General features: G+C 37.2%; 2 protein-coding genes and 1 long non-coding RNA gene across 3 annotated transcripts; 1 reads left to right on the top strand and 2 right to left on the bottom strand.

Moving 5' to 3' along the window:
• Window positions 1–34371: 34371 nt before the first annotated feature.
• On the bottom strand, window positions 34372–123618 carry LOC150087006 (uncharacterized). The gene is made up of 3 exons (XR_016546859.1): window positions 123521–123618; window positions 105123–105239; window positions 34372–34545 (listed from the first exon to the last, which is right to left on the bottom strand). It is a non-coding gene; the product is annotated as an uncharacterized LOC150087006 (long non-coding RNA).
• A 13508-nt stretch (window positions 123619–137126) lies between these two features.
• Nasp (Nuclear autoantigenic sperm protein) lies at window positions 137127–298906 on the bottom strand. The gene is made up of 9 exons (XM_090372344.1): window positions 298749–298906; window positions 273257–273480; window positions 259557–259625; window positions 258925–259020; window positions 199145–199293; window positions 187644–187708; window positions 167432–167602; window positions 146904–147204; window positions 137127–137180 (listed from the first exon to the last, which is right to left on the bottom strand). The coding sequence occupies exons 1-9, from the start codon at window positions 298802–298804 to the stop codon at window positions 137127–137129; spliced, it is 1185 nt and encodes a 394-aa protein (XP_090228470.1). The 5' UTR covers window positions 298805–298906.
• A 244-nt stretch (window positions 298907–299150) lies between these two features.
• Window positions 299151–455509, top strand: bic (bicaudal). The gene is made up of 7 exons (XM_090371739.1): window positions 299151–299215; window positions 358241–358296; window positions 404975–405088; window positions 415111–415219; window positions 445791–445883; window positions 453445–453501; window positions 455318–455509. The coding sequence occupies exons 2-7, from the start codon at window positions 358243–358245 to the stop codon at window positions 455362–455364; spliced, it is 474 nt and encodes a 157-aa protein (XP_090227865.1). The 5' UTR covers window positions 299151–299215; window positions 358241–358242; the 3' UTR covers window positions 455365–455509.
• The last annotated feature ends 39960 nt before the right edge of the window (window positions 455510–495469 follow it).

Raw genomic sequence — 495469 nt, 5'->3', positions numbered from 1 at the left:
AAATAATTCCTATAGTAAAGACAAAACAATTAATATTTTAACAAAAATGCTTTATTTGTACCTAGCATTTATTTTTGGAATATAATATCAGCCAAATGGCCGCCTCTTGCTGCCACACAAATGCGAGCTTTTTCAAGAGCATTTCTCATAACATTTACACAAATTTCAAGCGATATTTCAACTATTGCTGCTCAAATATTGTACTTTAGTTGTTCAATTGATGTTGGCATATACACATTCTTTAAGATAACCCCACAGAAAAAAAGTCTGCAGCAGTTAAATCTGGCGATCCTGACGGCCAGTTGATGTCACTGTTTCTGGAGATTAATCGGTGTGGAAACATTCTCTTCAAAATTTCGATTGTGGCTCGTGCTGTGTGACATGTGGCTCCCATCTTGCTGAAACCACATGTTTTCCAAACTCAATCCATCCAATTGCTGGGACAGAAAGTTCTCGATCGTGGCACGGTAGTGGTCGCCGTTCACAGTTGCAGCGTCTTCGAAGAAATAAGGTCCAATAACACCTCCTGACCAAATTCCACACCATACTGTCACTCTGCGAGGATGTAATGGTCGCTGATGTATCAACTGTGGATTTTCAGTGCCCCAATAGCGGCTATTTTGTTTGTTAAAGAAAAAGAACGCAGGAGGCATTTCGCTTCTTCTCTATTTTATCAAGGGGTTTTCAGCGTATGAAGAGCTAACTGAAAGACAATCTCCAGAAAAGCCAATCATTTTGTTCAGTGGCGTAACTATTCCAATGGAGCTGCTTTTGGGCCCGAACTTCAAAGGGAATCGTTAAATTTAGAAGACAGATTCATTTCAAAGACAATTAACGAATTTCATTAATAAACGAGAATTTTTTTTTAATTAAATGTAACACATTCTTATCAGCACAGCGACTGGCCATCCGAGTATTGTTTTGACTGTGCCACGCTTATAGAAATAGTAGGAAATAAAAGATAATCGTGAAATATTGAGCAAAACCAGTGCCAAATATACATACACAGTGTACATCACATCTGATTTTATTCTAGTGTTGAATTTATTTTACATTTTTTGTGTGTGTGGGTACAATTCATTGTTATCGGGGGGGGGGGGAATGTTTTTTTTTACAATATACAAATTTGTCACTTAACAGTCTAACTATGGCCAGTGTTATCGTTATAGTGCCTTTGATTTTTTTCTTTTCTTTCCTTTTTTTTTTTTTTTTGCTTATCTGAAACAAAAACTGCAAGGACTACGAATGAGTTATTACTATGCTAGCTAGAGACATCTAAATTACCGATGATCCTCGCATATGTCGATGACATTCTGTGTAAGTCACCGATGCAGTGGGTGTACCCTTCCTGTAATTAGCGTTTATCTCGTGGTGTTCGGAGAGCGAATTAAACAATGACAAGGAAGAGTAAAACGTCTACTTCAGTCGCCCCAAAATTAGCTGGTTTCAATCACACAAGCTGTTTGTCCAATACGTCACCCCAAAGCATGCAGTTTCATTAAATTTATGGTTTTGAGGTCATTTGCTATTTTCTCAACAACATTCTACTTTGTCTATTGCTTTCTGTCTATACAGCTAAAAAGACTGGACTGTGTCGCTTTCAATACATTTTATAACCCTTTTATATGTATCTGTTTTGTTTTCGCTTGGGGTGGGTGGGAAAATTTTGTGCAAGGTTACTTTAAGGAGAAACTGGGGGAAAGGAAACAAAAATATTCTGCCAATCAGATGTTTTCATTTTGCATTATTGGCACAGAAAGAAAATTCTGCAGCTCTTATCATGTACTATGAATTGGGAACGAGTGCCCTTAAAAGATGATATCCGCTCTACAAGGTCATCAACCTTTGCCCCTGGCAAACATACCCTGGTCCTGTTCGACCTATCCTTTTTACATACCATGTTCCCCGTTTCCCTGACAGTAGAGTCACCGACAACTACCAGTTCCATAACACAAACGTAACATAATTCATTAATACATAACTTGATACGGAAGTTATATAAACGGAACTCATAGATAATACTCGATACTGAAAAATATATAGAGATATATAGTGTTATAACTGTGTTGGGAGACAAGTTTAGGGTTTTAATTTTGTACTGAAATTGAAATTTTATTGAAATTAAATCAAAATCATGACTCAGACCAGAGCAGCAAAGCTAAAGGCTCAAGTTAATCGGGGTGTGTGGCTAAAGGGAGAACTGAGGGGGGCAGTTGCCCTCTGAATCACAGCCTTTTAAAATGCACTGCTTCCTTGATGTTTCTGGACCAATCGGGTACAGGACATGATATTGCCACGGGGTATGTTTTTGTGTGTGCGCGATGTAAGGAGCGTAAGGACAGCAGGGGACAACTCAGCGTTGTTATGGGTCTATATGAGAGCTTGAAGGACAGGGTGGATGCCCTCGAATGATCTAAATTGAGGGGCCCAACAAGCTCTCAGCTGCCCACATCAACGCCAGAGCATGCACTTGATAATCAAGCAACACAGCGGCAACTCTCAATGCAGAATGCGCTGGTCCCACAGCAACTAGTAGTTGTCGGTGATTATTGTCAAGGAAATGGGGAACATCGTATGTGAAAAGGATAGAAGGAACAGAACCAGGGTATGTCTGCCAGGGGCAAAGGTTGATGACGTTGTAGAGCCGAAATCACTTTTAAGGGCACAAAAGGTGATATTGTACACGTTGGCACTAATGACATTAAGAGTAGGAGACCGGCGGAATTACTTAACAAGTACAGGTCACTGTTTAAAAAAAGCCATGAATTACGGTTGAATTTGAAAGTGTCTGAAATTCTGCCCAGACACGATAGGAGGGAGTATATGATGAGAGCCTTGTCGATCAATTGGGCCCTGGAAAGATTGTGCGAAGCTCAAGGGTAGAATTTTTTTTAACCTGGTCTGTACTTGTTTACAGGAGAGACTGCTTCTACAGGAATGGGATTCACTTAAATAGAAAGGGTGCAAGAATATTTGCTGATGCTATCGAGGCAGTTTTTGGTGGATCGGAAAACTGCTAGTTTGGGGGGGGGGGGGGGAATATAAGGACGAATACATTAACGGTAGCCACTGACAGAGGTGAAAGTGATTCTTGCACTGCTTCTATTGGAATCAGCAGCAGCCTGGAAAACAAGATGCAGGGTATTTCAGAGACTGCTGGGAGTCGTTGCGGTACAAGTAAACACATGGCTTGTGATCGGATAGCTAAGAATAGAAACAGGTGCATGTATACTTGCCTTTTTTTTTTTTTTATGTGAACCCCAAACGCGAGAGGTATTAGAACCTATAGTACTTAGTACCGTGCTTAGGTTAGGGTTGAAGGAGCAGTATGGGGGGAGGGGTATGCCGGAAACTTTGCTCTAGAGATTAAACATGGGTTTCACCACTTCAAGCCTCCAACAAGCAAAGTGGTGGTATTTCACCGGTTGATGAAAGCCATCTACCATCAAGAGGCAAGAAAATTAATTGCACCCAGTTATCTTCCATCAAGAGACAAGAAAATTAATTGCACTCAGTATGCCTAACCGTACCTATGCCAATATTGCAAAAAAATATCAAACCACTGCCACAGAAACCGATGTTGCCTGTACACCAATGCTAGGAGTTTGGTAAATAAATTTGATGAATTTCAGGTACTGCTCAAAATATCAAAGGCAGATATTGGAGGGACATCAGAGACGTGGTGTCACACAGATATAAGGAATGCAGAACTGGAAATTGGGGAAAAAATTTAAAAATTATTATTTTAGGGTTTCCCGTAATTAAATACATTAACCCGTATTTGTGTCTGTAAATTGCGTATGTTTTATGGTAGATTTGCCTGTTTTGCTGAACGAAAAAAACCCAGTTACTGGGGAGAAAAACCTTGCTATCTACGCTTGAGACCGACTAACTCATCCACGGAGTGAAAAAAGCCCATTAAAGTTCTTCGCGTCATCGACGGGATTCGAACCCAGGAATTATTTCACCCCGTGTGGGGAGTACGGTGACGATACCACTGTGCTACCCGCAGACTGGAAATTGGGGAGTACAATGTGTACAGGAAGGGAGGAGTGGTTATGCTATTAGTTAAGAAACACATAAATCCAAGGAAGTGAAGCCAGTCGACATCGCTGGACAGTGCAGTGTCGAGTCAGTTTCGTGTGACATAAGTATTGGGAAAGCAAAATTGAGAGTAGTGGCTATATGTCTAAGGAATCTGATAAGTATAATAAGAAACTGTACAGGGCAATATAATGGAAGTAAATCAAAGAGTCTTATAATGGGGGATTTTAATTTCCAGATATTGATTGGAATTTGTGGTTTGGTTAATCACACATTAGCTAGGCTTTTGTATATTTATTGGTTGATTGTTTTCTACATCAGCTCGTTTGGGAGGCAAATAGAACGAGTGATACTCTTGATTTGATTATCAGTAGTGATTCTTCATGCATGAAGAATCTGCAGATAAAGGAACCACTAGGTGGCAATGATCACAGTGTGCTGAAGTGGGAATTAGTCCAAGAGGTAACTACCATCAGGAGTAAAGAGAATGGTTTGTGGTCTTTCATAAAGGCGACTACGATGGTCTGAGACAGTATTTTAATTCGATACAGTGGGACCAACTGATGATGTTACCAACAGCAAATTCAAAAGGGGAAGCATTCAAAGAACTTATCTTGGAAGCTACTACTCTTTACATACCAACTAACAAATATTGTTCAATGTTTAGGCCTAAATGGATGTCAGATGAACTAAAGAGACAAACGGCAGAGAAAAAAATATGCATCGGATACATATAAATTAATGGATGACATGGAAGCCTATGATAGATATAAGCTGGTCTGTAACCAAGTCACAAAGGAGATTAGGCAGGCAAAGGCAGATTATGAGAAGTCCTTGGCAAAGAACAACAGAAAAACGTTCTGTACCATTGTAAACTCTAGAAGGAAAGGTTTGAATAAAATTGGTCCACTGGATATTGATGGTTCAACTCTTGGTGATCCTGGCTAACAAACTAAACAAGTATTTTGCATCTGCATTCACACATAAGGATTTATTCAGGAAAGGGAATGCCAGCGGTGAAGTAAACTTTGGCAGTGAGCGAGATGATTTGGTAATAACTGAGAGGAAAGTGAAGGAGAAATTTTTGATGATAAACATAAAAAGGCAGCCGGAGTGCATGGGGTTTATCCAGTTATATTAAAGGTGGCAGCAAAGGAAGTAAGCAAACCCTTAGCCATAATTATGAGAGCTTCTTTGGACTCAGGGGAGGTACCCATAAACTGGAAATGTCCAAATGTGACCCCAATTCACAAAGGAAGATCAAAGCTGATACAATTAATCATAGACCGGTAAGTTTAACTTCTGTTCCAGGAAAATTAATAGAAAGACTGGTTAAAGAAGCACTGCAGGATCACTAGACAAGACTTCAGTTATAGCTCGGACACAGCATGGTTTTGTTAAGGGGAAGTCTTGCCTGACAAATTTGATTGAATAGTATGATGCAGTCACAAAAGAACTGGATGCAGGGAATAACTTTGATATTATATACTTGGATCTTAGAAAGGCTTTTGATACTGTTGCGCATGAAAGACTGCTGCACAAATTGGAGCAGTGTAGCATTGGAGGCAAATTGCTGATATGGATAAAAGGATGGTTGAGGGGGAGAAGACAGAGAGTGGTATTCAATGTACACTGCTCATCGTGGACTGGTGTTATTAGTGGAGTCACTCAGGGTTCAGTGTTGGGTCCATTTTTCTTTTCTGTATTTATAAATGATATTGATGATGGTATGTCAAGCTTAATATCCAAGTATGCAGACGATACAAAGGTTGTCAGGGTTGATAAGTACAATACTGGTAGTATACTGCTACTGCAACAGGATCTAGAAAGGTTCAGTTGATGGGCTGAGAGTTGGCAAATGAAGTTTAACATTGACATATGTAAAGTATTACATATGGGAAACAGTAACCCCAGCGTAACGTATCAACTCTGTGGTACTACACTGACAGTGGTAGAGAATGAAAAGGACCTGGGGGTAATTGTGCAGGCAGATATGAATTTCTCTGAGCAGTGCAGACGGGCTGCAAGAGTAGCTCATAGTGTCTTGTCAATGCTATACAGGAATTTTTCTAGCAGGGATAAGGAGGTGATTATTCCCTTGTATAAGGCAATGGTCCGGACACACCTTGAGTATTGTATACAGGTCTGGAGGTCTCATGTCAAGAAGGATGTAGAGCTGCTAGAATGAGTACAGAGAAGGGCAACAAGATTCGTGAATGGAACAAAGGGTTGCTCTTACGAAGAAAGGCTGAAGTTTTGCAAATTACAGTGTCTGGAGACTAGGCACCGGCGAGGTGATCTGATTGAGGTGTACAAAGCCTTGAATGGTTTGAGCATGCTCAATGCTGATGGGATACTGCCTCTTGCTCAGAATAATCACCTGAGAGGGCATAAATTCAAATTGAGGAAAGACAGATGTAGGAGAGATGTGTGGAAATTTGCCTTTAGCCAGCGGGTAGTTGGTTGGTAGAACAGACTTCCATTCATTGTTGTGGAAGTTTATAGTCTAAATAAATTTAAAGCTCAGCTGGACAGTTATTTCGAACGAACGGAGAGGTGAATAGGAGTGTTTTATTTTTTTTTTTTTGGCTTATGCTACATAAGCTTGCTTTATTGCATCATATGCTCCTACTAATGCTAATGCTGTAATTCTGCATTGTGAAGTGTAGTGATTTTACAATTCAGAACAGAGCACGAAAAAATTCACCTATTCAAGCATTCTTTTCTAACCTTGATAGAAAGGCTGAAAATGTAAGTAAATTTATTATTCCTGTTTTCATTAGTTTACGCAGGGTGGACTATTTATAAACAGAGGCAGACTGGACATAAGACTTACCGGGGAAATCCCAGTGGGCCGGAAACCGATGTGCAATTGCATGGCCATAAACACTGTTGTTAGGCAGCTAAAAGTTTTCCCCGGTAAGAATTTTTGACCCAGTCCCCCTCTGTTCACAAATGTTGAATGATCCTTGACGTTTGCTATAGTCAAAAGGTTGTCCAGTTTTGATAATAATTTTAGTCATTGCTGTAGATTTATTATTATTATTATTTATTATTTTTTTTTACTATTCTTAGCGTTTTGTTTCAACTTCATAGAACGATCTGTAATGTTGTTACTCTGGTGTCAGCTGTTTTTTTTTTAATTGAAAACATGTTGCTGGATCATTTACAGATTATAGAAAGTTGTAATATGAATTTCAAAAAGTTATTTGTCGTGATTTCAAAAATTTGAAATGATTTTATTTTACAGTTTTTTTTTTTAAATTGAGTATTAAATATTTAATATCTTCCGTAGTACAACAGACTCTCGATTAACGGGACACTTCAAGACTGTAAATTTAAAAAAAAAAATCAACCAACAATTTAAAAAAAATCAACCGAAAATCAAAAAATTCAAGTAATAACTAGAATAGGTATAAACAGATATTTTGCAAGTCGTCATTGGGAGATTAGTGTACCTATTATCTTGCAATCCCCGCTGTCTTCACACCCACCACTCAGAAAAAAAGAGCGAGACCAAATATTTAGTGTGTTGCGTCGATTGATGTGATCCGTTGCAGCGCAAAAGGACAAATTTGGTTTCGTTATTTATGTCAGGGATGTCGGAAATTTTTTTATAGTAAGCTTTTTTTTTTTGTTTTGTTTAGAAATCGCGGAAATGATGGGTAAGGGCAAAAGAGTTGCTTTTCAGTTAAACAAAAACTTGAAATTATTCAAAAGTTAGAAAACGGTGCATCTGTTAAATCTCTAAGGGATCATTTTTTTTTTATTTATTTTTTTTATATAAACCCCAAACACGAAAGGTATTAGAACCTGTAGTACTTAGTACCGTGCTTGGGTTGGAGGTTGAGAAGACGAAAGAGATATTTGTTGACATTGGACTTGAACTTCTGTAGACTGTAATTTTCAGGAAATACGTATGAAGGAAGGTTGTTCCAGGAAACGGCAGTTGAATGAATAAACGAGGAAGATGAAAAGTTGGTTCTGTGAGTTGGAAGTTGGACAGTAAATGGATGTTGGCTTGTGGCGGCACGTGTTCGGACTGTTTTGAAAGAGAGAGCGGGAATTAGGGAAGCCAATTCAGAAGTGCAGTGCCCATGGAAGTATCTGTAGAAGAGGCATGCAGCTGAAACAGTACGTCTATGAGACAGCGAGTGGAGAGACTTTATTAAAGATGAATCATTAATTAACCTAACTGCCCTCTTCTGAATGGAATCAAGAAGCCTGAGAGAGGTTTTGGGGTCACTACCCAAGATGTGGGAACAATATTCCATGGTAGGGTGGATTTGCGATTTATACAGAATGAGCAGCAGTTTGGAAGAAAAGTAACGCCGAGAGCGAAAGAGAAAACCAAGTTTTTTAGATGCAGAGGAAGCAATATTTGTAATGTGCTTGTGCCAAGAGAGATTAGAAGTCAGGGTAATCCCCAAAAGAGATATATCGTTTTGCCTAGAAATCAAAGTGTCACTAAAAATAAACATATGAGCAGAAGAAATCTTTTTGCGAGTTATAAGACAAGACTGAGTTTTAGAAGGGTTGAAATCAACTAAGTTGTTTTTGCCCCACAGGAGAATTACCTGAAGATCGGCATTTAAGGAATTGGTAGCAGATTTTCGAGAAGTTGAAGCTGATTGAGCAGGACAAGGTTTCTCAAAATGGAAAGTGCAATGCAATGTGCTATTAAGCAAAACTATGGATAGGATTTCCAGTCAATGGATGGAGATCATTAATATACAAGAGGAAAAGAGTTGGGGAAAGAACTTAACCTTGGGGGGGGGGGACACCAGCATTAGTGGAGACGTTAGAAGACAGAGACCCATCTACCATCACCGTCAGTGAGCGATCAGAGAGAAAACTGGAAAACCAATTGCTAAAAACGGTTGGCAAACCATAAGATGGAAGCTTGTTTAGAAGACCTTTATGACAAACACGATCAAAAGCCTTTGATATGTCAAGAGCAACTGCTCGTGTTTCACGAACCTTCCAATTGAATTAGTCCATAAATGGGTAACAGAAGACACAATATCACTAGTGGATCGATACTGACGGAATCCATACTGGCGATCGTTGATCAGACGGAAGGTTTCTAGATAGTTTAAAAGTTGGCGGTTAATTGATTTCTCCATTACTGTAGAAAGAGTAGAAGTAATTGCAATGGGACGATAATTGGATGGTAGGGATTTGTCAACGTGTTTAGGAACTGGCTGGATATTAGCAAATTTCCAAGCAGAAGGAAAAACACCTTTGGAATAAGAAAGTGAAAAAAGGCTGCAAAGAACTGGAGTAAGTTTAGGAGCACAGGTTTTGAAAACAAGTGGAGAAATACCATAGGGACCTGGAGCTTTCTTAGCATCACGATTCGTCAAAATCCTTCTGACATCCTTTGGACGGAAGGCTACAGGAGGTACTGAATGGAGCATGTTGGGAATAGCGGGAGGTGTTTTACCAAGATCATTTATACATGATTTGGAAGAAAAATGGGATGCTAGCAGGTCAGCTTTATCTTTGGCTGAAGTGACAATAGAACCATCTGGTTTGGACAGTGGTAGGAGCAGAGATGAGAAAAAGTTGCGGTCAATAGCTTTGGCAAGAGACCAGAATGCTCGTCTACCATTAGGGCAAGAAGCAAGTTTTCTACTCTTAGCCTGTTCAAACTCTAGTTTGGACTGATTAATGAGTGCTTATAATTGTTGCAACCTTTGGTTTAAGCAGAAAATGAAACTGAAGAATTAGAAACAAGCCAATTACGATATGCAATATACTTCTCTTGAACAGCCCTAGCACATTTATTGGAAAACCAAGGTTTAGATAAAGGACGAGATTTTAAAGTGGAATGTGGGATAAAGGATTCCATTCCTGCAAGAATAATTCCACTTACACGATCTGAGCAAACGTTGACATCCGAAATTTTGAAACAGTAATCCGACCAAGGAAAAGAAGAAAAGAAGTTTCGTAGGTCATCCCATTTTGCATTCTGGTAATGCCAATCAACACGATGTTGGGAACAGCCATGAGATAAAGGTTCCATTGGAGAAGGGACAATCACCAAGTTATGATGTGAAGTGCCTAAAGGACCTGTCAGTTCGACCGTGTACAGTACTTAGAAGGATTGTTTGTGAGAAAGAGATGAAGCGAATTGGCTGCATGATTGGGATTGTCCGGTATTCTTGTAAATAAATTAACAATCTGTGCAAGGTCATTAGTAATTGCAAAAGCCTCAGCATCTCGACCAGTTGGGTCGGTGTGTCTAGAAAACGGAAGCCACCTGGAGTTGTGAACACTAAAATCACCAAGGAAAATTACCTCACTGTTAGGAAAGTCGGACTGGAGAAAGTCCAGTTGCAAAGAGAGGAAGTCAAAGAGCTCCAAGTGATTAGTGCTGTTGGGAGAACGGTAGAGACAACAGATGAATTTGACACAATGAGGTAGAGAGATTTTAAGCCAGAGAAGATCAAAGAGAGGAGATTCCAAATTTCCAAGTCTCTGACAGGGAATATTAGAACGGTCATATGCACAAGTAACACCTTTGAGGCGAAAGGAATCATTCAGTGAATAATTTGGGCATATGAGATGAGTAGTAATTGAATCACCCGATAACTGAGATTCTGTCAGAAAAAGTACATGGGGTTTGGCAGACTGCAAGTGGAAATGGACATTGTTGAGATTAGAATTGAGACCACGTATATTTGTGAAATGAGTTACGAAGTGTTTGGGAGGTTGAGATCTTTTCACAGATAAGCTTATTCTATTAGTTTGACAATTCCTGGTGTATTTAGTAGTAAGAAAAAGTGGGTGGGACATGCTGTGTGAAGTAATGAAATTTTTGGATATGGTATACACATGGTAAGAATATACCCAGATCCTTGACATAATGTGGCCTCGACAATGCTCCCCGCATACACACTACTCGGACTCCTTCCAGTCACTATCTGGCTGAGTAGAGATAGCAAGATTATACACTAGCTGGTCCCGAAGCCTTCTAGAGAGTTATCAATAGGTTCGGTCCGGCGTACTAACTAGCGGCCGACCTGCGAACACAGTCTTAGAGCTGTACCCTCGAAATGTAAGGAATATTGGATCTCGCCACCGTAACCTCAAAAGTCATCAATCATACTGCATGATGGAAGAGATAGGGAAGAGACTAGAGACTAAACATGGGTTCCACCACTTCAAGCCTCCAAATAAGCAAAGTGGTGGTATTGCAGAGGTTGATGAGAGTCATCTACCACCTAGTACTGCCTGGTGACATTGAGGGGCGGCATTCCTCCATGTGGTGTGGGTGCCGCACCTCGACCCCTGCTTACGTTGTTTCACACTTGGGTGGTCACCCACCATGTACTTGTGCATGGAGGTTATACCCAGTATTACTAACAGTCCCACCATCCTGAAGGTGCAAGCAGAGGATTTGGCTGTCACAGACGGTTCGATCTTCGCCGAAATTGGGTCCACTTGACTTGTGTGTCACCCGAATATCAGTTCCATCAGCGTTTTATACTACCAGGTAGCAAGTACAGCTTGTCTGGCCTATCTGACAGAATGTCTGTGACAACCTTAAGGACCATAATAAGGATGTATCAAAATGGCCAAACATTAACAAGTATCGCGTGGAATTCAGATTATCCGGGATTTGTTTTTTACCATCTATTCCGGAAAACCGATCTGACGAGTCTACTGTATTTATTTTTTACTTTTCTTATCATAATTACATATAATGTAACAGATGTAATATATTTTTTCACAAAGTCCTTATGGGCACCCCAAAATCTCTGTGTGCAATATAAAAATTATAAGTCCCCAAGTGCGCCGTGGCGTGAAATAGGTTGGGAAGCACTGCTATATTACACGTTATTACAACAGTTCTTTCTAATCTGTAGAACGTTTGTCGCCCAATGATGATAAAAATAAAAAAATTTTCTGTTTATACTCCAGCACAACAACCAAGTCAGTAGAGTTTACAATAAATCGTCAATACAAATATTTATCGTAATTAGTAGTCACAGGCTTGAACGCCGGTCCACTCAAGGAACACATATTATGCACTCTCACTCCTGATCACTGGTCTACTTCAGACTCTCTAATATACAGGGTGTTTCAGTTAAACGTTTCAGAACTTCTAAGAGGGGTAGGGTACATCCTGACAACTCTAAATCATATAGCAATGTGGGGTCGGAAATGCTTTCCTGAAGCGGTGTTGTACACAGAAGCACCATAAAGAAAAGAGACCGTAAGTGAGAAATCGTTTTAATAATACATGAAAAGAAGCAAAAGGTACATGAATTAAAGTAAGTTTCTTCCACGGGCTACAATGCACGCCTCACATCTCCGACGCATGGACATCCGAACATTCTGGAATACTCCAGGCGAATTTCTTCGGCAGCTACTGCGATTCTTGCAACCAGCTCCTCAGCATTGTCAACAGGGGTGTCATAAATTAGCGATTTCATATGACCCCAGAAATAAAAATCAAGACATGATAGGTCGGGTGACCGAGCAGGCCAACGCACGGGACCACCACGTCCGATCCACTGTTGACCATATGTGACATCCAGGTAGTTACGAACATCTCCGCTATAATGGGCAGGGGCTCCATCGTGTTGGAACCACATTGTCTGTTGCGTCGATGCAGAAATCTGTTCATCTCTCAAAAGTTGTGGCAATACTTGCTGCAGAAAGATCAAGTAGATAGGTCCGGTTAGACGACACGGTAACAGGTAAGGTCCGATGAGGTGATCTCCCATAATACCGGCCCATACATTGACCGAAAATCGAATCTGTGCTGCACGATGTCGCACGACGACTTCTGTGTAGAATACCGCTTCAGGAAAGCATTTCCGACCCCACATTGCTATATGATTTCGAGTTGTCAGGATGTACCCTACCCCTCTTAGAAGTTCTGAAACGTTTAACTGAAACACCCTGTACAGCCAGCTTTGCTAAGCCTGTTCAAAAGATCAGGATCACATATTGTACGTTCTGATAAGCCAATGATTTTATGGTACAAAGAAACTTAAGTAGGTATGCAATTTGTACGTGAATCATGAAAAGGTAAAGTGTATATTAATATACAATATTAAAAATCAGAATGGCTTTTATCGTTGGCTGGTGGATGTTGGCATTGCTTAAACTTAGCTGAGTAGCATGGGTCACAGAGTAATAAGTTATCCTCTCCTCCCCACTCTTCTTTTATATATATATACACACACTATGCTGCCACTTTATTAGGTACACCCCTACTGTGCACACACACAAATGGTGTCCCACAACGTTGCAAGTCACATGACCACATTTGTGGACGTAAATGCAGCAGAACCTTTCTAGTATCAGTTAAGCGTAAACCATAGCAAGAATGGGGAAAAGGAGTGATCTAACGGACTTCGAACATGGCATGGTAGATGCAAGACATGCTGGTCAAAGCATCTCTGAAATGGCAGTTCTGAAGTTTTCACGCACCTGTTTCGCGGGTGTATCGAGAATGGTGCAACAAACAGAAAACATTCTCTCAATGGCACTCCTGTGGGAGAAAATCACTTGTTGATGAGAGAGGTCAGAGGAGGATGGTTATAATTGTGCAAGCAAACAGACGGGGCACATCATGTCAGAATACAACCTTGGTGCACAGAACAAAATATCGCAGCGGACCACTAGTCGCACTTTGTGGTGAATGGGCTACAACAGCCGACAGACACATTGCGTACCTTCGTTATCATTGAAGAACAAGAGAGTGGGCACAGCAACAGCAGCACTGGACTATCGAGGATTGGAAAATAGTTGCTTGGTCTGACGAGTCGAAGTTCCTGGTGCATCATGTTGATGGCTCAGAATTTGGCGAAAACAACATGAATCTATGGACCGGTCATGTCTGACGACTACTGTGCAAGGTGGTGGGGGCAGTGTTATGGTGTGGGGAATGTTTCCTTGGCACACACTGGGTCCTTGATACCTATAAATTCATGTCTGAATGCTACATCATACCTAAACATTATTGCTGACCAAGTGCATCCGTTCATGTTGACAATTTATCCTCAGTCAGATGGTTACTTCCAGCAGAATAATGCGCCAGTGCACAAAGCTAGAATCACTATAGAATGGCTCCAGGAACATGACAATGACTTTTCTTTGCTGCAGTGGCCCGCTCAGTTCCTGCATCTCAATCCTATATCTTGTTCAACACATGCCTAAAAGAATTCAGGCTGTTTTGAAGGCTAAAGGAAGCCCAACACGCTACTATGTAGGTGTACCTAATAAAGTGGCAGCACAGTGTATATGCCAATGTTATGTTATTGGTATAACCCTCTCTTCTCCATAACCTTAAGTAAACAAAAGGCAAGAGAGAGAGAGAGAGATTACCCTAGATATTGCTTACCCCAATTTTCTTCTAATTTTTAAGACAGGCAAAGCATGTAGATAAAATGAAGCAGGATGCCCATCAATACTACCATCATAGGTGATCTCAACCAGGATGTCAATCCTTCGCCTAAGAACTGTTGAATTCAGGCTGTCCATAGGGTTTGTCCCGGGGAGAATCCGAAATCAGAGCAATCTAAGAAAAATTTTGATATATTATTTGCAAAATTGGATCTTCTAAACAGAATTCTATTTCCTGGCATTCCGATACAGTTCTACCCGATAAACATAATCGTTCTTGGTGACACTTAGTATCTGTTTTAAATTCGATTCTGTAAGCGGCTGGTTTCTCCTGTAACTTGATTGATCCTGTTGCTATAAAGATATCTTTAAATGTTACCGTTACTGTTCTTGCAAGGCAGGTTGACATAGCCTGAAGACTACTAGTGTATCACGCGCAAAAAATCTCAGCGGAGAACTTATTTTATCCTGAAATTTTTGACATACTGCTTCTAAGAAAATGCTATATCCTGTAAATGACAGGTCTACCACCAATGGAGCGGTTGCAGTAATTTTGATGCGAGTTGTTCTGACTGTCCGATTTCCAACTGATGTAACGTTTGAGTTTTAGGTAAAGCGTTCACTTTGCAAGCTGTCATGTGATCTAAATTACTTACTTTTGAGGCACCTCACTTTTTCTTCATAAAAATGACATTGGATCATCTTTTCGTCAAAAATAAATTGTTTTGAAACACTGAAATTTGATTGCAGATCTCCAATCTCTCCATATTTCAGTCTGGATGGTAAATTGGCTTGAACTAGTTAAGTTTCGGCATTCTGACCGACTTGAAAAAATAAATGGTGATCAAGTATATCTGTAGGCTGATCGAAAGTTCCTACAACTTGAATCTCTATAGTTTTTAGTAACGGCAAAGTTTTTCAAGGATATTGTTTCTACAGTGTTGTTGGAAAACGACTGTATCTCTACTATATGCTGACAGGTTGCTCCTTCAATTTTTCTTTCCTCATATACTCTGGTGAAATCTGGTACCAGCCATACCCAATAGTGTAGACAAGGTTGGCTATCGATGTTATGACAATTAGCTCCGCTGTCTCCTGAAACACAATTTGTTATACCTGGCCAACTTAACGATTCCTTAGATACGGCTTTAAACATATTCCGAGCAACAATGTAAATCTCAAGAGAAACATGCGTTCTGCAGGCATGCTATCTGGCTAATCAGATGTAATTCTTTAGGAAAAGTATAGTAAATACATCTTGTTTGCCATTGGCAATGCACTCGCTTAAAGGTCATCTGTAATTGAGAGAGTTTGCTGGGAGCCTGACAAACCAAATACATTGCGTATAGTCTAAGTTAATCAAGGTGACTTATGCTTTTGTGTACTTTGCACAGCCGAGACATGTAAGAACCACATTCGTCTACTTCTGCTTGTACAATCTGGTGGGTGGTACACGTAGTATCAGCTAGCAAAAGAATTATGGACACAATTACCAACATCTGCAAAGGTGTTATTCTTGACTCAGGTCTCCGATCAAACTGTACGGGGTCTAAGTAATCCCACACTCTTCCTGTGGTTGTATTCACTGCATGTCCTATCGTTACTCCTGCTAATGCTGTTACTTACCATATAATGTTAAAAAAAAAAAAAAAAAAAAAAAAAATGAATGGCAAATGCCTAAAAAACGGTACTCACCTTGTATAAATCTGCAATAAATTTATTGGTAAATGGTGACTACTATAATAAGACTACTATAATTTCACTATCATATAATGTTAATTGCCATATGGCTCTGAACAATCTCCAGATATTTCTGATCATCATGTAGTCCTTTTATCGCCTGCCCTAATGTGTTCAAGATAAACCTTGCACACCAAATAATCATTGCCGCTATTATTCCGAAAATAATATAAACTGTATATGTGATAAAGGCAGGAAAACAGTGTCTATCCTGATCAAATCCCAACAAAATACAAGATATCCTTTGACATTCATCATGACCCATTAGGTGCACAAATCCCTGGACTAATTTCCCTTTATGCAAAATAAACAGGAACTTTAAGAGGTCCTGGGGTTTACAAGAAGAACCGAGGTACATTTACTTGAAGCAGCTTGTCATTTACCATGTATGTTTGCTCTGCTCGAACTTTCTCACAATCAAAGTGCCCTTATGTGACAAAGTGAAAATGGAGTCAGTAAAAATTGCTTTCAAACCTTATTCTTCGAAGTGAGCTTACTCATCTGATAACAAATGTCTTTCATGTCTAATATGATTTGAACTTTCCAACGGTGCTATGCAAATTTTATAAGAGATGATCAGAGGATTTTCTTATCGCTTGTGACCCATCATGCTAACCAGTACGTCTCTGCCACCGGCCTTTGGCAAATGCATGCAGATAACTGATCACATTTTTTCTAAACAATACTCTACATCTATTCTTGGCACATCTACACAGATCATCTCCACTTATACTGGTACATGACTAAGGTACCATTCTCTTTCAAAGCCTGTTTTAAAATAAAATGTTTAGGACGTACCAAAGTATTGTCAGGAAGAAGTAACATCGATTCTCACTGTTTCACGCAATTACCACAATTATTCTCGACGCAGCTGTCAGCTGGAATTGCTCCAAGCAATGATGCTGGAGGGCTCAGCATCTCACACTTGTATGTTCCATGTTTTACCATACAGACTTCCACATCGGTATGAGCGGATGCATCACCTATCAGACACATCATAATTAGGAGAGAATTTTTCAAGTTGTTCATTATGACAACCTTCTCTGTGTCTAGCGCCCGTAGGGGGGGGGGTGAAACAACAAAAGGTAAACTGTCACCCATAGATGTTAATCAATGGCTTATTTTAATGCATCTGTTAACCTTATAATAAAATCATATCCATCATTAGCCCAATTTTGTTCCGAAGTTTCTTCCTGAGTTCGTTTAGTGTCGGGATCCGTAACCCAAAGCACAAATCTTTCAAATAACCCGAAGTTATCTGAGTGTTTCTGCTCCCACTTCTGCATAGGTTTGTGATAGCGAGGGTTGCGTTACATCCCATCCTTGATCAGCGGTAACATTGGGTAATATATCCTCTTCAGACATTTGCGTAACTGCTGGAGTCTGGGAATCAACTACCGGTTGGAGCATAACTAGTTCCCACTTTTGCTATGCAGGTTATACTGGTGTGTCAGTTGTGAATGATTTTCTTTATTCCTCTTGTGGAGCTAGCTGCTTGTCTTGTTTCACTTCTGATTGCAACTTTTGATCTTTATTAGGAAAATATTTAATGGTATAGAAATAGGGAGACTAGGGATCAAAAATGAAGTATCCATAGGTTCATCCCACTGCTCCTCTTTGGTCTCTTACTCTTCATATATTTCTTTAGGTTTTGTGTGATCCAATGTTGGTTCAGGAGAGGGATCTGCTTCAGGTAGCTCGAGGCATTCTGGAAATGGTCTGCGATCTACTATTTTAGTTAGTCTGTTTACATGAATTAGTTGTTTGTCTCTGGGATTATAGATATGTTGTATTTGAAGGTTGACTGTAGAAGTCTTGGTTATTACTCTAAGGTTCGGCACTTTGACCTGGTCTAACTTTTGGCATATGCAGGTATACCTCACTGCCCGCTCTGATTTGCTTATCTAGCTTTAGTGGAGCGATACTGTTCTTGATTTTCTGCTGCATCTTGTAGGTGTTGTTGAACAATTTCATATGTACACTGAATCCTGGCTGTCATCTATTTTGAGTAATATTCAAAGGAAGCATACATTGGTTGAACTGGAGTATTCCATGTTTGAGGTATGATCAGGTCCCTTCCGCATAATGAAAAGTCCGGTGTTTCTGTGTAGATGAGTGAACAGTGGAAGGATATGCTGCTATTGCTAGAAGTACACAAATATGCCAGTCTGTGTGGTATTGACTACGTCATAGTATGGCAGCCAGTGTCTTAATTAGAAGTTCCACCTTAGCGTTATATTGGGGATGGAATGCAGTTGTTTGAAGCTTCTTAATTCCAAGACATTCGGAAATATTTTTCATTAGCTGGCTGCAAAAATTACTACCACGGTCTGTTAGTAGGTCTTGCCACTACAAAATTAACAAAAGCAGTTGCCACTTCTTCAGCTTTCTGTGATTCCAATGATATCACTTCTGTGTACCTTGTGAAGCAATTCACGACTACTAGAAGGTATTTATCCCAATATAAACTAGTGGTTAATGGTCCAAGAATGTCCATACTCACTTTGTACCAAGGCGTTGACTCAGCAGGTAACCGCACCAGGTTTGCCTCTGCCTTATATCCTCTTCTCTCCAAACACGAAGCACAAAAGTCCACATAATTTTTGATGTCACTATACATATTTACCCAAAAGAAGTCTTTTTGAATCCACTGTAACATCTTGTCAAATGCTAGATGGCCACTTTGCAGAACATTGTGGCAGGCCTTCATGATTTCCAATTTTAGTGTGTGGTACAACTCATTATTCTCAAAGCCCTGCTCTAGTAAATTTTGCACCAGCAAGTGTAGTGATATATTCCGTCTCTCAAATAGTATCAATCTGGGATCTTCACTGAAGATTGAGTATTGTTCTCCAGTTGTGCAATTAAAGGATTTAATTTATTTTCTCTCTGTAATGACTTCATCAGATCTTTCGTGGCATATTTTGGCATTTTACTAAGGCTTCTAAAGTGATTTCGGTTGATAAAGGTGCAACTGTTTATAACATTTCTCTTGCATGGATTAGACTTTTCGTCTTTCTCTAGCACTGGTTGAGATAGGAAATCTCGCAATCGAGTGTAAGTGACCCAGCCCATATTCAATTGAGAAGTCATAATTTTGCAACATCAAATTCCACTGAGTTAATTGAGGTGTGGAGTTCTTTAATTGTAGTAGGTAATTCAATGGAGCGTTGTCTGAAATTATGACAAACTTCCTTGCATATAAGCTCTGAACTGAGATCGAAAACACTACAGCCAAGCTCTCCTTTTCAAGTGCTATACACTTTCTCAGCCTGTTTCAACAATCTGCCTTGTATGCAATTGGCTGCCTGGAGCCGTATTCTGATTGTTGCTCGAAAACTCCTGGGATTACACAATCACTCGCATGTATGCTTACAAAGAAAGGCTGATAAGTCTGGATAAATCAGTAATGGTTCTGAGATAAGGGCTGTTTTCAGTTTATCAAAAGCTGATTGTGTTGTTTCATTCCAAATAAAAGGTGTATCTTTTTTGTGAGGCTGGTTAATGGTCGGAACACCTCTGCATAATCCTTGATAAACTTTCTATAAAGTCCGGTCATCGCTAAGAATCTTCTCACCTGTTTGACTGTCTTAGGTGGTAAATAATTTTTGATAGCAAAATTCTCATGATCCAGGACTCCATCTGAACTAACATGAAGACTAAAATAAGCGATCTCTTGTTTGAAGAATTCACACTTGGACGGCCTCAGTTTAGTCACATTGTCTCAATCGTCAGAAAACCTTTTCCAATTTCTCCATGTGAGATCCGAGCCTGCAACAATAATGTCATCCAGATAACAGAAGACGGATTCTTTTTCAGATCTTGGAGAACGGACATGGTTCTCACAAACGTTGTGGGGCTATTTTTTTTAACCAGAATGGTAATTTCCTGAACGCATACAGGGCGTATCCGGTAGTAAAAGCCATTTTTTGTCTCTCTGCAGGGTGGACAGGAATCTGCCAGAACCCTGACTGAAGATCAAGAATGCTGTGCTTTTCTCAGAATATCCAGAATTTATATGACGAATTGCAAATTGTCTGCAACAGTTTGGCATTGTTTGCAGAAATCGATACACATATGAAGCAAACGGTCTCATTTTTAACCGTTACAACTGGAGCCAAATACGGTGAAACACTGAGTGAAATTATACCTGCATCCAACCATTCATCTATCTGCTTTTCCCCATAGGGTTGTAAGGCATAGGGTGTGCGATAGGCTCTCTGCTTGATCGGAAGTCTTCTAATTTTATTGTTCCACTCCTGTGGATCGACCCAATTGGGAAGGTTTGTTTGTTAGTTATTTGGGTTTTAGGAGCATTAGCAACTAAGGCCATTTGCTCCGGGAATAAACGGTGGTCATTTCTTGACCTTTCCGCATCCTCGTATTTGGTGGGGATGGGCTCGAACCCCAGTCTAATCAAGAAGCGTGTGCTACGCACTGCTGCTCCTTCCCACCTGGCTACGGAGGCGCCAATTGGGAAGGTGATTTGGCAAAAAAATCTTTGTACCTAATAGCATAACCAGTTCTTGTTCAGTGACCATCAAATGGCTCAGCTCAGTCTTCCCTTGTTACTGGAGACAATTTCTTATCGCTCCTGTTTACCTGCAAAATTAAGTTGACGTGTTTGCTACAACTGCAAACACGTCAACATGCTAGTTTTGCCAGCATCATTCCTGCTGAGGCACAGTGACTCAGTTGATGTGTTTGCTACAACTGCAACCTTTGTCTCTTGACTTGTCTAGAGTTTCCAACAGCCAACTCGTTACTACCCAAGTTATAGTTGGGCTCTACCAGAACCAATTGCCCTGGATGGAACATGCTTGCACACTGAATAGTTAATACTGTGTTAGGTGGAATGTTTAGAGGTTAATCTTCTAACACTGGGTTTTTGGTCACTCAGAATCCATTCTCGCAGCCCAATTTCTCTTATGCAAATCCCAAATGGCAGACTTTAAAATTCTTTTCCCTAATATAAATGAAAATTTCCATAACACATCTGAACCTAGGATCAGTTGACAGCAATGGCTCAATCTATCTAAAGGCGACAATGGGAATGACTTCCCATCCAAAGTTAATCTTAGGGATTTTTGTGTCTAGAGGTACATTACCGGGGAGATCCCATATACTGTAATGTCGGGAGGGCTGTCTCAAATACCTATTGTTTAATTTTATCAAAAATTTCTGCACCAAGCAGGGTGATGGATGCCCCACTATCAACGAAAAACCTTGCTTTTATGCCCTGAATAAATCCTTCTACTAGAGGTAGATCAGTGTCATTATCTGCTGTAAAAACACCACGCTCTGCCCCACTTCATGGTCTCTCGAGAAAATTTTCGTTGTCAGCTGGACGTTATTCAACTGCCAAGATGAAGAGATCCCCATATGGCTTATGTCTCTTATTTTATCCCCTATATTGTTTATCTTCTGATTTATTATTGTATGTTTCTCTAGGGCTTGTGTTAAGTGTTTGAGTTTGCTCTGCCTGGTACACAATTGATGATCCTACCACAAAAGGACCTCCCAATTGTTGGGGAGGGAGTGTGCATGTTTCTACCCACTATCCTCCGCTAATAAGTGTTCTCGCCTTGGTGTGAACCTGCCCGGACATACATCTAAATGGAAAAACACTGCTTCAATTTGATCTGGATCATTATGTAAAATCGTGTCTCAGCTATTGAGCAAAGCAAATCGACAACAAATATCAATAAAGAAGTAAATTATATATGGCAATTTTCAGAATAAATTTTTCTTGAATATTTGTATAATTTTTTTCATGTAATCTGTGATTTTTGTGTACCTTTTCTAGAAGTTTGTTTAGGTAATATTTATATTGTAGAATGTTTTGTGATAGTTTTCATTTGTGGTATGGGAAATATTTCGTGTTATTTTTTATTAGCAATATTAAAATTATATGAAAAAAATGTATCCATTTTATTTCCCTGGTTGTTAAAAAAAAAAGACGAATAAAAAGTGGTGCGTACTGATTAGGCACAGATGGTTTTATGTGAATCCTTCGCTTCTTTTAGGTATTTTGATTTCACTATCAGATTTCAGTACTGATCCAGCTAAATGGAAAATAAATGCTAATCTCATTCATGTTGCCAAAATGTGCTGTCTCAGAATTTAGAGTGCAATTTGAAATCAGTCTAAAAATTTGGCGAAAAAGTAAGATATGCAAGAAAAGAATTGTTTTATAGGAAAATGGCAAGGTCGTTAAAAGAGACTAGCTAATATTCTCAGAATCTACTGGAAAAGTGTATTGTTGTGTGTATTATTTAAAGATGGACTCAATGATATGTAATCAATTTCAAACTGGATTGGATTCAATGACTGGAAAAATGCACTTGCAAGAATCACAACACATGAAAAATCAAAAGAGCATTTCACCTCTCTATATTTAATGTTTCAGTTCCCAAAGTTTACCTGGATTGATACAAAATTGTAAATTGAGAAGGAAAAAGCAACTAAATACTGGACTGAAGTTTTAAGAATAGTTGTGGTAAAAATTTTGGTAGAAAGAGGTATACCTTTTCGTGGTGATAATGAGCAACACTATAATCCTAACAATGCCAACTTCCTCGGGTGTATTGATCTTCTCAGTTTGATCCTTTTCTAAGAGCATATAAGAAAAAAAAGGAAATCCAGGAAGTGGAAATGTTTCATACCTGTCTTCAACCACATACAAAGAATTTATCAATTTATTAAGGTCAAAAGTGTTGCCACATCACATCTGAAATTAAAGAAGCCAAATATTAAGGCATCAGCATAGAATCAACTCCTGATATAAGTTGCCCAGATCAGTTGTTGGTGATTATTCGTTATGTATCAAAAGATGGCGAAGTACATGAGTGTTTCTTGAGTTTGTTCCCACTGAAAAGCATGATGCAAATTATCTTTTTTGACATGACAGCGTCTGTTGATAAACATGGAATAGATGTAGGAAATTACAGGTGTCATATGAAGGCTGCTAATATAAGTGGGATGTATTCTGAAGTCCAAGCCAGATTCAAGAAGTCAACAAACTAGCAGTATGGGTTCCATATGTTTCACACAGTCTTAATTTAGTAAGGATATCTGCTGAAAGCTGTTTGACTGCCATTAATTTTTTTGGAATTTTTAGTCACCCTACACATTCTTTGCAGCCTTGCCACAAAGATGGTCTAAATTGAGTACGATGGAGAATACAATCTCAGTCAAAAATCTGTCAGACACAAGATGGTCATCACGCTACGAGATCATTGAAAAAAAAATTATGGTAAAATTCGTGCAGAACTCAATATCTCAGAATACGAAGAACAAAACCCAAGTGGTTCATGAAGAAAAAGCTTTGATAAATAAACTGAACAGGTTAGAAATGACTGTCAGTTAGGAAAATCTAAAAAAAAAAAAAAAAAAAAAGAGCGAACAAATTAATTCAAGAACCTGGAATTGAGTTATGGGCAATTGTTAAATTATATGATGCTCTTCTGGATTATTCGATTGATGTTGGAGACGAAGACAAATTTGATGATTTTGAAAAAAATGGCAAAAGAATTTGTTCCAAATTCGGACTACAGACATTGTTCTAAGTCATACCGGTCCAAAAGTGGAAAAGGAAGAAATCGTTTGATGAAACACCAGAGGAATTGGAACCAGCAGAACGAAGTGCAAAAGATACATTTCGAATTCTAGTTTTTTATCGTATTGCCGATGCATTAGTCACCAAAATAAAAAAAAAAAGTGTTGCATACAGTATATTGCATGCAACTGCAACCTTCAGTTTTCTTATAGATAAATCTATGTCGACTTCGCTGAGTTCCTATTGTTTTCTGCACTGTACAAGGACAAAAGGTCTGTGGAAGAATTAATAAAGGCAAAAATAAAAGATAAACTGATTACTAGTTTCCCAAACATACACATAGCTTTAAAAATTTATCTATTCATAATTGGATCGAATGCTGGAGAGTGCTCATTTTTGAAACTTAAGCAGATAGAGAACTATGTACCCTCAACAATGAGCCAAGTTTTCTTATCATCATTGGTACTTCTATGTATTGAGAACGATATTACCTGTTATATGGACTTCGAGGAAGTTACTAAAAATTTTGCTATGAGAAGCCCAAGCAAAGAAACTTTTGTAATATTAAGAAATATTACAAGTAATCTAGATATTGACGATAGTGTAGATTTTGTTTCTTTTATTTCAAGTATAATGCTGAAGTTTTATAGCTGCATTATTTTTAAGTCTGAAAACCTTTTCCGCCCTACTTTTTCCCCTTTCTTTGTAGGCCCTAGGCACAGTGCCTTTACAGGAAATAACCCAATATTATCTTTTGCTTCATGTTGAAACTGTTTTTGCACATATTGATTTTAATTTTCCATAAATATAAAGCAAACATTTACACTTCAACATTTCATAGAGAAAATAATTGCAAAAGGTGTAAGGATTTAGATGTCAGTAAAGCTTTTGACACTTTTCCACAGAAAAGTGTATAAACTGGTGCAGTGGTGAATTAGAAGTCAGTTACTACTTTTGGATAAAGGGAAGGTTGAGTGGCAGAAGACTGGTTATCAATGGACACAGCACTAGCATAACCATAGTTTTTACCAAAAATCGATTACTCTGGCTGAAAGAGAATTTTTGCACATCTATCCAGTATCGATTTATATCCACTTGTGTGTTGTCCAAGGAGTTCGAATATAATAATTCTTAAGTTTACTCAGTCCACTTAGTCTTAAACACTGCAAATCAGGTTTCCTCACAAGTTCACAAGCACAGCAATTTGCAGAACTAAAGTCATTTGTAGTATGAGTACCCCTTGTGCTCTTGACTAATCCAGTTGCTCTTATCAGCACCTGTTCCATGAGTCTTTCTTCAAATGAGGCTTCCAGACCTGTATGCAGTACTCAAGTGGCCTAACCATTGCCTCATACAATGGAATAGTCACATTGTTACTGGCAGAGTTCCCATATATCACTAACAGAACCCTAGGAGCTGTTCTAGCAACCTGTCTGCAATTCTCAGAGAACTTCATGAATTGTATATTACCCCTAGGTCTCTTTCAATCCCCGCCACCTTGAGTTTAATAACCTAAATGGTATGTAATCCTGGGATTACTGCTGGCCATATGGAGAGCACCTTGCATTTACCAATGTCAAACCTCAACTGCCACTTCTCAGCACATGTGCTTAAATTTTCTAGGTCTTTCTGCAGCAGTATGCTTGTTTCCTATTATTATCCACCTTGCCCACCTTTGTATCACCTGAAAATTTAGACAATAAGCGTGATATACCTTCATCAATATTGTTAATATACTGTAAACAGTAAGGAGCCCAGCACTAAACCCTGAGAGACACTAATAATGACATTAATCCAAGAAGAGCAGGGACCCATTTATAACCAGTCTTCTGCCACTCAATCATCCTCTTATCCATATCAGTAAATTGCCTCTAATGCCACACTGCCCCAATTTGTACAGCAGTCTTTTGTGTGGAAGTGTCAAAAGCTTCACTGAAATCTCAATATGTCAAAATTACTATTTGCATTCAGTTCCTTTATTATTGTATCATTGTAGCTAGATTGGTCAGACAGGATCCTCTCCCCCACTCCAACAAACCCATTCCTGTTAGGATTCCTGCAATAATTCTTTAACCACCGACTCCCATTATCTCTAGAACATATGTCAAATTTACAGGTCTATAATTGCTCACACATCCCCTTATGAACAGGAGACATTTGAAAACCTCCAATTTACAGGAACCTCCCTTGAACTTTTTAGCTTGCTTAACCCCCCTTAGTAACCTGATTGCAGACTAGTTTACAATTTTCTGTCACTATTCTCATCAGTTCGTCTGACATCCATATAGGCCAAAATCTCTCTTTGTCCACTAGCAAATGGGAAAACTATCATCGGTCATAAAAATCAGCCTGAAGAGAAAGTACCGATAAAAGATGGTGTGGTATATGAGTAATTGAAACAGATTATTTTAATATTAGACGAAATGAAAGATGATTATTTACTTGGTGCTGCCTTATCTCTTGCTAAACCATTGCACTGTCAAATGAGTAGTTACAAGTTTATTGCATTTTCAAGCCTGGGGAATTTGATACTGGAAAGGATAAACAGAGTCAACATAAACATATCACGGCAAAAAAACCCAGGATATTCATTGATCATCCAATTAATAAAAGGACTTGTATATTATTTTAAAGATCTAAGAAATAATGAAATTTATATTTTTTTTTTATTGAAATTGAAGGAAAAAAAAATGCCTTAGGGTGCAGGCTGAAGATGAATCGTCGAATTTCGATGGAATAAAAATTTCTTGTTTTTCAATAATTGATTCTATTATAATGCAGTAAGATTTGAATCTCTAAAAAAAAGATAGCAGAAGACTAATTTTTTGACTGGCAAAGCATTCCATTCAATGACAAGTCAGGATTTAGAAACTAAAGCTATTTTATTATCCGAAAAATACCCTGAAATTAATCAAAACCAATTTAAAATTGAAATAAAATGCTTTAAACACCAAGTAATTGAAATATTAGGAAAAAAAAAAAAATTCCCATACAATATATCATTTAGATATTTTAAATGTATTGGCTAAATGGGAGTAGCAAAAAACCTATCCATATATTGAAAAAGCTCTTAAAATATTCCTTACAATGCCAACAGTAGTAGCCATTACCAAAAGAAGTTTCAGCAAGTTAAAACTTGTTAAGAATAATTGGATATTGGCATCAGGACAAGAATGCACATTGCATCTATGCAATGCTGGATTAAGGCACAAGCTAGCAGGGCCCTTGCCAGGGGCTTCATTCTTTAAGGGCAATCAAACACAGAAGAAGAATGAGGCAAGAAATATATATATCCTTAGTCAAAGAGGGCACTGAAAAGCCATTCTGCCCAGGGTGCAGAAATACCTTGGTCCTGCTCTGCATCTATGTCTCCTTTTAATCGAACATGAACTTGCTAGCAAAATAGACTTCAATGAAATTATTAGAAACTTTGTTAACACTAAAGCAAGAAAAATTAAGTTTTAATGCAATTTAATAATTTTATGTTCTTATATAATAACTATTGCCTAAATCGCTTGAAGGCCAGAAGTGTGAACAATGCATACCTGGTTGTCTCTAGCAATCCACTTGTTATATGGAAAAGTTTTTTGGTTCTATGGAAACTATTTAAAATGTAATTACCAAGGGTAATTAAAAAATAAATTCGCTATAAAGAAGTTTTTTAAACATATATGTATATATGTCTATGGCAGCACCTGGATCTATGTCCATCTCTACCTGTCTAATCTGTATTAGACGTATGTGTAATATGTTGATGATCCTGATCAGGTAGCTAACAAACTAAATGAATATTTTGCATCGACATTCACACATGAGGAGTTATTCAGCAAGGGGAATGCCAGAGGTGTATTCAACTCTAGCAGTAAGCTACAGAATCTTGAAATAACTGGGAGTAAAGTGGAGGAGAAACTGTTGAAGATAAACACAAGAAAGGCACCCGGGGTGGATGGGATCTATCGTTATATTAAAGGAGGCAGCAAAGGAAGTAAGCAAACCCTTAGCCATAATTATGAGAGCTTCCTTGGACTCAGGGGAGGTACCCATAGACTGGAAATGTGCAAATGTGACCCCAATTCACAAAGGAGGATCAAAGGCTGACACAAGTAATTATAGACCTGTGAGCTTAACTTCTGTTCCAGGAAAATTAATGGAGGCACTGGTTAAAGAAGCACTGCAGGATCATTTAGACAAGACTTCAGTTATAGCTCAGACACAGCATGGTTTTGTTAAGGGGAAGTCTTGCCTGACCAACTTGATTGGATACTATGATGCAGTCACAAAAAGAACTGGATGCAGGGAATAACTTTGATATTATATACTTGGATCTTAGAAAGGCTTTTGATACTGTTGCACATGGAAGACTGCTACACAAATTGGAGCAGTGTGACATTGGAGGCAAATTGCTGCTATGGATAAAGGGGTGATTGAGGGGGAGAAGACAGAGAGTGGTAATCAATGGACACTGCTCATCGTGGACTGATGTTATTAGTGGAGTCCCTCAGGGATCAGTGTTGGGTCCATTATTGTTTTCTGTATTTATAAATGATATTGATGATGGTATATCGGGCTTAATGTCCAAGTTTGCAGACGATACAAAGGTTGGCAGGGTTGTCAAGGACACTACTGACACTATGCTGCTGCAACAGGATCTGGAAAGGTTGAGCAGATGGGCTGAGAAGTGGCAAATGAAGTTTAACATTGACAAATGTAAAGTACTACACATGGGAAACAGCAACCCCAGAGCAACGTATCAACTCTGTGGTACTACACTGACAGTGGTAGAGAATGAAAGGGACTTGGGGGTGGTTGTGCAGGCAGATATGAAGTTCTCTGAGCAGTGCAGACGGGCTGCAAGAGTAGCTCATGGAGTATTGTCAATGATATACAGGAATTTTTCCAGCAGGGATAAGGAGGTGATTATTCCATTGTATAAGGCGATGGTCAGGCCACACCTAGAGTACTGTATACAGGTCTGGAGGCCTCATTTCAAGAAGGATGTAGAGCTGCTGGAACGAGTACAGAGAAGGGCAACAAGATTAGTGAATGGAACAAAGGGGTGCTCTTACGAAGAAAGGCTTAAGTTTTGCAAATTACAGTGTCTGGAGACTAGGCACCAGCGAGGTGATCTGATAGAGGTGTATAAAGCCTTGAATGGTTTAAGCATGCTCAATGCTGATGGGATTCTTCCTCTAGCTCAGAAAAATCACCTGAGAGGGCATAAATTCAAATTGAGGAAAGACAGATGTAGGATAGACGTGCGGAAATTTGCCTTTAGCCAGCGGGTGGTTGGTTGGTGGAACAGACTTCCATCCCTTGTGGTGGAGGTTGATAGCCTAAATAAGTTTAAGGCTCAGCTGGACAGGTATTTTGAACGAACAGAGGGGTGAAGTGGAAGTGGGTTTTTTTTTTTTTTTTTTTTTTGGCTGATGCTGCATAAGCTTGCTTTCTTGCATCAAATACCTCTACTAATGCTAATGCTAATGTTGTAACAAAAAAAAAAAAAAAAAACAAAAAAAAAAAAAACAAAAAAAAAAAACAGATAGTACCAGGGATGTGCACCAGCTGGGTACCCATCCCTGGCACCATCCCTAAGCACATGGAGCCAGGCTTGGGTCTACTGCACTGTCTGTGCAATTTGCACTATGATCCCATACCCACTGGAGGTAGTGCAATACTGCTCACAGACCTGAAAGCCAGCAAAAAAAAAAACCAAAGAAAAAAGAACCCCCCCCCCACCACTCATAGTCAACCATGACCAAGATTGAAAGTGGTGGGGGGGGGGGAGAAATTAAAAACTGTACCACAAGTCCTTTACACAGACATCTGCCGTCTTTTCTTTAAACTGCCCTTACAAAGTCCTGCAAAGCATCATATCTATTTCTATTTAAAAGGCATACAAGTTCATTACCATTTATCAAATTTGGTATAACATTCTTTAAAGTTATTCTAAATTGCTCATATATCAGTCATGCAGAATGTGGCACCAAGACTCTTCACATGAACAAAAGCACACAGTGAACTACCCACCAATCCAAAATAACACAACTTAAAATTAAATGAGCCATGACCTGTAAGCAAATAACTTGTTTCCATTTCCGGAAAAAAAAACCAAAAGAAACTTTAAGTACGAAGAGTCTTGTCACCAATTCTGTATCAGTACAATCCCATCTATTCAGCCAAACATTTATCTATTACCACTAAACAAGTTCGTTAAACAGAGGTCCGACTGTACTTATTATTTATTATGATATAACCATTTATCAAAAAAAAAAAAAAAAAAAAATGCATAGCCACGAATTTGCCAAGGACGCAAAAAACCTAGCTCTGCATCTGTGCACAACAATTGTTTTAAACACTCCCACACACTTCTAGTTTGTTCAGAAGATGCTCAATGTTGTTCCCTGCAGATCACCTGCCAAAGCTGACACTGAGAGGAAGCTTTTATTTTTCTGTTTCTATTATAGCAATGAATCACTCAGATACAGCATTGAATCACTTAGCAATCGCTAGCTGTAATAATCAAATATGACTTCCCCACTTTTAAATGAGCACTGACTATTCTATCCCTATGATTGCAATTTTACTGTTAAGAAACATATTTCTGAACAATGATCAGCACAATTCAGAGGAGGGTTCTGATATCACAATTCTATGATAAATGATACAAAAAACATCTGTATGACACTGCATGGGTTTGCGATGGAGTTGCAAGCTCAGACAGTTGACAACTATGCACCAGATGGAAATTTATTCCAAAAATCATTTTCTGGCTAAATACAAATTTCTGAACTAGTAATCCACAACTGTTCGTTTTTACATTAATTTATGTCGACTTGTGTGTGTGTCATCTGAGAAAGAGTAAAGATGTCAACATCAATTAAAATAAAAAATTATTTTTATTGCATATAAAAGACACGATACAATATACACACATACACACAACAGCATACTGCTAGGGGTTTCACATGGATAGAGTTTACTTAACCCTTTGAAAGCCTTATACATTTTTAATTAGGTTGCTATGCCTAGAGTTGAGAGAATGCAATTTACAGTACTCCAATCTCTCTTGGTATATCCTTTTGTACCTACTAACTAATCTTAGTGCTCTTCTCTGTACCTTTTCCAACAAACTTGTTATTTATAAAATAATCTTTACAAACCCATATGTGGTATTCCAGATGTGGCCTAATCAGTACTTTATACGGGACAACAAAATTAGTGAATTTTATCTTCTACTGAAAGATTGATTTTTAGATCACTTGTAATCAATGAAAATATATATGCAGAAATATTTGTGTTAGTTTAGATCAGTTAAAAAAAAATATTTACTATTTTAATGGTAACCTGATTTATTATAAGAACAAACAGTAAAAACTGACTGGCCTCTTCACAATTCTCGAGAAAGCAATAAATTACTCATTCATTTTGTAACAACCTAGTTATGAAAGAAGTCTTTCAGCTCTTGCTACCACAAGGCAAAGTACCACTTTAGAATGAACATATAAGCATGTCGAGAGAAGCCATTTTGGAAACCTTTGTTCAATAAAATTTGTTTCTCTCACTGAACTTTGTTACTATCTAGTTCCCATACTGTTTCATGGTTATTACTAGCTGAATTTCAATTAATTATTGCTGCATTTGAAACATGGTTTCTAAAACTTAGCACATTTTCTGGTCCTCCCTTCTTTTAATGTATCTCAATTGCTTTTGTATCGTTTCAAAGTTTTACAGGAACAATTGCAACCAAACCTAAAAGTGAACTGAAATTACCTTATGTGATTTAAAATTTAATCTAATCTAAGATTTTACTAAACAGAAATTACCTTATGATTTAAAATTTCTGTACAATTAGGTTGGGAAAATATAAAATATTCATAGACTGAATAATTTATTAGCATATCATTTCCTTCCTTTTCACATTTAGATAAAAATTTAAGTCATGGGGCATAATTTTTTTGAAACCACAAAGGTGGAGTGGGGACTACAATAGTACAAAGATTGAGAAATGCTGCCCTATGTAATTAAAAATCCAGTCCTTGGATAAAAAGGAGACTGCATAATACCAGCTTAAACAAACTATTTACAAAAATAATCATACTCATAGTTAATACCTCAACTAGCAGTAATAAATCATAAACAAAAATAAACCATGTTCTTGTATTTTTAAAAAGGAATTACTGTGTTTCTAACAGACAGCACTTTTCTTTGATTTGCAAGATGAAAAATATACTTTAACTGCATCTCTAATCTTGTTATTAAAATTGATAACATACGAATAAAAAGGAAATAATTTTTTTCTAAAATAGCAATACTATCCACAGAAAGAAAGAAAGAGGAAAATCTAAATAAAGTATGATGCATTCTGGGTGTATATTATTTAAAAAAAAAAAAAAAAAAAAAAATTCACTTCCAATAATGTACTCAAACAGAACAACTGGTTATCATTTAAATATATCTTTAAAGTGGAAACATTTGCTATGGTAGACTGAAAATAACCCAAACACACAATTATGACATTATGGTAATTATATTTTTACCATATTACACTCATTAGCCAAAACATTATGATGACCCTTGTTTCCATGAGTGGATGCATCCCACAGCACCTAGGAGTGATGTTATAGATAGTGCCTGTCAGTTCAATACCAGGCCCATGCATTGTTAAAAAGGAAGGCCCCAATGGAGTTTGAACAGGGAATAATTTGAGGCACTAGGAAGGCGAGACCAGCATCAGCAACCACAGGTATTGTTGGCTATTTGAAGACTGCTGTAGTGAAGTTGTGACAGGAATGGTCTGAAGAGGGGCACCAACCACCGAACGTGTCAAGATGGGGAGACCACCACTGGTTGACAATCAAGGTAAACAGTGGTTGGCATGTGCTGTCTGGCACAACAGACAGCTCAGAATCTCACAATTCACCAGACTACAAATAGGGTGCTTGATTAATTGTGGTTTTTACAGCACATGAGCAACTAAGGCCATGTTATGCCAAGTCTGACAAACATTTCAGAGTACACCACCCAGCAGATGCTCTTGTTAATAGGCCTGTTCTGTTCACATGCTCATGTTGAATGACTGTCATCAAAACCTCCACCTGCAGCGGACATGGAATTACTGTTCCTGGACATTGGACAGCTGGAAAAGTCATCTGGTCTGATGAATAAAGGTTGCACCTGTCCATCAACATAATGGATGGGTGCATATTTGAAAGCACGCAAGTAAACAGCTGCAACTACACTGCACAGTTGGATTAAAACAGGCTGGCAGTGGCAGTATCATGGTTTAGGGGATATATACATGAATATCAACTGGGTCCCCTCATTCCCAACACCACCAGATCCCAACTTAGCACTGTTTTGCTCCACATGGTGACTGTGTATCCAGACGGACACTGTTTCAATGCCCCAGGTCAAAAGATCAGCACTGTGAAGGAATGGTTCAAGGATCATGTCCAAGCATTCTGTGTCCTACCCTGTCTGCCAAATACCCAACATCAATCCATTAAACATTTGTGGGATGTGGTAAAATTCAGCATTTGCCAGTCCATGCCAGTGCCTTGCTCCAGGATATCTTCAGTGGTCTCTTATATTGATGCCATGCTGGGTATATGCAGTTATCACAGAGGAAGGTGGCCCAATACACTATTAGGAAGTAGTTACAATGTTTTGGTTCATGGGTGTATTGCAATGAAATATGTTTTATTACTTTTCAACATAATCACCAAAACATTTCATTTTTCCCCACACAAAACATTTCTAAATTCCTATTATAATATATGTGATCTTGTGTGTCAGCTGATAAAGTACAGCAGTACTGACACTTACCAGCTTGAAACTGGCAAAAAAGACTTGCCCAGTTTCCTTCAGTAGATGAAAAATCTTCCTATGCAGAGGGTAGGGAAGCACCATCCAGCCCAGGAATAAATTTTGTTGGCAGCAGACTGTGAGGCTAGGCACCAACAACAGAACTATCTTATGCTGGTTATCTTAAGAAAATAGCTACTCTTAGACATGATACTGATGCAGTATATGAATAACATTAAAATAAACATTATCAAGCACAAACTTTCCTGCAGATGCAACTGCTCTGAATTTCTTTGGTGGAGAGGAGTTTGTGTTTCTATACCATGCTTTGCTGCTTTGTGTGGGGCGTGAAATGCTGAATTCAAGGTTCACTTCTAATGATGGCATAAAGAAAAAGATCATCCTCACAGTGTGGTACTGTTGCAAGTTTTTCCGATTGCATGCTATGCATAGTGCTTTGTTTCAGACAGTTGCTTTGGGACTCATAATACAAGCCAAGGAACAAACAAGGAGAGAAATGCTCATTTATTAACAAGAGTTATATTTTTGTTTAATAAATTATTTGCAGAATCTTTTCTACCCCACTAGTGTGTAAGCATGCAAGTGCAAAAATAGTAGTTCTTCAATCTGTATTTTACAAAGTTTAATTACAGAATTGTGCTATATTATAAACATGAGAATTTCACTGATTATGTAATGTAATTATCGTGATTCAGTATGAAAATGATTTCAGGAATAAATATTAGCAAAAAAAAAAAAAAAAAAAAAAAAAGAAAAGAAAAGAAAAAAAAAAAAAAAGTAACAAAATGTATACAATTTACATAAAGAATATTTATAGTGGCAATATATATACATCCGTCCAGTGTCAATGCCTCCATCCATGAGAGAACAGCTGATAAACATTCTTCATAATTTACTGAGTTATACCACAGATGACACTTTTATATACAGTTTCTTAAGGCAGTGATTAACTGCAATTTTCCTTTGGATACCACCACCTCAAAAATTTTATGTTCTTTCCATCTATTTTAAACCTGCAACAATGTTTTAGAAAAATAAAAAAAGTTTAGAAATCTAACTATACTTGATTAACTGTTTAAGACAAAAACACAAGTTTCTTTTGCCAAAGAAAGGGAATTACTTCTTACATCATTAAAATATTTGAAAGTACAGTAGACTCTCGATTTTCAGAGATAGATGGTAAAATACAAATCCCAGATAATCGATTTTCTGGTTAATTCAAAAATACAGAAGTCCTCAACATACGTAATAGTAATGCAAGATGTAACTTCTTACTTTGTCGAATTTTACGCAACTCGGGAATGACTAACAACATACTGCTACTATATTATTATTGACAAATCTGAATTCAGCACGATACTTGTTAATGTTCTGACCATTTCCATACATTCTTATTAGTTTAATTTTCGATCGCTTTCTTTTCTTTGTAATTTACTAGCACCGATGTAATTATCTTTTAGTTGGCACCATGATAACGGTCAAAATGAAATTTTCTGAAAAGAATTTCACAGGGTTAAGGTGAAAATTCACTATTATCAAACTGCACGAGCTCACATTTTACTAAAGCACATTTCTGGAGGTCAACAAAAAACAATAAAAACAATTTGCACTTTCCGGGTTATTGTGCTTTTCTGTTAGCGCAATCTATTATAAATGGGTAGTAAACTCGATCTTATTGCATTTGCGATAATACTGATAGCTGGAATTCTGTTGGTTTTTATGTTATTACAGTGAAGTGAGTTTTTATGTTATTTCAGTGTCCCCTTCACTGAAATCTAGTCATATTAAAAAAAAAAAAAAAAAAACCCGAAATAATTGTAAGACTCTTCTCTTCTTTCCTATTTTATTTGCTCATCACTCTGATCTTACTTGTGCAATTTGTGCGTGCCGTGATCGTTGTTATTGATTGCTTATTTCTTTTGTTGTTTTAAATATTACAATCCTGAAAAACAAAATAAATAAAAAAATTGAGTGAAAACAAATTTATGTAAATCCATAGTTGCGTAAGTCGGGGCCTTACTAGATCAAAAAATGTTCGGCTACCTACGCAAAAAATATGGTGATAGATAAAAAACTTACCATGCACTAATTGAGTGTCCAATACGATGCTTCCCTTTATTTATTGCGATGTCGATTTTAAATCGAATAGCTTCCCTTTAATTTTTACGTCATGTATGGTTTGGTCACCAACATTATAATGGTTCAGTAGAGATTTAACGGATGTACCATTTTCAAACTCTTGAATAATTTCAAATCTTTGTTTAAACTGAAAGTGCAACTCTTTTTCGTTTACCCATCATTTTCACGATTTCTAAACAAAAAAAAAAAAAAAAAAAAATTTACTATAAAAAAAATTTTGACATCCCTGACATAAATAACGAAACAAAATTTGTCTTTTTGCTGTGCGACGGAACACAACAATCAATGCGATGCACTAAAACAAACTAAACATTTTTCTCTTTTTTTTGAGTGGCGGATGTAAAGACAGCGGGGGGTTGCAAGATAATAGGTGCACTAACCTCCCAATGACGACGTATAACGCTGGTTCTTGTCACTTATTTACGACTTGCAAAATGTGTTTATACCTATTCTATTTATTACTTGAATTTTATGATTTCTGATTTTTTTTTTTTTTTTTTTTTTTTTTTTTTAAATTTGAAGTCTTGAAGTGCCCCGGTTAATCCGATTCAAGTAAATCGAGAGTCTGCTGTACTTATATTCCTAAAATATAAAAAAAGAAAGTTGTCATGTGGTTTAATCTAAGAGGATGACTACATAATTCAACCATCATGTGTACAAAACATCTTTGTGAGAGAGAGAGAGAGAGAGAGAGAGATAGATGTAAATAATTTTAAAACCAATTCTAATACTGACTTAAAAATGAACTGTTATCATTATCATAATAGCCTTGCCACATACAACTGCAGCCATAGTGATTTTCATTGCCAAAATATTTTGCTAATACGAATAATGGGAACCAAATACTGCCAGGTCATCCGTAACAATTTTATAAGAAAATTTTGGTGGAAATAATTACCAACATGAAGCAATTGTATTAAGACAATCAGGTTCATTTTTATGGAGTTCCTGATACAATATTCCACAATTTATCTGGCCGCAAACTTCAGTAAATGCAATGATTCAATTCTGTATTTTCAGTGATTTATTCTGATTTAATAATTTTTTTTGATGCTTATGACTAGAATTACTTTTTATCTTTCTAAAAATTAATCATAATCTTAAGAACTTTGTGTAATCACATCCATATATGAATTTCATTGTGAGCAATTAAGAATCACTTCAAATGTATTTCCCCCCCCCTTCTTTTTTACTATTATCTTTCCCTGTATGATAACATTTAAAATAAAGATACCTGCTTTTTCTGCATCTACCATGGGAAAAAAAACAAACAAAGAAAAAAAACAGCCAAACTGGAGGATTCATAGCTGCCAAATTTTAACTTTCAAAAAGCTAGATGGAAATCAGGCAGCAGGGGGAAAACAGAAGATTTTTAAGCCAAAACAGGTGAAAAATGGGAGGTTTTTTGCAAAAAAATACATCATCATGGGGCAAGGCCAAATGCTTAAAGTAGAAAGTCAAGTGCCCAACTTACAAAAGAAATTATACATTATACTTTTAGGTATTCTATAATAACACGTTTATAAATTTCTGAGGAAGGGGGGTCAAAAACATTTGTAAAAGAAATAAAACAAAAATAACATAATTTTGTACAAGTTAATTTACATTTTAAGTCTTTTGTGTAAAGACTTAAAATGTAAATTTGTTTTTTGTGTATATAAAGTTCAGAGATATCTTTTCCTTTCATATGCTTTTTTGGACAACAGGATTTAAACCTCCTACTTAATGTAATGGTCTTAATGTTCACAGAAAAATAAATTATCTTCAAAATGAGTTGCCTAATATTGCGCTACTCTCCAAGAAATGGAAACTCACTAGGGTTTTGGTTTTTGCTATTTATTTAAAATAAATCACATGCTATTTGAGAGGTACAAGGGCTTTAACAGGCTATCATCTTTTGGATGAAAGACTGAGATCACAGCAATGTCATTTATTTTTTGCAAGTACTGCAACGCACTGTGAAGGCAAAGTTTGTTCTGCAGTGAATAATATTGTTTCTTCGATTAGGCAGTTTAAATCTTAGTAGTCACAAAAACCCATGAAGGCACAGTACTTTTATATAATAGCTACACAAAATATAAAATAAATCCTTGTAGCACACAGAAAAAGCATACACCAAAAATTAAGTTATGTAGAGACTTTGGTATGAAAATTTGAGTGTCATTATGACTAGTCGTCAGTGTCCTCGTGATGTTAAACAAATATTTTTGAGTGTATTGCAGAAATCCCTTGTGTTGTCTAATTATTATTACCAAGGGTTACCTGTTAACTGAAAGGTCTTATGGCCTTTCAGATAATAGGTAATCCTTGGTGACAATAATTCACCTCGATCTGATTCGTTAAAAAGTTGTGCAATATCACGGCAATTCTTTAAATAGGCCTCAGGGAGTTAGGCAAATAACTCATAACTGCAATACACGTGCACACGCACGACAAAAACTCCAATAAAATAAAATTAAATACAGGATAAAATGGTATATTTAATATAAAAAAGAATACACTGATAACTACAGGGCTAAAAGCGATAAAAAAGAAAAAATTAAAAATATATGAATATCAGGGAGTTAAAAGTGACAAAAAATAACACTGAAGCTTTCAAAGGCAACCTTCCTTTGTAAACAGTGGAACTTTACAACTACAGTACATCCTTAAATAACACCAGCAGGATCACGGTCTCTAAGAGGAGATGAATATGGACGCCTTTATTTCTATTAAGGGCGTTATGTTGGATAATTCTCTTCATTATTTCTGAAGTATTTTTTTTCATTTCATTCTTTTGATCATTTTTTCATGAGCTGTTGAGCCACTTCCGTTGCCAATACCTATGCAAAAAATTGACAATAATTTTGCTGTCTGGAGAAATTAGACTACCTCACTCCCAGAAGTGCTCAGACATAGCATATTTCCCATAATCAGCAGACTCTATTGCTTTTATATGCTCCCCTATATCATCTTTAAGCCTACGTGCTGACTCCCATATATAACAGTCCCCACAATCCTGATATTCGATCTCGTATACAATTCCACTTGTACCCTCGATAGGTAAAGGGCCTTTTACCCTTGACACAACTTCACGCAGCTTCCACCCCGGCAGCTGCACACAGCATGTCTGACAAGCCTATAATATCCTCGAGATCTGTTCTGTTAAGCCTGGAAAAAAAAAACCACTTCCACTTCACCCCTCTGTTCGTTCAAAATACCTGTCCAGCTGAGCCTTAAACTTATTTAGGCTATCAACCTCCACCACAAGGGATGGAAGTCTGTTCCACCAACCAACCACCCGCTGGCTAAAGGCAAATTTCCGCACGTCTATCCTACATCTGTCTTTCCTCAATTTGAATTTATGCCCTCTCAGGTGATTTTTCTGAGCTAGAGGAAGAATCCCATCAGCATTGAGCATGCTTAAACCATTCAAGGCTTTATACACCTCTATCAGATCACCTCGCTGGTGCCTAGTCTCCAGACACTGTAATTTGCAAAACTTAAGCCTTTCTTCGTAAGAGCACCCCTTTGTTCCGTTCACTAATCTTGTTGCCCTTCTCTGTACTCGTTCCAGCAGCTCTACATCCTTCTTGAAATGAGGCCTCCAGACCTGTATACAGTACTCTAGGTGTGGCCTAACCATCGCCTTATACAATGGAATAATCACCTCCTTATCCCTGCTGGAAAAATTCCTGTATATCATTGACAATACTCCATGAGCTACTCTTGCAGCCCATCTGCACTGCTCAGAGAACTTCATATCTGCCTGCACAACCACCCCCAAGTCCCTTTCATTCTCTACCAGTTTCAGTGTAGTACCACAGAGTTGATACGTTGCTCTGGGGTTGCTGTTTCCCATGTGTAGTACTTTACATTTGTCAATGTTAAACTTCATTTGCCACCTCTCAGCCCATCTGCTCAACCTTTCCAGATCCTGTTGCAGCAGCATAGTGTCAGTAGTGTCCTTGACAACCCTGCCAACCTTTGTATCATCTGCAAACTTGGACATTAAGCTTGATATACCATCACCAATATCATTTATAAATACAGAAAACAATAATGGACCCAGCCCTGAGGGACTCCACTAATAACATTAGTCCACGATGAGCAGTGTCCATTGATTACCACTCTCTGTCTTCTCCCCCTCAACCACCCCTTTATCCATAGCAGCAATTTGCCTCCAATGTCACACTGCTCCAATTTGTGTAGCAGTCTTCCATGTGCAACAGTATCAAAAGCCTAAGATCCAAGTATATAATATCAAAGTTATTCCCTGCATCCAGTTCTTTTGTGACTGCATCATAGTATCCAATCAAGTTGGTCAGGCAAGACTTCCCCTTAACAAAACCATGCTGTGTCTGAGCTATAACTGAAGTCTTGTCTAAATGATCCTGCAGTGCTTCTTTAACCTCCATTAATTTTCCTGGAACAGAAGTTAAGCTCACAGGTCTATAATTACTTGTGTCAGCCTTTGATCCTCCTTTGTGAACTGGGGTCACATTTGCACATTTCCAGTCTATGGGTACCTCCCCTGAGTCCAAGGAAGCTCTCATAATTATGGCTAAGGGTTTGCTTACTTCCTTTGCTGCCTCCTTTAATATAACTGGATAGATCCCATCCACCCCGGGTGCCTTTCTTGTGTTTATCTTCAACAGTTTCTCCTCCACTTTACTCCCAGTTATTTCAAGATTCTGTAGCTGACTGCTAGAGTTCAATACACCTCTGGCATTCCCCTTGCTGAATAACTCCTCATGTGTGAATGTCGATGCAAAATATTCATTTAGTTTGTTAGCTACCTGAGCAGGATCATCAACAGTTGACCCATCAATATCAAGTGGACCAATCTGATTCATCCCCTTCCTTCTAGAGTTTACATAAGTAAAGAACTCTTTGCTGTTTTTCTTTGCATCCCTTGCCAAGGATTTCTCGTAATCTGCCTTCGCCTGCCTAACCTCCTTTGTAACTTGGTTGCATATCAACTTGTATCTATCATAGGCTTCTGTGTCATGTGTTAATTTGTATGTATCCCATGCATTTTTCTTCTCTGCCATATGCCTCATTAGTTCATCTGACATCCATTTTGGTCTAAACCTTGAACAATATTTCTTAGTTGGTATGTAAAGCCTAGTAGCTTCCAAGATGAGTTCTTTGAATGCTTCCCATTTTGAATTTGCTGTTGGTAACATCATCAGTTGGTCCCACTGTATAGAATTTAAATACTGTCTCAGTCCATCGTAGTCGCCTTTACGGAAGCAATAACCCTTCCCTTTACCCCTAATGGTAGTTACCTCTTTGAGTAAATCCCACTTCAGTACACTGTGATCACTGCCACCTAGTGGTTCATTTATCTGCAGATTCTTAATGCATGAAGAATCACTGCTGATAATCAAATCAAGAATATTACTCCCTCTAGTTGCCTCCCGAACATGCTGATGTAGAAAACAATCATCCAATAAATCCACAAAAGCCCTGCTAGTGTGTGAGTAACCAGCCCCAAATTCCAGTCAATATCTGGGAAATTAAAATCTCCCATTATAAGAAACTCTGATTTACTGGCCCACTCTATTTCCCTGTACAGTTCCTTATTATACTCATCAGTCATTAGGCCTATAGCACACTCCTACTCTCAATTTTGATCTCCCAATGCTTATGTCACACCAAACTGACTCAACACTGCACTGTCCAGCGATGTCGACTGGCTTCTCTTCCTTGGTTTTTATGTGTTTCTTAACTAATAGCATAACCCCTCCCCCCTTCCTATCCTGTCTATCCTTTCTGTAGACGTTGTACTCCCCAAATTGCAGTTCTGCATCCCTTATATCTATGTGACACCACGTCTCTGATATCCCAACAATATCTGCCTTTGATGTTTTGAGCAATACCTCAAATTCATCAAATTTATTTACTAAACTCCTAGCATTGGTGTACACGCAAGTATACCTGCACCTGTTTCTATTCTTAGCTACCCTAACACAACCCATGTGTTTACTTGTACCGCAATGGCTCCCAGCAGTCTCTGAAATACCATGCATCTTGTTTTTCAGGCTTCTGCTCATTCTAATAGAAGCAGTGCAAGAATCTCTTTCACCTCTGCCAGATAAAAAATTGAATAAATAATTCTATTTACATGTTCGTTGAACATGTCTTTTTTGCTTCAATCAAATTTGCGAGTGCTGCATAACCATTTAAGAAAATTCCGACTTATGTAGAGTTCCGCAGAATGCAATCCTTATGTAAGTCAGGGAGTGGCTGTATATCTGGGAAGGCGAAGAGAGTATGAGTGAGATGTTCACACCCGTAGCTACTGCATATATTCCTTATTATCCACATTTTGGGAAATGTCCTCTCTGAGTCTCTTTCTAATAGCTTTTCCATAATTAGGTATACTCAATTTTGTCCTTGCCAGTGTTTATCTTGCACTTCATTTGTTGTCTTCAGTTCATCATGACAAGTGTTTCCTGACTAATTTTTTTCTTCTTACCTATAGGTTCCTTGGGTTTTATCACTTTCAGAAAGTTGTTGTATTCTTTGTCGATATCTTGGTCCCGAAAGGTCTGCAGAAGCTCAAACTTGTTCTTAAGTTCCAGTAGATACTGCTTTTTCTCCTCTTCTGTTATCTCAAAGACTTTATTATTTACTCGAGTCAAGTTTTTTCCTTTCTTTTATTGTCTTACCATTCTGTGATCATTTCCAACATTTACCTTGTTCAAAATGGTAACATAGTTCACAATATATCTTCTGTTAGTGCAGAAGAAGTCAATTTCATTAGTTATTAATCCATTTGGGCTCTTCCCTGTCCATTTTCTGTTCACCTTTTTCTTGAAAAAAAAAAAAAAAGTGTTCATTACATTCCTCGAGATTCTGCAAATTCCACAAGTCTTTCACCAATTCCAAAATTTCCCATAGTTTCCATTTCTATGCTGTATTGTCTTTTTCCAACTTTACCATTGAAATCTCCCATAATGATGGTGGAGTGAGTTTTCTGTTCACCTAGAAGTCTCTCAATTTCGGTGTACATTTCTTCAACCTCTTCATCATAATGGCTTGATGTTGATGAATATATCATCATTATAACCTTTAGTTTGTACCTCATAGAAATCCTGAGTAGTTGTCTTGACACCAAATATACCTTTGAATTCCAAAATGTTGTTTTTAATATCTTTATGGTTCAGAAAGCCAATTCCACCTTCACACTTTTCAGTTTCCATTAGTGTACAGCAGATTTCCACTTGATAAATTTGTGATTAATTTCTTCTTGTTTCAGCCAAGCCGATGATATTATAATTCACATTTTTTAATTCCTTTTCCAGCTCTAATATCTTATCTTCACCAAGGAGGGATCTTACATTAGAACAGGCCAACTTCAGTTTCCGTGCATGTCAGCCTGGTCATACCCAGAGCTTCTTAGCGCCCCCTGCTTGCAATCTGATCATTTTGCTGCTGAAATGGGGGGGGGGGGGGGGGTAAAAACCGCTGGTAACTGAGGGCAGTTTGTTTTGTAGTATTGTCCCGTGCTGGCGGGTTTGGTCTTTTCCTCTTCACACTAACCAGGCATCTTAAAGAGAAACACTCTACATGTTCGTTGCCACCAAAGTGACACAACAGGGTTTGACATCAAGAAGGTGTTACAATTTGTGTAACCGAAAGGATATTCACCTAGTTTAAGAATTTTGTATTTACTTTGTCCCTGGTTAGCACATGAAATAAATGGGTGAAAAATTAATTAATTTTTTTATTAACTTACCAATATTGCATTCAATAACTAATTTGATTTCATCTGTTCCAATTCAAGTTGCTTTAAAATATTACTTTTTGAGAGAGAGAGAGAGAGAGAGAGAGAGAGAGAGAGAGAGAGAGAGAGAGAGAGAGAGAGAGAGCGTGATGTAGGTTTGGATTATCACGAGTGCACTTTACACTGTTTGTGTTTTGAGCAGATATCTGAAGGTGCTGTGTATATGTTCTTATATTCCATATTTTTAAACTCCACAGTGTTACATTATATGGGATATAAGAATATACAAGCAACATCTCCAAACACCCACTCCAAGAAAATAGTGATATAAAAGCGAAGTTATCAAATGGATCATAGTTTGTCCAAGATGCTGCTTGCAATAATCGGATCAGAAGAAAGTGTAGTTCTGATGAATGATGAAATTGACAATGATTTTATGTTATATAACTATCTATGCTGCTATTGCCACAGCCACCAGATGGCATATTTTAAGCAATTACTACAAAGAACATATAAAACCGTGCTTTTTCAAGAAATACTATAAAATCAATACTGAATTAAATTACTTTCGTACAGAAACTTGTATGTATGTATATAAGGTCAACAAAGTATATTATCAATGGCTAATGGGAGAGGAAGGAAAATAACATTAAAACTCACTTCCCTTCAGGAAACAACCAAGCTCATTTCTGTTTCTCTCTTTACTCAGGAGTTATTTAATTCCAATGAAATATTCCTATCTTCTGCTATCTACACACACAAAATAAGAGTGGGGTGGGGTGGGGGGGAAACACAAGGTAAATTTTCTGAACAGTAAAGAACAAAATGGATTGTTTTCTTAAACCTGAAATTACACTATTTTTATACTTAGTTCCGATTTAATGTCTTTAAATGCTTTCTCTATGCGCAGATAAAATTCACCCATAACATTTTGAAAATATAAAACAAGTTTATGTTTTTAGGTGCCTAGTCTCCAGATGCTGCAATTTGCAGAACTGAAGCTTTTCTTGGTAAGAGCACAGCTTTGTTCCCTTCTCTAATCTTATTGCCTTTCTCTTTACTTGTTCCAGGAGCTCTACATCCTTCCTAAACTGAGGCCTCCAGACCTGTATGCAGTACCCAAGATATGGCCTGACCACCACCTTACAAAATGGGATAATCACCTCATTATTCCAGCTAACAAAATTCCTGTATATCAATTGATAAAACCTCATGAGCTGTCCTGGCAGCCTGACTGCACTGCTCAGAGAACTTCATATCTAACTGTACAATTATCCCCTGCCCAGGTCTTTTTCATTTTCCACTACCCTAAGAGTAGTAGCATATAGTTGGTACTTTAATCTTGGATTACTGTAAGAGTTATGCAGTACTTCGCATTTGTCAATGTTAAACTTCAATTACCATTTCTCAGACCATCTGCCTAATTTTTCTAGATCTTCTTGCAGTAGCATATCATCATTACCCACCCTTCCAACCTTGATATAATCTGCAAACTTAGACATTAAGTCCAAATTCCATCATTAATAAATATATAAAACAACAATGGGCATTGAACCCAGCACCAAACCTTCAGGGACTCCACTAATGACATTAGTCTACAAAGATCAGTGTCATTGATAACCACTCTGTCTTATCCCACTCAACCATCCCTTTATTGATAGCAGTAACTTGCCCTTAATGCCACAGTGTTCTAATTTGTACAGCACTCTTTTATGTGCAACAGTATTGAAAGCTTTCTTGAAATCCAAGTGTATGATATCAAAATTATTTTTGCATGCAGTTACTTTGTGACTGCATTACAGTATCTAATCAAATTGATCACACAAGATTTCCCCTTTAGAAACTTATGCTGTGACTGAAGCATAACTGCACTCATGTCTAGATGGTCCTGCTTTACCAGTGACACCATTATTTTCTCCAAAACACAAGTTAAGCTAACAGGTCTGTAATTACTTGTGTCACCCTTTGATTCCCCTTTGTGAATTGGGGATACATTTGCAGATCTCCAGTCCACGAGGACTTTCTCAGAATCCAAGGATTCCCTCATAATTATGCCTAAGGATTTGCATACCTCCTTTATAATATAATTTGTTAGATACCATCCACCCCAGGTGCCTTTCTTATGTTTAACAATTTCTCTTCCACGTTCTTCTCAGCTATTACAAGATAATTATTGTAATAAATACTCTAAATTGTAATTTAACTCTAATGGAGAGATAAATATTTATTTCTCTATTAGAGTTAGATAAACTTCTGGGTACCTACTTTCCTAAAGAATTCCTTGTGTGTGAATGCAGATGCAGAATACTTAAGCAGTTAGTGAACAACCTGAGCAGGGTCAGGTTGTTCACTAACCTGACCCTGAAAAAGCATGAAAAAATATACAGGTGTGGCCTGACCTTATACAAAATGATAATCGCCTCCTTATCCTTGCTATCAAAATTCCTGTATATCACTGACAAGACTCCATAACCTGCTCTGGCAGCCTGTCTGCACTACTCAAAAAACTTAATACCTGACTGCACAATTACATCCAGATCTTTTTCATTCTCCATTATTTTGGAGTGTATTATTAATAGTTGGTACATTTCTCTGGGGTTATTGCTACCCATATGCAGTACTTTGCATTTGTCAATGTTAAACTTCAGTTGCCCACTTCTCAGTCCATCTGCCCAACTTATCTAGATCCTGTTACAGTAGCTTGCTGTCATTACTAATCCTACCAACCTTTGTATCATCTGAAATTAAGCCAGATAAACCTTCATCAATATCACTGATAAATATACAAACCAACAATAGGCTCAGCACCTTTAATGCCATACTGCTCCAATCTGTACAATAGTCTTCCATGTGCAACAGTATCAAAAGCTTTCCCGGATCTAAGTATATGATATCAAAATTATTTTTTACATCCAGTCCTTTGTGAACACATAGTATCCCATCAAACTGGTCAGAAAAGACTTACCCTTAATAAATCCATGCTGTGTTTGAATTATTACTGCAGTCTTGTCTAAATGATCCTGCAATGCTTTTGGTCTGGTGGGGTGCGTTCCAACCCCAACTGGGTTCAACAAGTTAATTCTATAATTTTTACTCTATCTAGAGAGCTGAAACTCGCTATAGTTGGAGCCAGAACTGTTTTCTTGAATTTTTCCACTTCAATTTTCAGAAATTTTTATTCAATTTCACACAAATGACAAAAATGTGACATCAAGTATGCATTTTTTAGGCTTTTTCAATTTATTTTTCAACCCCTGCCCTAACTAGCCTAGTACTTATGATACCCGATACTTGATTCATTTGTTGATTTACAGAGCGTGGGAATTTCTGTTTACAGAGAGGAGGAGGATGCTAAGAAAAACAGCAAGGATTTCTTTACTTATATAAACTCTAAAAGGAAGGGGATGAATATGATTGGTCCACTTGACATCGATGGTTCGACTGTTGATGATCCTGCTCAGATAGCAAACAAACTGAATGAGTATTTTGCATCTACATTCACACGTGAGGAATCATTACAGTTTGAAAATGGAAGAAGGTTATCAAATTGTAGCAGTGTGCTTAATGATTTTGTAATAACTGAGAGCAAAGTGGAGGAGAAATTGTTGAAGTTAAACATAAGAAAGGCACCTGGGGCAGATGGGATCTATCCAGTTATATTAAAGGAGGCGGCAAAGCAACTAAGCAAACCCTTAGCCATAATTATGAGAGCATCCTTGGATTCAGGGGAGGTTCCCACGGACTGGAGATGTGCAAATGTATCCCCAATTCACAAAGGAGGTTCGAAGGGTGACACGAATAATTACAGACCAGTTAGTTTAACTTCTGTTCCGGGTAAAATAATGGAGTCACTGGTTAAAGATGCATTGCAGGATCATCTAGACAAGACTGCAGCAATAATTCAGACACAGCATGGGTTTGTTAAGGGAAAGTCTTGTCTGACAAATTTGATTGGTTATTATGATGTGGTCACAAAGGAACTGGATGCAAAAAATAATTTTGATATCATATACTTGGATTTCAGGAAAGCTTTTGACACTGTTGCGCATGGAAGACTACTGTACAAATTGGAGCAGAATGGTATTAAGGGTAAGTTGCTACAATGGATAAAAGGATGGTTAAGTGGGAGAAGACAGAGGGTGGTAATCAATGGGTGCTGCTCTTCGTGGACTAATGTTATTAGTGGAGTCCCACAGGGTTCGGTGTTGGGTCCACTGTTGTTTTGTATATTTATCAATGATATTGATGAAGGTATATCAGGCTTAATGTCGAAGTTTGCAGATGACACGAAGGTTGGCAGGGTTGTTAATGACAGTAATGGCAGTGTGCTACTGCAACAGGATCTAGATAATTTGGGCAGATGGGCTAAGAAGTGGCAACTGAAGTTTAACCTTGACAAATGCAAAGTACTGCATATGGGTAGAAGTAACCCCAGAGAAACGTACCAACTGTGTGGTACTACACTTAAGGTGGTAGAAAATGAAAAAGACCTGGGAGTAATTGTGCAGTCAGATATGAAGTTTTCTGAGCAATGTAGACAGGCTGCTAGGGCAGGTCATGGGGTTTTGTCAATGATATATAGGAATTTTGCTAGCAGGGAAAAGGAGGTGATTGTCCCTCTGTATAAGGCAATGGTCAGGCCACGCCTTGAGTACTGCGTACAGGTCTGGAGGCCTCATTTTAGGAAGGATGTAGATTTGATTGAGCGTGTACAGAGAAGAGCAACACGATTGGTGAGGGGAATGAAGGGATCCTCTTACCAAGAGAGGCTTAAGTTCTGCAAATTGCAGTGGCTGGAGACTAGGCACCTGCGCGGTGATCTGATTGAGGTCTATAAGGCCTTGAATGGGTTGAGCACGCTGAATTCTGATGGGATCCTCCCACTTGTTCAGAATACGAACCTACGGGGACATAAGTTCAAATTAAGAAAGGATAGATGTAGAATAGATGTGCGGAAATTTGCCTTTAGCCAGCGGGTGGTTAATTGCTGGAACAAACTTCCATCTGTCGTTGTGGAAGTTGATAGGTTAAATAAATTTAAGGAGGAACTGGACAGGCATTTGGAGGGTATGGTGTGATTTTTTTTTTTTTTTTTTTTTTTGGCTGATGCTGCATAAGCTCCTACACTTGCTTTCTTGCATCAAGTGCCACTACTACTACTACTACTACTAATTTAGATAAACAACTTCGCCGTTCATGAGCGAACCGTGGGAATCTTATTACGTCACGTCGTCATCCGTACAGCTACATCGAGAAGGGAAGGAAAGAAAAACAAACAAAAGACAAACACAAGCTACTGTTAGCTGACATAAGAAGCAATAAAGTGAAACAGTAGCAACAACTGTTTATGAAAGGCGAAAAGATCGTATTTCCTTTCTTCAATGTGTATTGCACCTTACGAACAGAAAATCAAGGAAATTCATCTTTTGGAAACAAGAAAAACAGGTGTAAAACTGATAACACTGCAATGCGTATTTGATAAAAAATAAAAAAAGTTTGCTTTGTAATTGTTTTTAGGGAACAATATTGAAGCAGCAGTTTCCTGGATTTGATCTTCTAATGAAATTTCAAGGAAATATTTCTATTTATACCTCAGTTATAAACTTCGAAAACTGGTGCATCAAAAACAAAAAAAAAAAAAAAAAAAAATATTATCCGCTATGAATAACGGATTGTTTCTTGAAATGTGTCTTCTTCACAAAACTGCAATATTTCTAACAATACAAAGCTAACAGATTGCGACTAATGGCTGCTCAAAATGTATTCCTAGAAAATATTTGCTTGTTATCCCCACTTGAGGCCTGCACTCTTATGCCTAATTTTTAATTGTAATTTGACACCCAGCCTCGTGATAGAAACTAATTATTTCTGAAATTTCTACTCAATCTACAAAATTGAAACTCTCAATATACATAAACAGAATATTTTTATTTGATTTCCTACCTTTAAAGTTCAGCAAGAACTATTAATTAACTCAAAAACAGCAAAAATGTACGATCATATTTGCATTTTTATAATTATGAGCGCAAAAACAGTCGGCGAAATTCGTTTGATTTATATAATGCGTCTCTCCATACGTTTGAAATTCGCGCCAGATCGTTTCGCAGCTGGCTAGAACGAATCAACTTACACAGAGTTGTAATTGACTGATGTAATTTCACGTCAGCGTTACCAAGGTGACTGACGTAGCCGACAGGGAGAAAAAAAAAAAAAATATATATATATATATATATGTACGCAACTGTTTCTTGGCATAAGAAACTAACGGAAAGAATTGCAACAAATTGTTTTTGAAAAACAACAACATCGTATTTCCTTTTTTCAATATGTATTGTATCTACTAACCAAAAATCAAGAAAATTCATCTATTGGAAGCCACAGTGGAAATGGAAAAAAAAAAAAAACTGGCGTAAAACTGATAACACAATGCGCATTTGAAAAAAAAAACCTTCAGCTTACTGTAATTGTTTTAGAGAACAATATTTTGCATTATTGTTTTACCGTAATTGTAGTAGGCAACAATAACGGATACTGGATATATATTTCATCTTCTACAAAAATTTCAATTTCGAAAACGTATCGAAGCAACTTCAGGACCAAAATTGGACTTTTCTCGTTCGGCTCCCCTGTAAAAGAATTTCTCCCTTGAAACTCTAATTACGCATTCCCGGAAAGCGTTCTCACGGCACACCAAGGAATTATTATTGTTATTATTGCTCTTATATTATTTCTCCCTGATTGGGGGATTCCACTCCGTGACGGGTACTGCTACCAAGTACACAGGGTGGCTGTAATGTCTGGTGTTACTGTTGGTCGAGGAAATCTCTGACTATCCGACAGGTGTTCGGGATTGCGACTTTCTGTTGTTCCTTGTAGGTGTTCTCTTGGAGACCTATTGCTGCCAGTAACCCGTTATCTTCAATATTTTCTAACAATTTGTATTGTTAGAAAATATTGCAGTTTTGCAAAGAATACACATTTCATAAAACAATGCCTTCATAGCGGATGATTTTTTCTCCCTTCTTTTGCGCACCAGTTTTCGAAGTTTATAATGCTGCTATCAATAAATGAATTTCCTTGATTTTGGGTACTAGATACAATTGAAGAAAAGAAATACGGTCTTTTTAATTTTTCAAAAACAAATGTTTCTTATGGTTAGGTTATATTCAGTATACTGTGCAAACAGATGCGTGATCCCTGCTTTGGAGCACGTGTGGAGAACTCTGGCTTCATGCGGAAAAGATTCCCACGCCACAGTTACGCAAACACAGCTCGCTAAAATAAAAAAACCAATGGAATATCGCGTTTCATTAGCCCTAGGCTAATTACGATGGAAATTAAAAAAATAAGTCGAAAAGGCCTAAAAAATGCATACTTGATGTCACATTTTTGTCATTTGTGTGAAATTCAATAGAAAGTTCGGAAATTTTAAGTAGGAAAACTCAAGAAAAAAGTTTTGGTTCCAGCTATACCGAGTTTCAGCTCTGTAATTAGTGTAAAAATTATAGAATTTATGAATTGTAATTTGATCTGGGTAAATATTTGCCCAGAAGCTCCATAGTGGGAGATGCAAAATACCCATTCAGTTTGTTAGCTACCTGAGCAGGATCATCAACAGTTGATCCATCAATATCAAGTGGACCAATCTGATTCATCTCCTTCTTTCTATAGTTTACATAAGTAAAGAAGTCTTTGCTGTTTTTCTTTGCATCCTTTGCCAAAGATTTCTCATAATCTGCCTTTGCTTGCCTACCCTCTATTCTGACCTGATTACAGACAACCTTATATCTACCATAAGCATCTGTGTTCCCTGATGATTTATATGGATCTCGTGCAATTTTCTTTCCTGCCACGAGTCTCATTAGTTTACCTGACATCCATTTAGGCCTAAACCTTGAACAGTATTTCTTAGTTGGTAAGAAAAACCTAGTAGCTTCCAAGATTATTTCCTTCAATTCTTCCCATTTAGAATTTGTGGGTAACATCATCAGTTGGTCCCACTGTACAGAACTTAACTATCTGAGACCACTGTAGTCACCTTTACAAAAGCAAAAATCCTTCCCTTCACCTGTGATGATAGTTGCTTCTTAAATCCCATATCAGTAAACTGTGATCATTGCCACCTAGTGGTTCCTTTATCTGCAAATTCTTAATGTATAAATAATCACTGCTGACAACACTGGTGAACAGATAAAATGTTAGGAAAATGAACATACCCAATCTTGACAAATTTTATGTTGCTGAACACGAAAAGCATATTAAAATTGTTGATTGGCTCTTGTTTTCAATTTACAGTTGGGGTCTCATGTTAGCGAGTTACGCTATATTATGACCTATGGCTCTAGGCATGGCAACACCGCAGATTCAGTACCAGGACGCTCTTATCACGTGATCGGCAACTGTAGCCTCGCTCTGCAACACATAAGTTGTCGACTCAAATGAGTCTTCAACTGTGTTGCAGTAATCCTCAAATACAGCTAGGTACTGTGTGGTTTGTTCTCAGTTAAGTTGTTTTCTGTGAGATTCCAACTATTTCACAGCGTTTGTGTCATGTAAGATTAATATGCCACGTAATTGTCTGAATAGTCTGGGATGACATGTTACATATGTGGAGAAGACACGTTAGCTCCAAGAAAGCTTCCCTTAAACTTTAGCTATAAAAAAAGCCTCCTTGTATTTTTGGATGTAAAGTAGGCACCTAGGACAAGAACTGGGCACGACACATATGCTACGATACCAGTTGATCAAAACTCAATGGTGGGTGAATCAAAAGGGATGTTTTGTCTTTCGCAGTGCCCTTGACATAGAGGGAGCCAACAAATCATGTCACAGACTGTTACTTCTGTGCCTCCTATTAGAAAAAGGATAACAGTGAAGAAAAAGTAGACAGTGACATACCCAAATGTTGAGTCAGTTTGGTGTGACATAAACACTGGGAAAACAAAACAGAGTAGGAGTGTGTTATAGGCCTAATGACTCTGACGAGTACAGTGAACAATACAGAAAAATAGAGTGGGCCGGTAAATAAAATTGTCTTATAATGGAGGATTTTAACTTCCCAGATATTGATTGGTACTTGTGGGTTGGTCATTAGCATCTATCAAGGCTTCTGTGGACTTATTGGCTGATTGTTTTCTACAGCAGCATGTTGAGAGGCAATCAGAGGGAATAATAAACTTGATCTGATTATCAGCAGTGATTTTTCATGCATTATGAATCTGCAGATAAAGGAACCACTAGGTGGCAGTGATCACAGTGTGCCGATGTTTTTTTTTTTTTTTTTTGGTAGTAGTTTGCGCATAGGCTATTGTGTCCATAATGCACCTCCCAAGGTTTTTGCAGTACTTTGATCCAAGCCCGAGGCGGGAATCAAACCCGTGACCTTTGGGTTGCTAGGCAGGCACTTCTTTACCCACCCGGCTAGCCCGGTCGGCTGTGCTGATGTGGGATTTACTCAAAGATGTAACTACCATCAGGGGTAAAGGGAAGAGTTTTTGTTTTTGGAAAGGTGACTACAGTGGGACCAACTGCTGTTACCAACAGCAAATTTTAATGGGGAGCATTCAAGGAAGTAATCCTGGAAGCTACAAGGCTTTTCATAGAAAGTAAGAAATAGTGCTCAAGGTTTAGGCCTAAATGGATGTCAGACGAAGTAATGAGACTCGTGGCAGAGAAGAAAATGCACGGGATGCATATAAACTATCATGTGACACAGAAGTCTATGGCAGATTTAAGCCATAAATTATAGGAAATCCTTGGAAAAAAGATGCAAAGAAAACAGCAAAGAGTTCATTGCTTATGTATTCTAGAAGGAAGGGAATGAATCTGATTTGTCCACTTGATACTGATGGTTCAACTGTTGATGATCCTGCTCAGGCAGCTGACAAACTGAATAAGCATTTTGCATCTACAGTCACACATGAGATATTCAGGGAGGGGGAATGCCAGAAGTTTATCAAATTATGTCAGTTTCCTTGGAGTCAGTGGAGGTCTCCCCATGGACAGAGGTGCAAATGCGTCCCCAATTCACAAAGGGTATCACGAGTAATTACAGACCTGTTAGTTTAACTTCTGTTCTAGGGAAATTAATGGAGTCTCTGGTTATAGAAGTAATGCAGAACCATGTAGACAAGATTGCAGTTTAGTTCAGACACAGCATGAGTTTAAGGGGAAGTCTTGTCTGACCAATTTAATTGGCTACTATGATGTGGTCACAAAGGAACTGGATGCAAAGAATAACTTTGATATCATATACTTGGATCTTAGGAAGGCTTTTGTTGATATTGCTGCAGATGGAAGAGTGTTGTACAAATTGGAGCAGTGTGGCATTGGGGCAATTTGCTGTAATGGATAAAGGGATGGTTGAGTGGGAGAAGGTAGAGTGGTAATCAACAGACACTGCTTTTCATGGACTATTGTTATTAGTGGAGTCCCCCAGGGTTCAGTGTTGGGCCCATCATTGTTTTCTGTATTTATTAATGATACTGATGAAGGAACATCAGGTTTAATGTCCAAGTTTGCAGACGATAGGAAGGTTGGCAGGGTTGTTAATGACACTAATGACAGTATACTACTGCAACAGGATCTAGAAAATTTAAGCAGATGGGCTGAGAGATGGCAACTCAAGATTAACATTGACAAATCACCATATTTTTCCAATAGCAGTAGTGTTTTAGAAGTAGTAGTAAAAAAAAAAAAAAAAAATACAGAAGTAGTATAAATAGCATTGATTTAATTGTATCTCATAATGTGACTACCTTCGCAATGAGTTACCAAGTATTGCACTACCTCGAATAAGTAAAGCTTCACTAATGGAGAAGACTATTGTTATTTATTCTTGGTGGATACCATCACCCAGACAGCACTGTTTCAAGGCTTGTTGGCCTATCGTTGCATTTATACTACTACAGTAGTTATTTACTATTACGGAAAAATATGCTATTATATTATATTCTTATAGTGAATTACCAATCCGTAATTTATTACGCCTTGTGCATGTATTCTTTTTACTTTGACAAATGTAAAGTACTGCATATGGGTAGAACCCCAGAGTAACACATCAAATGTGTGTTACTACACTCAAGGTAGTGGAGAATGAAAAAGATCTGGGGATAATTGTGCAGTCAAATATGAAGTTTTCTGAGAAGTGCAGATAGTCTGCAAGAATAGCTCATGGTGTCTTGTCAATGATACAGGAACTTTGTTATTGGTATTCTTCCCCTTGCCCAGATCAATTGCCTGAGGGAACATAAATTCAAATTGAGGAAAGAGAGTTGTAAAACAGATGTGCAAAAATTTGCCTTTAGCCAGTGGGTGGTTGATTGCTAAAACAAACTTCCATCTGTCGCTGTGGAGGTTGACAGCTTAAAAAAATTCAAGGCAGAACTAGACAAACATTTGGAGTGAATGGATGGGAAGGTTTTTTTTTTCCCCCTATTATGTAATGATATGCAAAAAAAGTTTGCATATTATTACATAAAAAAAAAAAACCTTATACAGCTTCAGCTGTATAAGTTTGCTTTCTTGCATAATATGCCTCTACTAATGCCAATGCAAATACCATCTGCAATTCATCCTGTGCTTCACGATTAAGTACTATCTATTTCTGAACGATCTGACCGTTTTTTTGTAAACTCTAATATGATACTGAGGAACATCAACTTGAGATACACAAAGTACAGCAGCTGAAATACATAAGATCACAGAAAGTAGCTTGACAACGTAATCAGGTATCTTGAACTGCTGAAGAAGATAGAGCTTTTGATCTCAAGGCTACACAACAGCGAAATATTCTAGGTCTTGCTGTGAAAGTGACAACATTTTGTATTCAAAATAAAGACTAATCAAACAGAAGGTGAACTCACTGTTTCTAAGGATGTTGATGGTCTAATGGCAGCAATGAACATGGGGCACGCTCCAGAAGAATGGCGATTATTTATAGACACTTCTAAAGTTTAGCCTTAAGGCAGTGTGATTACACAATGGAAATATGCTGCCTGAATTCAATACTGCTTATGTATGCCGTCCACAAAAATGAAACATATGCAAACATAGAGAACATCATCTTATATGTACACTATCAGAAGTATGATTGGCAGATATGTGGTGATTTAAAGGTAATCACCATTTCATTAGGATTACAAAGGGGTTACACTTGGGTATTGTTGCTTTTTCTGCGAATGGGATAGTCAAGCCTAGGATATGCACTATGAGAAGAGGAGTTAGCCTCAACAAAAATCTTTAACACCTGGAATGAACGTAGCATTTGAACCTCTAATAGATCCAAATAAAGTTTTGTCTCCACTACTCCACATCAAACTGGAGCTCATGAAGGTTTTGGAAGTGAACTATCCTGCATTCACATACTTGCAAGAGAAATTCCCAAGACTTAGTACAGAGAAGATTAAGGCAGGCGTTTTCATTGGTTCACAAATAAGGCAACTTTTCAAAGACGAACAGTTCGAAGGTGTCCCTGGTGATATCGAGAAATCAGCGTGCAGAGCCTTTCGAAATGTTTCGACTTGTTTTCTAGGAAATGTTAAAGCCAGCAACTACAGGCAGCTTGTGGAAGATCTCATTACTTCTTACAGAAAACTGGGGTGCAACATGTCATTGAAGATGCATTTCTTGCACTCACACCTGGATTTCCTCCTGCCAAACTGTGGTGCCGTCAGTAACAAACATGGTGAGGGCTTCCATCAAGACATTGCAGCGATGGAACTAATGTACAAAAGCAAATGGAGTGCCACCATGTTAGCCAGTTATTGCTGGATGGTGAAAAGGGATGTTTCTGAAGCTGAATACAAGAGAAAGGCAAAAAGGTCCAGTGTTTGACACAGATATGGTCGTAGCCACACCTTACTGCCATATAAATAAAAAGTACTTTGTATAAATATAAAAAACTACCTTTTTTTCTGAAAACAAGAGCCAATCTGCCACTTTAAGCACCCAAATCTATAAAGTAAGCTTTCTTTCATTCCTGTAACAAGATATGACCCAAAATTTGTTTGGCATTCAGTGTAATCAGATGAACAGAATTACTCCTTTTGGTTGACTCTCGAACATGCTGCAGAAAAACAATCATTCAGCAAATCCTCAAGTCTTGCTAGTGTGCAAGTGACTAACCCACAAGTTCCAGTCAACATCTGGGAAGTTAAAATCCACTATTATAAGACACTGTGATTTACTGGCACAACCAGTTTTCTACTGAACGTGCCACAGGCTATTTTGTTTGATTTTGTGGTTGTAACTTTTAGAAATAGTGTCGGTCCTTAAGTTTTGCACACCAGTGTATATGGTCGACCGTCGTTTCACAGGTCCCCTGGAACTGGTATACGGACCCCAATGGGTCTGCAGATCCCAGTTTGGAAAACGCTGCTCTAGAACGAAGGGGATGAATCAGATTGGTCCACTTGATATCGATGATTTAACTGTTAATGACACTACTCAGGTAGTTAGGAAACTGAATGAGTATTTTTGCAGCTACATTTACATAAGAGGAGTTATTCAGGGAGGGGAATGCCAGAGGTGTATTAAACTCTGACAGTGAGCTAAATACTTTTGTAATAACTGAGAGCAAAGTGGAGGAGAAATTGCAGTTAAACATATGAAAAGCACCTGGGGTGGATAGAATCTATCCAGTTATATTAATGGAGGCAACAAAGGAAGCAAGCAAACCCTTAGCCATAATTATGTGAGCGTCCTTAGACCCAGTGGAGGTACCCATGGACTGGAAGATGTGCAAATATGACCCGAATTTACAAAGGAATGATCAAAGGGTGACAAGTAATTGCAGACCTGTTAGTTTAACTTCTGTTCCGTGAAAATTAATGGGAGCACTGCAGGATCATCTAGACCAGGGGTTCTTAACCTTCTTAGTTCCACAGATCCCTTTGCCAGTCAGGTGAATGCCACGGACCCCTTCTCAGAATAATGTTTTTAAATGCATAAAATAAAATTACAAAAAAAAAAAAAAAAAAAAAAAAAACATTATACAGCAATATGTGTTTCTTTCTTAACACATTGAATAATAATACAATACATTTAAAAAAGTTAAATTTTATTTTTTAAGGACATATCAGTGTGAAGACTGTTGTTGTTTATCTTGAATAAGAACATTAAACTGTGGTGTGGTATTTTACAAGGAAACACGCATCTCATGTTGGACATCTAATTGATTTTGATTTTTTGTTTTCGTTGTTACAAGTGCTGAAAATCCCGATTCGCACAGATATATTGTTGCAAATGGTATCAAAGCTTCCATAGCTCGCTTTACAAGATGAGGATAGGCTTCTCTCAGGGAACACCAGAATTCTCCAAGGTTTTTTTGAGGTAAACGCCAATCGTAGTAAGTTTTTTGACCTAAGTCAACATCTTCGATACAGTTTATATCAGAAAGAAAAGGATTTCGGATCCATGGTTCAATTTTCATGCCATCAAGATAGAAATAACTTTTAAAAGAGTTCTGTAATGTTTCCAAGTGTTCGCAGATATCTCTTTTCAAAAAAATTGAGAGAGAAGTTTGCATTTCAACTACATCTTGGTAAAGCACTTCCTGCAACAGTGGAAAGTTTGCAAGAATGTCGGTCTCTACTCTCTTCTTCCATATTGGTAACTTAGCCAAGAAAGCTTGTAATATTTCAGTTGCATCCATAATGGTGACTTCATGACCTTGAATGGAAAGATTTATCTCATTCATATGGTGAAAAATATCTGCAAGGTAAGCCAACCCATGGATAAAATCCTTCTTTCAAAATGTTCCAAGAGTGGATTTTCTCTTTCTTCCAGAAAAAGTGAAACTTCTGCCCTTAGTTCAAACAAGCGCTTCAAGACTTGTCCTCTTGAAAGCCAGTGCACTTCTGTGTGGTAGAGAAGCACTTCATATTCTGCTCCCATTTCTTGACAAAATCTTTTAAAAATACGATGATTCAGAGAACTTGTTTTGATAAAGTTGATAACTTTCAGGGTTGTTGGAAGAATCTTTGTTGCTAGTGCATGTCTGTGTAAAAAGCAATGAGTGACGACGACTTGAGCTTCTTTTTTCACTAAAGTAGCAAAACCAGATGTATTACCAAGCATCGCAGGAGCTCCATCAGTGCAAAGAGAATGAAGTTTTCCTTTCCATTCAAAGTTTCATTTGTAAAAAAAACCTTTTACCATTTCATTGAAAACGTCGACGGCCTTTGTAGTTTCCGAAAGAGACTCACAAATTAAGAATTCTTCTTTGATGGCATCAGCATGCACATAGCAAACAAAAACAAGGAGCTGGCTACATTGAGAAATGTCTGTAGTTTCATCCAATTGCATACTGAAGGGGAATGGTGAGGCTGCCATTTTCTCGATGACCTGCTTCAAAATATTAAAAACATATCAATTATTCTAGAATGTATTACATCATTTAACAAGGGAACAGCTTCCAGTTTTTTTCTCTGTTCCAGTCCACAGACCAGTTCGACCATTTCCAGTGCACATGGCTTTACTAAAGTGTCTCCAATAAGGTGGGGCTTCTTTTGCTTGGCAATCCGGTAAGCAACTTTATAGGATGCTTCAAGAAAAGGTTTTCGTGAAATGGCAAATCCAAGTTTTGGAAGTGTCCCTGCTTTTTCGAATTGAGATTTTTCCGCACGGAAAAAAACCCAGCATCTTTAGATGCATTTTCAGCATGGACAGACTTGAGATGGTCTTTCAGTTTTGCTGGCTTCATACTTCCGTTCGCAAGAATTTTTCCGCACAAAAAACACTGCGGTATTTGAGTCTTGTCAAGTTCATTAATGCAGGTGAAACCATATAATACATAGCTTTCATCATACTTCCTTTTCTTTGACATTTCAACTTAAATTTGGTCTGTAACAAATGTAAAAATAACTAATGCCTGTAGCACTGCAGTGGCCTCCACCGTTGGACCGGTATACAATCACATAGCAGCGAAAAGGTTAAATTACACACTTCAACTGTTATCTAAACTGTAGGACGTGCTTGAACATACCTGGTTTACACTAGTAGCCAGCGTGTCTATTCATGTTAAAAGTGGCCTACTAGGCACTGATTTGCCGGATAGTTTGCCAACTATGTCGCACGATAGTCTGTCCACAACAGGACTGCAATCAAGTGCGATCTAGCGGCAGGTCTAATAACTGCCGTAATTTCAAAGTAACGATGAGAGTAAGCGATTTTTCGAGATATGCAATAACTATAATATGATATGAAAATATCTGTAACTACAGATACAGCTAATAACAATTGTAATTTATTACATACATTCATAAGTGAAGGAAATTAATGGGTTGATTTTTTTCCTATCCAAGCTCACGGACCCCTGAAATCCTTCCACGGACTCCTGGTTAAGAAACCCTGATCTAGACAAAACTTCAGTTATAGTTCCGAAACTATAACTGAAGTTTTGGGTTTGTTAAGGGGAACTCTTGTCTGACCAATTTGATTGGTTACTATGATGTGGTCACAAAGGAACTGGATGCAAAAAAATAATTTTGATATTATATACTTGGATCTTAGGAAAGCTATTGATACTGTTGAACATGGAAGACTACTGTACAAATTGGAGCAGTATGACATTGGGGGAAAATTGCTGTTATGGATAAAGGGATGGTTGAGTGGGTGAAGACAGAGTGGTAATCAATGGGAACTGCTCTTTGTCGAATAATGTGATTAGTGGAGTATCCCAGGGTTCAGTGTTGGGTCCATTGTTGTTTTCTCTATTTATTAATGATATTGATAAAGGTATACCAGGCTTAATGTCTTAGTTAGCAGATGATACGAAGGTTGACATGGTTGCCAACGACACTACTCTATGGCAACAGGATCTAGAAAGGTTGAGCAGATGGGCTGAGAGGTGGCAAATGAAGTTTAACATTGACAAATGTAAAGTACTACATATGGGAAGCAGTAATCCCAGAGTAACGTATCAACTGTGTAGTACTACACTCAAGGTGGTAGAGAATGAAAAGGACATCAGGGTGACTGTGCAGTCAGATATGAGGTTTTCTGAGCAGTGCAGATGGTCTGCAAGAGTAGCTCATGGTGTCTTGTCAGTGATATACAGGAATTTTACTAGCAGGGATAATGTGGTGATTATAATTTTGTATAAGGCAATAGTCAGGCCACAGCTTGAGTACTGTGTACCGGTCTGTAGACCTCATTTTAGGAAGGATGTAGAGTTGCTGGATTGAGCACAGTAAAGGGTAACAAGCTTAGTGAATGTAACATAAGGTTGCTCTTACGAATAAAGGCTTAAGTTATGCAAATTACAGTGTCTGGAGACTAGGCACCTGCTAGGTGATCTGATTGAGGTGTATAAGGCCTTGAATGGTTTGAGCAAGCTCAATGCTGATGTGATTCCTCATCTTGCCCAGATTAATTGCCCGAGGGGACATAAATTCAAATTTAGGAAAGACAGTTGTACATGTGCGAATATTTGCTTTTAGCAGGTTGTTGATTTCTGGAACAAACTTCTATCTGTCGTTGTAGAAGTGAACAGCTTAAATAAATTCAAGGCAGAACTTGAGAAACATTTGGAATGAATGGATGGGTCAAATGGGAAAGGTTTTTTTTTTTTTTTTTTGGCTGATGCTGTATGAACTTTGCTTTCTTGTATCATATACCTGTATTAATGCTAAAACTCCATCCCCAAGCATTCGGGGAAGTAGATGGTTCTGTGTCTCCCCCATACTTTGTCTAGTTGGTCTTGTCCCCACTGACCTCTCTGGGGATGCGTACTCTATCGACCCCACCCTTCTACCTGTTTTCCCCCAGTCCCGTGTCCCCTCCCACTCTAAACCAATCGCATATGCCTCTAACAATGCCACAAAATTCTAATCGTCGAAATTTAACGACTTTCTCGTAAACCTCTTTTGGAGTTTCCAAATTCTAGTGCTCATCCCCCTTTTATATATATATATATATATATATATATATATATATATATATATATATATATATATAGTAAACCCTCGCTAATTCAGATTAATTGGGGGGGGGGGGTCCTTCCGGATTAAGCAAAAGGGCACATTAGTGAAGCAAAAGATAGCCTTAAAAGAACAAAAACTTAGAACACAAATAAATAGAAAATTTAATAAATAAAATATGCTTAAAATAAAAGAAAATTTAATAAATGAAATAAAATAAGAAAAAAAAATTTAATAAATAATAAAAGTGCTGATGAAAATAAATAAAAAAAATATCACTGTAAAGACCTTTACTTACACTTCCTTTGGCTTTTTTAATGTCTGTCTATTTGATACACTGCTTTTATTACTTCCCCCATTGAATTTTAAAGTATATGTCTTCATAGATTTTTTTTTTTTTTACATCTGACACAGTCTTTTGGCCAATACCAAATCCTTCAGCAATTTTTTTCCAGGAACACAATTTTCAAGTTGCTCTATCACTTTGAGATCATTAATGATAGTTAAAGTAACATGTTTTCTTTTCCACTTTTCAATTCTTTAGGACCAATAATTATATAAAATATGCTAACTTATGTACATATATACGTATAAAGAAGTATGCAAATGAAGCTATATAAGCAATAACATTCACCTTCAGAGTCAACAGCAAGATTGAACAACACACACACACACACACACACACACACACACACACACACACACACACGACAATATAATGTATGTTCCGTCTCTCTCTCTCTCTCTCTGCAGAGAGTGACTTATCCGCCTTCCTAAATCCCACGTGTCTTTCAAAGTACTCAAATGTGAACAGAATTTTTCACATTTCGATCCGGATTGATTGTAACCGGATTAGCGAGGGTTTCTTCCTTATACGTGTGTATGTGTATTTAAGTGGCCACATTTCATTCAGGATTATAGCAGACTTTTTTTTTTTTTTTTTTATCCAGAAGAACTTACGCTAGAAAAAACTAATATCTCAGGTACCATGGCAAATTACCTGGATCTCAAAATAGAAATACTTCACAATACTACAGATATAAACATATATAACATAAGAGATGTATTTAACTTCAATGTTATTTGCTTTCCAACTGGGAATCAAACATATCTAAATCAGTACATGCAAATATCATTCTATCCCAATGCCTCAAAATTGATTCCATTTCCAATAAAAATACAACTTGTGCAGCAAAACATTGAAGCACTGTACAATAAACTAGTTCACAATAATTTCCCAATCACTTAGCTGAAATACCACTTTAGGAAGGCTATAAATATAGTAAACATCAAAAAACTCCTTTTAGAACCCATTGCACCAATTTAAAATGCAAAAATTATGGTTTCAGACTCATAGGCTGTGCATGGCTTTTTTCCTAAAGCCATGTACATTATGTACAGTTTGATACACTTTGCAAACAGGATACACTGCTTTCTTGGTGTAAAGAAAGGCCTGGAAAACCTGTACCCAGTGGCTAGCAAACTATAGTGCATCAAAATTTCTATTTAATTATTTATCTTTTAAATTTCAATTTAACATTGCTTAATTTTAACACTGCATATATATACCTACACTTAAGTTCATACAAAAGCGACATGTAAATTCAGCTGAGGGTCCTACACTACAGGAACGGGCTTGCGATCCTGGGCACATCTGAGCCACAACTTATACTTGAATCTATACTCTTTGTTCTTATTTCTGCAAAATTATTAGGGCAGTCCGAGGATGTAGGAGAAACTAATTCTAAATATACTACTATAATTTCACCTTCGTGGAGTTCATGTACTTTTACTCCTACTCCATTAGCCTTTCATCCCACCTCGCTATCGGCACATTTCTTTTTGTGTTAACTTAATATTAACTAATTGGCTACTTTTAGGCATTCCACACACACATTTACTATATCCAACACACAGGCGTCACTTGTGTGTGTGTGTGTGTGTGTGTGTGTTGGATGCAGTAAATTATAGTGTAGGTAATGCTCACTAGCTGGCCATACATTACACATAACAACATTTCCTTTTTGACTACAGTTCGTGCTACACGTGGTTCTTCAGCTTCAAACACGGTAAATATCATTTTAATTTCTAAACTAACATCCTTTGTTCTCTGTCAGGTCAACGATGATCAATGAGCGCTTGGCAGTATTATTAATAAATCTTTCTTAGTGTATTATTTATGTAACCTCTAAATTTATTACTTGTTAAATCTATATTATATGTTTGGTTATTCAACCTCAAAATTGATTTCACCTTAGTGCTGTTTTACTTTCAATTTGAGTGGTTGTCCCCAGACGAAGTCACCTAGAAGTTTTGTATATTATCCTTTTCCATACTAACATATATTATCCTACGCGTTTTCTATAGTCTATCGAGGTATATATTATTAATATGATTATCTTAACACGACTATCTTACTATAATCTTCCCCATAATATTATAAAAATACTATATACAACACCAAAACATTATGGATGTAATGCATCCACTGCCACAGCAAGTGCACTAGTCCATATATGCCATGCCACTGACTTAAATAATCAATAATCAATCTACTGGGTGCCTAACTGCCTCCTCGTAGCAAAGTGTGGGCAACGGCAGGTCAGAGAAACAATAGAACACAACACTACTCAACAAACCACTCCCCACACACTTTTTAAATCTCTGGCCTCTACAGAGTTCTGTGTCACACAAAGTACACAATGCGGAGATGGGGGGGGGGGGGAAGAACTCATGGTACTGTCAGATAACTAACACTTTAATTTACACTGTACTCATCAGAGTTCTTGGGCCTATAACACACCCCTGCCCTCAGTTTTGCTTTCCCAGTGCTTATGTCACACCAAACTGACTCAACGTGACACTGTCCACCAATGTCAACTGGATGCACTGCCTTAGATTTTGTGTGTTTCTTAACTAACAGCATAGTCCCCTCCTCCCTTCCTATCCTTTCTGTACACATTGTACATGCATGATTATCAAAAAGACATCCACATTACAAAACACTTCAAATATGCTGGCTACAAGAGCTTGGTAACTAGGTATCTTAGAGGGAACTTAAGTGAGTTTTATATGGTTCTGAGAGGTAAAATGAGTGAGAGCTGAATTTTCACTGTTATAAATAATTTCAGAACAAAGTGCCATAAATTTAAATAATGAGCAAGAGGTTTGAATGGATTTTCAGGAAGTTTTCTTTTAGTCAGTAAGTGAGATGTTAATTACTGAAATAAGTTGCCTCCATGGATGGTGAAAGATGGCAACTCGAGAAAGCTCAATTGGATAGCTGTCATTCCTATTATTATTAAAGTTTTTAAATTTTGACTTTTTATTTATTTTTATTTTTTTGGCTGAGGCAGATAAAGGGAAACCAACATGGCTAATATTGATACGGGAATCCCCCGATTAGCGCGATTAATTGGTTCCGCGAAAATGGCCTGTTATGCGAAATCGCGCTAATCGAAGTTAATAATCAATACAAAATAGCCTAATTCGTTCCAAGACCTACAATATACAGCATTATAAAAGGAAAGGATAATTATAAATATTTGCAGTACAGTAATCAAAAGTTTAATGAAATTAAAAAATTACAATATATAATGAACTTTATTTCTTTGAAAAATATTTCAGAAGGCTGGTTTGCGCAGACTTTTCTTTCTTCCTTTCATCATAAATTCGCTTGCATGGATACACATATTTTTCAATGTTCCTGCGAATTTGCATACTGCGCTCGATATCTGGGTCTGCATTCATGATTAGTTGTTTAAAATTTTCAGCTGTGCGAAATATTCCTTCAAGTTCTTTTATGTCAATCTCTTTTCTTGAACATTTTCTTCCTCGCATATTTCCACCTCATATGCTCGTGTTCATCAATATTAAGGAGGTCAGAACCTCTTAATTGTTCTGAATGTGATTCCAGCAATTCGAAAACATCACTGTTGTCGATTTCATCAAAGCCTAGATCTCTTTCAATATTTGCTATTTCACCAATAACAGTGTTGACATGAGTGAAACTACAGAAATCATTTGCGCAATGTGGCAAAATATGCTTCCAAACTGCTCTCATATTGCTGGATGTTACTTCAGACCACGACTCATGAATATTGTCTATTGCTTTCCTGATGTTGTAATTTCTCCAAAATTCAACTAAAGAAACTGCACTATCTCCAGTTGTTGCTTCAATTGCTTGCGCAAATGTTCTGTGTAAGTAATAGGCTGTAAAAGACTTGTCGTATTTGGAAGTACAAAAATAACTTTCACGTTTTCACACAAATCAGAAAGTGCTGGTGAGTGACCTGGGGCATTGTCTAAAATTAATAAAATTTTGAATGCAAGATTATTTTCTTTACAGTAGGCCTTAACTTTTGAACAAAAATAGCTAGTGAACCACACTTCAAATAAAGCTTTCGTGACCCAAGCTTTTCTATTAGAGCACCAAACAACAGGTAGGCTTGCTTTATTAAAACCTTTACCAAAAGATCTGGGAGTTTCAATTCTATAGATAACCATGGGTTTTAATTTCAAATTGCCTTCTGCACTGCCTCCCAATAAAAGTGTTATTCTATCTTTGGAAACTTTACAGCCTGGTTGAGCTTTTTATTTTTTTTGCTAGAAAGGTTTTTTTTGGCATTCGTTTCCAAAAAAGGCCTGTTTCATCAACATTAAATATTTGTTGATCTGCGCAGCCGCCATAATCAACTTTTCTTTAAAATTTCGGGATATTTCATGGCTGCATCTTCATCTGCATTTGCCGTTTCTCCAGTCAATGCAACGTTATGCAGTCCTGTTCTTTTCTTAAAACGTTCAAACCAGCCTTTACTGGCAGTGAAATTTTCTTCTGTTTCCGCTTCAATCACTTTTTCTTTTGAAGAACTTGCTTGAACATTTTCTTCAGTTACCGCTCTACCCAAGTTTTCTATTGTTAACTTTTCCTTTAACATTGCAAAAATACTCAAGGCTTTTGTTTTTATGGTCACTGTGCAGATTGGAATTCTTTTTGATCGCAGTCTTCTATCCAAATAGCTAAAAGACGTTCCATCTCAATCGTCTTAACACTTATATTTCTTGTGCGTGCTGATGATGAAGCAAGCTTACTTTTTTCCTTATATGCACTGCCTTTACTTAAAATCGTCTGAACCGTTGATTCAAGCATTCTAAGATGTCAAGAAATTTGTATTTTACTATTACCATCTTTTTTATGACTTCAATTTTTTCATCTAAGGTTATCACTTTTCTTTTCTTTTTACCAGAGGCACTATCAGACACACTTTTCCTTTTATCCATAGTTAATAATTACGTAATATATAAAAAATTTAATAGAAATTAATGTAATTAATTAATAGTATGCACAGTAATTAATGGCAGGAGATACATGGGATTCTGCACGCTAACACGCAACGCAAGAACAACTGAAAGCAACTGAGCTGCATGTACGTACATAATAAATGCGGTGCAGCCAGTGTTGTCCTTCAGAGTGCATAATGTTAGAAAATATTTCAATTGTTGTAATAATACACGTTTGAAATAATCTGTTTCTTTTTATTTTCTTATGGTAGAAAAACAAACTAGCTTCCCACACTGTATATTGCGTTCGTTTTTGTTTATTTCTCGATAACACTTCTCGATGGAGAAGGTATGATGCGATGTGAAATAAACAGTAACTCCCTTTTGTGAACAGAGCTGTGCGCTCACTAAGAAAACAAGCGATGTATTTCTATAATGTTCTCCAATGTTATGCATACTTTAGTAGTGTATTTCTATTTACATTCGTGGCTTAGTACTGACTTTTGTAGCATCACCAGCTTCAGTTTCTTTAGGCCAAGCCAAAATACAGCGGTAATCGAAATTTTGATTTGTGCTAATCGAAAATTGGTAGCTAAATATAAATTGCGCTAATCGAGGGATTCCTGTACTAATATCATGAGAGAGAGAGAGTGTAGTCAGCATTGGATAGGCGATGTGTTTTTTTTTTTTTTTTTGTTGATGCTTAGCTTATGCATGTCTATGCTCTAAAACGGAGTAAATATGCATTTAAAAATTTGCTTTAATAACTTAGTACTTTTTACCAGATGTTAAATATTTTTTATGTTAAATATTTCTCAATGTTAAATATTTTTACAAAGATAATTTAATGACCTTACATATTAGCATTACAATAACTCACTGCAATATTATATCCCATCAATGGAAAAAACTGGGGAATGCTGTAGAGTAACACCAAGCCAAGAGTTCTTACACTACTCATGTTAATTTCTGTTTCCCTCCAAAATCATTATAAAATCACTTAATTACCAATCAGTATTAGAAAAACGAAGGCCTCCATAGCTGAGTGGTCAAGAGCGGGCGTGCAGTAGCACACGCTCTTTGAGTAGACTGGGGTTCTGGCCCCGGACTGCTAAATACGGTCGATCTGTCACCCCGCACTGACCAGCGTGGCAGATTATGGTCCATTTCCCTCAGTATGAATTGTTGAGGAGGCTTCCATCCTGCAGTGGGTTGATAATAGCTGCACTTTACCTTTTTTTTTTTTAATTAGAAAAACTTCTGCTAAGCCCTGTTTTAAAAAACTTCTTCATGTATGAATATAGATGCAAAATATATATTCATTTATTAGCAATCCATACACAATCATCAATATTATGTTATTCATATCCAGTTAACCAACAGTAAATAGTATTTAAAGTTGAAAACACCAGCATTTCAACTATACGAATGTAGAAGAGTGAATGTTTCTTAAACAGCGCAACAGTTAAAAGTAAAACCAATTTTGGCAAAGAGACACAAAACTGTAACAAATGTTAGAACTATACCTAATGAACCATACATAAAATTGTTTTAATGTTGATTTAAATCATGAGTAATATATAAGCACTTTTTCAAACGAATGATTGCATCTTGCAAGTCTCTCAAAAATGGAACAGCGACATGGAAGTGTAGCTAATATTCAATACTTTAAAGGTGACTAACAGTAGAGCAATTAAATTAAAATTGTGCATCATTACTTACTGAAGAAGTTCTGTAGTTTGATAGGGTACACATAAAACATTATGATCACATCTGTTTTTATCAATCAGTTGTTCCTTCCCACCTGGTGATACATGTGTCACTATGAGAACTGGAAATGTGATACTGCAGGTGTGTGGTCCATATGAAGTATCTGATTAACATGGGTAAGGGACGTGATCTGATAGACTTCCAAAAAGGGATGGCAGTCAGGTACTGGAAGAAGGGTGGCACTATTACAGAAACTGTGAATCTTGTGGGCTGTTTGCAGAGTGATGCAGTTAAGGTGTTCCAAGAGTAGACAAACAGCGGATAGGGCAGGAGTCATCAGTCCAGTAAGCGGTTGGAGTGAATATAGGTTGTTCCATCTTGTGCAAGATGGAAAAGGATGGAATGGCTGACCAGCAGTGTTTTTCTGGTGAATTACATTTCTTGCTGTTCCACGTGGATGGTGGGTACAGTGGCAATCTGCAAAGAGAAATCACTTTGATGTCCTGGTTCAACAGAAACAGACAGGTAGTAGCAAATGTTTTCGTATGGGGGATGTATGTTCCTGGGAATCTCTTGGAGCACTCATATCCCTAGACCACATTCTGAATGCTAAAAACTACCTATCCATTGTGGCTGATCAAGTATACACTTTTATTGTGACTGTCTTCCTATTTGGCACAGGTATGTTCCAATGGTTTGCCAAACACAAGAAAGTGACTTCCAGTTGCTAGCTTGGCTGCGAATTCACTGGATACAAACTCCCAAGGAACATTACTGGGATTATGTGGATAGACCAATACTGTGTTTGGATCCTATGTGTGGGAAGCAATCCAGGAGAAATGGTACAACATACCTTCTGCAATTCAGAGGCCTTAGAGTCCTCTTGTCTGCCAATACTACTACCACACAGAAGTGTGGTGGCAGTATTGGCATCAAGAGAAAGTCACACCCACTATTAGTTAGGTGGTCATAATGTTTTGAGGGACAATGGGTGAGTGTGTGTATTGTTTTTTTAAAACTTATATTGGAAATATGCAACTAAGTATAGATCACAATTTACCCATCTAAAATGGCAAGTCCTTAAAGCTGCAATCCCACTTCTTTACAAACCACCATGATCCACATGGATAGCATCATTATCCATGGATCATCAAAACAGAAACAAATGCTATTATGGAGAAGTGATATGTGCAAGAACTTGTCCAGATTTAGATTTTGAACACTTCTCAAAGTAGCAAATTAAGGCAACAGTACATTTACTGGCCCCTTAAGAAAAAATTACATACCTGAAGTGTAATAAAATTTAGGTATTTTATTGATATCTTAATCGTGATACATATTTGAAATCTTCATAATACTAATATTATTATTTGTTAAGCCTAATACAGGCTGGCCTCGATTAACGCTATTAATTCGTCCCGCAAGCGCATCGCGCAAAACGGAAACATGTTAATTGAATATAATAATCAATAGGAAAAATTATAATTGGTCCTTGACGTTCTGGAATGTCCATAAAGAATTTTAAAAATACTTTTTAAATAACTTTTTAACTGTATACACTGTAAAAGATAATGAAAATAATTATGGAATTAAATGTTTATTGCATAAAACAGCGGTTCCCAAACTATGAGCTGCGGAATATTTAAAATTTTCGAGGGAAACACAGCGATAGTCGACATCTGTCAGACTACTAGCTCGAGGTAGTTCACAGTTTCAACATTTCTTATTAAGTTGTTTGGACCTAACTACTAAATGGAACTTTAGGTATTTCTTTTGGCCTGGGTGCGCCTTGAGAAAATTATTGAGACACTAAGGGTGCCGTGAACCGAGAAAGTTTGGGAACCTCTGACATAAAATACACAATGAAGAAATGACTGCTGCGGAAATATTTGAACAGTGTTGACTTTCTTTTTTCATCAATCAATTTCCGATAACCGACACCAATCTTCTCTGGGCCCTGGCGAAATAAATATTGCAGAGAACCTCAAACCTTTTGTTTGAGGTTCTATGCGATACGAAAGATTTCATCTAATTCTTTTACCGTTATCTCCTTTGCGGTAACATTTTCATCTGGCTCATTTAAAAATTTGAATTTTATGCAAGTGTGCATTGACTTTATTAGCAGGAGACAAACAAGTAACGCATCTTCTTCCGATGGTTGATGGAGCGCATGGCTAGGGGAAAGAATGTGAACGGTTGTATGTACCTGTGCTCTGTATTATTTTTTAGTTTTGTTTATTAAGGAAGCAGTATTTAGTTACCTTTTAGTGCTACTACTTCAAGAAGGAGTAAAATGCAAATGCCAGATGCGACCATTTCGTTTTAAGAATGGACAAAAGATAAATACTGTTTAAATTTCTGCATGCTCGTCGCTGTATTTGCTTTACCAGCGTGTTCGGCCATTGTTCATTTGTTGCGACAGGTCTCCCCACGCATGTAGCAGAACACGCTGTGTGACCTTGACTGGACGTCCATAGTCTGCTAAAGCGTTCGAACCTTCAGTTAGCCTTTTGCCCGACATACGCGCTATAAACAAATGAGGTTGACAGATTTCCTTGTCTAATCCCGTACTGTGTGATCACTACACCAAACTGCCACCTTTACTGTACCGTTACATAGTTTCTTTTCTCAGGACAGCATATCCGAATTTAATATTGAATTTGTATTGGATAACATGGAATAGGGAATCAGTATGGATGGAAATAATACTGGTGTCAGAAAACTTACAGATATGTCTGAGGGAAGAAACGACAGCACCCCCTTATTGCTTCCCAAAATGCCACAATCGTCTCCTGATCAAAAAGCTGGGACAACCGCAAATTCTGAAGATAACAAAACAACTGAAGAATTACTCAGGACGCATCTTCGGTTTATGAGGTAATTTCAAAAATGCGTAAAGATATGAGGAGCTTTGTTTTGGGAGAGACCAACAAAGTAACTAAAAAGGCAGGAGATGCTATTATGGACAAATGGTCCAAATTTGAGAAAGTAACAACTGCCCTCCTGATAGAAAATGAAGTACTGAAGGCCACTAATCACGAAATAAATATACGAGCTAATCTTCTAGACAAAATAATACAAACCTTTTCCCCAATGACTCCAAATAAAACAAATTATGTACAAGAGCCAGAATTTCAGGCCCCTGCTGATAGGAAAGTGCAAAATGCGGACATCCTGCTACAGGGATCCCCTTCTGTTAGATCTTATGCTGATGTAGCCTAAAATAGACCCACACTCAAGGAACAAACAGCTAAACCTAGTGAGAATGTAATGGTACTTAAAGCATTATAGAACAGCAATTTTAAAACCAGCGCTGATGTAAAAACCTTGGTAACCAACACTTTGAAGACAGAATTTAAAACAGTCAAAATAAAATCAATCAAATTAGCAAGCAATAAAAGCGTAATTTTGGAAACGGCCTCTAAGTCGGACTTAAATAGTATCTCAACATCTGATTCCTTGTCCTCTGCAGGAATCTCTACGGGAGTTCCTAAAAAAAGTAACCGTTCCATAATTATCTACGACGTGCCCAAGGATCTAAGTAAGGAGGACATATTAGAAGAACTGTATAATAAAAATCTAGCTGACTATGATTTCACAATGGAGGAGATTAAGAAAGAGACCTCGTTCAGATTCATAACTAAGTCAAGGTCCTTGTCATTGGTACACTGGGTAATCAGTTTCTCCCCAAAAATTTACAGGTGTATTTCATCAATAGACAGAATATTTCTTGCTTGTAGCTCACATACACGGTACTAAGTACTATAGGTTTTGATACCTTTCGTGTTTGGGGTTTTCATAAAAAAAAAAAAAAAAGGCATAGGCCATTTACAATTGTTACTAAGTGCTTTTTGTGATATGAGCACACAACACAATACTGTACCCATAACTCCCCATCCTGTAGACATTGCGCCTGTAGTGGTCATGTGCATGCAGAATGCCCTCATAAAGGTGAGCCTGCCTGCTGCATAAATTGCAAGAGGCGTAAAAGAGACTTTCGGCACTCCAACCGCGATCCTGTCATGAATATAAAAGAGCTCTAGAGATTGCACGATTAAGGACCGCTGACGAATGAGGCAATTTGTGACTACAAATGCCCAGAACTTTTGCGTATCATAGATCTTGTAAGACAACGGACTAACTATAGATACATTGTCTATTACCAGTTCTTCATCTGCAGATGAATGTCTCGGAACTTAGCCTGCTTCAACCGAATGCTCAGCGGTCACGATTGGTGGCCGATGAAGTCCGAAAGGTAACAGACGAAATTAAATATGATATTATAGCCTTACAAGAACCATACCATTTCCGTGGTAAAATAACTGGATACCCCATCTCCTTTAGGGTTATTCAGCCGGAACATGCTGAACCACGTACGGCCTTCGTCATAGTTAATTCTAAATTGGACGTAGTCAAGATAATTAGTCTTACTAATCAACGTGCTGTCTGCATAAGCGTGACTACTCCTCTTGGCTCTTACTTTCTAGTTTCACTATACTGCCCACCAACTTCCGACATTACACTTCATCTTGCCTACCTCGATCAAGTTATTTCTTTGGTAGGTACTGCCAAACTTATTATAATGTCAGATGTTAATGCCAAATCCAGTCTATGGCACTCCGACCATACTGATAACAAGGGTTCACTCATAGAAGACTTTCTCCTTTCACATGAGCTGACAGTTCTAAATAAACCCAGCTCACCTTATACTTTCAGCTCTCTAAATGGCGAATCAAATATAGACATCACTGCTACTTCTTACACTGTTTCTTCAAACATTAATGACTGGACGGTAAATACTAACATTTGCTCAAGTGACCATCGTGCGATCACCTTCTCTGTGACTTGCTCTGCACAATCATATAATCCTCCACTACATGACCTCAGAAGATTTTCTTTGCGATGCATCATGTGGAACCGGTTTAATGACTCAATCAACATTGATTTCCCAATTGAAACCATAAACTTCATCCATCACTTTACAGCTTCTGAATTAGCTTCCTATGTTAATGATGCTTTCAGCCACGCCTGTTATAAAGCAGCCAAAAATAAAATTCAGTCCTCCCATCTCACTCCATGGTGGAACCGAGAACTTACTCTGCTTCGTCAGCAAGTACATCGGGCTAGATGCACTTACCAACGACATCGCAGGAACTGGCCATCTCCCGACGTCAAAAGTCTTAACACACAATATCAAGTTCTTAAAAGACAATACGTCAAAACCACCACTACCTGTAAAATAAAATACTGGCAGAACTTGGTTACTTCTACTGGCAATCGGGACCCACGGGGCCTTGTTTATCGCCTTACGAGGAACAAATCCTATTCCCCTACTGTTTATTGGTCGGTACCCGCAAACGGCACCGAAACTCTCACTTGGAAGGACACCATCAACACTATCTTGGACAATCTGCTTCCTTCTGATCGCCCAGAGGATGACTTGACTACTCATCAACAAATAAGACAGCTGAATAATTCCTACACTACTACTTCTGAATCTCAGCCATTTACGCAGCTGGAGGTGGATACAGCTGTCCTAAAAATTAACAACTCTGGTTGTCCGGGCCTCGACCTTCATGAGGACATCTTTATCAAATAATTCCACAAGCTACGTCCAACGGTTCTTCCGACTCTATTCAATAAATGTCTGAATGAAAGCACATTCCCTGTTATCTGGAAGACAGCTCTTCTTAAACTAATTCCTAAACCTTCAAACACCCAAAGTGGCAAGTCCTATTGCTCTGTTATCGCATTTGGCCGAAACACTTGAAAGGCTGATTGCTATAAGACTCACTTCACTGTTCGCGAACACCTGTCTTGTATCAGACGATCAATATGGTTTCCAAACTGGATGAGGAATTGAAGAAGCTGTAGTTGAATTCCTTTCTCGAGTTAACTCTGCAAATTCTAAATACGTTCTTGCTATTTTTGTTGATTTTTCTGCGGCGTTTGATCTGTTATGGTGTTCTAGTTTGTTTGCTCACTTACGTGCTGCCGATTGTCCTCTTCCTCTCTATAACCTTTTAAGAAGTTATTTTGAAAACCGTACAGTTTCTGTTATTTCTGGATCTAACTCCATCTCCCGCTCTGTCACTAGGGGCTGTCCCCAAGGCTCTGTTCTTGGACCACTTGTCTGGAACATCGTTCTTGATGAATGGCTCCTTAAAACTATTCCTTATACTTCCAAATTGGCCTATGCAGACGATCTCACCCTGCTGATCCAGGGAAATTCCCGTGCCTCCCTTGAAAGCCAACTTAGTCATGTCAGATCTCTCTCAATGGTCCACCACAAATAAGTTATCCATATCCTCATCGAAAACTAAAACGATGCTGGTTAAGGGTTCGCTTAATATTTCACGGCCACCTGTTGTAAAACTTCAAAACAAATCACTTTCCATGGTTTCTTCTCTAAAATTTCTTGGTCTGATCATTGATAGTAAACTACATTTACTAAACACTTGGAAGATCTCTCAGAGAAAGTCAAAAAACTTACCTTCTCACTTCTGCGTCTCTCTAAACAATCTTGGGGTCTTAATTCTCATTCTCTACGGTTATATTACAAAGCTGTGTTTCTACCAATTTGTTCCTATGGCGCAGCTGCCTGATTCTGGCATGTTAAGAAGGTTTCAGTACTGACTAAACTTCACAGCATTCAACGTAAAATGCTTTTAGCAATGTGCAGGGCCTGTAGGACTGTCTGCCATTCGATCTCTTTCTTATGTATCGAGGCCTGCGCTTCTACATTAGGCACACTGTCCCTGTCACCTTTCTTGGCATTACCATCGATGTCACTGTGGATCCCAAGGCAGAGAAAAGATGCTGTTGGAATATTTTGATACAGAGCTGGCAAGACAGATGGTCCGCTACCTCTAAGGGTCTTGTTACTTTAAATTTCATCCCTAACGTCACCTTTGCCATGTTAGAGTCCACTCAGAAATGGTTTCATTCTGGTCTGTACACTCTCTACTTACTCTCTGGTCATGGCTTCCTTAATGCCAAACTTGCAACTTTCAACCTTGCTGAATCACCTCTCTGTTCTTGTGGTGACCCAGAAGACTGGGAACATATTTTATACCACTGCCATCAATACCAAGATCTTCAACAGAACCTTCTTCTCTCCACCAGTATCACTGTCCCCGGAAATGAGCCGGACTTCCTGAGCACCACAGAAAACTTCCAGTCCCTGCAAGAATTTGCTCATCATGCTTTTGATTGCCGGAGATGTCTTCACACTCAACTATGGAATACCTCCTAGCCTTCCTAGTGGAGACCCCTGCTGGCACTGGCTTTTGGCCAGTGCGGGATCAGATATATATATATATATATATATATATATATATTTTTTCTTTATCTTCAATTTTATATTTTATTTATTTACTTTTATTTTTACTTATTTATTTTTTTTATATACATATATTATTTTATTTATTTTTTCTTAATTTAATTTAATTTTATTATTACTTTTTTTTTTTTTTACTTTTAATTTGTATTTATTTATTTATTCATTCATTTTTGCTGGTTTGGGCTGCCCGATGGACAGGATTTTATTATCTAGTTTTTATTATTTTCTTAGATAGGTGTATATATATATATATATATATATTTTTTTTTTCTTCTTATTATTATTTATTTATTTTTTTTTTTTGCTCTGATATTAGGGCAGTAAGAGCTGGTAAACCAGGAAGGTCGCGATACATGCGTAGTTGTGGCCTACCTCCCCGTGGTGTAGACGCACACTGAGCAGGCTTTCCAGGTGATCGCCTGCCTGGTGACAAAATGGCCAGAAACAACTAAACAACACAACAACACACACTTCTGGCCTTTTACAGTGCTTTCTGTAATCATCACAGTGTACAAAGGCGGAGATGAATTGACGTTCATGTGCCGTCCTACTTAAGATACTATACATGTCTACATGATGGAACAGACTGAGACGGGCAGCAGGCAAACGTTTGTTAATTGACCGTACGACTTGTGGTAAGCTTAACACGTGATTCAAATATTTTTAACTATCGCATAAAAAAAAATAAAAAATAATAAAAAAAAAAAGGATCGCATTAACTGGAAATTTGCATCGTGTAAAGTGATATAATTTTTCAAATAGCGTTAACTGAAAATTGCGTTAATCAAACTCGCATTATGCGAGGCCTGGCTGTATATAGGTTACTACTCTTATCTGTTACAAAATATGGCATAAGAACCTGTACCTAATAAATACCATGAAACACAACATGGCTTTGTAAAGGGAAAATCACATCTAAGCAACTTGGTAAGCCATTTTGTTAGAGTTATTCATGAGCTTTATGTAGGAAATAATTTCAACACTGTTTACTTGGATTTCAGCAAAGCATATCACTCAGTCACGCACAAGAAGTTACTATATAAGCTGGAACATGGAATCATAGGGTGGCTGTGGGGTAGAAGGCAGAAAGTTGTGATTAATTGTTACTCTTCTTATGTTGGCCCATAAGAAGTGGAGTTCCCCAAGGATTGGTACTGGGCCCGTTGTCTCTGATTTTCTGAAATGGCATCGATAAAAGAATACAGGGCATGATCCCAATACTTTCAGATGATGTGAAGATTGGTATTGCAATTCTTCAGGATGACTTAAACAGACTTTGAGGGTGGTCAGAAAAGTTTTAATATGTGAAAATGCAAGGTCTTACTTGAGGAAAAACAACCACAAAATGACTTACACACTTGGCAGTGTTCAATTAAGAACTGTAGAGGAAAAAAGGGATTTGGGAGTTATGTGTTCTGAAATGAAATGTTCTGAGCAGTATAGAAAGGCAAATAGTGTCTTATTAATAATTATTATTATTAACTTATTAATAATTAAAGGCTTATTGTACAAGTTTGCAGCTGTTAACTATCCTACCAAAGATTGGCACAAGGTAGTTAATGGCAGGAATCAAGGCATACTACTGCAGCAAGACCTAGAAAAATTAGGCAGATAGGCTGAGTTATACCATTTGTGGTTTAACATTGGTAAATGCAAGGTACTACATATGGATAGCAGTAATTCCAGAATAACATACCATTTATAATTGGAATCACACTGAAAGTGGTGGTGAAAGAGACCTAGGGGTAAATGTACAGTCTAAAATGAAGTTTTCTAGTGCAGATAGGCTTCTAGAAAAGCTCATGGGGTTCTGTCAATAGTATGCAAGAAGAACTTTGCCAGCAGTGAAGGAGATGATTATTCCAAGGGGTAATGGTTAGGCCACATTTTGAGAACTGCATATAGGTCTGGAAGCCAATTTTAGGAAAGAAGTGGACTTCTTGGAACAGGTGCAGAGAAGAGTAATCAGATTATTTAAGAACACAAATGGGTACACTCTAACCACAAAACATTTTGGTTTTGCAATTTTCGGCAATTAGAAACCAGGCACTTGCGAGGAAATTTCACTGAAGTTTTTAAAGTTTTAAATGTATTGAGTAAACTGAATGATGGTATTCTTACTCTTTCTCAGATCTTGCTATGCTAAACACATACATGGGCATATAATGAAAAAGGATAGCAGGATAGGTATGAAATTTGCCTTCAGCCAAAGGGTAACTGATTGCTGGAACAAACTACTACCTAGTGTTGGAAGTGGACATTATTAGAGGAGGATGAACAGATGGGAATAGTGTTGTTGTTTTCCTAATTTTTTTTTTTTTTTTTTTTTTTGATTGATGCTGTGTAAGTTTGCTTTGCATTGTTTGTTGCTATTACTACTACTACTACTAATAAATATCTATATCTGCAAAGGAAAGTCCATATAAGATAAGAACTTGCACTGGTGGGCTACAAAGTTTGGTAACTATGTACAAAAGGGTGACCTGGTGTAAAAGGCTTTGAGAGGAGAAAGTAAAATGAATGAGGGTAACATTTTTGCTGTTATAAATAATTCAAAACACTAGCATCCATAAATTCAAATTATGGGGAGAGGTTTGGACTGGCAGAAGTTAGTAGTAGTAGTAATAGCCAACATGGGAGGCCATGGGCTTTTGCTGAACTAGCTGGGGGGTAGAGTTACGGAGTTCTCAAATATTACAAGGAAGCCATGGGTTTTTGCTGCACTGGCTGGGGGGGGGGGGGGGAGTGGATAAGAAAATAGAAATTATTTGCTTCCATCCTCAGACAGGTAACCAGCCAGTTAACCTCTGATTTTATTCAAAATATCAGCCTCAACTATTAGTGAAGGCAATCTGTTCCAGCAATCAACAACTCACTGGCTAAAAGAAAACTTCCTACAATCTAGTGTAAACCTCCTCCACTGTAATTTAAATTTACACCCTTTAGTTCTGGAATTCATTATAAGAGTGAAAATTCCACCTTTGTTCATTTTACTAACCCCTCTCAGAGCCTTATAAATCACAATCAGGTCATCTCTGAGGTGCCTGGTTTCCAAACTTCTGTAGCTCATATATATATGAAGTCTTTTCTCATATGGCCACCCTTTTGCCAATCTCACCAAGCAAGTTGCTGTCTTTAGACCCTTTCAAGAAGCTCAGTGTCTTTTTTTTTCAGATGAGGTCTCCATAAACTGGACTATGACTTCCATATCTTTACAGGATAATGTTCAACAAAGCATCGATAGGACACCATGGCCTTTTTTGGCTGCTTATTTACACTGCTTAGAAAACTTCATATTTGCCTGTGTTATAATTTCCAGATCCCCTTCTTCCCCCACTGCTTTTAATTCAACCCCCACCAGGTGTATAATTTATTTTGGGATTGCTATTCCCTAAGAGTAAGACCTTGCATTTTGCTTCATTAAATCAAATGCTGCCACTTTTCTGACCATTCTTGCAGCCTGTTCAGGCCATCCGGAAGGGGCACTGATCATTAACTACTCTACCAATTTTTATGTTGTCTGCAAATTTTAATATCAAGCCTTCTATCCCATTATTGATGATGTTTATAAAAATCAGTAACAACAGTGATCCAAGAACCGATCCTTGGGGAACCCGATTTCTGACTTTATACCAATTTGAAGAATATCCATTAATCACAAGCTTCTGCTGTGCAGCCACCCAGCAATCCATCTTAGAATCTTTTCATTAATCCCATCATCCAGTTTATACAACAACCTCTCATGAGGGACTGAGTCAAATGCTTTGCTAAAATTCAAATAAACTGTCAAGGGTAAAGGGAAGGGTTTTTACTTTTGTAGAGATGACTATAGTGGTTTCAGAGTTTTTAAATTCTGTATAGTGGGACCAACTGATGATGTTACCAACAGCAAATTCTAAATGGGAAGCAGACTGATTGAAGATTACTTCAAGGAAGTAAACATGGAAGCTATTAGGCTTTTCATACCAATTAAGTCCCCATATCATGTATCACTAGCTGAAGGTGTTTTAGTCTTTTAAGTCCTCAAAAATCTGCTATGCATGTTTGCAAATGTATTGTCCAGGAACTGTATCACTCTTCATTTGTTTTTCTTTTATGCACAGCAACAAAAGCCTTTCAATTTCTATAAATCAGTTCACTGCCTTTTTGCACAGTTAGAATCATCACTTCCTTTAACTTTTTTAAGGTTTTCTTATTTCACTATGGTATGAATGGTTGACTGGGATAAACCATATTCGCACACCACGAACTAATTTTAGCATCATCATCATGTTTTTTCACTATTTCTTGTTTAATTTTAATTTCCTTCTTACTGCACTCTTTAGGGGCCATATTACACAATGTTGTACGTTCAAGAATTCAGTACAGTAAATTTACGGAAAGTAAGCACAAAAAAAAAAAAAAAATCATTTGAACTAAAGGATACGAAAACAGGTGCCTAACAAGTTTACAAATTCTGCTATTGGCTGAGACAAAGGACCACGTGGTCCGGTCGGAGACAATCATAAGCCATTGCAGAGCGAAGTAAGTAGGTGCCAGTGATCACTGGTTAGTAGAATCAGTCGCTCAAATCATTAAAATGCACTACACTTTCACCATTTATTGCTATATTTTGTTATAAGAATGAATTTTGAATGCATTTGTGATATTTTTCTAAAGCACATTTCATGACCATAAAACAATAAAAACAATTTGCACTTACCAGTTTATTGGGCTTTTCTGTTAGTGCAATCTATTATAAACGGGTAGTAAACTCAACCTTATTGCATTTGTGATAATACTGATAACTGGAATTATGTGGGTTTTTATGTTATTATGGTGAAATGTGTTTCCCCTTCACTGAAATCATATAAAAAACAAAAATAAATTTTCGGAATCTTCTCTTCATTCCTATTTTTTAAGCTTCGTTTAATAGAATTAAAGTTCAATTCGCAAATGTGATGACAATGTCCCGCGTATGCTACATATCATATAGTGAAAGGTATTTTATTATGGAGAGTCCATTGTAAAGTGAACCCATCATAAAGCGGAGGTCCACTGTATTCCATCGGGCCCTTCTGCACTGTTGGGGGTTGTTCTAATGGCTTGTAGAAGTTCCAAATACTGAAGATTTTTGTTTTGTTTTTTTTTTAGGAGCATTAGCAACTAAGGCCATATTGCTCCGGGAATATGCAGTGGTCATTCCCTGACCTTTCCGCATCCTCCGTATTTGGTGGTGACGGGCTCGAACCCTGGTCTAATCAAGAAGCATGTGCTACGCACTGCTGCTCCTTCCCACCTGGCTACGGAGGCGCCGTCCCAAATACTGAAGAGGCTGGTTACATGGTAAGATTAAAGATGTGTGAAAGTTGATGGGTCGCTGTTCAGTGATGTTCTTGATTTTCTGGAATTCCGGCGAATAGCTTGATGCCGCTGAGATTTGGGCAAAAGTTTTGCCCAAGGCATTTGCTACATCTAGAGGAGAAGAGAATTCTTGCTCATTCCAGGAAAGAATTGTGAAAGGGATGGTCAGAAACTTGCCAGAAAACCACCTAACTTTCTTCCATATTAATCTGGAGTCAGTGTTTCTGTTTACAATGGATGCAAACCAAGTCCAGGAATCTTTCTTTGGCTTGTCTTTAAATGAAACATGCTTTTGCCCTTGCCTTTCTTACAGTTAATGAGATTAGCTGTGATTGGGGATTGTCTAAATAAATTGCAAACTTTATTTTTTTCCCTCTTTGCTTTTGTGCATTCGTCATTCCACCAGTAGTTAAAATGCCACTGGGCCAGAGGATTCAATAAAGGAATTGAGTTTTTAGCAGCTGGTAACAATTGGGATGTGATATATTCTGTCTTTTCATCTATAGGTTGTAATCATATAATTTCCTCATCCAGTTTAATTGCTGACTGAAATTTGACCCAGTTGTCTTGAGAGAATTTCCATTTCCTGAAAGGTTTTGCTAATGGTGGTTGTGTAGTGAGCAGATTACAAATAATTGGAAAATGGTCACTGCCCATGGGATCATCCATAACGGATCATTCCATGACTAGAAACAGTATCAGGGAGCATATCGAGAGATCAATTGTCCAGTTGGCAATTTTATGTAAGTAGATCCACCAGTATTAAGGATGGTAAGGTTTTACTTATCCAGAAAGGTTTCAATTAGTCGGCCATATCTATCTAATTTAGAAGATCCTCATAAGGGGTAGTGGCTATTGAAGTCTCCCAATTGACAGATAGGGGAAGGTAATTGTATTAGGTCTTCGAAATCTTTGTTGGTATGAGAAGAGAAGGTATGATTTGGTGGATGATAGACTGAAACAAGCATTATTGCAATCTGTGTAACGAAATGTACAACAACAGCTTCAATTTCTGTTTTAAGAACAATTTGTTTCGCTGGGATCTGTGAGTTGATCAAGATGGTCACACCACCATGGGCAGCATTTGATGTATTGCAATCTTTTTGATATATAGAGTAGTTCTTTATGGAGGTAGAAATTTGAGAATTTAAATATGTTTTTTGCAAGCAGAAACCAACTGGAGAGTAGCGATGAATAAGGTAATGAATATCGTCGATAGTGCTATGAAGTCTTCTGCAATTCCACTGTAATATGTAAGGCATTACTTGAGATGAGTACAAGAAGCTGTATCTGACTGCTTTTTCAGTATGGCAGTTTTATGACTGTCAGTCTTCAGTCTTTTTTTGGAAATGTAGGCTGTCCTGGTTGGAAGAATAATCAGCATCCATGGATGATTCTTGGATATTCTTTATTGAATCGGAACTTTGACTATGTGATGTACTAGTAATCACTGGAGGGGAAGGAGATGTCGTTGGTATTCTAAGAGGAGTGTTACTTGCCTGGTCTGAGTGCTTAGGGATACTGGACTGTTGCTAAGAGAGGACAGCTCGAGCCCAGTCAGAGATTGATATGTTTGAGGAGATGGTAACATCAGTTTGGGTGAACACTTGTTTTTGTGCAACACTGGCATAGTAGGAGCAATTATTTTTCTTGCTTCATGATAGCTTACCTTGTTCTCAACCTTATATTTAACAATTTTTTTCTCAGTTTTCCATCTCTCACAAGTTTTAGAATATGCAGGATGGTTACCTTTGCAGTTGGGACAAGTCTTTTCTGTTGCCAAACATTCAGACTGAGTATGATTGGAAGATCCACAGTTGGGACAAACTGTGTTTCCTCTACACGTCGTCTGAGAGTGGCCATACTTTTGGTACTTGTAACATCTCAAGGGATTGAGAATTAGGGACGAACATGGCAAAGTAGATAGCCAGCTTTTACCGTTGACGGTAGGTTTGGGGAATTAAATGCAAGGATAATATTCCTAGTAGGAGTTAGGTTATTATTTTTTTTAATCATGATTCTTTTTGATCGTGAAACTCTTGAGTTATTTCATCCTCTGCCATGTTCAACAGATCCTAGCTAGATAATACAACTTTGGATGTATTTAGGGTAGCATGGGGAGATACTTTAATTGGTATCCCAGCAAAATTTGAAAGTTGTAAGAGTTTCTCTGAATGTCTACGGTTTGCTGTTTCTAAAGATAAGTCTTCAGATTGCAGCCTCTTCACAGTCTTAGGAGATCCTGCAATACCCTCCAGGTGTATCTGGATGAGGAAAGGAGATTATTTGCTGAGAGGTTGTTCTGAAAGTGAATGCAAAAAATCAGAAATGCAGGAAACTCTTTTGTTGTTGAATTTGTTTTCAACCTCTTGGGTTGTGAAATGTCAATCAGTTTCAGTCTGTGGCCAAGAGCTTGTTGGCTCTAAAGGTGAAAACACATTGAGTTCCATTTTTGCTCCTTTTGGCCCTTGGCAGATTAACTTTTCTGCCAAGGTTTCCGGCCCTGCCATGGGGAGACAGAAGCAGTTCCTGGTGTGACTAAGCAGAGATTAGTAAGGTTCAATACATAAGAAAGAAAAATATAAAGGTGGTTTTCCTTTATTGCTCATTACAAGAACTTTTTGGTAGAAGGGCTCATATCAAATAAACTTTTTCAAAATGCAGCAACTTAAAAAGAACTACCATTCACTTTAGAAAGATCACACAGATAAGTTGCCTGGTCACAATTCGCTTGGCACCCGTGGCCAACCTGGGAATAATTGTGCAGTCAGATATAAAGTTTTCTGAGCAATGCAGACAGGCTGAAAGAGCAGGTCATGGAGTATTGTGAATGATATACAGGAATTTTGCTAGCAGGGATAAGGAGGTGCCTGTCACCTTGAATAAGACAATGGTCAGGCCACACTTTATAGTATACAGGTCTGGAGGCCTCATTTTAGGAAAGATGAAGAGCTGCTGGAACAAGTACAGAGAAGGGCAATGAGATTGGTGAGGGGGAACAAAGGGGTGGTCTTACCAAGAAAGGCTTAAGTTCTGCAAACTGCAGCATCTGGAGACAAGGCATCTGTGAGGTGATCTGATTGAGGTGTATAAGGGGCTTTGAATGGGTTGAGCAGGCTCAATTCTGATGGGATTCTTCCTCTTGTTCAGATTACAAACCTGAGGGGGCATAAATTCCAATTGAGAAAAGACAAGTTATAGAATAGACGTGTGGAAATTTGACTTTAGCCAGCGGGTTGTTGATTGCTGGAACAAACTTCCATCTGTCGTTGTGGAAGTTGATAGTTTAAATAAATTCAAGGAGAAACTGGACAAATGTTTAGAGGGAATGGATGTGTGAAATGTTTTTTTTTTTGCTGATGCTACATAAGCTTGCTTTCTTGCATCATATGCCTCTACTAATGTTAATGATAACTATGTTAAAATTGTTCCCTACATCCATCTTATGTTGTTGTTTGTTGGATTTATGGTGCAAGAGCTACAAAGGCCATAATGCACCTATCACAATATTATTTGGTACATGATCGTTATATTACAAAAAAGGATTCAGATCAGATGATATTTGTTTATCATTCTGAGGAAGGTAAAAACATCATTAATATCTTGTCGGTCTCCAAGAATCTGCTATAAGGTAAGTTAATTAGAGGAATATAGATGTGAAGAGAAAGCTGTTTGTCGTTCTCTCAAGTATAATGGGCATTCAATGATAAGGTGGTTTACTGTGAGTTGAGTTTGCCAGTTGCTGCATAGTGGAGGGTCATCCTGAGTGAGTAAATAACTGAGTTAGGTGGGTATGTTCTATTCGCAATCTGGCAAGTACTACTTCTTCCTTTCTATTGCCTCTTAGGCTTGATAGCCACTGCTTGTGATACTTTTTAATCTGAAAGAGCTTATTGCTTTTTTGTCTCTGCCAAATCGAGAGCCAATTTTACTAACAGTGCCATGTATAATGTGTTTGAAATCTGTGTAAGGTATCTGCTTGTCTGATGTTACGTGACTGGTGTTCTTGGCAGCAAAATCCGCTTGTTCACTTCCTATGATTCCAGAATGCCCAGGTATCCAGCAGAAAATTAATTTTTGCCCGTTTGCAAGAAGCTGCACTAACTTAATTTGAATTTGTTTTAGTAACAGATGACTGGAAGGAAATTTACACTGAAGAGCAGATACAGCACTTAAGAAATCTGTGTAGATAATGGGTTGAGGATATAAAGACTGTTTTACATTGTCTAGAGCCACCAGGATAGCATACAGTTCTGCAGTGTACATACTGCACTCCAAAGGGAGCCACTGGGATATTGTAATGTTTGGTAAAACTGCAGCTGTGCCAACTTTACTATCTGTCTTGGAACCACCAGTGTAAATTTGGGTAAAACTAGAGAACTGAAAAGAGTGAGTTGCATGGATCTGCTGAATACTGAAATTTGGAAGTGCATTCTTTCCCCATTGTTGGAAATGGGGGTCAACATTGGCCAAGGGTATTTTCCATGGTGGTGTAGCCGTGCTAATATCTAGAATTATGTCATTCATATTTAGTTCCCAGCACATAGTTATGCTTTGTAATCAAATGCCACATGGTTTATTCTGGTACAAATTATGCCATTTTGGGATGAACAGATACTGCCTTATAAGACGATGTGGGAAACTTCTGATTTTAGTTACACAGCTTAATAGCAGAGCACGCCGACGAAGAAATAGAGGTGGTTCGTGTGCTTTCGTATAGAGACTCTGAACTAGTGATGTACGAAAAGTTCCCAGTGCAATTCGGAGAGTGCTGTGATGTACTGGGTGGAGCCATTTTAATGCATTTTCTCTAGCTGAGGCATATGCAGGAGACCCATAGTCTAGTTTGGATCTTACGAGCAGCCAGTATAAGTGCAGCAGCATGTACCGATCTGCACCCCATGACATAGCAGAAATTGCCCCGAGGAGATTCAGCTTCTTTAGACAGGTTGCACGAATATGCTTAATATTCTCTCTCTAAGAAACTAAGTTTTTTTATCCAGAATTAGTCCAAGAATACTCTGTTGAAAAGTAATTGGATGAGAGTCAAGATGTAAATCGGGATCTGGATGCAAATTCTGTTTATGGCAAAAATGAATTGCTGTTGTTTTTTGTTTTGAAAGTCTATATCCATTATTTTTTGCCCACTGAACAAGCTTATTAATTTTGCCTTGAAGATGCCTTTCAATGAAACGCATGTTTTGTGAGTGGCATGAGATTGCCAGATCGTCAGCATAAAGATGTTTCAACTGTGTTGGGAATACATTTCGTAATTGAATTAATCCTGATGAAGAACAGCATGGCACAAATGTTTGTGAGAGAGCAGAGTGAAATCGTACTGAAAGGACCTATTGCTCAAAATGTTCTGGATAGATTTTGGAAGATGACCATGAAGAAAGACTGGATTCATAGAGATCGTGAAGAATCCCATATCGCCAGCTTGTATCGAAAGATTTTTCAATGTCAGGACATATCATCACTAGGTGTTCGTTCCTGAGAAATGCATTTCGGATGTTTCCTTCAGCTTTGACCATAAGGTCAAGTGTTGATCTAGTTCTTCGAAATCCATATTGATTTTGACTTAGAATGCTTTCAGTTTCAAGGAACCATGTCAATCTGGCATCAATTATTTTTTCTAATATTTTTCCTATACAACTAGTTAAAGCTATCGGTCAGTAATTTGCTGGATCTGAATGGTCCTTTCCTGGTTTTGGGAAAGCTAATACAATAGAATGATGCCAACTGGTAGGGTAGTAATCTTCGTCAAAGATTCTATTATACAGTTTCAGCAGAGCAGAATGGGATCCTTCACTCAAATGATATATCATAGCATAATACACTCCATCAGGGCCAGCAGTACTATTATTGGATCTTGCCAGTGCACTACATAATTCTGCCATGGTAATGGGTACATTATATGGAAGCTGTTGTGAAGTATTGAAATTGAGATTATATTTTTCTGCTTGTACTTTATGTGCCTGGAAACTTGGCTCAAATGCGGTTACAGCTGAGACAGTTTAGAATGTTTCACCTAATGTATTAGAAATTTCAAGAGGATTGCAGATTTCTTTGCCTTTTACAAGTATTATCGGAGTCGTTATAGAAGGATATTTTTCATTAATTCTTCGAACTTTAGTCCAAACGGTTCTGATATTTGTGGTTCTGTTTATAGTGGAGGCATATTTGGACCATGTCTCTTTTTTGCTTATTCGTTGTATATGATGAGATTTAGCTCTAGTTTTCTTGAACTGTATAAGATTAGCCTGTGGTTGGATATTTACGAAATAAGTTCCAGTATCTATTCTTCTCTTTTTTGGCATTGCTACAGGCTTCGTTCCACCCAAAAATATGGTGGAACGAAGCCTGTAGCAATGTAGTTATGGCAGAGTCAATGGTGAGAGTCTGAATATTTAGATATGCCAGTTTTTGATATTTCTTCCAGTTAGCTTTGTCGAATTTCCAAACAGTTTGTATTTCAGTTTGATGAGGAGAGTTTGTCAACAGTGTGCATATTACTGGAAAGTGGTCACTATTACCAAGGTTATCAGTGACCGTCCGATCAATAAGCGGAAAGAGGTTTGGCGAGCACATTGAAAGATCAATTGCAGAAGTTGACCTTGAGGAAAGATGCACGTACGTGTGAGTCCCATTGTTTAATAATGTTAAGTTGTGCCTTTAAAGAAATTTTTCAATTAACTGATCTCTCTTATCAAGGCGTGAGGAACCCCATAAGGGGTGATGCCCATTCTTAGTCACCCAAGATACAGAAAGGTGGTGGCAGCTGGGTAACTAAATCATCCAAATCTGCTAAAGTGTATGAATAATTGGACGAAAGGTATAAGGAAACAACTATTACAGCTATCTCAATCATAACTCTAGCAGCGATTGCTTCTAAAGTTGTTTGCAGTGGGACAGGTCTGAAAGGAGTTAAGCAGTTTACTAGCAATGCTACACCTCCATGTGCTGTATTTATGTCGTTCCTATCCTTTCTAAGCATTATATGATGTTTTATGCTGATAGATGTTTTAGGGGTCAGGTTTGTTTCTTGTAGACAGAGAACAGCAGGCTTACATTCGGTAATTAAGTCATAAACATCATCTAAGTTAGCTTGGAGTCCGCGACAATTCCATTGAATGATTCTATGCATTATTCAGGATTATCGGGTGTGTCTGCTTGCTTACGGGACGTGGTTTGTTTGCACCTGTCTAGTCTTGTTTTTTCCCTTTTTGGGAAATTTGGTCTAGTGACATCCATGTCCTCCTCTTCTGCACGAAATTCAAGAAGTGGTTCATCTCGGTGTGAATTTCTATCTATGTTCATAATATCAGTACAGTCAGTCCTCGTATAGCACGATAGTTGTGTTCCTAGAAATCCTCGTGCAATGTAAAATCGTGCAATATAAACAACAGGCCCTATGGGAAAAATAGGGTTAGGTGCCGACCACCCAAGATTGAACACACATTTGTAACCAAAACATTACCAAACACAATAAATAATCGTAATAAAATACTTACGTATTTTATTACAACTATTACGTAATAAAATATTGCTAATGCTTTTGCTTCTATCGTAAGCAAACTTGTTTTTTATTTGATTTTCGATCCAAACAGATGACAGCCATTCCATCTCTTCCAATTCTTTGTGTCTTAATCTAATGGATTTTAATTATACTTTGAGTTGTTCCTGCTATGAAAGTGTTTTATTTTCTCTGCATTCTTTGTAATTCCCGGCGTTGCCTCATTTAGGTCCGTAGCATGTGCAATATCACATGGTCTTTCATTTCGCTCAAAGCGTTTCACAATTTCATATTTTTCTCTATCGACAGAGGCGGACTGGCCATAAGCCTTACCGGGAAAACTCTGGCGGGCCGGAGGCCGGTGTGATTTTGGCCATAAGCCATAGTATGAGGCCACTACAAATTTTCCTGGGTAAGAATTTTTGACCCAGTCCGCCTCTGTTTATCGATATTGCTTTCCTTTTTCTCTCTGAATCTGCAGTGTCGTCACCAGGAAGCTTCCTTTTCACACCTTTTAGTATTTTACTCATTTTTAGGGAATAAAGCACAATTACAAAACGAGGAGGCACGCTTGATACACATACAAAAAGCTGCGTGCGTGTAGCAAGTGAATAAACAACACCGTAAAGGCAGAGATACACTATTAACACCCCACATTTTACTAAAGCACATTTCTAGGGGTTACTACCATGAAACAATAAAAACAATTTCCAGTTGCGTTTCTGCTAGTTATAAAATCTGTTATAAACTGGTAGTAAACTCGATCTAATTGCATTTGCGATTATACCGATAGCTGGAATTGTGTTGGTTTTTACGTTATTACGGTGAAATGTGTTTCCCCTTCACTGATATAAAAAACAAATACATTTTCAGAATATTCTCTTCATTCCTATCGTGTTGTGTTCGACTGCCATTTCTTGTAAACACAAAGGCGAATCGTGCATAAGCGAATTCGGTTCGTGTTATATAAGATATCGTTCCCCTATTTATAAATCATGTATGATCGAATTCTTGTAATGTAAACACGTGTTATACGAGGACTGACTGTACTCGATTTTTGATTATTTCTTTCAGAGCTTGTCTGATTACCTGGCTGTTGTACAGCATTTTTATCTGGCGGTATTGTCAATGGTGTATTTACCGAATGAGTTGATTGCTGTTGGGTAGGCTGTAGTGTAGAGAGGACTGACCTTGCCTAATCAGAAATTGAAATGCTTGGCAGAACTGAACAATCTGTTTGTACTGTTATGGATCATTACTTTTTGACAACTGAAGAATAAGATGGCAATTTATTAGAAGTCGAAAAAATGTCTTTTCGACTTCTAATAAATTCTTGGTATGGCACCTTGTGTTCCACTTTGTACTTTTGTATATTCTTTATATTCTTTTCTGTCTGCCACTGGATGCACTCCTTTGAAAATGCTGAATGATTTCCCTTACAGTTTAGGCGGCACTGCATTTCAGTGGTGCCGTCTGTGTGAACATGCTCTTTCGAACCACAGAAGGCACAGGTGGTTACACCCCTGCAGACTACTTGCGAGTGTCCAAATTTTTGGCATTTAAAACACCGGACTGAGTTTGGAATATAAGGTTGAATTTTGCACCTTAAATATCCAGCTTTAACAGCTTTAAATATCTCCTTTAACATTAAGGAGATCCCACTCGGCTATTACCCCTTCAGAGGAGTTTAAGGTGGTATGCGGGGTAACCTTTGTGGGGAATTCCACCAAAAGTCGATGTTTTTAATAGTCTTCCTGAGTGCTTATTCTCACTCATCTCCAGTAGAAGGTCTCTGGATTTTAATCTCCGAACCATTTTTGGAGGGCCCGCCACATTTTCAAGACATTTCTGTATTAAGACTGGGGACAGCTTACTCAAAGGATTATCAGTTAAAGAAAATGCAGTATCAGAAAAAAAGGAGCAGGGCTTTCTGTTCCTTCTTTTTTCTGCCATTTTGCATTACGTGCATTTAAGTCATCTCTATGTGAGAGATCTGGATCATGAGATCCGTATGTGGCATGTCTATTTATGTCCATCTCTGCTCCTTTTTGCCCTGGGAGAGTAGTTTTCTTCTCCCAGGTTACCAGCCCTGCCACGTGAAGGCAGGACACCCGTCTCATGAGTAACTGTGTCAAAATAGCTTAATAAGTTAGTTAAATATGATTTTCCCTTAACAAAACCAGGTTGTGTGTTATTCAGAATGCAATATCTATCTAAATGTCCCCGGATTGCACTCTTAATCACTGCTTCAAAGATTTTCTGTGCCACTGAAGTCAGACTAACTGGTCTGTAATTACCAATTTGCTGTTAGAAACCGCCTTTATGTATTGGTAATAAATTGTCACCTCTCCAATCCAGAGGAATCTCTCCCAAGTCCAAAGAAGCCCTCATAATTAACTGCAGTGGTTCAATACACTACCTGGCAGCTTATCCTCAAAATTACTGGGTATATGCCATCATGTCCAGGAGCCTTACTTGCCTTTATGCAAGTCATCATCATCAGTAATTCAGTCATGACTGGTCAGTTCCTCTGATGAGCTGTCACCATTGGTCTCTCCTGTGCCATTTGTTTTAGTTCCTCGAAGTTTTGAAAACCTGCTTCATCCAGCAATGTACCGATGAAGGTCTGTTTTGGTCAAACCCTAGGGCGTTTTCCCTCCACTGCATCCAGAAGAATACCACCATGTCAAATCACATGGCATTTTAGTCAATTTGATCTTATTCTACCTAAAATTTTCCTTTGTTCATAGACATCTTAATACTTCCACATTTGACACTTTTTCAGTCCATTTAATTTTTTCCATCCTGCGCAAGCACCACATCTCGAAGGCCTCAAGTCTTTTTGTTTTTCTTTGTTAGAATCCATGTCTCCGCTGCATATAGTGCCATTGACCAGATATGTCTGTATTTATCTTCTTCCTAATTTCTTATGACATCTTTGTGTAATCAAGGAGACAGTTTATTCTTGAAAGATTGTTTTGCCATTGCAATTCTGGATTGAATCTCAGTGCTCTGCCTGTTCTATTTTTACTCCATCAATCTCAATTCGGAAGGCAATTAACCTTTAACCAATCATCATTGCCTTAGTTTTCATATCATTTATCTTCATTCCATACTTCAACACAGCAGGGCAACCAGTTAGTATGGCCCGACTGCCTGCACTCACTAACAGAAGATATATCGTGAATGATGTTACTCTCCTGAACAAGGTAAATGTTGGAAGTGATCACAGAATGTTAAGATGCACACTTGATATAGATGTAAGAAAAGAAAGGGAAAAAACTGACTTGAGTAAATAATACAAAGGTCTTTAAGATAACAAAAGAGGAGAAAAAGCAGTATGTACTGGAACTTAAGAACAAGTTTCAGCTTCTGCAGAACTGCTCAGGACCAAGATATCGATGAGGAATATTACAACTTTCTGAAAGTGATAGAGTCCAAGAAACCTATAGGTAAAAAGAAATCCAAAGAAGAAAAAATTAGTCAAGAAACACTTGTCATGATGTGAAGAGCAAATGAAGAGCCAAAAAAAACACTGACAGGGAGAAAATTGAGTATACTGAGTTATGCAAAGCCATTAGGAAGAGACTCAGAGAGGACATAAGAAAATTTAACACAAAAAAAGTAGAACAAGCATTAAGGGAAAACAAAAGGATTTAAATCAGCAGCCATGAGCAGTAATACAGAAAGAGAAATGATACTGAAACTGAAGAATAGCAATGGTGTACTTATGAATAGCAGAGAAGGCATAATTCAAAAAGCAGAAGACTACTATAGAGAATTATACAAGGAGCGAGGGAATGATGCCAGCAGTGGGGAAGATGGATCGCAAATTAGTAACACATACAACATACCTGATATCCTTCCTGATGAGGTAGAACATGCATAGAAGAAAATGAAGAATCAGAAAGCCCCAGAGAAGATGAAGTTACTGTAGAGTTGTTAAAATTGGGAGGAAGAGACATGACACAAAACTGGCAAGACCCTTCACAAAATGCATTAGAAAAGGTGCAATGGCTAAGGAGTGGAATAATGCAATCATAGTTTTGCTGCATAAGAAAGGAGATAAATCAGAAATCAGAAATTATAGACCAATTAGCTTGTTATCCCACATCTACAAGTTGTTCACAAGGGTCATTACTAATAGATTAGAAAGAATACTTGATGAGAAGCAACCGAAAGAGAAAGCTGGCTTTGGGACAGGATTCTCAACTATGGGTCACCTTCATGTAATATCACAGCTAACGGAGAAAGCAAATGAATATAAAACACCATTATGCCAGGCATTTGACTCTATACAGCATAAGGCAATGTTTTGGGCACTGGAAAGACAAGGCATAGATTCCCCATATATTATGATTTTGAAGAAAATATATGAGAATGCTACCTCCGTTATTAGACTACACAGACAGTAGGAAATTTAAAATTGAGAAAGGAGTTTGACAAGGAGACACAATATCTCCGAAGTTGTTTACTGCTGCCCCTGAGGAAGTTTTCAGAAGACTAGACTGGTCGCAGAAAGGAGTCAATGTGAATGGAGAGTACCCAAACCATTTATGATTTGCAGATGACATTGTGGTCATAAGCCACGATCCCAAAGAATGAGAGGAAAATCTTAATCAGTTATGCAGAGTTAATAAAAATTTTGGGCTAAAGATGAATATGGCTAAAACAAAAGTAATGATGAACAAGTATGCCACAGAAAGGGATATAATGATTGAAAGAGCAGTAATTGAAAAGGTGGAGTCATACTTATCTGGGACAAGCCATTGGCTGCAATAATGATAAATGGCTGGAAGTCAAGAGAAGAATAAATGTTGGATGGACAGCATTCAGGAAATATGGTCACATACTGAGGAGCAATATCCCAATTTGTCTGAAACGTAAAATAATGAACCAATGTATACTCCCCGCCATGACTTATGGAAGTGAAACTTGGGCACTCACCAAAAGAATGGAAGAAAAGCTGAAAAACACATGGATTAGGCAGCAAACTCAAGTAAAGGACATTCTTATCAAAACCAAAGAACTAAAATGGTCTTGGGCAGGACACATAGCTCAAAGGCACGATGACAGATGGACTAAGAAAACAGAATGGTACCCAAGAGGAGCTAGAAGAAAACCTGGAAGACAACAACGGAGATGGACAGATGAAATTCATAAGTTTGTGGGTAGTAAATGGATGGCTATTGCACAAAACAGAAAGAACTGGAAAGTTGCTGGAGAGGCCTTCATCCTGCAGTGTATTGAAAACGGCTGATGATGGTGACCGCCTACAAACTTAATAGCCAGTAGGTACGTAAGCGATTTCAGGAGCCTTACTTTATGCAAGTAAGGCTCCTGAAATCAGCTGGATCGTCTAAGACTTTCCCACATCCAGTGAACAAGTGTCCAATCGATTTGCTGGTTTCCTTCCTTGTATTCATACACGAAAAATTCCTTGTCTCCATTCTTTGCTCTCTTAGCCAATGCTTTCTCATATGCAGCCTTGGCCTCTCTAACCTTATCTGTGGTACTATTACAAATCAACTTGTAGCTGTTGTAGGCTTGAGTACTTTTCATTGCTCTGTAACTGTCCCATGCTATCCATGAGCTCCACATTCATCCATTTTGGTATCCTCCTGCAATATTTTCTTAATGGTATTAAGAATTCATGGCTTTTGTGATTTTTGCTTTAAAGGTATTCCATAATTCAAGTGTTTTCATCCTCACTCTTCAACCCACCCAATTAAGAGATGCTATATAGTGCTTAAAACTGTCAAAGTCTCCTCTTCAGAAAAACTCATGTCTTGTTGATTACTACAATAAGTTGACTCTGTTGTTGGTTGAAGCTGAAAGAGATTCAAAGGTCAGTCTGATGAATGGATACATAAGTGAAGATGGAGTTGAACAGGTAGTTTGTTTTATTTAACTTTATTACATCATTTGTGTATTTATTATTATTATTTTTGGCTAGTGTAGAAAAGTCCTGGGCTTCCTTGCACTACAGGGCAAATACTGATAATGTTAATACTAAATATTGTTATGCAAGTTTATTTTCATTTTGTAAGCTTGTAACAATTTATCATTTTGTGACATGGATTGTACTGTTGCCTGTATTTTTGTTTTTGATAAAAAATTATCACCATCTTCTGAATGTAGTGTGCATCATATGCAATGCTATGCGCAAAATTCATCATTCTGCATATATTTATAAACAAATTTTGATATTCAACCCAAAAGCTTGCAGTTATGTTAAATTTTCCCCTTGCAATTAATGCATACTGAATTACAAAATTTTTCATTTAAGACTAATTCTGTGAAAACTTTTCTGGCAACTACATATTTTGACACTTTTTCTGAGCTTGTTTTGTTGCTCAGTTTCCTCCAAAGTTGCAAATGGTTGTTTTTGAGGCTGTTTTTTTTTTTTTTTAAATCAATGTGTTTAGATGGTTTAAGCCAAACAAAAATTCAATCTTTCATACATTTATTGTTCAATGTTTACAGAGCAGTTAAACATTGAAAGTGTATACATTTTCCACCAAACTACTACTTGATGCTTCAGCTGGCAGAGTTTTTCTGCAATAACCTTCTAGGGTTCTACTTTCAAAATTTCTATTAGGTTCACCACTCATTTTCTCTCCTCCATCATGAGTTACTTCTGAACATCTGAATAGTTTTTGTTAGGCATTAGAGATTAAGTCCCATTTTGTACCATAAGCATCTGAACATTAATCTTGTTCCCTACCTTTCTGAAAATAATTCCAAATATAAAACAGTGAGGAAATCCTAATTTTCACAAGGAAATTCCTCTAGCCATTTTAATCATTCAGTTTATTTCCAGAATTGTCTGTAGTTTGCAAATCGAATGTCCCAAACAATTTACTGCAATCCACATCATTAGGATTTGGTGGGAAATCCCCTAAAGTTTTGAAGAACTGTCAGTTATTGGTTCGAGTTTGGAATTACATTCAGTTACTTCTTTAAGGAGAAGTGCAAATGACACCTTATTTAAAATTTCCCATGGGTGCTTTATATACTAATCCTTCATAGCTTTCCACCAGGAAAAGTCCATCTTCTGACTGGGCAAAAGACAGCCACTGGTTACAAGATTTCTGTGGTATTTTGATAGAGTGCTGAGTTCTGTTCCTAAGTCACTGCAAAAGACTGAGACAGAGTTAATATATAAGGTATGACCTATGGTCATCATAAAAGAGAAGTGGCAACTTTACATTCTTGTGCAATATAATCAAATAATACTTCAGGCATCATCCATCCAGTGTAACCTTGAGTGATATCTATTCTTCTGAGACTGTTCCAAAAATATTTTTGGAAATCCTCTTGTATGGCTATGTAATCATAGGGAATCATGTTTTTCTCATCTGCTTAAAATGTAAACAAGACTTGTTTTGTTTTGATTATTCTTTTTTTTAAACTGAAAATAATTATTTTGTCCCTTTTGTTACTGGAACTTAGCTATATATTTAATTTAATATTACAATTACTAATAGCACAAATAAATGTTGATTCTTCTTAATGAATTTTTGACTCTACATATTTATTTATGATTACAGTCGGTCCTCGTATAACACGTGTTTGCATTACACGAATTTGATCATACACGATTTATAAATAGGGGAACGTTATCTTACATAACACGAACCGAATTCGCTTATACACGATTCGCCTTGGTGTTTACAAGAAATGGCAGTCAAACGCGGAATCGCCCCAGCTGAACGCAACACGATAGGAATGAAGGAGATTCTGAAAATGTATTTATGTGTTTTATATCAGTGAAGGGGAAACACATTTCACCATAATAACGTAAAAACCAACACAATTCCAGCTATCGGTATAATCGCAAATGCAATTAGATGGAGTTTACTACCAGTTTATAACAGATTCCACTAGTAGAAACGCAACTGGAAAATGTTTTTATTGTTTTATGGTAGTAACCCCTAGAAATGTGCTTTAGTAAAATGTGAGGTGTTAATAGTGTATCTCGGGCTTTACAGTGTTGTTTATTCAGTTGCTACATGCGCGCAGCTTTGTTTATGTGTATCAAGCGTGCCTCGTCGTTTTGTAATTGTGCTTTATTCCCTAAAAATTAGTAAAATACTTAAAAGGTGTGAAAAGGAAGCGTCCTGGCGAAGACACTGCAGATTCAGAGAGAGAGGAAAAAAAAGCAATATGGATAAACAGAGGCGGACTGGGTCAAAAATTCTCACCCGGGAAAATTTATAGTGGCCTCATACTACGGTTTATGGCCAAAATCACACCGGCCTCCTGCCCACAGTGGTTTCCCCCGTAAGGCTTATGGCCAGTCCGCCTCTGTCGATAGAGAAAAAATATGAAATTGTGAACCGCTTTGAGCGAAATGAAAGACCATGTGATATTGCACGTGCTACAGACCTAAATGAGGCAACGCCGAGAATTACATAGAATGCAGAGAAAATAAAAACAACTTTCATAGCGGGAACAACTCAAAGTGTAATTAAAATCCATTAGATTAAGACACAAAGAATTGGAAGAGATGGAACAGCTGTCATCTGTTTGGATAGAAAATCAAACAAAAAACAAGTTTGCTTACGATAGAAGCAAAAGCATTAGCAATATTTTATTACGACTTACGTATTACGTATTATAAAATACGTAAGTATTTTATTACGACTATTTTATTTAATATAATAATTTTTTTACGAATAAAATACGTATTTTATTCGTATAAAATACTTTTTTAGTATTAAAAAATACTATACAATATAATATTATTTTTATTACGTATTTTAATCGTTATAAAATATGTAAGTATTTTATAACGATTAAAATTACCCGATTATTTATTGTGTTTGGTAATGTTTTGGTTCCAAATGTGTGTTCAATCTTGGGTGGTCGGCACCTAACCCCACTTTTCCCATAGGGCCTGTTGTTTATATTGCACGATTTTGCATTGCACGAGGGTTTCTAGGAACGCAACTATCGTGCTATACGAGGACAGACTGTACTTTGTTTTTGTTGCAGTAAGCCAAAAAAATAAATGAAATAAAAACAAAAAATAAAAGAAAGAAAGAACTGACAAATGGAAATGTAAGGAGCACAAAGTGCCAAACTAGCAGGGAAAGGATACAAAGAAAGAAGTATTAGTGGCGGATGACAGGGAAAGAAGGCAAAAACTAAGTGAGATATTCAATTATATAAGAAATTAAAGGCGGAATTAGAAAGCCAATTAGATGGAATGAAGCTACAAAGGAAAAGTAAAAATAAATGATTACAATAAAATAGCATGCAGGACCTACGGCCATCATAAAAGAGAACAAATGGCAATTTTACAATCTTGTACAATATATTCAAATATTGTACAATGTAATAATGAAATAATAAAAAAGAATGGTGTCACGTGTAACACCAGTTGACATATATTTTGCAAAAGAGAGTTAGTGTGGTATTTAGATGGTTAAACAAAAAAAGTCCATCTTCCACTTCTTACTTTGGGTGGATTTGTTAAAAATTTAACTATTTCTATTTCAGAAAACCTTTCCGAGTACACTATTTCTTATCTAAATAGATATGTTATGTTTTACTTTTTTTTTATAATAGTCTGCATACACACTGCCCTTCGAAATAACTTTTATATACAGGAAAATTAATAATATATAATGCGTGCTAAAACGTTTAGCTCTCACAACAGCCACTAATTTTCGTGGAACACTATTCATCAGTTTTTATTAAATGTCTTCTGACATTTTCTGCCATTCAGCCTTCTAAGTTGTGACCATTTCATCTGTTCTAAGCAGGCTGCATGGCTGTGGTAACCCATATCATGCATAGCATCCTGTGCACTGTATTGGCGCTGCGTCAATATTGGCCCACATTCCAAGTGGATGATTTTTGCAGTGTTTCCCCCGTTATGTACTGTAAACTCTGGCGGTTTTCTAGGTCATTTCATGATGCTTTCAACACCAGTCTGCTTCTATCTATGGATCACATCAATTGTCAACTTAGTGATATTGAGTGCTTTTGAAATGTCATGTACAGACCAACTGCTTATGTGGCAACTGACTAGCATTTCACACTGGAAGTCTGTTACCTCCGTTGATCACGCGAAACTGCATTCGCAATTGTATTAGCATTAGTAGAGGCATATGAAGCAAGAAAGCAAGCTTATATAGCATCAGCCAAAAAAAAAAAAAAACACCCCACTCCCATTTCACCCCTCTGTTCGTTCGAAATACCAGCTGAGCCTTAAATTTATTTAGGCTATCAACTTCCACAACAAGGGATGGAAGGCTGTTCCACCAACCAACTACCTGTTGACTAAAGGCAAATTTCCACACATCTATCCCACACCTGTCTTTCCTCAATTTGAATTTATGCCCTCTCAGGTGATTATTCTAAGCAAGAGGAAGAATCCCATCGGCATTGAGCATACTCAAACCATTCAAGGCTTTATACACCTCTATCAGATCACCTCGTCGAGTGCTTAGTCTCCAGACACTGTAATTTGCAAAACTTAAGCCTTCCTTCGTAAGAGCAACCCTTTGTTCCATTCACTAATCTTGTTGCCCTTCTCTGTACTTGTTTCAGCAGCTCTACATCCTTCTTGAAATGAGGCCTCCAGACCTGTATACAGTACTCAAGGTGTGGCCTGACCATTGCCTTATACAAGGGAATAATCACCTCCTTATCCCTGCTAGAAAAATTCCTGTATATCATTGACTAGACACCATGAGCTACTCTTGCAGCCCGTCTGCACTGCTCAGAAAACTTCATATCTACCTGCACAATTACCCCCAGGTCCTTTTCATTCTCTACCACTGTCAGTGTAGTACCACAGAGTTGATACGTTGCTCTGGATTACTGTTTCCCATATGTAGTACTTTACATTTGTCACCTCTCAGCCCATCTGCTCAACCATTCCAGATCTCGTTGCAGCAGCATAGCGTCAGTATTGTCCTTAACAACACTGCCAAGCTTTGTATCGTCTGTAAACTTGGACATTAAGCTTGATATACCATCATCAATATCATTTATAAATACAGAAAACAACAATGGACCCAACACTGAACCCTGAGGGACTCCACTAATAACATTAGTCTACAATGAGCAGTGTCCATTGATTTCCACTCTCTGTCTTCTCCCCCTCAACCATCCCTTTATCCATAGCAAAAATTTGCCTCCAATGCAACACTGCTCCAATTTGTGCAGCAGTCTTCCATGTGTAACAGTATCAAAAGCCTTTCTAAGATCCAAATATATAATATCAAAGTTATTCCATGCAACCAGTTCTTTTGTGACTGCATCATAGTATCCAATCAAATTGGTCAGGCAAGACTTTCCCTTAACAAAACCATGCTGTGTCCGAGCTATAACTGAAGTCTTGTCTAGATGATCCTGCAGTGCTTCTTTAACCAGTGCCTCCATTAATTTTCCTGGAACAGAAGTTAAACTCACAGGTCTATAATTATTTGTGTCAGCCTTTGATCCTCCTTTGTGAATTGGGGTTACATTTGCACATCTCCAGTCTATGGGCACCTCCCCTGAGTCCAAAGAAGCTGTCATAATTATGGCTAAGAGTTTGTTTACTTCCTTTGCTGCCTCCTTTAATATAACTAGATAGATCCCATCCACCCCGGGTGCCTTTTTTATGTTTATCCACAACAATTTATCCTCAACAACAATTAATTTCTCCTGTTTATCCTCAACAATAATTAATTTCTCCTGTTTATCCTCAACAACAATTAATTTTTCCTGTTTATCCTCAACAACAATTAATGCCTCCTTGAAGGCCCAGGAGCAATTTTACAGCTGTGTCTGACACACACAGTGTTTGGGTAGGATGTGACTATCTGTAATTAACTGTCTCTCACTGCCAAAAAGTGATAGGCACCAAAACCTTGTATTTTTAATACATTGACTAAGTGATTTACATCAATTTATACCTGATCTTCTACAGAGTTTGCATTTTTGATGTAAAAGCAACACAAGACACCAGTCAATTTGTTTATTTTATATATTATTAAAGTTTCTTTAAGTTGTTTACTTTTACATTTAATTTGTGTTATCTTTAAGTTTGGAACAAGTCTCTTATGATTTAATTTTTCTTCCATTGAATGTATTGAATAAGGCTTCAACAATAGTAAACTGGCTATAAAATTCATCTTTACTTTGGCTAAGGCTGAACCAATTCTTATAATAAAAAATACTTTTAAATTAAAACTACACCACATTCATAAAAACAATTCTGTCATATTTTGTTGTATTTTCACTATTTTGTGAGAGCACAACAAAATGCTAGCACTGAAAAAAACATTCACTGAGATATTGAGTTGCAAATTTTCTGCAGCCCAAAGAAAAGGCAATACCAGTGTAGTTCTGATGACATGATAGCATTTATTATTATCTAGTTCCTAGACATTAGCTACTGATATGAAGTCATGAGAAAAAAAAAAACTTAAAAAAAAAAAAAAAAAAAAGATCACATAATAATTATGATTATCATTGGATTCCTGTGCATGGATGGAGATATCAGCTCTCCATGCTTGGTTTGCAGGCTACCCTACATAAGTCCCACTAACCAAGAATGATCATAAAATTACATTATGGCATGCACCATGTTGTCATAGTGTAGTTGTAGTGTGGGAGTAAATAATATTGCATTATAGCATATTACAATACTGAGTAATTAAATATCAACTTTATTTGATAAAAAAACAAAGAAAAAAAAAAAGATGAATAACTGGTGGTTGTACAACCTGCAACATGTCAGAAGTCATCAATGCTGTACAATGTACTATTTACTAGTTTATACTGTTTAATTATCTTAGGATGGTTTACAGTTTTGTTCCCTCATAAGTATGTTTAAATATTTTATACAGCTATAATAATAATAATATAAATGCACAATACATAATACGATATGAGCATGAAATAACTATATAATATTGGTGTAAATACACCATAGTTAACTCATAAAAATAAACTGCAATCATAGTGTAAAGGCATCGATTTAATTGCATCGCATATTGTGACTACCTCGAATAAGTAATGCTTCACTAATAGAGAAGACTATCGTTACTTTTTCTTAGTGGTCACCATCACACAGACAGCACCGTTTCAAGGCTTGTTGGTGGCCTATTGTCAGTGGGTGGACAGGTACTCTGGTGTTGCAATCATGCCGACCCAGTTGCACAAAATAATACTGTAATAATAATGTTATGAAAACAACAGGGATTACCTTTATTTTTGATATAGGATGTTTCTTTTCCAACCAACTCTCCTGGTCCACAACTCACTTACAATTCATTGGGGAGGCGGTATAAATTTTACAAAAAATGTCTCTACCGCCTCCACAATGAATTGTTAGCGAGTTGCACGAGGAGAGTTGGTTGGAAAAGAAGCATCCTATATCAAAAATAAAGGTAATCCCTGTTGTTTTCATAATATAATTGAATATAGGAATTATCGAGCACTTAATAGCTCTCCATTATCAAATGTAATAATAATGTAAATGCACAAGGCATATAATGAGTATGAAATAACTATATAGTATTGGTGTAAATACACCATAGTTAGCTCATAAAAATAAACTACAATTGTAGTGTAAAGGCATTGATTTAATTGTATCTCATATTGTGACGACATTCGTGCTCATATTGTATTATGCCTTGTGCATTTATATTATTATTATTATTACAGGATTATAATGTACACCTGTTGGCATCTGTGATCCTTGAGGCTGTCTCAGACAGGCCAGACAAGCTGTGCTTGCAACCTGGGAGTCAAAAGATTGATGGAAATGATATTCGGGTGACTATCACGTCAAGTGGACCCAGTAATCCTGGGAATAACCCCCATGCGCAAGTGCACTGTGGGTGACCACCCAGGTGTGAACCAATGTAAGCAGGAGTGGAAGTGTGGCGTCCACACCACATGGAGAAATGTAGCCCCCTCTGTGTTACCAGATAATACTAGGTGGTAGACGACTCTCATCAACTGGTGCAATACCACCACTTTGCTTATTGGAGGCTTGAAGTGGTGGAACCCATGTTTAGTCCCCAGAGCTAAATTCCGGTCAACCCTTCCCCCATCTCTTCCACCTTGCAGTATGATTGACGTCTTTTGAGGTTACGATGAACACCATGGCAAGATCCAATCTTCCTTACATTATTTTGAGGGTACAGCTCTAAAATGGTGTTCGCAGGCCAGCTGCTAGTTAGTACACCGGACTGAACCTATTCGTAACTCTCTAGGAGGCTTCCGGATCAGCTAGTGTATAATCTTGCTGCCTCTACTCTGTCAGATATTACTGGAGAGAGTCCAAGTAGTGTGTATGTGGGGGACATTGTTGAGGCCAAGTTATGTCAAGGATCTGGGTATATTCTAACCATTGGTACGCCACATCCAAAAATTTAATTACTTCATACAGCATGCACCCCCCCCCCACCTTTTCTTACTATTGAATACACCATGAATTATCAAACTAATAGAGCAAACTTACCTGCAAAAAGATCTAAAACTCCCAAACACTTCCTAGTTCATTTCACAAATATGTGGTCTCAGTTCTAATCTCAATGATGTCCATTTTCACTTAGTCTGCCAAACACCATGTACTTTTTCTGACAGAATTTCAGTTATCGGTTGATTTAACCACTGCTCATCTCAGTTGTCCAAATTATTTGTTGTATAATTCCTTTTGTCTCAAAGGTGGTACTTGTGCATGTCCATTCTGATATTCCCTGTCAGAGACTTGGTAATTTGGAATTTCCTCTTTTCAATCTTCTGTGGCTTAAAATTGCTCTACCTCATTCTGTCAAATTCATCGGTTGTTTCTATCATTCTCCCAATTCCACTAATCACTCAGAACTCTTTGACTTCCTCCAGTCCAACTTTCCAAACAGCGAGGTAATTTTCCTTGGTGATTTTAAAGTTCACACAGACCCAGCTGGGCGAGATACCGAAGCTTTTGCAATTATTAATAACCTCGCACAGATTGTTCATATACCTACCAGAATACCAGATTGCTCTACCTCATTCTGTCAAATTCATCGGTTGTTTCTATCATTCTCCCAATTCCACTAATCACTCAGAACTCTTTGACTTCCTCCAGTCCAACTTTCCAAACAGCGAGGTAATTTTCCTTGGTGATTTTAAAGTTCACACAGACCCAGCTGGGCGAGATGCCGAAGCTTTTGCAATTATTAATAACCTCGCACAGATTGTTCATATACCTACCAGAATACCAGACAATCCTAACCACACAGCCTAAACACTTGATTTTTTTTCACAAACAACCCTTCTAAGTACATGGTGAAAGTGAGTGGTCATTTAGGCATCTCAGATCACAACTTGGTGATTGTCTCTTCTCCAATGGAGCCTTTATCTCACGGCTATTCCCAACCTTATGTTGTTTGGCATTACAAGAATGCAAAATGGGATGACCTGTGTGATTTCTTTTCTTCTTTTCCTTTGTCGGATTACCGTTCCAAAACTTCTGATGTCAATATTTGCTCAGACCGCTCTCAGCGTTACTTTTCTTCCAAACAGATGTTCACTTTGTACAAATTGCAAATCTGCCCTACCATGGAATATTGTTCCCAAATCTGGGACAGTGCCCCCAAAACCTCTCTCAGGCTTCTTGATTCCATTCAGAAGAGGGCAGTTAGGTTAATTAATGACTGAATCTCTAACAGTCTCTCCACTCGCTGCCTCACAGACTTCCATGGGCACTGTCCTTCTGAATTGGCTTCTATAATTCCTGGTCTCTTTCAAAACAGTCCGAACACGTGCTGCCACCAGCCAACATCCGTTTACTGTCCAACTTCAAACTCGCAGAATCAACTTTTCATCTTCCTCATTTATTCATTCAACTGCTGTTTTCTGGAACAACCTTCCTTCCTACGTATTTGCTGAAAATTACAGTCTACAGAAGTTCAAGTCTAATGTCAACAAAACATCTTCTTTCGTCTTCTCAATCTCCAACCCATGCAAGGTACTAAGTACTATAGGTTCTAATACCTCTCGTGTCACGGGTTTTCATAAAAAACAAAAAAAAAAAAAAAAAAACACCCATATTGCGGAATCACTTCACAACTGGGTTGCATAATTGCAACACCAGGGTACCTACCTACCCACCCACTGACGATAGGCCAACAAGCCGTGAAACACTGCCGTCTGCGTGGTGCCCACCAAGAATAAGTAACAATAGTCTTATCTATCAGCGAAGCATTACTTATTTGAGGTAGTGCAATATATGGTAACTCGTGAAGGTAGTCACAATGTGAGATGCAATTAAATCAATGCCTTTACACTACGATAGGCCAACAAGTCTTCAAACACTGCTGTCTGGGTGGTGCCCACTGAGAATAAGTAACAATAATCCTATTTATCAGTGAAGCATTAATTATTCAAGGTAGTGCAATATATGGTATCTTGTGAAGGTAGTCACAACATGAGATATAATTAAATCAATGCCTTGTGTTGTTTACATACTATGATTGTAGTTTATTTTTATGAGCTAACTATGTTGTATTACACCGATATTATATAGTTTAAACAGCTACGGAACAGTGAAAAATGAATAATCCTCACCTCATGTTTTTATTTTTAAATATTAATAAAAAAAAACTTATTCAAGCTAACATACTTACTGAATTAGAAATTTGTACATCACCATTTAGTGCATTTCTGGTCCCGCCCTGATCTTCCTTTAACTTCTTCAGCTCTTGGCTATTGTCAGCTTCATTTTCTTCAGCTTCTGATTTTCTCTTCAAATAAAAATAAAGGGTATTAAACAATAAAAATGACAACTTTCCTTCCTCTTCTTTCTTTCAGAAGACATTGTGTCAAAATAATTTCACCAATGTATATCGCATATTTTTTATTGTAGGAAGTATTAAAATTCAGTCCTTTTCTATAAGTTCAACAGCTGTTCATGTTGGAACTGATATTAAAATGGGAAGTAGACAGCCGCTAAAACCTGTTAATAATATATGATCTTCAATGTAATGTTTGTCATGAATGAAAAAAAAAAAAAAAACCCCAAGTAACCCCTATTTCATGCAATTTCTCCATAACTGAAAAAAACTTCTTTTCTCCTTCACTGTGGCATAAATTTAAAGATGTATATTTTCAGCAGGAAAATATTTTCCCTATTTTTCAATTTTACAATATATTACAGTATGATATGATATGATGTGTAATAGAGCCACAGAAAAGGTTCGACAGGCAAAGGCAGTTTATGAGAAATCGCTAGCAAACAGAGCAGAAAGGGGGGGGGGGGGATAAAGAATTCTTCACATATATAAATGCCAAGAAGAGCAGGACAAACCACATCGGACCTTTAGTTAAGGGAAAGGGGATAGTAATAAATACACCAGCTGCCATTGCAGATGAACTCAACAGTTATTTTGCATCGATATTTACAAATGAAAAGCCTTTTGTGGCAATGGGAAATTGTGCGAGTGAAGTTAAAAAATATGTAATTAATGATATTGAAATTTTGCAAGATTATTTAATGAAAAAACTTTCGAGCCTACAGACCAGTAAGGCTCCTGGAGTTGATGGAATATACCCTATAATCTTAAGAGAGGCGGCAAGCGAGTGCATTGAATCATTGAGGCTAATTATGCGAGCATCACTAGACTCTGGGGAGATTCCCTTGGATTGGAAAAGTGCAAATGTATCTCCCATACATAAGAGTGGCTCTAAAAGTGAAGTTGGAAATTATCGACCTGTCAGTCTGACTTCAGTAGTAGGGAAAATCATGGAGGCAATGATCAAGGGTGGAATTCAGGATCATTTGGATCGAATTGAAATTCTCAAGGATACTCAGCATGGTTTTGTAAAGGGAAAATCATGTTTAACAAATCTGGTTTGCTATTTCGAAAGGGTCACTCACGAGCTGGATTTAGGGAATAATTTCGACATTGTTTATTTAGATTTCAGCAAAGCTTTTGACTCAGTCCCACATGAGCGGTTGCTTTATAAGCTGGAACAGGTTGGAATCACTGGGAAAATCCTTAGATGGATAGAAGGATGGCTTCAGGGCAGGAGGCAGAGGGTTGTGATAAATGGCTATTCCTCAGATTGGGTTGATGTAAGAAGTGGGGTTCCCCAAGGATCAGTATTAGGACCACTGTTGTTTTTAATTTTCATAAACGACATTGATGAAGGGATAGAGGGCGTGATGTCTAAATTTGCAGATGATGTTAAAATTGGTAGAGTAGTTAATGATCACTTCTTCTGAGCTGAGCTTCTTCAGAGAGACCTAGATAGACTTCAGGAATGGTCAGAAAAATGGCAGCTGTGCTTTAATCCAACACAGTGTAAGGTATTACACCTGGGAAACAGTAATCCCAAAAAAACTTATTCACTTGAAGTTCAACTAAACCCAGTACTGGAGGAAAGGGACTTGGGTGTTACGATATGGTCACACATGAAATTCTCTGAGCATTGTAAACAGGTTGCAAGGAAGGCCCATGGTGTCCTATCGATGATCTATCGAACTTTTGCAAGTAGAGATAGGGATGTGATAATCCCATTATATAAGGCTTATGTTAGACCACACTTGGAATACTGTGTTCAAGTATGGAGACCGCACCTAAAGAAAGACATCGGGCTTCTTGAAAGGGTGCAAAGAAGGGTAACTCGCCTGGTGAGATCGGGTAAAGGGTGTCCTTATGAAGAAAGACTTCGAATATGTGGTTTGCAGAGTTTGGAAACTAGACACCTTAGAGGAGATTTGATTGAGGTGTTTAAGGCTCTGAGAGGCATCAGTAAAATGAATGAGGACGAAATTTTCAAGATTATAAATGATGCTAGAACTAGGGGACATAAATTCAAGTTACGGGGGGAAATGTTTAGATTGGACTGCAGGAAGTTTTATTTTAGCCAGCGAGTTATAAATTACCGGAATAAGTTGCCTTCAAGGGTGGTAGAGGCCGACAGTTTGGGGAAATTCAAAGGTCATCTGGATAGTACTTTTGGGTAAGGGAAGCGCATAGGATGATAGGTTTAATTTTTTTTTTTTATTATTAATTATTATTATTTAGTTATTTATTTTATTTTATTTTTTTTTTGTTTTTATCATTGTTTTGTCCGGATTTTTTTTTTTTTTTTTTTTTTGGCTGGTGCAGCATAAGCCATAGGCTTTCTTGCACCATGCGGCCGTTACTAATACTAACTCTTTTAGTTTTGGCAAAGAAATTTAGAGGATTATATGGTAATTGATAATTATTAAAAATTTACATATCAAAGGAGTCAGACAGACCTGCAATGTCTGTGTACTTAATATAGCCGAAGGCATATAGCTTTAAGATAAATTTGGTAAACTGAGGTCTATGTATGACAACAATGAATTTATTAATGGTGTTATCATCATCATTATCCAATTTGTTATACAAAGTGGAGATATGCAGGTAACTATGGAAGTATAAAGCAGTCTATCTACTTCCTTCTGAACTATAAATCATTCATTCATTATTTTATTCCATGCTATTCAAATTTTGCATCAGATTTTAAGCCCTAGCCAGATTAACCCCCCCCTTTCTTCTAATTCTTGCTCATTTGCTTGACACTATCAATCAACTGTTCTCATACCATAATAAGTTTGCTTAGTTTATATTTAAATGAATATTTTCTACCAAAATTATTTCTTATTTCCCCATTTGTAATATTGGCCAGCAACTACTTCCACTTATTTTTCTTAAAATTCATTTCTGAGGATCCAATTTTTGATCAATACTTTGTCTTGTTCAATCAACAATTTGAATTAACCAAAAAAAAAAGTAAGCCTGTATACTTTTGGTTACCACTTAATAAAAGTTTTGGGTTTTGCAGAGATGCAAAAAGGTTTCCCCGGAGTTGAAATCAGATTTGAATTAGACAGAAATTCAGACAAAAATATATTAATTACTACAGAAAACGACAAAAAATATATATAAATTTCAATTAGAAAAGTTATCATATGGCTTCCACATTATTAACCACAGAAAATAAAATTTTACAAAATATTACATCTGGAGAAACTTTTATGGGAGAGTGATAATGTATACTTATCTAATGTAATAAATAGTAATGGTGGTAATTGGTTAATTTCTAACACAGAGAAATCAATCCTCACACATCTTTATAATGCTTTCTCAGAATACAATTAGGTTTGAAAATTTAAAAAAGAAAATAATACAATTTTGAATCATTTGAATTTAGAATCTTGTTATATTGAAGTATCAGGTAGAAAACACCCATATCAAGAATATGAAATAAATTATTAAAAAAAAAAAAAAAAAAATATATATCACTACATGAGGTTATATATAAATTTTCTAGCTGCTGGTGTTAATGATACGTGTTGTGATGAAGGAGTAATTGTTGATTATTTTACGTTTAAAAGGTGTATACCCAATGATAAATTTTGACATTAGCAAGAATTCTGATTACGTTATGGCAGAGATAGAAATTTTTATTTCAGTGGAAATTAAAAAATAATCAAAATTATCGAATATACTGTTTAATTTTATCTGAAAAGGAGGGAAAATTACAATTATTGGATAAAAATACAGTTGTTATTTAACCAAAAAAAATCATTTATAATTAAATGAAGATTCCTGATACCATCCGTTTAAAACTAAACACTGTAAATAGGACGAAGTAGCTAGAGATCCTACTCTTTCTGAAAAGTTAGCTAGACAATTAAAAGATTTTCTCAAATTGGAATATTATTTCAAAAGAACAAAGACTCCGAAGATTTTATGAAAAAATATGCAGAAAAATATCTCAATTTCAAACACTAAGTAGCACCTTCATCATTGAATATGCTGATGAACTTGATATGCAAATTATAACTCTAAATATCAAGAGCTATCAGATGTCAATGAGCAGTTTCTAGAAAAATTAGACTGGAAACAGTTAGCTAAATGCCATTCTTTGAGTGAAGAGTTTATTAATACACATAAAATGAAAATACAGTAGAGCACAAGTTATCCGGAATAACTGATATCAGACCTCTTCCGGATAGCCAACTTTTCCAGATAATTGAACCAGAAAATTTTCTGGATAATTTTTCTGGTAAGATTAAATACATTTAAGCTTTCTGTTTAATTTTAATAAGATTAATTAAATAAAAAAAAATTATAAACCAATCTTGGAAAACAGAAACATCCATCCAGACATGATTTTTACACAAAACAGGAAAATTAGAAAGATTTTTAAATGTTCTCAGTTTTTTCGACTTACCAATAACGAGCACAGACAATCTGTGTCCCAGAGGCATTTGCACACATAGCAATTGTAACTTTTTCTTTTCTCATCTTAAAACTTGGTGTAGGCATTTCTATTTTAGTGGCTAGGGTTTTTCTCAGTAATGCTTTCCATAATAAGTCTGTCTCATTAACATTATAAACATTTTCTTTCTTATAATTTGCTCTAACTGAAGCAAACTTATTTTTCAAAGGACACAGCTGCGGATTTGTCTGCAGAAAGTTTCCCGCCTTGAATATCTAGTTCACGTATACCGTGTCTCAGTTTAAAGTTTTTCAACCAACCTGTGCTTGCCTTAAAATTTTCATTACCTATTAATTTTAGATTAAAATCCAATACTTTTTCACACAACACTGGGCCAGACACTGGTTCACCTAAACTTCTCTCTGAAGAAAACAAAAAAATAACGTGAGTACACTATCTAAAATCTGTTATAGCATTGGAATTTTTCTTGATGTCGTAAATTGTTGAAGTCCCCACATTAAACTCTTGGGACAGATTTCCTAAATTTTCACCTTTTCTCATTCTATTAATAATTTCCATTTTTTGTTGCAATGTTGAAACTACACATTTTCTTTTCGTTCACATTTTACCGTAAAAAACTGGGAAAAATAATAAATCACACAGTTTTGGGTCAACATTATTCTTACCGAATCTGGAGCTAAACTAATCTGAAAATCACTCATGGTTTCCGATAAAACCCAGTAGTCTCCGTGATATTTTTCTACAGTACATTTCTGAAGGCCACATAGAATTTTGGAGATCATAACCATAAAACAATAAAAACAATTTGCAGTTTTCGGTTTATTGGGCTTTTCGTTTGTACAATCTGTTATAAACAGGTAGTAAACGTGATCTTTTGCTTATTATAATCAAAATTCAATTTGCAAATGTGATCACTATAACTGGAGCTTACTGTACTACCATTAATTAATTAATTAATTAATTAAGAGAGAGAGAGAGAGAGAGAGAGAGAGAGAGAGAGAGAGAGAGAGAGAGAGAGAGATCAGCCTTTCAAATTATTCCGGTTAACCGACATTCTACTGTAAGCCAGAGCAATGCTTTGAATCATTCATTAAGCTACGAATTCATATATGAACACTATAAAAGATTAGTATTATACATGTTAGCCAAAATGTGCATGAAATAAAAACTGTTTGAAAAGAAAAAATAAAAATAAAAGGGAAACTATTAAATGGCAGATATTCTTAAGACAAAGCTACAAATCCTTCCTAATAAAATACAGCTGATTTAAGAATCTATTTTGAATACAATGTAACGAAGTTCAAAACGATAAAAAAAAAACAAACAAACAAACAAACAAACAAACCAACACTAGCATTCACCTCACAGCAGAAGTTTATAACGAGGAAAGAACTTTATTTCAAATTTATATGCCAGAAAAGTTCAGCCAAACCTTATCAGATACATTGCAAATATTGCAAGAATATTCGCTGATGCTATCGAGGCAGTGTTAGGTGAGTCAGAAAACTGCTAGCTTGGTGGGGGATACAAGGACTAATAGATTAACAGTAGCCACTGGCAGAGGTGAAAGTGATTCACATTCAATTTCTTTCAAAAATGTTATGAATTGCCGGTGGTTTAAAGCTCTTCCACGAATAAAATGAACTACTTTCGTTACAACCGATATAACATGCTTCAGTTTTAGAACTCTTTTGCAAAGGGTTTCTTGATGAATTATACAATGTAAGGAAATTATTTCTTTTCCTGGATCTTTTTAATAATCCAATGTTTTTTTCTGTCAAACTAGGATACCCATCGGTTGTGATGGTGACAATTTTGTCCCACTTTATATTATGTTTTTGCAAAGCTTCTTGAAGAACTATAAAAAAATCTTCGCCAGTCGTGTCGTTCATAGGATATGCAGAAAGTAATTCCTCCGTAATTTCAAATCTATGATTTATACCTCGAATAAAGATTAAAAGACGACTCGTATCGGTAATGTCACATGACTCATCTAAAGCCAGTGCATGGTAAGTACAATCTTCCAATTTTAATTTTAATTGATCACACAAATTACTTGAAATATTATCAATGTCTCACAAGAGATCTTCGTGACAGAGAAATTTTTTCAAACGTCAGTTTTTTTTTTTTTTTATCAGGGCATAATAATTCACCAATATCTATCAAATATTCCTTCAAAAATTCCCCGTCAGAAAATGATTTACATTGTTTTGCAACCTTATGTGCAACAATGTAACTAGCTTTTGACAGAGCTCTATCTGTATTTGACAAAATTTTCAAAGTACTTTGTTGCTTACGCAAACCACATTTTAAATTTTCTGCTTCAATTTTCATTTGTTCCGGTGAAAATAGCTTATATTTTACAAAATGTTTTGTTGAAAAATGCCTTTTTAGATTATATTCTTTAAAAACAGAAATAGTTTCGTTACAAACCAAACAAACAGCTTTATCGTCTATATTTGCAATTAAATATTTGAATGTCCAATTATCATTGAAAATGCGGCATTCGGCATCAATTTTTCTTTTTTTTTTTATTTGGCTCATTTTCTGGGCTATAAATTATATTAAATTAAAAATTGTAATAATTAGAAAAGGCACAAACTGACTTATAAAATATCTTGCACCAATATTATTATTTTTCAATAAGAAGTCAAACCCAAAGGAACTTCGTTCGATCGATGCTACAATAATAATTAGGAAATAATACTCTTTGACGCTGCGTAGAATCACCTGGTTAACTGCTTACTGCTGTACGCTGCACTGGCCGCGATTCCTGATTGAAGCGAATTAAGCCAAACGTTTACGGCGAGTGTAGTCAGGTATGGATTTTCTATATTTATGCATTTACGGAGGGGGCTGGATTCAACAGTCGCGGGCCAGTTGTTGCCCACCCCTGTCATAGTGTCTTGTCAATGATATACAGGAATTTTTCTAGCAGGGATAAGAAGGTGATTATCCCCTTGTATAAGGCAATGGTCAGGCCACACCTTGAGTACTGTATACAGGTCTCATTTTAAGAAGGATGTAGAGCTGTTGGAACGAGTACAGAGAAGGGCAACAAGATTAGTGAATGGAACAAAGGGTTGCTCTTACAAAGGAAGGCTTAAATTTGGCAAATTACAGTGTCTGGAGACTAGGCACCGGCGAGGTTGTTGTTGTTATTTGGTTTTTAGGAGCATTAGCAACTAAGGCCATATTGCTCCGGGATATGCGGTGGTCATTCCCTGACCTTTCCGCATCCTCCGTATTTGGTGGTGACGGGCTCGAACCCCGGTCTAATCAAGAAGCGTGTGCTATGCACTGCTGCTCCTTCCCACCTAGCTATGGAGGTGCCACCGGTGAGGTGATCTGATAGAGGTGTATAAAGCCTTGAATGGTTTGAGCATGCTCAATGCTGATGGAATTCTTCCTCTTGCTCAGAATAATCACCTGAGAGGGCATAAATTCAAAATGAGGAAAGACAGATGTAGGATAGTTGTGCGGAAGTTTGCCTTTAGCCAGTGGGTAGTTGGCTGGTGGAACAGACTTCCATCCTTTGGTGTGGAAATTGATAGCCTAAATAAATTTAAGGCTGAGCTGGACATGTATTCGGAACAAATGGAGGGGTGAAATGGAAGCGGTTTTTTTTTTTTGGCTGATGCTGCATAAGCTTGCTTTCTTGCATCAGATGCCTCTACTAATGCTAATGCTAATGCTAATATCAATATAAAAAATTTAAATCTTAAAGATTACTTAAAATTAATCTACCATGGATAACAAAATAATACTGAACATATAACAGTTCAATTACAGAAAATAGTATCACTCAACAGCATTCACTGTAACATAAGGGGGTATTTTTAAATTAAAAGTGAACTTAGAAAGCAGATCATTGCATTATAAAAGAAAATAATTTTATTTCTTTTTGATTTTTGAAGTTTGTTTTAGAAGAAAATGGATGTGTTGTTAGAGCATTTTTTTTTTTGTATTTGTAAACGTGGAAAAATGTCCTAGAATCTCCATTTACTATTCTATATTCCACCTTGCCAAATAAGAAACCTTATCCTACAGAAACAGCTTTAATAGTTCAAATAAACTTCATCATTTGTTGAAGTTTATTTGAACTTCAACAAATGATCAAGAAAATGACCAAACCAAGACAGGTTTAACCTGTCTTGGTTTGGTCATTTTAGGAATTTTTTTTTTTAAAAAAAATTACCACCCTGAAATTAACTAATTATTTCTATAATTTCTATGCTTTCTACAAATTTGAAACTCTCAATATATATAAAAAGAAGTGTTTTCTTTGTTTCCTAATTTTAAATTTCTGAAAAAACTATTAAGGCAAACACAGCAAAAATGTATGATCAAGTGTGCATTTTTTTTCATTATGGCCATTAAAAACAAGCAGGTATTAACCTTGATTACAGAGAACGTGTCACTGCATTCATTTGAATTTTCCGCTTTAGTGCGCCACCACTGACTAAAGCAAATCAACTTACACGGAGCACAGGGTTAAGCAGAAGGTGCTGTCATTCACTGTTACCAAGGTGATAAAGGGAGACGAAACAAAAAAAATAAGCATGCAACTGTTTCTTGGCATAAGAGATATAACCAAAAGAACTGCAATGAATTGTTTTTTGAAAAACAAAAAGATCGCACTTCCTTTCTTCAATGTGTACTGCATTTACTAACATAAAATCAAGGAAATTCATCTTTTGGAAGCCGCACCGGAAATGGGAAAAATTGGCATAAAACTGATAACACTAGAATGCGCATTTGATTAAAAAAAGTTTGCTTTATTGTAATTGTTTTTAGGAAACAATATCAGTACAGCATGTTTTCCGGATGTATATTTGATCTTCTAACGAACTTTCAAGAAAATATTTCTATCAATGGCTTTCAACAGATGAATTTCTTTGATTTTGTGTTAACAGATGCAACACACATTCTAGAAAGAAAGTACGGTCTTTTTTCTTTTTCAAAAAACAATTGTTGTGATTCTTCCCTTGTTTCTTATGCCAAGAAGCAGTTGCGTGCATTTTTTTGCCTTGCCAATAAAGCTTTATGAAGAACTGTGATGCAATGCTGAAGCAGACACAGCCCAGTGTAAACATAACTTCCTTTTGTAAGCAGAGGGAGAATGCAGGCTGGAAAAACAAATGAAAGAGTATTGAGTTTCATGGGTGCTAGGCTAGGTTGGGTGGGAGAAGCAAAAATAATCGAAAAAGGCTTAAAAAAAAAAAAAAAAACTTGATAGTACACTTTTGTTGTATGTGTGATAATCAATAGAAATTTCTTAAATTTGAAATGGGAAAATCAAAGAAAACAGTTCTGGCTCTCAGCTATAGTGAATTTCAACTCTGTGAATAAAGTAAAAATTATCAGAGTGGACCAAGACGGTGGTAAATGCTAATTTCCAGGTAATTCTTCAGTAGGGCAAAGAAATGTTTGAATCTGCAAAAAAACAAAAGGAAACCATTCCTATGCTCATCTTCAATGATACTCAGGTTTCTACAAGATCAGATATCTCTGTTAGGGCTTACTCTGTCTTCAGTTTTGCTCTCTGTTGCTTTCCTTCTAAGTAATTACTCACCACTGTACAAATCTCAAATCTATCCTACCACAGAATATTATTCCCACATTTGGGGATGGAGCCCCCAAACTGATCTCAAGCTTCTAGATGCCATTCAAAAGAGAGCAATAAGATTAATTAATGATCTGTCTTACAAAGTTTCTCCGCCTCTCTGCCTGATAGATGTTCTGTTTCTGCTGCATACTTTTTCTGCAGATACTTCCATGGGCACTATTCTCCTGACCTAACCATTAATTCTTCCAAACCAGACAGCATCCATTCACAGCACAACTCCAAACTCACAGAACCAACTTTTTCTCCTCCTCCTCTTTTATCCCTTCTATTTCTGTTATCTGGAACAACCTTCCTTCACAGGTATTTCCTGAAAATTAGTGTACAGAAATTCAAGTATGTCAAGTATCTTCTGTCTTCTCAGCCTTCAACCCACATATAGCAATAAGTACTAGGTTCCAATATCTTTCGTTTGAGGTGGTCAGGAATTATAAATCAGTCAAACTGCATGTTGAGGTATATGTGTTTACAAGTAATACATTTGTAAATGAAAACGGAGAGGTAGAGAAAACGGAAATGGTTTCTTAGTAAATTAAAACGGAAAGTTAAAGATATAATAGATGTAGTAGAGAGCATTCTATTGTACTGGAGTTTATCTAGGAATTATTTAAATGAAAAGAGGGAAAAATTAACTCTTAGCTAATTGTTAAATAAAATTAGATTGTAAAATTGAAATATTTTATTTATTATTTTTTGTTGTTTGATACTGTTAGACATGAATTTGAATTATTGAAGAATTACAGCAATACCTAGCTTAGCACAGCTTCAAACAGCACAGTTTCACTATAAGTTTAGGTCAAAAATTTACTGTACATATTAAAACTCATTCAATAGCCTACTCTACATATATGCTGCATTGCTGTAGCCTAGGTACATGTGCATATAGCTACTCTCAGGTAGTCGGCAGCAACCTGCAACAGTGGTCGGTATTCTTAATTCCATCTTGGCAGGATGAAGTGATAGCTTTTCATTTCACAATTTATTTTTTACCCCCTTATATACGAAAAGATGAGTCAAAAAATGAAAGGAGTGGAGCTACTAAACACAAATGGCTTACATTAGAAAACAAAACTTGTTATTATTAAGTGCCATGAAGATGATGCATCGTATGCTAAAATCACACGGGAAAATGTAATGAATGAAGCATCAGTGCGAACGATTATTAGAAAGAAGGATCAGTATAAAGAGCAAGGAAGTTCTATAGCATCTTACATGACAAAAGTGATAACTAAGCAGTTCGCTATTGATTAATATGGATAGATGACTGTAATTAAAAGAGAATTCCTTTGAGTCAAAATATCATTCAAGAAAAAGCCATGAACCTTTATAACACGCTGAAGGAAAAAGAAGAAAATGAAGAGGAGGAGACTAAAGAAAGATTTACAGCCAGCCGTGGTTATTTTTTCCGCTTTAAATACAGTGTTGGGCTTCACAATGTTCGTATCTCACGTGAAAGAGCAAATGCAAATAAAGACACTGCTGCAAGATTTCCCAGTGAATTGAAAGACATCATTGAAGAAGGGGGCTACAAGGACGAACAAATTTTCAGTGTCAACGAAACTGAACTGTTTTGGAAAAAATGCTCTCACAAACTTTTTAGCTGAAAATGAAAAGGCCTAACCTGGATATAAAGCATCAAAAGATCAGTTAACACTTTTGTTGGGTAGAAACTCATCTGGGGATTTTAAATTGAAGCCTGTACTTGTGTTCAGAGCAGAAAACCCAAGAACTCTAAAGGGTTGCGTAAGAAGCACGTTGCTCGTAATTTGGGGATCCAATAAGAAAGCATAGATTGCAAGAGAATTATCTACAGAATAGTTCACAAATTATTTCTGTCCGACAGTTGAATGTTACTGTAAGGACAAAGGGATGGAGTTCAAAATTTTGTTGCTTTTAGACAATGCACCAGGCCATCCATCTTAAATTTCTGATCTCAATGAAAATGTAAAAATATGCTCTCTTCCACCTAACACACAACGTCTCTCTTATAACCCATGAATCAAGGCATAATTGCCTGTGGTGAACATTCTCTCAAGCGATTGAAGCTTCAACGGGAGTGGAATCATCATCTTTAAAAATATTTTGGAAAAATTATAACATCAGGAATGCCATTGAAAATATATCTGCAACTTGGTTAGAAATCACTGCCAACAACATGCGTTCCTGTTCGGCAACATGTTTTGCCCATTTGGAAAATGATTTAACTGGTTTTGAATCAAAACTTTGGACACTGCCAATGTACGTGACTGCACTGTCTCACATGCAAATGACTTAGATGATATAATTCTCCTTGAAATTGATAAGAAAACTGCATATGAAGAAGAAGAGGAAAACAATTCTGAAGTGGCACCAAAAGAATTTAACAGAAGAACTGGAGAAAGTTTTTCTGTGTGGGTGTGGGGAGTTGACATGGCCTGCAAGGCAATTATGAACATTGAACATAGCATCAAGATACAGCAAATTTTATAAGATGGGATTTGATACTACAAACACTTGCAGATCGAGAAAAAGAAGAGAACTTCACCAGATTTCATTATTGAAATACCTAAATAAACAATAAAGCTTTTTTCTCATGTTACCTTTTTAATAATAAAATTTTTGAAATATTTTTTTCATTCAAATCCTTTTAATTGGCTATCAAGAGCAAACTGTTTACAGATTTATTATAATTTGTTTATAGACTGTTTCTCTGGTACGCTTTCAATTAAAACCCATTATAATTATATCTCAATCAGCACAGTTTCACATAACACGAAACAGTTTCAGTACCAATTATCAGTGCTATGCGGGGTATTGCGGTATATATATTTTAAGTATGTTCATTTAGACATATTAATAGAGGAATCTCAGAGAAAAAAGAAAATACAATTGTTAGAAGGGAATCACCTAGAAAGAGAAGAATGATGATATCCAGCTCAGGATCCTGGATGTGCCAAGTCCATATTTATCAGATGTAAGCCCCTGGGGTTATTTGAGATGATTGCAACATTAACATTTCAGGTTTTAACTGTTTTTTTTTTTTTTTTTTTATCTTTTTTTTAATGAAATGTTATTATAATTCTAGAATGAATACATTTTATACAGATACATTTGCATCTGTACAAAATGTCTGTATCAATTAAAAAAAACATCACAACACTATTCATGAAAAAGCATACTGGAAAATCGTACTGTCCAACAAGAAGTACTGTGAGCAATACAAATGGGCTGCTAGAATAGCTCATGAGGTTCTCCCAATAATTCAGAGGAATTTGGAAGACATAGAGATGATTATCCCATTGTATAAGGCAAAGTGCTGCATTTTGATTGATGCTTGGAAGCATCATTTTAGAAATGATGCAGATCTATTGGAATGGGTATAGAACCGGGCAACATTAGTCAGAGGTTCCTCCCAACATATCAATGATACTGCCAGATATTCCATCAAAGCAGCTAATTGGGAAACTTTTGATTCAACAGTCTGGGAAATTCTCAACTCTGATCCTCCATAAAACTATTCTCATATGCTAGCTTTGCAGAAAACATTATACTCAGAATCTCCTTGGATGTGCCTCTGATGCTGCAATGAAGGTGGTCAGCAGCATGTCACAATGGACACAAGAATCAGCCACTTTCCCCAATAACTCAAGGCAAGAATGGAAATGTATCTGGAATGCATTGCAGGACCTATGGCAAGAACGATGGACGACCAGCTCGAAAGGGTAAACACCAGATAATTTTTCCCAAATATAAAGCATGTAAATAAATACTATAATTTTTAGTGTTTCTCACCAACCATTGAAGTAAAAATGGAAACCAAAATCTTAAAAAGTTTATGTTTAAGTTTACGATAAATTTACAGTAGATCAAACAAAATACGATTATACAAAATGTTACTAATAAAATACTGAATTAGGATAAAATAAAACAAATGTATACAAATAAAATGATAATAAAATACTGAATTAAAATGCAATAAAATATACTAGATTAAAAGCGCTAAAATAACTGAAGCTTTCAAAGGCTTCTGCCTTCTTCCTCAACAGTGTACTTCTATACTGCGGTGCCTCATTAAATACCAGCAGGTTCACGATGCATCTCACGTAAACATGTACTGTTCCTGTACATGTTGGAACCGGAAGCGGCTCGGGAGCGTTCCAGGCGAAAACGTTCATCCCCTCCAAGGATTACCGCCTCAACGAGAGGATGAATGCGTGTACCCCTGTCTCTATTTATATTGTTCCCAATAGAACTAATTCGTAGGCTCTCAAGCCATTTGCGGTCCCAAAATCTATGCGCCCGATCAGTGATGACTGCTTCGTCCGGGGAGATATGATGTTGCTTCTCCCAAAAATGTTCAGCTATGGCGGATTTACCGTAATCCGCATTTCTTATCGCGTTTGTGTGCTCCCCCAGACGATCTTTGAGGCGTCGTTTTGTTTCCCCCACAATCCGGGCACTTGATGCTATATACTACCCCACTTATATTTTCGTGTGAGATGGGGTCTTTCACCTGTGACACGACCGTGTGCAGCTTCCGACCTGGGAGCTGCACACAGCGCGTCTGGTAATTCCTTAGTATACGAGCTATACGCTCGGTTAAACCCGGATAGTAGGGAACGTATGCGGTGGCTATCGGTGTGAAAGGCTCACATCTGCTCTGCCCTCCACTAATGTATTTCTCTATGATCCTCTGGGGGTACCCACACTTCAAAAGATCCACCGTAACACGCTCGTACTTTATTTTTCTGTCCTCTGAGGTACTACAATGCGATTTTGCCCTATCTACTAGTGCTCTTATCACACTGTTCCTGTGATGGTTGGCCACGAAATTCGTGGCCAACCATCACAGGAACACGAATTTACACGAATTTCGTAAAGACAGCAGCTTTCGTAAAGACACATTACATGAATTTCGTAAAGACACATTACATGAATTTCGTAAAGACAGCAGCTATTCTAAGTCAAGCTAAGAAAGCTCCCCCTAATCTTAATACAAAGCAAAGACTAGCACTTAAGAGTCTCAAACAAGAAGATAGTGTTGTGGTCCTACCGGCTGATAAAGGTAGAGTAACGGTGGTTTTGGATAAGGAGGCATACGTAAATAAAGCATTAGACTTGTTGAATGATGAAACAACCTATAAGATCATTCATAGAAATCCATTGTTGAACCTAAAACGTCAAGTTAATAGAATGGTGCAGAACTGGATGAAGTCTAACAAGATTTCCAAGGAGCGGTATTGGTTGTTACATGCAACAGGAAGCCAGATACCGAGATTTTACGGTATCTGGCTCAGACCTATAGTTTCGTTTATAGGTAGCCCCACGTATGCGCTATCTGGTTTCCTGGCCAAACTGCTGTCACCATTAGTAGGGCTTTCTGAGTATAGTATCAGAGACAGCAAGGAGTTTGTGCAATTTATAAGAGGACAATGCATAGTAGAAAATGAAATTATGATATCCTTTGACGTGACATCTCTGTTTACATGCATTCCAATTGACCATGGGGTACGTTGTGCGTACATGACCTTACAGAGAGACACCACCTTGAATAGTAGGACACAATTAAGCCTAGAAGATATATGTAAGGGAATAGAGTTATGTCTTTCAAGCACCACTATGGTGTTCTGCAACACCATGTACAAGCAGGCTAACGGTGCAGCCATGGGCTCCCCCATCAGTGCGATCATAGCTAATTTAGCTATGGAGGAGCTCGAGGCAAGGTTATTCAATGATATGGTTCTCCCTATGCGTCCGTGGAAAAGATACGTTGATGATACGTTTTCAATTATTCGGAAGGGGAGTGAAGATGAGACGTTGAATTTTCTTAACAGCTTCTCCCAGTTCATACAATTCACCTCTGAGGTAGAAGAAGGAGGGGTTTTGCCGTTCCTGGATGTGTTGATCTGTAGAGAAGGCCAGTGTTTGAAAACAAACGTGTTTAGAAAACCTATGTGCAAAGGCCAATACTCACATTCCAACTCAGCTCAGGCCAACCATCACAGGAACAGTGTGATAAGAGCACTAGTAGATAGGGCAAAATCGCATTGTAGTACCTCAGAGGACAGAAAAATAGAGTACGAGCGTGTTACGGTGGATCTTTTGAAGTGTGGGTACCCCCAGAGGATTATAGAGAAATATATTAGTGGAGGGCAGAGCAGACGTGAGCCTTTCACACCGATAGCCACCGCATACGTTCCCTACTATCCGGGTTTAACCGAGCGTATAGCTCGTATACTAAGGGATTACCAGATGTGCTGTGTGCAGCTCCCAGGTCGGAAGCTGCACACGGTCGTGTTACAGGTGAAAGACCCCATCTCACACGAAAATATAAGTGGGGTCGTATATAGCATCAAGTGCCCGGATTGTGGGGAGTGTTATGTGGGGGAAACAAAATGACGCCTCAAAGATCGTCTGGGGGAGCACACAAATGCGATAAGAAATGCGGATTACAGTAAATCCGCCGTAGCTGAGCATTTTTGGGAGAAGCAACATCATATCTCCCCGGACGAAGCAGTCATCGCTGATCGGGCGCATAGATTTTGGGACCGCAAGTGGCTCGAGAGCCTACGAATTAGTTCTATTGGGAACAATATAAATAGAGACAGGGGTACACGCATTCATCCTCTCTTTGAGGCGGTAATCCTTGGAGGGGATGAACGTTTTCGCCTGGAACGCTCCCGAGCTGCTTCTGGTTCCAACATGTACACATTTACGTGAGATGCACCGTGAACCTGCTGGTATTTAATGAGGCACCGCAGTATAGAAGTACACTGTTGAGGAAGAAGGCAGAAGCCTTTGAAAGCTTCAGTTATTTTAGCGCTTTTAATCTAGTATACATTTGTTTTATCCTAATTCAGTATTTTATTAGTAACATTTTGTATAATCGTATTTTGTTTGATCTACTGTAAATTTATCATAAACTTAAACAAACTTTTTAAGATTTTGTTTTCCGTTTTTACTTCAATGGTTGGTGAGAAACACTAAAAATTATAGTATGAATATACCCAACCCCAGAGGCCTATTTGAAGAACATGTAAATAAAGCCAGACAGAAATGGTTTTGCCAATATCTGCAAGCATCATACCTCTTAATAGCTTGACAATAAACACTATACACCACTTAAGGAATGGTTCTATCACAGCCTCAGACTCTCTTGATTTGAATTGCCTGTGCGATGAAGAGGAGACTCGGGAACACCTGCTCCACTCCTACAACATCTACTTAGACTTGTGCAACAATATTTTAACTGAACTAAACCAACCAACCCTACATTCCGTTGAAATCCTTGTGAGCTCACTAGAATTCTTCCATGCCTTCACTGCTTTTGTAACAAAATTTCTTCAAGAAGAAAAGATTTATATTATTCCAGCTCACTCTCAACACTGTGAAAAACCCCAAATGACCAATCTCAACTGCACAGACCTACCATTCTAACAGAGACCTTCATATTCAAACTGCTACTTTCCTAAGTCTTTCAATTCTGCACTCCCACACCCTTCAAAAGAACTGAGGGGATTCACTACTGCTCCAGTGTAACACTTTGCCTCTGGATTCTTTCACCTCTAAGTTGCTTGTATCCAGATGGACAGAAACCTACCAAGGAGACAAGGTATCTGTGATGTAACCTAACTGAGCTGTTTAAGGCAATTGAAAGCAAGCTCAATGCTGATGGAATTTTTCCTCTTGTGCAGACTAAAAACCACACAAGTGGACATAAATTCAAACTGAGGAAGAATGGTTGTAGGATAAATGTATGTAAGTGAATAGGGTGAATGATTTTAAGGAAGAACTAGACAAACTATTGGAGGGGATGGACAGGTGATGCAGGAAGTATGTTTTTAAAATTTTTTCCAACTCTTTTGTGATTTCTTACAATGTTTTTATAATAAAAAAAACAAAACAGATTTGGTTTTTAAAATAATTTCAGTTCAGTTTTGGACAACCAAGACAAACTAAAAACAAAAGCATTTATGTACCAAGTTTAATTTAACGAATTTTTTAAAAAAAACTTGCTCCTCAGGGGTCCACAGTCAGCACTTAAAAGCATGAATTTTAAGTTTTTACTCATGAAAAGGTTACACAAATATCAATGTCACTGTTTTGTTGTCATTTGAAGTAGTTTACTCAACAGACATTTACACACCTTTTAGTCAAAAATAATCGATAAATAGAAAAAAAAAAAAAAATCATCTGTACCTTTCTTTTCACAAGGTGACCAATATTGCTAACTGGCTTCACTACTTTACTACTTCCACTAGCACCGGCTTCCTTGTTATCAGAAGCACTACCTGCCTAGAAGAAACAATATTTTTATTAAACCATATAAATATATTTTTAGATGATTACCAAACCATCAGATTTTGAAAATGAAAATCAAATTCTCTGGCTGTTAAAATGAAAGCGATTGAACATTTAGAACAAATGATACATAGCACAAGGTCAACATGAGTGTCTGACTTTATTTCTCAAGAAAAACTGGAAGTTTTTAAGAAGTAAAGATGAATCAGATGTTCTGCTGTAGTGGAAGTAGTACTGGTTAGTTTGCTTTAGAAAGTGCAATTTGTTGTATAATATTAAAATGATTCAAAAATCTGCAGTAATGATATTACAAATTAACTAAAGCTGAAGCAGAAAATAATTTTTCAAAGGGTTTTTGGGGAAAAATAACCAAGGAAGGCAGCTATAGACCAAAATATGTTATAACCATTAATGAAAGCATTAATTATGTATAAACATTTCAGGAGAAAAAGAATGCTTCTGGATTTACAGCAGTTGAAGTCTGTTGCACTCTTCTGCTTGGAAGCAACACAGATAGAAATTTTAAATTTAAACCTTCAATAGCTTATCATTTCGAAACCCCCTACTGCCTCAATGGTGTTCAGCAAAGAGCATCTTCCATTATTTTGGCAAAAGAGAGGGAAAAAAAAAAAAAAAAAAAATTTGGGCAACAGGAATAACAACAAGAAAATAACAATATACCATTTTCTTGTAATATTTTCAACACAGATCTCCATAAAAAAACAAAGGAATATTGTTTAAGAAATAATATTGACTCCAAATTTCTGTAGTCCCTGATAATGCTCTAGACCCCTCAATCAACATTATAAAATCAGTGGTGAGCAACCTTTTTGGCACAACTGGCCAGTTCAGGAGGGGGGGGAGGTGAGAAATTTGCAGGCCACATTACAATGGCATCTATAATTTTTATTTAATGATATTACAAATTAACTAAAGCTGTCAAACTAAACAAGTACCTTCATTACAGCTGTCACTTTTATTACATATAAAATAAGTTTTATGAAATTCTTAAATTTACATTATGTTTTTGTTGATTGAGAGATTAAAATTCTGTGATTTATTTTCATATAAATCAAAGTACTATCATCAGTAATAAGTAAATATTTTATTATCAGTAATACAACATAAAACTGTTTAATATTTTATAGGAATATAATAATTACAATAAAAAAAAAAAGAAAAAAAAAGAAAAAAGAACCATGCTATCCTAAAAATTAATCTTATTCATTTAAAAATAATTTAATCAAACATAGAATGTACTACATATATTCTATTTTTTTTAGAAATGTTTGTCACAGAGAGAATTTCTTATAGTCCACTTTGCTTCTCCTCTTTAGAAACCAGCAGTAACCTTGCATCATGTCAGTATCGCAGTGACCTTGGAACTGCCTTTTCATTATGTATATATGTTTTGATGAACACGTTTCCTTTGCTCATTACTTATTTTCCAATATGATGAGGAAAAAACTTGTATGCAAATAAGAAAATGAATTTTCAAAGACATTCAGTAGCCCATATCTTTATAACACTGCAGTAAAACTGACACCAGTAATTCATAATTACATTCTTTTCCCTTCTTCCCAGAAATCCATGTACAACTATTTAAAGCAATCACCTAGATGCTAGTTCAGTATCCTATAGCTTTGTTTCAAATATGTCATCTCTTTATTTGCAACTCAATGAAAATTTCTTGTCAGTTTTGCATCTGTTAAATTGGGGAAACACTTCCTTTAAGCAGAAGAAAATCTCCTTGTCTTCTTTATCCAGAGCCTTAACAGAATTCTTCATTACTCCAAGCTTTGTGTGTCAAAGGCTGTTGTTATTGGGTTTAATGACACAAGGTGTCAAAGGTGAAAGAACTTTTTTTTGGTTCAACCAGTGGAACATACCAGTTAGTTATTAAATTATCTTTAGATAATCACAAGGCCTTCCAAGCAAAGACACAGTATTTTATTGCGCCTGGGATCTTGGACATACTTTCATATGTTTCTTTCAAGGGGATCTTGGACATACTTTCATATGTTTCTTTCAAGGGGATCTTGGACATACTTTCATATGTTTCTTTCAAGCCAATGGCATGGAAAAGAGGAACTGAGGGGAATGCATTTCTATTGTGCAGCAAAATTATTCTTAAAACTTAATTTTGAGAAATCAATAAATATACACCATTCAATTAGGATTGTTTTCAATGCCTGGTTCATTCAGAAAGCATTAGTATCGTTACAGAAACAAATACCACCTTCCATAATGAAACATTTTGAAAGAACTTTGTGACATTTTCAATATACTGTAATTTTAGATCCTGCTTTAACTAATTTTCACTGTTGTAATCTAGAACAAGGAGATCTGCTCGCTCTTTAGATAAGTTTAATCATAGTCACTCAATTCCTTCTTGCTTAATTAAAAGTACAGCATGTTATAATTTTCTGCTTGATAGTCCAGAGGCATCATTACTGTTGAAGCGGACGGTCCACAAAGTCTGCAACACAAGGATCCTTGCTATATTCCTTTATTCCATGATTTTGGGGGAACTGGTATTGACATGTCTTTGTTATGTGAAACAGGAGTTACTGCAAATGATAAGTTAAGATAATTGATGCTGTGCTTGCTTTTTCTGTACATCCCTGATATTTTTGTCATGCAGAAATAGCAACTGTATATGTGAAGCAAGAACTGCACAGTTCTTGCATCACTACGCCACGGGAACAGCAAAAGGCATACTTTTAATTTTCCTTGTTAGCCACCATATCCTCAGATTTGCAGTGTAGGTAATAACAACATATATAATGTGAAGCCTTTCCTGTTCATCAATTTTGAAACTAAAGTATAAAAAATATGCATGCCATTTAATAATAAATTTTCTTCCTCAGTTTTTGTTGTAAACCATCTACACGTAGCAGAAATTGTCAGGATGATTCAGACACTTCCTTCGCTTCTATTTAAGTATTTTAACAATAAGATGCTAAGCAAAACACAGAATAAACAAATGATATGAAATAGACATGCAGATAAACTGCATAAGTACACACACACTACAACTGTCTACTGAAAGAGAGAGAGGCAGGCAGACAGACAGACAAGGTAAAAAGGGTAACAAAGAATATGCTTAACTCTCCCCAACATTACTACCATCTATGAGCACACGTATACTGGTCTGGAGACCTCATTTTAAGCTTTTGGATGTGAATGGAACAAAAGGTTGCTCTTATGAAGGAAGGCTTAAGTTTTGCAAATTACAGTGTCTGGAGACTAGGTACCTGCGAGGTGATCTGATTGAGGTGTATAAAGCCTTGAATGGTTTGAGCATGCTCAATGCTGATGAGATGCCTCCTCTTGCTCAGATAAATACCTGAGAGGGCATAAATTCAAATTGAGGAAAGACAGTTGTAGGATAGATATGCAGAAGTTTGCCTTTAGCCAGCAGGTGGTTGATTGCTGGAACAAACTTCCATCTGTCATTGTAGAAGTTGATAGCTTAAACACATTCAAGGCAGAACTAGACAAACATTTGGAGCAAGTGGATGGGTGAAATGAGAAGGGTGTGTGTGTGGTTTTTTTTTTTTTTTTTTGGCTGATGCTATATAAGCTTGCTTTCTTGCATCATGTGCCCTTGCTAATGCTAAAAATTGAGTGCAAACAGTTGATATATTAGTGGAGTAAAAATCATGTCGGTCAGTGTTATTTATTGACTGTAATAATTTTTTTTTGTTCCTGAAATTAGATAGTGTATCACATTATAAAGCTAAGAGGGCTACATGATGCTAGTGTTTGCTTTGCTCATCACTCTTGTAGATCTTCTGTGAAATATTAAAGTTGAGTTTTTACCTCCCAGCAACAACCACCATTATTTAACCTATGCACTGGTGAGTCAACTTTTAAAGCCCATTTATATATATTTTCCATGATAAAGAAACAGCTAGAGACAATAAATCATCGATAAAAGAATTCCAGCATAATTTTAATATAAAGGATGTAATTCACATTATGGCGAGGCCAGGGCTGAAGTATCATCTAAGTGCAGATGACAGTTTTTTATTAGATGGTGTATAGAAAAAAAATGGCTGTTTTGTTTGCATGGTTATGAAACTCCAGGTGGATGATATTTCCATTTTGAGAAATGAAACTCACTCTGTCAAAAGATTTTGACACAAGAAGAGCATTTTGAGGAACTGGATGAGAATTATGTTACAAATATACTTGGTTTCTGCCAAGAATTAATCAGTGAGGAACTCATCCAGTTGCAGCTTGAGAAGGTAACAAATTTTACAGAAGGAAACCCAATATTCTCTTTTATAGAGGTCTCAGAAATTTTTTTTTAAACAGTCAGACTTATTATTATTTTTTTTAAGGAATAAGTTTCAATGCCGACTAGAGGGGCATCTTACATATTAATATGTTAATGTATGTGTAAAAACAGGGAAAGCAGTGCTTTATGTTATAATACTATACGAAAAAGGTTAAGCCAAAAGATGCTGCCAGACGACAAAGTTTTAATAGTTTGCTTTATTATGATAAAAACCATATGTAATATCTAGATTGTAGGTATAGTTTAGCTTAATTATCAGCACTCACCTCATAGTAATCCGCTTAGTTTGATGAAAGTTTCAACACGTACATAGTAGTTATGAAATTTTTAAATTATGAGCTTTAAAAATTGTTAAAATTTGCCTAAGAAAGGAAAGTGCACAGTCCATTCTATAGTTGTCTAATTAAAATTATGTATTAAAAATAAAATAAAAGTGAGATAAAAGCTAATAGCCGCACACGAGCGACTTTCAAACCCATCTTCAGTTAGCTATAGTGGAAAGAGAAGAACATGCAAAGTATGTTATATACTGGTTATATACCAAAATGCATTTCAGTGCACGTGGAAACTTTATACATGCTAAATTCCAAATAGGGGAGAAGTTGGTTGGAATCTTCTTGTTTAATATGTTGAACGATGTGTGGCGCTTAAACCATTCAATGACAAGAGCTTCATTTTGAAGAATTTTATAACTGGAATTTAGTTTAACTACTGTAATAGCCGAATAGATGAGCGGGTTATGATTATAAGATAGAACATGTTGTAACATTGAACATCAACAGGAAATATCCATTACAACTGTCCATAACAATATTAATAAACCTAACAACATTAATAACCATGTGAATAAGATACACAAACCCCTTATCGTCCTTCCATACCATCAACAATATGCTGGACGACTTCAACAGGTTTTTAAGAATACAGATATCAAGTTAATATTTACATCTTATAATAAATTAGGTTCCAAATTTAATTCATACAAGACAACATATGAATATGTGACACAGGATTATAATAGCATTATATATTTGATTAGATGTCAATCAGACTGTCAAGCATTGGTAGCAAAAATTTGTCAAGCAAAAATTTCTAGCACACGTCTACTACCATTTTAATAGCTTCAAATCTAATTTATCGGGTACAGAACTAACACAACATGTTCAATCTTATAATCATAACCCGCTCATCGATTCGGCTATTACAGTAGTTAAACTAAATTCCAGTTATAAAATTCTTCAAAATGAAGCTCTCGTCATTGAGTGGTTTAAATGCCACACATTGTTCAACACATTAAATGAGAAGATTCCAACCAACCTCTCCCCTATTTGGAATTTAGCACATATATGGTTTCCATGTGCATTGAAATGCATTTTGGGAACTTAACCAGTATATAACATACTTCGCGTGTTCTTCTCTTTCCACTATAGCTAACTGAAGACGGTTTCGAAAGTTGCTATTAGCTTTTATCACACTTTTATTTTATTTTTAATTAGACAACTATAGAATGGAATGTGCACTTTCCTTTCTTAGGCAAATTTTAACAATTTTTAAACCACATAATTTAGTAATTTCTAATTTTTTTTAAAATTCATAATTACTTTAAGTTTCGGAATTTTAAAATTTCATAACTACTGTGTACGTGTTGAAACTTTCATCGCACTAAGCAGATTACTATGAGGGGAGTGCTGATAATTAAGCTAAGCTATACCTACGATCTAGTTGTTACATCACAGCACATAAGGATTCCTTAATATATCATTAGCCATATATAATATGTTTGTTTGTTTGTTTGTTATTTGATTTTTAAGAGCATTAGCAGCTAAGGCCATATTGCTGCGGGGATATGTGGTGGTCACGGGCTCGAACCCTGGTCTAATCAATAAGCATGTGCTACGCACTGCTGCTCCTGCCCACCTGCATATATAATATGTAATATAACTAAAGTTCAAAACAAATTCTCATTAACTCGATTACGAGATTTGAAGAAACAAATCTCTGTGACAGACTACAAGCTAAACATCCTTGAATTAGGTTGCTACACAGATAGCTGAATCTATCGATGAACAGGCTGTCTCCAGCGTTCATGGCATTTATGGTGCACGTATGGCTTCTTAAACCCTCTGATGTTCCTTCGAGTACTGTGAAGAAGGTTCTTCATGTTTAACTGCACCAATAACCTTATAAAATCATGCAGGTGCATTATATCTTATCCACAGGTAAACCTAAATGTGTGGCTTTTGTCCAATGAATGCTAAATGAAATGGAAACACAAATACCTTAATTTGTGTTTCCATGTGGACCAACTGATGATGTTACCAACAGAAAATTCTAAGTGGGAAGCATTCAAGGAATTAATCTTGGAAGCTACTAGGCTTTTCATACCAACTAAGAAATACTGTTTAAAGTTTAGGCCTAAATGGATTTCAGATGAACTCATGAGGCTCATGACAGAGAAGAAAAATGCATGGGATGCATATAAATTATCAGGCGACACAGAAGCCTATGGCAGACATAAGTTGGTCTGTAATCAAGTCACAAAGGAGGTTAGGCAGGCGAAGGCAGATTACGAGAAATCTCTAGCAAAGGATACTAAGAAAAACAGCAAGGATTTCTTTACTTAAATAAACTCTAAAAGGAAGGGGATGAATCTGATTGGTCCACTTGACATCGATGGTTCGACTATTGATGATCCTGCTCAGATAGCAAACAAACTGAATGAGTATTTTGCATCTACATTCACACATGAGGAGTTATTAAGGTTTGAAAATGCCAGAAGGTTAACAAATCGTAGCAGGGTGCTTAATGATTTTGTAATAACTGAGAGCAAGTGGAGGAGAAATTGTGGAAGTTAAACATAAAAAAGGCACCTGGAGTGGATGGGATCTATCCAGTTATATTAAAGGAGGTGGCAAAGCAACTAAGCAAACCCTTAGCCATAATTATGAGAGCATCCTTGGATTCAGGGGAGATTTCCACGGAGTGGAGATGTGCAAATGTATCCCCAATTCACAAAGGGGGATCGAAGGGTGACATGAGTAATTACAGACCAGTTAGTTTAACTTCTGTTCCGGGTAAAATAATGGAGTCACTGGTTAAAGATGCATTGCAGGATTATCTAGACAAGACTGCAGCAATAATTCAGACACAGCATGGGTTTGTTAAGGGAAAGTCTTGCCTGACAAATCTGATAGGATATTATGATGTGGTTACAAAGGAAATGGATGCAAAAAATAATTTTGATATCATATACTTGGATTTCAGGAAAGCTTTTGACACTGTCGCGCATGGAAGACTACTGTATAAATGGGAGCAGAATGGTATTAAGGGTAAGTTGCCACAATGGATAAAAGAATGGTTGAGTAGGAGAAGACAGAGGGTGGTAATCAATGGGCACTGCTCTTAGTGGACTAATGTTATTAGTGGAGTCCCACAGGGTTCAGTGTTGGGTCCGCTCTTGTTTTGTATATTTATCAATGATATTGATGAAGATATATCAGGCTAAGTGTTGAAGTTTGCAGATGATACAAAGGTTCGCAGGGTTGTTAATGACAGTAATGGCAGTGTGCTACTGTAACAGGGTGTAGAAAATTTGGGAAGATGGGTTGAGAAGTGGCAACTGAAGTTTAACATTGACAAATGTAAAGTACTGCATATGGGTGGAAGTAGTCCGAGAGGAACGTACGTACCAACTGTGTGGTACTACACTTATGGTGGTAGAAAATGAAAAAGACCTGGGAGTAATTGTGCAGTCAGATATGAAGTTTTCTGAATAATGCAGACAGGCGGAAAGAGCAGGTCATGCCTTGAGTACTGCATATAGGTCTGGAGGCCTCATTTTAGGAAGGAAGTAGATTTGCTTGAGCGTGTACAGAGTAGGACAACAAGATTGGTGAGGGGAATGAAGAGATCCTCTTAACAAGAGAGGCTTAAGTTCTGCAAATTGCAGGGCTGGAGACTAGGCACCTGTGAGGTGATCTGATTGAGGCGTATAAGCCTTTGAATGGGTTGAGCACACTGAATTCTAATGGGATTCTTCCTCTTGTTCCGATTACGAACCTAAGGGTTCATAAATTCAAATTGAGGAAAGACAGCTGTAGAATAGATGTGTGGAAATTTACCTTTAGCCAGTGGGTGGTTAATTGCTGGAACGAACTTCCATCTGTCGTGGAAGCTGATTAGGTTAAATAAATGTAAGGAGGAACTGGACAAATATTTAGAGGGAATGGTTGTGTGAAATTTTTTTTTTTTTTTGGCTGATGCTACATAAGCTCATATGCATAATGCAAGAAAGCAAGCGTTGCTTTCTTGCATCACATGCCACGATTACTATTACTATTTGTAAATATGTTCTGGTTGGAAGTAGCACATTTTTCATTGAATGGAGTAGAGAATGTCCATAAGTGTCACACGTGGCTCGTTCACCATGAGATTCAGGAAGGCCCCCCCCCCCCATTACAAAAAGGTGAGTATGTTGTGCAGTTTTCATTTATCCTCAGGCCATTCTTTTTTGAAAGCCTTCTGATAGAATGGAAACCATAACTATTATGAAACAACGCTATAAAACCATTTTTCTTTGAAAAGATTACACCTTATTAAATGACAAAAAATTTATGGACCATCTGCACCAAATAAAAAATCTACGAATTTCGCTAATGCCTGGCCTTCACATTCTCTAAATTTCACTCCTGCAGATTTTTGCCTGTGAGGATACTTAAAAGGGTGTGTCTAAGAGAACTGTTTCATTAGTTTTTAAAAAATGATGTTTGATTTGAGGTTTTGTCCTCTGTGGACCCTATTACAGATTAACAAACAACATTATTCCACTTCTATTTAAAGTTATCGATCAGTGGCGGTGGATCTGAGAAAAAATTGGTATCCTCTAAAAGGGGAATTTCCTAAACCATGTTTGGTTCTGCAAAACACCTAGGTCCTCTGGTGATGCATACAAAATTGTGTGCGTGTGCGCACTTGAGTAGAAACCTATTTTCAAGGTTTTGTCTTAGTTACTAATTTTCAAAATCATGTACTTATGCAGGGTATTAGTGTTTTGGCTCATATCCTAACTTTGATTTTCCATTTGCTTCATATCTCAATAAAATAACCTTGAAGGTGCCTAGTCTCCAGATCTGCAATTTACAGAATTGAAGCCTTTCTTGGTAAAATTGTCCCTCTGTTCTCTTCACTAATTTTGTTGCCCTTCTTTCCACACATTCCGTGTACAGTCTTTCATGAGTCAAAAGCTTTGGCGAAATGTAAGTACAGTAGACTGCCAAAATAATGGAACATTTGAGCTAATGGCATATTGAGATCAGATGTTTACATACAGCACAGTGTCTTGCAGTGCCAAAAAAAAAAAAAAAAAAAGAAAAAGAAAAAAAAGAAAACGGCAAGTCATGTGATTACTATATTTGTTTACATTCGCTATTTTGAAAAGTGAATTCTGTATTGATATCACAGATCATCCTGCTCTTTTACATTTATTTTAAATTAAAAGCCCGTCACTATGGCTTCTAAACTTAAGAAACCCCATACACAGAAGAAAAGAAAAACAATATTAAAGCTTAGTGACACACTTGATATAATCCAAACTATTACATTAGGTCATCCGGAAAGTTAATTTTATACACACGTGTGTTGTTTCGGTAAATTGTGTGTGTTGTCTGGTCGATTTGCCTGTTTTGCTGGACAAAAAAACCCTTGCTGTCTACGCCCGAGATTGACTAACCCAGTAATTGAGTGAAAAAAAGCCCATAAAAGCTCCTCACATCATCGATGGTATTCAAACTCGGGCCTCTTCCATCCGGTGTGGGGAGGAGGGTGACGATACCACTGTGCTACTCGCGCAGACTAAACTTATATCATAAAGAAAATAGAACAGAGCATAAGCAGGAGTGTATTAATGACAGAATATATTTGATAGTCAACATGTTTATGTTTTTTTATGTACAGTTAATAAAAATGCATTCTTAATTTCTCTATTTCTTATTTAGCCTAATTATTTTCGCATTAAATAAATTAAAAATAAAACTTTCTAGATAACAGAAAAAATCAAAATAACAGCACCTTGAATCCCTGAAGGTGCCATTATTCTGCAAGTCTACTGTATATGACGTCAAAATTATTTTTTATATCCTGTTCGTTTATCATAGTAGTCAGTCAGATTTGTCAGACAAGACCTCCTCACCCCAAAGAAATCCATGCTATGATTGCTATATAACTACATTCCTGTGAAGATGGTTCTTCAATGCTCCTTTAATCACTAACTTCGTTATCTTTGGAAGTCAAATTTAATCGCCTGTAATTAATCACGTCACGCTCTGATCCTCCTTTGAGTAGAGTAAACAACGTACACTTCAGCACGAGTATATGGGGACCTTTCCTAAATCCAACGATGCTCTTATAATTATGGGAGATTTGCTTATTTCATTTAACATAAATGGGTAGATTCCAAAGTTCAGATGCCTTATTTAATTTCAAATTCAACAATTTCTTCTCAGCTATCACAAAATCATTTAGCTCTTAGTTCATTGGGCTGGAGGCTGTTGCAGATATTCCCTCAGGTATGCAAAGCTGTGTTTGCTAAAAGTCTAAAATGCTGATGGAACTGATATTTGGGTGACATTCAAAGTCAAGTGGACCTAATTTCAGCAAAGTCCGATTGGTCTGTAACAGTCAAATCACCTACAAGCACCTTCATGATGGTGGGACTATTAATAATCTTGGGTATAACGTGCAAGTCCTGAAATATGGCACCTAGCATACTATACTGGAGGTGAAAACCCAGGTGTGAACCAACGTAAGCAGGAGTCAAGGTGCAGCGCAAACAGGACATGGAGGAATGCCACTCCTCTGTGTTACCAGGCAATACTAGGCGGTAGATTACTCAGAAACCAGTACAATACTACCACCTTGCTTTCAGAGTTGGGTGAAACCCCTGGTGCTGCCAAACAAAAGACATTATGCCACTATGTCTTCTAATTCTAAATGAAAATTAAAATGCAATAACAATTCTTCTCCAGTTCATCAGTTACATAGCAATAATACTACCAAGTTTGTTTTATATCTATTAGGCTACGCCATTACATTTGAAAGCTATAAGTTAATCATAATATATAAAAAAATTATCCAACTCAGGCTGACCTATGCGATTCAAACTTTAGAGCTTCCTATTTACCACAATTTAAAAAATTAGAATTCCCTACCACTCACTCTATAATACTATAACAATGGCAGCAAGGTCAATGATACAGAAGTCTGAGTATATATTTAGTAGTAACTTACAAAATCTACAGGTAAATTAAATATAAACTAGCTAGCATGACTAAGACTATAAAGCTATTTATAAAATATGATTAAAAAAAATTTCCACACATCTATTCTACAAATGTCTTGCCTCAATTTGAATTCATGCCCTCTCAGCAACGTTGTAAAGCATAGTGTTTCAGTTTCTTCATAATTTGTAAATAACTGATGAACTTTTTGAAAATAATAATCTTTCCATTTTTTTTTTCAGTTGATATGTGAATTACTTAGTGTCCTTTTTGTGAAATAGTCAGAATCCGACAGAAACAACAAGTTTCTGGACTTGTACGTTTATATAGCATCAGCCAACAAAAAAAAAAAAAAAAAAAAAAAAAACCACCAGTTCACACATCCATACCCTCCAAGAATTTGTGTATTTCCCCTTGAATTTATTCAACCTGTCCACTTCCAAGACAGCAGATGGAAGACTGTTCCTACAATTGACCACCCAATGGCTGAAAGTAAACTTATGAATATCTATACTGCTTGTTTGTTTCATTTGGTTTTTAGGAGCATTAGCAACTAAGGCCATATTGCTCCGGGATATGCGGTGGTCATTCCCTGACCTTTCCGCATCCTCCATATGATTGTTTTCTACATCAGCATGTTCGTGAGACAACTAGAGTCAATACTCTTGATCTGATTATCAGCAGTGATTCTTCATGCATTAAGAATCTGCAGATAAAGAACCACTAGGTGGCAGTGATCACAGTGTGCTGAAGTGGGATTTACTCAAAGAGGTAACTAGCATCAGGGGTAAAGGGAAGGGTTTTTGTTTTCGTAAAGGCAACTACGATGGTCTGAGACAGTATTTAAATTCTATTAGAAGCAAATTGCTGCTATGGATAAAGGGATGGTTGAGGGGGAGAAGACAGAGAGTGGTGAACAATGGACATTGCTCATTGTGGATTAATGTTATTAGTGGAGTCAGTCAGGGTTCAGTGTTGGGTCCATTATTGTTTTCTGTATTTATAAATGTTATTGATGATGGTATATTGTAAGCTTAAGCTTATTTTTTTTTGTAAAAAATAAAAAAAAAAATTTTTAAAAATTGCGGGGAACATTCTACTTACCTAGGGGAGGTCAGGTCAAAATTCAGGGAATCACGTGTAAAAATGGGATATATAAGGACTGGTTTAGTAGCATTAAGTTAGTTGTAGAAATAGGAGTTATAGAGGGAGGAGCTGTGGAGAAAGGAGTTGTTCCGTAAGGGAAGAACTATGAGAGTAATAGTCGGGAAACAGCGAGAATATTGTCGGATTGCAGACTAGAGGATTTTCCAGTGTAAAGGCATGAGTCATTTAGAGTTAACAAGTTTGGAAGCAGTGAGTAAGTTAGTAATCGAGGAAAGTGGTGTTTGGGAATTGTAATTAGTTACAGTTATGCAACTAGTAGTTTCAAGTGTTAATAAAGTTAAAATAAGTGGGCAGTTAATAAGTATATGCTACTTCAAAGTGAGTTTGATAGAGAAGAGTTTAATCTGATATGGAAACCGTTAAAGAAAGTGCTAGAAGATTAAGGAACTGGTCCAAAAGGTCGGAGAAGTGAAAATAACTGTAAGTACTGTTTCGTACTATTATTTCTAGTCAAGAGAATAATCGAAAAAGGGGAACAAAGGCATTCTGAAATCCTAACTGTGATATTTTGAACTAGCCTAAGGAATAACAGGATAAACAAATTGGATATTGTAAAGGAACTATTGTTTCAATTTAGTAACAAGATACGCTGAATGAACTTATTGTTTTGATTTATCCCATGAAGAATGTTTTGTAATACGAAGAGTTTTGCTGATCAATTTTGTAAACCTTTAAGTCAATTTCTATAATTAAACATGTTAAACCTTTTTAAGTGTGTTTGACAATTGCCTTACTCAATTCCTAGCTAAAAATGTGATCAAACTTGAAATCTTGTAGAAGCAGTAGAGGCCCAAGGATAACTTGATAGTTTCTATAAATAAAATTAAAGTAGGATTTAGCTTAGTAGCCAAGGGTATATGGTTAATAATAAAAACCAAAGAATTTATGCCTACAATTGGCGAGGCAAAGTATAAAACAATACCCTTACGATTGACGGGCCAACCTGGATTACAATTGGCAAGTCAATGCAATAAGAACTAATAAGGTAAAAGGTAATGCCTACAATATCCAGCTTAATGTCCAAGTTTGCAGACGATACAAAGGCTGGCAGGATTGTTAAGGACACTACTGACGCTATGCTGCTGCAACAGGATCTGGAAAGGTTGAGAAGATGGGCTGAGAGGTGGCAAATGAAGTTTAACATTGACAAATGCAAAGTACTATATATGGAAAACAGTAACCCCAGAACATCGTATCAACTCTGTGGTACTACACTGACAGTGGTAGAGAATGAAAATGATCTGGGGGTAATTGTGCAGGCAGATATGAAGTTTTCTGAGCAGTGCAGACGGGTTGCAAGAGTAGCTCATGGTGTCTTGTCGATGATATACAGGAATTTTTCTAGCAGGGATAAGGAGGTGATTATTCCCTTGTATGAGGCAATGGTCAGGCCACACCTTGAGTACTGTATACAGGTCTGGAGGCCTCATTTCAAGAAGGATGTAGAGCTGCTGAAACAAGTACAGAGAAGGGCAACAAGATTAGTGAATGGAACAAAGGGTTGCTCTTACGAAGAAAGGCTTAAGTTTTGCAAATTAGTGTCTGGAGACTAGGCACCGGCGAGGTGATCTGATAGAGTAGCTTTTGTGTATAAAGCTTTGAATGGTTTGCGCATGCTCAATGCCGATGGTCTTTTTCAGAACAATCACCTGAGAGGGCATAAATTCAAATTGAGGAAAGACAGGTGTAGGATAGCTGTGCGGAAATTTGCTTTTAGCCAGCGGGTAGTTGGTTGGTGGAACAGACTTCCATCCCTTGTTGTGAAAGTTGATAGCCTAAATAAATTTAAGGCTCAGCTAAACAGGTATTTTGAACTGGGAGTGGTTTTTTTTTTTTTGGCTGATGCTGCATAAGCTTGCTTTCTTGCATCATATGCCTCTACTAATGCTAATGCTAATTAAAAACCTGGGCCTTCAATATCACAGGATCCTGATTTTGTGCCAGAACCTGAGTTGCTGAGTGAGTCACGCAGAATCACTCAAGGTGAACTAAGTGATCTAATTCAAGACCCAAATCTGTCCAAAGATAAAGCAGAGCTTCTGGGATCAAGGCTCCAACAGTGGAATCTTCTGCAACCAAATGTCAAGGTGTCCATGTACAGAAGCAGGCAGACTGCTCTGCCTCCATATTTTAAAAGTGAAAACAACCTTGTTGCCTGCTGCGATGTCAATGGTTTGATGACAGCTTTGAATGTGGAGCACAACCCACGGGACTGGAGACTCTTCATAGACTCTTCAAAGCTAAGTTTAAAAGCTGTTTTGCTCCACAATCACAATGCCCTTCCTTCAATTTCTTTAAGCCATGCTGTCCACATGAGAATATGAAATTAATCCTGGAAGCAATGAAGTACAAAGCCCGCCACTGGCAGATCTGTGGAGACCTGAACGTGACTGCAATACTGCTGAGCATGCAGTTGGGATACACAAAGTACTGCTGTTTCCTCTGTGAGTGGGACAGTCGGGCTTGGTTCTCACACTACAAGAGAAAAGTCTGCACCCCAGGGAAAAAAAATGTTCAGTATAATCCTCTGGTTGATCAAAGCAAAATTCTTCTGCCCACTTTACACATCAAACTGGGACTCGTGAAGAGCTTTGTTAAGGGGATGAACCAGGATGGAGAAGCTTTCAAGTACCTGACCTGAAAGGACAATTTCCACCGTTGAGTGATTCTAAGGCTAAGGAAGGAATCTTTCTTGGTCCGCAAATACGAGAATTTTTAAAGGATGAAAACTTTGAGCGAGTCCTCCAGGGTAATGAGAAATTGGGAAGCCTTTAAAAGCGTTGTGTAATTCTTCCTGGGAAACTGAAGTGTTGGAAACTATGTCAACACTGTGAACAACCTTCTAGAAAGTATCTTCAATTAGGCTGCAACATGTCACTGAAAATCCACTTTCTTGACTCTCATCTGGGCTTCTTCCCTGACAACTGTGGTGCAGTGAGTGACGAGCACGGTGAGCAATTCCACCAAGACATTTCAGCAATGGAAAGAAGATATCAGTTTATGTAGAATGCTTCTATGCTTGCTGTCTACTGTTGGACAGAATAAGAGATGCGTCGGAAGTGGAATACAAGCGACAAGTGAAAAGAAGGTGCTGTTGTGAATAGGCCACATTTTGAGAAATTGTTTTTGGTTCCTGTGCAGTTTTCTTGTGTTCTAATTAAAAACAACTGTGATTTATGATGTATCAAGAAAATGTAAATATGAGATTGTTTTAATATTACTTTTCACTCTGACTACTACTGAAATTACTATATACTTAGACAATAGTGAAAGTATTGTATCTCAAAAACTAGAGCTAATAAAAAAAATTTCCGAAGGCATATTCAAGTTTTCTCAACCCAAAATTAGTAAAGTTTGCCTATTTTAAGAAAGGAAACAAATTCAGAGAATTTTTTTGTTGAACAGCGTTGAACAGTTTTGTTGAACATTAGTCAATAAAGAGCAGTCCCATTGATTACCACTCTGTCTTTTCCCACTTAACCATCCCTTTATCCATAGCAGAAAATTGTCCTTAATGCCATACTGTTCCAATTTGTATAGCAGTCTTCCATGTGCAACAGTATCAAAATTATTTTTTGAATCCAGTTCCTTTGTGTATTGTAGTATCCAATCACATTGACAAAAATTCCCCTTAACAAACCCATGCTGTGTCTGAACTACAACTGCAGTCTTGTCTAGATGATCCTGCATTGATTCTTTAACCAGTGACTAAATTATTTTCCCCAGAACAGAACTTAAACTCACATGTCTGTAATTACTCAAGTCACCCTTTGATCCTTCATTGTGAATTGGGTATACATTTCCACATCTCCAGTCTGCGAGGACCTCCCCGGCATCCAAGGATGCTCTCATAATTATGGCTAAGGGTTTGCCTACTTCCTTTGCTGTCTCCTTTAATATAACTGAATAGACCCAATCCAGCTCAAGTACAATTCTTATGTTTAACTTCAACAATTTCTCCTCCATTTTGTACTCAGTTATTACAAAATAATTTATGTCCCTAAAAGAGTTTGATAAACTTCCACATCCTCCATTTCTCTACTGAATTCCTCAAGTGTGAATGTAGATGCAAAATAATCATTCACTTTGTCAGCTACCACAGCAGGATCAACAGTCGACCACCAATATCAAGTAATCAATCTCATTCATTACCTTCCTTCTAGAGTTTACATAAGTAAAAGAGTCTTTGCTGTTTTTCTTTGCATCCTTTGCCAAAGAGTTATCGTAATCTGCCTTCACTTGCCTAACCTCCTTTGTGACTTGATTACAGACTAGCTTATATCGACCACAGGCTTCTGTGTTGTCTGATAATTTATATGTAATCCATGCATTTTTCTTCTCTACCACAATCCTAATTAGTTCATCTAAAATCCGTTTAGGCCTAAACTTTGAACAGTATTTTTTAGTTGGTATGAAAAGCCTAGTAGCTTCCAAGATTCTTTGCTGATAGTAACATCATCAGTTGGTCCTACTGTACAGAATTTAAAAATTGTCCAACACCACTGTAGTCACCTTTATGAAAACAAAACCCCATCCTGATGGTAGTTACATCTAAGTAAATCGCACATTAGTACACTGTGATCACTGTCACTTAGTGGTTCCTTTATCTTCATTGATACAGATTTCAAGACAAGATCACATCTCTATTAGGGATTACCTTGCCTTATAATTTCACCTGGCATAAACACATCACAAATATTGTTTCCTCCGCATCTAAAAAACTGGGTTTTAACTTTTGCTCTGTGTTACTTTTCATGCATCTCTCCTGTTAACAAGCACAGACCATGTTGAGAAAAATTTCTATACCATGAGCCTTGCAAAATCTGTCCAGGGCTGAATTGATTGACAAAGGTTCTCATCATATACTCCCTCCTATTGTATCTGGGCAGAATTGCACACTTTCAAATTTAACCCTAACTCATGACTTTTTTTCAACATTGACCTGTACAGCCAATCCATGGCTTACATAATACCCGACTTACGGAAATTCGACTTTATGTAAGTTTTTGCTGGCCGGTGCAAACTTTAAAAAAATCGTGGAAACGTATTTTGCATCCGGTAGGAATAAATGAAGGTATCGTAATGTAAACCCAATAACACTTTTTTTTTTTTTTTTGTTAATTCGTTTGAAGACCTCCGAAGTTGAAAGTTTCACTATATAACTAAGCTATTTACCTCTCTAAAAGGTAATTTTTATAATGGAAATTGCATTACACTTTCATCGTTATCATATTTTCCGTTATAAGAATCAATTTTGAACGTCTTTGTGATATTTTTCTAAAACACATTTCTGGAGGTCACTACCATAAAACAATAAAAAATATTTGCACTTTCCGGTTTATTGTGCTTTTCTGTTAGCGCAATCTAATATTAAACGGGTACTAAACTCAATCTTATTGCATTTGCGATAATACAGATAACTGTAATTCTGTGGGTTTTTACATTATGGTACTATAGCGAAATGTGTTGCCCTTCATTGAAATCTTCAATCATAAAAAAAAAAAATAATAATAAAAAATAAATAAATAAATTTTCAGAATATTCTCTTCATTCCTATTTACTTATTACAATGGCAAAGGGAAAGAGACCAAGAGAAAGTGCAAGTGCTGGCAGTGCTAGGAAACTAAACAGAATTGATTTAGAAATGAAGATGAAAATGATTAAGAAGTACGAAGCAGGACAAAGTTTGTCATCTATTGCATGGGAATTAAGTTGCACTGCTTCAACAGTGAATACTATTTTAAGGAATAGTGCACGTCTAAAAGAACATGTTAAAGCAGTGGTTTACAACTGGGCTGCCGCGGCATCATAGGATGCGCCAACAACATTCCAGGGGTGCCATGTAATTTGGGTTTAAGTCACTTAAACTTATTTTTAAAAAAATTTATATACAGTAAACCTTCGCTATTCGCGGGGGTTACGTTTCTGAGAAATGCCGCGAATACCGAAAACGCGAATACTGAGTTATGGCTCCCATAGTAATAAAGGGGTTCCGTTCCAAAGTATGAAATATATAAGAAAAACTAGTCTAAAATTGTCTATGTATGTATTATATGTACCTTCATAATATGACTATGTACATAGACAGTACATAGTGAAATGCAAGCATATGGCATCGAAATGAAAATAAGAAACAATTTAATATTAAATGTAATATTTATTAGAAATTTCAAATAAATCTTTCAAACCAGCACCTTTGCTAGCTAAAAATTTATCCCGCCAGTGCTATCACCAGTTTCGCTAAAGTGTTGATAAAGGAGTTTTGCCTTTTCACGAATGATGAGTGAACTTAACGGAATTTTATTTTGAGTTCGGTCTTCTATCCACAGATTTAAAGCTTTTTTCCATTTTTTCTAATTTAACATCACGAGTTACAGAGCAAATTTTTGAAGCAATTAGCATGTTTTCACGGACACTACGGCGGATTTTTTCTTCCGATTTTTTGATTGATCGTACCGTTGACTCATTGATTTTATAATGTTTTGCCACTGAGGAGACACTTTCGCCATTAGAAATTTTGTCTAATAGCTCAATTTTATTCGCTAATGTCATCACCTTCTTTGATATTTTCACATTTCCCTTGTTATTCGTAGCCATATTTTTGTATGGGTTAGAAAGAACTTGTCCACAATAAAGTCACTTTCTTCCGTTAACACAATCAAAAAAGTCTGTTTTACACTGCAAAACAGTAGATTTATCACTTTTATAAGCATATAAATTAAAAGCAAACGACGAAACCTTCCATGACAAGCGCATAACACATACTGAACAAGGATTAGCTAGAAACATCCACGCTCGCGATTTTGTCACCCCCCCCCCACCCCACTGAGCACTGTTTTGACCGAGAAAGATAATTTTAGCCATGCCCATGTTTTTTTATGGCGGAAAATGTTTATGGTGCTTCAAAATTCACATTTTTTTAGGTTTCATTTTATATTAAATCAGTAGTGACCGCAAATACAGATACCGTGAATAGCGGGGGTTTACCGTATTTATTTCATTATAAAAACAAGTACAGTAACTTTGTAATTTTGTGGTGATCTATAATTGATGTTTATTTTGTATATAAAGAATAAAATTAGAATATATATATAATTTGTACTATGAATTGTAATTTTTTTATAATTATATTATTGTAATAACTATCATAAAACATATATAATTTTAATATTATATATATACACTCAGAGAGAGAATCAGATCTAACAGGCAGAAAATTGAGTAGGGGTACCACAAAATAAAATAAATTACTTAGGTGTGCCATCATTAAAAAAAGGTTGAAAACCACTGTGTTAAAGGATCAATGCATTTAAGATCAACAGTGATCACAAAACAGTGTTCAGGTGCTATACTGAAGATGGAAAAGCAAATTCAGAAGCAAGTGCCCCTGAGTCCAATGGACATTTAAACAAAAGCAAGAAGTATTTATGAAGATATTAAGGATAAGTACGGCGAACCTCAAACAAAGTTCGTGGCAAGAAATGGATGGTTTAATAGGTTCAAGCATCATGCTGGTTTTCAAAACATTAAAGTATGTGGTGAAGTCGCCAGTGCCAATTCTGCAGCTGCAGAGTTTTTTGTCATGTGTTGGAAAAAACCCCTTCTAAACCTCAACAGCCCTCAACACTTCTGCAGAGGTGTGCAAATCATTGTTGCCAGAATTAGCTGGAGAGTTAATTCTGGCAACAATGCTCAAAAGGTAAAACTTGCTGATGTTATTCCTGTCTCCTCTTTCTTTTTGTAATTTTATAATTTTGAATAAATAATTCTATTTACATGTTCGTTGAACATTTCTTTTTTGCTTCATTCAAATTTGCGAGTGCTGCATAAGCATTTAGGGAAATTCCGACTTAAGTAGAGTTCCACGGAATGCAACCCTTACGAGTGTCAGGGAATGGCTGTACTTGTTAAGCAAGACTGCAGACCTTCTAACTCTTAATGTCATTAGTGCCAACGTGTACAACAATATCACCTTTGTGCCCTTACAAATGCCTTATACACTAGGATTATGACTTCCTTATCTCTACAGGATGACGTTCGATAAATCACTGATAGGATATTACGTGCTTTCCTGGCTGCCTGTTTACACTGCTCAGAAAACTTCATATCAAACCATATAACTCCCAGAATAATTTAAGTATACAGCAATACCCCGCATAGCACTGATAATTGGTACCGAAACTGTTCCGTGTTATGTGAAACCGTGCTGATTGAGGTATAATTATAATGGGTTTTAATTGAATGGGTACCAGAGAAAGTCTATAAATAAATTATAATAAATCTATAAACAATGTGCTTGATAGCCAATTAAAAGGATTTGAAATAAAAAAAATATATACATATATAAAAAAAATATATTAATGAAATTAACATCATGAGAGAAGAGAAAAAAGCTTTACTGTTTATTTAGGTATTTCAATAATGAAGTCATCTCTTCTTTTTCTCGGCGTACAAATCTTTGTAGCATCGAATCCCTTCTTGTAAAATTTGCCGTATCTTGATGGTACATTCAACATTCTTCGAATCTCTATTCATAATCACCTCACAGGTCAACCGCCCAAAAAACTTTCTCCAATTCTTCTGTCGAAAATTCTTTTGGTGCCACTTCAGAATTGTTTTCCTCTTCTTCATATGCAGTTTGCTCGTCAATTTCAAGGAGAGTTGCAACATATAAGTCATTTGCATGCAAGTCAATGCAGTTGCATACATTGGCAGTGTCCAAAGTTTTGAATCTCAAGTCTTTTTTGATCTTCACAATGTCTTTGGCAATTGTCTGAATTTGCAAATCAAAACCAGTGAAACCATTTGCCAAATGGAAAGTGCATTGGCTGATAATGATGCTGCCAAGAAATATGCAGAGGAATTTCAAAATATTATTGGAGCACGGATACACACCACATCAAGTTTTCAATGCTGATGAGACAGGTCTTTTGTAAAAAAAAAAAAAAAAAAAAAAAAATGCCCAACAGAACATTTATTTAAAAAAAAAAGAGAAAATTGCACCAGGTTTTAAGGCATCAAAAGATTGTGTAACATTACTTATGTGCAGTTGCGCATCAAGAGATTACATGATAAAACATATGCTACTTTATAGATCCTCTCATCTTCGTGCAATGAAAGGTGTAAATAAAAACGCATTACCAGTATATTGGAAAGCACATAAAAAAGCTTGAGTAATTGCCGATTTATTTAAAGAATGGTTTCTAAATTGTTTTGTGCCAGCTGCAGAAAACTATTTAAAGCAAACAAAAAATCTATATTTCAAAGTTTTATTACTATTGGATAATGTGTCAGGCCATCCAAAAGATTTGAGTCATCCAAATGTTGAAGTAATGGTCCTATCACCTAATACAATTTCTTTAATTCAGCCATTAGATCAACACATTATATTTACATTTTAAACTCATTACATCAGAAAATCGTTACAATGGATTTTGGAAAAATTTATTCTGAATCTATTGAAGTGACGGAGGCAAGGAAATCTTTTTCAATTGTGTACTGTATCGGAATCATAGCTTTATCACTCAAAGAAGTAAAACTGTCAACATTAAATTCATGTTGGAAAAATGTATGGCTAGAGTCAGTTCATTCAGGAAATATGGTCAGACTGGCAGAAAATGGAATTAGTACAATAGTAGAATGCCAAGTCGGTAGGAAGGGAAAGCTTTGATGATATGACTACTGAAGATGTTCAAGAATTACTGGTAGAAAAAGTGGCTGGCGAATCAGATTTGGTGGAAATAGCGGCAGAGGTAAACCAAATTCAGAGGATGATAGTGCAGATGAAAATTCTAAAAAGCATATGGGAAGGCATAAGCGTAGCTGAGTAATTAGAATCTTATTTGTTGAAAGTAGATCCTTTGATAGAAAGGAGCACAAAATTCAAAAGGGAGCTTCAAAAATGCTTAGCTCCATATAAGGAGTTTACAAAGATCTATCAAGCAAAAACAAACAAACCCAGATTACTGATTTTTTAAAGAGAGAGAAGAAGAAGATACTTGAAATCTAGATGCTGCAGAAGAAAGTTCAGAAGGTGAAGATATTCTGCAATAGAGAAAACATTCTTGTTTGATTGTGCTCAGCAGTGATGAAGAGGAAGAAAATTTAATGAATGCACATTATCTGACACATGTATCACAGTTTGTAAAGATGTTTGTTCAGTAATTACTATTTTTAATAAAAATGAAGTTTCCGACAGTTATAAAAATGGCGTATTTCTGTTGGCTTTTGGAATGTAACCCCCATTTTTGAACTGGTTCTCGGTCCTGTATAACATGGTTTTGCGCTGTAACAAGATTTTATATGGAACCTAACTACTGCATTATACAAGGGTTTAGCTGTACTTACAATTATTACAATGTAATTTTAATTTCAAATTTAAATGCTAATTTTAAATCAGTATTAGAAATTATAATTAAGTTGGAGATAAGGAATTCAATGTATTACTGAAATATCATGATTAATAATATTAAACTGAAATATTGCTTTCAGACAAAAACTACTAAAACTGCAAAATAGACATAATAAAGCTTGCCTCTTCTAGTCGCTGAATAGCAGCTTCCTTTAGTGCCTGTTCAGTACTATGCATCATGTCAAGTGTATCTTCTATTTTTGTTTTAATATCAGGAAGAATGGATTCCAGTTCTTCAACTTCCTTTGCTGCTAAAACCTTTGGATCTTCTTCCTCAAGGCCACTGGATGGCCTAACTCCTTCAGGTTTGTCCTTCTTCAAGTTGATTATGCGATTTTCAATAACGCTTATTGCTCCCTTAAAGGAATCAATTGCTTCAGTGAACTGATTATCAAATGAATAAGCCAAACCTAACTGGTAAAAACTTTGTGGGTCAAGGTTCTGAAGTGAAAATTTTTAAAATACAATTAGAGTAAAGTTTTCTTGTGGGAATTTTGTAACAGAAATTCTTTTAAGTAAAATAAAATACATTTGTCAAACTAATACCAGTTTAAAATATTTTTAAAGAGAACTATTTAAACCTGCAAGCAACCCAGAGCCACTCAGACGTGTTCGAAGCTGGCCACCCTGCAGTAATCATCAGTACTTTTCAAAAATTACTGGATATTTTTTCTTCAAGAACAAAATTTCAATTTTGACAGGAATATCAACAATAGTGTTATACAAATGATACCCAGTTTTTTATCACACAAAGTTTGATCAAAAATTTCAGTAAATGATCTTATAATTCTTATATGCATAGTAGTAGCACAAAGATTGTGAGCAGGGCTTATGACATGTTTTGAGCATACACAAGTTTTAACTCACTGTTATATGGACATGTTTACTGGTGCACTTTTATACTGTGAAAGGTGCTTTTTTTCTTTCTCATTTGTTGTGCAAATGAGAAGGAAATCAAATCAAATCAAGTTGCCAAATTTTGCAATGACAAAATTTGGCAACTGTGTTAGGAAAAAAAACTTTTTTTTTTTTTTTTTTTTTTTTGCTATTCTTGCAATCTGATTTTTTTAAATTGAAGTTATTTTCTATGGTTAATGCAAGTGAAAAGTAAATGATAAAATTATTGACATTTAACTACTAATTAGTAATTTATACATAAAGGTAACTGTTTTCAATTCACATATCTCAACATAACATTCACTCAAATTTTAATAATGTATATAACTTATTTCCTTCTAGATTTCAACAAAAATTGAAATGCAGTATGTATTAGTATTAGCAATAGCCACATTTGTGCAAGGTAATTATCCAGCTGACCTTTGAATTTCCCCAAACTGTCAGCCTCTACCATTCATGTAGGTAACTTACTACAGTAATTTATAACTCGCTGGCTAAAATAAAACTTTCTGCAATCCTCTCTAAACATCTCCTCCCGTAACTTGAATTTATGGCCCCTAGTTCTAGAATCATTTATAACCGTGAAAATATCATCCTCATTCATTTTACTTATGCCTCTCAGAGACTTAAACACCTCAATCAAGTCTCCTCTAAGGTGCCTAGTTTCTAAGCCCTGCAACCCACATATTCGAAGTATTTCCTCATATGGACACCCTTTTTGCTGATCTCACCAGGCAAGTTACTTGTGTTTGGACCCTTTCAAGAAGCTCAATGTCTTTCTTTAGGTGGTCTCCATACTTGAACACAGTATTCCAAGTGTGGTCTAACAATAGCCTTATATAATTGGATTACGAAATCCTTATCCCTACTAGCAAATGTTCGATAAATCACCGATAGGACACCATGGGCCTTCCTCGCAACCTGTCCAAAATGCTCAGAGAACTTGTTTGACCATAACACAACACCCAAGTCCCTTTCCTCTACCACTGGCTTTAGTTCAACTCCACCAACAGAGGCGCAGTGAGGGGTTGCAGAAAGGGGCACAAACTGAAGGACAGTATCACATTCACATTACATTATCACGTTCAGGGGAGCCGGGAAGGCATGTTGCCCCCGGCATCGACGACCCTAGCTATGCTACTGTCCACCAACTGTATAAGTTATTTTGTGGTTACTGTTCTACAGGTGTAATACCTTGCATTTTGCTGGATTAAATGGTCAGAAAAATGGCAGCTATGCCATTTTTCTGATCATCCCTGAAGGCCATCTAGATCACTCTGAGCTTCCTCAGAGTGATCTAGATAGCCTTCTGCTTATTCTAATGCTTGGCAGTGATCATTAACCACATTATGTATGTCATGCTGCGTGATTTAATAAACCATCAATACTTTTGTAATGTGCTTTACTTATTTCTTCCTGGATTTTAATAACAATTGAAATATAAGAAGCATTTCGTGTTTCTGCTGTAATTAATATATTAAGAAAATAGTAATAATTATTGATTTATTTTAAAAAATTCCACAAAAAATAATCAACTGTTAAGTGCAAACTGAGAACATTTTATTTCTGAGCACCTGTCATAATGCTCTTCATTTCCTCCAAATTCAGGAATTATTATGTATTTTGAAGCACTGGATACAATATGATAGGCAATGAATTAAGTATGAGAGAGATAAAGATAAAAAAAAAAAAAAAAAAATAAATATATAAAAAAATAAAATAAACTAGTTTCCAGATTTCTATTTTTTCCAATATTAATGAACTGAGTGGTATGACAAATCTTTCTAAAAGAGCTATATATGAGATGTGGCAATAAAGTTGTGACTGATGCAATAAAAAGAACACAAAGTTAAGGAGCTCAAAAATAGTTTTATTTTTATTCAAAGTAGTTATCACCTGACTGAATGCACTTATTATACTGTTCTAAAAGTTTCTGAAATTGTCAATGAAGATGTTTCAAAGAGATTATGTTCAGTTCAGCAGGTATGTTTTTATTTATCCTGAAATCTCTTTCCTTTAATTGAGGTATCAGTGGTTCTTCCCCAAGATTTAATCTTGGGGAAGAGGAAGAAGTCTGCTAGTGCAAGAACAGCAGAGTAGAGGGATGGTCAATCTGTATAATAACATTTTTTATCAAAAATATCCTCATAACAAGTGCAATATGGGCGGGAGCATTGTTGTGCAACAAGAAACAGCTGCCTTCCTCTCGAAATTGCACCTCAATAGTCTGTAAAGTAACCAGTGTTCCCCCCAGGATCTATCAAATGGGCGCACCGCCCAGTGAATTTAACTGACTGCCCAGCTAAAATTTAAGCAAATCTCATAGTAACATATAGTACTGCTCATTGATCTCTATCAATCTTAATTCGAACATACTATGCGATTGAGATCAATGCAACAGGAGCATATAATGTTATTTGCATATATGCTTAAAATTAATTGCATATAATATGCAATTAATTTTTGCTCTGGGTTGCTTAAGTCACATTTATAAATAACAGAAAATTTTATAATACTGTGAGGTATTAAACTTCCCCATCCAGCTGGCAAAGTTTTGAGGAGAACACTGGTACCTTTGTATTGCTCCCGGACTTCCATAACTGAAACATTTTGGGCCTTGGTAATGATTTTGAAGTCCACTTGCTCTCACGTTTCGTCTCTCGGTCATGTTGAAACACCCAACTTTCACCTTCACTGACAATGAAATATAACTGAGGAAATCAGAATTGTTTTGGACAAGTCGGAACGAAGTCTTCACTTTATAACACTTTGTTGCTTCTGCTCATCTGTGGGACTGTATGGCACAAATTTTGCTTTTGCACAGACCTTCCTTTTTCCTAAATCTTCACGAAGATTTTGATGAATCATATCCATATTCACTGTTCTAAGGGTCAAATAATGTTCTCTTGCCACAATTTCCCGAACTTTGCAATTCTGTCTTCATTTTGAGAGGTTGATGAATGTCCACTTCTTGGATTGTTTCAAACATCCTCACATTTGTTGCTGTTGTTGTTGTTGTTTTGGTTTTTAGGAGCATTAGCAACTAAGGCCATATTGCTCCGGGATATGCGGTGGTCATTTCCTGACCTTTCCACATCCTCCGTATTTGGTGGTGACGGGCTCGAACCCCCGGTCTAATCAAGAAGCGTGTGCTACGCACTGCTGCTCCTTCCCACCTGGCTACGGAGGCGCCTCTCACATTTGTCTTATAACCACTGATACCATTCAAACACACTGGTATGACTTCATGTTACATCAACATATACAGTTTTTCACATTCATTTCTACATTTCTGTTGTAGATTTTTCCAGTTTAGAGCAAAATTTGATATTTGTTCATTGCTCCACTACAAAATCATTACATGGATTATTAATGCTACTAAAAAAACTAGTTAGTATGTGCAACTTGTCAACCTACTGAACAAGCCCTGTCCCACTTCTGCTTATTCTCAATCTCATCGAACATGGCTGCAACACACCAGTCTGGAAGCTTATTGCCACACCCTGTAAATTATTTCATGAAAATCCATCCAATGGGAATTGAGTTGCTAGCATATACACTGCACACCACTTATTGTCATCACAGATGTTATCACTTTTTATAAAGTCATGTCTAGACTTATACTAATATATGGGAGGGAAAAAAAAAAAAAAGCTGTTTATTGTAATCAGTGCTTTGGTTTATATCACTGTTGTTTTGAATGGTTGTCCAGTGTTGTTATGAAATAAAGTGAAATAAAGACTGCATTTCTACTCCTACCAATCTGACTGTTTTATAGTTGAGCATTTAAGCCTTTCTAATTCTTGTTTTTAAACTGTTTGTATGGATTTCCAAAAAATCGAGTTTCGTTTTTATCAATGACCCTCTCGAAATAGCAGACAGTCAATTTAAAGTATTTTATATTGCTTGACTTCAATGTTTTCTTTCTGTTTGCTACCACAGTTCCATTCTGTGCCAATAAATACTGTTGAACAGCTGCATTTTTGTTTCATCAATTATTGCTATCACTTTAGCTGAATTCCAAAGTGATCGCAACATGCAGCATCTACTTATTTGCTTTGTGGGTAAAAGGACATAAAAGAAAAACAATGAGTTACTAAAAAAAAACTTGACGCATGTGGTTATTGCAGAAGATTATTTAAATATCTAATCATTCATTGCCATCCAATAAAGTAAGGGCAATAGCCTGGTGCAGCCAAGCTAGAGAGGTTTATATAAATAGAATGATAATAATAACATAAAAATGTAATAAGCTCCTTAAAGTTGGAGATAAGGAGAGACTAGGCATCTGCGAGGTGATCTGATTGAGGTGTATAAGGACTTGAATGGTTTGAGCCTGCTCAAATCATTCAAGGGGGGGCATAGATTCAAATTGAGGAAAGACAGTTGTAGAATAGATGTGCGGACGTTTGCCTTCAGATAGTGGGTAGTCGATTGCTGGAACAGACTTCCATCTGTTGTTAAGGAATTTGATAGCTTAAATAAATTTAATGCCGAACTAGACAAACATTTGGAGTGACCGGATGGGCAAAATGGGAAGGGGTTTTTTTTGGCCAATGCTATATAAGCTTGCATCATATGCCTCAACTAATGCTAATAACAAGTCTGGAAAAAGTTAAGTTTAATGTGTGAGAGAGAGAGAGAGAGAGAGAGAGAGAGAGAGAGAGAGAGAGAGAGAGAGAGAGAGAGAGAGAGAGAGAGAGAGAGAGAGAGAGAGAACCCTGGTAGTCTAGGATGGAATTCAAAACTTAAGAAAGTCCCACAGAAGCTTGCCTTCAGCCAGTGGATGGCTGATTGTTTGAATAAACTTCCATTTGTTATAGTGGATGTGGATAGTTTGAATAAATTCAAGAAAGAACTATTGGATGAATTATTGGAAGGAGATTGACAGGTGATGTAGGAAGATTTTTTTTTTGGCTGATCCTTTATAAGCTTCCTTGCATCATTTGCCATCACTAATAACTATGTTGAATCATCCCAGAACATCCAAATTAGTTTTCACAGAAACAATCATGTTTAAGTTCACTGCAGTGGATAAAGAGGATTAAGAGAAGGTGTGTAAAACAAATTTTTTGTTTTAAGTTTGTTTAAATTCACTTTCTGTAATTTTTAATTCTAATTTCGGCAATTCTCTGTATTTTATTCTTAACTTTCCTGAAGTATTTCTGCTAGGTTACATTCTTAATGGTTAACTTCAGTAGCTTAACTTCACTAATGGATAAAGTTTTGGTGATAGTTTAATTTCTGTATTATTTTGTTAAGTAAATTAAATAATACACTGTAAATTGAAATTTCGCAATCTTTCTCAAGGTCAAATTTTACCTAATAATGGTTGTTACAAGATCCACTTTCAATACATTGTCCAAGGATATCATGACTCGATAGAAGTGCCCACAGGTATTTCCGCCGAGTCAAGAGTGTCACTTGTACAGGTGACCCCCACTTAACGCTGATAATTCGTTCCGTAAAAACAGAGCGCTAAGTGAATCCGCGCTAAGCGAGCGTCGCATTTCCATAAAGTAACATATGTATTTGTGATTTGCAGTCAGTGCCATAGGATATTTCCTAATCAATAATAAACGGTAGTGAAAAGATGCACAAATGTCGGTCAAAATATTCTGCATTGCATACATATACAATTATATGGTAACTACTTACATATCAAAATTAAACTTATAATTCCAATTAAAATCATGAATTTAATTGATCTAAATTGATTTAATTTAATTGATGAATTTAACCATGAAAAATGTGTCGATTTTGGGTTGAACTTTGGCCCTCTTCCAAATAAACTAAAAGGGATATTAATTTTAAATCCCTCGCAGCGTTACTACCCAACAATAAAGTCAGCCAATCCTTCGCCGCTTTGAAACCTGGCATGCTTTTTTCTTCTTTCAATATGAAACTTCTTTTAGGCATTCGTTTTCACAAAAGTCCTGCTTCATCTATGTTAAAAACTTGTTGAGAAGTACAATATAACACATAATATCCCTCTTCAATAATTTTAACAAGTTCTTTTTTGAAAGTTTTGGCTCCTTAATCTGCACTTGCAGCTTCTCCCTGGATTTTAAATCTATTCAACCAGCCCTTACTAGTTTTAAATGGTTCCACTTTTTTTTTTTTAGGTGAGTTTTCTTCAGATCATCATATTGGCTAATCTCTCTCTCTCTCTCTATCTTTTTTTTTTTTTTAAATAATATTTAACTTAACTGAATTCTGCACTGGATATTATCTTCAATAAAATTAGTTAGTCTTTCCATTTCAATCCTAATAGCCGGCCTAGCCCTAGTTGCTTGCAGTGAAATAGCTATCTTTCCCACTGCTAAAATTAATTCTTTATTTTTTTTATAATTGTTCTTACAGTTAAACTTGCAAGTCCTAAATTATGGCACACATCCGCTTGTCTTTGATTGGAATCGATTCGCTTCAAAACGCTAATTTAATTTTCAAATTCAGTCTTTTTCTTACATTTATAGTCTTCGTACTGTGCTCAGACGTTGTTTCTTTTTCATTCTTATCGGCCATTATTAACTCTTCGAAAATGTAAATGCGTTGTTTGCATTAATTATGATACAATGTTCAAGTAAACTGTCCGTTTCGCACGATGTCTTATACGGTACTGAGTGATGACTAGACTTCGGATAAATGCATTTAACGCAAATATTACAAGCAATATACTTGATCATTTTTTAAAATGTTGATCTCGGAACTATGTAACAAGTCACTGTACTGCAATTAAATTAGCGTGCGAGAAAATTTCATTAAGTGTGGGAAACGTTTTAATTCTGTTTTGCTATTCATTTTCAAGCTATCGACTCCATCAAATGAAATGATTTCGTTAAATATGCCAATAATGCAATCTGTAAAAGAGTCATAATAGTCAGACACGGGTTATAATATAAGAACAGCGTTATAGCGAATCAACGTAAAGCGAACTGCATTACAACGGTGGGGGGGGGGGGGCTGTATAGTGTTTGGCATGTATTCAAAGGTTGGTATAGTAGAAAAACCAAGCTCAACTGATGATTCTTTACTTTGCACCCCAACACAAGGAGTGTACCGATCTTAAATAAAAATTTGGTTCATTACTAGATGAATGAATCCAATGAAGAAACAGCTGCTTACCCTGGAAACAAATGTAACTGATAGCTCAACAAAGACTCTAGAGTCTTGTGACCTGTCAAGTAATGCACCGGTAATTCAGATCCCAGAAGACTTAGTTTTATTGGAAGAATTAGGGAAACAGGTAAAATTGTTTGCAAAAAGATAGGTGGACTAGAACTAGGGCGTGCTTGCTAAGAGCAATGATGATATTACCAACAGATTTTCATTTTAAGAGAAGTAAAGAAAGAATTACATGTGGAGACTAATGATATTAAGCAAACATGACCTAACCATTTGTTGGATAAATACAGGACCATGCTGAAAAAATGCTGGGAGTTAGGTCAGAATGTGAATTATGTCTGCGATTCAGGCCAGACATGATACAAGGGATTATATGCCAAAAGCCTTGTGGATTAACTCAAAACTTGAGGGATTCTGCAATTATTTTGAGGGAAATTTTTTATCAACATGACCTGCAATTGTAGAGATGGTATTCATTTGATTAAAGGTGGTGTAAAGTTTTTGTCATTATCATTTAAGATATTTTAAGGGTGTTCAGGGTAACTGCTAGGTGGGGAAGAAGGGTAATGACATGAGTTTATCTGATGATATGGGTCAAAGTAATGATTGTACGTCTCTAGAATTCTTGTTTGTTGCCGTAACAGCTGATGTTGTTACGACGGTGGAAATGTTCCCAATGAGTGCAAAGATGAAGCTAGGAATACAAGCCTGAATAACTTTAAGGGGTATGTCAGGTTGATAAACTACAAAATAATACTTAGTCTTAACTGTGTATATAATAATGTCAGGAGTGCTGTTAATAAAATGGGGGAATTCAAACTGGTCATTAGGACAATTAATGCCAACATAACAGCTAATAGAAACATGATATCATCCAGAAGGAGATGAGTTTCACTGTGAAATATACACTGTATTTAGGAAGGATGCAGAAGACAGAAGGGACTGTGGGTTACGCTTCTCATCACAAGCCGCCAGAACACAAAGAGAGCATATGCAGGTTCAGAAGTTACACCTGCCAGTTCAGAATCAGAGTGGTGCGATTTAGTTGTAAGCAAAGGTATGAGAGGGTGTATGTAATCCACAGACAAGAAGAGTGTATGATGAGAGTCTCTACATGCCGATGGAATCGGCAAGCGAGTATGAATGTCTTATTAGAGGTGATTTCAATTTGCTCCTAACTGATGGGAAAAAGTGGAAGGAAACTCACCACTGGGAACATAATTTTTAAATAAACTAGGTTATTTATGCCAGCACATTAGAGAAAATACTAGGGATAAGAATGCTCTAGATGCAATGATTGTTCATGAATCAAATAACATCACAGGGCCGGGCTTGCAGTTGTTAGTTTGAAGATAAAGAAAGGTGTTGCAGTAGTTAAAGGTAAAGGCATGGGTTTTAATTTCAGAAATGGGAACCACGACAATAAGACACTACATGGCATCTATGAATTGAACAGATTGCAGAGGAAGGGCACATGTATTAAAATTATGGAATACCTTTAAAACAATAATCAAAGAACCCATAAATGCATATACACCAGTAAGAAAATATTGCCTGAATAGGATGCCAAGATGGATGAATATGAAGCTGGCACACCTAATACAGAAGAAAAAGATGACATGGGAAAGTTACAAAGTGATGAAAAGTACTAAAGCTTAGAACAGCTACAAATTTATCTGTAATAGTACCACAGAAAAAGGTTAGGGTAGCCAAAGTTGAGAACGAGAAAGCACTGGCTAAGGGAGCAAAGAAAGGGGATGGGGAACATTTCAAAGAGGAAGAAAACAAATCAGATTGGAACCTTGTGTAAAGGATGTGGGAATGTCTTAGATAGCACAGCTGATGAATCAAATAAGAACTTTGCATTGATCATTTGGCAAAAGATCCTCCACTGTGAAGAGAGACTGTGTGAATGAAGATGGAAAGCATGAAATTCACTGAAATTTCAGAACAATATTTGTTTGAAAAACTTTTGAGCCTAAAGGCAAGTAGGGCACCTGTTGTTGATGGCATATACTCCCTCAGTAATTTTGAGGAAGGAGGCCAGAGAGTGTATTGAACCATTGAGGTTAATTATGAGAGCATATCTGGACTTTGGAAAGATTTATTTCGATTGTAGAAGTGCCAATACATAAAGGCAGTTCTAAGAGTGAAATTGGTAACTACAGAACAGTCAGTCTGACTTCAGTCAGACTAACTGGTAGGGAAATCTTGGAGGCAATGATTAAGAGTGCAATAAAGGGACACATTTAGATAGAAATTGCATTCTGAAGGACACAAAACATGGTTTTGCAAAGAGAAAATTATGTTTATCTAACCCGTTAAGCTATTTTGATATAGTGACAAATGAACTGGATGTAGATAATACATCTTACTGGAAAGATTCTAAGATGGAATGCAGGGTGGCTGAAGGGCAAAAGGCAGAGGGATGTGTATAATAAATATTTTTCAGGTTGGTGTAATGTCAGAAGTGGGTTTCTCCAAAGATCAATTCTTGGACCACTGTTTTTTTTTTTTTTTCTCTTCTTTCCATAAACTATATCAATGAAGAGATAGAGGGCATGATATCAAAATTTGGAGATGTAAAGACTATGAGAGTTGTTAATGTTCAATGCTAAGCAGCATTTCCAAAAGATGACTTGAATAGGCTTCCAGAGTAGTTAGAAAAGTGGCAGCTATGTTTTAATGCAAGAAACTGTAACTCATTTTACTTTCAGAACAGGCACCTCAAAATAATTTATACACTTGGTGGGGTAGAATTAAAAACGGAGGAGGAATAAAGGGATCTTTTGTTATTAGTGGAGTCCCACAGGGTTCGGTGTTGGGTCCTCTGTTGTTTTGTATATTTATCAATGATATTGATGAAGGTATATCAGGCTTAATGTCGAAGTTTGCAGATGATACAAAGGTTGGCAGGGTTGTTAATGACAGTAATGGCAGTGTGCTATTGCAACAGGATCTAGATAATTTGGGCAGATGTGCTAAGAAGTGGCAACTGAAGTTTAACCTTGACAAATGCAAAGTACTGCATATGGGTAGAAGTAACCCCAGAGAAACGTACCAACTGTGTGGTACTACACTTAAGGTGGTAGAAAATGAAAAAGACCTGGGAGTAATTGTGCAGTCAGATATGAAGTTTTCTGAGCAATGCAGACAGGCTGCCAGGGCAGGTCATGGGGTTTTGTCAATGATATATAGAAATTTTGCTAGCAGGGAAAAGGAGGTGATTGTCCCTCTGTAAGAGGCAATGGTCAGGCCATGTTTTGAGTACTGTGTACAGATCTGGAGGCCTCATTTTAGGAAGGATGTAGATTTGCTTGAGCGTGTACAGAGAATGGCAAGATTGGTGAGGGGAATGAAGGGATCCTCTTACCAAGAGAGGCTTAAGTTCTGCAAATTGCAGTGGCTGGAGACTTAGGCACCTGCGCGGTGATCTGATTGAGGTGTATAAGGCCTTGAATGGGTCGAGCACGCTGAATTCTGATGGGATCCTTCCACTTGTTCAGATTACGAACCTAAGGGGGCAAAAATTCAAATTGAGGAAAGACAGCTGTAGAATAGATGTGTGGAAATTTGCCTTTAGCCAGTGGGTGGTTAATTGCTGGAACGAACTTCCATCTGTCGTGGAAGTTGATAGGTTAAATAAATTTAAGGAGGAACTGGACAGGCATTTGGAGGGAATGGTGTGATTTTTTTTTTTTTTTTTTCCTTGGCTGATGCTGCATAAGCTCATAATACACTTGCTTTCTTTCATCACATGCCCCTACTACTACTATCTAGGAGTTATGATAGGGTGGATTATGAAATTCTCTGAACAGTGTAAACAGGTGGAAGGGAAATTCCAACTTGTCCGATGATTTATCAAATAATAGTCTGTAGAGATGGGGAAATCATAATCCTCACTGTAAAAGGCAACTGTGTAGAGATCACAACTAAAAAAAAAAAAAAAAAAAAGGGACAATGAGCTTCTTGAAAGGGTCGAAAAACTGGCACGTCACATGGTAAGATTAGCAATCAGATGTAGTGGTACCTGATTGAGGTTTATAAGGCTCTGAGATGGGTTAGTAAAGTGAATAAAGGTGAAATTTTCACTGTTGTAAAGAATGCCAGAACTAGGGACCACAGATTCAAATTGTAGGGGAAGAGATTTAGACTAGGACTGTAGAGTTGTCTTTTAGCCAGCAAGTTGTTGATCAATGGAACAAGTTACCTCAGCAGACAAAGGAGGATCAAAATTTGAATAAATTCACATGTCAACTGGATAGTTTTCTGTAAAGAGGAAAGTGCATCATTTGCCTATTTTCTATTTCATTATTATTTTTTGAGATTGTGCAGCAAAAGCCTATGGCTTCCTTGCACTATGGTTAATATTAATACTAATATCAACTAATTTAAATGGTGCAGAAACATGGTTTAGAACACACAACTAACCACTCAGGAAGTATACAATGCAATAGGCAGTAGCTGCAAACATAATGGACTGGTGCCCATAATATACTGTACTGTGCTGGGGCATCAGTTAATGAGGAGAATTAGTTAAGACAGCTTCTGATGTAAATAAAACATTTTTATCATTTAATAGCATTTTCTATGTAAAAAAAAAAAAAAACCTTCACACTTGTAGCCCTCAGCAGATATTTGCAGATTAGTATAACTTCTTGATCCATATATTAGTATAGCTGTGAGAGAGGAAATTAATGTAAACAGTATAAAGTGCACTTTCTTGATTCCCTATGGTACAGAAAGTTAAGAAAATTCAATTTACGCTGCCGTTGTCGTTTATAAAATTTTATCTGAAGAATATGCAAGAGTATTTATCTAATAAAAATGATCAATGTTTTCATTTGCATCTATTTTTTGTTCTGTACCATTAAATTCTTGTTTAGGAAAAATCTGTTCTACATTAATCAAATGAAAACAAAAAACAATTAGTGAAGGATACTGCAATTCCCTGATCAAAAGGATGAAGTTTTTAAATACTAGATGGCATTTTGGGATCATGTAGATCCTCAACATCTAAACTTCATACTGCAGCCATTTTTAAGCAATTGTCATTTATTCCTTTCTTGATATTTACTAATATTTTATTGATTTTAAATACATAATATCATTTTTGTATTACTAGAGGCCTTTTATTTTATTTTAACTACTGCATAACTGCATTCCACTCAAGAGTCAAGATTAGCAAAGAACTGTTAGTATCAGTAGTGCCAAAATGCAAAAAATGCAAGCTTATAAAGCATCAGCCAAAAAAAAGAAAGAAAAAAAAAAAAAAAACCCAGCCCTTCTCATATCACCTGTCCATTCACTCCAATAATTTGTCTAGTGCTTTCTTGAATTTGTTCAAACTACAACATCCACAATGATAGATACTAACCACCCACTGGCTAAAGGAAAACTTCCAACAATTCTTCCTCAATTTGAATTCATGCTCCTTATACTGTGTAGACTAAAGAAGAGAAAGAATGCATCAGCTCTGAGCTTCCTAAAGTCATTCAAAGTCAAAATCTTTAATATCTCAATCAGATCACCTTACAGGTGACTAATTTCCAGAAACTGCAATTTGAAGAAATGGAACCTTTCTTGGAAAGAGCACCTTTTTGTTCTCTTCACCAATCTCATTGCCTTTTCCGCACCCATTCTAGCAGAATGACTTCTTTCCTAAAATGAAGCCTAACCACTGCCCTGTGCAATGGGATAATCACCTAGTTATCCCTTGCTGGAAAAATTCATGTATATGTTTGACAAAATACTATGAGCTCTCCAAGCAGCCTGTCTGTACTGCTCAGAGAACTTTATATCTGACTGCACAATTGCACCCAGACCTTTTCATTTTCCATACCCTAAGAGGCATGCATGCACAGAGTTGATACGTTAATCTGAGATTACTGCTACCCATATGCATTACCTTGCATATGTTAATGTTAAACTTCAACTGCCATTTTTCTCAGCCCATCTGCTTAATTCTTCTTAAGCTTGTTGCAGTAGCTTACCTCGATTACTATCATTAAAAACCCTGCCAACCTATGTATCCTCTGCAAACTTAGACAATAAGCCTTCACGAATATCATTAACAAATATAGAAAACAACAATGGTGAAGCAATGAACCCTGGAGAACTCCACTAATAACATTAGTAGTAGTAGTAGTGGTGGTGGTGGTGGTGGTGGTGGCATGTGATGCAAGAAAGCAAATGTATGAGCTTATGCAGCATCAGCCAAAAAAAAAAAAAAAAATATCACACCATTCCCTCCAAATGCCTGTCCAGTTCCTCCTTAAATTTATTCAACCTATCAACTTCCACAACGACAGATGGAAGTTTGTTCCAGCAATTAACCACCCGCTGGCTAAAGGCAAATTTCCGCACATCTATTCTACATCTGTCTTTCCTTAATTTGAATTTATGCCCCCTTAGGTTTGTAATCTGAACAAGTAGAAGGATCCCATCAGAATTCAGCGTGCTCAACACATTCAAGGCCTTATATACCTCAATCAGATCACCGCGCAGGTGCCTAGTCTCCAGCCACTGCAATTTGCAGAACTTAAGCCTCTCTTGGTAAGAGGATCCCTTCATTCCCCTCACCAATCTTGTTGCCCTTCTCTGTACACGCTCAAGTAAATCTATATCCTTCCTAAAATGAGGCCTCCAGACCTGTACGCAGTACTCAAGGCGTGGCCTGACCATTGCCTTATACAGAGGGATAATCACCTCCTTTTCCCTGCTAGCAAAATTCCTATATATCATTGACAAAACCCCATGACCTGCCCTGGCAGCCTGTCTGCATTGCTCAGAGAACTTCATATCTGACTGCACAATTACTCCAGGTCTTTTTCATTTTCTACCACCTTAAGTGTAGTACCACACAGCTGGTACGTTTCTCTGGGGTTACTTCTACCCATATGCAGTACTTTGCATTTGTCAAGGTTAAACTTCAGTTGCCACTTCTTAGCCCATCTGCCCAAATTATCTAGATCCTGTTGCAGTAGCACACTGCCATTACTGTCATTAACAACCATTAGTCAAAGAATAACAGCACCCACTGATAACCACTCTGTTTTCTCCCTCTCTCCCTTTATCTATAGCTTAGATTGCCCATAATGGCAGTGTTCTAATTTGTATAGCAGTTTTTTATATGCAACAGTATCAAAAGCTTTTCTGAAACCTATGTATAAGATGTCAAAATTATTTTGTGCATTCAGTTCCTTTGTCACTGGGTCATAGTATCCAATCAAATTGGTCAGACAAGATTATCCCGTACCAAATACATGCTGTGACTACAATATAATTGCATTCCTATCTGGTTGGTCTTGCATTACTTCTTTAACCAGTGACTCCTTTATTTTCAATTGGAACAGAAGTTAAGCTAACAGATCTGTAAATTACTCATGTCACCTTTTGATCCCATTTGTGAATTGGGGGATACAATCACACAACTCCAGTGCATAGGGACCTCCTCTGAATCCCAAGATGCTCCCATAATTATAACCAACGGTTTGTTTACCCTTTTATCTTTACTACCTCCCTTAATATAACTGGTTGGATCACATCCACTCCAGGCGCTTTTTTTTTTTTTTTTTATATATTTAGCTTCAAAATCTCTCTTTCACTTACCTCTCAGTTATCACAAAATCATTTAGCTTCCTGCTAAGAATTTCATATACTTCTTACATTCTCTTCCCTACAGAATTTCTCATGTCTGAATGTAGATGCAAAATACCTATTGAGTTTATCAGAAACCTGAGAAGGATCATCAACAGTTAAACCATCAATATCAACTGGAACAATGCAATTCAAACCCTTCCTTCTACTGTCACATAAGTAAGAAAACGCTGCTGCTTTTCTTGTCATTCTTTGCCAGAGACTTCTTGCAATCTGTATTAGATTGCTTTACCTCCCTTGTAACTTGATTGCAGTTTATATGTGCCAAAGGCTTCTGTACCACCTTAATTTATATGCATCATAAACATTTCTTTTGACAAGTCTCATCAGTTCATCTTATATCCATTTAGGTCTGAGCATTGAACAGTATTTCTTAGCTGGTGTGGAAGTATTGTGGAAGCCCATTTAGAATTTGCTGTTGGTAACATCATTTGGTCTCACTGTAAGAATTTAATAACTATTTGAGACCACTGTAGTCAGCCTTATGAAAGCAAAGCCTTTACCCTAGACAGTAGTCAAGTCTTAAAGTAAATCTCACATCAGTACACTGATCATCGCCACCTGTAGGTCTTTTACCTGCAGATAATCAGATCACGAGTACTGTTTTCTCTTGTTACCTCTCTAACATGCTACTGTAGAATGGCCAAGCCATAAGTTCCAGTCAATACCTGGAAAGTTAAAATCCTCATTATAAGACATTCTGATTTACTGGCCCACTGCATTTTGCTTTATAGTTGTTTTTTTATACTCATGACAGTTATTAGACCTATAACACACCCCTACTCTTATTTTTGTTTTCTAAGTGCAATGTTGAATCATCAAAGGAACTCAACACTGCATTGGCCATCCATGTCGACTGGGGGTTGTTATTGTTTGTTATTTGGTTTTTAGGAGCATTAGCAACTAAGGCCATTTGCTCTGGGGATATGCGGTGGTCATTCCTTGACCTTTCCGCATCCTCCGTATTTGGTGGTCACGGGCTCGAACCCCGGTCTAATCAAGAAACGTGTGCTATGCACTGCTGCTCTGCCCACCTGGCTACAGAGGCGCCAGCACGGCTGGGGGGTACTGACTTAATTTAATATGCATTTTAACTAAGAGCATAACCCCCTTCCTGCCTGTTTATCCTTTCTGTACTTGTCGTGGCTACAGGTTAGGTGTTGTATATGTTGGTATGACTGAATGAAGAACTGTGGTTAATAAATATAAATATATGCACATAAAAAAATGTGTGTGCTGCATGGGTGAGTGTATGAGTGATCCAAGAGAAAGTATATATTTGCTGCTTTATATGTAAAATTCCAACTGAAATCCATACTTAAACAGGTTGTATGATGTAGTATGAAATCCATACTTAAACAGGTTGTAAATGTTGTATGATGGTAAGTATGATACCTACCAATCACCAACTTTTGTGCTGTAGCAAAGGGATGTATTCACCTCTGCAAATAGAAAGTAAACATGTGCAATGTAGTTCACCTATAATCAAAACGTATATTTTTGGGATGATGCCTGTAAGTGAATTACATCATTTAAATACAAATATATCTCACTGATCACTAGGATTAAGGAATGGCGGGATCATTCAATCAGAAAATTTTTAAAATGGAGAGGAGGGGGAAGTCTGAGTTTCCAGCTATTTGGAAAATTCAAAAATAATTCTTAAACAATAGAAACAGAATCAGTTATTAATGCAAGTTACTGGTATATAAAGTATATATATATTGTAAAGGTGTTTAATTTATTAATTCAAAGAAGATATCACATATGGACTTGACATGTTGGGAGATAACTTTTGATATCTTTGTTTTTTTAGCTGTTAAGCGGCTGTGATTCTCTGCTGACAAAGCTGGATTATATCTTCAACAAACAGTTCCTCTGTGGTGCTACCAATTTTCAAATTTATCCTCAACATTCCTTGTCAGCTCAATAATCTATGTACCTCCACTCCCCTAATGTTGAGAAATCCTAGAAAATCAATGACACATTCTGCCACGGTTTCTTCCAGCAGTGGAAGTTCATGCAACTGCTTGGATATCAGATTAGGATGTTTTATGGCCCACATTATGGTTTCATCAGGCACACTAGATGAAATTACTCCAGTGCTTCTTTGAACAAATGAAATTCAGATTTTCTATACAGAAAAAGGAAGGTTTACTGGAAAGTTATGACTCAGACTGGTTATGAGATTTACATTCTTTCTAGTACCCACCACACAGCATTGTTCAATGTTGTTCATGAAAGATTTTATGAAAGTTGTTGTAGAAGGAAGTTCATGTACAATATCCGGATTTTGAAGAATATTCCAAAGATATTTGCTTGTTTCAGAAAACCCTTTCACCTTTGAAATTGAAGTATCTGAAATTTATCAGCTTGAACTTATTGGCAGACAGACTAATGATGATCTCAAAGATGCCATCCATTCAAATACTTGGGAGCAATTTTACAAATATCTCTGGGATTCAACATTTCCTAATATTAAAGGACTTAAGTAAAAGACTGTTTACAGAAGAACCTACATATGTGGGCAGACATTTTCAAGAATAAAATTTGCAACATCAAAATTTTGCTCAAGAATAACTGATGACCATTTTCATGACTGCTCATGCACATTACATGTCGACCGTCACTAATCCGGCAGTGTTGGGACCTGTGGGGTGCCGGATTAGTGAGTTTGCTGGATCACCGGTGGTTATTTTAGCACATACAGTTTACCCAACAGCTAAACACCTCATCCAACCTTTAACACGTTGACTGCCAAGCTAGTAAAGGAAAAAAATTCCCCAAGAGGCCAAAAAAGATTTAGCAAATAATTTGATTAGTAATTCTAAAATAATTATTGTAATGTCAATGTTGTCATTTCTTGCTTAAAATATCAAAAAAAAAAAAAAAAAAAAAAAAATTTTTTTTTTAATATCGCATATATGTGGCTGACGTGGCCTAGCAGGTTAAATCTTGAGAAGCTGTGTCGGCCACATACGTGTAACGCTATTACGGCATACATATGAAAGTCGTTTGTGATTAGTTTATTGCACACACGGCGAGCACTGCAATAAAACTAATTGCGATAAAATAAACTCCCAAACGTCACAATAAGTTTGTCAGCATTGTTAGAGATTTTGTGAAAACAAGCTCGTCAGTGCACTGTATTATCCATTATATCATGTTGTGTTTTTCCGCACATTTACTGTTATTCCACATGCAATAACAGTAGTGGCAGGTTGGTGCGCCAACCTGGGAAATTTGAAATTACGTTCACGGAAATTATGTCCGAATTTGCGGTGGCCGGATTAGTGATGGTCGACCTGTACTAACTTTCCAATAGATATCAATTTTTTACTATTTGCTAAAATTGGCCCAGAGTCCTTTCATCAAAGTTACAATGAAATGCTAATTTGTTCAAGTGCAGGTTGCTTCAAATATTTTAATTTTAAAAATATTTCACAACTTACAATTAGGTCTGTCTCACAATATTCAATTGCTATTTTGTTATCTGTAGCAGCTACTAGTTACTTTCAATTTTTTTTGACAGCTTTGTAGAATTCTTAATAATTAATTTTTAATATAAAATTAACAAGTGAAACCCTAATATATTCAATCAGTTTTTGCTGCCTTCAGTTTTTTTTACAAAACCAGTGCTGCAAGTAGATTTTTTTTTATTCTTACGAGTATGCTACCAATTTTTCAATGGAGCCCACAAATGCAGGGACACTCAATTTTTCAATGGAAATATAAATAAAAGAAAATAACTTAGGGTCCCACAATAATAATAATAAAATCAAATTTTAAAAACAATCTCTCTAAGAATTTTGAGTGCCAAGTTGAATACTTTACTGCAAATATAATCTGAAATATTTTTGCCAGTACACTGTACTGACACACAGAGGGTTTTATCAGTATTCATACCACACAATTAACTTTCAGTATCGTACAAAACCTGTACAGTCTACTTCACTTCTTGAAAGTGCAGCCCACTTACAAAAAGTGTTGAAAATCCACGCTAGCTTAGTCCATTCGCTAACTCTCAGAATGCTAAAAACTTTCTAGCAATCCTAAGCATTTGCAGCAAAAGGATCAGCCTGAAATGCTTCAAAGATATTTCTGGAGAACCATTTTCAATGATATTTTAATGATAAAAATGAAAATTTGACTCACTAATGGCTAGTATCACTACAAGCATGAACGCACGCACGCGCGCACACACGAAAATCAAGAATTTAAAATAAAAACTTGGTAAACAGCATTAGCAAGTTTTATAAATTCGCTGGCATACTGGCACAAAATGTTTTACCAACCTCAGTATCAATACCACATGGCTTACTTTTAGCACTGTACAAAACCTGTACAGCTCATTTCTTCACTTTTTTAAAATGCAGCCTCTGCTAACTAAAAGGTTGCTCACCCAAGATAGTGAGTTTATTAAACAATCCACTGATTATATAGGAAAATGCATTATGATTTTGAAACATATCACTACACAGAATAAAATAGCATGCATAACTTAATAAAGAACATCAAAATTTTAAGAATAAGTATTCCTTATGTCACTAAGCAAAACTAAGAGTTTACTGGTTTTAAGTAGACAGTTAATTATTGGTTAAATTATTCACTTTATTATAAAGCAATTTAAATTATAATTCAATATTCAATCTAGCACATTTGGCAATGTTTAAAACCCAATCTGAAAGAAAGTCTGAATCTCTTAGAATGAGCTATTGGGGATGAGCTTTGTAAATAGTTTAAACAACTTTTTAATTTCCGTAATAAACTTAAATATATCAGAGTTGTGTGATATTTTATTATTATATTATTTTAAATCTCAATTGATCGAATAATTTACTGAGTATCAACTCCACACTCATTCTCTCCAAATACAAAATAATGGTACAACTAGAGAGCAAAAAGAATCTCTTCGGTCAGCCAATAAATAGAATTTATCTAGAGGGATAATAAATAATCCAAAAGGATACGTTTCAGCTACTTGTCTATCATCAGGCCTTAAGAATTCTTTCTGGATATTCAGACAATTCTGCAAATCTTCAACTGCTTGTCTATAATTTTCTGATTCAATGCTAACTTCTCCTAGTTTCAGAAGTACTTCAGAAACTTTAAGCTGCTTTTCTTTATTTTCAAGTGCTTGCCTGAAAACAAAACATTATATTCGTGTTAAATAAATACTTTTTAATAACATGATAAACTTTTCACACGAGCTTACAACAAATATAACAAAAAAAAAAAAAAAAAAAAAATCATTAAAAAAAAACCCGATAAATATATAGCCATATTTGGATTAGCATTAGTAGAGGCATATGATGCAAGAAAGCAAGCTTATTCAGCATCAGCCAAAAAAAAAAAAAAAAACCCCACTCCCATTTCACCCCTCCGTTCGTTCGAAATACCTGTCCAGTTGAGCTTTAAATTTGTTTAGGCTATCAACTTCAACAACAAGTGATGGAAGTCGGTTCCACCAACCAACCACCCGCTGGCCAAAGGCAAATTTCCGCACATCTATCCGACATCCGTCCTTCCTCAATTTGAATTTATGCCCTCTGAGGTGATTATTCTGAGCAAGATGAAGAATCCCATTGGCATTGAGCATGCTCAAACCATTCAAAGCCTTATACACCTCTATCAGATCACCTCGCCGGTGCCTAGTCTCCAGACTCTGTAATTTGCAAAACTTAAGCCTTTCTTCGTAAGAGCAACCCTTTGTTCCATTTACTAATCTTGTTGCCCTTCTCTGTACCCGTTCCAGCAGCTCTACATCCTTCTTGAAATGAGGCCTCCAGACCTGTATACAGTACTCAAGATGTGGCCTAACCATTGCCTTATACAAGGGAATAATCACCTCCTTATCCCTGCTAGAAAAATTCCTGTATATCATTAAAAATCATTAAGATTCAAAATCATTAAAAAAACCCCGATAAATATATAGCCATATTTGATCAGTGCATTTTTTTTTGGCAAAAACACATCCTAAATGGATGTCATATGAACAAATGAGACTTGTGGCAGAGAAGAAAAATGCATGTGGTGCATATAAATTATCAGGGGACACAGATCCCTATGGAAGATATAAGCTAGTCTGTAATCAAGCGACAAAGGAGGTTAGGCAAGCAAAGGCAGTTTAGAAGAAATCTTTGGCAAAGGATGCAAAGAAACACAGCAAAGACTTCTTTACTTATGCAAATTCTAGAAGGAAGGGGATGAATCAGATTGGTCCACTTGATATCAGTGATTTGACTGTTGATGATCCTGTTCAGGTAGCTGACAAACTAAATGGTTATTTTGCATCTACATTCACATGTGAACAATGCTCTAGGAAAGTGGAGGCCAGAAGTATATCAAACTCTAAAAAGGGAGCTAAATGATTTTGCAATAATTGAGAGGAAAGTGGAGGAGAAATTGTTGAAGTTAAACATAAGAAAAGTGCCTGGAGTAGATGGGATCTATAGAATTATGACAGCATCTTTGAATTCAGGGGTGGTCCCTGGGGACTAGAGTTGTGCAAATGTATCTCCATTTCACAAAGGGGGGGACAAAGGGTGACACATAATTACAGTCATGTAAGTTTAACTTCTGTTCTGGGCAAAATAATGGAGTCACTGGTTAAAGAAGCAATGCAGGATCATCTACACAAGACTGCAGTTATAGTACAGACACAGCATGGGTTTGTTAAGGGGAAGTCTTGTCTGACCAATTTGATTGGATACTATGGATTGGATACTTGCATCCATAGTATGCAAAAATAATTTTGATATCATATACAGCAACATCCTGTATAGCATTGATAATTTGTACCGAAACTGTTCCATGATATGCGAAACTGTGCTGATTGAGGTATAATTATAATGGGTTTTAATTGAATGCATACCAGAGAAACTACAATAAAACAATTACAATAAATCTATAAACAATTTGCCTTGACAACTTGATAGCCAATTAATAGGATTTGAATTAAAAAATATTGCAAAAATTTTATTAATGAAAAGGTAACATCACGAGAGATGAGAAAAAAGCTTTATTGTTTATTTAGGTATTTCAATAATGAAGTCTGGTGAAGTCGTCCCTTCTTTTTCTCAACATACAAGTCATTGTAGCATTGAATCTCATCTTTTAAAATTTGCCATATCTCGATGCTATGTTCAAAATTCAGATCTCCATTCATAATCACCTCACAGGCCATGTCAACCCACACAAAAAACATTCTCCAATTCTTACTGTTGAAAATTCTTTTGGTACCACTTCAGAATTGTTTTTCTCTTCTTCATATGCAGTTTTCTCATCAATTTCAAGGAAAGTTACATCATCTAAGTCATTTGCATGTGAGTCAATGCAGTCACATACATTGGCAGTGTTCAAAGTTTGTATGTTTGTTATTTGGTTTTTAGGAGCATTAGCAACTAAGGCCATATTGCTCCGGGAATATGCGGTGGTCATTCCCTGACCTTTCCGCATCTTCCATATTTGGTGGTGACGGGCTCGAACCCCGGTCTAATCAAGAAGCGTGTGCTACGCACTGCTGCTCCTTCCCACCTGGCTACAGAGGCACCAGTGTCCAAAGTTTCAAATCCCAAGTCTTTTACAATCTTTACAATGTCTTCTACAATTGTCTGAACTTGTGATTCAAAATCAGTGAAATCATTTGCCAAATGGGGTAAAACATGCGGCCAAACAGAACACGTTGTTGGCACTGATTTCTAACCAAGATGCAGATATATTTTTGATCGCATTTAAAGGGATAAAAAAGAAATTGTGAAATGAAAATATCACGTCATCTCGTCAGGATGGAATTAAGAATTCTGAATACTGTTGCACTGACTACCCGAGGGGAGCTATTAGCACATGCGCATGTGAGACAATAGAGTTGGCATTGCAGCATATATGTAGAATACGTGTCTAGGCTATTGAATGAGTTTTAATATGTACAGTAAATTTTCAACTTAAACTTAATTGAAAACCATGTTATAGTGAAACCCTTGCTGTTTGAAGCAATGTTAAGCGAGGTATTGATGTACTTGGATTTTAGGAAAGCTTTTGATACTGTAGCACATGGAAGACTACTGTTCAAATTGGAGCAGTATGGCATTAAGGGCAAGTTGCTACTATGGATAAAGGAATGGTTGAGTGGGAGAAGACAGAGAGAGGTAATCGATGGACACTGCTCTTCGTGGACAAATGTTATTAGTGGAAGTTTCTCAGGGTAAGTTGTTGGGTCCATTGTTGTTTTCTGTATAATTAATGATATTGATGAAGGTATATCAGGCTTAATGTCTAAGTTTGCAGACGACACGAAGGTTGCAGGGTTGTTAATGACAGTACACTACAGCAACAGGATCTAGAAAAGTTGGGCAGATGGGCTGAGAGGTGTCAACTGCTGTTTAACATTGACAAATGTAAAGTACTCCATATGGGTAGCAATAACCCCAGAATCAACTGTGTCGTACTACACTCAGGGTGGTAGAGAATGAAAAGGACATGGGGATAGTTGTGCAGTCAGTCTTGTCAATGATATACAGTTTTTCTAGCAGGGGTAAGGAGGTAATTATTCCCCTGATAAGGCAATGTTCGGGCCACATCTTGAGTACTGTATACACGTCTGGAGGTCTCATTTTAGGAATGATGTAGAGCTGCTGGAACGAGTACATAGAAGTGCAAGATTAGTGAATGGAATAAAGGGTTGCTCTTACGAAGAAAAGCTTAAGTTCTGCAAATTACAGTGTGTGGAGACTAGGCACATGTGAGGTGATCAGATTGAGGTGTATAAGGCTTGAGCATGCTCACTGCTGATGGAATTCTCCCTCTTGCCCAGATTAATTGCCTGTGTGGACAAATTCAAATTGAGGAAAGACAGTTGTAGAATAGATGTGCGGAAATTTGTCTTTAGCCAGCAGATGGTTGATTGCTGGAACAAAATTCCATCTGCCATTGTAGAAGTTGGCAGCTTAAATAAATTCAAGGAAAAACTAGACAAACATTTGGAGCAAATGGATGGGTGAAATGGGAAGGTTTTTTTTTTTTTTTTTTTTTTGGCTAATGCTGTATAAGCTTGCTTTCTTGCATCATGTCTCTACTAATGCTAATATAGTTGCATTCCGAAACATTAAAAAAGAACTAAATGTTTTTCTAAAATCATTTTGTTAAAAATAATAAATTTTCTTCTTTGTAGGCCTTTTAGGTGCACTTGCAAATATGCATAATGTGCCTATCGGCTTCACCATGTCTGTCAGCATGTAACAACTTGACTCCCATTGGATGCTCAGTTCGATACAAAGGTTGGCATGGTTGTTAATGGCAGTAATGAAGATACACTGCTGCAAAAGGATCTAGATAACCCCAGGGGCTCACATCTGGTGGGTATGGGCTTGGCACACCCAGGGTCCTGAGCTGGATATCATCATTCTTCTCTTTCTTGGTGATTCCCTTATCTCTCTCTCTCTCTCTCTCTCAAGGTAATTCAGAAATTTTTTTTGGCTAATGCAGCATAAGCCTCAGGCTTCCTTGTACCATATGGCTAATAATAATAACAATATCAAATGTTAAAAGAAAAGTGCAAGTACTTTTCTTTACCTGAACATAAACAAGCTTTTGCAATACATTTTCATCTCTTTTCTGTACTGTTTTTGGTCATACAGAACAATACAAGTAAAACTGTGTTTGTATACTTTTTGCAGCGCATTATGAGATAAAATTACAGAATTTGTTATGTGCAATATAAAGAGTAAGATAAGACATCAGTTCAACATAAAGTTTTCATATTAGTAGTGGCAAATGATGCAAGAAAGCAAGCAAGCTTCCACAGCATCAGCCAATTAAAAAAAAAAAAAAAAAAAAAAACCAAACCTGCCTCATCCTCTGATAGTTTGTCTAGTTCATCCTTGAATTTTTCAGACTACCCACTTTCACAACAACAGATGCAAGTTTGTTGCAAAAACTAATCACACGCAGATTGAAGGCAAACTTCTGCACATCTATCCTGCAACCATCCTTCCTCAACTCGAATTTATGCTGCACCAGCTGTGTAGTCTGAGCAAGAGAAAGAATGCCATCAGTACTGAGCTCTCAATCCATTCAAAGCTTTAAACACCTCAATCAGATCCTGTTGCATATGCTCAGTTTCCAGATGCTGCAGAACTGAAGCCTTTCTTGGTAAGACCACCCCTTTGTTGCCCTTTGCAACTGTTCCAGCAGATCTACATTATTCCCGAAATGAGGCCCTCAGACCTATATGCAAGATGTGGCCTAAACATCACCTTATATACAATGGGATAATCTCATCCTTATCCTTTTCTGGCAAAATTACTGTTTATTGTTGACAAAACCTCACAAGCTGTCCAGGAAAAGTTTATATCTGAGTGCACAATTACCTCAGGTCTTTTGCATTTCCACTACTATTCTGAGTGTAGTACCACACAATTGGTATGCTAATCTGGGATTGCTGCTACTCAAATGCAGTACTTGGAAATTGTCAACGTTAAACTTCAATTGCCATTTCTGAACCCATCTGACTAAATTTTATAGATTTTGTTAAGTAGCATACCTTGATTACTGTCATTAACAACTGTTCAACCTTTATATCATCTGCAAACTTAGCCTTCATCAATATCATTAATAAATATAGAAAACAAGAATCAGCCCAGAACTGACCCCAGGGAGATTCCACCAATAACATTAGTTCACCAAGAGCAGTGTCCATCAATAACCACTCTGTGTCTTCTGTCACTCAATCATTCGTTCATCCACAGTAGTAACTTGCCTTTAATGCCAACATTGCTCCAATTTGTACAGCAGTCTTTTATGTGCAAGAGCATCTAAAACTTTCCTGAAATCCAAGCATATGATATCAAATTATTTACTGCATCCAGTTCCTTTGTCAAAGCACCACTGTATCCAATCAGACTGGTCAGACAAGATTGCACCTTAAAAATCCTTGCTGTGATTGCAGCATAATTGTAATCCTGTCTCGATGATCCTGAAAATTTTCTTAACCCATTATTTACTCTATTTTTCTGAAACAGAAGTTAAGCTAGCAGGTTTGTAATTACTCGTCACTCTTTGATCCCCCCCCCCCCCCCGTTGGGAATCAAGCATCCATTTGCATGCCTCCAGTCCACAGGGAACATCCCCGAATCCAAGGACTGAAAAATGGCAATGGAATCTGCATAATTATGCCTAAGATTCTGCTTATCTGCCTCCCTTAATACGAAGGCTGTTCAACAGAGAATGATCATAATTTTTTTTTTTTTTTTCCACAAACACCTTTACTAATCATCCATATTTTGATGGTCCTTTAAGAAGTAATCCCCATTTTATGAAATGTACTTACTCCAATGTTTCTGCCATTCTTCAAAAACACGGTGGAAGCCATTTTTTTTGACATCTGTTTGAGAATTGCCTCCGATATCGTTACAACTTCTGATTACGATTACTGGAAATGGTTTCCACACAACTCCTTCTTTAATAACTTGGGAAATAATAATAATAATAAAGAAATTTGTAGGGTGCAAAGTCAGGACTTTAAACTTCTATTTAAATAATTTCATATTATTTAAATACATTTTCATTCTTTTAGCACACTGTAATTTTATCTTCCAAATACACCAATCCTTGATGCAAAACAAGAGAGGGGGGGGTTACCTTCTGACATACAACATTGTCCAGTTGGAGTTTGACATTCCTTGGGCTGCCACCCTTGTAAGGAATCCCACAATAAGTCACCAAAATCCATTCCTTATGTTCCTCCTGGGTTACTCTGTACCCAGATCATCAGGCTCATTGGCCCATTTCCAGCTCAACATATTGCTGTCCATGTGAGGATACTGCAACTGGCTATTACCTACCTGTGAACAGTACAAACTTTATTGGCGCCTCCGTAGCCAGGTGGGAAGGAGCAGCAATGCATAGCACACGCTTCTTGATTAGACCGTGGTTCAAGCCCGTGACCACCAAATACGGAGGATGCGGAAAGGTCAGAGAATAACCACGACATATCACCGGAGCAATATGGCCTTAGTTGCTAATGCTCCTAAAAACCAAAATAACAACAACAACAACAAAACTTTATTACTCAACAGAAGGATCAGTCTCTGCAGACATTAACTGTTGCTCTCCCATGTAGTATAGCACTACTGAGGGCTGCTCAAGAATAGGCAATGGACAATCCCTGGAAGATTTCTTTGCTACATCCACCTTTAATATATTAAACAGACCGAACGACCTTCTGATCTTCAGCAGCACCACATGGAAATCCATCATCGATGTAACCGCAGCCTCAAGAACTACAGCCTCCAAAATATCGCCCTGGCAAGTTCAGGTAGTCTGTACGACATCAGACCATAGGGTAATTACCTTCTACCTATCCAGATCCATAGAACCAATCTCACATCCCAGAATCAACCCAGCTTGTTTTGCTGGGTTGCTCCTGGGATGACTGGACCCAGTTTTCCAACGCAACTGAAACTTCTTTACAAGGTTCTCATGACCTTAACTCTATAGAATCAATGCACAATCAGCACCAGTGACAAATAACAGCAATTATTACAAATGCTTGTAATCAAACTATGAATATCCAAGCCCAGGTGATGTCCCATGGTGCTGGCTGCTCTCTGCCAAAAGGTGCAGACAGCGTGTAAAACCTTCCAAAGGGGGCCCGTACATCTTGTCACTCCAATGAAGTGGAGAATCAGGAATGAATACACATCCATGAATAAACGAGGGCATCCAGAGTTCATTACTACCAATTGTACAGGCACTACAGGCAATAATGAACCCTGGGAAATGGTGTACAAAAGAGTCACCAACAAACTCCCCAGAGAATATTCCATCAACAAAATTCTGAATGCATTCTTCCTGTGGAGGGGGGAAAGGAAGGAAGAGGAGGAGGAGGTGGAACTGCAAACCGCTGCCCAACAAGAGATATGTCTAGAGCAGTGGTTCTCAAACTGTGTGTCGTGACACACAGTTTGAGAACCACTGGTAAATTATGGTAAATTTACCAAATTTACCATGTGCCACAATTTAAATATGGTAAACCCCTGGAATTTACCAGGGGCATCACAGACAATGTAATAGTTTATATAAGATTTCCATGGCAAATTATAAAAATGCATTAAGAATGATTTTTTTTATTATTAGATATATATTACTATTTGATCTGTATTATTAATGTAAATAATTATAGAAAATATTTGGGCTATTTTTGATAAAGAGAACGCATGTTCCCTGACCATTCTTGGGATCCGATTACTACAAGCGATTGGTTCGGGTATTTTCGCACATTATTTGACCATGCACGAGTCCAAATTATTGTATTAGCATCCATAGAACCAATAATTCTAGATGTTTTACTTCAAAGGAGGCACCGGGAAAATTTTACAGGTCAAGAGAGAGATGTGGGCTCAGAAAGTTTGAAAACCGCTGGTCTACAGAACAACTATAACACTGAGGAAGAACAGCCCTTGACACCTGTGGAACACACTCTCTCTCTCTCTCTCCCCCTCACCACAAAATGAAGGACAGAAAATGCCCTGGTTTAGACTTCTTCGAGCCGGAAATCATCAAAAAGCTTGCAGAAACCCACCCAAACCTCTACAACTAATGTCTTGCATTTGGACGGTTCTTGAACGACTGGAAGGTAGCCAAGTTTCAACTTATCTTAAAGAATCCCAACAAGCAACTTGTCGTATAGGCATATTGCACTGCTATTAGTTCTCAGCAAGGTATTTGAAAGACTCCTCTTGCCAAGGCTACATTCCTGCTATGAGCAAAAGAATCTTCAAGCAACAAAAATTCAGTTTCTGCCCCAGATGTTCAACTGACTACACTCTCTTAAGACTTATTGAAACAGCCCCAATATCACCTTTCCTGGTAATAGCTGTCAACGTTGATGGGGTTTTTGATCAGCTCTGGTGGCCAAGCATCCTGAGATGCCTCTAGCAGGCTGAAGGCATCTCAGGATGCTTGGCCACCATGCATATAGGTTGGCAGGTTGCCCATTGCCAACCTATATACATGCATCCAGGACTACTCGAGTAACAGGAAAGTCACTGTAACAAACACCCATTGTCAGGTATCCTGCACTGTCTACAGAAGCTGTCCTTGGTCCATTCCTCTGGAATGTGGTCATGGATGAGTTTCTCAATCTTGACTTGGGGTCTGCCCCAGGCCATTGCAGATGACCTCCCCTCCCAGATCATCACCATCCCTGGGGATTCCAGGACAACACTGGAAACAACTGGGAACCGGACTATGCAAATTCTCAAGGAATGGTCTACCCCTGGAGAAGACAACCTCCATCCTCCTTGAGGGAACACTTAAAACCACCAAGCCTCCACAAATTAAGATAATGGGCAGAACGATCAAAATTCAAACAGAAATCAAGTACCTCTGAGTTATCTTGGATTCTAAGCTCATGTTCTTTCTCCACTTGGCTCATCTCCATCAGAAAATAATAAAGTACACAGCCATAGTCATTGGGATTAGCAGACATGACTGGGGCTTAAAATTTCACAATCTTGCCCTACTATACAAGGCCATCCCCTCCCCCCCCCACACACACACCATAGCCTACTGTACTGGAGTCTGGTATCCACAAACCACTCTAGCAAAGAATCAATGGAAACTCATCACTATACAGTGCAGTATCTACCAAGCTACTACATGTGCTTGTTGCATGACTAGCAATTCTGCCTTTCAAGTCCTGGCAGGAGTTCATCCTTAGATCTGGAGGTCATTAGACTGGGACTACATTACCACCTTTCTAAGGGACGCTCTGCATCTACCTTGTACATCACCAATGACTCAGCTAAAAATGTCACACAGGAATAAGAAAAAAAAAAAAAAAAAAAACCAATTCCAATCTAGCAAAACATATGGACAGAGACAACCAAAGGGCCCATTACCAAATGTTGCCCAGCTCCATCCCAAGTCCCATACAGGGTTTTGTCTAGGTCTGTATGCTACATTCCTAATTACGGGCCATGGTTCAATCAATGAAAAACGTGCCTCAATGGGTATAGTATAGAATCCTCACTACCTCTGCAGATTCAATGAAACTTGGGAGCACCTCTTCTTTGATTGTCTGCTCTATGAAGACAAGAGATCAACCTTCTTCACCAGAATCTTGCAAATATTGCGAGGTTATGAACATCTCCTTGTTAACGATGAGCAGTAATATCATGCCTTCTCTCAGTTTGCTAAAAGGAAATGCCTGCAGATCCAATCTTGGATCTGCAGGCATTTCCTCCCCATAAAAGACCAAAGGAAACCACTGCCTTGAAACTGTATAAGTAATTAGCACTTTCATACCCTTTTCAGGATGAGACTGTAAACAGCTCATACTCTTACCTCTTAAACAAGACAAAATATTGACACACCTTCATGAACTCTACATTCATCTCCGTGGACTGTGACTCATCATACCTGTCATGGACTGCTCCTGCTAACCTGGCTATTGTTGGGTAGGAGTTCTGTTGCCAGCAGCCTCTGACCATTCATGCCACTGGCGATCTACATAGTAAACTTGCCATGTAACTTTCTTCACCAACCATGGGGGGGGGGTTTCTCCACTGGGGATCCCCCTATCCTTTGGCTGGCAGAACATTTAACAATAAATAAATAAATTTTCTGTTTATACTCGGGCACAACAACCAAGTCAGTAGAGTTTACAATAAATCGTCAATACAAGTATTTATCGTATTCAGTAGTCACGGGCTTGAACCCCGGTCCACTCGGCTACGTCAGACCTATGGAACATCTACATTGTTAACTGGGGGATGAAAGTTATACAGTATTTTGCAGTTATTCTTCTTTTTACCCACCCTTTCTTGCACTGTTCTGCCAATACTGTAACTCTCTTTTCTTTCTTTCTTTCTTTTTTTTTTTTTTTTTTTTTGTTTGTTAACTTGGTCTCCATCCAAGAAGCTCAGGTGACCATGGTGGAGACCAGCCAGAGAAGCAATCTCTACTGCCTGGCTAAGCTCCTAGTGATGTGTATGGGTAATGTGGAGTCCCACCAGGGTTCCTGTGGCCAAGTAGAAGAACAGCACATGACACAAATCTGGCTACTTGGCCACGGGGGCCCCCTAGTGGGATTAGAGATTTACAAGGATAGGTCAAAGGTTATCCTACCAGAGGTCAAAGCCTGCCCTCTGTGATAGGGTAAATAATGCAGGATCATCTTGACAGGAAAGCAATCATATATAGATTTGTTAGCGGGTGATCATGCTACTACGGGGGTTATCACAAAGGAACTGAATGCCAAAAATAATTCTGACACCATATACAGTAAACCCCCGCTATTCGCGGTATCTGTATTCGCGGTCGCTGTTTTAATATAAAATGAAACCTGAAAAAATGTGAATTTTAAAGCGCCGTGAACATTTTCCGCCATAAAAAAAAGATGGGCGTGGCTAAAATTATCTTTCCCAGTCAAAACAGCACTCAGTGGGTGGGGGGAGAGGGGTGACAAAATCTCGAGCGTGGATGTTTCTTGCTAATCCTTGTTCAGTATGTGTTAAGCGCTTATCATGGAAGGTCTCGTCATTTGCTTTTAATTTATATGCTTATAAATTGATATGCTTAGAAAATCGATAAATCTACCATTTTGCAGTGTAAAACAGACTTTTTCGAGTGTGTTAACGGAAGAAAGTGACTTTATTGTGGATAAGTTCTTTCTAACCCGTACAAAAATATGACTACGAATAACAAGGGAAATTTGAAAAGATCAAAGAAGGCAATGACATTAGCGAATAAAATTGAGTTATTAGACAAAATTTCTAATGGTGAAAGTGTCTCCTCAGTGGCAAAACATTATAAAATCAATGAGTGAACAGTACGATCAATCAAGAAATCGGAAGAAAAAATCTGCCGTAGTGTCCGTGAAAACGCGCTAACTGCTTCAAAAATTTGCTCTAACTCGTGATGTTAAATTAGGAAAAATGGAAAAGGCTTTAAATCTGTGGATAGAAGACCGAACTCAAAATAAAATTCCGTTAAATTCACTCATCATTTGTGAAAAGGCAAAACTCCTTTATCAACACTTTAGCAAAACTGGTGATAGCACTGGCGGGATAAGTTTTTTAGCTAGCAAAGAAGCTGGTTTGAAAGATTTGTTTGAAATTTCTAATAAATATTACACATAATATTAAATTGTTTCTTATTTTCATTTCGATGCCATATGCTTGCATTTCACTATGTACTGTCTATGTACATAGTCATATTATGAAGGTACATATAATACATACATAGACAATTTTAGACTAGTTTTTCTTATATATTTCATACTTTGGAACGGAACCCCTTTATTACTATGGGAGCCATAACTCGGTATTCGTGTTTTCGGTATTCGCTGCATTTCTCAGGAATGTAACCCCCTCGAATAGCGGGGGGGGGTTTACTGTACTTAGATTTCCAAAAAAAAAAAAAAAGCCTTTGCCACTGTACTACACATATGATTACTGTATAAACTAGAGTGAATGTGGCATTCAGGGCAAGTTAGTACTGGGAATTAAGAGATGGTTAAGTGGCAGTAGAGATAAAAAGTGGTTATAAATGGTCACTACTCTTCATGGACTAATGTGATGAGTGAAATACAGAGGGCTGATGTTGGATCCCTCACTGTTTGTCATATTATTAATGATACTTAGGTATTTTAATTTTGATGTGTCCATATTTTGTAATGATACAAAGGTGAGTATGGTGGTTAATAAGAGTAATAAGATATAATATTGATAAATACAAGGTACTGTATTGAAATATATTGACCCTGGGTAGTGAAATACACAGGGTCGATGTTGGATCCTCACTGTTTGTCATATTATTAATGATACGTAGGTGTTTTAGTTTGATGTCTCTACGTTTTGTATGATACAAAGGTGGATATGGTGGTTAATAAGGGTATGTTACTTTAAGAGCTAGATAAACTAGACAGATGGAATTAAAAATGGCAATTGATGTTTAATATTGATAAATACAGTCAGTTCTGCTTTAACACAGTACATGTGTTCCTAAAAACTTCTGCGTTATGGTATTTTAAAAAAACTGTTCAGTCTGGTAAGTAAAACAGTAAAAAAAGTTACAAACCCAATAAAATTGCTAACTAACACAGGTTTAAACATCTGATATTTCTAATAAATAAATATTACAGTAAATATAGCACTTGATCTTGACAAGATAACTTGTATTCGTTGGAGATGCTTACATGCATAATTAATAATATAATATAATATATGCATACTAATTGATATTTCTATCACTGATTTTTTTTTTTTTTTAACTGTAAATTTTAAAACAGTAAAGAAGATAAACAATCAATAACGAACACAGCATGCACAAACTGCACAAGTGAGATACGGATTAACAAGTTTACAAAGCTTAAAAAATAATAATGAAGAGAAGATTCTGAAAATTTATTTATATATGATTGAAGACTTCGGAAGGGGAAACACATTTCACCATAATCATGTAAAAATCCACAGAATTCCAGCTATCGGTATTATCGCAAATGCAATAAAATGGAGTTTACTATCCGTTTATAATCAGATTGCACTAACAGAAAAAAAAAAAATAATTTATTTATTAGGATCATCTATAATCGATTACATCATAGGTTCCCAAACTTTTTCGGGCCACCGCCCACTTTGCAAGACATAAATTTTGTAACGCACCCCCATTATAATAGTTTTCTGCATTCAAGCCATTTGATATTTTCGACGTAAATAGCAACTAATGATACACTACTGCTTACGCTGTTAAATTATTGAAAAAGTAGCGGCCAACATGTGCTTCATCTTGAACACAGTTATTGCTATTCCGATTTTGATGAAACATAGCTCATATGTAAAGATTGTAAAGTGTATGCTCGAATAACATTATGCACAGTTTCATACAATGGTTTAAATATGAAAATTCGGAATACATATTAGGAGGTTGTATTACATTAGTAAGAATCTTATTGTAATAATTAAAACACCATCAAATTCATTAGAAAATTGTTTATTTCGAACTTACACAGTAAAAATACAAAGAAAAAATAACAAATTAATGTGAAGGATGAGCCTGATGCATTTTTAAAAGTTTGTTAATATTGGGTTCAACTTTCGTTAAAAACAGTCGTAAATCGCCACGCTCAGTTATATGCAATCGGTTCCTTTTCTTAGAAAGGAAATTCGCTACAGCACTAAACCCCTGCTCAGCCAAATAAGAAGATGGAAATGCAATTAAAAATCTCTGCACTATTTCCCATAATCCAGGTACAGTGTCGGTATTGATTTCTGAAGCCAGAACTTTTGGTATCCACTTTTGAATTTTATTTTTAGTTCTTCATTTGTTGTGAGTTCTATGAGTTCCTCTTCTAAATTTGATGATCCTGCTGTGTTTACATGTGAGAAAGGATCTAGAACCCAATTTGGTATATTCATGTTTAGAATATCCTTGAATCGCTCATTAAAATCAGCATGGAGAACCTCCAAGTGTTGGCAGTATGTAAGTAAATCTTCCTTTTTGAGAGACACTGCTGATAAATTTGAAAATGGCTATATTCCCCTCAGCCTAGATTCCGCTTGAACAGAAGAAGTTTCCCCAGAAAAGCAGCAATAACGTTTTTTGTTTTAATTAAATTCCATTCATCACCTTGTAATTGTAGATTGACTTCATTAAATATTTTATAGAGGTTTATCAAATAAGCGATGTCATTTTTGGATGTAATCAGGTTGGCCCGGAATCCGTAGTCTGTTTTCTAGGAAATCTAGTACTGAATGAAACAAATTGTAAAATCGATTCAGACAAATACCTTTTGAAAGCCAACGAACAAATGATTTTGTTTCAAACAAATGATTGAAATCTTCATCGTTTTCACTACAAAGTTGGCTAAACAATCTGTCACTCAATGAATTGCTTCTAATCTTGCTGACTGCTCTAATAACATAATGGAGCGACGTATGCAGGCATTCACTTAAATTCTTAGCAAATAAATGTTGACGATGAACACAATGTATAGCGAGTACATTTGGTACTGCTTGTTTCAAATGCGCTATGAAACCCTTGTGGTGCCCTGTCATTGCTGCAGCACCATCAGTAGCAGCAGACAAAATATTATGAATAGGAATGTCTTTCTCTTGAAAAAACTTATTCATGGTATTAAATATAGATTCTCCCTTTATATCTGCTTCCAAATTTTTAGCAAATAATAATTCTTGACATACTTTTTTTTCTTTTATGAATCGTACGTATGATAAGAGTAGTGCTTCATTATTTGGGAGAGTTGATTCATCGAGTTGAATGGAAAATTGGCATGTCTTCAAATAATCGCACAATGATTTTTCAATGTCTTCAGCCATTTCATCGATTCTTCTTTGCACTGAATTATTGCTCAAAGGAATTTTTCTGACGATATCTGACGCTGGCTTAGGAAGCACAGTGATTATTACTTCTTTTACTGCCAGCAAGATTAATTCCTCACCAATTGTGAGTGGTTTTCCCACTTTTGCAATTAATAATGAAATATTATAAGAAGCTTGTAATTCGTCATTATCTTGTTTAGTGGACGACGCAAAAAGTTTTGATATAGTTGGACGTTTAAAATATTTTTCTTCTAGTACTTGAAAATAGAATAAATCTTTATCCTTTTCGTCAGCATGTATTTTAGTCAAATGCTCTTGTAGCCTAGAAGGCTTCATTGCTTCATTTGAAAATACTTTTTGGCAAATCAAGCACATAGGTAATAATTGGTTCATAGGAGACTGAATAAAGCCATATTTCAAATACTCAATACTGTACTGTCGACATTTCTTCTTAGATTTAGACATAATGAAGTAATAAAATTTGCAACAATATTCACAAAATAAAAGATTTAATTTACACTTTGCATGACTCCACTTATCTATCACACTTTCGACTGATGATTGTAATGAAACTTATTCCTAAACAGCAAAAATGTACGATCACATATCAATTTATGAATTATTACGTCGGCAAAACGGCCTTGGAAGCTTTGAAGATGAAACGCACTACGGCATTAGTTTAAAATTCGCGTCTAATCAGTCTCAAACGAATCACCAGACGCGGAGATATAATTGACTGGTCAAGCTTACGTCATTAGTGTTACCAAGGTGATCCAAGAAGAAAATAAAACTGTAAACAAGTTTTGTGGAAAATAAACAGTTGAGCATCATTACTTGCGAACAATATTTTGCATTGTCGCTCTGTCACAACATTTTGCTTTTACTGTTTTTCATAATTGTTGTACGAAAGAATTGCAACAAATTGGTTTTGAAAAACAAAAATATCTCATTTCCTTTCTTCAGTATGTATTGTATCTACTAACAAAAAATAGAGAAAATTCATCTATTGGAAGCTATACTGGAAACGGAAGGAAAAAAAAAAAAAAAAAAAAAACCTGTCGTAAAACTGATCACTACAATGCGCATTTCATAAAAAAAAAAGTTCGCTTTATTGCAATTGTTTCTAGAGGACTAAATCGGAACAGCAATTTCATGGATGTATATTTGATCTTACGAACTTTCAAGAAAATATATTTCTATTTGTAGCTGCATTATAAACTTCGAACTCTAATGTCGAAGGAAATTCGCATGCATCTTACCTGGTGTGCAAACGAAAAAAAAAAAAATAAATAAAAAAAATAAAAAAAAAATATATATATATATATATATATGCTATGAGTAACGGATTGTTTTATATGCATTTGATACCATCAAAAAGTTTGAGGGAAAAATTGAATTTTCATTATCACACACACGCCTGAAAAACTCACCATAAAGCGTCATATGTTTGCTTACTTGAATTTCATTCTGAGCTGCAAATGTAATTTCACTTCTCTTGTGCTGACAGAGCTGCTGTTTGCTGAATGAAGGAAAATGGGATTCATTTTCCTGAAATTTCCACTTCCTTTCATTCACTTGGGGGAGGGAGTTCACCCTTTCTAGTCCGACCCAAAGGGAAAGAGACAGAGAGAAAGAAATAAAAATACTCTTTTAGCGGGAGGAAGGTCAGGAGATTGTCAAAGGTCCACAACTGTAACTTTCATCACAGATGCTGAAGTTCTAGTAAGTCAGTTTCATCGTGGATTCGAAAGTATTTCTTTATTGCATTCAGTTTCACAACAGATGCTAAAGTTCTAATAAGTCAGCTTCATCGTAGGATGCCTAAATTCAGATTACTCCGATTTTTTTCCGGTGTGCATTCGATAAAAAACCCTCTTTGCTTTATTGTAATTGCTTTTCGGAACAATATTTTGCAATAATCCCCCTGGAAATATTAGCCAGTGAACTGCATTATACATTTCAAACGTTGCCGTATAGCTTGTCCAAGAATACAAATGACTACAGTTACTTTCCTTTGAGTGAGTAAAATCATCAGTAGTCGCCCTTTACTATACCTAAAGTAATTCGTTATGTTGGGGCAAACGGTTTTTGCTCCTAATTGAAGTAGCACTTCCGAATTTTGCCCAAGTCGATAATCTGCACATATTGAAAATTAGAAGGACAGTAAAAGAGTTGATAATTGGTGCCATCGGTGGGCAGCATTCCGACTAACAAATTTTCTGTTTATACTGCAGGATGACCACACGGTCAGAGATCCCGAAATAGAGAGAGAGAATATAAGAAACCGCATCGCATTTAGCAGTCGCCAACTTGAGTGTGCGAAATTGCTCACCAAAAACTACAGCAAAGCAAGAGAAGTGATGGGGAGAAAATCTATTTTTCAGCGAGGTTTATCTGTTTATTGCAGTTCAGAACAGCATTATGACAGCGGATAGTGAATTTATTCGGCTTCTGTACTAAAACAGAATTTCTCACTTTGCGATGACATCAAAGCGTAACAAGTAAATATCTTCTAAGAATACTTTCTGAGCAGCCGTTAGTTGCAATCTGTTAGCTTTGTACTGTTAGAAAATATTGCAGTTTTGTGAAGAATACATATTTCAAGAAACAATCCGTTATTCATAGCGGATGATTTTTTTTTTCTTCTTTTGCACACCAGTTTTCGAAGTTTATAACGCAGCTACAAATAGAAATATTTTCTCAAAATTTCATTAGAAGATCAAACCCAGGAAACTGCTGTTCCGATACTGTTTACTAAAAATAATTACAATAAAGCAAACTTTTTATTTTATCAAATGCGCATTGCAGTGTTATCAGTTTTACACCAGTTTTTCTCGTTTCTAAAAGATGAATTTTGCTGATTTTCTGTTCGTAGGAGAAATACACGTTGAAGAAAGGAAATACGATCTGTTCGCCTTTCAAAAACAGTTGTTGCTACTGTTTCGCTTTATTGCTATGTCAACTCACAGTAGCTCGCGTTGTCGCGTTTCAAAGGCCCTAGGCTAATTAGGTTGGGTTTAGAAAAATAAAGAAAAAGGCCTAAAAAATTACACACTTGATGTCACATTTTTGTCATTTGCGTGAAATTCAATAGAAGGTTTTGAAAATTGAAGAAAAACAGTTCTGGCTTCACCTATAGCGAATTTCAGCTGTGTCCATAGAGTAAAAATTATAGAATTTATTAGTTGACCTTTGAACTGGGTCCACAGGACCCGAGGAGATAAAAATACAGTAGGAGCCACCGACCCCCAGACTGCCTGAATGCCCCCCAATTGCTTCTGAACCCACTGGGGGGGGGGGGCGGTACCACACACTTTGGGAACCTATGGATTACATCTACCCATGTGTTTTGTGTCTGTCAATTGCGTGTATTCTCCGGTCGATTTGCCCGTTTTGCTGGATGAAAAACCTTGCTATCTACGTCTGAGACTGACTAACTCAGCCACGGAGTGAAAGAAATCCATTAAAGTTCCTCACGTCAACGATGGGATTCGAACCTGGGCCCTTTTCCACCCGGTGTGGGGAAGACGGTGATGATACCACGTGCTACTTGCGCAGACTGTACTAACAGAAAAGCCCAATAACTGTGAACTGCAAATTGTTTTTACTGTTTTACAGTAGTGACCTCCAGAAATGTGCACCTCTGCTCATGCTGTCCCGCTTCATGAAATTTCTGTTTGAATAAAAAATGAGCTCCTGAAAACTTGAGTTGGCCTACGATTTCACATGTTATCTTGTGAATACAGTGAATGACAACAGTGTGTCTCCGACCAATACAACTAAGTAAATGGGATATATAGCTGTCACACATTTGACGTTTGACATTTTTAAGGCTTCATAATCTTGTATGTATTGCTGCGCAGGTCACTTCGTTCAGCTTGGTACCGGATTTTGCACTCGCCTGGTATTACTTGCAGACGAAATCACACACGAGCCAACATGAAAATCATGTTATCTCGCATTATTCCCTAATACATCAGTTGCACTGGAGCAAATTAGCATTGTTAAAATGCGTGTTATAGCAGAATTGACCGTACAAGGCACTGTATTTGGATAGCAATAACCCTGGAATAAAATATCATTTTTTTAGCACCAAACTCAAGGTAAAAAGTAAAAGTGATAAGTAAAGATCTAATGATATGAAGTTCTCTGATACAATAGTGAAAACAGGCTATTAGAACAAATCATGGAATTCTACAAAAGGAACAAAGAGGTGAGTATCCTTTTGTATAATGCAACAGATGGTTCACATCTGGAATCTGCATAAGGTTTGGAAACCTTATTTTAGGAAGGATATAGATCTACTGGAAAGGGTGCAGAGAAAAGCATAAGTTCTTTCCCAATGAGAGTGGGCTCTCCAAATTGCAAACTCTGGAAATTATGCCTCTGCATGCACTGACTTGACTAAAATGTATAATGCATCTTTAATCTTTTTTAGACGAGACACTGAAGATGAAAAACAGAAATTGGAAAAAGATAGTTGAAGTTGCAGAAGAGATACACAAAAATTTGACCTCAGCTAGAGACTGTTGGAATAAACTTCCACTAGGTCTTGTGTACTTACACACTTGTGTAATTTAAACAAATTTAAAGGTGTGGCCAAACTGTTTGAAGTGATGGGCAAATGAAGCGAGTTATTATTTATTTATTTTTGGCTGGCACTGCATAAGTTTTATTTCCGTGCATCTTGTTGCCAATACAAAGATAATCTTATTAAATAAAATAGCAAGTGCATTTGTATAAATTAACATTATTTTTAACAGTAAAAGAAACCCCACACAAATATAAAATTAGAAATAACACAATTTTTATAAACATAATTTTAGTTGGATCAGCAGTTTACCTTGTAAAAACTATTTTTGCCAACTCCAAAACTTCCCACGCTAACTGCAGATTTGACACATCATCCTAAAAGAAATATTGAAAAATTCTATTGAATAATAAGATAATAATAGTAATAATCTTTATTACTACCATTAAATAACATTAGCCTGCAATGGTTTAATTTTTATATTTGCATGTCTTTTATAATAAATACTGTATTCTGAGTCTAAAAAATGATACAGACAAGTCCTGCCCTGATGCAAACATTTGTTATTCAAGTAAATCAAAATTTAACAGTTATGAACAATAAAGTCATTTCAAGTGACTGAATCTTAACTATTACCCAAGATTAAGAAGACTGTTCAAAGTGGAAATTATTTGATGCAGAATAATCGGTGGACAAAACAGGGATCATTATATTGACTGATGTAGCATAATATTTCCATTTAAATACTGTATTTTATTGTTCTTTCATCAGCAATCCCAACAACAAAGTACTGACATTTCTTCTCCAGAATGAGATAGACAGCTGTGATCCATACAATAAGTTGTGGGGCCTCCTCTATACTCAGCAATCTACTTTTGCCTATGGAACAGAAAATGGTTGGGGTAAAATTCAAGACACCCAAAACACTCCTCTAAGTGCATCACTTCAGCACATGCATTGAAGGTTGAGTAGATGAAAGAAGGTACATACTGACATTAGACTTGAATTTCTGTAAATTGTAATTTTTAGGAAATGCATGTGAAGAAAAGTTGCTACAGAAAACAAAAGTTGAAGGGATAAATGTTTGTTATTTGGTTTTTAGGAGCATTAGCAACTAAGGCCATATTTCTCCGGGGATATGCGGTGGTCATTCCCTGACCTTTCCACATCCTCCGTATTTGGTGGGCCCGGGCTCGAACCCCAGTCTAACCAAGAAGCGTGTGCTACGCACTGCTGCTCCTGCCCAAGGGATAAATGAGGAAGAAAAGTTGACTCTGAGTTTAAGGTTGAACAGTAAAAGGATATACTGAGTGGTTGCGACACATGATCTGACTGGTTTGGGGGGTGTGTGAGAGAGAAAGAGAGAGAGAGAGGGGGCAGGAATTATAGAAGCCAGCCAGCAACTCAATTAAGTCTCTAGTTCACTCGACTCTAGGAGACTCCAACAAGTTAATCGTACTGGTATCCACTTTCAGGTTAATTGTATATACATTGGCTCACAAAGTGGAGACGAATGTCAGCCACAAGTATGGAGCACCCTACCCCCTCGTGGTGTGGGCTAGGCAGGTGAGTCCTGGCTAAAGTGGTGCATGCTATTCCTCTCACCAGGGCACTGAATTTCTCGGGCCTAAAAATCGAAATGTGAAAATTCTTGCATCTCGTGCACTGGTGCAGAATCTACCACCGCAGGAAGCTGGTATTGCCTCTATAAGTGTTGATGAGCCCCCAGTATCTTCAATGACTGCTGTTGCCTTTGAATACTCTGTTTGTCATTGTTTTTCTACCAAATCCGGCCAGGGTCTCCATTTGAAGAGAGCCCATCCAAATGAAACCAGTGCTAAATTGTAACCTCAAGGGTAAAAGCTAGATGGTCAGGAGGAAGTCCAGATGCTCGCCCATGCCGAACTTCAACTTCGAGGAGAGGGTGTAAAGAATAAGAACCAACGTTTGCAACTCTTGTTTCCATCAAGGATTTTCAAGGATGCTAGAGGCGATTAAAGGTAGAAGGAAGCTCGTTTCATACTCCAAAATCTTAGATACTTTGACTTCCCAAGGCTATCCTTTGTTAATGGGAAATCTTAACCAACCTAGTGAGTGTACCTCTGGGGATGACTCTGAGGAGGTGATCGGTTCTGAGGAAACTTAGGAAAGCATTCTGTCTGCAATCACCAAGGAGTTATTATATGATAAAATGTTGTCCTCTATTGCTGAGATTCCCGTTTTAACTTATGGCTGAAGCTCAGGATAACAGGTTGGATGTCGATGAATTGAGTAATTATATTAAATCTAGCACAGTTGGTGTATTGCCTCCTCAATCTCGACCTATAGTTAAAACTCCAGCAGTTCCTTCCAACTTAAGTAGACGTTGTTTTAAGTAGACGTCGTTTGAGGAAGGAGTATGCTAATACTCAATGTCTTTATTATAAAAATCGTAAAAGATGTGCTCGCAATATTTTGGATCCTGTAAAGATGTCTGACAAAGTAGTGGAATTTTCGTTGTTCAAAAATTTTTGTAAAGATAATTTGGAAGAAGACATTCCAGCGGACTATGATGAAGATCCTGTTATTATAGAAAATAATAACAGGATTAACCAATCCTGTTAATAAACCAATTAATAAACCAATAATAGTATGGAATTGAGATCAGCTTTTCCAGCATTATCATCTAGTTCTTGTCCGGATGGGGTGACTCCCATGCAACTAAGATCTATTCTGAAAAAAAGTACTGATTGACGTTATGCACTTATTTTTATGAGTCGATTTTATTCCCCAGTGTTTATATGATGCATATACTATTTTTATTTCAAAAAAAGGTCGATTCAAATCAACCATCCAAACCTTGACCAATTACTGTGTCTGCCTTCTATTATCTTAAGAACTTACCACAAGATAGACTTTCATCTATGATTAAGTTGGACAATAGACAAAAAGCTTTTCTTCCAATTGACAGAGCTGCTGAAAATACGATTATCTTACAATCATTGATTGATGCTGCAAGAAAGGAACTCAAGACTCTTCAAATAGCCTCTATTGACTTATGTAAAGCATTTGATAGCATCTCTTTTCATGCTATAAATGAGGCATTTCAGAGGAGACGTTTGCCTGTGACTTCTATCAATTATATTTTTAAATTGCATTGCTCCTGTGTTACCTCAATGAGGTTCAGAATTGATTGCCTTAAGCTTTGTCCTACAAATGGTGTGCGGCAGGGTGAACCCCTTGTCACCCTTGTTTTTAATTTGGTATTAGACCAATTATTCTGTAAAATTCCTATATATATTGGTTTTAAATTAAGACAATATACAGGTGACCCTCCGCTTAACGCTGATAGTTCGTTCCGGGAAAACAGAGCGCTAAGTGAATCCGCGCTAAGCGAGCGTCATATTCCCATAAGGTAACATATGTATTTGTGAGTTGCGGTCTATTCCATTGGATATTTTCTAATCAATAATAAATGGTAGTGAAAATATGCACCAATGTCGATTAAAAATATTTAATATTCAAAATTTTGTACATATAAAATATTCTACATTATATACACATAATTATGAGGTAATTAACTAACGAAAATCATGAATTTATTAATTCGATGGCCCTGTGCTCTCGAGTTTTCGTATCTTTGGACTGAAAAATGAGTCGATTTTGGGTTGTGCTTTGGCCTTCTTCCTCTCATTGTACAACAACATGTAGGGATATTTCTTTCTTCAAATTTCTTATTACCTTGGCACTTCGTTCCATGTCAGGGTCGTTCTCCCGGAAATAATCACACATTTTTTCGAAGTGTTCAAAAGCTTCACTAAGTCCTTTTGCAGTCAGCGACTTCATCGGTTCTTCATCTATAGTATCTTGATCATCATCTCCCTCAATAGCAAGCTCTTGTTCTTTTATAATTTCCATTAGTTCTTCATTAGAGAGGCCATCCCTGTCGTTGTCGATCATCTCTTGTACGATGTCTTCGCTAATTTCGTGTAATCCTGCTTCTTTTCCGAGCTCAACAATTTGTGTTTTAACATTTTCAACGGAATCATCAGGTTCCTGGGAATGCTTTATGCAATTTTTCCAAACTTTCCTCCACACTCCATTCATGGTTTTCTGAGTCACTTCATCCCAGGCACTTGAAATGTTGCAGATGGCGGTTTTAATGTTATAGGATTTCCAAAACTCCTTTAAACTCTGTACACTTTCAGTGTTGATGGCTTTAATAGCTTGGGAAAAGGTGTTCCTTATGTAGTACGCTTTAAATGTGGCAATTACTCCTTGGTCCATTGATTGGATCAGAGACGTAGTGTTTGGAGGCATGTAAAAAACTTTTATGTGATTGTTCAAGTCTTCTAAGCTCTCTTTGTTTGGGTGTCCTGGCGCATTGTCCATGATTAGAATAGCTTTATAACCAATGTTATTTTTTGCACAATATTTTTCCACTGCAGGACAGAAGAACTCAGCATACCAATCAATGAAAAGCGGTCTGGCTACCCAAGCTTTTTTATTAGCCTTCCAGATGACAGGTAGGTTTGATTTAGCTAAACCTTTAAGAGCCCTTGGATTTTCGGAATGGTAAACTAAAAGGGGTTTTAATTTAAAATCCCCTGCAGCGTTACCACCCAACAACAAAGTTAACCGATCCTTCGCCGCTTTGAAGCCTGGCATGTTTTTTTCTTCTTTCGATATGAAACTTCTTTTAGGCATTCGTTTCCAAAAAAGACCTGTTTCATCTATGTTAAAAACTTGTTGAGCAGTATAACATCCCTCTTCAATAATTTTAACAAATTCTTTTTTGAAAGTTTCGGCTCCTTGTTGATCTGCACTTGCACCTTCTCCCTGTATTGCTACGTTGTGCAGGTTATAGCGCTTTCTAAATCTATCAAACCAGCCCTTACTAGCGTTAAATGGTTCCACGTTTTTTTTTTTTCGGGGTGAGCTTCCTTTAAATCTTCATATAGGCTCTTCGCTTTTTCTTTAATAATAATTGAACTTAATGGAATTCTACGTTGAATGTTGTCTTCAATAAAATTATGTAGAAGTTTCTCCATTTCAATCATAATAGCCGGCCTAGCCCTGGTCAATTTAGTTGCCTGCAGGGGAACAGCTGTTTTTCCAGCTGCTAAAATTGATTCTTTATTTTTTATGATTGTTCTTACAGTTGAACCTGCCAGTCCTAAATTATTGCACACATCCACTTGTCTTTGACCGGAATCAATTCTCTTCAAAACGTCTAATTTAATTTTCAAACTCAATGTTTTTCTTACCTTTCCAATCTTTGCACCGCGTCCAGACATTGTTGCTTTTTCATTCTTATCCGCCATAACTCTCTGCAAATGTAACTGCGTTGCACTGATTGTGATACGATGTTCGAGTACAGTAAACTGTCTGTATGTCTAACACTGTATGCACTGAATGATATCTAGAATTCCTCTGGTAAGTGAGCTGAAGACGGTGACAAATGTTTTATTTATCTGAAAAGTTCGATTTTACCGTGCAGTAAAATCAAATGGTTGTTTATTGCATGAAAATACTGTAATAAATTATGGTGTGAGTCATGGAGAATGTTTATGGAATTTCCAAAACAGTAAAACAAACAAATTTTATGTACTTCAGGTGACCACAAGGTCAGAGGAGTTCAGAAGACAAGAGAATACTGTATAAGAAACAGCACCGCATTTAGCACTCATGGGATTGATTGTGTGAAAAACATTTCGCAAGTTATAGTTCCCACAGTAAAACAAAAGAAGAGATAGGGAGTAAATCTATTAGAGATAGATTTACTCCCTATCTAAAGAAGAGATAGGGAGTAAATCAACTTCGTAACTTCGTATGACACTGGATGGTAAATTTTTTCAGCTTGTGTACTAAAAAAGAATTTCTCCCTTGAAACTATCCACACCAAGAAAATAGAGCATATTGAAAGTTTCAATTTTGTACATAGAGTAGAAATTATAAAAATAATTACTGTAGTTAATTTCATGGTGGCTATTTTCTCCTTTTGCCAAAAAAAAAAAAAAAAAAAGGCTCAAAACAGACTGGACTGAAGACGGATTTGCCAAAAATTCAATCTGTATGCTAGTAAAATAGCGTTATAGTGAGTTTTGACAGCGTTATAGTCAAATACGGGTTATAATATAAGAACAGCGTTATAGCGAATCAGCGTAAAGCGAACCGCGTTATAACGGGGGCCTGCTGTAATGTAAATGCTCTGGCTTTTGCTGATGACCTCATCCTGGCAGCTTCAACACAATCTGGGCTGCAGTGCCTTTTAGGCCAGGCAAATAACTTCTTTAGTGCTATAGATCTTAGAATCAATGCTGAGAAGAGTTGGACATTATCTTGGGTGGCCTGGCGTAGACAGAAGAAGGTCAAAGTAGAGTCCAAGAATTTCCTAATTGGAGAGACCAGGTTACCTTAGGGTGATATAAATTGGACCTGGAAATATTTGGGAATTGCCTTTGATGTCTCTGTAAAGCGTATCCGACTGTCTCACTGGGCGGCTTCAAAAAGCTCCGTTAAATCCCCAGCAGAGGCTGTTTATCCTCTGGACATATCTTCTACCCAGATTTTATCATTGTTTAATGCTGGGGAGGATAACAGCTACCATGCTGAAAAAAAAAAAAAAAAAAAAAAAAAGGCTTAGATTACAAAATGATGTGGTTAATACATATTTCTATGCTGACATTATGGACAGTGGGCTAGGAATCCCATCGTTACGTTAGTTTATTCCCTTAGTGAAAAAATAGCAATTAGAGAAGCAATTGGACTTTGCTTCTGACCTAGTACATTATCTGTTGACAGGCATCCATAAGAAAAGAATTGAGCTCGGCCAAGAATTTGTTAAAAGGAAACATATCTGTAGATAGCAAGGCATCTACAAGGAAGAGGTGGAGGGATCTCCTGCATGGCTCTTATGATGGCTGCTGTTTCAAGAATTCTAACCAGGTTCGTTCACAACACCGGTGAGTGGGTGATGGCACCAAGTTGCTACCCAGTCATGCTTTTGTTGACCTAGTTAAGACTAGGATCAACTCTCTTCCTACCCTCTCTAGGTCATGATCATTAAGAGTAAGAAGTATGGATAGGCAATGCAGAGCTGGATGCAATGTGGTAGAGCTGCTCGCCCAAAGAACCCAAAGATGTCATAGAACACACAGTGTTAGAGCTATTGTCAACCTGGGCAAAAGGAACCTCGGTTTCAAACTGATGTAGGGATTAGGAAATCTGATCTCCTTTGTGCTTGAGATCACTACGTTTACCTTTGGGATGATTAGATTTGGACCTGGAACATGTTCAACATATAAAATCCGACTATTATAATTCTAATGTGAGCCTCAAAAGATTAATAGAAATGGAGTATCACAAAAGTCCTATTGTATTGTCAGTGACAATCTCATACAGAGGAGTCTGGTGCAAGTCTGCTGCATCTTAGCTCCTTTGTATGGGATTGACGGCTTCTGACTGAAAAATATTGGCACTGCGGGCACTGCAAGGTACTTGGAGCTGTTGGGAGGACTGGTTCATCAGTGAATGACCTAGCATAGCTGAAAACCTTTTAATTAAATTTCCTTTTTGTGCTTCTTTTGTAAATCATTATAGTCATACAAAAACTGCAGGCAAAGTTTTCTCCAAAACCCTTCATAGTGGATTACATGATATCTTTAGGCAGCAATTCAACTGTCATGTAGTTTTTGCTTGCTTCCTGTTGGTAGCGGCAATAGTCAGAGCCATGGTTCTCGCAAATAATAATGTGAAAATGATCCCCAATCCACTTTTCTTTTTCACTCCACCAGTTCCAGGGGTACCTTCACTTTTTTCCTTTTTTCCCTTTTTACTGCATAGTTCAGATGAATTCATCTGAACTATGCAGTAAAAAGGGAAATTGGGCATATTGGGCTAAAAACATTTCAACTGCCACCACTGCATAGTTTCATATCTTTGGCACACTATGATCTTATCCTAGTAAACAACTGAAGTAATTATGTCTCCTATATCTTCTGAATGTTTTGAGTATGAGTAGAAAATTTATTTATTTATAAGATTTATCTTTTTGGGGGAGGGGGATGCAGTGGGTATAATACATCTGAGTCCCAACAAAGGTGCAACTCCTCCCATCCAGGGAAGAACACCTTGTCCTATTCCAAAAAGTAATCCCCACAATGAATTTCAGGACTGACTATCTGAAGGAACAATATATGATTACCCATAAAATATTGTTGAATAAGAAGAGAAGATACCACAAAAAACACAGTGATTGATGAAAACTTACATTGTATCATATAAATTTTTCATGCATTGATTTTAAAGCTGCATAACAAAAAGTAGGCAGCATATTTAGATGATAGTTTTTAAGAACTAAAACTGCATTATTTATACTGTTAAAGTTTTTATTCATAAATTATGCCAATTTGATAAACTGATACAGAATAAGAACCCTAATTTGCAGTGTCACACTTTATATATATATATATATATATATATATATATATATATATAATAAAAGAATAATAGTATTAAGAAGCTAAGTAATCATGGAGGGTGGAGAGTAATAGTATGAAAATGAAGATAACATTGATTATGGATCAGGGATACTGCATTAGCAAAACGTACCCTACAGCCATAATGTGTACACACACATATATATATATATATATTATGTAGAAAGTGTGAAGAAGATTTTGTTTAATCCTATTGATACATTTATTGGCACAATTTATTAGACCTTATTCTTGCCGCAAAATTTCAAATCTCATTCTTAACACGTGTCTACAGCACACATGCACCATAGCATGCAGAACATGTCGGAAACAGAAGCAAGAACATTGCAGTCTTTCTCATAATTTCAGTGGATAGCCTCTGACAAAGACACTGAAATTGTGAAAAACATTGCAATGTAATCTTATCTTGGTCACCTTTTCATTTCTTATTTTAATTTCTTGCCAGTCTCTCTCTTTTTCATATCTTACCATATATCGTTACATTCGTTATCCATTTAGTCGACATCACTTCTGGTGTATACTGTAGATTCAATAGGATTAAACAAAATCTTCTTCACATTTTCAACATAATATATATACAGTCGAACTTCCCTATAACGAATTTGATAAATCCAGGGAAAAAATCGTTATAGAGAAATTTCGTTATACAGAGAATATCTTTTTTATTAGAAATTGTTATCTAATTAGAAAATGAAAACGAATCTACATTTATTTTTAATTTATTTTATTTCAAAAACATACTTATTTAAATTACGTTTACACAATTTTTGCCGGTATCACAAATTAAAAAAAATCTAATTTTTGTTTGCACAGTACAATTAAAAAATTGTCTGATTCTCAAAGAAAATCTCACATTTATTCAAAGCATTAAAAACATTATCAGGAACATTTTCACAAAACTGTAGACCCATATGAACCGTTAATCAAGCATTAATCGTTTCTTCGCGAGTTGGCTTTTCTACGGGTTGTTCTGATGCGTCATCGTTAATTTTTTCGTGATCATGGTCGCGTTTAACACTGTTCAGCAGTATTTCATCTTCATTTGGATGTTCTGCTGTGATCTACATATACGTAACTATCCAGTGTTATTTCATTTTCGATGTTTCCGGACGATTCTAATGTCCAAAAGTTTTTCAGTTGTGAAAGGGGCAGTTCATCTGTTTTTCTTTCGAAAAACAATTTTGAATAGTATATTCAGTAACATAGTTTGTCCAAACTTTTGCCAGTTCAGAGATGCAATCTCTAAGATTAATTGTAACCTCCAAGTTTCTATTTTCTGATAATGCATTGACAATCTTCATTATTATTCTCTTTTGATAATGAAATTTAAAATTTTTAATAATGCCTCGGTCCATTGGCTGGAGTTTTGACGTTACGTTGGGTGGTAAAAAACAACAACTTCGCACTTTTAAGTTTGGCAGAATGTGCCGGACAGTTGTCAGTTACCAAACGATTTTCCTTTTTTCTTTTGTTATACGACTGTCTAGTTTTAACATCCATTCTTTAAAAATATCACTACAGGTGTTCAGGATTGCGGCTTTCTGGAGTTCCTTGTACGTGTTCACTAGGAGACTTATTGGTCATCCATGCTTTTTTATTAAAAAGGTGTAGTCAACTTCCAAAGATTTGTGCCTCTAAAACATCTTGGTTTTTTTTGATATTCCGATAACTAAAAGTCTTAATTTTTCACTTCCTGTCATATTTGCTCCAACTAGCACAGTGATTCTTTCTTTGCTTTGTTTTTTGCCAAAACATTTATCATCCTTAAAAGCAAGTGTTCTATTTGGTAAACATTTAAAGAATAAACCCATTTCGTCAGGATTAAAAATATCCTTACGCTCATATTCTTCCAAAATCTTCTTTAAGGTATTGTTCCTCCAACTGTTGCAATCTTCTTCACTTACATTAACACTTTCTCCACAAATAACCTTTTCCACAATTCTGTGGCACTTCTTAAATTTATCTAGCCACCCAGAGTTCGCATCAAATTCTGTATATCCAAGGGACTGTGCAAATTTCAGAGCTTGTTGCTTAATTATTAGGCCCGATATTGGGATATTCTTTTCACGTAACATTTGCACCCATTTTAGAACAACTTTATCAACATCTTCATATATACACAACTTAATTCGCTTCTTGTCTGCTCCTCCTTCAATTGCATTTAAAATTGATTCTTGATTTTTTTTAAATCATAAATAAACTACTTGCAGATTTGCCATATTTCTCTGCAACATCTTTTTTCTTAAAACCCTGGTCAATATCATAACAATCTTTGCTTTATCATTAATACTTAAACACTTTCTCTTCGACATTGTTTTTGCAATTGTAAAATTTACTGGACTGCAGCTCTTGCCGATACATACATCGCAAACTTCGCTGCACTGGCCATATAGTGAATTGTTAGTACAGGTACCGCCTACTCAATGATGTTCGCTTGCCAATTCAACAGTATCACTCCCTTTAAAGAAATATAAGACTATATGAATTTCTTTTATTCTGCTTTCGTTCATATATAAACGAAAGAAAATTTATGATTAATGTATGCTGTATGTTACTTTTCAGAAAAAAAAAAAAATAAAAAATACAAGAGCATATAGTCTATGTGATTGATGACGAACGAAATTTAAAAAAAAAAAAAAAAAAACCATGAAAACCATCTACTGGGAGTCCAGTTAGATGAGAACGGACATATCATATAATGATTGACATGAAGGTCACATGGTACAACTGAGGTGAGAAGCGAATGTCACTCAGTAGGCGTTACTAAAAACCGACTAGGGTAGCATTCTATGTATTGCCGCCGCAACACGCTAAAGGTTTACTGCAGCAAATTTCGTTTTCCCCTTAGCCAACATCAATTTACAAATCTATCCTATTTATTGTAAAGTTTATGACTACTTTTAAGAAAACCCATTTGGTTTAATAACTGTAACAAAAATGAAACAAAGACCCTCCTACGGGCGTAATTGGCCAAAAGTGTTCACTAAAAGGATGATTATTTAATTCCAGATACTAATGCGCAATTTCGGAAGAAAGGAGGCAGTATATTTGAGCGGCTGTTTAGCAGTAAATGCTTGAAAATCTTCAAAAATGCTTTTACTAATTTTTTTAAAAATTCGTTATAGAGAGACTGACACTTCGTTATATGTGGTTAATTTTACATGTAATTTCATTAAAAAGTGCAATGTTTTGCGAAAAAAATTCATAATATACAGAAATTCGTTAAATAGAAGTTCATAATAGAGAAGTTCCACCGTGCGTGTGTATATATATATATATATATATATATATATATATATATATATATATATATAAGCACCGATTCCCACTTACACTGTGATCAGACTGATCACTTTTGTCAGTCTGAAGACCAGATGGCCCAGGTTGATTTTCAACATCAGCGTGAGACTTGTCAACCTGTTTTTCTATTTCTTCATCTTTTTCATCACTTAAATCTTCTTCATCACATTCATCTTCCTCATCTAAAAAACATAAAAGTATTCAATATTGATACAACCCATATACAATTTAAATTAAAAGAAAACAGAATATAATGTGGATGCAATGTAATGAAATGACTGTATAAGTATAATGCCTATTCCTCACAGACAAAAATGCCCTCTGAATGCAGAACCGCCAAGTTGGTTAATATTTCTTTTTTGATCCTTGAGAGCCTTGTCGATCATTCATTTTACTAATTACTCTCAGAGCCGCCTTATGTACCTCATTCAGGTCACCACTGAGGGTTGGTTTGGTTTTTTTTTTTTTTTTTTTTAAAGTAGCATTAGCAACTAAGGCCATATTGCTCTGGGGATACGCAGTGGTCATTCCCTGACCTTTCTGCATTCTCCGTATTTGGTGGTTACGGGCTCGAACCCCGGTCTAATCAGGAAGCGTGTGCTATGCACTGCTGCTCCTGCCCACCTAGCTACGGAGGTGCCACCACCGAGGGTCCTGGTTGCCAAGCTCTGTAGCCAATATAATTGGAATCTTTCCTCGTATGGTCATCCATCTGCCGTTCCAGTTGCTCACCATTTGAGTTGCCCATCTTTGTACCCTTCCAAGGGTCAGTCTTTTTTCAGATGAGGCCTCCATAGAGCCTTGTCGATCAATTTGGCCCTGGAGAGATTGTGCAAGGTCAAGGGGTAGAAATTTTTTCAGCCTGGTCTGTGCTTGTTGACAGGACTTACTGCATCTACAGGAATGGGGTACACTTAAATAGAAAGGGTGCAAGAATATTCCTGATGCTATCAAGGCAGTGTTAGGTGGATCAAAAAACTGCTAGCTTGGGGAGGTCACACACACACAATTGATTCTTGCACTGCTTCTATTAGAATGAGCAGCAGTTTGGAAAGCAAGGCAATGGAGATTTCCAGGACTGCTGGTAGTCATAGTGGAACAAATAAATACATGGGCTGTGTTAGGATTGTTGTTTGGTTTTTTATAGGAGCATTAGCAACTAAGGCCATATTGCTCCTGGGATATGTGGTGGTCATTCCCTGACCTTTTCGCATCCTCCGTATTTAGTGGTCATGGGCTTGAACCCCAGTTTAATCAAGAAGCGTGTGCTACGTGCTGCTGCTGCTGCTGCTGCTCCTGCCCACCTGGCTATGGAGGCAGCCACCGTGTTAGGATAACTAAGAGTAGGAACAGGTGAATGTACGCCAATGCTAGGAGAAGAGTTAATAAATTTTATGAGCTTGAAGTGCTAGTCAAGACATCAAAGGCAGATATTGTCGGGATTTCAGAGACATGGTGTCACACAGACATAAGCAGTGCAGAATTGAAATTTAGAGAGTACAATGTGTACAGAAAGGGAGGAGGAGTTATAATGTTAGTTGAGAAATACAAAATCTAAGGAAGTGCATCCAAATGATGTTGGTGGTCAATGCAATGTAGAGTCTGTTTGGTGTGACATAAAGCACTGGGAAAGGAAAAATGAGAGTAGGTGTGTGTCTGTTATAGACCTAATGAATCTGATGAGTATAATGAGCAATTGTGCAGAGAAATAGAGTGGGCCAGTAAATCAGAATGTCTTATAATGGGGGATTTTAATTTTCCAGATATTTACTGGAACGTGTGGATTTATTGGATTACTGTTTTCTACAGCAACATGTTCGAGAGGCAACCAGAGGGTTTGATTGATTGATTGATTTGGTTTTTAATGGAGAAACCAGAGGGAGTAACACTCTTGATCTGATTATCAGCAGTGATTATTCATGCATTAGGAATTTGCACATAAAGGAACCACTGGGTGATAGTGATCACAATGTATGATGTGGGAATTACTTAAAGATGTAACTACCATCAAGCTAAAGGGAAGGGCTTTTCTTTTCATAAAGGTGACTACAGAGGTTTCAGGCAGTTTTTAAATTCTGTACAGTGGGATCAACTGATGATGTTACGAATGATGAATTCAAAATGGGAAGCCATCAGGGACTTAATTTTGGATGCTACTAGGCTTTTCATTCCAACTAAGAAATAATGTTCAAGGTTTAGGCTTAAATGGATGTCAGATGAACTAATGAGGCTTGTGGCAGAGAAGAAAAAGGTATGGAATGCATATAAAGTATCAGGTGACACAGAAGCCTATGGCAGATATAAATTAGTCTGTAATCAAGTCACAATGGAGGTTAGGCAGGCGAAGGCAGATATCCTTGGCAAAGGATGCAAAGAAAAACAAAGAGTTCTTTACTTATGTAAACGCTAAAAGAAAAGAGATAAATCAGATTGGACCACTTAACATAGGTGGGTTGACTATTGATGATCATGCTCAGATAGCTGATAAACTGAATGAGTATTTTGCATCTACATTCATACATAAGGAGTTATTCAATGAGGGGAGTGACAGAAGTTTATCAAACTAACAGGGAGCAAAGTGATTTTGCAATAACTGAGAGCAAAGTGGAGGAGAATTTGTTGAAGTTAAACATAAAAAATGGCATCTGGGGTAGACGGGATCTATCCAGTAATATTAAAGGAAGCAGCAAAGGAACTAAGCAAACCCTTAGCCATAATTATGAGAGCTTCCTTGGACTCAGGGGAGGTCCCCATGGACTGGAGGTGTGCAAATGTACAGGAATCCCTCGATTAGCGCAATTCATTGGTTCCGCAAAAATGGCGTGCTATGCGAAATTGCGCTAATCAAAGTTAATAATCAATACAAAATAGCCTAATTCGTTCCAAGACCTACAATATACCAATTTAATGTACAGCAGTATAAAAGCAAAGGATAATTATAAATATTTGCAGTACAGTAATCAAAAGTTTATTGAAATTAAAAAATTACAATTTATAACGAACTTTATTTCTTTGCAAAATATTTCAAAAGGCTAGTTTGCGCAGACTTTTCTTTCTTCCTTTCATCATAAATTTGCTTGTATGGATACACATCTTTTTCAATGTTCCTGCGAATTTGCATACTGCGCTCGATATCTGGGTCTGCATCCATGATTAGTTGTTTCAAATTTTCAGCTGTGCGAAATATTCCTTCAAGTTCTTTTCTTTACATTTTCTTCCTCGCAAATTTCCACCTCATCATATGCTCATTGTTCATCAATATTAAGGAGGTCAGAATCACTTAATTGTTCTGAATTTCAGCAATTCGACAAACATCACTGTTGTTGATTTCATCAAAGCCTAGATCTCTTCCAATATTTGCTATTTCATCAGTAAGTGTTGACATTAGTGAAACTACAGAAATCATTTGCGCAATGTGGCAAAATATGCTTCCAAACTGCTCTCATATTGCTGGATGTTACTTCAGACCATGACTCATGAATATTGTCTGTTGCTTTCCTGATGTTGTAATTTCTCCAAAATTCAACTAAAGAAACTGCATCATCCCCAGTTGTTGCTTCAATTGCTTGCGCAAATGTTCTGTGTAAATAATAGGCCTTAAAAATAGCGATTATGCCTTGATCCATAAGCTGTAAAAAGACTTGTCGTATTTGGAGGTAAAAAAGTAACTTTCACATTTTCACACAAATCAGAAAGTGCTGGTGGGTGGCCCGGGGCATTTGAATGCAATAATCTTGCATTCAAAATTAATAAAAATTTTAATGCAAGATTATTTTCTTCACAGTAGGCCTTAACTTTTAACAAAAATAGCTAGTGAACCACTTTTCAAATAAAGCTTTCGTGACCCAAGCTTTTCTATTAGAGCACCAAACAACAGAGAGTCTTGCTTTATTAAAACCTTTACCAAAATATCTGGGAGTTTCATTTCTATAGATAACCATGGGTTTTAATTTCAAATCGCCTTTTGCATTGCCTCCCAATAAAAGTGTTATTCTATCTTTGGAAACTTTCTAGCCTGGTTGAGCCTTTTCTTTTTTTTTTGGTATTTGTTTCCAAAAAAAGGCCTGTTTCATCAACATTAAATATTTGTTGATCTGCGTAGCCGCCGTCATCTACAATTTTCTTTAAAATTTCGGGATATTTCGTGGCTGTATCTTTATCTGCACTTGCCACTTCTCCAGTCAATGCAACGTTATGCAGTCCTGTTCTTTTCTTAAAACGTTCAAACCAGCCTTTACTGGCAGTGAAATTTTCTTCCATTTCTGCTTCAATCACTTTTTCTTTTGAAGAACTTGCTTGAACATTTTCTTCAGTTACCGCTCTACCCAAGTTTTTCATTGTTGACTTTTCCCATTACAAAAATACTCAAGGCTTTTGTTTTTATGGTCATTGTGCAGATTGGAATTCTTTTTTGATCGCAGTCTTCTATCCAAATAGCTAAAAGGCGTTCCATTTCAATCGTCTTAACACTTCTATTTCTTGTGTGTGCTGACGATGAAGCAAGCTTACCTCTTTCCTTATATGCACTGGCTTTACTTAAAATTGTCCGCACCATTGATTCAGGCTTTCCAAGATGTTGAGAAATTTGTATTTTACTATCACCATCTTCAAATCTTTTTATGACTTCAATTTTTTCATCTAAAGTTATCACTTTTCTTTTCTTTTTACGAGAGGCACTATCAGATACACTTTTCTTTCATCCATAGTTAATAATTACATAATACATAAAAAATTTAATAGAAATTAATGTAATTAATTAGTATGCACAGTAATTAATGGTGGGAGATACATGGGAGTCTGCACGTTAACACGCAATACAAGAACACCTGGAAGCAACTGATCTGCATGTACAAAATAAATGTGGTGCGGCCGGTGTTCTTCAGAGTGCATAATGTTAGAAAATATTACAATTGTTGTAATAATATACATTTGAAATAATCAGTTTCTTTTTATTTTCTGATAGTAGAAAAACAAACTGGCTTCTCACACTGTATTTTGCGTTCGTTTTTGTTTGTTTGTCGATGGAGAAGGTATGACGCGACGAGAAATAAACAGTAACTCCCTTTTGTGAACAGAGCCGCGTGCTCACTAAGAAAACAAGCGATGTGTTTCTACAATGTTCTCTAACGTTATGCATACTTTAGCAGTGTATTTACATTCGTAGCTTAGTACTGACTTTCGTAGCATCATCAGCTTCAGTTTCTTTAGGTCAAGCCAAAATACCGTGCTAATCGAGGGATTCCTGTGTTACCAATTCACAAATGGGGTTCAAAAGGTGACACAAGTACTATAGACCTGTTAGTTTAACTTGTGTTCCGGGGAAAATAATGGAATCACTGGTTAAAGAAGCATTGCAGGATCATCTAGACAAGACTGCAGTAATAGTTGAGACACAGCATGGTTTTGTTAAAGGGATGTCTTGTCAGACCAATTTGACAGGATGCTATGTGGTCACAAAGGAACCAAATGCCAAAAAATAATTTTGATATATACTTGGATTTCAGAAAAGCTTTTGATACTGTTCCACTTGGAAGAGTGTTGTACAAATTGGAGAGGTATGGCATTAAGGGCAAGTTGCTACAATGGATAAAGGAATGGTTGAATGGTAATCAATGGACACTGCTCTTCGTGGACAAATGTTATTAGTCGAGTTCCCCAGGATTCGGTGTTGTGCCCATTGTTGTTCTGTATATTTATCAATGATATCGATGAAGGTATATCAGGCTTAATGTCCAAGTTTGCAGATGATACAAAGGTTGGCAGGGTTGTTAACAACAGTAAAGACAGTATGCTACTCCAACTGGATCTAGATAAGTTGGGCAAATGGGCTGAGAAGTGGCCAACTGAAGTTTAATATTGACAAATGAAAGTACTGCACACGGGTAGCAATAACCAAAGAGAAACGTACCAACTGTGTGGTACTTCACTCAGGGAAGTGAAAAAGACTTGGGAGGGGGGGAGATGATTGTAGAGTCCAATATGAAGTTCACTGAGCAGTGTAGACGGGCTGCCTGGGCAGGTCATGGAGTCTTGTGAATGATACAGTAAAAGTCCGAAAATCCGGACCACCCAAGAACCAGAACTTTTCAAAAATTCACAAACTTTTTAAATTTAGCTGATTTTTTTTGTGTGTGCGTGCATGCGTGAGTGCCACAGATGCCCAGCAATAACAAGTGAGCTCGCAGTCGCCATTTTGAAAAGAACAATCAAACTGTGGCAAGGCTATAATTTTTGTCCTACTCTTTCCACTTACCACATATAGCATATGTATTTACAAGCCCATAATAATGGCTCCTAAAATAGATAAACTTCACATTGTGTAGAGAAAGAAGAACAAGTTGAAGTAGTAGTAGTAGTAGTAGTGGCATGTGATACAAGAAAGCAAGTGTGAGCTTATGCAGCATCAGCCAAAAAAAGAAAAAAAAAATCACACCATTCCCTCCAAATGCCTTTCCAGTTCCTCCTTAAATTTATTCAACCTATCAACTTCCACAACGACAGATGGAAGTTTGTTCCAGCAATTAACCGCCCGCGGGCTAAAGGCAAATTTCCGCACATCTGACCAAGTGTAAGGATCCCATCAGAATTCAGCATGCTCAACCCATTCAAGGCCTTATACACTTCAATCAGATCATCGCGCAGGTGCCTAGTCTCCAGCCACTGCAATTTGCAGAACTTAAGCCTCTCTTGGTAAGAGGATCCCTTCATTCCCCTCCTCTGTACACGCTCAAGTAAATCTACATCCTTCCTAAAATGAGGCCTCCAGACCTGTACGCAGTGGCGTGGCCTGACCATTGCCTTATACAGAGGGACAATCACATCCTTCTCCCTGCTAGCAAAATTCCTATATATCATTGACAAAGACCCATTACCTGCCCTGGCAGCCTGTCTGCATTGCTCAGAAAACTTCATATCTGACTCCACAATTACTCCCAGGTCTTTTTCATTTTCTACCACCTTAAGTGTAGTACCACACAGTTGGTACGTTTCTCTGTGGTTACACTTCAGTTGCCACTTCTTAGCACATCTGCCCAAATTATCTAGATCCTGTTGCAGTAGCACACTGCCATTACTGTCATTAACAACCCTGCCAATCTTTGTATCATCTGCAAACTTCAACACTAAGCCTGATATACCTTCATCAATATCATTGATAAATATACAAAACAACAGTGGACCCAACACCAGACCCTGCGGGACTCCACTAATAACATTAGTCCACGAAGAGCAGCACCCATTGATTACCACCCTCTGTCTTCTCCCACTTAACCATCCTTTTATCCATTGTAGCAACTTACCCTTAATACCATTCTGCTCCAATTTGTACAATAGTCTTCCATGCGCAACAGTGTCAAAAGCTTTCCTGAAATCCAAATATAAGATATCAAAATTATTTTTTGCATCTGGTTCCTTTGTAACCCCATCATAATAACCAATCAAATTTGTCAGACAAGACTTTCCCTTAACAAACCCATGCTGTGTCTGAATTATTGCTGCAGTCTTGTCTAGATGATCCTGCAATGCATCTTTAACCAGTGACTCCATTATTTTACCCGGAACAGAAGTTAAACCAACTGGTCTGTAATTACTCGTGAACCCTGTGGGACTCCACTAATAACATTAGTCCACGAAGAGCAACACCCATTGATTACCACCCTCTGTCTTCTCGCACTTAACCATCCTTTTATCCATTGCGGCAACTTACCCTTAATACCATTCTGCTCCAATTTGTACAATAGTCTTCCATGCGCAACAGTGTCAAAAGCTTTCCTGAAATCCAAATATATGATATCAAAATTATTTTTTGCATTCAGTTCCTTTGTAACCACAGCATAATATCCTATCAAATTTGTCAGACAAGACTTTCCCTTAACAAACCCATGCTGTGTGTGAATTATTGCTGCAGTCTTCTCTAGATGATCCTGCAATGCATCTTTAAACAGTGACTCCATTATTTTACCCGGAACAGAAGTTAAACTAACTGGTCTGTAATTACTCGTGTCACCCTTCGATCCCCTGTTGTGAATTGGGGATACATTTGCACATCTCCAGTCAGTGGGAACCTCCCCTGAGTCCAAGGATGCTCTCATAATTATGGCTAAGGGTTTGCTTAGTTGCTTTGCCGCCTCCTTTAATATAACTGGATAGATACAACCCACCCCAGGTGCTTTTCTTATGTTTAACTTCAACAATTTCTCCTCCACTTTGCTTTCAGTTATTACAAAATCATTAAGTATCCTGCTACAATTTGATAACCTTCTGCCATTTTCAAACCTTAATAATTCCTCACGTGTGAATGTAGATGCAAAATACTCATTCAGTTTGTTTGCTATCTGAGCAGGATCATCAACAGTCGAACCATCGATGTCAAGTGGACCAATCAGATTCATCCCCTTCCTTTTAGAGTTTACATAAGTAAAGAAATCCTTGCTGTTTTTCTTAGTATCCTTTGCTAGAGATTTCTCGTAATCTGCCTTCGCCTGCCTAACCTCCTTTGTGACTCGATTACAGAGCAACGTATGTCTGCCATAGGCTTCTGTGTCGCCTGATAATTTATATGCATCCCATGCATTTTTCTTCTCTGTCACGAGCCTCATTAGTTCATCTGAAATCCATTTAGGCCTAAACTTTAAACAGTATTTCTTAGTTGGTATGAAAAGCCTAGTAGCTTCCAAGATTAATTCCTTGAATGCTTCCCACTTAGAATTTTCTGTTGGTAACATCATCAGTTGGTCCAGTCGACTTCTGACCAACCGACTTCTGAGTCGCTTGATAATTTATATGCATCCCATGCATTTTTCTTCTGTGACGAGTCTCATTAGATAACCATTTAGGCCTAAACCTTGAACAATATTTCTTAATAGGTATGAAACTTTTAGTACCATCCACAATTAATTCCTTGAATGCTTCCCACTTAGAATTTACTGTTAGTAACATCGTCAGTTTATCCCACTGTACAGAATTTAAAAACTGTCGGAGACCACTTTACTCAACTTTACGGAAGCAAAAACCCTTTCCTTTACCCCTGATGGTAATTAAATCTTTAAGTAAATCCCACATCAGTACACTGTGATCACTGCCACCTAGTGGTTCCTTTATCTGCAAATTCTTAATACACGAATGATCACTGCTGATAACCAGATCAAGAGTATTACTTGCTCTGATTGCCTCTCGAACATGCTGCTGTAGAAAACAATCATCCAATAAATCCACAAAAGTCTGACTAGTGTGTGAGTGACAACTCACAAGTTACAGTCAATATCTGGGAAGTTAAAATCCCCCATTATAAGACATTCCGATTTACTAGCCCACTATTTCTCTGTACAATTGTTCATTGTACTCATTCGAGTCATTAGGCCTATAACACTCCTACTCTTATTTTTGCTTTCGCAGTGCTTACGTCACACCAAACTGACTCAACAGTGCACTGTTCATCTATATCAACTGGATGCACTTCTTTTGATTGTATGTTTTTCTTAATTAACAGCATAACACCTCCTCCCTTTCTATCCTGTCTATCCTTTCTGTACACATTGTACTCCCCAAATTCCAGTTCAGCATTCCTTATATCTGTGTGACACCACGTCTCTGCTATCCCAACAATATCCGCCTTTGATGTCTTGACCAACACTTCAAATTCATCAAATTTATTTACTATACTTCTGGCATTGGTATACATGCAAGCATACATGCTCCTACTCCTATTCCTAGTTACCCTAACACATCCCTTATACCCACCTATTTCAGGATGACTGCCATCCGTCCCTGAAACCCCCAACACCCCACGCTCCAGGTCGCTACTTATTCTAATAGTTGTGCAAGAATCACCTCTGCCTATGGCTACTGTTAAACTATTAGTCCTTGTATTGCACCAAGCTATCAGTTTTCCGACCCACCTAACACTGCCTCGATAGCATCAGCAAATATTCTTGCGCCCTTTCTATTTAAGTGTATCCCATCCTGTAAAAGCAGTCTCTCCTGTTAACAAGTACAGTCCAGGTTGAAAAAATTCTACCCCTTGAGCCTTGCACATTCTTTCCAGGGCCGAATTGATCGACAAGGCACTCATCATATACTCCCTTGTATCGTGTCTGGGCAGAATTGCAGACACTTTCAAATTCAACCCTAATTCTCGGTTTTTGTTCAACAGTGACCTGTACTTGTTGAGTAATTCTTCCGCTCTCCTACTCCTAATATCATTAGTGCCAACGTGTACAACTATATCACCTTTTGTGCCCTTAAAAGATGATATCCGCTCTACAACGTCATCAACCTTTGCCCCTGGCAGACATACCCTGGTCCTGTTCCACCTATCCTTTTTACAAAGCATGTTCCCCATTTCCCTGACAATAGAGTCTCCAACAACTACTAGTTCCTGAGGGACCAGCGCATTCTGCCTTGGGGGTTGCCGCTGTGTTGCGTGATGACCAAGTGCAAGCTCTGGCATTTATGTGGGCAGCTGAGAGCCTGATGGGCCCCTCAATTTAGATCTTTCAAGGGCATCCACCCTGTCCTTCAAACTCTCATATAGGCCCATAACAACACTGAGTTGTCGCCTGATTTCCTTACTTCACGCACCCACAAAGACATCCCCCACGGCAATATCATGTTCCGTTCCAGAGAGTTCGGCAAACATTTCGCAAGTCGCACATTTTTTTAGGCTCTGATGCGTTGGAGAATCGGCCCCCCTCATTTCTCCCCCGAGTCGCAGCACTCTTGCCACTTTGTGCCCATTGCTTTTCTGCTCTAGTTTGGGGCAAGTTGAATGAGAAACTTGAAATAATTAAGAAACTAGAAAGTGGTGTGAGCAAAACTGTTTAAAAGAAACATACAACATTGGAATGTCTACAATTTACTATATAAAAAAGGTAAAGAATAAAATTCTAGAATTCACAACCTCATCTGACCCTTACATTAAAATGCTGAGAGAAAAAATTTACATCGGCCAAAATTAGAGAATCTCAATAAAGTGTTGTATGAATGGTTTTTGCTAAAACGATCGGAAGGTATGGCAATTTTTGGGCCGATGCTTATTGCCAAAGTAGGTCTTTTATAAGGAGCAAATGAACACTGAATCAGAGTGCACATTTAGTGATGGATGGCTTAGGAATTTCAAGACTCGTCATGGTATTAGACAGTTAGATATTGCTGGAGAAAGACAGTCGGCTGATACACAAGCAGCAACAGAATATCGTGCAACATTTGAAAAAATTGTAATCTGACTGCGACCTTACAGCCGATCAAATTTATACTGCTGATGAAACAGTAATTTACTGAAAGTGTTTGCCCACAAGAACTTTGGCTGGAAACCAAGAACAAAATGCAACAGGGTTTAAGTTTAATAAGGAAAGAATAACTGTTCTTATGTGTGCTAATGCATCAGGTCAGCATAAAATTAAGCTCTTGGTGATTGGTAAATTTCAGCGCCCATGGGCCTTTAAAGGAATCATGCACTTACCTGTGACCTATAAAGCCCAAAAGAATGCTTGGATGGACAAAGATATATTTCGCGATTGGTTTGTTCATGATTTTGTTCCATCAGTTTGTCAGAACTTGAGAAAATTGGGAAGCTTGCAAATAAAAACTGCCTGCTACTTCTCGACAACTGTAGGGCCCACCTGCATGAATCAAAATTAGTGTCTGATTGCGGAAATATTTTTGCATGTTACTTGCCACCAAATGTAACACCATTAATTTAACCCATGGATCAAGGAATCAATAGGAACTTTAAATGTCACTATAAAAATGATTTTATGACGAAAATGATGCATAAGAATGTCGACCCTTCAGAATTTGAATGCAGTTTTACAATCAAAGATGCAACGTTTTCACTTGCGACTGCATGGAATGCAGCCAAATCTATAACTCTTTTAAGAGCGTGGCAAAAGTTATGACTGAATGTGATGTTTGCAGATCTACAATCTGATCGAAATGAAGATTTTGAAGGATTTCACATAAAACTGAAAGCATCTGAAGTGAAAGAACTGATAGAAACTGTTAAATTATGTACGGAAGACATAATTCTCTATGCAAACTTAATGCTGATGACATAGAAGAGTGGATACGCATACGCATTGAAGGTGATTTTGAAGTTGCAGCGACTTTCAAAGCATTGATAAGATAGGAGGGAATTATTCAGAAAAATCTGGTGAAAACAACAAAGCTGAAGAAGAAAAGATATATTGGGCTACTGCAGAAAAGTCCATTGAAACAGTTATTAAATTCATGGAACAGAACCATAGCTTCAGTCTTCAGAATGTCATGTGCATGCGCACATGGTGCATAATAATTTTATCACAAAGAAATCAAAGTCATAAACAAGATAATATACAAAAGTATTTAAAGAAAGCAATAGAAGTGCCAAGCAGTGCAGCAGATAGAGTAGAAACTGCAAGTGTTCCATCCACAACCAGTGCAACAGAAATTTGAAAAACGAATGAATAAATATTTGTTTGTTTTTCAAACTTTGTATTTTATATGAAAATGTTTCATTAATATATTAAAACAAATAATTAATTTATATAAATATCTATCTTCTGCTTTCATTTATATACTGTATTTTTAAATACGATTTCAAGCATTACACGTTTTTTTTTTTTTTTTTTTTTTTTTTTTGTGGTGAAAATTTTTGTTTACATCTTTGTCAGGTGTTGACTTTATTTTTCTTTAAAACTGCTTGTTTCGATAAATGAAGCATGCTTTAGTTGCTAATTAATAAATTGTCAAAATTTACTTGGTCATCGCTTCTTTATTCCATCTTAAATTTGAATTTTAAAAGTACTGCCTGAGAATTCGGAAAATCCAAATTGACCCAAGTCCCCAAGCAGTCTGAATTTTCAGACTTTTACTGTATATAGGAATTTTGCTAGCAGGTACAGGGAGGTGATTATTCCGTTATACAAGGCAATGGTCAGGCCCCACCTAGAGTACTGTGTATAGGTCTGGAGGCTTCATTTTAGGAAGGATGTAGAGTTGCTAGAACGAGTACAAAGAAGGGCAACAAGATTAGTGAGGGGAACAAATGGGTGCTCTTATCAAGAAAGGCTTAAGTTCTGCAAATTGCAGCGCCTGGAGAGTAGGCACCTGCGAGGTGATCTGATTGAGGTGTATTAGGCCTTGAATGGGTTGAGCAAGCCGAATGCTGATGGGATTTCTTCCTCTTGCTCAGATTAAGAACCTCAGAGGGCACAGATTCAAATTGAGGAAAGACAGTTGTAGAATAGATGTATGGAAATTTGCCTTTAGCCAGCGGGTAGTTGATTGGTGGAACAGACTTCCATCTTTTGTTGTGGAAGTTGTATCTGACTATGACCTTTGAAAAAGGCTGTAGTCAGATAACCTAAATAAATTTAAGGCTGAGCTGGACAGGCATTTGGAACAAATGAAGGGGTGAAATGGGAGGGTTTTTTTTTTTGGCTGATGCTGCATAAGCTTGCTTTCTTGCATCATATGCCTCTACTAATGCTAATTTCTGTTCAGCATAAATTAAAGATTACTCCCCAATAATGAATATATAATATATACTTGATCTTTTATAAAATATGAACACGAAATGCACAAATATGCAAATTAAAATGTACGCAATTCATACTAAACTGCACTGAGAATGAAAAAATTTTAGAAACATTTATGAAAGTACAACCAAACTTGCTAGGATGATTCTGTCTTCTTTGCAGCTAGTGTTTTCTATGGATGCTGGATTTGTGAACTAAACTGCAGAAGAATATGGGCACAGGGTACATAGGAAAGGATTGAATACAAGAAAGATCAGTATTGTGATAGCAATTTAGAAAGAATCTTAAGTATATATAAATTTTTATCTTTAGTAGTTATCTAGTGAGTTACTGCCCACACTAGCAGCTTTGGTAGCAAACTCTAATTTAATTTTTTTTTATTTATCATGGTTTGGAAATATTCACAGCCACATGTGAATATTTCTGAATAATCTCATACTCCTCCCCTCAGTATTAGTATTGGCAACATAATGAAATGAAACAAAGCATATATGGCACCAGGCCAGAGAGAAAGGAGGAGGAGGGAAAAAAAATCTCTGAATTTTCCCCATTCCCAATCATTGGTTAAAATTTTTCTTAAATTTATTCCCACGATTGATTACTCTTTGGCTGAATCAAATTTCAGCATTCTATTATGCAATCTACTTTTATTCTTTTTCCAATTTAAATAAAGGTAGGCCCCAATTTACACTGGGATTACATTCCACCTCCCCAGGTTGTTGTTGTTGTTGTTGTTGTTGTGTTTAACGACACATAGGCTACTTGGGCCATATTGTGTCTTCCTAATGGTGAATATGAAATAACTATATTTTATTATATATCCCTATCCGGTTTAGGAAAGTAAACAGTTCTTTTTTATTAGGATCATCTCCCAGAATCTGAGTTAAATTTATTGATGTCTGCATATTAGTTAATGATTTAAAAGTGTCTAAGCGGATGTTTTGAAAGAGAGGACAGTCCACTAACAAATGACGAATGGTCAGTTGTACTTGACATGATGGACATTGTGGAGCGATTTCATTAGTTAACAGATACAGGTGAGTGAGATGAGTATGCCCAATCCTGAGCCTTCCTAAGATTATTTCTTCTCGTCTGCTTTTCTGGAAGCTGGAGGGCCACAGCTTTGGTTCCGGTTTTATTTGGTAGAGTTTATTTCCTGGATAACCTTTCCAGATTAATGACCAGCTGTTATAACATGCTTTACGTATAATGTGTTTGTAATCCGTATATGGAACTTGAAAAGTCTGCGAAATAGTGGTTTCTGGTTGTTTGGCTGCATGATCTGCTCTTTCATTGCCGGATATTCCAGAATGTCCTGGGATCCAGCAGAATGTCACAGTTTGGTTTAATTCCATATAGGCAAGTAACTTGGAATGAATCTGTTTTACTACAGGGTGAGAGGATTTGGTATTAGTATTTATGGCAGAGACAGCACTGAGTGAGTCAGTGAATATTAAAGCAGACGGAATTAGTTGTTCAATAATGTGATCCAGAGCTAAGTTTATAGCATAGAGCTCAGCAGTGAAGATACTGCATTCTATTGGCAATGAGACAGAAGTGCTAAATGTTGGGAAGATTGCAGCAGCACCTACTTGGGTCTCGGTTTTTGATCCATCTGTATATATTTCACATGCGTTTGAATTAGAAAGAGTGTAAGTTGCATGTAACTGTGCGATATTGGAAGGAGACAGCGTGTTCTTTCCCCACTGTTGAAAGTAGTCATCATATATGGCACAGATATTTTCCCAGGGTGGATGCGGTGGTGTTTTGTCCTGAAATATATTGCTGATATCTATGTTCCATGATTGAGCCAGTTCCTTAAATCTAAGTGCAGCAGGTCGGTTTTCATTAGGTTTACTGATATAAAATGACTCACATTCAGTATTGTAGAGACATCTCCAACAAGGAAGAGAGGGCAGACTACGGATTTTTGCAGCATACATCAGAAGTAATGATTTTCTGCGAAGATGTAAGGGAGGTTCATGAGCTTCGATGTACAGGCTCTGAACCGGGGAAGTTCTGAATGCGCCTAGAGCGACTCTCAAAGCACAGTGCTGGATGGGGTTTAGTCGTTCTAAAGTACTTTTCCTCGCTGAATCATATACTGGAGAGGCATAGTCCAAGCGAGATCTGATGAGAGCTCTATACAGATGGATGAGGGTATGACGATCAGCACCCCATGACATGGATGACACACACCGGAGGATGTTTAATTTCTTCAAGCAGATGGTACGAAGATAGGCCACATGTGCTTGAAAGTTCAGTTTCCTGTCTAGTATCAGACCGAGGAAACGGATATTGTGAGCAAGAGGAATTGGCACGTTATTTATCTTTAGCTCTGGATCAGGATGAAGTGACCGAAGTTTGCAGAAATGAGTGGTAGTGGTTTTCTGTTCAGCGAGATTATATCCATTTTGTAAGGTCCAGGATTGAATTTTCGTTAAAGCAATTTGTAGCTGTCTTTCGATAGTATTCATGCTTTGCGATTGGCAGGATATAGTGAGATCGTCAGCATACATGTATACTTCAATCATTTTTGGAAGTTCTTCCAAAATATTGTTGATCCTAATTGCAAATAGGGTTGGACTCAATATGGAACCCTGTGGGACACCCTCTTCTTGAATGTGAGATGTTGACAGCATGTTTTTATATCGGACCTGAAATGTACGCAATTTTAAAAAGTTCTGAATTATTAAAGGGAGATGTCCTCTCAGCCCCAACTGATGCATATCTTTAATAATACCATGACGCCATGTGGTGTCAAATGCTTTATGAATATCCAGGTTGACCATCACTAGATGTTGTTTTCTCACGAAGGCATTACGAATGTTTGATTCAATTTTTACAAGTACATCTAGGGTGGACCTGTTTTTACGGAAGCCATATTGGTGATCAGAAAGGAGATTTTCGGAGTCTAGAATCCAGGTGAGCCTCTTATGTACCATCCTTTCAAAGATTTTGCCCAGACAGCTTGTCAATGATATTGGTCTGTAATTCTCAACTAGAGAAGGATCTTTGCCTGGTTTTGGAATAGCACAAATATAGGAATGACGCCATGACAGAGGATACGTATTTTCAGAGAAGATCCGGTTATAAAAGAGTAATAGTGTGCCGAGATCGGCTTCACACAGATGCTTCAGCATATTGTAGTGAATGCCGTCTGGTCCTGCTGTGCTGTTCGGAGATTTGCTCAAAGATTCTCTCAGTTCAGATAGAGTAAACAGCTGGTTATATGGAAGTGAAAGTCTAGTTGTGAAATTAAACTTATGACGTTCTGAATCAGTTTTACTGCTTTGAAAGGAGATCGCATAAGAGGAACAGGCAGAAATGTTATAAAAAGATTCGGCTAAAGCATTTGCAATGTCAGTAGGAGAGGATAAGTCCTGCCCATTGCATTGTATTATTGGAGATTGCTGCGGTAGAAATTTCCCATTCAGAGCTTGAATTTTTCTCCAAATGACTCGAGTGTCAGTATTTTTATTAATATCTGAGGCGAATTTAATCCAGGAGTCACGTTTTGCTGTCTTCCTAATTTGTCTTGCTTTGGCTCTGAGTTTTTTGTACATAATGAGGTTGGCGGTAGTTGGAAATTTGCGAAACTGGTTCCAGGCATGATTTTTTTCTCGTTTCGCTTTGGAGCATTCTTCATTCCACCACTGATTTTGGTGTACCCGCTTGCACTGGTTAGATTTTGGAATGGAAATTTCTGCTGCAGATAATATGTGGCTTGTAATGTGATCAGTTACGTCATCAATACGATTTTGTTGTACATATAGTTTGTCAAGTAGAACACAAGTTGAATAGTTTTTCCAGTCTGCTTTATGAAAGTTCCAAGAAGTGCGGCCTTTAGGACATGACACCATCTGTGTTTGAATTGAACTGATGATAGGAAAATGGTCACTGTGCAATGGATCATTTAACACTAACCATTCCATGCTTGGAAAAAGAGAGGCTGAACATATTGATAAGTCTATGGCTGATGTACTACCTGTAGGTAGTTGAATATGAGTTGGAGAGCCAGAATTTAACAGAGTCAGGTTATGGTTATCCAGGAATATTTCTATTAATTGGCCTCTCCTATCCATGATGGAAGATCCCCACAATGGATGGTGACCGTTGAAATCGCCGAGTAAACAGACTGGAGGTGGCAATTGTTTGATAAGATTGTCAAGTTCAGTCTGGGAGCAAGGATAATTCGGAGGGATATAAATGGATGCAAGGGTTAGTGATATTCCCATTGCTATCCGAACGGCTACAACTTCTAAAGAGGTTTGTAGTTGGAGATGTCTTGACGGTATGTTAGTTCTGATAAGAATAGCCACCCCACCACGAGCAGGAGTGTCAGAATCCCTGTCTCGCCTAAACATAGAATAATTTTTAATTTTCAGAGAAACTTGTGGTGATAAAAAGGTTTCCTGTAAACATACACCTATTGCTTTAGTTTGTATTAGTAAATCATTCAAGTCATCTATATTACTGCGTAATCCTCTACAGTTCCACTGAAGGAATTTATTCATTTGCTGGATTTATTGGAGGAAGAGTGATCTGACTGTTTTTTCTGGGAAGGTTTCTGTCTGCTTAGTTTCGATTTTTCATTTCTGGGAAATGTTGGGCGTCCTGTATCCATGGTATCATTCGCATGTAACTCAAGTACTGTCTCTTCATCCTCTGACTGAACCTCCATTTCCATGTTGCTAATCCTTGGTTTCGATTTCTTCTGGTTTTCAATAGTAGCTGATTTCGTTGTTTCTGGCAAGGTTGAGATAGCATCAGTTGGGATGCTGATTGGGGTGTTGCTGGTCTCACTGACTGTAGTTTTCTTATTATAAGTTAGCGCAGTTTTGGCCCAGGCGGCAAAGGAAATATTCGGTTCGATGGAGACATCTGTTTGGGTTGCAGCTGAGCGGCTATTTTTTGTGACCGATGCATATGATCGGCTAGGCATGGTTAGCATTATTTGCTTTCTTGCTTCAGGGTATGTGACTTTATGCTCCACTTTATACTTTTGGATTTTTTTCCCTGTTTTCCAAAGGTCACACGCTTTAGAAAATGCAGGATGGCTTCCTTTACAGTTTGGGCAAACAGGAGTGGAAGCTGTACAGTCTTCTTGAGAATGCTCCTTGGAACCACAAAGAGGACACACAGCATCGCCTCGGCATGCTGTTTGAGAATGACCGTACTTCTGACATTTAAAGCAGCGAATGGGGTTTGGGATGTAAGGACGAATCTTACAATTTAGGTAACCTGCTTTAACAGAAGATGGAAGAGTCGGAGTACTGAAAGTTAAAATGATGGACCTGGTTGGTAGTAGGTTGCCATCTTTTTTAGTCATGATTCTCCGTGCATGAGTCACTTTTTGATCACTAAGCTCTTGTATTATTTCTTGTTCAGAGACATTTAGTAAGTCCCATTCGCTGATGACGCCTTTAGAGGTGTTCAGGGTGTTATGTGGCGTAACTGACACTGGAATGCTGTTAAAAGTTGTCAATTTTAACAATTTTTCTGAATGGCTTGGCTTGGAAGCTTCAATTAGAAGGTCTCCAGATTGAAGACGCTTCACCATTTTAGGAGATCCAACAACCGATTCTAAACATTTCTGTATTAGAAATGGCGATAACTTGCCTACAGGTTGTGTGGATAATGAGTGCATTATTAGAAATGCTGGCATATCTGCATTCTGTTTTTCAGTCCGCTGTCTCTTCGGACGATTCAAGTCACGCTCTGAATCAGAGTTGACAGGTATGGAGCTCGTGGGCTCTCGCGGTGGATATGCATCACAATCCATCGTTGCTCCTTTCAGCCCTGGAAGAGGGAATTCCTTCTCCCAGGTTACCGACCCCGCCACGTGGAGGCAGGAGCGGTGCCAACCAGTGACCAAGCGATCAGCAGAAGAAGAGAGCAGTACGTTGCTAGCGATAGCAGTGACGTTGCAAGCGGGGTTAGCAGTAACGTTGCTAGCGGTGAAGCAGTGACGTTGCTCAGCGAGGGAAGCAGTAACGTTGCGAGCGGTCAGCAGTGACGTTGCGAGCGGTGGAGGGTTTAAGAAAGCACTAGTACTCACTCTAGGAAAAACGCTAGAAAACGCACTATAAAGATCGCTTGGGAACTATCGCTTGGCACTCGGGGCCTCCACCTCCCCAGGGTTGTTAGCTGAAGTGGCATAAATCAAGGAAGAATTAGAATGTATTTAAATGAGATAGGTTTCTTCAATACAAAAATTGAACCACCAGCGTTAAGTGTTTTTAATATTAAATATTTGTGTTTATTTTATAATCATGAGATATAAATAAAATAATAAAATTTGGCATCAGGCCACAGTTTCCCCCAAATGGCATTCATGCATGATTGCGACACTTCTTTTCAGGCTTCAGCAATATTACTTATGGACTTAAGGGTGTTGTAGGACCTCCAGTGATCCCCCACAGTCACCGAGTTAGATGCCTGCACTGCCTCGACAATCCCTTTGAAGGTTGTACGCAAATAGTACATCTTGAAGGTCACAATAACTCCCTGATCCATTGGCTGCAACAGTGAGGTGGTGTTGGGTGGTAAACAAATGACCTTCACATTCACGTCGTCAGGGATATCTTCAAAGTTGGCTGGATGTCCTGGAGCACTGTTGAGGACTAAAACGTTTTTGGGCAAGTTGTTTGCTGCACAAAATTGGGCCACCCCTGGACAAAAGTATGAAGTGTACAATTCACGAAAAAGGGTCTGAGTCGCCCAAGCCTTCTTATTAGAGCACCAAAAAAATGGCAAGTCGTCTTCACAATGACCTTCATAACACATGGATACTGTTGCAGATTGTGCCCTCTTCAGAAATTAGCATTAGCATTAGTAGAGGCATTTGATGCAAGAAAGCAAGCTTATGCAGCATCAGCCAAAAAAAAAAAAAAAAAAAGTAACATAAATAAATAAAAATAACCACTTCCACTTCACCCCTCTGTTCGTTCGAAATACCTGTCCAGCTGAGCCTTAAACTTATTTAGGCTATCAACTTCCACGACAAGGGATGGAAGTCTGTTCCACCTACCAACCACCCGCTGGCTAAAGGCAAATTTCCGCACATCTATCCTACATCTGTCTTTCCTCAATTTGAATTTATGCTCTCTCAGGTGATTATTCTGAGCAAGAGGAAGAATCCCATCAGCATTGAGCATGCTCAAACCATTCAAGGCTTTGTACACCTCTATCAGATCACCTCGCTGGTGCCTAGTTTCCAGACACTGTAATTCGCAAAACTTAAGCCTTTCTTCATAAGAGCACCCCTTTGTCCCATTCGCCAATCTAGTTGCCCTTCTCTGTACTCGTTCCAGCAGCTCTACATCCTTCTTGAAATGAGGCCTCCAGGCCTGTATACAGTACTCTAGGTGTGGCCTGACCATTGCCTTATACAAGGGAATAATCACCTCCTTATCCCTGCTAGAAAAATTCCTATATATCATTGACAATACACCAAATGCAAATGTCAAGTCAAAGTTTTATTTGAAAAAAATGGCATTGCCAATTAGACTTGGCTCTCAAGAGCATTTCCAAAACTTCACAAGAAACAGACCTAAACTAAGTTTTTTTCACCTGGCTGAATATTCTCCCACACTTAGCACTACTGTGAAGATCTGTTGAAATGTCAAGCATGACATGAAGTAATTTGTTCTATTTCAAACTTCGTCATACATTAGTTCTTTTTTCATAAGAGAAACTGCTAGGTTCTTACACTGAAGTTGTCAGAACTGATAATACTGCAGAGTATCTATTTCTTTATCTTTACTGATACTGAAAGGTATTGCAAATGCCTTTTTTGCACAAAACTGAATCATTTCAATTTGGTTCAAAACACTTGTTCTCCCGATGGTAATCAATTCTGCTATGATTATAGTTCAATACACTGTTAAAAGGTTAAATGCAGAGGTTCCTAAACTTGCATACTTTGTGCTTCCTTTATTTTTTTATGAAGACCACAAGCACGAGAGGTATTAGAACCTATAGTACTTAGTTGCGAGCATGGTATGAAGGTTGAAAAGATGAAGAAAGATACTTGTTGATATTAGACTTGAATTTCTGTAGACTGAAATTTCAGGTATACGAATGAAGAGAGGTTGTTCCATAAGATGAAAGTTAAAAAAATAAACGAGGAAGAAGAAAAGTTTGTTCTGTGAGTATGAAGTTGGACAGTAAAAGAATTCTGATTGGTTGTGACACAGGTTCTGACTGGTTTGGAAGAGAGTGAGGATTATAGAAACCAATTCAGAAGAACAGTGCAATGGAAATATCTATAGAAAAGGCATATAGCAGAAACAGGAAGTCTATAAGACAAAGTGGAGACTTTGTTATAGATGGATCATTAATTAACCTAACTGCTAGAGGTCTACACGGCGAGTCCGTAGCCCTGTTGGCAGGAGCAGCAGTGCGTAGCACACGCTTCTTGATTAGACCGGGGTTCGAGCCCGTGACCACCAAATACAGAAAGGTTAGGGAATGACCACCACATATCCCCAGAGCAATATGGCCTTAGTTGCTAATGCTCCTAAAAACCAAATAACTAACAAACAAACAGAGGTCTACATGGACCCAGGCCTATCTCTAGGGCCGGTTAACACAAACAATGTTCAGGCTCATGTTGGGTACAAATAATTGTAATGAATTTTTATTTCAAACGTTTCGGACTTTTTCGAGCTATTTCTTACAAATATATATATATATATATGTATTTAAATTCTTAGTTTCTTTAGATAAAATGTGTATTATTTGTCTGTCGACACTTTTAATTGACCAATAAGGTGCACTTTGTCAATGTCTCCAAAATCCACCGAAATTTGTACTCTTTCGTGGAAATGACCCACCAGCAATGCAAGTTCCGAAAGAAATTTTAGTGTAGCCAGATTAACAGTGCAAAAGCATCAAACCAATTTAAGTAGCGACAGTGCTGACTGTATTTTATTTCTGCACAACAATTTTCAATAAAAAGCACGTGAAGAGAAAGTGGCTGGTACAGGTGGATATCGAAATTTGTTTTGGAATTATATTAAATGTGGTAAATTGAAAATTTATTACATTTTTTTTTAATAATTAATATTGAATTTTGAATCTAAAAATTTATTTATTTTTTATTATTATGAAACTTCAGAAACTAATGCTAGCAATTTTATTTATATAAAAAGTTTCAGTCAAGCTGGAATAAAAATTTTTTGGGTGGGTCGGGTAATGAATTTGAAAAACAAATTGCAGCTTGGGTTGGGACAGGCCAGGTAAAAATAAAAAAATATGTAGGCCCGTGCAGAACACTAACTGCCGTCCTATTAATGGAATCTAGAAGCCTGGAGGTTTTAGGGGTACCACCCCAGATGTAGGAATGATATTCCATGGTAGGACTGATTTGCAATTTGCTCAGGGTGGGTAGCTGTTTGGAAGAAAAGCGATGCCAAAGATAAATAAAAAACCCAGTTTTTTGGATGCAGAGGAACCAATATTTGTGACATTCCTATGCAAAGAGAGAGAGAGATCAGAAGTCAGGACAATGTCTAATACAGATATGTGACCATGTACCTAGAAATCTGAGTGTCGTTGAAGATAAGCATAGGAAAAGAAGAAACGTGGTTTCTCAAACTGGGAGGTGAAATGCAATGTGCTGTCATCAGCAAAACTATGGATAAGATTTTCCAGTCAATGGGAGAAGGTCGTTAATATACAAGAGGAAAAGAGTGGGAGGAAGAACTGAACTTTGGGGAACACCTGCATTAGTGGGGAAGTTAGAAGAAAGACAGCTGTCTACAATCATCTACAGAGTGGTCAGAGAGAAAACTGGATACTCAATTATAAAAAAACAGTTGGAAAACCACAAGATGGACACTTATTTAGAAGAGCTTCATGCACACCTGTAGGCAGAAGACCTCTATGCCAAGCACTATCAAAAGCAACTGCTTGAGTTTCGCCAAACCTTTCCATTGAATTTGCCCACATGAGTAACATAAGCCAGTATATCACCAGTGGATCAACAATGAAGACATCCATCCTGGCAATCACTGACCTGATGGTAGGTTTCTAAATAGATTAGAAGTGTAATGGAACAATAATTGGAAATTTTTTCTTATCCAGCCATTTCCTAAAAAGGGACAAATCCCTTCCATCCAATTATAATTGGATGGAAGGGATTTGTCCCTTTTTAGGAAATGGCTGGATAAGAAAAAATTTCCAAGCAGAAGGGAAAACACTAGCAGAATATGAAAGCGTGAAAAGGCGACACAGAACATGAGAAACAGGCTCAGGAGCACAGGTTTTGAGAACAACTGGTGAAATACCATCAGGACCTCCCACTTTCTTGGTAAGGTTGTTCAAATTCTTTTGACGGAAGACCACAGGAGGCATTGAAAGGAGTGTAATGGGAATGGAAGGAGATGGTTTACCATGTTCATCAATACACGAGTTAGAAGAAATGTAGATGTTAGCAGGTCGGCTTTATCTTTAGCTAAGGTGGCAAAAGAATGCTCTGGTTATGACAGATTTGGGTTGAGCAAAAATTGTGGCCAACAGCTTTGGCAAGAGACCAGAATGCCAAACTACCATATGGACAAGAAACAAGTTTTCTACTCAGCCTGTCCAAAATCTAGTATGGGGTGATTAATTACTGCTTTACAAATGTTGTGAGCTTTCATGTGAGCAGAAACTGAACATGGAGATTTGTATGCAAGCAAACTATGACATGCAACATTCTTACCTTGAACAGCCTTAGTATATTTATTGGAAAACCAAACCAAGGTTTAGATAAAGGGCAAGATTTGAGTTGAGTGTAGAAGCAAGAGTTGAGTGTGGAATAAAGGATTTCATCCCTACAAGAATAATTTCGCTGATATGATCTGAGCAAACAAGATTTGAAACAGTAATATAACCAAGGAAAATAAATCTTGCAGATCATCCCATTTTGCATTTTTGGAATGCCAAACAACATGAGGCTGAGACTGGCCATGGGAGAAAGGCTATCTTGGAGAAGAGATGATGTGATTTGAGGTGACTAGAGGATCGCTCAATTAACAATGCACTTCACACGGTTGTTTATTAAAAAAAAAAAAAAAGAGATTGTTGGCTGTTTGGTTAGGATTGTCTGGTTTTCTGGTAGGTAAATAAACAATCTGTGTGAGGTTGCTAGTAATTATAAAAGCTTCAGCATCTTGACCAGCTGGAGTAGTGAACACTAAAATCACCAAGAAAAATTACCTCACTGTTAGGAAAGTTGGATGGGAGAGAGTCAAGTTTCAAAGAGGGGAAGTCAAAGAGTTCCAAGTGATTAGTGGAGTTGGGAAAACAATAGATCCAACAAATGAATTTGACAGAATAGGGTAAAGAGATTTTAAGCAAAATAAGATCAAAAAGATGCTCTGACAGGGAATATCAGAGAAGACATCTGTTCAAGTACCACCTTTTAAGCAAAAGGAATCATACAGCAAATAATTAGGGCAACTGAGATGAGCAGTGGTTGAATCATCTAATAATTGGGTTTATGTCAGAAAAAGTTTGTGGGGTTCGGCAGACTGTAAGTGGAAATGAAATCATTGAGATTAGAACAGAGATCACATATTTGTGAAACGAACGAGGCAGTTTTTGGGAGTTTTTTAGATCTTTTCCCAGATAAGCTTGTTCTATTAGTTTGACTATTCATGATTATTCAGTATTAAAAAAACGTAGGGAGGGCATTAAGTAATGAAAATTTTGGATATGCAGGGCTATAGTGGAGGGTATGCTTCATATATCCCATGGTTTTTGAAAGACAAAAATATTATTAAAATATTTACTGGAAATTAAAAAATAAATTTATTAGAATTTGATTCTTACGCAATACTTAGTTTTATCCGACTTCTAAGCGACTGAAGCTAATTCGATTAATAAGTCTGATATGCACAGTATACTATCTGATTTTTGTAACATTCTTAGAGCATCTTCTGCTAATTTTACGACTACAACACTGTAGATATGGTGCAGTGGCATATCCAGGTATCATTGTAAGGGGTGGACATTGCGAACAGGATTTGAGTTTTTTTTTTTTTTTTTTAGAATGCCTCCTACATTCTTTTTCTTTAATTTCAAATTGGGGGGGGGGCATAAGCCCCCTCTGCCCAACCCTGATATGGAGTACACATGGCAAGAATATATCCAGCTATTTGACATAACATGGCCTCAATAATGTCTCCTCCCCAGATACACACTACTTTGACTCCCTCTAGTAACTATCTGGCAGAATAGAGGCAGTGAGATTATACACCAGCTGATCTGGAAGTCACCTAAAGAGTTACCAGTAGATTTGTTCAGGTGGACTATCCAGCGGCCAGCATATGAACACTGTTTAGAACTGTACCCTTGAAATGTAAGGAAGATTGGATCTCACCATTATGTCCATCATAACCTCAAAATACAAATCATTCTGCATGATGGAAGAGATGGGGGGGGGGGGGTTGGCTTGTGCAACCATGTATGAAATTTCATACATTTAATTCATGCCCTCTCACAAAGAATGAAATAAAACCCACTTCTTACTTAGATTAGTGGGATAGTTTTTCCTTATTTTTTTAAAAGAGTGCTTCTTAAAAACAAACTTCCTCCAATCCCCCAAACCAAGTGCCCCTTGATGGTGCATCCCATATTTTGATAACCTCTGAGTTTATGCATTAAGTTAAATAATATTTAACTTTATTTTTTTTTAAAAGAAAACCCCAAAGTCTTCAGTTTACGGTACTCAATATCATCCAAAAGCTAAGAAGGCATGCCAATTAACTACGCAGTTCATTAGCAACTTATCTATGAATTTTTGGAGTCAGTGGATTTGAGAGATTTGCTTTTCTTTCAGAAATTCACAACACAAAGTCAGGTGGCTGCCAAACTAAATCAATAATTCATTAAATTTATTACTGAAGCCATACAGCTTCTGCTATAAGTGTATTAATATGGAAAGCAGTGTGCATAGTTACAAACAGACTGCATGAATTTCAGTAATTTCCTGCTCTTCATTTGCTCCATGCACACAGCTAAAAGAGCTGTTATTTCTGATAACTTCAGGCAAAGCATTTTCTTTGATGTCCCTATTGAAAATTCCAGAAATCTGTTAGTTATTATGTAAGCAGGAAAAATAGAAGATTTCAAGTATGAAATGCTACTAAGCCTTTTTAGGCTTAGTAACTATTCCCAATGTAAACAAGTAGAACTTGCCACTCCCAAGGCACATTTTTGGAAAGGTGCTATTTGCTGGATTTTTTCACGGGAAAAACTATTTATTTGTGTGCTCCTCATAATGAATTGTTTTTTGAAAATAAAATTATCTTTCTATACATTAAAATGATTTTCCTCCTAGTGATATTTATTCCGCCAATGGGAGAAGTGTGGTAATACGTAACAAATACTAAAATACGTAACAGAAGCTTTTACTGTAATAAAACAAGCTTCTGTTTTAACATGATCATGCTAGCTAAACCTTGTGCATGCACTTTGTTTACCTAGCATAACCATGTGGTACCATTTTTGATTTCCATATGTAACGTATTTATAGCTGAGGAACAAAGACAGTGTCAAAAGCTTCTGTAAGTATTTTATTTTATCAAAAGAAGCGAGCGCAGCCCCCCCAGTTACATATTATTTTTTCAATATGTATTTCATCTATTAAGAAATTTAAGGCAATTCATGTATTGGCAGCCACAATATAAAATATGAAAAACTGGAGTGTTACACATTAATCGTGGAAGCTACTAGACTTTATACACCGATTAAGGAATATCGTTCAAGGTTTCGGCCTAAATGGTTATCAAATGAACTAATGAGACTCGTGACAGAGAAGAAAAATGCATGGGATGCATATAAATTATCAGGTGACGCAGAAGCCTGTGGCAGATATAAGCTAGTCTGTAATCAGGTCACAAAGGATGTTCGGCAGGCGAAGGCGGATTACGAGAAATCTTTGGCAAAAGATGCTAAGAAAAACAGCAAGGATTTCTTTACTTATATAAACTCTAAAAGGAAGGGGATGAATATGATTGGTCCACTTGACATCGATGGTTCGACTGTTGATGATCCTGCTCAGATAGCAAACAAACTGAATGAGTATTTTGCATCTACATTCACACGTGAGGAATTATTACAATTTGAAAATGGAAGAAGGTTATCAAATTGTAGCAGTGTGCTTAATGATTTTGTAATAACTGAGAGCAAAGTGGAGGAGAAATTGTTGAAGTTAAACATAAGAAAGGCACCTGGGGTGGATGGGATCTATCCAGTTATTTTAAAGGAGGCGGCAAAGCAACTAAGCAAACCCTTAGCCATAATTATGAGAGCATCCTTGGACTCAGGGGAGGTTCCCACGGACTGGAGATGTGCAAATGTGTCCCCAATTCACAAAGGTGGATCGAAGGGTGACACGAGTAATTACAGACCAGTTAGTTTAACTTCTGTTCCGGGTAAAATAATGGAGTCGCTGGTTAAAGATGCATTGCAGGATCATCTAGACAAGACTGCAGCAATAATTCAAACACAGCATGGGTTTGTTAAGGGAAAGTCTTGTCTGACAAATTTGATAGGATATTATGATGTGGTTACAAAGGAACTGGATGCCAAAAATAATTTTGATATCATATACTTGGATTTCAGGAAAGCTTTTGACACTGTTGCGCATGGAAGACTACTGTACAAATTGGAGCAGAATGGTATTAAGGGTAAGTTGCTACAATGGATAAAAGGATGGTTAAGTGGGAGAAGACAGAGGGTGGTAATCAATGGGTGCTGCTCTTCGTGGACTAATGTTATTAGTGGAGTCCCACAGGGTTCGGTGTTGGGTCCACTGTTGTTTTGTGTATTTATCAATGATATTGATGAAGGTATATCAGGCTTAATGTCGAAGTTTGCAGATGACACAAAGGTTGGCAGGGTTGTTAATGACAGTAATGGCAGTGTGCTACTGCAACAGGATCTAGATAATTTGGGCAGATGGGCTAAGAAGTGGCAACTGAAGTTCAACCTTGACAAATGCAAAGTACTGCATATGGGTAGAAGTAACCCCAGAGAAACGTACCAACTGTGTGGTTCTACACTTAAGGTGGTAGAAAATGAAAAAGACCTGGGAGTAATTGTGCAGTCAGATATGAAGTTTTCTGAGCAGTGCAGACAGGCTGCTAGGGCGGGTCATGGGGTTTTGTCAATGATATATAGGAATTTTGCTAGCAGGGAAAAGGTGATTGTCCCTCTGTATAAGGCAATGGTCAGGCCACGCCTTGAGTACTGCGTACAGGTCTGGAGGCCTCATTTTAGGAAGGATGTAGATTTGCTTGAGCGTGTACAGAGAAGAGCAACACGATTGGTGAGGGGAATGAAGGGATTCTCTTAACAAGAGAGGCTTAAGTTCTGCAAATTGCAGTGGCTGGAGACTAGGCACCTGCGCGGTGATCTGATTGAGGTCTATAAGGCCTTGAATGGGTTGAGCACGCTGAATTCTGATGGGATCCTTCCACTTGTTCAGATTACCAACCTACGGGGACATAAGTTCAAATTAAGAAAGTACAGATGTAGAATAGATGTGCGAAATTTGCCTTTAGCCAGCGGGTGGTTAATTGCTGGAACAAACTTCCATCTGTCGTTGTAGAAGTTGATAGGTTAAATAAATTTAAGGAGGAACTGGACAGGCATTTGGAGGGAATGGTGTGATTTTTTTTTTTTTTTTTGGCTGATGCTGCATAAGCTCCTACACTTGCTTTCTTGTATCATGTGCCACTACTACTACTACTACCCAGTCAGTTTATGAAAATGAATTAGAGACCATTACAACGCACATGAAAAAAAAAATAAATAAACAAAAGAGTTTGTTATTCATACAGAACTTTATTGCTACAGTACCTTTCCTGCCTCTGAATTTGACCTTGTAATAAAATTAAGAAAAAAATTTATTGGAGGTTGTATTATAAACTTCCAAAAACTGTCATACCCATTGTTACCTTGCATGAAAAAGAAAAGTCTGCACTAATCATAATGGATTTGACTTATGAGTAACAAAACTTCAGGGAAAATTTTCTATTGGAAGCTATGTTAACTCCCAAAAATCACCATTAAATTGAAAACCAAATGGAATAAAAAAATGTGATTTAAAAAAAAATTAATGTGATTATTAATAAAATATTTTAGTTCTGCAAACTACACAGAAAAAAAAACAAAAAATTCCTTAGGAAATTTCCATAATTACATTTTAATATTTAAGCACATGGAGTCTAAGATCCCATACTCATTCATAATACCAGCAAAGCTGCACTACTGTTGAGGTTTTTTTTTTTTTTTTTTTTTTTTTAACACTGTAGGTATATGGCAGAGTAAAGTTTGTCAAGAATGTTGTGGCATACTACTGGTCAGTTTGTCATCCATAAACCCATTTAGGCTTTCATAATGTATTGTATCTGTACTGGTCTCACAGACTGTCAGAGTTATGATAAGTGAAAAGACAGCCGTTATTAGTTTATTAATGAGGAGGATGTTACTTTGGCTCTTATTTCTAGAATATCATCATTGTAATTAGAGAAGGTGCCATTCCCTACACTTATTTCTTTGAAAAATAAATCCTTAATGATATCAGTTTTTAATAAGCTGAGTTCCTTTGTTAATCTTTACTGCTTTTTTAAACTGAGACAGGGTTTCATCACTGGGCTGTATCTAGTAGTAAGAGAAAAAAATTTTTTTTTTTAATTAACTATTTTCCTTTACAGCTAACTGAACAATTATGACAAACTATTCCCAGGTGTTCATTTTAATGACTGTTTTCATTAACAAAAATAAAAAATGAAGAAAAGTTTTTATGATGGTGAGACAGAGGAGTCAAATTGATTTGAAACGATGTGTTCTCTGTCGTAAACATGGAGATGAAGGCTGTGTAAAGAGACAACTATTTACTGTTGGCAAATGGCACATCATTCACCAGCATTTTCACTTATTCAGTTCCAGCAATAGCATGATAAATACTAATGATATTTGTTAGTTACATTAAAAATAATGCCGCCAAGCAAGTGCACTGTCCTCTTTTAACTGCAAACGAGAAATTAAAACTTTATCTACAGTTTCATAAACTAACCAGATGTATCAGTTAGGTGAGAGGAACGTAACTGGGGTTTAATGGGGAACTGACATTTCAACTGAAGTGTTATTCTCAGTTAGTTTATGAAAATGGGGGTAGTTAGGTCTTTATTTCTAATTTTCAGGTGGTACACAGAAAGTTTTGGGAGCCAGTTCTTTCATTAAGTTTGGAATCCTAGACAGCATTTCTAAAACCTCTCACTAGTAGTTAAAGTTTACTAGAGGTTTATGGAAACATTTAAATTGTTTATTTATTTATTTTTTTTTTTTGTAATTTTTTCCATTTCTCATCAATTTTCTAAAGTAATTTCCAAACAAAATGGACAGCAAATAAAGCCAATCTTTTCTAACAAAAATCAAAACTAAACTATACTTTGCTAGTTGCAAAGTCTGTTATTCCATTACTACAGGAAATCAGAAACACCTCATTGGTCTGTAAATTTGGTCACTAAATTTGCAAATAGCAGCCCACTCTACTGCATGATAGCAAGAGTATTTTTACACAAAAAATTGTCACTAATCCATTTCTGTCCAGTAATGGATTAGTACATTTCAAAGAAATGTACTCATTAATACATTTCAAGGAAATGTATCGATGAGTACAGCATGATGGGAAAATCTTTTGTCATATAAAATGTATTCATTACCAAATTTACAAGACGACCAGAACTTTTTAGAAAACAGTAATTTATTTACAATCCTGGGGAACACCTTGGCCCTTAATGCAAATGGAAATCTTCTAGTCTTACTTTTTAGAAGTTTTGGTAGCATCTGTAGAATTGCATCACTAAAAGCAGACACCAGCTAACACTGCAAAAGGAAAGACATGAAATGAACAACTCAGCAGTATCAGCACACTGATTGAACCATGGACTATTGCTTTAGCCCATAGTTCAATTATTGCTTAGCAGCAATCGCACTGTCTAGACAGCACTATATCTGCATAACCTGGTTCACAGTTTCATACGTTCTTTGCTTATTGACAAAGTTATTTTATCTAGTTTAGCATTTTCCACAAGAAAAAGAAGTAAATTTTTTTTAAAGATTATGCTTGCTGAATTTTAATTCTTTAGTTTGTCAAAAACAAAACATCATTGTCATCATAGTGTATGCCCACTGATAAAATTCTGTATGAAATGTGTTTTCCTATAAAATTTTACTCTAAAGGGTTGTTATTATGGATCCACACCCTGGGACATCATGAGTGAAAAGGGACAGGGATGAACAGTATGTTGAAGCCAATAACATTGAATCAGCACTTTACAATATGTCATATGATACTGAAATAAATTCTATTCAAGTGATGCAGATTCTGAACCTCTTTCAGATGCATCTGTTAATGTAAGAACACTACAAACAGCAGATGGCAGTGTTATTTGGAGGTGATTAATCTTCACAGATGAAATCTATTTACTAAAAAGCAATGCCTACTTGTTCCAGCACCACATGGCACACATAAAAGACTCTCACAAATATAAAAGGCAGCAAACATGTTAACTGACATGGTGGAAATGGGACAAACTGGTCTTGTCCTGATAAGATCATCCAATTCATCCCACAAATATAGTTAAGGTTGCTACTCCATTTTGGCAAGTCCATTTTCAATCACTGTTTTCTATAAACCACTTGGGGGGGAAAGCACTATTTAGGAGGTTCAGCAACAAGTCTGAGTGTAGGGATCTTGGTGTTGTTGATGATCAAGTTAGCATCTTCTTTATTTTCCGTTTCTATTATCACTACAGTGTTTCTAGTCTTCCATATGGATCGGATTCTGGCTGTTTTAAATTCCTGCGTTAAGGAGTCAACCTTTTTTTTTACTTCTTCACTTGTTTTGAGCATATGAGTTGGTCGGTTTGAGTAGCATGAGATGTGGGGTGAGGAGCAGTATCTTCCTAGGTGCTGATTTTGTGGTTGTATTGGTCATGGTATCGGCAGCAGTGACGCCTTTATGCCTCAGCGCTTCAGAATATGTCAGGGTGTGTGCTGTGGCATTTGACTTGCCCCACATTCAATGCAAGCATGGAATTGAGTGGTGGCTCACTCGCTTTCAAGGTACTGGTCATGTAGTATTACATCTTGTGGAAAATTGTCACAATTTGGGATCTAAGTCCAGAGGACACTGTCCGAATTCTCCATAAATATATTTTCTAGTGCTGTTTTAAGAAAGGGTTTTCCCGTACACAGTTCTTTCTCTGGTAGGGCAAGGTCAAGAGGATTAGTCCTGCTGTTTGCCCTCATTAGTGTGCTTTTGCAGCGAAGTAGCTTCTGGCTGCTCCCTGTTCTCTGTCTTGAGCGCATTTCCATTCAGGTATTGGGAAAATTTATTTTTGCGCTTACTTGGGGGGAGGGGTCCGGATGGGATGTCCTTCCCTTCCTCCTGCAGATCAACAATGACATGGTCATCTTTCTGCCTCTGCAACTGGTTATCGCCATTTTTACCTTGTTTTCCTTCCATTTTTAGTGTAATCCGGTCAATTGAGAACAGTTCGGATTATCGAGGTTACACCTCTATGTCAGGATTGGACTTTGGGAATGTTGACGAATGGTGTTTGCCACATATCCGTGGTGTAATTTGGGGGTTTCCAACGAGCTTTTGAAGATTTGGGCTATCCCCACTGACACTTTTGGGGGATGGGGTGGGGTGGGGGAAACAACCAAGTATAAAAATAGCCCCAGAATGTCTGGATTTTTTCCCCTAGGGGGTTCCCCTTATTTGCAAAGACGATGTACATCAGATTTGCTGTAATGTGCATCAGAGCACAGATGGGTCCTCACCATGGAGAGTTTATGGTTTGGGGGGGGGGGGGGGGCAAAAATCATTTCTTTGGTTGAAATTGCACGGAATTCAGTAGGAAAGGTTGGGACACATTACCTGACGTTGAAGCACTTCCCCAGTCAAGGGCCAGATCCTAGCGTGGTGGCCGTGTTACACCGGAGCACTTCTCTATTCCCCCTCCTGGAGCCACATGGTGACCATGCAGATCTTGCAAACAAAGGAAAATAGAGAATAACGCTAGTATCTGGCTAATTTCCCTAAGAGGAACCAAAAATTTCTCACCTAGGCACTCCTCAGATGATTATCTTCAGGTGGAGACACAACTTGGAATTTTAACTGCAATTTAAACACATTTTTACAGAGCGTAGTTACGTGCGTCCGAATGCAAAGGCATACATATTGGCCCTCCAGCTTTGCAGATTAGCAGGAGGGGAGGAACACTGCAAACTGCCTGTTGAGAAACACTGCCCTGAATTGCTCTAGCCATAAATTACTCTGATCTTGCATGGCTATCCCAGAGTAAAAACAAAAAAAAATTTCATTATTTATAAAGTCTTATCTTATCTTATCTTCCTTCATGGATTAGGTGATGCGCCTGTTCTGATCTTGAAGAGGTCTGCCCATCTTTTCTTTGGTCTTCCTCTGTCTCTTTTTCCTTTTGCTCTATATGTATAAGCTAATTTAGGGAATCTATATCTTCCATTATTTCTGCATGTTCTTTCCATCTTTGTTTATATTGTATAATTTTTCCATTAATTGGGTAAATCTTTAATTCCTTTCTAATACAGTCCATTCCGGTTATTTGGGACACATCGGGACTAGTGCATTTTGGCCCGATTAAGTGGCTGCCCCAATTATCCGAAGTTTCACGTAAATAGTTAAAAATACAATGTACTCCCCCCTTTACAATTGGTTCACTGTACAATCAAATCACGTTACAACAAACTCACCATAGTAAAGTACCGTTCACTATACGATGTGTAGTAAGCGCCAGTCATTGTGATCACGTTTGTGAATTGAATTTTAATTCTATTAAACAGCGATTCTAATTAACGAAAATAGGAGGACTATTATCCACAGGCTATAAAAGCAAAGATATATTAAGCCCAAATTTACCTTTATTACTTTGCAATTAAAAAATTAAATGATAAGTGAAAATCGGAAGAATATACGTGATAATCGGAATAATTAATACGTACTGTAATATGTACATACGAACTAGTTGACATTTCTGTTCACTGACATTTGTGGGTGGGAATTAAAATTTAAAACAGTAAAAAGATAAGCAATCAATAACAAAGAACACGGAACACACAAATTGCAAGTAACACAATACACGCAAGTGAGAACGGAGTAACAAGTTACAAAGCTTTAAAAATAGGAATGAAGAGAAGATTCTGAAAATTAATTTTTTTATATGATTGAATATTTCATGGAAGTGTAAACACATTTCACCATAATAACCCACAGAATTCCAGCTGTCGGTATTATCGCAAATTCACTAAGATTGAGTTTACTGTCCGTTTATGATATATTTCACTAACAGAAAAGCCCAATAAACAGGTGACTGCTAATTGTTTTATGGTTGTGACCTCCAGAATTTCAACTGAACCACGTGGTACCGCCAGAGACAATCGTAGGGTAATCTGCAGTGGTGCGGTCTCCTGCCCCGATTAAACGGCATGCTGTCCCAATTAAGCAAAGTAAACCGTGGCTATTTTCTCGATTGGTTTCTGTTTTTTAAGATCTGCCCCAAATAAACGGCTGCCCCGATTAACCGGTGGCCCAAATAACCGGAATCCACTGTATTTACATTTGGTATTTTATCTAATTTTGTACATCCTTTAACATATCTTAAAAAGTTCATTTCTGCAGGTTGTATTCTATTAATATCTCTTTGTTTCGGTATCCATGTTTTAGAACCATAAAGAAGTGTTGGTATTGCCATTACTTTGTAAAATTTCAAATGTGTTTCTTTCCTTGTTTTCTTAGCCAGAGTTCTTTTTATTGTTCCCCATATATTTTGAAATTTCGCCAATTTCTGGTTCATATCTCCTTCAACATCATATGTTATATCACATCCTAGTTATATCTAGGATGTGATATCAAATTTATTCACGATTCTTTCTTTGATTGTTTCATCACCACTGCCTCTCAATTTCAACCCTTCCCCAAACAAGTTTTTCACAGTTGCCCGCAAGTATCCATCCTGGGACCCTTTTATTTGGAACTCAGTGTTGAACCAATGCTACTAAATTCAGTAATTATTCCCCATCTGCATATACAGATGACTGGATTCTTTTATTCTTCGGAACTCCGGATGACAACCAGAATCAAATGATAATAATGTCCTAAAAGGCTTATCAGGTTAGTCCCTCTCCAATAAATTAACTATTTCACACTCAAAAATGCAAATGACTGTTTTCAAAGAAACCCTTTCTTCCACCCACCCTCCTCTAATCAAAATTATTGAATGTTCAGTTCCTTTTGTTTCTACTGTTAAATATTTAGGTGTAATCACCGATGGCAGATTAACTTTCCTCCAGCATCTTACCCATTTAAATGATAAGGTAAAAAAAAAAAAAAAAAAAAAACCTTCATTTCACAAATTGTTCAAATAACAAGACTACATTGAGGACTTAAACACAGTACTCTGAGTCCTCTACAAAGCTGTGGTCCTCCCTATCGTTACTTACACTCCTGCAGCCTAGTTTCATCATGCAAAGCTGATCACTGTACAAGAAAAGCGTGGTTCTATTCAGAGGACCTTCCTTCTGGTCTTCGTTAGAACACACTGCACTGTGAGTACGGATGCCTTACAAGTTCTTTCTGAGTTAATCCCACTCAATTTGCACTTAATTTTTTGCAGACTCTGCTTTTTCATCGATAAGGAATTACCACTTGATTTTGACAGCATTCAGTCAGATCCACTTGCTTTTGCCAAATCGGGAAAAAACTGTACAGCTAGCAGCTTCTATCTGAAAAAGGCAAATTCTCTGTAATGATTCCAACAAAGGTCTAACAACCAAAAGGTTATTCTTGGCAGTTCATGTCACTGAACAGCAAAGAGCTGACCAGTGAGGGAATATCGTCAAGAAGAATCTGATAGCTCCTGCAAACTTGTGGATTTTTAGGCTTATGAAGCCTGTACCATTAAATCTCTTCAAAGAACTGTTTGATCTATCTTTTTCTGGGACACCCTGTTTCTTTTTCCAATTGGTATGTAGTTCATTGCCAATTTTGGAATCTCTTCCTACTCATTCTCTCTACATGCTCTTTCCACTTTAACTGATAATTTTGTATTTCTTCTGTATGTTGGAGGTGTTTAATCTTTCCTTTATGTCTTGTGTTTCTTTGGCAATTGTTATATTGTTATTTTTTGGTTTTTAGGAGCATTAGCAACTAAGGCCATATTGCTCAGGGATATGCGGTGGTCATTCCCTGACCTTTCCGCATCCTCCGTATTTGGTGGTGGCTCGAACCCCAGTCTAATCAAGAAGTGTGTGCTACGCACTGCTGCTCCTTCTCACCTGGCTACGGAGGCACCATTTTTTTGGTGATCTAGTCTTGTTAGTACCAGTAGTGGTCTGAAATATTTCATTTGGGCTGCTTCCAGACACTGTTTATCCCTCTTCCCAAGTGTCCATACTTTACTACCATATTTAAGTGCTGCCTTTCATGTTATGTTATGTATTCAAAATTTTGTTTGTACTGTCATTTGTTTGTCAAATTTTCTTTTTACTATTCCAGTCATTCTATTTTAAGTTTGTAACTTGTATTCGATGTTATTTCTAATATTAATTTCATAAATAAACAAAATATCAAATGATTTATGTCCAGCCTTGATACTGATTTCTTTCTTAGTGGTCATGATTCGTTCAATCAAAAACTGTTCTCATTCAATTTATCACCCACTAACTTACACCTTTGTGGTGCTCTTGAAGACTAAACCATATTCCTTTTCACTGCTCCTACTCATACAGATCTCAACTTTCTCTTACTGCTGGACTTATGCAACCTGGTCAAAAACCCAAAATTCTTGCAAATCTTTGTAACTTTCAGGCATTTCAAAACTTCTCCAATTTTGCCTTTCGATACTACAAAATACTCTATTCTTCCTCTGCTCAATTTACAAACCAACTACAATTTTTACCATTTCTTGGTGACCTACAACCATTGGTTGTAAGTAAACATGTAATTGAAATTTTGTATATATTGTGTATATTACTCTTGATATACATACTTTATTATGTTTAGCCTGCTTAAATTTAATCAAGATTCAGAAGTTAGTGCAAATGCATCATGTCTAGATGAGTAAAGTAACTTAAATTATAGTAACTGAAATCATCTCATTAGATCACATATTGTGAATGTCTTCACAGCAAGTTGCCTATTCAATTATACTTTTAACCCAGTTATAACAACTGGGTTGTCAGCTCTTATACCATCAGGGTACCTATCCACTCAACAATGATGGGCCAATAGCTTTGAAATGAACATTTGGGTGGTGGTACCCATTAAGAATAAGTAACAATTGTCTTCTCTATTACGGAAGCATTACTTATTTGACGTATAACAGAATAGGCATCTTGTTGCAAAGGCATTCACAATATGAGATGTAATGAAATGATGCCACTATAATAATTTCAGTTAATTTACCACGTATAACACTGATGCATTTGCACAAAATTATATACCTGCTTAACTTTTTATTTCTAATGTTATATTAATAAACTACAGGTAGCCCTCGTATAACATGGTTATTAGGTTCCTGTAAAATGCCGAGTTGTGCGAAACTGTGTTATACGGGACTAAGTATAAGTACAAAAGGTTGGGGTTACATTCCAAAAGCTAACAAACAAACGTACACTGATGGGATTCTTCCACTTGTTCAGATTGTAAATTAATTCAAATATAAATTAATTCATGGGAACTTAAAATCCAAAATCAGGAAAGACAGATGTAGAATAGATTTGCAGAAATTTCCCTTTAGCCAATGGGTGGTTAATTGCTGGAACAAACTTCCATCTGTCATTGTGGAAGTTGATAGGTTAAATAAATTTAAGGAGGAACTGGACAAACATTCAGAGGGAATGGTCGTGTAAATTTTTTTTTTTTTTGGCTGATGCTGCATAAGCTCATATGCTTGCTTTCTTGCATCACATGCCACTATAACTACTACACCATTCTAGATTTCGCGTATCTTCTGCTCTCTTTAAAAAAAATCAATAAACTGGGTTTGTTTGCTTGATAAATCTTTGTGAATTTCATCGTATGGAACTAAGCATTTTTGAAGCTCCCTTTTGAACTTTGGGCTCCTTTCATTCGAGAATCTGCATTAAAAAAATAAGATTCTAATTGCTCGGCTAATTTTATACCTTCCCCTATGCTTTTTAGTGTAAAATTTGGAAGTTTAGAATTTTCATCTGCAATATCATCCTCTGAATTGATTTGGTTTTACCTCCAATGTCATTTCCACCAAATCCGTTCACCAGCCTCTTTTTCTACCAGTAAACCTTGAACGTCTTCAGTAATCATATCCTTTTAAATTTTTTTAGGAGCATCGAAGACTAAGGCCATGTTACTCTGTCTATATTGTCTATATATTGCATGTGTTCTGTAGTTGATGTTCTGTTTTGCTGGACGAAAAACCTGAGTTCCCGGGAGAAAAAAAACCATGCTACCCTTGCCCGACTAACTCGGTGAAGTTGTGAAAAAGACCCATAAAAAATTTCTCCTGTCATCGATTGGATTCCAACTCGAGCCTTTTCCACCCGGTGTTGGGAGGAGGGCGATTCATCAACTGTGCTACCCACAAGTGCTTCAGTAGTCATATCATCAAAACCTTCCGACTTAGAAATTCTACTATCACACCGATTCAGTTTTCTGCCAGTTCGACCATATTTCCTGAATGAACTGACTCTGACCATATATTTTTCCACATGCATTTAACATTGACAGTTTTACTTCTTTCAGCGATAAAGCTATGATTCTGATACAGTCCACAATTTAGAAATGTTTCAATGCCTCCATTACTTCAATAGATTCGGAATCAATTTTTTCCAAAATCCATTGTAACAATTTTCTGATAGAATGAGTTTTAAAGGTGGATATAATGCCTGATCTAACGGCTGAATGAAACAAGTTGTATTAACCCAGTACAACTGTGGTGGTAGGAACATAACTTAAATGTTTGGATGACTTAAATCTTTTGGGTGGCCTGGTGTGCTATCCAATAGTAATAAAACTTTGAAATCTAGATTTTTCCACAAGTTCAACAGCACAGAATGTAACAAGGGAATTTACCAACAAAATAAAATACAGGGATTTCTCAATAATTTTTTTTTGATTAGTGAGTCAACAGTGGGGATTCAAAGAGTGTGGAAACATTGAAAAATTACATCCAACATAATAGCAGGGTTTCCCCCGCACAAAAGCTCAAAAATACCCAGTTATTTTATTATTTTTTTTTTTTTGATTTGGTAGTTGTTGGCGCATCGGCTTCTGTGGCCATATTGCACCTCCCAAGGTTTTTGCAGTACTTTGATCCAAGCCCGAGGCGGGAATCGAACCCGCGACCTTTGGGTTGCCGGGGAGGTACTTTACCCACTCGGCTAGCCCGGTCGGCATACCCAGTTATGTGAGGTTTATCGAAATTCTCTAATCGTGTTAGAGCAAAACTGTGTTATATAAGTACCATGTTGTGCGAGGATTGCTGTAGTTTATCAATCGAGTTAGAGCGAAACCATGTTGTAGAAGTGCCGTGTTTTACGGGGGTTGCATATATATCCTAAAAGTTCTTAAGTTCAAATTATCCAATTAACCATCATATTGGATAAAAGCGTGATTAAAACAAATCTGAATCTAGTTAAAATGTTAAAAATTTGTTTTTAACCATTTTCCTCAATCAATCTTAACAATCGGTCATCTTTTCTGGCATAGCTTTTGTGAAAGTTCCATTTGGCCTAATCAAAATTTATCTGAAAAGCATTCACTGCTAGTTGCATTACTAATTATACACATTACTGAACTCTTATGGACAAATTGTCTATTTTGGAGCCAGTACTGACTCTCCTGTCATTATCACTGTGCTGTATATTGTAATCAAATCGTTTTTATGTAACAGCTTCTGGTAGTTTCCAGTATCTAATGTCTTCCGTGCTAAAATATTTTAACTTATATTATACATTGTAATCTTATTATTATACTAAATCAGATTTGTTTTGTAGTGTATGCTCATAACTCACCACTGTAATTCTTTTGATAATACTGTACAATTTTATATGTTCCTGTCCCCCCCCCCCCCACTTTTTCGTCCCAGTGGTTCCTTGTCTGAACCGCTGGGACCCGAAAAGTTCCTCTTGCTGGCACCCACTGGTATTACACTTCCTCCAGTTGGAGTGGAATTCCGCCTCCCCGGGCAGTCATTGGTTGCAGTGGCCTGGCTCCTCGTGGTTAAGGTTACCACATTACTCACATTGGATTTTTTTTTTTTTTTTTAAATGGACTGTTACATCACAGTGCTATGAGGCGGAGTTCATATATTGGCATGGACTCCACAAGGTGTTGAAGGGAGTCGTGTGGTAGTGCTATTCATGCATTGCACAATGTATCCAGTAATGCCGCACACTGACAGGAAGATGGTCGTAGCATCAAATTTCCTTTTACAGAATGTCCCAAACATGCTGAATTGGTCTGAGATAAGGAGAGTTGTGTGGCTGTGGGAGGATGGAGAACTGCTTATCATGTTCCTAAAACCAGTCATCAACCCATCAGCCCCTGACGTATAGTGCATTGTCTTACTGATAGATGTTAGAGTTGTCTACATACACTGCCATCAAGAAGGAATATACTTGGTAGACAATGTTCAAAAAGTAGGCATGCCACAAAAACAGAAACAGTCCCCAAACCACTGTTGGTATTGATGTACCTATGCAAGGTGCAGTTCCTTGTATCCTGGAGTGAGTATTGGTGCCTTACAGCCATCAACTGCCACAGCTCATACAAACTAATGTCTGGTGCAGAGTCCATGTGGATATCAGTCTTGCTATTCCTATGTTGCACTGGGTGGCTAGATGGGACACTGTGCTTCAATCAAGCCCTTTCCTGCTTTGCCCTGGAATTCATGCAGAGAAGATCATTACTTCCAAAATTGCCACCGCAACCTGCCAACACTTCCGGACCAGCTGAGACACCTACCTAGCCTTTCCAGTTAGGCTACTACCAGGAACAATCACACCTACTGCAGTCATCGATGGACTCATTTTACCAGATTTGACACACAGAACTTGTCCTGCCACAGAATTTAATTCATCCTGACTTGTTTTCTAACTGGATTGAATCCATTACCAACTGACTGACTTGCTCATAACGTATGAGCAAGTATATTCTGGCGGAGGAAACAGTACTCCTCTGTTTCCTCCGCCAGACATGATGTACAAATCAACTATACACACAGCTAACCATGGACTTTTGGTCACAGGGTAGGATATTGTGTTTACCAATCACATGGCTATGATGACTACTATGCAGCTCCCATGCTGCGTGGCTTTCTTTCCTCTTCCTGGGGTTTATATTCCCTCCTTTTGCCTGGTGGAGCCTATAGGCTTTGCTCCACATGCCCCGCTGCCTGACCAGGGGAATGTTTCATCTGCATCCCATTACTTCAGTCTTAATTCCCCTTCTTTCGTACATTTGGGTCATTCCATGTCAAGTGGCCTAGGGGTCCCTGCTCGACCATCTTCAATTTTGTTGAAATTTGGTGTGAATGTTTAAACAGGTTTCAAATGATGCTATGCAAAATTTCAGTTCAGAATATAGTATGCTCCAGGCACCAGCACCTTATTTGTGCAGGTCACTTGTGTTACGCGGAGCAAATCACAAAAAATTTTAAGTGTTACCGTTGCACAGCATTCAGAGATAGTACTCTGAAACTTGGTATACCTAGTTAACTTTTGGCAGAGAATGCAAAACTTTTGGTGTTCAGGCTCAATAACGTTCACATTTTTTACAATGTGGTCTAAAACTGGCACCAAAAATTTGTCACAACAAATTTAAGCAAGACTTTTGAAAGTCATAACTTTGAAATAAAAACCTTTGGTTCCTCCTCCTTTGGGCATTACATTTAACATCTGTATGAATTCAGCCTAACTAAATATGAGCTCTTATATTTGTTTGCAGCTGAGATATTTTCCTTCAAAGATAGACTCAATTTAAAAGTCAAATTTTGACCTATTTTTAGGGGCAAATATCTTAATGTGGGACACCTTCAATCCTCTCGTTTCTGCCACCATTGGACAGTGCAGGTTTTAAGCTACAAGAATCATGGTTTTTTTTTTAGTTTTGTGTCTTTGCACTTAAGGTGTTAAAATTAAGCCTAAATATCAAGTAGTTTTATGTGCCTTATTGTTATTTTGTGAGATTTTTTTTGTTGCAGAACACTTCCTTAATCCTGTCTAATGTATAGAATAATCTAGAAATAGAGTATATTCTAAACTATTCTAAAATTCCAGAACATTCTAGAACTCTGGAATATTCTAGAATCATACAAAAAAAGTATAAATAGCTGATATTTGAACTATGCTGTTATTAACGTGTTTTATCTTCATGATGAACAGTTTGTTTATTTTGCTCCTCTATTTTTTTATTGTTTGACTGTAATACAGTTAATTAGGTTTTCATTGCTTGCAAAAACGTCCACTTATTAGTCAGCAAGAAAGCTATGGAATCAGAAGATTTTTCTGGAGATAAGCTGGACTCATGCATCATCAGTCATACGGATAATTCTAAATGTTGTGCTATCCTATACACTCAAAACTAGGTTAAAATTATTTAAAGAATTTGAAGAACAACAGCTGATTGGTTGACGTTGTGGATTAAAACTAGGTGAAGAAGACAATTTGTCTACATCATGAAGTTTTGCTTTAGACAAAATTTGAATTTTTGCAGTGTTCATGTTGCAATACTCTCCAGAAGAAAAATCATATGGTGAAAAAAAAAGTTTACAACCAATTGATTTTTCAATGGCAGACTACCTGAAAGACCTAACAAAAGTAGACATAAAACCAGGCCAGAAGCTGTGCCCATCATGCTGAAAAGCAGCATCAGGAACATCAACTTCATCTGGATCAGACCACGATGGCAAAATGCATGTGACTGAAAGCTTGAACACAAGTTTGATGGCTGTTGCTATTTCTCCTCTGAAATTTCAACGAATAGCTAAGAGAGACTCACAAGGCTATACCAAAAGGAAGGCAAGTCAAGTACAAGATGTAATTACCAGTAAAATTGCATCTATTGGTGGCTTGGATCCAAATGACATCATGGAGCCAAGTGCAAGTCATCAGCGTGGAATTGCTTGGATTACAATAAGCTGCTAAAAGAATTGAAAGAAAAGTTGATGGTACCAAGTCATATAGAAACACTTCAAATATTAACACTAGCTCCAGTTAGTTGGTCCATAAAGAAAACAATGGAAGAGTTGTGTCAGAAAGAATGGTCAAGAAATCTAGAAAACTTAAAGCAGAAGAAGGAATCATGGAAAAAAGGAAGAAAACCTGGAAAAAAGCAAGGAAAAAAGCTTCCTGAGCAAGTAAAGCAAAAGGTGATGGATTTTTTTGAAGATGATGAATTTATTGGATATGCCTTGGAAAGAAAGATTACGTTTCTATTAGAAATGGAATAAAAATGTAACTGGGAGAATAGCCAGGCTACATTGCATCCATTTGTCATTTATTACAAGGATGGTGAACTTCAGAATATAAGTTTCTGCACAATCAGTGACTGCCTTCGACACGACAAAATTGCAGTGCATGTTTTTCTAACCAACTTAATTCAATGTTTGAAGAGTTTCATGACAGAAATCAGGCACATTTACTACTTCAGTGATGGTTCTGCAGCTCAATACAAGAATTTCAAGAATTTTATTAACTTTTGTCATCATCAGGATTTTGATATCAGTACTGAATGAAATTTCTTTGGCACTAGCCATGGCAAGTCACCATGTGATGGAATTGGTGGAACAATAAAATGATTGGCAGCATGTGCAAGTCTCCAACACTCAACTGAAAACAAAATCCTGACACCAAGAAACATGTTTGAATTTTGTGACAAGCATGTGACTGGAATAAAATTCTGTTTTGTTTCTAAAGAGAAAATTGAGCAAGTAAGGCCATTTCAAGAGAAAATCATCACTTCCTTCCTATTGATGCAAGACAGATTCATGTTTGTAGAGTATCAAATGACACACCATCATCATTTGTAACTAATGTAGATCAGACTAACAAAACCAATATTCAATATGTGCCAACTGTTAATTTACAACCTGGCCAATACATTGCCCGTATTTATGATAATAATTGGGGGATTGGAAATATTTATGAAATTTCATTTGAAGAGCATGATGTATTGGTAAATTTCATGTATCCTTATGGAGCAGCTCGCTCATTTCACTGGCCTGTTAGACAAGATGTCTACTGGATTCCTGAACAACAAATTATTGCCAATCTTCCAGCTCTCAAAACAACAATGATGGAATGACAATATAGATTCCCTGAAGCAGTAGTATCAACCATCAATGAAAAATTCCAGTCCATTACAAAGCAGTGATTCAATATCTTCACACTCACTTGCTTATTTCAAATTGTATTGTGTTTTAAATAAATTTTGTTGCAGTTATAACTTCTTTCAATAGAACATCATCTTTATGCTGGGAATCTTGAATAAAGACCACTTTTCAGGCTTGGGAGTTTGCACTAAAGAAACCCATTCAATTTCTTTTCTTGCCATTTGCACCCCTATTGTAAAAAATACAGATCTTTTTGCACTGGCAATATATCCTTTCTCCTTAACCAAAGGGCAGGGTAATTGCCGACAATTTCACTCTTGTAAATGCAATAGTTCTGCCCTTGTTTAGATGTGAAACTTCACCATCAAATAAGTATGCAAATATTATAAGGAAAATATAAAAAGTTTAGGGCCATTTTTAGGCCTTAAGTAGCAAAGACACAAAACTAAAAAAAAAAAAAAAACCCACGATTCTTGTTGCTTAAAAGCTGCAATTTCCAATGGTGGCAAAAACGAGAGGATTGAAGGTGTCCCACATTAAGATATTTGCCCCTAAAGATAGGTCAAATTTTGACTTTCAATTTTCGAGTCTATCTTTGAAGGAAAATATATCAGCCACCAAACAAATATTACAGTTTGCTGCCTGTAAATACAGACCAGTTAGTTTAACTTCTGTTCCGGATAAAATAATGGAGTCACTGGTTAAAGATGCATTGCAGGATCATCTAGACAAGACTGCAGCAATAATTCAGACACAGCATGAGTTTGTTAAGGGAAAGTCTTGTCTGACAAATGTGATTGGTTATTATGATGGGGTTACAAAAGAACCAGATGCAAAAAATAATTTTGATATCATATATTTGGATTTCAGGAAAGCTTTTGACACTGTTGCGCATGGAAGACTATTGTACAAATTGGAGCAGAATGGTATTAAGGGTAAGTTGCTACAATGGATAAAAGGATGGTTAAGTGGGAGAAGACAGAGGGTGGTAATCAATGAGTGCTGCTCTTCGTGGACTAATGTTATTAGTGGAGTCTCACAGGGTCTGGTGTTGGGTCCACTGTTGTTTTGTATATTTATCAATGATATTGATGAAGGTATATCAGGCTTAGTGTTGAAGTTTGCAGATGATACAAAGATTGGCGGGGTTGTTAATGACAGTAATGGCAGTGTGCTACTGCAACAGGATCTAGATAATTTGGGCAGATGGGCTAAGAAGTGGCAACTGAAGTTTAACCTAGACAAATGCAAAGTACTGCATATGGGTAGAAGTAACCCCAGAGAAAAGTACCAACTGTGTGGTAATACACTTAAGGTGGTAGAAAATGAAAAAGACCTGGGAGTAATTGTGCAGTCAGATATGAAGTTTTCTGAGCAATGCAGACAGGCTGCCAGGGCAGGTCATGGGGTTTTGTCAATGATATATAGGAATTTTGCTAGCAGGGAGAAGGAGGTGATTGTCCCTCTGTATAAGGCAATGGTCAGGCCACGCCTTGAGTATTGCGTACAGGTCTGGAGGCCTAATTTTAGGAAGGATGTAGATTTACTTGAGCGTGTACAGAGAAGGGCAACAAGATTGGTGAGGGGAATGAAGGGATCCTCTTACCAAGAGAGGCTTAAGGTCTGCAAATTTCAGTGGTTGGAGACTAGGCACCTGCGCGGTGATCTGATTGAGATGTATAAAGCCTTGAATGGGTTGAGCACACTGAATTCTGATGGGATCCTTCCACTTGGTCAGATTACGAACCTAAGGGGGGCAAAAATTCAAATTAAGAAAACACAGATGTAGAATAGATGTGCGGAAATTTGCCTTTAGCCAGCAGGTGGTTAATTGCTGGAACAAACTTCCATTTGTCGTTTTGGAAGTTGATAGGTTAAATAAATTTGAGGAACTGGACAGGCATTTGGAGGGAATGGTGTGTTTTTTTTTTTTTTTTTTTCTTGGCTGATGCTGCATAAGCTCATACACTTGCTTTCTTGCATCACATGCCACTACTACTACTACTAATATAAGAGCTCATATTTAGTTAGGCTGAATTCATACAGATGTTAAATGGAATGCCCAAAGGAGGAGGTACCAAAGGCTTTTGAGCCTGAACACCAAAAGTTTTGCATTCTCTGCCAAAAGTTAACTAGGTATACCAAGTTTCAGAGCACTACCTCTCAATGCTGTGCAACAGTAACACTTAATTTTCTGTGATTTGCTCCATGTAACCCAAGTGACCTCCACAAATAAGGTGCTGGTGCCTCAAGCATACTCTATTCTGAACTGAATTTTTGCACAGCTTCTTTGGAAACCTGTTTAAACATCTACACCAAGTTTCAACAAAATTGAAGATGGTTGAAGAAGAAACTGACTGCATAAACTACAATCTTATATCAGCCATTCTCAACTTTGAGCTTTTACCACTAGCAGGAATGGGCTGTTCTGTAGAAAGAGCCCATTCCTACAGAATCGGGGATGGGGGGGGGGGGGGTTGCTAATGCAAAGTCCACCGAGTGTATAGTTTAGTTACAAATCAATTTTAAATTATATTTTAATGAAATACTAGGAGGCTCAGCCCCCTGCTTGCTGCACTCGCTTCTTTTGATAATATAAAATACTTACTGAAGCTTTCGACACTGTGTGTGTCTCTTCCTCAGCTATGAATACATAAATACATTACACAAGGAAATAAAGAATGGTACTGCGTGGTCATGTTAAATAAACATATTGCGTGACCACGCGATATGTTTTTTTAACATGCTTGTTTTTACCACAGTAAAACAAGCTTCTGGTACATATTACCATGTAACCCACATCACTCTTCTCCCATTGGCTGAATAAATATCACTTGGTGGAAAATTATTGACATTAGAAAAGTTTTTAATGGCGTTATTTGGAAAAGTGTTATGTTACCTAGAAAATGGCCCCGAAACCCTATGTGCATGTTGTAATTGTTGCGTGCAGTGATGCAACAAGTACAATGCATCTGCCCAAGAAAACTCAATTGTACGCAAAAAGTTGCAGTGACACAACAAGCACAATTGAACAGTGATGCACTATGTTATACCGTTATATCAGAAAAATGATTAATAAGCGAGTGACTGTGCCAAAATTTACAGCCCAGCTTTCGAAGGAATATCGTGAAAGAAAGAAAGGAAAGTTGGACAGAAATGTGAATCCAGATGAAATTCAACAAGAGTGTTTCATGATGCCTCGGAGTTCTCAAACTGCACCAAAAAAAAAAAAACCCGAGCTGAAATAATGAAGGGATATCATGAACAGAAGAAAAGGAAATTAGAAATTTAAACTTTTCTGAATCATAATGAAATTCAACCACAGAGTTCTACTATGCCTGATACTTATCAGGAATCAAACTCCAGCAGAACGAATGAAGGAATATCGTGTGCGAAATTAGAAGTGGCTAATAATGAGATTCCTGATTACATCCCTATAGTATCTACACAAGCTTTGACAGTGAGTTTAAAAAACTAATGTACAAAAACTCATTTGGATTTAATTGTAATGTTTGTGATTGCTTATGGTTTTTAATGAGATTTGAAACCATTTCCAACAACTTCATATGAATTACTTCAAAATGAATTTCATTTAAAAGAAGTGAGTACTTTCATGACGTAATACATGTCATACTTCATTAAAAGAGGAACGGATACCAACTATGACCACGGCAAATGGATTTATATATCCAACATATCCTACTGATTTGCTTCCACTAGATGTTGTAACTGAGCGTTTGATATCACCACGATTACCCTTTATGCAAATTTGTCGTTTACATTATGAACATGGACAATATGGGATCACTGGACAAGTAATAAATGTACCAGCTAACGTAAATACGATGGTTCATCAATTACCTAGAAAATTAGATGACGATTATGACATTAATGTACATATAAATCGAAGACTCATACATAAATCATCATATCTACAAGGATGTGTGCAGAAGAAAATATGGTTACGGTATTTGATAAATTCACCTTTGTATAAATTCTACGGGATAAAAGTGAGTGACGATTTCTTGGGGATGAATGATGATAGTGAACAGAAACATTCAGATGAAATTGTGGAACTTGTAAACAATGATGATGAACTATTGATAATTCAATATCACACATTATTATGGTGTCATATTTATGTATAGCACTGGGTCAGAAATCATCTCCAACAAGTTTCATATTTAATATACATGCAGAAGAACCTTTTTTTCCAGCTATATATTCGGACATGCACAAAAATTTAAAAATGGATTGAAAATTATTCCCTTTATGATGGCATCGAGTGAAATTCGTAGATCTGATCGCCATGGAGTAACTCCCCAACATTTGCTATATGTGGTTTTGAAAATTATGCGAATGCGTACAGTAAAAAATTTGCAAATTGCATTTAAATCAGTAGGAATAACAGCTAACATTACTCGTTCTATATTGGAATCGAAAGAATTTTTAAACAAGTCATTAGAGTCTTAACTTGGCATTTCTAAACTCAATTCAGCATATTACTGGAGTCAACATAAACGAGATGTGTTTCCATGATTTGTCAATTAGGAAAACCTGCAATGTTCTTGACACTGAGTGCGTGTGAACCAACATGGCCTGTATTACTATGTATGTTATACAAATTCAGATATAAATGAGAAATTACAACTAATGAAGTTATGGATCTACCTACATTAATAAATAAAGAACCTGTAATGTGTGCCATATACTTTAATAAAATTGTTGAGAGTATACTCAAAATTTTAAAATTGGAAACCTATAGTCCTTTTGGAAAGTATTATATTGTGAATTTCTTTAAACGGAATGAATTTCAACATCGAGGAAGTCCACATGCACATAATTATTATGGATGAACAATTCACCCTCTGCACCATTAGAAGAAAAAGAAGATGAAATGGAAGAAGCAACTGAAATGATAGATGCATTAACTTCTATAGAGAAAATATCAGATTATTCAAATTTACAGCAACATAAACACACACCCTTGTCAGTTATAAAAATAATTACGCAAAGGGACGCTAAAGTCGATTCGAAGCATCTTTTTGGCCAATGTCACAAACTCACATATATCGATACCGATCGCGATTGATACCAATCGAAGATTAGCTTATCGCAAAAAATATCTAAAATGCATGACTCATTAGAATTGGATAATTATGTTAATTTTGAGGGCTGGTATCATCAAACAACCACATGTATTTCTTAAACGAAAAATCAAAGAGAAATTTATGAATAATTACAATCCTTGGATTTTATAAATGCTCAAGTCTAAGTAGGATTTACAATTTATCATATGAGAATATTCACGTGCAGCATATGTAGTTGAATATGCGAATAAAACTAACAGAGGAATAAGCAACCTGCAAAGAAAAAATTAGAGCTACAAGAAGAATATCCTGATATGAATACAACTGGTCTAACACGAGCATTAAGTGTAGATGTATTGAATTCTGTGGAAATGAGTTCACAAGAGGCAGCTTAGTATTTATTACAATACCCAATGTCCATGTCTTCAAGAGCGACTGAATATGTGCCAACGATACGGCCACGAGCGTCAGAAATTACGTAATTCAAAAATTAAATTGGATGAACAATTCAATAGAGGGCGTTTGAATATATGGAAAGATAGTATTTTTGATAAATATGAAAAAAAGGGCCAAACATTAAAAGATATGACTCTTCCACAATTTATTGCTCATTATCGAAAAGGAAATTTGGGAAAGGTGAAAAGACAATTTCCTAAAATAATTCGGTATTGGAATTATAATACGTCTTCATGAACATATACGCGAAATGGTAATTTTAATTGTTTGTAATAGTACTTTTCAAAAATCGATTAATTTCTGTTTTGGTACTATAGAGATTCATATCTTACGTTAATTTTCTTTTTATTTGGAAGGGGGGGTCTATGTGTTTGTTCATTATCATGTTAATATTGATATAATAATATTATATTATATACACGATATAATAATATACAATTTGATATCATGTGGTAGAATAAGCTCGAAGAGTAGGGTAGATACACTTCAAGAAATTAAAATGGGGGGCCCATCAAGTTCTCGGATGCCCAACTCAAGGCCAGAGCACACTCTAATACATCAGGCAACACAGCGGCAACCTTCAGCGCAGAATGTGCTTGTCTCACAGGAGATGGTTATTGTTGGTGACTCAATTGTCAGGGAAACTGGAAATATATTGTGCAAAAAGGATAGGTGGAATAGGACCAGGGTATGTCTGCCAGGGGCAAAAGTTGATGACGTAGTGCAGATATCATCTTTTAAGGGCACAAAAGGTGATATCGCTATACATGTCGACAGTAATGACATTAAGTGTAGGAGATCTGCAAATTTACTAAGGAATTACAGGTCAATGCAGAAAGAAAGTCGCTGAAAGAAAGAAATTTGAGTGTCTGCAATACTTACCAGACACGATAGGAAGTATATGACAAGATCCTTGTCAATCAATTCGGTCCTGAAGAGATTGTGCAGGGCTGATGGGGTAGAATTTTTCTTAGTGTGGTCTGTGCTTGTTAACAGGAGAGATTGCTTCTACAGGGATGGGATACACTTAAATAGAAGGGGTCCAAGAATATTTGCTGATGCTATTGAGGCAATGTTAGGTGGGTCAGAAAACTGCTAGCTTGGGGAGAATTCACAGACTAATAGATTAATGGTAGCCACAGGCAGAGGTAGAAATGATTCTTGTACTGCTTCTATTGGAATGAGCAGAAGCCCAGGAAGCCAGTTGCTGAGGATTTCAGGAACTGCTCGGGGTCATGAAACAAGTAAATACATGGGTGTGTTAGAGTAACTAAAGTAAGAACAGGTGTATATACCTGCATATTTTTTTTTTTTTTTTTTATGAAAACCCCAAACACGAAAGGTATCAAAACCTATAGTACTTAGTACCGTGCATGGGTTGAAGGAGAAGTATGGGGGGGAGGGGGATGCCGGAAACTCTGCTCTAGAGACTAAACATGGGTTTCGCCACTTCAAGCCTCCAATAAGCAAAGTGGTGGTATTTCACCGGTTGATGAAAGTCATCTACCTACACCAATACTAGGAGTATAATAAATTAATTTAATGAATTTGAACTGCTGGTTTAGACATCCAAGGCAGACATTGTTGGGATATCAGAGACGTGGTGCCACTCAGATATAAGGGATACAGAATTAGAATTTGGGGAGTACAATATGTACAGAAAGGATAGGAAGGGAGGAGAGGTTATGCCGTTTGTTAAGAAACACAAAATCTAAGGAAGTGCATCCAATTGGACATAGATGAACAGTGCAATGAGTCAGTTTCGTGTGACATAAACACTGGGAAAACAAAACGAGGGTAGGAGTTTGTTATAGGCCTAATGATGCTGATCAGTACAATGAACAATTATAGAGAAATAGAGTGGGACAGTAAATTAGGGTGTCTTATAATGGGGGATTTTAACTTTCCAGATATAGACTGGAACTTGTGTGTTGGTCACTTGCACACTAGCAAAGCTTTTGTGGATTTATTGGATGATTGTTTTCTACAGCAGCATGTCAGAGAAGCAACAAGAGGGAGTAACACTCTTCATCTGATTATGAGCAGTGATTATTCATGCATTAACAATTTACAGATAATGGACCCACTAGGTGGCAGTGATCACAGTGTACTGATGTGGGATTTACTTAAAGATGTAACTACCATCAGGGGTAATGGGAAGGGTTTTTGCTTTCATAAAGGTGACTACAGTGGAACCAACTTATGATATTACCAACAGCAAATTCTAAACGGGAAGCATCCAAGGAAGTAATCTTGGAAGACACTATGCCTTTTGTTCCAACTAAGAAATACAGCTCTAGGTTAAGGCCCAAATGGATGTCACATGAACTAATGAGACTCGTGGCAGAGAAGGAAAATGCATGGACTGCTTCTATAACAATTTATGTGCATCATTTATGATGCACATAAATTGTCATAGAAGGTATGGTAGATACAAGCTAGGCTGTAATCAAATCACAAAGAAGGTCAGGCAACTGAAGGCAAATTATGAAAAATTTTTGGCAAAGGATGCAAAGAAAAACAGTAAAGACTTCTTTACTTATATAAACTCTAAAAGGAAGGGGATGAATCAGATTGGTCCACTTGATATCAATGGTTTGACTATAGATGATCATTCTCAGATATCAGCTGAACTAAATGAGTACTTTGCATCTACATTCACACATGAGGAGTTATTCAAGGAGGAGAGGACCAGCTGTTTATCAAACTCTAACAGAGAGTTAAATGATTTTGTAATAACTGAGAGCAAAGTGGAGGAGAAATTGAAATTAAACATAAGAAAGGTACCTGGGTGGATGGGATCTATCCAGTTATATTAAAGGAGGCAGAAACGGAAGTAAGCAAAACCTTAGTCATAATTATGAGAGCATCCTTGGACTCAAGGGAAGTCCCCACAGACTGGAGATGTGCAAATGCATCTGCAATTCACAAAAGGGAAATCAAAGAGTGACAAGTGATTACAGACCTGTTAGTTTCACATCTGTTCCAGGGAAAATAATGGAGTCACTGGTTAATTAAGCTATGCAGGATTATCTAGACAAGGCAGCAGTAATAATTCAGACACAGCATGGGGTTTGTCAATGGGAAATCTTGCCTGACCAATTTGATAGGATTATGATGTGGACACAAAGGAACTGGATGCAAAAAATAATTTTGATATCATATATTGGATTCCAGGAAAGCTTTTGATACTGTGGCATATGGAAGACTACTGTAAAAATTGGAGCAGTATGGCATTAAGGGCAAGTTCCTACAATTGATAAAAGGACGGTTGAGTGGGAGAAGACAGAGCAATCATCAATGATTACTGCTCTACGTGGACTAATGTTATTAGTGGTGTCCCTCAGGGACACCACTAATAACATTAGTCCATTGTTGGACATAGTCCAAGCCCATTGTTGTTTTGTATATTTATCAATGATATTGATGAAGGTATATCAAGCTTAAAGTCAAAGTTTGCAGATGATACAAAGGTTCGCAGGGTTGTTAATAACAGTAATGATAATATGCTGTTGCAACAGGATACGGAAAAGTTGGGTAGATGGGCTGAGAATTGGCAAATGAAGTTTAACATTGACAAATGCAAAGTACTGCACATGAGTAGCAGTAACCCCACAGAAATGTACGAACTATGTGGTGTTATACTCAGGGTAGTGGAGAAGGAAAGAGACCTGGGGATAACTGTGCAATCAGATATGAAGTTTTCTGATCAGTGTAGCAGGCTGTCAGAGTAGGTCATGGTGTCTTGTCAATGATATACAGGAATTTTGCTAGCAGGGATAAGGAGGTGATTATCCCATTGTATAAGGCAATGGTCAGGTCAAACCTTGAGTACTGCGTACAGGTCTGGAAGACTCATTTTAGGAAGGATGTAGAGTTGCTAGAATGGGTACAGAGAAAGGCATCAAGACTGGTGAAGGGAACAAAGGGGTGCTCTTATGAAGAAAGGCTTAAGTTCTGCAAACTGCAGCTTCTGGAGACTAGGCACCTGTGAGGCGATCTGATTGAGGTGTATAAGGCCTTGAATGGATCGCGCAGGCTCAATGTTGATGGGATTATTCCTCTTTCTCAGATTACAAACCTGAGGGGTATAGATTCAAACTAAAGAAAGACAGTTGTAGAATAGATGTGTGGAAGTTTGCCTTTAGCCAGCGGGTAGTAGATTGCTGGAATAAACGTCCACCTGTTGTAGTGGAAGTTGATAGCTTAAATAAATTCAAGGCAGAACTAGACATATATTTCGAATGAATGGATCAGTGAAATGGGAAGGTTTTTTTTTTTTTGGCTGTATAAGCTTGCTTTCTTGCATCATGTGCCTCTACTAATGGTATTGCTACTGCTAATAAGTAATTTATCATGAAAATTATACAATTTTAAAGGAACTGAAATTACCTTAATGCCAAACAAACTATTACGGCTATGTTTTGAGAATGCACTGTTTATATGGTCCTTGTAATTTTTTTTAATTTTAACAGTAGTACAACACAATCAATTCTTAAATACTTCATGTGTCAATCTAATAATCCACAACAGAGTAAAAAGTTTAGAAATATCCATAGATCTACTCTCAAAACCGGTCCTCACCCTACCCCCATTAATCCTGGAATAACCCTAACCTCTCCCCATAATAAATTCCTGTACCCAAAATCTGCCAGGTCTGCCATGCAACAACCTTCCATTGGCTACACCTAGTCAACTCCAAACTACATAAACAGTCGACCCACTTTTTCCACCCCAGTCTTCCCCGACCAGATCAAGAGACCCCACACCTGGATTAATTTTAACAGGCAAGCCCTTCCAACTAATTTAGAGAGTAACTCTAGGGATTTTCATAAATTATCTTTATTAATTAATTAAATTACAGTAGACTTTCGAAATAATGGCACCATCGGGGTTTCAAGATGCCGTTATTTTGATTTTTCTGTTATCTAGAAAGTTTTATTTTTATTGTATTTAATGCAGAAATAATGAGGGCAAATAAGAAATAGAGATTAAGAATACCATTTTATTAACTGCACATAAAAAAACATAACATGTTGACGATCCAATGTTATATTTTGCCATTAATATATTTCTGCTTACATCCTATTCTATTTTCTTTATATCAACTTTAGTCTGCGTGGGTAGCACATGGTGGTATCATCCCAGTCCTCCCCCACACCAGCTGGAAAAGGCCTGGTTCAAATCACGTCAATGACATGAGGAACTTTTATAGGCTTTTTTTCACTCCATGGCCGAGTTAGTGGGTCTCAGGGGTAGATAGCAAGTTTTTTCCACCAGAAACTGGGGTTTTTCATTCAACAAAACAGGCAAATCGAGCAGAGAACACACAAAATTTACAGAAAATACACATGAGCATATGAATTAACATTCCCAGTGACCCTAATGTAATAGTTTGGGATTATAACAAGTTTGTCACTAAGCTTTAATGTTGTTTTATTCTTTTCTTCTCTGTATGAGGTTTATTAACTTTAGGAGCCATAGTGAGGGGGTTTTTAATTTAAAATAAATGTAAAACAGTGGTATAACCCGTGATATCAGTACAGAATTCACTTTGAAAACGGTGAACATAAACAAATACAGTAATCACATGACTTGCATTTTCTTTTTTCAGCACTGCAAGACATCTGCGCTGTATGTATATATATCTGATCTCAATGTGCCGTTATTTCGACAGTCTACTGTATAAGAAAAAGTGTAATAATTAAAAAACAGTACATGTAAAGGAGTATAGTATAATTCAAATACATTGTAGTGTAAATAATTAAATATCATTATCATATTGAAAACTAGTACCACTCCTCAAATAATGTTCTATCCTCCATAGGCCTGAAGATGGGGAAACAGTGAGTTCCCGAAATGCAGCCATAACAGTTTAAGTGTTTGATCATTTACTATTTGGCACTGAGGTGGTTCAATTCATCTGAAACTATCATTTAGATAATAAGTGACTTAACATATGCAATGTAATACTGTAGTGTCTATCAATTCATTACCATAATAATTATTTTCTTTTCCTTGCACATGATTCCTTAATGCATATGTCAACTTGTATCTGACTGGCTATTTCCATGAAAAGGCATATATTTGTCAGTGCTCAGGTAAGCCCACAGAGCTAGTGGAAAAAGGCACATCTACTGCTATATAATATTCTGTTTACTTAACAGAATATTATATAGCATGCAGATGTCACTTACAACGGTTAGTTACCTTTGGAATTTCCAAATCTTTTCATTGTCTGGTTGCTCTAAATCAGATATTCTATGAAAGAATCTGCCAATCTTCTATTTCAAGTAGAGGTAATCTCAAAAATTGAATGAAGCAATTTTTGTATTTTTATCTGCCACAAATACACTATGCAAACTGGTACCTGAAATTTGGATCAAGGTAAACTCCAGTTAGATCTAATGCCTGTTTTTGACAGCACAAATAGTAAATGATGTAGCTTTTGTTTTAATAGTGGAGATAGTAATAATTGGCAAAAAGATTTAGGGCAAAATGAAAATGTGCTTTTGACAAGAACCTTGTTTTATTCTTATAGATATCTTTAAGAATATATTCTTAAATGAATAAGATGTAACTCTCAATGCAGAGAGTAGTGTGTAGACAACAGAAATACACTTCAACCGCAGCAGTGGGTTTTCCTTAGCAAGCTAAGATTTCCTGAGTGAGCTTTTAGCAATCACTTTTATCTCACTCTACATGGTTACAAACTATCTGGTAAAATAAGCCTAACTGTTCTAATGAAACATTGGAATGCCAGAGTCTCACTATTTTATTTGTTATTAACTGCAACACTGATAAGAAAATTACACACACAATGTTATAGTACAGTATAATGTAGTGTTGTGTACTTTTTAGATGATAGCAATAATCTATGGAACTTGTCAAAAGTTAACAAAGAAAAGATATATTAGAAACTGTTGCATAATTAGAATCTGCAAATGTGGCTTGACAGCAGTACTAAAGGGTGCTAAAGAACAAGACTGAATAACTGAATTAATAATTTATTATAAAAGGCTGTGACCAATTTTTATTAATTTTTTTAATCTCTTTCAGACACTATTCAGTCTATATATCACATACTCATCAGTATTTCATTTAAGAAAAAGAAGAAGAAAAAAAAAACAAACATACATACACTGGTGTTCAAAGAAAGTGCATCACCTAGGAATTTCACATTTCTAACCCCTTTTCACAATGGTATGTTACAGTAACGACTAGCATCACAAATAGAAATATAAACAAAAGATATTTATTAATAGTTAAGGCTATTACTATTTGACGGATGCTCTCAAAATATTCCAAAATGAGCATTTGCAACCTTTATACAACAGTTTTGGTAAACACGACAATTATGGCTGAAATGTTATCAGAAGCCTTCAATTTGCTTCAGTTTATCATTTTAAATGGAAAACAAAATGAAAAGTTCATCAGGTGCAAAACAATATTTAGTTGAACTGCCTCTGGCTCTGATGACAGCAGCAGCACACCATCGAGGCATTGACAAGATCAATTTCTGAAGATAATCAACTGATAGTTCATGGTTCCAAACACGAATTACGGCTTCCTGAAGTTCACGAAAGGTCTTTGGTTTCTTTCTGGCAACTGCAGATTTCACACGATGCCAACAGTTCTCTAAAGGATTCAGGTCTGGGCTGTTTGCTGGCCAACTAAGAGTTGTAATGGACCGTTCTTCAAACCATTTCATCTGTAACAAATGTAAATGCATTACTGTCGCACCTTTAATGCAGAAATGAAGCTAAAGTAACTACAGAAGTGCTTACTTACACTTTTTGCCCGATGAAAAGGAGCGGAGTTGTCCCTGAAAGATGCAGTTACTTGGCAGGTTGAAATGGTCTCTAATGGTTGGCAGCAATTTGCCTTCCAATATAGCCAGGTATCCACTGACATTTAAGGATACCTTTTATAAACTGCAGGTGACCTACTCAGTGATATGAAATGCACCCCCATATCACTTGGCCGGTAGGGAATTTCACTGTAGACACCATACAGTCTGGACAGTATTCTTCACTATGTTTACGGTGAATCGTTTGTCTCCCATCAGAGCCATGTAGGTTGAATGTCTTCTCATTCAAGAAAATAACTGATTTCTACAGGAGTCCATTTGACATGCTCCTTACACCAAATTAATGAGGAGGGGTTACAAGTCCATTTTTGAAGAGGCATCTTGACTGTTACTGCACTTGCTACCACTCCTGTATGTTCTTCCCATTCTCTTTTCAGTTCAGACGAAGAAGCTTTACGGTTTTTTAAGGCATAAGAGCTTCAAAACGCGGTCCTGTTTTGGCATAGAGACTCATTTGCAACCGGTTCCTTTTTTCCTATCAGAAGAACCAATATCCTTGAGTTTGGAAAGAAATCTACTTACTGTCGACTGATTACAAGACACTCTATAGACTATAAGCAATATAACAGGAAGAACATCCTTCCTCACATAAAGCAACAATAGCACTCTGTCTTCATGATGTAACTCGCCATCCTGACACAAGGAAGGAATGACTGCAACCCTTGCAGAGCGTGCTTATATAGCTGAAAGTAACAGATGATGCAATATTACATCATCACCTATGCATGCCAATCTTATCTGATGCAATCTGTAAGAAATATTGCCATATACTTACGTTATTCGGAAGACAATTACAATTTTAAGGGGCGATTCACTTTCTTTAAACACCAGCGTATATAGCCATAATAGGCAAGTGACTAAGAAAGGAAAAGGGACAGTTAACCACCAGAATCTCCTATTGGACCTGGCCAATTACAAATATATTTCTGTGACTGTTTTGTTCTTTTCCATTTATCCCTTCAAGTCCTACTACATTTTTTTTTAATCTTCTCAGTCTTCAATTCTGCCACATGGTACTAATAGAGCACTACAGATTGGTTACAATAACTTGTATTTGAGATCAACATCATGGGAGGAAAAAAAAAACATGCACACGTGTGCACCTGACTATCAAGATCACACCAAAACAAAATATGCAATCTTACTTTAAGATGAAAGATTTTTTTTTTTTTTTCCTAATTCGTATAATTTAAGGAGTATGGATAATATTAAAATTTGGATTAATAAGGTTTGATTAAAAACGATTCAAATAAAATTTTTCGGTTCTGTTTATTATTAGTAATGTGCAAGTCATGGAATAACACAAGTTAACTTTTCTTTAAAATGAATCAGTTCTCACAAATATTAATTATTACAAAACATTAAATTACAAATTGTAGGAATCATAAGATAAACAATATCACCTGTCTAAAATATATTCCTATCCTCAAAAATTAGTTAAGATTATATAGTGAAACCTTACCCCCACTAGTTTGGCTTTTATTCTTTTTCTGTAGATTTTTCTGCAGAGTTGACTTTTCATCATTATCTACATCCACCATTTCATTCTGCCTTTTGCCTATATAAACATGCATAAAGACACATAATGCATGCAAAAAATGTCTTATAAAAAAAAAAAAAATAACAAAGCTACCACAGCAAACTAGATGGGTCCAAGATAAAAAAAAAAATAAAATAAAATAAAAAAATATATATAATAAAATACTTGAAAGCACACAGGACACAATACATGTTATGTGGATTAAAATTAACACTGAAACTGATCATGCAAATAATCTGAAAGCATTAAAGCTAATTCCAGTGCTCACAATTAGGCAGGCAGTTACAAATAATAAAAAATAAATAATTTAAAAATAGCTCTGTGCACATGCACTCACAACACCTGCACACAGAAGAAATAAATCTAGAAAAAAATAAATAATCGAAAAGTAAATTTTTTACAAAACTTTTTAGGTAGTAGAAAACGTGTCATATTTCAATTAAAAAAAAAAAAAAAAGAAAAAATCCAAAGTAAAAGTGCATCAGCATATGAAATAACAATATTTAGTCTAGTGCAGTAAAGTAGTTCCAAAATTATACCAAAATCGAGTTAACCTGTTGCACTTTCTGGATTTTCTTCATTCTCTTCTTCTGAATCATCATCTTCATCTTCATCTTCTGTCCCTGAAAATAGAAAATATTTTAGAGAAATATAGAACATCTAAAAATATAATGAATGCTTTTAAGTCAGATAAGATTACCTAAATAAAAATATTTTCCATTGAGGATTTCAACTTTTTTGCCTGGAACTCATGGGATGGCAGCTCACTCAGTAGCAAAACATTTTTGGATTTACTAGATAACTACTTTCTATATAAACTTGTTTTACAAAAGAAACCAATATTCTTCATGTGATTGCCAACAGTGATTCATCATGTATTAAGAATCTTAAGATGAAGGAAACATGATAATAATGCATGGTGTGGGATTTATTCAAAGAAATAACCACCATCGAGGTTACAGGGAAGGGCTCTTATTTACGCAAAGGTGATAATAATAGGTTCAGATATTTTTTAAACTCTTTTCACTGGACCCAAGAGATGCAAAAATTGCAAATGCCAATGGAAAATGTTAAAGGAAGTAACCACAGAGTAAGATTATTATATTTTTTCCTTCAAATCAGAGGGGGAAAAATGGTTTCGAAAAATAAATACATATATATACACTGCTCAACAAAATTAAATAACATGCAGAAAATATGGCATAATTCGTTCAGCTTGCGATGAAGCAGGACAAAATTTGGTTTGGTAGTGTACCATAGAATAATGATGAGATGAGAGAGCGAGAAACTTTGGACAGGTATAAGGGACATTTACAGGGGTTCGATAAAAATTACCAAAAAGGTCACATCACAGAAGATGACAAGATGCTCAAAAATATGGGCACACAATATCATCATGGTGTACAATTCCCCTCCAATGGCTAAACAGGCCTGACAGTGGTGAACCCTGCTCGACATAAGGGTGTCTATAAGATTCTGTGGCAAAAAAATCCCATTCTCCCACAAGCGCTGACCTTAGTTCACCAACTGACAGGAGTTGGCTGTTGGTGTGCAATGTGACGCCCAAGGGCGCCCCACACACGTATGATCAGATTAAGTCTGATGATCGTGCTGGCCAAGGCAGTTGTTGGATATCTTCAGTTTCAAGATATTCCTCCACCACTTGAGCTCTATGTGCAGTGGCAATCTTGTGCATGAAAAGAAAATCTGGGCCAACAGCACCACTGAAAAGTCATACATATAATTCGAGGATCTGTTCTGGGTACCTCTGCACAGGGATGATAGGGATAATATCCCAATCAAAAACACGTAAAGGGAGCAGTTGATCATTTTTCTACCACACACGAGAACACTGCCTCCACCGTGATACTTTCTCTGATGTTGGAGGGATGGTACCACATTCCTATTGTCTCGGGATGAAATAATGTCTAGAATCTGTTTGTAGGCTAAATGGGACTCATTCGAGAACAGAACTGTACTCCAGTTGTGTTGTCATGGCTCTAAGTCACATATTCATTGTACCAGTTTCAATGAGCGTTGCAGTGGTTTGGGGTTAATGGGATAAAATCCACTGGCTTCCTTGTGTATTCCACTTGAATTGTGTCTTCGTAACACAGTCTGGTTGGAAATGTTTTGACCTGTGGCTGCAGCAACCTCATACAGTTGATGACAGGATACTGTAGGGTCCTTGATGTTAGAGCTACCTAGCGGTCTGTTCTGATTGATGTAAACCTCAAGCAACCCTGGCCAGCTCTTCCTGTAATGGTTTCTGTATCCCAAAACCACTTCCATAGTGCCAAGACAACACTGTGCGAGACATTAAGCCAACATGCCACCTCTGCATGCTCGGCTTCAAGTCATCCAATGGCCTGCCATCTCAAAGAATAATCTAAACGACTATGAATAGCCATACTGAGTACTGGAGATGTGGCCATCCCGCTAAGTTACAAAGGAACTGGACGCAAAAAATAATTTTGATATCATATACTTGGATTTCAGGAAAGCTTTTGACACTGTTGCACAGTTTTCCAAAAGCCCTCCAATTTGTACAGCAGTCTTCTGTTGCACACAGAAGACTGCTGTACAAATTGGAGCAGTATGATATTTAGGTTAAGCTGCTACAGTGGATAAAAGAATGGTTGAGTGGGAGAATACAGAGAGTGGGTATCAATGGACTCTTTGTCGACTAATGTTATTAGTGGATTCCCCCAGAATTTGGTGTTGGGCTCTGTGTTTTGTATATTTATCAAATGATACTGATGAAAGTATATCAGGCTTAATGTCAAAGTTTGCAGATGATACAAAAGGTTGGCACGGTTCTTAATTACAGTAATTGCAGTGTGCTACTGCAAAAGGATCTAGAAAAGTTGGGCAGATGGGCTGAGAACTGAAGTTTAATAATGACAAATGCAAAGTACTGCATATGGGTAGAAGTTACCCCAGAGGAATGTACCAACTGTGTGGTACTACACTTAGGGTGATAGAAAATGAAAAAGAACTGGGAGTAATTGTGCAGTCAGATATGAAGTTTTCTGATCAACGCAGACAGGCTGCAAGAGCAGGTCATGGGGTTTTATCAATGATATACAGGAATTTTGCTAGCAGGGAAAAGGAGGTGATTATCCCTTTGTATAAGGCAATGGTCAGGCCCTGCCTTGAATACTGCGTACAGGTTTGGAGGCCTCATTTTAGGAGGGATGTAGAGTTGCTTGAGCAAGTACAGAGAAGGGCAACAAGATTGGTGAGGGGAACGAAGGGTTCCTCTTATCAAGAAAGGCTTACGTTCTGCAAATTGCAGTAGTTGAAGACTAGGCACCTGTGAGGTGATCTGAGGTGTATAAGGCCTTGTATGGGTTGAGCATGTTGAATTCTGATAGGATTCTTGCTCTTGTTCAGATTATGAACCTGAGGGGGCATAATTTCAAACCGAGGAAAGACAGTTATAGAATAGATGTGTGGAAATTTGCCTTTAGCCAGAGGGTAGTCGATTGCTGGAACAAACATCCATCTGTCATGGAAATTGATAGTCTAAATAAATTCAAGGAGGAACTGGTGTTTAGATGTGCAAAATGTTTTTTTTATTCTTCCCCCGCCTTATGCTACATAAACTTGGTTTCTTGCATCACATGCCTCGATTACTACTTTGAAATGAGATGATCTAATGTTTGCTCAGATTGTGACAGTTAAATTATCTTTGTAAGGATGAAATCCTTTGTTCTGCATTCCACTCTAAAATGCTGTTCTTTATGTAAAGCTTGGTTTTCCAAAAAATGTGCTAAAGAAAAGAATGTAGCATACAGTAAACTGGATTTTATCCCAATCTCCACCTTCTGTTTCCATTGAAGTTTGCCACAATTGTAAAACAGTTATTAATCAACCCACAAGGACTTTTGAACAGGCTAAGAATATAAAACTTGCTCTGAGAGAGAGAGAGAGAGAGAGAGAGAGAGAGAGAGAGAGAGAGAGAGAGAGAGAGAGAGAGAGAGAGAGAGAGAGAGAGAGGTCTCAGGACCCTGGGTGTGCCAAGCCCATACTCACCGGATGTGAGCCCCTGGGGTTAATTTGCTAGAATCCTGCTTTCCCTCAAACTCTTGTACTGATAATCTTCGTAAACCACCTCCTATCATACCAATATACTCGGCTCAATGTCTCCCTCAATGTCTTCTGACAAAAGGATGTTAAAAGAATTCTGAAAAATACTGATGCTAAGAAAGGCCAAGTGTCTTGGGATGGCATTTCACCATGTGTCCTCAAAACATGTGTTCTGGTACTTTTACACTTTCTTATTCCACTGGTGTTTTTCTTCTGCTTGTAAATTTGATTGTATCAAATGGTTCCCTAAAGGCTCGAGGATGGCACTCTGGGCTTGTCAGTCCAACTTTTCAACATACATTCACATCCTGAAACCAGTCCGTCACAATGCAAGCAGTACAGAGCGTTGTCCTGATATAGGTATGGGCCTTCCCTGAGGGCTATCACAATGAAGGTAAAGCATTACTGCCCAAGATGTCTAGACAGACCTCAGAAGTCATTTTTATCCAAAACAACCAATGACAACAGGCTAAACCATGAAAAACAACCCAGACCGCTGCTGCCTCTGCCAAACTTCACTTTCAGGACGATACAGTCCAGGTAGCTTTCTCTGGGCATCCACTACACTGAGGCAGAACAGTTAGATTGGTAGCCCACGTGCTGTATATTCATCACTCCAAAGCACAGCTTTCCATTTGTTTACGGCTCAAGATTGGCTGGCCTTACACTAAGCTAGGTGCGTGGCTTCAGCTGGGATGATTAGTGGTAGGTTCTGGACAGCTGCATGACCATGGTAACCCATATCATGCAGCATCCTACGCACCGTACTGGTGCTGACACATGTTCCAATTGTCTCACTGAGGGCCTTTGTGTGCTATGACAATGTTAACCTGCATTCCATTTAGACAATTCTTTAGCATTAGCATTAGTAGAGGCATTTGATGCAAGAAAGCAAGCTTTTGCAGCATCAGCCAAAAAAAAAAAAAAAAAAAAAAAAAAGTAACATAAATAAATAAAAATAACCACTTCCACTTCACCCCTCTGTTCGTTCGAAATACCTGTCCAGCTGAGCCTTAAACTTATTTAGGCTATCAACTTCCACGACAAGGGATGGAAGTCTGTTCCACCCACCAACCACCCGCTGGCTAAAGGCAAATTTCCGCACATCTATCCTACATCTGTCTTTCCTCAATTTGAATTTATGCCCTCTCAGGTGATTTTTCTGAGCTAGAGGAAGAATCCCATCAGCATTGAGCATGCTCAAACCATTCAAGGCTTTGTACACCTCTATCAGATCACCCCGCTGGTGCCTAGTTTCCAGACACTGTAATTTGCAAAACTTAAGCCTTTCTTCGTAAGAGAACCCCTTTGTCCCATTCACCAATCTAGTTGCCCTTCTCTGTACTCGTTCCAGCAGCTCTACATCCTTCCTGAAATGAGGCCTCCAGGCCTGTATACAGTACTCTAGGTGTGGCCTGACCATTGCCTTATACAAGGGAATAATCACCTCCTTATCCCTGCTAGAAAAATTCCTATATATCATTGACAATACACCATGAGCTACTCTTGCAGCTCATCTGCACTGCTCAGAGAACTTCATATCTGCCTGCACCACCACCCCCAGGTCCCTTTCATTCTCTACCACTGTCAGTGTAGTACCACAGAGTTGATATGTTGCTCTGGGGTTGCTGTTTCCCATATGTAGTACTTTACATTTGTCAATGTTAAACTTCATTTGCCACCTCGAAGCCCATCTGCTCAACCTTTCCAAATCCTGTTGCAGCAGCATAGTGTCAGTAGTGCCCTTGACAACCCTGCCAACCTTCGTATCGTCTGCAAACTTGGACATTAAGCCTGATATACCATCATCAATATCATTTATAAATACAGAAAACAATAAAGGCCCCAATACTGAACCCTGAGGGACTCCACTAATAACATTAGTCCACGATGAGCAGTGTCCATTGATTACCACTCTCTGTCTTCTCCCCCTCAACCACCCCTTTATCCATAGCAGCAACTTGCCTCCAATGCCACACTGCTCCAATTTGTGCAGCAGTTCCATGTGCAACAGTATCAAAAGCCTTTCTAAGATCCAAGTATATAATATCAAAGTTATTCCCTGCATCCAGTTCTTTTGTGACTGCATCATAGTATCCAATCAAATTGGTCAGGCAAGACTTCCCCTTAACAAAACCATGCTGTGTCCTAGCTATAACTGAAGTCTTGTCTAGATGATCCTGCAGTGCTTCTTTCACCAGTGCCTCCATTAATTTTCCGGGAACAGAAGTTAAACTCACAGGTCTATAATTACTTGTGTCAGCCTTTGATCCCCCTTTGTGAATTGGGGTCACATTTGCACATCTCCAGTCAATGGGTACCTCCCCTGAGTCCAAGGAAGCTCTCATAATTATGGCTAAGGGTTTGCTTACCTCCTTTGCTGCCTCCTTTAATATAACTGGATAGATCCCATCCACCCCAGGTGCCTTTCTTGTGTTTATCTTCAACAATTTCTCCTCCACTTTGCTCTCAGTTATTACAAGATTCTCTAGCTTACTGCTAGAGTTGAATACACCTCTGGCATTCCCCTCGCTGAATAACTCCTCATGTGTGAATGTCGATGCAAAATATTCATTTAGTTTGTTAGCTACCCGAGCAGGGTCATCAACAGTTGACCCATCGATCTCAAGTGGACCAATCTGATTCATCCCCTTCCTTCTAGAGTTTACATAAGTAAAGAACTCTTTGCTGTTTTTCTTCGCATCCCTTGCCAAGGATCTCTCGTAATCTGCCTTCGCCTGCCTAACCTCCTTTGTAACTTGGTTACAGATCAACTTGTATCTATCATAGGCGTCCGTGTCACGTGTTAATTTGTATGTATCCCATGCATTTTTCTTCTCTGCCATATGCCTCATTAGTTCATCTGACAACCATTTAGGCCTAAACCTTGAACAATATTTCTTAGTTGGTATGTAAAGCCTAGTAGCTTCCACGATAAGTTCTTTGAATGCTTCCCATTTTGAATTTGCTGTTGGCAATATCATCAGTTGATCCCACTGTATAGAATTTAAATACAGTCTCAGTCCATTGTAGTCGCCTTTACGAAAGCAATACCCCTAATGGTAGTTACCTCTTTGAGTAACTCCCACTTCAGCACACTGTGATCACTGCCACCAAGTGGTTCATTTATCTGCAGATTCTTAATGCATGAAGAATCACTACTGATAATCAAATCAAGAGTATTACTCCCTCTAGTTGCCTCCCGAACATGCTGATGTAGAAAACAATCATCCAATAAATCCACAAAAGCCTTGCTACTGTGTGAGTGACCAGCCCCCAAATTCCAGTCAATATGTATACTTGTGTGTACACCAATGCTAGGAGTTTAGTAAATAAATTTGATGAATTTGAGGTATTGCTCAAAACATCAAAGGCAGATATTGTGGGGATTTCAGAGACGTGGTGTCACACAGATATAAGAAAGGCAGAACTGGAATTTGGGGAGTAGGCCTCTCCTGTCCTGTTCAATTACTTTGAGGATTTTTGAGTCTCCTTGCAATGGTTCCATCACCAGTTAACTTCCAGTTAGATTGTATTACCAATCGTCAACATACGGAATCTTCAATGAGGCTGAAATGTCACATACAGATTGACTGCTTACATAACATTCTATTATCATTCTGCAGTGGAACTATGTCAACTCACCTCTAACTGTTGACTGTGGCACCTTACAATTACAATTTTACTACTGTCTCCTTAGAGGGCCTATAAGCATATTTATAGTTGCCTTGTGGTGCTTGGGCAGTATGTGATCAACTATCAATGGAGGGGTGTCTGGATATTAATGGTAGAGCAGCATATATATATAATTTCTTAATATAATTCTCAAAGTAATAGGTTATAGTTCAGTGACCACATCTGTGCACCAAGGAATCCCCAACGAGCTGACCTGAAAGTTTCAGCATTCTTGAACTGTAAAGCTGAGGGGAGGGACCCACAAACATAAAGCAGTTATGAACTATTTGGATTTTAAAGAATTCAACGTGTTGATCTATGAACTTTATGGTGTAGTGCACTGATTGTATAATGCGATACTCAGACCGAACAAGTGAATACAAGCAAGTGGTAGACCAATCCATGGATTATCAGGAGGCACTGATGCTATAAAATGATGGCAAGACTTTGAGTACGAAGTCAGATGGGAAATTTTCAAGCGAACATGCCATTTTTTTTCAATACTTCAAAATTTAAAAAACGGAATCTTACAAGTAATTATTAATCAATTTTAAATTTGTGGTGGTTAAAATGAAAAATCCACTGACAAGTGATTTAAAGTTAACTGCCAGTACAAAATGTTGAGTCCCCATTTTTTTTGCACTGGCTTTAACTGGGAATTCTTTTCTATACAACCTACATTGAGGCCCATTCATTCCTCCAGATCATTGAAATATATACTATACAGATAATCTGCATAATGGGTGATTACATACGAAAAAAAATAAATAAAATGTCTAATTGTTGAATGTCTGTTGGCCTGCTTAACAACGGTGGGACTGTTAGTAATCTTGGGTATAACCTCCATGCACAAGTACATGGTAGGTGACCATCCAGGTGTGAACCAACGTAAGCGGGGATTGAGATGTGGCGCCCACACTACATGGAGGAATGCCGCCCTTCTATGTTACAAGGCAGTACTAGGTGCTAGTTGACTCTCATCAACCGTTGCAATACCACCACTTTGCTTATTGGAGGCTTGAAGTGGTGGAACCCATGTTAAGTCTCTAGAGCTAAGTTCCAGTCAACCCTTCCCTATCTCTTCCATCATGCAATATGATTGATGACTTTTGAGGTTATGATGAACATTGTGGCAAGATCCAACATTCCTTACATTTTGAGGGTACAGCTCTAAAACGGTGTTTGCAGGCCGGCCACTAGTTAGTACACTGGACCGAAACTATTGGTAACTCTCTAGGAGGCTTCCGGATCAGCTAGTGTATAATCTTGCTACCTCTACCCTGCCAGATAGTGACTGGAGGGAGTCTGAGTAGTGTGTATGCGGGGAGCATTCTCGAGGCCACGTTATGTCAAGCATTTGGGTATATTCTTACCATGTGTACGCCATATCCAAAAATTTCATAACTTCATATAGCATGTCCCCACTTTTTCTTACTATTGAATACATCATGAATTGTCACACTAATACAGCAAGCTTATATGCGAAAAGATCTAAACCTCCCAAGCACTTCCTAATTCATTTCAAAAATATACGTGGTCTCAATTCTAATCTTAACGATGTCCATTTCCACTTGCAGTCTGCCAAACCCCATGTATTTTTTCTGACAGAATCTCAGTTATCAGTTGATTCAACTGCTGCTCATCTCAGATGCCCAAATTATTCACTGATTGATTCCTTTCGTCTCAAAGGTGGTACTTGTGCACAGAGCCGGCCAGAGGGGGGTACGAACGGTGCGAGCGCACAAGGCCCCGCGCCGCTTACCGATTTTGCAAAATAAAAATGGTTTCATTTTTTTTTTTTGTTTTGTTTTAATACTGTCGCAAAATCTAGCGACATCGCCATAAAATGGCCATATTTTTAATATACATAAGAAATAAAATGTCAATAATCATGTTATTAATATTATCTGAAAGCCCGCCAAGAATTCTCCAAAGAACACGGAAAAATATATTTTCTTTCAAATATCTCTCCTTACAAGTCGCTCAGACGTACGATTATATGTTGCCAGCGTTTGCATAGTTATCGTACTCTAAAGGCTATATATACCACCGACTAGGTTTTCTCAGCCCTTTTTCGCTTTCTACCTTCGAGAGATCGAGTGAATTCGAAATTACTCAAAAAGTCGACTTAAATTTTCTTCTGAGAAAATTTTAAGTTAATAATACTGGTTTGACCAAAGCACTTATCCTGCAAAAGAATTCCAAAGCACAGTATATGCCCTGCTGAAGTCATAATTTGAATTTAGTTCTTGGAGACATTTCAAAATCATCTTCTCTCGCAAATTCATTTTTTGGGACTTTACAAAGCATACATAATATTTTTGCAAGTTCTGCGATACGCTGGGATATATTAAAAGAGCGTGTCGAACATCTTACTCCAAAACCACTGTCAGCAACGAGGTGGGAACGTCACCTCGAAAGTGTGAAATGTGTGAGATACCAAGTACCACAATTTTCTCTAGCTTTCAAATACCTTTATGAACATACCAGTGACACGAAAACGAAATCCAATCAATCGAAAATAAACTTACTTCATTTGAATTTTTATTAAGTTTGGTCATTTGGTATGATATACCGAATGAAGTAAATATTGTGAGCGAGATATTTCAAAATTCAAATATAGATATCGGTACTGCAAATTCACATTTAAAAGGCCTTTTAAAAATTTTTGAACAGTATCGTGAATCGTGATTCAAATCTTCTTTAATAACTGCAAAGGATATAGCTGAAGAATTACAAGTGACATCTGAATTTAAGAATCAAAGAACTGGACGAAAAACAAAGCAATTTTGTAATGAAGGAACCGATCAGCCTATTTCATTGGGCGAAGAATATTTCAGAATTCAATATTTTCTAGTCATAATCGACAGTGCGATTATTTCTTTTAAGAAAAGATTCGAAATTTATCACGAACATGAGACATCATATGGTTTTTTATATAATTCGGATAATATTCAAAAACTGACTGAAAACGATCTTCTTAAATGTTGCGAAGACTTAAATGCTACCTTGCAAGACGACATCGATTGCATTGATTTATTTAATGAAATCAAAATTTGTCGTCGAGTTTTGCCTTCCAGGATCACAATATTACAAATATTACACTATTTACTGAAAAATAATTTATTTGAATTGTATCCAAATTTTGTTACTGTTCTGAAAATTATATTAATCTTATCAATTACAGTCGCATCTCCAGAAAGATCTTTCTCAAGATTGAAAATTATAAAAAAATACTTGAGATCTAGCATTAGTCAAGAAAAATTTACCTCCTTAGCCGTTTTATCTATCGAATCCGAAAAAGCCAAAAACCTAAATTATATTATTCGATTAAGTCGCATACCAAATTGTATTTTATAAGTATATGAAGCAATTATTTTTCTTATATGATTTATTAAAGATTTTTTTGCGATTGAAATGTTAAGTTTATTAAAATAATTTAATTATTTATCATTTTCATGTAATCCTTTCTAAACCAATTTGTGCAATGTAATAAATATCAAAATGCAATAAATTATTTTGTTGTACGAATTTGTATCAAGGCCCCGCAAGTCAACTTTGCACCGGGCCCCGCTTGTGCATATGTCCGTTCTGATATTCCCTGTCAGAGACTTGGCAATTTGGAATCTCCTCTCTATGATCATCTCTGGTTTAAAATCTCTCTACCTCACTGTGTAAAATTCATCTGTTGTCTCTACCGTTCTCCCAACTCCACTAATCACTTGGAGCTTTTTGGACTTCCTCTCTTTGCAACTTGATTTTCTCCAGTCCAACTTTCCTTGGTGATTTTAATTTTCACAACTCCAGCTGGCTTCTGTTTTCTAGTCACACCGACCCAACTGGTCGAGATGCTGAGGCTTTTGCAATTACTAATGACCGTGCACAGATTGTTCATTTACCTACAAGAATACCGGACAATCCTAATCATACAGCAAACACGATTGATCTTTTTCTCACAAACAACCCTTCTAAGTACACGGTTGAAGTGAGATGTCCTTTAGGCACTTCAGATCACAACTTGGTGATTGTCTTCACCAATGGAGCCTTTATCTCATGGCTATTCCCAACCTCATGTTGTTTGGCATTACAAGAATGCAAAATGGGATGATCTGCGAGATTTCTTTTCTTCTTTTCCTTGGTCGGACTACTGTTTCAAAACTTCTTATGTCAACGTTTGCTCAGATCATGTCAGTGAAATTATGCTTGCAGGAATGGAATCCTTTATCCCACACACACTCCACTTCAAAATCTCGTCCTTTATCTAAACCTTGGTTTTCCAATAAATGTGCTAAGGCTGTTCAAGAGAAGAATTTTGCATATCGTAATTGGCTTGTTTGTAATTCTTCAGTTTCATTTTCTGTCTACACCAAAGCTCGCAACAATTGTAAGGCAGTTATTAATCAGTCCAAACTAGGGTTTGAATAGGCTAAGAGTAGAAAACTTGCTTCTTGCCCTAATGGTACCCGAGAATTCTGGTCCTTTGCCAAAGTTATTGGCTGCAACTTTTGCCCATCTCTACTCCCACCTCTGTCCAAACCAGATGGTTCTGTTGTTACTTCAGACAAGGATAAAGATGACCTGCTAGCATCCCATTTTTCTTCCAACTCATATATTAATGATCTTGGTAAAACACCTCCCACCATTCCAAACACACTCCATTCAATGGCTCCTGTGGACTTCCGTCAAAAGGATGTCAGAAGGATTTTGACGAATCTTGATGCTAAGAAAACTCCAGGTCCCTATTGTATTTCTCCAATTGTTCTCAAAACCTGTGTTCCTAAACTTACTCCTATTCTTTGCCGCCATTTTTCACTTTCTTATTCCAAAGGTGTTTTTCCTTCTGCTTGGAAATTTGCTCATATCCAGCCAGTTCCTAAAAAGGGTGACAAATCCCTCCCATCCAATTATCGTCCCATTACAATTACTTCTACTCTTTCTAAAGTAATGGAGATATCAATTAACCGCCAACTCTTAAACTACATAGAAACCTTCCGTCTGATCAACGATCGCCAGTATGGATTCCGTCAGTGTCGATCCACTGGTGATGTTCTGGCTTATGTTGCCCATTTATGGACTAATTCAATGGAAAGGTTCGATGAAACAGAAGTAGTTGCTCTTGACATCTCAAAGGCTTTCGATCGTGTTTGGCATAAAGGTCTTCTAAACAAGCTTCCATCTTATGGTTTGCCAACTGTTTTTAGCAATTGGTTATCCAGTTTTCTCTCTGATAGCTCACCGAGGGTGATGGTAAATGGCTCTCTAACTTCTCCACTAATGCCGGTGTCCCCCCAAGGTTCAGTTCTTTCCCCCACTCTTTTGCTCTTGTATATTAATGACCTTCCGCTGACTGCAAATCCTATCTGTAGTTTTGCCAATGATAGCACATTGCATTCCACTTTCCATTTTGAGAAAACTTGCCTGTTCAATCAGCTTCAACTTCTTGAAAATCTGCTACCAATTCCTTAAATGCTGACTTCCAGGTAATTCTCCAGTGGGGCAAAGACAACTTAGTTGATTCAACTCTTCTAAAACTCAGTCTTCTCTTATATCTCGCAAAATGGATTCTTCTGCTCCTATGCTTATCTTTAGTGACAGTCCGATTTCTGGGCAAAATGATATATCTCTTTTGGGGATTACCCTGACTTCTAATCTCTCTTGTCACAAGCACATTACAAATATTGCTTCCTCTGCATCTAAAAAACTTTGTTTTCTCTTACACACTCGGCATTACTTTTCTTCCAAACAGCTGCTCACTCTGTATAAATCGCAAATCCACCCTGCCGTGGAATATTGTTCCCACATCTGGGGTGGTGCCCCCAAAACCTCTCTCAGGCTTCTTGATTCCATTCAGAAGAGGGCAGTTAGGTTAATTAATGATTCATCTCTAACACAGTCTCTCCACTCGCTGTCTCATAGACGTACTGTTTCTGCTGCAAGACTCTTCTACAGATACTTCCATGGGCAGTGTTCTTCTGAATTAGCTTCTATAATTCCTGCCCTCTCTTTCAAAACAGTCCGAACACATGCCGCCACCAGCCAACATCCATTTACTGTCCAACTTCAAACTCACAGAACCAACTTTTCATCTTCCTCGTTTATTCATTCAACTGCCGTTTTCTGGAACAACCTTCCTTCATATGTATTTCCTGAAAATTACAGTCTACAGAAGTTAAAGTCCAATGTCAACAAATATCTTCTTTCGTCTTCTCAACCTCCAACCCAAGCACGGTACTAAGTACTATAGGTTCTAATACCTCTTGTGTTTGGGGTTTACATAAAAAAAAATTAAACCTCATAAAAATCCATTTATTACGAGCATAGTTATATGTAGATGCACATGGTGAAGCCAACAGACACTTTACCTAGCTACAAATTTATCTAAAAAACAATGAATTTGAAAGTATGTAGCTTTTTTCCTGTATAAAAGGATTTGGTAACATCAAAAAACAGTGGTGAAGGGTGGGGGGGGGAAGAGATTAATATTTACCTTGAATTGCTTCACCTAATACTCCTGTCTCTTCTCTTGCCAATTCCAAAAGTGCTTTACCATAATGCAAGTAAACATCACCACATTCATTAGCTGTATCACCATATTTATCAGTAAACAGCTTACAAGCCTCTTGCAAACTGCAAACAGCAGATGTGTAATCTTGAACAAGCAGATGTCTTTTTCCTTGTATAAAATGGTTCATTGCATCTATTATAAGATCCCTATATAAAGAACAATGTAACAATCAATTCTATACATCATCATGTGAAAAAAATTAATTAAAAAAATTAAAAAAAAAAAAAGTCTATAAAATTAGGATTGACCAAAAAATTGTATCAAACCTTCACAATACTGTAACCTTTGAATACAGATTTCTGACTTCATTAAGATTACTACTAAATATAATATCACTCTTATACCATGTGAAAATAGTATAGTTTAGTAAGCTTTCACCTAAACTACTATACATTAACACTTCAGGTATCTTACCGATACCTATCATTAGATGGTACTGTTGTTATTGTTGCAATAGAACTAGATATTAAATTAAGTAAATAAAAGAGATTCAATTCTTATCTGCTGACAGACTCCTCTTGGTGATGCTCCAAGAAACCTGATGTATAAACAAGCAAGAGGCCTGCCAGCAGTTAATTTATAGGTGAGGGATTAATTCCAGTAGCCAATAGAACAGTGCCAGGATTTTATTCTTGATCCGGGTTTCTTCTGTAGTAGACTCCTGAGGTGACCCTTCCTCTCCTACTCTGGTTTTCTATCCTAGAACCAGAGCTTTTGTGTAATGGAATCCTGAGGAGACCTTTGCCCTCCTATTCTGGACATCAGGGTTGCTTTGCAAGCTGGTTCCGGTGGTCAGGAAGGGGTTGAATGACGGTTACTCTTTCAGACAAGTGGCCAATTTTCTTTTCCTAGTTTCTCATTTCTTCTATTTTCTTTTTAAAAAGATGAAAATATTGCAGGTTGAACTCCCTGTTTTCTATTGATGGCTAAGGCTCCAAATATTTTTATGAGAAAAGCTTCTTTGAATTTCCTTCTGTTGATTGCCTATCTACACAGACAAGACTGTAATAATAATTAAGACAGCATGGGTTTGTTAAGGGGAAGTCTTGTCTCACCAAATTGATTAGATACTATGATGTAGTCACAAAGGAACTGGATGAAAAAAATAATTCTGATATCATATACTTGGATTTCAGGAAAGCTTTTGATACTGTTGCACATGGAAGACAGCTGTACAAATTGGAGAGGTATGGCATTAATGGCAAGTTGCTGGAATGGATAAAGGGATGGTTGAGTGGGAGACGGCAGAGAGTGGTAATAAATGGAAACTGCTCTACATGGACAAATGTTATTAGTGGTGCCCGCAGGGTTCGGTGTTAGGCCTGTTGTTGTTTTGTATATTTATCAATGATATTGAAGAAGATATATCAGGCGTAATGTCCAAGTATGCAGATGGTACAAAGGTTGGCAGGGTTGTTAATGATAGTAATGGCAGTAGTAGTAGTAGTGGCAAGTGATGCAAGAAAGCAAGTGTATGAGCTTATGCAGCATCAACCAAAAAAAAAAAAAAAAAAAACACACCATTCCCTCCAAATGCCTGTCCAGTTCCTCCTTAAATTTATTCAACCAGTCAACTTCCACAACGACAGATGGAAGTTTGTTCCAGCAATTAACCACCCGCTGGCTAAAGGCAAATTTCCGCACATCAATTCTACATGTCTTTTCTTAATTTGAATTTATGCCCCCTTAGGTTTGTAATCTGAACAAGTGGAAGGATTCCATCAGAATTCAGCATGTTCAACTCATTCAAGGCCTTATACACCTCAATCAGATCACCGTACAGGTGCCTAGTCTCCAGCCACTGCAATTTGCAGAACTTAAGCCTCTCTTGGTAAGAGGATCCCTTCATTCCCCTCACCAATCTTGTTGCCCTTCTCTGTACATACTCAAGCAAATCGGCATCCTTCCTAAAATGAGGCCTCCAGACCTGTACACAGTACTCAAGGCATGGCCTGACCATTGCCTTATACAGAGGGACAATCACCTCCTTTCCCCTGCTAGAAAAATTCCTATATCTTAGACAAAACCCTATGACCTGCCCTGGCAGCCTGTCTGCATTGCTCAGAAAACTTCATATCTGACTGCACAATTACTCCCAGTTCTTTTTCATTTACTACCACCTTAAGTGTAGTACCACACAGTTCGTACTTTTCTCCAGGGTTCATCATCATCATCAGCCATTTTCAATGCGCTGCAGGATGAAGGCCTCTCCAGCAACTTTCCAGTTCCTTCTGTTTTGAGCACTGCCCATCCATTTACTACGCAAAAACTCATGAATTTCATCTATCCATCTCCGCCTTTGTCTTCCAGGTTTTCTTCTAGCTACTCTTGGGTACCATTCTGTTATTTTCTTAGTCCATCTGTCATCATGTCTTCAAGCTATGTATCCTGCCCAAGACCATTTTAGTTCTTTAGTTTTGATAAGAATGTCCTTTACTTGAGTTTGCTGCCTAATCCATGTGTTTCTCTTCTTATCTAACAGTCTGATTCCCAATATAATTCGTTCCATTCTTCGCTGTGTAGTTTTCAGCTTCTCTTCCATTCTTTTGGTGAGTGCCCAAGTTTCGCTTCCATAAGTCATGGTGGGGAGTATACATTGGTTCATTATTTTACGTTTCAGACAAACTGGGATATTGCTCTTCAAGTATGTGACTATATTTCCTGAATGCTATCCATCCAAAATTTACTCTTCTCTTGACTTCCAGCCATTTATCATTATTACAGTTAATAACTTGTCCCAGATAAGTATATGACTCCACCTTTTTAATTACTGCTCCTTCAATCATTATTTCCCTTTCCGTGGCATACTTGTTCATCATTACTTTTGTTTTAGCCATATTCATCTTTAGTCCAAAATCCTTACTAACTCTGCATAACTGATTAAGATTTTCCTCTAATTCTTTGGGATCGTCGCTTATGACCACAACGTCATCTGCAAATCGTAAATGGTTTAGGTACTCTCCGTTCACATTGACTCCTTTCTGCGACTAGTCTAATCTTCTGAAAGCTTCTTCAAGGGCAGCAGTAAACAGCTTTGGAGATATTGTGTCTCCTTGTCGAACTCCTTTCTCGATTTTAAATTTCCTACTGTCTTTGTCTAGTCTAATAAAGCAGGTAGCACTCTCATATATTTTCTTCAAAATCATAATATATGGGGTATCTATGCCTTGTCTTTCCTGTGCCCGAAACATTGCCTTATGCTGTATGGAGTCAAATGCCTTTTCATAATCCACAAATGCCAGGCATAATGGTGTTTTATATTCATTTGCTTTCTCCATTAGCTGTGATATTACGTGAAGGTGATCCATAGTTGAGAATCCTGTCTTAAAGCCAGCTTGCTCTTACGGTTGATTCTCATCAAGTATTCTTTCTAATCTGTTAGTAATGACTCTTGTGAACAACTTGTAGATGTGGGTTAACAAGCTAATTGGTCTAAAATTTCCAATTTCTGATTTATCTCCTTTCTTATGCAGCAAAATTATGATTGCATTATTCCACTGCTTAGGCATCACACCTTTTCTAATGCACTTTGTGAAGAGCCTTGCCAGTTTTTGTGTTATGTCTCTTCCTCCCAATTTTAACAACTCTACAGTAACTTCATCTTCCCCGGGGCTTTCCGTTTCTTCATTTTCTTCAATGCATGTTCTACCTCATCAGGAAGAATATTGGGTATGTCGTATGTGTTGCTACTTTGCAATCCATCTTCCCCACTGCTGGTATCATTCCCTCGCTCCTTGTATAATTCTCTATAGTAGTCTTCTGCTATTTGAATTATGCCTTCTCTGCTGTTTATAAGTACACCATTGCTATTCTTCAGTTTCAGTATCATTTGTCTTTCTGTATTACTGCTCATGGCTGCTGATTTAAATCCTTTGTTTTCCCTTAATGCTTGTTCTACTTTTCTTGTGTTAAATCTTATGTCCTCTCTGAGTCTCTTTCTAATGGCTTTGCATAACTCAGTATACTCAATTTTCTCCCTGTCAGTGTTTTTTTTGCTCTTCATTTGTCGTCTTCGGTTCATCATGACAAGTGTTTCTTGAATAATTTTTTCTTCTTTGGATTTCTGTTTCCCTATAGGTTTCTTGGGCTTTATCACTTTCAGAAAGTTGTAATATTCCTCGTTGATATCTTGGTCCTGAGCAGTCTGCAGAAGCTCAAACTTGTTCTTGAGTTCCAGTACATAATGCTTTTTCTCCTCTTCTCTTATCTCAAAGACCTTTGCATTATTTACTCGAGTCAGTTTTTTCCTTTCCTTTCCTACATCTATATCAAGTGTATATCTTACCATTCTGTGATCACTTCCAACACTTACCTTATTCAGGACGTCATTCACAATATATCTTCTGTTAGTGAGGATGAAGTCGATTTCATTAGTTGTTAATCCATTTGGACTCTGCCATGTCCACTTTCTGTTCACCCTTTTCTTGAAAAAAAGTGTTCATTACTGACAGTCCTTGAGATTCTGCAAATTCCACAAGTCTTTCACCTCTTTTATTTCTTTCACCAATTCCAAAATTTCTTATAGTTCCTCTTTCTGTGCTATTTTGCCTTTTTCCAACCTTAGCATCGAAGTCCCCCATAATAATAGTGTAGTGGGTTTGCTGCTCATTTGAAGACTCAATTTCGGTGTACATTTCTTCGACCTCTTCATCATCATGGCTCGATGTTGGTGCATAAATCATTATAATCTTTAGCTTGTACCTCTTCGTGTATACTTCTACCCATATGCAGTACTTTGCATTTGTCAAGGTTAAACTTCAGTTGCCACTTCTTAGCCCACCTGCCCAAGTTATCTAGATCCTGTTGCGGTAGCATACTGCCATTACTGTAATTACGAACCGTGCCAACCTTTGTATCATCTGCAAACTTCGACACTAAGCCTGATATACAATTATCAATATCATTGATAAATATACAAAACAACAGTGGACCCAACACTGAACCCTGTGGGACTCCAATAATAACATTAGTCCACGAAGAGCAGCACCCATTGATTACCACCCTCTGTCTTCTCCCACTTAACTATCCTTTTATCCATTGAAGCAACTTACCCTTAATACCCTTCTTCTCCAATTTGTACAATAGTCTTCCATGTGAAACAGTGTCAAAAGCTTTCCTGAAATCCAAATATATGATATCGAAATTATTTTTTGCATTCAGTTCTTTTGTGACTGCATCATAGTATCCAATCAAATTTGTCAGACAAGACTTTCCCTTAACAAACCCATGCTGTGTCTGGATTATTGCTGCAGTCTTGTCTAGATGATCCTGCAATGCATCCTTAACCAGTGACTCCATTATTTTACCCGGAACAAAAGTTAAACTAACTGGTCTGTAATTACTCCTGTCACCCTTCGATCCCCCTTTGTGAATTGGGGATACATTTGCACATCTCCAGTCTGTGGAAACCTCCCCTGAGTTCAAGGATGCTCTCATAATTATGGCTAAGGGCTTGCTTAGTTGCTTTGCCGCCTCCTTTAATATAACTGGATAGATCCCATCCACCCCAGGTGCTTTTCTTATGTTTAACTTCAACAATTTCTCCCCCACTTTGCTCTCAGTTATTACAAAATCATTAAGTACCCTGCTACAATTTGATAACCTTCTGCCATTTTCAAACCTTAATAATTCCTCATGTGTGAATGTAGATCCAAATACTCCGTTTATACTCCGTTATTCTGTTTATACTCCGTCCTGGAGTATAAACAGAAAATTTAAAATTTATTTATTAATTATAAACGGACAGTAAACTCGATCTTACTGAATTTGCGATAATACGGACAGCTGGAATTCTGTGGGTTATTACGGTGAAATGTACTTACACTTCCATGAAATCTTCAATCATATAAAAAAATTAATTTTCAGCTCTTCTCTTCATTCCTATTTTTAAAGCTTTGTAACTCGTTACTCCGTTCTCATTTGCGTGTATTGTGTTACTTGCAATTTGTTTGTGCCGTGTTCTTTGTTATTGATTGCTTATCTTTTTACTTTTCAACCCGCACCAACAAATGTCAACTAGTTGGTATATACATATTACAGTACGCATTAATTATTCCGATTATCAGGTATATTCTTCTTATTTTCACGTATCATTTAATTTTTCAATTGGTAAGGTAATAATGGGTGAATTTGTGCTTAATATCTTTGCTTTTATAGATTATGGATAATATTCCTCCTATTTTCGTGAATTAAAATCGCTGTTTAATAGAATTAAAATTTAATTTACAAACCTGATCACAATGACCGGCGCTTACTGCACATCATATAGTAAACGGTACTTTACTATGGTGACTCCATCGTAACATGATTTGATTGTACAGTGAACCAATTGTAAGGGGGGGGGGGGTACATAGTATTTTTAACTATTTACCTGAAACTTCGGATAATTGGGGCAGCCGCTTAATCGGGCCAAAATGCACTAGTCCCGATGTGGACCAAATAACCGGAATGGACTATATCTGGGTGACACTACGTCTCTGCTATCCCAACAATATCCACCTTTGATGTCTTGACCAACACTTCAAATTTATTTAATATACTTCTAGCATTGGTATACATTCAAGCATACATGCACCTATTCCTAGTTACCCTAACACATCCCATATACCCACCTTTTTCACGATGACTGCCATCAGTCCCTGAAATCCCCAACACCCCTTGCTCCAGGTCGCTACTTATTCTAATAGAAGTTGTGCAAGAATCACCTTCACCTCTGCCTGCAGCTACTGTTAAACTATTAGTCCTTGTATCCCCCCAAGCTAGCAGTTTTCCGACCCACCTAACACTGACTTGATAGCATCAGCAAATATTCTTGCGCCCTTTCTATTTATGTGTATCCTATCCCAGTAGAAGCAATCTCTCCTGTTAACAAGTACAGACCAGGCTGAAAAAAATTCTACCCCTTGAGCCTTGCACAATCTTTCCAGGGCCGAATTGATCGACAAGGCTCCCATCATATACTTCCTCCTATCATGTCTGGGCAGAATTGCAGATACTTTCAAATTCAACCCTAATTCACAGCTTTTGCTCAACAGTGACCTGTACTTGTCAAGTAATTCTGCCGGTCTCCTATTCTTAATATCATTAGTGCCAACGTGTACAACTATATCACCTTTTGTGCCCTTAAAAGATAATATCCGCTCTACAACGTCGTCAACCTTTGCTCCTGGCAGACATACCCTGGTCCTGTTCCACCTATCCTTTTTACAAAGCATGTTCCCCATTTCCCTGACAATAGAGTCTCCAACAACTACTAGTTCCTGAGGGACCAGCGCATTCTGCCTTGGGGGTTGCCGCTGTGTTGTGCGAGCACCAAGTGCAAGCTCTGGTGTTGATGTGGCAGCTGAGAGTTTGATGGGCCCCTCAATTTAGATCCTTCGAGAGCATCCACCTCTCGTTCAAGCTCTCATACAGGCCCATAACAACACTGAGCTGTCGCCTGATTTCCTTACACTCCTTACATCGCGCGCGCACACACGCATGCACACACACGCACGCACACACACACACACACACACACACGGCAATATCAAGTTCTGTACCAGAGAGTTCGGCAAACATTTCACAAGTTGCACATTTTTTTAGGCTGTGATGAATTGGAGAATCGCCCCCCCCCCCCAGTTCTCCCCTGAGTCACAGCACCTACCACTTTGTGCCCGTTGCTTTGCTGCTCTAGTCTGGGGCATGATATTTTAAATTAATAAGATCAATAAATTTAGCATTAGCATTAGTAGAGGCATTTGATGCAAGAAAGCAAGCTTATGCAGCATCAGCCAAAAAAAAAAAAAAAACCCACTTCCACTTCACCCCTCTGTTTGTTCAAAATACCTGTCCAGCTGAGCCTTAAACTTATTTAGGCTATCAACCTCCACCACAAGGGATGGAAGTCTGTTCCACCAACCAACCACCCGCTGGCTAAAGGCAAATTTCTGCACGTCCATCCTACATCTGTCTTTCCTCAATTTGAATTTATGCCCTCTCAGGTGATTTTTCTGAGCTAGAGGAAGAATCCCATCAGCATTGAGCATGCTTAAACCATTCAAGGCTTTATACACCTCTATCAGATCACCTCGCTGGTGCCTAGTCTCCAGACACTGTAATTTGCAAAACTTAAGCCTTTCTTCGTAAGAGCACCCCTTTGTTCCATTCACTAATCTTGTTGCCCTTCTCTGTACTCGTTCCAGCAGCTCTACATCCTTCTTGAAATGAGGCCTCAGACCTGTATACAGTACTCTAGGTGTGGCCTGACCATCGCCTTATACAATGGAATAATCACCTCCTTATCCCTGCTGGAAAAATTCCTGTATATCATTGACAATACTCCATGAGCTACTCTTGCAGCCCGTCTGCACTGCTCAGAGAACTTCATATCTGCCTGCACAACCACCCCCAAGTCCCTTTCATTCTCTACCACTGTCAGTGTAGTACCACAGAGTTGATACGTTTCTCTGGGGTTGCTGTTTCCCATGTGTAGTACTTTACATTTGTCAATGTTAAACTTCATTTGCCACCTCTCAGCCCATCTGCTCAACCTATTCAGATCCTGTTGCAGCAGCATAGTGTCAGTAGTGTTCTTGACAACCCTGCCAACCTTTGTATCGTCTGCAAACTTGGACATTAAGCCCGATATACCATCATCAATATCATTTATAAATACAGAAAACAATAATGGACCCAACACTGAGCCCTGAGGGACTCCACTAATAACATCAGTCCACGATGAGCAGTGTCCATTGATTACCACTCTCTGTCTTCTCCCCCCCAACAACCCCTTTATCCATAGCAGCAATTTGCCTCCAATGTCACACTGCACCAATTTGTGTAGCAGTCTTCCATGTGCAACAGTATCAAAAGCCTTTCTAAGATCCAAGTATATAATATCAAAGTTATTCCCTGCATCCAGTTCTTTTGTGACTGCATCATAGTATCCAATCAAGTTGGTCAGGCAAGACTTCCCCTTAACAAAACCATGCTGTGTCTGAGCTATAACTGAAGTCTTGTCTAAATGATCCTGCAGTGCTTCTTTAACCAGTGCCTCCATTAATTTTCCTGGAACAGAAGTTAAGCTCACAGGTCTATAATTACTTGTCAGCCTTTGATCCTCCTTTGTGAATTGGGGTCACATTTGCACATTTCCAGTCAATGGGTACCTCCCCTGAGTCCAAGGAAGCTCTCATAATTATGGCTAAGGGTTTGCTTACTTCCTTTGCTGCCTCCTTTAATATAACTGGATAGATCCCATCCACCCCGGGTGCCTTTCTTGTGTTTATCTTCAACAGTTCCTCCTCCACTTTACTCCCAGTTATTTCAAGATTCTGTAGCTTACTGCTAGAGTTGAATACACCTCTGGCATTCCCCTCGCTGAATAACTCCTCATGTGTGAATGTCGATGCAAAATATTCATTTAGTTTGTTAGCTACCTGAGCAGGATCATCAACAGTTGACCCATCAATATCAAGTGGACCAATCTGATTCATCCCCTTCCTTCTAGAGTTTACATAAGTAAAGAACTCTTTGCTGTTTTTCTTTGCATCCCTTGCCAAGGATTTCTCGTAATCTGCCTTCACCTGCCTAACCTTCTTTGTAACTTGGTTGCATATCAACTTGTATGTATCCCATGCATTTTTCTTCTCTGCCATATGCCTCATTAGTTTATCTGACATCCATTTTGGCCTAAACCTTGAACAATATTTCTTAGTTGGTATGTAAAGCCTAGTAGCTTCCAAGATAAGTTCTTTGAATGCTTCCCATTTTGAATTTGCTGTTGGTAACATCATCAGTTGGTCCCACTGTATAGAATTTAAATACTGTCTCAGTCCATCGTAGTCGCCTTTACGGAAGCAATAACCCTTCCCTTTACCCCTAATGGTAGTTACTTCTTTGAGTAAATCCCACTTCAGCACACTGTGATCACTGCCACCTAGTGGTTCATTTATCTGCAGATTCTTAATACATGAAGAATCACTGCTGATAATCAAATCAAGAGTATTACTCCCTCTAGTTGCCTCCCGAACATGCTGATGTAGAAAACAATCATCCAATAAATCCACAAAAGCCCTGCTAGTGTGTGAGTAACCAGCCCCCAAATTCCAGTCAATATCTGGGAAATTAAAATCTCCCATTATAAGACTCTCTGATTTACTGGCCCACTCTATTTCCCTGTACAGTTCCTTATTATACTCATCAGAGTCATTAGGCCTATAGCACACTCCTACTCTCAATTTTGATCTCCCAATGTTTATGTCACACCAAACTGACTCAACACTGCACTGTCCAGCGATGTCGACTGGCTTCACTTCCTTGGTTTTTATGTGTTTCTTAACTAATAGCATAACCCCTCTCCCCTTCCTATCCTGTCTATCCTTTCTGTAGACGTTGTACTCCCCAAATTGCAGTTCTGCATCCCTTATATCTGTGTGACACCACGTCTCTGATATCCCAACAATATCTGCCTTCGATGTTTTGAGCAATACCTCAAATTCATCAAATTTATTTACTAAACTCCTAGCATTGGTGTACACGCAAGTATACCTGCACCTGTTTCTATTCTTAGCTACCCTAACACAACCCATGTGTTTACTTGTACCGCAATGGCTCCCAGCAGTCTCTGAAATACCATGCATCTTGTTTTTCAGGCTTCTGCTCATTCTCATAGAAGCAGTGCAAGAATCTCTTTCACCTCTGCCAGTGGCTACTGTCAATCTATTGGTCTTTGTCTCCCCCCAAGCTAGCAGTTTTCCGACCCACCTAACACTGCCTCGATAGCATCAGTAAATATTCTTGCACCCTTTCTATTTAAGTGTATCCCATCCTTGTAGAAGCAATCTCTCCTGTTAACAAGTACAGTCCAGGCTGAAAAAAATTCTACCCCTTGAGCTTTGCACAATCTTTCCAGGGCCGAATTGATCGACAAGGCTCCCATCATATACTTCCTCCTATCATGTCTGGGCAGAATTGCAGATACTTTCAAATTCAACCCTAATTCACAGCTTTTGCTCAACAGTGACCTGTACTTGTCAAGTAATTCTGCCGGTCTCCTACTCTTAATATTATTAGTGCCAACGTGTACAACTATATCACCTTTTGTGCCCTTAAAAGATGATATTCGCTCTACAACGTCATCAACCTTTGCCCCTGGCAGACATACCCTGGTCCTGTTCCACCTATCTTTAATTAATTAATTAATTAAATGTCAATACTACGCTATCTAATAGAACAGTGATGCGTATTATGCTATATAATTATATGTTAGAGCTACCTAGTTAACATAATTAAAAATTTGAATGCCCTACATCTCTATACAAAAACAATGGCTGCAAGATTTGAATGAAATAACGGTTTTACGTATATTAAGTAGTAATCTACAAAAACTCTTTTATCTAAATTAAAAATAACCAGCGTAACTATAACTATAAGACTACGTATAAAGTACAATATAAAATAACAATTAGGTAAACACTTATCGCTTTTTCGGAGCCTGTATTTCACAGCTGTAATTTTTAAAGAGAGTCAGCGCCCTCTCAATTGATTGGATACTATAATGTGGTCACAAAGGAACTGGATGAAAAAAATAATTCTGATATCAAATACTTGGATTTCAGGAAAGCTTTTGATACTGTTGCACATGTAAGGGGTTTAATGTAATTTTAAATACTAATGCACAATAGTTAAGCTAAATAAGAATATAAAAGATTAAAACTATGGTTAGTGTGTACTTAACTATAACATTTATGGTTTGTGTTCTTTTTCTCACACACTTGCACTCTCACTCATTCTTCTGGCTTTCATTTTGTTTGTTCAACTCTTGCTTTCTGCACTGTACTCTCTAGGCACCTCAACTTACTGTTGTTCTTCGGTTGTGGTGCAGGCCTAGGCTCAAGTTTATTTTGGAGGCCAGGGGAGAATGCAGTGATAGTGTTTGTGTCATTAGTAAATGTTTGTTTGTATATATAAAGTAATATAAGTTATTATTAACTTGGTATTCTTTCGGCCACTTACATTTGCTCTTCCACTCATTCCCATTCACTATTACACTCAGTCACTCTCTCTTTTCCTCATGATGGGTCACCCTTTCTTTCACCAAAAACTGATATTTATTTCCTTTTACCACAATTCCTATTTCACTCAATGCCCAGCCTATTCATTCTGTCTTTCATCCTCATTCATTCTACATAGCATCCCCTTGCTATTAGCTTACTGATATTTTTCAGCTAATCTGCTTCCATGGCTGCCTGTACATCTTCCTCCTTTACTTGGTGTGGTGCCCCAGATTCTCACACACACACACATATGTCAGGGTAGTCCTGGGGGGGGGGGGTACTCAGTTCAATCCAGTTTTGTCATGTCTGGACGAAGAATACTGCTATCCAAGTTTTCAAGTCATTGTTTGGGTGTGGTGGGAAACTTTAACTGTTACTGTTGAATTGCTGGGGGGGGGGGGCTGATTGCCATTCTTTGGATAGTTCTGTGCATTTCAAATACTTGCTGTGTGAAGGTTGTAAAGGCTTTATAATTATCCTCTTCTATGATGAACAGATGTTCTTCTCCCATGGGAAGGGGCAAATCTATGCCATTAGCTGTGTTCTGGGGATGTCATAAATTATACATTCATATAGAATGTGTGCCTAGTCTTCACTCTCACCACAGGTGCAGTTTGGATAATCAGTCAGCCCTAAGGAAGCTAGTTTTGCCTTTAGGGAGCCATAATCTGTCAATATAGATGTTGTAAAAAGTCCAGGGGCATACCACTTAGGTAGCTTTGGGTTAACCATTGCCACCCGTGGCAGAAACCTTTTGGTAACCAGACCTCGGTTTTCCTGTTCCCACTTTGCCATCCCCAGGGGCTTACATCTGGTGAGTATGGGCTTGGCACACCCAGGGTCCTGAGCTGGATATCATCATTATTCTCTTTCTTGGTGATTCCCTTCTACTTCTCTCTCTTTCTCAGGGTAAATTGGTAATTTATTTTAGCTGGTGCAGCATAAGCCTCAGGCTTCCTTGCACTATATGGCTAGTAATAATAATAACTCCGAAATTACGTAACTTGGGCTTACGTAAGTCGGGGAATAACTGTACATGATAACAAAATTATATTTTGCATCCAGTTCCTTTGTTTTTTTTTGGTAGTTGTTGGTGCATCAGCGTCTGTGGCCATAGTGCACCTCCCAAGGTTTTTGCAGTACTCTGATCCAAGCCCGAGGCGGGATTTGAACCCGCGACCTTTGGGTTGCCAGGCAGGCACTTTACCCACCTGGCTAGCCCAGTCGGCAGTTCCTTTGTGACCACATCGTAGTATCCAATCAAACTGGTCAGATAAGATTTCCCATTAATTAACCCACACTGTGTATCAAGTATAATTGCAGCCTTGTCTAGATAATCGTGCATTACTTCTTTAACCAGTGACTCCATTATTTTTCCTGGAACAGAAGTTAAACTAACAGGTCTGTAATTACATGTCACCTTTTGATCCTCCTTTGTGAATTGGGGATACATTTGCACATCTCCAGTCAATGGGGACCCCCTTGAGTCTAAGGATGCTCTCATAATGAAGGCTGACAGTTTGCTAACTTCCTTTGCTGCCTTCCATAATAAAACATCCACACCAGGTGCATTTATTATGTTTAACTTCAATAATTTCTCTTCTACTTTCCTCTCAGTTATTAGAAAATTATTTAGCTCCCTGTCAGGGTTTAATAAACTTTTTGCTTCCACTTCGCTAGAGAACTCCTCTTGTTAAAATTAGATTCAAGATACCCCTTCAATCTGTCAGCTACCCAAGCAGGATCATCATTAGCTGAACCATTTATCTAAGTGGACTAATCTGATTCATCCCCTTCCTTCTAGAATTCATATAAGTAAAGAAGTGCTTGCTGTTTTTCTTTACATGCTTTGCCAAAGATTTCTCGTAGTCTTCTTTTGCTTGCCTAACCTCCTTTGTGACTTGATTACAGACTAGTTTATATCTACCATAGGCTTCTGTGTCTCCTGATAATTTATATTCATCACATGCATTTTTCTTCTCTGCCACAAGTCTCGTTATTTCATCTAACATCTGCTTAGGCCTAATCTTTGAACAGTATTTCTTAGTTGGTATGAAAAGCCTAGCAGCTTCCATAATTAATTCCTTGAATGCTTCCCATTTAGAATTTGCTGTTGGTAACATCGATAGTTGGTTCCATTGTATAGACACCTCTACACTGTAAGCATCTTTACCTCTTTAAGTACATCCCACATCAATACAATGTGATTACTGGTGATAATCTGATCAAGAGTATTACTCCCTCTGGTTGCCTCTCGAACATGCTGCTGTAGTAAAAATCCATCCAATAAATTCACGAAAGTCTTGCTAGTGACCAATAGACAAGTTCCAGTCAATATTTGAAAGTTAAAATTTCCCATTAGAAGACATTCTGATTTACTGGCCCACTATTTCTCTGAAGATCTATTAGTCTACGTATGTATTCCCCTAAGCTAGCAGTTTTCCCAGTTTCCGATCCACCTAACACTTGTTGTTAGGTGGGTCGGATAGACTCTGATGAGGATGTACTCATAAGAGTATATCCTCATCAGAGCCTATGTCACACCAAACTGACTCAACACTGCACTGTCCACCCATGTCAACTGGATGTGCTGCCTTAGATTTTATTTCTTTCTTAACTAAGAGCATAAACCCTCCTCCCTTCCCATCCTTTCTGTACACATTGCATTCACCATATTCAATTAGGCGTTTCTTATATCTCTGTGATACCACTTCTCTGATATCCCCCAACAAAGTCCACATTTGATGTCTTAACCAGTACTTCAAATTCATCAAATTTATTTACTATGATCTTAGCACTGGTGTATGTACAAGTATACATGCACTTGTTCTTAGTGTTAGTTACCCTAACAAATGTATTTACTTGTATTTACTCATGCTCATGTATTTACTTGTTCTATGATGACCCCATCAGTCCTTGAATTCCCCAGCACCTTGCTTTCCAGGCTGCTTCCTGTTACAATAGTAGCAGTGCAAGAATCACTTTCACCTCTGCCAGTGACTATTGTTGATCTATTAGTCTGTTTAGTCAGTTTTCTATTTCCAAACCACCTAACACTGCCTTGATAGCATCAGCTTTTCTGCTTATTATGCATATAAATATTATTAAAAAAAATTAAGAAGCATACTATTAGTTACTTCCATATTCAGGCACATTTCAAAATTTGGCATCCTTCACATTGTGCAAAATTTGAAACTATGTATGTTGCTCTCCACTCCACAGAGTAGTGGCCATTTTGTCAGAACACCAAATTTTGTGTTACTGTTCTTATATGTTTACTAACCTAGTGGGTGAGCAAAAACAAGTAACCTGAAACTTTGAACAAACAGTCTGTGCTTGTCTGATACCATGCCATTCAAGCAAAATACAAATAAGCAATAACAGTGGCAGGGCACTTGACAGGTTCTCATGCAATATGTCTGTATGAAAATTGTAAAATAATCACCAAAGAAACTATTGCAGTAAATGTGTGACTGAATTTAGAAAGGTAGGAAAAATTAAAGGTTTTTAATCATTCATTAATGGTTAATGCAGGAACATTATTTTTGAAGGGAACCTGTGAGGTTCCCCATCACTACTGCCAAGTTAAGACTTAAGGGAAAACTAATACATTCCTATTTTTTTTTTCAGTAACACTGTATCATGACTTAATAAAGCTAATCTTTTCTTATATATGTTTTTGTGCATAGCTTTTGAAGTTTGTAACTATATCATATTCTTTCCTGGTGTTTCAAGTCCTATTATTTAGTGAGTCAAACAAAATGTCCATCTTCTATATAAAGTCTGTTGTAAATACAGCATCTGCAGGTAAGACATCAATACAAGAATAAAGAAAGGCCATCAGCCATAGAATGACTAAGTATCTAATTTAATGGAGATTTCCTGTTCTACTTATCATTAAATGACTTTTGTTCAAACATGGTGCTTAATGTTATCTCTTGGCTTGGCACAACTTAAAAAAATTTAAATGTATAGATGCCCCATGGAAGTTATTTGTGGCTGAAAACCTTGAGCTTCTTATTTCCAATCATGAAAATGAGCAGCACAGTGTATGATTATTATATATTAGTGAAACATAATCATAATTTTGCATAATACCATACTACTAACTGCTTTTAATCTGTCAGTCTGCCTTAAAATAATTAATGTATACAGGAATGACTCATGGTGTGATTTATGAATAAATCATTATGAAGTGGGGGAGAAAGACAACCAATGATGTTGCTTCTCAACTACTCATATCACTTGGAAAATGGTGATAACATTTTGTTAGTATTCTGTCCTTAATAGGATTATTTTTTTATTGTACAATGATATTTCTTGTGAATTTTATAGTTTTAATCAGTGAGCATTTTTAATTTAGCAAAACAGAAAAGTTTCCCAATGCAGCAGGTCGTTTCTCAGCTTTCACATTGGTGATCCCCAATTTCTGTGTGTTTTAACAGTTAACCAGAGTTAACATTATTGACTACAAGAGTGTTTACTCTTGTAGTCAATAATGTAGTAAATCTTGTAGTAAATACAAGAGTGTTTGCTCTGTATGTTACTACTCTGTGGGTATATGAAGCTTAATGTGTAAATTTGCAGATGGTATATGAAGGTTGGCAGGATGGATAATGACAGTAATCTGGGTATGTTACTGCAAAAAGATGTAAAAAAATTAGGCTGAGAAGTGGCAATTAAAGCTTAACATTGACAAATGCAAGGTAGAGATAATGACAAGGTAAAGACAAATGCAAATGGGTAGAAATAATTTCAGAATAACTAACACATACATGCAAGGTCCTGCATATGGGTAGCAGTAATTCCAGAATAACATACCAAATATGTACCACATTCAGGATAATGGCAAACGAAAAAGACTGAGAAGATAATTGTGCAGTCCGACAAGAAGATGGACTGCTAGGACAGTTTAATGGGATTTTGTCAATGATATACAGGAATTTTGTTAGCAGGAACAAGGAGATGATTATCCTTTTGTACAAAGCAATGGTTAGCCTGCACACTGGTAGTATGTACAGGTCTGAAAGCCTCATTTCAAGAAGTGAATTTGTTGGAATGGGTGGAGAGAAGAGTAACACTTACTCAGGAACAAAAAGGATACTCTTAAACAATTCAATTCTGAAAATTGAGGTGTCTGGAAACTAGGCATCTGCAAGGGGACCTGAATGAAGTGCTTTAAGGCTGTCAATCCTAGTTCAGGTGTAGTGATTGGCAATTTGCATTAATTCCTTGGTGCAATATTAAAGTTACTGTAGCATCCATAACAGTCATAGCTATTGCTACTAACTTCCAAGAGATCTCCTCTATGGTAGAATACTAAAATTTAGGCAAACAAGCTGTTGTTGTTGTTTTTGGTTTTTAGGAGCATAAGCAACTAAGGCCATATTGCTCCGGGATATGCGGTGGTCATTCCCTGACCTTTCCGCATCCTCTGTATTTGGTGGTGACGGGCTAGAACCCCGGTATAATCAAGAAGCATGTGCTACGCACTGCTGCTCCTTCCCACCTGGCTACGGAGGTGCCAGGCAAACAAGCATACAGGCCTTTTCTTATATGCACACCAATTGTTACTGATATACAGGTTATATCAGTAACAATCAATATTTAAGGTCTTATACAAAAACAGATGATATTCCTTAATATTTAAAAAAAAAAAAAAAAAAAACGTCTACTATGACCAAATTTGCTAATTTGTCCTCCAACTTGAGCTCCTAACAAAATGGATCACCCCACCCTATCATGTAGGCGGCATAGGCTGTTTGTAGCATCACAAATTAGATTATGATAATGACTTCATAAATTTTCTTTATACTCAGTATGGCCACCACAGCCAGAATAACACTTACTGGGCTGTAACAGTTGGTTGGAAGAAAAGTAATGCCGAGAACAAAAGAGAAGATCCAGGTTTTTTTAAGAGCATAGGAAAGAATATTTGTGAATGTGCTTATGCCAAGAGAGATTACAAGTTAGGGTAATCCCTAATAGAGATATGTGATGTTGTCTAGAAATCTGTCATCGAAGATAAGCATAGGAGCAGAAGAATCTTTTATGTGAAATATGACAGGACAACAATGGGATCAAACACCAGCTGCAGAAGTTGTACCAGACATTTTGGTACAACTTCATACTTTATATACAATATAAGTATTGTATATAAAGTATGTCTCTGATGAATGGCAGCACCTGAAATGCCAGTTCAACTCCACTGTGTTCCGATGTGGTGATAGAGGATATGCCTGTAGGTAGAAAAACAGAACTAAACATAAACAAAACCATTCCATATTGGCTCCTATTGACCCTGATGGTTTGTCTTTACCACCCAGGTTACCTTCCTCACCCTGGGGAAGCAGGAGCTGTGCCGCTTGGTGACCAAACGAGAGGTTAGAACAGTCAGTAAGACTAATTAAAAATTAAAGTAAAAGGTACTTTCCTTCTTCTGGATTCTCTTCTTAGTGCTATTAAGACAGTAGGAGCTACTTAACAGAAACGTGCTTATAAAAGAGAAAGTAAGGAAAACTCAGTCATGGAAGAGAAAAATGCTCTCTAATTGCACAAGAATTGCTTGAGACTGAAACAACGGTGGATAATCCCAGTTTGATTTAATAAATGGATCAGAGGTTCCCAAACTTTTATTACTCTGCACCAATCCTTAATTTTGCCCCCCCCCCCCACAAAACAAGTGCAAATAAATAGATATGACAATTCTGCCGAGGTACTGTCAGTGCTTCTATTGGAAGGTACTTGTGATAACTAAACAACATGCTCCCTCCACCCCCAAAATACCAAGCATACCCCTGAAAGAGGCCTACTCCATACTTTGGAAACCTGTAGTATAGGTAGAGCAGCAAGAATGTTAATTATCATAGTACCTTTTCAGATCAATGTCATGTATTTTTTTTTTTTTTTACCCATACAGAAAAAAAATTAACTTTGCCTTATTCCAGTACGTAAATAATAATTCAAGTGGGAATGCCCTCATGAGGTCCCAAATAAATGTCCATTTCTCACCTTCTCATGGTCACCCGTTAGTAGAACAAGCTATATGATGACTGAATTAACAAGGATGGGCTGTCAACATGGTACTAAGCTGACCAAACTGGATAAAAGATTCAGTCATTGTGGAAGGATGAAAGTAATCAGGAGTCATACTGGTTGGAAGGTTGCCTAGATCAACAAGTTTATCGCTACACCTAGAAATTGAGATATCCAGTGCTACATGAATAGTAGTAGCAGTGGCATGCGATGCAAGAAAGCAAGTGTATGAGCTTATGCAGCATCAGCCAAAAAAAAAAAAAAAAACACACACCATTCCCTCCAAATGCCTGTCGAGTTCCTCCTTAAATTTATTCAACCTATCAACTTCCACAACGACAGATGGAAGTTTGTTCCAGCAATTAACCACCCGCTGGCAAAAGGCAAATTTCCGTACATCTATTCTACATGTCTTTTCTTAATTTGAATTTATGCCCCCTTAGGTTCTTAATCTGAACAAGTGGAAGGATCTCATTAGAATTCAGCGTGCTCAACCCATTCAAGGCCTTATATACCTCAATCAGATCACCGCGCAGGTGCCTAGTCTCCAGCCACTGCAATTTGCAGAACTTAAGCCTCTCTTGGTAAGAGGATCCCTTCATTCCCCTCACCAATCTTGTTGCCCTTCTCTGTATGCTCAAGTAAATCTACATCCTTCCTAAAATGAGGCCTCCAGACCTGTACGCAGTACTCAAGGCGTGGCCTGACCATTGCCTTATACAGAGGGACAATCACATCCTTCTCCCTGCTAGCAAAATTCCTATATATCATTGACAAAACCCCATGACCTACCCTGGCAGCTTGTCTGCATTGCTCAGAAAACTTCATATCTGACTGCATAATTACTCCCAGGCCTTTTTCATTTTCTACCACCTTAAGTGTAGTACCACACAGTTGGTACGTTTCTCTGGGGTTACTTCTACCCATATGCAGTACTTTGCATTTGTCAAGGTTAAACTTCAGTTGCCACTTCTTAGCCCATCTGCCCAAATTATCTAGATCCTGTTGCAGTAGCACACTGCCATTAACAACCCTGCCAACCTTTGTATCATCTGAAAACTTCGACATTAAGCCTGATATACCTTCATCAATATCATTGATAAATATACAAAACAATAGTGGACCTAACACCAAACCCTGTGGGACTCCACTGATAACATTAGTCCAAGAAGAGCAGCACCCATTGATTACCACCCTCTGTCTTCTCCCACTTAACCATCCTTTTATACATTGTAGCAACTTACCATTGTGCTCCAATTTGTACAATAGTCTTCCATGCAAATCAGTGTCAAAAGCTTTCCTGAAATCCAAATACAGTCAGTCCTCGTATAACACGTGTTTACACAACACAAATTCGATCATACACGATTTAACCGAATTCGCTTATGCACGATTCGTCTTTGTGTTTACAAGAAACGGCAGTCGAACGCAGAATCACCCCAACCGAACGCAACACGATAGGAATGAAGAGAAGATTCTGAAAATGTATTTGTTTTTTATATCAGTAAAGGGGAAACAGATTTCACCATAATAACGTAAAAACCAACACAATTCCAGCTATCAGTATAATCGCAAATGCAATTAGATAGAGTTTACTACCAGTTTATAACAGATTCCACTGGCAGAAACGCAACTGGAAATTGTTTTTATTGTTTTATGGTAGTAACCCCTAGAAATGTGCTTTAGTAAAATATGAGGTGTTAATAGTGTATCTCTGCCTTTATGGTGTTGTTTATTCAGTTGCTACTGCTTTGTTTATGTGTATCAAGTGTGCCTCCTCGTTTTGTAATTGTGCTTTGTTCCCTAAAAATGAGTAAAATACTTAAAAGGTGTGAAAAGGAAGCGTCCTGGTGAAGATACTGCAGATTCAGAGAGAAAAAGAAAAGCAATATCGATAACAGAGGCAGACTGGGTCAAAAATTCTTACCCGGGAAAATTTATAGTGGCCTCATTCTATGGTTTATGGCCAAAATCACACCGGCCTCCGGTGTGATTTTGGCCATATGCCTTACCGGGGTTTCCCCGGTAAGGCTTATGGCCAGTCCGCCTCTGTCAATAGAGAAAAAATATGAAATTGTGAAATGCTTTGAGTGAAATGAAAGACCATGTGATATTGCACGCGCTACAGACATAAATGAGGCAACGCCGAGAATTAGAAAGAATGCAGAGGAAATAAAAACAACTTTCATAGCAGGGACAACTCAAAGTGTAATTAAAATCCATTAGATTAAGACAAAGAATTGGTAGAGATGGAACGGCTGTCATCTGTTTGGATAGAAAATCAAACAAAAAATAAGTTTGCTTACGATAGAAGTAAAAGCAGTAGCAATATTTTATTTCGTAATAAAATGTGTAAGTATTTTATTATGACTATTTATTGTGTTTGGTAATGTTTTGGTTACAAATGTGTGTTCAATCTTGGGTGGTCGGCACCTAACCCTGTTTTTCCCATAGGGCCTGTTGTTTATATTGCACAATTTTGCATTCAAGGGTTTCTAGGAACGCAACTATTGTGCTATACGAGGACTGACTGTATATGATATCAAAATTATTTTTTGCATCCAGTTCCTTTGTAACCACATCATAATATCCTATCAAATTTGTCAGACAAGACTTTCCCTTAACAAACCCATGCTGTGTCTGAATTATTGTAAGTACATTTCTATTATAATAGAAATGTACTTACAGCCCAAATTAACTTGTAAATTACTAGAGAGACACAATTTTATGATATAACATGCATTGTTATTTGTATAAAGTAAAACTAAAGTTATTGCAAAAAGGAAATGCAATTTTGTAGTTAATGCTGCTTGTACCATCAACATCAGAACAAGCTTAAATTGCAAAGAAGTCTTATCTTATCTTCCTTCAAGGATTAGGCGATCCGCCTGTTCCGATCTCAAAGAGGTCTGCCCATCTTCTTTGGTCTTCCTCTGTCTCTTTTTCCTTTTGCTCTATATGTATAAACTAATTTAGGGAATCTATTATCTTCCATTCTTTCTACATGTTCGTTCCATCTTTGTCTATATTCTATAATTTTTCCATTAATTGAGTAAATCTTTAATTCTTTTCTAATATTTACATTTGGTACTTTATCTAATTCTGTACATCCTTTAACATATCTTAAAAATTTCATTTCTGCAGCTTGTACTCTATTAATGTCTCTTTGTTTTGGTATCCATGTTTTAGAACCATAAAAAAGTGTTGGTATTGCCATTACTTTGTAAAATTTCAAATGTGTTTCTTTCCTTGTTTTCTTAGCCAGAGTTCTTTTTATTGTTCCACATATATTTTGAAATTTCGCCAATTTCTGGTTCATATCTTTTTCGACATCATATGTTATATCACATCCTAGATATTTAAAACGTTTTACTTGTTCTAATATTTTATTGTCTATAACTATTTTTGTTCTCACTGTATTTTTCCCTTTAAAAGCCATTGTTCTAGTCAAAAAATAATTTGACATAATACACATATAAACTCTGTTCTTTCTCTTATGCACAAACAGTAAGAAATAATATCTTTGCTAATAGGTGTCTCGTTACAAAGAAGTAAAATTAACAAAACTAGATAAACATGAAACCAGAATAAGAGGTATTATATGCAGATCATACAGTGGAATTGCAGCTAAACAATAATTATAACTGTCTAATGAAATTTGTCTGTAAACAGCTCAGTGATTTAACTCTTCAGCCACAGCTGCAAAAAAAGACACGGGCACGTCGTGTTGTATTACATGTAGAATTCAATATTTTCAGGTCATAAAAAAATAATTTGACATAATACACAAACTCTGTTCTTTCTCTTTCACACGAACAGTAAGAAATAACCTTTTCTAATAGCAGTCTCGTTATCAAAAAATAAAATAATTTCCCAAATTTACTAAAGATGTGGGGCACTATTTAGACATAAATATTGAAATAGTTTGAGAAAAGAATGTTATTGAGCCCCTAAGGGACAAGCTTGGGATCATTCACTTTAGAAACAGGTTTCTCATCCACAAGTTGACCTAAGTTTACTAACATTGCTTTTAATCACATAATACAGCCAAAAAGGAGTCTATTATTCAAGTTTTTAATGAATAATAGATTTGAATTCCTGCTGATGACAACTAAAAACAATATTAGTAACTTTAGGTCAACTTGTGAATAAAATAGCCATTTCTAAAATTTGTGCAAGTCCTAGTTCTGTCACTAGAGCACAAATAGTATTCTTAGACAATAAAAATGGCAAAACACAGCACAGAGAAGCATTCTATTCTCAAAATAATTTCCCAGCTCACTTAAATTCATAGCAATAGGAAACGAGAGAAGTGGAAGAAGACACAAAAACTCTACAAGAAAATTATATACATGAATGGTCATGTTACACATTTCATTTGAACCCAGTTGTAATTAAAGTGAAATAAGCGAAAGCAAGTTTGAAATGACAATTTAGAAGTCCAGCATACAGGAATTAAAGTTTGGTCCATCTTTTTCCTTGCTGGTACTGAGGAACTCTTCAATCAAGGGCTGGTCTAATTCATATAATAATCAATTCTGAATGCCCAGGGAGATTACTGGATTTAAAAATATAGAGAAATGCTGTCACTCATAATCAAAACATAACTTAAATTTCTGTCAATTCACTTGTAACTCAACTGACAAGTTATGTAAATAAAAAAAACAAGTTGACAAAGTTGGGCAAAACAGCTTATTGTGTATAGTTATGGTGCTATGTCTGTTTTGAATTTTAGAAAATCACTATGGAGTTTTCAATGGTAAAAAAAATAATAATAAAATAATTAAAAAAATTAATAATAATATGCAATACATATCAAGTAAAATGTTTATTTATACTAAGTACATGGCATGCACACACACAATTTATAATTAGCATTCAGACATAGCTCCATAACCATTCAGAATCAGAAACATGCTTATATGACTATTTTCTTTGAATTTTTTGTACATACTTTGAACTGCCCTGTATAACAAGCTATAATCTTTCCATTAAAATTCTGTCAGGATGCAATATACATAGGGCTGAATGGGAAACTGAGGTGTGTGTGTGTGTGTGTGTGTGTATATCCATACCTTTCAAAATAAAAGTTACGGTTAAGGTCTAAATAAAGCAATTGCATAAATGTAGAATGCATTCTGGAATCTGTCACCTTTTGGATTTGATTTTTTGAAATTTTTATGGATTTCTGAACATTCCTAAATACAAACAAGTTATTACATGGTATGGTTTTTGATTTTTTTAAAAATCATATTCCCGGTTCTTGTGTTGCATGAAAGAACCTATCTAGTCACACATTACATTCCTTCGTAGTAACTAGTGGGGGAACATGACCAGTATTGACATTAAGATGCTTAGACTTGAATGTTTTTTTCTATTCTGTAATTATTTGCCCAAGTGATCTTAGCTATCAATGGTTTTTAAAGGTCATAAATGACATTTTTAAAAGATTGTTTAATAATTTTGACTAATATAAATGAAAATATGGAAGACTATATTCTCACAATAAAAACTAAAAAATATGCAATCTAAAAGATGAAATATTAGTTATACTCCAAGAAGAATTTAAAAAAAAAAAAAAAAAAAAAAATCTTTTCCCAGAAAGTGAGTTTAAAAAAATAATAATAATAAAAAAGCCACCTGTCAGGTTCCTACTTGTAAGGAAAACCAGATGAACAAAACTTTATTCTTGTACCTTGGTCCTATGAACTACTGGACTGGCTCTGCTTTCATTTATACACTTTTTAGTAACAACTCTTTTTGTAACATTAAATGTTCATAGCTAGGTAAGCTTTAGAATGGTCTACTTTTTATATCGTTCTGTATTATTTTATTTTTAGAATACATTATTCGTGTTTTTTTTTGTTTTATTATATTATTGTTTGTATTATTCCACTCAAATCACCTAATTAACAACCTCTTTGGATGCTATTTCATGGAGCATCCCTATTATACGTGTAGGCTGTATTTACTTTATTATTACTATTTTTTTCATTCTTGTGGGAATTTTTACCTAGGCACTCGCTCTTATTCTAGATTCATATCCCCAAGGTTCATATATTATACAAACCACACATCTACCTTACTACTAGAAAGTACTCTTCAGTATCATAATACATATTAGCCTCTCAACACCACAGCTAGGGATGATATATGCACAATTCTCCTAAAAAAAAACCAAGTGAGTGATTCAAACTAGTACTTCTCTAATGAAAATCAACTGTTGAAAGTGAGCACGTTTTTTTTTATTTTTTGCCCGTCATGATTACATTACATGGGTGGGAGGGATGTAAATATATGTATCATAATACCTTATAGTAACAAAAAAATATACTGTTTACCTTTCTCTGGACACATTTGAATTGTTAGGATTATTAGGACTAACAGATTGCGCCATCGTTTTATTTCTTTTTTTGGAATATCAGTGAAGTTCAAGATATGTAGTTTTAAAACTTACAATACCGCTAGCAAGTTAATTTCAGCATATAAACAGAAGGACACTAACATAACTTAATTCGCAGACAATTTTAAAAACCATACAGAAAACAGCCATTTCGCGCCCTTTGTGAAATATAAAAGTACTTGTGACGTCACTGAGAAATAATTGTACATTGATTAAAGCCAAGTTTAAATAAACTCATTTCAACAGAACTGAGTAATATCAATACAAAATAAATTAGAAAGTTTTCTTCTTTTAAACATAAAAAAGTAAATAGTAATATTGGGAACGAGAATGAGTATATTTCCCTGGTGGTGGAGTGTGGTGCCATATTTCCCTCGTGTGTTGTGTATCTTGGAACAAAATACGGTGAGTGTGGTGTTTAAAGTTATTAAATTTTATAAACGAGCGATATGAATTAAAAAAAAAAAATTAACTTCGGAATAATAGCACATTTGTAAAACTCGTGGTATTCGTGTTTCCCATATTCTTGTTTTTACTTTAGTTTAGTAGTTAAGCCTAATGAAGTCTCGTGGCCTAGTGAATCTTGTAATAAAAACTCAATGTAACCTTATTGTTTCCCGAATGAGACTATGTGGATCACTTGTGTAGTGCAGTAACTTTGATAGAAATTTATTATTTATTTCTCTCGCCTGATGCAGTATTAGGATTATGTTCATGACTATGAATTTTTGATCTAAAAAGAGTATTTTTTGTTTGCCAGTATATATTTTGTTGGAAGCCTCAAATATTCATTGTCCCAATGTTTATTATTTTCCTTTTATTTTAAAAACGGGGCACACCTTGATCCAGTGGGCCTAAACACTGCATTTGAAAGCAGTGCTTCTGTTTCTGGAAAACTAAATTTTCATGTCACGTTGAGCAATATTGAAATTACTTTACTTTGCTTTCCAAAGAGAAGGCATCTGTAATATCGGATCGGGTGCCCACGGGTTACCCTGAAGTGCGAGTCGGGCCTTCAGAAATTTTGCCTTTCTCTGGTCGGGTGCGGTTCCAGGCTTAGTTTTTGAATGCAAATAAATTAATACTATAATATCAAAAATTAATATATTAACTTATAAAGTGACTTATTAGTTTTTCTAAGTAATATTATTTATTAAATTATGTGTTGCGTATCTGTTTTTTTTTGTTGTTGTTTGTGGCTTTAATTACACACAATGCTGCGCCAGCTAATATCTTCATAAATTGCGTACATTCAAAAAAGTACAATTACTTGTAGTTTTCTCGCTTTAGAATTATTTTTTTAACCCTCACCTCAATATTACTTTGCCAGACATGAAAAGAAATGAAGTGCCCATTTCGACTATCGCTGATTATGATGGCTGGTTGTTCTAGGCACATCAGCAACTTAGGCCATATTGTGCCATATTTAATACGTCTAAAAATTGTGTGTTCTCTGGTTTATTTGCTGTATCCTATCCTCAGATTGTGCGGGGGGTGGGGGGGTCAAAGGGTGACTGAGTAATTAGATTTCTTAGCCTGACCTCTGTTCCACAGAAATTATGGGATTATGTTAGCACTGGTTAAAGGAATGCAGGATTATCTAGACAGGAATGTCTTAACAAATCCATGCAGTCACAGCATGGATTTTTTAATAGGTGATTTCGTCTGACCACTCAGATAGGACATTATGATGCAATAACAAGAGAATGGATGTGAAGAATAATTTTGACAGAAAATAGTTAAATTTCAGCAGCGTTTTTGGCACCATTCCACATAAAAGATTGTTGTACAGGTTGGATGGTTTTGGTTTTTGGTTTTTTTTTTAGGAGCATTAGCAACTAAGGCCATATTGCTCCGAGATATGCGGTGGTCATTCCCTGACCTTTCCACATCCTCCGTATTTGGTGGTGATGGGCTCGAACCCCGGTCTAATCAAGAAAGATGTGCTACGCACTGCTGCTCCTTCCCACCTGGCTACGGAGGCGCCTGTACACAGGTTGGAACAGTGTGGACTAGGGCAAGTTACGGCTGGAATAAATGGTTGGATTACCAGATCTAGAATTCAAATACTAGGAAAAAACTAAGACTTTTTAGTTTTTAAGATGAGGACATTTTAAAAATTATATTTATTACTAAAAAATTACAATACAGTAATACCCCGACTTACGCTACCCCGACTTACGCGAACTCGGAGTTACGCGGTTCTTGATTTTTTCGTTTGGCAACGCTGCCGCCCACTATCTTCAAGGTCGTTTTCATATGTTATCGATATACGGTGGGACGGCGGAGAGTGAGAGCCAAAGATGAACAAAATTCAACTTTGCTGCTTTTATGTTTTTTATATCAGTGAAGGGGAAACACATTTCACCATAATAACGTAAAAACCAACACAATTCCAGCTATCGGTATGCAATTAGATCGAGTTTACTACCAGTTTATAACAGATTCCACTAGCAGAAACACAACTGGATTTTTATTGTTTTATGGTAGTAACCCCCTAGAAATGTGAGGTGTTAATAGTGTATCTCTGCCTTTATGGTGTTGTTTATTCAGTTGCTACATGCGCGCAGCTTATGCGTATCAAGGGTGCCTCCTCGTTTTGTAATTGTGCTTTATTCCCTAAAAACGAGTCAAGGTGTGAAAAGGAAGCGTCCTGGTAACGACACTGCACACTCAGAGAGAAAAAGAAAAGCAATAAAATGTGTGTTCAATCTTGGGTGGTCGGCACCTAACCCGATTTTTCCCATAGGGCCTGTTGTTTATTGCACGAGGGTTTATAGGAACACAATTAACACTATCGTTCTATACGAGGACTGACTGTATCGATGGCATATGAAAAACGACCCTCAGTGTTTCACTTGCTGTGATACGCATTGGACGTGTTTCGTGCGAACTCTACGTGCACAATTACATACGATTCTACGATCGACGAAAGTTTTCTAAACCCTTAAAAAACTATGTTGTTCAAACGAAGTAAATCTGATTCTCCTGCACCTAGTAGGAAAAGGAAAACGATATCTTTGGAATGTAAACTTAACATTATCAAGGATTTTGATAGCAGAATGAAAATTTGTGAATTGGCAAAGAAGTTTGAGCTACCGGAATCCACAGTAAGAACAATCATAAAAGATAAAGAAAGAATTCTCGAAGCGGTGAAAAATGCTCAATCCTTGAACTCAAGCATAATTCGTAAACGTCATGGTATTATTGCTGAGATGGAAACAATGCTGAAATTATGGTGTGATAATCAAGTAAAAGTGAAGAATTGTCCAGTCGATCAGAACACTGTGTGCTATCAAGCTAAGCTGATTTTTGAGAGGTTGAAAGAAGAAGCTGAGGAGGCGGACAAAGATGAAAACTTTGTAGCTAGTAACGGTTGGTTCAACCGATTTAAAACTCGCTGTAACTGGCACAGTATCGCGGAGAGTGGAGAGGCAGCAAGTGCCGATAAAGAAGCTGCGTCTTCTTTTCCTGAGACACTCAAGGCTATGATAGAAGAAGGTGGCTATAGCAGTGAAACCGTATTTAACGTGGATGAGACTGGCCTGTTCTGGAAGAAGATGCCTAAAAGAACTTTTATCGCGCGTGAAGAAAAAAGCTTTCCAGGCTTTAAGGTTTCCAAAGACCGATTGACAGTGATGCTTGGCGGGAATGCAGCTGGTGACTTCAAGTTAAAACCTCTCTTAATTTATCGCTCCGAAAACCCAAGAGTTTTAAAAAACATATCTAAAATTAGTTTACCAGTGATTTGGAAGTCAAATCATAAAGCTTGGGTGACAGCTTCCGTTTTTGAGGACTGGTTTGGTCATCACTTCATACCAGAAGTCGAACGTTATTGCAAATCTAAACAGATTCCATTTAAAGTGATGCTTCTTATTGACAATGCACCCGGTCACCCTCCTGCCACCCTAATTAATTTCGACCCACGTGTGAAAGTTGTGTTTTTGCCTCCAAACACAACCAGCTTGCTTCAACCGATGGACCAGAGAGTCATCAAAACATTCAAGGCCTACTACACGAGGCGTTCGTTTGCACGTCTGAATGAAGCTATGAGACAAAATAGTGATATGTCTGTTAAAGACCTTTGGAAACAATTCAATGTTTTAGATGCCGTAAGAATCATTGGAGAATCTTGGAATGAAATTCACAAAAAAACATTGAATGGTGTCTGGAAGAAACTTTGTCCATTTTTTTTCAAAAACGAGACGAAAACAACGCCAGAAACCGATCATGTCGCTCATGTGATAGAAGAAGTTGTTAATCTTGCCAGGCAATTAGATTTGGAAGTCGATGGTGATGATGTCAACGAGCTGTTGGATTCACATAGTCAGGAGCTGACAATGAATGAGCTCATAGAGATGCGTGAGCAAAACGTAACTGAATTCGACACTTCAGACCCAGTTCCACCAGAAGAGCACATGACAATTGCAAACTTGACAGAAGGTCTCAGCTCAATTGAAAAGGGCTTAAAAATTTTAGAAAACATAGACTCCAACGAAGAACGCATTACAGTTACAAAGCAAGGAATAAAAAAATTATTAGCTTGCTACGAAGAAATTCTGCGTGAAAAAAAGAAGGCGCTGTGTCGTCAGACGAATTTGTTAGATTTTATGAAGCCATCGACATCGAAATAACTTTTTTAAGTAAGTCATTTATTTTTTTAATATATATTTTGTATTAATATGTATAAAGAACTGCAATTTTATTAATATTTTTCTTCTAAACTAGTGTTTTTGTTAGTCCTTGGTCCCAATTAAGCAAAATTTATATGTATTTATATGCAAAGTTTTACCCCGACTTACGCGAATTCGACTTACGCGATTTTCGTCGGACCCACCTATCGCGTAACTTCGGGGTATTACTGTACATATTTATCATTACTGCCAATTGAGCCGGTTGGGTAAAGTGCCTGCCTGGCAACCCAAAGGTCGTGGGTTCGAATCCCACCTTGGGCTTGGAAATCACAATGGTGCCACACTATCCGGTTGGATCTCATGGCCACGATACACAAGGAAGCAGGAAAAAACTGGTTCCTTTGTGTATTACTCACATCATACGATTAAAAAAAAAAAAAAAAAAAACTGTTAATCGAAATGTTTGATAGACAACAACCAGAGTGGGTTGATCTGATCTGATCATCAGCAGTGATTCTTCGTGCATTAAGAATATGCAGATAAAGAAACCACTAGGTGGGAGTGATCACAGTGTATTGATGTGAGATTTACTTAAAGGTGACTACAGTGGTTTCAGAGAGTTTTTAAATTCTCTACAGTGCAACCATCTGATCATTTTACTAACAGAAAATTGTAAATGGGAAGCATTCAAGGAATTAATCTTGGAAGCCACTGGGCTTTTCATACCAACTAAGAAATACTGTTCAAGGTTTAGGCCTAAATGGATGTCAAACAACCTAATGAGACTCATGGCAGGGAAGAAAAATGCATGAGATGAGAAGGATCAATGCTAATGGGATTCTTCCTCTTGCTCAGATTACTCACCTGAGGGGACATAAATGCCTATCAGGAGACACAGATACCTGTGATTGATATAAGATAGTATGTAGTCAAGTCACAAAGGACATTAGGCAAGCAAAGGCAGATAATTAGAAATCTTTGGCAAACGATGTAAAGAAAAACACTAAAGACTTTACTTATGTAAACTCTAGAACAGGTTTGGGCAAACTTTTTGGCTGAAGGGCCACATTAGGAATTCAAAAAGAAGGCGTGCCACACGTAAAATACTATTTTTAGATATATATTATTTGTTATCATGAAGAAGAAATATAACATTAAAAAAAAATTATTCTCTAACAACCAAGAATTTAATGAGATGAATGGAACCGTTTTACATCTTTTAGCATTTTTTTAATTTCGGATGTTAATTTTGTAGTTGAGATTCTTAAAACTGCTTGTAAATGTTCATCGGTGATGCTCGATCGTAAAGAATTTTTATTTAGATTCGTGATGGAAAATGTTTATTCACATATGTAGGTTGATCCAAAAATAACTAACATTTTTCGGGCAAAATCTTTAAGTTTGACGAATTTGTCCGAATTAAGAGTATTGTAAAATTTACAGATTTCCCCACGACGGTGCAATTCCCTTAAATCGGTATCACACTGCAGATCTATAATCTGAAGTTGTAGTTCACTCGGTGCACTATCAATTTCTATTGAAAATGGGTCGCGCACTATTTCCAAACTTGTCTCAATTTTTCGGAAGTCGCCAAATCATAACTTGATACGGAAGTTATATAAAGGGATTTCGTAGATAACACTCGTTACTGAAACATAAATATTTCGTAGATAACACTCATTACTGAAACATAAATATAGCATTATAACTGTGTTGGGATACAAATTTAGGATTTAATTTTGTACTGAAATTGAAATTTTATTGAAAGTAAATCGAAATCATGACTCAAACCAGAGCAGCACAGCAAATGGCTCAAGCTAATGGGAATGCTGTGGCTCAGGGGAGAACTGAGGGGGACAGTTGCCCTCTGAATCACAGCCTTTTAAGATGCACTATTTGCTTGATGTTTCCGGAGCAGTCAGGTATGGGACATGATACTGCTATGGGGAATGTCTTTGTATGTGCACGATGCAAGGAGTGTAAGGAAATCAGGCGACAACTCAGCGTTGTTATGGGCCTATATGAGAGCTTGAAGGACAGGGTGGATGCCCTCGAAGGATTACAAGTGAGGGGCCCATCAAGCTCTCAGCTGCCCACACCAATGCCAGAGCTTGCACTTGGTCATCGCGCAACACAGCGGCAACCCCCAAGGCAGAATGCGCTGGTCCCAAAGGAACTAGTAGTTGTTGGTGACTCTATTGTCAGGGAAACGGGAAACATGCTTTGTGAAAAGGATAGGTGGAACAGGACCAGGGTATGTCTGCCAGGGGCAAAGGTTGATGACGTTGTAGAGCGGATATCTTTTAAGGGCACAAAAGGTGATATAGTTGTACACGTTGGCACTAATGATATTAAGAGTAGGAGACCGGCAGAATTACTTAACTAGTACAGGTCACTGATGAAAAAAAGCCTTGAATTAGGGTTGAATTTGAAAGTGTCTGCAATTCTGCCCAGACACGATAGGAGGGAGTATATGATGAGAGCCCTGTCAATCAGTTCGGCCCTCGAAAGATTGTGCAGGGCTCAAGGGGTAGAATTTTTTTCAGCCTGGTCTGTACTTGTTAACAGGAGAGACTGCTTCTACAGGGATGGGATACACTTAAATAGAAAGGGTGCAAAAATGTTTGCTGATGCTATCGAGGCAGTGTTAGGCGGGTCGGAAAACTGCTAGATTGGGGGGATACAAGGACTAATAGATTTAACAGTAGCCACTGGCAGAGGAGAAAGTGATTCCTGCACTGCTTCTATTGGAATGAGCAGCAGCAGCCTGGAAAATAAGATGCAGGATATTTCAGAGACTGCTGGGAATCATGGGGTACAAGTAAACACATGGGTTGTGTTAGGGTGGCTAAGAGGAAGAGCAGGTGCATGTATACTTGCGTGTACACCAGTGCTAGGAGTTTAGTAAATAAATTTGATGAATTTGAGGTATTGCTCAAAACATCAAAGGCAGATATTGTTGGGATTTCAGAGATGTGGTGTCACACAGATATAAGGAATGCAGAACTGGAATGTGGGGAGTAGAATGTCTACAGAAAGGATAGCAAGGGAGGAGGGGTTATTCTATTAGTTAAAAAACACATAAAATCCAAGGAAGTGAAGCCAGTCGACATCGCTGGACAGTGCAGTGTCGAGTCAGTTTGGTGTGACATAAGCATTGGGAGATCAAAATTGAGAGTAGGAGTGTGCTATAGGCCTAATGACTCTGATGAGTATAATAAGAAACTGTACAGAGAAATAGAGTGGGCCAGTAAATCAGAGAGCCTTATAATGGGGGATTTTAATTTCCCAGATATTGACTGGAATTTGGGGGCTGGTCACTCACACACTAGCAAGGCTTTTGTGGATTTATTGGATGATTGTTTTCTACATCAGCATGTTCGGGAGGCAACTAGAGGGAGTAATACTCTTGATTTGATTATCAGTAGTGATTCTTCATACATTAAGAATCTGCAGATAAATGAACCACTAGGTGGCAATGATCACAGTGTTCTGAAGTGGGATTTACTCAAAGAGGTAACTACCATTAGGGGTATTGCTTTCGTAAAGGCGACTACGATGGACTGAGACAGTATTTAAATTCTATACAGTGGGATCAACTGATGATGTTACCAACAGCAAATTCAAAGAACTTATCTTGGTAGCTACTAGGCTTTACATACCAACTAAGAAATATTGTTCAAGGTTTAGGCCTAAATGGATGTCAGATGAACTAATGAGGCATATGGCAGAGAAGAAAAATGCATGGGACACATACAAATTAACACGTGACACAGAAGCCTATGATAGATACAAGTTGATCTGTAACCAAGTTACAAAGGAGGTTAGGCAGGCAAAGGCAGATTACGAGAAATCCTTGGCAAGGGATGCGAAGAAACACAGCAAAGAGTTCTTTACTTATGTAAACTCTAGAAGGAAGGGGATGAATCAGATTGGTCCACTTGATATCGATGGGTCAACTGTTGATGATCCTGCTCAGGTAGCTAACAAACTAAATGAATATTTTGCATCGACATTCACACATGAGGAGTTATTCAGCGAGAGGAATGCCAGAGGTGTATTCAACTCGGGCAGTAAGCTAGAGAATCTTGTAATAACTGAGAGTAAAGTGGAGGAGAAATTGTTGAAGATAAACACAAGAAAGGCACCCAGGGTGGATGGGATCTATCCAGTTATATTAAAGGAGGCAGCAAAGGAAGTAAGCAAACTCTTAGCCATAATTATGAGAGCTTCCTTGGACTCGGGGGAAGTACCCATGGACTGGAGATGTGCAAATGTGACCCAATTCACAAAGGAGGATCAAAAGCTGACACAAGTGATTATAGACCTGTGAGTTTAACTTCTGTTCCCGGAAAATTAATGAAGGCACTGGTTAAAGAAGCACTGCAGGATCATCTCGACAAGACTTCGGTTATAGCTCGGACAGAGCATGGTTTTGTTAAGGGGAAGTCTTGCCTGACCAATTTGATTGGATACTATGATGCAGTCACAAAAGAACTGGATGCAGGGAATAACTTTGATATTATAAACTTGGATCTTAGAAAGGCTTTTGATACTGTTGCACATATTGGAGCAGTGTGGCATTGGAGGCAAATTGCTGCTATGAATAAAGGGGTGGTGGAGGGGGAGAAGACAGAGAGTGGTAATCAATGGACACTGCTGATCGTGGACTAATGTTATTAGTGGAGTCCCTCAGGGTTCAGTATTGGGTCCTTTATTGTTTTCTGTATTTATAAATGATATTGATGATGGTATATCAAGCTTAATGTCCAAGTTTGCAGACGATACGAAGGTTGGCAGGGTTGTCAAGGACACTACTGACACTATGCTGCTGCAACAGGATCTGGAAAGGTTGAGCAGATGGGCTGAGAGGTAGCAAATGAAGTTTAACATTGACAAATGTAAAGTACTATATATGGGAAACAGCAACCCCAGAGCAACGTATCAACTCTGTGGTACTACACTGACAGTGGTAGAGAATGAAAGGGACCTGAGGGTGGTTGTGCAGGCAGATATGAAGTTCTCTGAGCAGTGCAGACGGGCTGCAAGAGTAGCTCATGGTGTATCGTCAATGATATATAGGAATTTTTCTAGCAGGGATAAGGAGGTGATTATTCCCTTGTATAAGCAATGGTCAGGCCACACCTAGAGTACTGTATACAGGCCTGGAGGCCTCATTTCAAGAAGGATGTAGAGCTGCTGGAACGAGTACAGAGAAGAGCAACAAGATTAGTGAATGGAACAAAGGGGGTGCTCTTACGAAGAAAGGCTTAAGTTTTGCGAATTACAATGTCTGGAGACTAGGCACCAGCGAGGAGATCTGATAGAGGTGTACAAAGCCTTGAATGGTTTGAGCATGCTCAATGCTGATGGGATTCTTCCTCTTGCTCAAAATAATCACCTGAGAGGGCATAAATTCAAATTGAGGAAAGATAGATGTGCGGAAATTTGCCTTTAGCCAGCGGGTGGTTGGTAGGTGGAACAGACTTCCATTCCTTGTCGTGGAAGTTGATAGCCTAAATAAGTTTAAGGCTCAGCTGGACAGGTATTTCGAACAAACAGAGGGGTGAAGTGGAAGTGGTTATTTTTTATTTATTTATTTTACTTTATTTTTTTTTGGCTGATGCTGCATAAGCTTGCTTTCTTGCATCGAATGCCTCTACTAATGCTAATGCTAAATCTTCGTGAAAAGTCGTCATTCAAAGCGTTGATAATTTCACAATATTTTTCAAATTTATTTTCTGGAATCTTCAGCAACTTCATGGTTGGAAAGTGGTCTACCTTGCTAATCAATAAATGTCAAAGGAACAACTGGAGTTTTAATTGAAATCCATTCAAACTTTTTATCATATCATGGGCGTATAAATTTTTTCCCTTGTAACACGGTGTTGAAAAATATTTAAGTGTGCCACGATGTCCAGGGTAAATGCAAAATCACAAATCCAGTTATTATCAGTTAATTCGGGAAAGTCCATAATATTTTTCAGTTTTAAAAATAGAATGATGTCATCTTTAAGATCCACGATGTCCAGGGTAAATGCAAAATCACAAATCCAGTTATTATCAGTTAATTCGGGAATGTCCATAATATTTTTCAGTTTTAAAAATAGAACGATGTCATCTTTAAAATCCCATACTCGCCGAAGAACTTTTCCTAAGCTAAGCCATCGAATTTGGCTATGATAAGGAATATCTGTGTACTCAGATTCAATATCTTGAAGAAAATTAACGAATTGTCAATGTTTCAGGCCCCTCGATTGTATTAAATTTACTAGTTTAATAATACAAGATGTGACATGTTCAACTTTTAACACATTTTTACATAATACTTGTTGATGTATAATACAATGAATTGTAATTAAATTATAAACAGGAAAGTTTTCACAAATTTTATCCTGAATTTTCTTTAACGCTCCAACATTTTTACCTGTCAAACTTGGTGCTCCATCAGTTGTTACGCTTACCATTTCGTCCCATTGTAAATTATATCTTGTTAAAAGCATTTTTCAAATATATCAGCTCCCGTTGTTTGGTCTTTAATATTGTACTTTTTTAGCACTGAGACACTCTCCTGCCAGATGAGACAAATAGTCTTGTTATTTATGTTAGCAAAAAAATATTTTGTGTTCCACTCTTCGTTGAAGTCACTTATGCTCTTGTTGAATTTTTCGTGTTTTATTCATTTTTAAAAGGGAGTAAATATTATTTTTATCGCTACTGGCACCAAGATGATAACCGAAGATAACGCAAAAAAAAACTAACTGCGGGATGACTGTCAGAGAAAACAGATTGGAACTGCGGCCGGTCAGCAGTTCTATCCTGTTACTCCGCCACCGCAGCAAAGCCGTTGTCGTCGTCACCGGTTGTCTGTTCCCGCGGTTAGTTTATAATCGCAAATTATACCATTATAAAAGCGCCCATTGGCTCGCTCCGGTTCGCGCACAATTTCAAATTCTATCTCAATTTGAACAATACAGAGATGATAAAACAATTTACAAGTCAACAAATTCTATAATGTATTAGATATACAAATTTATTTTTCAAAAAGGCATCGCAAAAGGCATAAAATAAGTAAACTTTTTTTCAAAAATACAATTAAAGCTCCCGGGCCATAGTTTGCCCGGGCCTGCTCTAGAAGGAAGGGGATGAATCAGATTGGTCCATTGACACCAACAATTCAACTGTTGAGAACCTTCTGAGGTAGCTGACAAATGAATGAGTATTTTGTATCTACATTCACACATGAGGAGATCTGTAGGGAAGTGGAAGCCAGCAGCTTATCAAACTCGCTGGGAGCTAAATGATTTTGTAATAACCGAGAGCAAAGTGGAGGAGAAATTGTTGAAATTGAACCTGGGATGGATGGGATCTGCCCAGTCATATCTATCCAGTAAGCAAACTGTTAGCCATAATTATGAAAGCTTCCTTGGACTCGGGAAGGTCCCCCATGGACTGGAGATGTGCAAATGTGTCCCCAATACGCAAAGGGGGATCGAAGGGTGACATGGATAATTACAGATCTGTTAGTGTAACTTCTGTTCCGAGGAAAATAATGGAGTCACTGGTTAAAGAAGTAATGCCCGATTATCTAAACAAGACTGCGGTTATAGTTCAGACACAGCATGGGTTTGTTAAGGGGAAGTCTTGTCTGACAAATTTGATTGGATACTATTATGTGCAACTGGATGCAAAGAATAATTTTGATATCATATACTTGGATTTTAGGAAAGCTTTTGATACTGTGCCACATGGAAGACTACGCCATAAATTGGAGCAGTATGGCATTAAGGGCAAGTTGCTACAATGGATAAAAGGATGGTTGAGTGGGAGAAGACAGTGGTTATCCACGGACACTGCTCTTCTTGGACTAATGCTATTAGTGGAGTCCCCACGGTTCAGTGTTGGGCCCATTGTTGTTTTTGGAATTCATTAATGATATCAATGAAAGTATATCATAGGGTAATGTTGAAGTTTGCAGATGATATGAAGGTTGGCAGGGTTGTTAATGATTGTATGCTACTGGAAAAGTTGAGCAGATGGCCTGACAGGTGGCAAATGAAGTTTAACATTGATAAAAATAATGTACTGCATATGGGTAACAGTAACCCCAGAGTGACGAATCAACTGGGTGGTACTACACTCAGGGTAGTGGAGAATGAAAAGGACCTGGGGGTAATTGTGCAGTCAGGTATGAAGTTTTCTGAGCAGTGAAAAAAGGCTGCAAGAGTAGCTCATGATGGCTTGTCAATGATATATAGGAATTTTGCTAGCGGAGATAAGGGGGTGATTGTCTTCTTGTATAAGGCAGTGGTCGGGCCACATTTTCAGCACTGTATACAGGTCTGGAGGCCTCGTTTTAGGAAAGATGTAGAGCTGTTGGATCGAGTACAGAGAAGGGCAATGAGATTGTGAGTGGAACAGAGTTGTTGTTACTAAGAAAGGCTAAAGTTCTGCAAATTGCAGCTTCTGAAGACCAGACACCTGCAACGTGATCTGATTGAGATTGTATAAGGTCTTGAATGGATTGAGCAGGCTCAGTGCTAATGGGATTCTTGCTCAGATTACTCACCTGAGGGGACATAAATTCAAATTGAGGAAAGACGATTGTAGAATAGATGTACAGAAATTAACCTTTAGCCAGCAGGTGGTTGATAGTTGGAACAAACATCTGTTGTAGTGGAGGTCAGCAACTTTATTAAATTCAAGGCAGAATAGACAAACATTTGGAGTGAATGGATGGTTGAAATTAGCATTAGTAGAGGCATACAATGCAAGAAGGCGAACTTATGCAGCATCAGCCAAAAAAAAAAAAAAACCCCTCCCATTTCATCCCTCCATTCATTCCAAATGCCTGTCCAGCTCAGTCTTAAATTTATTTAGGCTATTAGCTTCCACAACAAAAGATGGAAGCCTGTTCCACGAATCAACTACCTGCTGGCTAAAGGCAAATTTTTGCACATCTATTCTACAACTATCTTTCCTCAATTTGAAACTGTCCCCCCAGGTTCATAGTCTGAGCAGGAAGAAGGGGATGATTCAGCTTGCTCAACCCATTCAAGGCCTTATACACCTCAATCAGATCACCTATGGCAGATATAAGCTAGTCTGTAATCAGGTGACAAAGGAGGTTAGGCAGGCGAAGGCAGATTACGAGAAATCCTTGGCAAAACATGCTAAGAAAAACAGCAACGATTTCTTTACTTATATAAACTCTAAAAGGAAAGGGATGAATCTAATTGGTCCACTTGACATCGATGGTTCAACTGTTGATGATCCTGCTCAGATAGCAAACAAACTGAATGAGTATTTGGCATCTACATTCACACATGAGGAATTATTAAGGTTTGAAAATGGCAGAAGGTATCAAATTGTAGCAGGATACTTAATGATTTTGGAATAAATGAAAGCAAAGTGGAGGAGAAATTGTTGAAGTTAAACATAAGAAAAGCACCTGGAGTGGATGGGATCAATCCAGTTATGTTAAAGGAGGCGGCAAAGCAACTAAGCAAACCCTTAGCCAAAATTATGAGAGCATCCTTCGACTCAGGGGAGGTTCCCACGGACTGGAGATGTGCAAATGTGTCCCCAATTCACAAAGGGGGATCGCAGTGTGACACGAGTAATTACAGACCAGTTAGTTTAACTTCTGTTCCAGGTAAAATAATGGAGTTGCTGGTTAAAGATGCATTGCAGGATCATCTAGACAAGACTGCAGCAATAATTCAGACACAGCATGGGTTTGTTAAGGGAAAGTCTTGTCTGACAAATTTGATAGGATATTATTGTGGTTACAAAGGAACTGGATGCAAAAAATAATTTTGATATCATATATTTGGATTTCAGGACAGCTTTTGACACTGTTGCGCATGGAAGACTATTGTACAAATTGGAGCAGAATGGTATTATGGGTAAGTTGCTACAATGGATAAAAGGATGGTTACGTGGGAGAAGACAGAGGGTTGTAATCAATGGGTGCTGCTCTTCGTGGACTAATGTTATTAGTGGAGTCCCACAGGGTTTTGTGTTGGGTCCACTGTTGTTTTGTATATTTATCAATGATATTGATGAAGGTATATCAGGCTTAATGTCGAAGTTTTCAGATGATACAAAGGTTGGTAGGGTTGTTAATGACAGTAATGGCAGTGTGCTACTGCAACAGGAACTAGATAATTTGGGCAGATGGGCTAAGAAGTGGCAACTGAAGTTTAACCTTGACAAATGCAAAGTACTGCATATGGGTAGAAGTAACCCCAGAGAAACGTACCAACTGTGTGGTACTACCCTTAAGGTGGTAAAAAATTAAAAGGACCTGGGAGTAATTGTGCAGTCAGATATGAAGTTTTCTGAGCAATGTAGACAGGCTGCCAGGGCAGGTCATGGGGTTTTGTCAGTGATATATAGGAATTTTGCTAGCAGGGAAAAGGAGGTGATTGTCCCTCTGTATAAGGCAATGGTCAGGCCACGCCTTGAGTACTGCGTACAGGTCTGGAGTCCTCATTTTAGGAAGGATGTAGATTTCCTTGAACGTGTACAGAGAGACGGGCAACTAGATTGGTGAGGGGAATGAAGGGATCCTCTTACCAAGAGAGGCTTAAGTTCTGCAAATTGCAGTGGCTGGAGACTGGGCACCTTCACGATGATCTGATTAAGGTATATAAGGCCTTGAATGGGTTGAGCACGTTGAATTCTGATGGGATCCTTCCACTTGTTCAGATTACGAACCTGAGGGGGCATAAATTCAAATTAAGAAAAGACAGATGTAGAATAGATGTGCGGAAATTTGCCTTTAGCCAGCGGGTGGTTAATTGCTGGAACAAACTTCCATCTGTCGTTGTGGAAGTTGATAGGTTGAATAAATTTAAGGAGGAACTGGACAGGCATTTGGAGGGAATGGTGCGTTTTTTTTTTTTTTTTTTTTTTTGGCTGATGCTGCATAAGCTCATACACTTGCTTTCTTGTATCACATGCCACTACTACTACTTCACAGGTGCCTTCTCTCCTGGTGCTGCAATTTGCAGAACTTAAGCCTTTCTTCGTAAGAGCATACCTTTGTTGCCCTTCTTTGTACTTGTTCTAGCAACTGTACATCCTTCCTAAAATGAGGCCTCCAGGCCTGTACAGAGTACTCTAGGTGTGGCATTGCCTTGTATAATGGGATAATCACCTTCCTGTCCCTGCTAGCAAAACTCCTATATATCATTGACAAGACTCCGTGACCTGCCCTGGCAGCCCATCTGCACTGTTCCGCGAACTTCATAATTGACTGCACAATTACCCCCCCAGGTCTTTTTCACTTCCCTGAGTGTAGTACCACACAGTTGGTACGTTTCTCTTCGGTTATTGCTACCCATATGTAGTACTTTGCATTTGTCAATGTTAAACTTCAGTTGCCACTTCTCAGCCCATTTTCTAAACTTATCTAGATCCAGTTGGAGTTGCATACTGTCGTTAACAACCCTGCCAACCTTTGTATCATCTGCAAACTTACAAATTAAACCTGATATACCTTCATCAATATCATTGATAAATATAAAAAACAACAATGGGCCCAACACTGAATCCTGGGGAACTCGGCTAATAAATAGAAGTGTTTTTATTTGGCTGATGCTGTATAAGCTTGCTTTCATGCATCATATACTTCTACTAATGCTAATGCAATCATTTTCAGTAAATTTGGATTACGAAGTAAGTAATTATAAAATGTTTTACAATCCATTTTCAGATTATAAGTAACCAACAAAATACTATTCACAGTATTTGTTTCCATTTTATTTCTAATGTTGCTTCTTTAAATGCTAATTAATGAACATGCACACTATGTTCTATCTTGGGCAAAAATAAAAAATGTATATTGAGCAATTTTTAAAAGCTTAGGACTCTTGCACTGATTAAAATATTCTGCCTACTTTCTATAGGCTGAGTTTTTCCAATTATCATCTTTCTTTTTCTCAGAAAAAAATTCCTTAAAATTCATAATTTGGTCAAATAATGTACTATTGTTGATTAGACAAATGATGATGATACATTTCACTTGTGTAATTTTGGGATAATACAGTCCACTTAATGCAACCAGTGCATTGTTTTTATTTATTCTGAAAATTTTAAATTCTTTAGGGCAATTTACCCTAAATAATTTAACATTTCCTACAAATATTGTATTGACCAAAGGTGCAATGCACAGAATATTTAATGAAAATTCATTTTATGATGAGATAATTTTTTTTTTAAATTACAAAAAACTAGGACACAAGTGTAAAATCCGCGATGACATATGGTAACCCTAATAAAGGATGGTAGAGTGGGAGAAGGCAGTGCAGTTATCAGCATACACTGCTCTTCTTGGACTAATGTTATTATTTAATCCTCCAGGTTTCAATGCTGTGCCCATTTTTGTTTTCTTTATTTATTAATGACACTGATGAAGGCAAATTGGGCTTAAAGTTTATTTGGAAATGATATGTATGCATGTTGGTAGGGTGGTTAATCACAGTAAGCAGAGGATGTTACTGTGAGTAAGCAGAGTTTACTGCAACATGATCACTCACACAGCACATGGGCTGAGAAGTGGCAATTGAAGTTTAATACAGTCTCGTTTCTGTAGTGAGGTTTACTCAGTGCTTGTTCACTATATCACTGAATATTTTGATACCCAAAGTTGCATTCTGTTCCCCAAAAATAGTGCTATTCACTACAAAAGTCTTGGGAGAAGTTATCCCTTAGGAGGTTATTTGATGTCTGAGATGCCTCATCAAAAAGCATTCAGCTTTCCAATCAGCTACAGTTCACATTCCTCGCCTTGAAAGAGCGTTTGTTAATTTAAATTGACTCCGATATAGTTTAGGGCTAAGGCCTCAGGTTACGTAAATAGTTTAACTAATGTATAAGTTAATGCATTTGCATCATTTCTGTACATAGCCAACTACATAAGTAGTTATAAATTGGCATCATTAAGTATATCTCATATTGTATTCACAATATGAGATATACTATATCGTAATCAAAATTAGTCCACACCATCATTGCAACACCAGGGTACCTGCCCACCCACTGATAAGGAGCCAGTAAGCTCCGAAACGGTGCCATAGGAGTGATGGTATCCGCTGAGAATAAGTAACAATCTTCTTCTATGGTGAAGCGTTACTTATTCAAGGTAGTGCAATATCATGGCAACTTGTTGTGAAGGTATTCACGATATGAGATATACTTAATGATGCCAATTTATAATAACTACTGATGTAGTTGGCTAAATATAGAAATGATGCAAATGCACTAACTTGTACATTAATTTAAATTGACTCTTAACCGATCCTGTTATTAATGAGAAAATGGCTGAATTGCTGCTAAGAATTTGAGGTTTATGACAAGTAGAAAATTCCTGTGTCTACAGATGTAAAACATTCTAGGCATTTAATGCTATTAGTGAGGAATATATGCTTTATGCATCATTCTACTACATGGTGTAGATGAAAATGGGGTACACACTCGCCATATTCTAATTAGCTGCAATGTCTATATTGATATATGCAGTGAAAGTCATATGGGGAGCAGTAATCCCATATAAAAACATCAACTGATGGGTTTATATGGGAATTGATGAGAGCCTTGTCAATCGATTTGGACCTGGAGAGATTGTGCAGGGCTCACAGGGGTAGAATTTTTTTCTCAGTGTAGCTGGTGCTTGTTAATGGGAGAGATTGCTTCTACAGGGATGGGATACACTTAAATAGAAAGGGTGCAAGAATAGTTGCTGATGCTATCGAGGCAGTGTTAGATAGGTCGGTTAGGTGGTCCTTGAGGCTGTCACAGACATTCTCTCAGATATGCTAGACAAGATTTACTTGCTACCTGGGAGTCTAAAACGCTGATGGAACTGATATTAGGGTGACACTCAAGTCAAGTGGATCCAATTTCGGCAAAGTCCGGACGGTCTGTGACAGCCAAATCCTCTGCTTGCACCTTCACGATGGTAGAACTGTTAGTAATCCTGGGTATAACCTCCATGCACAAGTACATGGTGGGTGACCACCCAGGTGTGAACCAATGTAAGCGGGGGTCGAGATGTGGCGCCCACACTACATGGACGAATGCCGCCCCTCTATGTTACCATGCAGTACTAGGTGGTAGATGACTCTCATCAACCGGTGAAATACCACCACTTTGCTTATTGTAGGCTTGAAGTGGTGAAACCCATGTTTAGTCTCTATAGCTAAGTTTCGGTCAACCCTTCCCTATCTCTTCCATCATGCAGTATGACTGATGACTTTTGAAGTTATGATGAACGTCGTGGCGAGATCCACTATTCCTTACATTTCGAGGGTACAGCTCTAAAACGGTGTTCGCAGGCCGGCCGCTTCCGGATCAGCTAGTGTATAATCTTGCTACCTCTACTCTGCCAGATAGTGACTGGAGGGAGTCCGAGTAGTGTGTATGCGGGGAGCATTCTCGAGGCCACGTTGTGTCAAGGATCTGGGTATATTTTTACCATGTGTACACCATATCCAAAAATTTCATTACTTCATACAGCATGTCCCACCCACTTTTTCTTACTATTCAATACACCATGAATTGTCAAACTAATAGAGCAAGCTTATCTGCAAAAAGATCTAAACCTCTCAAGCACTTCCTAATTCATTTCACAAATATACGTGGTCTCAATTCTATTAGGAATCTTCTTATCAAGAGAGGCTTAAGTTCTGCAAATTGCAGTGGCTGGAGACCAGGCACCTGCGCAGTGATCTGATTGAGGTGTATAAGCCTTGAATGGGTTGAGTTCTGATGGGATCCTTCCACTTGTTCAGATTATGATCCTAAGGGGGCATAAATTCAAATTAAGAAAAGACAGATGTAGAATAGAAGTGCGGAAATTTGCCTTTAGCCGGCGTGTGGTTAATTGCTGGAACAAACTTCCATCTGTCGTTGTGGAAGTTGATGGGTTAAATAAATTTAAGGAGGAATGGACAGGCATTTGGAGGGAATGGTGTGATTTTTTTTTTTTTTTTTGGCTGATGCTGCATAAGCTCCTACACTTGCTTTCTTGCATCACATGCCACTACTACTAATACCAGGCATATTGTAAACAAATTTGATGAATTTCAAGTGCTGGTTAAGACATCCAAGGTGGATTATTGTTGGGACATCAGAGACTTAGTGCCACTCAGATATAAGTGATGCAGAATTGGAATTTGGAGAGTAGAATGTGTACAGAAAGGATAGACAGGATAGGAAAAGAGGAGGGGGTTATACTATTAGTTAAGAAACAAAATATTTCACCCATACACTTGCTCCAAATCTTTGTCAAGTGCTGTCTTGAATCTATTTAAGCTATCAACTTCTACAACAGGTGGAAGTATGTTCCAGGAATCAACCACCTGCTGGCTAAAGGCAAACTTCCACACATCTATCCTACAACCGTTTTTCCTCAATTTGAATTTATACCCTCTCAGGCGATTATTCTGAGCAAGAGGAAGAATCCCATCAACATTGAGCATGCTCAAACCATTCAAGGCTTTATACACGTCAATCAGATCACCTCACAGGTGCCTAGTCTCCAGACACTGTAATTTGCAAAACTTAAGCCTTTCTTCGTAAGGGCAAAACAATGCTTCTTTAACCAATGCCTCCATTAATTTCCCTAGAACAGAAGTTAAACTAACAGGTCTGTAATTACCTTTATCTTCCTTTGATCCTCCTTAGTGGATTGGGGTCACATTTGCACATCTCCAGTCCATGGGTGCCTCCTCCTGAGTCCAGGGAAGCTCTCATAATTATGGCTATGGGTTTGCTTACTTCTTTTGCCGTCGTTCCATCTACCCTAGACGTCTTTCTTGTGTTTATCTTTAACAATTTCTCCTCCCCTTTATTCTCAGTTATTACAAGATTATCTAGCTAACTGCCAGAGTTGAATACACCTCTGGCATTACCCTTCCTGAATAACTCCTAAAGTGTGAATGTAGATGCAAAATATTCATTTAGTTTGTTAGCTACCTGAGCAGGATCATCAACAGTTGAACCATCGATATCAAGTGGACCAATCTGATTCATCCCCTTCCTTCTAGAGTTTACATAAGTAAAGAACTCTTTGCTATATCAGATGCTAAAAAAAAAAAGAAATGCCAAAGAAGTAGAACTTTGATGAAAGAAGCTCCCAAAGAAATCATTGCAAAAATAAAGTAACTGGAGCCACATAATTTACTGTAATTTTGATGATTGGGAAAACTTGGACTGGTTAATGGATTAATATACTGTTAGAGGGTAAAATGAGCAACTATGAGTAAAGTTGCTTGGCGACCCATAAATGCATGGACAGAAGGCAAATATTTCACCCAAAGCAGAAATTGATTAGTATAGATTATTACACAAAAGTAGAGATAGGTCTTAAAACGTAGACCTCCAAGTGTCTTAGTACAGCAATCATAAAATTGATTGTCTTAAAACCTAGAAGACTGAGTACAAATTGCATTGAAGTGCCAATGGCAGTGAACAAAAAAAAAAAAAAAAAAAAACTCATGTCAAATTATAATTGTTGCAATGAAATGTAATATCTGTTATTTTACTTAAAGTATGCTAGAAATCAATTTTTTATATTTTCATTGCTTTGGTAAAGAGCCCTATGCTGAAAAATAATTCGAGTAACTGTATTTCTTATAAGTATTTAATTATAAGTATTTAAAATAAAAAGCATTAAAATCAGTAATCTTATTATATTGTAGGTGCAATATGAAATCATATTTTAGATCACATTAAAACTGAACTTCTCTATTAATACGCAAAAATTAGTCATAGTACTGTATATTTTCAATTAAATATCTATAATCCAGGAGATTACTGTAATCTCTTAACTCTTACTTTAATTCTGATATAAATATGTGTGGTTCATTAACTTCTCATTGAACAGTTCTAAAAATTAGTGGTATTTAAGCAGCCGACCAATGGAACTTTTTTTCTCAGTCAAATGTTTATGTCAATATTAATGTAACATTGAACAGACTAATTCCTCTTCCAGGCTTTTGGAAGTATATCTAGTTGCACCTACTTGAGAGCTCCAGATCAATAACATAAGTTTTCAGTATTAATATGAGATTGCAAAATCAAATAGGGTAAAGGAATCCAGAAAAATATTTCAAAAAATAATAATAAAACAAACTGGGAAATCCTTTTACAACAAAATTAGCGAAAATACAGATCATTTCATTGTATCAAACTTTCATTCTATAAATCTAACTAAAAATTATCTTAAAAGAATATCTGTTCAAATAAATTCTGTACTTTTGTAACATAGATTACTGAATTTCTGTTATTTTACTTAATAAATTTAAAATCTGTAACAAATAAAATGGCAAAATGTGTACAAGAAAAGTAAATTATTTTGTGTGGAGACCATAGTATTGGAAGTCTCATTTATGTGTAAAAAATGTTATTGAATAAAATTTTACAAACTATACTTTCAGAAATATGGTACAACAATTATAGAACTTAATTTAATTTTTACAGTTAATTTTTGCTTTTTATGACTAATTTTTGCATATTAATACAGAAGTTCAGTTTTAGTGTGATCTAAAATATGATTTCATATTGCACTTACAATATAGTAAGATTACTGATTTTAATGCTTTTTATTTTAAACAAATAAACTATATTAAAGGAGGCAGCAAAGGAAGTAAGCAAACCATTAGCCATAATTATGAGAGCTTCCTTGGACTCAGGGGAAATGTGCAAATTGTACCCATGGACTGGAAATGTGCAAATGTGACCCCAATCCACAAAGGAGGATCAAAGGGAGACAGGTAATTACAGACCTGTTAGATGAACTTCTATTCCAGGGAAATTTATGGAGGCACTGGTTAAAGAAGCATTGCAGGATCATCTAGACATGACTTCAGTTATAGCTCAGATTATAACTCAGCATGATTTTGTTAAGGGTAGGTGTTGTCTGACCAGTTTGATTGGACACTAAGATGTGGTCACAAAGCAACTGGATGTGGATGCAGGGAATAACTTTGGTATCATATATTTGGATCTTAGAAAGGCTTTTGATATTGTTGTACATGGAAGACTGCTGCACAAATTGGAGCAGTGTGGCATTGGAGGAAAATTGCTGCTATGGATAAAGGGATGGTTTGGTGGGAGAAGACAGAGAGTAGTAATCAATGGACACTGCTCTTCGTGGACTAATGTTATTAGTGGAGTCCCCCAGGGTTCAGTCCATTGTTGTTTTCTGTATTCATTAATGATATTGATGATGGTATATCAAGCTTAATGTCCAAGTTTGCAGATGATACAAAGGTCGGCAGAGTTGTTAATGACACTAATGACAGTACGCTGCTGCAACAGGATCTAGAAAAGTTGAGTAGATGGGCTGAGAGGTGGCAACTGAAGTTTAACATTGACAAATGTAAAATACTGCGTATGGGAAGCAGTAACCCCAGAGTAATGTATCAACTGTGTGGTACTACACTGAAAGAGGTAGAGAGTGAAAAGGACCTGCGGCTAATTGTGCAGGCAGATATGAAGTTTTCTGAGCAGTGCAGACAACTGCAAGAGTAGCCCATGGTGTCTTGTCAGTGATAAACAGGAATTTTTCTAGCAGGGATAAGGTGATTAACCCTTTGTATAAGGCAATGTCCTTTGTATAGAGCTTTCCGAAGATTAGACTGGTCACAGAAAGGAGTCAATGGGAATGGAGAGTATCTAAATCATTTACGATTTGCAGATGACATTGTGGTCATAAGCCATGATCCCACAGAATTGGAGGAAAATCTTAATAAGTTATGCAGAGTTAGTAAGGATTTTGTACTAAAGATGAATATGGCTAAAACAAAAGTAATGATGAACAAATCCTCAGAACTGATGAACAGTTCTGAGGACGAGGTTGCCGGTGCGGACATGCCTTTCTGCTGCTCTTGAACAGAGAAGTTTTTTCTGATTTATTTTCTGCTTTATTAGTTTAAATTGACATATTAACTTATTTTCTAGAGTAGCTTTATATTCCTTTAGGGTATTAAGTTTAAAGTAACTTAGATAGAGATTTTGTAGGTATTACTTAGTATTGGAAAGGGTATCAAATACACGTGTTTACCGTTCGTAAATATCCGCCATTGTTACGGGAAAATTAATCAGTAAAATCTATTAATCTTGTCGAACTTCATTGGCAATTAAATTGCACTTTTAACTATACATAAAACCACTTAGGTTACGTAACATAAATAATTAGTAAAAATAAATAATTAATACATAACTTGATACGGAAGTTATATAAAGGGATTTCGTAGATAACACTCGTTATTGAAACATAACTATTTCGTAGATAACACTCGTTACCGAAACGTAAATATTTCGTAGATAACACTCGTTACTGAAACATAAATATTTCCGTAGTTAACACTCGTTACTGAAAAATAAATATAGCGTTATAACTGTGTTTGGATACAAGTTTAGGATTTAATTTTGTACAGAAATCGAAATTTTATTGAAAGTAAATCGAAATCATGACTCAAACCAGAGCAGCAACGCAAAAGGCTCAAGCTAATGGGAATGCTGTGGCCCAGGGGAGAACTGAGGGGGGAAGTTGTCCTCTGAATCACAGCCTTTTAAGATGCACTATTTGCTTGATGTTTGTGGAGCAGTCAAGTATGGGACATGATACTGCCATGGGGGATGTCTTTGTATGTGTGCGATGCAAGGAGTGTAAGGAGATCAGGCGACAACTCAGCGCCTGATCTCCTAACACTCCTTGCATCGCACACATACAAGGAGTGTAAGGAGATCAGGCGACAACTCAGCGTTGTTATGGGCCTATATGAGAGCTTGAAGGACAAGGTGGATGTCCTCGAAGGATTACAAGTGAGGGGCCCATCAAGCTCTCAGCTGCCCACACCAATGCCAGAGCTTGCACTTGGTCATCGCGCAACACAGCGGCAACCCCCAAGGCAGAATGCGCTGGTCCCAAAGGAACTAGTAGTTGTTGGTGACTCTATTGTCAGGGAAACGGGAAACATGCTTTGTAAAAAGGATAGGTGGAACAGGACCAGGGTATGTCTGCCAGGGGCAAAAGTTGATGACGTTGTAGAGCGGATATCATCTTTTAAGGGCACAAAAGGTGATATAGTTGTACACGTTGGCACTAATGATATTAAGAGTAGGAGACCGGTGGAATTACTTGACAAGTACAGGTCACTGATGGAAAAAAGCCGTGAATTAGGGTTGAAATTGAAAGTGTCTGCAATTCTGCCCAGACACGATAGGAGGGAGTATATGATGAGAGCCCTGTCAATCAATTCGGCCCTGGAAAGATTGTGCAGGGCTCAAGGGGTAGAATTTTTTTCAGCCTGGTCTGTACTTGTTAACAGGAGAGACTGCTTCTACAGGGATGGGATACACTTAAATAGAAAGGGTGCAAGAATGTTTGCTGATGCTATCGAGGCAGTGTTAGGCGGGTCGGAAAACTGCTAGATTGGGGGGATACAAGGACTAACAGATTAATAGTAGCCACTAGCAGAGGTGAAAGTGATTCTTGCACTGCTTCTATTGGAATGAGCCGCAGCCTGGAAAATAAGATGCAGGATATTTCAGAGACTGCTGGGAATCATTGGGGTACAAGTAAACACATGGGTTGTGTTAGGGTAGCTAAGAAAAAGAACAGGTGCATGTATACTTGCGTGTACACCAATGCTAGGAGTTTAGTAAATAAATTTGATGAATTTGAGGTATTGCTCAAAACATCAAAGGCATATATTGTGGGGATTTCAGAGACGTGGTGTCACACAGATATAAGGGATGCAGAACTGGAATTTTGGGAGTACAATGTCTACAGAAAGGATAGACAGGATAGGAAGGGAGGAGGGGTTATGCTATTAGTTAAAAAACACATAAAATCCAAGGAAGTTTATCATTAGTAGAGCTTATCTTATCATTAGTAGATAATGCTAAAGTATGCCACAGAAAGGGATATAATGATTGAAGGAGCAGTAATTGAAAAGGTGGAGTCATATACTTATCTGGGACAAGTCATTAGCTGTAATAATGATAAATGGCTGGAAGTCAAGAGAAGAATAAATTTCGGATGGATAGCATTCAGGAAATATAGTCACATACTGAAGAGCAATATCCCAATTTGTCTGAAACGTAAAATAATGAACCAAATGTATACTCCCCACCATGACTTATGGAAGTGAAACTTGGGCACTCACCAAAAGAATGGAAGAGAAGCTGAGAACTACACAACGAATAATGGAACGAAGCATATTCAGAATCAGACTGTTAGATAAGAAGAGAAACACGTGGATTAGGCAGCAAACTCAAGTAAAAGACATTCTTATCAAAACTAAAATGGTCTTGGGCAGGACACATAGCTTGAAGACATGATGACAGATGCACTAAGAAAATAACAGAATGGTATCCAAAAGAAGCTAAGAGAAAACCTGGAATACGACAACGGAGATGGATAGATGAAATTCATGAGTTTGTGGGTAGTAAATAGATGGCCATCGTACAAAACAGAAGGAACTGGAAAGGCTTTTATCCTGCAGCAGATTGAAAATAGCTGATGATGATGATGTTAAGAAGGCAATGGTCAGGCCACACCTTGAGTACTGTATACAGGTCTGGAGGCCTAATTTTAAGAAGGATGTAGAGCTCTTGGAATGAGTACAGAGAAGGACAACAAGATTAGTGAATGGAACAAAGGGTGGCTCTTGCAAAGAAAGGCTTTTAAGTTTTGTAAATTACAGTGTCTGGAGACTAGGCACCTGCGAGGTGATCTGATTGAGGTGTATTAAGTCTTGAATGGTTTGAGCATGCTCAGTGATTATGAGATTTTTCCTCTTGCTCAAAATAATCACCTGAGAGGGCATAAATTCAAATTGAGGAAAAACGTTTGTAGGATAGATATGTGGAAGTTTGCCTTTAGCCAACGGGTGGTTGAATGCTTTAACAAACTTCCATCCGTCGTAGAAGTTGATAGCTTAAACAGATTCAAGGCAGAACTAGACAAACATTTGGAGCGAGTGGGTGGGTGAAATGAGAAGGGTGTGTGTGTTGTGTTTTTTTTTGTTTTTTTTTTGTTTTTTTTTCCTAATGGATCATGTCACATTGCTAAATGGAGAAAGAAGTGTCAATATGTTATTAGTATTGGTATTAGTGGTGTCAAGATGAAGCAAGAAAGCTTATACAGCATCAGCCAAAAAAAAACCTGCTTAATTTGATCATTCCTTCTTAATAGCTTCTCTAATCTGTCTTTAAATTTATTCAGTTACCTGAATAAACTTCCTAACATATATATATACACTCCCACTTTCACAACATTATATGGAAATTTGTTCCAACCATCTCTCTCTCTCTCTCTCTGAAAGTGGATTTTTGTACATTTATCGTGTAATCATTCTTTTCTGATTTAAATTGAGGTTCCCTTGTATATAAAAGAGTGTTAAGATGACATCAGCATTTCATTTACCCAATCGATTAAGGCCTTAAACATTTCACCAGGTCTCCTCGCAGAATCATAGTTTCGAGACAGTTTACCAATACTGAATTCTTTCTTGGTAAGGATACTTTTTTGTGGTACTCACTAAATTTGTTGCTCTTCTTTGTACTCATTCCAAAGGAACTTCATCTTCCTATAATGAGACTTCAAAAACCATAAGTACTTAAGATGCTGCCTAACCATTGCCTTGTACAATATACAATAATCACTTTGTCGCTGCTTGTAATATTACTATATATTGCTTGAGGGAAGGACATCACTAAGGTATCCTAGCAGCCTCTCAGCAATGCTCAGAAAGCATCGTGTTGAACTATGATTACCCTTAGTTCTTTTTCATTCTCCACTTAACTGGTGTTAATCTGGGATTACCCCAGGGGCTCACATCTGGTGAGTGTGGGCTTGGCACACCCAGGGTCCTGAGCCGGATAACATTATTCTTCACTTTGTTGGTGATTCCCTTCTACTTCTGACTCTTGTTCCTCTTCCCCCCCCCCCCCCCCCCCCCCCCGACCGGGCTAGCCAGGTGGGTAAAGTTCCTGCCTGGCAACCCAAAGGTCGCGGGTTCGAATCCTGGCTCGGGCTTGGATCAAAGTACTGCAAAAACCTTGGGAGGTGCACTATGGCCACAGAAGCCGATGCGCCAACAATTACCAAAAAAAAAAAAAAACTCTCTCTCTCTCAGTGTAATTCAGAAAATTTTTTTTTTTTGGCTGGTGCAGCAAAAGCCTCAGGCTTCCTTGTACCATATGACTAATAACAATAATAATTATTGCTGGCCTGCTTGTGTACCTTGCATTTATCAGTGTTAAATCCCAAACTTGAATTATCAATTTTCAGTTCCATCTATTCTGTTGTTAACCACCTTATCAACCTTTATGTTGTCATCAGTCTTTTGAAAGCCCCAAACACCCAGGGTATATTAGAACCTATAGTACTTAATACCATGCTTGGGTTCAAGACTGAGAAAACAGAAGATACGAGGGGTTTCCGAAAAGTAAGTACACACATTTTTTCTCTCGATGATGTTTAATAATACGAAGTTGAAATTACACACCAAGTAATAAGTGAACATGCACTACTTCTCCACAAAGTCTCCAGTTTTATTGATGCACTTGTCCCAATGATGGATCAGTTTATCAGTATTAGTACTGAAGAAGTCCTTGTCCACATGCAGTAACCAACATTGCACCGTCCAGTGAACTTCCTCATATGTGGAATGCTTTCCTTAAAGGTGTTTTTTCATTACTGAACAAATGTTAGTCTGAATGCCATAAGTCTTCACTGTAGGTAGGATATGACAGAATTTCCCAACGATTACGGCACAACCACTCGAGTGGTGTGGGCAGTGTGTGGAGTTGTTGTGCAACAAAATCATGCTGCTTTTCAGGAGTCCTGGTCATTTGCATCGAATGTTGGCTTTCAGTTTTTCCAACATTTGCACAGTAAAGCTGTGCTTTGATTGTTCCTCCCTTCAGCAAGAAATCCACAAACAGAATGCCTTGGTGATTCCTGAACACCGTGGCCATGACGTTTCGGACGCTGGGAACAGATTTGAATTTTTTGCGCACAGGAGATTGTGGATGTTTCCAGGTCATGGAGTCTTGTTTGCTCACCGGGGTAAAGCGATGAACCCATGTTTCGTCTGCTGTGACTATGTGAGCGAGAAAATCCTCTCCTTCGTTGCTGTGTGGCTATAGGTTCTCCAGACACATCCTCATGCGTTTTGCTTTGTCCTCCTCTAACAATTGTCGGGGCACTCAGCGGCAGCACACCTTTTGAAAACCAAGGACATCATGAACAGTCGACTTACTCACATTCGCTATTTGTGCAGTTTCACTTGCCTGTTTTCAAGAACAATGCCTCTAATATGCGAAATGATGTCTTCTGCCTTTCTCGATGAAGGCCTGCCCGCCCGATGTCGATTATTCAATGTCAACACGGCCCGCTTTAAATTCATTGTACCAAAAACACACCTGCTTCTTTGTCATCACCTTTTCACCATACACAGCAAGCAGTTCGCAGTGAATGTCACATGGTGAAGACCCTTTTGCTTGCAAAAAAGCGAATAACTTCACGAACAACTGTTTTGGACCACATTCGGGCTGTAGCCGCCATTTTGCAACTGGAATCTGCTGTGAGGCAACAGTACCACAACACTGCATTGGTGGTCTTTTTGAATGTTATTAACAGGTCTATCTGTCCACCGCGTTTCATCTTGTTCCCTTTCACCATTATTAAGAAAAAAAATGTGTTACCTTACTTTTCAGAAACCCCTCGTACTTGTCGGCAGTAGACTGAATTTCTGCAGATCAGCAATTTTAAGAAAATACATGTGAAAGAAGAATAGAAGTATATTCTGTGTACGGGATTACACATTTCAAAAAAAATGCGGAGGTAATCTACAGAAAGGGCATTAAAAGTAAGAGTGAGAGCAAAAAGGTAAACCCAGGTTTTTTTTTTTTTTTTATGCTAAGGAAGTAACATTTGTAACACACTTGTGCCACGAGAGATTAGGAATCGGGGTAATCCCTGATAGGGATGTGATCTTGTCTAGTGAGTGCCTTTTTTCTAATGAGCATAGTAGAAGTAAACTTTTTTTTTTTTTTTTTTTTTTTTTGCAACAAATAAGACATGTTTGTGGATTAGGATTGAGTTTCTTTTGCCCTATTTGGATTTAGCTGATATTGGCATTTAAGAAATTGTCATATTTTTGAAAAATTGAAGCTCATTAGAAAAAAAGGCCTTGAGCATCAGGGTTAAACATACTGAAACAGTATTGCCTCAGCTGACAACTAATAAAATAAAATAAAATCAATAGTTTATTGAAACAAAAATATATAATTAAAAAGTAAAAAGCAAATTAAAATACAAAGTGGATTAAAAACAAATTCAAGCAAATGGGGCAAGGAGCTTTTGAGGGAAGAGTCTCTTAATCAGCTTACTACAACATCGGGTCAACTATAATACAGAAAGGTAGCCTTATGCATGTGTACAGAACTTTGTAAAATGGCGACAAGTGTTTTGTGTGTGTGTGTGTGTGTGTGTGTGTGTGTGTGTGTGTGTGTGTGTGTGTGTGTGTGTCCCTCCCCACTAGGAAAGCTAACCACACCCAATCACGTGTAAGATAGGAGAGAAGAAGCAGAAGAGTGAAGAATGATAGAGGTAAAATAAATATATAGGCAATTCCACACCTAGTTTATTCAGTGCCAGCTGTGCATAGACATGTTTGTCTTTCACAGCTTGACAGAGTAGCAAAAATAAGGAAAAGATAAAGTTACAGCGAGGAGAGAGAAAGAAAGAAAATCCTGCACCAACCAAGGGCCAGTGCTAGCAGTTGTCATCAGCAGAATAGTCTAAATGGATTACATCATTATCTACAACTTCTTCAGTTGGTACTGTAGAAGTTGTAGATACTGGAGGAGCAGAAGATATTATGGGTGTTGTACTGTTGTGGTAGTAGTAGGGATGAGAAGGACAGAAGAAGTTGAGGAGGCAGGTGATGGTTATGATAAATTAAAAGTTGAGAGCAAAATCCTGAAGATGAAAGAAGTTATCTTTGGAACTAACTAACTCTGTTTCATTACTGGGAGCTCAATGTTCTCCCCAGGACCTGTCGAATGAACGCACCACCCTGTGAATTTAAGTGGTTCTCACAGTACTGTATGGTACTCCTCACTGATCTCAATCAATATTAATTCGAATATACTATGCGATCGAGGTCAATGCAGTGGGAGCACATAATGTTAAATTATACAATTAATTTTTGCTCTGGATTGCTTAAGTCACATTTATAAATAACAGAAAATTTTATAATATTGTGAAATATTACACTTCCCTACCTGGCTGGCAAAATTTTCTGGGGAGAACACTGGAGCTAGCTAGTGAAGATAAAAAGCTGTTGACATATGTCACTATAAATTGAACACACATAAAGAACATGTTCTCAATGTTCAGATTCACCACATAAACAGTAAGGAGAATTAGAAAGCTGGAAACCTAAGAGTTTTACATATATATAGCCATGGCCAGTAATAATATATGAAGTAAGACGGGAAAATCGTGGAAGTTATTTTTGATGTAACAGAAGTGACCCTGGGAATGAACAAAACCTTTAGTGGAGGCTGACTAGCAGAGTTGTCACGTGTCTAAAGGAAGTTCAAATATCTAAGTTTCTCAGCCTTCAGATCAGCATGAATGTCCACAGTAAGATCTCAAAAACTAACAGAGATATTTAAGGACAATGAAAAAACTGTGATCCAAATAAACAAGAGATCCAAAAGCAGGTACAGGTTTAAAAAAAAAAAGGATATATGTAACTGAAGAAGTAGCAAGGTTTTGTCAAAAGGCAGGGAGATAATCCATGGTACTTACGCGAATTCGACTTGAGCGATTTTCGTCGGACCCACCTATCGCATAACTTTGGGGTATTACTGTATATATATAATTACTACTGTAATAGTGTATATGTATACAATTAATTAGGTTACAGACAGATGTAATGTTTAATAATTAATTTTAATTTCATGGCATTAATCTGATCTGATATACATTTTCCACTCTTACATTTAATACATTTCCATTATTTCATAATAAATTAAATATATGTATATATATTATTAATTGTTTTTTCTTAATTTTCGTATTATATTTTGTACCATTTTTTTTTTAATTTTTAACTACTTCATTATGTTAATATATGTAAATAAAATGGTAGTAGTGGGTTTGATGTGCTTATGCTGTGCCTGTACCGCCATCTATAGTATGTATTTTATTTATTTTTCTATATAAGCTGGCAATGTAAGCTTAAGCTTACATTGTCAGTGATGTGGCTCTGTGCTGGAGTGCTAGTCTGTCTGTTCTATATTTTTATTTTTTGCTGCATAAGGACCACCGCTATTCAAATCCTCTGCATTGGCGGTTCGATTGAGGGAATGGGTGGCATCTGATCCTTTGATCAGTTCACCTTTGTGATGATTTGTCTAGCAATTGAAATGCAGCGATTCCCTGACCATTATTGGCCTTGTGGTCCTCTGTTGATATGATAATGGTCAGTCTATTTTTGGTTTTATTTTATTTCATTGTAGTTGTAGTTAGTTTAGTCTCTATTTGTGATATTTCACTTAATTCGGAACTGGCACCTTACGAGGGGGGGGGGTACCACTAAATTCTTATGTAATTGGCTCTAAATTTTAAAATTGATTTATTATTTTGAATTGGATTTTCTAAATTTATTTGGAGATTTTCTGCTACAATTTTTAGTCTTACCTTTTCTTCTCCCTCCCTGTTGATTAATTATTATGTTTAAATTATTATTTTTTGCTCAAGTTTTGCCATGCTACTGGCATTAATTTTGATTTGTATTTAATATCAGTTATATATATATACACACAGTCTGTCCCCGACATACGTAAGAGATACATTCCAGGACTTCTTACATAAGTCGTTTTACATATAACTTGGGAATGACTAATAAAACATTGCTACTATATCCCTGATATGCCATAGTAATTAAAAACTTTATCTGGGGACAGTAGTGAAGTAGTACCGCTTTCACTTATTCTCTTAGGCGGCACCATGATAACAGTCAAAATGAAATTTAAAGAACTTCACAGAGATAAGTTGCAAGCGATGCTGTCACACCTTACGATATGCAAATGAAGCACGCACTACACAATAATAGTTTGATGTGAAGTTGTTGAAAATGGTTGGACAATGTGAATTTCAACCACTACAATAACCCAATGTGCATACAAAATGCAAACAAAAGCTCCAACTTTGCTCTCAAACAAAACCGAACTGACTACAATCCAAAGGAAAGGATGTAGAGACGAAGGGCTAGAATGTAATTCTCCAAAGAAATAGCCAATGGGACACAGCCCATGTGGTTGAACAGAGGGTTTCTCTGAAGTGCTTCGACGTAGTTCACCTGTCTCAAATACGTCAAATATTTCTTCAGAATTTTTAAAGCAGAAAATGAAATGCTAACTAGTAATTTACCTAGATTCTAGTTACTGCACGTTATTATCTAACATAGTTTGTATGGGAACAAAAATAAAAATTTATACTTATTCGACTTCATGCTTAAATATTATGCAGAAAGTATCTTTACGATTTTACTAAAAAATTTACGTAAGTCCGAAGTTACGTAACTTGGGCCTATGTAAGTCATGGGCTAACTGTATATAGGAATGGTGGGTATTGGAGATTCATTTGATATTAGACTGAGTAAAACATTATGGCCACCCCAATAGTGGGTATTGGGGATTCATTTGATATTAAATTGTGAGTTAAAACATTATGGCCACACCAATAGTCGGTATGACCCCATCTCTTGCCAGCAGTACCGCTGCCACATGGTGAGATATGGACTCTAAAGCCTTGGAATGTTGTAATCCCAAAAATATTCTATGCAATTCACCTGGTAAAATCAGCAGCCAGTGTAGCACCTAGAGGTCACTTTTGAGTTTGGCAAACCACTCTTGAGCAATACCACAAGGTGGCAGGGTGCATTATCCTGATGGAATGCACCTAAGCCATCTTTGAAGACACCACAAAGGCCATAATGGAATGGTAATTTTTAGCATTCTGAGTGCAGTCTAGCGATATGAGGGCTATAAGAGATTCCCAATACTAAAGCATTTCTGCCACCTGCCTGTGTCTCTTAGGCTAGGATATTGAAGTGATTCCTCTTTCTAGTTTTTCGCTGTACTTTCCATACATTATCCACATGGCATAGCAGGAAACGTGATTTGTTGGAAAAGGCAACTTTTTTCCCAGTCTTTAATGGTACAACAATTGATGTTCAGATGCAAACTAAAGACGTCATTGGTGATGGTTGGCCATAAGCACGAGTATCTTGAATGGTTACCTGTGGAGAGTCTGTTGGATCGTGGCCTTGGAAACACAAACAGTTGACCCTGGTTAAAGTCTATGGTCAGTCATGTATGTATTTGTGGAAGGGCAGTGACTAAAACATTGGTTAAACTCTGCCCTGTGGAGGAACAGAACTGTGTAGAAAAGGCCAGGTATGTGAGTAATGTTTGTGTACTTAGTGCATGTTAAGTTGTTTTGGCCACTTGGCTAACCAGAGGCAGTGATTACTTGGAAAGCACTCTTTTTGAGTGCTGTCCCCAACCACAGGAAGGTGGGCAAACTCTGATTGTCTTGAGGTTGAGACAATCCTACCACAGGAGGAAATGCAATACTTTTAATAGGAAAATGAAAGATCCTGGTGGCCCAATCCAGGATGTAAAAAAAAAATAAAATAAAATAAAAAATTGGTATAGGGACTCTTAATAATAATAAAAAAAAACCGCCTTCCCCAAAGAATTTTTTCGAATTTGCGAAGAAAAGAAACAGCTAAAATACAGTATATTTTTTTAAGATAAAGCAAAAATCTTTGACTTAAAAAAAATATATAATAATAATAAGTGCTCAACTAGCAAAGTTGACTATATACACAGTATCATTAAGAGCTATTAACATTGTGAACAGTATGTACATTTGAATTCATCAGTTTCTGTTTTAACAAATATGCCATAAGCAAAGGCCTAAAGAGAGAACGTAGTCTGAAAGTTTTTAAGTAGAACATTCTTTTGACCAGGAGAAAACTCTGTTGCAGCAGACTGGAGAATGATTCTGAGGTCATCGTAGATGGCACATTCGTCTGTAAAGCAGGTGATACCCAGTAACCAGACATCCCTGATTTCAGTCTTTTTCCCCGCTTTGCAAACTGTCCCGGATTGAACATGTAGCCTCCATACATAATGGCAAACATAATTAAAGTCATTTGCATTACCGTTGCCGGGAACCGATGGTACAACGGAAAGAGTGTTTGCGATAGTAAATAAGCTGTCGACGTCAACAAAAACACAGTTGATCGTAGAAACGCTGAAAGCAATTCTACAAGTTAAGTGCATTTTTGCTAATTCTTGTGAAGAATTTTAAGAAGAAATGGCAATTAAGGAAGAATTCAGAAAAATATATTAGATATACGATAGCACTGATAATTGGTACCGAAACTGTTCCGTGTTATGTGAAACCGTGCTGATCAAGGTATAATTAAAATGGGTTTTAATTGAATTATAATAAATCTATAAACAATTTGCGCTTGGTAGCCAATTAAAAGGATTTGAAATTAAAAATATTGCAAAAATTTTATTAATGAAAGGTAACATCATTAGAAATGAGAAAAAAGTTTTATTGTTTATTTAGGTATTTCAATAAAAAAGTCCGGTGGAGTTCTCTTCTTTTTCTCGGCGTACAAGTTTTTGTCGCATCAAAACCCATATTGTAAAATTTGCCGTATCTTGATGCTACATTCAACATCCGGATCTTCATTCATAATCGCCTTGCAGGCCATGTCAGTTCCTCCCAAAAAACTTTTTCCAATTCTTCTGTTGAAATTTTTTTTTTTTTTTAAGAAGTTTGATATTTTATTTTATAAGTTTAGTTCAAAGAAGTCAATATATTTAATTTATATTTTGTTTGTGAATATTTTATATATAATTTTTAAAAATATATATGTGCATATTGTTTCTAGGGGGGATTGAAAATATTTCCCGCATTGGAATGCTAAGGATTTGGTTGCTTTAGTGATACCAATTTTCTTTGGAGCCACAGAAGCACAAATCCAGATTGTGTAATCCGAGAAGAACAAGTCTTTGTTCAAGGCCAAAGGAAAACCAGGATCTGTTATTTTTGTCAATTAAAAGAGGTCTCGGGGAGAAATTTTCTTGTTACTCAAAGAAATAGTCTCCCAAAAGTTAACTATTTCATTAAAACACCGTTTTTCGATCTTGCGATCCGAAGACATCAAGAATTTTGTTTTAATGCCGTAGCAAAGACAACGGAAGATGAGAAACGAATTAAATCCATGGTCAGCCGTTCCGTCATTTCTGTCTATCGACTCGCAAAAGGCGGGACAGCTTACGTTCGTCGCGACCATCGATGAGGCGTGGGCGCTCGGCATTGGTCGCGACCACTACTCTCTCCTCCATTGTTCACTCTTAGAACTTTAACTACAGCCCACTAGATTCACAGTTTCCGTAATACTGCCACTCTTCAACAGGTACCCGATAATAATCTGTTTTTCGAAGTCCGTCCGATCTTGTACCTTGCCCGTGTCGATTAGCTACTTAATATGGACCGTATCACACCAACCTGTAGTATCCCATTTACTGGTTCTTACCGTGACACGTGTGCTTGCCACCTGGGGGGGTCGACGATTGCGTAAACACGGGGTGGTCGTGATGGCTTGCCTGGACTAGGGGCTCACGTCTGGTGAGTATGGGCTTGGCACACCCAGGGTCCTGAGCCCGATATAATCATTCTTCTCTTTCTTGGTGATTCCCTTACTTCTCTCCCTCTCTCTCTCTCTCTCACACACACACAGGGTAACTCTCTTTTTTTTTTTTTTTTTTTTTTGGCTGGCGCAGCATAAGCCTCGGGCTTCCTTGCACCATATGGCTAATAATAGTAATAAACAGTATCAGTTATGTAAGTGAATCTCAGTTCTCGACACTCTTGGGGTAGCACAGTTGCTAGAATTTCGCCCCCCCCCCAGCACACACCAGGTGGAAAAGACCTGAGATCGAATTTCGTAGGTGATGTGAGGAAATTTTACTTAAGTTTGGTAGCATGGTTTTCTTCACTGAAATTGCGGTATTTCGTCAGCAAACAGGAAATTCGACCACAGATCGCGCAATTTGCAGAAAATACATGGGGAGCAATATGGCCCGTGTCTCTGATACCCCTAAAGCCCTGGGGAGGGGAGAATAATAACAATAAATACAACAGCAGCATGTCTCGACTTTTATACAGCTGCATTTGGGGGAAATACTATTTCCGCCTCTTTTGCTCCTATAAAAATCGGGAAACTGATTAACTTGCATAACTGATACTGTTATGTAAGTGAATTATAATTCCCGACTTTTACACAAGGGCGAAAAGGGCTCCATAGTACTTCTTTCATATCTCACCGTCAAAATGAATATATAATGGGGTCTGTAGTATTCCCCCCCCCATACCATGCCATTGTAAACTTTGATTAACTTAGCTAGTTGACTTGATATTGTCGTGTAAGTGAACTAGTAAATATAATATCAGTTGAGTTCCCGATACCCGACATTTTCCAAAAAAAAAAAAAAAGTTATGTAACGTTAGATTCTTTCCATGAAGAACGATTGGGAATTTCCGATTGTATAAACAGGAAATAACTGAGTATTGTCTTATCAGTTGACTGCTCTTTTTGGTTGTTTACTTTGGTTGTTCAGTAGTAGTCTGGACAACTTCGTATAGCAGTAAACGTGGTTAGACATTAAATTTAGATGCCAGATTTGAAGTAAAACGTCACAACATTCAGAGGGGCTCAACTAGTGCTTGTAAAGCGGGATATCGTGGTTAAAATAGATGTTTGATTTCTTGGAAAATCTATTGCAAATCGCGATGTGTGTTCTTAGTTTAACTCCATGTTGGACGGGGCAGATATTACGGCTGCCACCTTTCAAAAGTAAAAAAAAAAAAAAAAAAAAAAAACGATAGAAAAACTCTAGTGGGAACATTTTCATATTGCGAGACATTCAGTGTATGTTGTTATTAATAATACAATACAATACAATTTTATTTATCAAGAGAATTCGTTTACAATAAATTTAGAACAAGTTTATTTACAATAAATAAACTTAAGAAAAGTAAATTTCTTGACAACAAGTTGTAATTCTTCCTTTACAACAGTTTTGTACAAATTTATCTTACAGAAAAGACTATGAAGTCACTACACATAGTATATTCCACACTGTAAACAGAGGTAGTAGTTTATCTGCATATCAATTTTAATCTACCGTGTCATTGAGTATTAGGAATTTTAATTTGGAGATGGGGTAACTTCTCCTGAGCCTGAAATCAATGCTAGCCAACAAGTTGTTTATTATATTCATTGTGTGCCTATCTCCAAATCTATTTAGTATCCTAAGGTGAGGCAAAGTAATTGCTTTTGGGTTCCTTAAATTTTGTTAGACATTTCTTTGCAGATTCGACTCTTCAAAAATAGTGTTAAGATTTTTTAAGAATAGATTTAACTTCAGTTTTTGAACTGGATACAGTATTTTATGTTTCAACAAAAATTGCCTTCTCTTGTTCAGGTCATTCCAAGAGTTTGTCCCCATTAAAAGTTTCAGAATCCTATTCATTAAGTTGTTTATTGCCCTTATTTCTGTTTTATATGCTCGTGCCCATATATTTATTAAATAATTGAGTTGGGAGTCCACTAATGCATAAAATAAGGTAACTTTTGTTCTAAGATTTAACTTATTCTTAATGTAGTAGAAAAAGTACGCATAAAATCTCATTTTTTTTGTACAAGTTTGTTATATGCATTACCCAACTTAGACTCTAGTCAATCCATAACCCAAGGTAACAATGATTTGAAACTTCTTCCACAGTTAGAAATTTGCAATTCTTGAAATTCTGATCATGTAGGCAATCATGTTTGTGCAATTTGATAGAGGGTTGAATGTCCAAGGTTTGAAGAGGAGGTCTTATTACCAAAAATTTTGTATTTTCAAAGCTGAGTGCTAATTTATTATCGTGCAACCAAGTTTGTAAATGTATTGCATCCTGTTGTAAATCATTCTCCATTTTTGTTAGGTTCTTTCCTATTGTATATAAGATTATATCATCTGCATAAATTTTTATAAAGGAGTTCTTAATTACTTCGAATATGTCATTTATATAGATGTTGAACATGATTGGCCCAGCATGTGTGCCCTGAGGTACTCCTCTCTTTACATTATAAGATTTTCCCTTTGTATTTTCTACTGTTATTTTTCTCTTGGTTAAATCATTTGCTAGGAGTTGATTGAGTCTTCCCCTTATACCATATTTCAGTAATTTCTGTTGCAATATTGGGATATCAATTAGGTCATATGCTTTGGTCAAATCTATAAATAAAATCAATATGAAGTTATTGTTGTTTAAATGTAAGTTTAGAGAGTCTATTAAGTTCTCTAATAATGTCTGTGTGCTCTTGCCCTTCTGATATGAGAATAGAGTTATAATAATAATATTGCGAGACATTCAGTGTATGTGGATGAAGTGCCGTTTATAGGTACTATTCCTGTAGTAAGAAATGCAAATACGGTTAAGTAATGAATAGGCGTCATGAATAAAATAAAATGAATGAATAAAACTTCATTAACGTTAGTTCTTTAAAATAAAAATAGAAGCAAAACTTAATAGCATAAATAGCATGTGAGCAAGAAAAGGAGCTTGTGTTTGTGATTCGGTTAGTGAGGCGAGTGTTAATAACATCTCTGAGAACCTCATTTTTACTATGAATGAAGGCGATATTTTATACATTACACATTCAACCGTATTGTCCACCGGGTGGTCCGCCCCACTGCTTGAGAAATGCAATAGCAATGATTGACATGCCAAACCGTTGCCGCTGTTTTAAAATCGGAAAACGAGTTCGCGATTTACTGGGAGGGGGAGGATAAACACCCACACTAAGACTAACTATAAACATCACTGCTACTCGCAGCAATCAACCAGATGGGTACCAGCTTGTAAAGATTAACCAAGTTGTTTTCTTGTTGATTAATTACTAAGATTATAATAATGAAATATCTTCCTTTATTTGTTATTAAATTTAATCACTACTTGATCCCTTTTAACTTTCTCGCCTTATTTATTAGAATTAAAGAAAATATATTTAAGTCCGGGATAACATTCCTTTTCATAATTTCTTTTTATATTTTAAAAGTTTTTCGGTTGTACTTACCTTAATTATGAAATATGCTTCTTAGGAAATTCATATTTTAGGTCTGTTATTCAAGTTAGTACAGTCTGCCCTCGTATAGCACGATAGTTGTGTTCCTAGAAACCGTCGTGCAATATAAACAACAGGCCCTATGGGAAAAGTGGGGTTAGGTGCCGACCACCCAAGATTGAACACACATTTGGAACTAAAACATTACCAAACACAATAAATAATCGGGTAATTTTAATCGTTATAAAATACTTACGTATTTTATAACGATTAAAATACGTAATAAAAAATATAATATATTATAATAAAGTATTTTTAGTATTTTTAATACTAAAAAAGTAATTTTTACGAATAAAATACTGTACGTATTTTATAATACGTAAGTCGTAATAAAATGCTTACGTATTTTATTACGACTATTACGTAATAAAATATTGCTAATGCTTTTGCTTCTATCGTAAGCAAACTTGTTTTTTGTTTGATTTTCTATCCAAACAGATGATAGCCGTTCCATCTCTTCCAATTCTTTGTGTCTTAATCTAATGGATTTTAATTACACTTTGAGTTGTTCCCGCTATGAAAGTTGTTTTTTTTTTTCTCCGCATTCTTTGTAATTCTCGGCTTTGCCTCATTTAGGTCTGTAGCACGTGCAATATCACATGGTCTTTCATTTCGCTCAAAGCGTTTCACAATTTCATATTTTTTTCTCTTATCGACAGAGGCGGACTGGCCCGGGAAATCCCGGTGGGCCGGAGGCCGGTGTGATTTTGGCCATAAACCGTAGTATGAGGCCACTATAAATTTTCCCGGGTAAGAATTTTTGATCTAGTCCGCCTCTGTTTATCGATATTGCTTTTTCTCTCTCTCTCTCTCTCTCTCTGAATCTGCAGTGTCTTCGCCAGGACGCTTTCTTTTCACACCTTTTAAGTATTTTACTAATTTTTAAGGAATAAAGCGCAATTACAAAACGAGGAGGCACGCTTAATACACATAAACAAAGCTGCGCGCGTATAGCAACTGAATAAACAACACCGTAAAGGCCGAGATACACTATTAACACCCCACATTTTACTAAAGCACATTTCTGGAGGTTACTACCATAAAACAAAAACAATTTCCAGTTTCGTTTCTGCTAGTGGAATCTGTTATAAACTGGTAGTAAACTCCATCTAATTGCATTTGCGATTATATCGATAGCTGGAATTGTGTTGGTTTTTACGTTGTTATGGTGAAATGTGTTTCCCCTTCACTGATATAAAACACATAAATACATTTTCAGAATCTTCTTCATTCCTATCGTGTTGCGTTCGGTTGGGGGTGATTCCGCGTTCGACTGCCATTTCTTGTAAACACAAAGGCGAATCGTGCATAAGCGAATTCGGTTCGTGTTATATAAGATAAGAGTGCCTCTGCTTTATTACCAATCTTTGAGTGAATCACCATTTGAAACATACCAAGTTCCCAAACATTTCAGTGCCTAAAGTACAAGTGCAGGCAAATGAGAGTGGGCCATCCACCATTGGAAATATTTTATTTTATGGCCTCTAATTAACCATCTTTCTAGTTAGCCATCTTTCAGCAGAGGGCATAAAGCTAGGGTTCCCCACCTCTGATCCCATACTCACCACATCTGGTGAGTATGGGCTTGGCAAACCCAGGGTCCTGAGCTGGATATCATCATTCTTCTCTTTCTTGGTGATTCCTTTATACTTCTCTCTCTCTCTCTCAGGGGGTAACTCGGGGAATTTTTTTTTTGGCTGGTGCAGCATAAGCCTCAGGCTTCCTTGTACCATATGGCTAATAATAATAATAACGTTCCCCTATTTATAAATCGTGTATGATCGAATTCGTGTAATGTAAACACGTGTTATACGAGGACCGACTGTACTCATTTGTAGTGACAATTTTAAATCTTTAAATAATTTATTATTTTATTTTTATTAATGTTTTCCTTGAAATATTAATACACATGCACATTTACACTGTATGTAGCACTTTTAAATGGGTGGTGCCTGAACAGGACAGCAGGGAAAAAAAATAAATAACTATAGTAGCTTTATGGAACACAATAAAACTATATAGTTTTGCATTCTTTAAATATGTATATATACTGTTTTCCGATATACTTTTTAATTCCCTGTTTTTTTTTTTTTTTTTTCCCTATATATGTACCTTTTCACAAGTGATACAACGTTCAAAGTCTTACATAAAGATACATGTGAGGCATGCATGGACTGTCTAAAGCCTACAATAATGCATTAAAACTGCATTTAATCTATGAATTTCTTTTTTCCATACAAATTTTACGAAAAAAAAAGAAATAATAATTGCCTCATTTCTGTTTGTCCGATTTTAATGAAATTTGGAATGTCTCGACAAATCTTTCTGTACGAAGCAAATATAAAATTTAACGAAAATCCATCCATTGGGAGTTGAGTTGTTACATGCAAACAGACGGACAGAGTGAAGACATTAGGAACATTACACATATATGCTAATCACCTAAAAAATGAGCAAAAAGCAACGAATTTTACTAAGGTCATCAATACACAAGTTGGAAGAAAAATTGGATGCTAGCAGATCAGCTCTATCCTTGGTTGAAGTGGCAATAGAACCATCTGGTTTAGAGAGAGGTGGGAACAGAGATGGGCAAAAGTTGTGGCCAATAGCTTTGGTAAGAGAGCGGAATGCTCGGCTACTATTTAGACAAGAAGCAAGTTTTCTACTATTAGCCTGTTAAAAATCTAGTTTGGACTGATTAATAACTGCTTTATAATTGTTGTGAGCAGGCAGAAAATGAAACTGAAGAATTGGAAACAAGCCAATTAGGATATGCAACATTCTTCTCTTGAACAGCCTTAGCACATTTATTGGATAACCATGGTTTAGATAAAGGAAGTCATTTTAAGGTGGAGTATGGAATAAAGGATTCCATCCCTACAAGAATAATTTTACTGATATGATCTGAGCATTCATTGACATCAGAAGTTTTGAAACAGTAATCCGACTAAGGAAAAGAAGAAAAGAAATCTCGAAATCATTCCATTTTGCATTTTTGTCATGCCAAACAACATGAGGTTGGGAATGGCCATGAGAGAAAGGCTTCCACCTACGTGGTTCGAACTCTCGCACTGGCTATTTGCAATATTATATTTATACCAAATCACTGATTCTAAAAGTGCAACTAATGTTACTGTCGTAACTTATGGGCTATGTGACAAGTTGCAATATTAAAACACGTAAGTACTATAATTTATAGTTTATAGTCCTCTGCTGATACTGATTACACTGCTACAAGTTACGTAGAAACTTCCAGTATTTGCTTTATCCACAGAGTAAGTAGTAACATATCTTACTACTCTGTGGCTATATTGATACAAAAACAGTGGTGGCAAAATTCGAACGCTGCTATCGATATAATGCCGGCATAAGTAGATTGTGGTTTTGTATGCAATTACAAGGTTGAGAAAAGAATAAATACACCAGATTAATCAGAAAATCACCAAAAAATACTATACTACTAAATTTAAATTTAATTTTCAAATCAATAAATAAATAAAAATGCTTAACAGCTTTGAATATGTCTGGCTCCCATTAGCCTCATCAGCAGACTCCAGTATATGCAGGACTGACCGCAGTCAGTTAGTAATTGTCATATGTGCCAAAAGATTGGGTGTACCTATGTTTTGCATGGCTTGTAAAGAACTTAAGGAATCTGTAAGTATTAAACTTCTCATGTAACACTTAACTTATACATGAGTTAAGGCTATTTTTATTGCCTACAGTTCTGCCATGTATACATTGCACTCTTTCGGTAGTTGTTGCTTTAAAGTAATATCTGGAAATACAGCTGCTGCTCCCATCAAAGCATCCGTTCTCGAGTCGTGTGTATATTGGAATATAGTCAGAAAATTGAAACCTAAGTGCTGCTTGTAACTGTTGTAAGATGATGACACGAGGAAACAATACTCTTGATCTGATTATTAGCAGTGATTCTTCATGCATTTAGTATTTTCAGAGAGAAGACCCACTGGGTGGCAGTGATCACAGTTTACTAAAGTGGAATTTAATTAAAGGCATAACTACTGTCAAGTATAAAGCGAAAGGCTTTTACTTTTGTAATGGTGACTATAGAGGTCTGAAACAATTTTTAAATTATGCAGTGGGAACAACTGATGATGTTACCAGCAAATTCTTAATAGGAAGTATTCAGAGAAGTAATCAAAGAAGCTACTACGTTTTTCATACCAACAAAGAAATACTGTTCAAGGCATAGACCTAAATGGATGTCAGATGAATTATTGAGACACATGACAGAGAAGAAAGATGCATTGGGTGCATATACATTATTGGGCGACACAGAAGCCTGTGGTAGATATCGATTAGTTCACAATCAAGTCACAAAGGAGATTACGCAAGGTAAGACAGATTATGAGAAGTGTCTGGCAACGAATGCAAAGGAAAACAGCTAAGACTTCCGTGTTTATATTAACGTAGAAGGAAGTGGTCAGATCACATTGGGCCACTTGCTGTCTATGGGTTAACTGTTGATGACCCTACACAAGTTGGGGACAAATTGAATAGGTTTTTTGCATCTAAATTTACACAAGCAGTTTTTTAGGGAAAGGGATATCAAAGTTCATCAAATGCCCACAAAGAAATTAATATGAGGGCCCCATCAAGCTCTCAGCTGCCCAACTCAATGCCAGAGCTCACTCCTGTGCATCAGGCAATCAGCGGCAATCTCCAAGGCAGAATGCACTGGTTCCACAGGGACTGGTTATTGTTGATGATTCTATTATCAGGGAGACAAGAAATATATTATGCAAAATGGATATGTGGAACAGGGCCGGGGGTATCTCTGCCAGGGACAAAAGTTGATGTTGTAGAGCAGATATCTTTTAAGGGCACAAAAGGTGATATTGTTGTACACGTTGCCATTAATGACGTTAAGAGTAAGAGATCTGCAGATTTACTTAACAAGTACAGGGTAAAGCTGAAAAAAAGTTGCGAGTTAGGGTTAAATTTGAAAGTGTCTGCAATTCTTCCAAGACATGATAGGAGGGAGTATATTATGAGAGCCTTGTCAGTTAATTCAGCCCTGGAGAGATTGTGGAAGGCTCACGGAGTAGACTTTTTCAGCATGGGCTGTGCTTGCTAACAGGAGGGACTGCTTCTACAGGGATGGGATACACTTAAATAGAAAGGGTGCAAGAATATTTGCTGATGCTATCGAGGCAGTGTTAGGTGGGCTGGAAAACTGCTAGCTTTGTGGGGTTCACAGACTTAAAGATTAATAGTAGCCGCAGGCAGAGGCAAAAGTGATTCTTGCACTGCTTCTATTGTAATGAGCTGCTGGGAGTCATCACGGAACAAGTAAATACATGGGCTGTGTTAGGGTAACCAAGAGTAAGGGCAGGTGCATGTTTACTTGCATGAACACCAGTGCTAGAAGTATAGTAAATAAATTTGATGAATTTGAACTGCTGGTTAAGACATCCAAGGTGGACATTGTAAGGGATATACAATTGGAATTTGGGGAGTACAATGTGTAAAGAAAGAGTAGGAAGGGAGGAGGAGTTATGCTGTTAGTTAAAAAACACATAAAATCTAAGGAAGTGCATCCACTTGACATGGGGGGACAGTGCAATGTTGAGTCTGTTTGGTGTGACATAAACACTGGGAAAGGGAAAATGAGAGTGGAAGTGTGTTATGGGCCTAAAGATTCTGAAGATTACAATGAACAGTTGTGCAGAGACATAGTGGGCCAGTAAATCAAAATGTCTTATAATGGGGGATTTTAACTTTCTAGGTATTGACTGGAACTTGTGGGTTGGTCACTCACACGCTAGCAAGACTTTTGTGGATTTATTGGAGGATTATTTTCTAGAGCAACATGTTCGAGGGTCAACCAGACGGAGTAATACTCTTGGTCTGATTATCAGCAGTTATTATTCATGCATTAAGAATTTGCAAATAACGGAACCACCAGGTGACAGTGATCACAGTGTACTGATGTTGGATTTACTTAAAGATGTAACTACTATTAAGGGTAAAGGAAGGGTTTTTGTTATTGTAAAGGTGACTACAGTGGTCTCAGACAGTTATTAAATTCTATACAGTGGAATCAACTGATGATGTTGGCAACGGTGAATTCTAAATGAGAAACCTTCTGGGACTTAATGTTGGAGGCTATTAGGGTTTTCATACCAACTAAGAATACTGTTCAGGGTTCGGACTTAAATGGATGTCAGGTGAATAAATAGTATCATGGCAGAGGAGAAAATGCATGGGATGCATATAAATTATCGGGCAACACAGAAACCTGTGGCAGATATAAGCTAGTCTGTAATCAAGTCACAAAGCAGGTTAGGCAAGTGAAGGCAGATTACGAAAAATCTTTGGCAAAAGGATGCAAAGAATAACAGCAAAGAGTTCTTTACTTATGTAAACTCTCGAAGGAAGGGGATGAATCAGATTGGTCCACTTAACATAGAAGGTTTGACTGTTGATGATCGTGCTAAAGTAGCTGATAAATTGAATGAGTATTTTGCATCTACATTCACATGTGAGGAGTTATTCAAGGAAGGAAATGTTTATCAAACTCTAACAGGGAGCTAAGTGGTTTTGTAATTACTGAGAGCAAAGTGGAGGAGAAATTAAACATAAAAAAGGCACCTGGGGCAGATGGAATCTATCCAGTTATATTGAGGAAGGCAGCAAGAGAAGTAAGCAAACCCTTAGCCATAATTTTGAGTGCATCCTTAGAGTCAGATGAGGTCCCCATTGACTGGAGATGTGCAAATATATCCCCAATTCACAAAGAGGGTGCAAAGGGTGACACAAATAATTATTGACCTGTTAGTTTAACTCCTATTCTGGGGAATAATAGTCACTAGTTAAAGAGGTGGTTCAGAATAACCTAGACAAGACTGCAGTGATAGTTCAGACACAGCACGGGTTTGTTAAGGGGAAGTCTTGTGCAACCAATTTGATTGGATACTATAGTGTGGTCACAAAGGAACTGGATGCAAAAAAATAATTTTGATATCATATACTTGGATTTCAGGAAAGCTTTTGATACTGTTGCACATGGAAGGCTGCCTTACAAATTGGAGCGGTATGGCATTAAGGACAAATTGCTGCAGTGGATAAATGGATGGTTGAGTGGGAGATGACAGATAGTGGTAATAAATGGACACTGCTCTACATGGACTAATGTTATTAATGGAGCACCGCAGCATTCAGTGTTGTGCCCATTGTTGTTTTGTGTATTCATCAATGATATTGGTGAAGGTATATCAGGCTTAATGTCCAAGTTTGCAAATGATACAAAGGTTGGCAGGGTTGTTAATGACAGTAAAGACAGTATGCTACTGCAACACGATCTAGAAAAGTTAGGCAGATGGGCTGAGAATGACAAATGCAAAGTATTGCATATGGGTAGCAGTAACTCAAGAAAAATGTACCAACTGTGTAGTATTACACTCAGGGAAGTGGTGGAGAATGAAAAAGACCTGGAAGTAATTGTGCAGTGAGATATGAAGTTCTCTGAGCAGTGCAGAAGGGCTGCCAGAGAAAGTCATGGAGTTTGTCAATGATATATAGGAATTTTGCTAGCAGAGACAAGGAGGTTATTATCCCTGTGTATAAGGCAATGGTCAGGCCACACCTTGAGTACTGCATAGGTCTGGAGGTCTGATTTTAGGAAGGATGTAGAGTTGCTAGAATGAGTACAGAGAAGGACAACAGGACTGGTGAGAGGAACAAAGGTATCCACCTATGAAGAAATGCTTAAGTACTGCAGGTTGCAGCATCTGGAGACTAGGCACCTGTGAGGTGATCGAGAGACTAGTCATCTACGATCTGATCGAGATATATAAGGCCCTGAAAGATGTGAGCAGGCTCAATGCTGTCGGTATACTTCCACTTGCTCAGATTAAGAACCTGAGGGGTCGTAGATTCAAATTGAGGAAAGACAGTTGTAAAATAGATGTGCAGAAATTTGTTTTTAGTGCCAATGGGTAGTTGATTGCTGGAACAGATTTCCATCTGTTGTTGTGGGAGTTGATAGCTTAAATATATTTAAGGCCAAACTAGACAAACATTTGGAGTGACCGGATGGGTGAAGTGAGAAGGGTTTTTTTTTTTTTTTTTTTTGCTGATGCTGTGTAAGCTTGCTTTCTTGCATCATATGCCTCAACTAATGCTAGTATTTGCTCTAATGCATCAGAATTTTTTACAAATAAAAAGAAAAGAGAAATATTGATGGAAGTACTGTTTATTTTGTAGTTTTAGATTTTACAGGTTGGTTATTTTTATATAAAACTATGTGAAAACAAAAATATTAAAGGCATCTTCCTGATAAAAGAGATGCCTTTGATATTTCTGTATATTTCAAGCAAAGATGGCTTCAAACTGGATTTTCTTTTACACCACACTGAATTTAACTTGCATCTTTTTTTGACTTCCTTTGGGCAGCCAGTTTCCATGGCCATTCCTGTTTTTAGCATCTGGCATAGTCAGATATCATATTGATATTCCATCCCTCTTGTTACCTTTTTTCATTTCTTTTATATCCTCATTGAATCTTTCTTCCTGCTCTTTAATTAAACTACTAAAATTTTCTGGTAAATAGTTGAGATTAGTTTTAGTATTAGTAGTAATGATGAAAGAGAACAAGTGTATATGGTATCAGCAGAAAAACCAACACTTACCATTTACCTCTCCATCTCCTCTGACAGTTTATTTAGTTCTTTAATTTATTAAAACTTCTCACCATAACACTAGATGGAAGTTTGTTCCTGTAATCAAATTTCTGCTGATATCTGCCCCAAAACCATCCTTCTTCAATTTGAATTTATATCCTCTTGTGTGTAGCTTGATCAAGAGGTAGGATTCCATCAGCATCCATTTAAAGCCTTAAAGATGACAGCATTAGAAAGTATACCCTAACACTTATATTGCAACCTAATTTTGTTAACTTCTCCAGCATGACACTCATGATCATCCTATAATGTGGGTGTTTATTGTTTCCCAAAAAAATTGTTTACTGCATTTCTAAAACCAGTCCAGGTGCATCTTTCAGTTTGGTTAGGCTCTTCAAATACAGTATCTAGAAGCAGCAGCAGCCTTCAGATTTGAAGTCCAGCAAAAATTCCTGCTTTGATTTTTTACCATGTAATCAAAGGGAATTATTGAAACATACTTGAAACAGTTTCCTTCTTTATTTAGGGCTTTTATGAATTGTTTCTTTAAACCGAGCTTTACTTACTTTGTTTCGATATACTAGTGGCTCATCTTTAATGTTCTTTGAACCTGGTGTCAGAGGCTCTTGGTGCCTGCATTTCCTTTTCCAGTGTTCACTTCTTGCTTGTGTACCTTACTCGCACAGAAAGTAAGGCATTTTTGTGTAACCATGTTGTTGGCCTAGTACCAGATTAATAAATTTAAAATCTCTATGCGCTAGCTAACCATGATCCTTGTACTGTTTTTGTAGTTTTCTTTTAAGTGTGCTTGAATGGGCTGCAGAATTGGATACATAACTTGTTTCCATTGTGAAGGAGAACTCCTTTGAGGCTTTGCTTCAGTGATTTTTTAGTTACCACTGTTTCTTTGTAGAAAATTCCAAAAATGTTTATAAATGCAGTGTTGTTGCAATATAACATTGAGCCTTCTTTGGAAAATTGGAGAACCAATTCTTTTTCACAATGTCTATACCATGAAAAGACTGCTCCTGGAGCTGGGCCAGTAGATTCTTGTATTTCCCTCTTGGCCCCGAAAGCTATTCAGTAAACCCTTTGGGTAGATTTAAATCTCTCACAAGATTGTTGAGTCCACTTTGTGTAAACAGCTGTGGTCCGGAGTTGTGAATTTCTTCGTGGCAGTAGTTTAGATCCTGTAGATCACAAATATCAGTTTCGAAATTCTATGGCATGTATTCAAAAACAACTGGTTTAAGTGATATTAGTAGTTTGAGTCCATGGGGGTACTTGTCTTACAGCTGAAGTAATGTTGTTGCAGAGCTCTGCTTGTTCTTTGTGTCATAACCTACTACGTTTACAGAAAAAAGCAGCAGTCATTAATGTGATTCTGAGGTTCCGCTACACCATTCAAATGGCACACGTCATGGCTTTTTTACCACTTTGCAGAATCGCAAATCCTCCACACATATTCAGCTTGCTTTGTTGGGGTCCAACATTTATCTTGGTCACCTAATTTAATTCCGAAATATGCAGCATATACAGCTTCCACAAATTATGCTATATCCTGTGTTTGTTTCACCACAACATAGTTATCCCAATCCAACAAAATATATTTGGATTTTTTGCACAATTACAAGTTGGCATTGTCAAATAACTGAAAATCCTGTTAGAAGCAGCTGCTCGTATGACTGCACCAGAAAACAACTGAATGTGAAAGAAATACTTGCAGGTTTATATATACTTGCAGCATACAGGTCTGAGACCTGTATGCTAGCTGACATACAGGTCTCAGAATGTTTATACAAAGGGTACTAGGAAAGTTTTGCAATATGACGCAACAATGAATCACAGGAAGCTGCTTGTTACTGCATGTTGAGATGTTCATACGTGCATAGTAGCCGCCATGCCAAGTCGATGGGCTCAGTTATTCATTAGTAGTGAGAGTGTAAAGTGCTTGCGATGGCATCGTGGTCACGAAATGAGATAAGGACAGTTTTGCGGTATAATTTTGTGCGTGGTTTAACCATAGACCAGTGCTTAGAAGAAATGACTCTTGCACTAGATGATGATTGTCCACATCTTACAACGATATTCAGGTGGTATAGAGAATTCCAAAAGGGGAAATTTCACTCTGGAGGATTCTGAGAGGCCGGGAAGGCCACGAACGTCAGTTACGCAGGAAAACGTTACTGCTGTGAGGAAAATGCTTGACGAAAACAGGCGAGTGACCTACCAACAGATAGAGGATACTTTGGGCCTAAATGCACCAGCAATTCGTTCGATTCTGCAAGATCATTTGCACATGAAGAAACTTTGTTCTCTCTGGGTGCCACATCAACTGACTGAAGAGCAGATGACACGACGTGTGACTTGGTGCCGGGAGATGTTAAAAAAGTTTGATAAGGGACATCTCGGTATGTGAACAACATCGTGACAGGTGACGAGACTTGGCTGTACTATTACGATCTGCCGACCAAGGCTCAAAACAAAGTTTGGGTCTTTGATGATGACGACACACCCGTAATTGTCAGAAAATCCCGATCTGTAAAGAAGAAAATGATAGCTGTATTTTTCAAATCGAGTGGAATTGTGGAACGTGTCGTTTTGGACACGCAGAAGACAGTCACAGCTAAGTGGTATACTGAACAATGCCTGCCTAAAGTCATTGGATCTATGAAGAACCTGCGGCCAAAGTCAAGAATGGACACCTGGTACCGCCATCACGATAATGCTCCAGCTCACCGCGCCAAAGCCTGCACCGAATATTTGACCATGACAGGACTGAAACTTCTTGAGCACCCTCCCTACAGTCCAGACCTTGCTCCCTGCGACTTTGCGCTGTTCCCGCATGTGAAAATGAAGCTAAAAGGGAGGCGGTTTTCCAGTGATGAGGACCTTCTACGGGCTTGGGACAACGAGTGTGCTTTACTCCCTAGTGAAACTTGGCAGAACTGGTTTAAAGATTGGTTTCGGAGGATGGAGAGGTGTATTGAATGTGGAGGAAATTACTTTGAAAAAATTAAATAAACAAAGCTGTATTGCAAAACTTTCCTAGTACCCTTTGTACTTGTCAGTTACAAAGGAAGTAGTACACATACCATGTATACATGGAACGTTTCAAAACAATTTATACTGTTTGATAGGTAAAGGTGGTTTTGGTTTTTAGAATTAGTACTAAAAGTATACCTGGAAACACCAAAACTTTTGAAAACATTAAAATCTGCAGACAACTGAAACAACATTTGTCAACAAACAGTATCCAGTGCTTCAGCTGCAATATACAGTATATAGATAGTCTATGTTAGGGATGGCCAACAAGTCAATCGCTGTTTTAATTTCAGTTGATCTCGATGAATTTTAAATATATATAAAAAATAGATTAATCAAAATCTAAATATTATTATTACGTGCTCTACTGCATACGCATATTACAAATCCGTTGGACCACTTGACTACTCTTGTTGCCGTGCAACCACTAGGCTTGTCTAGTGAAAATTCACGCAGTTACGTTGTAGAGAGCATAGTGTACGTGTTGAATTCTTATTTAGCTTACCTAATATTAACTGGACACTATTTATACGTTACTTTAATACCCTTTTATTTAAAATGAGTACAGTCAGTCCTCGTATAGCACGATAGTTGTGTTCCTAGAAACCCTCATGCAGTATAAACAACAGGCCCCTATGGGAAAAATAGGGTTAGGTGCCGACCACCCAAGATTGAACACACATTTGTAACCAAAACATTACCAAACACAATAAATAATCGTAATAAAATAGTTACATAAGTATTTTATTACGACTATTACGTAATAAAATATTGCTATGCTTTTGCTTCTATCGTAAGCAAACTTGTTTTTTGTTTGATTTTCTATCCAAACAGATGACAGCCGTTTCATCTATTCCCATTCGTTGTGTCTTAATCTAATGGATTTTCTATCTGTTTGAATTTAATACAATAGTGAGAAATATGTTTCTGAAATTGAGAAAGTTGTGGATGATTTTGAAACCAGATTCAGTGATTTTAAAACAATTGAAGACATTGTTCAATATATTTCTTATCCATTTAATGTCGATTTAGATACGAAACAAATCGTTGAGATTTGTTTCGTATCTAAAAATATTTCAAGTAATATTTTCACATGGAGAAAATATTACTTGAAAATGAAACTATTACAATGTGAAATATCTTCCTAAAAGCCTGATCATCAGAAAAAGACTTTTGGAAATATGATTGAAGGGAAAAGTACTTAAATGTAAAAAAATGCAGTGAACTTTTAAATTCCTGTTTTCGTTCCAGATATCTATGTGAATCAGCCTTTTCGTATTTGAAACAAAGACAAAGAATCAGTATACTTTTATGGACTTGCATACCAGAAGATTCGTGACGGTTGGCCTTATTATTATTAGCCATATGGTGCAAGGAAGCCTAAGGCTTATGCTGCACCAGCCAAAAAAAAATTCCCGAATTAGCCTGAGAGTGAGAGAGAGAGAATTAGAAAGGAATCACCAAGAAAGAAAAGAATGATGAAATCCAGCTCAGGACCCTAGGTGTGCCAAACCTATACTCACCAGATGTGAGCCCCCTGGGGAAATCACGGTATATCCCTAATTTTGAAAGCTTGGCGGGTGATATGAAGACAAACTTCACATAAATTAAAATTTTAAATACACATGAATTTAAAATAACAATTCTGAACTACATTTAATTTTAAAATTTATAAACAACATTTTTCAATATGTGTTGATAAACTTTTTTAACCATGTGCAATGAAATTCTTGAGATGGTAGATCGCTGCAAATTTTGAAGAAAAAAAGTAGATCACATCACAAATTAAGTTGGCCACAGCTGCTCGTCTATGTGATAGGCAGAGAGAGAAAAGAATGAATAATTGCAGGATTTCTATTCACCTCATTTTAGTGATATTTGGGATGGCTTGACAAATCCTTCAAAAACAGCCAATGATAACATTTCTGAAATCTGGTCAATTGAGAGCCAAGTTGTTAGTTGCATATGGATGTTGGGAAGACAATGGATGCTTTATGCATATGCAAATATATCTAATATCATCATCATCATAGGTGCCTCAGTAGCCAGTTGGGAAAAAGCAGCAGTGCTTAGCGAACGCTTCTTGATTAGACCGGGGTTCGAGCCCGTCACCACCAAATACGGAGGATGCGGAAAAGTCAGAGAATGACCACTGCATATCCCGGGGGAGCAATATGGCCTTAGTTGCTAATGCTCCTAAAAACCAAATAACAAACAAACATCATCATCAGCCATTTTCAATCCACTGCAGAATGAAGGCCTGTCCAGCAACTTTCCAGTTCCCTCTGTTTTGAGCACCGGCCATCCATTTACTACCCATAAACTCATGAATTTCATCTATCCATCTCCACCTTTGTCTTCCAGGTTTTCTTCTAGCTCCTCTTGGGTACCATTCTGTTATTTTCTTAGTCCATCTGTCATCATGTCTTCGAGCTATGTGTCCTGCCCAAGACCATTTTAGTTCTTTAGTTTTGATAAGAATGTCCTTTACTTGAGTTTGCTGCCTAATCCATGTGTTTCTCTTCTTATCTAACAGTCTGATTCCCAATATAATTCGTTCCATTCTTCGCTGTGTAGTTCTCAGCTTCTCTTCCATTCTTTTGGTGAGTGCCCAAGTTTCGCTTCCATAAGTCATGGTGGGGAGTATACATTGGTTCATTATTTTACGTTTCAGACAAACTGGGATATTGCTCTTCAAGTATGTGACTATATTTCCTGAATGCTATCCATCCAAAATTTATTCTTCTCTTGACTTCCAGCCATTTATCATTATTACAGTTAATAACTTGTCCCAGATAAGTATATGACTCCACCTTTTCAATTACTGCTCCTTCAATCATTATTTCCCTTTCCGTGGCATACTTGTTCATCATTACTTTTGTTTTAGCCATATTCATCTTTAGTCCAAAATCCTTACTAACTCTGCATAACTGATTGAGATTTTCCTCTAATTCTTTGGGATCGTGGCTTATGACCACAATGTCATCTGCAAATCGTAAATGGTTTAGGTACTCTCCGTTCACATTGACTCCTTTCTGCGACTAGTCTAATCTTCTGAAAGCTTCTTCAAGGGCAGCAGTAAACAGCTTTGGAGATATTGTGTCTCCTTGTCGAACTCCTTTCTCGATTTTAAATTTCCTACTGTCTTTGTCTAGTCTAATAAAGCAGGTAGCACTCTCATATATTTTCTTCAAAATCATAATATATGGGGTATCTATGCCTTGTCTTTCCAGTGCTCGAAAAATTGCCTTATGCTGTATGGAGTCAAATGCCAGGCATAATGGTGTTTTATATTCATTTGCTTTCTCCATTAGCTGTGATATTACGTGAAGGTGATCCATAGTTGTGAATCCTGTCCTAAAGCCAGCTTGCTCTTTCGGTTCATTCTCATCAAGTATTCTTTCTAATCTGTTTAATGACCCTTATGAACAACTTGTAGATGTGGGATAACAAGCTAATTGGTGTATAATTTCGATTTCTGATTTATCTCCTTTCTTATGCAGCAAAACTATGATTGCATTATTCCACTGCTTAGGTGTCACACCTTTTCTAATGCACTTTGTGAAGAGCCTTGCCAGTTATGTGTTATGTCTCTTCCTCCCAATTTTAACAACTCTACAGTAACTTCATCTTCCCCTGGGCTTTCTGATTCTTCATTTTCTTCAATGCATGTTCTACCTCATCAGGGAGAATATCGGGTATGTCGTATGTGTTTCTAATTTGCAATCCATTTTTTCCCACTGCTGGCATCATTCCCTCGCTCCTTGTATAATTCTCTATAGTAGTCTTCTGCTATTTGAATTTTGCCTTCTCTGCTGTTTATAAGTACACCATCGCTATTCTTCAGTTTCAGTGTATTCACTTTTCTCCTTGTCATTGTTTATCTTGCTCTTCATTTTTCTTCTTTGGATTTCTTTTTCCCTATAGGTTTCTTGGTCTTTATCACTTTTAGAAAGTTCTAATATTCCTCATCTATCTTGGTCCTGAGCGGTCTGCAGAAGCTCAAACTTGTTATTAAGTTCCAGCACATACTGCTTTTTCTTCTCTTCTGTTATCTCAAAGACCTTTGTATTATTTACTCAAGTCAGTTTTTTCCTTTCCTACATCTATATCAAGTGTACATCTTACCATTCTGTGTTCACTTCCAACATTTACCTTATTCAAGACGGTAACATCATTCACAATATATCTTCTGTTAGTGAGGATGAAGTCGATTTCATTAGTTGTTAATCCATTTGGACTCTTCCGTGTCCACTTTCTGTTCACCCTTTTCTTGAAAAAAGTGTTCATTTACTGACAATCCTTGAGATTCTGCAAATTTCCACAAGTCTTTCGCCTCTTACATTTCTTTCACCAATTCCAAAATTTCCTGTAGTCCACTTTCTGCGCTGTTTTGTCTTTTTCCAACCTTAGCTTTGAACCATATGGCAAATAATAATAATCACAATCAAATGAAAACATTTTCTCTGTTGCAGGCAAACTTCCTTCTGCAGCATCTAGATTATATCTAATAAGGATGGTCTTACCACAAATGGCTAGAAACACATAATCGTGTAGTGTGAAACTGTTATATGGGACTAAGAACTAGAAAAGAGCGGTTATGTTCCAAAAGCTAACAAAAATACACCATTTTTTTTATAACTATCGGAAACTTATTTTTATTAAAAATAGTAATAACTGAACAAACGTATTATAAACTGATACATTTATGTCTTTTAATGTAAGTTTATTTAATTTTCTCCCTCTTCATTGCTGATACCCCCAGGGCCTCTCATCTGGTGAGTATGGGCTTGGTGATTCCTTTCTACTTCCCTCTCTCTTTCTCTCAGGGTAACTCAATTTTTTTTTTTTTTTTTTTTTTTTGGCTGGTGCAGCATAAGCCTCAGGCTTCCTTGCACCATTATGGCTAATAATAATAATCGCAATCAAATGAAAATGTTTTCTCTGTTGCAGAAGGAGAACGTTTTCCCTGTTGCAGATGCTGCAGAAGGAGAACATCCTTCTGCAGCATCTAGATTTTGTGTATCTTCTGCTCATGTATCGCATAAACGTGTTCAGAAGGTATGCTTTCGTGTATCTTCTGAACTTTCTTCTGTAGCATCTAGATTTTGTGTATCTTCTACTCTGTTTAAAAATTCAGTAATCTGGGTTTGTTTGTTTTTGCTTGATAGATCTTTGTAAATTTCATGGAATGGAGCTAAATATGTTTGAAGCTCCTTTTTGAACTTTGTACTTCTTTCAGTCAAAGGATCTGCATTCAAAAAATAAGATTCTAATTGCTCAGCTAAGTTTATGCCTTCCCTATGCTTTTTAGTGTGAAATTTGGAACTTCAGAATTTTCATCTATGCCATCATCCTCTGGATTGATTTGGTTTACCTCTGATGCCATTTTCACCAAATCTGCTTCACCAGCCTCTTTTTCTACCAGTAATTCTTGAACACCTTCAGTAGTCATATTATCAAAACTTTCTCCTCCTATCGCCTTAGCAAGTTCTACTATCACACTATTATCGTTTTCTGCCGGTTCAACCATATTTCCTGAATGAACTGCCTCTGGCCATGCATTTTTCCAACATGCATTTAATGTTGATGGTTTTACTTCTTTGAGGGATAAAGCTATGATTCCGATACAGTCCAATATTTAAAAAAGCAAAGACATTTCTCAATTGTGGACTGTACAACATTTTCCTTTTCCTTGGGCATGATTTAGAGCTGGAATTTAATTCTCAACAAAGAAATTAATCCAATACAGTTCTTAAGAATAAAGTTTAATAATACATACCTGGAAAAATTTATAAACAATCAGATAAAAACTAAAATAACTTTACTAAAAACCTTAAAGTAACGAACTGCATGTTTCAAAGTCACGATTTTTTATGGTCTTAAACAAGCACACGTTCAATAGCACAGAACTAACATGGTGATTTTCCAAAAATTTTGTCTAGCCACTAGCAAGTCAGCCATGGGGATTCACAAAAAAAAATGGAAATGTTGAAAAATTACATCCAACATAGTTGGGTTTTTCCTGCACAAAAGCTCAAAAATACCTTGTTATGTGTTATGTTATGCTAACCATGTTGTGCAAGGATTGCCACAATTAATCCATTGTGTTAGAGCGAAATCGTGTTGTAGAAGTACTGTGTTATACAGGGGTTGCCTGTATTATATAATATCTGTATTGATGAATATACAACAAAATTAAAATTACATGGTATGAGAGTCATGTGCTTCTTTTAGAATATTGGGGTCTTACTATGATCAGTTTAAGTGTACAGTAACAGCCATTTATTTGAGAAGGGCAATATATATTTCAGATTGCTTCTTTTTTATGATTTCATATTTCATGCGCCTCTAATTTATTTATATTTCTGTTGACCAGCATCATGAAGAATACAGGCAGAGTTAAATGTAATTTGATAGGAAATTAACACCATAGTGTTCTTTTTAAATGTAAACTTTCTTCACTCCTCTTGCAGTGAATTACTAGAATAGTTACTGTACTTTCATATATAATTATTATATTTAACTATATAGTATCGGTGTAAATACACCATAGTTAACCCATATATTTGAACTACGTATGTAGCGTAGAGGGCATCATTTTAATTGTATCTCGTAATGTGGTTGCCTTCACAACGAGATAGCTACTATTGCATTACTTCAAATAAATAACGCTTCTCTAGTAGAGAAGACTACTGTTATTTATTTTCAGCAGTACCACCACCCAGACGATCGTTTCGAAGCTGTGCGGCTTCATCATCAGTGGGCGGGCAGGTACCCAGGTAATACAACAAGCCATCACAGTTGCGAAGTTATATCTACATTATGAGAGATGCCAAAAGGTTGTGGTGGTAATGTATTTGGAAAATTAAATGCACAGGACATAATCCTTATGGGTTTTGATAATTAACTATATACTATCGGTGTAAATACACCATAGTTCAAATATATGGTATTTACACCGATACTATATAGTTAATTATCAAAACCCATAAGGATTATGCCCTGTGCATTTAATTTTCCAAATACATTACCACCACACCCTTTTGGCATCTCTCATAATGTAGATATAACTTCGCAACTGTGATGGCTTGTTGTATTACCTGGGTACCTGCCTGCCCACTGATGATGAAGCCGCACAGCTTCGAAACGATCGTCTGGGTGGTGGTACTGCTGAAAATAAATAACAGTAGTCTTCTCTACTAGAGAAGCGTTATTTATTTGAAGTAATGCAATAGTAGCTATCTCGTTGTGAAGGCAACCACATTATGAGATACAATTAAACCGATGCCCCTCTACGCTACATACGTAGTTCAAATATATAGGTTAACTATGGTGTATTTACACCGATACTATATAATTATCAAAACCCATAAGGATTATGCCCTGTGCATTTAATTTTCCAAATAATTATTATATGAAGCTAACTTATGACAAGGAAAGTATAATTTGCTTATTATGCAGTAGGCCACAGGTCTGTCCAGGTCTGAATTTTGATAATTGCAAACAAGTGTTATTTTTATGTATTTAATTTATTAATTGCCACTGAGGGAAGGACTGGAGAAAGCCCTAGAATGTGTGGGTTTTTTTTTTTTTTTTTTAATATTAATTCTTTTTAGTAACTAAAATTGTATTGCTTCATTTGAAGAATGCAGTCTGGTTTTAATTCTAAGTTTTCTTAATTAGATGTATATGTAGTCCACATTATGAATTTGCATGATAGATTTTGACTTGTTTTAAACATTTCTTAAATATGGTTGAAAAGTTTTTTATTATTATTACTATTATTATTATTAGCCATGAATGCTGAAAAGCTTAGTAAACTTCAGGCCCACGTTCGAATTGGAGGAAAGGTAATGCATTTTTTTGTTTTAGGGAAACCTTAATTTTAATAAACACTTTGAAATTTAAGAAATTCTGTTACCGATAATGTGTGAATTATGTAACAGATAATGAATTCATGGATATTTTAGACGTGTTGTTAAAATGTATAAGCCTACAACTAGTATTCAAGAATAGTAAGGATGAATTTTATATAAACAAGCAAACTAATATATGTGGGTGTTGGCATGACAGTTGACAGTACAGAATAAAAACATTTTTAATATCTTTACAAGTGCAGGCAGTTTGGATTTTTTCTCGTGAAAAAATTTTTTCTCTTTTCATAATCTGTAAATAGATTGAGAAGAACTGTTTTATATGCATTAACTTGGTCATCATTGTACTGAATAATCCTTCATTATTGGTCTTGTGAACTTTTTCAGTTCATAAGACCACTAGTCAGTTGGTTCGGTTATTGATGATGATACGGCACCTCCGTAGCCAGGTGGGCAGGAGCAGCAGTGCGTAGCACACGCTTCTTGATCAGACCGGGGTTCGAGCCCGTGACCACTAAATACGGAGGATGCAGAGAGGTCAGGGAATGACCACCGCATATCCCCGGAGCAATATGGCCTTAGTTGCTAATGCTCCTAAAAACCAAATAACAAACAAACATAACATCAGTTATTGAACCAATCCATCTAACTTTAAAATATCTTGCACGGGTAGCACAGTGGTATTGTCACCGTCCTCTCCACGCCAAGTGGAAAAGGCCCAGGTTTGAATCCCGTCGATGACACGAGGAACTTTAATGGACTTTAATTTTTTTCACAGCGTGGTTGAGTTAGTCGGTCTCATGCGGAGATAGCAATGTTCTCCCCCCCCCCCGGAACTCGGGTTTTTCGTCCAGCAAAACAGGCAAATCGACCATAGAACACCCGCAATTTATGGACATAATACCTAATGCACGGCAGATGAATTTAATTAGTCGGGTGGCCTAAAAAAGTAATAGTTAGTTTGGTATTATTCATTTCATTAGAATGCTTTGTGCCTAGTTCTTGAACATTTCGCTCACTTTTGATTTTCTTAATACAGTGAAACTTCTCCTAACGGACACCTCTCTTTAACGGACATCTCTCTACAACGGACATTTTCAAATTTCCCAACTCTCCTCTATTGGTTTTAACGTGTTTTCAGCTTCTGTCTAGCGGACATTCTCTGTAACGGATGCGGACAGGCAATCTGCACTGTTTCGTTTAGATTAGCACTTAATATGATCTCCCCATAACGTACAGCGGGCGAGCTCACAGCCCTTTTTCTAGGAACGTTTCTTCCACGTATTGCCTCAATCGTGTGTTTATTTTCTATTTCCGATTCTCTGAATTTTATCAAGGTTTATGTCGCGGTTCTAGACCCTTTTTCAAGAATTTTAAGGCACGTGTAAAACTTCTGATGAATTCGGTGTGTGCATGGGGGGGGGAATTTTGTCAGTCTTTTGAGTATCAGTTTTCAGTTTTGTTCAGTGTCGTGTGAAGTGCACAATGTCTTCTCGTAAACATTTAACTTTAAAAGATAAAGTCGAACTCATTAATGCGTATGATAGTGAACAGAGAAGCTACTCCTGGGCCCAGTGAAGGTAGTAAACCTCCAATGCATTGTCATCTCCAGGTAGTTGTACTAGTTAAGTTTTGTTGCGCAGAGAAGGTACAACCCACATCTTGATCCTGAATGTTCAGGTCAGGATTCAAATTGTTGTTAAAGGCTTTATCCTCACTTCACCTACTGAATAGGCTTCTGTTTTGTGAATAACCTGATTTATTCCTGGATCCAGCAAGCAAGTGTGCTCATGCAACACCATCAAACCCTAGGTTCAGTGCTTGATGGTTATATTATGGGTGTATCTTTCATTTTCTCAGCATCTGCACAAGTTGTCATCACAGTGGTTTTAGGCAAGTTAAATGCTGAACCAGTATCTCAGATATTCATCCATATAGAATCATTTTAACACTGAATTTTGCTATTAAAGAGATTGCTTTCTGTGATCTGATCTTGTAGTGGTTGTAAGTGCAATTTGCATCTGATTTGTGTGAATACATTTGTGACTTGTATCTGTTAAAATGTGTAATAAATCAAGAGAGAGAGAGATTGTTAGCAGATGAATATTCTACATATGGTGCTGAATGTAGTAAAACCTCACTAATTTGGATTGACTTCTGTTTTTTATTTATTTTATTTTTTAATTTTATTTACACTGAACAGATTTTTCTCAAACAAGAATTTAATTTGAGTATAATGCTATAATACTGGAATGTACTGTACAGTATTAGTAAAACCAGATAAAAGCAAACAAATACTAATTACTATAAATAAATAAATAAATCTTCTTCAAGAGGAGCGTTTCCATTTATAATGCGTTTCCTCAGCCTACAAGTTATTTTTTTGTAGAAATTTTTTCCCACCATAAAGTGCGGTTCAAGGTGTCTTGATGAGTTAAACCTCGGGCTGTCATGCACTCCCATACTCCATCCATCCACACCCTCCTAGGTTTTCCTTTTTCCTGGATTTTGCATTTCAGGATAGCCTTTGGCTATCTGGTTTCTTGCATCCGTTTTACATGTCCATGCCATGTTAAACGCTTTTCTTTGATGGTATCAATAATATTCTTTTTCACTTCCGTTTTCTCTTATTTCTTCATTCCGTTTGTTTTCGGAACACAAGGTAATGATTAAGAGGGACAAGCAGGGGCATTCGTATTGTGACGCTAGAGATGAAATTCTTGGAACATCACAAGGTGAACTACTGCAAAAGCATTTGCCAAGAATGTTTTCATCAGTCAAGAACGAAAGTTAGAGATTTGAAGGTGATCAGATACCGCCCTAGTTCTAACCATAAATGATGCCAACCAGTGATCCACCTGAGTTCCCGGAAAGATGACCAAACTTGATCATTTAGAGGACGTAAATAAATAAATAAAAATTTATTTATTATACTATTCCGTAGCCGAGTGGGCAGGAGCGGGAGTGCAGTAGCACACGCTCTTTGAGTAGACTAGGGTTCAAGCCCCTGAATACGGTCGATCTGCCAACCCGCACCAGACCAACGTGGTAGATTATGGTCCATTTCCCTCAACATGAATTGTTGAGGAAGCTTCCATCCTGCAGTGGGTTGATAATGGCTGCACTTCTTCCTGTTCTCACAAGGTAACCATCTAATTCTGCTTTGAATTTAGTCATGCTCACTACCTCTACCATTTTGGGAGGTAACTTATTCCAGAGTTCGACAACCTGCTACTCATAGATGCACCTCGTGCGATCCAACCTTATGTTGTTGCCTGATATATAATTTATATTTGTGCTCCTTGGTTCTCATCTCCCATACAAGGGAGATCAGATCAGCCTCGTTCATTTTATCCAATTCCTTCAGTACACCTCAATCAGATTCCCCCCCCCCCCCTAGTTTGTCTACCAGACTCTGAGGTCTGTACCTTCTATACTATTTTTCATATTTGCATTGAGAAATTTACCTCAATACAAATATAAAAAACTTCCTGTCCTCTTATATTTATACTGTATGGAATATTTCATATCAAATCAATTAACACCTAAAACCAACCAAATCAAATAATAACACCAAGAAGTTTTCATATTGAATCACTTTTAGTTCCTCTTTCTCCAGGATTTTTGTTCCCTAAATGCATAAAGTTACATTCAGCAGCATTAAACATTTGCCATTTTTATACCATATATGCAAGCAAACAGTCTTTTTGAAGTATCCTGCCCTGGATTCTTCAAAAATTTAAAATAGCTCGGGACACAATACTGAACCCTGAGGGACCCCACTTGTTACACTGGTCCACTCTGAGAACACTGTCAGATCTTGTCTCCTCTCTTTTATCCAACTTGTTATCTGGTGTAGTACCTTACCTCCACCTTCTTCCAGTTTATATAGCAGCTTTATGTGAGAAACAGTATCTAATATCTAGATGTATAATGTCAAAGTTGTTACCTGCCTCCATCTGTTTAATGACAGTTGACTGTGGCACTGTAATTTATCAAGCTTGTCAGGCATAACTGACCCTTAACAGGCCCATTCTGGGATCTATTCAAGATATCATTCTTGTTGAGTTGGTCCTGAATCACATACTTTTCAGTCTTCATGATCTCTAATATAGAAGTTCAATTCGCTGGCCTGCAGTTACCTAATGCCTCTTTAGCACTGCCATTAGGGAGTGGGGAGACAGCTCCAGTCTCTGAGAATCTTCCCAGATACAGTGGTGCACTCATTAATGTTCCTAATGGTGCACCACTTTATTTGGGAAGATCCTCAGAGACTGGAGGATCATAATTTCTTTACAGCAGTCTGACTCCTTAGCAGCAATTTCCAATCTTTTTTTACTCACGAACCCTTTCAACATAATATTTTTATTGCAAACCACTAATTATTTCCTGAAATCGTATAATAGTTCTGAATTTTTATTATAAAATATTTCTAGTACTACATTTTTATAAGTGATATTGGGTAATAATATAAAATTATTAGAAAGTACCTATACATAACAGTAGTCTTTATGAGAATGTAAAAAAATTGAGTATGGAAACCTATTTAACACGATATAAGAGAGTAAACTAATTTTAAAGAATTGTGGGAGATGTGGTTTCTTTTGTTGGCAATTCTTTACTTTATATTTAATTTTATTTTACTTTATTCTATCTTTGTTTTTTTTTGGCTGGTGCAGTATAAGCCTTAGGCTTCCTTGCACCACGTGGCCATTACTAATACTAAATCCAACACGATGTTGTGTGGCACAGCGACTAGCCGGATTTTGTCTGACACATGACTGAACACAATGCAGTACATACATATTGGCACATTCGCACCCGTTCCCCCAACTACCTGTCGCACATGCTCACTATGTACAAAGGATACTAGGAAAGTTTTGCAATATGACGCAACAATGATTCACAGGAAGCTGCTGGTTGCTGCATGTTGAGACATGTTCATACGTGCATAGTAGCCACCGCGCCAAGTCGATGGGCTCAGTTATTCATTAGTAGTGAGAGTGTAAAGTGCTTGCGATGGCATCGTGGTCACGAAATGAGATAAGGACAGTTTTGCGGTATAATTTCGTGCGTGGTTTAACCATAGACCAGTGCTTAGAAGAAATGACTCTTGCACTAGATGATGATTGTCCACATCGTACAACGATATTCAGGTGGTATAGAGAATTCCAAAGGGGAAATTTCACTCTGGAGGATTCTGAGAGGCCAGGAAGGCCACGAACGTCAGTTACGGAGGAAAACATTACTGCTGTGAGGAAAATGCTTGACAAAAACAGGCGAGTGACCTACCAACAGATAGAGGATACTTTGGGCCTAAATGCACCAGCAATTCATTCGATTCTGCAAGATCATTTGCACGTGAAGAAACTTTGTTCTCTCTGGGTGCCGCATCAACTGACTGAAGAGCAGATGACACGACGTGTGACTTGGTGCCGGGAGATGTTAAAAAAGTTTGATAGGGGACAATCTCGGTATGTGAACAACATCGTGACAGGTGACGAGACTTGGCTGTACTATTACGATCTGCCGACCAAGGCTCAAAACAAAGTTTGGGTCTTTGATGATGACGACACACCCGTAATTGTCAGAAAATCCCGATCTGTAAAGAAGAAAATGATAGCTGTATTTTTCAAATCGAGTGGAATTGTGGAACGTGTCGTTTTGGACACGCAGAAGACAGTCACAGCTAAGTGGTATACTGAACAATGCCTGCCTAAAGTCATTGGATCTATGAAGAACCTGTGGCCAAAGTCAAGAATGGACACTTGGTACCTCCATCACGATAATGCTGCAGCTCACCGCGCCAAAGCCTGCACCGAATATTTGACCACGACAGGACTGAAACTTCTCGAGCACCCTCCCTACAGTCCAGACCTTGCTCCCTGCGACTTTGCACTGTTCCCGCATGTGAAAATGAAGCTAAAAGGGAGGCGGTTTTCCAGTGATGAGGACCTTCTACGGGCTTGGGACAACGAGTGTGCTTTACTCCCTAGTGAAACTTGGCAGAACTGGTTTAAAGATTGGTTTCGGAGGATGGAGAGATGTATTGAATGTAGAGGAAATTACTTTGAAAAAATTAAATAAACAAAGCTGTATTGCAAAACTTTTCTAGTACCCTTTGTAAGAGTGTGTGATCCAAATCAGAACTAAATATAAATTTTGAACCCAAGTATCAACAAAATCGAAAATATGAACATTAATTGCAAAAAATGAATGTTAAACACTCATAAATATTGCATTTCAAACCACGCGCGTAGTTATACTATACTATACTATACTATACTATACTATACTATACTATACTATACTATACTATGCTATGCTATGCTATGCTATGCTATGTACCCCTCTTTACGATATTAATCAGTTCCATCGTATCGTTAAAATATCGTAATGTGAACCCAATAACACATTGTTTTTTGGTAATTCGTTTCAGGATCCTGGAAGTTGAAATTTTCACTGTGTAACTAGGCTATTTATCTCTCTAAAATGTAGTTTTTAATGTCACATGCACACCGTAAGGTCATATAAAAGGTCGTGAGCGTGGTTTGTAAATTGTACCATTTCAAATTATTAAAATGCGCTACACTTTCATCGTTATCATATGTTCTGTTATAAGAATAAATTTTAAAAGCCTTTGTGATATTTTTCTAAAGCACATTTCTGGAGGTCACGACCATAAAACAATAAAAACAATTTGCACATTCTGGTTTATTGGGCTTTTCTGTTACTGCAAGCAGTTATAAACGGGTAGTAAACTTGAAGTTATTGCATTTGTGAAAATACCGATAGCTGGAATTGTGTGTGTTTTTATAGTGAAATGTGTTTGCCCTCTACTGAAATCTTCAATCGTATAAAAAACATAAATAAATTTTCAGTATCTTCGTTTTTTTTTTTTTTTTTTTTTTAAGCTTTGTAAACTTGTTACTCCACACGAATCATGTTAGTTGCAATTTGTGTGCACTGTTAAAAAATGCTTATACATGCTATTGAAATTTATAATTAAAACAGAAGATTATCTTGGAAACAAACGCCTCTAAACATTTCTGAAGAAGACTACTCCTTGTGCAACAAACCAACGAGTGCCGAGCCAATAATGAGTGATCAATGAGTGTGCATTTAGTCGATGATGATGAAGAATAAACATTCTTTAACATTTGTAAGTCATAAATAATTTCCTTGTTATTATAATTTGCTTGCTTTTATAGGCTACGTTTTCAATTCTTTCGATAAATCAATCATTGTTTAAACATAAACTGATTAGCTAACTAATTTCATTGTTAATAACATAACCCCTATTTTTAACATTATGTCTATGGGGAATAAATTCCCGCTTTACGGGCGGGCACTAGGAACGAATTAACTCGTAAGGTCGAGAACTACCTGTATTTCTGTCTGCATAACTGATTTTGTGGAAGGGAGGTTGAAGTCATTTACAATGGGACAGTTGCATGAACGAACAGACTCGCTAGTCTGTTCATTCTTAGTAGATGAATTTGAAGTATTGATAAGGTCAGACATAAGGGATGCAGAATTTGAATATGGGAAGAACAGTGTGTACAGAAAGGACAGACAGGATGGTTGGGGGGGTAATGCTCTTAGTTAAGAAGAATATTATATCTAAGGTAGTGCATCCATTTGGCCAGTGGTGCAATGCTAAGTCAGTTTGGTGTGATATAAGCACTGGAAAACAAAAATGAGAGTAGGAGTTATAGATCTAATGACAGCAATGAGTATAACAAACAGCTATACAGAGGAATTAAACCAGAATGCCTTTCCAGATATTGACTGGAACTTGGATTTGTCACTCAACACACTGGTAAGACTTTTGGGGATTTATTTGATGACTGTTCTACATCAGCATTTTAGAGAGGCAATGAGAAAAGGCTTGATCTGATTATCATCAGCAATACTTCATGCATTAAGAATCTGCAGGTAAAAGGCCCTCTGGGTGGCAACGATCACAGTGTCTGATGTGGGATTTACTTAATGACATAACTACTTTCAGGGGTAAAGGGTAAGGCTTTCGTAAGGGTGACTACAGTTGGCTTAGACAATTTTTAAATTCTGTGCAGTGGGAGCAGCTGATGTTACCAACAGGAAATTATAAATGGGAAGTAATTGGAAGCTACTAGTCTTTTGATACTCTAAAAAATACTGCTTCAGACTTAGACCTAAATGGATGTCAGATGAACTGATAAGCCTTGTGTGTGGCAGAAAAGAAAAAAAAATTATATGCCTGGGATGCATATAAATTATCAGCCAATACAGAAGTCTATGGTAGATATAAACTAGTCTAATCAAGTCAGAAAAGAAGTTAGGTAAGCTACTGTACAATGTAAGAAGTCTCTGGCAAAGATGCAAAGAAAAGCAGCAAAAACTTCTTTACTTATATTAACAGTAGAGGGAAGGAGTTGAATTACATTGGTCCACTTGATGTCCACTTATAGACATCAGTCCACTTGACTGATGCTCTAAGTGGAGTGGTAGGTAAATGACCAGGCTGTGCACAGTTATTCGTAATTGCAAAGCTTCAGCATATCACCCAGCTGGGTCCGTGTGACTATAAAATGAAAGTCAGCTGGAGTTGTGAACATTAAAGTCATGAAGGGAACTTACCTCACTGTTAAGAATGTTAGACTGGAGAAAGTTAGGTTTCAAAGAGGGAAAGTCAGAGTTCCAAGTGATTAGTGGACTTGGGAGAATGATAAAGGCAACGGATGAATTTGACAGAATGGGGTAGAGAGATTTTAAGCCAGAGGAGATTCCAAATTACTACGTCTCTGGTATTCATTCATTCAAAGTACCATTATTACCAATCCCCCGTACCAACATACATGGTTAATTCTCAATTTAAATAGCAACTGAGCTGGATAGTGAAGAAGGGCCTCTACTATAAAGCTAATAACACATCTCCTCTTAAAGACTTCAGAAACATAATTATTGAAATATGTAAACAACCTTTTATCAGTGAAAAGGACCCATAAATTCTCTTGCTCCAGAAGTTGAGCAGGTCTTTCCAATACAGATTGCAGATCCACATATAAATTACATTCAAACATTATATAGCATGTTACAGATGTATTACAGAATTTTGTATTCCATGTATCCAAGAACCAGAAGTATAAGTTAAAATGAGAATTTTTAGAGATACAGTCTGTCCTCGTATAGCACGATAGTTGTGTTCCTAGAAACTCTCGTGCAATATAAACAACAGTCCCTATGGGAAAAGTGGGGTTAGGTGCCGACCACCCAAGATTGAACACACATTTGGAACCAAAACATTACCAAATACAATAAATAATCGGGTAATTTTAATCGTTATAAAAAATAATATAATATATATTTTTTTATTATACAATAAATAATAAAAAATTATTTTTATTATATTATAAAAAAGTATTTTTTACGAATAAAATACGTATTTTATTCGTAAAAAATTTATTATATTAAATAAAATAGTCGTAATAAAATACTTACGTATTTTATAATACGTAAGTATAAATTATAACACGTAAGTCGTAATAAAATGCTTACGTATTTTATTACGTAATAAAATATTGCTACTGCTTTTGCTTCTATCGTAAGCAAACTTGTTTTTTGTTTGATTTTCTATCCAAACAGATGACAGCCGTTCCATCTCTTCCAATTCTTTGTGTCTTAATCTAATGGATTTTAATTACACTTTGAATTGTTCCCGCTATGAAAGTTGTTTTTATTTTCTCCGCATTCTTTGTAATTCTCGGCGTTGCCTCATTTAGGTCTGTAGCACGTGCAATATCACACGGTCTTTCATTTTGCTCAAAGCGTTTCACAATTTATATTTTTTTTCTCTATCGACAGAGGCGGACTGGCCATAAGCCTACCTGGGAAATCCCAGTGTGATTTTGGCCATAAACTGTAGTATGAGGCCACTATAAATTTTCCCGGGTAACAATTTTTGATCCAGTCCACCTCTGTTTATCGGTATTGCTTTTCTTTTTCTCTCTGAATCTGTAGTGTCTTCACCAGGACGCTTCCTTTTCACACCTTTTAAGCATTTTACTCATTTTTAGGGAATAAAGCACAATTACAAAATGAGGAGGCACCCTTAAAACACATAAACAAAGCTGCGCGCATATAGCAACTGAATAAACAACACGGTAAAGGCCGAGATACGCTATTAACACCTCACATTTTGCTAAAGCACATTTCTGGGGGTTACTACCATAAAACAATAAAAACAATTTCCAGTTGCGTTTCTGCTAGTGGAATCTGTTATAAACTGGTAGTAAACTCGATCTAATTGCATTTGCGATTATACCGATAGCTGGAATTGTGTTAGTTTTTACGTTATTATGGTGAAATGTGTTTCCCCTTCACTGATATAAAACATAAATACATTTTCAGAATCTTCTTCATTCCTATCGTGTTGCGTTCGGTTGGGGTGATATCGCATTTGACTGCCATTTCTTGTAAATACAAAGGCGAATCGTGCATAAGCGAATTCGGTTCGTGCTATATAAGATAACATTCCCCTATTTATAAATCGTGTATGATCGAATTCGTGTAATGTAAACACGTGTTATACGAGGACCGACTGTAGAGCAAATTTATTGATCGCCCCTTGATACCCCACGCAACTCTTATAACTCTTCTGAGCTTGGCTCAGAAAAATAAAATACGTACAATAAACGTATTTTATTTTTCAAAAGTTTTATATGCCCAGTAAAAAATTGCCCATCGAGGCACAACCCTAAATATTTAATTGATTTAGTGTATTTTAAGGGAGACTTCCTCATATCCGGAGAACAGTTCATTCTTAATCTGTTTCAATAACATCTGCACAGTCTTTGATTTACAAATTTATAATTTTTACATTTGACTGCAAGTCTTAAGAATTCTCAAAGCATTTTTTGCTCTCTGTTCATTTTGTTTGTGAAAATCAAAATGACCAAATCATCAGCTTATGCTGCAAACTTAGTATAGTAGAACTTCGATTGTCCGTCACTTAACCCCACTACAGCATAATGCACTGTGATGTTGGCACCATGTGTCACTCAGTCTTTGTTTACAACTCACTGTATTCGGTTGTACTTTAACCTCTTCTTTCATATTTTAATAATTTTTATTTAGTACTGTTCCACAAGTTGCCTTCTGTTTTAGCGTGTGTGCTTGCCTAAACAACGTTCTCTGTGAATCACTCGGCTTCTGACAAGGCTGCACGCTAATATGTGTTTCCAAAGACCTGGATTTCAAATGATAGTCCAGTAGTTGGATTAGGACAAAAATCTTGCACCGTCAAGCCCACTCAGACTTAAATAAGAGTAAGCCCGCAGCATCAAGATCGCGTTGTGATTAACTCAATGGTTCTCCTTAAGTTGAACTTTGAGCCCGCATAACTCCAACTCAAAATCTACTCAATAAATTATGTGAATTATGTGTAACAGAGAATTGTCACGAGGCAAAATGATCAACAAAACAAGATTTATTAAACATATAAGTCATATACATGGGTGCAATCGAACTGGTCAAAAGCTTTAGATTAATTGGTATGTGGTTGCTTGGTAAATTATTTGAACAACAAGCATTATCTTGCTGTTAGCAGTATTAGAATTTTGGAATGTTCTTCATGTGCTTTTCAACTATTTCTCTTGCGAAAATTCACAATCACTGATGACAGTCATGTCATACAATTGTTCCCTTATTAGAATAAGAATACATCTGTCAACCTAACGATTACAATGAGTATTAAAACAACTAATTGGTCAGGTCATGTTAACTGTTAAATTCTAACTATGAAAAGTAGATACACATTTGTCAGAATGATTTTTATGAGAAGAGAGGTCGGTGTGTGTGTGTGTGTGTGTGTGAATTTAAGGCAAGGGGAAAGTATAATTAACTTGTAATGGTTGAGTTTGTGTTGTTTAAAAAATAAAACTACTCACTACCGACAAATGGTCGTTTGTCCCCAGCACTTCTTAGTCCTGCTCTTTTATCCATCCGTACGACTCTGGGCTAACTTTTACTTTCTCTATCTGCTGACTTAAACTTTTGCTAAGCTTCTCGGACCCGCTCTCAAACTTTTGCAACCTGGAAATTCCGAAACCTACAGTAAGACTAGCCAAGCTCTCCCTTGTCTTTCCCCTTTTCCTATAAATACCTCTACATTCCCCTGTCAACTTTGGAATTTGATGCAACTAAAAATGATATATTAAATAGATACAGGAAATCTCATATTTTTGTAAGGCGGTTTCTTTTGTTTTGCAATCGCGGTCATCGAACATAAATCGATACACTTATATGAACGGAATTTTCGAATGACAGTCATTGTGTTTATTAGATTCGATTGCATAAGAAATTATGTCTCATTTTCTAATTTCTCATTCTCCTCTGTCACAAGTCGCAATCTGCTCATTTCGTTCCTGAGGCAATTACGCAATACGCAGACTGCCTATGACCATCAGAGAGAGGGGTGACTGACGTCATCTAATTGCTCTGGGCACTAAACGCGGTGTATCGTTTCAACAACAACTTCCCCCTAGGGCGGTGACTGACTGCTGCTACGAAATCGAAAGTTAAACGACGTTCATTCCGTCAGATTAGTGGTATAGACTGTGGAAAAAGTATAGGACACTTTGAAGAATAAATGCTTCTTAAAAGCAGGTGAAAGGGATAAAAAATGATAGCATTTTTTAACACTTTAACAGTACACCCATTGAAATGACAGAGAAACGTAAGTGAGCAGGGATTATCACAAAAAATTGAAATAATTAATCATCTAAGAAACAGTGAAAGTGCTGCAAGTATAGCATTGGTTTATAGAATAGGAAGAATAACAGTAAATGATATAAAGCAGGATGCAGACAAAATTGGAAACCACTGACATGAAGCTTGCTAAAAATTAACGATTGGATACTGCAATGTTTCAGTGGTTTGTTCAAAAATGTAGCCAAAGAATTCCATTGTCAGGAACTATAATGATCAAAAAAACCATTGAAATCAATAAAAAACTAGTTGGAGATCCTTCTTTCAAGGCTAGCATTGGATGATTGGACGAATTTAAGTTTCGCCATGGTATTCAACAGTTGTCTGTCCAGGGTGAGAAGCTAAGTGCAGATAGCGCAGCAATTTCTGTTTATTGTGAAAAACTACAGAAGGAAATAGCTGATTGAAGTTTGGTTAAAGACCAAATATACAACTGCGATGAGACGCCTTAATTGGAAGGCACTACCTCAAAAGACATTGGCCTCAATGACTGAACATATGGCACTGGGATATAAGATGCAAAAAAGATTGCATCACTGTAATGGTATATGCTAATGCCAGCAGTAGTCATAAATTGCCTTTGGTTGTTATAGGAAAACCAAAAAAAAAAAAAAAAAAGCCTAGATCGTTTAAAAATATTAATTTAAATGCTTTGCCGGTTAAATATTTCTTACAAAACAGTGCATGGATGAGCTAAGATATATTTCATGATTGGTTTCATAAAGTATTTGTATCGTGTAAGATCACTTTTGGCATCAAAAGGTTTACCGCAGTAGGCAATGCTACTGATGGACAATGTGCCTACTCATCCCATACATGTATGTGATTTAAAAAGCAATGATAGCAAACACGACATCTCTCATTCAACCGATGGACCAAGGCATGATTGAGAGTATGAAACGTTATCGCAAAATGTTCATTCAAAAACTTGTTTTGGCAGAAAAAAAATTAGATGTGATAGTTTTGGAACAGCTACACTATAAAAGAGAATTTTCAATGTTGCTGATGCTTGGAATGATGTTCCGGTTCAAACAATACAAAGAAGCTGGAATAAGTTGTGGCCAGAAATATATTCAGCTGATACAGGAACCATTCCAAAAGGAACTGAAATTTTGCAGTTATGTTCGATGTTCCTGGTTTTAAAAATATTTCGACCGAGGAATTAAATGATTCCCTGGATATAGACAAAATGGACGTCTGATGCGAAATTTTAGATGATGATGAAATTGTGCAAAGAGTGATGACAATTTCAGATGATTCTGAAACTGAAGAAGAAGAAGAAGAAAAAGCTGCTGCTGATGGAACAACAAACATAATTAGCCACTGTTAAACTGAAATTATCAGGTACAAGAAGCAATGCCACACAAGTGTTACTTTTGTGTAAAATTCATAACATTGCCTCCCAAAAGGCTTGAGGGGTAATGAAACAAAAGAAATTGACTGACTTTTTTTAGAAAAGAAATGTAATTATGTAATAGTTTTCTTTTAAATTTCTTTAATGACATTAGAACAATGTTGTTATGTACTATATTTTTTTTTTTTTTTTTATGTGAACCCCAAACACGAGAGGTATTAGAACCTATAGTACTTAGTACCGTGCTTGGGTTGGAGGTTGAGAAGACGAAAGAAGATATTTGTTGACATTGGACTTTAACTTCTGTAGACTGTAATTTTCAGGAAATACATATGAAGGAAGGTTGTTCCAGAAAACGGCAGTTGAATGAATAAACGAGGAAGGTGAAAAGTTGGTTCTGTGAGTTTGAAGTTGGACAGTAAATGGATGTTGGCTGGTAGCTGCACGTGTTCGGACTGTTTTGAAAGAGAGAGCGGGAATTATAGAAGCCAATTCAGAAGGACAGTGCCCATGGAAGTATCTGTAAAAAAGGCAAGCAGCAGAAACAGTGCGTCTATGAGAAAGCGAGTGGATAGACTCTGTTAGAGATGAGTCATTAATTAACCTAACTGCCCTCTTCTGAATGGAATCAAGAAGCCTGAGAGAGGTTTTGGGGGCACCACCCCAAATGTGGGAACAATATTCCATGGCAGGGCGGATTTGCGATTTATACAGAGTGAGCAGCTGTTTGGAAGAAAAGTAACGCCGAGAGCGAAAGAGAAAACCAAGTTTTTTAGATGCAGAAGAAGCAATATTTGTAATGTGCTTGTGCCAAGAGAGATTAGAAGTCAGGGTAATCCCCAAAAGAGATATATCCTTTTGCCTAGAAATTGGAGTGTCACTAAAGATAAGCATAGGAGCAGAAGAATCCTTTTTGCGAGATATAAGACAAGACTGAGTTTTAGAAGGGTTGAAATCAACTAAGTTGTCTTTGCCCCCCTGGAGAATTACCTGAAGATCGGCATTTAAGGAATTGGTAGCAGATTTTCGAGAAGTTGAAGCTGATTGAGCTGGACAAGATTTCTCAAAACGGAAAGTTGAATGCAATGTGCTATCATTGGCAAAACTATGGATAGGATTTCCAGTCAATGGAAGAAGGTCATTGATATACAAGAGGAAAAGAGTGGGGGAAAGAACTGAACCTTGGGGGACACCGGCATTAGTGGAGAAGTTAGAACACAAGAGAGCCATCACCCTCAGTGAGCGATCAGAGAGAAAACTGGATAACCAATTACTAAAAACAGTTGGCAAACCATAAGATGGAAGCTTGTTTAGAAGACCTTTATGCCAAACACGATCAAAAGCCTTTGAGATGTCAAGAGCAACTACTTGTGTTTCACCGAACCTTTCCATTGAAGTAGTCCATAAAAGGGTAACATAAGCCAGGATATCACCAGTGGATCGACACTGGCGGAATCCATACTGGTGATCGTTGATCAGACAGAAGGTTTCTAGGTAGTTTAAGAGTTGGCGGTTAATTGATTTCTCCATTACTTTAGAAAGAGTAGAAGTAATTGCAATGGGACGATAATTGGATGGGAGGGATTTGTCACCCTTTTTAGGAACTGGCTGGATATGAGCAAATTTCCAAGCAGAAGGAAAAACACCTTTGGAATAAGAAAGTGAAAAAAGGCGGCAAAGAATAGGAGTAAGTTCAGGAGCACAGATTTTGAGAACAAGTGGAGAAATACCATCAGGACCTTGAGCTTTCTTAGCATCAAGATTCATCAAAAATCCTTCTGATATCCTTTTGACGGAAGACCACAGGAGGCATTGAATGGACCATGTTGGGAATGGTGGGAGGTGTTTTACCAAGTTCATTAATACATGAGCTCGAAGAAAAGTGGGATGCTAGCAGGTCAGCTTTATCCTTGGCTGAAGTGACAACAGAACCATCTGGTTTGGACAGAGGTGGGAGCAGAGATGGGCAAAAGTTGCGGCCAATAGCTTTGGCAAGAGACCAGAATGCTCGGCTACCATTAGGGCAAGAAGCAAGTTTTCTACTCTTAGCCTGTTCAAACTCTAGTTTGGACTGATTAATAACTGCTTTACAATTGTTGCGAGCTTTGGTGTAGACAGAAAATGAAACTGAAGAATTAGAAACAAGCCAATTACGATATGCAACATTCTTCTCTTGAACAGCCTTAGCACATTTATTGGAAAACCAAGGTTTAGATAAAGGATGAGATTTTAAAGTGGAGTGTGGGATAAAGGATTCCATTCCTGCAAGAATAATTTCACTGACACGATCTGAGCAAACGTTGACATCAGAAGTTTTGAAACAGTAATCCGACTAAGGAAAAGAAGAAAAGAAGTCACGCAGGTCATCCCATTTTGCATTCTTGTAATGCCAAACAACACGAGGTTGGGAATAGCCATGAGATAAAGGTTCCATTGGAGAAGAGACAATCACCAAGTTGTGATCTGAAGTGCCTAAAGGACCTCTCACTTCGACCGTGTACTTAGAAGGGTTGTTTGTGAGAAAAAGATCAAGCGTATTGGCTGTATGATTCGGATTGTCCGTTATTCTTGTAGGTAAATGAACAATCTGTGCTAGGTCATTAGTAATTGCAAAAGCCTCAGCATCTCGACCTGCTGGGTCGGTGTGACTAGAAAACGGAAGCCAGCTGGAGTTGTGAACATTAAAATCACCAAGGAAAATTACCTCACTGTTAGGAAAGTTGGACTGGAGAAAGTCAAGTTGCAACGAGAGGAAGTCAAAGAGCTCCAAGTGATTAGTGGAGTTGGGAGAACGGTAGAGACAACAGATGAATTTGACACAATGAGGTAGAGAGATTTTAAGCCAGTGAAGATCGAAGAGAGGAGATTCCAAATTGCCAAGTCTCTGACAGGGAATATCAGAACGGACATATGCACAAGTACCACCTTTGAGGCGAAAGGTATCATACAGCGAATAATTTGGGCAACTGAGATGAGCAGTAGTTGAATCAACCGATAACTGAGATTCTGTCAGAAAAAGTACATGTGGTTTGGCAGACTGCAAGTGGAAATGGACATCGTTGAGATTAGAATTGAGACCACGTATATTTGTGAAATGAATTAGGAAGTCCTTGGGAGGTTTAGATCTTTTCGCAGATAAGCTTGTTCTATTAGTTTGACAATTCATGGTGTATTCAATAGTAAGAAAAAGTGGGTGGGACATGCTGTATGAAGTAATGAAATTTTTGGATATGGCGTACATGTGGTAAGAATATACCCAGATCCTTGACATAACGTGGCCTCGACAATGCTCCCCGCATACACACTACTCGGACTCCCTCCAGTCACTATCTGGCAGAGTAGAGGTAGCAAGATTATACACTAGCTGATCCGGAAGCCTCCTAGACAGTTACCAATAGGTTCGGTCCGGTGTACTAACTAGCGGCCGGCCTGCGAAAACTGTTTTAGAGCTGTACCCTCGAAATGTAAGGAATATTGGATCTCACCACGACGTTCATCATAACCTCAAAAGTCATCAATCATACTGCATGATGGAAGAGATAGGGAAGGGTTGACCGGAACTTAGCTCTAGAGACTAAACATGGGTTCCACCACTTCAAGCCTCCAATAAGCAAAGTGGTGGTATTTCACCGGTTGATGAGAGTCATCTACCACCTAGTACTGCCTGGTAACATAGAGGGGCGGTGTTCCTCCACGTGGTGTGGGCGGCACACCTCGACCCCTGCTTACATTGATTCACACCTGGGTGGTCACCCACCATGTGCTTGTGCATGGAGGTTATACACAGGATTACTAACAGTCCCACCATCGTGAAGGTGCAAGCAGAGGATTTGGCTGTCACAGACCGTCCGGACTTCGCCGAAATTGGGTCCACTTGACTTGAGTGTCACCCGAATATCATTTCCATCAGCGTTTTAGACTCCCAGGTAGCAAGTACAGCTTGTCTGGCATATCTGAGAGAATGTCTGTGACAACCTCAAGGACCGATATGTAATAATGTTTTCTCTTAAATTATTTTATGACATTACTACACTGATGTAAGTCAAAATATTAAAATTAGCTATGTATGTTGATATCTGCACTGTGGTTTTTTGATGATCCGGTAAAAAAATAAAATAAAATAAAGAATAATTAAAGTTTAATTAATTAAATTTCATTAGGTTCTGTATTATGTAATAATAATAAAAAAAAGTTCTTTGACCCAGTGTGTTGTATGTATAATGTTTTTAATGTACATATTCTATTATCCCTCTATTTACCAGGAGCGTCGTGGACCATGTAATAGTTTATGTAAGATTTCCATGGCAAATATTAAAAATGTATTAAGAATGATTTTTTTTTTTTTTTTTACTGTTCGATACCTACTACTATTTGATCTGTATTATTAATGAAATAATTATAGAAAATATTTGGGGTGTTTTTGATTAAGACAATGCATCAACACGTATTAACATATTAAAAATAAGAAATTGCACAATTATGGATGTTTTACTTGAAGGGAGGCGTGGGCTCAGAAAGTTTGAGAACCGCTGGTCTATTTGATTATCCATCGTGGTCCCTGTCCCGTACCCTGACAGATAATTGAAGTTCTACTGTACCACCTTTTTCTTTCTCTAAAAATTCGTCGAAAACCATCTTGCAAGCAAATGGACCAATCTCTGTGTAATTTCTTCTTACAGCTGCATTTTGATCAGAAAAATAATTTTAAAAAAGTGAAGAAAGTTCAATTAAGCATTGTCTTTTTAACCCTTGCCAGGATACCCTCCCACCATAGCCTATCAAAGGTGCCTTTAACATCCATAAAAATTACAAGAACATATCTCCACTGAAACTTCTGCACACTCTTTATTATCTTATATGTGGTATCCTCAATTGACAGACCTTCTTGAAACCATATTGGTCCACTGAGGACATACAGCTGAAACCCGTTAAACCGATTCGTTAGAATTCGATTCCTCTTATAACGCAATGCAAGCATGGCTCCTTAGAGAGAAAAAAATAATATAAGTATATACCTATGTATTATTTGTATTAATATGCTTGTATAAACTACAATACACTTAATATTAAACACGATTTATTTGTCTGTAATTAAAAAAATTTCTTTAATAATAAAAACAATTTCAATTAATCTTTATTTATGAATCTTAAAATTGATATTTGTTTTAAAGTTTTCACTTTGATATTTCTTAAGTTTCCCCTTAAAACACTCAACTCGTTAAGTCTCATTACTTGCCTCAGATCCTTCAAAAAGTTGACTAATGTGTTCATTGCACCTTGAGCTTGTGAGTTTCTTGGCACCAATCATCACAATCATTGTCATTATCGTCTTTTTTGAGCACAGCATCTATAATGCCATTCTCTGTAGGAAGACCACTAGTTAATAAGTTGTCATCGACTCATACAAATTCATTGTGTTATCTGTATTATAACCTACAATGTTGTCACATAGCAACAATTTGGATAATGTTACGTTGTTTTCTTCATTTCCATCTTCTTCATCTAGAATTGAAATTTCATTTGAATTTAATTTCGATTTCTTGAAGCAGTTTGATATGGTTGTCGAAGTAATGTTGTTCCACACATCATTCAGTAAATTTATAGCATCCAATATCGATATAGATTCGGTAAGAAGTCCTGTTTCATCGGCATTGTAGTAGTAGTAGTAATAATAGAGACGTGATGCAAGAAAGCAAGCATATGAGCTTATGTGGCATCAGCCAAAAAAAAAAAAAAAATTTCACACAACCATTCCCTCTAAAACTGTCCAGTTCCTCCTTGAATTTATTTAAGCTGTCAACTTCCACAACAACAAGTGGAAGTTTGTTCCAGCAATTAACCACCCACTGGCTAATGGCAAATTTCCACACATCTATTCCGTAACTGTCTTTCCTCAATTTGAATTTATGCCCCCTCAGGTTCATAATCTGAGCAAACGGAAGAATCTCATCAAAATTCATCGTGCTCAACCCATTCAAGTCCTTATACACCTCAATCAGATCACCTCGCAAGTGCCTAGTCTCCAGCCACTGCAATTTTCAGAACTTAAGCCTTTCTTGGTAAGAGAACCCCTTCGTTCCCCTCACCAATCTTGTTGCCCTTCTCTGTACATGCTCAGGCAACTCTACATCCTTCCTATAATGAGACCTCCAGACCTCTACGCAGTACTCAAGGTCTGTCCATTGCCTTATACAAAGGGATAATCACTTCCTTATCCCTGCTAGAAAAATTCCTGTATATCAGACAATACCCCATGACCTGCTTTTTCAGCCTGTCTGCATTGTTCAGAAAACTTCATATCTGACTGCACAATCACTCCCAGGTCTTTTTCATTTTCTACCACACTAATTGTATTACCACATAGTTGGTATGTTCCTCTGGGGTTACTTCTACCTATATGCAGTACTTTGCATTTGTCAATGTTAAACTTCAGTTGCCACTTCTCAGCCCATCTGTCCAAATTTTCTAGATCCTGTTGTAGATGTCTTCATCATTGAAATCTTTCCTGATTTCTGCTTAAACACAGCCAATCCATTCATTTGCCATTATTGGATCTGCAGATTGAGATTTTCCTAATTTTTTGCATAAATGATGTTATGTGTCGATTTTTGAATTGTTCCAGCCAACCGTTGTTACACACAAAATCATCGCATCCAAATCGTTTAGCAAATTTTTCTGCTTGAGCCTTCAATATCGGGCTGGACCGTCTATTGAAAACCCAGCACTTTGTGTGGCGAAGCAATGCTTCAATGGTTCGCCACACGCAAAATTTTTTTTTTTTTTTTGGTTCTGTTCTTTTTCCAGTGCTGATATGTAAACATCTTTATTCTTTCACAGCGTTGATACACTTGAAGAGGTCAAAGAAGAACTTTTGACACACTTCAACATTTTTTGAATGACGTTCTAACTCACAAATTTCGACTTTTTCACGAATCAAGAGATAGTTTATTTTGTTAGTAGACATGTTTCCGAAGGAAGATTTCATTTCTAACTGATATTACTTTAAAATGATGAAGGGATCTGTATAAAAACTTGTTAGAAGCCCAAAATGCATGCAACGTCTGTAGAAGTCCTGAAATGCATACAGAATTCTTATCAGTCCCGTTTCAAAAATTAGAAGTCCCGAAATACATTTATGGTTCAGTGAATACAAGACAATCTGTAAATAGGGTAATGTGACAAGCGGAACACCAGTATAGTTACCAAAATTTGTTTCAGTATATCCGTGTAGTACGCTCGTTGTAACAGTGAATGATTGTATGGAAATACACGTAAATTAAAATCATTATGGATTATGGCTTTGTGCTCGTTATTTCCTTGCTCCTATAACCAAGTTCAACTGTAACCTATTTCTCTGGACAGGAATAGTATGTGAAAATAAAACAATTTTCCAAACAAAGAAAACAAGATTTCAGTTAGTGAGAGTGGGCCTGTTGAAACAATAGACAAAGCAAAGTAGTAAAACTGGATTTAAAGGTTGCTCAGGGAGGTAGTCAACATCAGTTTAATCCCTCTATCGTACTGCCACTTAAAACGTGGCATTTAGTCTTTTTTGGGAAAGGTGGCTTGGGAAAAGTAGTATGATCAGCAGTTGGTCTAATGGTAGAAGATAGTAATAGAGGCATGTGATGCAAGAAAGCAAGTGTATGAGCTTATGTAGCATCAGACAAAAAAAAAAATAATTCACACAACCATTCCCTCTAAATATTTGTCCAGTTTCTCCTTGAATTTATTTAAGCTATCAACTTCCAAATGACATGTGGAAGCTTGTTCCAGCAATTAACCACCCGCAGGCTAAAGGCAAATTTCTGCATATCTATTCTGCAACTGTTTGTAATCTGAGCAAGTGGAAGAATCCCATCAGAATTCAGTGTGGTCAACCCATTCAAGGCTTTATACACCTCAATTAGATCACCTCGCAGGTTTTTTTTTATGAAAACCCCAAACACGAAAGGTATCAAAACCTATAGTACTTAGTACCGTGCATGGGTTGAAGGAGAAGTATGGGGGGAGGGGGATGCTGGAAACTTTGCTCTAGAGTTTTTCACCACTTCAAGCCTCCAGTAAGCAAAGTGGTGGTATTTCACCGGTTGATGAAAGTCATCCACCACCTCTCCAGCCACTGCAATTTATAGAACTTAAGTCTCTCTTGGTAAGAGGATCCCTTCATTCCCCCTCACCAATATTGTTGCCCTTCTCTGTACATGCTCAAACAAATCTACATCCTTCCTAAAATGAGGCCTCCAGACTTGTACGCAGTACAGGTTTGTACACAGTACTCAAGGCATGGCCTGACCATTGCCTTATACAAAGGGATAATCACCTCCTTTTCCCTGCTTGCAAAACCCCATGACCTGCTCTTGCGGCCTATCTGCATTGCTCAGAAAACTTTATATCTGACTGCATAATTACTCCAAGGTTTTTTTCACTTTCTACTACCCTAAGTGTAGTACCACACAGTTGGTATGTTCCTCTGGGGTTACTTCTACCCATATGCAATACTTTGCATATGTCAATGTTAAACTTCAGTTGCCACTTCTCACCCCCATCTTCCCAAATTTTCTAGATCCTGTTTCAGTAGTGCACTGCCATTACTGTCATTAACAACCCTGCCAACCTTTGTATCATCTGCAAAATTTCCACACTAAGCATGATATACCTTCATCAATATCGTTGATAAATATACAACGGTGGGCCCAACACCGAACCCTGTGGAACTCCACTAATAACATTCATCCACGAAGAGCAGCGTCCATTGATTACCACCCTCTGTCTTCTCCCACTCAACCACTTTTATCCATTGTAGCAACTTACACTTAATACCATTCTGTTCCAATTTGTACAGTAGTCTTCCGTGCACAACAGTGTCAAAATCTTTCCTGAAATCCAAGTATATGATATCAAAATTATTTTTTGTTTCCAGTTCTTTTTTTAACCACATCATAGTATCCAATCAAATTTGTGAGATAGGACTTTCACTTACAAAGGTCAAAGGGTTCTGTGGTAAGGGAAAACAAAGATGTGTGTTGTTAGTAACACATGAGAAGAATAAGTTTAATAAATGTGATTGGGTCTGTACAGATTAGTTAGGCAGAGATATGCCAATAAGAGGGAAATAAGTAGGGTTTGCATGCTGGGAAATACCCCTCCCGCAAGTTCAATCACAACTGTCAATTTTTCTTGTTTCTCAAATTGTTAGTTTTATTTTAAAATACAGTATAAATTTAAAGAAATGTCTGAAACTTCAAAAAAAAAAAAAAAATGGAGAAGTTTACTGTAAAAGAAAAAATTGGTACTCTTCATAGAATCAAGTCCAGAGTCTAGCATACTGAAGTGGTTAGAGACCTTGGAGTGAATGAATCTACAGTACATGGATGGAAGAAAGAAGAGGAGAGACTTCATGATGCAGCTAATTCTATGGAAACAAGTGATGGACTGCAACTAAAACTCTTGCAGCAATCTCAAGATGAAATATTGGATAAAGTTGTTTCAGTGGCACACTTGTCTGGACCCCATCTACAAACCCAACAAAAAAATTCCAACGATCTTCGTGGAAATGAGTCCACAGCATTCACTGCAACTAATAGATGGCTAACACGTTTTAAAAAGCTGCATGGAAATAATTTCAGAAAATAATTGAAGATGCTGGTTGTACCACAGAACAGTATATAATTATGATGAGACCAGACTTTGTTATAAAATTTTATCCAATTCCACTCTGGCTTGTAAGAATGACGCTCAAAGAACACAAGGCATCAAGCAAATGAAAGACAGTGACCGTACTTTTATATGTAAGCCAAAGAGGAAATCACAAACTGAAGCCACTTTGCATAGGAAAGTTTAAATCAACAGTGCTCCCTATTATGAAGATGGCACTATGCCATTTACCTATGACTCTAGCAAAAATGCATGGATAGCTTCCAGTATTTTTGAAAACTGATTTCATAAGCAATTTGTACCTGATGTATGTAAACACTTAAGGCAATAAGGGCCGGATACCAACGCTGTCTTGCTGCTAGATAACTGTCCTATCCATACTCCCGCTGATAACCTAATAAGCAAAGATAGTAAAATCAGAGTAAGCTGCTAAAAACACCATATCAAAGATACCGCCTCTGGATCAAGTAATTATATCAACTTTTAAAATGAACTTCTGCAAGACTCTGATACGTCAAATAACCACTAGTGAGGATTCTTACCTCATTTTTAAAGAAAGTATTTTTCATTGGTGGTGAAGTGTGGGAAAACTGTGACGAGAAGATGCATTTCAGAATGTTGGAGAAACATATTGGGTGCACATCTGATCCCTGTTAACTCCCAAGTAGCCAGTGACAGTGATGAAGAGATGGACTTTGAGAGCTTTATAGAGGAAGATGGCGCTGCTTCTCACCAGTTGGTGGAAAGGTACACTAATGCAAGCCTGACAGAAGATGACATGGCCAGTGCCGAGAGGCCACAATAGAATGTTGGGTAGATGGGGACAACAATTGTCCTACATATGAGCACATGGCTGACTCAGAAATAACCGAAAACGAAAGTCATGATCCAGATGCAACCGAAGATGAGGATCCAGAGCCAACACCTAAGATCGTGGAGGCATTCACTGGACTTAAATTTCTTGAAACTGGAAAGTTAGATTCCCTTTCAATGTTACAGTTAAAACACCTTATTGTTAAAAAGAAACAGATGTAATGAAACAGTCAACCGTTGATTGTTTTTTAAAAAAATGAAAGCAATGACTAAAATGTGCAAAAATTTGCTGAAATTTGTATGCTATTGTCTGCTTAGTAGTTGCAAGAACACAGAGTGCATTATGCTTTCCTTTTCATCCTGAATTTTTGACCGTTTGTTAATTTCAAAATATGAACGTAATGGTCAATACAACAACATGGAAAAGCAGTTTTTGTGAGTATTGATTTGTTTTTGTGACAATAGGTGTGCGTTTATTTGTGTTTATGCATATTTAGCAATGTGAATATTGGTTTTCTAAATACTTTATTGTTAGTGCATCAATAAAAGATCAAAACAACACAATTGCATATTACTTTCATTATTATTCTTTGCGCAATTTTTCTAAGACATAGTATTGCAATTATTGTCCAAAAAAAGTGACTACCAAAATTGATAGTATGTATGGAGCTGAAAAATGGCTAGAATTTTCTAAAGCAATCCTGCTTATATCATGATGTCATTTTTGGACCCTGAGCATCGCGTTATAATGGGTTTCATCTGTATTTCTTTCATGATAACTAATAATTAACTGGTTTATACAGAACTATTCATAAATTTTTGCCATTGCTGGTAAAAAAAACTATGTTACGATATGAATCTGTTTCATTCAAAGGCCTATGAAAGCCTTTTGCAATTAATTTTGTTAATCTAGTTCGCCCCATATGGGCTAAACATATATTAAAGATCTTGCAATACAAATCTGATCTTAATCTAAAAGTTCTTTTCAAAACTTCGACTTCAATAAAATTAACACCCGGTGACCTACCCTCCTTTGCTTGGGCAATGGCTCCTCGTCCTTAACCTAAACATAACACTACTTTGTGCAGCCAATTGCTGCTGAGGTAGGTCATTCCGAGCCTCAGAATCTCCTAGAAAGAGATCATCCAGGAAAGAGATCCTTTTTATTGAATAACTCTAGGTCTGTTTATTTGCATCTCCAATTTTCCAAACAATATCATTAAAATACAGGCACTCCCCGACTTATGTAAGGGTTGCTTTCTGCAGAACTCTGTGTAAATTGAATTTTACATAAGTTGGAATTTCCCTAAAGGCTTATGCAGCACTTGCAACTATTCTTGCTGAAGGAAAAAAAGAAATGTTCGTTGAACATGTAAATAGAATTATTTATTCAAATTTTATCTCATGAATAGGAAAAAATTACAAAAATTATAAAATTACAAAAAAAGGGAGGGGACACGCATAACGTCGGCAAGTTTTACCCTTTGAGTATCATTGTCAGCATCAACATCTCCAGCTGATAAGTATGCTGCTGCAGAGGTTGAGGGCTGTGGAGCTTTAGAAGGGTTTTTTCGAACACATCACAAAATTTCTCTGCTGTTGCAGAATCAGCACTGGCGACTTCACTGCATACTTTAATGTTTTGGAAACTAGTGCGATGCTTGAATCTATTAAACCACCTGTTTCTTGCCACAAACTGGAATTGGGGTTTGCCGTACTTATCCTTCATATCTTCTTAAATACTTGTAGCTTTTGCTTGAATGGCCATTAGACTCAGGGGCACTTGCTTCTGAATCTGATTTTCCATCCATATTATTAATAGCTTTTCCATCTTCTATATAGCACCTGAATGCTGTTTTGTTATCACTATTGAGTTTAAATGCATTGATCTTTTAAAATGTTCTTTTATGCGTGCACTGTCCTCACTGTTGAAGCAACAAGACTTAATTCCCATGCGTAGATGACAAACTTTCTCCTAATCATTTTCATCTTCATTTCTAAATGAATTTTGTTTCGTTTCCTAGCACTGCCAGCACTTGCACTTTCCATTCATCATTGTAATAAAATAAATAGGAATGAAGAGAAGATTCTGAAAATGTATTTGTTTCTTATATGATTGAAGATTTCTGTGAAGGGAACACATTTCACCATAATAGTGAAAACACCACACAGAATTCCAGTTATTGGGATTATTGTAAATGCAATAAGATTGAGTTTACTACCCGTTTATAATTAGATGCACTGACAGAAAAGCCCAATAAACCGAAAAGTGCAAAGCTGTTCAAAATTGATTCTTATAATGGAACATATGATAACAATGAGAGGATAGCGATCCATTATAAAAATGACCTTTGAGAGAGATAAATAGTTTAGTTATACAGCGAAAATTTTAACTTCCGAGGTCTTGGAACGAATTAAAAAAAAAAAAACGTATTATTGGGTTCGCATTGCGATATTTTCACAATACTTCCATTTATTCCTACTGAAAATACGTTTCCACAATTTTTTTAAGTTAACCACGGCCGGCTGAAATTTACGTAAAGTCAAGTATTACTTAAGTTGGGAATGCCTATACTGCTTTTTAATAATTATTCTAAACCAACTCCAAGGTCACATGATCCCCATGCCTCCGTAAAATTCCTCCAAGAAGTCAGCTTAGCTGCAGCAATTGCTGTCACACATTTCTTCCTCTTACTCATACAATTACTTATACATATTAACTAACTCAAGATCACACAATCTTTTATATCTCTGATACAACTCCTAAATCTTCTTTGTTTCTGCAACTCAGTTAATTCATTCATTCACCAAATCACTGGTTTACTTAAAAATTTTCTGCTTCATACTAATCTAACAAGCTAATACTAAAATTTCCTGCATTTATGCCTACCTTTTGAGAGGAATTGAAAGAATCCCAGTGAACTCCATTCACAAGATCTTTAAATTTATTGTTAAACTTTACCCGGTCGGCATTGTTTCAATTAAATGTACCTCTATCATTTACCATCTGACAATTTACATCATACACAACTTGAAATACTCTGCCATTTTGATCATGGAAGGTAAATTCTCCACTGCATTCCAATTCTTAATTCCAAAGTGAATAAGTACACGGTTATGTCTATATAAGACTGTCCATATACAGTATAATATATTGGGAGATGCTCAAGTACATTAAGCACATTAAAATCAGAGGCAGAGAGAAATTCTTCTAGCACTTTCCCTCTGTTGTCAGAACTCTCTCTCTCTCTCTCTCTCTCTCTCTCTCTCTCTCTCTCTCTCTCTCTCTCTCTCTCTCTCTCTCTCTCTCTCCTCTCCCCCCCCCCCCCCCCACTCCATAATATTGAATCTTACATTTGTATCCATGGCCCCTATTATTCTATACCCTCTGAACATTTCATAAATTCGTTCAAGGTAACTCACATAAGAATCTATTTACATGCGAACACTGATAATAAACTGTCAAAATAAATTTTACCGAAACCACTATAAGGGTTGTGTTCTGTGGAATGCTATGTAAGTCAATTTTTCCCATGCAACTGTGCTCACTGAATTGATTGAATCAAAAAAATGTTCGCCGAACATGTAAACAGAATTATTTATTCAATTTTTTATCTCATGCGCAGGAAAAATTATAATAGCGTGCAATTTAAAAAATTTTCAAAATTATAAAATTACAAAAAAAAAAGAGGAGACAGGCATAATGTCAGTAAGTTTTACCTCTCGAGCATTGTTGCCAAAATCGACGTCATCAGCTGATAAGTATGCCACTGGAGGTTGAGGGTTATGGAGTCGGCCGCTCAGCTTTATGAAAGAACTTATGGATGACAGGACGGTGGTTTTTTTTCTTTTCATCATAGATTTCTTTGTAGCAAGCATATCATTCACCCCTCTGTTAACTTTTAAGAATCATTCGCTGTCAGGATCCACCTTCTCAAACATCGTCATTGCCATCGCTCTGGTGATGAAACGTCTCGGCTCCTCATTTGGTTCATCTTGAGCTTCATCAGCATTTTCTTCTTTCACTATCGCTGCCTGCAAGTCAATAAGTTCTTCTTTAGATAATTCCTTCTCTTCTTCCTCTATTAACTCCACATCTTTGGCATCAACCTCCAGCTGAAGTAGCTCTACAACCTTTACAATCTTATCTGTAACCTCTTCATATGATTCGTCTTTTTCAAACTCTTCGAAGCCTTTTACGTGCCGTGGGCATATTTTCTTCCATGCGGAATTTAAACACTTTTAATAATTTCCGCCCAGGCCTTGTTAATGTTTAAAATGGCGTGGTGAATATTGTAAGATTTTTGGTTTTAATCTGTAATCTCCTGCTGCATTACCCCCAAGCAAGAGTGTGGCCCTATCATTTGATGCCTTGAAACCTGGCATTGTATTTTCCTCTTTGGCAATGTATGTTCGATCTGCATTTTCTTCCAATATAGAGCAATCTCATCAACATTTGAAATTTGCTGCTTTGAATAGCTGCCTTCATCTATTTTTTTTCCAACACATCACAAAATTTCTTTGCAGCTGTAGAATCGGCACTGGCGACTTCACCGCATACTTTAATGTTTTGGAAACCAGCACGTTGCTTGCCACGAATGCTTGGGGTTTGCCATACTTATCCTTAATATCTGTATAAATACTTGTTGCTTTTGCTTGAATTGTCATTAGACTCAGGGGCACATGTGCATTGATCCTTTGACATGTTCTTTTATACATGCAGTCCTTTAAAATAGTATTCACTGTTAAAGCAACGAGACCTAATTCCCGTGCAATAGATGACAAACTTTGTCCTTCTCTGTACTTCTTAATCATGTTCATCTTCATTTCTAAATTAATTTTGTTTTGGTTCCTCGCCTTTCATCATTGTAATACATAAATAGGAATGATGAGAAGTTTCTGAAAAGTTGTATTTTTATATGATTGAAGATTTACAGTGGAACACATTTCACATATTAATAGCATAAAAACCCACACAATTGCAATTATCAGTATTGTCGCAAATGCAATAAGATTGAGTTTACTACCCATTTATAATTAGATGTACTAACAGAAAAGCACAATAAACCGGAAAGTGCAAATCGTTTTCATTGTTTTTTGGTCATGACCACCAGAAACGTCCTTTTGAAAAATATCACAAAGGCATTCCAAATTGATTCTTATAACGGGAACATATAACTATGAAAGGGTAGTGCAATTTCCATTATAAAAATGACTTTTTAGAGAGATAAATAGCTTAGTAATATAGCAGAGTTTTCAAGTTCCAAGGACTTTTTTTTTTTTTTTTTTTTGTTGTTGCAGGTTAGGTGAACTCATTTCCCGTTCAGCACAAACGAACATATGTACATGCACTGCACATGTATACACACACACATGAATACATACTCACAAACATTTATACATACATGTAACCACAAACGAATTACAAAAAGGAAAAAAATTAGTTATTGGGTTAACATTACGATATTTTCACGATACCTCCATTTATTCCAACGGGATGCAAAATACGTTTCCACGATTTTTTTAAGTTTGCACCAGCTGGCCAAAACTTAGAGTCGAATTTCTGTAAGTCGAGTATTACGTAAGTCAGGGAGTTCCTGTATTATGTATTCGCTAACACAAGGAACTAACCTTAGTAATGACTAAATGTTGATCTCTTATTACAATATCAGTTAGAGGTTTCAGAACCTCAGAAAGTACTCTATATCTTAATGAGTTTCCTCTCACTTGTTTTTGCACAGAGTATGGTTCTTGTAATAGTGCCAATCCAATATCATTATTTTCTATAACAATTTAATTGTGATGAAATGCTTTTTTGATCTTTGTGCATTTAATTGAATTACTTTCATTTTCTAAGCCATAACATTCTCTTTTTATATAATTCCAAAGCCTTTTTGTACTTTGGGCATTCTCAATCATCTGCAACACGTTCAGTCTCTTTATACTTATTTTTACAATTATAAAATTCTTCAACCACAATTGCTTTATTAAATCCAGTTTCTGCATATCCTTTCCACATCAATCAACACACACAACCTTTGGATATATACTGGCTTAGGTACTGTATAACTCAAACCAAGATCTTGAATCCAAGAACACCCCTTAATCTTGGCAATGTTATCCTTAGTTTCAGCCTGCACAACAACACAGTATAGGCCTTACACTTCTTACTTTTACTCCAATCAGTATGGGTCTAACTTGTTTCAATACATTCGTTTTCACTTCTTCACTCTGATATTTTTCATCAGCAGCCTTAATGATTAACACCTTACGTGCTATCTTTTCTCTAGTAACTGTTTTCTGCATCACAGAAGCATATGTCACTGATTTTATCTCAGAAACACATCTTTAACCTGTCTTCAATCCCATAAATCCAGTATTACTTTCATCGCAGCAGTTGGTACTTTACTGCTAACATCAAATAAATATGTTTTCAATCAATTTCTAGTTTCTCTAACATATTCAAAACCATCATATTCTGAACATTTCACCATACTATAACTCTTTTTTTTTTTTCTTCTCTTCTTACTTGCTGATCTCTTTTGTGAAGAAGCTTCACCATTACTAACCTTTTTTGATACTGAAGTCTTAGATTTTTGTTTTCTCTTCCTTTTAGTGCCTTTTTCAATCTGTGTCCTCTGCATCTCGCCCAAAAGCACTGATAACTTGCCTTTTACAGGTGTTCTTGGTATAGATCTACCAGAAAAACCCCAGTTTCTGTTAATTCTTCCACTTTTGAAAATATACCTTTCTTAATTTCCTCCAATTCATCTTCCAGGACATCACTAGTTGTGGTAAGTAATCCCCACTTACCTCATCTTCAGCATCTCCTGATGACATCTTTACCTCAGTCAATAAACATAAAATATAAATTCTATATACAATAAAAGCCAAACACCAAACTTAGCAATTGACAGCTATTTACAATTTATAAATCGAGCCCGTGACCACCAAATACGGAGAATGTGGAAAGGTCAGGGAATGACCACTGCATATCCCCGGAGCAATATGGCCTTAGTTGCTAATGCTCCTATAAACCAAACAAACAAAAACAATTTATAAAATACAAAACTTGTGAAAGTGCAAGGAGCACAACCATTTGAAGAACTACTCAACATTGAATGAAAATCTAAAGCAGTTGGAAATCTAACCTTGATCAATAAAATCATCCACATCCCAGGTTCAATGGGGAGGGGATGCAAGAGGCTGTCACCACATGTGGTCAAAGATGCAGATCAACCAATTCCCACTGTCCAGTCAATACCTGCCCCAGACTGCAGTGAGATAAGATGCCTAGTCCAGTAATAATACACCTCCAATATAGCAAACAAGCACAATCTGTCACAGAGCAATCTCACTGTATCATAAGCATAACCCCAGAATAGCCCCTGGGGCATCAACTCTCTGACAGGGAATATCAGATTGGGCATATGCGCAGGTACCATCTTTGAAGCAAAATGAATCGTATAGTGGATAATTAGGCCAGCTGAGATGAGCAGTGGTTGAATTAACCGATAACTGAAATTCTGTGAGAAAAAGTACTTGGGTTTGGCAGACTGTAAGTGGAAATGGACATCACTGAGATTGGAACTGAGACCATGTATATTTGTGAAATGCGTGGGGTGGGGGACACGCTGTATGAAATAATGATGTTTTTGGGTGTTGCATACACCTGGTAAAAATATACTTAGCTCCTTGAAATTACATCACAATGTCCTCATGCACAGATACACACTATCTGCAAAGTAGAGACAGCAAGATTATTCACCAGCTGATCCAGAAGTCCTGAGAGTTATTAATCGGTTTGACCTTGTAAGATGAAAAATCTTACATGTTAATATTTTAGAAATGAGTGAGATTTATTTAAAATAAAGCTTAGGAAATAGCAAAATAGGACAGTAAACACTATCAGTCACTAATATTATTCTAGGTCACTCACAAAGAATTAAAAATTAGACAAGGTTGAATTAGAGAAGGGAGCGGTAAGCTATTAGCAATTAGGGATACATTTCAGTTCCCACCGTGGCAAAGAACAAACAATAACAACGGGAATGGTGACAGCACTACTGGCGTGCAGGTGCGAATAACTATGGCCAGAAAGAACAAAAGGGCTGTAGACTGAACATTGTCGGACATCCCTTTGTCCGGTGACACATAAAATATCGGCCAGGTTGTAAATACGGGTCAAATTACTCCGGCTAGCAATCACATTTGCGTCTGACTGTCGGCGATGGCATGGTTGTTAGAGCATGTAAAATAAATCTGCTAAGCTTAACGAGGGGTGGCGAAGATGATGGCGAACTTCAAAGCAGCGGATTGCCTGGGAAAAATTTGGAAATTTATTAAAATGAGCTCTGAATATACAGCTTGAGAAATTTTAAAGGACGAATAGGAAATGATGAAAGTTGACAAAAATGAGAAGATTGGGTAAACTCAGAAAAAAGGCGGGCAGGAATTATGAGGGGCGTTGCTGAATTCAGAGTAACAAAAAGTCAGTGAGCAGGGGGAAACGAGGACAGTTCCCTCAGTTGAGCGTTATGTGGGTGGTTATGAAAATGTGAGTGAAACACAGATGCAGCAGTTGAGCTTTATGTGGTGATTATGAAGATGGGTTAGAAAAATCAGATCCAGCAGTAGAAGAGAACAGTCGAGTAGTCCGTTATCGGAAGGCAAGGATAGTGGCCCGTATGCAAATAAGTCTGTCCGTTATATGAAGGCAAGGGTGGTGGCCCGTATGCAAATAAGTCAGTCAGTCGTCGGAAGGCAAGGGTAGTGGCCCGTATGCAGATGAACGAAGTGTAAGGAGAATAAACCTGTCCGTCTATAGGCAAGGGTAGTGGCCCGTATGCAAATAAGTCTGTCCGTTATAGGAAGGCAAGGGTAGTGGCCCGTATGCAAATAAGTCAGTCCGTCATCGGAAGGCAAGGGTAGTGGCCCGTATGCAGATGAATGAAGTGTAAGGAGAATAAGCCTGTCCGTCGTCTAAAGGCAAGGGTAGTAGCCCGTATGCAAACGACTGAAAAGTGTATGGAGAAATAAAGCTGTCCATTATAGGAAAGTAGTGAAAGTGGCCAGCGTGAAAATAAGTAGTGTAAGGAGAAAAATAACCCTAGTCGACCATCTGAAGGCAGTGATAAAGGCAAGGCGCAGGTAAGTGAGCTGAGAAGATAAAGTTGTAATTCCTAGTCCGCCAGAATAGCTGAACCGAAGGTTAAGTAGCAGTATCGAAGACGAGCCCATAAATTCCTAAAAGACACAATGATGCCCTATCCAGACGCAGACTACACAACATGGAGAAACTTGAAGTTCTGAGATGAATGCAGTTGGTAAACGATGATGCCATCCCCAGACAAGGAGCTAAAGGCCCCAAAACGGAGAAATCTGACTCGTAAAATTAAGTAAGTGACTAGTTATATAGTATTCTCCCTCACAAATAAAGGACTGTTGGAACTCTAATATCAGATTAGTATAATGTTTAGAAAGATGTTAAGGGAAGGATATACAAAGATATAAATACATACATAAATATAGAGATAAGTCAGATGATAGTTTTGGATTTTGATTAATGTATAATTAGACATATGTAGAAAGGCAAAGGAGAGAAATTTGATATTTGTTATTGTCTAACATATAGGTATGATATATTTTGGAAGGGAAGGGTAGAGAAATACAGAGAAAGAAATAGCCTTATGAGTGTAGCTAACCCTTGGGACCAGCATTAGTCCAGAAATTGGTGTCAAATGTACTATCTGTCTTGATTAGAGAAAGTTGTGAATTTTTATTCCCCAAGACAAAATGGGGTACTAATTAAACGGAAGTTAAGAGTGAAATTCCTAAATCAATTTATAAGGTAAGGATTTGATTTAAATAGGAGAAAGGGTGTACCTAATCCTCTTAAGTAATTATTGTTCATGTGTGAAGAAGAAGCTATAGCAGTTTTTGTAAAGATATTAAGTTTGTTGTGTATAAAGAAATAACCTTTCTAGTGCAAAACCAATGTATTTAATTGCCATATATAACTGATAATACATAGGCAAATTTGAGTAATAATAATAATAATATGTGCTTGAGAAGTGTTAATTTTCTATATTGTGTATATAAGTGTAAATAAAATGTTATGTTATATATTAATGTGTGTGTTGTTTGTCATTCTTGAACACTCAGCCTGTCCGAAAGGAATTATAAATAATTGAGTGAGAAGTTCCCTTGAATCTGGAATTCTCCTGTAAAGTAAAGTCAGATGTGTAAGTGGGGAAATTAAAATAAGGTGGACAACAACTCCTATAAGGGAACAAGAAATAATAAATAATAAAAACAAAATAAATATAAAGTATAATCTATTGTTTTCCACCCCCCACAACCTGGTGGAATACCTATTGGCCAGTCTGCGAACACCATTTTAGAGCTGTACCTTTAAAATGTAAGGAGGCTTGGATCGCATCATGATGCCCATCATAACTTGAAAAGACATCGGTCATAATTGCATGATGGAAGAGATGGTGGTGGTGGGGGGGGGGGGGGTTGCCAGAGCTTTACTCTGGAAATTAAACATGGGTTGGACCACTTCAAACCTCCAATAAGCAAATTGCTGGTATTGCACCAGTTGATGAGAGTCATCTACCACCTAATATTTCCTGCTAACACAGGGGCAGCAGTACTCTGGTTGTGGTATAGCATCCACACCAGAGTACTACTGGTAGCATTTTAGCATTTAGCATTAGTAGAGGCATACGATGCAAGAAAGCAAGCTTATTCAGCATCAGCCAAAAAAAAAAAAAAAAAAAAAAAAAAAAACCCACTCCCATTTCACCCCTCCGTTCGTTCGAAATACCTGTCCAGTTGAGCTTTAAATTTGTTTAGGCTATCAACTTCAACAACAAGTGATGGAAGTCGGTTCCACCAACCAACCACCCGCTGGCCAAAGGCAAATTTCCGCACATCTATCCGACATCCGTCCTTCCTCAATTTGAATTTATGCCCTCTGAGGTGATTATTCTGAGAAAGATGAAGAATCCCAATTGGCATTGAGCATGCTCAAACCATTCAAGGCCTTATACACCTCTATCAGATCACCTCGCCGGTGCCTAGTCTCCAGACTCTGTAATTTGCAAAACTTAAGCCTTTCTTCGTAAGAGCAACCCTTTGTTCCATTTACTAATCTTGTTGCCCTTCTCTGTACCCGTTCCAGCAGCTCTACATCCTTCTTGAAATGAGGCCTCCAGACCTGTATACAGTACTCAAGATGTGGCCTAACCATTGCCTTATACAAGGGAATAATCACCTCCTTATCCCTGCTAGAAAAATTCCTGTATATCATTGACAAGACACCATGAGCTACTCTTACAGCTCGTCTGCACTGCTCAGAGAACTTCATATCTCCCTGCACAATTACCCCCAGGTCCTTTTCATTCTCCACCACTGTCAGTGTAGTACCGCAGAGTTGATACGTTGCTCTGGGGTTACTGTTTCCCATATGTAGTACTTTACATTTGTCAATGTTAAACTTCATTTGCCACCTCTCAGCCCATCTGTTCAACCTTTCCAGATCCTGTTGCAGCAGCATAGCGTCAGTAGTGTCCTTAACGACCCTGCCAACCTTTGTATCATCTGCAAACTTGGACATTAAACTTGATATCCCATCATCAATATCATTCATAAACACCGAAAACAACAACGGACCCAACACTGAACCTTGAGGAACTCCACTAATAACATTAGTCCACGTTGAGCAGTGTCCATTGATTACCACTCTCTGTCTTCTGCCACTCAACCATCCCCTTATCCATAGCAGCAATTTGCCTCCAATGCCACACTGCTCCAATTTGTGCAGCAGTCTTCCATGTGCAACAGTATCAAAAGCCTTCCTAAGATCCAAATATATAATATCAAAGTTTTTCCCTGCATCCAGTTCTTTTGTGACTACATCATAGTATCCAATCAAATTGGTCAGGCAAGACCTGCCCTTAACAAAACCATGCTGCGTCTGAGCTATAACTGAATTCTTGTCTAGATGATCCTGCAGTGCTTCTTTAACCAGTGCCTCCATTAATTTACCTGGAACAGAAGTCAAGCTAACAGGTCTATAATTACTTGTGTCAGCCTTTGATCCTCCTTTGTGAATTGGGGTTACATTTGCACATCTCCAGTCTATGGGTACCTCCCCTGAGTCCAAAGAAGCTCTCATAATTATGGCTAGGGGTTTGCATACTTCCTTTGCTGCCTCCTTTAATATAACTGGATAGATCCCATCCACCCCAGGTGCCTTTTTTATGTTTATCCTCAACAATCTCTCCTCCACTTTCCTCTCAGTTATTACAAAATCATCCAGCTCACTGCCAATGTTTATTTTACCTACATCATTCTCCTTCCTGAATAACTCCTCATGCGTGAATGTAGATGCAAAATACTCGTTTAGATTGTTAGCCACCTGAGCAGGATCCTCAACTGTTGAACCATCAATATCCAGTGGACCAATCTGATTCATCCCTTTCCTTCTCGAGTTCAAGTATGTAAAGAACTCTTTTCTGTTTTTCTTTGCATCCTTTGCCAAGGATTTTTCGTAGTCTGCCTTTGCCTGCCTAATCTCCTTTGTGACTTGGTTACAGACCAACTTATATCTATCATAGGCTTCCATGTCACCCATTAATTTATATGTATCCCATGCATTTTTCTTCTCTGCCACATGTCTCATTAGTTCATCTGACAACCATTTAGGCCTAAACCTTGAACAATATTTCTTAGTTGGTATGTAAAGCCTGGTAGCCTCCAAGATTAGTTCCTTGAATGCTTCCCATTTTGAGTTTGCTGTTGGTAACATCATCAGTTGGTCCCACTGTACAGAATTTAAATACTGTCTCAGACCATCATAGTCGCCTTTACGAAAACAAAAACCCTTCCCTTTACCTCTGATGGTAGTTACCTCCTTGAGTAAATCCCACTTCAACACACTGTGATCACTGCCACCTAGTGGTTCATTTATCTGCAGGTTCTTAATGCATGAAGAGTCACTACTGAGTGATGTGGTGTGGTTATTAATGCTGAGTATGCTTACATTGGTTTGGTCTGGTGTACTAGGTGCTATATTTCTATAGGTTTACTAACAGTCCCACTGTTGTGGATGTGCAAGCAGTGTTTGGTTGTTTCAGAATGACTAGACTTTGCCGAAATTCAGTTTTCTATCAATTCCATCAGCATTTTAGACTCCCAGGTAGCAAGCCTTGCTTGTCATACCTGAGAGAATATCTGTGACAGCCTCAAGAACCATGTCCTTAAGTCAGTGGATGAATATGATGACAACATTATTTTTTATATCTTTATTGCATCATGGTATCTAGTCAGATTGCTTATACAATATTTGCCCCTTAACAAATCAGTGATGTGACTGCAGGGATTTGTTAAGGCATTCCTGTCTAGATGATCCTAGATTACTTTTTTTAAGCAGTGTTTCCATTATTTCGTAATTTTATGTGGAACAAGTTAAGTTCACAAGTCTAATTACTCACTGTTTGATCCCCCTTTATGAATTTCAGATACATTTGCACATCCCTCCACTTCCCGTTTCAAAATTTGCCATTATAATTATGCCTAAAGTTTGCTGCCTCTTTTAATATAATAATACTAATAGTAGTAATAGCAATAAAGTGCAAGGAAGCCACAGGCCTTTGACTAGTGGGGGGGGGGCATTAGTAGATAAGAAAATACAGATTATTTGCTTCCCTTCTCACTTAGTTAACCATCCAGTTCACATTTTAATTTATTCAAACTGTCAGCTCAATTACATGTGAAGGCAATCAATGACATGCTGGCTAAAAGAAAACTTCCTACAATCTAGTCTAAACCTGTTCTCCTATAATTTGAATTTATGCTCCTGAGTTTTGGAATTCTCTATAACAATAAAAATTCTACCTTCATTCATTTTACTAACCCCCTCAGAGCCTTATTAACCTCAGTCAGGTCACCTCTGAGCTGCCTGGTTGCCAATCTGTGTAACCCACACAATTGGAGTATTTCCTCATACTGTCGCCCTTTTGCCAATGTCACTATGCGAGTAGCCCATCTTTGCACCCTTTCAAGAAGCTCATTGTCTTTTTTTTTTCTTTTTTTTTTTTTTTCAGATGGTCTCCATACTTGAATACAGTATTCCAAATGTGGTCTTGCCATTGCCTTATACAGTGGGTGTATGACCTCCGTATCTCTACACGGTAATGTTCGATAAATCACACTGGTTAACAGATTTTCAATATATTTTTTAATAAAGTAAATGTATTGTCCCTCTGGAAAACTCTAACAAAGGTTTATTGAAAACTGAAAATGGGGTAATACAGGCAAAATGAAATGAGCACAGAAGCTTTCGAGACTGGGTCTCTTCCTCAAATGTAAAACACATAAAAATACATAAAAACGTTACAATAGAATGAAGAACGTGCCGAGGGTGGTCATGCCAGACAAGCAAATAGCATGCATGAAGTTGGTGCACGTAATACTAGGAGCATTCACTGGGTAGAACTGGGTAATTGTTGCTGCAATTGCAGGGTGCACGCATGAGGTGTGTGCCAACGCTTGTCACATTATAAGACAACTGCCTCCATGACTGGGTGCATGCACATGCCTCTGTTGCGATTGAGGACACTATGGCAACTGGATATATGAAGTGACTTAAGCCACAACCGCTGGTGGTAGTGATCTGATTGGTCATTGACTTCAGTATCACACCGCAGATTTAGGTCATGCTGTATGAACCAATAGTATTCTGCAACCACAATGCTCATAGTCAGCATTCCAGATGAGCCCCTCATGTTCTGAGATGCAGTCTTCGAATCTCCTGGCAGTTTCTCCCACATAGCAGTTGCCACGATTGTGGCAGCTGCTATGTGGGGGAAACTATATATTTTTATTTTATTTTATTTTATTTTTTTTTTTGTTTCTGTCATGAAGGAATTTTTTCTGTATTGTTTTAATTTGCAGAGTTGAGAAATCAGCATTAAAAATTATTTTACTCAAGTTTTGAAAATACTGGCATGTCTTATATTCTATAAAATATGCTATGTAGGCTTCAAATGGCATAAATAAAGCACATTCACTATACTGTTTTAGTATATCTTTATTGAAAACATGTTATATTATGAAAAACTTTACAATACAGTTTAAATTAATAAGAATTCATACAGTTTTAGTTAAATCACATTGATCAGCAAAATACATAAAATTACTTGATTCAGATTTTATGCTTCTACTTTGCCTGTTGTTTGTACCTCACATCTGAGGCATCTCACGTCACAGTCCAACAATAGTCAACTACCATTGCAGAGTTCCATTTGCCTTTTGTATCGCTTCTCCACCATAGAGATGTCCTGGTGGAATTTCTCGCCAAACTCACTTATGGTTCCACAGTTGTCCAGAGAAAAATACAAATGGCGTTGAAAAAAGGTGTGTTTTTAATAACATCTTGCAGCCTAATTAATTTATGGTATGATGACAGAAGTTTTCTCACAAGTTGTTTATAGTTATATCTGCTTTGTTGTTTCCCAGAAAATTTGTTGCTGCAAGTTTGAAAGCATCCTTGGTCATTTTCTCATCATCATGGAAGATATGGTCAAAGTGTTTATCCTTCTGAAGGTATCTGTGGACTAGTGAACAAAACCTTCCTTTATTTTGGCCTCGCTAAGTCTTGGAAATTTTTCCTTTAGGTGGTGGCAGTAGTAGTAGTAGAGGCATGTGATGTAAGAAAGGAAACTTACTTAGCCAAAAAATTGAATTTATTTAAGCTATCAACTTCCATGACAGATGAAAGTTTGTTCTAGCAGACAACTACCTGCTCGCTAAAGGAAAATTTCTGCATGTCTATTCTACAACTGTCTTTCTTCAATTTGAATTTATGTCCCTTCAGGTTTGTAATCTGAGCAAGTGGAAGAATCCCATCAGAATTGAGCCTGCTCAATCCATTCAAGGCCTTATACACTTCAATCAGATTACCTTGCAGGTGCCTAGTCTTCGTTTCCCCTCACCAGTCTTGTTGCTCTTCTCTGTACTCATTCAACTCTACATCCTTCCTAAAATTAGACCTCCAGACCTGTACACAGTACTCAGGGCGTGGCCTGGCCATTGCCTCATACAAAGGGATAATCATCTCCTTTTCCCTCCTAGCAAAATTCCTGTATATCATTGACAATATCCCAAGGCCTGCTCTGGCAGCCTGTTTGAATTGCTCAGAAAACTTCATATATGACTGCACAATTACTCCCAGATCTTTTTCATTTTCTACGACCCTGTGTATTAGTATTAGTATTAGTAACGGCCGTATGGTGCAAGAAAGCCTATGGCTTATGCTGCACCAGCCAAAAAAAAAAATCCGAACAAAACAATGATAAAAACAAAAATTAAATAAATAAATAAATAAATAATAATAATTAATAAATAAATAAAAATAATAAAATGAAATAAAAATAAATAAAAAGGAAATTAATCCTGTCATCCTATGCGCTTCCCTTACCCGAAAGTACTATCCAGATGACCTTTGAATTTCCCCAAACTGTCGGCCTCTACCACCCATGAAGGCAACTTATTCCAGTAATTTATAACTCGCTGGCTAAAATAAAACTTCCTGCAGTCCAGTCTAAACAGTTCCCCCCGTAACTTGAATTTATGTCCCCTAGTTCTAGCATCATTTATAATCTTGAAAATTTTATCCTCATTCATTTTACTGATGCCTCTCAGAGCCTTAAACACCTCAATCAAATCTCCTCTAAGGTGTCTAGTTTCCAAACTCTGCAACCCACATATTCGAAGTCTTTCTTCATAAGGACGCCCTTTTGCCGATCTCACCAGGCGAGTTACCCTTCTTTGCACCCTTTCAAGAAGCTCGATGTCTTTCTTTAGGTGCGATCTCCATACTTGAACACAGTATTCCAAGTGTGGTCTAACATAAGCCTTATATAATGGGATTATCACGTCCCTATCTCTACTTGCAGAATTTCGATAGATCATCGATAGGACACCATGGGCCTTCCTTGCAACCTGTTTACAATGCTCAGAGAATTTCATGTCTGACCGTATCGTAACACCCAAGTCCCTTTCCTCCAGTACTGGGTTTAGTTGAACTCCACCAAGTGAATAAGTTATTTTGGGATTACTGTTTCCCAGATGTAATACCTTACACTTTGTTGGATTAAAGCACAGCTGCCATTTTTCTGACCATTCTTGAAGTCTATCTAGGTCTCTCTGAAGAAGCTCAGCTTGACAGTGATCATTAACTACTCTACCAATTTTAACATCATCTGCAAATTTAGACATCATGCCCTCTATCCCTTCATCAATGTCGTTTATGAAAATTAAAAACAACAGTGGTCCTAATACTGATCCTTGGGGAACCCCACTTCTTACATCAACCCAATCTGAGGAATAGCCATTTATCACAACCCTCTGCCTCCTGCCCTGAAGCCATCCTTCTATCCATCTAAGGATTTTCCCAGTGATTCCAACCTGTTCCAGCTTATAAAGCAACCGCTCATGTGGGACTGAGTCAAAAGCTTTGCTGAAATCTAAATAAACAATGTCGAAATTATTCCCTAAATCCAGATCCTAATTCCTCAGATTGGGTTGATGTAAGAAGTAAGTGTAGTATCACACAGTTGATACGTTTCTCTGGGGTTGCTTATACCCATATGCAGTACTTTGCATTTGTCAACGTTAAACTTCAGTTGCCACTTCTCAGCCCATCTGCCCAACTTTTCTAGATCCTGTTGAAGTAGCCCACTGCCATTACTGTCATTAACAACCCTGCCAACCTTTGTATCATCTGCATACTTTGGAATTAAGCCTGATATACCTTCATCAGTATCATTAATAAATATATAGACAACACCGAACCCTGGGGTACTCCACTAATAACCTTAGTCCATGGAGAGTAACATCTATTGATTACCACTCTGTCTTCTCCCACTCAGCCACTCTTTTATCCACTATAGCAACTTTACCTTTATACCATACTGCTCCAATTTGTATAGTAGTCTTCCATGCACAACAGTATCAAAAGCTTTCCTGAAATCCAAGTATATGATATCAAAATTATTTTTTGCATCCAGCTCCTCTTTAATCACATCATAGTATCCAATCAAATTTGTCAGACAAGATTTTTCCTTAACAAACCAATGCTGTGTCTGAATTATTACTGCAGTCTTGTCCAAATAATCCTGCAATGCTTCTTTAACAAGTGACTCCATTATTTTACCTGGAACAGAAGTTAAACTAACAGGTCTGTAATTACACTTATTTGAAAGATGTTCCATCTTCATCCATGGCCTTAACAAATTGTTTCATAAGTCCAGTTTTATGTGTAGGGGATGTAACAGGATTTTGCTTGGCACAACCAGTGGGCTGTTATGGACATATTTTATGCCTGGATCGAGTGATTGCCTTGAAGGCCAGTTTTTTTTTTTTTTTCTGTAATGGAAAGACTGTGCTCTTCTGTCCCATTCACAAAGAAACAGCAAAATTTTCTGTATCAGTAACAAGATGGCAATAACTTTTAAGTCACTGTAAATCTGCCTTTGGTAGTCCTTTTAGTTGATAGATTTGATAAGAAGCATCATCTTATTGTATGGTTCTTTCATATGAATTTCGTGGTCTATTTGGAATTGATGGTGGTATGTTACCATTATGTAGTACCACTTCATTTAAACTCAATTTAGAAGAATCTATGGAGAGTCTACAGTCTTGAGGGTTGTGGCCAGTATTAAGTGAATCCATTAAAATGTCAGTGCTGGTAATTTTATTTTCTATTTTAAAGGTTATTTCTATTTTTAAAAAAAACTGAGGTAAATCCTTTTGGCAGTACCTATATACAGACACTTTAATATTAACTTGAAGGAGATTCCACTGTTGCAGTCTTGAGCTTTAAATTTCTTTTATATTTTTTGCTAAATCAAGACGTCTGATAAGATAATTTAATTCACTTTGCATAATTTTGTGCGACTCTGCAGAGGGGAAATTGGAAATAAAATCAGGATCTATTGATGTGAAGGTTATGGTGATTTATCTCAGCCATCAGTTTTACAACCTGACTCAGATTGTAAAACATTCAGCTGGTGGCTCCCATACGAGTAATCTTTCTCCATGGGATACTGATTGAATAGCATATGGTATGTTTGGGTAGTTTAAGGTCCACTTCTTCCAGATATTTTTGGAAATCCCATACAAAAATAACAGTCTGACATATGATCTGTCTCCAAGGCTCTCTCTCCATATCATAGGCATGGTGAAAGGCATTGAGCAGCCTTTGTGATTTAATCAGCTGTGGAGATAAGAATCACAAGTATTGCAGCAAATATGCGGTGCCCGGATTTAGTTGGTTCCCAATCTTGCAGCCGAACAAAAAGGTATACAACAGTTGTATACTTTTTTATTATTGGAATAATGGCATGATTCTGTGATGCAAATGTCACTTCACCACACACACACACATAACAAAATTATCTGCACTGTTTACACACTTATGTAGCATGCTAAATTTCAAGTTTTTGCTCAGTTGAAATGAACAACTGTAGCACGTACAGATGCCTGGCTCAGACTGACTGACATGTCTAGACAGGAAATATAATCATTTTAACTGTCATATTTGTATGACAGTTAAAATGGATTTTATTACCAAAACATTTTAGCTGTTGGGCAGTTCATTGATAGGACACCTTGGGCTTTCCTAGTTGCCTGTTTACACTGCTGAGAAACTTCATCTGTCCATCTTATAACTCTTTGATCCCCTTCTTCCTCTACTGTTTTTTTAATTCAACCTTACCAAGTGTATAATTTATTTTGTGGTTGCTATTCCCCAAGTGTAAGACCTTGCATTTTGTCCTATGAAAACAGCTGCCACTTTTGACTGTTCTTGCAGCCTGGTAAAGTCATCCTGAAGGGGCACTGCTTGGTACTGATCGTTAACTACTCTACAGATCATTACATTGTCTGCTAATTTTGACATCAAGTCTACTATCCCATCATTAATGTTGTTTATGAAAATCAGAAACGACAGTGATCCAAGAACTAATCCTGAGGCATCCTACTTCTGATTTACACAAATCTGAAGAATATCCATTAATCAGAACCTCTACCTTCTGCCCTGCAACCACCCAGCAATTCATGTTAGAATTTTTCTGGTAATCCTAACATGTTCCACCTTATACAGTAACTTCTCATGAGGGAATGAGTCAAATGCCTGGTAAAACTCCAAATAAGCTATGTTGAAATTGTTCTCTACATCCAGCTCATGATTGACTATGTCAAAATAGTCTAATATAGTTAAACACGAATTTCCCTTAACAAAACCGTGTTGTGTGTTATTCAGAATGCTATATCACTCTTCTGCCCTGCAACCACCCAGCAATTCATGTTAGAATTTTTCTGGTAATCCTAACATGTTCCACCTTATACAGTAACTTCTCATGAGGGAATGAGTCAAATGCCTGGTAAAACTCCAAATAAGCTATGTTGAAATTGTTCTCTACATCCAGCTCATGATTGACTATGTCAGAATAGTCTAATATAGTTAAACACGAATTTCCCTTAACAAAACCGTGTTGTGTGTTATTCAGAATGCTATATCACTCTTATTCATTGCCTCAAAGATTTTTCCCTACCACTGAAGACTACTACACCAACTACAGCCTAACTGGTCTGTAGTTGGTGTAGTTACCAACTTCTCTCTTAGAACTGCCTTTATATATTTGTGATACATTGCCACTTTTCCAATCCAAACAATTTCTCCTGGGTCAAAGATGCCCTCAATTAATTTCAGTGGTTCAGTATAATCTCTGACAGCCTCCCTCACAATTACTGAGTATATGCCTTCAACTCAAGGGGCCTTGTTTGCCTTTATGCTCAAAATTTTTTTCTAATAAACAGTTATTTTGAAATTGCTAATTTTATATGACAGCCTCTTCTCAAGATGGAGCTTGCTTCAGTAAAGAAAGTAAATCATATAATAGGATTGATCTCATCTATGGTGGGTGCCTTTTTTCTGTTTAGCTTCAACAGTTTCTTTTCCACTTTCCTCTTAATTGCAGAATCAGCACTCTTTTAAAATTTGACATACTTCCATCATCCCCATCCCTAAAAGAATTATTTCTTTTTAGTGAATGTAGAAGCAAAATGCCTATTCAGTTTGTCAGCATCTTGACACGGTTCATCAACAGCTAAACTATTGATATCTTGTTGACCAATGTGATTTATCCTATTCCTTCTGGTGTAGGAAGGTGTATCCTTCTGATGTATTCATCCTATTCTTTCATAAGCAAATACATTGGTTCTGCGTTTCTTTGTATTCTTTGCAAGAGACCTCTCTTAATCTGCTTTAGCTTGCCTAACCTTTCTGATTTGATTGCAGACAGTTTATAGCTGATGTAGACTTCTTTTTGTACCTGATAATTTATGCATCCCATGCAGTTTTCTTCCTTGTTATGTGCCTCATCAGTTCAGTTGACTTCCATTTAGGTCTGAGCTCTTGAGCACTATGTCTAATTGATATAAAATGCCTAATAGCTTCTACGATTTCATCCTCCTCATGCTTCTCATTCAGAATTTGCTCTTGGTAGCTTCATCAGTTGGTCCCATTGCATAGAATTTAATAATTGTCTGAGACCACTGTAGTCACCGTTTAGTCACTGAAGTCACCTTTGCATTGCAAGAGATTTTGTGGGAACCAAATTACCGTCTTATATGAGGGGTTACCTGTACATAAAAAATATCATATTTGTTTCTTCCATAAGTTTTGTTTCTTCTTGAACATGTAGTAAAATAAGTTTTTTTTTTTTTTTTTTTACTTAGCATAATTCCATTACTCTTTTCAATAAATAATATTTTGAAATTTTTACTGTGTGCCAAAAGAGGAATTATAATCTTGATTCATTTAATGAGCTGGAGCAACAGAAAATTCTGGGCTGTGACAGATTCTGTAGTGTGGAGTATAGACCAATGGAGAGAAAATTTAGTATTGTTTAAATGATTGTGCCGATTGAAACAAAAACCCTCTTAGAATGGGTTATTTTGAAAATAACATTAATTTGGCAAAAATAAAATACTGATTAATTTTAGGGTACTGCAAGAAGAAAGAAGAAGGTTGTGCATAGGACAGCAACAACAGATGATAAGAAATTACAGAGTTCACTGAAGAAATTAGCTGTGAATAACATACCAGGAATTGAAGAAGTGAGTACAGTATATCCTACTAATAATAGACACCTTCGTGCATGCTGTGTTTTCTATCAGAGAGGTGTCTGCTTATTTGGAATTGCATAAAAAATTAAAAAAACATGTACTTATTACAAAATATTATTAGAACAAACTGAATACAATAGTACAATATACAGTGGATTCCGGTTATTTGGGCCACCGGTTAATCGGGGCAGCTGTTTATTTCGGGCAAATCTTAAAAAACAGAACCCAATCGAGAAAATAGTTAGGGTTTACTTCGCTTAATTGGGACAGCATGCCGTTTAATCGGGGCAGGAGACCACAGCACTGGAGATTACCCTACGATTGTCTCCGATGGTACCACATGGTTCGGTCAAAATTCTGGAGGTCACAACCATAAAACAATAAAAACAATTAGCAGTCACCTGTTTATTGGGCTTTTGTGTTAGTGAAATCTATCATAAACGGACAGTAAACTCGATCTTATTGAATTTGCGATAATACCGACAGCTGGAATTCTGTGGGTTATTACGGTGAAATGTGTTTACACTTCCATGAAATATTCAATCATATAAAAAAATTAATTTTCAGAATCTTCTCTTCATTACTATTTTTAAATCTTTGTAACTCGTTACTCCGTTCTCACTTGCGCGTATCATGTTACTTGCAATTTGCGTGTGCCGTGTTCTTTGTTATTGATTGCTTATCTTTTTACTGTTTTAAATTTTAACCCCCACCCACAAATGTCAGTGAACAGAAATGTCAACTAGTTCGTATGTACATATTACAGTACGTATTAATTATTCCGATTATCAAGTATATTCTTCCGATTTTCACATATCGTTTAATTTTTTAATTTGTAAGGTAATAAAGGGTAAATTTGTGCTTAATATATTTTTGCTTTTATAGCCTGTGGATAATATACTTCCTATTTTTGCTAATTAGAATGGCTGTTTAATAGAATTGAAATTCAATTCACAAATGTGATCACAATGACCGGCGCTTACTGCACATCATATAAGTGAATGGTACTTTACTATGGTGACTCCATCATAACCTGATTTGATTGTACAGTGAACCAATTGTAAAGGGGGGGATACATTATATTTTTAACTATTTCCTTGAAACTTCGGATAATTGGGGCAGCCGCTTAATCGGGCCAAAATGCACTAGTCCCGATGTGTCCCAAATAACCGGAATGGACTGTATGTAAAAACATCATTACTGGTTGGAGTCATTACAAATAATTGCTATCACTCCATACTGTGTGAAAAAGTCCTTGTTTTTAAATTTTTTATAGGCTTCAAACCTAAATGTCTATATACAGTGTCGGCTGTAATAATATAAAATTACTGGAAACTAAAGACTAGATTATGCTTAATTACAAGTAATGATTACAGTGATAAATAAAGAAGACAATATTCTTAGTATCTTTCCTGGATTTTAATTTAAGTGTGGTCTGAAAAGAGATTCTGGATTCATTGTTAGATAAATCACATAATAATGCAGCAGTTGTGCTTGTATTTGCCATTTAAAATGTTGTTACACAGACCATTGTATAATTACAGCATGTAGGAATAGTTGGAACATTGAGAAATGTACACATTTCATTTCATTATGCCTATAGCATGGCTGTTTATATTGTTACTTTTTTTCTTTTTTTTCTCTTGGTCACTCAAGTAGTCATTCTAAATGTAGAACATCATATTCATTAGAGTTATTAATATTATTATTTTCATTTAAAAACAAAATAATTAAATCAAAAAAACCTTGTTATTGCCCATTTCAAAAAATCACTGTAAAATTCTATGAGAAAAATGCAAACAAAAAACATACTGTGAATCAAATGAAAGAAAATACAGCAAGTATTTTCTCTTTGAGAGAAGAAATCGTGCTGTTAGGGAGATGCTAGCTAACATAAAATTTCCAAAAAAATTCTGGCTGTGTCCTCTCACATACATAAATAATTTCATGTCTGCAAACCAAACAATATTGCTTCTGAAGGCTAGTTAATGTAATTCCAAAAACGAACAAGGAGTGTGAGGATATTTTTGCCATTGGGGATGGTTTCTATAATATGTATGTAAACACACACACACACACACACATACTACTACAGAATTCATGCATGCAAATACTAATTATAAATAGATTATGCTTATAATTTTAATGACAGCTATCTTGTTTCAAATTGGTATAAATTTGAAATGAATTGAGTTAAACCATGAACGTGTTCTGAAGAAGTAGTTCTAATTATTTAGATGATAGACTTGGTATAAAAACAAGTGCAGTAGATTACCTACCATCACTTCTTTCCATGTAAGTAATGTCAGTTTCATGTAAATCAAACTGCTTGGGTACATGGTCCTTAATTATGAGAACCATAATTTAGATTGTCCAAACAACACAGTTTTCCAAAACATAGATTATGTTTTGGAAAATAAATACTAATTTAATATTGTTTTCTTTTAATTTAATTTCTTTTCACAATAAATAATAATTTATTATTATTTATTGTGAAAAGAAGAAGATGGAGAAACTCTTCGCCACAAATGATATTATAACAGTGGGATAGAGAAAGGTAAAATTGAGCAAAAAAGACTGTCATAAATCTAGTTGGCAGCTACATACTAACCTTGGAAAAATCCTGCTAATTTATTAGGTAACCCTTATAGTTATTTAATTTATTATATAATTAGGTTAACACAGATTCATATAACTTATTACTAATTTTTCTTTTTTTCTTTTTTTTTTTTTTTGTTCATCCTTACTGTGTGCACCTTGAAGAATTGTCAACACAGTTTTCCAAAACAAATTATGTTTTGGAAAACTGTGTTGACAAGTCTTCAAGGTGCATAGTAAATATGAACAAAAAAAAATAGAAAAATAAGTTATATGAATATATGTGTTAATTTATCAGATAACTATAAAGGTTACCTAATAAGTTAGCAGGAATTTTCCAAGGTTAGTATGTAGCTGCCAACTCTCTAGGTTTATAACATAGAATGTCTTTTTTACTCAATTTTACCTTTCTCCATCCCACTGTTATAATATTATTTGTGGCGAAGAGTTTCTCCATCTTTTTCTTTTCACAATAAAGAATAATAATAAATTAGTATTTATTTTAATTTTGCCAATGTCTACTTATTTTCTTTAAAGAATTGGCCACCAGATGTACTGTGGTAGGGTAGTCTATATTGCAAAATAGACATGCCTGTTAGTAGTGTTGTTCTTTGTAATATGTGTTATATCAGCGATGAGAAGCTAATTAAATGTTTTTCAGAAGATATATGCAAGATTTTCCATGTATTGTAAGATCTGAAAAAGGTAGTTTCAAGAGGTGGAAAACGCAATATAATCAGATTTGCAAACAAATATGCATAATGACAGCATGCAGTGCATAGAAAGAAATGTAAAAGTAGATGTTGCATATTATGGTAATGATGTTATACCACCAAATTTTTAATTTGAATGTTTATTTGCATTTCTTGTTGTAGAACAGAATCTTCCTCTGAGTTGTGCTGATTATGCAGATGTGCATTGTTTAGAAATATGTTTTGTGACGGCTGTAAATTTTGATATTAGGGGATATCTTTATCAGTATTGTTAATAAATATTGAAAGAAGTAAGTAGTCTTACACTGCACTAATAACATTAGTCTATAAAGAGCAGAATACATTAATAACCACTGTCTTCTGCCATCAACCATGCCTTTACCCATAGCAGTAGTTTGTTCTTAGTCCCGTGCTACTCCAATCTGTACATCAGTCTTTCTTGTGGAATGTGTCAAAAGCTTTTCTGAAATCTAAGTACAGCAGACTTGATTTACTGGGATTGGATTAATCAGGACACTTCAAGACTCCAAATAAAAAATAATAATAATAAAAAAATCAACCAGAAATCATAAAATTCAAGTTCAAGTAATAACTAGAATAGGTATAAACAGATGTTTTGCAAGCCATAAATAAGCGACAAGATGCAGCTTTATAAGTTGTCTTGGAGGTTAATGTACCTATTATCTTGGAACCCTCCTGTTTTCACATCCGCCGCTCAAAAGAAGAGAGAGAGAGAGAGAACAATGTTTAGTTTGATTTAGTGCGTCGTGTCGATTGTTGTGTTCCATTGCACTACAAAAAGACAAATTTTGTTTTGTTATTTATGTCCGGGATCTCAATTTTTTTTTATATAGTAGGTGGTTTTTTTTTTTTTTTTTTTTTTTTTTTTTTTTTTAGAAATCGTGAAAATAATGGATAAATGTAAAAGAGTTGTGCTTTCAATTAAACAAAAACTTGAAATTATTCAAAAGTTTGAAAACTGTGCATCTGTTAAATCTTTAAAGAACCGTTATAATGTTGATGACCAAACCATATGAGACATCATAAAAAAAAGAAAGGGAAGCGTCGTATTAGACACCCGTGTAGTGATGGTAAATTTTTTTGTTTTTTATATATTTTCATATTTTTTACATAGGTTGCTGAACATTTTTTGATTATACATAAGATACAGTAAGTCCATGACGTAAGTATTTTTTTTTTTTTTTTTAGGATTGTAAAATTTAAAACAGTAAAAAAGAAATAATAAGCAATCAGTAATGATGATTACAGCACGCACAAGCGAGATATGGAGTAACAAGCTTAAAAATAGGAATGAAGAGAAGATTCTTAAAATTTTTTTTGTTTTTTTTTTTATATGACTGAAGATTTCGGTGAAGGAGACACATTTCACCATAATAACTTAAAAACCCACAGAATTCCAGATATTGGTATCTTCGCAAATACAATAAGATAGAGTTTCTACCTGTTTATAATGAATTGCACTAACAGAAAAGCCCAATAAACCAGAAACTGCAAATAGTGTTTATTGTTTTATGGTAGTGACCTCCAGAAATGTGTGCTTTAGTTGAGCTTGCGTGGGGTGATAATAGTGAGTCTTCGCCTTAACCCTGTGAAGTTCTTTACAGAAAATTAAAATTTGACCGTTATCATGGTGCCGACTAAGAGAATAAGTGATAGAGCTTGGTCAGAAAATTAAAATTATAGCAATGTATGAAAATGATTAAATATTAACAATTATCAGGTGGGATTCAGACTTGTCAGTGTCAAAAGGGAACACAATAATAAAGACAAAGACAGAATGCGAGAAGGGATCGGCACCAATGAAGTCATCTGTAATAACCAAAGCTACGAAATACATATCAGTTTTTACAGTACAATAACATGAGCTTTTTTCTCCTTTTTATTTGCTACTCTGGCTGCTTCAACGCTGTCCCCCAGATAAATATATAACTAATTAATTGAAAAATATATAACTATTTTTCTTCATTCTTCTGAGGATATTATGTGGTTTTGTAATTTTGGCATATCGGGGATATAGAAGCAATATTTTATTAGCCATTCCCGAGTTGAGTAAAACTAAGCTTACGTAAGAAATCCTGGACCGTATCTCTTGTGTATGTCGGGGGATTACTGTATTTTTGGATTAATCGGGAAATCGATTATCTGGTATTTATTTTATTTATTTTTTTTTTTACCATCTATCCCGGAAAATCGAGAGTCTACTATATATGATTGTCAAAATTAATTTTTTGGGAGAAAGACGTATGCTGGAAATAATAATTCTAATAGCTAAATAAAAAACGCTGAACTCCACCGTAACTTTTTATAGGCAAAACATGATCCAAGTTTCTGAAACCAGATGGAAAGATGACATAAGAAAAAACATTTCACCTCAATCATTTTAAGGCTAATTTGAACAATGTATTCTAAATCCTGAATATTGCTGTCTAGATGAAGGAAAGCATAAGATGATTGTCTGAGCTAGTTACATTTCATCACACTTTTTTAAATTAAAGAGATTATGGGAATTAAGTAAAAACACTAGTCATGAAAAAATACTGCAGTAGTTTTAATTATGGAATAATTTTGAAATCGTCATTTTCAAGTTTAGAAGAATAAATTCATATTAAGTGCTAGTTGCAATAAATCCTATGCAATTTTTATTTTGAATTAAACAAATTGAATAGTATCTTAGGTATCATCCTCCCCAAGCTAGCACTATTTTGACCCACCCAACAGTGCATCAGTAGTATCAGCAAATATTGTCACCCCTTCTATTTAAGTGTATCCTATCCCTTTAAAAATAGTTTCTCCAGGGTGAATTGACTGACAATGCTCTTCTTAGTTACTTCTTCCTGTTGTGTCTGGACAGAATTGCAGACACATTCTAAATTTAATCATATATCAAGATGACCTCTTCTTAACATTGCCTTATACTTGTAAAGTGAATCCTCAGATCTCTTATTCTTAATATCATTAGTACCAATGTTGTTGTTGTTATTATTTGGTTTTTAGGAGCATTAGCAACTAAGGCCATATTGCTCCAGGGGTATGCAGTGGTCATTCCGTGACCTTTCCGCATCCACCGTATTTGGTGGTCATGGGCTCGAACCCCAGTTTAATCAAGAAGCGTGTGCTACTCCTGCCCACCTGGCTACAGAGGTGCTAGTACCAATGTGTACAACACTATCACCTTTTGTACCCTTAAAAGGTGAGTGTTGTACACTCATTAACTTTTGCTAGGTGGTAGATGATTTTAATTAGCTGGTGCAATACCATTACTTTGTTTATTGGAGGCTTGAAATGGTGAAACCCATAGAGCAAGGCTCTGAACAGCACCATCTCTTCCATTGTGCAGTGTGATTAATGTTTTTTGAGGTTATGATGGGCATCTTGGTGAGATCCAGTCATTCTCACATTTCAAGGGTACTACAGCTCTGAAACAATGTTCACAGGTTGGCTGCTACATAGTCCACTGGACCAAACCTATTGGTAACCCCAGGAGGTATTTGAGTCAACTAATGCAATCTTGCTGTCTTGACTCTGCCAGATAGTGACTGGAGGGAGGGAGGCTGATTAGTGTGTATTCTGGGGGGAGAGTTGTCTAGGCTACTTTATATCAAGGAGCTGGCTATATTCTTGCTGTGTGTTGCCATATCCAAATATTTTGTTACTTCGTATATCAACCTTTTTTTTTTTTTTTTTTTTTACTACTGAATACATTATAAATAATCACGTTCATAGAACAAACTTTTCTCGAAAAGATCTAAACCTCCCAAACACTCGTTCATTTCAGATATATATGCGGTCTAAGTGATGTCCATTTTAACTTACAGCCTTCCAAGCCTCACTTACTTTTACTGGCTGAATCGCAATCATCTGATTGAAACCACTACTCATCTCAGTTGTCCTAATTATTCACTGTACAATTCCTTTCACTTCACAAAGGTGGTACTTGTGCATATATACGAACATATATATGTACAATATACAAACATATATAAGGATAAATCTCTGACAGGGAACATCATACTCTGATATTCCCTGTCAGAGATTTAGTACCGTGGAACCTTCCCCTTTTGATCTTCTCTGGCTTAAAGTCTGTCAAATTCATCTCTTGTTTTTGTTGATCTTCCATTTTCACTAGTCACTTGGTACTCGTTGACTTCCTTTCTTTGAAACTCTGCTTTTTCCATTCCAACCTTCTTAACAGTGAGGTAAATTTCCTCAGAAATTTCAATGTTCGCAACTCCTACCTGCTTCAGTTTTCTGATCAGACAGACCCAACTGATTGGGATGTAGAGGCTTTTGCAATTACTGTTATTCTTGCATAGATTGTGCATATACCTACCCAAATTACAGACAGTCTTAACTAGACAACCAACATATGATCTTCTCGAGTGGAGCCTTTCTCTTGTGTCCATTCTCACCCTCATGTTTGGTATTACGAGACTGAGAAATGGGGTGATCTGTGAGATTTCTATTCTTCTATCGCTTCATTGGTTTACTGTTTTAAATCCTATGTCAAAGTTTGCTCAGATGGTGTCATGGAAATTCTTCCTTTCGGGATGAAATCCTTTATTCCACACTCCTTAAAATCTCATTCTTTATCTGAACCTTGGCTTTCCAAGAAATACGATAAGGCTGTTCAAGATGAGAATGTTTCATATCAGTTGGTTTGCATCCGAATCTCCAGGTTAATTTTCTTCCTACACCAGAGCTCAAACAATTGTAACGTGATCATTAATCAGTCTAAACTAGATTTTGAACAATCGAAGAGTAGAAAACTTGCTGCTGGTCCAAATGGCAGCTGAGCATTCTGGTCTCTCATCAAAGCTATTGGCTGTAACTTTTGCCCATCTGTACTCCCACCTATATCAAAACCTGGGGATTCTGTTGCCACCTCAGCTAATGATAAAGCCAACCTGCTAGCATCCTACTTTTCTTCTAACTCCTGTATTGATGATCTTGGTAAACCATCTTCTACCATTCTCAGTATACACCGGTGTTCAAAGAAAATGCATCACCTCTTAAAATTGTAATTGTCGTCCGAATAACGTAAATATACAGCAATATTTCTTACAGATTGCATCAGATAAGATTGATACGCATGAGTGATGATGTAATATTTCATCAGCTGTTACTTTCAGCTATATAAGCACCCTCTGCAAGAATTGCAGTCATTCCTTGCTTGTGGGCAGGAGCAGCAGTGCGTAGCACATGCTTCTTGATTAGACCGAGGTTTGAGCACGTGACCACCAGATACAGAGGATGCAGAAAGGTCAGTGAATGACCACCGCATATCCCCGGAGCAATATGGCCTTAGTTGCTAATGCTCCTAAAAACCAAACAAAACAAACAAACAATCTTGTGCGGGTGATGCATACATAATGTAGTGTAATCCTGTTAATATTTATTAATGATTTTGATGTAGGCATATCAAGTTTAATAAATAAGTTTGCTGATGATACAAAGTTTTAGGGGTGTTGACAGTGATCAGGATATGCTACTCCAAGATGAATTAAGTAGGTGGGCTGAAAAATGGAAATCAGGGTTCACATTGTTAAATGTGAGATACTGCATTTGAGTAGTAGTAATCTCACAATACCATTTTGTTGATATCAAAGAAGGTAGTTGAGAATGAAAAAGATCTGGATAATAGTAAACCAAACATGAAGTTCCCTGAGCAGTATTGACAGGTGCTAGGATTAGGGGGATCTGTCAGTGCTATACTAACAAGAAATGGATTAAAGTAAAGGATTTATCACCACCTTTTCTCTGCGTAGGCTGCATTTTGGTTATTGTGTACACATTTGAAAGCCTCACTTTTGGAAGAATGTCGATCAGTTGGAAAGGGTTCAGAGAAGAGTAATGAGATTAGCGAGGGATTCACAAAAGTTCTCTCACCACAAACAAATTGAGTTTTATAAAGTGCAACATCTAGAAAGTAGATATCTGTATATTAAGTGAACTAAATGATGGCATCCTTATGTTTTCTCGGATGATGCACATATAAAGGGAAATAAATTTGAATCAGCAGAGCAGGATAGCTGTGGCAAAATTTGCTTTCAGCCAGTGAGTAATTGTTATAAACTTCCACATGGTGCTGTGGAAGCAGTTGGTTTGAATAAATTTAAAAGTGGATCAGAGAAATGATTAGAAAGGATCACGTCGTTTCTAATAATCCCTCAAGAATATTCCTCATTTCCCTTGAGATTAAATATAAAAAAATAAATTTTGTTGAATTTTATTTATTTTTGTAGTTTCGGAATTAAATTTATGGTTATTTTATGGGGACATAATTGCCTTAGAGTGTTACGTGAAATGTGTTGACTGGTCTTATGCAAAATCGTAATGAAAGTTAGGAATTTTATTAGGAACTGATGAGATTTTATTAGGAAAATTTATGTGTACCCCATCTAGTACCATATATTTATTGTAATTGAATTGTTTATTGTTAATAGTTTCTTGAGCTGTTGGATTAAACTTTCACTTTCATCTGTGATTAATTTATTATTATTTTAAATGAATAATATATAAAAAATTAAAAGGTTCACAGACAGCTCAAAAGCTCTGTGTTGCTGAAATTGCTTAGGAATGAATATTATTTTATGAAGACTTAATTATGAAATGTATACTTTATTCATCTATTTGTGTAAATTTTTAGATGGAGTGAACTTGTGTTTCCCAATTTCTTTATAGGTTAATATGATCAAAGATGATGGAACAGTAATTCACTTCAATAATCCTAAAGTGCAAGCATCACTGGCTGCAAATACATTTGCTATTACAGGACATGCAGAGTCAAAACGTAAGTACATATTAGCAGGTGATGATGGAAAAGCATTTTCATAAAGTTAACTAATAATGAGGTTATCTCGGAGTATTCAAGTGCTGCGTCACTGTGGAAACTAGTATTTTGGTCTAGTGGCTGTGAGGTTGAACTGTACATTCTCCACGTTACAACGGTAATATGTATTTCTCAAAGGATCGATGTGACTTGAAATTAAATATTACAAAGAATTTTTATACACAGAATCATTTATACACAGCCAATTATAGATTAGCAAATTTGCAATAGCAGCATCGTTTAAGTTACATCTCATATTGTGAATACCTTCACGACGAGTTGCCATGACATTGCACTACTTCGAATAAGTAACGCTTCACCTGAAGGAGAAGACTGTTGTTACTTATTCTCAGTGGATACCACCACCCAGACAGCACCGTTTCAGGGCTGTTTGGTCCTTCTTCGGTGGGTGGGTAAGTACCCAAGTGATGTAATGATGACAAAACAGTTGTGAAGTATATCTCCACAATATGAGAGATGCCTGATGGTGTATGATATAAGTTAGGACTCTAATGCATTAAGGGCTTATGCCTCAAGCTGTGAAAGAGTTACATCACTTGGGTACCTACCCACCCACCGAAGAAGGGCCAAATAGCCCTGAAACGGTGCCGTCTGGGTGGTGGTATCCACTGAGAATAAGTAACAACAGTCTTCTCCTTCTGGTGAAGCATTACTTATTCGAAGTAGTGCAATGTCATGGCAACTCATCGTGAAGGTATTCACAATATGAGATGTAACTTAAACAGTGCCGCTATTGCAAATTCGCTAATCTATAATCTGCTGTGTATAAATGATGCAAGTGCACTAAAATATACATAGTCTAACTCTTTTGCAGCTTGAGGCATAAGCCCTTAATACATTAGAGTAAACCACTATTGACATCATCCTGTTGTGTACCTAGGCTAGGTGCATTATAGCCTAAGCTGCTCTTGCACCAATAGCTTTCAAATAACAACAGCAACAATCATCCTGTTGTAGAATAAATCTTACTGGTTAATATCAGAACTGTGCACTAGATGCAAATCTATTGCTGGGGGAGATGGAGATTATACTTTGTGCTTTGATTTCTTTATGTGGAGAAAGTAGTGTTAGCATATTTGTGTTGTCCTACATTTATCCAGACTAAATAAATTCCCAGTGTCAGTTACTGGTAAGAGGAAACATCTTACAAATCAGCATACCTCGATGGTCATGGCCAGAAGGGCTTACTTCATCCTGAAAGTCTGCAAAACAATATCAAACATACAATATTACAAAAGAAAAGCTTAAATGTCTAATTAGCTATAGGTAAACATAAAGCAGAGTTAAAATTAATTAAGGTTACTAGTTGATGTTGGTGGCTAAAAGATAAGAATTTGATTGATCACTTCTTTCATGCATTGTTTGTCCTCTCAGAATACTGCAAGATCCATATTAAGCACCTTTACTTATCTAAAACATAGACATAGAGGCATATTTGAAATAATGCAGTGGTCAGGGGTAGCTCTATAGTACAACCCCATTTTATCTGTTAAAAATGCCTTCAGGATTATAAGTGCTTAACACAATTTGCCAAGAAGTTTTCAACCAGTTGCAGAACCATCGCGGAACCTTGCTTTTCTCCATGAAGTTTTTTGTGAACAATATCGTGCCTCTCCTTCTATCTGTCTGTCATCTTAAACTCTTTATGTACTTTTTCAGCAAAAGCATTAGCTTTTTGAAGAAGAATGCTACAACTGATCAGTGCATTAAATTGTCTGGCCCATTAGAACCAAATGGACAGAGCTTCATTTGCTGTTTGGCATTTCCATTCATACTTCCTTTTTCTTGTTTTCTAATCACATTACTGTTAAATGTGTGATGTGATTTTAATAAAATAATTTTGATAATGATTATGCAGTCTTCCTAATTTTACTGCTAATTTCCTTTGAGACACATTGCTTAAGTGTAATTTTTCATGTTTCTGTTCATTGACAATTTTTTGGTTGTAAGTTTTAAAATAGCTAACTAAAAAAAAAAAAAAAAAAAAAGTTTTAAAATAGTAAAATAGAGCATAGCAAAGAGCATAGCATGCACAAATTGCAACTAACATTAGACACGCAAGTGAGATACTGAACAGTAAAATGTTTGGTAAATTTAGATGAGGAATGAAGGGAAGATTCTGAAAATTTCTTTATGGTTTAGGTACATGATTGAAGCTTTCATGGAAGGGGAAATGAATTCCACCATAATAACGTTAAAAAATCCACAGAATTCCAGGTATGAGTATTATTGCAAATGCACTCAGATAGAGTTTTACCCATTTGTACTAACAAAAAAGCCTAAGAAACTGGAAACTTAAAATTGTTCTATTGTTTTACGGTTGTTTAAATTTATGATCTACAAAAATGTGCTTGAGAGAAATATCATAAAAGTGCTCAAAATTGATTCTAATAAATGATGAAAATATAGTGCATTTTAACAATTTGAAATTTTTTTTTTTTTTTTTTTTAATTTGATTCTATAAAGCAATAAACAGTGATCATATTGACTGGCACAGTTTAGCACAGTAGAATCACATTTGTATGAGTATATATCATTTATATGAAAAAGATAACTTTTTCCATTAAATACTGGAAAAACTGTTTTTACTCTGTGAGCAAAGAATAATGTCATTTTGTATGGTTAATACAAAGCCTGGCACAATTGCTCTGTTATTCTCCCACAACCAGCATGCATGTGACCACCCAGTTCAGCATTTCCTGAAACAAGTAATTTACTTTTATTTATGTAAACAAAGTCAGTTTATGTGACACCTACAACATAAACACACTGAATATGACAAATATCAGTTGCAGGTCACTTGCAGTTGTTGCACTGTGTGCAAAGAGTTTTGTTAGTCTATTTTTTGTTCCATTTTATAAAAGATCAGGGCTGATATCTTTTTTTGTGAAATTAATTCAAAGTCATGTAGCAATTACATTGGCAGCATAAACAGAGAGAGAGTTAAGCCAGAAAATTATACTACAAGAGATTAATAGGATGGAATGAAGTAAAACAGACATCACTAAAGAACAACATAACATCCCTTTACTTACTTTGTCTATAATAGTTGGGGGGAGGGACTGGAAGTGTGTCACTTGACAGTAATAATAATAATACAACAACACAGAAAACGAATTTGTGATTCAAAAAATTAAGAGCTCAAGTTTTTGAGTGGTAACAACAAATGTGGGCATCTAATTTGATGCCCACAGTGTTTTGTCCAATTTTGCAGGAAAAGGCTGATTATCTAGTGCAAAAACATGGAATTAGTCACTTCCAATGCAGCAGTGACCCGGCTCCAGATTTTAGGACAGGAATAACCCAGTTTTGTGGAATTTCAGTAAGTCTGGATCAGTAATAATGAAAAGGGTTCAGGTTGGTTGTGTTCTGTATTGTCCATTCTCGAAAAAATTTGGGGCAGAGGATATTTTTAATCTAGATGAGATTAGCGTATTTTATAATTTGCTGCCAAAGAAATTACTTGCTTTTTGAGGACTCTTGTCCCTTGCTTTTTGAGAACTCTTGTCCCAATTTACTGTTATTTTCCCCTAGGTTAAGCCTATGTGAAAATAACAGTAAATTGTGATTGTGTTTAAGGCAGTACACTAATATAAGATTTATTAACTTTTACCAGCCTTCATAGATGTTAATAGTTATGAATTGTGTAGCTCCATAAGAAATAAAGATAACACTGAAAATTATTGATACGATTATATCAGAGGTATTGGGCACATAGTAAAAACCAATAACACACTTTTAGATGATATGCAAAGCAAATAAATACCTAAACCAATATATAATGAAGAAAATATGTTTAGTAAAGGCAGTATGAATTACTGCCTTTACTGTAGCCATTTTTATCTTAATGCCAAATTTTTCTACAAAATATGAATTGTGCAAAAATAGATAAAGCATCTAATTCCTATCTAAAAACTTTGCCTTGCATTTCACTGATATATGTGGTCCCAATTCCCATCTCAATTTCATTTCCACCAACAATCTTTCAAGCTTACTTTTCTGACAGAATCTCAATTGCCTCAACCACTACCCATCTCAGGTGCCTGCTCTACGATTCCTTTTGTTTCAGTGGGTACTTATGTCTGTCTGATATTTCTTGCTTGAGGCTTGCTAATCTACTGTGGCTTATCTATTTACCCCATTCTGTTAAATTCATCTGTTGCCTTTATTGCTCTCCCAACTCTACAAATCGCTCAGAATTCTTTGACTTCCTCCAGTCAAACTTTTCTAAGTGAGGAAATTTCCATTATGTATTTTAAAGTTTACAACTCCAGCTGTTTTTTAGTTTTCTAATTACACAAGCCCACTTGGTTGAGATGCTAAGATTTTTGTGATTACTAACGATGTTACAGAGCTTGTTCATTTATTTATCAGGATAGCAGCTAATATTCAAAACCATTACACGCCCAACACTCTTGATCTCTTCCTCAACAGTAGCCCTGCAAAGTACATGGTCAGTGTTATTGATCCTGTAGGCTCTGTGGATCACTTCACAATGCTTTGATAGTTTCTTTGTCAATGGAATCTCTCTCACTCCCTCATGGCTACTCTCAGCCTTCTGATGTATCTCCTTATTATTGTATGTACTTATATGGGTATTGGAAGAATTCAAAATAGGATGATCTGTATAATATATGAGTGGGTCAGAAGTGTAGTGAACCAGGTCACTTTCATATAGTATTAAAAAAAAGCAACTTTTGCATATGAGCCAATAAAATTCATTGTTAGATAAATTTAAATAAATTATGTCAATATTTATTTGAAAATAGTTATGATTATCTTCTGTCTTTGATTTCCTAGGAATTTGAAATGTTTATAATTTAAATTTGGGTTTAAGCAAAAAATCCATTTTGTCTTTTAAACTTTTAATTCTGTTTAATTTCTGGATCATACAAAAATGCAAGTTTCATCACTTGTGGTGAAAAATTATATTAAAAGATGTGGTTTCAGAAAAACCAGAATGCAATGTGTCATTTGACAAAAATCACATGCATTCTCTATGTCAGCGTTTCCAAAACTTTTTTAGTCACGGAACACTTTTCATCTCACAACATATTCACGGAACACTAATGAAACAAGTTTAGCGTGAGCCAAACAACTGTTTGTTAATATTTTATTACATATGATGTGCTGTCATCAGGAGCGTCATTATACTTTCATTTTGGTCTTTTATAACTGTCATTATACTTTCATTTTGGTCTTTTATTTGTTGGTTCCTGTTTTTTCACTTTGGATTTTTGGGGAACAAAAGGCTGCAATTGTTCATTCTCACTTTGAAGTGTGGCAGTATTGTGTTCATTTTCATTGACCACAGTTGCATTACTGGAAGTATTTTGCTTCTCGTTTTAAAGTTCCTTTTTTCAAGCATACTTCTCTATGCAAAGCCTGCCAAAATAAAGTGTTCCACAGTCTATTTGATTATTAGTCTATGGCAGTATATTAATAACCGAAAAAAAATGTTAAATATTATAATGATACAAAAGCAGTGCATGCTACAAATATGCAAAATTTATTTTATTTTATTATTTTTTTAATTATTAATTACAATTTTCCGCAGAACACAGTTTGAGAAATGCTGCTTTATGTGTTCAAATGCAATCTCTATGCATTTAAACATTTCAGGACCTGTACTTACAAGGTGTGCCTGTTAAATAACAAGACTTGAAATAAAATAAATATAATGAAATATTTTGTACCTTACAAATTATGCCTTTAAATTAATTGCCTTGGATTTTCTCACACTGTTCCATACATTCCTTCCAAGCACAGACACATCTGGAAGTCATCTTATGTAAACCCTTTTAATACTTCAGTCTGTTTTTTTTTTTTTTTTTTTTACCCTCTTCTAAATGTCTTCAGTGGACTGAAAATGGGTTCCCTTAAGTACACTTTTCAGTTTAGAGAATAGAAAGTCACAAGGATTTGTACTTTGGCCAGAAACTTGTGAACAGAGAGCATGTTGTGTGTTGGAGTATTGTCTTGATGGAACATCCAACCATCATTTCACAATTCAGATCTCTTACTTCGAATTTTTTCATGCAGCCTTGTCAGAACTTCAGTGTAGTATATTTCTGTTTATACTCTGGGATGACCACACAGAGAAGTTCACAAGATACAGAGAATACTAGAAACAGCACCTATTTAACAGTCATGGCCTTGAACCCCATCACTCAAAGCATGCATACTTTGCACCCTCGCATTTGACCACTCGGCTATGGCAGCCATTTGATTGACAGTCTGATTTGGTGGAACATATTCAGCCATAATAATTCATATAATATTGAAGAAAACAACAAGCATGGTTTTCGTTTTTGATAACACTCTTGCTGTTGTTGGTCTTGGGGGATGGTTTTGTCTTCCATTGCATTGACTGTTTTTTAGTTTCTGGGTTGTACTAGAACAGGTAATTTTCATTGCAAGTAATTACAGCACTCCAGAAGTGTCGATCTTCGGTTTTTTTTTTTTTTTTTTTCAAAACACCTTCACAAACTTGGAACTGTTCTCATTCTTTCTTCGTGCAAAATTTTTTGCACCATCCTCGCACACTTTTCCTCATGCCTAAATTTTTTCAGTTAAAATTTTTCCAACTGTTTCTTTGTTCATATTGAGTTTTGATATAGCCATTCTTATGATTAAATGACACTCGCTTCTAATCATTGTCATTGCCTGTTCCACACTTTCATCAGTTTTCATGGATACTTGATGGCCTGGTGATTTATCATCTTCCACATTCTCTTTTCCATCTAAAAATCTTTTATTCCATTCAAACATGTGAGCTGCTCACATAGTGTCTTGCCCATAAACATGACATAACAGCTCATAACTTTCAGTTGGTGTTTTCTTTTTTTTTTTAAAATTTGAGGTTGATTCATTATTCTATTCTTCTGTCTGCCTCACTGCAAAGCTAATGAGCATGGACCTGACAACGATCATCGATGGAGACATACTTTAGCTCCGCTGCCGGCACAATGTACAGTGTGTTAGTTGTTTGACGGCACCAGGGGTTCCCCCCATTGTACATATTCTTTGTACATATGAAACAGAACTCTGTGGAGACTAGAGATTTAAAAAGTGTGTGGGGGAGTGGTTTTTTGTGTAGTGTTATATTGTTTCTCTGACCATTTAGCTATTGGGACCCACCGTTGCTCAGACTTTGCCATGAGGAGACAGGTCAGGTACCCAGTAGATTATTTAAGTACTCTGGCAGCCCTGCCCACCTAATCTGTGAGGCTTTCAGTGGCAAGGCATATATATATATATATATATATATATATATATATATATATATATATATATATCTATAAATAAATAAATAAAAAAAAGGCTGAACACTAGAATTTGGAAAGGTCGGAAGAGATTTACGAGAAAGCAGTGGAATTTAGATGTTGATTAGAATTTGGCAGCATTGTTAGGGGTGTACTCAGTCAGTTTAGTTAGTGGGGGGGAGTGAAGACTGTGGGAACCAGGTAGAAGGATGGGGATGCTAGAATAGGCAGCCCAAAGAGTTTTTTTTTTTTTTTTAAGTTGTTGGCACATCGGCTTCTGTATCCATAATGCACCTCCCAAAGTTTCTGCATTTTACTCTGATCCAAGCCCGAGCGGGATTCAAACCCCCGCGACCTTTGGGTTGCCAGGTAGGCACTTTACCCACCTGGCTAGCCCGGTCAGCTGACAAAGAGGTCAGTGCGGACAAGTCCCACCAGGCAAAGTATGAGGGAGGGAGGGAGGAAACAGAAACCATATACCTCTCTCCCCTGTCTGGGGATGGGGTTTTAAAGGGAACCAAATGCCGTGTTGTGTCGATTCCGGTAGGATGGTCAAACGGTCCGCCCTGCTCCAGGGGTAGGATATGTTAGCTGGCAGTGGGGGATGGAAAAGACACACATTTACTTTATTCATAATCTGCATTCTCACTCTACTTGCATTCTATTTTTATACTCTTTTCTTATATTTTGTAATATATATATATATATTTTTTTTTTTTTTTTGTTAGGTTATATATATATATATTTTTTTTTTTTATTTATTTATTTATTTTTATTTTATTTATTTTTTTTTTTTTTCACTCTCTCATGAATCTTTTTCTCATCACCAGGATGGAAATCTGCAATGGTGTGTAATGTAAATTTAAATACTAATGCCTAATAGTTAAGCTAAATAAGCAAGAATATAAAGAATAAAACTAGGGTTAGTGTGTACTTAACTGTAACATTTATGGTTTGTGTTCTTTTTCTCACACACTTACCCTCATTCATTCTTCTGGCTTTCATTTCATTTGTTCGACTCTTGCTTTCTGCCCTGCACTCTCTCTGGGCACCTCAACTTACGGTTAAATCTTCAGTTGTCGTGCAGGCCTGCGGATAATGCAGTGATGGTGTTTGTGTTGTTACGTAAGCCACTCCCTGGCTTACGCAATACTCGACTTACGGAAATTTAACTTTACGTAAGTTTTTGCCGGCTGGTGCAAACTTAAAAAAAATCATGGAAACGTATTTTGCCTCCTCTAGGAATAAATGGAGGTATCATGAAAATATCGTAATGTGAACCCTATAACACATGGATTTTTTGGTAATTAGTTCCCGGGTGGGTAAAGTGCCTGCCTGGCAACCCAAAGGTCGCGGGTTCGATTCCTGCCTCGGGCTTGGATCAAAGTACTGCAAAAACCTTGGGACGTACATTATGGCCACAGAAGCCTATGCGCCAACAACTACAAAAAAAAAAAAAAAAAAAGGCTATTAGTTCCAAGACCTTGGGAGTTAAAATTTCGCTGTATAACTAAGCTATTTATCTGTCTAAAAGATCGTTTTTATAATGGAAATTGCACTGCACTTTCATCGTTGTCATAGTCATGTGTTCCGTTATAAGAATCGATTTTGAATGCCTTTGTGATATTTTTCTGAAACACATTTCTGGAGGTCACTACCATAAAACAATAAAAAGAATTTGCACTTTCCGGTTTATTCGGCTTTTCTGTTAGTGCAATCTATTATAAATGGGTAGTAAAGTCGATCGTATTGCATTTGCAATAATACCGATAACTTCAACAGTCCCGAATTAAGGCATGGGCTAGTAGGGCCCTTGCCCAGAGTGCCAAAAACAGAAGAACAATGAGGCAATAAATATATACAGTATATCCTTCGTAAGAGGGTGCTGAAAAACCTTCGACTGGCTCTGAACTAGAATTCTGTGGGTTTTTACGTTATGATATTATGGGGAAATGAATTCCCCTTCACTGAAATCTTCAGTGATATAAAAAAACATCAATAAATTTTCAGAATCTTGTCTTCATTCCTATTTACTTATTACGATGTTGAAGGGAAAGGGACCAACAGAAAGTGCAAGTGCTGGCAGTGTTAGGAAACGAAACAAACTTGATTTAGTAAAGAAGATGATTAATTAAGAAGTACGAAGCAGGAATAAGTTAGTCATCTATTGCACGGAATTAGGTCTCGCTGCTTCAACAGTGAACATTATTTTAAGGGACAGTGCGCATATAAAAAAACATGTTAAAGGATCAACACATTTAAGATCAACAGCATTCAGGTGCTGTATTGAAGATGGAAAAGCTATTAATAATATGGATAGAAAATCAGACTCAGAAGCAAGTGCCCCTTGAGTCCAGTGGCCATTCAAGCAAAAGCAAGAATTTTTTTTTTTTTTTTTTATGAAAACCCCAAACACAAGAGTTATTTGAACCTATAGTACTTACTACTGCTTGGGTTGGAGATTGAGAAGACGAAAGAAGATATATGTTGACATTAGACTTGAACTTCTGTAGACTGTAATTTTCAGGAAATACGTATGAAGGAAGGTTGTTCCAGAAAACGGAAGTTGAATGAATGAATTTATGAAGATATTAAGGATAAGTACAGCGAACCCCAACCAAGTTTGTGGCAAGCAGCGTGTGGTTTTATAGGTTCAAGCCTCACGCTGGTTTCCAAAACAAAGTATGCGATGAAGTCGCCAGTGCTGATTCTGCAGATGCAGAGAAATTTTGTGATGTGTTGAAAAAAATCCCTTTTAAATTTCCACAGCACTCAACTTGTGCAGCAGCATGCTTATCAGCTGGAGAGTTAATTCAGGCAACAATGCTCGAAAGGTAAAACTTGCTGTTATTCCTGTTTCCTCTCCCTTTTTGTAATTTTTCCTGTGCATGAGAAAAAAAAAATTAATAAATAATTCTATTTACATGTTCATTGAACATTTCTTTTTTGCTTAAATCAATTTGCGAGTGCTGCATAAGCATTTAGGGAAATTCAGACTTACGTACGTAGAGTTCCACGGAACGCATCCCTTACGTGAGTCGGGGAGTGGCTGTGTATATAAAGTAATGTTAGTTATTATTAACTTTGTATTCTTTCGGCTAATTACATTTCCTATTCCACTCATTTCGATTCACCATAACACTCGATTTACTCTCTTTCCTTCGTGCTTGGTCATTCTTCCTTTCACCAAAACTGACATTTATTCCATTTTATCATAATTCCTAATTCATTCTTTCATTCTCATTCATTCATTCTTTATTTGTAAAAGAATAAGAGAAGTTTACCTCAATAATCAAAATCGTTTTGCAATTTTTTTCGTTAAATTAATTTTTTACTTAATTTTTAATTGCGTTGAATTGATTTTTAATTATTGTTAATTATTTCTTACTGTAATGTAAGATTTTCAATTTTTTAATTGTTTTCGTTTTAATTTCTGGAGAGTGGAAGAAGAAACTATTGGTGGAATGAGGACTGTAGGAATGCAAAAAAAGAAAAAAAACCGTGCATGGAATTTATTCTGCAAATATCCTACCGCTGCTAACCTTATAAACTACAAGGAACTTAGAGCTAAGGCCTGCCATATTAGGAAGAAAGCAAAAAAAAAAAAAAAAAAAAATACTGACGTAAGAATTATATGAAGAAAAATAAGGCAATTAAATGGAAAATTTCCTCCATTATCCTCCCCACCTATCATCTGGAATGGGCTGGAGCTGTCTACTCACAGAGATTGTAGATGCCCTAGGGACAGTATTTTTACAGTTATCTGAATTGACAGCATAGAAACTATCATTTCAGAAGATTAAAACTTTAGCTGAAAAATCCCATCTGAATTTCAGAACCAAATCCTTTCTACCGTACAATCAACCACTCACTATGCTAGAACTTCAAAAGAACAGTGCTGCTGGCCCTGATGGAATATATTACATAATGCTACAAAACCTAGATAATAAATCACTATCTTCACTACTGGCCTTCTACAATCACATCTTGGAACATTCATTCCCCAGTTCCTGTTGTCACTCTTTTGTACTGGCAATACCCAAACCAGGGAAAGATCTCTCTTTGAATAACATGGTACCTTGATTCCCCAAAATATGATATCCGATAATCAAAATTGTTTCAGGAAAAACCGGTCATCCCTGGATCTCATGATCAAAGTAGAAACAAATATTAGGATTGCATTTATTCAAAATAAACATCTTGTCATGGCATGTCTCGATATAGAGAAAGCATTTGACACCACTTGGCATTTTGGTATCCTGAGAGATCTTCATTCCCTGAATCTGAGATGTCACTTACCTTATTTCATACAAAATTTCCTAATATATAGCAGACGACCTTTCAAGTTAATAATGTCGAACTATGGATGGCACAAAATGGTTACTGACAGTCTTATCAGAAATCAAGTGTCATCCATTTTTGTAACAAATGAAAGATGCAGCCAGATCCAGAAATACATTTAAGAAATCAACCTATCACTGTTGTGACCAGCATTTGTCTTCTTGGTGTGACTTTTGATAATAAATTGAACTTTTCAGAATACATCAAGCATCTACGGACTATTTGCCAAAAAAAATTTTAACTTACTAAAAGTTATCTCTTCTAGATCATGGGGTGCAGATCGTTACACCTTACTTCACTTGTATAGAGCCCTAATCAAATCTCACCTTGATTCTGCTAGGGAAAGCATGCTAGCATGGCTTGCCCCTATTCCAAATTCTGCCCTCAGGATTGCTGTAGGTGCTTATAGAACATCGCTAGTACAAAGTCTTTATATCGAAACGCATGAACATCTGTTCAGCCTCAGGAGAAAGATGTTACTTATGGGGCCAAAATTCAAAGTCTAACTACTCACCTCATTAGGCCAACACTTAATGATCCATAGTTCTCAATGCACTATAGAAAGAAACCTAGAGCAGTTCAACCTACTAACAGCATAACATCCAACATCAATTGGATGTTATGCTGTTAGTTAAGAAACAAAATCTAAGGAAGTGCATCCAATTGATGTTGGTGAACAACGCAATGTTGAGTCTGTTTGGTGTGACATAAGCACTGGGAAAGGAAAAATGAGAGTAGGTGTTTTATTAGGCCTAATGAATCTGATGAGTATAATGACAATTGTGCAGAGAAATAAAGTGGGCCAGTAAATCAGAATGCCTTATAATGGGGGGATTTTAACTTTCCAGATATTGAGTGGAACTTGTAAATTAGTCACTCGCACACCAGCAAGGTTCTTTTAGATTTATTGGATGACTGTTTTCTACAGTTCGTGTTTGAGAGGCAACCAAAGGGAGTAATAGTCTTGATTTGATTATCAGCAGTGATTATTCATGCATTAAGAATTTGCAGATAAAGGAACCACTGGGTGACAGCAATCACAATGTACTGATATAGGAATTACTTATAAAGATGTAACTACCATCGAGGCTAAAGGGAAGGGCCTTTGCTCTCATAAAGGTGACTACAGTGGTCTCATACAGTGTATAAATTCTGTACAGTGGGATCAACTGATGATGTTACCAATGTTGAATTCTAAATGGGAAGCCTTCAGGGACTTAATCTTTGAGGCTACTAGGCTTTTCATTCCAACTGAGAAATTAGACTTAAATGGACGTCAGATGAATTAATGAGGTTCGTAGCAGAGAAGAAAAATGTATGGGGTGCATATAAATTATCAGGGGACACAGAAGCCTGTGGCAGATATAACCTTGTCTGTAATCAAGTCACAAAGGAGGTTAGATAGGCGAAGGCAGGTTACGAGAAATCTTGGGCAAAGGAAAAGAATAACAGCAAAGAGTTCTTTACTTATGTAAACTCTAGAAGGAAAGGGATGAATCAGATTGGACCACTTAACATAGATGAATTGACTATTGATGATCATGCTCAGGTAGCTGATAAACTGAATGAGTATTTTGCATCTACATTCACACATGAAGAGTTATTCAACGAGGGGAGTGCCAGAGGTTTATCAAACTCGGTTGAACTTTGGAACCTGGTACACATCCGGTTTACTAGACTGAGGAGGCCTACGTCACTGCAGTGATCGACAACTTTCGCTCCTCCCACTCGCTTACGTTCAGCTTCTGTCACGTGACACCTTCCACCCTCCCTCGCTGCCCCACAACCACGCCGAAGCGTCAGTTATGAACGAGCACCAGTTTCCGCCATGCCGAAGTGAGCATCAGTTGTCACGTGACTGATTTCCCAAGCATATTTGCGGCAAGTAACGATGGCGAAGCGGCGTGAAAGCTGATGCCGTCCCACCAACGACTGCGTGTCGGCGTACCAGTTTCCAAATTTGCGTTGATCGCAGGACAACTGCCGACACTTGCACACCTCGATAGTAGCAGAGATGCTGGAGTACAAAATTCTATGGATGCATTGCGATGGTTCGGTTATCCGTTTAAAATTTATATATACCGTAATTTCTTTCTAAAAATTATTAGGACACACCAGTAGGTGAATCTTGTTGTCCGAACTCAGTAATGTAAACTTAAAATTAAAAGAATAGACTCACTTACCAGATGTCACCGGACTTTTCAATCCTCATCCATAGGTGGATATAACGTGCACACAGCTTTTAAAAATTCCTTCGTGAGATCGGATGATTGAGTATTTCCGACGCCACATGTATTCCGCCAAGTAAGAATCAAATTGATCCTCAGCAGTCTGGCACGGCATCTGTCTCTTGATCACACTCCATGATCCCTCTATACTGTTTGTGTTTTCTCCTGTTTCAGGATCGCTGAAATGAAGCGAGTGATTTATCGCTATATGCGTAAATTCTTCATCCCCTAGGCAACTAAAATGTTATGTCAGGAATATGATGAACAAATGAAAGCATCAGATTTTACATGCAATGTATAAATTTTGCTACTGCTCTAAATTAAAAAGTCTGGTGAAAGGCAGTCACGTTCATCATATTCCTGCCATAACATTTTAGTTTTCGTTGCATTGCGCGTCTAATAGTATTCTTTTTTTTTTTTAGCGCAAAAAATTACGGACTATCACTTTGATTGGTTACTAATTAGCGGTCATTTGCTATTGATTTGGTTTGATTGGCTATCAGTACCCGCTCTTTGTGTTGAAAAGTAATGATTCCTCCTAAGCAATTGCAAATTGCCATTTCTTCCATTCATTTTGAGAAGCTCGCTCGTTCAAATATCGCTCGCCATGAACCCTCTAGAGAGATTAACTTCCACTTTTTTTATTCGTTTGCAGTATGATAGTACTTTTATGAACGTAGTTGAATGGTGCATGAGTGTTGGTTTGATATCCTCCCGAAATAAATGTCCTAAGTGTGGGAATATGATGCGATTGACCGAGAGAAAGGATATTATGGATGGTTATGAGTGGAAGTGTAGAGTAGGTGGAGGGTTAAATGGGCATTACGTGAAAATATCAGTGCGAAAGGGGTCCTGGTTCTCGGAGAGCAAGTTGCAAATGTCTGAGGTGCTGCTTCTGACCTATTATTGGGTTCAGAAGTTGCCCTGTGAACATGCAATACATGATTTGCGTGTTAGTTCCAGTACCGTTTCTGACTGGCGTTGCTTTTGTCGGGAGGTGTGTGTTGATGCCTGTGTGAGAGAAAGTTGCATGTGGCGAAAATGTTGTGGTCGAAATCGACGAGAGCAAATTTGGGAAGAAGAAATACAACAGAGGAAGCCGTGTAAATGGCAAATGGGTGTTTGGAGGTGTTGAGAGAGGCACTATACGGTGTTTTTTCAGGGTCGTTGAGAGCAGGAGTAAAGATGTCCTGCTAGACATCATTAAGTCTTTCATTTTGCCGGGTACTACAATAGTATCTGATTGCTGGAAGGCTTACAATTGCCTAGGGGATGAAGGATTTACGCATATAGCGATAAATCACTCGCTTCATTTCAGCGATCCTGAAACGGGAGAAAACACAAACAGTATAGAGGGGTCATGGAGTGCGATCAAGAGACAGATGCCGTGTCGGACTGCTGAGGATCGATTTGATTCTTACTTGGCGGAATACATGTGGCGTCGGAAATACTCAATCATCTGACAGGTGCCTATTGTAGCAGGATACTTACTGATTTTTTAATAACTGAGAGCAAAGTGGAGGAGAAATTGTTGAAGTTAAACATAAGGAAGGCACCTGGGGTGGATGGGATCTATCCAGTTATATTAAAGGAGGCAGCAAAGGAAGCAAGCAAACCCTTCACCATAATTATGAGAGCTTCCTTAGACTCGGGGGAGGTCCCCATGAACTGGTTTTGTTTGTTTGGTGTTTTTTTAGGAGCATTAGCAACAAGGCCATATTGCTCCGGGGATATGCGGTAGTCATTCCTTGACCTTTCTGCATCCTCCATATTTGGTGGTCACGGGCTCGAACCACGGTCTAATCAAGAAGCATGTGCTATGCACTGCTGCTCCTGCCCACCTGGCTATGGAAGCACCCCATGAACTGCAGGTGTGCAAACGGTATCTCCAATTCACAAAGTGGGTTCAAAAGTGGGTACACAAGTAAATATAGACCTGTTAGTTTAACTTTGTTCAAGGGAAAATGATGGAGTCACTGGTTAAAGAAGCATTGCAAGATCATTTAAACAAGGCTTCAGTAATAGTTAAGACACAGCATGGTTTGTTAAAGGGAGGTCTTGTCTGGCCAATTTGATTGTATGCTATGATGTGGTACAAAGGAACTCTGAATGCCAAAAAATAATTTTGATATCATATACTTGAATTTCAGGAAAGCTTTTGATACTGTTGCACGTGGAAGACTGCTGTACAAATTGGAGAGGTATAGCATTAAAGGTAAGTTGCTACAATGGATAAAGGGATGATTGAATGGGAAACGACAAAGGGTGGTAATCAATGGACACTGCTCTTCGTGGACAAATGTTATTAGTGGAGTTCCCCAGGGTTCGGTGCTGGCCCATTGTTGTTTTGTGTATTCCTCAATGATATTGATGAAGGTATATAAGAATTACTGTCCAAGTTTGCAGATGATACAAAGGTTGGCAGAGTTTTTAACGACAGTAAAGACAGTATACTACTCCAACTGGATCTTGTTAAGTTTCAAAAATGGGCTGAGAAGTGGCAATTGAATTGCATTTGTCAATGTTAGTGGCAACTAACATTGACAAATGCAAAGTACTGCATATGGGTAGCAATAACTGAAGAGAAACATACCAACTGTGTGGTACTACACTCAGGGAAGTGGAAAGTGAAAAAAAACTTGGGGGTAATTGTGCAGTCAAATATGAAGTTTGCTGAGCAGTGCGGATGGACCGCCAGGGAAAGTCATGGAGTCTTGTCCTGCTATATAGGAGTTATATACAGTAAACCCCCGCTATTCGCAGGGGGTACGTTCCTGAGAAATGCTGCGAATACTGAGTTATGGCTCCCATAGTAATAAAGGGGTTCGTTCCAAAGCATGAAATATATAAGAAAAACTATTCAAAAATTTTGTATATGTATGTATTATATGTACCTTCATAATATGACTATGTACATAGACAGTACATAGTGAAATGCAAGCATATAGCATCGAAATGAAAATAAGAAACAATTTAATATTAAATGTAATAGTTATTAGAAATTTCAAACCAGCGCCTTCACTAGCTAAAAAAACTTATCCCACCAGTGCTATCACCAGTTTCACTAAAGTGTTGATAAAGGAGTTTTGCCTTTTCACGAATGATGAGTGAACTTAACAGTATTTTATTTTGAGTTCGGTCTTCTATCCACAGATTTAAAGCTTTTTTTCATTTTTTCTAATTTAACATCACGAGTTACAGAGCAAATTTTTGAAGCAATTAGTGCGTTTTCACGGACACTACAGTGGATTTTTTCTTCCAATTTTTTGATTGATCGTACCGTTGACTCATTGATTACTTTGCAATTGATTCAGATTGAGGAAAGACAGTTATACAATGGATGTGTGGAAGTTTGCCTTTAGCCAGCAGGTGGTTGATTGGTGGAACAGCCTTCCATCTTTTGTTGTGGAAGTTGATAGAATAAATAAATTGAAGGCTGAGCTGGACAGGCATTTGCAACGAATGGGAGGGGTTTTCTTTGCTGATGCTCATAAGCTTGCTTTCTTGCATCGTATGCCTCTACTAATGCTAATGCTAAGTGTTCTACATATCATATTGAAGTAAACTTCTCTTATTCTTTAACAAATATTGATATCAATGTAGAACGTATTGAGCATTATAGCTCTGGTTCATACTATCAAATTCATTCATTCGATATTGCATCCCCTTGCTATAGCTTACTGATATTTTTCAACTAATCTGCTTCCCTGCCAAATAAGCAACCATGTAGAGATTTCCTACATGGTTGTTTATTTGCTGTGCCCCGGGTTCCTACACATGGCAGGATAGTCCTGGGGGGTACCCCCCCCCAGGACTACCCTGCCATCACATATCCAGGAGCATATTGCTCCTGGATATGTGATGGTCATTACCTGACCTCTCTGCATCCTCCGTATTTGGTGGTGACAGGTTCGACCCCCAGTCTAATCAAGAAGCATATGCACTGCTGCTCCTTCCTACCCGGCTACGGAGTGAAGGTTGTAAAGGCTTTATAGTTTTTCTCTTCTAAGATGAACAGATGTTCTTCTATCCTGCGAAGGGGACCAATCTCTGCTATTAGCTGTGTTCTGGGATGTCATAAATTATACTTTCATATAGAATGTGTGCCCAGTCTCACCACAGATGCAGTTTGGGTCATCAGTCAGCCCTAAGGGGGTTGGTTTCACCTTTAGGGTGCCTTGACCTGTCAATATAAATGTTGTAAAAAGTCCAGGGGCACACACCCCTTAGGTTGTTTTGGGCTAACCACAAATGGCAGAAACCGTTTGAAGTTTGGTTTTTAAAGTTTGGTAACCAGACCTCTGGTTTCCTGCTTCCACATTGTTTCCCATAGCTTGTGAAGTTTTGTGGCTGTTCTTTTTCTTTTAGCATTGAAGGTGCTTTCCCCAGAAATTCTGTGGGTATGCCCTTTTAAGTCTATAATATAAGCCTTTTTTGACTACTTCCAGATAAAGTGGGAGAGCTCCTGCCAGCAACTGTAGCGCAGGTGTGCTTAGCATGCAGACATTCTCTGGTAATAGTGATAAGTGTTGTCCTTTGTATCGATTCTAATTTATTCCTATTTCTTATTATGGCCGAGTGGATAAACCATGCACCAGCTTCATAGGTGATGACAGGTATGTGATTGCCAGGGTCTTTCTTTTGAGCCCCCAGTCTGTTCAACTGATCCTTACAATCATACCTACATAATTTCTCAATTTCTTCACCAAATCGGTCAAATGGGAATAATAAGTTTAATTTTGAATCAAAGGCCACTCCAAGATATTTTCATTCTGTTACCATTTTTATAGTAATTGTGTTAATTTTCATTTGTGGATGTCTTATGTCCAAATTGCTTTTTATAAGTATTTGTTTGGTTTTTTCAGGCGATATGTTGAACATGTGCATTTGTTCCTGCAACTGCAAGAGGGCGTTATTTGATCTTTGTTCTACAACCACTCACATGTTATCTTTTACGAGGAAAATCATGTCACCTGCAAAGGCCAGCTTCCCACGGGGCTCAGATCCAAGGCCAGAAATTCATCCAGAACAATGTTCCAGAAGAAAATAGCAAGGATTGATCCTTGTGGGCAGCCTTTATTCACAGGGCATGTCAATTCCTGGAACCTTGTGCTTTACTGATACACTTCTGTCTGTAAGGTAGCCGTTTATTACCTTATAGAGGTTTTGTGAGGCATTTGCATGGCAGAGTCTCCTAAGGACACTATGCCACCAGAGTGAGTCAAATGCCCCAGCAAAGTCAATAGAGGTTGTCAGCATATATTTCTCCTTTGAGTTTTTAACCGTTCTTTATTGCTAGGTAGCATGATCATTCAAGATCGAATGAAGTTATCCTACAATCCCCATTTGCCGTCAACAATCAAGTGCAGCTCCATGTAAACTCATCCATTCACTACCCGAACACAGTGCCCATCTATTATAATGTACATTGAGTAATTTATACACGGCACTAAAATATCTGTAAAAAAAATAATAATAAATTTATGAAAGGAACAAACCTTTATTAATTAAACATGTCAAAAACTATACAATGTAACTAATGGAGTGTTTCCACCACTTTTTTTTTTTTTTTTAATTTTTTAAAAATTTTTTCTTAAAGCTCGTGCAAAGTTGTTTTAAATGTGAACATTGGCTTTTTCATTTAAATCCATTTTAGAGAGGAAAAATACTTTAAAATTCTTAAACTCCTTTGAATAAAAAACAAAAACATTTTAAAAAAGATACATAATATTAATATTAACTTAATTGAAAGAATCACAATTTTCAGAGTCAGGAAAAACTGTCATATGGAGGGAGAGGTGCTAATTCCTTGCTGGTAGAGGGTTCTGGTGAAACAGATCAGTTGATGAAGTAGTCTTGAAGAAATCATCAAGCTTCAGATGCCTTACACCTTAGTGCTGCTTCCTTATTACTGTAGATCGAAATTCTCTAAAATATTCTTAATAAGGAAGCACATCAGGGTCTGATGATTCAATGTAATGTATGTTGTCATCCATATACATTCAATATAATGTATGATGTCATCCATATGAGATGCAACTGATTCTTCGTCTTTGCCATCATCATCATAGTTCTCTTGTTCTCCATGAAGAACATTTTCTGCAATCTCTACCTCAGAAAAAATTTGATAGCCTGAATCACCTTTGTCATTTTCCAGCCTATGGATAAAGGGGTGGTTGAGGGGGAGAAGACAGAGAGTGGTAATCAATGGACACTGCTCATCGTGGACTAATGTTATTAGTGGAGTCCCTCAGGGTTCAGTATTGGGGCCTTTATTGTTTTCTGTATTTATAAATGATATTGATGATGGTATATCAGGCTTAATGTTCAAGTTTGCAGACGATACGAAGGTTGGCAGGGTTGTCAAGGACACTACTGACACTGTGCTGCTGTAACAGGATTTGGAAAGGTTGAGCAGATGGGCTTCGAGGTGGCAAATGAAGTTTAACATTGACAAATGTAAAGTACTACATATGGGAAACAGCAACCCCAGAGCAACGTATCAACTCTGTGGTACTACACTGACAGTGGTAGAGAATGAAAGGGACCTGGGGGTGGTGGTGCAGGCAGATATGAAGTTCTCTGAGCAGTGCAGACGAGCTGCAAGAGTAGCTCATGGTGTATTGTCAATGATATATAGGAATTTTTCTAGCAGGGATAAGGAGGTGATTATTCCCTTGTATAAGGCAATGGTCAGGCCACACCTAGAGTACTGTATACAGGCCTGGAGGCCTCATTTCAGGAAGGATGTAGAGCTGCTGGAACGAGTACAGAGAAGGGCAACTAGATTGGTGAATGGGACAAAGGGGTTCTCTTACGAAGAAAGGCTTAAGTTTTGCAAATTACAGTGTCTGGAAACTAGGCACCAGCGAGGTGATCTGATAGAGGTGTACAAAGCCTTGAATGGTTTGAGCATGCTCAATGCTGATGGGATTCTTCCTCTAGCTCAGAAAAATCACCTGAGAGGGCATAAATTCAAATTGAGGAAAGACAGATGTAGGATAGATGTGCGGAAATTTGCCTTTAGCCAGCGGGTGGTTGGTGGGTGGAACAGACTTCCATCCCTTGTCGTGGAAGTTGATAGCCTAAATAAGTTTAAGGCTCAGCTGGACAGGTATTTCGAACGAACAGAGGGGTGAAGTGGAAGTGGTTATTTTTATTTATTTATGTTACTTTTTTTTTTTTTTTTTTTTTTTTTGGCTGATGCTGCATAAGCTTGCTTTCTTGCATCAAATGCCTCTACTAATGCTAATGCTTCTCTTGTTCTCCATGAAGAACATTTTCTGCAATCTCTACCTCAGAAAAAATTTGATAGCCTGAATCACCTTTGTCATTTTCCAGCCACTGTTCTACATCATTCTCAGTTGCATTTTTGCCGGCCCTCAGAAGAGTGTCCCAAAAATTAGACTCCTCAACTCCCTCAAAGTCCATTTCAGGTTCTACATCGTGTAACAACTTCTTCCAAGCATTGGCTAAGATGATCATGTTTTCTACGCAGCTGCTAAGTTGAAGATAGCAGATCTGATGTTGTATGCATGTAAATTTTGCAGTGTCCTGGTGCCTCTTGTCTTCTTCTGTTTCTTCCAAAACAACCATCACCTCTTCTAAAAACTTCTTCTTATACATCTTACATGCAACGATTACACCCTGATCCATAGGCTATATCAGTGAAGTATTGTTAGAAGGCAGAAAAACACATTTAATTCTCCCATCCCCGCTAACTAACTTCTCAGCATTAGGGTGAGCAGGTGCATTATCTAGCAGTAAAACAGCATTTATTTCATGAGAAGAAATTTTCAGCACATCTGTCTGATAGCATTGCACATCAGGAATAAAAAATATCCATTGTAAACCAGACAGTTTTTTGAGTGGAAATATATCACCGGTAACTGGTTCGTTAAATCCTTTAAAGCACCAGGTTTTTTTGCCTTACCAACTACCATAGGCTTAAGCCAATGCAAGCCATCAGCATTTGCACAAACTAAAACTGAAATTTGCTCCTTATTTAGCTCACGACCAGGGGTGCTTGTTTCATGCTTGTAAGCCTGGATATTTTCAGCACCCGTACAATAAAAAAAAAGCCCAGTCTCATCAGCATTATAAAGCTGTGACAAAATGAGGCCCTCATTTTTAATGAAGTCATTTACATATTTTCTGAAATCTTCAACTTGTTCTTCATCTGCACCTAAAGATTCACCACAGGTTCTTTTATTAGCAATGCCATGGTGCTTTGGAAAACGCCACAGCCATCCTTTACTCCCCTGAAATTTTAGGCCCTTATGCTTGGCAAGCCGTTCAGCAGCTGACTTTAACTCAACATCTCTAACAACACCATTTGAGTGCTGCTGAAAAAACCACTTATACACTGCTTTCTATAGGTTTTTATCTTCGGCCACTTTCATATGTTTTCTACTACCAGCTGTAGAAGTAGTCTTGGAGCAACCATCTACACCATATTTTAATGCAAACTCCTTAGGGTTTTTTTATTATTTTTTTATTTTTGCGAATGTCTGAAACTGTTTGCTTTTTGACTCTATAAATCTTGCTCACACGTGCAACGGTTATATCACCTTCAAGCCTTTCGGTCAATTCTAACTTTTGTGCAACACTCAAGTTAACAAACTTACGCTTTAGTTCTTTATCCCACGAGGCCATAATGATAAATAAATATTACATGTTTATTTTTAAATGTGTAAAAATCACAATTACGTAAAACGCAAAAACAACCAAAACATAAACAATAGAATAGGACTAACTGCATTGGAAGACTGACAGTGTTGATTTACACTGCTAATCACCCCCCCCCCCCCTCACCCCTCTATTAACTTCCCCCTCACCTAGATGACATAATACCTCAAACCCAACACCGGATACATGATAAGATAATGTTGACTCATTGATCCAACCTTTTAGCATGCTCTATTCGCGAAAAAAAAAAAGGCTCTAAATTTTTCCTTTAGGACAGAAATTTTTTTGTCCCTTAAACCGAAGGCCTACTGTATATATATATATATATATATGTATATATATATATATATATATACATGCACACTTTTATATTATATTAATTCTCCCATATATATATAGCAGAGATAGGGGGTAACTGCTGGTGCCATCTGACAACTAACAGACTATATATATATGCAGTTACAAGGGTTTGAAAATTAAAGACTTAAAGGAAGCCATTGAGAAAATTGACCAAGCACTTGAATATTTTTGTGAGAATGACTATTCGCGATCTTGCATCAAAATTAGACGCAGCAAAGTTAAAGGCAACTGAATGCTACAACACAGTTTTATCTGAAAAAATACGACAAAAAAAAAAGGTGTAACTTCAATAAACTTGACTTAACCTTACATTATAATACAACATGTCTAATAAAATAAAATTTTCATTTTTCAGTTCCTTAAATCCATTTTTTACTATACAGTGAAACTTCTCCTAACGGACATCTCTCTACAACGGACATTTTCAAATTCCCCAACTCACCTCCATTGGTTTTAACGTGTTTGCAGCTTCTGTCTAGCGGACATTCTCTGTAACGGACGCGGACAGGCAATCTGCACTGTTTCGTTTAGATTAGCACTTAATTTGATCTCCCAATAACGGACAGCGGGCGAGCTCATGGCCCTTTTTCTAGGAACGTTTCTTCCACGTATTGCCTCAATCGTGTGTTTATTTTCTGTTTCCGATTCTCTGAATTTTATCAAGGTTTACATCGCGGTTCTAAACCCTTTTTCAAGAATTTTAAGGCACGTGTAAAACTTCTGATGAATTCGGTGTGTGCAGGGAGGGTGGAATATGGTCGGCCTTTCGTCTTTTCAGTTTCAGTTTTGTTCAGTGTCGTGTGAAGTGCACAATGTCTTCTCGTAAACATATAACTTTAAAAGATAGTCGAACTCATTAATGCGTATGATCGGCAAAAAAATAGTGTACGCAATCTCGCTGTAAAATTCAAAATCGGGAAGATGCAGGTAAGCGACATCCTAAAGAAAAAAAATGAACTGCTCAAACAATGTTGGCAACATGTAAATGATCAGGGTCAAAAATCATTCCCAAAAACTGTTGGACTTCAAATTTGTCGCGCACGTGCTAAAAAAATTCCCATTAATGGGCCTATTATTAGGAAAAAGGCTTTGGAGGTTGCGAAATCTATGGGAGTAAATGAGTTCAAAGCTTCTGTGGGATGGCTAGACAAGTTCAAAACTCGGCATAAAATTTCTTGGAAAACCGTAAGTGGTGAAGGTGGATCTGTTGATACTGGGGTTGTAACAGAGTGGACCGTCAAATTGAAAGATTTATGTCGTGATTTTGAAGCTAAGGATATTTACAACTGTGACGAAACAGGGTTGTTTTTTTAAAGCTCTTCCTGAAAACACAGAGTCTAAAAAATGAAGTGCCAGGGCAGAAAAATTTCCAAGGAACGCTTGACTGTACTATTGTGTACAAATATGCTGGGAGACTTTGAACAACCTCTTGTTATAGGAAACCCACAAAATCCTCGTTGTTTCAAGGGCATAAAGTTGACTCTTTTGGATGTTGACTGGAAGTCTAATAAAAAAAAGCGTGGATGACACAAGATATCATGAGTGAATGGATAAGTCACCTTAACCAAAACATGATTCGTCAAAACAGAAAAATTATTCTTTTCATGGATAATGCTGCATCTCACCCGCACATTGAATTGTCCAACATTCAAATCATTTTTCTGCCACCAAACACATCTGCAGAGTCTCAGCCCTTGGATCAAGGGATAATAAAAAATTTTAAACTTCACTACAGAAAACGTGTTTTAAGACATCTCATTGCAAACATGAACGATGTAACATGTGCGAGTGACCTTGCAAAGAAAATCAGCATCCTAGATGCGATTCATTGGATTTCCTCTTAAGTAAACGCAATTAGAAAACAAACTGTCGTGAACTGTTTTGTAAAGTCTGGCTTCTCAAACGCAAAAATTGAAGTTGTGAACAGCAATGTGGAGCACCAAGAAGAACAAGAACTTCAACATCTATTGATAATGTACGATACTTCCGCTACAAGTGACCCTGGCTACAAAGACTCAAACCTCACTACGGAAGATGGTGCTCTAGATATCAACGACATTATCATCGATATTTTTCAAGAAGTTCCTCATGAGGATGAAGAAATGGAAGGAGGTCATTCTGTCGAAGAACATAATAACGACAAACTACCGATGAAAATAGAAGAAGCGCTCATACAAATCAATCATTTAAAAATGTTTTTCGCCGCTGAAGAAGATACTGAACGACTTTCGATGGTTTCTTCACCCCAAACAAATGTTGAAAACAAAATTATCAGCCGGAAGAAGGTGCAGAAGAAAATAAATGATTACTGCATGCATTTTTCTTAAGATAAAGTCATAATATGCATAGCACAATTGTATGTATATTATTTACAAAAATATTGTGCAAAATCTGTATATATTTTAATTTAATTTTACATTAAACGTTTAACGATTTTTCTTTCTTTCTTTTTTTTTTCTCCCTCAGACTTCTTGTTAGCGGACACTTCTCTCTAACGGACACATTTTCGTTCCCCATGGCTGTCCGTTAAAGGGAAGTTTCACTGTATATATAAGTACACTGAAAGGACAGAATTCATGAGATACCTGGTTCCTGGGCAACGTGATGCTATCACCTCTCTCGCTAGTGGACGAATCCACCGCTTGGCAGATATATAGGTACACTGCATTCACATAGACAGTAATTCAATATCAGTATGGATAAACGTGAATTAACTGACTTTGAAAGAGGGATTATAGTGGGTGCCCAACACATGGGTCACTATTGTGGAGGCGGTACAGAAATCGCACTATCTACGTTTGACAGTATCAAGAGTGTTTCTGGAATAACATCTTATCATGGGCAGCGCTATGGGTGGAGAAAGGTTGTGGATGAACGTGGCTTTCGACGTCTGACTCGCATTGTTTCAGCTCCCTTAACCTACTGCGGCTAATGATCACCTGATGGTCATCTTCATTAGCCGCAGTAGGTTAAGGGAGCTGCCGACCCACCAGAGTCCCATTGCTAACCACGACACAGGACTCTACACCTCAGCTTGGATGAAAGAACATCAGCACTGGACCTTGGATGATTGGAGATGGGTCTCCTTGTCCTGTGAGTCCCCTTTCCAGTTATTTCGAGCGGATGGGAGGGTGCATATCTGGTGGAAACTGCACGAAGTTATGGCACCCATCATGTCAACAAGGAACTGTTCAGGCAGATGGATGATTGGTTAATGTCTGGGGCATGTTAAACTGGCACGCTTTGGGACCTCTGCTACATCTAGGCACGTCTCTGAACTGTCCAGATTAAGTGTCTATCCTTGCAGACTATCTGCATCCCTTCATGGTTATCATGCACCCACAGAGCTGTGGTGACAGAACAGGGTTCAAAGAGCATTCCACAGTTTACCACATTGGAATGGCCTTCCTGTTCGGCGGACATGAACCCTGTGGAGCATCTTTGGAATGCTGTGCAAAGGTCCATTCGAGCTTTAGATCCTCCATCTAAGAATGTGACAGAAAAGTACCTGAAAAATAAAAGCAGATTACATAAAGTTTTAATAAAATTAAATGAAAAAAGTATAAATGGTACTTGATGCTGTAGGTCCTAAGATTTCAAAAAAAAAAAAGTGCATTAAAATATAATACTCTCTCAATGCATCAGAATTGCCACTATATGTAATAACAACAATCTCTTTTTAGACAATATCAAATTACTCCATTATAAGCTTCTTGCTAATAGTTTCCTTTCAGCCTTCCTTTACCATCATTTTAGGAGAGTACCGAATATCATAGGCACCTCTGTAGCGTGGGCAGAAGCAGCACACGCTTCTTGATTAGACCGGAGTTCTAGCCTGTGACCACCAAATACGGAGGATGCGGAAAGGTCAGAGAATGACCACCACATATCCCCGGAGCGATATGGCCTTAGTTGCTAATGCTCCTTAAAAAAAAAAAAAAAACAACCACCACCAAACCAACTGAATATCATGAAATTTAAAAAAAACTTGACAATATTGATATTAACAATGTAATTGCCGGTTGGTATCTATTTAAATTCAGGCTTGTACATAATGTATAGTCATATATGCCCTAGCCTATGTCGTGTTGACTTGGGATTGGCTAACTTTGGGGGTATTATGTTTTGCTTGTCATATCTTGCTAACTGTTTTGCTATCTTTATTTTTATTTTTCTTGTTGACATTGTTCAGTTTCATATTGGTAAAAATAATACCTTTAATAACTTAAACACATGAGGCGTTGTATGTCCAGTCCTGTGTCGGGGGACCTACTTTTGGTTCGGGTTACGCACTCCCAGACTGCCCGAGCACTACATCTTATATCGTGCATGATTTGGCTGGCCGAAATATTCGAGATACTATTTTTCTTCTTCTACAACACAAAGTTTAGTCTTTTTAACACTACTTTGTTAGTTCTTGATTTCTTCCCTTTGCTCCTTGGACTCACGGGAGGTCCTCACCTACTGGAGATGTGCAAATGTATCCCCAATTCACAAAGGGTGGCATGGGTAATTACAGACCTGTTAGTCTAACTTCTGTTCCTGGGAAAATAATGGAGTCACCGGTTAAACAAGCATTGCAGGACAAAGCATGGCCAATTTAATTGGATGCTATGATCTGATCATAAAGGAACTAGATGCAAAAAAATAATTTTGATATCATATACAGTAATACCCCGAAGTTACGCGATAGGTGGGTCCGACGAAAATCGCGTAAGTCGAATTCGCGTAAGTCGGGGTACAAATTTGCATATAAATACATATAAATTTTACTTAATTGGGACCAAGGACTAACAAAAACACTAGTTTAGAAGAAAAATATTAATAAAATTGCAGTTCTTTATACATATTAATACAAAATATGTATTAAAAAAACAAATGACTTACGTTAAAAAGTTATTTCGATGTCGATGGCTTCATAAAATCTAACAAATTCGTCTGACGACACAGCGCCTTCTTTTTTTCACGCAGAATTTCTTCGTAGCAAGCTAATAATTTTTTTTATTCCTTGCTTTGTAGCTATAACGCGTTCTTCGTTGGAGTCTATGTTTTCTAAAATTTTTAAGCCCTTTACAATTGAGCCATTTTCAATTTTCAAACTGTCAAGTTTGCAATTGTCATGTGCTTTTCGCCGTTGCTTCATTTAGGCCTGTAGCACGTGCAATATCACATGGTCTTTCATTTCGCTCAAAGCGTTTCACAATTTCATATTTTTTCTCAATCGACAGAGGCCGACTGGCCATAAGCCTTACCGGGGCCAGTGTAACCCCGGTGGGCCAGTGCGATTTTGGCCATAAACCATAGTATGAGGCCACTATAAATTTTCCCGGGTAAGAATTTTTGACCCAGTCCGCCTCTGTTTATCGATAATTGCTTTTCTTTTTCTCTCTGAATCTGCAGTGTCTTCACCAGGACGCTTCCTTTTCACACCTTTTAATTAAGTATTTTACTCATTTTTAGGGAATAAAGCGCAATTACAAAACGAGGAGCCACATTGACAAAGCTGCGCGCATGTAGCAACTGAATAAACAACACCATAAAGGCAGAGATACACTATTAACACCTCACATTTCTAGGGGTTACTACCATAAAACAATAAAAATCCAGTTGCGTTTCTGCTAGTGAAATCTGTTATAAACTGGTAGTAAACTCGATCTAATTGTATTTGCGATTATACCGATAGCTGGAATTGTGTTGGTTTTTACGTTATTATGGTGGAATGTGTTTCCCCTTCACTGATATATAAAAAACATAAAAGCAGCAAAGTTAAATTTTGTTCATCTTTCGCTCTCATTCTCCGCCGTCGCACCGTATATCGATAACATATGAAAAACGACCTTGAAGATAGTGGGCGGCAGCGTTGCCAAACGAAAAAATCAAGAACCGCGTAACTCCGAGTTCGCGTAAGTCGGGGTAGCGTAAGTCGGGGTATTACTGTACTTGAATTTTAGGTAAGCTTTTGATACTGTTCTACATGTAAGACTACTGCACAAACTGGAGCACTATGTCATTAAGGGCAAGTGGCTGCTATGGATAAAACGATGGTTGAGTGGGAGAAGACAAAGAGTAATAATTGATGGATGCTGCTCTTCATGGACTAATGTTATTAGTGGAGTCCCCCAGAGTTTGTTCTTGGGCCCATTGTTGTTTTCTTTATTTATCAATGATATTGATGAAGGTATATCGAGCTTAAAGTCGAAGTTTGCAGAATACGAAGGGTGGCGGGGTTGTTAATGGCAGTAATGACAATATGCTACTGCAACGGGATCTAGAAAAGATGGGCTTGAGAGGTGGCAACTGAAGTTTAACGTTGACAAATGCAAAGTACTGCATATGGGTAGCAGTAACCCCAGAGTAACGTATTAACTGTGCAGTCAGATATGAAGTTTTCTGAGCAGTGCAGACAGTCTGCCAGAGCAGTTCGTGGTGCCTTGTTGGTGATATACTGGAATTTTGCTAGCAGGGATAAGGAGGTGATTTTCCCTTTGTATAAGGCGATGGTCAGGCCACACCTTGAAAAAAAAAAATTTGTGCCAAGAAAGGCTTAAGTTCTGTGATGCAGCAACTGGAGACTAGGCACCTGTGAGGTGATCTGATTGAGGTGTGTAAGGGTTTGAGTAGGCTCAGTGCTGATAAGATGCTTTCCTCTTGCTCAGATTATGCACCCGAGGGGATATAAATTCAAATTGAGGAAAGGTAGTTGTAGAATTCATGTGTGGAAATTTGCCTTTAGCAAAGCATGTTGTTGATCACCGAAACAAACTACCATATATTGTTGGGAAGGGAAGTTGATAGCTTAAATAAATTCAAGGAAGACCTGGACAGACTTTTGGAGCGAATGGATTTGTGAAATGGGAAGTGTTTTTTTATTCTTGGCTGATGCTGTATAAACTTGCATGATATACCTCTACTAATGCTAATATTCTGAAAAGTTCGTTGAGTTGATAAGTAAGCATAAAATTTTTCAGCCTACTTGCATGATGTGAATTCAGTTCTACAACTTTATGTATATCCTGCATAACAAAAGCTAAATATAATTGCTGCAGAGTTTCCATTCATTGTTATTGGTGACAGTGTAGCTGTATCTTTGTCAAAAGTTTCATGTTATTTGTGAGAACATATGAAATAACAAAACATGAAATTCTCTGGTCAGGTACATTCTGCAAGAGTAAATTTAAAATATTGAGTTCCAAAATGAATTTTTCAGTCACCACTGCAAAATTCGTTTTGGCGCCTAGTATTTTGAGCTTAATTTTGTGAAACTGAGGTTGACCACAGAATTGTTGTTTCATGATCTCAGTAATAATGGTATGTTGGGGGTAGGGGTGAGAATTTATGAATGGTCATATTATTTCTTTTAATTTTAGGTAGCAACTGATCCAAGTGTGCATACTCTTGTTAGAAAATTCAGAGAATTTTGTTTAATGGTTTAACTTACCTCTCTCTCTCTCTCTCTCTCTCTCTCTCTCTCTCTCTCTCTCTCTCTCTCTCTGTGTGTGTGTGGTGTGTGTGTGTGTGTGTGTGTTTTATGTGCAGATTATATGACATGATAATTATGATAATGTCGTGTACTTTTGTGTGTCTGCCCTCCATAAGGTTTTTGAGTATCACATTTCTTTTATTCGTTAGAAATTACCGAGATGTTACCTGGTATTCTAAATCAGTTAGGTGCTGAGAGTCTGACACATCTCAAGAGACTGGCAACTATTCAAAGCTCAACAGGTGCGTATATTATTTAATTTTGATTTTGAAATTAAGTATAGTTAAAAGGGGAAAAAAAAAAAGCTTAATACTTACAATTGGTATTTTTCTTTTAAATTTCTCTATCCATAAGTTGTGTGTATTTGTATTTCCTTGCTGTGAAGTATTGTATTGTACAAAGATTAATTTCTTTCTACAATACACTGCTCTCTCTCTCTCTCTCTCTCTTTTTTTTTTTTTTTTTTCGTGTGTGTGTGTGTGTCTCATAATTTAATTATATCAAAATATGACAATTTTATTAATTTTTTTAGTTTATTACCAATCCAAGTTAGTATATTATGTTAATTCAAATAACATTTAGTCAGTTTATATGCATAACTAATTATCATGGTTATATACTTAATTATGGTAATAATATTTGCACAAAAGTCCATTTATTATTATTATTATTATGAAGGAGATGCTGTCTGTTATGGGGCAGTTAGCCCTTCTGCTTGGCAAAAATTCATAATTGCTTCACAGGGCTTTAAATCAGATAAAGTTGCTTGGTATACCTGACCAGGAGGAAAAAAGGTATTAAGAATATTTTCTGGATGTCGGTAATTAATTAAAATTAAAATTTAGTTTTATTTTAATTACAGCAGGACCTTGTTATAATGCAGTTCCCTCTACGCTATTACGCTGTCACAACTCACTATAGTGCTCTTTTAACCACCACACATTAAATTTTTGGCATATTTAATGAAAACGTTTTATCTGCTGTAGTCGATAGCTTGAAAATGAATAGCAAAACAGCATTAAAAAGTTTCCCACTCTCAATGAAATTTTCTTCCACGCTAATTTAATTGCACTATGGTGGCTTGTTACATAGTTCCGAGATCAACATTTTAAAAAATTATCCAAGTATATTGCTTGCAATTGCGTTATATGCATTTATCTGAAGTCTAGCCATCACTCAGTACAGTGTTAGGTAATGGACAGTTTACTCGAACATATAATAATTAATGCAACACGATTACATTTTCAAAGATGAATAATGGCGGATACGAAATAAAAAGCAACGTCTGGATGTGGTACGAAGCCTACTAAGGTAAGAAAAAGACTGAATTTGAAAATTAAATTATATATTTTGAAACAAATAGATTCCTTTCAATGACAAGTGGATGTGTTCGATCATTTAGGACTGTCAGATTCAACTGTGAGAAAGCCAGCTGTTCCACTGCAAGCAACTAAATTGGTTATGGCTAGGCCCTATTATAATTGAAATAGAGAGACTTCTAAATAATTTTATTGAAGATAATATCCGACACACAATCCCGTTAAGTTAAATATTATTAAATAAAAAGCGATTAGCCTATATGATGATCTGAAGAAAGCTCACCTTAAAAAAAAATAAAAATAAAAATGTGGAACGATTTAAAGCTAGTTAGGGCTGGTTCGATAGATTTAAAATTCAGGGAGAAGCCATAAGTTCAAATCAAGAAGGAGGAGTCAACTTTCAAAAAAAGGAACTTAAAATTATTGAAGAGAGGTGTTATACTTTTCAACAAGTTTTTGAATGCCTAAAAGAAGTTTCATATCAAAAGAAAGAGAAAAAAACATGCCAGGCTTCAAAGCGGCAAAGGATCGGTTGACTTAATTGTTGAGTGGTAATGCTGTGGGGAATTTTAAAGTAAAACCCCTTTTAGTTTACTAGGAAGAGGGCCAAAGTACATCCCAAAATTGATCAAAGATACGAAAACTCAACAGCCCAGGGCCATCGGATTAATAGATTCATGATTTTAATTGGCATTTTAAGTTTAATTTTGATATGTAATGTAGTTACTTACCACATAATTATATACAAATGTAACGGAGAATATTTTATATGTACAGATTTTTAGTATTAAATATTTTGCCCGATTTGGCTTCTTTTCACTGCCGTTTATTATTTGTGAGTTGTGGTGGTATAGGCTGTGACTCACAAATACATGTCACATTACAGGAATACGGCACTCACTTAGCGCTGATTCACTGAGCACTCTGTTTTTCCAGAACGAATTATCAGCATTAAGCGGGGGGGGGGGGGTCACCTGTATTTATATTATAAATACGAACAATAGATTTATAAATATTTTTATTATTTATTTTATTAAAATGAAAATTAATTGATACTATTAATATTTTATTGTACAGCAATACCTCGCTTAGCATGGCTTCAAACTGCACGGGTTTCACTATAACACGGTTTTCAATTAAGTTTAAGTCGAAAATTTGCTGTACATATTAATACTCATTCAATAGCCTAGACACATACTCTACGTATATGCTGCAGTGCCAACTCTATTGTCTCACGTGCACATATGCGAATAGCTCCCCTCGGGCAGTCAGTGGCAACGTGCAACAGTGTTCAGTATTCTTAATTCCATCCTGATGAGACGACATGATAGCTTTTCAAGCTTTTCATTTCATAATTTATTTTTACCCCTTTAAATACGATCGAAAATATATTTGCATATTGGCTAGAAATCACTGCCAACAACGTGCATTCTGCTTGGCAGCGTGATTTGCCCCATTTGGCAAATAATTTCACTGGTTTTGAATCACACATTCAGACAATTACCGAAGACACTGTGAAGATCGGTAAAGACTTGGGATTCGAAACTTTGGACACTGCCAATGTACGTAACTGCATTGACTTGCATGCAAATAACTTAGATGATGCAACTGTCCTTGAAATTGATGAATAAACTGCATATGAAGAAAAGGAAAACAATTCTGAAGTGGCACCAAAAGAATTTTCAGCAGAAGAATTGGAGAAGTTTTTTTTTTGGGGATTGACATGGCCGGTGATGCGATTATAAATGGAGATCCAGATGTTGAACATAGCATCAAAATACGACAAATTTTACAAGACTGGATTCGATGCTACAAAGACTTGTGCACCGGAAAAAGAAGAGACAACTTCACCAGACTTTTTATTGAAATACCTAAATAAACAATAAAGCTTTTTTCTCATCTCTCATGTTTCCTTTTCATTAATACAATTTTTGTAATATTTTTTAATTCACATCCTTTTAATTGGCTATCAAGCACAAATTGTTCATAGATTTGTTATAATTTGTTTATAGACCTTCTCTGGTATGCATTCAATTAAAACCCATTATAATTATACCTCAATCAGCACAGCTTCACATAACACGGAACCTTTTCAGTACCAATTATCAGTGCTATGCGGGGTATTGCTGTATATGTATCTTTCTATACGTTAAAATAATTTTCCTCCTAGTAATATTTATTCAGCCAGCGGGAGAAGAGAGATGCGGGTTACATGGTAATATGTAACAAATACTAAAATACGTAACAGAAGCTTGTTTTACTGTGGTAAAACAAGCTTCTGTTAAAACAAGTTTTCTGTTTGTGTGGTCACATGTTATGTTTATCTAATGTGACCACAAGGTACTATTCTTGATTTCCATATGTAACGTATTTATGTATTCATAGCGGAGGAAGAGACACACACACAGTGTCAAAAGTTTCTGTGAGTATTTTATTTTACTTTATCAAAAGAAGCGAGTGCAGCAAGCAGGGGGTGAAGCCCCCCTAGTAATACATTAAAATAAAAAATAAATTGAAAAAATGAAAAATTCATAGTATAATTTGTTTTATGAATTTTTTTAGTAAGTTGCAGTGCAGAAAAAGGGCATCAGTAGTTTCCAGCTTCAGCTGTATTCTTTTTTCTAGGATTAGAAATTCAGATTGAAAAACTTTTGCTTGCTGCACTGGCACTATTGTCAAGAAAGGCAAGATTTACCCCCCCCCCCCATATATCTCCAACACATGGGGATAAATGTACTTTGCAAAGACCAGACAAAACTGTATGCCCTAAAATGTTACCTGCTGTATTGACCTGGATGATACTGTATAATATGCACAGGGCACATCATCAGCCAAACCTACAGTTGGCATTCACAGTGGGAAGTACACCCACTGTTTATCCCCCCCCCCCTCAATTTCAGCTCCGATTTTTCTTGATAATTTATCCATTTTTTTCCTCTCCCTTAAATGAGTACTCTATTCTTTTAATCTTAATTGTATATTCAATTGTTTTATATCTTCAATACCATTATCTTTATATCCTGGGATTTGGCACATCATACCCCAAGGTGCGAATGCACCATAAAAATTCAAATCAAGTATACACTTCGTATGGGTTCGAGCCCGTCACCACTGAATACGGAGGATGCGGAAAAGTCAGGAAATGACCACCACATATTCCCGGAGCAATATGGCCTTAGTTGCTAATGCTCTTAAAAAAAAAAAAAAAAAAAAAAAAAAAAAACAAATAACAAACACTTCGCAAAAATAATTTTGGTAAAATTAAAAAATGAAAATGAAGATTATTTTGTATGTACAATGAAATCACCACAGTGAATGCAACCCTAAGTTTGTTCTTTTAAGCTGTAATTTTTTTGGAAACTTTGAATGATATTCTTCTTTCTGTTTTGTGCAGAGAGATTTCATTTTTAGTGTCTATTCAGTTTCTGATTGCAAGCACTAAGTACAAATTTCATAATCAAAAGCGTATAATATATAGTAACATAATAACGACATGATCAGAGATAATGCAGACATCGAACAAGAACATCTCCAAGTTTTGTATTTTCATTCATAAACTGGAACCCCCATTCAGCTGCAAACCGAAAAATTTTTGAACACCTGACCGCAGTGCAGGTAACCCGACCCGATGCAGGACTCTAGTCTAAATTAATCAGTAATCAGCTTTTGACGCCTCCATAGCCAGGTGAGCAGGAGCAGCACACGCTTCTTGATTAAACCAGGGTTCGAGCCTATGACCACCGCATATCCCAGAGCAATATGGCCTTAGTTGCTAATGCTCCTAAAAACCAAATAACAACAACAACAATTAGATTTTTGTTGGGCTTGTTAAATGTCATTTTAAGTGTTCGGTCTACAATAGGTCTGGTTTGGGCATGCTTCTCTAATATGGATGTTAGTGGTATTATCAGTGTATAGGATGACTTTTATCTCTTCTTTTTCCACGTTTTCCCTCCTATCTTGGGTTTATTATTGGGGTTCTTGTACAGCACTCGTACACCGTCTGTCATATTCCTTTATTAGCACTTCACTTAGTAAAATTTATACTGTATATATAATAATAAAATAACACTTATACCACGTGACAATTTTTAACAAATAAGTTTGGTTAAACTCATGTAATACAAGCTGAATACTACACTAATTTGATAGTAGGTGACTTTTCAGGATTCTTGCCGAACACCGTCTTCAGACTATAATTGATACACTTTGGAGGAACCAGACTTCTTACTTCCTGCACTGTAATACAAACAATGTTGTCTGTATTACAGTATACTGCACACTAGTTATTTCTGGCTGCTATATCTTTCTTTGATGTCAACCTCGCCTAATTTTGTCTGCAGTAGTTTGGCTGCCCCATAGGCCTAGGAAAACAATATTTTGTGACCCTTTCTTGCATGTCCATTAATATATCAGTGACCTCTAGGTCACACAGATATTCCATTTTGAATTGCTTCAAGTAATATCTTCATGTTACTGTTTGTCTCCTTTGGATGATCAGAGTGGGCAGTGGGGATGGATGGCTTTAGGTTCCTGTTATGCAAGAGAAAACCTTTCGGGCTTCATTGTGAGGGGTCGATCATTCAAATGTAATGTGTACTTGTGGCAATCCCTTAAACACTTGCTTGTCATCAAGGCAGTATTGGAGCAGACTGTTTACTGTAAAGAATATCCCTCCCTTGTGATATTGAGACCTACTCTTCTTATCCAACTGTTACTTCAGTTTCGAGGAAAGAAGTTCAGCTTTATTTTTGGAAAGGGCTGTCTACAATGAGGTCATTCAACTCACTTTGGTTAACGAGCTCTGGCTCTGATGTCTCTTTTTCAGTTGTGTACTCAGGATTCACTAAAGATCTCCTCCACACCTTTATCACATTGTGTTCTATGTTCTGAAGAATGTAGTCCATGCAGTTGAGGTACTAGACTTAGCATACTGTCATTGTGAGGATTGGTCTCTTTACTGAGAATCCATTTATATTCACATTATAAAAGTAACATTTACTATTGTAGTCTTTTGGCTCCTTCTATGCAATGGGTATAGCAAATTGCCTAGACTTTTTATATATATATATATATTCAGATGGTTATATCAATATGAATATATAAACAACAATGAATAAATAATAATTGTATTTATGTGGGTTGGCTGAATAGGTATATGAGTGTTATGATTTCAAGGGTTTAGTGTCAAACAGTGTTAACTACAAAATCATTTTGTAGTTGATGTTTTTGTAATTGACCAAAAAAAAGTCATTTAACATTTTCTTGGTTTACCAGAAATGTACTTACAGCCTAATACAGTTCCATGATATGATATGCATTGTTATTTGTATAAAGTAAATAAAGTTATCACAAAAAAAAATGCAATTTAGTAGTTAACATTGTTTGACACTAAACTCTCGATTAGTCACATCATGTTCATGTAATGTGTCTCATCACAAAAACTAGACGTACTAGAGAAAAACTGAAAACAGATTTGGAATCAGTGTTCAAAGGCATATCTTGTACTTGTACACCTTGTCCACATGTATATATTTTCTTTTCTGACAAAAAAATAATGGTTTATTTCTATTATTGAAGTGGGATGTATTCTCATTGTGCCTATCCTGCTTGTATTATAGTATAAAAGAAGAGATACAGACCATTAACTTCTTGATGGCCTCTGGTTTTGGCAGTAAAAGGAATTTTGTTTTAATAATGGATAAGATATTTTTATAGTAAGTTATGCATGTTGAATTTATGCGTTTTGCATCTACACTTTGCTGCCACGTTATTAGGTACACCCCTGCTGTGCACACAGTCTGTCCCACAACGTTGCAAGTCACATGACCACGGTTATGGATATAAATGCAGCAGAACAACCTTTCTAGTATCAGTTAAGTGTACAAACCATAGCAAGAATGGGAAAAATGAGTGATCTAATGGACTTCGAATGTGGCATGGTAGTAGGTGCAAGTGGTAGTAGGTTTTTTTTTTTTTTTTTTATGAAAACCCCAAACACGAAAGGTATCAAAACCTATAGTACTTAGTACAGTGCATGGGTTGAAGGAGAAGTATGGGGGAGGGAGTGGGGGGTGCTGGAAATTTTGCTCTAGAGACTAAACATGGGTTTCACCACTTCAAGCCTCCAATAAGCAAAGTGGTGGTATTTCACCGGTTGATGAAAATCATTGGACAAAGTATCTGTGAAACGGCAGTTCTCCTGAACTGTTCAAGCACCACAGTTTCAAGCGTGTATCAAGAATGGTGCAACGAATAGAAAACATCCTCTCAGTGGCACTCCTGTGGAAGAAAATCACGTCAGAGGAGGATGGCTAGAACAACTACAGAAATTGAAGACTTAAAATTGCTTTTAAATGTATTCATAGAAAATGAAATTAAAATAGAATTCTAAAAGAATGGTTTCATTTAAAATTTTTAGAGAGTCTTATGTCCTTGATTTACATGTACTGGCATACATTAATGGGCAGGTTATGTTTTTCAGGTGCCAGCACAGAACAGACGAACACTGCAATTGAAGAAGAGGAGGAAGAAGTTCCAGGTAAATTACCAAAATTTAATCTATAATTTTGCATTGTGATTTTAAAAGTTTTATTTATTGTGGCATACGAAAAGGTTTTGCAACTAAGTAAATTTCTTTAACGCAAAATTTTAAAATCAACTGAGTATTTGTTATTTACAGAAAATTGTGAAGAGTATAATGAAAGCCTTGACTACCTGCAGGTAGGATGAGCAAGCAGAATGCTCTATTATAGGGATTTCAGTTTGCCCATTATAGATTGAAGTGCAAGAGAAACTCACTAGGGGGGTAGTGATATTTTTAATCGCTAGATAATTTGGAGCAATAAGTGATTATTGTGTGCTGATTTTTTAGGAAATTAAATTTTTTGCTGTAAGCAGATATTTAAAAATTGAGGGGGGGGGGGAATTACTGCATTAAAAAATTCTGTGAGCAAAAATGATGAATATGGACTAAAACTAGTAAACGATCTAATTAACCATAATGAAAATGAAATGCTCTAAACCAGCGATTCCCAACCTTTTTGACCCGCAGAGCCCTTTTTAGAATCAATTTCTATGGAGGAGCCCTTTAGGCTTACCCTATGTTTTCAAGATAATGGTATGTAAGAAGCTTCGAGTGGATTCCAGGAATTCTAGAAGGGTTGAGAATGGGCAAAAAACTTTTCGAATGTACAGTTCCAAGAAATCACACAGATATTCAGTTCCAGGAAGGGTCGTTGAAACACGGCATGCAACAGAATGTGCACGACATGCCAGTGCTCCACTCTGCCTTGTCATCTGTTCATCTCGTACTACAATAATTTTGAAGCTAATAGCAGCAAAATGACTGAACGTCGTCTACTATAGAATGCCCAAAGTTCAACTTGGCAAAATTTTATTCAGAATGTTATTTCTAGTTTTATAATTTGTTTCTAATTCTTTGATTTCATTCAATTTTTAGCTATTTTATTTTCCTGAAGCGGCCGCGGAGCCCTAAGGGCTCCGCAGAGCGTAGGTTGGGAACCACTGCTCTAAACAAAGCCATTTATATTCATTTTTATTAAAAGTTAATTATGTGTTCACTAAAAGTTGTGTTGTTTATTAAAATGAATTGAAACATTACAATAATAATAATAATAAAATTCTGAGTGAGCAGATAGTGAATTTCATTTTTCCGAATTATTGAAACTGGCTACACAGAACTCAGCAAAGTGGACACTTTCTTCTGATCCAGTAATGTCCACTTGAGAGTTTCACTGTACACAGCTGAAACTCCCGATGTTGGCAATGTTTTTTAATTATCGCAGAATTAGGTAGGAAAAATTCACGATTAAGTTAAACCTAATTATATTGCATGCATTGATTGACATATGTCATAAATAGTTATTGATTGATAGCAAGCTGGTTTTATTTTTGTCCAATTGGTAATGCTCTAGCTTCACATTTCAGCATTTGTGCTTATTGCAGTTTTATAAATTTGAAATCTGTATTTTAATTTTATTTTTTCCCCCCAGCAGAATTAATAAAAGTACTTTTTTTTTGTCGAAAATAAACATAGAAACATTTAGTTATTTTTCATTAAAAACAAAAGAATTGCATCTAATAAGTAGGTTTCTCTTTTCATAATTATTTTTGCAAATGTGACTATCGTTCTGACATTTTTTATTGCATTTCATTATAACAAAATTTCCTTGTAATTTTCTTATTGTGGTCACCTGTATGACTTTGTTATACTGACATTTCACTGTATCTGGCCTTTAGATTTTAGGATAACTATTTTGATTGTGTGCGCACGCACAAACCTTTTGGTATATGAACTGCAGATGTTTTCTAATTACTGTTTTATTATTTTCCAGATTTGGTAGAAAACTTTGACGAACCATCAAAATCAGAAGGAGTGTAGCCATGGTTTGTAATGTGCAAAGGGAATAAAACTTTCAAAGTTTTCTTCTGGATGGTTAATCACTGTTTGATGGATGATGCAGACCACATCGCTATGCATTGGCATGTAAACCTTGATAAATTGTAGTAAACAGTTTGTACATTAAGTGTTACTGTTTGGCTTTAACAGTAATTATTGGACATAAAGTCCATTACTAAAGCTTAAAATTAAAAAAAAAAAAAAAAAAAAAAAAAGAAAAAATCTGGGTTTTTTTTTTTTTTTTTTTTGTGTGTATTTAATTAAACATCAGTTTCATGTTTATTGGTGGCAACATAAGATTGAATTGAAGTAACCACATGCAATAATTTCTTTGTTCTTGTCTCAATTTTTAAATTATTTTCATTCATTACTAGAAAGTTATTTTAAATGTAAATAAATGAATGAGAAAATCTGGGATATTCCTCGTAATAGACATAAGCATCAAAAACCACTACAGTTCATACAAGAATTATTTTAGAAATGTGAAATCCTGCTTACATAATGTTTGAATCCCGCCCCTGAGTTTGAATGTTTTGTAATACAGGTTGTTCAACATAATTTTGTGACTCAAAGTATGTCAGATAATTATTGGGGAAGTTGGGGGCAGTATTCAAATAGACCCTGTAAACTGCAATGCACTTTATCTAATGGTGCTTGGGGATAATTTTATACTACACAAAAAAATAAAATATTTAAATAAATAAATCATTGTTCTTCTCTGCAGTCTTATCTGTCACAGACAATCACCTCTTTGTGTAGTTAATGGTCTGATTATAAATTTCACTAAAAAATTATTCCACTCCGAAAGCTACAAATATGTCCATTCATATTTATAGCTTTCATTTATACTTTAGAATCTGCAGATAAGCAGTTTTTAACATTTAATGAAACTGATGATCAGACACTGGGATCAAATAAAGCTTTGCTTTAAAACAGTGTTTTTTATTATGAAAGTTTCACAAAAATGGATAGTACGTGTACATAGTAACGTCGGTTTTATGAAACCGGAATTTTTTTTTTTTTTTTTTTTTCCCCTCTTCAAAGAATTGATATTAACATGCTAATTGTGGATTTATTGAAACAGTTATTTGAATTCTTTAATGATTTTAGGAAATTAATTTAACATTAAGATTAATTTTTTGGAGAAATGCAAATAATAATGTGTGCTTAGACTCAGTTTTAATGCAGTCATGCAAAACTATATCTAGAACCACAAGTTATATCTGATATAGAAATCAACCGATGGTTTGTTAGACTTACTAAGAGTAACACTCAGAATGGAATTATGGTGCAGTAATTGTAAAGACTGCAACAGATGAAATAGAAGTAATTTTGTAGTTCCTCAGTATCTTGTGAGAGAGAATATCAGAATTCCAGTAATATGATTTTTGATCATTTAGACGTGATGACAAATTGGTTTAGAATCAGTGACACTATCCAATTGAAATACATGTTAGCTTCCTGTCAGGAGAACTGAATCGAATAGTATTAATACAGAGAATGGATGTTAAGTGGATTATGCCGACCGGGCTAGCCAGGTGGGTAAAGTGCCTGCCTGGTAACCCAAAGGTCGCAGATTTGAATCCCGCCTCGGGCTTAGATCAGAGTAAAATGCAAAAACTTTGGGAGGTGCAATATGGCCACAAAAGCCGATGCGCCAACAACTAACAAAAAAAAAAAAAAAAAAATTAAGTGGATTAAGTAAACTATGAAAGATAGTATCATGTAATTATTCTGTCAGAACAACATCCTTTATAATGATGTAGACAACAGGAATTTGATAGTATGAACCAGAGCTATAATGCTCAATACGTTCTACATTGATATCAATATTTGTAAAAGAATAAGAGAAGTTTACCTAAATATGATATGTAGTACACTTCTGTATGATACTCTCCAGAAATTAAAACGAAAACAATTAAAAAATCAAAAATCTTACATTACAGTGAGAAATAATTAACAATAATTAAAAATCAAATGAACACAATTAAAAATCAATTTAACACAATTAAAAATTAAGTAAAAAATTAATTTAACGGAAAAAAAATGCAATGTAATATAAGATTTTTGATTTTTTTTTTTTTTTTTTTTTTTTTTTAAATTGTTTTCGTTTTAATTTCTGGAGAGTATCATACAGATGTGTTCTACACATCATATTGAGGTAAACTCCTCTTATTCTTTTACAGACAACAGGAATGTAGAAGAATTATTGGCATTTAAGATGGACTACTACTGAACTTTACAGAACTTGAGAAACAAAAAGGAATTGTGAACATGGATATAGACCTCTTAAGCTGAAAACTGTATAAATAAATGGCATGGTTTTCATTTGGACAATTATGATAGATTGTGAAGGAAGGACTGCCACAGAAATTTAAATTGACAAAATATGAATAAAGAAAATGAATTTGAGAAAAAAATAAAACCTGAATGCAATGATAAAACAAATTTTAGAAAATAATGTCTAACCATCAAGAAGGAAATGTTACCAATGGCAAAAGGAATAAAATAATAAACATTGCTTCTGACTTCTAAAAGATATGGTCAAGAAATATTTAGAACATTGTTTAAGTGAAATTAAATATAGTGTATTTTAAAAGAATAAAATCTTTATAATCCAATATCTTTATCATGTGGGTTATTATAAAGGCCAATATCCATTAAATCCTAGGATTTACCATTCACTTGGGCAAAAGTCTGAGATACCTAAAAAATGTTTCACAGTGGTTTGCTCACTTTTCCTATTTTTAAGCAAGGACATAGGGGGATATATCTCTTATCTCCCCACTCTCAAGGTTTTCTGGATAACACATTCATTGTATTTGGAATATAGTGGTAAAAAAAACAGGACAATTTTTTGGAAAAAGCAGTTTTTTTTAGTCCACACTGCACTAGAAATAAATTTTTAAAATTTTCAGCGAAAATTTATCAGATTTTTACTGACAAAATACACATATTAAAATATAGTCATAGGATTGTTCACCCACTAGAACATGCTCTTAAACAGTAGATTAACCAACATTTTTCTTCTGTGGATTTCTGTTTGGATATTCTGTTAAACATTAATTTATTTTGATCGCTTCAAAATAAGTCAATGTCTGGACTTGGCTGTCAGGATCATTTCCATAGCTTCACCAGAAAAAAGATCTGAACTCAATTTTCATTTTTCTAACCAGGCTGAATATTCTCTCACAAAGACTACTGCTATGAGCAATTTTTAAAGTGCCAGATATGACTTAAAATAATTTATTAAATTTCAAGCTCCTCTGTGCCCTTATCAGTTCTCCAACTAAAGACTACTGTACATTAGTTCTTTCTTCATTCATTATAGTGTCTTTTAAGTTCTCGCACTGGAATTTATGGTGAAAAACATATATTGCATTATCTATTTCTTATATTTAACAACAAGTACTGGAAACTTTACCAGAAAAAAAATTTTTAAATAAAACATTGCCTTTTAATGAAATTTGTGCTACCTTGACATTTATAAGAACATTTTTCAGTAGGGAGATGTTCACTATACAGTTATAGGAAGCATAAATACCCGACAAAACAGAACACACAGAAAACATGGTGTAACTCGTGCAGCTTGCAGTGAAGTGGGAAAAAATTTGGTACGGTTGTACACCATTGAATAACAATGAAACGAGGAGACAGTGAGAAACTTCAGACAGATGTAATGGACATTTATAGGGGTTGTTTAAGAATTAAAGGTCACATTACAGAAGTCAATACAAGATGCTTGAAAGTGTGATCACACGACATGAGTACATTATATGATCCCCTCCAATGGCTAAACAGGCCTTAAAGTGGTGAACCATGCTCGATATAAGATATCAATATTTGTGTCTATAAGATTCTGTGGCAACAAACTATTTTTTCACCAGTGAAGACCTCAGCTCACAGTGACTGGGTCGGCTGTTGACGTGCAATACGATGCCCAAGGGTGTCTAGCACATGTTCAGTTGAATTTGTCTGGTGATCATACTGGTCATGGCAGTTTTTGAATAACTTCAGTTTCAAGATATTCTCCCACCACTTAAGCTATATGTGCAGTGGCATCTTGCATGAAAAGAAAATCTGAGCGAACTACACCCAATAAAAAGTCACACATAGGGTTGTAGAATCTGTTTTCATTACCTCTGCACAGTTATGGTACCCTATCAAAAACAAACATGGAGTCTGTTCATTATTCTGCCCATGAGAACACTGCCTCCACCGTAAATGTCCCTTCTGATGTTGTAGGGATGGTACCACATTCCTCATCTCCAGATGAAATAACTTTTAGAATCTGTTCTTAGGCTAAAATGGGGACTCATCAGAGAACAGAACCTCTACCCTATTTGTCACAACTCCAAGTCATATGTTCATTGCACCAGTATTGATGAGCTCTGCAGTGATTACAAACCACTAGTGCGATACAAACCACTGTCTTCCTTGCATAGTGTCCACCTGAATTGAGCCTTCTTAATAGTCTGGTTGGAAATGTTTTCACCTGTGGCTGCAGCAACCTTAAGAGACAGTTGATGACAGGACATCATAGGGTTTCGTCTTGTTCTTAGATAAAAAAAAAAAAAAGAAAAAAAAGCAGCCTGTTGTGGTTGACATAGCCCTGTAGTGACCTTGGCCAATTCTTGTAATGAAATTGCTTCCATAGAGCCGAGACCACACTGCATGACACATTAAGCCTACATACCACTTTCTCTTGTGACTGCCTGGTTTCAAGTTGTCCAACAGCTTGCCATCTCAAAGATTCATATGAACGATGACTAGTTATCCTGAGTACTGGAGATGTGGCTATCGCACTAAACAAGCCAGAAACGGGAATGAAGTGATATGTTTGCAACCTGTTTTAGGCACGAATAATTTGCATAATGTGCGACTCTGTAAGGTCGATTTCTATTGAATACTTTGAATTTGGATGTCTGTTATATCAAATATTTATCTTTGGCAACACTGCTCACAATAAAATATTCATGAAAAACGTTTTATGTTAATTTTGTCAAGCAAGGTACTTCCTCGGTGAACAAAATCTTTTGTTTTAGACTCTAATATTGGACCGTAGAAATGCCTATCACTAAGTCAGAATCATCCTTCTGGTTTTGTCTGCTATGATAAGCAATTTCCAAAATGAAGTGGAAGATTTTAACTATTGTTAAAATAAATTTGCACATAAAGTTTTCCATCATTTCTGATGAGTGATTTCATTATATGGATACTCTGTACACTGGATTGGAGGGCTACATTCAGATTTTAAAGTGTTATAAAGACTTTTTATAATTTTATGTTTTGCAAAATATGAATATGCAATTTTTTTTTTAAATTTTACAAATGAACATTTGTAAAATAAAAAAAAAAAATCAATTTTAACGTAGTCTATTATTTTGTGAAAAAGAAAGACAAACTCTTCATCACCAACAATATTAAAACTGAGACAGAGATGGATTCTCTGTCAAATCCAGAGAGCATATCATAATGGCATCAGAGTGGTAAAAGTGCGAAATAAACTGAACGTTTTGGGTTTTTACCAAAGTGAATGAAAAATCTTAGGATTTAGCAGAATTCTGGCTCTTATAATAAGTAACATAAACACATAAAAGTATACTTTAACAGAATGATGATAATTTATGTGAATACAGAACAGCTCTGTTCTACTGGAATTATTTGTTTGAATTATTTTAGTTTTTTTACGTTTGTATTTGCTCATTCTGGTCATAGTATTCATACACAGTTTATCATATGTACATAATATTGCCTTTGCAGTTGGCTTTCTTTATGTAATGAACATATGTAAATGTAAAACATTTACATATGTTCATTTTGCAGTGAATTCTTGGTCTGGTTTATAATGCATATCTTTCCTTTTTCATAGTATTAAAAATACGGTCATTTAAATTAGTTGCCCACCACTGCTTAGCTTAGTTGTCTAGTTTCTGAAATGCCATTGGGTGCCTCCGTAGCCAGGTGGGAAGGAGCAACAGTGCGTAGCACACACTTCTTGATTAGACCGGGAATCGAGCCCGTCACCACCAAATACGGAGGATGCAGAAAGGTCAGGGAATGACCACCGCATATCCCCGGAGCAATATGGCCTTAGTTGCCAATGCTCCTTAAAACCAAAACAACAACAACAACCAACTACCATAGGCTTAATAGGCATATCTTGGAATATGAGCTGTTAAACAGTGTGTGGTGGGGAATATCAATGTTTTATATTTGCCCTTTAATCTGTTTGGTGTCTATGTATAGCAATGAATGGTTCATAAGAAAACACCTGCTGGAAAATTTTTAAACAGAAGCGAAGGTCCAGAATGAATGTCAAAAAGGCAAGCTTTGGTAGAAAGTGTGTAAGGAAAACACATCAGTAATTTGTGGACTTAAGAGGACCATGTTAGTATCACTTAATAAGAAATTAAGTGATGTTAATGCCATTTAATAAGAAAGTCACTTCTGCAGCCAGTACAGGGTTATTCATAAAGTTAATATGCTATTAGAGCCAAACACTAATGTCAGTTGTTCACTGATATTGTAATTCGATTTCATCTGTGTCAGCCAAAGGCAATCATTTATGATTTTAAAAGAAATTTGTGTATCCTTCCTAAAAGTCATGAAAATATATTATGTTCCTACTGGGGTATAGAAAACTGAATTTGTCACAGGTGAAGCCACCAAATCATAACATTCAATAATTTTATGTCTACCTTTTCAGTACTGAGCATCATAATGTTACACCAGCCAAAAAAAAAAAAAAGTTAATTTCCTCATTTCTTCCAATAATTTGTCAGAATCTTTCCTTAAATTTATTGAAATTGCCCACCTCCATAACGTTCGGTGGATTCCAACAGTTTAACTGTGGCTGAATGGAAAATTCCACATGTATTCTGTAACTATACTTTCCAATTTCAATTTATTCTCACTTGTTTTATTCAATAGAAGCTAAAGATGTCATCAGCATTTAATTTACCATTTTAAAGCTTATGCACTTCAAATAGGTCACCCAGATGCATAGTTTTTAAAAGACTGCAATCTATAAAACCCCAGCCTTGATAAGAATATCCTTTTGTGCCCAGCTAATTTTGTTGCTCTTTGCACGCTGTATGACAGATCTGTGTCCCTGAAACATTTCCTGACATGTAAGAAATATTCCAGATGTAGCCTAATCCTTACTATATACAACAGAAAAATCACCTCTGTCCCAGTTTGCAAAGTTAGAGTTCCTGTATATTATTGACAGAATTTCATGAGCTGTTCCAGTTTGTTTGCACTATGCAGTTATTGGTAATCCCAGAATACTCAGAGTAGCAGAGTATTCTGGGATTACCAATACCCAAATACAGTACACCTACTACCAACTTATGGAAAGGGTTCTGTTCAGCGAACTTTTATGTAACTTGAGCTTTGCTTTACATAAGTCTGTATTTGCCAAAATGTACATTCAGGAGAAGTCAATGGCCGCTGTCATCTCGCATCTCCACTGCAATAACCCTTCTTATGTATTAATTACATATGTGATTATAATTATTTAATAAATTTCCAAATTCTAGACTTATTTATTGAAATTATTATTTATTATTGAAACACTGATCCTCTCGGAAAACTGACCACAAATTGTTCCCCCCTAGCAAGCTATGAATGTGAATGGTAGCAATATTCCTGAGGTGGTGGTAGTTGGAATTGTGCAACCTATATGGTGCTCCAATTGGTTCTTATGATATTTAAGCAGACAGTAAGATTGGTTATCTGAATTAGGACTCACAGTCCAAAGAATATCTGAGATTAAACAAAAAATATTACGCAAATCCTCGAGTCATTTCAGTTCACTCGAGGCAGCATTTCTGCAGAATATGAAGATTAACTGCTAGTTGAGGAAGACAGAGGGTATAGGCATTACAAAGTCAGCTGAGAAATTCACAGCACAGGTAGAAAGCTGTGGAAATGGCAGTGCAGACCTTTCAACCTTCTTTATGTATGTTACAAGAGAACTGGATAGTTGCCTTTTTCTTAAGAACACTTCACATATCTCTATATATAAAAGGCCAGCATATCATTAACCCCTCAATTCACATTCAAGAATGTTGTGAGATCTTGCCAGTGATGAAATTTAATGGAAGGAAATTGCCATCTCCTCGGTGATGAAGCATCTTGGCTCTTCAGCCATTGTGTGTCGAGCCTCAGCTGTAGTTGCCTGTGCTTCCAGCTCCATCAGGTCTTCATTTGGTAATTCAGCTTCATGGGATTTATTATTATTATTAGCCATATGGTGCGCTTATGCTACACCAGCCAAAAAAAAATTTTTTTTGAGTTACTCTGAGAGATAGGGAAGTAGAAGGAAATCGCCAAGAAAGAGAATGATGATGATATCCAGCTCAGGACCCTGGGTGTGCCAAGCTCATACTCACCAGATGTGAGCTAGCTCTTCCACATTGCTCTGATTACCTCCAGCTGAAACACCCCAATTTTTACAATTTCATCTGCCAAGTCTCTGTACGTTTCATCCTTCTCAAAACCGTTGAAGCCATGTACGAACTGAGGACAAATTTTCCAAACCCCATTCAAACAGTTTTGACAACCTCTTTCCAGGTCCTAGCAATGTTTATGATGCCTTGGTTAACATTGTACAATTTCTAAAAATCTAGTAAAGTCAAACTAGTCTCACATTCAGTTGTTGCTAATGCCTGTGCAAAAGTTATGCATGAATAATATGCTTTGAAATTAAAAATTGCGCCCTGATCCATGGGTTTGATTGGTGGTCATGTTTGGAGGTGGAAACAATTTTTGCATTTGGATGGAATTCAACCTAAATGTGCAAGATGGCCTGAAGCATTATCTAATAAATGCAAAATCTTGAAAGGAATGTCTTTTTCTTTGCAATATTTCTTCACCTCCGGAGAAAAAACTATTTGAAAATACTAATGGTTACCTTAGCCTTGGGATTTGACCAGAAATAAACTGGAAGGGTAGCCTTACTCATGCCCTTAAATGCATGGGGACTTTCCAAGTGGTTTCAGCCTGTAATCACCAGGCGGAAACTACTCATGCTCATGCAGCCCCAACAAAAGCATTAACCTATCTTTTGCTGCCTCGAAACCTGGCATTGTATTTTCCTCTAGGAATATATGTACAGTCCACCATCATCATCCAAAGTAATCCAGTTTCATCGATATTAAATATTTGTTGTCCTGTATGGCCAACTTCATTGATAATTTTTTCTAACAAATCCAGAAAATTTTCAGCTGTTTTTGAATCTACGCTAGGGGCTTTACAGTCACTTTCACAGTGAAATAAATATTGCTTCTATTGACGAAACACAGTCAAAATAAGTAAAGTTTATTAAAAATAAATTAAGTACACAAGTGCTGATAGATAATATAAAATAAACACACTGTGTACTAATTAAAACAAATTATATACAGCCAATAAATGATAAAAGAAAAATAAGCACAGAAGCTTTCAAGGCAATGATCCTCTTTAAATAGCAATTCCTTATATTATGCAGAGGTATAACCTTGTGGATCATGTGGCAAAAAGAAGGAAGGGTAACAAAATGCTGAACTGTAGTACACCGTGGTAACAGTGGCATATGCTGATCCTGTTGTTAACTCATGATGTTAAATAATGGCTTCCAAAATAGGACGTATGCAGGTCCCAGCATTGCGATTAATGGTGGACCTGCCGTAGCTATATGGAGGGCCTCGAACACGAAAGAAGGCGAGAATTGTGGGCATAGTTTGAAAGAGTGGGGTGCATCTTCCTGATGCACCCCACTCTTTCAAAAACTGAATATTCCAAAAACAAATGAAGTTCAATAAATGTTCATTACATCGTAGGACTTACTGTTACCCTGTGGCCACTACCATCTCAACTGCCAATGTATCCATTTATGCGTGTTGAACTATGCACTGATGTTCCGATGTGTACTGTGAATTTTAGTTTGTGGTTCAAGAAAAAGTTTATATAAGGTCGAGTCCCCGAAAGCCGGGGATGCTTGTATCTTGCATTTATAGTCCAACTGCCATTTTCCAGCTAGTGTGTCATTAACCACCATGCCAACTTTTGGATCATCAGCAAACTTAAACTCCCTTCAATAAATATTAAAAACTGATTCTGTGAAATCCACTTATTGCATTAGTCCATGAAGAGCTGTGCCCATTTATAACCACTTTGTCTCCTGTGAGATAACCATTACTTTATCCATGTAGTAACTTGCTGCTTAATGCCACATGCTCCAATTTATCAATGTTTCTTTGCATTCTGTTCCTTTGTAACAAAAATGCAGTAGATAATCAGATTGGTGAGGATGAACACTCTTTAAAAATATCCCTACTGTAATTGTCTTATGTGCCATATGACAAATACATCCAATTATTTTCCACAATACGAAGGTTAGATTTCCAGGTCTGTAATTACCCACTTCACCCGTTGACTTTATGTTTTTATATGTTTAGTGTCCATTGCTACTAATACTACTTTGTTTTCTTCTCTTCCATTCATATGTATGCTACACTCTTCACTGTGTTATTTCCCTGTTTTCCTTGGTTTTGCTGGTATACAACCTTATCTATTACTGAACTATGGGGTTTTTTTTTTTTTTTTTGCATTATAGCCAGTTTTCAGTTACTTCTTTTCTTTACTTCTAAAAGTAAAGGTTTCATAATTATTTTACATTGACCTTTTTATATATTGATAAATTTTAGTTTCACAGTTTATTGCACTGTTCCAATTTCATGGTACTTCTGTCCCCTTCTGTTACAACACATTTTTTACATTTAGATGCTAGCAATTTGTCACTTTATTCACATCAGTGTTAGCTATGTTTTGCATATTTCATTTTTCTACGATTTTCTGGTTATTAGTTTTAGTCACTTATATTTCTAGGTTACATATACTAAGCTCCTTTATTGATGGAAAAAAAACATATGGCACACCTCTGTATAGACAATCCAGTTTAAAAAGTAAGGAAAGAAAGAGGAAAAAAACTTTGCTGAGAACATTAACACGTGCAATAAGTACCCAGAACAATGCATAAGTAAATAATAATGTGAAAAGAATATTAGGCATAGGGTGGAGTGGGGAAGTTGTTTATGGTTTAGATATAATGTAGCATATTTTTTATGCTATTACAGTGCAGTACTCATTTAAGTGTGTATTCAGTGCAATCAGCAATTGTACTGAACATGCACTTAAATGATTAATTGTAAACTCCTTTGACTTATGTGAGCGAGCCAAAGTATAGACAGAACATTTTTTTTTTTTAATTCCTGAGCAGTATCATACATTTTCCCCATCTGACATCCAAATCATAATGGGCTTTGAAAATGAAGAATAAAAATTATTTGCAAATACAGGTTCAAATTGTGTTTTTTTTCTAAAGACTAGTATAAATAGAAATCGAAACAGTTTTATAACTTTGTTCTGCTGCATGTTCTTGTCATTTTCATCATTTGTCATTGCTCTTAGTGTGTGTGTGTGTGTATATATATATATATATATATATATATATATACACACTCAGCCTGTGGGAATTGGTTACTACACCGTGGTATGGACTGTGATGATTTATTTGGTTTCAATATACTTATGTTAACCTTCCACTGCGAGTACAGCATCTGACAGACTCCACTGTAAAATTTTTGTTCTTTTTTAAATTTATAAATGAAATCCTGTGTACTTTTGCGCACAAATATTTGATTATACAGTATTGTTTTCATTTTGTTAAGGTAAAAATTACGAGACAATATTCAATGAGCCAGTTCCCTCTTTGAGATGCCACATTTCTATATTTTAAAAAATATATATTTTATTTATTTATTTTTCCTTAAATTTTTGAAAATTCTAAAAATTAAAGTATAATTACTACTGGTTTCTCTCATTTATTATTTTTTAACTGAGTTTAGTAAGTCCTAATTAATAGATCACCATTTCAAATTAAAAGGTAAAAATTAATTTTTTTATTATTATAACAAATAGGGGTGTCTCATAGACACCACAAGCATCTTTGTTAAATTAAGGATACAAGTGCAAAAGTACTTATATGTACTGCGTGACTTCAATGTGCAGTTAAGATTCACTAATAACACCATATTGTTACATGTGTGTTTATACAATTTAAGTTGGAATCAAAATCAAATGAATGTGTGACTATGGCTAATTTCCTTAGCAGCAGATTCTTGGTGTAATTGAATTTAAAACTCATAACCAGTGATTTGTTGGAGCAGGACCAACAATTCTGAAGTATACACTTGCAAATTTGCTACAAGCAGTTGTAAGTTTCAATGTGAAAATTTCCAAAATAAACAAATTCTAGGATTGATTTGGTGGATAAGTTTAATATTTGTAAATTTAAAAATAGTAAAATTGTTTTTAACATGAATAGAGGAAAGTTGTGGCTGTTTTATTCTTATTTCAATATACTAATTGAAATTTGGGCTCCTTTATTAAGATGGCTATCCAAGCTTTATTGCAACAGTAAGCCAACTGAGAAGTCAGGTTAAGGGTACATAAGTACACATGCTTTGGTGAGTGCAGATCAAGCACGTGGGATTACTGAATACTGTGCTGTTTCTTGTAGTCTGTCTTGTGAACTCCTGACCAGCAGTATAAACAGAAAATTTATTTTAAGTACTCTAATTTTTAAATTATAAAAGCTTTTGTTGTTTTCATACAATTTCATGATCTCGTAGCACATGTCAACTGGGCCAATTAATAAAAAGCTGTCAATCTTTTCAAATCAATTACATGTCATTTAAATCAAAACCCATCAACATCAGTTAAAGAACTTATACTTTCCAAATACAACCACTTCCTCACGTAAGAGTTACATTCTGTGGAACTACATAAGTTGGAATTTTCCTAAAGGCTTATCAGCACTCACAACTATGCATACTGATTTTGATTTGAAGCAAAAAAGAAATGTTCCATGAACATGTAAATAGAATTATTCAATTTTTTTAATCGCATGCACAGTAAAAATTTCAAAGTGTGTGCAGTTACAAAAATTTTACTTCAAACGTGGAAACTAGCAGAATGCTTGAACCTACTGAACCACCCATTCCTTGCCATGAATTTGGCTTGTGGTTCGCTGTACTTATATTTATTTTCATAAATATTTGCTTTTGGTTGAATGGCCATCAGGGGCACTCACTTCTGAATCTAATTTTGATTCCATATTAATAGTGTTTCCACCTTCGATATAGCACCTGAACGCTGTTGTGACCACTGTTGATCTTTTATACATGCACTGTCCTTTAAAATAGTATTTGCTAATTCCCATGCAGTAGGTGACAACCTGACCTTAATCATTTTCATCTCTAAATCAATTGTTTCGTTTCTTAGCAATGCCACCACTTGTATTTTTCGTTGGTTGCTCTCCCTTCATCATTGTATTAAGTAAATAGGAATGGAGAGATTCTGAAAATTTATTTGTTTTTTATATGATTGAAGATTTCAGTGAAGGGGAAGCATTTCACCATAACGTAAAAATCCACACAAATCGGGCATTATCGCAAATGCAATAAGATTGAGTTGACTACCTTTTATAATAGATTTCACTAACAAATGACCCTGAAACTGCAAATTGTTTTTGTTTTTTGGTTGTAACCTCTAGAAATGGGCTTTATAAAAATATCACAAAGGTGTTCAAAATTGTTTCTTATAACTGAACATATAACAACGAAAATAGTGGCATTTGTAAACATGTTGGCTGCATGTTTTGTTTTTGCATCCTTTAGATAAAAATGATTGTGTTGTGCTTATTTCACAAAAATTTATGTAAAATTAGTTTCCATTAAAGAAATGACCTTTTAGAGAGATAGCAAAAATCTCTACTTCTGATGTCTTTCAACAAAGTACCAAGAAAAAAAAGTTATTGTGTTCACATTGCGATATTTTCACAATACAGTAAACCAGTGGTTTTCAACCTTTTTTTAATAATGGCGCCCTTACTCAATTTTTTGTCTGTTAGATCTGATTCTCTCTCTGTATATATATAGATATACACATACCGGGTGTCTCAAAAATATTGGTACAAAGTTTGGGGGTAGGTAACATCTAAAGGAATGTGAATCGCATAGGAACCCGTAAACATCACAGGAAAGTGGTAGCAGAGGCACAAGAAGCAGAAATGACACAAGACAGTAATTAGTGGCAAACATTTATTTGACAATATTAATGGAATGTGAGATGGATGCATTTCATAATGTTACAACAGATGCTCGAAGGTTCCACCATGGGACGCAATGAATGCGTGACACCGATGCAGCATGGATCGGTGGACACGGTTGAACACACCTGGGGTTTCTTTGAGAGTAGCAGCAGCGCAGACGAATCTCACTGAGATCCATTTCCGTCTCCACAGGCAATTTATACAAGATAGATTTGAGGGCCCCCACAGAAAGAAATCAAGGCTCGATAAATCAGGTGAGCGTCGGGACCAGGCAACGGGTCCATCGACTCCCAAAACGCCTGTTCAAATGGTCATGAACACCTTCCATAATGGGCAGGCGCCCTGTCATGTTGAAACCGAATGTTGAGTCTCGTTTGCTGGAAATTGTCAAGTAACCCTGGTAGAACTTGTTCAAGAAAGATCCGATATTTGGCGGAGTTCGTGCAGGATGTAACAGGTATGGGCCGACTAAGCAGTCACCGACCATACCTGCCCCTACATTGATTGTGAAGCGATGTGCCTCATGGGGGCGCAAACAGTGTGGGCCCTCTGCTAATCCATACACTAGGTGCATGTCTGCCAGCTCAGTTCGTATATCGATGTATGCTCTTCGTGCGGCGACTACTGCTTGAATGAGTAAACCAGAAATTTTCCCTCTCGCGCACTGATGAACAGTGCCGTGTACCGACTTACGGTCACGTTTCCGTTTATGGGTTCCTATGCGATTCACATTCCTTTAGATGTTACCTACCTCCTCTAAACGTTTGTACCAATATTTTTGAGACACCCTGTAGGTGGTAGATGACTTTCATCAACCGGTGAAATACCACCGCTTTGCTTATTGGAGGCTTGAAGTGGTGAAACTCATGTTTAGTCTCTAGATCAAAGTTTCCGGCATCCCCCTCCCCCCATACTTCTTCATCCCATGCACGGTACTAAGTACCAGGTTTTGATACCTTTTGTGTTTGAGGTTTTCATAAAAAAAAAAAATACAGTATATAATTTATTCTTCATATAGAGGTACTAAGTAAACATCAATTAAAGATCACAGAATTAAGAAGATACTGTACACCTTTTTATAATGAAATAAATATATAAATTAAAAAATAATGTTTAAGTAACTTGTCTGACCAGGGCAATACCTGGAGGTCTACCTCATGTTCTGCGAACCAGTCAAGAACAATCTTTGGCATAGTGCATTATCCTGCTGAAAGACAGCAGCGCCACAGGGGAAGACTTGCTATGAAAGGGTGTACCTGGTCATCAATGATGTTTAGGGAGGTGGTAGATGTCAGAGTGCTCAGCACATGGATGACGACCCAGGGAATCCCAGCAGAACATTGCCCAAAGCATGACACCACCTGCTTGTTTTTGTCCTGCGCATCCAGGTGCCATCACTTCCCCAGGTAAACAATGCACATGTACCTGACCGTCCACATGGTGCAACAGGAAACGTGATTCATCTGACCTTCCAATCACTCAAGGTCCAATTTTGATGCTCGCATACCCATTGGAGTTGCTGTTGCCAATGAACCATAGTTAGCATGCGCACTTGGAGAAGACCGGTTACGCGTCCCATTTCTAGCAGGGTTTGATGTACGGTGTGTTGCGACACATTGATGCCGTCGCCAGCATTCCAATTACCGGTGAGTTGTGCCACAGTCACCCTCCTGTTGCCATCCCGAGAGGCCTTGCTCACCTGGAGCATCAATGAGCAATGGTTGTCCAACACCTCGCTGGCGATTCGTGAATTTCTTCTCCTTGGACCACTTTCGGTAAGTACTAACCACGTCTGACCGGGAGCACCCGACTAGCAGTGTATGGAATGTGCTCTCACCCAATATCAGCGTCGACGTAGGGATTGGCATTCTGATGAAGTAGCTTATTTTTACTCTCAATACATTTCACTCAAACAACGTTATGTAAAGGCTATAGCCACACGTAAACGGGAAACATGGAAGGAGTTTGTTCACAGTGCTGGTAATGATAATCCTTGGGGTCTTATTATAAGATAGCTCGTAATAAGATTCACTCTTTAGATATATACGGCACTGTGAAAGAAGATTTCCTGGAGACTTCTGATTGGATAAATACAGTTAATGTTATTCTTAACAGACTATTCCCGGTGGATGATCTAACTACTGATTCTGTTGTACATTCAAATATTCGAGTTGCAAATTCGCTTTATACCACCAATATTCAGACGAATTTACCATTGATGAGTTAACCTCTGTTGCTAAAAAGATTAATATTAAGAAATGTCCAGGGATAGATCTAGTTGAAAATACATTTATTTTGCGATTTTTCAAATTGCGTCCACAAGTACTGCTTTTACTTTTTAATAAATGTCTCCAAGAAGGTCTCTTTCCTGATATGTGGAAAATTGCGCTTTTAAAACTGATTAAAAAACCAGATAAACCAGCATTAAATCCTAGATCTTATAGGCCTATTGCACTTTTGCCAAATCTTGGAAAGTTGCTAGAGCGTCTAATGACTGCGTGTTACTGATCTTCTTCAGTAGAAAAATATGGTGTCCTCTAATCAATACGGGTTCTGTGTAGGGAAGTCTTGTGAAGATGCACTTGTTGAATTTGCTCGCAGCATTGAGAATTCAACATCAAAGTACACGTTAGCTACCTTTGTTGATTTCGAGGGCGCATTTGATTCTCTATGGTGGCAGAGTGCTCTCGAACGGTTACGATCAGCTGGATGCTCTCAGCAACTGTACCACCTGTTCTCAAGCTATTTCAGTAATCGTCACATTTTAGTGAAATCTAAATTTCAGGAGGTGTCTAGAGAAGTCTCAAGAGGATGTCCCCAGGGATCTATCTTAGGGCCTCTTATGTGGAATATGGTATTACAGGATTGGATTTCCCGTTGTTTCAGTAGCACTAAAATCATCGCTTATGCCGACGATCTCACTATCTTAATTCATGGTTCATCTAGATATGCTATCGAAAGTAATGCCAATGATGTCTTACAAAATTTATTTCAATGGACAGTGGATAATAAATTGACAATAAGTTTGTCTAAGACTAAAATGATGATCTTTGGATCACATTTAAACCCTCAACGACCCGCTTTAGTGAAGATTAATAATAACAGGATTCCACTTGTCTCTGAAACTAAATTACTTGGGATTACAATCGACTCAAAACTTAATTTTGTCTCTCATTTAAATAATGTAACAACAAAGATCAGAAGATTCACTGGTGCTATGGTAAAAATTTCTCGTTCAGACTGGGGACTTTCTAGACGTACTATGAGAATTTGCTATATATTATAATGCCGTATTCCTTCCTATGGCTACTTATGCGGCAGGTCTATGGTTTCACAGGCTTAGAACTGCTAAATTTCGATTGAAGTTGGCTACTATGCAACGCACAATATTATGTATGTTAAGAGCTTGTCGTACTGTTTCAACTTCTGCACTGCAGGTTCTTGCAGGTGTATTCCATTGGACCTTCACATTGCTTACAGAGGTCTTTATTATAGGTTAAAAAACCAACTATCAACTGAATTTATGGGTTTGGTTCTGAAAATTCAGATATTAAGCAAGAACGTAATCGTTTGTGGAATGAAATGATAAATCTATGGCAGACACGCTGGGAAATGTCATCTGTCGGATCTGTTACTAGGACTTTTTTCCCTGAGGGGACCTTTTGTGTAAAGCAGAAACCTGTCTGGTTCTCTTTGGACTTATATACATCCTTCCTCTAAACGGGACATGGATCTCTTAACGAAAAACTATGTCGTTTTGGTCTTTCTAGGACGGAAGCTTGTCAATGCGGGGAAAATGAAAATTGGAGCCACATTTTATTTGAATGTCCGCTGTATAATGACTTTAGAGATGTTCTTCGTTCGTCAGTTTCTACACTCTCCCACGGGCATGAAACTTTGCTGGTGGGAGACAAGAATTCTTATGTTGCTCTTCAGCAATTTGCATCCGATGTTTTCACAAGAAGAAGAATTTGTTATACGGCTACGAATAATTCTACTCCTTTGTCTGGTGAAGCTACTCAATAGGGAGCAACATTCCCAAAAAAAATTTTTTTTTTATTTATTTTTATTATTATTTTGTATTTATTTTTATTTTATTTATTTATTTTTTATTTTTTTATCTTTTTTTTATTTTATTTTATTTATTTTATTTTTTATTCATTTATTTTCTATTTATTTATTCATTTACTTTTTATTTATTTGTTTATTATTATTTATTATTTATTTATTTTTTTAACACCACGGGAAATTTTTTTTTTTTTTTTTTTTCCCTCTCTCTCCTCTGGAGTGGGCCCCCAGAGGAATCTGGCCCATCTTTTGCCAACATCAGGTGGGTCAGAGTCTCGAATTGAGACAGTGCGAGCTCCATTGAGACTGGCCCACCTTCCCGTGGTGTGGACGAGTACCCAGAATCATCAATCCAGGTGACTGATGATTCTGGGTAGCCAAGCGGTCAGACACAACAACAGAACACACACATAATACACACAAACATACACTACTTATTTCTGGCCCTTCTACAGTGGTACTGTCTTCACAGAGATACGAGGCGGAGATGAACTGACGTTCTAGGTGCCGCCCATTACAAAAAGACATGTCCACATGTGCTCTCACCCAGGTATCTAGCTATTCCAATTGGCCTTTGTAAAACTCGCTTAAGTCTGCTGCCTTTCCCATCTGAAGAACAGGAGTAACACTGATTAATGTAATTCAGCATCGGGTGTTTTTTATACCATCTCCCGCACATTCGCCATACTTCACCTGCAGTTGCTTTGATTTGCATAACGACTCGCTGGTAATGTTTTGACTCATTGGTGTATATACACTGCAAAACTTAAGGACCAGTTATGTTTTCACCTGTAGCTTCTCATAGGAGGCCTGTATATGGGAAATATACCAGAGGAACCTCGTGAGGTACAGAAATGATGAAGGAAACAAAACGGTAGAGGGACTTTATTCAAAAATTGCAGCATAGCACTGGCTGCCATGATACAGATGTATCACTATCAAAGATCATTAGGAGATATGGCCACCCCTAATGTCAATGCAAGCTTTACACCACCTGTCCATACTGGAAACAAGAATACAGTGGAAGCAGTAACTAACTAAATATGTTTTAACACAAGTAGCTTTCAGAGTAACGAACTCCTGAAAGTACATACAGAAATGCAAATATGACAAATCATTAGTATTGGAATAAATTATCCTGAATATGCTATGCGTGATCAGATGTGGGAGAGCATGAGTGTTCGGTCATTCCCTAGGCTAGATCAGGCGACTTATTGGTCCACGGTGTGCATATGGGATTGCTGCCAGTGTTTGTCATGTTTCAACACTACTGACTCCAAAATTGGGTGTAGTCTACCTCTACTGCGATTTAAATCTTTGTAGCAGCTGGATATATTCACTTCACTATCATGCCTGGAGTTAAGGTTATGATGAGTGGACCAAAAATGTTCTGCGATCGCAGTGTTCACAATCACCTACGTGGATGGGTCTGTCATGTTCTGCGAGGAAGTCTTGAAGACGTCTAGCTTTTTCCTACGTAGCAGCTGCCACAATCGTGCCAAGTAATCCGGTTAACAATACTGCTGTGTGAGGGGGCGATGGGCGTTTTCGAGACCAGAGATTGGAGGCTCCCTCAGGAACTTGTATACATTTCATACGGTATGCAGGATCTTATAAATCTGTTCTGAGACACCCAGGTAATATGGATTTTATAAGCAGTAGGTGCGCTGTCGCGAGGGGATGAGGGCCTCTGGTGAGATGCAAGCTCTCGTGCTTGTAGTAAACATCTGTCTAACATGGGATGGGTATCCACAATTGATTCTTTTACTCTAGAATCCTCAATATGCCTGGCTTCCTATGAGCTGGAATGGCTCCAAGCTCGAGAGTAGAGCGTGTGCAATGCTGTTTAGATGAGAAGGTGAATGGGCTGAGCAGTAGTTCATGAATTGCCCACAGCATATTGGTTTCCAGACAAGAGCCCACATGTCTCACCAAGACGTCTAGGAAAGGAAGTGTCCCATTCACCTCCAATTCCAAAGTGAACTGGATGAAGGGGGAATAGGGAGTTGTGGTACTCCTAACAGCGGAGTATCTGAACCTCGGGATTGACGGTGAAAATATCCACATACCTGCACTACATTGTGATTGGTACTGGCGGGTTCAGGAATATGCGTTCCTCTAACTCCTCCATTGCAAAGTTGGCAATGACAGCTGACAGGGGTGCCCATACCCATACCGTATATCTGTTTGTAGAGAGAATCGGCAAATGTGATAACACTTCTGATAAACACAGGTTAAGGGCTGTGCAGATATCTTCTGTAGAACATAATGTTCTATCTGATAGGCTGGGGTCATTCTCTAAAAGCTCTCTGGCACGTAAACGGGCTTTTGGACTGGAATGAAGGTAAATAGGCAGAAAACATCAAAGGATGCCACGATCTTGTTAGGAACTAAGGTATTTGATGAGACAAAGGAACTCCTCGCTGTTGGAGACAGCGTAGACGGTATTTCCCACTAGGGGCGTTAGGAGGTGGGTGACGTTTTGATAGCTCATAGGTTGGCAAATTGCAACAGGAGATGATGGGCCGGAGAGGGATGCCTGGCTTATGCACCTTTGGCAGGCCATAAAATTATGAGCTGGCAGCCTGTGGCATGCAACTGCCAATACGTTGACCTTGAGATCTTCCCAGATTTGAACCGCTCGTAAACCAACTTGCTAACCTTTGATTCTAGTCGCCCCATGTCCTTAATGGGTGGGTCATGTACAGGTTCATCGACATGATCAAACTGGAGGGTGAGCCTTGTTCAAATACGCTGAATGATCCAATACTACCATGCAGCATCCCTTGTTAGCATGAACGACAACGATGGTGTCTTTCTTGATGGAGTTAGCTGTAACTGAAATCTTGTCTAGGTGATCGTGCAGTAACTCCTGATCCACCGAAAAATGTTCACTGGAAAATTCCACACTGTACTCAACTGCCAATCCTTCCCTAGCCACAAGGGAAAAAAAAAAAAAAACCCAAACAGGAGAGCAGCATGCTGTTGGCGGCTGAGGTTGGAGTTAGCAGGCTGTGCCACTGAAGAATAGACGCCATCCCGAAGCAGATGTCATTAGTAGACTCTTCAGGGAGGTGGGCTATGGCTGCCTCCACTCCCGTGACAATTTGCTTGATTGGCGGTCTCGAAGTTAGAATGGCAAATTTGTTACTGGTGGTGAGAAGATCGGCCTGCTCGGAGGCCATTTGTTTACTGCTAAGATTCACGACGAAATTAGCGTTGTCAGAAGGATGCATGTGCACTCTTAAAGAGTAAGTCTCTGATTAGGTTAAGAAATTTACATTGCAGGTGAGAGCTTTAAGCGTCGGACACATGGTTGGCCTAGCAGCAAAGAGTGAATTAGTCTTCAGAATGCTGATGGGGAGATCAAACCTCTTAGCTCCTGCATGAGTCTGGATTTGTTGAAGCCAGCTCTCTGTAGTACAAGGTGGAGGTAGTCAATCCACACTTTCAACGTCTGGAGACCGAAGTTGAAGCACGCACGTTTCATACGAACGTGGTTGGAGCTTTATGACGGAAGCCTTTGGGAATGATGCGATGCAATATACATCTGTGTACGAAGATTAATATCTGTTCCGGGCTAGTGAGATGGACTTCTGAAGTTGAATACAAGTACTGTATGCATAGAAGGCCATAATGTCTTCTTCTTCTCTGTGGAAACCTGTTGCACTGGTTTCCACAGATAAGAAGAAGACAAAACAGTACCACTACTGTAAGCAGTAACTGACTAAATTTAATAGGTTTATAGGACAAGTAGCTTTCGGAGTAACGAACTCCTTCAGCAAGTACAAACAGAAATGCAAACATGACATAAATCGTTAGAAATGGAATAAATTCTACTGAATATGCTATGCTGTGCATGATCAGATGACTTGGACAGCACGAATCCTCAGTCATTCACCTGGCCAGATCAGGCGATTGTTGTTGGTCCATGGCACGCATATGGGATTGCTGACAGCGTTTGTCGTGTTTGAACACTACTGACTCCAAAATTGGTTGTAGTGTCAGTGTACCTACTTCTTATATTCTGCATTGCTTGGGCGTCTCAGAACAGATTTCTAAGATCCTGCACGAGTACCGCATGAAATGCATTAAACTTCCTGGCAGTACAATCTCTCTCAAGAATAAAAACGCCCATTCCCCTCTCTTATGCAGCAGTACTGTATAACGGTTTACTTGCCAAGATTGTGGCAGCTGCTATGTAGGGAAAAGCTCCACACGTCCTCAAAACCACCTTGCAACAAATGACAGATCCATCTGCATAGGTCTCTGAACACTGGAATCACAGAACTGTTTTGGTCAACTCATGACCTCAACCCCAGGTACGATAGTGAGGTGATCGATCGTTCTCGACACTACTATCACCACCTGTTGTTAGAGTCCCTAAATATATCCAGCTCTTACAAAGTTTTAAATCGCAGTAGAGGTACAAGACTACACCCAATTTTGGAGTCAGTAGTGACAGCAATCCCACATGCGTGCTGCGGACCATCAACAATCGCGTGATCTGGCCTAGTGAATGACCGAGGAATTGTGTACACGCTCTCCCAGTCATCTGATCACAAACTGCTTATTATAATTTATTCTATTTCTAACGATTTATGTCATGTTTGTATTTCTGTATATACTTGCTGAAGGAGTTCGTTACTCACAAAGCTACTTGTCGCATTAAAATTTAATAAATTTAATTACTTACAGCTTCCACTGGCTCTCCTGTATTCTCTTCTTCTATACCATGAAACCAGTGCCACAGGCCCGTTCTCTTTCATATCTTTCCATATATTTTTCAGTTTGCACCGGCCCGGCAAAGTCGAATTTACAGTAAACCGCGATATTCTCCGTCCTGTGCAGCTGGTTTGCAATGGATCCCGCTGTCTTCTGTCGGTCCCTCTTGGTCCGTAGGAGTATATAGCGGTCATCATTGGGCGTTGTTTTTCATGGACGACTACCACTGGTCCTACGAACAGCTGTACCTGACGTTCTGAAGGCCGACCACGCACGCGAGGCGATGGTATGGGCGATACCGAAATCTACAGCCACACTCCTCGCACTTCGAGCTTCCCAATTATTCGACCCCGGGTAAAGTCAACGAAATGTAATCTACTGGCCATTTCGTTGTCTGTAGCTGTAAGGAAACCAATCCAACGTCTGTAACAATCGTGCTCACCATTCTGTAATTTTCACATAACTGCTGAACGGCGGCTTTTATCTGCTTATGTGAGGCTCTCATCACGTTTCAAATTTTTGCATATGCACTAGCTTTATGCTGAATGGCCACAGTCATGCAAATCGCCACATGCTGTTTCGTTTGATTTTGTAGCTGTAACCTTTAGAAATAATGTTGGTCCTTAAGTTTTGCACAACAGTTTTGGTAAACCTAACAATTATGGCTGAAATGTAATCAGAAGCCCACGATTTGTTTCAGTTTACCATTTTAAATGGAAAACAAAATGAATCATTTTGTCGTATCAAATATTAAAAACTAATATTTAGTTGTCAATGCCTGTCAATTGTCAAGTTGTCAATTTATCTTGTCAATGCCTCAACACACCGTTGAGGCATTGACAAGATAAATTTCTGAAGATAGCCAACTGTTAGTTCTTGGTTCCAAACACGAATTATGGCTTCCTGGAGTTCACGAAGGGTCTTTGGTTTCTTTCTGGCAACTGAAGATTCCACATGATGCCAACAGGTCTCCATAGGATTCAGGTCCAGGCTGTTTCCTGGCCAGCTAAGAGTTGTAATGGACCATTCTTCCAACCATTTTTTGACCTGTAACAAATGTAAACACATTACCGTGGAACCTCTAATGCAGAAATGAAGCCAAAGTAACTACGAAAGTGCCTACTTACACTTTTCGTCCGATGACAAGAAGCAGAGTCGTCCTGAAAGATGCAATTATTTGGCAGGTTGAAATGGTCTCTAATAGAAGGCAACAATTTGGCTTCCAATATAGCTATTTATCCATTGACATTTACGGAAGCTTTTATAAACTGCAGGTGACCTACTCGGCGATACAAAATGCACCACCATTTATTTGGGTGGTAAGGAATTTCACTATAGATAGCATAGAGTCTGGATTACGGCGAATCATTGTCTCCCATCAGAGCCATGCAGGTTGAATTTCTTCTCATCCAAGAAAATAACTGACTTCCACTGGTCGGGGGTCCATTTGAAATGCTTCTTACACCAAATTAATCGGGCCTTTTTCATTTTTTGAGGAGGGGCTTCTTCTTAGGACGATGGGCTACAAGTCTATTTTTGAAGAGGCATCTTCTGTTACTGCACTTGCTACCACTCCTGTATGTTCTTCTCATTCTCTTTTCAGCTCAGACGAAGAAGCTTTACGGTTTTTAAGGCATAGGGGCTTCAAAACATGGTCCTGTTTTGGCGTAGACTTGTTTGCATCCGGTTCCTTTTTTCCTATCAGCGGAACCAGTATTCTTAAGTTTGAAAAGAAATCTACTCATTATCGACTGAATTAAAAGACACACTATAAGCAGTAGCGGGAAGAACATTCTCATGTAAAGCAACAATAGTACCCTTTCTGCGTGGCGTCAACTGCACGTAATTCGCCATCCTGACATAAGCAAGGAATGACTGCAACTCTTGCAGGGCATGCATTTATAGATGAAAGTAACAGCTGATGCAATATTGCCCCATCACCTATGCGTATCAATCTTATCTGATGCAATCTGTTAGAAATATTGCCATATACTTACGTTATTCAGACGACAATTACAACTTTAATGGGTGATGCACTTTCTTTGAACACCAGTGTATATGATGACATTAATGTACACCGAATTATCATGTTGGTCAGCCTGAAAAACAGGCTTTCTTTAAATGTAATTAAAAGTGTTGCCATCGTAGAGTTTATTTAATTTCATTTTATATCCACTTATATTATTTATATAATAAATATAATTTTTTTATAATTGTTACATTGTATATATTTTTATTTAGAGGGGCAGCCGTAGATAACACTTCTATGGCAAACCAACCATCAGATCAGCACTTTACAAGGAGCACGTGAAGACTGTTTTGTTTTTTGTTGAGTGGCTGAGATATTTCTTCTTAGAATTACAGTTATTTTAACCCAGTGGAACTTGCTTTTAGGGGGAGGAACGATGCAATACGTGGAACTGAAAGTTAAGCCTCAAATTTTAACCAGTATATACCGATGAGCCAAAGCATTATGACCAGCGAGTGATATGCAAATCGAAGCAATTGCAGGTGAACTGCCGCACGTCCGTGAGTCGGTACATGGTAAAAAAAACAGCTGATACTGAGCTCCGTTAATCAGTGTTACTCTTGTTCTGCAGATGGGAAAGGCAGTGGACTTAAGCAAGTTTGACAAAGGCCAAATTGTAATTGCCAAACTACTGGGTCAGAGCATATTCGAAACGGCAAGGCTGGTGTGAAGTTCATGGTCAGCCGTGGTTAGTACCTAGCTAAAGTGGTCCAAGGAGGGGAACCTAATGAAGTTGTCTTGTAAGAAGACACCCACAGGAGATATATTCATGTACACCATCACGGAATGGCAGTAGGTGGTAAACGCAATGGAAATAATGGAGAACCAGGTAAGAAACTAAATATTTTTCTGTATATATATATGTAAATTGAAACTTTGCTATTGTATTATACACTAGAATATTGTAATATTGAAAGGTGCGCCCCCATCTTGTAACAAAGATGGTAGCACCTTGTCTGATAGGCCTCCAAATTTTCTGATGTATATCTCGGGCAAAAAAAAAAAAAAAAAAAGGTTTTTGATTGTTTGGAAATTTATGTGGAGTGTACTAATGCTTGAATGTTTTTACTAATGGGGTGGAATGCTTATTAAATATATTTTTCCATTTGATTAAAGAAAAATTAGTTGTAACAGGATTTCATTGTACTTAAAATACTAGGATATTAATAATCCTAATTACGAGTCCAGTAATCCAGTATATTATTTATCCAGGGAATACAGGAAATTTTTTCCCCCTCCTCAAATAACTGTAAATTTCACAGCATAATAAAAATTCGTACCTTGTTTGGCCCTCACGGCCAGGTAGCACTGTGGTTATAATCATTATCCTCCCACACCATATGTGAAAAGGCCTGAGTTCAAATTGCATCGATGATGCAGCAGCTTTTTTCACAGTGATGTCGAATTAGTTGATCTCAGGTGAGGGTTGCATGATTATTCTTTTGAAAACCCTAGTTTTTCATCTAGGATGCTGACCAAAGGATGCATGCAATTGCAGGCACGTATATTCAGGGGCAGCTTGTCCATAAACACTGCAGCACCCCCAGCTATTTAAATCTAGATATGCAGTGAATGAAGTTATATGGAATTTTGAAAGAACCATTTAGAAAATAATGCTGTATTTATAGGCATTTCAAAAACTATTCAGAATGATATTCTTGACTGTTTGCTGCAAATATGTAGCAAACAGTCAAGAATCTTCTTTTGCAGCTGTCATGGCTGATGACACAACAGATGTTTCAGAACATACACAAATGGTAATTGTTCTGAGATATGCACTGAATGGAGACATTTTTGAGTGTTTTTTTTGGGTTTTTTCACTCCGGAAAACCAAACGGCAGACAGAATATCGAAATGTATTCTAGATCAGTTAGATAAAATCCTCGAAGGAAATTCTCAAAAACTGGTTGCTCAGACATTTTATGGCACAAGTATGAAGAAAAGGAAAGTTCAGGCTAAAATAAAAGAAGTGTACAAAAATGCACATTTTATTCACTGCTATGCACACCAACTGAATCTGATTATGAGAAATGCAACAAGTAGTACCCGAGATTGAAAAATATTCTTTTCGAACCTCATGTCGATAGCAACATTTTTCTCAAGATCACCACGGCGTCTCTTTTCTCAGAAAGCATTTGGACAGCTGTGTTGCCCGACCTTCTCCTACAAGATGAAACTTCAATATACAGTCAGTCCTCGTATAGCACGATAGCTGTGTTCCTTGAAACCCTCATGCAATGCAAAATCGTGCAATAAAAACAACAGGCCCTATGGGAAAAATAGGGTTAGGTGCCGACCACCACAGACTGAACACACATTTGTAAACAAAACAATACCAAACACAATAAATAATCGTAATAAAATACTTACGTATTTTATTAAGACTATTACGTGATAAAATATTGCTAATGCTTTTGCTTCTATCGAAAGCAAACTTTTTTTTGTTTGGTTTTCTATTCAAACAGTTGACAGCCGTTCCATCTCTTTGTGTCTTAATCTAATGGATTGTAATTACACTTTGAGTTGTTCCTGCTGTGAAAGTTGTTTTTATTTTCTCTGTAATTCTCTGCATTGCCTCATTTAGGTCTGTAGCACGTGCAATATCACATGGTCTTTCATTTCGCTCAAAGCGTTTCACAATTTCATATTTTTTCTCTATCGACAGAGGCGGACTGGCCATAAGCCTTACCGGGGAAACCCCGGTGGGCCGGAGGCCGGTGTGATTTTGGCCATAAACCATAGTATGAGGCCACCATAAAGTTCCCGGGTAAGAATTTTTGACCAGTCCGCCTCTGTTTATTGATATTGTGAATATCAATAAACAGAGGTGGACTGGTCAAAGTGTGAATCTGCAGTGTCTTCACTAGGACGCTTCCTTTTCACACCTTTTAAGTATTTTACTCATTTTTAGGGAATAAAGCACAATTACAAAACGAGGAGGCATGCTTGATACACATTAACAAAGCTGCACGCGTGTAGGAACTGAATAAACACCGTAAAGGCAGAGATACACTATTAACACCTCACATTTTACTAAAGCACATTTCTAGGGGTTACTACCATAAAACATTAAAAACAATTTCCAGTTGCGTTTCTGCTTGTGGAATCTGTTATAAACTGGTAGTAAACTCGATCTAATTGCATTTGCAATTATACCGATTGCTGGAATTGTGTTGGTTTTTACGTTATTATGGTGAAATGTGTTTCTCCTTCACTGATATAAAAAACATAAATACATTTTCAGAATCTTCTCTTCATTCCTATCGTGTTGCATTCGGTTGGGGTGATTCTGCATTCGACTGCCATTTCTTGTAAACCCAAAGGCAAATCGTGCATAAGCGAATTCAGTTCGTGTTATATAAGATATCATTCCCCTATTTATAAATCGTGTATGATGACAATTGGACTCCACCACCTCTTCTGTTGATTCTACACCAGTGCCCTTGTATTTAGTTATATGCAGAAGAATATGAACTTGCTTTGTTTCTGTTAGCCGCAATTCAGTTAAACCAACGAAATCAAATTCACATAGAAAGAGTAGGTTTGTAATGAATGCAATTTATTTGCCATGCTACGCACATTTTGGAGGAAGAATTGGATTTTGGCTACCTCTTCTTGTCTCTGTGTGGCATGCAAAAAGGTTTGACTGGTATATTGGTAGTAGTTGAGAGATTCATTTTGTAATGTCTTGTGGGTCTTTCTATAGAAGGTTTTTACCAGAGTTCTGGGGACAGCACTTTTTATCAAGGATGGTATCCACACTTCTGTTCTGACAAGTGATTATGAAGGATGTGTATGGGGATGTTTTGTTTTAATTGTTCTGATGTCCACTTAACTCCCATATTCTTAGGTGAAGAACATCTGTACCTTATTGGCCTTGGTTGATGGGCTGTCTTGAAATGAATACCTTTTGTTTGTTAGATATGGCAGTAATCTAATATAATTGTTCTAGTATTTTAACTTGGCTTTCTGAGGTCTTGATTTGTTAGGTGCTGGCATCAATGGGCTTCTGTGAGTGTCTTAGGAAGGACTAAGTTTGAGGCTCTGTTGCTGTGGCAATTTGTACAGAAGTGGTCTTAAATCGTCGGAATTCTGTTGTGGTTTAATGTTGTGAAATATTGAAGGGGAAAATTTTTGACATTGATGGGTAGCCTTACAAGTTCAGTATTTTCAGCAGTTTTTTGGAATCGAGAGTACTGTTTGGAAGATCTGGATGGTAATCATTTGATTAATTTGAAGTCATTAACCCACCAGCAGCAGTTTGATCATTAATTTGAAAGTAAGGTTCTTCTTGTGAGAACTTATTATGATTATGACTCTTTCCGATACAGTTGATGAAGGACAATTAGAAGTGGGCTGGATGAAGGATGGTTGATTTGACGGGCTGTGTCTTGGGTCCTGAAGGCTTTTCTTCACTTTGGTAAGGTCTTGTTGTAGCAGAGTTTTTTGATCCCTAAGTCTCTTTTTGTCAAGGAGCAGTTGAGCAATAGTATCGTGAATTGAAAATAAATTATTTTTAATGAGCTGCTCTGTTTGGGATTGGATCAAGTTAAGTTGGCCCAGATATTGACCAGAGAAAGCCTTCAACAAGGATTTGGCTTCAATTTTATTTTCATGTTGCACCAGCTTGTATGTAGTAAAAAGGTTTTTTTATTCTTAGTGTCTTAAGAAGAATACATAATTTAAGTGGAGTTCCTCAGGGTTCAGTGTTGGGTCCATTGTTGTTTTCAGTATTTATAAATGATATTGATGATGGTGTATCAGGCTTAATGTCCAAGTTTGCAGACGATACCAAGGTTGACAGGGTTGTTAAGGACACTACTGATACTATGCTACTGCAACAGGATCTGGAAAGGTTGAGCAGATGGGCTGAGAGGTGGCAAATGAAGTTTAACATTGACAAATGTAAAGTACTACATATGGGAAACAGTAACCCCAGATCAACGTATCAACTCTGTGGTACTACGCTGACAGTGGTAGAGAATGAAAAGGACCTGGGGGTAATTGTGCAGGCAGATATGAAGTTCTCTGAGCAGTGCAGACGAGCTGCGAGAGTAGCTCATGGTGTCTTGTCAATGATATACAGGAATTTTTCTAGCAGGGATAAGGATGTGATTATTCCCTTGTATAAGGCATTGGTCAGGCCACACCTTGAGTACTGTATACAGGTCTGGAGGCCTCATTTCAAGAAGGATGTAGAGCTGCTCGAACGAGTACAGAGAAGGGCAACAAGATTAGTGAATGGAACAAAGGGTTGCTCTTACGAAGAAAGGCTTAAGTTTTGCAAATTACAGAGCCTGGAGACTAGGCATCGGCGAGGTGATCGGATAGAGGTGTATAAGGCTTTGAATGGCTTGAGCATGCTCAATGCCGATGGGATTCTTCCTCTTGCTCAGAATAATCACCTGAGAGGGCATAAATTCAAATTGAGGAAGGACGGATGTCGGATAGATGTGCGGAAATTTGCCTTTAGCCAGCGGGCAGTTGGTTTGTGGAATAGACTCCCATCGCTTGTTGTTGAAGTTGATAGCCTAAATAAATTTAAGGCTCAGTTGGATAGGTATTTCGAACGAAGGGAGGGGTGAAATGGGAGTAGTGGTGTTTTTTTTTTTTTTTTTTTTGGCTGATGCTGAATAAGCTTGCTTTCTTGCATCATATGCCTCTACTAATGCTAATGATAATGCTAAAACCACCTGCGAGGTGTTGGACGACCACAGCTCATTGATGCTCGAGGTGAGCAAAGGCTCTCCCGGATGGTACATGGCAACAGGAAGATGACTGTGGCACAACTCACCGGTGTTTTGAATGCTGGTGATGGGATCAATGTGTCGCAACACATCGTACATCAAACCCTGAAAAATGGGGCTTGTAGCTGTTCTCCGAGTACTCAAGCTAACCATGGATCACTGGCAACAGCGCCTGCAATTAGTATTTAGTATTAGGAACGGCCGCATGGTGCAAGAAAGCCTATGGCTTATGCTGCACCAGCCAAAAAAAAAAAAAAAAAAAAAAAAAAAATCCGAACAAAACAATGATAAAACCAAAAAACAAAAAAAATAATAAAATAAAATAAATAACTAAATAATAATAATTAATAAAATAAAATAAAAAAACCTGTCGCTTCCTTTACCCAAAAGTACTGTCCAGATGACCTTTGCATTTCCCCAAACTGTCAGCCTCTACCACCCATGTAGGCAACTTATTCCAGTAATTTATAACTCGCTGGGGAAAATAAAACTTCCTGCAGTCCAATCTAAACATTTCCCCCCGTAATTTGAATTTATGTCCCCTAGTTCTAGCATCATTTATAATCTTGAAAATTTTGTCCCCATTCATTTTAGTGATGCCTCTCAGAGCCTTAAACACCTCAATCAAATCTCCTCTAAGGTGTCTAGTTTCCAAACTCTGCAGCCCACATATTCGAAGTCTTTCTTCATAAGGACGCCCTTTTGCCGATCTCACCAGGCGAGTTACCCGTCTTTGCACCCTTACAAGAAGCTCGGTGTCTTTCTTTAGGTGCCGTCTCCATACTTGAACACAGTATTCCAAGTGTGGTCTAACATAAGCCTTATATAATGGGATTATCACGTCCCTATCTCTACTTGCAAAAGTTCGATAGATCATCGATAGGACACCATGGGCCTTCCTTGCAACCTGTTTACAATGCTCAGAGAATTTCATGTCTGACCGTATCGTAACACCCAAGTCCCTTTCCTCCAGTACTGGGTTTAGTTGAACTCCACCAAGTGAATAAGTTTTTTTGGGATTACTGTTTCCCAGGTGTAATACCTTACACTTTGTTGGATTAAAGCAGAGTTGCCATTTTTCTGACCAATCCTGAAGTCTATCTAGGTCTCTCTGAAGAAGCTCAGCTCAGAAGAAGTGATCATTAACTACTCTACCAATTTTAACATCATCTGCAAATTTAGACATTACGCCTTCTATCCCTTCATCAATGTTGTTTATGAAAATTAAAAACAACAGTGGTCCTAATACTGATCCTTGGGGAAACCCACTTCTTACATCAACCCAATCTGAGGAATAGCCATTTATCACAACCCTCTGCCTCCTGCCCTGAAGCCATCCTTCTATCCATCTGAGGATTTTCCCAGTGATTCCAACCTGTTCCAGCTTATAAAGCAAACGCTCATGTGGGACTGAGTCAAAAGCTTTGCTGAAATCTAAATAAACAATGTCGAAATTATTCCCTAAATCCAGCTGGTGAGTGACCCTTTCGAAATAGCGAACCAGATTTGTTAAACATGATTTTCCCTTTAAAAAACCATGCTGAGTATCCTTGAGAATTTCAATTCGATCCAAATGATCCTGAATTCCACCCTTGATCATGCCTCCATGATTTTCCCTACTACTGAAGTCAGACTGACAGGTCGATAATTTCCAACTTCACTTTTAGAGCCACCCTTATGTATGGGAGATACATTTGCACTTTTCCAATCCAAGGGAATCTCCCCAGAGTCTAGTGATGCTCGCATAATTAGCCTCAATGGTTCAATACACTCGCTTGCCGCCTCTCTTAAGATTATAGGGTATATTCCATCAACTCCAGGAGCCTTACTGGTCTGTAGGCTCGAAAGTTTTTTCATTAAATAATCTGGCGAAATTTCAATATCATTAATTACATATTTTTTAACTTTGCTCCCGCAATTTCCCATTGCCACAAAAGGCTTTTCATATGTAAATATCGATGCAAAATAACTGTTGAGTTCATCTGCAACGGCAGCTGGTGTATTTATTACTATCCCCGTTCCCTTACGTAAAGGTCCGATCTGGTTTGTCCTTCTATTCCTGGCATTTATATATGTGAAGAATTCTTTATCCCCCCCTCTTTGCTAGTGATTTCTCATAAACTGCCTTTGCCTGTCGAACCTTTTCTGTGGCTCTGTTACACATCACCTTGTAGCTGTTATAGGCTCCAGTACTTTTTATTGCTCTGTAACCTTTCCATGCCACCTTTTTCTGCTCAAGTAATGTGGCAACTTCACTATTCATCCAACTTGGAACCCTTCTCGTGGAGTATTTTTTGAATGGTATATACGCATTCAAGGCATCTGTGATTAATGTTTTAAAAGCGTACCACAGTTCAATTGTATTCATTCTCTGCGCGATATCTATCCCGTTAATAGAGGCCATGTAGTACCTTAAGACATCGTAATCTCCTTTTCTGAAATCAAAACCCATTCCTTTGTCTTTTACTTCTGCTACCTAACAATTAAGATTTACTGTTCAATTAAGAACAATTCAATAAACAATTAAGATTTACTGTTCTTGTATATTTAACAACCCTTGAAGCCTTTTAGGCTCTCTTCCCTGATATTAGCTACCCGCTCACGTGAAACGTCTTTGCCCCCAGAACATTTAGATAATACGTCCAGTTGGGGTAACAGATAAGAACTCTTAAGGTATGTGCAAGAGTTACATTGACCAATATTATCAGATAAACGCATGTCAGTATTACCCACATCCCCTCTAACTAGCAGTTTCCCTGAACCTTTAAGGTATCCTCAATAATACTGGCAAAAACGTTTGCATCACCTTTGTTTAAGTGTATCCCGTCTCTACAAAACAAATTCCTTCTACCTACAAGTGTGGGCCATGCTGATAGAAATTTGCCCCCTGAAGCCTTGCAGATTCCTTCAAGTCTTGAGTTAATCCACAAGGCTCTTAACTTAACTTAACTTCAGGTCTTGAGTTAATCCACAAGGCTCTTAAGGGCAGAATTGCAGACACATAGACATTATGGCCTAGCTCGCGACATTTCCTCAGCATGGTCCTGTATTTTTCCAACAAATCGTCAGATCGTGTACGTTTAATATCATTTGTCCCCACATGAATAATAATATTTTCTTTACCCCCTTTAAAATCTGACAATCTGTCGGTGACATCATCAATAGTTCCTCTCGGCAGATATACCCTGGTTCTGCTCCACCTATCCTTATTACAAAAAATATTCCCCGTTTCCCTGACAATGGAGTCTCCTAATAAAACAATGTCCTTTTTAACCAGAGTAGTTTGCAATTGGATTTTCTGTTTTGAGTCTCGAATCGGGTGTGCATCACTTGGTAGATTGCTGGTGTTTTGAGTCCCTGACGAGCTCCCAGATGCATTATTTTCGAGGGCAAGCACTCGTTTTTTCAGGGACTCAAATTGTTCCATCAGTGCACCAAATTGTAATTTAAGATCGGTGCACTCCTTACATCGATCACAAAGAAAAGAATCCCCAGGTGAAGTAGGATTAGTCACCAGGTCGACCTTGGAAAACATTCCACAGGTTCCACAACGGATTAAATCATTACTCACCCTTAAATCACCATCTGCTATTTCCGTGTGAGTCACGATACCCTGTGACGTGTTTAAGGCAGATATCGTAACTACCATTATAAAATTAAATAAATATCAATGAAAGTAACTTTAAAAAATTATATCTATAATATTATTAAAATCAAACAGTTACAGGAAAACCTCGATTTTAACTGTTTGTAACTGTTATAATAATAACAAAATAATCCAATAATATCTAAATAAATCAAATATTTAAAAGCACTATCCAAAAGTAAACCACTTAACTGAGGAGCCCTGTCTAAGCGCGTCCGCTCACCTCGAATGCCAACGTAGTATCTGATGTACAACATAGTACAATGGGTATGCAAGCATCAAAACTGGACCTTGAGCGATTGGAAGGTCAGATGGTCCGATGAATCACATTTCCCGTTGCTCCACGTGGACGGCCGAGTATGTGTGCGTCGGGTACTTGGGGACCTGATGGCGCCTGGATGGATGGTGGGATGAAAACAAGCCGGTGCCATGCTTCGGGCGATGTTCTGCTGGGATACCTTGGGTTCAGTCGTCCGCGTGACGGGCACTCTGACGTCTACCACCTCCTAAACATCATTGCGGACCAGGTACAACCTTTCATGGCAAAAGTCTTCCCTTGTGGTGGTACCGTCTTTCAGCAGGATAATGCACCATGCAACACTGCCCTGACTGTTCGAAACTTGTTCGGGGTACATGAGGAAGATGCCCAATTATTGCCCTGGCCTCCAAATTTCCCAGACATCACTCCCATCGAGCATCAGTGGTTTGTCTTGGAACAGCAACTATGATCTGAGGCATCTCAACCAGGGATCTTACGGCACTTAAATGATCTGCTCTGACGTTTTGGTACCAGATTTTTTTTTACCACAAGATATTTAGAAATCTTGTAGCATTCATGTCTTGCCAGATACAAGCTGTTTTGGCTGCACACAGAGGACCAACATAGGTAGGAGGTCATAATGTTTTGGCTCATCAGTGTAAAGTCTAGAAGGAAAGGAATTCAGATCGATCCACTTGATATCGATGGTTCGACTGCTGATGATCCTGCTCAGATATAATCTGAAGGAGTATTTTGCATCTACATTCACATGAGGAGTTATTAAGGGAGGAAAATGCCAGAAGTTTATTAAACTGTAAGAGCGCTTAATGATTTTGTAATAACTGAGAGCAAAGTAGAATTGAAATCATTGAAAATCTGATTAAGGTGTATAAGGCCTTGAATGGGTTGAGCATGCTTAATTCTTATGGAATTCTTACGCTTGCTTATATTACAAACCTGGGGGGGGAGGCATAAATTCAAATGGAGAAAAGACAGTTGTAGAATAGATGTACAGAAATTTACTTTTAGCCAGTGGGTGGTTAATTGCTGGAACAAACAACCATGTGTCAATGAAGTTATTATTATTATTACTACTAGCCATATAGTGCAAGGAAGCCCAAGGATTATGCTGCACCAGCCAAAAAAATTTCCGAGTTACCCAGAGAGAGAGAGAGAAGTAGAAGGGAATCACCAAGAAACAGAAGAATGGTGATATCCAGCTCAGGACCCTGTGTGTGCCAAGCCCATCCTCACCAGATGATAGCCCCTGGGTTAAGTTGATAGCTTAAATAAATTCAAAGAGGAACTAGACAAACTTTTAGAAGGAATGGATGTGTGAAAAATTTTTTTTTTGGCTGATGCTACATAAGCTTATACGCTTGATTTCTTGCATCACATGCCTCCATCATTACTATTACTACAACTCACTGATCTCGATCAATATTATTTCGAACTTACTATGCGTTTGAGGTTTAGGCAACAGGAGCATATAATGTTAAATTATGCAATTCATTTTTGCTCTGGATCACTTAAATCACACTTATAAATAACAGAAAATTTTATAATATTACAAAGTATTACACTTCCCCACCTGGCTAGTTCATAATGCCTCACGGCTGGCACAATTTTCTGAAAAAACTTATTATTAGTAGTAGTAGCCATATGGTGCAAGGAAGCCCGAGGCTTATGATGGACCAGCCAAAAAAATTCCCAAGTTATCCAGAAAGAGAGAGAGAGAGAGAGAGAGAGAGAGGGGGGGGGGCGAATCACAAAGAAAGAGAAGAATAATATCCAGCTCAGGACCCTGGGTATGCCAAGCCCATACCCACCAGATGTGAGCCCCTGGGGTTAGTGTAATATACATACGTGAATAGTTTCTTACAAACCAACTTATATCTCGATCCTTTTTTTTGGATATCACTGAACAATGATTTTATATAGCTTGAGGCTTTTGTCTTAGACTCAACTCTATGTAGTTCACCATTTTGCATCTCACTTATTGCAGATGCAGTTACCTGATTGTCCTTTGGTATTCAGGTATTTAATTGGCTATACAGCCACCAGCTAAGAACCACAAATGGAAAAACACAGATTATAAAGAATTCCTCCATTCTATTTAGTGTTAAGATGCTTTCATAGTCATCTGACAAAGTCAGAACCAACCTATCTACAGACTGACTGACCTCATCACTGACTGATCAACTGGCAATTGGTGTGATTACCTGATATTATGAATCCCTGAATATAATCTGAGTTAAGCAGGTAATTAGTATTAGCATTAGTAGAGGCATATGATTCAAGAAAGCAAGATTATGCAGCATCAGCAAAAAAAAAAAAAAAAAAAAAAACCACTCCCATTTTACCCCTCCGTTCGTTCCAAATGCTTGTCCAGCTCAGCCTGTAAAGTCAATAACACCCCATTTTACCTCAGATAAGGAAGTTTATTTCAAATATTTGTTGGAGATTTCTAACCCGGTGCTATACATAAATATTTATCTTCAGACCATAATGTTTGTTGTTGAATTAACAATAGTCCATCACGATTGTTGACAGGTTCCACAATTTCATCTGAATGTTCCTGTTCACTATCATCATTCATCCCCAAGAAATCTTCACTCACTTTTATGTTGTAGAATTTATACAAAAGTTAATTTATCAAATACCATAACCCAGTGGTTTTCAACTGGGGTGTTATGGCACACTGGGGTGCTGCAACAACATTCTTGGGGTGTTGTGTAATTTGGGTTTAAGTTAATTAAAGTTATTATTTTTTGAAATTTATATACTGTATTTATTTAGTAAAAAAGGCCTACGTGCTCTGGATTCATTACGAAAACTTTTTTATTTTTGTTGCTCAGAGCAAAACTGTAAATACAACTAATGAGCTTTCGGCTGGGAGGCAGCCTTCTTCAGATTGAATACATGAATGGCAGTTGGAATAGAGATGTGCACTGCCAGGATGGTGCGTGAGGCGCGTGGTTAATTGTTTGATGCTTGTGGCTGTGACATATCGTGGTGACGTGGCCAGCGTTTGTCTATGGATAGAATTACTGCCTCTGTGATGGGGTAAACTTGGCAACCACTGTTCCTGTTCAAGGAGGCATCCGAGCATTTTATATTTAACGATTCCAACCAGGTGCGCTTTAGGTAATGGTGGGACCTGTCCAGACATGCTCGGCGATAGCTGTGTTCTATATCTGCCAAGCGGATCGCCCTTTTATGTTCTGAGACGTTTCTCGAGTCGACGTCCAGTCTCTCCAAAGTAGCAGCTGGTGCAGTCACGGCAAGAGATGCGGTAGACCAAACCACTCTGTAGAAGAGTGGGGACGGGTGTTTTTACGTTGGAGATAAGAGAACGCAGTTTCTTGCCTGGGAGTTGGATGCACTTTATCCCATATGATTTTAGAATTCTACCGATCTGTTGTGACAGGTTGGCAAAGGTCTACGACCTGTAGACCTTCTCGTAAGGTCTACTTTGACCTTACGAGGTCTACTTTGGCCTCGTAAGGTCAAAGTAGACCTTACGAGGTGTGGCTATCCCATCGACGTCCTTGACAGGTGTGATCTACAGGCACGCGACAACCAACAGCAACGCCAACAGGGACGAGTCATCCACGAGGGCATTTATCCCATACTACCCCAACCTGTCACAACAGATCGGTAGAATTCTAAAATCATATGGGATAAAGTGCATCCAACTCCCAGGCAAGAAACTGCGTTCTCTTATCTCCAACGTAAAAACACCCGTTCCCACTCTTCTACAGAGCGGTTTGGTCTACCGCATCTCTTACCGTGACTGCACCAGCTGCTACTTTGGAAAGACTGGACGTCGAATCGAGAAACGTCTCTCAGAACATAAAAGGGCAATCCGCTTGGCAGATATAGAACACTCAGCTATCGCCGAGCATGTCTGGACAACCCGCCACGACATCGACCCACACCGCGATGTCGTGGTTGTGGACAGGTCCCACCATTACCTAAAGCGCACCTGGTTGGAATCGTTAAATATAAAATGCTCGGATGCCTCCTTGAACAAGAACAGTGGTTGCCAAGTTAACCCCATCACAGAGGCAGTAATTCTATCCATAGACAAACGCTGGCCACGTCACCACGATATGTCACAGCCACAAGCATCAAACAATTAACCACGTGCCTCACGCACCATCCTGGCAGTGCACATCTCTATTCCAACTGCCATTCATGTATTCAATCTGAAGGCTGCCTCCCAGCCGAAAGCTCATTAGTTGTATTTACAGTTTTGCTCTGAGCAACAAAAATAAAAAAGTTTTCGTACTGTATTTATTTCATTATAAAAAGGGGTACAATATCCATTGTATTGTATCTCTTTAATTTTGTGATCTATAATCGACTTTTATTTAGTACCTCTATATAAAGGTAACTGCCAGCCCGCACTGGACCAGCGTGGCAGATTATGGTCCATTTCCCTCAGCATGAATTGTTGAGGAGGCTTCCACCCTGCAGTGGGTTGATAATGGCTGCACTTTTACTTTTTTTTTTTTTTTTATAAAGGTAAAAGTATTATATAGGTATATATATATATATTAAAAGGTCGAAAACCACTGTTAGGTATTTCTTTTGGCCTAGGGGTGCCGTAAACCGAGAAAGTTTGGGAACCTCTGCCATAACCATATTTTCACTATTTTCTTCTGCACACATCCTTGTAGATATGATTTATGTATTATAAATCATTTCGTTTCATATTAATGTACATATAAAATGTCTTTGTTTTATATGTACATTAATTCTTCTCTTTCTTGGTGATTCCCTTCTACTTTTGACTCTCTCTCTCTTTCTCTCTCACGGTAACTCAGGAACTTTTTTTTTTCTGGTGCAGCTTATGCTTCAGGCTTCCTTGCACCATATGGCTATTAATAATAATAATCATCATCTAATTCTCTAGGTAACTGATGAACCATCATATTTACGTTAACTGATATTTATTACTTGCCCAATGATCCCATATTGTCTGTGTTCATAACGTAAACAACGAATTTGCACAAAGGGTAATTGTGTTGATTTTATACGCTCAGTTACAACATCCAGTAGAGGCAAATCAGCAGGATATATAAATCCATTTGATGTGGCCATAGTTGGTATCTGTCCCTCTTTTAATGAAGTATTACACATCACGAAAGTAGTCAGTTCTTGTAAAGGAAATTCATTTTGAAGTAATTCATACGAATTTGTTGGAAATGGCTTCAAATCTAACTGAAACCATAAACGATCCCAAACATTATGACTAAATCCAATTGATTTTTTGTACACTAGTTTTTCAAACTCACTGTCAGCTCATGTAATCACTATAGGGATGTAATCAGGAATCTCATTATTAGCCATTTCTACTTTTGCTATTTTATGTGCACTATATTCCTTCATTTGTTCTGCTGGAGTTTTAGATTCCTTATAAGTATCAGGCATAGTAGAACTCTGG

This window comes from Mastigoproctus giganteus, chromosome 4 (assembly GCF_048544385.1).
Source record: "Mastigoproctus giganteus isolate SK-2022 chromosome 4, ASM4854438v1, whole genome shotgun sequence".
NCBI lineage: Eukaryota > Metazoa > Arthropoda > Arachnida > Uropygi > Thelyphonidae > Mastigoproctus > Mastigoproctus giganteus.
This window is presented reverse-complemented; position numbering and strand designations above follow the sequence as displayed.

Coding starts and splice junctions, on each gene's coding strand:
- bic (XM_090371739.1), top strand. CDS start 358,243: ATGAATGCTGAAAAGCTTAGTAAACTTCAGGCCCACGTTCGAATTGGA. Junction 358,297..404,974: donor ACGTTCGAATTGGAGGAAAG/GTAATGCATTTT, acceptor GATTAATTTTAG/GGTACTGCAAGAAGAAAGAA. Junction 405,089..415,110: donor ACATACCAGGAATTGAAGAA/GTGAGTACAGTA, acceptor ATTTCTTTATAG/GTTAATATGATCAAAGATGA.
- Nasp (XM_090372344.1), bottom strand. CDS start 298,804: ATGGCGCAATCTGTTAGTCCTAATAATCCTAACAATTCAAATGTGTCC. Junction 259,021..259,556: donor AAATCCAGAAAGTGCAACAG/GTTAACTCGATT, acceptor ATGTTTATATAG/GCAAAAGGCAGAATGAAATG. Junction 137,181..146,903: donor CTATTCAGCGACTAGAAGAG/GCAAGCTTTATT, acceptor TTTTATTTATAG/AAACTATCAAGTTATCCTTG.